Source organism: Bos grunniens, chromosome 10 (assembly GCF_055505025.1).
Source record: "Bos grunniens cultivar Pamir isolate PY7600 chromosome 10, Bosgru_T2T1.0, whole genome shotgun sequence".
In the NCBI taxonomy this organism is placed as follows: domain Eukaryota; kingdom Metazoa; phylum Chordata; class Mammalia; order Artiodactyla; family Bovidae; genus Bos; species Bos grunniens.
Genome location: NC_141174.1, coordinates 17743029 through 18274309, shown reverse-complemented (window position 1 = coordinate 18274309; position 531281 = coordinate 17743029). Strand labels below are relative to the sequence as shown.

Genomic DNA, 531281 nt, shown 5'->3' with positions numbered 1-531281 from the left:
TAAATATATGGGATCCCTTTAGACATAAGCAGCACACGACCTCTGTGCCAGGGTGGAAGTGGGCAGCAGAAAGGATGGGTGTGTACCTTAGCTGTGAGGGGGGCGGCTGAAGGCATGGAGGACAGTGCTGAAGCACTGTCTCCGTGGGTGGGTAAGAGACCTCAGAGATGGTCTAGAACACAGGCACTAGGTTAGTTTCATGCCCTTAGCTGAGTGTAGGTGGAGGCTGAGAGATGGATATGTGAGATGGTGTGGGGAGAACCTTATAAAGCTGAAGGTGTTTATTGTTTAACTTCTTAAAGCAAAGAGTTTTGAGTAGAAGAAAAAAAATACAAGCCGAACATTTTCATAGGGAGAAAGCACCATAAAGGATACACCTATGCCAGCTTCTGTGGCTGCACCTACTTTATGGCAGGTCACGTGCCACAACTTCATCTGTTCGCTAAACATTTCACCTTTTACACTGCATTCTAGATATAAATTCATTCTGAAACATAAACCTAATTTAAAATTCGATGTTGGGTGGGGTTAATACGGAGAGGTACCATCTTGATTTTCTCCATCTATATTCACCTGCTCTTGTCTCTGTGAGCTTAGAAGAGGAAAATCACTCTAGACAAAGGAGGGTTTCTGTTACCACATGTCCAAAAAGTGGCCTGAAACTAAATGCAGTTTAAATAGAAAAAAACCTCGGGAAATGTAAGTAGCACTTTGGGGCAAAGCTGCGAAGGCACTCATATTACACATGATTTAGAAAAGAGCCTAAATTTGCTACCTTCCTGTTTTGGGAGGGTATAGGAGATTTTTGCAATCTTGGGCTATTGAGCATGTAGAAACCTATGGAAGAAACTCACTGGGAAGTTAGAGGTCTAGTTTGTCATCAGGAGTTGAGGAAGGAGGAGAATTTTGTCACTCCCAGAGCTGGGCTCCTGTATAACCATATTAATACAGAAATGAATGCAAAAAAAAAAAAAAAAAAAAAACCCAAAACCTGATAGTGCATAGTTTAGAACAAAACTCCCCACTCCCAGCTACCAATATGATGCCTTTAGGCTATCTCAGAAGAATAGCAGAATGAATACTTTTTGGCTCCTTCCTAACATGTAGACCTGTTATATACTTGCATTCACTTGGAACTTCTTTTTACACAACTAAAGTTGAATAGAAAGATCAGAGAAATAATTCAGCCCTCCTATGGGGCTGGCAAGTGAAGGGGCCTCCTGAATCTTCTAGCCCTTTCACTTCAGTGACTCCATGCCAAATATGGCTTATTCAAGCCAGAAACAAAACCAGAATTCTGGCTTCCAGCCAATCCCCTCAGGCAACTTGAATGTTCAGCAGGGAGAAGAGGTAGCAATAAGAACTGCATTTGATTTCCCTTCACCCTGCTAGCCTGTGGTTTGGTGACACCTTCCACCTGCTTTCAGTGCTACTATCGTTCCTGTTGGCAAAACTTCCAGAGCAACGGGGCAAGGGACTTTAAGGGTCTTGGAAATACGAGGTTGGGGGAGGGGGTGCCAAGAAGGTGCCTTGTTTTGGGATAAATGCACTTGGGCCTCTGGAAAGAAGGAAGCCCCTGGTCCCTGAGAGGATGTTAAAAATTAAATATTAAGAATAAATAAATAGCTCCCAAATGACACAAGTCAAGGAATGAAGGCTCCTGTCCAATCTGGCTAGGAGGCCTCCCCCTCCCAGGGAAGGATCCAGAAATCTCCAGCATGCACAACTGAGGGCTGAGCTGTGGATATCAGCTAGACCAGGTACGGTGGGGTTAAGGTGGCAGCTGCCGAGGGCAGAACAAAGGCAAGCAGGGAACTTGCACCAAGGAGGAGCAGGCTGGGCTTAGGCTAAGCTCCCTTAGCAGCCTCCAGGGCCTAAAGGTATTTGGCAAAATGGTGGGAAACCAGAAAAGCCAAGGCCTGTCAGAAGCTCCCTCAGGCCTAGCCCTGGAGCAACTCTGCAAATTGTGCACAGTCCCTTCCCTTCAGCAGGCTGAGAGCATGCAAGGAGCACTGGCTCCTTTCCCGAACATCCGAGAAAACCTTCCCGCCCCGGCAGGCTGACCAGGAATGGGTACCTGTCCTGGTCTCTCTCCCTGCCACCCTCCCCGTTCTGGCAGCCTCCCTCCTGGGGAGGAGGTGGCCTCTATAAGGACACAGTTACCGGAGCAGCCAGGCTGAGCTCCCTCTCGGAGATAGCCACCACACTCCTTCCCAGGGAATCCCTTTCTGGGACTTCGGGCAGGCCTGCGCAGGTCCCCTGGGGGGAGGTGAATGCTGCCAAGGGGGCGCACTTGTGCTTTGCTCTCCATGGTGACCGAGGGGAGCAGGGGGAACAAAGACGGAAGCGGCTGCGTGCTGAGATTGTGGCGCTGGGGCCCCTCCCCAGGGGTAGCCCGGGCGAGCAGGGACTTTCCTAGTTTCTGGAAAGCGGGGAGGAAAACTTCCGACAGACCAAATGCAAGAGAACTGGATCCTACAGCCCTTTACACTGCTCCTGGGACCTTTATAAATAAAAAGGGCCGTTTATTGAATTGTATTCGTTTTGCAGAGACAAGTCCGCGCGATCTCTCCCTCCGCAGGCTCCGGAGCTCCAGGCCTCAGCCTCTCTCGCCCGCACCGCTCTCCTCCCGCAGGGCCGGCTGGTGCGGGGAGGCGGCCGCAGTGGCTGCAGCGGCCGCGGCCTCTTTCTCCTTCTGCCTCAGGGCAGCTGCCTTCTTCTCCTGCTCCGCGTGGCTCTTCATGTGGGCGCTGCGACTCTTCACCTTGAAAAACACCCTGTAGCCGAACAGGAGGGGCTCCAGTCAGGTCTGTCTCCCCCACTGAGACCATCGGGCTAGAGCACTTGCACGTGTCTGTTTGAGTGTGTGTGTGTGTGTGTGTCTGTGTGTGTGTGTGTCTGTGTGAGCACTTGCACGTGTCTGAGTGTGTGTGTGAGCACTTGCACGTGTGTGTGTGTGTGTGTGTGTGTGTGTCTGCAGTAGGGGCTCCCTGGCCCTTCTGGCTTGCCAGGAGCCACGTGGCCTAGCCCCACCCTCCAACAAAGGCTACCGATTCAGTGACATCATTCCTCTTCTAAAAGCTGCCTAGCGACGTCACTGCCCTGGAAACCCCCTGAGCCAATCAGGAGACGAGGCGCAAGCTGTGACTCCTCCTACTTCTCCGTAGGAATGGCCGCCCGCCCCTCCTCCAACCTCAGCCAACCCGCCAGGTTCCGGTGGAGACTGGGCCTGCCGTCTTACCTGCCGCATTTTTTACAAGGGAAAGTGTTCTCCTGATTCTGGGTCTTATTAAAAGTCTCTGTTTTTTTCTTCTTCTCTGAAAACGGTAGTGCCCTTCGTGACTTTCCTGGCCCCTCCCTTGGCTTCTCTGAGGCCTGGCCACCCGCAGATCCAGGGGCGTTGGACTCGTGGCTTCGGAGGATGAGGATGTCATTGGCCTGGAGAGAGTCAAAAGAGGAGAGGTGAGAGATTTAGGGAAATGAGAATCCCAAATTCTGGAACATCAGCAAACAGCAGGCTTGTAAAGATCACGCACTCCTGCACAATGGCCCCCTAGCATGCTCTTGAATCTTTCCAATGACAAGGCACTCAGTGTCTTTTTGGAAGCCCAATATATCTTTGACCAGCTCCGTTTTTACAAATTGCTGGTACAGTAGTTTGGTGGGACAGCCCTAGCTCTATAAGATAGGACTTCCTGATGCATCTGACAGGGGTCTTGCTTAATTAATGACATGGCTTCACGTTTTCAGTATTTCGTCTGTGACATTATTCCATAAATGATCTTCAAATCTATGTAACATGTCAGGTCACTCAGAGGGTATAGAGGGGACAGAAGGCCCTGCCACCAGAGAACTCAGTCTGAAGGGACAGACACACAGGCAGCTAGCTCATGACAATAGGGGCCACCATGGGAAATGCCAAGCAGGTAACACAGAGCACAGGACACCTGGTGTAGACCTAGAGGTGCTGCTCAGGGTATGCGAACCATGGACCTTGGGATATGAGAGACCCAGATGGCCATTAGAAGTCACACGTGCATGCACTGGATCAAACCCCATAGAAAAGCATTCATAAAAGTTCAGCAGAACTCAGTGGAGTGTGTATATAAAGAACAGCTCTTAGAGGAGTGCTACCAAGGCTCAGAAGGGAGCAAACCACTGTGTCTACAGTTTGGGAGTGGGGTTTCCTGCAAGTGTGTAAGTATACAAGTTAAACTAACAAAGACTCTCATACTAGTTTGCCAGCAAAGCCTTCCCAGGGGTCTGTCTCTTGTGGGGCCCTCTCCCTGTCTTTTGTGGGGCCAGGAACAGCTCTGGCCAGTGTGTCTTGCTTCTGAGTCTGTGATGTTGTGGACAAAACACTGTACTAAAGTCATTTAGCATCTCTGAACCCAGTTTCCTCCATCTGCAAGGTGGGCGTCAACACTGTATGGGGTTATTATGAGGAATGAATGAGATGATGAACAGGAAAGCACTTTGCAGACATGAATGAGGCACCATTATTGTTATTCCCGTTGTCTCAGCTCCATTTCAGACACTTTTGTCAAGGACGCAGCTCTCTTAGGGGGAGCCCTGTTTGAACTATAAGTCAGGAGTGTTTCCCAACCCTCCCACACACCTTCTGGATTTTCACAAAGTCTCTTTCCTCTGTGTCTCAGATATAGAAGCAGGATAGTGTAAAATTAGTAGCAGATTCTGGAGTCAGGCTGCCTACTAGCTATCTTATCTTGGGCCTCAATCTCATCTGTAAAATGGGAATGATGACAGTACCTACTACCTGGGTTTATGAGGATTAAATGAGTTAACAGCGTAAAATATTTAGTGCACTTCTTGCCACGATGATGACAATCATCGTCATGTTCCTGTTCTGCCCTCCCTCCCACACCCCCAGGCCCAGCTCCAGCCATCCTCCTTGGTCCTGGACTCCCCCAGGGAAGGCCACACTTACCGACTCATTGGCCTGTAGTGTCTGTGTGGCTTTGACAGCCGCTGCCCGCCGGCTTCGCTCTCGCCCCTCTTCCTGCTCCCCCTTGTCCTGGGTCTCTGGCATCTCCTCCTCCCCCTCCTTTCTGGTCTCTTTTTCTTCCTTCTTGGGCTCTAGCCTCTCTTCATTTGGGGACTCTCTTCTGGGAGGAGGCACCCTTGGGAACTTCTGGGAAGTCTATGGGGGACGAGAACAGGGGAGTGAGCCCACAGTGCGGTCACACAGTCATATACACTAAGTCTGATCCAGCGAGGGGCTCACAAGCCCCGGCTAATCCTGCCTGCATTGCTTGGCCCAGCACAGCCTCCTGTGCTATGACCTTACACCCTTCCACAGCTAGTCTGCCTGTAAGAGGAGAGGCTTGAGGGCCTGGGAGCCCTCAGAATGAGACCAAGCACTTGAGGTGGGGCTGGGGCATGGAGGGAACCTGCCCGTCCCACCCCACAGGCCACCTGTCTTCTTGGGTATATCCAAGAGGGATTCTTGGGGTAGGGTGGCCTGGTGGGGCCAGGTGCCACTTTGAGCTCCATTCTAAACTATCTTTGTAATGTTTTCTGTCTCTCTACCCTCTTCCCATCTGCAAAAATGGGAACTAAATCACTCCCTGTCTTAAAGCAGCATGTCACTACGTGTGGACTTATGACCCCAAGATGATATTAGGTGGATGCATGGACACAGGATTAAATAACATTCTCTTTTTACAGAATTGAATAACATTCTCTTTTCAGTTCTCTTTCAACCCTGATTATGTCAAGGACAAAGCCTCAAATTGGCGTTAATGTGTCTTTTATACTTCTTTAGACTTAACAAGGAGAGGTTAGGCCTCATCTCAGAGGTTTGGCAGATGGTAATACCTGGCTAGAATTTCATAACATTGTTTGGTTTTCATATATATAAATATTTTTACCAGTACCTTCTGTGACAAAGAGCACTGGTTTTCTATTTATGGTTGTGATATAAAGCTTCCCTTTAGAGTTGATTTAAAGAAAAATAAGTACTAGCACAAATGGTGTGTGGACATGACAAAAGTATTAATGGTGACATGTGGTAGGATGCAGATAGAGCAGAATTCATACAAGTGACACAAGAATGATTAAAGTTGAGGGAACGGTGTCAGAGGTCTGCTAAGAGAGGACAAGAAACTGATGCTGGTATGAACAGTGGGAAATATCCCCAATGTTCTGCATCAACACAGTGTATCATTACAACGACACTGGCAGGTAGAAAGGGCAACCCAAAGGTCCAGGGCCAGTGCCTAGGACATCAACTCCCTAGGCTGTCAGGGGCACTGCCTTCCTCTCTCTCCCCACTCCAGGGAGTCCTGGAGAGCTTGGGCTCAGGCTCCCAGCTCAGCCTAAGCAGCTGAAGCTGGGAAGGGAGTCACCTTAATATCCACTTCAACCTCTTCCTGGGCCGACTTTTCATCACTCGTATCCACATCCCCAAAGGTTAGCGTCCCATTGCGGCCGATCTTCACCTGCTTCTTGTAGGTGTAGTAGAACTCCACGCACTGGGCCACGGTCTTGGTCTGGATCTGGTTTGAAGCCAAAACTGAGGTCAGAGTTCCTGGCTCAGCTCACCTGCCCGGTGGCACTGCAGCCTTTCTCATTCCTGCATGGCCCCCCTTAACTTTAGTGAACACTAAATCCAGTAAACCCAGGAAATACGAGCATGTCTCCAATGTCTGCTGCGCACAAACCACTGACCAAGTCAATTAACCAACACTTTACCATTTTTTTTCACATAAAGCTAAAAAAGGACAACATGGAGCCACTGGGGAGATTTGAATATGGATGACGTATTAGAGAGTAGTATTAGGTCAGTTTAAATTTCTTGGGTGTGATAATGGTACTTTGGTTTTGCAGGAGAATACGTTTCAGAAATATTTAGGTCAAATGTCATGCTGTAACTTTTAATGATCAGTTAAAACAGAGAACACATGTGTATGTGAGTTTATCTATGGACACAGAGAGCGAGTGTGGCGAATGTTAACAACTGGTAAATCTGACATATATGGCTGGTCATCATACTGTTCTTTGCATTTTTCTGTAAGCTTGAGATTTTTCAAAATGTAAAGTTAAAGGGGAAAAAGTCTGGGCACCATTCACATTTAAAGCCAGGCTAGGCCCAGTAACACGGCCTCTCTACATTAATCCAGGCTTAGGGTTTCATTCTTCTTCAAGGAGCAGTGAGAACAGAACCGTCAAACTCCCTGATGTCGGAGAGGAACTCGGGGAGGAACTCGGGGGAGACTGACATGAAAGCCCTGGAAAACCTGCAGAGGAAGCAGGAGGTTAAGTCTTGTTCTAACTCTGCCACTGAATGGCTATGTGGCCTGAGGCAAGTCTCTTGGCAGGTAGTGAGTGGGGTGAGACCAAATGATCCTCCCAAGCTCTGCAACCCTAGCCCTCCCATTTCACAAATCCCTTCGGCCACTGGGTTTGGTTTCTGGACTACTTCCCTCACCCCCGCTGCCCAGAGCAGAGTGTTTTCTCTGAGTCTACCCTTTCTCCCCAGGCTTTCAGACAGCTCAGCCGGTTTCTGGGCTGCACTGGGAACTGGGGGGTTCTACCCACAGAGCCCAAGGGGTCAGTGAGGGCCCTCTGTGCATAAGCAGGGAAAAGGCATGACTCATCTCCCAGGAATAGGCAAGTCACAGATTCATTAATTAGATCCTGTTTACACTTTTACTACCACTTCCCTCTGATCATCTGTTTGCCTGCATAATGATCTGTTCTGTTCATTAAGGCATTAGGAGCGCCTCAGCCAGTTTTCCCAGGCATGCACTTCCCAGCAATACTGCCCAGGCAGGGAGCCCAGCAAATGACTGTCCTCACAACAGGGCCCTTGGAGGAGAACTCGTCAGCACTTGGTCCAGGCCCCAGGGCGTCCCTGGCACAACCTACAATCCCAGGAGGAAGAGCATACTCTGGGAAGCTGTCTTCCCTCAGCTGTCTCAGGCTTTGTGACATAGAGCTGGTGGGAAGGCGCAAGTCCTCTGATTAGCAGAACACTCTCACCAAGAACACAGGGCCGGGAGGACAAGAGAAATCTAGGAAAATTAGGCCTGGGTCTCCTCTACTCCGTCAGCTGAGTTCCTGGAAAGAAGCCCCAGGCCGCCCCAGCCTGACAGGAAGTGGGCAGAGGCCCCCCAGTCACTTGTAGCTCTGGTGCCCCTGCTCTCAGGGTGACCTCTCCTCCCACATACTAACTGCGGCCTTTGAAGTACTCCAGCGCCTCGGGATGGCTCTCCTCCGCCTGCAACCCTCCTCTTCTTCCTCTTTCCCCTTAGGCAAGTCACTATTTTAAGTTCAGTGCTACTGGGTCTGGTGCCCACTCAGGCCACTCTGGAGTGAGACTTCAGGGTGTGGCTACACTACCCTAAGATGAGGGAAGGGGCTTAGAACCAAGGGGGGAAAAAGGCCTGATCATATCCCTTCTTGTTTTGTTTAGAAAAATGTCTCTGAAGCTATTAAGTGGCATTGACCTAACTTTTTTAAGAGGGCTTGGGAAGTAATTGCAGGCTGCTCCTCCCCCAACAGATGGTGGTGGTGGTTTAGTCACTAAATCGTGTCCGACTCTGTGACCCCATGGACTGTAGCCTGCCAAGCTCCTCTGTCCATGGGGATTCTCCAGGCAAGAATACTGGAGTGGGTTGCCATTTCCTTCTCCAGGGGATCTTCCCACCCAGGGATCGAACCCTGGCCTCCTGCACTGCAGGCAGATTCTTTAGCAGAGGGAGCCCCCAAATCCTGCAGGGGGCTCCTGCCCTTCTCTTGCCCCTGAAACAGAGCCCCAGCTCACCAGTTTCTGCACCAGAAAGAAGTCCTTCTTGTAGATGGCAATGCCCTTGTTGAATAGCTTCCTCTCAGCCATCTTCCACTGGTCGGAGCCTGCAGGGCAACGAGGGAGCCGCGGTAGGAGGGCGGGATAGGCCTGGGAGCACTGCGGGGGGCTGTTCTGAGCAGCTGGAAAGCGTGAGGTCGTCCACCCACCGTCTCTGCAGGCACTCAGAGCTGGCTGCCTGTCCTGCTTTTGCCACTTACTAGCCATGCTGCTTAGCCTCTGAGCCTCACTCTCCACACTTGTGAAAGTGTGAAATGGGATCTAATAATAGAAATCACCTAACAGCCAGTCTGTGGTGCAGACTGAGTAAAACCATGCATGCAGAAGCTTCTAGGTGCTCTGCCTGGCATAAATGGGATGCACTAGCAGACAGGGCTTGATACCAGTGGCTACTATTGGTTATGCCACTTGGTTAATGTCCTTCTAAAAGCACAGTGCCCAGTATAAGACATGGCAGTCCCCGGGCTCCTGCTCCTGATACCCACACCTCCTGGGCTTTTTTGCCCAAATGGGCTCCCACATGCTCGAGCCCTTCTCCCTTCCCCTGCAGGGCACAGAAGTCCCTTGAGAGCCACTCCGGCTCTGGGGTTCCCTCACACTGGATCTTGGCTTATCTGCCCCCCCACCTCTCCACCCCGGCTCCACCCTGGGTTGTGACTCAGCACTGAGCCCCACTGATGCTGGAGACCCCTGGAGGCCCCCGGCCCACCCCACCAACCCACCTGTGTAGTGATAAGTTGCCAGCGGGTGGTTATGGGGCCGCAGGGGCTTCTTCAGTAGCAGCTTATTCAGCGTTTCCTGAAAGGGAAGTGAGGAAAAGGTCAGGGCCCTGACAGGTTCTCAGTGTGAGTAGGGTGATTACTTAACTCTTAACTGCGAAGGGGCAAGAGGTCTGGCAGGAGGGCAAGGTCACTGGGGTTGGGCCACTCGGGGTGTCTCAAGAAAGAACACCTGGTCCCCAAGGGAGGCAGTCACAGATGGAGAAGGTCCTCAGTGGACAGCCCTGTCTGAGGGGTGGGGGACCCACTACCCAGAGACTGGAGCGGACCCTGCACAGGGAAGTCTCGAGTCCAGAACCAGGGCTCCCTTGGGCCGACCCCCTACCATCCCCACCTTGGTCAGACCCTCCCGCCTGCCTCCAATCAGCTCGCTGACAGGCCTGGCTCCTGGACCAGAGACACGGCTCCCTGCCAGCCTCCCCAAGGGGCCCTCCTCCACCGGGGAGCAGGGTCTCACCAGGATGTCTCCCCTGGACTCGTGCAGACAGTGCAGGGCCAGCTCCTGGTTGGTGCCGGCTCCAGGGAAAATGCTGGAGCAGGCAGCTGTCAGCAGGTCTTCCACTGGGGGAGGGAGGAGAGAAAAGCACTTATAGAGCTGAGCAGAGCCGGATGGGATTGGGGCCTACCCCACCCATGGCCCAATCGTGCCTGCTCACCTTGCCTCTGCTTCTCCCGGCTGCTCTCCAGGACCTCCCATGGCTGCCACACCAAGTCAGCCTTGTGGGGGTCTGCAGCAGCCAGGGCACGGTCCCTCATCGAGGGGATTTCCGCTTGGAACCGGGAGCCCACATTGATCCGTCTGCAGGGGTAGAAAGGACAGGGAGTGAGGTCTCACTGTGTGGGGATGGGGAACCCGACTTTCTCCCTGGGGAATGGCGAAGGGGTCGGGGGTGGGGAGTGGCTGAGCACGGCAAGGCTTCAGCTGGGTATGAGAGAATCCAGCTTCTGTGAGGACAGCCTAGCAAGCAGCACCTGGTGCTGCCAGAAAGGCAAGGCCCAGAAGTTGCAAAGAGGAGAAGCTCCAGGTTTACAGCCAAGGAAAGAGCTGCTTGGACAGCCTTTCTGATTTTCTTCGGAGGCAAATTCAAACTGGGCTGGTCCCTTTGCCTTCCCTGTGACTTCCACACGGAAGCTGGGGTGGGAGGGGGCGGTCAGTGAAGACCCTCAGCACACAGAACCCTCCTCTTCCTTGCGGGCCTGCCTGTGTGCACTGGGCCCCAGCTGGCCACCCTCACCCCCTGGGCCAGAGGCTGGGCTGCACTTACGGCTCGATGCTCACTGGGGTGGCCTCCCCCATCACAGAAAGCACAGGCGGGGTGACTTCGGCGCTATCTATGGGACAAAAGGTAGGTTAGGAGACAGCACCCTCCTCCCTAGAACACGGCCACCCTCCCCAATCTGGGGTGGCTGCTCTATATGCACAGGAGCCACAGCGGTGACTCAGAGGTTCACGCTGGGCAATCAGGCACCCTGAGTCCTGGCTCTGCAGACTGCAACTGTGACAACTAGCTGTGACTTTTACCAAATACGTGGGTCCCTCCCTGTTCACACCTGCTACAAGGGGCTATTACTACCTATCTCCCTAAGATGATGTCAGGGTTCAATGAAATCATGCACAAAGCCCAGGCCTCAATCAATACTAGCTACTGTTATTACTACTACTACCAGTCACACTACTAGAGCTGCCCCGGGAGCTCCCACACGACAGCATCAAGTCCAACGTACAACTACGGTTGCTCTAGTACAAGAGGCAGACACTTCCGCTACAGGAGCGAGTTGGTGAAGGAGACCGCTGTTTCGTAATTATCGCTTCACTTCCTGGCCAGGTTCTCTGCCTCAGTTTCTCCGAGCTAATCTTATTGCCCTATGCGATCAAGACACTCCCCCTTGCCTTCACAAACAAAATCTGCTGACTCCTCTCTGCAACCTGAGAGGAAATCTCAACTCCTCAGCTCAAGCGTCTAAGGCAGTTCCCCTGCCAACTCTGCCTCCCACCACAGCCTTGCCTGGACCGTCCATCCCTCGTGGCCCCTCACGCTCCCTGCACGTTCCACCTCCCAGCCTTTGCACCTCTCCTTTCGTCAGCCCAGTGCGCCCTCCCCACCCGCTTCCTAGTTCAAGTTCAGCTCTAGCCCCACCCTCTCTTCAGTAAATGCTTTCCTCACCACCAGGGCTAGCAGCCTCTGCAGGCTCCCAAGCTTAAGGTCCGCTTCACTCACTGACCACTGATTCCCACCCTGCCTGGACGCTTGCTTCCCTGTCTCCCAGGCCTCCATGTCAACTCCCCAGTGACCCAGCACTCTCTCTGAACACACCACAGCGTCCTCCATGTTACTTGGTGCCCTCACAGGATCCGCTTCAGGCTTTACATTTAAGTGCAAGAAAAATACTCATGGATGGACAGGACCTCTTCTCTGTCGCCAAGCTGGTCTCTACAGTGACTTTCTCCTTGCACCACCGAGGCAGGGAGAGAAGCTTCCAAGCTTCCAGTTAAAAGTGGAAGAGCCAAAGGCGCATCAGCTCAGGGGTGAGTCATTTCTCACCCAGACACCAGGGGGCACTAGAGAGCCATGTCATGATGAGGTCAGGGTCAGAGGTTAATGCAGTGACTCACCCCTGTCCTATCTCTGGATAGGTTTACTTTTTCTTAATCCTCTCTATCACCCTGATAGGATTATCCCCTTTTTCCAGGGGAAATGTTGTGGAGTGGACAACATTTTTTTAGCTATTCACCACCTAGGCCAGCCAAAATGTCTGCTCTGGGCCAAAATGACTGTTGAAGAGACCCGGGAGACAGAATCTGCCACATAATATTAAGAACGAATGTGACACATCAGAGACGATGTGAAGTGCTTTACGTGTCTTAATGCATCTGAACCTCACCACAACCCTCTGAGGCAAGCTATCAGGCTAAACCATAGGAAACTGCTGTTTGTGATTCTAAAAATAGCTGAATACATATTGGCATTTCATCATTAACCAAATACTACAAACGTCCTCACTTAAATACAGAAGAAACTGAGACCCACGGAGTTCAAATGCCTTCCACAGGGGATGTAACAGTATATGGTGGAATTGGGGTTTAAGCCTACCCCTACGTGTACTTGTACCAGGACAACCTCCTTCTCTCTCTCAGAAGACAGACAGCAGAGCCCCTTTCCCCACAGCATTCCGGCTCAGTCCCCAGCAGCCCTAAGCCCAAGTCTTCCCTGTCCACCGCCCTCCTCCCCTCCACGCTGCCTTCCCCCGACGGCTGCCAGGGGTGGGGTTGGCGGGGTATCACTCACTAGACCGGAGCAGGGTGCGATGGGCACTCTTTGGCGTGATGGGAGGAGGGGCTGGGATGCTGCTGGTCGACATGATGGCATTGAAATAGAGTCCGGAGCCTTCCCGCACGGGGCTGAGGATGGGGGGTGGTGTGTAGGGGGGCAGCTCAAAGCTCCGCTCGGACGGGTGGTCGGCGAGGCGGACAGGGGAGCGCAGGTGGCTCTGGTAGGGGGTGATGTTGGAGTAGACGGGAGGGGCGATGAAAGTGCCCGCCTTAGTGGGGATGATCAGGGGCTCAGGTCTCGGCCGCTGCTTTGGTTTCCGCACTGAAGGCTCCCCCTCCAACTTAACGTTCATGTCCTCAGGCTGGAGAAGGAAACAGAACCAAGATGGCTCAGCGCCCCGCATCCTGGGAACACTGACGTCTTGACCACTGCTTGCCAGTCTCACCTCCGGAACTCAGTCTGCCTACCACACCTTTGTGGCCAAGGCAAGCCTGAGACAGGGTGCAGGGGTCAGCACATTGTCAAGGGCTAAATAGTAAATATTTTAGGCTTTGTGGGCCACATACACACATTCGTCGATGCACAGTCTTCAGTCTTCTCCTGACCCCACCCCTACCCCCGCTCTTTTTAAATAATCCTTTGAAAAGTGTAAAAACCAGTCTTAGGGCTGGATTTAGCACACAGGCCACAGTTGCCAACACCTGTTGTGAAGTATGCTACAGGGCAGGGAGCTACTGTGGTTTAGGGCCCAGGCACTGAGACTGGATCACTTGAACTGGGAGCTACTTCCTTTCCTTACCACTTAAAATTACTTAACTCTGTGCATTCTCGTTTTTAACATGGGGATAACAAATACCTACCCAATGGGGTAGCTAAGAGGACTAAATGAATCAATACATGGGATCATTGAGAACAGCACCTGGTACATAGTAGCTAATCAGTACTGGCTGCTATCACTACTTAAACCCCAAGCTCTACATTAGATGGAGGCCCGTATCATGTGCCAAGACCCAAGCTGGGCATGTGCCCACATAGTGAACAGGACAGCCATGTCCTTGAAGAACTTTGACTTTCATAGTCTTAGTCCTACGATCACAGGCTAGCCTACCTGTGCTGTCAAAAGTTAGCCCTCTTGGCTGACACTTCTGCCTGTTTGGTACCCCTCATGGGCCTCCACACAGAATAGAGGGCAGGGCTGTACAGGAATACAGGCCTCTCTTCCCTGCATCCCTACCCTCTCAAGAGAGAATGAAGTCCGACAGGAGTGAGCAAGCGACCTTGATCACTTCCCTGGGTGCACAGGTGAGACTGGCCACACCGACTGAGTGGGCCCAGGAACCACAGGCTTTCTGCCCCTTCCAGCAGAGGGCCCTGAGTCCCCATGAGGTCTTGGCCTTGTCTTTTAGCCATTTGCACCCTCTCTGCTGTTCCACAGACTAGGAAGAAATGACACTGTTCATTTCCCCCCTACTTAGGGATACAATATTGAGTACACAGAAAGAAAAAAAAAATGCAGTAGAGCCCAAAGCCCCCAAACTTGCTAGACAAGAAATCCAACATAAACTCAGTTAGCACTAATGTTTTGTGATTTTATAAGGAAAATGGATTTAAACTATTCTATTAATAAATTATCTGACTGCATTTTTCATATTGATTTTTTCAGTGTGATAATGATGTTATGGAAGGAAGGAAAGAAACAAAACAAAAGAATTCTTATGTATAATATGATGTACTTCAGATACAAAAACAAAGTATTTATGGTTAGAATAATGTGATGTTTGGGATTTGCTTCAAAAAAAAAAAAATCCAGTGGCAGGAAGAAGTGGAAGTACAAATGAAAGAAGATTGGTTGCATCTTGAAAAATGTAAAAGAGGGTGATGGGTAGATATTAGGATTCATTATACCACTCTAATTTTTGCACATGATCCAAAAGGTCCATAAAGAGAGACAGACAGACCTCCCCAAGAGCTTGGTATAGACAGAGTCCTCAGGCAGGATATAAGAGATCCAAATTCCAGGGCTAACTCTGCCACTACTTGGCTATATGATCTTAGGTAAGCTCCCGGCCTTTTGGGGACCTATTTCCTCATCTACGAAATGGGCATGTTGAACAGTGTAGTTGCTTAGGCTCTGTCCTGCCATCCTCAGGACAAGCTGCCCAGGCCTCCAGCCTCCACCACAAGCTTTCCCCTAACCAGAGAACAAGATTCCAAAGAGCAGAGACTATGCTGCTGATGAAAATCTTGGAGCTGTCTTTTGTGTTACAGACACTAGGCATGCAGGCCAACTCTCCAGCTGAGAATGACTAAAAAATCCAGATTCAATACAAAGCCACATTTCTGTGGGTATCAAGAGAGCGAAGGAGTTGGCAAAGAATTAAAGTGTCAAGGTCCAGGGGAAAGAGGAAAGCCAAAAAGGTAAGTCCAGCATTTGGAATTGTGTTTTCCTGAGATAGATGCTGTTATGGAAGAGACAACTGAGAGGCTGAAAAACTGAGCAGAGCTTTTAATAAATTCAAGGATCCATCAGAATAAAAACTGGAGTTTAGAGCTTGCCAAAGAAGGAGGACCTGGTAAACCTGTAGGCTTTCAGCTTGGGACTCCAAAGGGCAACATCCTTGGAATAAAAGTGAATCAGAAATAGACTAGTTCTCAAATGGAATAATGCCTAGCTTCAAATTATCTGATTACGTTAAAGCAATCCACGATTGCTTGTGCTCTTTGCTACCTGTCAGATGCAAAGACAGATCCTCTCCAGGAGAGGAGAACATCATCCAGAGTCTTTATTTATCTCAACAGCTTTTTATATATAATGTCTTACATTCAATTAAAAATAACCATATATACAAGAGAGCAAGAAGGGGTTTAAAAACAAGAAATAGCAGATAATAGACATAGATCCACAGGGATCTCATTAATGGAGCTATCAGATATAAACTTTAAGAAAACTATGCTTGGGAATTCCCTAGTGGTTCAGTGGCTAGGACTCAGCACTTTCACTGCTGGGGCCCAGGTCAATCTCTGGTCAAGGAACTAAGATCCCATAAGCCACGCAGTGCACTGCACCCCCCCCCCAAAAAAAAAGAGGAGAAAAGAAACACATGCTTAAGTTATGCAATAGACTAAAAGGCATGGTTGAGAGTCTCATCAAAGAACTAGAAACTCTAAAAATGAACCAAATGAAAATTCAATAACTGAAAACTAAAAACAAGAGTGCAATGAATGGGCTTAACAACATATACATATCTAAAGAGAGAATGGGTGGACTGAAACATAGGTCAGACTAAGCAAAAAAAATAACAGAAAACTTGGACACTGAATGATAGACAAAATATGGGATACAGTGAAAAATTCTAACAAAATGTGTAACTGAAGTCCCATAGGAGAGGAGAGAGAAAATGGAGCAGAAGAAACATTCAAGAAGCACTCTAAACAGGATAAATACAAAGAGAATAATATTTAGGTATTACAGCAAAACTGCTGAAAACCAATGACCAAAAAAAAAAAATCTTAAAGCAACAGGGATAAAAAGATACTTTACATCCAAAGGAGCAACAATAGGGGTTAGAGTGACTTCTCAACACTGTGACTACAATAGAAGCCTGAAAACAACGGAATGACATCTCTAAAATGCTAAAAAACCCACCAAAAACCCACCAACACAGACTTCTCTACCCAGCAAAGTTACTTTTCAAAAATGAACATGAAATAAAAACATTTTCAGAAAATCAAAGACTAGTAAGATTTATTACTAACAGACTCACACTAAAGGAAATACTAAGGGATGTTCTTCAAACAGCATATAAATGATTTGAGATGGAAACTTGGAGATACAAAAAATAAAAAACAACAAAACAATCTACATATATGAAGAAATCTAAAATAAACATCGGAGAAGGCAATGGCAACCCACTCTAGTACTCTTGCCTGGAAAATCCCACGGATGGAGGGGCCTGGTGGGCTGCAGTCCATGGGATCACTAGGGGTCTGACATGACTGAGCGACTTCACTTTCACTTTTCACTTTCATGTCTTGGAGAAGGAAATGGCAACCCACTCCAGTGTTCTTGCCTGGAGAATCCCAGGGACAGGGGAGCCTGGTGGGCTGCCGTCTATGAGGTCGCACAGAGGGGGTGGGGTGTGGCTGGAGAAAGAAAATGTACCTAGCAGATTTAAACTGAAGTTTATCAGTAGTTACATTAAATGTAAACCATATCAATGCTCTAACAAAAAGGCAAGATTGTCAGAACAGATAATAACAAATCTTAATTGCATGCCACTTGAAAGATACACCTTAAATAGAATGATATGGAAAGGCCAACAGTAAAAAGAAAAAGTACAGATCCCATTCTCCCACCCACATTAACCAAAAGAAAGTGAAGTACCTGACACAGCGAACTTCAAAAGGCAAAAAAACTACTAAAGATAAAACATTTCATGGTAGTTTCTATGCCAGTTCTAAATGAGCATGCAACAAACACTGCATCAAAATGTATAAAGCAAGTACTGACAAAACTAAGAAACAGACAAAACCTCAATCTTCGGGGGAGGTTGCAACACACATATTTGCACTGACAGAACAAGTAAACATTTCTAGGTCCCAGCGCTCAGCACAGGGCCTGACCCATATAAGAGGCCCAATCAAAATTTGTTGATCTGAAATAAAAGACTCACACACCCTGGATTTTCCTAAACAGTCCACATTTCAAGTATAAAACTGTTTCTTTGTCCTCTCTAAGTGCCATTTGTCCAAAGGTTCCGTTTGGAAAATATAAATAATATCTCCACGGGGGCTTGAATCCCTCCTATACTGCCATGGTCTGCTTTTTCCCATATAATGTCACTATTAAGGCATCAGGAGCACTCAGGTACGGAGCTGTTTGCACGGGGCACCTCTCATACCTGAGCTGGGGCATCAGTCCCAGGGATACGGGTGGACCGCCGGCGGGTGACAATGACTGACGGCTTGTGTTCAGCAGGGTGCTGCTCGGGACCCTTTCCATCCTCATCAACACCTCCAGCTTGAGCTGCCTCAGTTGGGTCCACTGCCCGCACAGGCACAGACACTGGGATGATGAGGGGTACCATCCCGCTGTCCTCTCGTGCTCGCTTGGCTGAGGCAGGCTCAGAAAACTCCACCCCACACTTGGTAGTTGAAGCCAACACACTTTTTCTCTTCTCCTCAGAGCCACTGGCATCCTGGAGAAGGGGAGCGAGAGGAAATGAAAACGCAGATGGTTAGAAGGTAAGTCCTGATCTGCTGGTCTGGGACCCCTAGTCCCATTGGACTCAGGCTCAAACACCTAGGATGGTTCTCAATGGTCCATGGCAACGTGGCCTTTCCCTGACCACCTTTCCCCCATCATATTCCCAAATATTCTCCATAACCTCCCTTTTGCCAAGTTCTCCCATTTTGGCCTGAAGCAGGAGTCCCCAGATGGCCATCTCAGGCCACAAATGGCTCACAGACATGTTTTGTTTGGCCTAGACAGTGAGTGGCATGTGAAATAGCATCTGCATACTTAAAACATATCTCTGAAAAGAAAATAAGCAAGGAACCTCTGGCAAAGTACGGGTGGTTTTCATTATCTATTTCCCCACTGGCAGCTGGCTGAAGTCAATGCTACAGCCTCCTATACAAAAGTCGGGCTATACATATTTTGGGGATTGAGACCTCTTGTGAAGGAAGGGGCAAACAGTGGCTTTGGAGTCAGATACTAGCTTCTATCGTACCTTTATGACCCTGGGAAATCCCAGCTGGGCTTTAGGTTCTTTAGCAATAAAATGGGGTAAATGCCAGCATCCCAGCATCCCTCCCATAAGGTTTGATGAGAAACTACTGTGATCAGGGATAAGAAACTCCGAGTACAACACAGGTGCTCAAATTCTATTCATTCTTCTTCCCTGTTTAGACTGTCTTTTCTTTCAAATCAACCTTCTTGCAAGATAATTAACGTGCAACAAATTGCACCTGTTTTTAATTATAGTTTGATGCAGTTTGATAAGTATAACCCCCTGTGTAACCATGCCCACATTCTTGTCTTTTAGCATACTGGATCTGGAAATGGTTTCACCTCCCCCTACTCCCAACAATGCAAGACCCAAATGAAGAAGGCAACCAACCGCAAGGGGCACTGCATTGCCCTGCCTGCAAGCCTGCATGTGAATAAAACCCGTCTTCCCGTCAAGTATGGATACACCTACATATCCATAGAGACTCTTTGCATGCGGGAAGTTCAAAACTCTCCGAAATAGATGGGTTCTTTCATCTCCTTCAATGAAGGAAGAACACTGACCTTGTGGACCTGGAGTCCCTTGCTCTCCCCTGGCCCTAGACACGGCTCACCCTGCCCTCTGCTGGGTCTGCCCGCAGCCCCTGCGACTCACCTTTGTGTTCTGCAGCGAGGCCAGCTCCACTGCCTTCTGGGCCAGGGTCAGCAAATTGGCCTCCTGGGATGCCCGGCGCCGCCGTCGGGTGCTCTGGATCACCCCACCCCGTAGCACCTGCCCACAGTCCCCTGTGCCCACCGCCCGCATGCCCTCCTCACCACCCATGGCGGGAGTCTCCCGCTCCCGACCATTGGGTGCCAGTCTCTCCCCGTCAGACAGGAACTGCGACTCCCTCAGCTCCAGCGGGAACCCCAGAGCTTCAGGATGGGGCTGCCCCAGCGGGCCGGGTGGCGGCTGCTGCGGGACCCAGTGATGTAGGAACAGGTTGCTGGCGGGCTCCTGCCCGGGCTGGGTGCCGGCCCCATCCAGGGCGGTGGAAGGCAAGACGCCCTCCTTAGAGAGGCGGCGGGAACGGCGGGGGAAGGCGATCTGGGCCTGAGGTAGCACAGGCTGCGGGGCTGACTCCTGCAGGAGGGCCTTGCGCAGTTCCGGGTTCATGTCAGGGTTGGGGGGGAAATGGTAGGGTGCCATGCTGTGGTGGGCCAGGTGGGACTGCCCCAGTGGCCCGGCCGGCTGCAGGCCAAAGTCCTGGGGCTGCTGAGAGGGTGTTGGCTGCTGCATGGAGTAAAAGTTCTCCAAGAGCTGTATCTGGGGCAGGGCCGCCTGCTGCTGCTGCTGCTGCTGCTGCTTCTGGGGCGGGAAGGCCGTGACGGGGTTAGGGGGCGGCGGGCCCTGCCGGAAGACCTGCCGGTTCACCTGGTGGCCGAACGCCTGCCGGAAGGACTCCAGAGGCAGCGTCTGGTTTGGGGGCTTCTTGGCCATGTGGAAAGAGTTAAGGGGCGCCTGGGACCGCCCCACCTCCAGCTGCACCTTGGGCGGCACCATGGGCCGCACAGCGTTTCCGTAGCGGTCCAGTTGCGGCCCCCCCACCTTCTCTAGCTTCAGAGGCTCCGGGTGGTTGTAGTAGGTAGCGACCCCCATGCCAGGATGAGAGCTCCCCTTGGGTCCGCTGTAGAGGGGCAGGCTGTGGCGGTTCCACGTCGAGTTGGGTGGAGGCTGGCCTGGCTGCTGCTGCCAGCCGCTGTCGCTGACACCCCCGCCCCCTCCCCGCTCCGGGCCCCGCCCTGGAGCCATCACAGAGTTGGGCCACTTGACCGAGCCCACCTGCTGGGACAGCATGGTCCGCTCAGACCCGTACACCACAGAGTTGAGTAGGGCCAGGCTGTTGGAAGGGGGCAGTTCCACCGGCTGGGAGTGGGGAGCAGCCCCTGCTGAACCCTCGTGGGCAAAGTAAGGCTCCTCTTTCACTCTGGACTGTGGAGGGGCCGGGGGCTGCTGGGGGGCTTGCAGGGGCTGAGGCTGCTCCTTGGGAGCTGGTTCTTGGTCCCCAAAGAGGCAACGCTTCCGCTTGTTCTGAGCCTTGGGCTGGGCCTGGAGGTTCATGGTGTGGCCAACAGGGGCCCCGGCAGTGAGACCTACTTCACCAGTCGCCCATCCCCTGGGGGATGGTCCTGCTGGAAGCCCGGCCCTAATCCAGCAGCCAGAGCGGGGACCAGCGGAAATGCTGGATGATGCAGTCAGGCACAGGGAGAAAGAACAGCGGGCTCTTCCTTCCTTTCTGCGGAGAGGCTCTCGGGCTCCTCTACTCGTCCTGGGTCATGATGCTCCGCAGGGCCCTGGAGCCTGCAGACAGAAGAACAGCAACAATGTCAGCTGCAGCCTCCCAAGGATGCCCCCAGAGGTCTGTACGCGTGTGAGGGGAGGGCCTTGAGGGTCCTGCAGTTCCACTGCCTCCTGGGGACAAGCTCAAGGCCACAGACTGACCATGGTGAGGCAGCAGCTAGGGCCTTGGGGGAGCTACCAGGAGGCAGCAACATCTCCCAGGGTGCTCTGGGACTCTCGCCTAGTCCCACCACCTCGCCCTACTGGTTAGCGTTCAAGACGGCTCATTTGGTTGTGTAACTTCCAAACTTGGCACAAAGGCACCTGCCAAGGGGGCAAGCTGGGGCTGAGATCCAGCCCGAGCCCCTGCAGTCAAGTTGGGATCAGGGGTGACAAAGGCCATATGGGGTTCCCTTCTCCTCTGAAGCCAGGCCTCAACCCACTGGGCAGCCAAGCAGGTCCTCTCACATCTCGGTCCAGGCAGTGGCCTCCCCAACAGAGCCAGCGGGAGTTTTTTTCAGCCATTGCCTCCTCTGACACTCCATGCACATCTCAGACAGGAAATGGAAAAAACAGCAGCCGCTCCCAACTGTGCAGCTACAGGGTCGGGAGCCCCATCAGGCCCTTGCAGAGTTGAGGCCCAAAGGGTAGGCTGCCGTCCTCTGCATATAGGTGAGGCCCCAGAAGGGTGTGTGTGCAGTCCTAACCCCACCCCTGGGAGGAGCTGCTGGGTGGGACTGTGGCAGCCACAGTCTTCCCCAAAGGAGCACGGAACCTGTTTTGCAACCTGGGCTGGCAGGAGACAGGATGCAGCCCAGTAGCTGGTCAGTCCCCGCCCACCCTCTTCCACCGCCAAAGAGCTCCTGGCATCTTGAGCAAAGAACAGCATAGCTGTGATACTGAGGGGAGGCGGATTTCTAGAACACAAGTCCTGAAGGCTTCTCCCTGACAAGGCATGACCAACGTGCTCACAGTGTTCCTATGTTTGCTTTGTAACTTGATTTAAAATCAACAATAGCATCGAAACATGTATAATATCCTATATGAAATGAATCGCCAGCCCAGGTTCGATGCATGATACAGGATGCTTGGGGCTGGTGCACTGGGATGACCTAGAGGGATGGTATGGGGCGGGAGGTGAGAGGGGGATTCAGGATGGGGAACACATGTACACCCGTGGCAGACTCATATTGATGTATGGCAAAACCAATACAATATTGTAAAGTAAAAAAATAAAAGCAACAACAAACAACCCAGGTCATTCTTTTTATCCTGCTACTGAAGAGAAGGCATCCAGACCAGTATTTCATAATTTAGGTATGTTTTTATTACTTGCATGCAAGTTATAACTTACACCTAGACTGTGCATGTATTTTTGAAGGCTTTTTCTTTCTTCGGAGAGGGTTGGTTTCTTTTTTTTTGTTTTGTTTTGTTTGCCTCTCTGGGAAGTTGGTGAGGGTGAGAGCTACATGGCCCACCTCTTGCCCACGCTAAGATTTAGATCCAGAGTCACCCAAGTCTAGAAGAATCGGAAGGGGAGGGAGCTCGGGAAGCACCGCCCCCCCCCCAGCCCCGCCCCCGCCATGATACATCTGCAGGTCCTGGCTGACCTCGGCATCAGAACCTAGACGCCCCAGGTCACCGTGAGCAGCCTGGGGAGTTCTCAGGAAACCAGCCGAGGGGCGCAGAGGCGGGCTGGCTGGGGTAGGGGCAGGCTCCGGTGTGAAGCCCTGGCTACACCCAGCGATGGCCCGGGCCGCGGGGAGGCGGCAGTGCTATCGCTCCTCTGCAGGCTTCCGCAGCTCCCTTCCCCTCCCAGAGCGGCTGTGACTCACTCCAGCCCCCCTGCTGCCTTTCACTTTCACCCAGCACCCAGAAGGGGAGGAACTTCCTCCTCCATTTCCTTCCCCAGCTCCCGGCCCTCCTGTGAGTGAGAGCGGCTCTCCAAGCGGCATCCCCTTTGTCTCGCCTGTGGAAGCTGGGGGAGGGCAAGAATCACCCAGGCGCCCCCTCATCCACCCCCTGCCACACCCCGGGAGGATTTGGGAGGCAGAGAGCACCGAGGCCACAGAAACCACCTTCTAAACAAATCCTTTTCCCTTGCTTTTAAACTGTCACGCCCTGACAGCCAAGCCAACACACGGAGCAAAGAGAGAGAGACCCAAAGTCAGCCCCCAGACCAAAAACAAGCCTGGGCGCCAGGGTGAAGCTGCAGGGTGGGACTGTCCCGGCCACAGGAGTTGGCTCTGCCTCTCCAATCAGAATGAAGCACTACAAGACAGAGGAAGGAAGGACGTGTGTGTGTGTGTGTGTGTGTGCGTGCGTGTGCGTGTGTGTCTAAGGGGGGGTACGAGGGGGAGTTAGCAGGTCCACGTACAAGACAGAGGAAGGAAGGACATGCTGTGTGTGTGCGCGCGCATGTGTGTGCGTGTAGGTGTGAGTGTGTGTAAGGAGGGGTACGAGGGGGAGTTGGCAGGTCCACGTACAAGACAGAGGAAGGAAGGACATGCTGTGTGTGTGCGCGCGCATGTGTGTGCGTGTAGGTGTGAGTGTGTGTAAGGAGGGGTACGAGGGGGAGTTGGCAGGTCCACGTACAAGACAGAGGAAGGAAGGACATGCTGTGTGTGTGCGCGCGCATGTGTGTGCGTGTAGGTGTGAGTGTGTGTAAGGGGGGGTACGAGGAGGAGTTGGCAGGTCCCCGTGCCTCCAGGGAGCAGGGAGCCTCCCCTCCCCTGACAGAGCAGACACACAACACCCCCCACCCCATCCCAGCCCTTCGGCCTGGTGAGCCGCAGCACAGGCTTGGGGCCTGGAGGAAGGGAAAGCCCACGTGGCCCATGGGCCCGGGTGCACGTGCGAGTGTGTGCCTGATGGAGGTGCCCAAGCACCGCCGCTCAGTGCAGAGGGGTTGGAATTGGGGCTGGGGAGGTCAGGGTGGAGTCTGAGAAAGGGCATCCGAGGCAGGGCTGCTTCTGCCCCAGTCCCACGCTGGCTCAGCCGCAGCTGTTTGGTCAGGCCTGGTCTGCCGCCCACCCCTTACCCTGCCCATCAGGGAGGGCCTTGGCTCCTCACACCACCGCAGGTTTCCAAAGCTGCTGGGCCAGGGACTGGTTGAGAAAAAAAATCAAAGGGGCCAATCTGGGGAGGCTGAAGCTTCTGCAGAGGCCTCCCTGTCACCCCCCCCCCACACACACACACTGGAACGCTGCTAATAATGCTAAGAGCACAGATACCCAAGCCTGCGACCCTCAAAAGATTATTGTCTGGGGGGATGGGGAATAGAGTGGAAGCCTGGAGGTAGGAGGGGAAGACACACCAAGACAGGAAGGCAAGGAGAAGTAGCAGTGGCAGCAATAGTCAGTATTTATAATAAGAACGAGAGTGCACCGTGCCAGGCAGATCCTAAGTACTCTGCACATGTTTAATTCCCACAACAGCTTTATAAAGCAGCATGAAGCCAAAGCATGAAGCACTGTTATTTAAACTCTATTTTACAGGTGAGTTAGGCTCTGAAGGGCTAAATAACTTGCCAAAGGTCACATGGTAATGATCCTGCAGAGCCAGGGCTTGAACTCCAAGACCAAACTCTCATTCCTCATTCCTAAGACATACCACTGGGCTTCCCTCATAACAGTTGGTAAATCATCTGCCTGCAATGCAGGAGAGCTGGGTTCAATTCCTGGGTCGGGAAGATCCCCTGGAGAAGGAAGTGGCAACCCACTCCAATATTATTGCCTGGAGAATTCCATGGACAGAGAGGAGTCTGGCAGGCTACAGCCCGTGGGATGGCAAGAGTCGATCCCAAGAGTCACACGACTTAGTGACTAAACCACCACCACCAAGGCATGCTGCTAAGACACTGGGACCCTCTCTGCATACCACCCTCCCAGAGCACAGCAAGAATTGTCTGGATACGGATCTCCCTCCTCACTGGTGCTGGGAAGCCCCTTAACTGAACAGCTGCCGGGTAAATCTCTCCTATTTTGCCCTAGTACAGCTGAGGCCCTCAGACCTGTAGGCAGAGAAGGAAGAGGGGTGGAGGGGCCCACACCACAGAGGCGCCAGCAGCCGTGGGAGGTCCACTCACAGGGAGGACCTGAGACTGCGCTGGTCACTTCCACCTCAGTCTCAGAGTTGGACCCTCCAGCCCCTGCAAGCCCACCCCTGCCTCAGTTCTGGGGGCTGCTGGTGGGGCTTCCAGCTCTGAGCCCACTCATACCTCACAGCCTGCAGCTCTGCCCAGGCCCAAGCCACATCCTCCCTTTTCCTGTGCCCCAGCCCTCCTCCTCTGTCCCTCCGGTGGAAGTCAGCCTGGCCTTCCTCACAGTGAGGGAGAGGTAGGAAGCCATCCTTTCTGAAGGTTCCCAGCCGATGCAACCCTGAGGTTGCAGGGAACAGGGTATAAGGAGGAACTCCTGCAGGCAGCTCGCCCTTGGGACCAGCTGCAGGGCCTCTGACAAACGGATGCAGAAACACGGCAAAAGGAAACCCACAGACATCATGGGGCCCCAGACACTCACACCCACTCTATCAGTCTGTTTGACTGTCTGCCAAGGCTCTATGCACTCTTGCCTTCCTCCAGGAGCCTCGCTGCTGCAACCCGTCCCTGACCACACCACAGACAGCCCTGGGCAGAAGACACAGCCAGCATCTGATCTCAACAGCCAGGGACGTCTGGGGCTTTCAGGAGGACCTACAGTGAGAAACACTTTCTCTCTACAGAGGAAAGCAGTGTGCACGAAGAAAAGAAAACAGCGCTGAACCTACACGTGTTCTGCAGACACGTGACGGAAGGTGCCCAAAAGTCTCTTGGGTGTTCTGCGCTGGTGGTGACACCATGCCCTCCAAGGACGGCAACTCGAACACACACTGCTACCCACGTGCCATCAGCGGCCCAGCTGCATGTGGACATTGACTGGGAGAGGCCAGTGAGCCCTCAATGGCCATGGGGCTAGGCCATGGCCACTAAGGGGACAACCCTCAAGCTTGGGGAATTCGGTGCAGTCATCCGAGAGACGAGACTGCTATGAGTCAAGGTTATAGAGACTAGGAAAGGGGTGCCCAGCCCAGTCCCAGTGGCCTCGGGGCCTCAGCTCTGGCCTGGGGATGATGGAAGGATTCCTCCACCCCAGGATGCTAATGCTCCAAGTTCCTGCTCTTACCTCCGCCACCCCTGGCCCCACAAACTCAGCACCAGGAAGAAGGGGAGTCAGAGCTCATGCGTCTCCAGTGTGAGGCAAACAGACCTAAATACGGCACCCAACAAGGACCCAGATCCCTAGGCCAGCCATCTCCATATCTAGCTATCTTAGGACAAAGTCTAAACTCCCTACCCGGCCCACAAGTCCCTGCAGACTTGGGCTTCTGCCATTTGTGTCAACACTTCATGCTGGAGCCATCATTCAGAGCGGCTCCTGCTCCAAAACGCCATTCCCGCTTTGTTCCAGGTCTCTGACCAGGCGTTTCCCCTGCCCAGTACACCTTTCCACCCTTTTCATCTGACCAAATCCTGCTCATCCTGCAGATCCGATAGACACTGCTTCCTCTGGGAAGTCTTCACTCATCCCAAGTCGGAGCCAGGGACTATACTCTGAGCCCATAATACCTCCTAAATGCCATGGCTGGGCTCAGCCCACTGAATTCCAGATGCCTATTTCTTTGTTCCCCAGCAGACAACAAGCTCCAGGGGGCCAGAGTCAACAGATCATTGTACCTTGGTTCTCGGCTTGTACCTGCCTCTTAGGTTGCTCATTCAAGACTGCGCCCAAAGTGAGTCAGAGCCCTGCCTGGGCAGGGCCACTGTTCATGCCTGTGTGTCCACCCTGGGCTCCTGCCCAGCTCTGAGTTCCGGTCCCTCTCCCTGATGTACATCAGAGCTCCTGAGCACATCACCCTGCGATGAAGTGAAGTCCAGCCTTGTAACTCCATCAGTGGCCCCAGACCCCATCCACTAAGCTGAACACAAATCCTTTTCCAACTGTGGGCCCCTAAGCTACTTGTCCCCTATCACTCACTGCCCCACATGCAGGTCAGGACGACTGAGAAAGTGCTAGCCCCCCACTGTTGTCCCCTGGCCCATTCTTTTTTCCTGCAAGGCTTCCCACTCCTGCCTAGACCAAGGCCAGGGACATGAGCCTGTGGATCCGTTTACCTCATGCCCTGACATGGCTGGGCAGAGCCAACATGTCTGGCTACAATGCCCAGGGCAGTGACGAGAGGCCCTTTCCAGAGGAGCCTGGCATGGCCCAGCTGGCCCTCCAGCCCAGGCTCATATCCTGAAAAGTTCTCGCTCAGATATTCTGGGCCCATTGGCTGCAGGCAGACGGGGCAAATGGCCCACAGCTGCCATCTTGGGCCAGCTAGAGTTGCCCAGGCCCTAGGTAGACCTTGCCTCTGGGCACAGTGTAATCATTTGCAGTGCTGTGTGCCCCTCTCTAACTGGAAGTTCACACCCAGGCTGAAGGGCCCCATTTTTCCAAGCCACTGGACACACAAGTCCTGTTCTCAGGAGGCATGCAAAACCAATAAGGAAGGAGACACCAGCCACAGAGATGAGGACCTGCCTCCCACAAGTGTCAGTTCCCCTGAGGGTGTGAGAGAGCAGACCCATGATCTGCCTGTTCCCAGCCCAGAGAGAGTCCTCGGATTATCACTTCTCCAGACTGAACCTCAGCCTTGAAATGCAGAGGTCAGGCTGTCAGGCCAGGGTGTCATGAGTCCCAGGGGTCCCAGCTGTGAAGGACAGGCTCAGAGGCTTGGCCAGGGTTCGAGCTGCCTGCAGTTTGAGCTTGGACTGTAACAATGCCAACACGGAGATGCTTTTAAAGGGATACAAGTGAGAGGAAATTCTCTGCCATAGGAGGCACCCACTATGGGGCTTCATTCAGGCATCTCCCTTTATCATCCCCTCCCCTACTGCCCCTACAAATACCCCCAGGATATCTGAGAAAGTCAGGACACCCAGATCGTTTTACAGCAGGGAAGCTGAGGCAGAGAGAAAACTTCGAGGTCGAGGCAGAGCCTGGAAAGGACTGAGTTCCTGGTCCAGCTTTTGTCCACACTCGGGGGGGATTGGCCTGCTTTCCTCCTGGGCAAGGGCCACCGAGGACCACAGGCAGCTCAGGAAATCCCCTTCTACAGCACTCAGGACTTCCGGGGGGGAGGGGGAAAGTAGAAGCTGGCAGGCTTGGGCTGTCTCCAGAAGAGACAAAGCAAGTGTCCCTGCGGCCAGCCCTTCAGCGACTCTGGAGAGGGCTTCATGGGGACTTCACAACTGTCTCTAGGCCCTACAGCGTTCACGCCACCAGAGGCTGCTCCAGCTCCACCCTCCCCTTCTGGAAGGGCCTGGCTCCTCTTCTGGAAGGGCCTGGCTTGCTGGCAGGTCTAGGGCAGGGCTCCCTGGAGTCTGTGCCTGAGCCCCAGTGCCAGATTCTGCCCCAGACTAACATACAGAGAAGCCACTCACAGGGACCTCCCTCATCGTGGCCCTGCCCTGCCTGCTCCCCTTCTCTCTCATACACACACCCTTCTGTAGCCCTGCAGGTTTGCCCACGGTCCCTTCATCCACTCAACAAGCATTTGGTGAAAATTGGCTATAAGCCAGGCTCTGAGGAGACACAGGAGATGAGGTACAGTCCCTACCCACACAGAGCTACCAGTCCAGTGCGGGAGAAGAACAGAAACACAAATATATTATAATGCAAGGTAGCCCATCCTGCAGCTCGAGATACATGCAGAGAACAGGTGACTCTGGGAAGAATTCCCTGACTTTGAACCTTGGCTGGAGCACTTCGCTCTGCCTGGAAGACCTGCTGCCACTCTGACAACCTGCCTCCCTTCAAAGCCTACCTCCTCCAGGCAGCCCTCCAGCACACACTGTTCGCACCCTTTCTGAATCTGCATGCTTTTACTCGGTGTTAACCACGTGTCCACAAGGCTTCTTCAGTTCCCTTCTGTTTCTGCAGCAAGGCGGGGAGAAGCAGGGCCTGGAGGCAACGTGGCCCAATGGAGAGGAAACAGTGAACTGGTTGTCAGGCAACCATGTCTGGTCTAGAACCCACCACTCATTGGTTTCTTCTGCCTTTGAGGAATTTAGGAGCAAGGGAGAGGGGGACCAAGGCCTGTATCCAGGAATCACTTTTGTGACAAGCAACTGCCACAATACAGAGTAGCCACTAGCTCTGCTCATGTGTCCAATGAGTGTGAGTATTGCTTACTTGTACAACCACTTATTCCCACCTGAGAAAGGAGGAAAGGTTAGCTCTGAAAAGTAACTTCTACCAGGTCACAGCCTGAGGTCCCAAGGGAAGAGCCAGGATTCTAACCCAAGCCTGCCATCAGGTCTCTATCACACTCTGCTGCCTGTCAGTGCTGAGCAGTGGTTCTCAAACCCACCCTGAGAGATTGGTTCACGGGTCTGGTAACGGGGTACAGGCTCCAGGTGGGGAAATCTGCAGTGCTTCCTAAGCAGCCCAGGGGCTGCCTGGGTGCTGGAGCAGAGGAAAGAATAGAGGTCAGATCCTGGCCCGGGGCAGTTTCCAAGGACCTACTGCGTCTCACTCCCCTGGGAGCCACCAGCCAGATCACCATACCCTGCCCAGGAGGCATGAGGGGTCCCAGGAGCCCTAGGGCTGACTGTGGCTCTTACAGGGCCTAAGCCCCACCTGAGCTTTTACTACCAGGCAGACACTGTGCTGAGCACACCGCAGGCAACATCTTATTTAACCCTTACTCTTCTTTGTCCCATTTTACAGGTCTGGAATGATATCTATTTAACACAAAAGAAAATATTAATATAGTAATAGAGGAACAAAAAAAAAAAGACATCAGACACAGTAATCACACAGCAAAAATGGCAGACATATAATCCAATCTTTTCAATAATTATTTTTAAGGTAAACAGATTAAACACCCCAATTAAAAGGCACAGGTTGGGGAAACAGATTAAAAACAAAACAAAACCATGATCCAACTGTTAACAAGAGCCACACACTTTATATTCAAAGACACACATAGGTTGAAAGTAAAAGGAGGGGAAAAAAAGTATACCGTGCTAACAGTAACCAAAAGAGAGCTGGAATGGTTCAGCTAATATCAGACAAAATAGACTTTAAGACAAAAACTCTTAGAGACAAAGGAGGATGTTTCATAATGGTAAAAGTGTCTATTCATCAACAGGATATTATAAACGTATTTGTACCTAACAACAGAGCCCCCAAAACACATGAATCAAAAACTTTCAAAACTGAATGGGAAAACAGACAATTCAACAATAATATCTGAAGCCTTCACTTTCAAGAGTGGATAGAACAATTAAACAAAAGATCAACAAGGAAACGGAAGACTTGAACACTATAAAGCAAACAGACCTAACAGATATCCATAGAACATTTCACCCAACAACAGGAGAATACACATTCTTCTCGAGGGGACACAGAATATTCTCCTGGAAGGATCATAAATTAGGCCATGAAACAAGCCTCAGTAAACCTGAAAGCGCTGAAGTCATACAAAGTGTGTTCTCCAATTGAAATGAGATAAAATCAGAAACCAAAAATAGAAGGAAATTTGGGGAATTTACAGGAAATGAAGCTTAGAAGTAACTTGTCAAGTTCTCACAGCTCAGAAAGGCCATTCCCTTACTGAGACCATGTTCCCCACACCTTCTGCACAGCCCTAGGAAGCCACACATCTCAGACTTTTGCAAATGCTTGGGTAGTCCCTCTCCCAGCCACCACCCCAGACACACACTGAAACTGACCCCAGCCCCAGGCCTGATCCCAGAATCAAACAAGCTGGGGAGAGACAGCCCTTTAGGGCTATCACAGCTTGTTAACCAGCCCTGCTTCTCCCTGGGAAAATGGTCACAAGCAAATATTTCACTCCCCCAGCCAATCTACCGAATGTCCAAAAGGCAGATGTTTCCCCCAAAGAAGGAAGCTAACATTTACCGAGGACTTCCCCCATGCCAGGCAGTTGACATATCCTAATCTACAAACACAATCTCCCTACCCAGGCATCTCCTCACTGTCCCCATGCTACAGAAGAAAACTGAGGCTCTGTTATTAAGGTGGCAGAAGCAAGATTCAAAATCTTGTCGTCTGCCTTTAAAGTACCTGGTCTTTTATCATAATTCCACGAAAAAGTCTCAAATTATGTTGTGGGAAGTTAGGAGAGCCCATAGTGCTTTGAGGTGGGAGGACTATGGGGATGAGTTGGGAGCTGCAGAGTCAGCAGGATCACCCTCTGGAATAAGGATCTCCACAACACATGGAGAAAGACGGCTTGTGCCTCTCTTCAGAGCCAACCACCAAAGCAGAGCAACAGCTGGAGAAGCTAAACAGATTTCAAATCTCAAGGGATGTCACAGTTCACTCAATTCAATTCCACAAAGAGCCCAGAGAAGGAAAGAAACTTGCCTGCAGATACACAGCCAGGAGCAAGAATCAAGGATGCCAATAACAATACTTCATGCCACCATTTAGGAGGCCCCACCTTTTGGCAAGATACGAGGCAGGGCTTGGAGCCCAACATCGCAAAAATAAGGTTTCTATTTCACCATCATCACTACCTCTGACATTTCTAGAGGGCACTACTGTGTGACAAGGATGGTGCTGAGCACCCTACACCAGGATCCCGTTAAATCCTCAAGATAAGGTGGGTATGACGACACTCTCCCTTCTCAGAGAGGCACTCGAAGAGTTGAGGTCATGGCAGTACAGAGGCCACGCCAGGACTGGAACCCAGAGCCCCATCTGCAGGGCCGCAGGCTCAGTCTCCTGCTGGGGTGCACCTCAGGCTCTGTGGGATGGATGGCAGCAGCCTCTGGGCTGTTTCCATCTTCTCCCTGGCTTCAGCTGGCCTGAAAAGCACTGTCATGTCCTGGAAGCGTGGCTGGTCAGGAAAGGTGAGTGAGCCAGGCCTGGGAGGCCAGTGGCTTTTGAAGATGAAGACGCTACTACTACTGGTGATCACCATCACTGGGCCAACTTGTAAAGCTCAACATCTTCAGTTTAAGAGGAAGCCACATCCCTCCCACACGCTCCAGCCCCACACCCACGGTCGGCCAACAGCTCTTTAAAAATAAAGCCGTGACTTGCCTCAAATCCCCATGAGGGCTTGGGGTTCCTGCCCCCTCCCCCTGGCACCCTGAAATCTGGGTCAAGTCAGTCCATGCTTGGGTTCCTTACTAGTGCCAATGGCCCCCACCCAGGAGCCGAGCATCAGCCCCAGCACCTCTCTGCATGGGACTCTCAGAAGGGTTTCTTCGCAAGAAATGAAATCTCCAAATAAAGGTTGTTCACCATGCATCCTGAGTAAAGGACACAGATGCTCAAGGCCACCCCAAAAACCATTGGTCTGAATCTTGATTTCATGGCTGATGGGATTGAAATCCTGAGAGGTAACATGACTTGGCCAAGAACACACGGTCAGGGTCTCCAGGGGATGTTCTCAGACTCCGCGCTCTCTCAGACCTGCCACTGCAGCCTCTCCATTTTGGGAGGAAGGGGAGGCGGGTGTCTAGGTGTGTGTCTTATCAGCTCTGGCTCTCCCGCCTGGCCCACCCTAGAAGGAACCAACACCTACCTGATGGCCTGGGGGCAGGGAGGAAAGGGAGTTTTTTTTTTTTTGTAGGGGGCACCCTGCTGGTTTGGAGGATAAGAATGGGGACAATACGGCTCTCCAATACCTGTCAGTGATCAAGAAGCACAAAACCTTGCTGCCAGCAAGCATGTGGGCTCTCAGCACGGCTGCCTGGGGCCTCCCAGGTGGGCTGCGGAGCGGGCACAGTGCCAGCCGCCTGCCTCACTCGTCCAGCCGTCCAGTCAGTGCCACGGCCTTTCTCAGGTCCCGGTCAAGATGCAGGGCCTCTGCCAAAAGCTCACACATTCCTTGCGTTTCTCCGGGTCTCTGAGCAGCTGCTGCAGGCCCTTTTCTCCTGTGTTGATTTATTCTTTATTGTTCCTGAAATACACCCAGAGGCTTTTGGCACCCAGCACAGGCACAGCATCCAGCCCAAGCCCCAAGTACACACCAACCGGGCTCTCTGGGACCTGGGCCAAGTCAGTTGGAAGGATGGGCCCTGGGGTCACACCCAGTAGCCAGGAAGGGAGGCCCAAGATCCCACCTAACCGCAGCCTGTGGCCCCAGAGCTGTTCTCAGGACAAACAGTGGCTGGGATATTTGGGGAGGAGGAGATGCTTGGAAGGTCTCTGGGAGGCCTAAACTTACTTGCCACTCCTCTCATGCATGAGTGACTTCCCAGCAATCCACCACTGCACACCCCACCCCCCCAACACACACACACACACACAGCTGACCCCTATGTATCTATCGACCTCCGCAGCAGGGCCTGGTGGCTCAGGCTGGGCTTCTGGCTGGCCTGTAAATTTTGGAGAGAAAGGCCTCAGAGGGGTCTTCCCCACCCTTCCCTGCCCAAAATATTTCCCCTATCAGCCAGTCTAATGGTGCCTGAACTCCTACCATCAACACTTCATTCCAAGGGTCAAAGCATTGTTCCCTGTGCACGTGAGAACAGCCTGGAGAGGTATGGGAGCTGCCTGATAAAAAGACAGGGCTGTGGGGTCAAACAGAAGGTGTCCCGGCTTCTCCAATCACTTGCCTCTCTGTGGGCCTCAGTTTCCCTACCAGTAAGTGGGCATAATATCTTTACCACGTATTACTGCAGGATTAAATGAGGGTTATACGTATATATATATATGTATGTGTATATATGAAGTGTCTGGCACAAAGTAAGAGCTCAATAAGTATGATTTCATTCGCCCTTGCTGGGCAGGGGCAGATCATTCATGATTCATCTTCAACACCTGGAGGGCAACAAAATGGCCTGACCCTTCCAGTTCCCCAGTCAGCTGAGAGCAGGACTGGCCAGACAGGAAGAAGACGGGGGACCAGGAGTCCTGGCAACAGCACTGGGCCCTGCAGGCATCTGGCCCAGGGCCCCAGGGGCCCAGGAGGAGCACTCAGCACAGGCCTCCCCAGATGTCCCCAGCTGTGTCAACAGGGCCTGCAGGGACACGGTGGGACAAGAGCCCCTGGATGAAACCTGGCAGGGCTTCCAAGCACGTAATGGTGCCTCCACTCTCCTGGGCTCCCTCTCAAAGCAATAAAAGGGAAAGTGCAATCACTTGAGGGAGTCTTGTGGCTGGGGTGCTGGGGTGGGGGGGGGGTGCTGCACTCAGCCACAGATAGTCTGGGCAGGGATACCGGAGGCCCTGGGGCCTGCAGGGAGCAAGGAGGCCTGCCCCGAGGCCACCACAGTGAGTGTCCCACAAGTAGAAGTGCCCGCCTGGTTATTTTTGGCAGCTCTTCTGCCCAAAGCCAGCAAGGAAAGGCAGCTGCTAGCAACACGGAAGGGCTGTTTACGCTCAAGTGTGCAAGCGCTGAGCAGGGATTAAAAAGAGCAGCAGCAGCCACTGAGCAGAGGGGCCTCTGCCCATGTCTTCCTCTCCTGACTGTCCTGTTCTGGCCAATCTGCATGCTGCAGAGCGCAAAGAGCGTGGGTACTTCTGCTTTCAGTCAGATCTAGTCTCCCAACCGCAAAACTCACTCACACATACACACACACAGACAAATAAATAACTATGGAGCCAGCCGAAGACGGGGCCACACCCAGGAGCCGAGACACTATTCCTCTGGGCTCTTCCTGCACTGAAGCGGCCCTGGGAGGGGCAGGGTAGTGGACCGGGGACAGGACCCGGGAGCCTATCCCCCTTCCTAAAGCGAAAGTGGGGACAGTCTGTGGAACCTCAAGGAACTCGCTGCTTTCCAGCTTCCTTCTCTGAACGTGAAGGGCTGTCTCAAAGTGTTTTTCCAGCTCTGGGATGACTCCTGGAAGCTGGGGAGCCCAGAACGATGGGCTGGCTGAAGGGGTCAGACAGAGCCAGGTCAGGTGGGAAAGAGGATCTGAGGCCAGCCAGGTGTGCCCCGAGAGCTGCCAGCAGGCTGGGAAGAAGAGAAGGTGGAGGAAAAGCAGGAAGAAGGCGGAAGGAGGCCAGCCCACACGCACTCTTGGGACTCTGAGTTATCACTCTGACTGTTTCTAAGCTCCTTTCTGAGCTCCAGGGCCTTCCCCTCCAAACAGCTGGCAAATTCTGGCAACAGAAGGCTGGCTTAAGGCCTCTGTCCACCCGGCTGCTGGAAAAAGCTAGGAATCGAAATCTCTCACCATTTGCCTTTCTCTCTTGACCCCACCTCCCCGGAGGAGATTGGTGGCCTTCCAGAGGGAACCCCCTTTTGGCTGCAAGCCTATTTATTGTACTTCCCTCTCTCCAAGCTTAGACCTGGACAAACCTGCCCTGGCTGCTCCCCTCCTCCATTCCTGAGACTCCTGGAGGAAGAAGCATTGCCTGGAAAAAAATAGCTCTCCAGGCGAGCTCCCTGTGGCTGGAGAGAAAGGCAGAGGGTACAGGGAGCGCCTTCCGCCTGGCCATAGTATCAGGCTCTGTTCCAGGAAGAACACGATCAACAACCACTGCCAGGGACGCCTCCGGCCTCCAGCTCCCTGTCCTCCCCACCCGTCCCCGAAAACCACAGCCAGCAATTCCAGTCCCTCAGGGAGCCCCTGACCCTCACCCCTGCAGAACCCCAGCTCTCTTCCCACACGTGGCAACTTTCTTCTTATATAATAATACCTTGGTGGCCCTCCCACACATACCCTCCCACTCTGCCTCTGCTACTTCAATTGCTGAAAGAGCCAAGGTGCTCTTAGGAGCAACTCCCACCCTAGGCTCCACCCCAAACCTCCACAGAGGTCACACTGAGAGGCTTCAGGTGAAGCAAAGACAAGGGGACTTTTTCCTTGACTGAGAAAGCAGCCTTCCTCCCACCCACGTGAGCAGTTCAGCCTGAGGCCTGGGCGGGTAGGTTCCTAAGAGCACAGTCTGATCTCTGGGAAGTTAAGCCCTTAACCATCAGCTGCAGGGACACACCACCTTGCAAAAGGACCCAGGCAGCAGGGTCTGGGCTGGTCTAGGCAGGAGTGTATCATGCAGTTCCGCCCAAGGCTTAGGCAGTTCAAATAGGAGCTTCATTTCCACAAGCCCCAGTGGCCTGGAATCCAGGCACCCTATCACAAGCAGCACACCTTTCCTGTCCCCTTCCCTGGAAGGAGCAAAAGGCACACAGGAACTGGCTGCGGCAGGAACTGGTGAAGACGCTGGCTGTCATCTGTTGAGTACCTGCTACAGGTCAGTCACTTTGCATGCATGATCTTGTTCAACCTTCACAGCAACCCCATGAGGAATTATTCTTCTTCCCATTTTATAGGTGGGGAAACTGAGGTTCAGGAAGGTAATCAACGCTGAGCCACACAGCAAGCGGGGAAGCTGAAGAACAAACCCAGGTCGGCCGAGGCCTCGTTCACTTGTGCCTGCCAGGCTTCCTTCAGAATCACTGTCCAGCTACTGTCCACATGCCATCCAGGAGTGGTGCTCGGAGTGTGGGGACGGAAGTAGGTGTGGACAAGTTTTGCTTGATGGCTCTGGAATCTAAACTGCTGCTGCCCTGCTAACTGTTATTGTTCCCAGGTATGTGACCATGAGGGCCCTATAAGTGTGCATATTGTTGGGGGTGGAGGGAGGGTGATCTGGATTCCAAAGAGCAGTTTCCAACACCGAACTTATGCTGTAATGCTTCTGATTCATAAAATGAGCTCACAGTCTCACGGTATCCTGAATGTTGCTTTGAATGCAAATGCAGATCCCGTAAGTAAGAACTGGGGATTTCAGCACACTCCACCCAGCTCCAGCCCAACTCTAAGAGTTTAGTTCAGCCCCATCCAGGCAGGGTGATCCCATGCAGAAGCTAGTCTTCCAATGGAACTCAACCCCTGGCTGCATTTTCTGGAGCCTCTGGAGTGTCCGGGAAGAGTGGAGGCCCCAGGCTGCTTCTATACTAATGCATGCACACACAGGAAGGGTGCCAACTGTCCTGGCCAAAGGAAATGCCCAGGTTAGCAGATTCCCAGGCAGGAGGCTCCAGTACCCTTTCATTCTGAGGTCCCTTTGGGGTCAGAATTACTGGGACACACTCTCCAGAAGGCCAGCCATTGGGCAGTGCCAGAAGACTGGGTTCACCAGTATCCAAACCAATGGCACAGTATGAACTCCAGCAGCCAGACTCACTGGGCCCTCCACATGCTAAGTTTACAGTTTTTGGACGGAGATCTTTCATTCCCTTGTTTAGCTAAATACTAGATGTCGGACACTATGGGAACAACATATAGCATATACTAGAGCGAGCTATGGTAATGCTGAAACGAGCTTTCAACGTTTGATGTATAGATACTAAACTGCAAAATCCTCACTGCAATTCTATGAAGGTATAGAAACTCTAGCTCCCAGTCTGTGTTTTGACCATCGCCCTACAGTAGGTACACAAATGACTATATAAGGAGTATTCAGAAGGCTGAAGCTTCTCCAAAGAAAGGGCATTTGAAACAGGATTACAAGGATAAGCCCGAGTCTCTCCACTACTTGTGGTCATCCTCATTGCACCAGGAGCAAGGGCTCCTTCTGTGAGACCCAACTGCATCAGAAGGGTTGTCAAAGCCAAGATTCCTGGACTGATCCCACTCCTCGGTCCAGTATACTCTGCTCTGTGTATCCTCCTCCCCCAATCCTTCTCCCACTCAGCGGGCCCAAAGGCCTTGGCTCCACTGGGCAGCCCTTCCCTGAGTTCCCCTACCACAGGAGGCCTTCAGCTGAAATCCGTAACTGCATATTGCCTTTTTATTTTTCTCCATTTATTAAAAGCAGTGGCCCACAGGGCTAAACACTCAAGCTATTTTTAAATTCCACATTTAAAAGCTGAACTCTCATCCCCACGAGCACTCCAGGGCATTCTTTCCAGTTGAGGGGGGTGGGAGGGTGGAAGGTGAGGGGCTGACAGAGCCAGGAAGAGAGTGGGTTCTCCCTAATGCTTGGAGAGGCCACATTGGCAGCAGTCAGGTCTTCCCAGAGCGAGCTGCGTGGCTGGTAGAGTGGGAAGAGAAGGAACCCTCCAGGTTCTTCACCCCTCTGGCCCCTGGGAGCTACTCAGACCAGAGTAACCTGCCAGAGGCCAATCCAATTAGAGAGGAGACTGGGCCAGAGACATGCGATGAGATGGTTTATCACAGTAATTGAATGTTTACACTCCTATTATTCACTGTCCAGAGCCGTAGGAAAAAAAAAGGATCCATGAATTTCCAACCAGGGATGGCTTCTCCTTTCCCCTTCCTCCTGAAGCCTTCTAACCACCTATGAAAATGGTACATTTCTCTGACTCGAAAGCGGCATGTGCACACCATCACTGGGGGGTTCTGGAGCAAGACAGATGATTTCCTTGCCTCAGCCGGCCCCCACAAGGAAAGAGAGGCTTCTCCGCAGAGCTGCGGTTCATCCTCCTCCATCAAGGCTCCAGCCTCAGTCCTGGAGCTGCAGGGCCCAGCAGAGGCCAGACCTCCAGGAGGCCACCAGGCAGGCTCCCCCTGCTGGAGCAAGCCAGACCTCCCCTCCCCCCTCTTCCCCGCCCGGGTCACCACTGCCAACAGGGATCCCCTGCACACACGTGCCTAGGTGGCCTCCATAGTCAATCAAGGCCAGCCAGCTCTGGCACAGCCCACCTTCCCCTGAGGAAGGCTCCATAGGCTGGCACCCAGGTCCCGGTGGGATGGTGGAAGCAGGAAGTAGCCACTAAAGTTTGTGACCGACAAAGTTTTAAATGGGGGAGAGGAACTTCCCCTTTCATCCTTCCAGCAGCTCACTCTCGAGGCTGGGCTGGAATACCCAGGCTACCCGCCACCCACCGCCACCCCCGCCACCCCGAGCCCCGCTTTGGCTGGCAGGTACCTCCTCCAGGCCTGGCTTCCTGAGGCTTCCTTGGGGTTGAAAGCCCCAGGTCCTTAAATCCAGAAGCCTGGGTGGGGGGCCCTGGAGGTGCAAGCGCTCCTGCATGAGTTAAGTGAAAGACTCGTGTGACCACCTCCACCAAGCCGGCCATACGCAGGGTCCAGAAAAAGACCCGGGCTCCCGAGCTCCGCACGGGAACCACCAAACGCACCACCACCAGGTGAGGCGGCGGGAGGGCTCCGCAGGCCCGAGAGGCGCGTGGCGCACGGGGGCGACCACGGGCTAACAGGTCCGAGGTGCGCCAGCAGGGCCGGGATAAGGCCGCTCCGCCTGCCCGCAACGCTCCAGCTTAGGCCTCTGCTGCACTAGCTCCGGTTCCCCACCACCTCCGTCCCCAAAACTCCGGACGCGGGCGCAGTTTCCACGTCCACTCTCCGGTGCAAGGGGAAAGGCTCCCGCGCCAAGTTCCCGCAGCTCGCGAGCCACCCCCACCCCGCCCCGCGCCTCCCGGAACCCGGCTAGGTCATGCAAGCGAGTCCCGTAGGACACCACGTTTCGCTCAGGCAGAGGAGCAACCGTATTCCTGAGCCTGCCGCGGCCGCCACCGTGTGCCCGGCGGCTTGGGAGGGTTTTCCTGTCGGGGCCGCGCCTGGGTGGGCGGGGGCCGCGCGCGAACTGCGTAGCTGCACAAACACGGCGGGTCGGCGCTGCACACGCCGCAGCGGGCCCAGGGGCGCGGGCCGCGGAGGGGCGCGCGGCGGGGCGGCAAACGCACGTACACGCGCGCGCTTCCCCCGCCGCCCGGGCCGCAGAAGTTGCCGCCGCCCGGCGCCCCCGCTCCGGGCCGCGCCTGCAAACCTGCAGCCCGCGCGCCCAGCAGCCGCCTCTCCTCTCGCGAGCCCGGGGTCCCTTGGCCGCCGCCGCCGCCAGGGCGGGCTCTGCGCCGAGCCGCGTGCAGGCCTCGGCCACCGGCCTGGCAGCCCCACTTACCCCGCTCCTGCCCGAGCTCCCGCATCGGCTGTCCTTTTTCCGCCGCGGGCCGCAGCCTTCGGTCGCCTCCCAGGCTCCAGCCGCCTGCACGCACTCCCGATTTTAAAAACAAACAGGCGCCTCCGCCGCCGCCCCGCGGCGCTCTCAGCGTTTCCGCCAGCCCGCGCCTCCCAAGGCTGCGAAGTTTGCTGGAGGGGCCCGGGCGGGACGCGCGGGTTGTCACCCCTTGCTTGCGGCGCAGGAGCCTCGACGCACTCCGCGCCCGTGGTTTCCGCCTCGCGATCGCTCTCCCTCCCTCCGTGTCACCCCCAGTCCTGCGATGCAGTGTCAGGATTGCACTGCTCTGACTCATCGGTTGAGCTCACAGCTTGAAAAAAAAAAAAGAGAGAGAGAGGGCGAGAGGCAACAGCGAAGGAGGAGGACTCTCTGGCGTGCTACAAAGGATTGCACAACTCCGGGCTGGGAGCGCGGAGCGCCCAGCGGCCGGCCGGCGCGCGCGGCACGGCGGCGAGCAGGAACCAGCTCTACCACTTCATCAGCACAACTGTCTCGGGTCGGCCTCTCTGCCAGCAGGCCCGGCACCGCCCACTTCCTGAGACCAAATAAGGCAGGGGAAGGCGTCTTTAAACCTCCGGCGGCTGCCCGGGCTGGGGATTTCCAGCAGACCTTACCTCCACTCCAGAGACTGTCGCCACCCTCCCCCAGCCCAGGAACGGTGCCCCCCGATGGCTTTGCTGGAACCAACAAGCCACGCGGCTCGTTCCTTTCACACCAAGGTCAGGAGGAGACGGTGACGAAATGTTTGGAAACCCATCGGGCCTGCCAGGAAAGTCTGTGTGTGATGCTGGGGGAGGACACAAGTCGCTTTCTTCCACAAAGAAAACTCTGGTTTTGGATACGGTAGGGCACGCGCAGTCCTCTCCAAGGCACTTTATTAACACTCTCCCCCAGTTTCCCCTTTTGGCTAGCGGTGTTAAGGTTATTGAGAGACTGGTCCCAGCTCCTAAAAGACCCATGTCTCGATTACCTAGATGTAAAAAGCGTCTCGGTTTAATTCTAGCAACTGAGGCCAGAGTTGGGCAGCTTTGGGCTGCCTGCCTGTAGTTCCCCTACCTTTCCTACCATCACCTGATGCCATCCCGCGATGCCTCCTCAACTGGCGGGGAAGATGGGAAACATTTCTGCTACTCAGGTGGTTCTTGCTGGCCCCCAAGTATCCTTACAGTGAGGCTCCAGGGCCAGGAGTAAGTCCTGGGGAGGGAGCCCATTTTCCCTGGCTCTTTTCATTTGTTTTTGTTTTTACCAAGGAGATGGGTCAGAAGGAGATTTTTCTTTGAAGGAAAAGCCACTGAATAATATACTGTGTCCTGGCAGCAGCCGCTTTTCCCCTGTGGCCAGTCCTCAGAGGCAGGTGCATCCTTTGCTTTCTCAAGGGGAAGGGGAGGGGCAGCAGAATGCGATTCTCACCGCCCTTCTGAGCCTGCAGGGCAAGGCCCTTCCCCACCCCGGCCCTCCCCCTGCCCCCAGTGGATGACAGAGACAGTGGTGTCATCTGCATATCTGAGGTTATTGATATTTCTCCTGGCAGTCTTGAGTCCAGCTTGTGCTTCTTCCAGCCCAGCGTTTCTCATGTTGTACTCTGCATAGAAGTTAAATAAGCAGGGGGACAATATACAGCCTTGACATACTCGTATGTTCTGCCTAGAAACCTTCAAAACCCCACTCTTGCTTCTAAGAGGCATGACCTTCCTGTCCTCTTCCACCCTTTCGCTGGTGGGAGCCCCTGTATGCAGCTGGAGCTCACACCTTACCCAGGAGGAAAAGGGCTTATTTACACATATGTCACAGTAATGACAACTTAGTTTTATCTGCAAAATAAAGATAATTATGTCAGGGGACTGGACCCAATGACCTCTTAAAATTCCTTCCAGTTTAAAATCCGTGATTCTGTGATTGCCAAAAAATGAATAGAGGAGCCAGGGAAACCACCTCCAACAAAGAAAAGCCCAGGCTCTCAGATTTAGCATCTGCTCTGACAGTATTGTTCCTGGCAATTCTCAAAGCATGTCCCCCCACACAGCCTACTTAACAACCCTGTGTGTGTGAGAAGTTTCAACTCACTCAGTTTATGGATGAGAACACTGAGGTTCAGAGAGGTCGAGTGACTTACACAAGATCACAAGGCAAGCCGATAGTTTGCCACCTCTCTTCCTCTTCCCATCTCACCCAGAGGAAGGCAGTGAGTCACTGAAGGATTGAGGTGCTCAGGCATGCAGGCCCCCAAGTAGAGGCTGGACTCCCGGGACTCCTGGCAGAGGTTCTGTGCAAAATCTTTTTTGTTTTTTCCATTTGTCTGATGTTTTCCTTCCCACTGACACCTCATCCAAGTGAGGGAACCAAAGCAAACCCACCTGGTCTCTGGTGCTCACTGCTGCCAGGTTCCTCTGCAAACCTGCAGCCATCCTGACCTCCCTCTTGGGCCTGGTCCCCAGAAGTGGGCTTGGGCCAGCCCAGAGCCAGCCCTTCCAAGAGCCAGTGCAGACCAGCCCAGGGATGTTCCCCTCCAGAACCCTGGCTGGGGAGCCCATTTCTAAAAGAGCCTGCCACCACGGAGCCAGAGCCCAGCCTCCAGGGAACAAGTGGGAGCCATTCCAAAGGGCACTCCTCAGCCTTGTCCCGCCAGGATTCCCTCCCTATCCCATGCCGGGCTGCTGGGCTGGGCCCAGGAAGCAGCACAGGGAGCAGGGGTGGATGGCAGGATGCATGAGAAACAGGAGTCAGTGACCTGGAACAGCCCTGCTCATCTTGGAGTAGCTCTCACTCACAAAGGAAGAGAGGGAGAAGGGGCATGTGTGCGTGGAGGGGAGGAGGGCCCAAGACTGTCCCAGATGGCGCCTGCCTGGCAGGAGAAGTCTCCCTCCCAAAGGCCGGCAGATGAGAATGTGTAAAGAAAGCTGCAGCTCTTCCAGGAAGGCCCTGGAGGTCAGTTTTGCTGCAGATATGACAGTGCAGAATCACTGACATGTGAAGTGAAAGTTTTGGTTCTAGAAGCTCTAACCCTTCCTACAGGTGCAACTAAAAAGGGTGCCGATTGCGGAAGAAAAGAAAAAAAGAGAGAGATGGTCCAGGGACCTTACCCAGAGAGCAGGCTTTTCTTCACCAGCAAGCTACAAACTACAGCAAAGAGCACAGAGCTCCAGGTCCCAGGGAGTGCATCTGCTGAGAAACACTCCAGGAAGCAAAGCACCCTTGACAGGATCTCAAACCCTGGCTCCCAGTGACCATAGAATATGGCATTCAAGAGGCTTCCAGGAACAGCATCAGCTCTCTGGACTCTGCACCGAGTTATCCCTCACTGCCCTGAGTGGTCATCATTCGTATCCTCTTCTGGGGCAACCTGAGACCATGAAGAAGCTTGCACGGGGGAATACTGTGGTATGTGAATTCTATCCCAATAAAACTCTTACTAAAAGATAAAAAGAAGCTTCCATGGAAGCCAAGTTCTCACCACCCGTCCCCCTGCCTCCATTAACCTTGTTTCCATCATTCATTTAAAAGAGTTTTCTTTACCCCAAAACCCATGCCTGCTTTCCAGTCCTTTTTCCACTGTCCTTTCTCTATCAGGACTTTCCATCCAGGCCAGCACACACAGTGTGTTTAAGTGAATAACCAACCTTTGCAGGAATGTGGGGAGTTGAGAGTACAAATACCTTTGAGGAAATCTCAAGTCCACCTTATGTCCCTAACGTGCCTTGTGTCCTGCTGTTACTTCCCTTTTCAGAATAAAGGGACTACCTACCTCTGGGACCTCATGACCTACAGTTACAACAGAAGAAAGACAAGGCTGTATGTAGAAAGAACAGGGAACCAGGACTGAGTCTGGATCCTGCCTAACTAAAGCCAATCCACTGTGTGATCTTAGGAAGTTGACACAGCTTCTCTGAGTCTTGAGTTCGGGGTCCCTGTGAGATTCACTCTAAAGTATTTGCGACACAAACCCTAAAAGAATGCCACCTTCTAGGGATTTAGAGAATCACAAAGACAAAAATGGTTTTATAGCTGTATCATGTATACGAGGTTACAATTTTTTTTTTTTTTACTATTTTATCCTAGATCCTCTTCTCCCAAAATTAGCTTTTCCCTTTTGAGAACCTCGCCAAGATTCTGTTTCCTCTGAAAAGCCCCCAGGTCCACCCCATCAGCCTGGGGTGCCCAGAGACACTCTGCAGCACTGACTCAGTGTCCCTTCCAGGTGTCTCTCCAAGGCTTCTGCCCAGCTCCTTTGGGTCCTTCCCTCCAAGCTTTTCCACTGCATGCCCACCCATCCCCAGTAGGGACACTCCTTTGACGCCTGTGCCTTCTCTTCACACCCTTTTTTGGCCACATCCTTTCCGAGGAAGCAGAGGGCTCAAAACCCCAGCTGTGAAGTTAAGGGGCTGTATGCTGACAAGTCCCTGCACGGCCTTCTCTTCTGCCCTTGAGAACCCAGGGGGCCCTCCGCCTGAGTTCACACTGACCTCACCTGTTCCAGGCAGGGCCGCGTCGGCCCCAGCAGCCTGTCCTCACACTGGGGCCCATCCACTGACCCCCGCCTCCACCTCCCTCTCCTGCAGGCCTGGGCCAGGTTCTGAGTGCCTTTGTCAGGCCCAAGAGGGAGCTTCTGCAGATGTCCCCGGTTGCTGCTGTCGCTCTGGGACAGATGTCTGGCCGGGGATAGGGAGAAAGACAAAACAGGTGTGGCCACCAGGGAGGGCGGGCCGGCAGGGCCACAAACAGAAACGCCCTTTCTTCACAGAACCAGAGCTGCCAGCTTCCCAAAGGCTTCATTTCAGCACAGTCCAACGCCCCCTGCAAAACCAGCCCCAGAACAGACTCCTTCATGGGCTGTTCTCTGGAACTCGGCTTCCCTACCTTATGGCTGTGGGTCAGGAGGAACAGGACCCCTGAGATCCAGTGTATGCACTGGGCAGTTTTCTAAAGCCTTATTTTTAAATGAAAACAAATACAAATGATGCATCTTGGACTAGAAGCCAAAATTCATATTCATGAGAATGTACAGGTTAAGAGCACAGGCTGAGACCTGAGTCCAATTCTTGGCTCATACTAGCTTGATGACCTTGAGCAACTTACTTAACCCCTTGGTTTTTCTCATGTGCAAAATGGGGATGATAAGAGCTTAAAACAATGGTATACATTAAGTCTTTCCTAAGTATTGGCTACCATTTTTTCTCCTCTCCTAGTCTAGGATATTTATCACCCATACTGCCATCAGAGTGATCACATCCCTTTTCAATAGCTCCCACCAGACTTCCCTGATGATCCAGTGGTTAAGAATCTTCCTGGTAATGCAGGCAACGCGAGTTCACTCCCTGGACGGGGGGAAAAAGGATTCCACATGCCACGTGATGCAGCCAAAAAAAAGCTCCCATGACCTACTGCAAAAAGCTGTTAGCCAGTCACTTGCAGTTCTGGAACGATCTGGCTCTGCCCTACTTCCCAGCCCCAGGCCCACCCAGTCAAACAACCTGAAGTTCCCCAAGACATCTGCTTTCTCCCATATGCTTCTCCTCCTTGTATCCACAGGTAAACTTTACCCTGCTCTTGACTTGAGCTTAATGGTAGTTCTTCTAGGAAGCCTTCCTTGACTCCTTCAAGCAGAGGACGGCCACTGCAGTGAACACTGCTGGAGGCCCCCCAACCCCAGGTCCCCTTTTATCAGGCTGGTACACCATTCCCCAGCTACTGTTGAGTGTCGGCTGCTAAGGGCTCACAGTTGCTCCCTTCTCAAAGGGAACCCTTCCTGGGAGAGAGCACTGCAGGCAATGATTGACTGGGGGTGGGGGGGGGTGGTGTCAGAGAGGGGTGGGTCCAAAAGATGGGCCCCCCCTTCCCTCAAGGCAGGATCATATCTGTGCTAGTGCAATGCCAACTGCAGGGCTCCCTGTGGCATCTGGCTGAAGCTAGTTCCAGCTGCAACACATCCTTCCTTGCTTAGCTTCTTCCTCAGCCAAGATCCGCTTTGCTCACTCCCTTCCTCCTCTGCGTGCATGCTCAGTCGCTTCAGTCGTATCTGGCTCTTTGTGACCCCATGAACTGCAACCAGCCAGGCTCCTCTGTCCATGGGATTCTCCAGGCAAGAATACTGGAGTGGGTTGCTGCGCCCTCCTTCAGGGGATCTTCCTGACCCAGGGATCGAACCCACATCTGCCTGAGTCTGGTGCACTGCAGGTGGATTCTTTATCCACTGAGCTACCTGGGAAGCCCTCAGAGAACTTCCTGTCAATCCCAGGCACTTCCAATTGTCTCGGTCTCTGCCCCTAAGGATCAAAACAGCCGCACTCTCTCCTAACTCCCATGGCATTCTCTGTTTTTCTTGCCTCCGTCCCTTACACATTGTTTCTACAGCTGCTTCCTGTACCATCTCCCTACTAGGATCAGAGCTTCTCAAGTGCACAGCCCAGGCCTGAGTCACCTCGTATCCCTGGTGCCTATACATGGTGGGTGCTTAGTAAATTAAATGCCTGTTGATAAGTGCACAAATAAAATATTTGTGAAAATTTGAGGTAAGCAATAAGATGTAACTGTTACTATCACTATTACCATTCTGTTTCTTCCATTCTAAGATGCACATTTCCATTTTAATATCTCTGAAATCAGGATGCATCTTACAATTGACAGCACATCATGGTTTAACTAGCAGCATTTTCTTTTTCATAGTTTGCATAAAATAATGGTTGTTTCACAATCATTGGCTTCTTAGGGTCAATGGTATATGGTATTATTATTATTATTATTTGCCACACAGCTTGCAGGATCTTAGTTCCCCAACCAGGGATTGAACCCAGCCCCTGGCAGTGAAAATACTAGGCCTTAACCACTGGACTGCCAGGGAATTCCCTGTATGTTGTTATTATTACTATTACTACTGCTACTGAGAGTGGATCTCCTGGGTTCTGGGGACTGCAAGGCAAAGCCCACAGAGCTAAGTCCCCGTTACATGAGCTCAGTAACTGTCAGACAAGCTCTCATAAAGTGACTTGTATTTTCCCAGAGGTCAGAAGGACCCCTGTGTCTGGACATCTCTGAAAATTCCCATGAAAGCAGGCCAATGTGATGTGAAACAAGCTCTGAACAAAGAGTCAGGAGAGCAACGTTCTGGGCCTAGCTCTTCCCTTAATTTTCCAGATGACCCCATGCAGGACCTATCAACACATTAACTGAGCATCTACTAAATGCTTGACATGATGCGACCCCGACGGGTCCACCCAGCACCCTGAGGAAGCCATTATCCTCTTTTTTATAGATAAGGTTAAACAGCTCTTCCAAGGTCAGACAGATGGTACTTGACGGCCGGGCTTTCTGAGTCCTGATCTCTGCTATATGAGGATGCCTCCTTGGGTCTGTTTTCCCAGAAAAACCATCAAGTAATGAGGGGTCACAGGTTGGAGGCTCACAAGCCAGGCTCATTCCCAGATACACTGCATTTGACCTATATAATGTATTTTATTTTTATTGAATTAAATGTATTTCCAAACATTTATTTAAATCAGGAGATTTAAGTTAAAAATCGGGATTTCTGGTTTATCATTAAAAAAAAAAAAAAAGAGGAACATTGCTTACATTGGGCCCTCCTTCTCCGGGGTGGAGTCAAGTAGCTGTGCCAGGCACTGTGATGGGAGGTACACGTTCCAATTTTCCACAGATTCCACCCCTTCCTAGGCCATGGGTCACTGTCATTTATCATCTAGCCTGTGCTGTTCTCTTACACCCAGCCTGCCTCTGTTATTGAGATCCCCCTACTCCCTACCGGCCTTTCAGTGGGTGATCCTTAAACCAGATGCACTCAGGTGCCCTCTGCAGCCCTTACCTGCCTTTGGCTCCTCCCAGAATCTCCCAGCACAGCCTCCCTCCAAGGAGGTCACTTTAATGAACCTATTTCAGAACGAGCAGGCAAGCCCCTGCCTGGCACCTACCTCCCCTCTGCTTCCATCACAGGCACAGCACCCTCTTCGTGGGTACCTCCCACCCCCACCCAGAGCCTCAGTCCAGGCAGATGTGGAGAGGAGTTAGCCCAGGTTGAGGGGCGGGGCCCCATCCAGGAGGCAGGGAGGAAGGCAGGACTTTGTATTTCCCAACAGGAAAGTGGTACCGAGGAGATAAATTGTAAGCGGGGGAGGCTCTGCAGTCACAGATGAGCAGTTTGACACATAAGGAAAGACAAACAGTAAATCATCAGGAGGAAAAATGCCGGGTCTCAGCAGCAATTTGAGAAATGCAAATTAGAACACCATTAAGGAGCCATTATGACCCGAGTCAACATGAAAATAAGTAAATAAATTAAACAAGAAAGCTGCTGTTGGCAGGTCATCAGGAAACAGCTGCAGATACACTGAGGTGCTGCTGTAAACTGCTCAGATCCTTCTAGGATGTGATTCCACATTGTGTTCCAAGAGTTGAAGACTTGATCAGGTTATTACAGTCAGGAGACCAGATCCCATGAAAACAACTCAAACTACCACCTCAAAGGAGTCTTTATAAAAGAGGCTCATAGGAGCCTGTATTTAGACTCCCCCCAAATGGAACTCCATTCAGATTACAGTATGGTATGGTAACAGAATGAAATATAAAAGGTTGACATGAGGAAACAATCTGATGAAACCATTCGATGAACTCATGTTAAGTGACAGAATCAGAACAAAAAATAGTACAGGGGGACTTTTTAACTATGTTAAAACTCCGTAGGAACATTTTGCAGCCATCAGAAAATTCCAAACTGCAAATTGCCAAGGTGTAATGTTTATTCTGTTAAGTTGATCAAGATGGTTTAAATAATGATGATGATGATAATGATGATGATGGTAATGATGATATTGATGATGTAAAGGCCTTTGGACAGAATTTCCTCATTATAAACATACCCCAGCCCAGGTCCCAGGCACAGGTAGGTCCTGCCCCCTGCCTTGATGAGGAAGGAAGAAGGAATGTAAACTGGGAGAGGAGGGTTATGACTGTGGGCAGGAGGAGGGCTCTGAAAGACACTTCTGCCCAAGAAACAAAGTGACACAAATAACCCCGCACCGTTTAACCTCCAGAGTCCTGGGTGCTAGCTCTTAATACTGCTGCATTTGCGCTCTCAATTTTACTAATACCTTATTTCAGCAACTTCGTAGGTGACACTGGGGCTCTTTGCGGGCTAGCCTAGGAACCAGCCCAACTACCATTTATAGCATGTTTCTATGGAAATGTGTTTCAAGCTACAAGAAACTGAGCTGCTGACAACCCTGGGGCACGCACGTGGTCTCTAAATTAGGGAACTGAGACGAGCAGTTACTGCTGGGTCCTGGGCTCAGGAAGACAGCCTGTTACTTAGATTCTGTATCAGTTAGTACACCAACCAGCAGTGGTCCCTTTGGAGTTGGCTCGAGATCACTGCAGGGGATGGGAATGGGACCACAGCATCGAAGAATGAACACGATATTCCAGAGAAGCCCACACCCACGCACAACCTGAGTGACACCCACGTACAAGCCTGTGTGACAGGAAGGACATGAAACTGGCCTGAGTACCCTCGTGAGTATCCAGGCAAGCCCTGGGCCCACACGCTCTCCAGTTTCCCTCTGACCCCGGCAAACCTCCAGCCACAAGGCCCTATTTCAGTCTGATAATGGAAGAACAAACTCCAAATTTTTGAGAGTTCTGGAATCTGGCTTGAGCGCGTGTAGGCTTGTGATAAACCCATCTCTCCACACATTCTGTTGCAGTGGCTTCTGCGTCTGCAGGCTCCAACCTGCCCACTCGAGCGAGGTCTGCCCAGGGCTCTCCCGGCTCCACCCACCCTGGGACTCCAAACAACACAAGGAGTCTCCATTTCCTGCCTTGGACTGTGCTAACCACAGGGGAAAGAATGATCGTGGGCCCTCCAGACACTCCACGTGACAAGAAAGTTCCCCACCGAGAAGGCTACCTAGAGTCTGTCGTACAGAGTGAGGTAAGTCAGAAAGAGAAAAACAAACATCATGTCTTAACACGTAGACGAGGAATCTAGAAAAATGGCAAAGATGATCTTATTTGCAAAGCAGAAATAGACACAGACGTAGAGAACAAATGCATGGATACTGAGACAGAAAGCTGGGGAGAGGGGCGGTGGTTGGGGATAAATTTTGGAGATTGGGACTGACGTATATACACTATTGTGTATAAAACAGATACTTAATGAGAACCTACTGTATAGCACAGGGAACTCTACTCAGAGCTCTGTGGTGACCTAAACGGGCGGGCACATGTGCTCAGTCACTTCAGTCATGTCTGACTCTATGCAACCCCATGGAAGGGAGACCACCAGGCTCCTCTGTCCATGGGATTGTCCCAGCAAGAATACTGGAGTGGGTTGCCATGCCCTTCTGCAGGGGATTTTCCTGACTCAGGGATCAAACCCACATCTCCTGCATCTCCTGCACTGCAGGTGGATTCTTTACCATTGAGCCACCAGGGAAGCCCAACCTAAATGGGAAAGGAATCCAAAAAAGAGGGGATAGATGGCCGTTTTGTTTTGCTATACAGCAGAAACTGACAGCAGTGTAAAGCAACTATACTCCAATTAAAAAAAAAAAAAGACAGGGAGAAGGCTCCACACAGGGAGGCAAATCCAAGGGGGAGTGGTGGGTAAGAAGGCCGTTCACTAGGCGTCTCAAGGTTCTGAGATGCCAGAGACACAAGGTGGTCAGAGATGGTCAGAAGACAGTCAGCTGCTCAGCCACAGGCCACACCTGCAGCTGCAAGTCCCAGCAGAGCTCTTGGCAAGATGGGAGGGGTCAGAGGGCCCTGCCGGCCAAGCCAGAGAGAGAGAGACTGGATGAACGTGGGGGCTTCCTTCCTAAGCTTGGTTAAAGTGAAGTGAAGTCGCTCAGTCGTGTCTGATTCTTTGCATACAGTCCATGGAATTCTCTAGGCCAGAATACTGGAGTATTCTGGTAGCCTTTCCCTTCTCCAGGGGATCTTCCCCACCCAGGGATCGAACACAAGTTTCCCGCATTGCAGGAGGATTCTTTACCAGCTGAGCCACAAGGGAAGCTCCCCCCCACCCCAAGGTTGGTTAAAGGGCAACTCTAATTTTCTAAGTTTCAATACTATAATGAATATGTGCAACCCTGCAAACACCCAAGACACAAGGTCACTGGGGCTCCACCTGGGTCAGGCAGGGCCACAGGAGGTCAGTTTGCAAATCACACCCTCTCTACTGCCTGTGTGAACTGCAGACAGAAGAGAGAATCTGCCTCCCGCTGTGGCTAGGCCTGTGGGACCAGGCAGAGGTGAGTGGGCAGCTCAGAGCCAGAGTCTCAACTTCAAGGCCACATGTGCTCACTGAGCTGGAGCCCTGGAAACCCAGGTGCGAACAATCATCTGGGACTCTGAGGCCACTGGGGATTGCCTGCACCAGGCAGAGTCCATGCTGGGAGCCCCAAAGTTATGTAGTTAGTCAGCCTATGAAGTCAGGCCTCCTGTTACTAAAAGACTCAGTTAGCCAATCTGACTTCTCCAGCCCCTGCAGTGCAGCGTGCTGATAAGACATACCAATTCTTTCTTTCAGGTGGTAGCAGATGGGAGGTTTGGAGTTCCTCCCCTGGGGCCTCCCTCCCACCCAGATCCAAAGACATTGATACCTTAAGGTCTTTTTTTAAAGAAAAGTATATAATTATGTAATACAAGTAAAATATATATAAGCTTATACATTGATATGTTATATAAGTATAATATATATTAAAGTAGGACAGCAAGGAGATCAAACCAGTCAATCCTAAAGAACACCTGTGCTGTGTGCTGTGCTTAGTCACTCAGTTGTGTCTGACTCTTTGTGACCCCATGGACTGTAGCCCACCAGGCTCCTCTGTCCATGGGGATTCTCCAGGCAAGAATACTGGAGTGAGTTGCCATGCTCTCTTCCTGGGCATCTTCCCAACCCAGGGATCGAACCCAGACCTCTCGCATTGCAGGCGGATTCTTTACCATCTGAGCCACCAAGGGAGCCCTGAATATCCATTGGAAGGACTGAAGCTGAAGCTCTAATACTTTGGCCACCTGATGTGAAGAATCAACCATTAGAAAAGACCCTGATGCTGGGAACGACTGAGGACAGGAGGAAAAGGAGGTGATAGAGGATGAGATGGTTGGATGCCATCATCGACTCAGTGGACATGAGTTTAAGCAAACTCCAGGAGATAGTGAAGGTCAAGGAAGCCTGGTGTGCTGCAGTCCATGGGGTCATAAAGTCAGACACGACTTAGGGACTGAACAACAACAACAAATATAAATGTTGTATAAATATAATGTATATTAAAGTATGTGGATATAATGTTATATAAGTATAATATAAGTCACTCAGTCATGTCTGACTCTTTTTGACCCCGTTGGACTGTAGCCCACCAAGCTCCTCCGTCCATGGGATTCTCCAGGCAAGAATACTGGAGTGGGTTGCCATTTCCTTCTCCAGGGGATCTTCCCGACCCAGGGATCGAACCCAGCTCTCCCGCATTGCAGGCAGAAGCTTTAACCTCTGAGCCACCAGGGAATCCCAAGTATAATATAGTAAAGTGTATTAATATATAACGTGTTATATTGATATAATATTGTTGTTATTTAGTCTCTAAGTCGTGTCTGACACTTTTGTGACGCCTGTAGCCCACCAGGCTCCTCTGTCCATGGGATTTCCCAGGCAAGAATACTAAATGAGATATTGATATAAATATAATATATATTAAAGTATTAATAAATGTATATATATATATAAAGCAATTTTAAACACACAAATACTCCATTCATGACCACGTCACCTAAATCTTGTTTTCAGATCAGATCAGTCGCTCAGTCGTGTCCGACTCTTCTTGACCCCATGAATCGCAGCACGCCAGGCCTCCCTATCCATCACCAACTCCTGGAGTTCACTCAGACTCATGTCCATCGAGTCGGTGATGCCATCCAGCCATCTCATCTTCTGTCATCCCCTTCTCCTCTTGCCCCCAATCCCTCCCAGCATCAGAGTCTTTTCCAATGAGTCAACTTTTCACATGAGGTGGCCAAAGTACTGGAGTTTCAGCTTTAGCATCAGTCCTTCCAAAGAAATCCCAGGGCTGATCTCCTTCAGAATGGACTGGTTGGATCTCCTTGCAGTCCAAGGGACTCTCAAGAGTCTTCTCCAACACCACAGTTCAAAAGCATCAATTCTTTGGCGCTCAGCCTTCTTCATAGTCCAACTCTCACATCCATACATGACCACAGGAAAAACCATAGCCTTGACTAGACGAACCTCTGTTGGCAAAGTAATGTCTCTGCTTTTGAATATGCTATCTAGGTTGGTCATAACTTTCCTTCCAAGGAGTAAGCGTCTTTTAATTTCATGGCTGCAGTCACCATCTGCAGTGATTTTGGAGCCCCAAAAAATAAAGTCTGACACTGTTTCACTGTTTCCCCATCTATTTGCCATGAAGTGATGGGACTGGATGCCATGATCTTCGTTTTCTGAATGTTGAGCTTTAAGCCAACTTTTTCACTCTCCACTTTCACTTTCATCAAGAGGCTTTTGAGTTCCTCTTCACTTTCTGCCGTAAGGGTGGTGTCATCTGCATATCTGAGGTTATTGATATTTCTCCCGGCAATCTTGATTCCAGCTTGTGTTTCTTCCAGTCCAGTGTTTCTCATGATGTACTCTGCATATAAGTTAAATAAGCAGGGTGACAATATACAGCCTTGAAGTACTCCTTTTCCTATCTGGAACTAGTCTGTTGTTCCATGTCCAGTCCTAACTGTTGCTTCCTGACCTGCACACAAATTTCTCAAGAGGCAGATCAGGTGGTCTGGTATTCCCATCTCTTTCAGAATTTTCCACAGTTTATTGTGATCCACACAGTCAAAGGCTTTGGCATAGTCAATAAAGCAGAAATAGATGTTTTTCTGGAACTCTCTTGCTTTTTCCATGATCCAGCGGATGTTGGCAATTTGATCTCTGGTTCCTCTGCCTTTTCTAAAACCAGCTTGAACATCAGGAAGTTCACGGTTCACATATCGCTGAAGCCTGGCTTGGAGAATTTTGAGCATTACTTTACTAGCGGGTGAGATGAGTGCAATTGTGCGGTAGTTTGAGCATTCTTTGGCATTGCCTTTCTTTGGGATTGGAATGAAAACTGACCTTTTCCAGTCCTGTGGCCACTGCTGAGTTTTCCAAATTTGCTGGCATATTGAGTGCAGCACTTTCACAGCATCATCTTTCAGGATTTGGAATAGCTCAACTGGAATTCCATCACCTCCACTAGCTTTGTTTGTAGTGATGGAAGGCCACTTGACTTCACATTCCAGGATGTCTGGCTCTAGGTCAGTGATCACACCATCGTGATTATCTGGGTCGTGAAGATCTTTTTTGTACAGTTCTTCTGTGTATTCTTGCCACCTCTTCTTAATATCTTCTGCTTCTGTTAGGTCCATACAATTTCTGTCCTTTATCAAGCCCATCTTTACATGAAATGTTCCTTTGGTATCTCTGATTTTCTTGAAGAGATCTCTAGTCTTTCCCATTCTGTTGTTTTCCTCTATTTCTTTGCATTGATCGCTGAAGAAGGCTTTCTTATCTCTTCTTGCTATTCTTTGGAACTCTGCATTCAGATGCTTATATCTTTCCTTTTCTCCTTTGCTTTTCACTTCTCTTCTTTTCACAGCTATTTGTAAGGCCTCCCCACACAGCCGTTTTGCTTTTTTGCATTTCTTTTCTATGGGAATGGTCTTGATCCCTGTCTCCTGTACAATGTCACGAACCTCCATCCATAGTTCATCAGGCACTCTATCTATCAGATCTAGGCCCTTAAATCTATTTCTCACTTCCACTGTATAATCATAAGGGATTTGATTTAGGTCATACCTGAATGGTCTAGTGGTTTTCCCTACTTTCTTCAATTTCAGTCTGAATTTGGCAATAAGGAGTTCATGGTCTGAGCCACAGTCAGCTCCTGGTCTTGTTTTTGCTGACTGTATAGAGCTTCTCCATCTTCGGCTGCAAAGAATATAATTAATCTGATTTCGGTGTTTGACCATCTGGTGATGTCCATGTATAGAGTCTTCTCTTGTGTTGTTGGAAGAGGGTGTTTGTTATGACCAGTGCATTTTCTTGGCAAAACTCTATTAGTCTTTGCCCTGCTTCATTCCATATTCCAAGGCCAAATTTGCTTGTTACTCCAGGTGTTTCTTGACTTCTTACTTTTGCATTAGTCCCCTATAATGAAAAGGACATCTTTTTTGGGTGTTAGTTCTAAAAGGTCTTGTAGGTCTTCATAGAACCGTTCAACTTCAGCTTCTTCAGTGTTACTGGTTGGGGCATAGACTTGGATTACTGTGATATTGAATGGTTTGCCTTGGTAACGAACAGAGATCATTCTGTAGTTTTTGAGATTGCATCCAAGTACTGCATTTTGGACTCTTTTGTTGACCATGATGGCTACTCCATTTCTTCTGAGGGATTCCTGCCCGCAGTAGTAGATATAATGGTCATCTGAGTTAAATTCACCCATTCCAGTCCATTTCAGTTCGCTGATTCCTAGAATGTCGACATTCACTCTTGCCATCTCTTGTTCGACCACTTCCAATTTGCCTTGATTCACGAACCTGACATTCCAGGTTCCTATGCAATATTGCTCTTTACAGCATCGGACCTTGCTTCTATCACCAGTCACATCCACAGCTGGGTATTCTTTTTGCTTTGGCTCCATCCCTTCATTCTTTCTGGAGTTATTTCTCCACTGATCTCCAGTAGCATATTGGGCACCTACTGACCTGGGGAGTTTCTCTTTCAATATCCTATCATCTTGCCTTTTCATACTGTTCATGGGGTTCTCAAGGCAAGAATACTGAAGTGGTTTGCCATTCTCTTCTCCAGTGGACCACATTCTGTCAGATCTCTCCACCATGACCCGCCCATCTTGGGTTGCCCCATGGGCATGGCTTAGTTTCATTGAGTTAGACAAGGCTGTGGTCCTAGTGTGATTAGATTGACTAGTTTTCTGTGAGTATGGTTTCAATGTGTTTGCCCTCTGATGCCCTCTTGCAACACCTACCGTCTTATTTGGGTTTCTCTTACCTTGGGCATGGGGTATCTCTTCACGGCTGCTCCAGCAAAGCGCAGCCATTGCTCCTTACCTTGGACGAGGGGTATCTCCTCACTGCCGCCCTGTCCGTGGAATCCTCCAGGTAAAATCTTTTTTTACCTTATCCCAATTTATACCACAGCCAATGTGATCAGTTTTTATGCCCTCATTGAATAAGTATATGTGCAGTTTTGCCTGTTAAAGCAGAAGCCATTTTTCCCACAATTCTTCAACATTTTCCCATGAATTAATATCATCTTCATACTAGGCTAACAGACTATTCATACTACTTCATACTAGACTATTGTTGGCACAATAGTCCACTGAGTCTAAGTATCACAAATTATGTAGCCATGTGGAACACTCAGGCTGTTTAACAGTTTTTTGCTATTTCAAATGATGTTGTTACAAATATCTTGGTGTGTATAGCTCTTTTCTTATCTAGAATTATTTCCTTAGAATAAATTCCCAGTAGTAATACTAATACATAAAAGGAAATTAACATTCTTTATAGCTTCAAGTTCTACATTTTAAAGATATATTTCTCTGTGTGAGTTATCTGGATTATCTATTTTCCAAAGTAGTTTTCTTGACAACACCTTCCAATCCTGCCAATCAACATCTACCCTTAAAGTCAGTCCACTTTTCCCAGCTCCCCCTGTGGGTTGGGCATCTGGAGCATAAACCCTACAACTGAATGGATGTTAGAGGGAGCTCCACTGAATTTGCTGGGGAGGGATGAGGAAGGAGGCCAGAGATGTGGGTGGGAAGGTGGAGGACTGAGATGGACAGGAAGAGGGAGCTGGTCCCAAGGAGGCAGAAACAAAAGCAGATCTGAAAAGAAATCTGCAAGTGGGCCAACACCTCCCCAGGACATCAACCCCACCCCACCACCCAAGCTTCCTCTGGGCTGATCTTCCAGGTGCCAAGAACAAAGACACACTTCAGTGGGTTCCTAAAGGAGCTTTTAGAAATACTATGTGCTTTCGGGTTCTGCAAACATATTTTGCAAACAACAGAGGCCACGCACTCACCAGCAGTCAAGTAGACTATGTGAGTATAGGCTCAGCCGCTAAGGGAGGCCGACTTGGAGAAAGAAAATATTTTCAGAAAGAAAGTCTACCCCATCAGCCATGGCAGGAAAGATGCTTCTCCACGGCTCTCTCTTTAAGTGGCATGCAGACCCCTGATAACTGTTCCACACCAGGAGGGCCCCTGAGAGGTAACACGGGTCCCACTGTGAGGCATCATAAATTACACTGCCTGCCAGGCTCCATTCACAGGTTTGGGGAATTTCTGAGCAGGAAAAGAACCACATGTGTCTAAGTATCTCATTTTATAGACAGAAGGAGACCCCAAGTGCCTGCTTTGGGGCTCCTGCGGCACCCTGCTGCAGTCGTCGTCAGGGGGTGCTCGTCCGCCCCCTCCGACAGGAAAAGCTGCAGTGCAGCCCGTCCTGACCACCACTCGGCTCAACAGGGCTTTCATTTTAAAACCTCAAGGTCGGCTGACTCGTTCTCCCCAGTTCCTTCTCTGTGCAAAGCCGGCAGACAGTGCCGGGCACGTCCTCCGAGGGCAGCTTGTGTTTCTCCTTCTTCAGGGGTTGGGCTGATGGGGGAGGGAAGTCTCTGCCACCTTCAAACCAGCTCCTAACCGCCACCGCCTCCTCAGAGTCCTCTCCAGGATGAGGGGGACCCAGGTGCTGGCTCTCTGTGGCCCTAAATCCCCTTCTTCTCCTCACCCGGGTCTCCCTCAGGCTCAGAGCAACAGCAAAACCCCCAGGGTATTGGCTCCATCCGCAGGTGCCAAGGGAGACTATCAGCTCACCCACCACAAGTGCCCTGGACCTAGGCCAGGTCCTGGGCCTGTCCCCCGCCTCCCCCTGCATCCTCACATCCCCTCAGGCCACCCTTCCAGTCACATCACCGACACCTACCTGTGCCAGGCCAGGGAGGAGCCAGGCACACCTGCGGCTGATGCCAGCCTCCTCCTATGGGGAAGTGCGACTAGAAATGCTAGGGTGGAGGCTCAGGAAGGCAGCAAGGAAGCAGGTGACTTCTGGCCGGCTCTGTGGGCATCTGCCAGCAAACGGACAGGGAGGACGTTCCAGGCAGGGGGCCAGCACCGCACAAGGCACAGGGGCTTGACCGCCGTGCTGAGGAGCAGAGACAACATAAAGGGCGGCTCGAGGGAAGTGCGTGCGGCAGGAGAGGTGGGCTGGGGCTCCCAGGCCCTAGGGTGCCTTTCTGAGGATGGGGAGCTTCCTCCTGCAGGACTTGGGCAGCCCTGAAAGGTTTTTAAGAGGGGTGACATGATTTTGCCTGGAGGATTCCATGGACAGACAAGCCAGGCAGGCTACAGTCCGTGGGGTCGCAAAGAGTCGGATATGACTGAGCAACTAACACTTTCACTTTCACGATCAAAGCTGTGTTTCAGTAACATAACTCAGATCCCTCAAGACTTCTTTTTCTGCTTCAGTGTTGTTTTTAACGCGATTCCGTTTCATCTGGACAGAAATGGGCCAAAGGGGGCAAATTGTGCCAGAGCCAACACTGGCCCGGAACACTCCTGCTCGTCCCTCCTGGGGGTCACCCTGACCCCACATTGGTAAGCAGGCCTCAGGCTCAGGCCTCACCTCCAGTCCAGGATGCAAGAACTCGGCCCTTAACACACTCAGCTGCGTGGAGGCAGCAGCTCCCCACCAACAGGCACCAGGGGAAAAAATCTGAAACACTAGCAGCCACCACAGCCATGAGTCCAAAAGTTCAAAACTGCATTTTTCTCTTTAAAGCAAATGAACTGCTTCATCTAAGTTTACTGGAACTGAATGACCAAGATTTCATGCAAGATGCCCTTACTTCAAAGAGTTATCACCAGAGGGCCTGGGGGCAGGAAGGGAGCTGGCGCTCACCTAATCAACACCTCGTCTGGATGAAGAAACTGGGCAGGGATGTGACTGGCAATGCTGACAGTCCCAGGTAGATGAAGCCCTAGCTCCTTTAGTTCTTTCTCAGCCAGGATATTGGCTAAAACGCCTCCACCAGGTTGACATCATCAGAACTTGAGAAGGGCCCAGTCCTGTTGCTTTGGACAGCTTGGGCACCAGGGACCGCAATCATTCCACACACCAAGCAAAAGTGAAAGTGTTAGTCTCTGGGTCGTGTCTGACTCTTTGTGACCCCACAAACCATAGCCTGCCAGGCTCCTTTGTCCATGAAATTCTCTAGGCAAGAATACTGGAGTGGGTAGCCATTCCCCTCCCCAGGGTATCTTTCCAACCCAGGGATCAAACCTAAGAATGGCACAGAATCGCACAGCAGGAGATTCTTTACTGGCAGAATCAGATTCTTTACCATCTGAGCCACCAGGGAAGCTTCCACAAACCAAGCCTGAAGCCAAAACTCCAACCTCCAGTGGAAAGCAAGACAGCATCTCCCAAACACCTCATGGCCCCGTGGGTCTTGCCCAATCCAGAGGAGAAACAGAATTCACGCTGTAGCTGCCTGTTAGGCAGAGAGAGCCAAGCCTTGGCCTCGGTCCTTACAAGGCAGCACTGAAGTTTTCCAAATGTTTAGGGAGGATCCAGATGCTGGGATGAGCTCTCTTTTCCACTGGAATCATTCAGATTCCAGAGGAAAAACCCAACTGCTAATAAAACACTCAAAAGCACAAAAGGATCCTAAAGTTTAGCTGGAAACTAAAGGATTCAGAAAGAAGATCAAAACGTGGATATTTTCAGTGGCCTAAAGGGGATGCCCTGTCTCCACTTCCTATGAACTGCACTGTCCAATATTCCCAGTTTGAGGGTTAGGATGGGCTCTGGCTTCCATGATGGACATCTGTTCACCGGGCCTGTGCACCCATCCTCAGGTTTCAGGAACCTGGTGCTGTGAGTCCTTGTGGAGGGAGGAGTTTCACTTGCCACTGGGGAAGCTGTAACTCCAGAATGTATGAGAACATGGGCATGTGACCTAAGCCAGCCAACCAGATGCTCCACCTGGGCTCTGCCTCTGGATTGAGTGACACCACAAAGAATCAAGGAGAGTTCAAAACTCATTCCAGACGTGGTGGCAGCATTCAGGTTAGCTGGCAGCCAGGCCAGAGGCATCATCACTTTGTCTTCGGTTCCAGCTACGCAGCTTCGCACAGAGCCTGATAGATTTCTGAGCCTCCTTCTCCAGATTTCCAGGACATTCAGTGAGTCACCAGATATCCTTCCAATACATTCCTTTTCTCATTAATTTAGCCAGAGTCTGCTTCTGCTTTTGCAGACCAAAGACCTAGATTACCCCAGTATGTCCTTCGACCTCTACAGACTCCTCTGGCTCCCCGAGACAACACCTTTGCTCAAGCTTCTATCCTTCCCTCTGAGAAAAGTCTCATTTAAATACTCGTACATAGGAGAAGATTATAGCCACCTTATAATCACAGATATGAACAAAAAGACATAAATGCTGAATATAGCAATCCATCCTACCCAGGTTCTAAGTAGATGCCCCAATTTGGGGAATTAACACCAGAAATTAAAAGCATTACCACTCTTTTGGACTCTTCTCTGTTTCCCCATCAGTTCAGGGCAGGGTGGACTTGGAGTCAAGAAACCTGAGTTCAAGAACTTGCACATGTCATTCCAACCCTGGGGCAGGTGGTACCTGTACCACCTATTTCTCCAAGAGGTTAAATCAAATGAGAAGAGCCTACTCATGGCAAAACTACAGGAACTTTTAAATTCCTAAGTCAATCATTCCTTTCAGTCCTCTCTTTCTTGATGTCCCCAGGGATGAATAGGTGATCAATTTCAACTCAATAAAAGACATATGAAAATATGTATCTAATTAAATAATTTTCTAAAAAAAAAAAAAGGATATAGTTCCCTGACCAGGGATCGAACTAGACCCCCTTGCACTGGAAGCATGAAGTATTAGCCACTGAACCACCAGGAAAGTTCCCTCAATATAATATTTTTAAATGAATAAACTTCCATACATAAGAAAAAAAAAAAAAAGAAAATATGTATCATGTGTTGTACTCGGTGAACAAAATAATGATCTCTGCTGTCGTAAAATGCAACGCTTCCTCCTCCTTTGGCATCTGTGGCACCAAGCTCTCCTGATGTCCTTCCTTTCTTCTTGGTCTCCGTTGCTAACTCCCCTCGTACTGTACCCATTACATGGGGATCCCCTCACCTCCAACTGCATGCTCTCCATGGGTGATGCCATCAGGTCCCCTAGCTCCAACAGTGTCCTGGTGATTCCCAAGTGTCTGTTTCAGAATGTCTGACAAACAGGGGGCTAATGGGAGGTAATCGGATTTGTCTGGAACTTGTCTAGAAGCTGTAGCTGCACAGTAAGGAATCATTTTTACTTAAATGATATGTTTATTGGTTACTTAAATGATACATTTATTGATAGCTTGCTGAGAGTCCATGGGGGAAGCAACGCTCCCCACTGCCATCCTCCAGTGGTATATCTTGCCCCCAGACCCACGTGTCCAACTGCCCACTAGAACTGCTTTCTCGAATGTCCTGCAGTTGTCTCCAGAGATTAGACTCAGTGTCCCTCCCCTAAAACCTGCTCCTTCCCCCTTATGTTTCAAGTAGAAAGCTAAGCAAACACTCCAACTTCTTCCTTGCTCTGTTCATTTGGTTGGACCTCCAGGCCTGTCAACCCAACTCCCATGACACCTTCCTAATCCAGCTTTTCCCTCCCTCGCCGCTCTGGCTCTGACTCTTTTTCATCTCGCCCCAGGGACCACACTGACCTCCTGCAGTGACCTCCTCACTGGTCCCTCTGCTGCCCAACTTCCCCATCTCCGGTCAATCCTCCATATCACAGTGAGTGATCTTTAAAAAGACAATCTGATCCTCTCTCTCCCTCATACACACACATACACACACACACACACATCCATGGGACCCCAGGGGCTCCCACTGCCCTCAGAGTAAGGTCCAAATCTCTCTGCTGACACCAATGGCTGGCCCATGACCTGGCCCCCGCCCACCCCTTTCTGCACCCCCTCCCACCAGCGCTCCACCACACCCACTGCTGTAGCTCCCAGAGCAAACCGTGTTGTGTCACACCTCCATACCAGGCCCTGCCTGAGTTGCTCCCTGTGCCTTGAATGCCCTGACCCCCTTTGCCACCTGGTGGACGCCTACTCCTTCCTCAGGACTCGGCTCAAACACCAGCTCCTCCAGAAAGCCTCATCCTCATTAATTCCATAGCCTTCATTGGGTACAGGTATGGGACAAGGCACTGGGGCCGTGCTAGACCTTGCCCAATGGTCCCACTCTCCTCTGGCCTGGAGGAAGTGACCCCATCCTGCTTCTGAGCCCTGCACACCCCTGAATCCTTTCACCCTGACATCCGTGGCACTAATGGCTCTTAGCTTTTGTCTGTCTCCCTCAGGGACTGTGAACCCATTGAAGCAGGAGGCTGACTCTTCTTTATCTTTGCATCCCCAGCACCTTGCATATGGCGTGAGTGACTGAATGAAGAATGGGAAGGGGAATCATTCTATAAACCATGACAGGCAGCATTCCACTGCTACTGGGTATTCACATCCGAAATGCTAGCTGGATACATCAGCACAGGCTCTTTGAAGGAAAATCCTGAGCCTTCCCCAACCTCCAGTGCAAGTGGAAATGAGGATCCAAGAGTGGCTTTGACCCCTAAGTTGTCCCAAGCACACGCTGTTGGGAGGCCACAGAGGAAGCGGATGTAGGCTCATGGGGTAGATTCCTCGCAGGCCTCTTACAAGTGCCAGCAGTAGGGAGGCTGGGGAGGGGAGACAGGTGAAGGAGAGAGAAGGAGAGCAGATGGGGAGGACTACGGCCTTAGAGCAAAGTGTCTGCCATGCATGGCACTGCCCTCTCCCAGCCCCACAGCAATGACAGGTCACCCAAAGCTTAAGTCCTTCCTTTGCAATCTTGAAGTTTAAAACCCACTCCATGGATCTCTGTATCACACCCTACTCACCTGTTCAAAGAACCTTTCTTGCTTAATCGCCTATGGTTATTTCCTAAATTATAAACCTGCCGTCTGTTCAAGGGTGAGCCTGGGCAAAGAGCCCCGAGCCTGCTGCCTGCGGGATGTCACAGTACTAGCATTCAGCATGCTGGGTGAGACTGTACTGTTTGAACACACACATATTTCATACTACAGAGCCCCCAAGTTCAAGCCAACCACTTTATCTGCTGCCTGACCTTAGAAACAACACCTTCTTCCAGAACTAGAGGAACCGCCTAAGATGAAGTATCAAGAGCTTGTGTGTCTGCCAGCTGCCTGCTGCCCTACTAAGGGACTTTCAAGGTTAACCCTGATTGCATTCTTATTTTTCACTTTTCACACTGACTTTATTTTATTGTTATTTATTAGTTGCAGCACAAAGGATCTTGATCTTCACTGAGGCATGCGAACTCTTAGTTGCGGCATGTGGGATCTAGTTCCCTGATCAGGGATCAAACCAAGGCCCCCTGCACTGGGAGCTCCAGGTCTTAGCCACTGGACCACCAGGGAAGTCCTGACACACTGTTTAGAATCTGATCCTCAGAAAATGCAACTCCACCAAACTGCATTTTCTTAGCTGACAGGTCCCTCTGGCTATAAACCTCAGAAGCTGACTGCCAGCCTCCTGGAGAGAAGGGGCAGGTGGGATCTCTGATTGGGCCACATGCAGTGTTGGCAAAACTGTAGCTGTTCTACATATGCCCAGTGAGAACAGTCAGTCTTGCACTCATGGGCTTTCCCAGAGGGTGCTAGAACTGTGTTCCTGGGCCTTCTAGCACCCCACTGTCTTTCTAAAGACCTCGCTTTCACCCTGGCTTTTGGTTTTGTTTTTCTTTCAAGTTTCTTCTTTTTAAATCTTTGTGTACTGCCTGAAGGAAACTAAAGAGAGCACTGTAAACAAAACCCTTGGTTTACAAATACTGGAACTGCTGATTATGATGACTAAGACGATCGATGCAGGATGGTGAAAGAAAATGGAACGTGGGGGTTGCGCCTGACTGAGTTCCACTGAGCAGCTGTGTAGTCTCAGAGAAGTCACTTATCCTCTCTGAACCTTTTAGTTAAAAATGAGTTACCTCAGGTACCCTTTCCAGCTTTAAATTCTCTGAGATGCTGTTACTACGGTTACTATAAAACAGAATGATAACAGTCCCTAAGGTCCTAAAGCTAGAAAAGGCTCATCAGTTCTAAAAACTGATTATTTTGTGAAACAGCAGACTCTAGACAATGTGGGTTTATTAAGTGCAGTTTATGCACAATTTTTCAGAAATAGTTTTCTAGGAAAATCCCAGTTTCACCCTTATAAGTACATCAAGAAACTTCAGTTAAAAGTTGAATTCAACATACTGACTGCAACATTGCATGTAACAGCAAAACACTGGAAACAACCCACACATGCTCTTCAACAACAGACTAGTTAAAGAACTTCCCTGGGGGTCCAGTGGTTAAGAATCTGCCTTGCAATGTAGGGGACCTAAGTTCGATCCTTAGTCGGAGAACTATGATCCCACATGCTACTATAGTCGGAGAACTATGATCCCACAGGGCTACCAGAGCGCCACAACTAGAGAGCCTGTGGGCCATATGATGCTGTGAAGGTCCTGCGTGCTACAACTAAGACCTGATACAATCAAATAAATAAATAAATATTTTAAAAAAAAAAACAGTTAAATAAATGATGGTATATCATTTATTTGTGGAATATAATTTAGCCGATGGAAAATGTGAAGCGGCTCTATGGGCACTGATATAGAACAATCTCCAAGACACATTAAAAGTGAAAACCGCAAAATGCAGAACACTCTGTAGGGTATGCCAGCATTTGTTTATATATTCATATTTTCTTCTATGTGCAGAAGCCACATCTGGAAGCATGGCTGAAAAATGACAAATTGTAGTTGCCTAAGACAGAGACACTTAAGGATTGAAGAAATGGGCAACATTAGAGGATGGGAAATTAATTTTTCAAAATATTATGTTATCAAATTTATCAATATTTTCTTATGGGTTCTGTTTTGTCCTTTTCTTAAGAAGGTCTTCCTAAAAATAAAAATTTTAAAAAAGGTCTTCTTTCTCTCAAGGTTAAAATACATAATCATTTTTCTAATTCTATTGCCCATTTATATATGTTTATATCCGTATCAGCTTCCCTGGTGGCTCAGCAGTAAAGAATCCGCCCACCAAGCAGATTTGAGTTTGACCCCTTGGTCAGGAAGATCCCCTGGAGAAGGAAATGGCAACCCACTCCAATATTCTGGCCTGGGAAATCCCATGGACAGAGGAGCCTGGTGGGCTACCGTCCATGGGGTAGCAAAGAGACATGACTTAGCAATTAAACAACAGCAGCTGTTTAGAATATATATATACCTGTATAGTAATCTATTGTCTATATTGACTATTACACTGTATGGACTTTTCTGGTGGCTAAAATGGTAAACAATCTGCCTGCAACACAGGAAACCCGAGTTTGATCCCTGAGTCGGGAAGATTCCCTGGAGAAGGAAATGGTAACCCACTTCAGTATTCTTGTCTGGAGAATTCCATGGACAGAGAAGCCTGGCAGGCTACAGTCCACACGGTTGTAAGGAGTTGGACATGACTGAGAAACTAACACTTATACTGTATAACTTACCCCTATTGAATTTTGAACTATATGTATTACCTGTTTTTTAAAAATCCAAGTATAGTTGATATACAATATTATATTATTTCAGGTGTATAACACAGTGATTCAGTATTTTTATAGGTTATATTCTATTAAAAATTATTACAAGATCACAGCTATAATTTCCTATACTATATATAATATATGCCTGCTGCTTATCTATTTCATACATAGAGGTTTGTGTCTCCTAATCCTATACCCCAGATTTGTCTCTTTCACTTTCCTTTCCCCTTTGGTAAGCACCGGTTTGTTTTCTATGAGTCTGTTTCTATTTTGCATATACATTCATCTGTATTACCTTTCAGATTACACATGTAAGTGGTATCATACAGTTTTATCTTTCTCTGAGTTAGTTCACAAAGCATAATATTCTCTAGGTCCATCCATGAAGCTGCAAATGGCAGAATTTCAGTCTTTTAACGTCTGGATAATATTCCATTCTTTATATATCTTCCCTATATATATATATGGGCTTCCCTGATGGCTCAAATGGTAAAGTGTCTGCCTGCAAAGCAGAAGACCTTGGTTCGATCCCTGGATCAGGAAGACCCCCTGGAGAAGGAAATGGGCAACCCTCTCCAGTATTCTTGCCTGGAAAATTTCATGGACAGAGGAGCCTGGTAGGCTACAGTCCATGGGGTGGCAAAGAGTCGGAATGACTGAGCAACTTCACATTATATATCTTAATCCATTCATTTGCTGATGGGCAACTTGGGTTGTATATTATCCTTTGAAGAATAAAACTGAGGGGAAAAAAAAAAGAACCTATCAGATTTTTTAAATTTATTTATTTTCTTTTTGGTCTCACCACTTGGCATGTGGGATGTTAGTTACTCAACCAGGAAATCAAACCCACAGCCCTGCACTGGAAGCAGAGTCTTAACCACTGGACTTCCATGGGAAGTCCCAACCAGATTTTATTTTTAAATAAAGATTTTAAAGAATCTAGCATATGGGGTGCATTTTATGGTATGTGAATTATATCTCAATTAAAAAAGAAAGACTCTAGCTTATACGGCAAGGTTGAGATTAATAGCACGAGAACTGAGTGGAGTCAACAGAATCCTCCCAGTTAAGCCTGATGTTAGGGTTCAGCCAGGATCTCCCCAAGACTCAGCTTTATAGTATAGTCTAGTTTTATAGGTCAATACCTGTTTGGGCAAATCAAAGCTGCAGTCAACCAGGAAGCATCTCTTTGCCTTACTCATAATTCTTGTCTGAGAGTTCCCCAGTTCTTTGTTTTCAGTTGGTTCCCTTAGAGGACCGGCCAACCCAGGAAATGAAGGTCTCCCCCTCCTCAGCCAGTGCTCAGGCTTAGGACATCCTGGGGCAGGTCAGCTAGGTTCAAATCAAGACAAGGAGGAGCCCATGCTGAAGCTGGACAGATCTGTCTAGCACCCAGGGGGAAGAGGCACTGGAAAAGAAGCTGAACAATGAGGTGCAAAGCCAGGAGGTACCAGAGAGAGGCTAACAGGCTCAAGGAGGAAGGTGGCTAGATGTTCAGAATAAAGACTGGGAACTGTGGTTCTTGGTGCTTGGCTCGGGTGTGTGTGCCTATGCACAGCCAACAATATCTGAAGACCGCTGCACTGCTACAACCTCACCATCACACCATCATCCTCCTTATCAGACATCCCCTGGGAACACCAGGGAGGACAAAGATATATAAAACAGGGACTTGCAGTATAGTTAAAAGTGATAATGCTGATCCACCCAAAAGCACATTTATGAAGCCAAATGAAAGATGTTATTGGAGCTATGATCCAAGGCTGAAAGTCCTCTAGACCAAGTTTTAAGGTTCCTCCATCAGGGGGCCCCAGTGGATGTTACTGGAATCTCAGGGAGAGGCCCACAGGGTGGAACAGAGGAAATCCTTAAAGAGAGAAACAAGAACAAGGCTAAAAAGGACAGCAAGACTAAGCCAAGTGGGAGAGAGGAAAGAGAAGGCATTCCAGACTTCCAGGAAAGCATGAAAGGTAGGAACGCTTGCCACCAGCAGTTTGGACAGACACACAGAGCGGGTCACAGGGTCAGAGAAGAGGGTTAGGGCAGGAGAGCAGTGGAGGCCAGACCCCTGTGTGGGAGGCCCCGACTGCCAGCTTAGAAGTTTGATCCTTACCGTGCAGACAGTGGGGAGCCATTGAAGGTTGCTGAGCAGGAGGGTGACCCTTGCAAACAGGCGTTTTTAAATGAGATTACAGAGGAGCCCTTTATCCCAGGCTCATTCAAAGACCTGTGTGTATTTCAAGTGGCACTTGAGACAGAAAGTCGTAAAGCAGTGCCCTGTGTCATGTAGAAGAAGAAGAAAAGAAAAAGGTTTAAGGGTCTCACAAAGAGATGCTTCAGTGAGAATGAGAAAAGAAGGGGGGCACATTTTAAAGAAGGAAACAAATTTGCAGGACAGAACCACCAGTCATCTGGAAAACTGCAGCACTTTCTTCAGAGTCTGGAATGCCCTCTTTTGGCTGGAGTGGTTCTGCCTCCTTTTTTGGAGGTTAGTTGTGATGTCAAAACACAGGCTTGTGGTGCAGGGAGGCGGCTGGGAGGAGGCAGATGAACAGAAACATAAATGCTGGGCCTGAGAGCGTAAAAGGCCTCCACACTAAGACCACTGTCTTGCAGGGGGACTTCCCCATCTGCCCCTCTCAAGTGGAGGCTCAGAGTTTTTGTCAAAGCTACTGGGAGCTTCCTAATTACCCAAACAGCTTCTCCTCTTAAAACAATAAAGTGATTTTTTAAAAATCTGTCAAGTTTTGATGCAGAGCTTTGTTGGTATTGTTCCTACACATGCATAGTGAGGCAGGAGGCAGGGCTGTTCTGGGGCCACAAACCGGGCAGTCACTTTAGGCCATAAATCAGCATTTACGTAAAATGGGAGAGGAAGTCAGGATTAAGTTTCCGGTCTTAACCTGGGCTGTGTACAACTGCAAATTCTGTAAATACAGAGGCAAAGCTGAGCAAGCCAGGGAAGGGCCTGAGTTAGGCACAAAAATCAGCCACGCTGAACTGATGACAAGGGCAGGCGATTGCTCCAGGCTGCTCTACAGTTCCAGGGGTGGGGAGTGTCTGATTCCTTTTTTTTTTTTTAATAGTTTTATTTATTTATTTATTTTACTTTTTATTTTTTTGGCTGCGTTGGGTCTTCGCTGCTGCACAGGTTTTTATCTAGTTGTGGCGAGCGGGGGCCACTCGTTAGTTGCAGTGCTCAGGCTTCTCGATGTGGTGGTTTCTCATATTGCGGAGCACAGGCTCTAGAGCACTGGCTCAGCAGTTGTGGCACTCGGGCTCGGTTGCTCCTCAGCATGTGGGATCCTCCTGGACCAGGGACAGAACCCAAGTCCTCCGCCTTGGCAGGCAGATTCTCATCCACTGAACCACCAGGGAAGCCTTGAGTCCTTCTTTCTTTGGCCTCTGCTAGAGGTTCATCTCCCCCGCTCTCCTCCCACAATCCCAGGGGGCCTTTGGGCACTTTTAGTCTCTGCACGGTCTATATGAAGACAAAAAATCTGGAGTCAGAAGGGAATGCTCCCCTCCCCTCCCCTTTAGACTGTGCTGTGTACCAGTGGGCTCTTTCTAAAGTAGCCCTGGTCAGGTGATGCAGCTAACAGGACCTTGACAGTCAAGTTCAGTAAAAACCCAAATGTACACAACACTGCAACTCATGGGAACTCCCACCTTTGCAGTGTTTTTGCTCTAGCCCTCCTTCCCCTGTGGCAATTGTGTCTGGATGTCCCAGACTTTCCAGAAATGTCCCGATTTCACGTGCTTTTCCTTGAGTCTCTGGAAGCACGTAGGTGTCTGCCAGGGATTATGCCCTAATGTTTTAGTTGGACAAATGGTCACTGTGTCCGTGACATGCAGCTGGCATGAGGTTGCAAAACAGTGTTTTCCCTCTGGGTGAAACTCCGTTCCTTGGTTGGGGAGAAGGCCAGGAACGGGGAAGCTCCAGGGTGCCGGGCCAGGGGTACCCATCACCGAGTCACACAGTTCCCTCAGCAGGGCCGAGTGTTGCCCTTGCAGAACCTTCTGCCTAGGGCATGGAAAAAGTGGGCTGAGATTTGGCATGTTGGAAGAAAGGCCCAGCATGCAGCCTGTCCATGTTTGTGACTCTGTTTTAAATCCCTCTGCCCAGCATGCAGCCTGTCCATGTTTGTGACTCTGTTTTAAATCCCTCTGCTACAGTTAGCCACCTCTGAGGCCCTCAAAGAAAACTGTTTGCCTTATTTCCACACTTGAAGGCTTAGCTCCCTTCCTGCCGTACGGTGGCTCAGAAGGTGTGAGGACCCCCTCAACCCTGGTCCGTGTGGCCAGGCTTGCTCAGGAAGGAGGGAGGGGTTCCTCTGGAGAAAAAGAATATGAGTCACTCCTCCACCCCCACCCCAGACACTGGCCACAGACAACAGTCTCAAAGACCCAGCACTTTTCCCTTTGCCCAGAACACAATAAAGGAATTAGGGACCCACCTACTAAGTTTCTACATCTGACACTTGACGGCTCAAAGTCTAGCTCACCAGCTCAGTCACACATGTCTGACGTGTCCTCTTTGCAGCCAGGCCCCAAGCCAGTCACCATACAATTTTGCTAATTCAAACTGCTTTCCCGTTTAGGGAGGTCGATAGCCATCTCCCATCTCCTTTTCCTGCTGACGTCATCCCACATTTTCTACAGGCACAAATAAGGGTACAATTCCTGGGACAGTTTTCAGGCTGCCTGAGGTTGGGAGTGGAAGGATCCTGCCCTCCCGGGTCCACTCTACTTCTCTGGCTATTTGGCAAATTATCCGAGGTGAAGGGAGAGGCGAGGAAATAAATCACCTCGCTAAGGTGAAAGGCCGAAAAGAACTCGGCGACTGCAGCTCAGACCTAGATCTGTCCTGGGCATTTGCAATGCAAATGCGCGTTTTGTTCGCTGCCACCGAGGTCTTGCACAATAGCCTGTGTATAAACATCCAGGCCAACAATGCCTGACTGTGCAATCATGCTGTAATTACAGGCCGGCAGGAAGCTGCTGCTAGGAACTGTTCCATTCAACTTCTAGACATCCCATGTCGGAGTCTCCACCGCACCGACGAACATTCCTGCACACACCAACGCGTCCCCGACGCGGCCGCGGCCGCTCCAGTTCCAGACTCCAAGCCCCGGAGCCCGGGCGCCACCCGCCCGGCCCGCCAGTCCCAAGTTACTTTGCAGAGATGTCATAAACTTCTCAGCTGTTCTTTAAAAAAAAAAACAACCCTACGCCACGAGGCTACCGAAGGCGGCGCGAACCACCATCGAAGTTCCCAAGCACATTCCTGCAAGCCCTAGCAGTTTTGGAAGAACAGAAAAAGAGCGAGATGCCTCAGAGTCCACTGGAAGCGGGTTTGGGAGTTTTATATAGAAAACACTCACATATGTATGTGGGTGTGCTGACAGTTTTTATGGCTAAATTGCAAAGTGTTAGGCCTTAGTGATTACTGTCGGGCTTGGGACGTGGTGTAGGAGGAGAAGGGGGTGGGGGAGTCAGAGGAATTCGTTCAAAGGGGACTTTGGGGCCGTTCTGGGTTTTGCCTTTTGGAAATGCGTAGGGGTGTTTCCCAAACTTCCAAGTGGCTGTGCTCTTCCTCACTGTCGGGCCAAGCAAAGAAAAGTGGGGGGGGGGGGGGGGGCGCGGGGGGGAGTTCCTTTAACTTCCTTCCAGCAACCTCAGCGAGGGCTGCAAAGAGTCAGAGCGCGCGTCCCTGGGAAGCCGGGCGGGGGCCGGGGGACGGCTGCGCCCAGCCTGTCGGGATGGCTGCCCCCACCCCCACCCGGGGCGGAGTACTGGACCGGGACGCCGGCCACGGGAAGCCCCTTCCCTGCGCCCCTGCGCTAGCCAATGGTGCCTGGAGAGGCCCGGCTGCAGCCCCGGGCTGCTCTGAAATCTCGCGGCCAAACAGGGTCGCAGCCTGGGGCCTGGATCCCGGCTGCAGGGCTCACTCCCTGCAGCGGCCCCCGCACGCCACCCCAGCGCCGCCGGCCCTCCCCGCCCGCGCCGCCGAGCCCGGACCCCGAGCGTTTCGGGGGCCCCCACGGCGACGCCGCGGCTGCGGAGGGGGAGCGCCGAGCCCCGCGACTCACCTGCGCGCTGGATCCCGGGGCCGCTCGGAGGGGCGCGGGGCTCGGGGCGCAGGCGAGCAGGGCTCGCAGACTCAAACTTTGTTGCTCTCGGGACGGCGCAGTCGTCACTTCCTCGCGGAGCGGGTGGCGCGGCCCGGGCGGTGACCCAGCAGCTCGCGCGGTGGCGCGCCGGGCCCTGCAGCCGCCCGCGCCCCCGGCTTTGCGCGCCCTCGGCTGCGGAGGGAAGAGGGCTACGGTCCGCCTGCGTCCCTCCGGGGGAGGCTCTCTCCAGCCTGGTCGTTTCCGCGCGAAGATGTGCTGGATCCGGGAAGATGGTGTTGGGGTTCAGGGGCCCAGAACTGGAGTTCCAAAGAAAACAAAGGATGGGAAAGGAGGAAGAGAAAGTTTTTCTGTTTGGTGTTGAGGCTAGAAAATCATGTTAGAAAACACGGGGCTCTGTGTTCGTTTTTGCTTTGCCTTTGTTTTGTTTGCACCAAATAATGCCTAAGCTGGGCCTTAAAACTCGAGTCTCCTCTTCCCACATCCCCTCAAATGATCGGCACTCTTGTCCTTCGTCATTTCCAGGGATTATAAGGGCGCAGGACGTACAGCGTTTATGACTGACTTCAGGGGGCAATCTCAGCACCCAAGTTGGGGCTGCAAAATAGTTTTTGTTCTAATCCTCCCTCGCGATTTCCACCTCCTTCTTTATACTCAACTCACAGACCTCTTCGGGGCCTGACACAGTCTGTGTTTCGTCATGGACCGAAAGTGACTTGGAGAGTAGGGTGGCGTCCTGACAAAAGGAGCTTCAGGCAGCAGTAACTCCGAAATCTATCATCGCCCAAAGTACATTAGCTCACGCTATTAAAAACTACAACAACCAAAAGCCATCTTTTAAGTTTCCGATAAGTAGCAGCAAAGTAGTTTAAATGGCAGAGGCAGTCTTTCGGGAGGCAGTCTTTCAGGAAGAACTCCTGATCCGGTAAAGCTGGAGAGAAAACCGGTTAGCCTTTGCTGTGGTTTAAAAAAAAAAAAAGCAGACATTTGAAACGGCAGTGGAGGGCTTTCATAACAGAAACATTAGCTTCATTGTAACTTGTGAAAACAGGGACCTTTTCAAAGGTGGTTCAAAAGCATCAGTTAGGACTCAACAATTTTCCCTTTTCCCCCAAATACTGCTGCTACTAGCACATTGGTCAGATCACAGAACCGCCTGTTCCAAGGCTTCATCTTTTTACGAAGGCACAGGAAACCGCAGAGTTGAGTGAAGGCTTTGTCCAGAAAGGTGGATGTAAAACTGATAGAAAGTGACACCTGAGAAATTATCCTCAGGTCTGCATTAATACCGAGTGGGAAACCACAAAGGCAGGCTCACCCAAAGGTTAGGAGTATGAAGACAGACGGTCTCCTAGCAACATGTAAGGCCCTACATGGTAGCCCTGTATGCACTGCTCTCATTTCTACTGAGACATTATTAATTCAGTTCAGTTCAGTTCAGTTGCTCAGTCGTGTCCGACTCTTCTCGACCCCATGAATCGCAGCACGCCAGGCCTCCCTGTCCATCACCAACTCCCAGAGTTCACTGAGACTCACGTCCATTGAGTCGGTGATGCCATCCAGCCATCTCATCCTCTGTCGCCCCCTTCTCCTGCCCCCAATCCCTCCCAGCATCAGAGTCTTTTCCAATAAGTCAACTCTTCGCATTATTAATGGCATATTTTAAATAACCACATGTATCAGGTGTATCTTGCTTTGAGAAATAAGTTCATTACTAGACTCTCAATCATTATAAATTATCTGAAACTTTTCCGACACGCTATTTGGGGGTGGTGGTGGTGGAGGGATTGTCCATTTCAATTGTGAAATAGAAGTTAATTTCTCAATGTGCTCTGCTTAAAGCAGGTGATGATGATAATCTAGGCATAGAGAGAATATGCTTCTGAAAATCTTGTTATACTCCATCTTCGCTAGAACAAGAGCAGAATATTTCTTTGTTCAGTATTGTGATTCTGAATTCTCAGTCACAGTTTCATGAATATTCAGTATTCCTGCACGCCCAGGAATAATTAGCAGACAGTGTAAATGTCTGAAGGATACTTATGCATGCACGGACATGCATCGCTTTTTCTCTGTATAGGGTGACATATTTGCTGGAGTATCACCAAGTGCAGAAGCTGTTGCAGGCACCCTCGAAAACAGCCCCCTGCTAACAGGGGTCCCCTCCCTCTGGGTATTCATGCCCTATACAATCTCCTCTTCTTGAATGTGGGCTAGACTAATGGACTCAATTCTAACAAATCACGTGTGGCAGAAGTCATGTGATGTCACTGCTGAGACTAGGTTATTAAAAAAACCTAATGTGGCTTCCATCTTCGGTGCTCTGTTTCTTTTCTTGCTCTTTCTTGGATCACTCACTGTAGGGGAAGCTAGTTGCCATGTCGTAAGGCAACCCTGTAGATGAGGCTCAAGGCCGCCCAACAACCACAGGAGTTAGCTTGACAAGGGATACCTCCCTTTGGCCCCCTCCCAATCAAGCTTTCAGGTGAGGCCTTCAACCCCAGCCAGCAGCTGCCTCATGAAAGCCCTTGTGGCAGAGATATCCAGCTAAGCTGCCTGGATTCCTGACCCACAGAGATTGTAAGATAGTTAATATTTGTTGTCTCAAGCTGCTGTGTTTTGGAGTAATTTGTTACACAGGCACAGATGACTAATGCACAGAGAAAAGAGAAGTAAATCATTAGGGGTCCAATAACAAGCTCACACACATTTCCTGGTCCCTCACCTGGAAAGCAGGGCATAGAGAAAGAGGCAGGGTCCTAGACCAGTCCTAAGTGTAACAAGCAAATCCTAAGAACAGAAGACCCAGTCCTTATCCTTTTTTACAGAACAGGGGTCATCCTTAACTTTAAAATAGGTGAGAGAGCATGTGTTGCTGCTCAGTCCCTGGCAGCCCTGGTATTGAGTGTCATCAACCTGCTAGTGAGTGCAGATGTCTTTGTGTCACAAGAATTGACGTCTGTCCAGGTGTCCTCTTCCTCCTCCTCAGGGCATCTGCTCTGATCCCCAAGACCTTGGCACACCCAGTGACTGTGGAGTCAGACCGTGGTCCTGGAAGGGAGCTCAAAAGACAGGCCTTCAACCCTGGCGTCCAGAAGAGATAGGTCCAAATGTGGGAACACAGAAGGGATAGGGGATTTCAGCGGGGGATCCAAAAGAAAGGCATGTGGTCCAGCTGTCGAAGAGCAAGCTGTGAACTAACTCTGATAAGAATCGTCTCCACGCTGCTTCCAGGACTACAAAGAACTTTCTGTCCATGTGATGGTTATCTTTCTCTCAGCATCACTTCCTCTCTGACTGGAGCTAATTATTTGAAAACACAAAACAAAATTTTAGGAAGCAGGAAAGATGTTCTACTCCTTTGCCCCTTTCCATGGCATCTACTTAGGGCTGCTCCCCGCCCCCCATGTTCCCCTCCCCTCAGCCAGTCCCACAGAAGCTGGCAATTGTAGAAGCTGTTTCTGTTTCCCCTCCAGAGACACTAAGCTCTGATTCTTCTCATGTGCAGTGGCCACAGCTGCTGTGTTGCCATGCCGTCATCTGGTTGCTATGACTTATGAGGTTGTGGATGTGCCAGAACGTGAATCTATTAATTTAACAGGAACTAGGCTCAGCACATACATTCCCTGTTAGGTCATTTGCTTTGCTACCTAAACCACATCCAATGTGTTCAGCAATGGGAACATTTCCTAGTGTCTGGCTTTACAAAAATGCTAAATGCCCTGAATTTTGCATCTGCACAGTCAGTTTTATATTATTAAATTATTGTGGAGGACATAAAGACATTCTAGCAGGGGTATGCAAAGAGATTAGCTCAGGGAAAAAAAATTAAGGGGAGGGAAATAGGCAAAGTCTCTAGTCTTCATCCTCTACATACTGAGGTCCTTTCTGCAGGAGGTGTCCGTCCTCACTTCGGTAGAAATCCTGTCCTGAGCCGGGCTGCTCAGTGACAAGGTCTAAGCCCTGGGGCACTGGTGATGGGTGCCACAGTGAGAGAAACCGCTGTCCTCTTCTGGGGAACCCGAAAGCAGGCATTTTTCATTCACCCCTTCAATTAGCACTTACTGAATGTCTACTGGTGGGTGTGCAAGAGAAACAAAGATGAAAAGGACAAAGTCTCTCCCTAGTGGAAGAGAAAGACACATAAACTAGAATGCAACGTGAGAGGTATAATAATCTACTTCTACCTCAGGTACTATGAACTTCCAGAGAAGGAAGCAAGTCAGTCTGGAGAAGTGGGTTATGGGTCACTGCTAGTGTTTTTCTTTTAAAAAAATTGTTTTCAAATTATCAGATGCATTGCATTAAGTAATAATTATTATTTGGTATAGCTTTTGTTTCCCTTGTGTACAATAATATATCTTTGTATGGAATCATAGTGTAAAACGTATTTCCTGCATGCAGTCAAAGAAGTGTGAAAGTTCTGGGTTTAAAGAGTAATGAAGAACTATCAGAACTGCTGACAGCCTATGATGGGCCAGGCCTCAAGGTGCTGTCCCATTACATAGTTGAAGAGACAAGTCGTGACTTAAGACAGTCTTCAGATCCTTCTGAATTCTCCTTTAGTAAATCAAGACCAAGCCTAAAGAACCAGCTCCTTGAGTCCTCTCTGAACAGAGTAGAGGCCCCTTCCACCCAAGCCAGTTAGCCCACCTCTAAGGCAATGAAAGAGCAGCCACTGCCTTTCTGGCCTGCCAGACGGTGGGAGGGGAAAGAGGGAAGTGAGAAGAGGCTCAGAGATGCATCGTGGAGACTTCTCTGCTAGTCCAGTGGCTAAGACTCCATGCTCCCTATGCAGGGGGCACCAGTTCAATCCCCGGTCAGGGAACTAGATCCCACCAGCTGCAGCTAAGAGTTCACATGCCACAAATAAAGATCCTGCATGCTGCAACTAAGAACTGGTGCAGCCAGATGAATTTTTTTTTTTTTTTTAAGTATTATGCTTTTCCTTCTCTCCAGGTCTCAGATGGGAGTGGGGAAGGTGCATTACCTAATGAGTGTTCTTCAATCAGGGGCTTCCTAGGCAGCACTAGTGGTAAAGAATGCAGTACAGGAGACATAAGAGACGCAGGTTCAATCCCTGGGTCAGGAAAATCCCCTGGAGAAGGGCGTGGCAACCCACTCCAGTAACTTTGCCTGGACAATCCCATGGACAGAGGAGTCTGACAGGCAACAGTTCATAGGGTTGCAAAGAGTCAGACATGACTGAAGCAACTTAGCACACACGTACATAGGCAAGCACAAGGCGGGGGGGAGTGGTTCTCACCCAGCCGCGCCACTGGCACTCTGAGATAGCTGCCTCCACACTGGCTTTGTACCCCACAGAGGGCAGCCATTTCAAAGTGAAGCTGGTGGTCAAGCTGGGGAGGCGGAGCCAGGCCCGAGGCTTAGCGTTCCTGAGTTCCCGCGGTTTCCACGAGGCATAGCCAGCCTGTTGAGAGCCAGCAGCCTTCCGTGGAACTGCCCTGGTGGAGCAAGGTGACCCTGCAACAAGCTCAGGGCAGACATGGGTCTGCACTACTGAAAACACAGGGGAAAATGAGCACCAAGTTGCAAAGCGGGAGATGCCAGTGCTGGGAGGCAGGGGGTGGCTTTACTAAAGAATCCACAAGTTCGTGTGCTGTAACTGGTACCATCAGGGGCCTGCCCAGCCAGCAGAAACCGAGAAGACGGGGCATCTTGATATGATGGTTAGGAACAAGGATCTGGGGCTGCCCACACACTGCCTGGTTTCATGTCCCATCTCTGCCACATACTACCCATGTGACCTTGGACAAGTTACTTACCCTTTTTGCGTCTCAGATTCCTCGTCTATAAAATGAGGATCATTGCACATACTTGATAAGGTTGTTATAATATTTAAATTAGTTTGATTTTTTTTTTTTTTACTGCACCGAATCTCAGCTGCAATGCTTGGGATCTTCAATCTTCAGTTTGTGGCACGTGGGATCTTTAGTTTTAGCGTGTGGGATCTAGTTCCCTGCCCAAGGATCGAACCTGGGTTCCTTGCATTGAGAGTGTGCAGTCTTAGCCACTGGATCACCAGGGAAGTCCCAAGAATTAGTTTGTAAAGCTCTTATATATGTGTTCCTTAAGTGTCAGTTATATAAGGAAATTGTTCACCAAGCAAAAGGAATTCTATAGGGATGTCATAGGACTCCAAGGCCTCCAAATTGGATTTTTAGTAAAAAATCCCCCCAATCATCAGCTCATGAGCGAAGCTGGATCAGCTGTAGACTGTACATCTAGGATATGGTTTAAGTTAAAAGGTTTGGCCCCTCTGCATAGTCTGGCTGAAAAGATAGACACAGAAGTTTAAGTAAGACATTCAGTTCAGTTCAGTTCAATCCCTCAGTCATGTCCAATTCTTTGAGACCCCATGGATCGCAGCATGCCGGGCCTCCCTGTCCATCACCAACTCCCAGAGTTTACTCAAACTCATGTCCATCAAGTCAGTGATGCCATCTAGCCATCTCTTCCTCTGTCATCCCCTTCTCCTCCTGCCCCCAATCCCTCCCAGCATCAGGGTCTTTTCCAATGAGTCAACTCTTCGCATGAGGTGGCCAAAGTATTGGAGTTTCAGCTTTAGCATCATTCCTTCCAAAGAAATCCCAGGACTGATCTCCTTCAGAATGGACTGGTTATGGAGAAGGAAATGGCAACCCACTCCAGTATTCTTGCCTGGAAAAGTCCATGGACAGAGGAGCCTGGCTGGCTGCAGTCCATGGGGTTACATGACTGAGCATGTGTGCATGAGGGTGGAGGGTCACGGGTTGGTAGCAATAAACTTGTAGAACTTAAAAAAAAAAAAAAAAAAAGAATGGACTGGTTGGATTTCCTTGCAGTCCAAGGGACTCTCAAGAGTCTTCTCCAACACCACAGTTCAAAAGCATCAATTCTTCAGTGCTCAGCTTTCTTCATAGTTCAACTCTCACATCCACACATGACCACTGGAAAAACCATAGCCTTGACTAGACGAACCTTTGTTGGCAAAGTAATGTCTCTGCTTTTGAATATGCTATCTAGGTTGGTCATAACTTTCCTTCCAAGAAGTAAGTGTCTTAATTTCATGGCTGCAGTCACCATCTGCAGTGATTTTGGAGCCCCCCATAATAAAGCCTGACACTGTTTCCACTGTTTCCCCATCTATTTCTCATAAAGTGATGGGACCAGATGCCATGATCTTTGTTTTCTGAATGTTGAGCTTTAAGCCAACTTTTTCACTCTCCACTTTCACTTTCATCAAGAGGCTTTTTAGTTCCTCTTCACTTTCTGCCATAAGGGTGGTGTCATCTGCATATCTGAGGTTATTGATATTTCTCCTGGCAAACTTGATTCCAGCTTGTGCTTCCTCCAGCCCAGTGTTTCTCATGATGTACTCTGCATAGAAGTTAAATAAGCAGGGTGACAATATACAGCCTTGACGTATTTCTATCTGGAACCAGTCTGTTGTTCCATGTCCAGTTCTAACTGTTGCTTCCTGACCTGCATACAGGTTTCTCAAGAGGCAGGTCAGGTGGTCTGGTATTCCCATCTCTTTCAGAATTTTCCACAGTTTATTGTGATCCACACAGTCAAAGGCTATGGCAAAAATAGATATTTATGAAAGCAGAAATAGATGTTTTTCTGGAACTCTCTTGCTTTTTCCATGATCCAGTGGATGTTGGCAATTTGATCTCTGGTTCCTCTGCCTTTTCTAAAACCAGCTTGAACATCTGGAAGTTCATGGTTCACATATTGCTAAAGCCTGGCTTGGAGAATTTTGAGCATTACTTTACTATCATGTGAGATGAGTGCAATTGTGTGATAGTTTGAGTATTCTTTGGGATTGGAATGAAAACTGACCTTTTCCAGTCCTATGGCCACTGCTGAGTTTACCAAATTTGCTGGCATATTGAATGCAGCACTTTCACAGCATCATCTTTCAGGATTTGAAATAACTCAACTGGAATTCCATCACCTCCACTAGCTTTGTTCGTAGTAATGCTTTCTAAGGCCCACTTGACTTCACATTCCACTTACCTTCAATTGTCCAAATGCAATTTAAGAGGGGATTGTGGTTGGTTAACAGAATAACAGTCCTCCCCAAAATGTCCATGTCCAAATTCCTAGAACCTATGAATGTTAATTCCCCCAACAAGGGAAGATTGCTAATTGTGCTATGCTGTGTTGGGTCGCTCAGTCGTGGCCCACTCTTTGTGACCCCATGGACTGTAGCCTGCCAGGCTCCTCTGTCCATGGGGATTCTCCAGACAAGAATACTGGAGTGGGTTGCCATGCCCTCCTCCAGGAGATCTTCCCAACCCAGGGACTGAACCCAAGTTTGCTAATTAGCTCATCTTAAAATAAGGAGATTTTCCTGGATTGTTGGGATGGGCCAATGTAATCACAAGGATCCTTAAACATAGAAGAGGGAGGCAGAAAAGGAATCAGCCAGAGGGAGACTTTGAAAGAATGGTCAGAGAGATACAAGGTTGCCAGCTTTGAAGATGGAGAAAAAGTGTCATGAGCCAAAAATGGAGGTGACTTCCACACACTGGAGAAGGTAAGTAAACAGATTCTCTCAGAGACTCCAGAAAAGAATGCAGCCCTACTGACACCTTGATTTTAGCCCATTAGATAAAAATCTGCATTGCTTTAAGCTACCAATTTTGTGGTAATGTGTTACAGTAGCCATAGAAAACTCTTACAGGAGCATTTTCTAAATGTAGTATTTTCTGGGAAGTATTTGCCTCATGTGTTAGACACATGTGTTACAATGTGTATTAGAAGCCCCAGTTTTCAGATTACAATTTGAGCAGGAAGTCTAGCTGGGTGGGCCAGGCACAGTACCAGAATGTCAGCTCCCTGGCAGGTTCCCAGAGTAACAGGCCCTTGAAACTCAGGGACAGGTCTTTTAAAGTACAATGGTATACAGTTTCATCCTCTGCTTTAGGGATGAACTCCCAACACGCAAACTGTTTCTTGGAGCTTCTCAGAAGTGGTAACTGCTGCTGCTGTTGCTAAATCACTTCAGTCGTGTCCGACTCTGTGCGACCCCATAGACGGCAGCCCACCAGGCTCCCCCGTCCCTGGGATTCTCCAGGCAAGAACACTGGAGTGGGTTGCCATTTCCTCCTCCAATGCATGAAAGTGAAAAGTGAAAGTGAATTCGCTCAGTCCTGTCTGACTCTTTGCGACTCCATGAACTGCAGCCCACCAGGCTCCTCCATCCATGGGATTCTCCAGGCAAGAGCACTGGAGTGGGGTGCCATTAGCAGGCCACAATATGGAGGGCAAGTGTAGAAATGGTTAATGAAAGTAAACCAGAGTCAGCTGTCAAAAGCTGCTGTGGAAATTCTCTGTGCATTTGATGACCACACTTTCCCAGAAAGATTGTGTTACCACCCAGAGTTTGTAAATGAATCTTTCTTTTCACAATGAAGAGGAAAACACAAACCCAAGAGTCAAGGCAGTTTACACAGCATTCCTGGGATCTAGGTCAGCCAGCAACGCCAGACTTCAATCACTCTTCATAGGTTGCTTTTTCCTGTTCATAGCTCAAAGGTTAAGCTCCCTGCACGGTGGGGAGAAAGTTTTGTCACAATCCTCTTGCCGTAATAAATATTGGTCCTGGGACATCACTCTTAGCAGCAACATAGGAGGTGTCATTCGAGTTCTCAGGCCAAGAAGTTGCTAGACATTCATGAGATTATCTTAGGTCTCATGACTTATGGGAAAAGGAAGTCCTCCTATTCTGGGTGTGGTAATATCTGGGGATTACCACACAAGGGACCACATAGTGTGGCCATATATAGAGTCTGTGAGCTCTTTGGGGAGTCTTTGTGAACTGGAATTTTTCACAGTATCTCCAAGGAACTGTGTTAGAAAAGCTGTAGTTTGTGGATTTCTTACACAGGGCACAAGACCCTGTGGACTCCCTAATGTATCCCCTTTTATTGATACATCCTAATTTCAAATAGTTTTCCAGAGAGCATTAAGGTGGAAGGACCACTTTGGATGACCAGGTCTACACGTCCATTTATTTATTTATTTATTTATTTATTTATTTATTTATTTTTATACGTCCATTTAGAGCAGCCCAGGCCATCAGCTGGACCATTTGTGGCCTCTGTCACTCTTGTATTTTTCTTTTTTTGGCTGCATTGGGTCTTTGTTGCATCATGTGGAATCTTTCATTAAGGTACGGGTACATGGACTCTCCAGTTGTGATGCACAGGCTCCAGAGCATGAGGGCTCAGTAGCTGTGACATGCGGGATCTTAGTTACCCGACCAGGGATCGAACCCACATCCCCTGAATTGCAAGGCGTATTCTTAACCACTGGACCACCAGAGAAATTCCTCTATCACTCTTTTAGAATCACTCTTGAAAGCTATCCCATTTGAACAGCCTTTGCCCTGCACTGTGGGGCTTTGCCTGGTTTCCTGACATAATTTTTCCCTTTGCCCCTAGTAGGAGGGTGTGGTCACTGACTCACCTTCCAGGCTCTCCCCATATGAGATCAGTGAATTGGTTAACTTCCACCCAATGTGGTTGCAAAGAACCGGAGGACCTATAGAATGCCACTGAACCCCCATGTGGACCATATCCAGGTTCCTGGTGTTCTAACTATGGCTATGAGCTCCTGTCTTGAGCTGCATTGATCTTCCTTTAGCCTAAGAATTCATCCTCCCCTAGGCAGAGTACCCAAATCAACAGCCTTGATGCCTAACAATCAGCGGTCTGGATTCTGGGTCTTGGTTACAGGATTCAAAACAACTGCTTTAGAGATGGAGACCATGTAACAATTAAAGGCTGATTTGGTGACCCATCAGTCTTGGTTTCAAATGAGAGACTAGAACAAATCAGGGGGATCTTGTAAACTGTATTGTGGTGACTGGCAAACCTTACTCCGTTTATTACAGGTATTGACGGACGCAGATGGCTGTACATTGATACCTGACTGCAGTGTGGCCCCCGTGGCTCTCCCAGCATGCCCTATTTCCAAGAAGCTGATTTGGAAGGCTACATTCTTCTCCTTTCTGTGAAGTTATGGAGCTTCTAGAGGTTTCTAACAGCTGTGCAAAGGAACACTTTGAATTGCCTAAACCCTGTCAAGGCAGTGAATCAAGGGCTATGGGCATCAAAAAGTGAGACACATGCCAAAATCCACAAACAAACCTTCACATGTTCTTTCCACAACCAAAACCAATAGGAATCAATAGAGCAAGGACAGGATTAACTGACCTCCACTTCCACTTGCCTGTCTTCCCCACCCCTGGCCTTCTGCTGTAGCTATAGGGCTGTGAGCTCACGCACATCACATGGAGCTCACGCACATCACATTTCTGCATACCTTGTGTGTGTCCCTTGTGAGCAGACTGCCCTTTGTTCCAAGCTATCTTTTTCAGGTTGTGTCTTTCTCAGACCAAAGTACAGGCCTGCTTACTAACTATTGCTTCAAATGTGGTTTCCTAAAGCTTAGGGTTCCTCTCTCACAATGGGCCTCACTGTAAGGGCAGGTCACCTGGCCCTCTTTGTATTGCCTTTGGGAACTGGGATTCAGGAATCACCACATGAAAATGTCCATACTCTTGCTACTGTTGCTGTGGATAAAGAAGTCCTTTGTTTCTGATGCAGAGGTCTTCTGTGTTCTGCCAGCATCCATGTGGCAAGTTAACTTGTTAACTTGCAAAGTGGGTAAAAAACATCTGAGAGCCTTCACAGTTATTGACAACTTCTTTTTTTTCTCATATAACACTCCTCCTGACCCACCAGCTCATGCCCCTCAGGCCTGTGATCCCTAAAGCCTCTTTGGTAGTTTGGGGCCAAGGGGAAACTACTCCCACAGAGGTGAGACAAACCAAAAAACCAAATTAAAGAGCAAGGTTGAAGCTAGGGCAGGACTGAGATATCAAGAAGCTTGGTTTAAACCCAAGACTGGGGACAGCTTGTACTTCTGGGCTGTTTATAGCTATATCGTTGATTATATGTTCCAGTCAACTGACAGGCAATTCTAAACCCGCTTAGGTAAACAAACTCATTGATTTTCTCATATGTAAAATAAAGTGATTTGGATTACATTATTTCTGAGGTTCTTTCCAGCTACGATATTTGTGCGTTATGAATGTGTGACACAGCTGCCTAGTGCACACACTAGGCACTCGACCTAATTTAAAATAATGATTGCAAAGAGGACTGTGATGTAGTAGAAAGAACATAGCATTATAACTTAAGAAATCTGAATTCCACAATGAAAGGTAATATATTCTGTGCTGTGTGCTTAGTCACTCAGTTGTGCCCGACTCTGGGACCCACTGACTGTAGCCTGCAAGGCTCCTCTGTCTAAATGTGTATAAGGTCTTTTAATACTCAAATAACCCATTTTTTAATTTTTTGAGACAGAAGAGGGTTATTTATGAGATCTAGCTAAAAAGTGGATCACATTGTCTCAGGTTTGGGTTTCAGTGAAAGCACTCCTTTCTACTAACAAAGTTATTCACTGTTGGGGAAAAAAGGAAGCCTGAATTCCAGGCCCATTGGACAAGTGACTTGGCAAGATTGAGGAGGCAAGATGTTTTTAGGTGGCTCAAGAGTGTGCATTAAATCACAATGAAAAAGTAAGTTTTTTTTCAATTCTCTTTCTATTTTTCTTATTACGTCAAAGGGAGTGAGTGAGTGAAAGTCGCTCAGTTGTGTCCGACTCTGCGACCCCATGGACTATACCATCCATGGAATTCTCCAGTCCAGAACACTGGAGTGGGTAGCCTTTCCCTTCTCTAGGGGATCTTCCCTACCCAGGGATTGAACCAAGGTCTCCCGCATCGTGGGTGGATTCTTTACCAACTAAGCCATAAGGTCCGTTTACTGTTAGCGTGTCTTTGTGTTTAGTTGCTAAATTGTGTCCCACTCTTTTATGACCCCGTGGACTGTAGCCTGCCAGGCTCCTCTGCCCGTGGGATTTTTCAGGCAAGAATACTGGAGTAGGTAGCCATTCTCTTCTCCAGGGTGTCTTCTCAACCCAGGGATGGAACCCACATCTCCTGCATTGCATTCTTTACAGCTGAGTCACCAGGAAAGCCCTAGTGTGTCTTTAACAGCTCGTTAATATGCACTAATTTTCCTTTTCACAAAGAAAGAGAGGTCACAAGCTCAGACACTTCACAGACTGCACTGTTTACTGACCCACAAAATGGGAAGAGTGATAATATCTCCCTCAGTTTGTTAAGAAGGAAATAACACAGCATCTGAAACCCTCAACCCAGGGCCCAGCTGGTAGATGGCTTCTGATAAAGTAGAAAGGTTGATAACTTGGCTCAGCATCCATCCTGGTGCAGCCCTGGCCCTTCACTCCCACATCCTCATGATAACCCTGTGTGGTAGGTGCTGTTATTCCTGCTCAATAACCCCACGAAGTAGCTATGGTTCTCCTAGTGTTACAGATGAGTGAGCTAAGGCTCAGAGAGGTTAAGTAACTTGCCTGAAGTTTTAGAACCGGTAAGTGGCTCCAGGTGAGGTTCAAACCCCACTCTCTCTGAGAGAACTCTACTCTTTCCCCTCCCACCAACTATGACACCAGACCTGTTAAATAGGAACCCCCTAGCTAGCGGTGGGGAACAGGGGGTCACAGAAGGAACTCTGAGTCCCTGTCTTGCTGGTGAGCAACCTCACTCCCACTGCCAGTCTGGGACAGCCTCAGGGACCTGGTTCCCGGTCCTCTTTTTCCGATGTCTCCCCTATCCCCATTTGCCCGGTGGAAAATTCTCTGTCTTCATTCAGTGATTGGAGTCCTTTCATTAGCCTCTTAACTCTGTTGCTGGGACTCCACCACCTTCTGCTGGGCTTTTATTCTTCAACCATCTTGCTTGTTTAGACTTTGGCCAATTGCTTGACACTGGATCCATGGAACCTCCACCTCCCTTTGCCCCAGTTTGTCATGAGCAGGTGTGTGGGCAGCATGTAGTCTGCTTTTCTCTTGGGCCACTGCCAGTCCACGATTCAGGCCACCATTGGCTCTTGACTGAACAAATGTAACATACTCTATTCTTGCTTAACTCTCTTCCTTCTCCAAAGTACAGCTAAGAAAAGTTTTTTGACGTGCCACCTGATTGTGAAACTTTCCTGTTGATCCTTCAGCATTTCCCATGGATTAAAATCTTGACCCCTTAGTCTGGTTTTTAAAGACCTTTGTGAACTGGTGCCTACTGAACCCTTCAGCTTATTCTCTCTGCAGTCTTCGTTCCCTATGAGCTGGTCATGTTGTCACTAGCTGCAGTCTCTGAATGCTTCTGGATGTCCTTGGCACACAGTCGGTGCACCTTTACATACTCCAATAGTATACTGCACCATCCACTATTGTAATGAGGCAGAACTATTTTAGGGGAGGACCTAGGAGCCTAAGCCTTGGAGTCAAAGTATAGATTGAAATTCTAGTACTGCCACTTGCCTGAGCTGTATGACCTTGGGCAAGTCACTCAGCCTCTCTGGGATTCCATTTCCTTGTCTGTAAGATGAAGCTAATAATAGTATCTACTAATAGGATTCTTGTGAGGACTACATGAAACAATGTATGGCCAATGACTTAGCGCAGAGTCCAGTGCATAGTGAACATGCAGTAAATACTAGTTATTATTATGTCACCACACTCTATAATGTATTGTAAAGATCAGTCCCCTGTTTTGTCTTTCTCTAAGCATCTTGAGGGCAGAGACTGTCTCATTCACTGTTAAATCTTTGGGTGCTGTGAGGAAATTAACAAGATGGCACCAGTTAGGCTCTCTCAGCCCACCTTCTCACGCCTTCTCGCCCTATGTTCTGTAAACAATGACTTTGCCCAGCTATGTAACAGCTGAGATCACTTATAGCACTGCGCATGTGCGTCATGGGCTGCGCACTTGGTCACCAGCTACGCACTTGGTCACGAGCTACTTTGCACCGTAGACCTGTATGAGCTTCACCGTGAAAGCCCTGGCTGCTGCTGACCCGGGCTACATCGGAATGCATCATGATTATGTTATATGAGGTTATGTTATGGTTATGTTATGGCTCCATTATGGCTACATTATGGTTATGTTGTGGCTGCCGCCATAGCTGCTTCATCAGCCAGATGAGAGGCTGTCTTATGGCTGCCATGCCAGCCAGGAGAGAATAAATCTGTCTGCAGTTCCTACAGCGCCTCGAGTCTCCTTTCAGCCTCTTAGGTCAAGCCTTGCCTACCATGGGTTCAGTGAATTAGGTGCACAGCGTGAACAGCAAGGCAATTGGCATCACGAACGGGATCAGCAATACTCGTGCCCAGCACAGAAGCTGACACATAGGGTACTCAGTACATATTTACTGAACAAACGCATGAATGAATGAATGTCTCGCTCCCTGGTTTAGTTAAGTCAACTTTGCCTGATCCTGCTTAGGTGATGTTGGACTTCCCTGGTAGTTGAAGCATTAAGAATCCACCTGCTAATGCAGGAGACTTGGGTTAGGTCCCTGCCCCTGGTCCAGGAAGATTCCTCAAACTGCAGAATCCTACTGAGCAACTAAGCCCATGTACCACAATGACTGAGCCCACGCTCTAGAGCCCAGGAGCCTCAACTACTAAGCTCAGGTCCTACAGCTACTGAAGCCTTCGAGCCCTGGAGCCCACGCTCCGCAACAAGAGAAGCCATGGCAAGGAGAAGCCAGTGCACTGCAACGGAGAGTACTCCCCACTCACCGCATCTAGAGAAAGCCTGCATTCAGCAATGAAGACCCAGCACAACCAAAATCAATAAATAAGTGGCGTCAATCAAGGTAGAAATACCCACAGGAAGGCTAGAAGGAAAATCTCTCACTGTTTGTCCTCTCAGCACCTCCACCTCCCTTTGCTCTAGTTTGTCGTGACGAGGCGTGGGCAGCACCCAAACAGACCAGAACAGTCATGCCTTCGATGGGGGTTTGCTGGATCACTCCCTGTTGGGTGCTGAGGTTACCCAGGGAGGTGGGGTAGGGTATGAGCCCTGCCTCCAGGAGCTTCCTGAGGGGTGGCTGGGTAAGATCTGACTGGCCAGGCAAGGAGATGGGCAGTTCCAGTGCAGGATACACTCAGCAGACATGAAGATCTGACCTGGCTGCACCACTGGGAGTTGGGGCGTAAATGCAGGACCAGGGAATCTGGTTCCCAGGATCTGGAGCAGCATATCAAAGGTTGGGGCCGAAGGTTAGCCATGCTGAGAAGAGGCAGAGTTGAGGCCAGCAAAGTTTGGAGTCCAGCAGGTGAAGCCCTGCACCAGTGCGGGGGCTATGGTCTTCTTGCTCTTTTATTTATTTATTTGTCTTCTCTCAAGGTAAAGACAAAGTCACTCAGGATTTCTCATCTCAAAAGTAAGGGTAACTAAAGGAGCAGCAGCAGCCACAGGCCAGTATGCAAAAGCAGCTTTGGGTCTTCCAACTCCTCAGGAAGGCAGTAGCTGTGGGTTGGCCCCTGGGACCTGCTCCTGGGCTAGCTGCTGGCAGCATGGAGATGCAGGAATGCTGAGCCCCGGGGCACGAGGCTGGGGGCCTGATTTATTTATTTTTTTGGGGGGGGGGCCTGATTTAAAGCTTCCAACAACACAAGAGAAGACTCTATACATGGACATCACCAGAGGGTCAACACTGAAATCAGATTGATTATATTCTTTGCAGCCAAAGATGGAGAAACCCTATACAGTCAGCAAAAACAAGACCAGGAGCTGACTGTGGCTCAGACCATGAACTCCTTATTGCCAAATTCAGACTGAAATTGAAGAAAGTAGGGAAAACCACTAGACCATTCAGGTATGACCTAAATCAAATCCCTTATGATTATACAGTGGAAGTGAGAAATAGATTTAAGGGCCTAGATCTGATAGATAGAGTGCCTGATGAACTATGGAATGAGGTTCGTGACACTATACAGGAGACAGGGATCAAGACCATCCCTGTGGAAAAGAAATGCAAAAAAGCAAAACGGCTGTGTGGGGAGGCCTTACAAATAGCTGTGAAAAGAAGAGAAGTGAAAAGCAAAGGAGAAAAGGAAAGATATAAGCATCTGAATGCAGAGTTCCAAAGAATAGCAAGAAGAGATAAGAAAGCCTTCTTCAGCGATCAATGCAAAGAAATAGAGGAAAACAACAGAATGGGAAAGACTAGAGATCTCTTCAAGAAAATCAGAGATACCAAAGGAACATTTCATGCAAAGATGGGCTCGATAAAGGACAGAAATGGTATGGACCTAACAGAAGCAGAAGATATTATGAAGAGGTGGCAAGAATACACAGAAGAACTGTACAAAAAAGATCTTCACGACCCAGATAATCACGATGGTGTGATCACTGACCTAGAGCCAGACATCCTGGAATGTGAAGTCAAGTGGGCCTTAGAAAGCATCACTACGAACAAAGCTAGTGGAGGTGATAGAATTCCAGTTGAGCTATTCCAAATCCTGAAAGATGATGCTGTGAAAGTGCTGCACTCAATATGCCAGCAAATTTGGAAAACTCAGCAGTGGCCACAGGATTGGAAAAGGTCAGTTTTCATTCCAATCCCAAAGAAAGGCAATGCCAAAGAATGCTCAAACTACCGCACAATTGCACTCATCTCACACGCTAGTAAAGTAATGCTCAAAATTCTCCAAGCCAGGCTTCAGCGATATGTGAACCGTGAACTTCCTGATGTTCAAGCTGGTTTTAGAAAAGGCAGAGGAACCAGAGATCAAATTGCCAACATCCGCTGGATCATGGAAAAAGCAAGAGAGTTCCAGAAAAACATCTATGTCTGCTTTATTGACTATGCCAAAGCCTTTGACTGTGTGGATCACAATAAACTGTGGAAAATTCTGAAAGAGATGGGAATACCAGACCACCTGACCTGCCTCTTGAGAAATCTGTATGCAGGTCAGGAAGCAACAGTTAGAACTGGACATGGAACAACAGACTGGTTCCAAATAGGAAAAGGAGTACGTCAAGGCTGTATATTGTCACCCTGTTTATTTAACTTATATGCAGAGTACATCATGAGAAACGCCGGACTGGAAGAAACACAAGCTGGAATCAAGATTGCCAGGAGAAATATCAATAACCTCAGATATGCAGATGACACCACCCTTATGGCAGAAAGTGAAGAGGAACTAAAAAGCCTCTTGATGAAAGTGAAAGAGGAGAGTGAAAAAGTTGGCTTAAAGCTCAACGTTCAGAAAACAAAGATCATGGCATCCGGTCCCATCACTTCATGGCAAAAAGATGGGGAAACAGTGGAAACAGTGTCAGACCTTATTTTGGGGGGCTCCAAAATCACTGCAGATGGTGACTGCAGCCATGAAATTAAAAGACGCTTACTCCTTGGAAGGAAAGTTATGACCAACCTAGACAGCATATTGAAAAGCAGAGACATTACTTTGCCAACAAAGGTCCGTCTAGTCAAGGCTATGGTTTTTCCTGTGGTCATGTATGGATGTGAGAGTTGGACTGTGAAGAAGGCTGAGCGCCAAAGAACTGATGCTTTTGAACTGTGGTGTTGGAGAAGACTCTTGAGAGTCCCTTGGACTGCAAGGAGATCCAACCAGTCCATTCTGAAGGAGATCAGCCCTGGGATTTCTTTGGAGGGAATGATGCTAAAGCTGAAACTCCAGTACTTTGGCCACCTTATGTGAAGAGTTGACTCATTGGAAAAGACTCTGATGCTGGGAGGGATTGGGGGCAGGAGGAGAAGGGGACGACAGAGGATGAGATGGCTGGATGGCATCACTGACTCGATGGACGTGAGTCTCAGTGAACTCTAGGAGTTGGTGATGGACAGGGAGGCCTGGCGTGCTGCGATTCATGGGGTCGCAAAGAGTCGGACACGACTGAGCCACTGATCTGATCTGATTTGATTTAAAGCAGCTCTGCAGCCTCGTGTAAGTTACTGGACCTCTTGGGCCTCCATTTCTGCACTTAGAAAAGGAGGGTTTGGATAATGAGAAGGGTTTCCAACCTTCAAATTTAAAGACTTCTTTTTCCAAGCAAAAAAATTTCAAAGACCTCACAGGATGGCGGTAGTCATTTTGGTAGCTGTGGATCAATGCAAAATGATAAAGAACAATCACTTTGCTATCTTTTAAAGGAATTTGCATTTTATCAACCACAAGAGCTGTGAAAAGAAGAGAAGCGAAAAGCAAAGGAGAAAAGGAAAGATATAAGCATCTGAATGCAGAGTTCCAAAGAATAGCAAGAAGAGATAAGAAAGCCTTCCTCAGAGATCAATGCAAAGAAATAGAGGAAAACAACAGAATGGGAAAGACTAGAGATCTCTTCAAGAAAATCAGAGATACCAAGGGAACATTTCATGCAAAGATGGGCTCGATAAAGGACAGAAATGGTATGGACCTAACAGAAGCAGAAGATATTATGAAGAGGTGGCAAGAATACACAGAAGAACTGTACAAAAAAGATCTTCATGACCCAGATAATCACAATGGTGTGATCACTCACCTAAGCCAGACATCTTGGAATGTGAAGTCAAGTGGGCCTTAGAAAGCATCACTACAAACAAAGCTAGTGGAGGTGATGGAATTCCAGTTGAGCTATTTCAAATCCTGAAAGATGATGCTGTGAAAGTGCTGCACTCAGTATGCCAGCAAATTTGGAAAACTCAGCAGTGGCCACAGGACTGGAAAAGGTCAGTTTTCATTCCAATCCCAAAGAAAGGCAATGCCAAAGAATGCTCAAACTACCGCACAATTGCACTCATCTCACCCGCTAGTAAAGTAATGCTCAAAATTCTCCAAGCCAGGCTTCAGCGATATGTGAACTGTGAACTTCCTGATGTTCAAGCTGGTTTTAGAAAAGGCAGAGGAACCAGAGATCAAATTGCCAAAATCCACTGGATCATGGAAAAAGCAAGAGAGTTCCAGAAAAACATCTATTTCTGCTTTCATAAACATCTATTTATGCCAAAGCCTTTGACTGTGTGGATCACAGTAAACTGTGGGAAATTCTGAAAGAGATGGGAATACCAGACCACCTGACCTGTCTTGAAAAACCTATATGCAGGTCAGGAAGCAACAGTTAGAACTGGACATGGAACAACAGACTGGTTCCAAATAGGAAAAGGAGTACTTCAAGGCTGTATATTGTCACCCTGCTTATTTAACTTCTATTCAGAGTACATCATGAGAAACGCTGGGCTAGAGCAAGCACAAGCTGGAATCAAGATTGCCAGGAGAAATATCAGTAACCTCAGATATGCAGATGACACCACCCTTATGGCAGAAAGTGAAGAGGAACTCAAAAGCCTCTTGATGAAAGTGAAAGTGGACAGTGAAAAAGTTGGATTAAAACTCAGCATTCAGAAAACGAAGATCATGGCATCTGGTCCCATCACTTCATGGCAAATAGATGGGGAAACAGTGGAAACAGTGTCAGACCTTATTTTGGAGGGCTCCAAAATCACTGCAGATGGTGACTGCAACCATGAAATTAAAAGACGCTTACTCCTTGGAAGGAAAGATATGACCAACCTAGACAGCATATTGAAAAGCAAAGACATTACTTTGCCAACAAAGGTCCGTCTAGTCAAGGCTATAGTTTTTCCAGTGGTCATGTATGGATGTGAGAATTGGACTGTGAAGAAAGCTGAGTGCCGAAGAATTGATGCTTTTGAACTGTGGCGTTGGAGAAGACTCTTGAGAGTTCCTTGGACTGCAAGGAGATCCAACCAGTCCATTCTAAAGGAGATCAGCCCTGGGATTTCTTTGGAGGGAATGATGCTAAAGCTGAAACTCCAGTACTTTGGCCACCTCATGCGAAGAGTTGACTCATTGGAAAAGACCCTGATGCTGGGAGGGATGGGGTGCAGGAGGAGAAGGGGACAACAGAGGACGAGATGGCTGGATGGCATCACTGACTCGATGGACCTGAGTCTCAGTGAACTCTGGGAGTTGGGGATGGACAGGGAGGCCTGGCGTGCTGCGATTCATGGGGTCGCAAAGAGTTGGACACAACTAAGCGACTGAACTGAACTGAACTGAACCATAGGAGCATCTGCTGTCATTTATAGGAGTGCAACACTTTTAAAGGCCAGAGTCAGATCCTCCACGAAAAGCTTCTACCCAGACTCAACCAGCAGAGCTGTCATCTTCCTTAGGTTCATAGAGATTCGTCACCTATACCTCTCACTTGAAAAATGTGAGGGACACCACAGCACTGGGTGAAAGGTTTTCAGACTTATTCATTATGAGTCCATCAATGATGTTAATATGATGGAACAAAATTTGTGAAAGCAGGGGTGATGGGTGACGTTTGTCACTTTTTGGCTGACCAGCTTCAGGATCCCTCTGCAGGTGTGTGGAAGACTTCACCTTAAATCTTAGTAGACGTTAAATTATCATATCGTGCTTGTAATCAGTCATGTCTGACTCTTTGGAAACCCTTGGACTGTAGCCCCAACTAGCTCCTTCGTCCATGAGATTTCTCAGGCAAGTATACTGGAGTGGGTTGCCATTTCTTCCTCCAGGGGATCTTCCTGACCCAGGGATTGAACCTGCATCTCCTGCTTGGCAGGCAAATTATTTACCACTGAGCCATCAGGGAAACCTGGAAATTATAGCCCACTCCTCAACTCTCACTACAGAGGCTGAAAATGCCAGACATTTGCTTCGCAGCCTCATTTATAGCCAGAGCTTAGACATGTGACCTGGACTCAGCTGATCAGGTGCAGTGCCCTGAACTCTGACTAAGAGACCACAGAGTCAGCTCCTCAGATAACCTTTTGGGGTGGGGTGGTGGCAGCTGCAGGGACCATGTCTGGATCCAAGGGTGTCAGGAGCAGCACAGTCATCACGCAGGCTCTGACCCTGATTGTGCACAGGTTTCCCAGGTTTCTGAGGCCAGGCCCATCTTCTGTGCTACCATTTTGGCCATGTTCCTGGCTACTTACCCACATCCTTGGTCTCATTCATGCCATAAGCCTGGCTCTCCTGCCTTCCCAGAGATTCTGTGGGTTATTCAATATCCTTCCCATTAATTCCTCTTCTGCTTCACTTATCCAGAGTCAGTTCCTGTTGCATTTTAAAGTTAGTGTGCATGCTAAGTCGCTTCAGTCATGTCTGACTCTTTGCAACCTCACAGACTATAGCCTGCCAGGCTCCCCTGTCCATGGGATTCTCCAGGCAAGAGGATTGGAGTGGGTAGACATTCCTTTCTCTAGGGGCTCTTCCTGACCCAGGGATCGAACCCAGGTCTCCTGAATTGCAGGCAGATTCTTTCATCGTCTGAGCCACCAGGGAAGCCCTTTACAGATGAGAAAACTGAGGTACCAGGGAGTGGACTAATTGGCCCAAGGTCAAGATTTAAATCAAGGCAGCCCCTGCACCAGGGTTTGTGTTCGTAACTCCTGCTAACAGTGTTTTTTCAAGTTTGTCTTTTGAAATTAAAATTAAATCACCTTAGAAAGTAGAAAGAGAAGTGGAAAATTTTGTTTCAAAATTGAATGAGTAAGTATCAAAATATCCAACAACTGTTCTTCATCCTCATCATAAACGTAAAAGTCAGGCAATTAACAACTAAAACTTACAACATGTGTTAAACAAACAGGACACTTTAATCACTCTGTATGCACTGTTACAAGCCTACTGGTTTATGGAGTCTCATAGACCCCAGAGCAGGAAGTACTCAGCTCTTCATTGCTCTGACTTGGTAAGCAGACATGCTCAGGCTGGCACGAGGCACACCCACTATCAGGACCAACCTAGGCTTAGAGACACCAGGAGGAACTTGTGCCAAAGTCCACACAAAACTGAGTTTACTTAAAAAATATCACATCGATGGAGGTATGTCACAGGGCACAAGAGTTAAAGAGCTCCAGTGGCCAAAGCTTGAACAATTTGAGGAACAAAATTAAGTTGTATCAAATTATAATCCAAAGTATAAAATAAATACCCATGAGTCCATACTTGAATAAAATCTTTTAAAAAGAAAACTTCATAGTGGGGAAATTTAGCAAACATTACTTTAGACAGGTATCTACTTCAGGCAAGATCATTGTCAACAGTCATAAATCATGTTGATAGCATGTACCTTTGATATGATGTGATGCAAACGGCACTTTACCTCTGTGAGCATCCTCCCCAAAACCCATAACCCTAATCTACTCAGGAGAGGAATATCAGATAAATCCCAACAGAAGGATTGCAAATAAGATAAAAAGCTCAGGTAGTACTCACAGGCATCAAAGACAAGGAAAGTCTGAGGAACTGTTACAGCCAAGAGGAGCCTGAGACATGCCATGTTAATGTGGTTTCCTAGGTGGGATCCTGAAGCAGAAAAAGGCCATCAGGTAAAACAAACAAACAAGCAAGGAAATCTGAATAAACTATGGACTTTAGCTAATACTAATGTCTCAATATCAATTCACCAATGGTGACAAATATACCATACCAATATAAAATGTTACTAATAGGAAAGAGTGAGACCTGGAGACAGGAGGGTAAGGTGAGAATTCTGTTCAATTTCTTCGTAAATCTAAAATTTTTATTTTGAAAATCTACTATATAAAAAGAATCATAAAATTGACTGAAAGTGAAAAAGCGAAAGTGTTAGTCGGTCAGTTGTGTCCAATTCTTTGCGACCCCATGGACTGCAGCCCACCAGGCTCCTCTGTCCATGGAATTATCCAGGCAAGAATACTGAGGTAGGTTGCCATGCCCCCCTCCAAATTTTTTGAGGGACCTTCCCCTCAAAAAAGTTCATTTACCTGATGATGCAGTTTAAATCACTGAAGTCTTGACAGGCCAAAAGTGCCTATTTAATTCATTCATGTTGTTATAGCATGTTATAACTGCTTTTAATAGCAGTTTTTAAAATACTGGGTCTATTGCTTTAAGCAGGCTTTCTCTAGTTGCAGCGAGTGGGGGCTACTCTTCCCTTCTGTGCAGGGTTTCTCATCAAGGTGGCTTCTCTTGTTGGGAGCACAGGCTCTAGGGAGTGAAGTCTTCAGCAGTTGCGGTGCATGGGCTCAGTAGTCGTGGCTGTGGGCTTAGTTGCTCTGTGGCATGTGGAATCTTCTGGGACCAAGGATTAAACCCGTGTCCCCTGCACTGGCAGGCAGATTCTTATCCACTGCGCCTCCAGAGAAGGCCACTTTGATATTTTTAAAATGAAATTTGAATCTTCATATTACATTCCTGAATCTCCTCAGAGTGGTTGAGCACAGTTTGAGCTGCTCTCATGGGGGGAAATCAGAGGTAATGTCTTTGTTTCTGTCCCTGAAACCTTCCGGATCTCTGAAATGGAGAGAAAATGCCTTACCTTTAGGCAAAGCACTTCAGCAACTTCAGGCAAAAACAACGCAGTAACTTCCCATCCCCCCAGCTCCACCCAAGACATTGTGTGAGCAACTGTTTGAAGCCAAGGCTGCAGTTGTCTTTGTCCTGAATTTGCCTGTCGAGCCCAGTCCTTCTCCCCAGTGGGAAGGGCAGAAGGCTGGTATGAAGCAGGGCAACAGATGGCTGGGACATGTCCTCTTGAAGCTCAGCTGCCTAGGCCAGCCTGCCAAGCTGTGTACATTTCAAACGTTTGAGATTCAACCAAAAGAGACAAGTAATGATTTTAAATCACTTGTTGAAACACATGGCTAATCCTTGGGTAGCCAGAGAAGAGCGCTTTAAAAACTCACTTAAATCCAGTGTGGGGGACAAGGAAACTCTGTGTGCTGTTTTGGCTTTGAACCCAGATCGGGTCATCCTGGGGGCAGCTGAGCATTTGTCCACGATCCCAATATGCATCCTGTGCTTTCTCTGCTTTTGGATAGGGTGTGATGTTTCGGTACGTGTGCTTATTTGGGGTGGGAGTGAGGAGGGGAAAGGCTGTTAACAGGGTGGTTTGGATCCTGAGAAATTATGCACCCTGGCATTTGCCTCTGGTCTGAAATTGGGAGCTCTCTAAGTTAGCTTGCTTCATAAGTTCGGTCAGTTCTATTTCGCTGTCTGGGTTCAGGTCTTTCTTATTACTTGGCTGGCTTACACGAACAGTTTCCTGCAGTTGCTTTGCTGTCCTGCGTCGTTAGAAACTCCCGCCACATAAGTCATCTCTATCATTATACAGCGACTCCAATTTTGAATGTATTTTCCGTGCCCCCACATCTCCCTCCAGCTACTGCTCCTATTCATTTCTCCTTTCACCACAGAGCTTCTTGAACCAGTGATCTGCTCTCCCTGGTTCCAGTCCTCACTTCCTGTTCATTCTCCTGTTCCTCCTCTACTACTGAAACCTCTCTTGTCAAGGTCACTGGCAACTTCTGTATAGAAAACCCAATGAGTCTGTCTCTGCCCTCATCAGTGTTGATCTGCCAGGAGCATCTGCCACAGTTGACCACTTCCTCCTCCCTTTTACTCTTCCCTCCTCCCTTTCACTTTTCTTTCATGCTTTTAACAATGATACTCTCTCCTGATTTTCCTTCAGTTTCTTTCACCTCCTCTTCTCAATCTCCTTGGGAGGCTTATCCTCCTTCTTCTGGTCACTCCATGTTGGGGTATCTCAGGAATTGGTCCTAGAACAGCTTCTAGTCTCTGTCTAAAGCTCTCAAGATGATCTCATCAGGTCACAGAGCTCTGAATGCCACCCAAATACTGAAGACTCCTGATTTTACACCTCCATCCCTAAGCCCGGACTCAACTGCCTGCTTTATGTCTCCGCTTGGCTGTTAATAGACACCTTAAATGATATAGTTCCAAGATGGAGCCCTTGATTCTCTTCATTCTCAAACTCTTCCTGCTTCTCTCCCCTCTTTCCTCTCTTAGCTTCTTTATTCATCCTTTTGGTCAGGCCAAGATTCTAGAAGCCACTTTTCATTCCTCCTTTTTCCTCATCCACCACATCCAAGCCATCCCTGTGTCCAGTCAGTTCTACCTCTAAGATGATATAACTAGTCTTTTCTCTCTGTCTCCACAGACACCTTCTTAGTTTTAGCCACCAACATTTGTCACCTGAACAACTCAAAGAGATGCTTGCCTGGCCCCTCTGCCTCACAGCTGCTGCTGCTGCTGCTAAGTTGCTTCAGTCATGTCCAACTCTGTGTGACCCCATAGACGGCAGCCCACCAGGCTCCCCTGTCCCTGGGATTCTCCAGGCAAGAACACCGGAGTGGGTTGCCACTTCCTTCTCCAATGCATGAAAGTGAAAAGTGAAAGTGAAGTTGCTCAGTCGTGTCCGACTCTTAGCGACCCCATGGACTGCAGCCTACCAGGCTCCTCCATCCATGGGATTTTCCAGGCAAGAGTACTGGAGTGGAGTGCCATTGCCTTCTCCACTGCTTCACAGTGGTACCTCCCAAATTCACTTTCTCACATTCTAATGTGAGAACCTGGAATCCAATGACATTCTTTCATCGAAGGAATATCTACTGAGTGCCTACTAAGTACAGGCAATGAACAAATAAAAGTTTCTGCCCTCAGAGTTTATAATCTAGTGGTGAGAGATGGGCAATAAACATGATAAAGTGAACAATGTGATATGTTAGAAAATTGATAGATCGTATGGAATAAAATAAATCAACATAAAGGGACACCAGGGGATCCCAGGAAGCATATGCTTTTGTTATGGGAAGTTATTATAACTTTAAATAAGGGAGTCAGAAGTACTGGATCTCTATATATCATTTCCCACTAAAAGGAATCCTAAGAGAGATGTCTGATTCCAAATTTGAATTTGGGCCAAAAATGTGTAAGATAAGTCTGGAACATCTCATTGCATCAAAAAGCAAAGAAGATGACAAAGACATCAAGGATGGCATTACAAGGACTCAGAAGTCAAGTTCAAGGGGCTCCCACTGGCTGAAGATGGGACAACTTGAGTATTTAAAAGAATACGGATGGCAATGGATCAAAAGACATGCCTGTCAAAATCCCTGAGTCCATAATGACTCTTTGAAAGGAAAGAACCCAACTCATTGGTCACCTTCAAAGGATGCTAGGAACCAATTATTCTGAAAACTTGCAAATAAAAGAAGTAAGCAGGGGTCCTGCCTCTCCTATATGAAAGAGACCAGGTAATAGTGGCTAAGGGGAAGTTTCTCTTTATAGCCATATTCCATCTAAGAAGTGAAGGAAAAGAAAATACTTAGAACATCACGATTTTATAACCCCTAGGGAAATAACCAATCTAGGTCACGATCATCAACAGCTGCTAACGCTGCAAAAAGAAAGAGCAAGCAAGATACTATGTGCCTCTTGCTGGACAGACACAATGCCTCTTGTAAAGTAGTTAGAGGTGAACTTCAGATAAATAACAACTAATGCTTTGTATAAATAGATCTCAAATACTCCATGAGATATTTTTATACTAAAAACTGTTCATTATTTGTATGAAATTCAAGTTTAACTGGGAATCCTATATGTCTATTTGCCAAGCCTGGCAACCCTAGAAGTAGTCTAGCCAAAAAAGTCAGACCTAAATCTGATTAAACCTCAAACTCTAACCACCAGGAAGTACAATGAGACAGTGAAACATGCTTAATGATACCATCACGGCAGTGTCATCAGCGATATATGAACTGTAAGCACAGACTGCTCAATTTTTTTTTTTCCAACAAATAGGGGAGAAAGGAAGAGGGAGACAGAAGAGAAGTTTATTGGATTCTTGTTCAAAAATCAAGGGTAGTTGCAGCCACTGTGAAAAATAGTCTGACTTATAAAGTCCAAATTACTCTGACTCCCAGCTTGGTCTCTGGTCTCACGCCCCGTGCCTTACACTTTATAGTCCAGCTGCTGCTGCTGCTAAGTCGCTTCAGTCGTGTCAGACCCTGTGTGACCCCATAGACAGCAGCCCACCAGGCTCCCCCCGTCCCTGGGATTCTCCAGGCAAGAACACTGGAGTGGGTTGCCATTTCCTTCTCCATTATAGTCCAGCTGCTGCTGCTGCTAAGTCGCTTCAGTCGTGTCCGACTTTGTGCGACCCCATAGACGGCAGCCTACCAGGCTCCTCCGTCCATGGGATTTTCCAGGCAAGAGTACTGGAGTGGGTTGCCATTGCCTTCTCCATTATAGTCCAGCAGCACCAGACATATTGAATCAAGGCTTCCTAGAAGCAATCTGAGACACTTGAGATCAAGTCTTGTTTTACTAAGCCAGGTTACTAGTGGAGAGGCCATGTGGGGAGGAGAGAAAAAACTAAGATCCTACTTTGAGGGTAAGACAAGATGAGAGATGCTTTGGGAAAGTAGCAGAGGTGCATCAGAGAGGTGAGCAGGAAGTTTTCTTGGTGATGAGTGGTGTATGCCTCTCCTTGGCCTGCTCATGAAAGGCCTTTGAAGCAAAGTGATCTGGATGCAGGGATAGGCCTTCAAGGTATAGCAGAGTGGTTCAAAGTCCTGGTTACATTCAGATCACATCGCGCTAGATTCTGTTTCTATCTCTCTCTTCTTCATGAGCCCCTCAAGGCTATAGACTGTGTTTCCAGCTTTAGCTTTCCCACTGCCTGTCAATGTGCCTGTTGCTTCATACATATCTGGTGAATGAATGAATGAGTGAATCCCCCTGTATCCTTTGCAGAGATGGTGGTCTTCTTCTGATATAAAAGATTATAATTTATACACACACACACACACACACCGTTGGGCTTCCCTGGTGGCTCAGGGGTAAAGAATCCACCTGCCAATGCAGGAGACACAGGTTTGATCCCGCGTGCTGCAGAGCAACTAAGCCCACGTGCCACAGCTACTGAAGCCCATGAGCCTAGAGCCCAAGCTCTGCAACGAGAAAAGTCACTGCAATGAGAAGCCTGCCCATGGCAACTAGAGAGTGGCCCCTGCTGACCACAATTAGAGAAAAGCCCATGCAGCAATGAAAACCTAGCACAACCAAAAATAAATAAAATTTAAAAAATTTTAAATAGATGTACGGTTGCGACATGGAACACTGAATTTAATCTTGGCCATTTCTAGAAGGAATATTTTAAACTGAGAGCTAAAGGTCAGCTTCCCGAGGCAGAAGCTCAGGACACTCTCCCAGGCATCTTGAAATGTTTTCCTCCATAATGGAAAGCCCAGCTTGCTTCCTGTTTTCACTTGCAGCTTCATCTCTGAGCATCTGCTCTGAATGTGTCTTGTGACATGGTGTGGCAGCTGTGATGAGGCTCACATCACAATGAGATGACAACCTTGGAAGAAGATCCCTGGACAAGTCAAGAAAATTAATGAGGGCAATCAAGAGTCTCACCCTGGGACGAACTCACAGGCTGTTTTGAAAGTTCTGAGCCCTGCATTCATCACCATCTATTTACTCGAGTAACATCAAGAGAAAAAAGAGATAGGGAGGAAGAAGAGACATAAGACCCTGCTCCTTCCCTGGCCCTTTACCTAGAGCAAAGGAACGACAAAAAAAAAAAGATGAGTGAGGCTACTGAGTGAGGACCTTAAGCTTGAGATAAAAGCTTCTTCCTATATGACCATGATGTTATAAGATATTTTAAAAATATCCAAATAACATTGTTCTTTCACATCATCACCTTTTGAGTAATGAAACTATCCCATTGTTAGCAAAATTTTTGGTTTTCGTTTTTTCTGAAGTTATTAGGGGAAAAACAAAGACCTAGAGTTTTTTTTTTTCTTTTTTTTTTCTGTTTAATCATACACCTCGTTCCCCAGACACGACTATGAGGACTCTGGGTTGTCCAAAAATTCATCTCTTCATCTCAGAAATAGAAGTTTGTCACCACTAAGGATATGCTATGAGTTAGGTAGATGTTACTCAGTGAGGAAGCCTGGAAGGTTTACAGACAGCGTCAGCAGCAGTGGAACTGTGTGAGACTGCCCCTAGACACGAGCAAAGTCCTGTCTGTCCCTCACTGACATGATGCAGGTATGCAGTAAGGGTTTGGTGAATGACTGAGTGACCGAGAAAGACTACCAATGCATATAGAAGTTTAAGTTGGGCAACGTGTGTGAAAAACTAGAAAAAAGAAGCCCAGTTTTTTCATTCACTTGGTCTCATGTAGAACGTGAAACTGGCGTTTCCAGGTGCTTCTCCAGGAAGCTGAGCCCGTGTCATGAGAGTAAGAGGAATTAGAGCCAGCACTGGCCTGTATCCTGACATTCCAACACTTTCAAAAGCAGCACTGAAGTCCTGAGGGATTTGAAAAAAAAAAAAAAATTGGGGGAAAAAATGCCAAATTTCAGCCCTTCAAACAAAGACTACAGGCTGTTTTTTGTGCACACTGAGAAAACATCAGCCTGGGAGGATGTGTTAGTATCCTAATGTTGCTATAACCAAGCACCACAAGTGTGGTGGCTTAAAATGACAGACATTTGTTGTCTTATAGTTTTGGAGTCCGGAAGTCCAAAATTGAGGTCTCAGTAGTGTCACACTCCCTCCTAAACAGGCAGGAGAATCCCCCGGTCTCTCCCTCGCTTTTCGGGGTTTGTGGGCGCTCTCTGGTGCTCTTTGGCTTGCGGCTGCCTCTCTGCAGTCTCTGTTTTCTTCTTCACATCACCTTCTCCTAGCACATCTGTCTTCACGTGACCATCCTCTTAGAAGGACACCAGTCATCTTGGATCAGGGATCCTTCCTACTCCTCTTTGACATCTTAGCTAATCACACCTGCAGTGAGCATTTTCTAAATAAGGTCAGATTCTTAAGTGCTGGAGTTAAGATTTCAACATACGTTGTTGTTTTTTTTTAAACAAGAAACCTCTAACTTAAAACAATCTGTTTATTTTTAATTGAAGGATAACTGCTTTACAATATTGTGTTGGTTTCTGCCATACATCAACATGAATTAGCTGTAGGTATACATATGTCCCCTCCCTCTTGAACCTCCCTCCCACTTCCCACCCCATCCCACCTCTCTAGATTGTCACAGAGCACTGGGGAAAACTCTAACTTAAATATATATGAATATATATATTTATTTATTTTGACTGCTTTGGGTCTTAGTTGCAGCTGCAGATCTTGCTTGTGGCATGCAGGCTCAGTTGCCCTGTGGCATGTGGGATCTTAGTTCCCCAACTAGGGATATCAAACCCATGTCCATCGCATTGGGAAGCAGATTTTTATCCAGTGGACCACCAGGAAAGCCCTCAACATATATTTTTGAGGGGAATTTAACACAATTCCTGACAGGATGCATTTTTGGAACATGGTACAATTAAAATAGGGTTCAGGGACCCAACTGACCCAGAGAATAAAATTGTTACCTGCTTGGCCACTACCTCCTGAAAGTCAGCATGAATCACCAGGCCCTAGTTAACCAAATTGCCCAGTGGATTAGCCAAGCCAAGCCTGATTGGCCAAACCCTTCTGGCCTGCTGGTTTATAGAACTCTAACCCCAGGGTCACGCTAACTGTAGATAACTCATTTCTGGGAGACACTATTTCTCTGCTTTCTTCCTAAGCAAAAACTCTATGAACAAAAATGCATCACTAGGGCAAAAACATTTACTTGTCAATTTCTGGCCCTTTGTGGTAAGAAATAGTCTGAGTTCTAAGGTTGGCAATGCCACTGATGCTATAGATCATGTTTCCCCTTCTTATTTACATCATGACACACAGAGGCAAGAAAGGTAGCATTTATAACGCCTGGGGAAAGGGACAGGCACCTCTAGCCACCTCAGATCCTGCCCAGCTTTCTGAATACTAAAGAGATCACCACCCCAGGCCACCAGGCATCTACTGATTCAGGGACACTGGGAGGGAAGCCTGGGTCTAGATGACTGGACTCAGATGTCCTAGGGGCAGGACTCTGACTCCACCACCACCATTCCTCACCTCAGTGGATCTTCTCTATTTCTTTGGCTGTGTTGGGTCTTAGTTGGGGCACACAGGATCTTCGCTGTGTCATGCAGGATCTTTCGTTTCAGCACACAGACTCTCTAGCTGTGGCTCCCAAGCTCGGTCGCTGCAACCTGTGGGCTTAGTTGCTCCGCAGCATGTGGGATCTTAGTTCCCTGACTATGCATTGAACCCATGTCCCCTGCATTGCAACATGAATTCTTAACCACTGGCCCACCAGAAAAGTCCCTCAGTGGATCTTCATTTGGTGATTCTAGACTTTCCTCATATATATGAACATCTGACTCACCTGAATAAAAGGAAAGAACCAACCTCCATGAAGAATGACCACAGTTCTTATTCCTTAGGGGATGAAATTGTTCACAGGTAGAATAGATCTGAGGTGTCTAAGATCACAGAGCAGTCCAACGCCTGGATCAGGACTCACAGCTAGAACCCATGGCCACATTCTTCTTCTCCAGGTTGGAGCCCTTTCTCATGGAAGATAAAAGCCAGCACAGGAGAGATGGCTGGTTTGTGAACAGGGTATGGGCTCTATCTTGGATCATCGGCTTCCCGAGGCTGCAGGTTTCTGAAGTAGCAGTACCTCCTGAAAGGCATGGATTCCTCTCAAGTGCTTCCTCCTCCAGGCAGCCCTCCTTGACCCTCCTGCCTGAATCTGGTGACCTGTCTCTGTGTTCTGGAATTTATTTTCACCATGGCACCTATTGTACTGTAGAGTAGCTGTCTGTTTCTTCCCAGGCAGTGTGGTGAGCTCCTGGCTCTTATTTTCCTTTTATTGCCTACACTTATCCCTGGGAGGCATACAGTCTTACTGAACAAAGTGAATGTCACAAATCACTTTGAGGGTAGTGGATGACTACTTTCACAAATCAGCCTCCCTAAAAACCACACAATTTCTGCTTGGTGCCCTTAACCTCTCCTTGTCTGCTCACACCTGGTTCCCGGCAGCTGTAAAATTGGCTGTACTTTTTATTTAACTCAGAGAATACCCTGGCTCCTCCTCCTACCTTTCTGCCAAGCCCTCTTGTTCAGTTCAGCTTTTCTCAGTTTCCATGGGTCACCACCTACCAGGATCTTTACACTGAAAGGTGACGTCTTGAGAGGCCCCGGTGACACCTCTGCCCGTGGGTGTCTTCTCCTGCTCATTCCTCACTCTTCCCTTGGCGACTTGCATGTGGGCTAGGGCCTGGCTACCCCACCCAGGTCAGCACCCAGGGCCTCGGGCTCTTGCTTATCAGGGAGAGGGAGTTGGACTGTCACCGCTCTTCATTCATTTACTCATGTCTCTCCTAATTTATTTATGTATTTACTGTAATAACTTTACTGAGATAAAATTCACGTACCCTAAAATCCACCCTTTTAAAGTATGCAATTCGGTGGTTTTAATACAATCACAGAATTGTGCAAACATCACCACTATCTAATTCCAAAATATTTTCATCACCCCTGAAAAGAATCCCCGCAGCCATGAGTAGTCCCTTCCCATTCCTTCCTCCTTCAGGCCTTGGCCACTGGTCTACTTTCTCTAGATTAGTCTCTATGGATTTGCCTATTCTAGATATGTCATATAAATGGAATCATATTTGTGGCCTTTTTATGTCTGACTTCTCTCACTTATCACAATGTTTTCAAGGTTCATTTACTGTAATATTTATCAGTAGTTCATTCCTTTCTAGAGATGACTAATATTCCGTTGTATGGGCAAAAGGCATTTTATTTATTCATTCATTAGTTGGTGGATATTTAGGTTGAAACAACCTGTGTTTTGGCTATTTGAGTAATGCTACTATGAATATTCACGTACAAGTTTTTCTGTAAACTTATGTTTTCGATTCTTTTGGGTATATTCCTAGGAGTGGAATTCCTGGGTCACAAAGTAACCTTTGGTTCAACTTTTTGAGAAACTGCTAGGCTGTTTTCTAAAGGGACTATACCATTTCACAGTCCCACCAGCAATGTATGAGAGTCCAGTTTCTCCAGATCCTTGCCAGTATTTGTGATTATCTGTCTTTATTATTTTAACTATCCTAGTGATATGACGGAAAAGGCGATGGCATCCCACTCCAGTATTCTTGCCTGGAAAATCCCATGGACGGAGGAGCTTGGTAGGCTGCAGTCCACGGGGTCACAAAGAGTCGGATATGACTGAAGCGACTTGGCAGTGGCAGCAGCAGCAGCAGCAGGGATATGAAGTGGCATGTCATGTTGGTTCTGATTTGCCTTTCTCTGATGGCTAATGATGTTGAGTGCGTTTTCATGTGCTATGGACTGCTGCTACTGCTAAGTCACTTCAGTCGTGTCCAACTCTGTGCGACCCCATAGACGGCAGCCCACCAGGCTCCCCCATCCCTGGGATTCTCCAGGCAAGAACACTGGAGTGGGTTGCCATTTCCTTCTCTAATGCATGAAAGTGAAAAGTCAAAGTGAAGTCGTTCAGTCGTGTCCGACTCTTAGTGACCTCATGGACTGCAGCCTACTAGGCTCCTCCGTCCATGGGATTTTCCAAGCAAGAGAACTGGAGTGGGGTGCCATTGCCTTCTCTGTGCTTATGGACATGTCTATTTAATTCATCTGCCTACTTTAAAAACTGAGTTGCTTTTTTTATTGTTGAATTGTGAGAGTTTTTACATATTCTGGCTACAAATCCTTTATCAGAGATAAGATTTGCAAATATTTCCCTCCATTCTGTGGGATATCTGATACTTTCTTGATGTCCTTTGAAGCACAGAAGTTTTAATTTTAATGAAATCCAATTTATTTATTTCTTTCGTCACTTGTGCTTTTGATACGCTATCTAACAAACTATTGCGTAATCCTTGGTCACAAAGATTTGCTTCCCTCTTTTCTAAGGGTTTTATAGTCTTTGGCTCTAACATTTAGATTCACGATCCCCTCCCCTCATTGGTTTATCATCTCCCAAGGATAAATGCATTTTACAACACATTTGTTTGGTGTAATAGGCTCTGCATTGTCTGTTGCCTTTATACTGGGATGAGACACTTCCTTTATAAAGCTATTCATATTCAGCAGTTCAGTGAAACAGACATTTACCTTCAACAACCTTTGGCTTCCATTATGACAAAAACAAGTTAAGTTTCTTGGGATTTTAGATATATGTAATAAAATAGGTCTTCCAGACTCCAATCAGGCTGTGCCCTACCACAGAAAAAGATTGGAGATATTCTAGACGTTGGAAACTTTGGAGGTGTTTGGGAGCTTGGTAGTTTAAACCAGCTTGGATAATCTCCTGTGACCTCGATCCTGAGGAAGAAGGAATAGAACTGCAGAACTCTTCATCTGGGGGCTTGATGCTTGCCAAGCAGTCACCTCACCACAAGCCCGACCACCCAGGCCCTTTCTACGTCCGCCTGTGGTTCATTGTTCAGTTGTTCTGATTGTTCGATTCAGCCATTGTCTGAGCCATTGTCTGACAAGATGTTTGCGTTTGGAAATCCTTCATTATACCTCTGGACAAATTATATCACATTTTCTGACAAATCTTGAATTTGTTGGTCTTTGACAGTTGGTGACAAAACTACTTGTCCTTTCCTTGGACACTGGTTTTGTGTGGTTGTTGATCTTCAAAGGGCATGTCTGTTCCCCTCTTTGTCAGCGAATCCTTTGACTTTCTATTTCTTCGAATTCCTTCTGAAACAAGAAAGAAATTTGTTAAAAAAAAAAAAAAATCAAACTCTACTTTTCATCTGGTTAAGTTTCTTGGGATTTAGATTTAGCACAACTGGAAAAATAATGCCAAAAAGAAAGACAGTTTAAACCCAAGTTATCTTTACTTTATCCTTTTTTGCATTAAACCTCCACCAAACAATGTAATTAGCCAAGGGCTACATTTATAAATTCCTACAATGAGATAATTACCTTCCCTAGAGAGAAACAGCAAAAAATCTGGCCATCCAAAGTCTTTGCTTTCTAGTAAGCCAGCCCACACAATATGCAGAGAGACAGCTTGGTCATCCTTCCAAGAGAGATTTTGAAACTGATCTGTGATTATCTTCTGTTATCCAATAAATAGAAATAACATCCATCACCCAGGAAGCCACGTGTAGGGAAACCTACAAAAGACTACAGAACACATAAGCTCTTGGCTGTCAAAACTCCATGCCATTTTGAGGTGTGGATCCAGAGATGGACTTGGATTCCTCTGCTGTTGATTTGCTCCTAGAAATGCCAGGCCCTCCTGGTCAGAACAGAACCAGACCCAAATCCCCAACAATAGCATAGGATCTTGTTTCCTCTCCAGTGTCAGGATGCTTTTTAACAGAAATAACTGGGTTAATAACATGTCTATAAACTTCATTTAATATTAAACCCTTAAAAGATGCCTATGAGATCGTATTGATCTAATTAAAAGGAGCAGCTACAAAATATATACATATATATCATATGTATATATGATGGCCCTTTTAGTAAAGTGCTTATATATGTTTATGCTGCTGCTGCTGCTGCTAAGTCGCTTCAGTTGTGTCCAACTCTGTTCGACCCCACAGACGGCAGCCCATGAGGCTCCTCCGTCCCTGGGATTCTCCAGGCAAGAACACTGGAGTGGGTTGCCATTTCCTTCTCCAATGCATGAAAGTGAAAAGTGAAAGTGAAGTTGCTCAGGCGTGTCCGACTCTTAGTGACCCCATGGACTGCAGCCTACCAGGCTCCTCCATCCATGGGATTTTCCAGGCAAGAGTACTGGAAAAGTCTAGAAAAGAGATACATTATTTTCTCCAGATAAACTACATGTTTTCCACTTTATACTTTAAAAGAAATTGTGATGAATATATTTTACTTCCATAGTAAAAAATTAATTGGGCCAAATCATTTTTTTTTTAAATAGGTCTTACCCTGAACTCAAATGCATGTTCAGAATTTTTAAAATATTCCGCAAAGAGTGCATATTCGAATCTGCTACTCTGCAGGAAAACTTTAATCAGCCTTTAATGGTGGAGAACCAGGCCAAATGTCTGCTGCTCAAGCAGGCGGGGCCCAGCCCTAAATTCCAGGTCACTGGGCGGTTTGCCGGCAGCTGGCTCATGGTGCTTTTGCCCCCTGGTGGATAACTTAGGAAAGGGCAGTCTCGGGTCCAGAGTTTCTCCAGGGCTAAGACAGTGGAAAGGTGAATGCTTAAGAACCCAGTGGCACTTGGAAAAACTGGCCTTATTCCTCAAAACTATTCTAAAAGGTCTTGCCACAGGGAAATTAATTATGTAGCAACCTTTTCAAGTTCCTTCCCTCCTTCTCCCATCTCCCTTTTTTAACACATATATGTATCTTTTAAATGTCCCAGACCTCATTCTAGGTGCATAGAACTTAGAATTGGTTTTGTGCCACCCTCTGTATTATAGCATAAATTGTATTGCATTGTACTTTTATCTTTTACTTGCTCTTTTCAGCGGTCAATGTATCCTGGCAGGGTTAGGACAGGTCGAGAGAAACCTGTGTGACTGACAGTGGCCTCCACATTTTGTGTCCTTTGTCAGTGCATACAGGCCAGCTTCACTCTTTTTGACCCCTAAATAGTATTCTATGGTATGCTGCTGCTGCTGCTAAGTCGCGTCAGCACTGTCCGACTCTGTGCGACCCCATAGATGGCAGCCCACCAGGCTCCTCTGTCCCTGGGATTCTCCAGGCAAGAATACTGACGTGGGTTGCCGTTTCCTTCTCCAATGCATGCTAAGTCACTTTAGTCATGTCTGACTCTGTGCGACCCCATGGACAGCAGCCCACCAGGCTCCCCTGTCCACGGGATTCTCCAGGCAAGAATACTGTAGTGGGTCTATGGTACGAATAGGCCACAATTAACCATTTCTCTTCTGATGAACCTGTAGGTCCTTTCTAATTTTTAGCTATTGCTGAAATATTGTGTTGACATCCTGATAGATGCTTCCTTGTGGATATAGTCAAATCTAGAATTTTTCCTTTATCAGTTCAGTTCGGTTTAGTGGCTCAGTCAAGTCTGACTCTTTGTGATCCCAGGGACTGCAGCACACCAGGCCTCCTCATCTATCACCAACTCCCAGAGCTTGCTCAAACTCATGTCCATTGAGTCAGTGATGCCATCCAACCATCTTATCTTCTGTTGTCCCCTTTTCCTCCCACCTTCAATCTTTCCCAGCATCAGGGTCTTTTCAAATGAGTCAGTTCTTTGCATCAGGTGGCCAAAGTATTGGAGTTTCAGCTTCAGCATCAGTCCTTCAAATGAATATTCAGGACTGATTTCCTTTAGGATGGACTGGTTGGATCTCCTTGTTGTCTAAGGGACTCTCAAGAGTCTTCTCCAAAACCACAGTTCAAAAGCATCAAATTTTCGGTGCTCAGCTTTCTTTATAGTCCAACTCTCACATACATACACGACTACTGGAAAAACCATAGCTTTGACTAGATGGACCTTTGTTGGCAAAGTAATGTCTCTGCTTTTAAATATGCGTCTAGGTCTTTATGGTTTGTGTCTCTTTGGGCTTCCCAGGTAGCTTAAATGGTAAAGAATCTACCTTCAATGCAGCAGACCTGGGTTCAATCCTTGTGTCCGGAAGATCCCCTGGAGAAGGATCCCCTGGAGTGCAAACCACTCCAGTATTCTTGCCTGGAGAATTCCATGGACAGAGGAGCCTGTCAGGCTATACAGTCCATGAAGTTGAAGAGTCGGACACGACTGAGCGACTTTCACTTTCTTGGGTCTTGTATGTCTTGTTTAAGAGGCCTTAGCTATTCTAAAGTTATACAGTGTCTTCCTATATTTTCCATTCTTTTTTTTTTTTTTTTCATTTTGAACCTCAGGTGCAGTGCTGACTTAATCATACTTCTTGCCTCCTCAGTTCATACTCCACATAGTCATCATTGGTTTGTATAAGACATATTTTTTTAAAGATTCCCTTTTCTCCCAATCCCCTTCCCACTATAGACATTTGCTTTGATATGTTTAACAGCTATAACAGTATTTGTGTGTTTCCTTGTAAGATTGTAGTATACATATGGAATATTTATATAAGTGATATTGTGCCATATCCACATGGCTGTGGTACATGTAATTTTTTGATCCTAATTGCTCGACTCATCCTTTCCCCTAGTAGTGAGCCCCCAGGAACCTTCAAACCCCAGTAGCACAAACAGCCCTGCAAGGGACAACCTCATGTATGGTTGGTCCTATGTGAGAAGCTTCTAGAGTGTATTTCCAGATTGCTTACGTTCTCGTCTAATATATTTTTCAATTTTATTTATGTATTTATTTTTGGCTGTGCTGTCTGTGTTGCTGCTCGGGCATTTCTCTAGTCGTGGTGAATGCGGGCTTCTCTCTAGCTGTGGCGTGTGGGTTTTCATTTCAATGGCTTCTCTCATTGTGGCACACGGCCTCTAGGGTGTGCAGGCTTTAGTAGTTGCAGCGTGTGGGCTCAGTACTTGCAGCTCCCAGGCTCTAGAGCACAGGCTCAATAGTTGTGGCACACAGGCTTAGTTGCTCCGTGGCATGTGGGATCCTCCCAGACCAGGGTTTGAATCCATGCCTCTTGCGTCAGCAGGTGGATTCTTTACCACTGAGCCACCAGGGAAACCCTCTAATACTTTTTTTTTCTTCCTGTTCATATGTCCATCCACATTTGGTTAGTCTGTCTGAACACATTTAACTTTTGCTATGATCTTGACTCAATTAATTCTTGAAATTTTCTTTTGGCAAAAAGCATTCCTAATTTCCATTTTGGTCATGTTTCTTTGACAGGGTTTAAGTTAGGGTTTGGGGTGGGGAGGCATTTGTTTGATTTGGTTAGGTGATAATAATGTGACTTTGCCTGTGCTCAGTTGCTCAGTTGTGTGACTCTTTGTGACTCCACAGATGGTATAGCCCACAAGGCTCTTTTGTTCATGGAATTTTTTAGGCAAGACTACTGGAGCAGGTTGCCACTTCCTACACCAGGGGCTCTTCCTGACTCAAGGATCCAACCCATGTCTTTTGTGTCTCCCGCCTTGCTAAGCAGATTCTTTCCCACTGCGCCACCTGGGAAGCCCCTTATGACTTTGTTTGGGTCCCTCCTAAAGCAGAACTGAGACAAAGACTTCAGTGACAATAGTTTATTTGAGAGCGTATCTTAGGAAGACAATGAGAACAGGGGAGAGTGATACAAGGAAAAAGGGAAAGCCGATGAAAGATGCATTACTGAGCTGGTTATCACTGTGAACAATTGGCATAATCTCCCTAGAGACTTTTTGAAGAACCAGGTAATAACCACCCAGAATTGTCCCTCTGAAGAATGGGAGGTTGGGACATTTATCTGTCAACCTTCATTCTTCATTGGCTTCGAGTTGCCCCTTGGGACAGACAGATAGGCAGACACACACACACACACACACACACACACACACACTTTCCCGCTGTGGCTTTGCCTGCGAGTGGAATGAACAAACTTCTAAGCTAAGAGAAGAGCTGAGTGACTCACTGGTACTTGAGATGGGTGGCCATCAGCTCCCACAGGAGCACTGACTTTCAGCCGCCCTGTGGGTGTGCACGTCCTTATCTGTTAACTGCTCTCTGCCCCACTTCTTTCCCTGCAGTTGCTATTCATGTATTGACTATATCTGACCTCTCTGTCCTGGCCTAAGCAAGACCCGCTCAAACCTCTCCCTGGGCTGGACCTATTATAGCATCCCCCTGGCTCCCTGGCCTCAGGCCTTCTGCTCACACCACTGGCTGGCCTTCAGCAGCCCCCACCCTGAAAATTCAGCACTTTCCTCCCGCCTAGCAGATGTGCCCATTTCAGGTCTCACTCCAGCTTCACTTTTACTTTCTTTTCCTCTTCTCTCCCCTTTACACTGTAAGCTTGCCAGGATCCCCAATAGCATCAGATCATTTGCTTACTTGATGTCACAGAAAGAACCCCTGCTCAGCTTCAAATAATAAAAATATGCAGAACAATATCTAATACTGTTTGAGCACTTTACTAAGTGGCAAACACCTTGTGAAATGGAATTTAGTCATTTCCTTATTTTAGCTTTGCAACAACTCCATAAAGTAAGTACTATTATCATGTTGATTTCACAGTCAAGGAAACCAGCTTGGAGTAGATGACTCACTTAGCTGATGGAGCTGGGCCTCAAACGTGGGCATTTGGCTTTGAGGATTTCTTTTTGACCACTGCAGTCAGCTCAACCGTTATCTGCCAACTGACCCTTGGAGAAGGGACTTCACTTATTATGCCTGGTTTTTGACTTTTCAAACAGAACAGTCTTTATGGTTCTTTTTTCCTCTCGTAAGATTACTGAAAATATGAAGTGAGATTAAAAAAAAAATCAATATAACACCTTGGCGATTTGAGTTTTGTTTGTTTTTTTTCGCTTCACAGCGTTATCATTATGTGATACTTTCTTCCTAGGGCCAACCCTAATGAATTTCTCCCCTGGCCTCCAGATACCTGAAATTCTACAAGTAGAAATGTATTAATCTGCTGTCAGCTCACAGTTCTATGAGAGGATAGAGAGTAATACTTCTCAGCCATTCCTACCTTAGCATGAGTGAATTTATGACCTTTTCTGAGGACTAGTTTTGAAAGAGGAGACAGGCAAAAAGCATGAATGCACTAAGGCTGGATTAAAGGGAAGCCACACTAGGTCATCACCCTAGAAAAGCTCTTGCACCTGTGCACTAGGATTTACGTGCAAGAATGTTCTTGGCAGCTTTGCTCCTGGTAGCCTCAAACTGGAAACAACACTATCCAGCAAGAACAGAATGGAACAATGCATTGTATTGTATTCATAGGAGGGAATACAACACAGCAATGAAAAGGAGCAGCCTATAGCTACGTGGCCAGTGACTTGTTTCACTTTCATAAACGTAATGTTGAGGGAAAGAATGTTGACACAGAAGAATGTGTTCAGCAGGAATCCATACACGTAAAGTTCAAAGATAGGTGGTAACATTACAAATAATAAGAGAGAAGTTGCTCTCAAGAATGTCAGGATAATAGCAGTCAATTCTAATGGGGAGAGAGGGAGTTGTGACTACTCAGGGGACATACACAGGTTTCTTGGAGGTTAACAGTTACTATTTCTTGATCTAGGTGTTGCTTACACAGAGTTGCTTTTAAATTATAGTTGGTCCCTCATTATCCATGGATGTTGAACCACAATCCGGAGGGCTGACTATACTATACCACCTTACATCAGGGAACTTTGCATCTGAGATTCTGGTATCCATGCTGAGTCCTGAAACCGATGCCCTACAGATACCAATGGACAAGTGTTTGTTAAACTGTTGAAGTATGTTCTATGCATTTTATACACGTGTGTTTTATCTCTCTCTTTTGAAAAACTGAAAGAAGGGAAGGATGAGAGGAAAGAAGGGAAGGCAGGAAGGAAGGAAAATCAGTCCCGCAAACCAGACCTCATTTCTTCATATAGCTAAACTAGGTCTGACAGGTCCTCAGAGACCTGGAAGAGAAGTGGTCAGGTTTGGGACAGACGGCGGAAGGCTCTGTACTCAGCATCTATGCCTATTCAGTTGTACTAGATATTGTCAAAGGGCTTTTCTGAATTAAACAGATTTATTCTCTCACCAGCCAAGAGTTCCCATTGTTTTGCGTCCTCAGCATCATTTGATTTTATCAGATGTTTTAATTCTTGCTTCTTTTGTAAGATGTGTAAAGGTATCTCATTATTGTCTGAAGTTGCTTTATTCTAGTAATTAATGCACTTGAGCATCTTTTTCATATATTTTTTAATTTTATGAAATGCCTATTCAAGTCTTTTGCCCATTTTTTCTATTGGGTTATTTGTCTTTTTCTTACTGACTGACTGGAGTATGTATATTTTGGATATCAGGGCTTTGCTAGATGAAAATATCTTTTCCCACTTGACAACTCATTGCCTGCATTTTTCTAGGTGGGAGGGAACAGAGGCACAAGCATTTGCTGCCTCTGAATTCCTCTGCCTGCTGCTTGGGTACCTTAGGGAGTTTTCTCAGCCTTCATGGGCAGTGGCTGCCATTTCTGATGCAACTTAGAGTTTCTGTTCCCACAAGCAGTGGCCTTCCTGTTCCCTCCAGAGGCAAGCTGCCCAGGGAGCAAGGGAGCCCCTGTGAGAAAAACAATGTGAGCCCTCTTTTGTGTTTTCTTTTCTCCTGCTTCCTCTCCAAAAACAGAGAAAATGAAATTTTGGCACTGTCTCAACTGCATAAGCCTTTACTTCATACATCAGTGCCAAAGAGAATAAAATAGGAAAGGACTTAGAGGTCAGCCAATTTCAGAAGCACGGTTGTACTTGCGGGGATTTTACTGTCTGGACAGTAGTAAATGCTACCTGAGAACTGTGAGCACGACTGTGCCATGGCGAACAGAGACACTCACATCTTGCCAGGGGGCAATGGGTCACGTTACCTGCATCAGCCGGTGAAGCTGACTTAAAGAATGTTACTAATGGGCTAGGAGGTCATTAGCAGTCCTCCCTGTGGTACCTATTTCAATTTGGAACTGGCTTCCAGAGGAAGTGAGAGGAGCTTGAGAGGTAGATGTGCTATTTTTTTGGTGGTTTTTATTTTTTTTTTAATTTTAATGGGAGGATAATGGTTTTACAGTGTTGTGTTGGTTTCTGTCATACAGCAATGTGAATCAGCCACAAGTCTATGTTAATTGTGCCTGAGAGGAGGCCTGACTTTCTGGTGAGGAGGGTGTGGTGAATCCTGAATTTATGGTCAGTTTAAAGCATTAATTTTCACATGTGACAGGGACAAAAACTTTTGAAGTATAATTCATCAGCAACCCCTCCTCCCATCCTTACTCCCCTACAACATTATCCATTCTCTTACTCAACCTCTTGAGGATAAGTCTTGGTTTATGTGATTTGGAAACCCCACCAGCCAGTGCAAACTAGGTGGCTGGGAGATGGTAGGAGAGAGCCCACCACAGGCTGGAGCCCTGGAGATCTTCCTTGGGGCAGGAGAAGTTGCTGTATTTCAGGTAATATGGATAATGTTACTTCTGCCTCAACTGACCTCTCTGAGGAGGTTTAGTAAAGGCTTTGCTGATCGCAGAGATATTTAGTAAAGACTTTGTTGCTTTCAGGGCTGTCTGGAGTCAGATTTGTGTTTCTTCTTCTGTTCTCTTTTTTTAATAAACTTTTTTTTTTTTTTGGCTGCACTGTGCAACATGCGGGACCTTAGTTCCCCCACCAGGGATCAAACCTGCGCCCCATGCAGTGGAAGCCTAGAGTCTTAACCACTGGGCTGCCAGGGAAGTCCCTCGTGTTTCTTTGGACCAGGATATGGTGCTAAGGTAGGTCTTAAGGAAGGAAGAGTGTGTGTGTTAGTTGCTCAGTCATGTCCAGACTGTAGCTGACCAGGCTCCTTTATCCATGGACTCCTCCAGGCAAGAATACTGGAGTGGGTAGCCATTCCCTTCTCCAGGGGATCTTCCTGACCCTGGGATAGAACCTGGGTCTCCCGCACTGCAGGCAGATTCTTTACCATCTGAGCCACCAGGTCTTTAGGAAGGAAATGGGGACTCAGATGACTCAGATGGGTCATACTCAGGTGCCTCTCTTTATCTGTACCAGTAGGTCCTCTACACTAACAACACACATGCTACTGGAATGCTGGATGGGATGTAAAATTCTTGGAGACCTGGGACCCATGGACCACATCCCCCCCTGGACTTCTGCACAGGCAGAGCCAGAGGCCAGCTCCAGCTCCGAGACCTGCAGCTGCCCCGGTGTCACTCGTGGTGCAGCGATGATTAGACCTTGTAGGCATCTCCCCATATGCATGGAGATGGTTTCGAAGACCTTAGGACAGAAGTTTACCTTGAACCTTGTCCGATTCAGTACATTGTTCCATCCAATGAGGGCTGTTTTAGGTTGGTTTTTCTCAAAAGCCACCCCTGAGATGAGGATTTGAGTGCAAGTCCTTTATTTAGGAAGCACCCTGGGAAGGAGCAGCAGGCGCTGGAGGAGGTGTGGGCCCAGCTGTGGCCCCTCATTAGTGAGATGAGCCAAGGAGGTCGGCGATGGGGAGTGTGAGCCCAGCAGCACCCAGACCCCAGACTGACCTCCAGAGCATCTTGGCCACCGCTTTGCGTCTGCTTTCCAAATCTCTCGCGATTTTTCTCTCGTGGCCACGCCTAATGTGTACAATACAAAGAGAGGAAATTCTGGAAAACGTAGCGCCAGCTGAGCTATATTGACAGGGTACAAAACCCTGTACAATTCTCCCAGTGACTGTACAGAGAATACATGTTCTCAGTCCACAAAGTCCAACTCCCAGTCCAGCATTTTCTTTGTTTTCCAAATCAATGGAGTTTCTGCCTCTGAGCGCTGTTTTGACAGACAGGCCAAATACAGTCATCCCTCGGTATCCCTGGGGGATTGGTTCCAGAAGCCCCTAAAGGTACCAAAATCCATGGATGCTCAAGAGTCTTGTATAAAATGGCTAGCACTGCTGGCTCTCAGTGTTCCCGGGTTCCACGTAAGGTGAAGGTTCCATGATCTCCCCAGTTCCAGTCAGTGACTTGAAGGTTAACACCGAGGCAGATGCTGTACTATTCCCAGGAACCCCTCAGATCTGGTGACACCTTTGTTCCCCTGCCCCACTTGGGACCACGGGACCTGTGTGCAATGCTAAGGGTCCCAGCGCCTTTCCTCTCTGGGGCTTTGCCTCCTTCCTGCGGCCCTGCCAGGAAGCCAAGACTAAAGGCAATCAGTTCCCTTCAACTTTCTTACTAAAGACGTTCCACTGTGAAGCAAGACTGCCTTCTGCTCTCTTATACACCTTCACCAAAGCAATAAACCATTAAAGCTCCCTGCTTAATGAGAAAGAGACTAGCCAGGAAGAAAAAAATTAAACTTTAAAATACTATCCAGGGACCTGGGGCTGTGGTGGCTCTTTTTCCTTTCTAAATTTATTTTATTATCTATTTTTGGCTGTGCTGGGTCTCTGGTGGTACACACAGGCTTTCTCTAGTTGCAGTGAGTGGGGGCTACTCTTTGCAGGTTTCTCATCGCAATGGCCTCTCTTGTTGCGGAGTACAGGCTCTAGGCACGTGGGCTTCAGTGGTTGCAGCATGCTGATTCAGCACTTGCGGCTCGCAGACTCTGAGTGTAGGCTCAGTGGCTGTGGCGCAGGGGCTTAGTTGCTCCTGGGCACGTAGAATCTTCCTCGACCAGGGGTCCAACCCATGTCCCCTGTATTGGCAGGCGAATTCCCATGTACTGAGCCATAGGGTAGCTATTCTTCTGTGTCTAGATGAGGACATTAAAGTGGTAACAGCAGCTGGACGCCTCCAGGAAAAAAGCAGCAAGTTTCAAGTGTTCTAATGATGCTGATGTGCAGTGAGCTGGGCTTCATGCTGTTGTTTACAGTAAGAGATGATGCACTGTAGGTACATACATTCAGTTCAGCTGCTCAGTCGTGTCCAACTCTTTGTGACCCCATGGACTGCAGCATGCCAGGCCTCCCTGTCTATCAACTCCTGGAGTTTACTCAAACTCATATCCATTGAGTCGGTGATGCCATCCAACCATCCCATCCTCTGTCATCCCCTTTTCCTCCTGCCTTCAATCTTTCCCATCATCAGGGTCTTTTCCAATGGCTCAGTTCTTTGCATCAGGTGGTCAAAATATTGGAGTTTCAGCTTTAGCATCAGTCCTTCAAATGAATATTCAGGACTGATTTTCTTTAGGATGGACTGGTTGGACCTCCTTGCAGTCCAAGGGACTCTCAAGAGTCTTCTCCAACACCACAGTTAAAAAGCATCAATTATTTGGCACTCAGCTTTCTTTATAGTCCAACTCTCACATCCATACATGACTACTGGAAAAACCACAGCTTTGACTACACGGACCTTTGTTGGCAAAGTAATGTCTCTGCTTTTTAATATGCAGTCTAGGTTGGTCATAACTTTTCTTCCAAGGAGCAAGCATCTTTTAATTTCATGGCTGCAGTCACCATGGGCAGTGATCTTGGAGCCCCCCAAAATAAAGTCTGTCACTGTTCCCACTGTTTCCCCATCTATCTGCCATGAAGTGATGGGACCAGATGCCATGATCTTAGTTTTCTGAATGTTGAGCTTTAAGCCAACTTTTTCACTCTCCTCTTTCACTTTCATCAAGAGGCTCTTTAGTTCTTCTTCGCTTTCTGCAATAAGGGTGGTGTCATCTTCATATCTGAGGTTATTGATCTTTCTCCCGGCAATCTTGATTTCAGCTTGTGCTTCATCCAGCCCAGCATTTATAATGATGTACTCTGCGTATAAGTTAAATAAGCAGGGTGATAATATACAGCCTTGATGTACTCCTTTCCTGATTTGGAACCAGTCAGTTGTTCCATGTCCTGTTCTAACTGTTGTTTCCTGATCTGCATACAGATTTCTCAAGAGGCAGGTCAGGTGGTCTGGTATTCCCATCTCTTTCAGAATTTTCCACAGTTTGTGGTGATCCACATGGTCAAAGGCTTTGGTGTAGTCAATAAAGCAGAAGTAGATGTTTTTTTGGAACTCTCTTGCATTTTCTATGATCCAATGGATGTTGGCAATTTGATGTCTGGTTCTTCTGCCTTTTCTAAATCCAGCTTGAACATCGGGAAGTTCATGGTTCAAGTTCACGGTTGAAGCCTGGCTTGGAGAATTGAGCATTACTTTGCTAGCGTGTGAGATGAGTACAATTGTGCAATAGTTTGAGCATTCTTTGGCATTGTCTTTCTTTGGGATTGGAATGAAAACTGACCTTTTCCAGTCCTGTGGCCACTGCTGAGTTTTCCAAATTTGCTAACATATTGAGTACAGTATTTTCACAGAATCATCTTTCAGGATTTGAAATAGCTCAACTGGAATTCCATCACCTCCACTAGCTTTGTTCATAGTGATGCTTTCTAAGGCCCACTTGACTTCACATTCCAGGATGTCTGGCTCTAGGTGAGTGATCACACCATCATGATTATCTGGGTCGTGAAGATCTTTTTTGTATAGTTCTTCTGTGTATTGTTGTCACCTCTTCTTAGTATCTTCTGCTTCTGTTAGGTCCGTACCATTTCTGTCCTTTATTATGCCCACATTTGCATGAAATGTTCCCTTAGTATCTCTAATTTTCTTGAAGAGAACTCTAGTCTTTCCCATTCTGTTGTTTTCCTCTATTTCTTTGCACTGATCCCTGAGGAAGGCTTTCTTATCTCTTCTTGCTATTCTTTGGAACTCTGCATTCAGATGCTTATATCTTTCCTTTTCTCCTTTGCTTTTCACTTCTCTTCTTTTCACAGCTATTGTATGGCCTCCTCAGACTATCATTTTGCCTTTTGGCATTTTTTTCTTGGGGGTGGTCTTGATCACTTCGTCCTATACAATGTCATTAACCTGCCTCCATAGTTCTTCAGGCACTCTGTCTATCATATCTAATCCCTTGAATCTATTTGTCACTTTCAAATAACAGGGAGGGAACACAGCCCTGCCCATCAACAGAAAATTGGATTAAAGATTTACTGAGCATGGCCCCGCCCATCAGAACAAGACCCAGTTCCCCCCTCAGTCTCTCCCATCAGGAGGCTTCCATAAGCCTCTTATCCTTCTCCATCAGAGGGCAGACAGACTGAAAACCACAATCACAGAAAACTAACCAATCTGATCACATGGACCACAGCCTTGTCTAACACAGTGAAACTATGAGTCATGCTGTGTAGAGCCATCCAAAACAGGCGGGTTCATGGTGGAGAGTTCTGACAAAACGTGGTCCACTGGAGAAGGGAATGGAAGACTATTTCAGTATTCTTGCCTTGAGAACCCCACGAACAGCATGAAAAGGCAAAAATATAGGGCACTGAAAGATGAACTCTCCAGGTCGTTAAGTGCCAGAATTGCTACTGGAGATCAGTGGAGAAATTACTCCAGAAAGACTGAAGAGACAAAGCCAAAGCAAAAACAACACCCAGCTGTGGATGTGACTGGTGATGGAAGTAAGGTCCAATGCTATAAAGAGCAATATTGCATAGGAACCTAGAATGTTAGGTCCATGAATCAAGGCAAATTGGAAGTGGTCAAACAGGAGATGGCAAGAGTGAACGCTGACATTTTAGCAATCAGCAAACTAAAATGGGCTGGAATGGGTGAATTTAACTCAGATGACCATTACATATACTACTGTGGGCAAGAATCCCTTAGAAGAAATGGAGTAGCCATCATAGTCAACAAAAGAGTCCGAAATGCAGTACTTGGATGCAATCCCCAAAATGACAGAATGATCTGTGTTTGTTTCCAAGACTAACCGCTCAACATCACAGTAATCCAAGTCTATGCCCCAACCAGTAAGGCTGAAGAAGCTGAAGCTGAACGGTTCTGTGAAGACCTATAAGACCTTCTAGAAATAACACCCAAAAAAGATGCCCATTTCATTATAGGGGACTGGAATGCAAAAGTAGGAAGTCAAGAAATACCTGGAATAACAGGCAAATTTGAGTACAGAATGAAGCAGGGCAAAGGCTAATAGAGTTTTGCCAAGAGAACACACTGGTCATAGCAAACACCCTCTTCCAACAACACAAGAGAAGACTACACATGGACATCACCAGATGGTCAACACCGAAATCAGACTGATTATATTCTTTGCAGCCAAAGATGGAGAAGCTCTATACAGTCAGCAAAAACAAGACTGGGAGCTCACTGTGGCTCAGACATGAACTCCTCACTGACTGTTTCTCAGACTAAGTACATGTGTACATACATGGCACATGGGGACTGTGTGTGCACAGGCATCTCTGTAGCACTGCATGCACCACAGAGCATGCAGAACAGAGTTGGGTGCTTCCATCACCTATTGATGCTGATGCTGAGAAAGACTGAAGGCAAGAGGACGACAGAGCACGAGGATGAGGTGGTTTGATGGCATCGCCAACTCAATGGACACAAGTGTGAGCAAGCTCCGGGAGATGGTGAAGGACAGGGAAGCCTGGCATGCTGCAGTCCACGGGGTCGCAAAGAGTCAGACACGACTGACTGACTCAACAACAACAATCACCTACTGAAACACCTGTCACTAAAGAGCTGCTTAATGAGTTTCTTCTGACTTAGCCTTAAACCATCAAATTCTTAACGATTTACTCAGAGCAATATAACTTCCAACACACAAAAATGCTTACATCTTTATTCATATGTTCGTCTATCCACTTTGACTACATAGCTGTCATTTAGCTGTTTCTCAGGGTAATGTTCAGCAGTTTGCTGCTTAGCCAACTTTTTCCAACTAGTTTCTGAAAATAGTGGCTTAATTGAATGTTCTGAGAGTAATTTCATCCCGTTGCCAAGGATTTGGCTGCACATTGTGTTTTAGACTACTTACACGCGACACCCTTTTCGTTTATTTTTATTCCTGATTTTATTGCACATACCTCTTCCCTTTGCTCTTCCCTAGGTACACTCTCCACCTCCCCCACATCCCGTCTGTGTACTCAGAGGCTTTGTGCTGTCAGAAGATACTACTGTGAGTGACAGTCAAAGTCGCTCAGTTGTGTCCAACTCTTTGCGCCCCCAAGGACTGTACAGTCCATGGAATTCTCCAGGCAAGAATACTGGAGTGGGTATAGCCTTTCCCTTCTCCAGGGGATCTTCCCAACCCAGGGATCAAACCCAGGTCTCCCGCACTGCAGGCGGATTCTCTACCAGCTGAGCCACCAGGGAAGCCCACTGTAATGCTACTTTAATGATTTTGTGTTCCGGTTGATGAAATCAACTAAAGGAGGTACATTTATAACAATATTTTTATTAGTGGTATCAGAAAAAAAATAGGGAATGACTGTAGTCATGAAGGGATAACTGATTACAAACCCGAGTTTGCTGCTTGTGTGATACATGTGCTGCTCAGCACACCAGTGAGCATGTCCCACTCAGGTCCAGGTACTTTTCTCCTTGTGAATAATGATGACACCATTCAGAGCATAAAGACACCTAAATGGTACTTTAAATTTAGTCTTTAGCTATTTGTACTTCAATATAATCTTTATTGGCATCCCACATGGCACTTGTGGTAAAGAACCCACCTGCCAATTCAGGAGACGTAAGAGACATGGGTTTGACCCCTGGGTTAGGAAGATCCCCTGGATGAGGGCATGGCAACCCACTCCAGTATTCTTGCCTGGAGAATCCTATGGACAGAGGAGCCTGGCAGGCTACAGTCCATAGGGTTACAAAGAGCTGGATATGACTGAAGCAACTTAGCACACAACACATAATCTTTATATCTCTACATCTTTTTATTGTCTCTTGCCATGATAAACACTGAAGCAGGTGTTGACTGCCTCACCAGTGAGTCTGGTTCCGATGAGAACACATGCTGAGGTATGAATCAGCAGCTCTGAGTTCACTAGCTCTTGCCCACTATTTTCTCAGCTGCAAGGAGGAGTTGCTAGGCAGTCCTCTCCAGAATGTAGGAGGGTTCACGAGCACAGCCTCACAGGATTGGTGGAGGCTTGTTTCTCAGGGAGAAACAAGAACTATTTAAAAGAAGTGTTTGAGGGACTTCCCTTGCAGTCCAGTGGTTAAGACTCTGAGCTTTCACTGCAGAGGGGCACAGATTCCATCCCTGGTTGGGAAACAAAGATCCTGCATGCTGCACCATGCAGCCGAAAGTAAAAATAAAAGAAGTGTTTGACAAGTGAATTTATCTATAAAACAGAAACAGACTTACAGATAAAGAGAATAGACTTGCGGTTGCTAAGCGGGGAAGTGAGGGAGGAATAGATTGGGAGTTAGGGATTAGCAAATACAAACCATTATACATAGAATGGATTAAAAAATAAGGTCCTACTGTATGGCACAGGGACCTATAGTAAATATCCTATGATAAACCATAATGAATATATATATAAATATATATTCATATATATACATATGAATCATTTTGCTGTACAATAGAGATTAATACAACATTGTAAATCAACTATACTTCAATAAAATAAATTTCAAAAAAAGAAGTATTTGAGACTAAAGGATGCCAGGCTTAGTCTTCTCCTGCTTCCCACAAATCAAATGTGGAAAAGAAGAGAAAAAGGTAAAAACACAAAACAATAGCATTTAAAGATGTTCCTGCAGCACATGCCTCTTCTCTGAAGGTCTCTCCTCTAAGCAATAATTCAGCCAAACTCTGGTTTTAAGATTCTTGTGAAATGACAAGATCGCAGTGAGGATGTTATTACTGCAATAATGTATGCTTCATTTTTCCATTACTGAAGGAGAAAACTCTTTGGGGACTGAAATTCAATACTCAATTTAACAAAAGCACTGCATACTAATTCACACTGAAATGTGAAACCAATCCAGTGAAGAAAACACCCAGATAAAATGAAGTGGGCCATGATAATGATATGGTCTTTTAGTTGTGGGTCTCATGTTGTGAGGATTACAAATTTTGTCCTAAATGTTAATTAAGGTTCTCAATATCTCTGGCGGTAATGAGAAGATTAAGACAAGGGTCCCTGTGACTGATCCAGAGATGAATAAGAAGTCCCAGAGAGAAGCATGCACACGTGCGTGCTCAGTCATGTCTGACTCTGCAACCAATAGACTGCAACCTGACAGGTTCCTCTGTCCACTGAATTTTCCAGGTAAGAATACTGGAGTGGGTTGCCATTTCCTCCTCCAGGGGACCTTCCCGACCCAGGGATTGAACCCATGTCTCCTGTCACAGCAGGCAGATTCTTTGCCACTGAGCCACTTGGGAAGCCCCGTAACATCCTGTACTTCCCCTATGTATGTAACCAAATAACACAGTATTGTGTCTGCTGATTACTGGTCCTAGTTCCTTCTAGACTAAACTTGGTGAAGCGGAAGTTTGTGCTGATCTTTTTCACCATGTATACCACAACACGCACATGTAATGGACAATAAAGAATTATTTGCTCAATGCATGAATGAATGAATGAAGCATTTAACAGCAATCTCACTCCCTTTGGTACTTATCACATACTGCATATACTGTTACTTCCCCATTTTCCCAACTGCATTATAAACTTCCTGGGTCAGGAACTCTCACATATGATATCCCACTTAGCACCTACTCTGGTGTTAAGCACACAATGGGCATCTATTCACTTGCTTATTAATTTGACAAGAGTGCATAGTGTGTTTCTTTCTGACTTACTTCACTCTGTATAATAGGCTCTAGGTTCATCCACATCATTAGAATTGACTCAAATGTTTTCCTTTTTATGGCTGAGTAGTATTCCATTGTATATATGTACCACAGTTTCTTTATCCATTCATGGGTCGATGGACATCTAGGTTGCCTCCGTGTCTTGGCCATTGCAAACAGTGCTGCAATGAACATGGGGTACATGTGTCTTTTTCAGTTTCGATTCCTTTGGGGTATAAAGAGAGAAACAAATATTGTATTATTAGTGCATATATATGGAATCTAGAAGGATGGTACTGATGAATCTGTTCACAGAGCAGCAATGGAGATGCAGACATAGAGAACAGACTTATGGGCAAGAGTGGGAGAGAAGAGGGAGAGGATGAGATAAATGGAGAGTAGCATGGATGCATATACAATAACATATGTAAATAGAGAGCCAATGGGAATTTGCTCTATGACTCAGGGAACTCAAACTGGGGCTCTGCAATAACCTAGAGGGGTAGGAATGGGTGGGAGGTGGGAGAGAGACTCAAAAGGGAGGGGATTAACCTATGGTTAATTCATGTTGATGTATGACAGAAATCAAACCAATATTGTAAACCAATCATCATTCAATTAAAAATAAGTAAATATTATATATATATATATATATATATATATATATAAGTAATTTATATATACACTACCAAAAAAAAAGCAAGAGCAGAAATGTGCAGAAAACTCACAGGGAATCAAGTGTGCTGCAGTTATTAAATAACACTTGAGCACTCAATAGTATTTATTTAATTAAATTTAATTAAATTCAAATTATGATGACGTCCTTGTTTGAAAGCTCAGAAAATATTAACTATGGACAAGTTGAATTTTAATATTTATAACAAATGTATGTAAAAAGTAACTATTTTGGAAGATAAAAATAATTCCAAAAAATTCTGTTGGTAATCCTACCTTATGATAATTTCAAGAATGATTTCTTCCATTTCTTTGCAATAATAATTATAAAAATGTCTGCTAAACACCCATCCTGAGGTTATCTCTGACTTATCCAAAAATAAACTTTGGTTATTAATTATGACTGAAACAAAAATTATATATCACATGATAAATTTTAAGCCAATTAATTTAAATTGATTTGATACAAATTAAATAGTTTAATTAACTACAATTATTTAATTAGTTTGAATTAATATAAATATAATCTGAACAAAGACTGCAAGATAAAGACATAGAACCTTGAATATTTCAAGGAAACGAGATTCCCTGGTTGTATTTTACAGTCAATACCTACCTCCTAGAATGAACTCCTCTTCCATCTTCTATCAGCATAGATTATAGTTATGTTTTCTTGTATTTTGCACATACATTGAATCATGCATTTTAAAAAAAGAGTGTATAGTGTGTTACAATGAGGAAGGCAAATGTGGAGCTTAGGAGGAGAGAGGTTGGAGAGGAGGAAGCTGGAAATGAATCTAATTGAAACCCCCCAACTACTTAAATTTTTTATATCTTACAGTGGGTGTAGATATGGTCTTACTCACAGAAAAAAAATATTTTATTACCTGCTTAATAAAAGATGTTTTTATATTTCCACTTTGAGGGCAAGAGGAGAAGGGGGCAACAGAGAATGAGATGGTTGGATGGCATCACTGACTCAATGGACATGAGTTTGCAAAAACTCAGGGTGATGGTGAAGGACAGGGAAGTCTGGCATGCTGCAGTCCACGGGGTCACAAAGAGTCGGACACGACTTAGCGACTTCTTAACAACATCAAAGAGAGCAAAGAATCAAAGTTCAAAAATAGATTTTTGAAAAAGCATCTAACATGGAGGAGCAAAAAGAAGAGAGCAGGAGGGAAATGATAACAACAGGCCAGCATCTTAGCCGAGGAGCAGTTGCCTCATGTGTTCTGTAACATGTGTGGTTTGACAGAAATGAGAGGCCTCTTCCCTCCTGTTAAAAGATAACTATTTTTTAAAAAGTAAAATCATGACTCATATAAATGTAAAATTAGCATATGTCCAAGATTTGTCTAAGTAAAAGTGAAAGAAAGTTGCTTAGTTGTATTTGACTCTTTTCAACCCCATGGACTGTAGCCCGTCAGGCTCCTCTGTTCATGGAATTCTCCAGGCAAGGATACTGGAGTGGGTTGCCATTTGCTTCTCCAGGGGATCATCCTGACCCGGAGATTGAACCTGGGTCTCCTGCATTACAGGCAGATTCTTTACCAACTGAACCACCAGGAGAGCCTGTAAGATTTATTTAACTCATTAATTAATGAAGAAAATAGTAAGATATTACGACAGATTTAAAAGATAATCCAGAGAGTAGACACATACATATTTCAGCAACACTGAAATTAATTTGCTTAACAGACACAACACTGGTTTTTTAGGTGTGGGGGAGAAAGTTCAATTGCACTCAAGGAACAACTTGCATTTATATTTCTATGGACAAGAATCATTTACACTGTTATCAGTTTTTTTTTTCCACAGCTCACAGAGTTGGAAATTAGCTCAAAGACAATGAAAAGTGGAGATGGTGACTGGGTACCTAGTAACCTTTCACACCAAGTTCCAAGTCTTTCACAATTTTTCTTGAAGCTAATAAACCCTGCAACTTATCCTCCAACATAAGGCTTCACTGTGTGAAGTGTCCTGTTTTTTTTTTTTTAAAGATTAACCACACAAAGCTAAAATCTCTGGGCTACATGAATAAAATAACTAAGTGGAATAAAAATCCCAGTTCTATATAGATGCTTATGTGCCCCAAAAGCCAATATGATTTTTTAAAATATAATTCTCATGTCCTCCTTAAAATAATATATCTGGTATTTAACTTTTTTGTTATAATGAAATATATTACGAATACAGCAAGTTTACAGGATAATATAAGAAACATCCAGGGAATTCCCTGGCAGTGGTTAGGTCTCCACGTTCTCACTGCAGAGGGCCCAGGTTGGGAACTTAGACTGAGCAAGCCCCACAGTGCAATCAAAAAGGAAAAATAGGAATGAAAAAAAGAAACATCCAGATATTCTTTACTCAGTTTGAGAAATACAATTATTATATTTTCCCCTTTTCTGGATGGTATTTCTCCCCCTCCAGAAGTAATCATTCTCAATGTGGATTGGGAGTTTACCGTTCCCTTGCATGTTTCTATGCTTTTGCAACAGAAATTGTACCCATAAACAACACACAGTATTTTTTTGCATGTTTTAAAACTTTAAAAGGAATCATACTGTTGTTTCTTTCCTTCCTTTCCCTGCTTTTGCTGTTCAACATTATGTTTCTGAGGTTTTAGATTTGATATTTGCTCCCCTCCATGCCTCTTTTGATGCACACAAAAACCTCAAGACCTTCTTTAAAATTATTTGCAACTAAAAAATAAAACTAAATAGACTTCCAGGGACTTACCTGGTGGTCCAGTGGTTAAGACTCCAAGCTCCCAATGCAGGCGGCACACGTGCTATCCCGCCTTTGGAAACTGGGTCCCACGTACCACAACTAAAGAGCCCACACACGACAATGAAGATCCTTCACAACCAAATAAAAATAAACAATATTCTTCTGGTTATGGAGAAATATGAGATTGGCAAATCCACTCCCCACAAAACCAAACTATAAAGTGGGACAAAATTAACATAAACAACCAGCTTGTGCTCTGGAAAGTGACCAAGGGCATATAACAATCTGAGAAACATTTACAGTTGAGGTAAACTGCTGAAGTTTCAGATAAGAACAGTGGAATCTGAAGTGTTTCGCCCGGGAGCTACTTCTATCTCCTCCACCACCCCAGCTCAATTTATGGAAGGTTCTGCCAGGATAGGGCAGGCCATTAGTAGCTTTCCTGCTGTGCCGGAAGGGAGACACTTTCTCTGGAGTAGTGGTCCTTCCAGCCCTTTCCAGAAGCTTTTCCAAAGAAGTAAAAAGCTCAAAGGTGCAACTACCAAAGGGTCCAGCCTGTTTAATGATTCTTATACCCTTGCTTACCATCCTAGTCATTTTTCAGCTTCTAAATAATGTGATTTATACTGAGCTATTAGCTCTGACATGAATAAAATATAAATAGCAATCATTTCACCTGTCTAATTCAGAATGGACTCCCTCAGGGTTTGAAGTCCTTCGAGATCCCAGGTCTCCTAGGAACAAGCCTTGCTCAACCTAGTTCAACACAAAACAAGGTATTTAAGAACTATGAAATTGAGAAATCAGCTCACACTGGGTAATCCATCTTTCAGCAAATTGGGGTTCTTTGGGAAAGAAAAGACAGCCCTGTTGTAAGGGAAGGGGTCCTGGGCCAGCAGTCTGGAGAGGCTATATATAAACTCCAGCACTGCCCCTAGCCAGCGGAAAGGTGGATGATCCAATCACAGCAGTTCTCTGAGTCTCAGTTTCCTCAGTCTATAAAAAGAAGGGTAGACTTGTCGGGCCTCTGAACTGACTGTGATTTTCCAATCCGAGGCTCACGGAGAAATCCATAAAACAAAATTCGTTCTAGGGCCTGCTGGAAATGAACCCACTGGTCAAGGATGAACGGTTTGTCCTTTGTGTCTTGCCAATAGGGGCAGCCACAGGGCACCAATCCCGGTTGATTTATGAATACACTTCGCCCACACATGTGACTAGTTTCCAGATCTCCGCACCGTCCCAGCCTAAATTCCAAAATCCCGCCCCTGGGCAGGGATAGAGGTGAAGAGCCGAGGTCTACTCGTGCGCCTGCGTACTGCGGCCGGAGGGCAGAGGTCGCCCGGCTAGCCCCTTGCAGATTTCCGCAAAGCGCGCGAGACTTCCTCCCGAGCTCGTCAGCGGTGAGTGAGGCGCTTGGGGCCGCAGGCCGGGGTGGTTAAGGGTGGGGTTCCCGCGTCTGGGTCGGGCCTTCCGGGCGAGGAGGATCAAGGAACAGGGGCGGGCCCCTTCCTGACCGGGAGGACCTCCCGGCTCCTTCCCGGGGCTGCCGAGACGCTGGCATCATTGCCTAGGTCACTGGGATAGGGAATGCTTGAGGAGAAGCAGAGCTTTTTTTTTTCTTCTTTCTTTTAAAAAAGAATTGTTGGTAGTAAGCAACTGGCGTGCTGCAGTCCATGGGGTCGTAGAGTCGGACACGACTGAGCGACTGAACAACAAAAGCCACCTCAAGTTTGGCCAGAGTCGTGTCTAAGGTGCCTTTGGGACCTTCATTTAGCAGATATTTAATGGACACCTGGGCTTCCCTGGTGGCTCAGTCAGTAAAGAAAGCGCCCGCAATGGAGGAGACCTGGGTTTGATCCCTGGGTTGGAAAGAGCCTCTGGAGAAGGAAATGGCAACCCACTCCAGTATTCTTGCCTGGACAACCCCCTTGGACAGAGAACCTGGCGGGCTACAGTCCATGGGGTCGCAAAGAGTCGGGATACAATTGAGTGACTAACACTAATGGGCACCTACTATGTGCCAGGCAAAGAGGGAGAACATAAATCATTGAACTAAACAGGCATGAGTCCCTTGTCTTTGTGGTGCTAACATTCTGGGAAATCAGTTTGAAATTCTGGGCTGAAGATTTTTTTTTAGTAATTTGCATACCAGGAAGTGGTTGGTGGTGGGAGCCCTCGAGGAAGGTGAGAAAACAAAGATCCAATCAGGAATCCCTACATACTAGACTTGGGGAAAGGAAGAAGGAAACCAGAAATATCAAAGGAGAGGAGAGCCGCCATCTCAAAAGGTGGAGGAAATCCCGGAGATTTACACATTTGGTAATAAAGCCCTGGGCAATAGTCATTTGGCTCCTCCATCCATGGAATTTTCCAGGCAAGAGTACTGGAGTGGATTGCCATTTCCTCCCGCATTGCAGGCAGACGCTTTACCATCTGAGCCACCAGGGAAGCCCAATAATTGAGCAAGATCATGATGGAGAACCTTTTTTTTTTTTTTTTAAGGTGTTAGGAGGCTCCTGTTATGGCAGTGGTGTGTGTTATGTTTCAGTCTATGGGGTTGCAAAGAGTTGGACAGGACTGAGAGACTAACACACTAGTGTCTTCGTTGGGTTTCCCGGGTGGCGCTGGTGGTAAAGTACCCGCCTGCCAATGCACGAGGCATAAGAGACTCCAGTTTGATCCCTGGGTCGGGAATCCCTGGATCCCTGGATCTCTCCTCTTAAAATACATGGAGGGAAAAATAAAATAAAATAAAATACATGGAGGAGGGTATGGCAGCCCACTCCAGTATTCTTGCCTGGAGAATCCCTTGGACAGAGGAGTCTGACCGGCTACAGTCCATAGGGTTGCAAACAGTGGGACAGGACTGAAGCGACTTAGCACATGCAGTGTCTTCGTTATCAGTTGTGTGATCGTGGGTAAGTTATTCAACCTCTGTGCCTCCTTTTGCTCCTCTATAAAATGGGAACTGTAACAGTACTGTCCTCAGAGGGTTGTTGGGTGGTGGGTTAAAGGAGCCAATGGCTATTAAGTCCTTAGTCCTGGCACTTAAGAACATTCAGGAAACAGGCTGAGAGAAGGAACTTTCCCCAAATCCCAAGTGATTAGAAGCAGAACATGTAGTCTGCTCTTCCTAGTTCAGTGTCCTTCCCCGTATATTAGGCTGGAAGGTAGACGTTCAGATAACACTCTCTTTTTTAGGGGTGCTAGAATTTTTCTGTTGATAATTGATCTTATATTATTTTGGAATATTGTGCTGTGCTGTGCTTAGTCGCTCAGTCGTGTCCGACTCTTTGTGACCCCGTGGACTGTAGCCCGCCAGGCTCCTCTGTCCATGGAGATTCCTCAGTCAAGAATACTGGAGTGGGTTGCCATACCCTTCTCCAGGGGATCTTCCCAACCCCAGGATTGAACCCAGGTCTCTTGCATTGCAGGTGGATTCTTTATGGCCTGAACCACCAGGGAATATTGCATACCACCAATTAAGAACCTACTTAATGTCATACCTGGCGAATATGGTTTGCTTGATGTCAGTCAATAAGGACTTCCGTTTTTCTCTTCCCATTCGGGGTGAATTTAACACCACCACCACCCTTCCTTTCAGATCTAGAGCTGGTGTATCATATTTTAGATTTTAATTTTGGAACTAAATATCTTTATGTTTTAAATGTGTTGTTTGTTGTGCTTTTGAGAGATACTGCACGATTACCCTACATTAGTTAATTGTAGTGTTTGGCACTTAAAAACTTTCTAATTTAATACAGAAGGAAAGACTCAGTTCAGTTCAGGTCAGTCACTCAGTCTTGTCTGATTCTTTGCGACCCCATCAATCACAGAGGGAAAGACTAGTAGTTTACTTTTCATGCTGATAAGCAATATTTGGACAAGTCTACCATGTGCATCATTTGAAGAGATAAAGCATGCATTGAAAGTAATTAGAGAAAAAGGTGACAAATATGAAACCTCATTTGAAAAGACTCCTTTGGTTGAAAATTTAGCTATCACGGTGCTGTTAAACACCACTTATGGTCAGTTTTCTTTGGATCCAGTGTCAGTTTGGAAAACTTTGTTTTTTAACCCCTTGTGAAATTTATACACAAGGTGAGTCAACAGAAGATTTTCTTTTAAAAATATATTTAGCCCTATAAGACATTATAGAGTTCCTGCTGTGATGAGACAGAGTGCATACAGCACCACCTTAGAAAAGTGCTTAAACCCTTTAAGACTTATTTCCCTCATCTATAAATTGGGGATAATAATAAAAACATCTAATAGAATTGTTAGATTAAATATATTAAATACTATATGAATATGTATGTGCATGTATATATGTATATTTCATAGCATAACAGTCCTCGGCACACAGAGTAACATTAACAGTCTGTTCATGTTTAGTGATGGATAAAGGACGAAGGTCCAAGTCAGAGAGTGCCAGCACTGGAACTTCATTCTACTTCTTTCATTAGTTCAAATTGTAAACCCAGAATAAATTGATCTTTTTTCGTTTACTTAGCCATCCTGTGTTACATAACTTCCTAGAAGGTGAGGATTTTAAAATGCTTTTGATAGGTTACTTTTATAATCAGCAAAACTATTAAGAAATTTCCATGTTGATAAAGAGTTTTTGAAAATGTGGTTACATCTCAGTTAAGCAGTAGATTATCTGGCTAACTCCAGAGGAATATATCATACTGTTTTCTTTTAATTAAGCCACAGTAGGAGCCTTAGTCATGAAGACATGAAGATGAGTATGCTTGAATTATGAGGCCAAAACATTTTGTTCCACACAATCTTCAGTAAATTTGTCCCTGTTAGCTACATATTCTAATTAGATTTAGTCTTTTTCACATACTTGCTTGAGGAGGCAAACCCTGACAAGAAACTATAATCTTTTTGGGATCCTAAATATGATTTTTCCTTTCCTCATTCAGAAACACAAGTGCACTTTTGTTTTAGCTTTTAAATTGTTGAATATATCATTACTTTCTTGTGATTTAAAACATTTCTGTTTATAGGAGTTATTTTATAAAGAAGTCTTGTGAGACCACTGTGCAAACAAGGTGATGATTGTACAAAGAGTGGTATTGAATTCCAGACCTGGTATGTATTTGTCTGTATTTGTCTGAACAGCTGTGGTCTTTAATAATTATTAATGCAAATGGAGTAACAAAAAGTAATAATATAATGTCAATGTGGTAAATGAAGGAAGGAAGATACTAACACTAGTTGAGATCTTAGAGGAAATTCTTTAAACAATATTATCATTTTTTAAATAATTATCAAGGCCACTTGTTGAAGAAATAAGAAATAATATTTTAAAGTTATTACAATATTTAGAAGATAGTATTACAAATATATTTGGCTTTTGTTTTTTGTTTATAACGTGTAATATTGATTCTTAAGATATGCTTTTCTGTTTTATGTGAAAAGCACTGACCTATTGCATCATAAGTCAGCTACCCGACATCTAACCTGAACCACACCAAGCTTAAGTGTGGAAGTAACCTGAGAGATTTGGGCCTACGCTCCCTTGGTTTTGGTGTGTACCTAGTGTGTGGCCTGGGGAAGACACTTACCTTTTCTCAGTTTTAGAAAGAGAGCAATTCGATTAAAATGTCTGCATTCCGTTTTCGCTTTAGAAATTTGATGATTCAATGAACAGGAAGTTTTTCATGTTGATGTTTGATAGAAACCAAAACAATACTATAAAGCAATTATCCTTCAATTATAAATAAATTTGAAAAAATGAATAGGAAGTTTTGATAATAGTCATTTAAGTTTCTGTTTTCGTCTTAAAATGAAAAAGGATAGTTTACCAGTTTACTTTGGCTGATGTGGTGTTTCTGCTACCTGGTAAATTTTAATTTTCCTATTTAAAAAAAAGCTGGCTGTGCTTTTTTGCTTTTTGAAATCCTTTTTTAATTTTGTAACAGATGAGGTGATTTACCTGTTATCACTTAAAAAAGATTTTGACATTGACAGCAACATGCCAAAGGAAATTCTTGGAGAAAGCCAAGAGCAGTTGAAACTATTTGAAGAATTTATGCTGAGCTATAGAGAAATTTCAAAGCAATAGATTTATTCACATATGTATTTAGGGAGTGCTGTAAGTCCTAGAGTGACCATGTAAAGAATAATAAATAATTCTATGGGAAAGTGCCTTTTTGATTTTATATTTTTGTCTAATATTTTAGGAAAAAATGGTCATCCAGTGGCAGAAAATTTCCGAGTAGAAGAAGTAAACTTACCAGATTGTGTCAATGAAGGACAAGTACAAGTCAGAACTCTTTATCTTTCCGTGGATCCTTACATGGTAAGAATCAGGGTTTTGTGGCCTTGTGAAAATAATTTTATATCCATATTTTTTCGTGTTGCATCTGAATTTTATTCTATTTTTAAAACTTATTTATTATTTCTATTTTTAAAATATTTATTTATTTATTTTGACTGAGCTGGATCTTAGCTGCAGCATGCAGTATCTAATTCCCTGACCAGGGATCAAACCCAAGTTCCCCAGATTGGGACTGCAGAGTCTTAGTCACTGGACCACCAGGGAGGTCCCACATCTGAATTTTATTATATAATCCTCATGATTAATGAATATTTGAGCAATATATCTTGATACCTGTAAATTACAAATTACCTTTGTGTTTATTCCCTGGTGTTATTAAGGAATGTTACGGAAGGAATGTTTTCATAATAGTAGTGCATATGATTGGTCAGTGTCTTTCAGAAGTCCAGATCACTTCCTAGTACTAAGTAAAACTTGAGATAGTAAATTAAGATGGGAAATCCTCTCAGACTCTGTACAAGCTCTTTATTCTAGTAGGTCTCTTTTGAAAGGAACAAACTCACTGATGCTACTTCCAGATAAAGGAGGTTTATTGAAAAGAAATTATGTGTTGCCTAGGTCTACAGCTGAGAAGCCATCAGGCACATGAACTTAGGCTTCATAAACATGGATAGTTTTACTTCTTGCTTTCCTAGTGGATCCTTTTTGTTTCATTTTCTTGTCTATTACCCTGACTTAGAACCTCTAATACAGTGTTATAAGTGGCAAGAATGGACATCCTTGCTTGATCCTGATCTTAAGGGGGAAGCACTCAGTCTTTCACCAGTAAGCTTGTTGTTAGCTGTGGGATTTTTCTAGATGCCCTTTATCTAGGCTGAGGAGATTTCTTTCTATTCCTGGTTTTTTTATTGTTTTTATCATCAAGGGGCATTGGATAATTTTTATTGTGGTAACATGCATGTAAATATAAAGGATGCTATTCTAACTATTATTAAGTATATATTTAAGGGCATTACAGTATTGTACAGCCATTGGCACTTTCTGTTTCCAGGACTTTCTCATCATCTTAAACAGAAACTCTGTGCCCATTAAACAATAAAATCCCCATTAACTCCTCACCCAAAAGGGGGATTTGGATTTTGTCATATGCTTTTTCTGCTTCCATTGAAATGATTGTATGGTTTTTGTCTTTTAATCCATTGATATGGTTTATTATATTAATTGACTTTCAGATGTTAAACCAATCCTGCATTCTTGGGGGGAAAAAATCCCACTTGGTCCTGCTGTGTAGTTCCTTTCCTTTGATATGTTGCTAGATTTATTTTACTACTGTTTTGTTGAGGCTTTTTGCATCCTCGAGCTATTTCAAATCCTGAAAGATGATGCTGTGAAAGTGCTGCACTCAATATGCCAGCAAATTTGGAAAACTCAGCAGTGGCCACAGGACTGGAAAAGGTCAGTTTTCATTCCAATCCCAAAGAAAGGCAATGCCAAAGAATGCTCAAACTACCGCACAATTGCACTCATCTTACCCGCTAGTAAAGTAATGCTCAAAATTCTCCAAGCCAGGCTTCAGCAATATGTGAACCGTGAACTTCCAGATGTTCAAGCTGGTTTTAGAAAAGACAGAGGATAAAAAAAAACAAAACAAAAAAAGAAAAAAAAAAAGACAAAAAAGAATAGAAAAGACAGAGGAACCAGAGATCAAATTGCCAACATCCACTGGATCATCGAACAAGCAAGAGAGTTCCAGAAAAACATCTATTTCTGCTTTATTGACTATGCCAAAGCCTTTGACTGTGTGGATCACAATAAACTGTGGAAAATTCTGAAAGAGATGGGAATACCAGACCACCTGACCTGCCTCTTGAGAAACCTGTATGCAGGTCAGGAAGCAACAGTTAGAACTGGACATGGAACAACAGACTGGCTCCAAATAGGAAAAGGAGTACTTCAAGGCTGTATATTGTCACCCTGCTTATTTAACTTCTATGCAGAGTACATCATGAGAAACGCTGGGCTGGAAGAAGCACAAGCTGGAATCAAGATTGCCGGGAGAAATATCAATAACCTCAGATATGCAGATGACACCACCCTTATGGCAGAAAGTGAAGAGGAACTCAAAAGCCTCTTGATGAAAGTGAAAGAGGAGAGTGAAAAAGTTGGCTTAAAGCTCAACATTCAGAAAACTAAGATCATGGCATCCGGTCCCATCACTTCATGGGAAATAGATGGGGAAACAGTGTCAGACTTTATTTTTTGGGGCTCCAAAATCACTGCAGATGGTGACTGCAGCCATGAAATTAAAAGACGCTTACTCCTTGGAAGGAAAGTTATGACCAACTTAGATAGCATATTGAAAAGCAGAGATATTACTTTGCCAACAAAGGTCTGTCTAGTCAAGGCTATGGTTTTTTCAGTGCTCATGTATGGATGTGAGAGTTGGACTGTGAAGCAGGCTGAGCGCCGAAGAATTGATGCTTTTGAACTGTGGTGTTGGAGAAGAGTCTTGAGAGTCCCTTGGACTGCAAGGAGATCCAACCTTGCATTTTAAAGGAGATCAGTCCTGGGTGTTCATTGGAAGGACTGATGCTAAAGCTGAAACTCCAATACTTTGGCCACTTCATGTGAAGAGTTGACTCATTGGAAAAGACTCTGATGCTGGGAGGGATTGGAGGCAGGAGGAGAAGGGGACGATAGAGGATGAGATGGCTGGATGACATCACTGACTTGATGGACATGAGTTTGAGTGAACTCCAGGAGTTGGTGATGGACAGGAAGGCCTGGCGTGCTGCAATTCATGGGGTCGCAAGGAGTTGGACACGACTGAGCAACTGAACTGCACTGAACTGAAAGATTAACTTTCTGGACATGGTCTAAGACTCTGGCCCCTGTTTGGCTGTCCAGCCTCTCCCATACCCTTTGACCCTCGCCTTGCTGGACTTGATTCTTGTGTAACACACCAGTACGCCTTTTGGCTTAGGCCTTGCATTAATCATGTCTTTCTGTATTTTATAATTTGTCATAAAATCATTTTCTGTATTTTATGATGCTTTGACATCTTAGGGGCCTTGCTAATCCTGGAGAGACTGCCCCTCCCAGTGCTAGCTGATTTTTAGAGATAATAAACAATTTTCGTGGGACATACCTTTCATATGTAAATCAATCAACTTAAAACCCATATTTCCAGCCACTTCCTTCCTCTAACTCTCACATACCACATCAATATTTCTACCCCGCCCTAAATCACCCAAGGGCTAGGTGCCAGACAACTAGGAACACATCCATGAGCCAGAGCCCACTGAAATTATTCAGTCTGTCCAACTCTAATGTACCCAAGCTTGCCTACCCTACCTTACCACTCCTTTTCCTGGAAGCCTCAATAAAGAGTGGGCCATGCTGTCCTCTCCCCACTTTTGCCTCCAAACTCTGGTACTTTCCCATGTGGCCCTGTGTGATATGATATGCCTTTTCTCTACGGTATTATAATAAATTCTTCTTTCAAGGCAATTGTATCTATGTCTGTCATATTATAATAACTGATTAAAACAACATTCTGGGAACTTCCCTGGTGGCTCTGCTCCTGCCAGTGCAGGGACACAGGTTTGATCCCTGGTCCAGGAAGATCCCACATGCCTCAGGGCAACTAAGTCCAGGTGCTGCAACTACCGAGCCCATGCTCTAGAGCTTGAACTTTGCAGTAAGAGAAGCCACCACAGCTGGAAAAAGCCAGCATGCAGCAAGGAAGACCCAACACAGATACAAGTAGATCAATAATAATAAAAAAAAAACAAAATTCTGGGTACAAATTAAAACAAGCCTCCATATCTAAAAACTTCCTTTCCCTTTCCCTGACCAACCCCTCTTATTCCCTAGAAGCCTGCTTTATGCTTTAAAAGAGATTTACTTTGGCAAATCACCCTTAACCCTCAGACTATTCCTCTCTATTAGATTTTCTCAAAAATACCTTGACCTTCAGCATGTATCCCAGTTTTAATTAATAATTATTTAGTTATCAGATGTTTGTCTTCCCTAATAAGAACTTATTAAAACAGAGGTCTTATTTATCCCTGTATCTCCAGTGACTAGCATAAGTGCTTATTAAATATGAATTAAAAGAAGGAAGAAAATGACTTTGGTTGCTTTCACTAGACACTGTTCTTAAAAAAGCATAAGTGGGACTTCCCTGGGGGTCCAGTGGCTAAGACTCTGAGGCTTCCTGCAGGGAGCCTGGGTTCAGTCCCTGGTCAGGGGACTAGATCCCACATGCCACTACTAAGGCCTGGTGCAGCCAAATAAATATTTTTTAAAAAGCATTCTTTAAAAAAAAAGGACACAGGCATCTTTAAAGGGAAAAAAGGAATCTGCTGAGCATTAAATGATTGTAATTTTGTATCATTCCAAATTTATGACTGATTTTAATCACTATGTGCATATTATATTTTACATGGTTATATTTAATATGTATATACTATTTTGATTTCATATTTGTGATTTTATATTCATATCTTCATATGAGAAATTAGTCCAAATATTATTTTGCTGGTTGTATGACATTTTATCTTATTGACATCATTCACTTACCTATACTCCTTCCCACTTTTTCGATTAGCCTTAAGAATCAGGACTTGGTGTGGCCAGTATCCAATGGCTGTTATACTTGCTTTGAAGAATATATAGGGACTTTCCTGGTAGTCTAGTGGTTGAGAGTCTGCCACCAGTGCAGGGGACATGGGTTTCATTCCTGGTCTGGGAAGATTCCACATGGGGTAACTAAAGCCCGTGCGCCACAGCTACTGAGCCCACATGTGCTAGAGCCCACAGGAGAAGCCACCGCAGTGAGAAGCCCACACAACGCAACTGAAGAGTAGCCCCCACTCTCTGCAACTGGAGGAAGCACCCGTGCAGCAATGAAGACCCAGCACAGCCAAAAATAAATAAATCATTTCTTTTTAAATCTTAAAAAAAATTGAAAGGATATATGGGAGGGGCACACAAGCAGAAGTATAGTATATTCCCACAGGAGCTTTGGCATCAATATGCCGTGTGGTCATTTACCCTGGTGAACTGAACCAGACCATGTAGGGCCCCTTGATGGAGCAGACTTCCATCTCTTCCATCCCCTGGACCACACTGTAGACTTGTACATCTTGGCCTCCATAAGAGAGGAAAGAACGAGCCACAGAGAGGAAGAAAGCCTTAATTGCCTCCCAGAGAAGTCTTTAGCCCTAGTTCTATGGAAGGGTGTGGTGCTGTGGTGACACTTTGTCTTTGAATAAAGAGAACATCCATCTGAAGTTAGGGGGAATGATGTAGTACTTGGTCTGAAGTTTGATGAACAGCTGTATAAAAATTGTTTCATTTCTCTTTTGGGTTATTTCCATTGTGGAAGCAGTATTGCTCAACTGAAGAAATGAGTAGTATTATTGTCTATATGTTGCAAGTCTGTTTTCTATTAAAAATGGATGTTTTATAATATTATCAGCAACATGTCAGTGTACCTAATTTGCTACAACCCATTGACACAGAATCTTGTATTATGCTAGCATATAGGACATAAATTTCTTTAAATATTTAAGAGGGGCTTCCCAGGTGGCACTAGTGGTAAAGAACCTGCCTGCCAATGCAGGAGACATAAAAGACATGGGTTCGATCCCTGGGTCAGGAAGATCCCCTTGAGGAGGCAAAGGCAACCCACTCCAGTATTCTTGCCAGAATTCCCATGGACAGAGGAACCTGTCAGGATGTAGTCCATGGGGCTGCAAACAGTTGGACATGACTGAGCGACTAACACACACACAATCCACATGTCCTGTATACTTCAATAGTTTTTAATTCACTCACAAAGTTGTCTGTTTACCACAATCTAATTTTAGAATGTAAATTCTTTTTTTTTAAAGGGCATAGAATTTGCATAGAAGCTACACATATCCTCTCAAATACTTTAAAAAATCATTTATTTATTCATTTTTGGCTGTGCTGGCTCATTGTTGCTGCCCAAAGGCTTTCTCTGGTTGCAGGGTTAGAGCGGAGTTGTGTGGGGCGGCAGGGTGTTGGTCTACTGTTTGCTGGAGTACACAGGCTTCTCATTGCGGTGGCCGCTCTTGTAGTGGAGCACGGACTCTAGGGTGCTGAAGGCTTCAGCAGCTGTGGTAAGTGGGCTCAATAGTTGCTGTTCCTGGGCGCTAGAGCACAGGCTCAATAATTGTGGTACACAGGCGTAGTTGCTCCATGGCATGTGGAATCTTCTCGGACCAAGGATCGAACCCTTGTCTCTTGCATTGGCAGGCAGATTCTTTACCACTGAGCCACCAGGAAAGCTCCTTAAATTCTTTTTTACTTTATTTTTAAATTTTTATTTTATTTTTAATTGGAAGATAATTACTTTGCAATATTGTGATGACTTCTGCCATACATCAACATGAATCAGCCATAGGTATACTTATGTCCCCTCCTTCTTAAACCTCCTTCCCACCTCCCTCCTCATCCCATCCCTCCAGGTTATCACATAGCACTGGCTTTGGGTTCCCTACATCTTACAGAAAATTCCCATTAGCTATCTGTTTTACATATCATAATATATATGTTTCAATACTACTCTCTTAAGTCATCCCACCCTCTCCCTCCCGCACTGTGACTGTAAGTCTGTTCTTTACATCTGTGTCTCCTTTGCTGTCCCCTAAATAGGATCATCAGTACCATCTTTCTAGATTCCATATATATATATATATATGCATTAATATATGATATTTGTCTTTCTTATTTATTTCATTCTATATAATAGGTTTGAGGTTCATTAAATTCTTTTTGAATTTCATTTCTTGTTTTTTTCAGGATAAAAAATAACTAAAAGGAAAAGAGAAATGAGTTTTGATGTTTGACGTTTGATGAGTTTAAGATGAGTTTTGTTTGGCTAACACTGTACTTAATATTACTGAATTATATACTTCCTTTTAATCACTGGGTGAATAAGTAAACTGGTTCAGTATTATCAGACAGAAGTATCCCAATCTATGTTTCTTTTTTCAGCGTTGTAGAATGAATGAAGACACTGGCAGTGACTATATAACACCTTGGCAGCTGTCTCAGGTGGTTGATGGTGGAGGTGTTGGGATTATAGAAGAAAGCAAACACACAAATTTTATGAAAGGTGATTTTGTGACTTCCTTCTATTGGCCCTGGCAAACCAAGGTTATTCTGGATGGAAATATCCTTGAAAAGGTGATGTACAATATAAAGGATCTGATTTTTCTCTCTTGTTATTCCTTTGTGCATTTGATGTTCAGTTTTGTTTGCTGTCAGGGGAAAAATAAAAGCATATGTTTTCTTTTTAGATAGCTTCCAGAATGTGAAAAGCCTTTATTCCTCTTCCACTGTTGGCTATAACTATATATGGCAGTTCTTAGATTGCCAATGAATGATGTTGTTTTCCATATTTAATTCTCAAATTTTACATGTGTAAAATAAAACCTGAGCTATAAGCATCAAAAAATGCTTTATACTAAGAACCAGAATGCCCTTTATAGTTAAATGCTTGAAAGGTTTCCTAAGAAAGCTCCAATACTTGGTCCACTTGATGCAAAGAGCTGACTCATTGGAAAATACCCTCATGCTGGGAAAGATTGAGGGCAGAAGGAGAAGGGGCCGACAGAGGATGAGATGGTTGCGTGGCATCATTGACACAATGGATGTGAGTCTGAGCAAACTCCAGAGATAGTGAAGGACAGGAAAGCCTGTCATGCTGCAGTCCATGAGGTTGCAGAGTTGGACACATCTACGTGACTGAACAATAACAACAAGCAATTACCACTTGATTCAAGAAATCCATTTGGTTTGTGCTTGAAATTCTATCTTGTGGCAGAAATCTTGAGTTCGGTTTCTACTGTTTGGTTGAGTCATGTGAAATTACCAGTATTTGTCTGCTTTGACCTACAAAAACTGGCAGCTTCATGTAATTCAGCCTAATAATTGTCATCAAGGAAGTTACAGTATGTCTCTAACCTCAGTTTCCTCATGTGCAAAATGAAAACAATAGCTATCTCACCAGTGAATGTGAGAATTAAATTAAATTTAATTAAATTAGAATTGATTTAAATTAAATTTAGTTATAATAAATGTGATTAAGGCTTTGTAAAAAGCTTTATACAATTTTAGTATTTTTTATGATTACAAATTCTTACAGTTAGTTAAAGGTGGGTGTTAAGATACAAGTGATAGGGGAGACATTACACAATCATTTTATCAATGGTACTAATAAACAATGTTTAACTAGAAATTTCTAGTAGGAAGTGAAAAAGAAACATTCAGCGTTTCTAGCTTTCCCTGTCATAATGATATAATGGGAAATTGAGCAGTTGGGGAGAGCTTAAAAATGTTTGAGGAGTAGGTATTACAAATGAGGAAGAGGAATTCAGAAAGGATAGAAAAATGATGTTTACTAAACACAACTTATCTCACGATGTTTTTTTTTTACTGGCCTTACTAATAGATAACTGCTACCTACAGGATATATTTCTATGTCTGGAGAAGGAAATGGCAACCCACTTCAGTATTCTTGCCTGGAAAATCCCTTGGACAGAGGAGCCTGGCAAGCTCCAGTCCATGGTGTCACAAGAGTCGGACACAACTTAGCAACTAAACCACCAAACCACCATATTTCTGTATGTTGTACTGTAGACCTTTCTGTGTATTGTAGACTTTAATATCTCCATTACCTTTATCTACACATCAGACTTGACTGATAGCCATTTAAAACTGATTACAGACTGCCATTTTTTTCTTTGTGGCAGTTTAATTGCAAATCAAGGTGGTGAATCTTGATTACTTTTGGTGGTTTGTTACATTTTTAATCTCTAAAATTATTATAAAACTTTTATGGTAGAGAGTTTCTATATAATTTTTTTTTTCATTTTCCCTTAATGTTACAGATAAGAAAACAGACAGAAAATGTAAGAGATGTACAATTAACTATTGATTGGGCCTGTTAAACATATAAGTGTAAAATGCTGAAAAGCTGAGAGACCTCATTTTACTCTGTAATTAAACGAGAAGAAATTGTATCACACCTTCCTTATATTTTCATGAAACATTTGAAGTATCAGTAACGAGAACTGTTAAAGAGTTTGAGCTGACTTTTATATAGATAAGTGTTTACTCTGAAATTGCTCAGAGATTTTTAAACCTTCTAATTTTGTGTAGTGTTTTCCTGTAAAGTGTTTCTTCTCTTTTGATATATTTGAGACACTGGCAAGAAAGACTGAAAAATGGTTTACTGTTTATGTTGGGTTGTTTATAGTCCGCTTAAACCGCTTGAACTATTGTTACAAAATACAATGGAATGAAATTTATTATTACAGCAGAAATTTATTTTCTTACAGTTCTGGAGGCTAGAGGTCTGAGGTCAAGGTGCTGGAAAATTTGATTTCTGTTGGAGGCTCTCTTCCTGGCTTTCAGATGGCCCTATTCTCCCTGTATCCTCACACAGCATCCAGCCTTTCTTCTGTGAACTTCGGAGAAACAGATCTCTGGTGGCCCTTTGTCTTCTAAGGCCCTTAATCCTATCAGATTAAGGCCCCCTCCCTGATGCCCTCATTTTAACCTTAATTATCTCCTTAAAGACCCTATCTCCAAATAAAGTCACACTGAAAGAGTTAGGTCTTTAACATATGAATTTGGGGAGTTCATATTCATGAAGTCATAGGTTGTCTCTACTTTGTTGACTTAAGACAGAAATTCCTAATATTATTTTTTTAAAGGTATATATTTTATTTTAGGTAGACCCACAACTTGTGGATGGACACCTTTCATATTTTCTTGGAGCTATAGGGATGCCTGGTTTGACTTCCTTGATTGGGGTACAGGAAAAAGGTCATATAACTGCTGGATCTAATCAGACAATGGTTGTTAGTGGGGCTGCTGGTGCTTGTGGATCCTTGGCTGGGCAGGTAAGCTTTTGGAGAATTATCTGATTTTCTAAAAAACTGGTCATAACTGAATCTCTGGATCTGTGTATATAGTTTAAAATATACAGTTGAACAAATTTGTAATGTTATTTTACATATATTTGGTAGAAATGATATTATTGCATGCTTAGACTCTCTTCCTAACAATGCGAAAAATGTTGTAGATTTTTTATATTTTATTCTCTTTTAACCAAAAATGACATGGTAAATGCTGGAGCATTGCTCTAATCTGTATGAAGGAGAAAAAAATCACAGAGTACGTGTCTGGAATTCCATGAATTGAAAAAATAAATTTATATTTAAAAAATATCTTCAAATAAGAAAGCACTTGTTGGGTTCTAGAGGTAGGTTAATATATTCCCAAGTGACTCAGTGGTAAAGTATCTGCCTGCAGTGCAGGAGACGCAGAGACATGGGTTCAATCCATGGGTTGGGAAGATCCCTTGGAGAAGGAAGTGGCAACCCACTCCAGTATTCTTGCCTAGGAAATCTCATGGGCAGAGGAGCCTGGCGAGTTACAGTCCATGGGATTGCAAAAGAGTCAGACATGACTTAACTACTAAACAACAGCAACAGAGATATAAACATTATGATACAGTTTTATAAAGTACATTATTTTATGAATAGTAGCCTTCAAAGTGTGAAACCACAGAAACAAACATTTTATCTTAATAGTGATTTTAGTTCCTCACAGGCCCAAAAAATATTGAATTGCAAGATAGAGATGTTTTTGGTTTGAGTGTTCCTTTTATGAGCTCATCTTTAAATTGTGAGATTTTTAACCTTCAAACTAAGTCTAATTTTATTCACTCTTAATGTTTTTAAAAATGCTGTTATATCTGTTCTCAGTTCTTTTGGTTTCAAATTACCTTTCTTGAAAAGACTTACAAAAGCCTAAATTGTGATGAATATTTTCATATAGGTACTTGTATTATCTTTCATATTTTCACATTTTTCCACGTAAATTGTGACAAGAGAAAGTTGTTTAATTTTCAAAAATTTCTCCCCTAGATTGGCCGTTTGCTGGGCTGTTCGAGAGTCGTGGGAATTTGTGGAACACCTGAGAAGTGCCTCTTTTTGACCTCAGAATTGGGCTTCGATGCTGCAATTAATTATAAAGAGGGGAATGTTGCAGAACAACTCCATAAATTATGCCCAGCTGGAGTGGATGTTTACTTCGACAATGTTGGCGGTGACATCAGTGATACAGTGATAAGTCAGGTTGTTTTCTGATTTGGTTATAAATTTGAATGCTATATTTTATTTGATGTGATATCTTTTTAACTGATAGTGAGAAAAAAAAAACTTTATAAACTTGTAGGGTTTATGGTGAAAAACAACATGATGGTCAGTACTCTAATTAAGTGATACAGAAGAGCTTGATGAAGCTGTTTCCATTTGTTTGCAGATTTGCACTATGAGCATTAGTTTTAGTTCTAGCAATGTTATATTTTCACCTTTATTTTTGTGAAAAATTACAGTTGTATTATACAAGTGAAGTTCTAAGCTTTAACTCATTTCTAACCATCAGCTCTCAGCCATCGCCCTCTGACTTTGGGTTGGGAAAGGATTTTTATAGTTTACAGGTATTTGAATATTTTAATCAACAGCTTTATAATTTATCAACATTAGCTATTGACACTACATTGTCCTTTACTATATGTAAAATTATTTTCAACTGAGGTTAAATTATTTAAACCCAAAGAAATACTCTACCAATAATGAAGTAGCAACAATGATGACAATGACAACTAATGAAATTCTTTTACAGATTACCAAAATCTTATTTTTTACCTCTATATTCCTTTCAGTTCAGTTCAGTCGCTCAGTTGTGTCTGACTCTGCGACCCCATGGACTGCAGCATACCAGGCCTCCCTGTCCATCGCCAACTCCCAGAGTTTACTCAGACTCATGTCCATTGAGTCGGTGATGCCATCCAACCATCTCATCCTCTGTCATCCCCTTCTCCTCCTGCCTTCAATCTTTCCCAGCATCAGGGTCTTTTCAAATGAGTCAGCTCTTCGCATCAGGTTGCCAAAGTATTGGAGTTTCAGCTTCAGCATCAGTCCTTCAAATGAATATTCAGGACTGATTTCCTTTAGGATGGACTGGTTGGATCTCTTTGCAGTCCAAGGGACTCTCAAGAGTCTTCTCCAACACCACAGTTCAAAAGCATCAACTCTTTGGCACTCGGCTTTCTTTATAGTCCAACTCTCACATCCATACGTGACTACTGGAAAAACCTTTGGGGTAGATTTATTTGCTAGCTAATTAAAACTCTTTGATACATATACTGGGTGAGTCTTTAGAGCAAAATCAATTAATTGGCATTAAGGGATTAAATACTATAGGGAATTCCTTATAGTATTTAGTCCTAATCCACAGTGTTGTTAGGACTGTGCACTTTCACTGCCGAGGGCATAGGTTCAATCCCTGATATGGAAACTAAGAAAAAAGATTAAATACTAGAATCAAGGAGGCTTTCATTGAGGCAGCCATAAGATCATTAAATACAGGGAAGGTATATATCTTAAGGTATAATCATCAATTTTCTCTGAACAGATGAATCAGAACAGCCACATCATCCTATGTGGTCAAATTTCTCAGTACAACAAAGATGTGCCTTATCCTCCTCCACTACCCCCTGCTATAGAAGCGATCCAGAAAGAAAGAAACATCACAAGGTATGTTCTACACTTTCCCTATATTACCAGATTCAATAGGTTTAAAGATCACAGATGGGTTCAGGATGGGGAACACACATATGCCCGTGGCGGATTCATGCTGATGTGTGGCAGAACCAATACAAATATTGTAAAGTAAAAAAAAATAAATAAAAATAAAAAAAAGAATATACAAAAAATTAATAAAATGATGTATTTTGCTTTTAGACTGTAAAAAAATAAAGATCACAGATGTATAGGAAATATATTGTTCTTCATATATAATTGTTTCCTATTATATAAAATTTGAAAATGTACATTTTAAGGTGGTTCAGTATTTAGGTTTTGGTTAACTAGCTCCCTGGCAGAAAACTTTTTGAAAAATGCACCTGTTCAGTCCATCTTTTTTTTGTGAATGTTAGAAATTCAACTCATATTGGCTTAAGTGCAAAAGACATTTATTGGTTCATGTATTGAGAAGTTCAATATTAGTACTGGCTTAGATTTGGCTGGGTAAAAGGTTTGCATAGTGGTGTCCAGACTCAGTTTTTCTTCACCCTGGGCTGTGCTTTTTTCTGGGTTGGTGTGGCTCCCTGCGGACTCCCCTCTTGCAGTAGCAACAGGATGACTGTAATCTTTGCTCTTGCATTTCACCAGGTTAGCAATCCAAGCAAAAAGAGAATAGTTCTCTTCTTGCAGTTTTATCAAGTCCCAAAGCTGATAAGTATTGGCTCAGACTGGCCTGGCTTTCATCGCATGAGGGTAGGGAAAGATGCAACCTACAAAGTAAAACCACAGTGTTAATACTACATGAGACTGTCGATCCTGAGCAGACAAAACAATAGAACTCCACTATATGTATGCTTGACCCACTCCAGTGTTCTTGCCTGGAGAATCCCAGGGATGGGGGAGCCTGGTGGGAGGCTGTCTATGGGGTCGCACAGAGTCGGACACGACTGAAGCAACTTAGCAGCAGCAGCACGATACGTATGCTTGTAATTGCACCTAAAGCTCTATTTGACCAGACTCTATGTAATTAACACATTTTTGAATTCAGGAATGATTTGATATGAGCTTTTTCCCTCCCTAGTCTCTGATCATTATCATTTTCTTCCCCACTACAGAGAAAGATTTCTGGTGTTAAATTATAAGGATAAATTTGAGTTTGGTATTCTCCAACTGAGTCAGTGGTTTAAAGAAGGAAAGCTAAAGGTAGAACTTGCTTCTATTCTTGATCAATATCATTCTTCCTGCTACTTGATATGCTTTTGTATTATTTGAGTTTAATATTAGTTTCATAATAAATATTTATGTAAAATAAAAGTATACTGAATATCATAAATTAACTTTACCTCCCAGAGGAGTATAATGCTCCTGATTGAGAAACCTTCTCATCATTCCCTTTATTTAAATTTTATTAAACTTTACTTTTCTTAGATTATAGGTTTTTGTCTTTTCTAAATTGTAATATTCATTAGCAAATATTTATGGAATATTACTATGTGTTAGAAGTTGTTCTTTCTCAAAAATCTTTTAAGCATTTCTTAGTACCTCTCCACCACCCTACAACCTGCCCTTCTTGTGGTTGAAAATCAGCAATTATCAATCTGAGGTCCAGAGACCCCTGACCTAGGATGTTCTTGAAACATGCAAATGATAGGCAAAGGTGTATGTGTATGTGTGCTTATATAGTTTGTTTTTTGAAAAGAGGGCATACAGCATATGACATATAACTGAAGATTAGACAGTGGGAAAATAGGATTGTATTAATATTTTAAAAAATCAATTGATAGGAAACTTTTCTGATCTAGCTATATAAAATGAAAAATATCTATTTTTAGACAGAAAGTGCTAAATAATATTGCTGCCTTTTGCAAAAATGTAAACCATTAAGTAGAAACACTGAAGTCTGAACAATATAAAATATACCTATTTCGATTTATAGATCAAAGAGACTATGATAAATGGATTGGAAAACATGGGAGGTAAGATGAATGTAGATTCATTTACTATACACATCTGTTCAGCACAAATACTGTCTTTTTTCTTTTAATTCTTTTCAGTTGTTTTTTTCTCTTTTGAATCACATTTCTTTCCTGTGAAACCTTAAATATCTTAAACTCTATGAAAGTTCAACTTAGTGGTATTTAAGAGCTATTTTTTTCTCATTTCAAATTATAAAATATTTCTTTGTTTTTGTAAATAATTATTAAAAATTTTAAGAATTGTGAAAGTTATCTAGCCTCTAGGTAACTTTCTCAGATTGAATGGTTCTAAGTCATCAATCATAAGATTACATTAAGCAGATTTTCAGTATTTGGACTTCTTTTTTTTGGCTAACATACAGATTTCAACAATCTTTTATTTTAAATGAAGAGAATTAAATCAAACTGTTAATTTTTCCTTTTTAAGAAGAAGATCTAATGTATTTGGTTAATGTGTTTACCAAACTGAAATATAAAATTCACTCACATGATAGATGTTCATTTCACTTACTTAGTAAAACTTTATGATTAGATTTCTAATATTTTTTAAGCTATTACAATTGTTTTTTCTGACATTTATCCTCATACTTATTTTGCTGTAGTCTTCAGACTCTGTAACATTGAACATGGATGTAGACACCAATTAAACATTTATAGTTTGGGTAAAAAACACATTTTTAAGATGTTAATTGGGTTGATTTGTCCTGTAACTTTGGTAGCAGTTTTACTAGCGGTTTCTTTTCATGAAAGTTTCCTTCAGTACTTAAAATCATCAAAGAAATTATTCACATTAATCATATATGTGCCTGGTCTATTGACAAACATGTATGATGGTGACATTATGTTGTCAGATAACTTCGTTTTTTTTTTTTCTTTCCAGCTGCATTCCAGTCCATGATGACAGGAGGTAACATCGGAAAGCAGATAGTTTGCATTTCAGGAGATACTTCTTTGTAATCTCCATAAACATCTTCATCAAGGAAATACATGGATTTCTTTCCATTCTGCTGAAAGATTTCACGATACATTAAAAAACCCTTAAGAGTATAGATCGCTTTGCTTTAAATGTGATAATAGGTGATATTTTCTTAGTTGCACAACATAATTCACGCCTATATCTTCAATATCATATATTTACTCTACATCCTATATGACTATTTACTATAATAGATTGATGTCAACATGACCTATTTTTCCTTCTTTTGCTAAAACTAATAATACATGAAATTTTTATCAGATATTCAGAAACTGTTGGAGATTTAATGTAACTTTAATAGATCATACAAAATATTTTTTAATAGTTTTTATAACTTTATAATGTTTGTTTAAAATAGAATACTTGAAAAGACACTTACAAATATGTATTCATTTGGAAATGCTTTACGTAATTCTTGAACTGTAGCTTGATGCAAGAATAAATAGGATAGTGTTTCCATATTGTGTTGATGGAAAAGGGACTTAATGGCAGGGTATGTGTGTGTGCAGGAGTTGGGGGAAATTCAGAGCTTGTGGAACAGTTTTTGGAGTAGAATAGAGGCTTTGTGTCAGAAGTAGTATAAGTTAAATAACTGAGACTGGTTAGGTTGATGGAGGGACTTACTACAGAAGATGATCTATTTGTGTTTTGCCAAGTAGTCCACAGTATAGCCTAAAAACCCAAATCTATATTGATAAAAGCCTATGTTTATTTTAGGTTAGTAGGCGCATACTATCAAATAGTTACAAAGATTTCAAGAGAAATAGGTATAGACATCACTTCAAGTTTTAAGTGATGAAAAAGATTTAAATACAACTTCAAAAAATGATAGAACTGACTGAGCAAAAGTAACAAATGGTTGTAAACATGCATGTTCAGGACCTATTAATGTATCTCTATATAAGAGCATTTGTTTTATTCATTGTAATCAACCCTTTAATACAGTAAAATTGAGGGTTTTTTTTTAAGTGTTGTGCTGGTTTATGGTCAGCAGTTTACAAACTGTAGTATGCTTTTGTGTAGATTCGAACTGTGTTGTATCAGTCACTCCAGTTGACCTCAGTGGCCTTCAGCTCTTTCTGTTGTATATACTTTTCCATTTCATCTCCATAGAGAGCTTCATCTCTTGTCTAAGTGTTGATAACTCCTAAATCTATCTTATTTCCAGTCTCTTGAGCTAGGTAGGCCCTTCCCTGGTGGCCCAGACAGTAAGGAATCTGTCTGCAATGCAAGAGACCCTGGGTTCGATCCCTGGGTCAAGAAGGTCCCCTGGAGAAGGGAATGGTAACCCACTCCAGTATTCTGCCTGGAGAATTCCATGGACAGAGGAGCCTGGCAGGCTATAGTTCATGGGATTGCAGAGTCAGACACAACTGAGCGACAAACACTTTCACTTCCCAAGTAAATATCCCACTTTCTCTTTAGAAGAACAGCTATGACAAACCTAGACAGCATATTAAAAAGCAGAGATGTCACTCTTTTGACAAAGGTTTGTATAGTCAAAGCTATGGTTTTTCTAGTAGTCATGTAAGGATGTGAGAGCTGGACAATTAAAAAAGGCTGAGTGCTGAAGAATTGACACTTTCCAACTGTGGTGCTGGGGAAGACTCTTGACAGTCCCTTGGACAGCAAAGAAATCAAACCAATCAATCCTAAAGGAAATCAACTCTGAACATTCATTGGAAGGACTGATGCTGAAGCTCTAATACTGATGTGAAGAGCCGACTCATTGCAAAAGACTCTGATGCTGGGAAAGATTGAAGGCAGAAGGAGGACAACAGATGATGAGATGGTTGGATGGCATCTCCGACTCAATGGACATGAGTTTGAGTGGACTCCAGGAGATGGTGAAGGACCAGGAAGCCTGGTGTGCTGCAGCCCATGGGGTCACAGAGAATCTGACAGAACTGAGCGACTGAACAACAAGAACCCCATAGGCACCTGGGATAGATAAACTCGGCTTATCTAAGGAGGAAATAACCTTCCCTTGAAAGGTGTTGCTTCTTTTCAAATCACCATCCTTTGTGTAGGAAACTACTGGTTTCTTCAACTCTGTCTCTATTCTTGAAAACGCCCTTCTTAGAAAATGGCTTTTATTCCCAGGTGGCTCAGTGGTAAAGAAACTGGCTGCTAATGCAGGAGATGCAGGTTTGATCCCTGGGTGGGGAAGATCCCCTGGCGAAGGAAATGGCAACCCAATCCAGTATTCTTGCCTGGAGAAGCCTGGGGGGCGGGGGGGAGCTACAGTCCATGGGGTCGCAAAAGAGTTGGACGTGGCTGAGCACGCTGGCACACCACTATCTTAGCTGAGTCTCTCCATCCTTTGGGACCCAGCAAGTATTCAAAAATTACTAATCTCAAAAACTCAAGTCAGACACATAAAGCTCTAAATTGTGGCATCAAGCCTGAAACTCAAGGGTTCTAGCCCCCTGTGGACATCCGAGAGCTCTTTACATCCGAATGTACTGACGGAACGAAGACTAGGGAATCCACATTTCAAAAAGAAAGTTATACACCTGAGTCTCAATTTTTTTACCCCGCCCGGTATGCAATGCAGAACTATTCTGGAAGTTCCTTCTTAAGTTCCACTTAAGCTTCAAAGTCCTCTCCACTGAGAGAACTGATAAATGTTTAAGTAGTGATCTTTTCTTTCTCGCTTGCCTCCACTGCAACCTGTACTGATCTCAGCTGACAGGAAAAACTACCCCGTCCGTTGCAGCAGGGAAGCAGTGACGTCACGACTAGAATTGACTGACCCCGTTTTTTCGGGCTTCGCAGACCACGGAGCTACAAAGGCCGAAAGGGAATGAGTGGGAGGCGGGAGAGCGCAGATCCTACCCTCACAGAGCCAAGCCCTGCGCTACCAGCTTGGCCCGCGCAGGCCTGAGGCCACCGGGCGGTAAACCTCTTCGGCTATACGGTCGCGGGGCTGGGAGGCAAGCGAGTGGGTGTGTGCGTGGGGGCGGCCAAACTTCCTGTCCCGCGCTTGAACTGCTTCCGGCAAGAGCCGGAAGACGCTCTGTGTGGACAGAATTCGGGACCGACTGACTGACGGACTGCTGCCCGGGACTGGAAGGTGAGTTCTCGGGTGGTCCTGACCACACCCGCTCGGTTGGGTGGTCTCCGAGAGGGAGGAAGTCAGCGCCGGCTTCTCGGGGGCGCGGGCCGAGTTTGTCCCCGGAGAGGACCGGGAAACCGCCCCCGGGGCACCCCACCCGGATCTGGAGCGGCGGATCTGAAGCCCTACGGCTTCGGCTTTTCTCCTCGAGGGCTTCTGGGGCCGGTGTTTCCGCTCCTTTACTTGGTTTGGGGGCCAGGGACATGGGGACAAGACCGACCTGAGAAAGCTAGAGTCAGCGAGTGCCCTGGGCGGGGGCTCCCAGACTGCACCCGCAGCGAGGCCCGCCCGCCACCCTTGGGGCCCTTCACTAGGCCGTTGTAATCGGGGAACGATGATGCCAGGGCGACTCTGCCCTGGATATTTCAGCCCCAGATCTACCTTCTTTTCCCATATGTCCACTTTCTGGGACTAGAAGAAGGAAGACTGCCGACTCGGAGGGGCTGGGCCGCCGGTTTCTCCTTCGCGTGTCATTTGAAGGCGAGGGTGTGGAGCTGTGAGTGTTTACCGCCTGTATTCGTTTCGCAGTTTCTATTTATCCTCTGAAGTCTCTTCGGAGAAAAGAATTCAATTAGTTTATTAAAGTTTATCTCTCTTGCTCATGAGGCTCTGAAATGCACTTAGGATTCATTTGTTAAACTTCATTCAAAGTTAAATATTAACTTTGAAGTTAAGAATTTGTACTTCTTCCTCATTTTGACCCAATGGTCGACGCAGCATATTTAATATGTAAAGAGGATGAAAGAAATATTTTAAAATAAAACCAGGGGCGTTTTGTTATTGTTAGGGAGTGAAAAATTCCACTGTCTTCGTATGAGACAAAGTGAGGTCAACTAAGCTAAGTAGAGATCTCGTTTTTGGCAAATTACTTAATCTCTAGCTTTGACACCCCCACCCGCACCCCCTGTAAATGAAGAAGGTTACCTATTCATTCAGTAAATATTTCCTAAATGTTTAGTTTGTGCAAGCACCATGCTGAGTTAGTGGGAGGATGAATAAATTCAGTGAATCTTAACTAGTGAGAAAAACATGCTGAAAGACGACTAACTCCCAAAGCAGGGTGAGAGAATTGTTAAAGAGAGGTTAAACTGTGTTGTGAGAACACCAGGGAAGGATAGATTTGTTTTGACTGGAGGGAAAAGATGAGTCTTCATGGAGGATGGCATATGAGTTAGATTTTGAAGACAGGAAAGGATTTCAAAGATCACAGCTGGATTGCAGCGTTTATTACTGGAGGGTCTTATTACTGAAGAACTATCCCAAGGGAAAGATCTTGAACACTGAAATAGGTTGGAATGTTCATTTAGTAGCCAATTCAGTGTGTACTGGAGAAAAGGATTCATTGAGGAGTATAGTGGATGCTTTAACTGAAACAGTATTTGAGGACATACTGTTGAATATTTAAAATGCCACGCTTAGGGATTTGACTGTTAATTCTGAGGCACTGAACTTTGGGCAAGGGAAGTGACATAAACTTCTCTGTGTTTTGGAAAGATAACTAGAGTGGCTGCATAAAAGATGGATTGGAAAGGGGAATTTTAAGGGCAAGGTGGCCAGTTAGAAGCTTGTTTTCATGTTGGAGTTGAAAGATAATGAAAAACCTAAACAGTACATTATGGTAGGAATAAATTTGGAGGAATCAGAACCACTGGGATTATTTAGATATGGAGGATGAGAGAGATTGTTCAAGATCTAGAGTTTGTAGCTGAGTGGGAGGAAAATTGGGCAATAACTGAAATGGATAATACGGGAAGAAGAACAGGTTTGGTGGGGAAGATGACAATCTGGATTTTGGACATGGTTAAAATTGAGATAAACATCCACTTGGGGATACCTAGCAAGCAGTTAGAAATAGTTTGAGTTCAGAGAGAGGTTAGTAATAGAGACAAAAATTTGGGTATCATTTATCATTTGTGGTGTCATTCATTCAATATGCAAATATTTATTTAGTGCCTACTAGCTGCTTACAGAGAAGCTTGCATAAAAGCCCTTAAAGCTCATAGTAAAGACAGTCTCAGAGCTTCATAGTATCAGAAATGACTCTTGGAGACCTAAATTCCTTATGAATTACATACAGTACTCTGCCAGGCACCAGGTGATGGGTTCTGGGTGCTAGGAGATAAAGTAGTGAACAAGACAGACTAGTTCTTGTCCTTGTTTATGGAGCTTACAATTTGTAAACAAGCTTGCCCTTTTTTATGATAGCCAGACAAAAAGTGAATACTATATAAAAACAAAAGAATTCGAAATTGTGATGGGTGCTGTAATGGAAACAGTAGGGATGGATAGAAAGTAAACTGGGGTTATGGGGAACCTTCCTGGGATAAAGTGATCAGGCATACATAACCTTTTTATGTGAGTTGATGGTTGAACAGAGCCCTGAAGAATAAAAAAAACAGCTAACCAATGGAAGAGAAAGTATTCCTAGGTAGAGGAAATGACACGTGCAAATCACTAGCATAGGAAAGAGCTAAATGTGTTCAAGGAACTAAGGGAGAGCCATTTGGCTGGAGCTTGGTGAGCAAGTAATAGAGAACAACTCTGGAATGTCTTTGGAGAAGCAGGAATGTATCACATATGTCCTTATAGGACTGGATAAGGATTTTGGATTTTTTCTAGATATATTGGGAAGCCACGTGAAGAAAATGCAAAAATTCATAGTTTAAGATGATATTGAGTGATGCAAAGAGAACAGAATGAAGGGAGGCAAAGAATAGAAGCAGGGAGACCAGTTAGGAGGCAGTAATGGTACTTTAAGGCAACAGTTGATGGTGGCCTGGAGTGGAGTAGAGGCAGTAGGAGTAGGTAGGTTAGAGATAGACTCAAGACCAGACTTGTAGCTGGACTGCATACTGCAAGCAAAGGAAAGAAGTTATAAAAGTAACTTCTAAATGGGGTGAATGATGGCCTTCCCTTGAGTGGAGGATTGTGGTCAGAGGGGCTGGCAGGGGATAATGGGAAACGGTTGGGAGAGAATTCATTTTGAATATGTTAAATTTGAGATATCAAAACATCAGGTAGAGATGTCAAATAAGCAATTATATATACAAGTTTGTAGCTCAGAGGACATATCTAGGCTATAGGTATGGCGAGGGAGGAGGGTTCAGGATGGGGAACACTTGTATACCTGTGGCGGATTCATTTCGATATTTGGCAAAAACTAATACAATATTGTAAAGTTTAAAAATAAAATAAAATTTAAAAATAAATAAATAATTAAAAAAATTTTTTTTGGAGACCATGTCATTTAAAGCCATGCGTTCACACTAGGAGGGTAATATAATATAGTAAGAGAAGAGGGCCTGCAAACTCCTGAGGAACATTAGTATTTAGAAGGTGAGTTGAAGAGGAATATAGGTGTTATCAGAGAAGGCTGGAGGAGTGGCCAATGAGGTAGGATTAAAATGAGAATCTTAGAGGCAAAAGAGAGTAAAGTGTTTGTGGAAGGAGGCAATGCTTCTAAGGGAAAATATCAGTTATGACTCTGGTTGCAAATGACCAATTTACTTGAGGAGAAGAGTTTATGACAAGGATGTGGGCAGCTCACAGGATCAAAGGAAATACTGAAGGCCCTGGCTTTGAAAAGGACAGAAATCTGAGCAGCCCCAGGGGGAGACTGATAATTGCAGTACTAGAATGAACAGGTTGCTATAGCAGTTTTTACCTTTTAGTTACTTACTTCTTTTAGAATTCACGTTCTAAGGTAAAGTATCTGATGAACAAATCAGTTGACTGCCCAACAGTTCATTAGGATAGGAAAGAACACCTTACTCTACAGTCCCACCAAGAATGTATCCAGTGAGGGAGGGGTAGATCCCCAAATAAAGTGTGGATCCTGTTACCTAAACAGGGGGAATGAATGTGGAACAATCAAAAATAATAGTTGTCCTTTGCAAAGTTTAAGTAAGATGAAAACAGCAAAGTATCCATTAAATTTGGCAGCATGAAGATCATTGGCTTTAAATTTGTCTCTGAAGGATTGCAGAGAAATGGGGAGGTGACGAATAAAAATCAGGGCCGTAGGAATGGGGCACCCCAGAACATCCCAGGAAGAGAAGAAGGAAGGCCCAGGATGCACGTTACAGTTTCTGAAAGTCTTTCTGGCCTCACAGTTCTCTGTTCCTGATGTCTTTGATCAGTCCTCATTACCATTTTATCGTTAAAATTTAATTAACTCTCATGCTATATCTTATACTAGATATGATATTAAAAAGTTACTTGATTTTTCTGTTTCTTTCTCTACCATTTTATACCAAAACTTAAACTGCTCTTTTATAAATTTAAAATTTTGGTCTTTGTAATTCATTAGCATTAGTATAATTTTGTTTTTGTTTTTTAAGTATTACTGAATATTGTTCCCTTCTGTATCTTTGGTCAGCCACAGGTAGAAGTGGACGGAGCTGAGAAGCAGATTGGCACATGGGGAGAGAGATTAGTCCTCTCTGTTGAACTTATGTGCTTTATTTTAACCTTTGTGAGGAGTGCCCAGTTGAGGGAGCACAGTGTTTTGCAGTTTCTTCTCTTTTTTCTCATCCTGTCTCCCTCTTCCCCTTCTTTACCAAACTGAGTTAAGGTCAAGGCATTTTCTGCCTCCCTCAGGAGAATAAGAACAACGCTGGTATTCTGGGCTTTGTATTCTAGAGTGGAATCACATTGCTTTTTGGAGGCTGACACAATGATGTTCTGTTTCTTTCATGATGCAGAGTATTAAAAGCCCCTGGTCATCTTTCCGTTTGGAATACATGCCCTTCTGTATGGCAGTCAGGACTGAGGCAGGAGACCTGTATCAGCTCTGTTCCCTTATAGCTTGATTAGTTTACTTTGGTCTGGTTTTTCCTCCCAGTATTTCTCCATGTAGCCTGCATTGGTTTTAGGCCATATCTGCTCTGGGAAATGGTGTTACCACTAATTCCTGTGTAGCATATGAGAGTTCTTCACTGAGGTGTGGGACCAAAAACTGGTTAATTATAAAGACATTTTGTCTTTCTTTGCTGATTGGTGCCTAGTGTATAGTATTTTCCTTTGCAGACGTTTAGGGAAGTTTGAAACCACTAGACCATTCAGGTATGACCTAAATCAAATCCTTTATGATTATACAGTGGAAGTGAGAAATAGATTTAAGGGCCTAGATCTGATAGAGTGCCTGATGAACTATGGACGGAGGTTCGTGACATTGTACAGGAGACCGGGATCAAGACCATCCCCATGGAAAAGAAATGCAAAAAAGCAAAATGGCTGTCTGAGGAGGCCTTACAAACAGCTGTGAAAAGAAGAGAAGCGAAAAGCAAAGGAGAAAAGGAAAGATATAAGCATCTGAATGCAGAATTCCAAAGATTAGCAAGAAGAGATAAGAAAGCCTTCCTCAGAGATCAATGCAAAGAAAAGAGGAAAACAACAGAATGGGAAAGACTAGAGATCTCTTCAAGGAAATTAGAGATACTAAGGAAACATTTCATGCAAAGATGGGCTCGATAAAGGACAGAAATGGTATGGACCTGACAGAAGCAGAAGATATTAAGAAGAGGTGGCAGGAATACACAGAAGAACTGTACAAAAAACATCTTCACGACCCAGATAATCACGATGGTATGATCACTCACCTAGAGCCAGACATCCTGGAATGTGAAGTCAAGTGGGCCTTAGAAAGCATCACTATGAACAAAGCTAGTGGAGGTGATAGAATTCCAGTTGAGCTATTCCAAATCCTGAAAGATGATGCTGTGAAAGTGCTGCACTCAATATGCCAGCAAATTTTGAAAACTCATCAGTGGCCACAGGACTGAAAAGGTCAGTTTTCATTCCAATCCCAAAGAAAGGCAATGCCAAAGAATGCTCAAACTACCACACAATTGCACTCATCTCACACGCTAGTAAAGTAATGCTCAAAATTCTCCAAGCCAGGCTTCAGCAATACATGAACCATGAACTTCTAGATGTTCAAGCTGGTTTTAGAAAAGGCAGAGGAACCAGAGATCAAATTGCCAACATCCGCTGGATCATGGAAAAAGCAAGAGAGTTCCAGAAAAGCATCTATTTCTGCTTTATTGACTATGCCAAAGCCTTTGACTGTGTGGATCACAATAAACTGTGGAAAATTCTGAAAGAGATGGGAATACCAGACCACCTGACCTGCCTCTTGAGAAACCTGTATGCAGGTCAGGAAGCAACAGTTAGAACTGGACATGGAACAACAGACTGGCTCCAAATAGGAAAAGGAGTACTTCAAGGCTGTATATTGTCACCCTGCTTATTTAACTTCTATGCAGAGTACATCATGAGAAACACTGGGCTGGAAGAAGCACAAGCTGGAATCAAGATTGCCGGGAGAAATATCAATAACCTCAGATATGCAGATGACACCACCCTTATGGCAGAAAGTGAAGAGGAACTCAAAAGCCTCTTGATGAAAGTGAAAGAGGAGAGTGAAAAAGTTGGCTTAAAGCTCAACATTCAGAAAACGAAGATCATGGCATCTGGTCCCATCACTTCATGGGAAATAGATGGGGAAACAGTGGAAACAGTGTCAGACTTTATTTTTCTGGGCTCCAAAATCACTGCAGATGGTGACTGCAGCCATGAAATTTTTAAGACGCTTACTCCTTGGAAGGAAAGTTATGACCAACCTATATAGCATATTGAAAAGCAGAGACATTATTTTGCCAACAAAGGTCCGTCTAGTCAAGGCTATGGTTTTTCCTGTGGTCGTGTATGGATGTGAGAGTTGGACTGTGAAGCAGGCTGAGCGCCAAAGAATTGATGCTTTTGAACTGTGGTGTTGGAGAAGAGTCTTGAGAGTCCCTTGGACTGTAAGGAGATCCAACCAGTCCATTCTGAAGGAGATCAGCCCTGGGATTTCTTTGGAAGGATTGATGCTAAAGCTGAAACTCCAGTACTTTGGCCACCTCATGTGGAGTTGACTCATTGGAAAAGACTCTGATGCTGGAAGGGATTGGGGGCAGGAGGAGAAAGGGACAACAGAGGATGAGATGGCTGGATGGCATCACTGACTCGATGGACGTGAATTTGGGTGGACTCTGGGAGTTGGTGATGGACAGGGAGGCCTGCCGTGCTGCAGTCCATGGGGTCTCAAAGAGTGGGTCATGACTGAGTGACTGAACTGAACTGAACTGAAAGGATTTGATAGATTTGCTTGTTTCTTAAGCATTTATGCAAAACTTTGCTTCTGAAGAATTTTATCATTATTTCTGTTAACTGATAGGTAAGTAAGCTTAGGGTATATCTATTTCATTTCAGTATTTCAGATGAGTTTCCTAGGGCCAAGAAGATGAGTAGCTTGCCCAAGTCTCAACCAGAGAAACAGAGGCAGAATTTATGTTCCTTCTTTAGACACCTTGGATTTTTTTTAAAAACACCTCAACTTTTTTATTGAATTTAGCTTCTTAGTATTAATGCATAATTTGCTGGATGATGTTGAGTGTACTGTAGAAAAATAATACAGTTTATCAAACTGCAGTTCCTAGGATTTATTTGGTTAAAAGCAGAGGGAAAGTTGTTCTCCGTATGGTCCTGATCATAGAGATTGCTGTTGTCCTTAATCTACTTTGCTGTTGTTAGGAGTTCTCTCATTACTTATTCCCAGAACATTTCAGAGCTTCTTATGTTTTTTGCTTTGGTTTGTGCAAAGGTTTGTGTTGCCTGCATTCTTTTTAACTCTTAGGCTGACTATGGGATAATATATTCAATAATAGCAGTGGCAGAATCAATGGGTTTCTAAAAATACAATATGTGCCAGACCAAGATTATTTTCTTTAAGCAGTATGATTTGATGGCCATAGGGAACCATAGAGGCAGTAAAATTTAGCTGTTACCCAGGATAGAGGGCAAAAGGGTCTGAAAAGTACTATTAGACCAATCCTTGGGTTTCTGAGATCAGTTTGTTTTGTTATAAACTCTTTATCCAGAGCTAAGATTCTTTATGTATGATTTTTGGAAAATATGATTTGATGTGCCTGGCCTTTGTTGCTGACAATTAAGTACCATTATCTCTTTTATTATTTATGATACTAAATTAGTAATTTTTCTGTTCAAAAGGAAATAAGGATACAGAGTTTATCAGTCCACCAGGTAAAGGTAGAAAATAAGCATGAACAAATGATTGTCCACATTAAAGGATGTTGAGTGATCCTTTAATCACAGGATACTACTTGGTGTTGCATCTCTAATCTCTTATCTTAATTAACAGCATAAGAAATCCTGAGAAGAAATTTCCTCTGAGACCCATAATTATCTTAAGAATAGCTTCCCTTTGAGTAGAGCTATGCCTTTCACTCTGCATGCATGCTAAGTCACTTCTGTTGTCTCTGACTGTTTGCAACGCTATGGATTGTAGCCCACCAGGCTCCTCTGTCCATGGGATTCTCCAGGCAAGAATACTGGAGTGAGTTGCCTTTATTGCATTTGAAGGAAAAACCTGGACACTCCCCTCACCTCACACTTGTAAATTATTTTCATTGTAATTACTCTAAATGTATTCAAACAAAAAGCTAAGTAATCCTTATCCCTCCTATATTGAACCTGATGACCCTTAACTATAAAATCAAAACAAATTTACAAATAATTCAGTAATAGCAATGGTAAGGTCAGTGGAATTTTTAAAAATATATGTGCTGAATCAAGATTGTTTTCTTAAGCAATCTCATGTGTCTTGATTGCCATGTATTAAGTAGGTAGGAACCAGGTATTTAGTACAATTTAGGTTATCAGTGTTATGTCCGTTGTTACAACGGATTTATATTTTTATTTGTAAGTTGTTTAGTCTCTAAGCCATGTCCAACTTTTGTGATCCCGTGGACTGTAGCCCGCCAGGCTCCTCTGTCCATGGGATTTCCCAAGCAAGAATACTGGAGTGGGTTGCCATTTCTTTCTCCAGGGGATCATCCTGACCCAGGGATTGAAACTGCATCTCTTGCATTGGCAGGTGGATTCTTTACCTCTGAACCACCAGGGAAGCCCTTATGAATAAGTATATAGATGTTAACCACACTAAAACCTAAGAAAATCCAAATTAGATTAAAATTCATATTATGTAGTAGAGATGTTGTTTTACTGAAATGAGCATATTGAGCATAATAGCTGATGCTGGGAAAGATTGAAGACAGGAGGAGAAGGGGACAACAGAGGATGAGATGGTTGGATGGCATCACTAACTTGATGGACATGAGTTTGAGTAAGGTCCGGGAGTTGGTGATGGGCAGGGGAGTCTGGTGTACTGCAGTCCATGGGGTTGCAAAGAATTGGACACAACTGAGTGACTAAACTAAATATTGAGCTGAATAGTGGAAAGATTTAGCTTTGGATTCGCTAATATACATAATCTACGTATATATTTTAGCTTTAATAATAGCAACGTAGAGAATATCATACAAGGTAGTATTTATAATGTGAAGGCATTGTGAAGCAGTTTATCATAATCAGATCTCATATTCATCTAAAACTGGCCAGAAGTCCTTGAACACCAATTTCAGTGAGGTATTATTTGGTAACTTAGTAGAGTTAGAGTTGCCTTATTCAGAAGAAAATAATACAGAATGGAAGAAAGTTTATGCAAATCTTTTATCTGGTAAGAGACTTGTATCTGGAATATGTAAAAAATTCTTACAACTCAATAATAAAAAGACAACTAAATTTAAAAATGGGCCAATGATCTGAATAAGCATTTCTCCAAAAATGATGTACAAATGGCATATAAGTACATGAAAAGATGCTCAACATTATTAGCCATCAGGTTATGCAACTCAAAACTGCACTGAATTACCACTTCATACCTACTAGGATGGCTGTCTTTAAAAAGATGTAATTTTAAAAAGTGAGGATAGGGAGAAATTGGATCCCTCATGCACTACTGGTGGGATTGTAAAGTGGTGCGGCCACTTTGGAAGATAGCCTGGTAATTCCTCAAGAGGGTAAAACACAGTTACTGTATCATCTTATCAGTTCTATTCTCAAATGTATACCCCAAAGAATAAAAACATGTTCACACAAAAATTTTCCATATGAATCTTCATAGCAAAATTATTCATGATAGCCAAATTGGAAAACAACCCAAATGACCATCAACTGAAAAATGGATAAATAAAACGTATAATATATCCATGCAGTAGAATAATGTAAAAAGAAATTAAGTACTGATACATTCTGTGACACAGGTTAACATTGGAAACATTATGCTAAGTGAAAGCAACCAAGCACAAAAGATTACATATATGATTCCATTTATATGAAATATTCAGAATAGGCAAATCCATAGAGACAAAAAATAGATTAGTAGTTGCCTAGGCTTGGTCAGGGAAAGTTTTGGGAGGAAATGGGGAGGGATTACTAATGGGTTTCTTTTGGGGGGTGATGAAATTGTTGTAAAATTGATCATGGTTATGGTCACATAACTGAATATACTAAAAAAATTAGTTGTACTTTTGGAGTGAATTGTATGATATGTGAATTACATCTCAGTGAAGCTGTTACATAAAAAACATTTGAATTGTTTTTGAAATCTCTTAAATGGGTAATTTGAATTGGGACTAGAAATAGCTCAATGTACATATCAGGTTGCTGTGTTAAAGATGAGATCCACCAGTACACTTGATAAGGTACTGAGTGCTCCAGCACAGATTCTTTTGAGGTCATCTGCCTGTTGTATTGCAACCTACTTGTCTTTCTTTTATTTATACAGCAAACATACAGACCACAAACTGGGCACCAAATTGTATGGTAGAACTCAGTTGTTGTTCAGTCGCTCAATTGTGTCCAACTTTTTGCAACCCCATGGACTACAGCACGCCAGGCTTCCCTGTCCATCGCCAACTCTTGGAGTTTACTCAGACTCATGTCCATTGAGTCAGTGATGCCATCCAACCATCTCATCCTGTCGCCCCTTCTCCTTCTGCCCTCAATCTTTTCCAGTATCAGGATCTTTTCCAGTGAGTTGGCTTTTCACATCAGGTGGCCAAAGTATTGGAGCTTCAGCTTCAGTATCAGTCTTTCCAGTGAATATTCAGAGTTGATTTCCTTTAGGATTGACTGGTTTGATCTTGCTGTTCAAGGGACTCTCAAGTCTTCTCCAGCACCACAGTTCAAAAGCATCAATTCTTCTGCACTCAGCCTTTTTTATTGTCTAGCTCTCACATTCATACATGACTACTGGAAAAACACAGAACTCAGTTATAATATGGATACTGATTTGTTCCAGAAATTGCATGGGTGTTAATTTTTTAAAAATTATCATTGAAATGAAAACACTAAAATGAAATGTCACAGATAACCATGAACCCTTGAGAAATGGTGATCTAGAGGTGGCTCTTAAACTATAAGAGAGGTGGCAGCTCCCTTCTCTACATTATTATAACAGATTTGTAAAATTGTCTAAAATCTAGTATATCTGATTTTTTCCCCTTGTTTGGTACACATATTCATATGCTTAATTTAAAAAAATTTTTCATTAGTAAGGATATCAGAAATGGAGCCAGTACCATTAGTTTCTAAGAAAACTAACAAATAAAAAGGGCAGTAAATAGTTGTCTAGTTTCTTAGAGATTTTAGAATCCTGGAATCTTAAAGTTGGAAGAACCCTAAGGATAACCTAAACAAACATTTGATAATTTCTTGGCTCTTGAAATGAGCTGAAATTGGGGAAAAGGAATTCTTAAATCCTGAAGATTCAAGACCAGACCTAGAGGGATTTAATTACTATTTTTGCTAACTTGCTCTGGGTGGGAGTGCTGGCTCTGCAGCTTAATAATTTGGACAAATAATTGTACTGAACCTTGGTTCCTTCTTCTATGAAAAGAGAGATTGGTAAACTACATTGAGCAGTTACAGTGTTCAAGTGAGAAAAACATGTAAAGGGAAAAGTCGGATTTACGACACTTAATTTTATGTGGTAAACTTAAAGCAAGCCTTTTCATTTACATTTTATAAGTTTTTTTTTATGATGAAAATGAGGATTTCTGGAAGCCAGCAATGGGGAGAGGATTGAACCAAGAGGGCAATAAACGTTTATTCACGTACTTCTAAATGCCTTTTTTTGTAGAGTAAGTCTTTCTTGTTCTGACTTTCCATTCTACCTTGGTATGTATTGAAAACTCCCATCCTTGATATATTTTATACTGTATGCTTACTTTGTATATAGTTGTGCTCCCAATTTTAGCAAAAATTGTGCAAAATAAGGCAGACTTATTTGCCAAAATCCTGAAAGAAAAGTTGTAAGAAAGTAAGAATTCAGAGGATGGGAGGTAAGATGGCACAATAGAAGGATCTTGAGTTCACCCTGTCTCATGAACACACCAAAATCACTACTCACTGCTGAACAATCATCAGTGAAAAAGACTGGAACCTGCCAAAAAGATACTTTACATCCAAAGACAAGGAAGAAGCCACAAGATGATAGGAGAGGCACACTTTTGATATAATCAAATCCCATACTCCCCAGGACGGCAGCCCACAAACTGGAGAATAATTATATTGCAGAAGTTCTCCCACAGGAGTAAGAGTTCTGAGCTCCAAGTTAGGCTACCCATCCTGGGGATCTGGCATCTGAAGGGGGAGCACCTGGAGCATTTGGTTCTTCATTTCTGGAGCTCCACAGGACTGAGGGAAACAGAGACTTCACTCTTGGAGGGTGCATATAAGGTCTCACATGCACCAGAACCTAGGGCAGAAGCAGTGACTTCTTAGGAACCTGGACCAGACCTACCTGTTGGTCTTGGAGGGTCTCTTTGGGAAGCGGGCAGTGACTGCGGCTGACCCTGAGGACGTCAACAGTGTTGGCAGAGATATTGGGGTGTATTCATCTGTGAACTCTCGCTGGCAGCTGACATCTTGCTTGGGTCATTACCACCAAGACCTGGCTCCACCCAACAGCCTATAGTCCTGCGATGCCTCAGGCCAAGCAACAGGGCAGGAACACAGCCCCACTATTAGCAGATAGGCTGCCTAAAGACTTCCTGATCCCACAGCCACCTTGCCGCTTGACTCAGCCCTGCCCACCAGGTAGACACCAGAAGCAAGAAAACTACAACCCCGCAGTCTGTGGAACTGAGTCTGCACATAGTTATCAGAACCTGCTCTGGGACCAGGTGGGTGCTGGCCCTTGGGTGACAAGAGGAGAGTGTACTGCTGGGACACAGAGGACATCCCTTGCAGAGGACCACTTCTCCAAGGCTGAGAAACATAACTAACCTACCACATACACAAAAATTCAAACAGAAATTTAGACAAAATGAAATGGCAAAAATTATGTTCCAGACAGAGGAACAAGATGAAACCCCCAAGCATCAACTAAGTGAAGTGGAGAAAGGAAGCAATCTACCTAAGAAAGAATTTAGAATGATGACTGTAAAGATAATGCAAGACCTCAGGGAAAGAATGGATGCACAGAGTGAGAAGTTACAAGAAGTTTTTAACAGAGTTAGAAAATATAAAGACCAGCCAGACAGAGTTGTAGAAGATAATAACTGAAATGAAAAATACACTAGAAGGAAATCTGTAGCAGAATAGATGAGGCGGGATGGATCAGGGAGCTGGAAGAAAGAGTGGTGGAATTCACTGCTGCAGAACAGAAAAAAAGAATGAAAAAAAAAATGAGGCTAGTTTTAAGAGACCTTTGGGACAACATCTGACACACTAACATTCCAATTATAGGGGTCCCAGAAGGAAAAGAGAGAAAGGGCCTGAGAAAATATCTGAAGAGATAATAGCTGAAAACTTCCTAACGGGAAAGGAAGCAGTCACCCACGTCCACGAAGTGCGAAGAGTCTCATACAGGATTAACCTAAGGAGGAAGATGCCAAGACACATAGTAATCAAAATGACAAAAACTAAAGATAAAATATTAAAAGCAACAAGGGCTAAGCAACAAATAACATACGTAGGAACTCCCACAATGTTATCAGCTGATTTTTCAGTAGAAACTCTGCTGGCCAGAAGGGAGTGAATAAAAGAAGAAACTGCAAACAAGAATCCTCTACCCAGCAAGGTTCTTGTTCAGATTTGATGGAGAAACCAAACTTTATAGGCAAGCAAAAGCTAAAGTGATTCATCACCACCAAACCAGTTTACACCAAACGCTAAAGAACCTTCTCTAGGTGGAAAAGAAAGGGCCACAACTAGAAAAAAGAAAATTATGAAATACGCAAGCTCACTGGTAAAGGCAAACATCCAGTAATGGTAGGAAATCATCCACACATAAACTAGGTAGGGAAGTTAAAAAAGTAATGAAATCATCTGTATCCACACTAAGCAGTTAAGGGACACACAAAACAATTAGATGTAAAATACGATATCAAAACCAGTAATCGTGAGAGGAGGAGAGTAAAAATGCAGGATATCTAAAATGCATTTGGAATTAAGATATCAACAACTTAAAGCAATCGTGTGTGTGTGTGTGTGTGTGTGTGTGTGTGTGTGTGTTTAGAGAGAGAGAGATAGAGAGACTACTATACCAGAACCTCATGGTAGGGACTTTCTTGGTGGTCAGGTGGTTGAGAATCTGCCTTCCAAAGCAGAGGATGCAGGTTTGATCACTGGTCCAAGAACTAAGATCCCACAAGCCATGACACAGCTAAGCCACGTGCTACAACTAGAGAAGGCTGTGTGCTGCGGCGAAGAGGTTGCACACTGCAGCAAAGACCCAGCACAGCCAAAAAGCAAAATGAAACGAAAACAAAACAAAAACCAACCTCATGGTAATCACACACCAAAAATCTGTAATAGCTAAATACACACAAAAAACGAAAAAGAAATCCAAACACAACACTGAAGATAGTCATGAAGAAAGTAAGAATTTAAGTTGGGGAAACAGCTTCATGAGGGTCCCAAGAGTTCTGTTTTTTTGGGAAACGCTGTTCAAATTTTGACTGTATAACTATCTTTTATACAAAATTGAGAAATTAAGAAAAATGTTACACCAGGCTACCACACCCACCCAGTACAGCAACTGTCACGGCTGTGTGAATTTTGTTTTACTTTTTCCTGTGTACTTTTTCCTGTGCATGTCTTAACTGGTTTTAATGACAGCGAATGTATCATTTTGTATTTCATTTTTGTAATTTAATGTCATTAACATTTTTTGTTGTTGCTTTGTTTTCATAAATATTTTTAAGTGACAGTGTCATACTGTAGTCAGCCATTACTTAAATGAATATATATGTGTATTTATATGTTGCTTATAGTGTTATTTATTATCACAGATGATAAGGTGAAATTCCTTGGGCATATAGCTTTTTCCATATTTAAAACCTTTGCTTATTTTTTATTTTAAAATTTATTTTATTGAAGTATAGTTGATTTACAGTGTTGTGTTTCTGCTGTACAGCGTAATGACTCATATGTGTATATATATGTATATATACACATGTGTTCATATTCTTTTCCATTGTGGTTTATTACAGGATATTGAATATAGTTTTGTGCTATACAGTAGGACCTTGTTCTTTATCCATTCTATATATAATCATTTGTATCTGCTAATCCCAATCCATTTCTCCCCTACCTACTTCCCCCTTGGCAACCAAAAGTCTGTTCTCTGTGTTCTTAGAATAGATTCTTAGTAGAAATTCTACATCAAAGTATGACTTTTTATGGGTTTTGATACATGTTTGGCTTGTTCTATTTTAAAACAAGTGTTTGGGGCTGAATTCTTTATTTGCTGTTGTGATTTGGGAATATATAAAGAAGTGGCTTTGTTTTTTTAACTACATTTTCCTGCTGCTCTGAAGTTTCTCTCTCTCTCGTTTTTCCTTTTTTAGGCGACATTGATTACCCAGCCAGCACAGCATCTTACAGGAAAAGCATAGCACTTCCTAGAGGAATATGAGCACAACAGGAAGGTGTCATTGACTCTGAATTAAAATTTCAACCTGTCCCCTGAACAGCTACAGAATTTGGAAGCTGAATCAATGTTATCAGATGAGTTAGAATCCAAACCAGAGGTGAGCCCAGACAACTGGTTTCTTTTTCTTTTGGTGGGCTGTGTTAGAGAGTTTATTCTTAGTTCAAGAGTCAGCAAACTTTTTCTGTAATGGGCCAGGTAGTAAATATTTTAAGTTTTGTAGGTCATATGGTTTTGGTTGTAGATCAGATCAGATCAGATCAGTCGCTCAGTCGTGTCTGACTCTTTGCAACCCCATGAATCGCAGCACTCCAGGCCTCCCTGTCCATCACCAACTCCCGGAATTCACTGAGACTCACGTCCATCGAGTCAGTGATGCCATCCAGCCATCTCATCCTCTGTTGTCCCCTTCTCCTCCTGCCCCCAATCCCTCCCAGCATCAGAGTCTTTTCCAATGAGTCAACTCTTCGCATGAGGTGGCCAAAGTACTGGAGTTTCAGCTTTAGCATTGTTTCTTCCAAAGAAAACCCAGGGCTGATCTCCTTCAGAATGGACTGTTTGGATCTCCTTGCAGTCCAAGGGACTCTCAAGACTCTTCTCCAACACCACAGTTCAAAAGCATCAATTCTTTGGCGCTCAGCCTGCTTCACAGTCCAACTCTCACATCCATACATGATCACAGGAAAAACCATAGCCTTGACTAGATGCACCTTTGTTGGCAAAGTAATGTAAATACTAGTTTGTTATTTTTCTATTACTAATTACTTTCTCAAAAATTTAAAACTTCAATTCTTACCTTTTATGACTTTTTATATTTGTTAGTTTTGGGGCTTCCCTTGTGGTTCAGCTGGTAAAGAATCCGCCTGCAATGTGGAAGACCTGGGTTTGATCCCTGGGTTGGGAAGATCCCCCGGAGAAGGGAAAGGCTACCCACTTCAGTATTCTGGCGTGGAGAATTCCATGGACTGTATATGTATAGTCCATGGGGTCGCAAAGAGTTGGACACGGCTGGGAAGCTTTCACTGTCACATTTTTTTTAAATAAGTATAAATTATTATACATTTAGATAATGACAAAATTTATTTTTGTATGGCATATATATGTACACATATGTAAATCTTTACTACCACAAACCATGTTAATTTTGTATATATTAATATAATTATATTGATTATATAATTGCATATATTAATAAGTTTTCTTTTTAAATGTGATTAAGGGATTTAAACATAATTTTTATTCATTTTTCTCATTCTAATTTTAGAATATTTGTGTTGTTTAGTAGAAAGATAGCTAAATTTGGAATCATGTTACCTAAGTATGAAGACTGACACTGCTCCTAACTAGTGATGTGACCTTGGACTAATGACTTAGCGTCTTCATCTTGATTTCTTACCTTTAAAATACATGCAATTTTACTGAGTTCAGTGAGGATTAAAAGAGCCAATACACAGAAAAGTGCTTTATAAGGTATATTATAATCATACATATTGTTGCAGTTGAATTTGTAATAGCCACCATTTATAATTATAATTATTTTTATCATTTCTCTGTTTTGTGAAAGGTTATTACTTTCCATATCATTCAATTTTTGTCTAGAATAGAACATTTGATAAAAATATTTTGTAGTTAATCTGGTTTTTCTATGAATAAGGCAGATAGTAGTGAGCAATCAAGACTTAATTCAATACGTAGTCTCCTTTTGGTAAATTCAGAAGTTTAGATATATTTCTGAGAACTTGTATTATTTGTTGTCTCCACATCCCCCTCTTCCTCTTCAGCTCCTGGTACAGTTTGTTCAGAATACGTCCATCCCCCTGGGACAGGGGTTAGTAGAATCAGAAGCTAAAGACATAACTTGCTTGTCCCTACTACCAGTGACTGAAGCCTCAGAATGCAGTCGGCTAATGTTACCAGGTAAAAATTAGTGTCATCAAAGATAAGCTAAACAAGACTTAAAAGAACTTAGCCTGCTCTGTGGTGGTGGAATGGGATAACTGCCTTTATAACTGACTGGTAGAAACTGTAAAAATTAGAGGAGTCATGGCGAAAGGCAACCACGGGAGTCATAGTGCATTGGTAGTTTATTTGTTTAATTTTTTGGCTGTGCTGTTCAGCCTGTGGTATCTTAGTTCCCCAACCAGGAATTGAACCTGGGTCCTCAGCATTGAGAGCATGGTGTCCTAACCACTGGACTGTCAACCCCCTGTACCGATAGTTTAAGTCATAAGAACAGATATGAACACCCATAGAGTGAGAGTGAGAAGAAAAGGAGACCAAGGCAGAACTGCATGGAACTTAAGGTACCTATTCAAGGTACAGGGTGAGGCAGGAGAGCCTGTGAAGGAGGGAATAAAAAGAGGCTAGAGCAATAGGAGGAATACTGACATGAAGTGCAGGCATGGAACCCAAGGGAATGGTCAAGTTGACAAATGCTTCTAAGAGGCTAGTGATACAGGGACCATCCCAATGAGATGGGCTCCCCTCATAGCTCAGTTGCTAAAGAATCTACTTGTAGTGCAGAAGACCTGGGTTCAATTCCTGGGTCTGGAAGATCCCCTGGAGAAGGAAATGGCAACCCACTCCAATATTCTTGCCTGGAGAATTACATGGACAGAGGAGCCTGGCAGGCTACAGTCCATGGAGTCGAAAGAGTTGGACTAAACCACCACCAGTGCCATAGGATCAGTGAAGTCATTATTGCCCTAGGCAGGACGTGTTCCTTGGAGAGGGAATGGAAAGCCAGGCTGTAGCAGGTTGAGATAGCACTGCAAGGATAAGTCTAGTTGAGGAAGTATACTTTCTAAAGGTTGTCTTGCTATGGGAAGGAAAAAGAGAAGGACATAGAGTAGATTAAAGAGTTAAATTTTTTTAAGATTTGAAATATTAGAGGGTGGTTTTGTGTTAACGGGAAAGAGGCCATTAGAGAAGCCGTGAACAGAAAGAGCGGGTGATTGGTAAGGAGGCTCCAGGAGAGGTAGGAGGAAGTAGTAGAATGCTGAGCATGGGTAGTGAGATTAGCTTTGTATGAGGAGGAGGAGATCCCACCACTTGACTACCAGCAAGGAAAGCATTATTTTTGGATGCAATGAATTCTTTATTTTCTGGAAATTGAAATATTTAAAATTTGGAATATTAATGTTAAATCAGGGGAGTGTCATCTGTTGTGACAGCTTATTTGTTACAACATCTTTTGGTAACTATCCTCTAGTGGTGTTCTTTTCTCTTTGATTTTTTTAGTTTTCCTCTCTGATTTTTGAAATGACTTAAGGGCAGATATATTCAACCAGTGTTGATTTAAAGTGTTTCTATCTAGCTCCTATCTTTCCCACATCTTCCATCTCTCAACTCCCATTTTTCTACTGGTGTGTTGGTAGTCTTTCCAAATCCTTGTGGATTTTCAATATGTAAAAATTTCCGTGTGATAATAAGTGTTGATCTTCATTAGGATTTTCCCCCTAAATTTTCTCTCCTAATTTTAATTTATTGGATAAATATTTTTTAACAATAATGAAGTGAAAACAGAAACAAGAGCATCCATATTCTTTTATACATTACCTTCTTTTAGTTTTAACTTTGATTTAAAATATTTTAGACAGCCAGATATAGATAATAGTAAAGGAAAACCCAAGCACTCACCTCCCAGCTCATGAAACATATTATTAGAAACACAAACGTATCTGTACGTACCTCGCTAACCTCATTCCCCTCCCTCCTAAATATGTGTGGATATATAACCTACATATTTTTAGTTGGGATATGTGATAGACACAGAAAAGCACAAAACTATATGGATATACATTTTGAAGAGTTATTAAGGAAGGAGATACCTACCACCCAGTCAAGAAGGAGAACATTGCCAGGTTTCAGGCCTTCCATGGGTTTCTCCTTGATAAAGAAAACCTCTGTTCTTCCATATGTCACCACTGTCCTCAATTTTTTAACAATTAATTCTTTGTTTTCTAAGTCCTGGAGAAGGGAAAGGCTACCCACTCCAGTATTCTGGCCTAGAAAATCCCATGGACTGTATACTCCGTCGGGTCGCAAAGAGTCAGACATGACTGAGCGATTTTCACTTCACTTCGCTTTCTAAGTTTAATCCCCCAAGTCTCATTCCAGAAAATAAAGAATTCATTGCATCCCAAAATAATGCTTTCCTTGCTAATAGTCTTGTGGACTTTAAATGAGTGGAATCATATGAATGTATCTTGTTGTACCTTTCTTCTTTTACTCTATATTTGTGAGATTCATCCTTGTGTATGCTGTGGTTTGTTTGGTTTCATTGCTGTATACTGTTCTATGAGTATATCACAACTTATTGATCCATGCCACTGTTGATGAATGTGTAGCTATTTTCCAGCATCATATTATGACAAACAGTGCTGCTATGAACTGTATTTAAGAACAGGCTTTTTGTGTGTGTGTGTGGTAAAACATATATAGAATAAAACTTACCATTTAACCAATTCAGTGGCATTAAGTTCATTTACTTTGCTGTGCAACTTCATTAGGCTTTAGAATGGCAGTGTTGTGCCTAGGCTTCTACTTTATTCCTATAATCTTATCGGTTATCTCCTTCAAAAAAGAGAAGAATGTAACCTGCATTCTATGAAGATGAATGAAACCCCTGAAAACATTGGATGCTTTAGCACAATAGTGTAATTCCGCATTATGTTGCAATTAGAATCTTTGGAAATTCATTCCCTCCCCTAGAATAAAGCTCTAGAAGCAAGTCTTCTGAATTATTTCTTTACATCTGGTATAAATCCAGAACCCTCATGAAACATGTTGATGATTCTGTACAGTTTCAATTGTGTTGCAGGCTGTGATTTTTCCCTTAGTAACTCACCAGACGTCTCAAATGCATGTTATAAAAATTAAAGAGTGGCATCTTTTCCCAAGAAAAACAGTTTAAAATTTAAATCCTATTCTTGAGTTAATATTTACTTTGCCTCAAAAGGACAAAGGTCTGTAATGTCCAAATGTGGATGGTTTTTATTAGTTACTGCCAACCGTCAGAGGAGTCTGCCCCTCACATTTTGACTGATGTCCTTTAGAGCTTTAGCTGTCTTTCACACTCTGTTCTTTTCTGAGGCAGATTTTATATTCATAAAATGAAAATGCTATCTGCTCCTATAAGGGTGTTAGTTTCTAAGTGATGTTACAAGGGTGTTAGGTACTGTGTATCAAAATGGTGAACTCCTTGGAGATAGCTACTACATAAAGCTGTGGTATTTTCCCTTTACTAGATGATACTCCAAATCATACGAACTCCTCCAAGGAGGTTCCTTCCTCGGCTGTGTTGAGAAGCCTTCAGGTGAATGTGGGTCCAGACGGAGAAGAGACGAGGGCTCAGACTGTACAGAAGTCTCCAGAGTTTTTGTCTACTCCAGAGTCCCCTAGCTTGTTGCAAGATCTACAGCCAAGTGATAGCACTTCTTTTATTCTTCTTAACCTAACAAGAGCAGGTATTCTTTATATTTTTCTGACCTCTACTCATGCTTAAGAAAAAACTTGGAGGCAGGGCAGGAGGGTGGGGAGGAATAATTAACTTAGTCATACTTAAAATGGAAAGAAGCTATTATTACTATTTTGGAGAATTGGTATAGTTTGGTGATCAATTGAACATATAGAGGAAAAAGGCAGACTCTAAGATGACTTAACATTTTCTTGTTCGGGGGAGTTAAGTGGTATGTTTAGCTAGATGGTGCACACAAGAAAAACAGGATGAGGGGAGAACGATTTGTGCCTGTTGATGTTGAGATTTCAGAGGAACACTTAGGAGGAGAGTTAGAAACAGGAATCCAGAGTTCTAGAGAGGTGTGGTGTGAAATAAGTAGTTTCTAGTGCTTACCAGCATTTGGGAGGTATATGAAACAATGAGCATGAATTCTTTGATTCAGGAGTAGTCTAGGAGCATAAACAGAATCGAGGGCACATCTAGGCCCCTGAAAAAAAATTTAAGGGGGTGATAGAAGAATGGAAAAGAGCCAGTAGAGAGGGATCAAAAAAACTGAATGAGAATGATGTGGGGGAAGCCACATTTAGTATCTTTTCTTCTGTAAATCATACCAAATACTACAAATTGGGCCAGTGAGATGAGGACTGGGAAGTGTATGTCTGGTGAACTTAGCAAGAGCAGTTGTTACTGAGGTAGGAGAGATGGAGCCTAGAGTTAAAAGAGGTGGGGAGTGGACAGCAGGTGAGAAAGTAGATACACGAGTTAGAAGTTAAGAAACTTCAAGAAACATGACTTTGAAGGAATAGGTGAGAAGGTGATATTTAGAATCATACTTGAGATTTTCTATAAAAAAGAAAAATGTGGGAGAGGCTTGAGCTTAGACAGATTGAAAGGCTGAAAGGGAAGCTGTAAGGTGGCCACTAAGGAGGAATGGGTTTGAAGGTGGAGAGGAAATAACTAAAAGATAGGATTGGATCCTAGAGGTAAGGGTTAGCCGGGTTGCTAGGAAACATACTTTGCTTCTGAAACAGGAGGAGGTAAGATAAAGACTAGTCTCTCAGCTGGGAGTAGAGAGTTGATAACCTAATCTTGGATGAGAACAGAAGCTTGAGGGGTGAGATGTGAAAGTCTGAAATAGCTGATTCAGGACATGGAGAGTTTCTGAGCCAGGGTCAATCAAAGGGATTACTTCATGGTTAACTTGCATATATCCTCTTGTTTCTTCCAGGTCTGGGCTCTTCAGCCGAACACTTGGTATTTGTACAAGATGAGGCAGAGGATTCAGGGAATGATTTCCTCTCCAGTGAGAGCACAGACAGTAGCATTCCCTGGTTCCTCCGGGTTCAGGAGTTGGCCCATGACAGTTTGATTGCTGCTACTCGGGCACAGCTGGCAAAGAATGCAAAAACCAGCAGCAATGGTGAGACCCCTCTGTTATTTTCCTTTCCAGTATTCTATTCAGAGATTTTGGTAAGACACTGGCTATCTTTTGAGTTGCATATAATCCAGATTACTTTATTGGTGAGAGCAGAAGGCTAGAAATGTGTAAATTGCTTATCTTATTTTCTATAAAATAACTCAGCCATGACAGGTTCATATGCAGAGTCAATGAACAATTGTCAGCTTTAAATAATATTACCGAAGCCTTTTTAACGGAAAAAATTTTTTCACAGATCTTGGTGTTAACTTCAGTTGATTTTGTACTGTTCTTTATACTTAGAGATTTTGCACCATTATGAAATCAAATGGCTTTATCAATAGACATAAAACTATAAAACAGATAAAAATGAAATTAATATTAAATCAGTGTGGCAGATGGCAGTGTTTCACTGAAACTAAATTGTTGCTCATGGCAGTTCAGCAGTTACAAGCTACCATAGTGCTGCTTTTAGGGGGCAGGCAGGGCAAGGAGGGTGGAGCCAATTCATCAGAAGACCTCTGAATATCCAAATAGGGTATAGTGTGGTTTTTCTTGAGTTCAGCATGCCTGTACTGTTTACTCTGGGCCACTTTTTCTCTATTTAGTAATTTTCAAAGTGTGGTCGCTAGGTCATCTGCATCATCAGTGGTTTAGAAATGCACGTTATCAGGTCTCATCTTATTGAATCAGAAACGTTTTTAGTAAGCCCTCATTATAGTTATGATGCATGTTAAAGCTTGAGGACCATGGCTCTATACAAGCCACTCCTAAAACACTGCAAAACTTTTGCCATAATATTGTTTGTATTAGATCTGCCTCTGTATTTTCTCATTAACCTGTGACAATTAAGGTAATACAACAGATGGTTGAGGTATATGTACTGTCATTACCACAAACATACGATCAATTTCATCTAGGTTGAAATACAGAAATATTTTAATTTTGTATGTGGTGCTGTATATCAGGAGTCAGCAAAGGGCCAGATAACCACCCGTTTTATAAAGTTTTATAAATAAAGTTTTATTGGAACACAGGCATGCCCATTAGTTACAGATTGTCTATGGCTGCTACTATGGCAAAGTTGAGTAGCTGTGACAGAGACCGTGTGGCCTCAAAGCCCATAATATCTTCTGTCTGGCCCTTTACAGAAGAAGTTTACTGATTCCTGCTCTATACAATACTACTTTCACTGAAAATTTTATCCCAAATGCAAAGACCTTACCTACATAAATGTAGAGTCTTTGAAGTGTTTACAGTGTTCTTCAATATGTACAATGTAAGGTGTATTGAATTTCTTTGTCTCTCTTGCTCTTTTGTTTGGGATAGTGTGCAAAACCAGGTCATAAGACAGTTCTGCAAACAGTGCTTTGTTTTCAAAAACAAAGTAGTTTAGAGAATACTTCTTTGGGAAACTTTTTAATGACTTAAATACAAGGCAACTCACTCTTTTCTGAAGGATTTTCCCCCCTATTTTATGATTATATCTGTGCAAAATTGAATGCACGAAGCCCTGTCACTGGTTTAAATCTCTGCATTAGCATGGGTTTTTATAGACCTTTTGTTAGAAATTAATTAGCTGGAGTTCTGGAGTTACTGGAAAATTTTCTTTATGGTATATGCACTTGTGTGCTGTCTGAAATTTATCCATGTTTTGATTAAGCAAACAAAAAAACTGTGGGGCAGTATTTAAAAAAAAACAAGTTAATATTAACTAGCAAAAGTCATCTTAGGTTCTGCTCCAACCTGGGAGCAATTAGTTCTACAGTTAGCATTTGGTGAAGTACAGCAAGGAAAATGTAAGATGGGAAGAAAATAATATTAATAGATGGGAAAGATACTGCCTTTGATCAACTGTCAGTTTCCTGGAAGTATGGTAGGTATAACGTATTATCCTACTCTTGACAGGGTTTTGACAGGGGAAATATGAATCTTATTCCTAAGGTATTTGTAATGGAAAGATAAACTCCATATTTTTATAACAGAATTAAGTGGCTGTGAATGTATTTCTCTAATGATGTCCAAAATCAATGCAGACAGTGACTGCAGCCACAAAAGTAAAAGATGCTTGCTCCTTGAAAGGAAAGTTATAACAAATCTAGACAGTGTATTAAACAGCAGAGACATCACTTTCCCGACAGAGGTCCATATAGTCAAAACTATGGTTTTTCTAGTAGTCATGCATTAATGTGAAAGTTGGATGATATAGAAGACTGAGCACTGAAGAACTGATGCTTTTGAACTGTGATGCTGGAGAAGACTCTCGAGAGTCCCTTGGATAGCAAAGAAATCAAACCAGTCAATCCTAAAGGAAGTGAGCTCGCTCAGTCGAGTCCAACTCTTTGCGACTCCATGGACTGTAGCCCACCAGGCTCCTCCATCCATGGGATTCTCCAGGCAAGAATACTGGAGTAGGTTGCCATTTCCTTCTCCAATCCTAAAGGAAATCAACCCTAAATATTTATTGGAAGGACTGGTGCTGAAGCTGAAGCTCCAGTACTTTGCCTACCTAATGCAAAGAGCCAACTCATTGGAAAAGACCCTGATGCTGGGAAAGATTGAGGACAAGAGGAGGGGGCGACAGAGGATGAGATGGTTGGATGGCATCACCGACTCAATGGACATGAGTTTGAACAAACTCAGGGAGATAGTAAAGGAGAGGGAAGCCTGGCGTGCTGTAGTTCATGGGGTCACAAAGAGTTGGACATGACTTAGCAACTGAACAACGACAAGTGGTTGTGAATGTTTTTCTCTGTTGATGTCCAACTATGTATTGAAGAAAATGAGAGAAAGGATGCACCACCTGCTAATCTGGAATTTAAAGATATAGTTAACTAATTTCATTTAAATTTAAGGAAGTCACTGCAGTGTATGTTCCTCTCCTCGCTTCTTTTTATTCTACTGAACAAAAAACTTGATCAGGTACTATCTCTAACTTTAAAAAATATGATTAGAAATTTTAAAATGCACTGAGTTTTTGCATTCTTAAATATTTCTTAACTGAGGAGGAGTGGTACAGGTAATGAGAAGGTGATTCTTATTCTCTAGAGTGACAGAAACAGCCAGAGTGACTTCAGGAGATAGAAATCTTAGACTGGTTGTCTACAAAAGAAATTACTACCGTAAGTCCATGATTAAGCCAGACTGACTGCTCCTTCTTAAAATACAGGTTTTGATTACCTAGAGCATCAGGTGATCTTCTGTAGGACTCTACTTCTGGTGTCGCCATACCTGCTTCCTCACCAATGTGTAATGCAAAATAGGTTGATTGCAGCTTTTTTTTTTTTTTTTTTTAACCGTTTTGGATAATTCTTATGTTTGTCAAAGAGGCCTAGTCTCATTGCATTTGGTAGTTCTGTGGAGTAAGTAAGGGGCTGGGAATGCAGAGCACAATCACTTTCTATTGTTAATTGATTATACAAAGATTTCTGGGGAAGGTGAAGGTAGATAAGTGATTAATGATCACTAGCAGTGGTTTTATTGTTTGAACCAAAGTATCTGAGCAGAATCCTTCCCTGGATTACAAATATGTGACTCTGTTACAGGAGAAAATGTCCACCTTGGTTCTGGTGATGGGCAACCCAAAGATTCTGGGCCCCTTCCTCAAATGGAGAAGAAGCTCAAGTGTACAGTTGAAGGCTGTGACCGGACATTTGTGTGGCCTGCTCACTTTAAGTACCACCTCAAAACTCATCGGTGAGCAAACTCGAAATTCCATATATGGAACTCAGGAATGTTGATGTTTCTGAAGGAACTTGACAGAAATCCCCCTACTTGACAGATTAAAGGAAAACAGGGGCTCCAGCTCACTTGTGGTTAAGATGTCTTTTGTTCTTTAATAGAGACATTTGCATTGTCTCATTTACCTTGTTTTTGACAAATATTTAATAAGACATTTGTCACCTAAATGTTTTAGAGCAAGAGTTCTCAAGATCTCATCATAAAACATAATTTCTTGGAGAACTTAATAACACATAAGCTTAAACTCTACTCTGAACCTGTAAATCAATGTTTTCAAGAAGTAGGGCATCTGTAGTTTTAACAAACTTAAAGTGATTCTCATACATCCAGATTTGGGATTTACTATCTGTTTTGAGAGTCAATAGGAGCTTTGACTTTCAGGCTTTGTTGCTTACTTGATTTTTTTCCCTCCAGAAACGACCGCTCCTTTATCTGCCCTGCAGCAGGTTGTGGGAAAAGCTTCTATGTACTACAGAGGCTGAAGGTGCACATGAGAACCCACAATGGGGAGAAGCCCTTTGTGTGCCCTGAGTCCAACTGTGGTAAGCAGTTCACTACAGCTGGAAACCTGAAGAACCACCTGCGCATCCACACAGGTGTGTGCAACCTCAGCACTCCCACAGGCCGTCTGCTGCTTGGCTCAGCGCTTGCTGGCTGTCCTTAGTAGGTGAAGATTGGGGTTGTTGCTAGCACTCTGAAGATGAAATTTCTTTTTTTCAGATGCCTCAGGGCACTTCTTCGTGAGAATGAACAGTTTGATTTCTGCCTCTAGTAGCCTTAAACAGAAAGGGGATATAAGGCCTTCTCTAATAACAATGATTTGATGAGATTTGGACAGAAGTGAGTCTTTCCAGATATCCTTGAATATTACACAGTTTTAATTTTGGTCATTAACATTTATTGAGTTACACAAACCACACAGATCCTATTTTAGGCACTAACTGGGGTAAGGTGAGGGGAAAAAGAAAAGCTAAGATTAATCCCTGACTTTGAGTTAACTTTTTTGTTAGAACCTCACAGCCTGAGAAACAGAATGGAGAAGGGCCTTGTTCTGGGGCAAGCAGCATGTTAATATCAAAGGAGCAGAATAAAGATACCCTGATTTCTTAATCTAAAAGTTTAAGGGTGACTTTCCAAACCCCTTGACCAACCTGTTCTAACTGTCTTGCCAGAGCTTAATCATTGAACTTAAACTACTACCATAGGATGTGTAACTATTCTTCCCACTTTCTTGATACTTTCTTGCTGTCTTCTCTTTCTCTTCCTTGTTTATTCTTGCCTTGCTAAAATGACAGCAGGTACAAATAAATGCCATTTAGAAAGTGAAAGCCAAGGTGAAGCCACATGTGTTCTGGGGATTTCCTCTAGATTGACATTACCACTGGGATATGTTTTAGGAAAGAATAGCTCTGTTCTCAGCTTGTTCTTGAAAGGATAAACTATTCTTGCTCCAAGAAAGCAGTTTGAATAAAAGAACAAGAAAAACATCTAGCTGAATAGCTAAGGAAAGTAGAATTCACTGTGCCTTATTAAATTCAGTAACCTCTTTATCCTTGTGCCTCTCATCTTTGTAGCATTTGATAAAACTGAACATCATTTATTCAGTGTGTGACCTGATTTTCTCTCTTCATTTTGACTCTTGCTAGCTCTCCCTTGTTAATCCAGTTGTGTACCAATTTTAAAATTTTGAGTTTCTCCCATTTTACTCGATATGGTCTCTTTGCAGTCTCAGGCTTCAATTTAATAATTTCTTCCTGGATGCCTCACAGATCTGAATCTCAATAATTAGCATAGTAATAAAAATTAGCATTTGTTGAGGCAATTTAATGTGTACCAAGCACATACACATTGTCTTATTTAATTTTCAAGGTACCTTCATGCTTTAGATATTGTGTTTATTGATGGAGACACAGAAGGATAGAGAGTTAAGGAACTCGTCCAATATTATGCAGCTCGGAAATGGTAGAGCTGGGATTTGAATTCTGGTATGACCCCAGAGCTCTTCCAAGTATTTTATTTTTAAGTGCTGACAATGCATTTTATCTCAGATGTCAGAATTGACTTCAACTCTTTTTTAGTAGTAACGGTAGTAATTAAAGCTGCCAGTTTTAGTGGTTTACTGGGGAGACTGCTGTGTACCAGGCACTATGCTTAATATATTTAACTTGTATCTTTTCATCGAATCCTCAAAGTAATCTTTTGAGGTTGTATTATGTTAATTTTATAGATTTTAAAAAAACTCATTCTCAGAGATTTTAAATATTTTCCCTATACTGATAAGTGGTCATGGCAAGACTGGGACTCAGGATTAACTGGCTCGTGCTCTCTAACCATTCTGCAACAATGTCTCTTGAACCTCCAGTCTTCTTTATCTCAGCAAAATCACCATCCACTCAGTTTCTGAACAGGAAGGCCATCTCACCTAAGCCAGCTTGATGAAGAGATTTGTGCCACTAGATTCTGGTGAATCGTTTTTGAAATCCTTTTTTTCTAAGGTTCTTGAGTTCATCTTGTTAAACATTTAACCTTATTTATTAGCTGGAATTTTCTGTTTTCCTGACATTCTATCATATATATGAATATATTTTTTACTCATTTGGCAACTTTTGGAGTGCATAGCATTCTGAGGTTAGTGTGAGTATACAGATATGCTTTCCAGAAAGTTACAGACCACTGGGAAATCATAAGCCTTAAACTGTGTGGTACAGTCTGAAAGAACAGTGCAGTCTAGAGCTGTGCTCCTTCCTCCATCAAGGCCCAGCTCCTGTCTTGTCACCATGCCAGCCTTACTTGCTGAATTTCCATGTTTCTCCTTTACTCTCTCACACTGTCACACTCATAACAGTTCTGATACCAGATGTGTTTTCCTAAACCGAACACCAGCTGGGTGTCTACAGTTGAACAACTGAATTCTGACACTATCTGAAGATAGCGTCAGATCTCACATGCTCAGCCTCACAAGACTGCCACTTACTTCAGATGTCAGTTTCAACCTCAGTCTGACTTGGCTACCAGTTGGAGGTTCCCATGACAACCTCCTCCCCCACTAGGGATTTGATTATTTGCTAGAACAGCTCACAGAAATCAGCGAAACGTGTTACCAGTTTATTAAGTAATAAAGGATATGATAAAGGATACAGATGAGTTGCCAGATAAAGAGATGCATGAGGGTGAAGTCCAGAAGAGTCCCAAGCATAGGGGCTTCTGTCCCTGTGGAGTTGGGGTATGCCACTTTCTTGGCACATAGACCTGTTCACCAGCCCAGAGGCTCTCTGAACTCTGTACTTTTGGGAATTTTATGGAGGTTTCATCACGTAGGCATGATTCATCATTAACCCATTTCCAGGCTGTCTCTCCTCTCTGAAAACTGGGGGTGGAGCTGAAATTTCCAAGCTTCTAATCTGGTGATTAGCCCTCATCCAGGAGCCCACCAAGAGTCATCTCATTAGAACAAAATACATTCCTATCACCTAGGAAATTCCAAGGGGTTAGGAACTCTGTGTCAGGAATCATGATCAAAGACCAAATATTAGAAGAGCAGATTATCCTAGTGGTGTTATCACTGAAAAAATTACAAGGGGTTTAGGAGCTCTGCATTAGGAGCTGGGATCCAAGACTAAATGTTAGAACAAAAAATTATAGCACCCCTGTGTATAAGCGTTTAAGAGCTTTGTGTCAGGAACCAGGGGCAAAGACCAATATATATATATATACACACACACACTTACTTCACACTTATCATTTTCTGAACTTGCTCTGGCACTCTCATTTCAAGGCTGTGCTCATACTAGTTCTTGTCCTGAAATTTCCTTTCATCCTTGTCACTTTTTAAGAGCAACTTAAATTCAGCTTTTTAAAAAAATTTAACCACAGTAGGAATTTCTTCCCATTATAAATACACATAAGCAGTTTTTTATAAAGAAATTTATATTAAAGTTATTTATGAATATGTTTATTTCTCACTAGGTTGTGACCGTTGGGAAATATAGACTGCATCTCTGATTTTTTTCATTTTTTATTTTGAAATATTTATAGATTCATGAAGAGTCACAAAAAAAGTACAAAGGATTCTATTTGTGCTTCACCCAGCTTCTGCCCAAAGTGCCGTGTAACCATAGTGCAGTATCAGAGCCAGAAAGTCAATAATACTGTCAGGCTTCAGTTTTCACCATGCATCTTTCATTTTAAAAATAACAATAATGTAGAAAATGAGAATTACAGAAAAGCACAAAGGAGAAAATAAACCGTAATACCACTATTGTGATATAACTACTGTTAACATATTGTAACAGGTTTTTCTGTATATCTCTGACTAGACAATTGTTTTTATAAGATGGGATTGTGTAATACCTATTTTATAAGCTTTAAAAATACGTATTCTTAATCTTAAAACCGAATCTTAAAGAATTGATGTAAGGTAAAAATTCTGAGAGCATATACACTGTTTTCTTGATTTTTCTCAGAAGGGATAGGATCACGTAAGAAGGTGGTTCAGTGCAGCTGGGGCTCAGTCCATGAGGAGGGAGAAGGAGGTATTATGTTCAGAGGCAGCCACTCTAAAGAAAAGGAGGGTGGCAGGGTGGAGCTGTGTACCAGAAGATCACTGAGAGGTGATACCTGCTGGATAGTCCAGTTGAAATATATAGCATGAATTCAATAAATCAGAGTAAGTGATTGAAAACAGGAAAAGATTGGTGGGAAAAGAGAATAAAAGTCATTTCATCAAAAGACTGAGTCTTTATCTCATTTTCTGTCTCTAGGAGAGAAGCCTTTCCTTTGTGAAGCCCAAGGATGTGGCCGTTCCTTTGCTGAGTATTCTAGTCTTCGAAAACATTTGGTGGTTCACTCAGGTACCATTCATAGATTTCAGGGAAGATGGAGAGCCAAAAGGGTAAAAGGTTGCTCCTGCTGCTGCTGCTAAGTCGCTTCAGTCGTGTCCGACTCTGTGCGACCCCATAGACGGCAGCCCACCATGCTCCCCCGTCCCTGGATTCTCCAGGCAAGAATACTGGAGTGGGTTGCCATTTCCTTCTCCAGTGCATGAAAGTGAAAAGTGAAAGTGAAGTCGCTCAGTCGTGTCCGACTCTTCATGACCCCATGGACTGCAGCCTAGCAGGCTCCTCCATCCATGGGATATGCCGGGCAAGAGTACTGGAGTGGGGTGCCATTGCCTTCTCCGGGTAAAAGGTTAGAGGAGTAGTATAAAGAAATCTAAAGAGAAACAGATGCCTTGCTTTCCTCCCTTTCTTGACAGAATCAGAAATCAAGGCCCCTGATGCTTACATTCAAAGGGTCATATAATCAAGGGGAAAAGAACCTAATTATTATTTTCAGCTGAGCTATTGAACTGCTTTCTGATTGAGACCTTTCTCTGAGGAAATCAATAAATTTACTTGGCAGTATGCTGGGTACTTCTTCATTACATCAGATATGGTACATGGAGTTATTCAGAGACTTGCCAAGGCAGAAGTGAACTCGAAGTAGAGTGAGATTCTGGAATGGAATCAGGAACTTGTTCAAATGGCTAGCCATGGAAAGCAGAGGGAAGCCAGAATGAGAGGAATGGAGAGAAGGAACTATAAGTTATTTGTCATAAAGACAACAAAGCAGTTTAATGGGAGCAAGGGAGTTGGAGAGGTATAATCAGTCAGGGATGTGAATTTCAGAGCTGAGATCCTAGAGGTAGAGCAGGGTTTTAATATGACAAATTCTAAGTAGAGGTAGCAAACTAATAGTGGGTTAGATGTGGACTTCCAGGTGTGTTTTGTTTGGCTTACAGAGTGTTTTCATTTTATTCTTTGTTATGTAAAATTTTGTCAAACTTACATAAAAATAGAGAAAAACACTTTTTTATGTAACAATAATGCCGTTACCATAATCTATCAAAATTAACAATAACACCTTGGTTTTATCTCAGACTCAGTCCATGTTTAATTTTTTTCCAGTTGTCTCAAAGACATCTTTTAAAGTGGATTTGTTTAAATCAGGACCCAAAAAAGGTCCAGTTATTGCATTTGACTAAAAAGTCCTGAATATAGATCTGTCTATACTTTCTGATTTTCATGTTCTAGACTTAGAGCACAACAGAGTCAGTCAGGTCCTATGGTTCATCTCACGTTCTGGATGTGTTGGTTTACCTCATTTTGTGTCATTTAACTTGTTCCCCTATATCTCCTAAAAGGTTCAAAGGTTTTGGCAAGGGTATGTTATGTGTGGTTGTATGGGTTTCATTTTGCATCACCTCAGGAGGCACACAGAGCTTGGTTGTCACAGTTGATCAGTTGGTTCAGGTGGTTAACACCTTAATCCCCTCATTGTAACGTTCCCTTGCAACCTTTTGACGTAATGATTTCATCTTTTGAATATGCCTAAATTCGTTACTTCATTGGGGTTATAAAATGTTAATTTTTCTAATTTTGTTATTCACATTTGTTAGCTGGAATTATTCTGTATAATAGATCTCTATTGACTAGGATTATTTGGTAATTTGCACATGAAAGGATACATATGTAATTCTTTTAACTGAGTTTCAGAATAAGAAGTTGGTGCTCTGATTATTTCTAGTAGTGTTACTTTCACTGCTTTTTCTCTCTCTTTTGCTAGTATTATTTTGAATTCACGTGTTTCTATATGTTCACTATATTTCAGTCTGTTATAGTTATTTTTAAAAATTAATTAATTTGGCTGCACCGCATCTTAGCATGCAGTCGTTGATCTTCACTGCAGTATGTGGGATCTTTAGTTGTTGTATGTGAACTCTTAGTTGCGGCATGTGGAATCTAGTTCCCTGACCAGGGACTGAACCAGACCCCCTGCATTGGGAGCTCGAAATCTTAGCCACTGGACCACCGGGGAAGTCCCCATTATACTTACTTTTTAACAGCTTTTAGACCTATAATACCTTAATATTCACCTATTGTAAATATACACATCAGTGATTTTTTAGACAGTATATAGGATTATACGGTCATCCTCACAATCCAGTTATAGAACACTTGTATTACACCAAAAGTTCCTTTGTGCCCTTTGCTGTCAGTTCCTCCTCCCACCCCACATCCAGGCAATCATTGACCAGCTTTCTGCCTCTATAGATTTTGTCTCTTCTGGAAATTTTCTGGTCATTTCACTTAGTTTTTGCTATCTACTACTTAGATGTAGGCCAAGAGTCTTTGACGCTGCCCTAGGTGTGGTTGTCAGGTAGGTAAAATGGAGATTTAGGGTTTCAGACTTGAGGACATACGGGATGGTTCAGATCACTGTGTACAAGAACCACCAGTGTGAATGTTGAAGACTGAGAGTTGTGGCAGGAATTGAGATAGAGGTGTATTATGAATCTAGGGTTGGAATCCTTGAGGATAGTGCATGTCCTTGAAGTTCATGGAAGACTGTATCTGAAAGGAGTAGGAAATCTTCTGTGTCTCCCATGGCCTTATACCAGAGAGGTTGTTTTGTGGAAGCAGCAGTCCAGTGGGTCTGGAGAGCCTCCGAGGCTGGGAGCAGTGAGTATACTAAGCCCACCTGGTGGCTTCCAGCCTTCCCCTGGGGACTGCAGTTGAGAGCCTGGGGAATGCGAGAAGGAGCAGCCTCTTCGTGTTTAGTTTGACATCCTTTGGGCTTCTCCATCTAGGGCTTGAGTCCATTCTCTTACTGTCAGAAATGCACCCTGTCTCTTTGGTCTGTGTTTCAGGAGAGAAGCCACATCAATGTCAAGTCTGTGGAAAGACCTTCTCTCAGAGTGGGAGCAGGAATGTGCATATGAGAAAGCATCACTTGCAGATGGGAGCAGCTGGGAGTCAAGAGCAGGAACCAGCTGGTAAGGAGAAGAAGGTAGAGGGAGGGCTATATTTTGGGGGTTCAAAGAGGCAAATAACTGGCCTGTCTAATATGGAAATTTTCTGCTTCTGTTTTGGGTAGAGAGACTGGTTTCATTTGGTGGACTAGAGGTTTCCAAATTTAGCTGTACAGTAAAATTGTTTGCAGGTTTTTAAAACATATATTTTATATTGCTTGTCTGCCCCTCCCATCCAGCAACACCAAACAACCTGATAAATGAGATTCCTTGGGAGTAAAACCCCAGAGTCTATAGTTTTAAAGTTCCTCTAGCGAATTCGGTGGTAACTGGTGCTGATGCACGAACCAGCACTTGTGTGTCACTGTGGTGAAGATTTCTGTATGACAGTAGTTTAAGCATTTTTTACTTATCAGTCATGACTCCCCTTTTTTTACCCTAACTTAAATTTGATAATACATTTTATTGTTATTCCTTTCTATGTCTTTCCTTAATCATTTTATTCTGAATACTCCTTTTTAGGGATGCACCCATCCTATATCGTATGTTAATTATCTAGATGCTGATCACTAGCAAGGGTGTTTATCCATGAGGCTCATTTCTTCCCTTCTAGGTTTATTTTTGCTTCCCAAAAGTAAGTGAAATAGGAGGTGACATCCAAGATACAGGTTAACTTTTAGTTCTGAAAGAAAAGGCCAGCTTCCCCTGAAGGACAATGGGGACCAGGCACAGCCTTGAGTGCTGTATGTCTCTCACATCCTATTCTCTGTGCAGCTGAGCCACTAATGGGCAGTAGTTTGCTTGAAGAGGCTTCAGTAACCAGTAAAAACCTGGTGTCTATGAATTCTCAGCCCAGCCTTGGTGGAGAGTCCTTGAACCTACCAAATACCAATTCTATCCTAGGAGTTGATGATGGTAAGACTTTCAACTCGCCTTTGTTTGGGGAAACTGGCTGCAACTAGGGACTAAGGAATGGGGTTTTCTCCGAAACGGAGGTTTTAATTAATTTCATTTCTTGTGAGTAGAAATGGCATGATTACCATTTGTGTTGTCTCTGAAGTGGATAAGTGAATCTTTAAGAAAAATTTTTTTCATTGAAAAGATAATGTAACAAAAGAATAAAAAGTTTTAAGAAGAAAATTATCCATAATCCTAGCATCCTAGCCCAATTATTTCTATCTTTCCTATTGCAGTTATGGAAGAACTTAACTTTTAAAACATTTAAACAGAACATAACCAGGTTTTACAGAGGAGAATTAAAGCAATTTCTCCATACCTTCAAAAGCCATACCTTCTGGAGAAAAGAAAGGGCTGTGTAGGAAACAGTTGCTCCTCTCTGGTATAGAAAGTTCACCCAAGTTACACAGGCCAGGCCCTCTTCTCTGAAAAACTTAACAGGTGAGGTCAGCATGCATTTATTCAGTGCCTACTTGTGTACCTGGCACCATGGGAAAGATAAAAGTAGAAGACAGGGACCTTAAACTAGTTGAGAAGTCAAAACTTACATTTGGGAAACAACACTGAGTGAGTAGAAGGTAGTGTTTTAAGCAAACATTAAGTTATGTGGTATCCTGGAAGAGCAATGTAAACTAGAAAAGCCCTCTTAATTTATTTGAGAGCTAAGTGGTTTATGTGTAAGCTGTTTCCAGAAGATCTTCATGGTGATTCTGCTGATAAACATTTAATAAGTCAGATCCTGTGTTTTCCTTACTCATACCTCAGTCAGTTTTGGGTATAAAGACCATATTTGTGTAACTTACATATGGAGCACACAAGGCAGAGTGTGCGCTTCCACAATAAGCCTCTTCTGTTTCATAAATTATACTAGTGGATAACTGAAGCATGAGGCATAAAAATGGCATGGGGCTCCTTAGCCAGCCTTAAGGAAGGTCTCAAAAGAGGAAGAGACAATGAGTAGGAACCTTGGAGCCAGGTTTAAGCACTTGATCAGCACTTACTGTGCTGTTTCCATTACTGGTGACTGCTTTGCTGGTTGGCTCTGAGTCCCTGATTCATATGCAGTTTAATTCAGCTAATAGTGCTGAAGCCATATTACTCAAAATTTGCGTATTGAGAAATGGTCAGCTGTTACATCAAGATTCTTTACCTTTTCTTCCCATCCCCCTTTTGTAGTACTTTCCAAATTCACTGATAATGATTATCAGGCAGGAATTAATTTGGAAGAAACAGGAATGTGGGAATCAGTTTTTCGGGGAACAGTTTTGAGAGTTCTTAATGAGAGACTTGCTAATGAAGGTAGGGAAATCTTTGGATTCACTTTGCACTGAAACCTTTTCCTGCTGTTTCAGAGGTGCTTGCTGAAGGATCCCCGCGCCCCCTGTCTTCAGTGCCTGATGTGACACATCACCTGGTGACCATGCAGTCGGGGCGGCAGTCATACGAGGTTTCTGTCTTAACTGCTGTAAATCCACAGGAGGTAAATCTGTCTCTTGCCCTTACTTTGTTTCTGTGGAGAGTAAGATGGGGAATGATTGGGAATCTACTTCAGAGGATCTGAAAAACATTCTTGTTTCCCTTTCCTGGTGACTTGGACTAGAATATCTTCCTTTAAGCTAACCTGAGTGTTAGGGTCTCCTGAATTGAGAAATTGGTCCTTCACATCTGGGGCTTTCAACTTTAGTTTCCTTGATACACATGCCCTAATTTATCATTCATTTTGCCAGGGTTGTTTGTCCGGGAGATAACCAGGCTGAACCAACTGAGCATATGGGAATGTGTCCACTTGTTTGTTGAGTAAGAACTATTACCTAAATCAAAGAGGGCTTTCAGGTTGATTCTAAGAACCCCTTACTCTATTTGCTTGGTTCTGATCCAGAAAACAATGAAAACCAGTTGGGCTTCTAGAATCTTTGGATTGTCCTTCTACTGGCCTTGTGTTGTGGAGGTAGATGACTTCATCATGAGCTTATTTTATATGCACATGCTTTTCCCAAAGCCTGTATATCATGGCTTTGGCATTAGAGTATCTTTTACTTTTCGTTATAACCTTTAGACCACAGTCCACCATTACAGTGTTGAAATGACCCTGCCTCCTATTTGAGTAGTCTCAATTTTTCTGTAATATTTCTGAGGACACCCAAGTTCACAAGGCTCTGAGCATGCTGTTTTTGCCAGAACCCTTCCTTGTATTTATCATTGTGACCCGTTGTTTCATTCTTGCTTATGTTATATTGAAAGCTTTTGTTATTTGTCATCATTGGTTCTTTCCTAAGTCTCCTTCTTCTGGTGATTACTTTGAAACATGTCTCACGTGGAGCCTTCCTTTATTTTTTTCCCTGCTTCATATATCTGTCTAAAATTTTTTATTATGGAAGTTTTCAAAGAGTATATATACTGAGGAAGAGATTAGTATAATGAACCCAGGTCGGTATCTACCCATCTTCAACAATTAACTGTCTGCTGTTCTTATCACTCCCCTCCTACTGTTTGCTGTTGATGTTTTTATTTATACTGGAGTATTTTAAATCAGTCACAGATATTTCATCTGTAAATATTTCAGTATATACCTCTAACATAAAGTTTTTCATAATTATATCTATATCATACCCAATAAAATCAACAATAATTTATTGATATCTTATATTTAGCCTTTTAAATTTTTTCTCAGAAATATCTTTTTATGGTTGGTTGGTTTGAATTAGGATTCAAACAAAGCCTATATATTGCGTTTGGTTAATAATTCTTTTTTTATTTCTAATAGTCCACCCCTCTTTTTTTCAGTATAGCTATCTATTTAACGAATTGGATTATTTGTCCTGTATAATTCCCCACATTTTTATTTTAGCTGATTGACTCCCTTTGTTGCTTGATACACTTCTCTATCCACAGATATCCTGGAAACTGGTAGTTACATTTTGGGGGCTTGATTAGGTTCCTGTTTGTTTTTCCCTTGGCAAGAATATTTTGTTGGTGGTTCTCCTACTTCCTACTAGGTTTCATCAGGAGAGATACAATATTCAGTTGTTCTCTTACAGATCTCAAGATTGACCAGTGGGTTATGTCAAAGCTTTGGCAGCCATTACTTATCATGGCCTAGATCTGTTTTTTCATTAGGGCTTGAACAGTGATATCCTGATTGTCTTTTTTCCTTCTGCTTTTATTAACTGTGATTCTTCTGTAAAAGAAATACTTTAACTATTGGGTTGACCAATTCAGGAAAATCATTTCCTTCTCTTTGTACTTAGCACAAATTACCTGACACACCAATCCACAACACTCAGTGTTTTCTTCTTTTTAATGTTTGAAACTTTGGAGCTTTTCTCTCCCATACTACTAAATACCTTTTTTAATTGAAGCACTCCATATTACCCCAAATAAATGCCAAATGTATGAAGACTTAATTCATTCAACAGATACTAATATATGTATCTGTAAATATTTCAGTATATACCTCTAACAGATAGTTTTTCGTAATTATGTTTTTATCATACCCAATAAAATTAACAACAATTTTTGATATCCTCTCATACTTAGCGCAAGGCACCCTGCTGGGTACTGGTTATACAGTAGTAAATACAATCCCTGCCTCAAAGAGCTTATAGTCAGAGTTAGGACCTTTACCTTTTATAACTCCATAGCTATATAAATGATGGCCCTGCAGTTGTGCTGTGTGGAGAGTTTAGAATGGGAAGGGCAACAGGTCAATAACCAGCAGATTTTATTCAGGGTAGTCGTGCTAGTCTTGGGGGAAGTCATGGAATAAATTTTAGAGCTTCAGTTGAGACCTGAGGGATGAATTGCAATCATCTTGATGGAGACGTGGGAGGGATTTGGAAGAAATTTAACAGATGTAAAGGTAGCAGTATATACAAAGGCAGAAGGTGAGAGGGAGCATGCCCAGCTATGGAACCACAACGGGTTGAGTGCAATGGACTTGGAATGGAGAGAAAGGTGTGGAATGGAAAAATGAAAGCAGGAAAGACAAGCTGGTTCCTCTCTTGGAGGGTCTTACAGGACATGATTTTATCCTAGGGGCACTGGGGAGACACGACATGTTTTTAAATGGGGTATGACATGGTCAGTTTTGTGTATGCATAAAGTCCAGTAATAATACATTTGTTCTCTTGAACATGGAATTGGCTTCAAAGTGTCCTTGTCTGGGTGATGCTCAGTGACAGCCTCAGGCAGACACAATAACACAAACTGCCTAAAAAAAAGAAAAGAAAACTTCCCTTGACCCCAGGAGAACACAAGGGCCTATGATGGGAGCCTCAGACGCTTAATTGTGGACACCACCAGAGGAACGTGCTGCTCCTAGATGCAGCTGAACTTCCTACACGGTCACGTGTTCCTCATGGATCCTTGTGTGTACAAATAAAACTTCTGTCTGAGCCTCACTTATTTTACTTTCCTCTACCACTGTCATTTTCCTGTCATCAAGGTATTTCCATTGTTCATCCCCTCCTTTTCCTTCTCAAGGTAGGCTTGTCACATTCTCCAGTACCTTTCATTTTTTTTTCAAGCTATCAGCCTCCAAAGGCTCCAGGCTTCATCTTTTTCCTCATCCAGGGTCTAGCTACTAACTGACCATTCTACCAGTGAATGAGGATTATTGATTCCTTAGGGATTATTCTCAGATGCCAGAGCAGGAGAAGGCAGTAGCAAACCTTAAAACAACACATAGCCATTCCAAATTGTTTCTTAAAGATCACCATGCATTGTAGATCAGACCTATAAGAATCTATTGATGGACTTCTAATTGGACTCCTGTAAATATGCTCTAAAAATAAAGATAACTTATCAAGAATATCAGAGAACAACCAAGCCAAGTATCAGAAATTATCATGGAAAATATATGAAGAACTACAAGTGAACTCTCACTCAGATGGTTCAGATTGGACAGTTTTGATTTTCCTTCAGGGTGGCCAGGTCTTCTGAGAATTAGAGGGTTCGCTGTGCAGGCCCAGCAGAGACCCAAGGGCTTTTGACCTCTTGTGGACTGAAGGTCTTCCCAAATGGGTTTCTGTAGCCCCACTGAGTTTACATTCTTGAACTTAAGAACCAGTATAAATGATTTCCAGCTAGCTTTGACTTTATCTTAGAATATTTCCCAATTAAAAGGAGGAGGAAAACAGAAATCACCAGTTCTTTAACATTTCTCAAAAGTGCCGTCGCTAAGTTTGAGTGCAAACATGTGGCTCTCGGTCTAGATGAAATACATACCATTCTTAATCTGTACCATACAGCATCAAATCAGATCTGTAGTTTCTTTCTCTAAGTTTTATGCTTTTCTTTAAATTTCTTTAACTTCCATACCATTAAAGCCTACTATGTAAATTACCTTCATCTAAATTAAGATCACCAAATATATCTCCAGCTCAAAATTTATTTGATTAGATTTTATAACAAGCTCAATGTTTATCCTGTTTTCACTGTATTATTCCCTTCTCGTTTTGTTTTCATAATAAAATAGAACCCAGTTTCATCAATTATTATACAAAACCACTTTACAGTAGGAACCCTGGGTGTAGAGTGGAATGTCCACCCCATTGGAGACTCTCAGGCTTGTCTTCCTCATCACAGGAAAGGTATTTTAAGGCCAGGAAATCTCTGATTTTTCATGACTGGGTTGTAGTTTTCATGCAGGACCCCATTCCTTTTACTTCTACTTGAACCTGTAGCCTTTGGTTAACTAACTTTGGTTTAACAGTACCTTGGTTAACTGATCGAGATTTTTGGTTCTACCAGTTCTGATTTGCCTGACTAGTGAGTGTGATTACACAAATAAAAATTTGGCTTATAGAATATTATTATTATTATCAGGATATCTTACTGCCATAGTGGAAATGACAGCATCAAGTGGTCCAAGTGCTGTCCCAAGGTCAGTATATAAATGAGATCCATCAGTCTGTGCATGGCTCTTGCTTTGGAACTAGCTGTCCGTGACTCACCCTTGTAGTGTGTTCCCCACCCCAGTTGTAAACCTTTCACTTAGTATGAGTTTTTTCCTATTATTCACTGGTAACTATTCCAGATTTGTTTTTAATCTCTTACAGTTACTAAACCAAGGAGATTTAACTGAAAGACGGACATGAGCCATGGGTGCTGACTCCCGGAAAAGCAGCTTTGTCTGATCCCAGAGTGCATTCAGTAGGAACAGGATGCTTATGGCTCACAATTTGCCAGAACCAAAACAAAAAAGGACCCCACTTTGCCTCTGTTCATCTTTCCTGGCCTAGAAGATGAATGTAGGAGAGCTTCTCTTCGGTTACCATCTGATCCAGACAAGGAAGAAAGCAGTGAATATGGGCTGGGTAACTGGACCTACCTCTCTTCCCACTGCACAGTTTTGGGATGGACTTCTCCCAAAAGTGAGTTTGATTATGTGTTGGCTGCGGTTTCTCAGTAAGACTGTCGAGGGGAGGTTTTCCTTTGAAGAGTTTTCATCCCAGACTGAGCTGTCTTTTCACTTGGGTGAACTAAATCCTGCCACCAACCATAAAACTTCACCAAGAAGTTCAGCTTTCAAGATGCCTTGTTGCTTTGGAGAAGGGTGTGATGTCAGTCCTGTTGTGACATTCTCCCTTTAGCAACCTGAGTAAGAGACTCTCCGCCACTGGGCTGCAAAAAAATAAATTACTTGAATCCCTGCTTGGCCCAAGCTGAGGTACTCTTTTGTCCTAATCACCTCTACTTGGCCACTTTGCTTTCTTTGTTTATGGAACATACAGTAGCATGTTAAGAGGTTTTTGGTTTTTTTTTTTAAGTTAAAAATCATATGATTCAGAGCTTCAATTGTTTTTCCTTTAAATAAAACAGCTGGTCAGTTTTTTGGCTCCTTGTTTTAAACAAATTTGTTTTCTTAGAGAGTAGATTAAGAAAATAATGCAGCCTTTCCCTTTAAGATGGGGCACTGATTTACGCTTAGGAGTCCATGCAGGTAAAACTGAGCTCAGAAGTCTTAGGGCACCTCACACGAGCATCTTCATCTCCAACTAACAAACCCAGATGGTAGTTATTAGAGTATCACTCTTGTTATCACCAAAAGGACTGTGTTTGAGTCTGGAAAAATGGCAGTAATAACAGATATTCTTGAATCTTTCCAGAAAGGTAGTTTAAAAAGCATGATCAACGTTCTCCTGTTAGAGCAGGCACTCTTGCTATCATCCTATCTTTACAGTTACTGAGAGAGAATATCTAATTATTATTGCTGAGAAGAAAAGCGTCCAAAGATGACCTACTAGTAGGACGTCATGGCTGTCAGAAGAAGTTTCAAATTTATTAAACTGAACCTCTTGCTGACACAGTACATACATGCACACAGTGGCACATTCTGAGCAGATACAGCAAAGAATTAACTGCTGTTTAAAGTAATTACAGTGATCGTTCTTAGTTTGTTAATGACATGCATAATTACCCTGAGTTCATACTTCTACTTTTAAAATGCCAATTTTATACTAGAACTTACACTTATTTTTATATTAGAACAGTGATCTTCAACCAAGGACATTTTGCCACCCAGGGGACTTTTTGCAATATCTGGAGACATTTTTGGTTGTCACAACTGGGGAGAGGGGTGCTCTCGGCATCTAGTGAGTCCAGGCCAGGCCATGGGTGCTGCTGAACATTCTACAGCATATAGCTCCCTCACCCAAAGGTGTCATCTGGCCCAAAATGTCGATAGTGTTCAGACTGGAAACCCTGTATTTTGGGTTGCCAAGGTGTCATCCCCCATGGGCTAAATCTGATACACGAATGTGAATTGTTTTGCCCCACATTATTTCCAAATAATTTTTTTTTGGGGGGGGGGGCGGGCCTGGGCCATGCAGCTTGTGGGATCTTAATTCCCTGACTAGGGAATGAACCCACACCTTGGCAGTGAAAGCAGAGTCCTAACCACTGGACCACCAGGGGATTCCCAGTAATTTTTAAATTAGTTGCCAACATGCAGATTTCTGGTTTCTGTTGAAAATGTGGTTTATCTGGCAATTCTAGGCTGATAGTTCAGCAGGACAATATTTTCAAGTCTCTCTTCTATCTCCTGCTGTCTTACAGCTAGCCCATATGACCCATTTGTTTCCTGACCAGGAAGGCTTACACCTTTTTTCTGTACAAATGCTTAAGTGTGAGGCACAAGAACCATTAATCAGCTCTGATCTCTCCATCTTGAACTTTTCACTTTGATTTAACTTGGATCATTCTCTGTTATCTACTTTTCTTTCCCCCATTCTCCAGAAGTAACCATGACTCAAAATCCAAGTTTTGCCCAAGTTTGCTGCTTGATATTATTCAAAAGCAGTATTGTAAGTATCCTTATTAAGCAAGTGTTCTGAAATTATCTGGTAATTTGTAAGACAGCTCCTCCAGTTCTTTCTTGGGACTTGAAAGCTGTTCCAGAGATTCTTCTAAATCCTGCTGTGGATTCCTGCTGCCACGTTTTGTAGTTTCATGAGTGCTGCAGAATAAATTAAAGCATTATACAATTTTAAGTTTTAAAGGAACCATCATGTAAGGCATAAGTTTGGTTTCAACATTATCATTATTCTCTGTGATAATAAAGGCAAATTTCTAGGGGGAAAACTGAGATAGGAATTAGGGAAAGGGCTGCTAGGACTTAACAAAACAAAGTTTGAGAGAAATGGAAATACTGTACTTTTTTCCCTTTGACTCAGATGATATCAATGGAGGAGTTGGTGCTAATGAGTTACTTTTTAAAAATTCTGGATTTGAACAAGCCATGGTGACCATGCTAAAGGGAAAAGAAAGGCTTTGATCAAGATTTTACAGCTTTTATTGGGCTCTATAAAGGTTTCTGTCTTCATTTGTCAGAGTGTAATTTAACATTTAATAGGAAGTAAAAGTATACATGATTTTTCTTCAGAAGTGAAGGCATTGGACTGAAATTGGAAAAATGATCTGTTTCATATTGAAGGAATCTAGACCTAATATACAATGGTTATATTTTATTCACAACTGCACTACGCACCAAATTTAAATGTGTTACTTGGAGATTCCTGGTTTAGTATACTTGTTAGTATAGGATTGTGACCTCAGAATATGAATGAGTGTTCTAAAGCTTCCTCCCAGCAGCACTGCTAGAGATGCAGCTCGAGAGCTGCAGGATGACCCCAATCACCTGGGACAATCACCGACTTCCCACTGCTCCTTCCACTGTAGAGCCCGGCTGCCCTGACCCTTGTTCCTCACAAAGTCTTCATCCAGCCCAGCCTGCTTCAGGGTGTCTCGATACCGCTGTTCTGCTTCCTTTTTGGCAAGGTCCTGTGGAATAGAAATGAATCTGCTATAGCTGAATTACCAGATTAATTCTAAACTGCCTGTTTAATCTGTATGCTTTAATACTTCTTTCCCATCCCACCACCCCACCGTTAATGCTGTACACAGATTTGTATGAAAATTACTTAGAGTCTCGTTTTCAAGCTTCAAAGTACATAGGAACTACCTGAAGATCGGATTACAATGTAGATACTCATTTGGTAGTTCTCAGATGGGGCCTGCAATTCTGTGTTTCTAATACTCTCAGGAGATGCCAGTTGCTGTTTTGGGAACCACACCTTTGCCAGCCAAGGATTCAGATTTTTGGAAGACCAAGTGAGACAACAATGAAAAAGATGGACTAAAAACATTTAAGATTCAAAAGCAACCAAACCATCATCAGGAACACTTACGTATAACAGACTGAAAATAAGGTGCACTAGTAACATTCTTAACAGGATGGATGGTCTGTATGTAGACCAGAAAAGGGTTATTTTTTGCATATTTGTTTAAGTGATGTTTTTCCCCAGAGTGGTGAAAGATCTTTTGAGATCTGAGAGTGAGCTTCCTAGGAAAAAGCTAACATAAAGAGCAAAATTCATTATGAGAAATTTTTACTTAGAAATCTAAGTTGCTAAGTAAATCCAAGACAATCCAGTGTGTGTATGTGTAATACGCAGGGAGCTAGGGAGGACTGGACCCAGGAAATGCCTCAGTAATGCACTGATAATGCCCAGCATTTGGATCCAGGTCACTACAGAATGCCAACTTTTGTTTGAAACTCTGGAGAGGAGAGAGATCTACAGGGTCTGATGCATCTCAAAGCTGTCTGGGATGGTGGCCTTTCTAAGGCTGTTCAAGTTAACTCCAGAGCTTCCTTAGGGAAATCTCAACTGAGTCCAACTTCCCTGAAAGTCTAGAGAACATATTAAAGAGAATCTTGCAGTCAGAAAGCCACATAACCTGGAAGAGGCCTTGTGGGGTTACTTGCAAGCATCCCAACCCCTGAGGACCTATAAATGTGCCACAGCTCTAGAGGCTGGGGATGCCCGGGGCACCAGCACTACAGGAGGAGAGGTGATGTTAGCAAGTTAGAGATACTCCCAACAGCGCCAGACTGTCAATTGTATGTCTAGGATCTAACCTCCATTCTGATTCAAACTGTAAACTATAGTGAAAACCCCAGGAAGAGAAATATCCCTTTATAAATGCCTTTGGAATCCAGTCTTGGATGAAATCAGTCCAGTGTTCACCAATGCACTACTTACTTTGGGAAAGGTAGTAATAATAAAATGAGCCAAATTTAGAATCTTTCTGAGCCTAAGGGAAGTGTTTAATACCCAGATATTAAACTGTTTCATAATGTCTAAGAGCCATCTCATCCAAGACAAGAAAATAAATGATACTTTAGATTTACCTTGGTAACCTGTTCGAAGAGATACGGCCGCCTTTGTATTCTTTTCTTCATTTCCTCCAGTTCTTTCTTATACTCTTTTGCTCTTTTACGGTCATTGTTCCTGAAATTAATAAAGACTTTTAGAGTGAATTCCAGGTTTTTCCAATCTGGAGTACCTTTAATTCCAGTTAAATGGAGTAACTCCCATAGACATTGGAAATTCCTAACTACCTGGCAAAATTCTTGACTATGATTACAGGAGCCTACTGTAATAACCCCATTTTCAAGGCAAATGGCTCCCAAGATAGTTATCCCTTTGACACATGGAGGACACTGACCGATTCTCTTTCAGCTTTGCTTTGAACACCTCCTCCAGGCTTTTATGGGGATCCATGGCTTTTGCACGCAAGGTGACAGATTTAGATATCGCCTGACACTTCTTTTTATGCATCTCCAACCACTGAGTACTTTCATCTGCTTTGTCCTTTTTCTCAAGTGAACATCTAAAGGGAAGAGGCAAAGAAGAAATACAGATGACCAACCTGGGTATAATTTAAAGCAATCTTAGTAACCTCTCTGGAAAGTCAGTTGGTTTTTTCTATGAACAGGTGACTAATTTACCACAGTGGGATTTCAGAAAGAATAAGATTCTGTGTTTAAATGCACTGGCAGATGAAGCTTTTCCAGCACCATGGACAGTGAGTTTCTACCCTAGAAGAAGTTCATCAATTGAACTGGAAGACATGAGATAAAATACTCTTACACTCAGGCTTCCTGCTATCTGGAAACAGTAATACTAATAACCACCATTTGCTGAGCTACCTACACTGACCCAAGTACAAACAAGCACCAATAAGTACTTTATAGCCATTAGCTTTTGTAATCCTAACAGCCGCCATCTGAGGTAAGGACAGTAAGTCTCCCTGTTTATAGGCAACAAGACTGGGCCTCGAGGGTAAGCTACTTGCTCAAAGCTACCCAACATGTAAGTGAAAGCCAAAATTAGAACCAGGATGTCTGACTCCCAAGCCTCTGCCCTTGACAACTGTGCTGTAAATGGTAGATTGGAAGGTGCCTGAATTCATGGTCCTTTGGGAATACATATTTGCATTTCCACAGAGACCTGGAAATGGGTCTCCTTCAATGCACAGACAATTTGGGGTTAACTTGCAGCATTCAGTTTGTGTAAATATTCTACAAGGTACTATTGAGAATTCTACCAAAAAAGTCAAGACTCTTGCAGTTGGATGTTTATATTCAAATGGATATACTAGGAAGGAGAGTGGGGAAGTTTAATCTGCTAAAACGTCAAACTCCCTATTGCCAGAACGCAGACATGGACATCCTCTGCAGGTGGACCACCCTCTGGTTCATGAGACCTATCATAGTGAGACCTCAGAATACTGATGCACTGAGCCTTGATTTAGCAGCTTTGAAATTTGAGGAAGAAGGGAATATCCTTTAGATTCTAAATATATTTCTAAAATCCCTGTTGTGGGTCTTCAGCAGCCAAGGAGATTCTGTGCACTCCTGTGAGCCCCACAGGAGGGCACTGAGATGCCCGTCCTCCCAGGGCTAAGCCACCTGTTACACTGTGACCACGCCTGCTGTCTTCAGCTCAGAGGCCTGCTGGAGGAACTCCTGCTGGGGGCACTGGCTGGATGAGACCACCGCCAGGACTGTCAGGTCAGTTAAAGAGTTAAAAATGAGGGGGCTCCTGTTTCCCAACTGACTTAAAATAGTTCCCCAAGATGAATCAGAAAATCTCAAATCTCTGCCATGGATACCTCATCTTAATGGCAGGGTCACACACATAGGTTCAGGCTTCTCTGAATTCCTGTTCCTATAGCTTCCTCTTTCACCAATGAATCTCCATCTGTTTGGAAACTTCTTTCTTTCCAGCCTTTGTCTGGTTGACTCCTCATTCTTCAGGTTTCACCTTAGACATCTATTACAAGAGACCCAGGCTGCCCAGTGCCCCTACAGTTCCCCATATTCCCCCATCATTATACTACTCACAAGATATAATAGTTGCTTCTTTGCTTTTCTGTATTTCAGACTAGATATTAAACTATAGGTTCCATAAGGTATCTCCAACTTTAACACTGTGCCCAGCACAAAGTCACTCCCCCAAGGATACTGGCTGAGTGATGGCTTGGCATTCTGCAGCACTTAGTGTGTGAGGGTCACATGAATTCCTGTCCTGATCAGAGGCTCCCCTTTCACCCCTTTCTCCGTCTCTCTGATAACAGGAGAGGAGGCTCAGCAGATGGGTGCGTTCCAGCATTTGGGCCAAGATCCGAGCACCAAGAGTCTCGTGTAGCCTGACCACTCACCGGACCGCAGATTCCCGCTTCCTGGTGGCGTCTGTGATATGTACGGGGAGGGTGTTGGCAGAGAGGGAAGCAAGGCCATTCAGAGAACGACTCCTCGACAGGCGTGTGGCGGGTGGCTGTGGAGATTCCTAGAAGAAACAAAGGCTGATGTTGGTGGGACAGCATGTGCAATTAGTTTCTTGTCTTCACTGGGATTCAACTGTGGTGAAGTACTAGTCAGAGTCTTCATTTCTTTCTTGGGATTAAAACAAGGGTAATGAGATCTAAGGGCCAAGACTTGGATATCAATCCCAAAGTTTTTAATTAGAGAAGAGTTCTTTGGAATTGGTACTGGGACGTGGCTAATGGATCCCAACTCCCTGGCTTCCAGACTTGCTTGGACTTCTTTCTGCAAAGTCCCTCTACCCAGAAGAAAGGAAGGGAAGTATTCTTGTGGTCATAAATATTTAGGATCTGTGAATCTGCTTACAGATGAGCCAGTGTCTTTTTATTTTTTTAAGACAGAAAACTGTTGAGAGAAGCGCCTTCCTTTGAGACTTGGGCCCTCCTGTGTTTGGGCCTCAGCCCTGGCCTTCCCGCCTGAGCTCTCACCTTTCTACCTTCGGAGGCGGCGACATCACAGGGCCTCCGCATGTGACACAGGCTGGCGGTTCTCAGCAGAAAGGGCTTGTTGCGCGTTGCCTCCCGGGTGTCTCTTCTCTTGGCAGCTCGCTTCTGGAAGGCCTTGTAAAGCTCCTCGTAATCAGGGACAGCAGGATTCACCCGAGGCTGGAATCCAAAGTCAGTGTGCAGAAACCCAAGCTTTTCCTCCCGGGTGCGGGTGGCTGTTCGAGGCTGTGGGTCAGCCTGGCTGCTGGAGGGGGCGATGGGGGAGGAGGCCTTCTGGAGCATGTCTAGGGCTCTCATGTGGATGCGAATTTTCCTAAGGAGCTCAGCTTCTGTGGAAGAGAAGTCAGGGTGGCAGTGGGTGAGAAGGGACCAAGCTTCATACCAAAAGGTTTGGAGAGCTTTCCCTCTTAAATACTTGCAATGATGGAGTGTAACAAGGCTGGAACCCGTGATTAACTTTCCAGGAATTTTGCAAGCCAGTTGGCACCATGTGGAAAGCTTAAAATTGGCCATGATAGGAGTATTTATTCCATGAAAATGGCAAACACTACAACTTCCTTTTTTTTCTCTTTTTTTCTAGAGAGTGCCCTAATGAATGTTGACTAGGACACTACTGCTATGTGCCAGTCAGGCTGCAGAAGCAGCTACCATTTACACTTAGCACTTTCTACAGCGCCTTCTTCAGAGATGAAGCAGGAGGGATGGGCCAGACCCCAGCTCCTCTCCCAGGTCTCCCTTCTTGGGCAGAGGCCCCACTGTCCACTCAACTCCCCAAGCCCACATCACTCTTGCTGCCTCCTGTCTCATTTCAGTCAGTCATAGGTTCTGCCGTCTCCTCCTCCTTAACCTCTCTCTGGGCCAGCCTCTTTTCGTCCTCTCTGCTTCATAATTTCTCGAGTCACTGATATAGGCTTCTGTAGATCACAATCCCACTGGGCTCGCCCATCCCCCTTTATTATCCCCAGAGCAGAGTGAGATTTCTGAACTGTGTATCTGACCACGAGCCACCCTAAAACTCTTCAGTGGAGACTACCCCAATGACTAAGCCTCCACGCTCCCAATGCAGGAGGCCCAGGTTCAATCCAGATAACAGATCTAGGTCGCGGAACTAGATCCCACATGCCGCAACGAAGACCCTGCACAGCCAAATAAATAAATAAAGTCTGAAAAACAAAACAAAACCCAACCCCTTCAGTATCTCCCTGCTGCCCTTGAGATGAAGGCCAAACTCCCTCCCGTGGCCTGCAAGGCCCCAGGCCTAGCCTGTGCCTGTCTGTCCCACCCCTCTTCTTTCTCTTTCCCCTCTACCTTTCCATGCCTTGAATGCGCTCAGCTTTCTACCTTCAGTGCTACTATTTCTTCCTGATACACTCTTCATTGCTTTTCTTCTAATTCCCCCCCACGGCTCCTCCTTCAGGGTCAGTCCCCACGCTCACTTTTCTCTGGGGACCTTCCCTCACTGTTCCCACGCCTCACCACACTCTAAGTCAGGTCCCTCTGTTACATGTTCCACAGGCTCCCCCAGGCTTCCCCCTTTATCCCCTTCAAGTGACTCGTCACATTTGTAATGATTTGTCTGCCTCCCTCCCTTGTCCACAAACTCCACATCTGTTTCTTCACACCTGGGGTGTGGCATGTGTTACTGAAGGAGCGAATAAAGCCAGAGTCAAGAAGCTTTGCTTCTTGAAATAAGTACCTCACAGGAGGTGGGAGGGGGCCTTTCCTTGGGGGCAGCTGGCTAGCAGTGGTACTGGCCTAGGCTGGTCCCCAGACATCTCAGTGGCTCTCTGCTCCGGTGCCTGTGCTGCCAACAGAGGTTTTGGCATCCACTTACTGAGACAGACGAGGTCATCAGAATGAACCTGGGGCCTCCTACCCCTCTGCCAACCAGGTGCCCCTATTGTACCGGCCGACCCAACCCTACCTATGGCCTGGGCCTGCACTGAGCAAGGTCTCTGATGGGGCCACCCCCGAACAGCCCATCTCCATGGCCAGGCTGACCCCTGAGCCCAACTCACTCCTCCACAGCACCCACTCAGCACCTCCGGGTGGGAGGGGGCCGGGAGGTTAAGGATGTCTTTACCCTGGAGTTTGTCCCCGAGGGCTGGCTCCAGAATGGACTTGGGGATCCTCCTGGTGGCCTTCTGCTTGGGGACTTTGGCTGTAGCGGCGGCGGCGGCGGCCAGGTCCCTCTGCAAAGCAGCTTGCTTTCTCCGCTCCTCCTTCTCCAGGAAGCTGAAGGGCTTCAAGGAAGAGAGGAGCAGCTCCTTCCTCTTCTGGATCCCTGCCTGCCTGCGCGCCTCATTGCGCTCCATGACCTCCTGGTAGAGGGGCAGGTAGACGTGGGCAGGCACGGGCTGGGCCCGGAACTGCCGGTGGCACTCGGCCTCCTCCCGGCCCTGCTTCTCGGCCTGCCGCCTCTCGGGCTCAAAGGAGGCCGGGGAGGCCAGCCACTGCGCCTTCTTCCTGGCCTCGCGCAGCGTCATGCGGAACGGCTGAGGGACGGTGATGGACGACACCCAGGAGCTGATGCTTCTTTGCTGGGAGGGAGGCCTGGAGCTGGACGGTGGCTGCGGCTGAGCCTTGGGAGTACGGGAGGGCAGGGTAACCCAGGAGCTGCAGCGCCTCACGGAGCCACACCTGGGGGACAGAGCAGCTGTATGCGTGGAGGATGGGACGGCCAGGACGCCCAGCTCCTCCAAGATCCTCTGCCTTTCCCCCCACTTCCATCAGGTCACACCTAGTTTATCAGCCTCACATCACAGCCCCATAGGCCTCTGGTTTGGTGGCTGGTGGTTTTAGTCGCTAAGTCATGTCTGACTCTTGTGACCCCACGGACTGTAGCCCGCCAGGCTCCTCTGTCCATGGGATTCTCCAGGCAAGAATACTGGAGTGGGTTGCCATTTCCTTCACCAGGGGATCTTCCTGACCCAGGAATCGAACCCGGGTCTCCTGCATTGTAGGCAGATGATTGATTGCTTCTAGTCATCTGCCTACAAAAACTGCCTGCGCTTTTCTCAACTCAGCCTCTCTCCTTCCCACAGGCCAACCTGGCAGCCCTAGGAAGGAAGTCTCTTCTTAGAATTGATCTAAGAGTTTTCCACTTTGCACTCTAATCTTTTCATTTGGTAGAGAGAAGAGGGCAATGATGAGGAGGAGGGCTTTAGAGTCAGGCCCAGGTTCAAAACTTGCTTCAAACAATTACCAGCTATGTGGCCTCCAACAAGGTTCTCCTGGAACCTCATTTCCTCAACTGCAGAATGGCAAAAATGATATCTGCTTGCCGGATTATTGGGAGGAGAAAAGAAATACTACAAGAGAGAAAGTATAATGGCATAGAGCAGGGCTTGGCAAGGTAAATGGATCTTGGTGCCATTCTCAGGGAGGTAGCATATTTGGGAAAGGCATCTCTTTAATCAATCCCAAAGTTTCAGTTGACTAAGGGTTACCCAGCGTGATTAAGGACTGCTGGGTAGGAATCAGACACGTTTGGCTGATGCTGAGCTGGAGCATGGGTAAGCGGCACTTGCAAAAGGAGGTCTTTGTTTTACTGAGGAGGAAGATGAGGCCTAGAGTCACAACGCGGCTTGGCCAGAGCTGTGCGCTGCCTTACCTCGCAGATGGGGGGTACTGCACCTGTGGCTTCCCCCTGTCTTCGTCTCGGAAGAAATGCTCCAGGTCCTCATCCTCTTCAGAGAGGCTCTCATTACTGTCTGGGTCAGATGGATAAAGGGATTCCAACAGGCACCACCTGTCTTTCTGCCTCAGTGCCTGCAGAGTCTCAAAAAAACTCCCAGTTGAGTCAGAAGTAGAGTCTGTCTCCTCCTCTGGACTGAGGAACTCACTGAGTTTGCCAGCCCTGGGCAAAACCAGCCCATCCCCGTTCAGCTCCTTGTCTGCATCTGTGTCTGAGGAGGATTTGGGGGAAAATATCTAAAACAAAATAGAACAGACTGTGGGTCAAACTATGATTTCAACACATAACTATTAACTTCATGTTAAATAAATCTATATATTAGGGACTGGGGTAGGGGACCAAGGAAAATGTGTTAGTTACTTTAAAGAAATTTCATGTCTCAGGATATAGGCTGTGATTGGTTGGAGGGCAGGAAAGGGAATCAGAGCTGAGTTGGTTCATGCAGTGTGGTGAGCATTTGTGGAGTACCTCCCTTCACCATGCAACCCTGCTCTCCAGGAATCCTACCTGTGACCTTGGCCACACTCTGGGACCTGCCCTTTGGGGGTTTTACCTACTAGTTGCCAATCTCCCTTTTTGGGCTTCCCCTGTCTACACCTCTGCTTTTCTCATATGCTAGCTAATTCCCATCCTCTTACTAGGAATGAGTAATTAACAGGAGAGACAGTGTGGTTTAGCTGAAAGAGTCCTAGAAAGTGGGAAATCTAACTGAGTTTAAACACTCCTTTCATTCAGAAAATATTTACTGGTGTCTAATGTACAATGCTGGGAAAGATTGAAGGCGGTAGGAGAAGGGGACGACAGAGGATGAGATGGTTGGATGGCATCACCGACATGATACACATGAGTTTGAGTACACTCTGGGAGTTGGTGATGGACAGGGAAGCCTGGAATACTGCAGTCCATGGGGTCGCAAAGAGTCGGACACAACTGAGCGGTTGAACTGAATGTGCGTTGGGCATTGGGTTGAGAACAAGACAAGGTCCGTACTCTTGTGAAGCTTACATCCTAGTGAAGGGAGAAAGACAATGTAAGATGGTAATCATTCAATAAAAGCCACAAAACTGTGATAGACTGATGGAATGGCTATGTGAAGCTTCTCTGTTGATAAAAGTCCATCAGATAAAGACCACTAGGAATGTACCTGTAATCAGCACTAGGTTTATTAACTTTTTACAGAATACCTTCTAAAGGGGCTTCCCAGCTGGCACTAGTGAGAAAGAATCAGCCTGCCAGTGCTGGAGACGTAAGAGACATGGGTTTGATCCCTGGGTGGGGAAGATCCCCTGGAGGAGGGCATGGCAACCCACTCCAGTATTCTTGCCTGGAGAATGCCATGTACAGAGCAGCCTGGTGACCTATAGTCCATAGTGTCGTAAAGAGTTGGACACGACTGAAGCGGCTTAGCACACACTTCGGGAAATTAGGAAACTTGGTTGGGGTGGGCATTGAGGGCTTTTTCTAGGGTTGGTTTGTCCTGAATGATTCTGAGGAGAATTAGGGGAAGCAGGGATCAACTCTGGATGGATGCTGTCATGAAGAGGGCAGTTTAGTAAGTGGATGAATGAGCCATTTTTATTCAAAAGGTGGCAAGAACAAAGTAGGGCTGGGTAAGCAGTTGGAAAGTAAGCATAATCATTTAGAAGTATGGGGTATTAGTTGTTTTACAACGTGGCCCTGTGAGAAATACTGATTTCTGCTGATCTTGCTGCTGGCCTCATCTGGGTCTATTACAGTCTGAGTTGTACTTTCTCAGTCCTGGGATGATTTTCACTTTCAAAGTCCTCACTGTGGAGGACTTTCAGGTTGACACCTGATCAGTGAGAAAAATGTCAGACTTGCCAAGATGTGGGGAAAGAGGGTTTGGGGTTCAAAAAAAAAAAGAACAAGTGCAAAGGCCTTGAGGCAGGGACCTGAGGCCGGAACAAATGATTCTTGGAGAGGTAGAAAGAGGGTCAATGTGGTTAGAGGACAGTAGCAGAGAAATCCTTAGAGAGGCAGGCTGGGGCCATGATGAGAGCACAGGTTGACTGGCTGCAGTTGGGGGAAGGGCTGTTTCTGGTCTCCAAGTGGACACCTGGTAAGGGCTGAACTGGGTGCTCAAAGATCTGGCTCTCATACTGAAAAAGAACACTGGATTTTGAGTCAAAGGTATGTGTGCCCTAGCCCTCATTTTGCTACTGAAAAGCGTGTAACTTTAGGAAAATTCTTTTCTAAAAAATGACTTTATTGATATAATTCATACATATCATACAATTCATACAACTCAGTGTACAACTCAGTGGGTTTCAGTATATTCAGTTGTGCAACCATCACCACAGTCAATTTTTAATCAACTCTCAAAACACCTCATTGCATTTAGTAGTCACTTCCTATTTTCCCTAACCCATCCCCACTCCTCAAGCCCGGAGACCACCAATTTACTTTCTGTCTCTGAATTTGGAGGGTTTCCCTGAAAGTTGGTAAAGAATCCGCCTGCAATGCAGGAGACCCCGGTTCAATTCCTGGGTCGTGAAGATCTCCTGAAGAAGGGATAGGCTACCCACTCCAGTATTCTGGGGCTTCCCTTGTGGCTCAGCTGGTAAAGAATCCGCCTGCAATGCGGGAGACCTGACTTTAATCCCTGGGTTCGGAAGGTCCCCTGGAGAAGGGAAAGGCTACCCACTTCAGTATTCTGGCCTGGAGAATTCCATGGACTGTAAAGTCCATAGAGTCGTAAAGAGTCGGACACGACTGAGCTACTGTCACTTCACTTCACTTCTGAATTTGGGGGCAAATTTCTTAATCTTTCTGTGCCTGTTTTCTCCTCTATAATACAAAATGGAGACAACAATCCTGGAGGTGGTTGAAACGATAAGCGAAAACTGAGGGTCACCGCTACGATTCTATGAAGACCCTGACGCAAGGCGCAAGCGGTTCAAGAGTTAAGAGCCCGCCTTCACGTCTGCAAACAGTGCGGGCTAGAATCCCACGCCCCGGTGACACTCCCCGGTCGTCTGTCTCCAAGGCAACGTTTCAAACAGCTCCCTCAGGGTTTCCTTTCCGGGGTGCAGACCTGATCCCTCTCCTTCTTTTTCTCCCCTCACCTGATGGTTCCACTGAGCGCCGCCGGAGGCTCCTGCAGACCTCCCCACGGTCATCTCCTCAGCCGGGTAGAGAGACAAACGGCGGTGACAGCGGCGGTGACAGCGGCGGTGGAGGCGCAAGCGGCTCGGCTCAGGTTCCGCCCCTTTCTAGCGTGGGCCTCTGATTGGCTCCCAGGCTGATACTCGAACCATTCCCCTCCCCAGGAAGCCTCTCTTCTCTCCCGCCCAGGCAGGGAGGGCTCGCTTTCTGATTGGCCTATTCTCTCCGTGCTTTATACTTCCGGTTTTAAGATCTTAGCTCTAGCGGCCGGTGATTGGACGGCTGGTCTCCGGAAGTGCTGCCTAAGGCGGGTCTGTTCAGTTCAGTTCAGTTCAGTCGCTCAGATACGGCTCAGGTCAGCGCCATGGCGGCCCAGTTGGCTAGAGTCCGGTGGGGCACTGTCTTTGCCGCTGCCCAGAAGGGCCCGCGGGTCTCCTGCCGGAGGTGGGCTGGCGCCTCGGCGGACAACGTGTACGATGTGGTGGTGTCGGGGGGAGGCCTGGTAGGCGCCGCTATGGCTTGTGCCTTAGGTAAGCGCATCTCCAGGCCGGTATTTGCGGGGAGCGAGGCCGTGAAGGAATGATGAGTGTGGGAGCCCTGGCACTGTTTGCCCAAAGCCTGAGTGTTGCACACCTTGTGGTCCATTCCTTGCCCAGAGGAAGCGCAGGACCCCGGGGGCAAACGTTTGTTCCTTCAGAATTCCGAAGGGTCAAAAGTGGGAGGGACCGTAAGAGTCTTTCCAACACGTGGAGGCACAGACCCGCCCAGGGTTATTTCGGTCTGGACACCGAAGTCATTGGGCAGTTGTCTACTGAGCTAGGTTAGGCGGTTTTCTTGTTGATGTTTTTTACACCGCTTCATTGAGATATAGTTTGCATACCATAAACTTCACCCACTTAAAAGCATATTATGTAATGATTTTTAGTTTATTCCTAGAGCTGTGCAGCCATCGCCACAATGAATCTTAGAACATTTTTATCACCGCCCCCCCGAAGAAGCGCGAACCCGTTAGTAGTCACTGCCCATGCAGCCCGCCGTCTCCCCCATCTCCTCCACCGTAGTACCCTAGGCAACCACTCATGTACTTTTTCATCTCTATAGATTGGCTTTTTCAGGACTTTTTCATATACGTGGAATCTGCTTAATGTTTTCAGGAATCATCCAGGTTGCAGCATATGCCAGTGTCTGCGTGCTCAGTCGCCTCCTAGTGTTTGCGACCCCATGAACTGTCGCCTGCTAGGCTCCTTTATCCGTGGGATTTTCCTGGCAAGAATACTGGAATGGGTCGCCATGCCCTCCTCCAGCGGATCTTCCCAACCCAGGGATCGATCGAACCCGAGTCTCCTGCATTGCAGGCGGATTCTTTGCTGCTGAGCCACGAGGGGAAGCCCAGCGTGTGCCAGTAATTTGTTTCTTTTTATTGCCAAATAGTAAATAATAGTATTTTAATGAACAAAATAGCGTATTTTGTTTATTCATTCACCAAGTGATAGACATTTGAGTCGTTTTCACTTTGGAGCTATAACAAATAATGCTGCTAATCACTTCTTGTACATACTTTTGTTTGTGTGAACATGTATTTTTGGTTATCTTGGATATAATCTTAGAAGTGGATTTTCTGGGTCATTTGGTAAACTCTGCTTAACTTTTTGAAGAACTACCAGTGTTCTAGAGCGGCTGCACCATTTTACATTCCCACCAGCAATAAATGAGAGGTCTCATTTCTCCACATCCTGGACAGCACTGTACTGTCTTTTTGTCACTAGTTATAATAGTGAGTGTGAGGTGCTGTCTCCTGGTTTTGATCTGTATTTCCCTAATGAATAATGGTGACTATTCTTTCATGTGTTTATTGGTTATTTGTGTATCTTCTTTGGAGAAATGTCTGTTCAGAACCTTTGCCCATTTCTAAATTGGACTATTTGTCTTTTTATTATTGAGTTGTGTTTTTTATATTGGATTGGCCAAAAAGTTCGTTTAGGGTTTCCATAACCTCTTACGGAAAAACCTGAATGATTCTTTTGGCCAAGTCAGTATATTCTGGGTACAAGCCCCTTATCAGATACATGATTTGCAGATGTGTTCTCCCAATTTGGGAATTGTTTTCTCACTTTCTTGATGGTGTCCTTGGAAGCACAGAAGTTTTTAATTTTGATGAAGTCCAGCTTATCAGTCTCTTACCACTTTTACTTTTGGTATCATGTCTATGCAATCATTACCAAACCTCAAATCAGGAAGATTCGCTCCTGTGTTTTCTTCTAAGAGTTTTATAATTTTAGTTGTTACATTTCAGCCTGTGATCTACTTTGAGTCCAACATTTGCTTTTCCACGTATAATTTAGACTGCTCTTACCTTGTGAAGTAGATGTTTTCATCTTTTATATGAATAAACTTGCTTAGCAAGGTTAGGTAATGACCAGAGTCTCACACCAGGCAGAGACAGAATTTGAACCTAGGCCAACAAATTCTTCTGCTTTTAACAATTGTACAGTGACTTTCAGAAATTGGATTTGAGTTTTCTGGCTTCCATGGTGGCTCAGATGGTAAAGAAACTGCCTGCAATGTAGGAGACCCGGGCTTGATTCCTAAGTTGGGAAGATCCCCTGGAGAAGGAAATGGCAATCCACTTCAGTATTCTTGCCTGGAGAATCCCATTGACAGAGGAGCCTGACGGGCTACAGTCCATGGGGTCATAAGAGTCAGACACGACTTAGTGACTAAACCACCACCACCAGTATTCTTGCCTAGAGAATTCATGGACAGAGGAGCCTGACGGGCTGTAGTCGATGGGATCACAAAGAATCAGACACAACTGAACAACTAACACTCATTTTTCAATAATGAGAAAGTCTTTGTTGATTTCAGCGTGGGGTGATAGTCACATTTTCCCTAGCAAGTGGGGAAGTTTCCTCTTCTAGGCGACTGGTGGCAAACAGTGCTTTATATAAGCTAATGGGCTTGAGTCTCAAAAACATTTTGTAAAATACAGTTATCAGCACTTGATATAAGCATCTTTTAAAAGTATCTTGCATATACTTTTTTTTCTCTGTGCCAAGCAGCTTGTGGAATCTTAGACCCCAACCAAAGGTTGAAACCTGGGCCTGGCAGTGAGAGCTCCAAGTCCTAACTGTTGGACTGCCAGGGAATTCCCTATATTCCCACAGTTTGAGAACAAGAAACAGAGAAGAGCTTAATTGTCTTGTAGTGACTTTACCTCTTAACTTTTTATACAATTTTGTATGATATGTACTTGAAAAGGTTTTTAGTCTTACTGAGTTTTTGCTAATTTAATTAATATTTGGTGTTGTGCTATTTTCTTTGTTTAGTTTTTTTCCCTTCCTGTTTTGTTCTCTTTCTCACCCCATTTGCCCACATCCCAAGGATGGAAAGTTTTTATAAGCGTAGAGAATTCTGTATTGTAATTGTTCATTTTTCTGTTTTTTTTTTTTTTTTCCATAGAAGTATAAATTCCTAAATTCAAGGCTGACTTTAAGCAGATACCTGCAAAACAATTCTCTGTGTAAGTTTACGAAAGAGAGCTCATAGGCTGAGTACACCAGGTTATGAGTCGCTGCCTCTAAGTAAGTCAAACCTACCAAGCGTAGGTTTTCCCTAAAAAATTCACACACCAGCTAATTTCCTGTTTTAAAAGCTCAGAGAAAGTACTCAATGTTAAAACATGAAAATTGAAGCCCAGTAGGAGATTTGTAAGTCTTTGGTACAATTTATTCAGTGAGCAAGCCTCTACTTTTTTCATATAAAATATAAACAGAGTAAGGAGACTCTGTCCTTGGGCAGGTCCTGCTGAGTCAAGTAAACAAGCTGCTTGAGATTTTGTGCTTGCTAGTGTCTCCCCTCGGAGAAGGCAATGGCACCCCACTCCAGTGTTCTTGCCTGGAGAATCCCAAGGATGGGAAGCCTGGTGGGCTGCCGTCTATGGGGTCGCACAGAGTCTGACACGACTAAAGCAACTTAGCAGCAGCAGCAGTGTCTCCCCTTGATCATCATGGCCTGTATACCCAAAAGTATTCTTGTTAATAGTTTATATGGTGATCAACTTTTACATTTTGACATCCACTTAATCTTGGATAGCTGCTTTAAAAATGAAAATTGTGGAGAAGGAAATGGCAACCCACTCCAGTACTCTTGCCTGGAGAATCCCATGGATGCAGGAGCCTGGTGGGCTGCCATCTATGGGGTCGCACAGAGTTGGACACGACTGAAGCGACTTAGTAGCAGCAGCAGCAGCTACTTAGAGACAGATCTGTTTTCACACAGGGTATAGAGAACTCCAGGGAGGTTGTGTTTGCCTTCTTTCCCCTTGTGCATTTGGCTTCTATGTTTCTGGCATGTTTGGGTGTTTGCTTTGCTCATGTTAGGCACTGGGATAATTGACATTCTCTGCACAAAGATTTTAAGTTTTAAATTACTGTGTGGGTACAACATCCACCCTTCTCTCGCCCACTCTCACACCTGGAAACCTGATGGAACTGTGCTGTCTTGAGACCCTGGCAGAAAAATCATTTTAACTTCTAGTAAATTGAGGAAGGCTCACATATCTGAGTACTGGTATACTGAGGCCTCATCATCAACTGGAAATTATTGTTAAGAATATATACACCTTGGGATTTCCCTGTGGCCCAGGGGTTAAGAATCTGCCTGGCAATGCAAGGACATGGGTTCAATTGCTGGTCCAGGAAGATTCCACATGCTGTGAGGCGACTAAGCCCATGTGCCGCAATTAAGACCCAATGCAACCAAATATGTGAATAAATAAATACTAAAAATAAAAAAAAATAAAAAAAATAAAAAAATGAAAATTGTCCATGGCCTCTTCACATTTCCCTATACACCAGTTTATGTTTTCCTTGATTCTTCTTTAAACTCACATTAGTTTATGTTTTAGGCTTGAAATGTCTATTTCCCTCTCAGCATTGTTACTTGTAAATGATATTCTCCAGTAATTTTTTTCCAAGAGAGTTTCCTAAAACAATGATATTAAATAGCTAAAAATAAAATACTGAAAAATAAAGTATTGACCCTGACTATTTTATGTGCTTGGAGATCTTTTTTTTTTTTGACCAAAGAAAATTTATAAAGTACATAGTGTTATGTATGTATTTGTAGGTGATGAAAGCTAGAAACTGTGAGAGCTGGGATTAAAATCCAGAGTTTCTAATTTTCATTTCCAGTCCAATGATTGTTTTAAATAAGAAGGAAACTTCCTTTAAAGGAAGTTAAAGGATGAAGTGACAGGTCTCCATATGAGATTACATGTATTTAAATCCTCGGTCTTATCTCTAATTCTATCTGGGTAGAATTGTATAAATTACTCACAATTTCTGTACATTGATTTTTCTCATCTCTTAAATTAGGACAGAATAGCTTTTTATTCTTCATAAAATTATGGTATGGATTATATCAGAAGAATACTATAGTAAACCATATATAATTGCACCAGGCATATGCTACGCTAAGTCACTTCAGTCGTGTCCGACTCTGTGTGACCCCATAGATGGCAGCCCACCAGGCTCCCCCGTCCCTGGGATTCTCCAGGCAAGAACACCGGAGTGGGTTGCCATTTCCTTCTCTAATGCATGAAAGTGAAAGTGAAGTCGCTCAGTCGTGTCTGACTCTTAGCGACCCCATGGACTGCAGCCTACCAGGCTCCTCCGTCCATGGGATTTTCCAGGCAAGAATACTGGAGTGGGGTGCCATTGCCTTCTCCTGCACCAGGCATATAGGAGTTAGTAAACATTAGCAGTGATGATAATGATAATAGTGATTCTATGGAACTTTGCTTTTAGATATCCAGGAAAAAGTAAACTATTAATAATCTTGTTATTCATAAAATTGACAAATTATTATGGCACGAGGTTGTCATTTGATAAAACTAACTTGGATTCTTTATAGAGTGAAATGATTTCAAGGTTAAAATTTAGATATTCACCTATAATTCATAATTTCATTTAATTCAATCAACAGCTAAGTTATATATGTTTATGCTTAAACATTATAGAGGCTATAATGATATTATAGCCTAAAATACGTATTTTCATTATTTTTTTTCTACTTCTATTCCCCTGGACAAATATGGGATTGAAATCTGACTCTTCCTAAATGTTTTCTGGTCTGTCATTGAACAAAAATGTCTGTTAAGACATTGAGTATCTCTTTGTGGGTTGAGGAGATAACAGCATATACTACTGGGGACAATATTGCAATAAGAAAAGAATTCCTAGCCCCCAAGGAGTTTAGAATCCAGCAAAAGGGAATGATCTGTAAATAACGAACAGAAGGAAAACTGAGATGAAAGCTACCCTGGAGGAACAAGGAACTGACCTCTCCTGCGGGCGGAGGTGTGCGGGCTTGGTATGAAGAACACTGCTGTGGAGGCGAGGCTTCTCGCAGGTGGCGGAGGCTTTCGGTGCGGGAGCGGCTACTGTTAGATCAAGGCCGGGAGAAGTGAAGGACCAGAAACCACCCGCTCTGCTGAGCATGGCCATGGCCGGGGTTCCCATCCTTCAGAGCAGAACCGCTGCAGCACGGCAGGGGGCGCCATGCTGAGCTGGTGGGTTCAGCGCTGCTCACTTCCTTTTCCACTGGAGCTGTCCTTGATTTTCACCCTTTCTTTGTTGTCTGTTACAATAGCGCCTTTTTTTTGTCATTTACATTTCAAAATAAAAAGAGGGATCAAGGTTTGTGGGGTTTCCCTGACCATTACTAAGTAAAACCTGCAGAGTTCTCGCTGGTAATTCCATCACAGGTGTTTTCTCCTTTCTTGGAAGTGCAGCTCACTGCTTATCTTTTTCCCTGCACCTTTTTCTGAGGCACTGTGGAGGGTCTTGTGTCTGTGCTAGTCACCCAGTACCAAAGTCTCCAAGTCCTCTTTTTACTTCACTATACAGATGTTTTAGGACCGGAGTTTTCGGCACCACTGGTGTATTTTTTTGGCTCTCTTTTCTTTTATAAGCTCTTTTATCTTTGATTTAATCCTACTGCTGCTGCTGCTGCTAAGTTGCTTCAGTTGTGTCCGACTCTGTGCGGCCCCATAGACGGCAGCCCACCAGGCTGCGCCTTCCCTGGGATTCTCCTGAGGCCACAGTGAATTTTGTTTGTTAGCTTTATTTTTCTGTTGAACAGGATTTGTAATTTTTAGTGACTTCATACTTTTAAGGTTGTAACTATCTGGTATTCAAACACTGCCGCCTTCCTTCCTTTTTCTTTTCTAGGACATTTTATTCCCTTGTTACGGGTTATGCCATTATTTGCTTCTTTGCAGGGTTTGGTCTGGAGAGTTCTTATTGCCACGAGCAGGGTGGTTTACATGACTGAAAAGGTACTGTATGTTACTGCTTAGGACTCCGTATGGTGTTCCCTTTTTATGTGTCCTGTAAGAAATTTGTATCCTAAGCGCTAAGGAATTACTTAATATGATACTTCTCTTGGAAATGAGAGAATAAATTGATTTTTCTAAAATGATACAGCATTTTGTTTCTTCTTTTTTTTAGGACATGATATTCACTTTTGTGACAAGAAAATACTGTTGTTAGAAGCAGGTCCAAAGAAAGTGCTGGAGAAATTGCCAGAAACTTACAGCAATAGAGTCAGCTCCATCTCCCCTGGCTCTGCAACCCTTCTCAGTAGTGAGTAAAAGATCCTCTGTCACTGTGCCAGCCTCCTGTCTTGACTTTCCAGGATGTCCTGTAGGGCAGAGTCAGCGGGGCACCTGGCAAGGAGGGAGCTCACCGAGATGCCTGGGAGAGGAGGGTAGGGGTGGTAAGTCTAGTACGTAGCTGAAGATCCCAAGAATTGTTCATGTGTCCACTTCCGGTCTGAGAAGACTTCCAGCAGACATGTGGGTCCATGTGGACATCATTTGTGATGTTGGGTCATTATAAATCGGTGGAATTGAAACTATATGAACTAATTGTGACCCTTCACTTGGTGCCAGCATCCTCTTTATTCCCAGAGTCAGCTGTCTGTGGGGCTGGGGAGCCTGAATGCTAAATGCTTTTAGGGTGTAGATGGGTGTGTGCACGGGTAGCACATCGTCTTCAGGTCTCTGCCAGATGTTGCTCCCTCAAGCCAGCCTGTGTGGAACCATCCCATCTAAAATGAGACTCTTGCATCATTCCCTAGCCCCTTATACCGCTTTATTTTTCTTTATGACACTTAGTAACTGATACTATGATTTTTTTTGGGGGGTTGTCTATCTTTCCAGCTAGAATGTCAGCTGCTTAAGGGCTGAGATTTGTCTGGTTTCCCACTTTGTGCTCAGTACCTAGAAGTGTATCTGGCACATAGTAAGTGCTCAGTAAATATCTCAATGAATGAATTGCTTTGGTTCTCTAGATTTAAACAAAGAATCATCTTTATCCAGGGAGTTTGTAACCTCAGTGGGCTTCCCTGGTGCCTCGGACAGTAAAGAATCTGCCTGCAGTGAGGGAGACCTGGGTTCAGTCCTTGGGAAGATTCCCCTGAAGAAGGGGATGGCAGTCCACTTCAGTATTCTTTTTTTTTTTTTTTTTTCACTTCAGTATTCTTGCCTGGAGAATTCCATGGACAGAGGAGCCTGATGGGCTAAAGTCCATGCGGTCACAAAGAGTCAGACAGGACTGAGTGACTAACACTTTGTAACCTCAGTAGGTTGATTTTTGTAACACTTTTTTTGTAACTCAGTAGGATTTTGTAACTCAGTAGGATGACTTTGTAACCTTTAGTAGGATGGTGAAGAGAAAGTACAATATGGATTTTAATTTCCTTTATTATTTCTCTCTCTCAATGTGGTTTGACCTTTGATCATGAAAGCTGGGTCTTTTTTCATGCTCTGTAATCAGAGCTGGGAAACAGTAGCTTAGCTCCTAGCACCAAACAGGGTAGAAGTGGTGAGTATTTCTCTATTATTGAACACTGAGAACAATCTCTCACTTAACAGGAAGAAGGGACAAAGAGAGACCCAGGGCGGCTGTAGGTCCCATGAGGTTGCTCTGGTCTGTATGTAGCTCTTTTCTCTCGTAGGTTTTGGTGCCTGGGACCACATCTGCAACATGCGATGCAGAGCCTTTCGGCGAATGCAGGTGCCTCCTTTTTCACTTTTGGCAAGATCTTTCGGTCTGTCTTGAGTTAAAATAGTGGAGTACACATTCTCCAGGTTTTCTGTAAATGTGGGAAGAATTCAGGCAGAGTTTACACTCCGTCTCAGGAAGTAGGAGGGAAGCATTCACAAGAGAATTTTCTTCTTACTGTACATCTCCTGCCAGAGGGACTGATACCTTGGGGTTGTTCTGCTTCAGTCCCTTGGGAAAGCGGTGCTCAGTTTCTGATTAGAGTAATGCCTCCTTTTCCCTGGCTTGTAGTACATGCTCTCCCTTTGTGTTTCCAGGTGTGGGATGCCTGCTCAGAGGCCTTGATAATGTTCGATAAGGATAATTTAGATGACATGGGCTATATAGTGGAGAACGATGTCATCATGCATGCTCTCACTAAGCAGCTGGAGGCTGTGTCAGGTGAGGCCCCTGACTCTCCCATCTTTCAGTCACTCTTTGGAAGGAGAACTGGCTTAGAATTATTCTTGGACTTACTGGAAGGATCCCTCCTACAGATACTGATGTTCACCATAAAGAAGCCCTCTGAGGGTTATTTCAGGGTGGTTCTTCCTCTCTCTTTTTAAAACAGCTTTACTCAGGTATGGCTTACATACCAGTAAGTGTACACCCATTCTAAGTGTACAATTCAGTGACTTTCTGTTTTTCAGAATTTGCCTTTTCTGGACATTTCATTTAAGTAGACTTATACAATGTGTATTTTTTGTGTCTGACTTCTCTCCCTGAATATATTTTTGGATTTATTCATGTTGTAGCATGATTCAGTGCTCCAGTCTCATGCGCATGTATTACACTTGGTTTATCCATCATCAGCTGATGGACATTGGTTGTTTCCACTTTTTCGTGGTTGTGAATACAGCTAGGGACATTTGTGTGCAAGTTTTTGTGTGTATATACGGTTTATTTCTTCTGGGTGGATACTTAGGACTAGAATTGCTGGGTCATGTAATAATTCTATGTTTAACATTTTCATAAATTGCCAAACTTGAAAGAGGCTGTACCATGTCACTTTACTGCCAACAAATTTAAGAATTCCAATTTCTCCGCCCCTTGCCAAAACTTATTCCCCTTAACCTTTCTTTTTTTTTTTTTTAATAGCCATCCTAGTAACTGTGAGGTGGTGTCTCATAGTTTTGATTGTATTTACCTGATGACTAATAATGTTGAGTGTCTTTTCAGATGCTTGTTGGCTATTTGTGTTTTTTTTTTGGAGAAGTGTCTATGCAAAATCTTTTGCCCATTTAGAACTAGATTGTCTTTTATTTTTTTAGTTATAAGGGTTCTTTGTGTAGTCTGGGTATAAATTCCCCATATATATATATATATGTTTTTTAGATATTTCGGGGTTCTGGAGGGAGAAAAATTGGAAGCGACTTAAATTTAAATGCTTTTTGATATGAGATAATGGTTCATCCATGGAGTGAACTTCCATGTAGTTTTAAAAGATAACTTAGATCTAATAGTCACTTAGAAACATGTCCCACAATTTACTGGTGAAAAAAAGTCTGTGTTGTATGATCCCACGTGTATGCGTGTGTGTGAGGGGGAATGGTGTTTGTGCATGCACAAACATAGGAAATTACCTGGAAAGCAACAGAGCAAAGCTTTAACTGTAGCTATATCTGAGTGGTATGATTAAAGGTGATTCTCCCCCACCCCCCCTCTTAAACCTGTATTTGCAGTTCAGACTTTTACACCAAGTAAAAGTAATAAACATACAATTTTTATGATCAGAAAAGTAAAATGTCTTCCGGGGGAAGGAAAACCTTATGAAATCTAGAACCTGTTTGAGCCTGTGGTATTCCCCACCCTGTTTGCTCTGAAAGCACATGTGGGTTCATTTGGACATAGAGTGAAAAAGACTAGAGGAGTGAGAGTGTGGGGAGAAAGGAGCACCTGGCAGGAGATAAGTCAGTGAGATATCTCCCCTCACACACACACCGATTCAGCCCTGTGGCCTCTGTCTTTTATTAGCTCTTAGACCATAACATTGATGACATGGGTTTTTTTTTAAGGTCTTTACCTTTCTTATTTAGGAGTCAATGATAAGATAAAGATAAGCTGTCTTGCAACCTTGCTTTATTTACTGAGTTTTTTCCTCAGCCTGCGGGCCAACCGTCTAATGTTTTGTTTTCTCTCTTCTGACCTCCCTAGACCAAGTGACCGTTCTCTACAAGAGCAAAGCAGTCAGCTATACCTGGCCTTATCCGTTTTCCATGGCAGACTCCAGCCCTTGGGTTCATATTACCCTAGGTGATGGCAGAACCCTCCAGACCAAATTGTTGGTAGTTGAAGATTCTTATTTTGCCAGGGGTCTTGCATATCCACATCTTATTAGAGTCTGTGGTCTCTTGTTTTAGATCTTAGCTATAGTTGAAGTTGATTTGAGGCAAAGCTTTTGGCTATAAGGACCTGGACCCACTCAGACCAGCTCCAGTTAGGATGGCCCTATTGTAAATGCTGTACAGGAGGCAATCTCTCAGACCATCATATGTCTTGAAATAAAGGATAGCTGGCCTTACAGGGACAGGAATCAGAGGGTCAGAAAATGAGCCCTTTCTCTACCTCTCAGGAATCCTGCAGTCACTCATCTCGCATCTCCCATTTTTTTTCTCTTCCTGATCATTAGCTTCCCCTTTTGCATGGCAGCCATTCTCAGCCTTACATCAGGACTGTTCAGCTCCAGTGTCTGCTTTACTGCTTTCTAGTTCAGTATGAAGAGACTTTGGCTGAGTTTAACCTATGGCTGGCCCTTTGTGGGTCAGATGTCCAGCTATGGTCTGTTCATTGAAGCTGGGATTGCTTATGTAGGGCTTCTCCTCTAGGGGCTGGGAGTAACATAGGTAAGAGTTGGCTGCCCCAGATGGGCTTGCCAACAGTTGGAACTAGGGAAAACTTTCAGGAGGCAGGGACAACCTTCTGGAGTAGTTTTGTTAATTAAGAGGTTGGCAGACTCAGCAGGTTCTTGTCTGCACGCAGATTGGTGCAGACGGTCACAACTCAGGAGTGCGGCAGGCTGCAGGAATCCGGAATGTTAGCTGGAACTATGACCAATCCGCTGTCGTGGCTACTCTGCATTTATCAGAGGTAAGATCCTGAGCCCACTCTCGGGAGCCTTGCTCATGCCTAACTGGTACCGGGCACTTCTGACAAGGACTCTTCTCCTGTGTGTTGTAGGCCACCGAAAACAATGTAGCTTGGCAGAGATTTCTCCCCTCTGGGCCCATTGCTCTGCTTCCGGTAAGAAGTCCTTCTGGCTTGTCTTCTTAAACATGTCAACTCTTCTCCTTTTAGAACCTCACTCCACTCAGCCTTTTGCTAGTTGCAAGGGACTATGCCCAGACTAGCTTTGTTACCCCTTCTTATCGTCCCTCGCACCTGAGAGCTCTTAGGAACAGAAGTGTCAGCCCTTGGCATTGATGTTCTTTCGACACAGCTCTCAGACACTTTGAGTTCCTTGGTTTGGTCCACATCCCATGAACATGCAGCAGAGCTGGTCAGCATGGAAGAGGAGGAGTTTGTGGATGCCATTAACTCCGCCTTTGTGAGTATCACCTGCCGATGATGTGTTGCGGGGATAGATCCAGAAAGGTGGTTCTGAGTAAGAAGAAAGGAATAATCAACACACTGCCCCTTTGGACCTGTACCACTTGATCTGGATTACATGGGGGAGAGGCTTCAGGAAAATGTGAAACCACAGAAATTGGCTTGTGTGCACTTCTGAGCGTCGTGGGCTGCTGCTCTGCTGACCGAAACAGCTGCCTGTGTGGAAGTTACTTGGATAAGTAACTTTTTTTGAAGTGATAATACTTTGATAATTTTTAACAGAAGCCAGCAAGAGCAAAAGGAACTAAACATATTAAAGGGGCTTCCAAGGTAATGATGACCCTTTCTGGGTGACTTAGTATATGTTCCTGGCATAAGGCCTTTGCAGTGCATTCGTTCAGCAAGTTATGAGTGCTGCTACGTAGATGCCGCTGGAGGTAGACAAGTGAGATATAGCCCCTGCTTTCAGGAAGCTCAGAGTGAGGAAGGACACAGAAATGAGTTAGGATCCAGTGTAGAGTTTGCATAGGATGCTATACTATGGAGCTTGGAGGAGAACAACAGACACAGAGGACGGTTTGGAGGGAGGTTTACAAAGCGATGGTAGCTTCTGGACACTCCTAGGTGTTACCCTGGTGAACTAGAATTGAGGGGACATTCTAAGCAGAGGGGTGTGTGGAATCAAGAGCATGCTGTAGAGAGAGCTGCTTTGTGGCTGGCACATGCATTTTGAGGGTTAGGAATGGTGAAAGATGAAGCTCAGAGGTAGGCAGGGGCGGCTTATGAGCAGTTTGACTTGATCCTACAGCTTGTGGGGAATGACGGGGAATTGCATTTTGCATTCATTTGAGGGGCTTGTCACTTGTGGTACCACTACCCATGGCTGTGGTTATAAAATGCTTGCCTTGTTGAATGTTTTAATTCCCCGCTGGAATTGCTGATGAACTTTCACTTTATTTTGTGGTCGATACTACTCAGTGGAGTGATGTGAACCACACAGACTTCATCGACTCAGCTGGCTCCATGCTGCAGTCCGCAGTTGCCTTTCTGAAGCCCACTAGAGTCTCAGCTCGCCAGCTGCCCCCCAGTGTCGCCAGGGTGGACGCCAAAAGCCGAGTCCTGTTTCCTCTTGGGTTGGGACATGCTGCCGAGTATGTCCGGCCTCGGCTGGCCCTCATTGGGTAAGATGGTAACAGCAGAGCCGCTCCCTTTTCCCTCTGGCTGAAGGCCACACCTGAACTCTGCTTTATTCTTAGGGATGCAGCCCACAGGGTCCATCCACTTGCAGGACAAGGTGTCAACATGGGCTTTGGGGATATCTCCAGTTTGCTCCATCACCTCAGTACTGCAGCCTTCAATGGCAAAGACTTAGGTAAGGATTCAGTGTACCTTGGAGAAGTATCCCAAGCTCATATAATATGGGAAGATTAGGAAAATGACTCCTCAGGAGCCAGATAGAGTGGGCATAAATGCATCTGGTTTGCTAGGAAAGAAAACAGCACTGCAGAATTAGGGAGGTAACCTTGCCTTTTCCCTCCAGGCTCCATGAGCCACCTCACAAGTTATGAAACAGACAGACAGCGTCACAACACCGCTCTTCTGGCTGCTACGGACCTACTGAAGAGGCTCTATTCCACCAGGGCCACCCTCGTCGTGCTGCTCAGGACCTGGGGCTTGCAGGCTACAAATGCAGTGTCTCCACTCAAAGTAAGAGAGCTCTCCCAGATCTCCAAGAATCATGCTCACTGAGGAATGACTTGGCCGATGACTGTTTAATTTCTTTGAATTAATTTTCTTGGCTATTAAATTATCATCTTTATCTGAATACCTTCCCCAGTGGTTATGAGCAGAAATGTCCCTGCTGGGCTTTTTGGTACTAGCCCACATGGAAGCAGTAACTTGATATAGTGAATAGGGATTCTTAAAGATGCTTAAACTCCTTTTGCTGCTGTCCAGCTTCTTTCCTGAGAAACCTCCATTAAAAGTTACTTTGGAGGGACTTGGAAGGAGAATCTGTCTGGAACTATCACGAATTTTTGCTTCAATCACTTTAAATATTTTAAAGTATTATCTTCACCTGCCTTCATACCTTAAAATAGCAAGAGTATCACTCACGTGATTTCATTTTATCTCTAGGAACAGATTATGGCCTTTGCAAGCAAATGAGTACTCTTCTTCTGGAGATTATCTTGATGAAAAATGAATATCGAACATCTTTTTCCAAGACCATCACGTCGTTTCAAAATTAAATAAATTTACATTAGAATTCTTCTCTCTTTTTCTCCTCTGCTTAATGAACTTTTGAAGCCCAAATAATGAGTGATAATTTATGGTGAGGAGGGCATATCAACCAAGCCAAGGGGAAAAAACCAAAGGAAAACTATGACTTGGCTGAAAATAAATTTTTATTACTTAAAACAAAAATTGCTAAGGTGCCGTCTCATTCATTTTTACTTGTTAACTATTTTTTTGAAAAAGAAGATTTATACAACTTTTAAAAAAATGCTGGTTGTAAATTTATAGTTTATTTTGATAGACAAGAATTAGAAAGTCAATTGATGCATTTTTGTTAGAACTGCTATTTTAAAACTAATAATGCTAGAATGCAGAATAAGACAAATTGCTTTAACCTTTATTATAGGTATATTAGACTTTCTTAAAAGGAAACCAAGTTTTAAAATGCTAGTTATTACTTCCTTATCACAGCACCATTTTTCATCGATGGCTCCTCTGTGGGACACCACTGTATTCTGTCATAAAACAATAAATAATTTCATTGCACAGGTTAAAAGACCTCAGGAACCAGGTCAAAAGAAAAGAATCTGAATAGCAGCAGAATTTGTTCATGTTTGATTGCAGACTGCTGGCAGACCTGGGCAGGGGGCGGGTTGCTTTACTCTGCAGTTTTGAAGTGCTTACCTCACAGTACCCAAGATGCCTATCGAAGAGATTTTTGGATCCATTGGATTTGTATGCCATAAAGAATATCTTGCTCAGAAGTCTGATTTGAAGATGAAAGAAGATAACGGTCTGCTTTTGACCCAAGGTAAGCTTTTCTTGGGAAATATTTTTGAAGGAGTGGGAAATGTGTTACCACAGGGGAGCTTTTCAGGTAAATGCAGAAAATTTATAAGATCCTAGAGTAAAAACGTGAATGTTTCAAGTCTTCCTGGAATCTCAGGAAAAATGTGCCCAGAATGAAAGATGGCAGCTCTGGGAAAAGCTGGGTGATTACTGGCAAAGTCCAGAAAGGTCACTGTAGGGGAAAAAGGTCCTCTTTCATAAGAAAATGGAAAGGTAAAAAGAACATGGACTCTACAAAAGTACGCAAACAAAATCAGGCAAGACATGAATTTTAAGGCACACCTTGCAAGGACCTCCATAACCCACAGAGGATGTTTTGCTGAAAACACACACACAACATCCACTGTGTGCCGGGCCTTGTCCCAAGTATTTGAAGTACATAACATATTCACAGAAAGGAAACCTCATCACCAATACTAGACCCTGTAAGACCTCTCGTAAGAGGCCCAAAAAGTATACTAGCGGCAGAAAGAATAGACAAACTTTTTTGTAAGAAATAAAAATTCTCATTCCAAATTGTTCCTATAATGGATAAACTGGTTAATTCTCCAGATGTTCTAATCAAGATTATCAGAAAATATGTAGCTACATTTCTGGAGTTATAATGCGTCTACCCAAGAGTTCTGAAAGTATTTGGGATGACTAAAGAAGTCAGCTGAACAATGTGTGGCCTTTATAAAAAAAGTTCCAGAGATAAACTGTGGTGATAAAAGACCAGGAAATCTTACTCCTCTGAATCCATCAAGCTGGAGGAGTCTTTAGTGAACATAGCTTATCTCTTGGGAAAACGTGGTTTCTAGTGGGAAATGGTCTCCCCCAGTGAAATTTATGGGATTTCAGTTCTCAAACCAGGAACTGAACCTGGGCCCTCGGCAGTGAGAGCATGGAGTCCTAACCACTGGACCACCAGGGGATTCCCTGTCCCTAATCTTGCATTTAGTGTATGAAGACTGGTTCTAACGGCCTTCTCTTTGGACAAGATGGGAAGGTCCAGAGGTTAAGTAGTATGTTAAAGAGAATGTAAGGGATGTAGGAGGTGTTTTCTTCAAAACACCAAAAGACTATGCAAATGAAAGTGAAGTCGCACAGTTGTATCTGACTCTTTGTGACCCCATGGACTGTAGCCTATCAGGCTCCTCTGTCCGTGGAATTTTCCAGGCAAGAGTACTGGAGTGGGTTGCCATATCCTTCTCCAGGGGATCTTCCCGACCCAGGGGAACCCAGGTCTCCCAAGTTGCAGGCAGACACTTTACCATCTGAGCCACCAGGGAAGCCCCAAAAGACTATGGAAGGAGAGATTAGAGCAGAAGTAAGACTATGGAGGAGGGATTTTTTTTTCTAACATCAGTGCAGTCCCAAAATGGAATGAGTTGTCTGGGAACATGCCTAAACAGAAACTGAGTGATAACGAGTTAGAAGCATTAAGGGACTGCAATGGGTAGAAGACTGGATTACATTTTTTAGCTGTTTCCATTATTTCCATTATTTAGCTGTTTCTATTATTTCATTCTGCTTTAGCATTTTTGGAGGAAGAGAATAGGTATAAAGGTGACCTCAGTATAATTAAACATTAGTGTGAAGAATGAAAAAATGCCACATAGAATTGAAAAAACAAATTTGGGGGGATAAGTATATAGAAATTTGCCTAGTTATTTGCACATATCAGATATTAAATATTTCTTGACTCAATGGACTTATTTGTGCATATCAGATATTAAATATTTCTTGACTCAATGGACTTATCTGCACATATCAGATGTTAAATATTTCTTGACTCAATGGACTATCTTTAAAAATAAGGTTCCCCAGGAAGTGGTGTGAGGGCCGAGTGTATTTATGTGAAAAAGCTGAGTCTACTGTGGAAGCTACAAGTGTGTGGAGATACAATTCTGCTGGAAGGAAGCTGGAGGTAAAGAGCCAGACTTCAGGAAGATCTTCCAAGTCCAAGAACAATCAAGTGCGTAGACAAGCAAATGACGGTCATGTGGGAGAGAACAAGATAATGGACTTTAGGGGAAATAATTCACAGAATCGAATGCTGAATATTCAAAGTGAGCATCCATTATATGGATGTGGGCCAAGATGGCCAACCAAGTCAAATGTTAGGTCTCACCAGGAAGGGTATCAGAAACCCTGGGACTAGACAGCTATGTAGAGGATGCTAGCTGAAATGATCAGGGGGCAGGGCAGAAAGAGACACTGCTATGAAGACTAAAAGTGCAAGCTGAAAGGGGCTATTACCAAAATCTAGATCCTTGGAAAGCACACCCACAGGCCTCTTACCAGAAACCGGGGTATAGGTGTATTAGAAATACAAAGAAATTAAATTTAGGATGACAATATAAAGACAAGGGGAGGAGGAGGTATTTGCACAGGAAACACACACATACTCCTTATATAAGATTGGATATGTTCATTAATCCGAGGGTTGACTGATAAAAAGTTGATTAAAAAGTGGTCTGTACAAGGCAGACACACCCTCCCAAAACGTGTCCTCTTAACTGGATGTCCCACTTCTGGCCAATGAGGAGTTGCTCTCCATCCTGCTGAGATTTAGAATGGCTGCTCTCAGCTGGCTGGGTTGGCGCTAACACAAAGTGGGATCGTGTAACTTCAGGTATGGTGTTTTTCTCTGAATTACACATGGAAAGCAAAACCTTTTTCTTTAAGGGCAGGTGAGTGGAAGTAAAGGTGGGACAGGGCAAAGTGTAGGAAAAATACCGGTGTCAAAAGGTCATGGGACTGTCATCAGTTTAACATCTAAGAGGATAATTAAAATGTTCAAAGGGATGAGGCACTAAAAGGGCTGAAATGAGATTTTTCTTTGGTTGCCACGGTTCCATCCCTGGGTTCCCTAAGATTAAGTTCCAAAGCTGTTACTTTTGGCTCTCTGATATACAAGGAACCTCAAAGATTTAGATTCTGGTACCAGCTGTGCATGAAGAGTGGTTAGGAAACAGTTCACATTTGATTAATTAAAATTAATTAAACCCCAATCTCTAGACCCAAGGGCAAGACCTGTCTACAAAAGCCCCTTCCTCTTGGTGAAACCAGCTGCTGGGCTTCAGTCCAGGTGGCCCCCAGACTAGCGCAGAACACAACAGAATCCTTTCCTCTCTCGTTCTCCCTTTAAAAATATTGGCAAATGCAGGCCTCAGAAGAATGGCGTGGCCTTAGTGGGAGATGCCCAGAGACTGCAGCAGGTGAAAGGTGGCCCCCAAGGCCCAGCCGGTCTCGATGTTGTTCACTTTCTTCGTGAGCTGTTGGGAAGGAGAAAAAAAGTCTTCACATTTTTATTCCATTTTCAACTCTAGCAAGCATAACAAGCAGAGAATATCTTCCCAGATCATCTACATGGCCAAACCAAGGCAGCAGTGGGAGTAGCCAGTCTCTGGAGGCTTCTCCCAACCCTCCCTGCAAATTCCCCTCCCATCACTGCCTAATGCCCCTACCTACACCTGCCCATCTGATCCCTGAATCTTCTGGCCCAGGAAGTGGTCTCAACTCAGGACTTCTGAAAAGGATCTTTTAGATAGGCTTCTGAACTCTCCCGAGTCCTGAAACTAAATATATAACAGGAGTTAGTAGATTTAGCAGAGAAGGCAATGGCAACCGACTCCAATACTCTTGCCTGGAAAATCCCATGGACGGAGGATCCTGATGGGCTGCAGTCCATGGGGTCGTGAAGAGTCAGACACAACTGAGCGACTTCACTTTCACTTTTCACTTTCACTTTTCACTTTCATGCATTGGAGGAGGAAATGGCAACCCACTCCAGTGTTCTTGCCTAGAGAATCCCAGGGACAGGGGAGCCTGGTGGGCTGCCATCTATGGGGTCGCACAGAGTCGAACACAACTGAAGTGACTTAGCAGCAGCAGTAGATTTAGGGGTAGGAAAGAACATACTAAGCTGCTCAGTTCATACTTTGTAATTAACCTCCTCTTCTTAAGCACTTGTTAATAACCAACCAGGGGATTTTAGGCATTGTAGGCCAGATTGTGCTTGAGTTGGTTCAGTGACTTTGGGCAAAAGTTAATTTTCTCAACTGCATAACAGGATTAGATTAGCCTTTATCAAATTGTTTCTTCAGAATCCTAGAGGTTCCTTAGAAGTGCTTCAAAGGAGAAAGGAGGCAGATGGTGGTGTTCCAGGCCCCCTACCTCTGCTTCAACCAGATAACTCCATTTTTATCAGTTTTACTGGAATTCTGCATAAGCTATTATAAAGATGCTATGCCCAGGTTTGCAAATCAGTGGACTGCTTTTAATCTTCTAGCTTCTTATGACACAGTACTTCTGTGTTAACTTAATAATATTAAGTCAACAGTCAATGTGCCAAAAGCTGAGAATGGTGTGTGCATCATTATCTTGAGATTTAGTCTGTGACACCCAAGTCACACTGGGAGTACCCCCTAGCCCCACCACCCTGAAATGTCCCTCTGTCCTCAGGACCTCGATGCCAAAGTGAAGTGATCTCTGGAACTGGGGACTGCCCACCCCTGATGCAAATTCTGCTGCCACTGAAATGAAGACGTAAAGGATGCCAGAAATGGAAATGGCAGAAAATTGTCCTTAAATGATTTGGTTACTGTTGATGCTTAAGTACAGGTAGTAGTTAACTTAGTATTGAAGGCTTAGGATGACCCCAAGCCTCCCACTGGTGTGAAATGCCTACACTAACAATATTAATAACTTACTATGTGTCAGGCACTGTACTTCATCTCTGTTTTCATAACAGCCCTAAGAAATGGGTACTCTAAGGACCCCCGTGTTTTGAATCAGGAACTTAAAAGAGAGGGGAGGTAAGTCATCTAAGGCTACAGAGCTAGAAAGCTTGCAAAATCAGAGCTTGAACCCATATCTGATGGAGAACAGAGGCATGCTTTTAACACTACACTTTACTGACTATGGGCAAGTAACCCCTTAAATGCCAATATTCTCGGCAGCTATAACAACATTAAATCCAAATACCTTTGTACAAATGAATTTATGAAATCTGTATAACATAAGAAATGAGGCACTATAAACTGATCTGGAAATGAAGAAACAGGAAGGGGAAGTGACACAAGAGAAGGGAACTTCACAAACTACAATCTACGAACTTGACCTTGAAATTCAAAGTTGCCTTGTGGCATAGTTGTATGTCTGTTACATCTCCTCTAATGGCCTGTATACTATTAATATTTGAGGACAAAGATTACATCTTAATCATCTTTGTAACTAAAATGTGCAATTACTCAGTTATGGTATAGAATATAAAAAAATATGGGATGGATGAAACTTATGTGTTTGGAATAGATAACAAGCTACTACAGATTAAGTAAGGAAGACAAAGAGGGACCCAAAACTCAAGAGGCACTAAATATATGCTGCTGCTGCTGCTAAATCACTTCAGTTGTGTCCGACTCTGTGCGACCCCATAGACAGCAGCCCACCAGGCTTCCCCATCCCTGGGATTCGCCAGGCAAGAACACTGGAGTGGGTTGCCATTTCCTTCTCTAATGCATGAAAGTGAAAAGTCAAAGTGAAGCTGCTCAGTCGTGCCCACTCTTAGTGACCCCATGGACTGCAGCCTACCAGGCTCCTCCCTCCATGGCATTTTCCAGGGAAGAGTACTGGAGTGGGGTGCCATTGCCTTCTCCGACTAAATATATGAGGCACACATAAAATACATACAACATACTACGTAAGGCATTCAATGCTCCTGAGGTCTTAGTAAGCCACTCACTGGTGATAACCTTTGGCAGAGGTCCCTCATGTCCTCTGCCAAACAAAATCATCAAATGGACTAATGAGCAAGCTGATGCCACTGGCCGGTGCCCCTTCAAAAAGAGCAGCTTTGCCCCAGGCACCCTTTGTCCTTGTGCTCCCTTGACCAAACTTTACCTACAGTACTTGAAACCACATTGTCAGCAGCAAAGACAGGCAGGACATATGAACCCAGAATTCAGGAAGTACAGCGCTGCCTGCACCCCATCTGTGTGTTCCCCTTGCTTCTCACTCTGACTTTTGAAATTGATTTAATAAACCATGTGACTTGGGCATCTTAACTTGGCCACAAACCACTCTGCTCTATGACCTCTGGGATAGCTTGCCTGGTAATATAGAGTCGACCCTTGAACTACAGGGGATTATAAGTGCCAACCCCTGTGTGGTCAAAAACCTGCATATAACTGTACAGTCAGCCCTCCATATCTGTGGATGCAACGAACCACAGATTGTGTAGTACTCTAATACTTACTATTGAAAAGAATCCATGTTATTCAGCCTGTTTTATTTAAGGGTCAACAGTACTTAGAAGCCGCTACTGCATCAAGCTGATTTCCCATATTCATGGTGCCTTGCACACTGCCTTGTCCATAGCCTGAATGAAATTATCTCCAAATTCCACCTGCAGCCACTCTGATTACTAAACAAGTTTTTAACTCTTTCTCCCCAGCTGCGGAGTGAGAGGACTGTTACGTGGCACTAGTGTCCTCTCTCTTACCTGTAAGACGGTGCTGCTTGCAAAGCCAAAGCCGTCCTTCAGCAAGGCGGTGATGTAACTGAGATCCATGCACAGGAAGGGACTGCCTGAGGTGAAGTTTTCCAGGTTATCACACACTGGCAGTGAGAGAAAGAAGAGTGCAATGCCAAGTCTGCAGCCATCGGAGAGGCATGACTTTCTCTAAATACGGACTGAGAATAAGCACAGCAGAACCCTCATTCTTCCTCTCCCAGATGCTTGGGAGTCTCAGGGGCTAGAACTGTGCAGTGACAGCCTCTGCAGAACCCCAGCTCATCAAGAACCTGCACATTTTTGACGTGACATCTCATATACTCAAAGGTGTGTGGGCCCTACCTAGTTCATTTGCTATGACGTGTATTTCTATGACCTAATGTTGGGGCTTAATTCAACGAAGTCCCTTATACAGTGTTAATGCTGAGACCCAGAAGACAGGGAAATACCAGTTAGTCCTATTTCACAGCCTCTGGATGAGATCAGTTACTTGCATTTATGATGGACTCCTTCAAGGAAGCCTCTGCAACAATTTCTTGTATATTCTGATGGTTAGTTTTATTACCACTGATAACACTATTTCAACTTCTTTTTAAAAAAGGAGAAAGAAATATAGTAAGAAGAAAAGGTTTTCACCATTTGTCCAAACTCTTGTATTCTCATTTTTCTCTTTGCCACTTAATGCTTTTAACTGCTGGCAAAGATAGGAAATCAGCCTGCTGAGCGGCTTTCTGCTGGCTGAGGTGCATCAGGTGACCTTAAGGTCACTGGTGTTGGCAGGCACAGCTTCACGGGCTTGCCTTCAGTGATTTCCACTGACACTTACCTTCCCTTGCTTTTCTCTCAAAATCTTCAACTTTTAAAACACCCCCTTTTTCATAATCTGAAACAGAACAGCAGTTGAAGTCAAAAGGCCTTCCAGGAAGCATAAGAAAATTTATCCTAGTGATATTTATAATAATGAAAAAGTAAAAAATTTCCAATATTAAAAATGAGATAAACAAACATGATATATCCCTACAATATAATCTATGCCATTTATTTTATTTATAATCTGTTATGTATGCTTACAGCTAAAAAACTGGCCCATTAAAAAGGGGCCATTAAATACAGTAGAAAATAAAAAATTAATTCATATCTCAGGCCATGACTGATCACATATGTACATTCTCACCGCTAAACAAAATGTGTTACTATTATGATAAGAAAAAGTTATAAAGTGGAGAGAGGATGGGGTGATGAGTATAATCATTATCTTGAATTTGGTGATGGTTTCGTGGGTGTTTACAAGTGTCAAAACTTACCCAGTCATATACTTGAAATATGTGTGTTTTATTTTATGCCAATTATACCTCCATTAAGATGTAAAAAAAAGAAAAAAAAAGACTTCATGTATACTTGTTTAGTATATACTTCATGTATACTGGTTTAGGCCACCTTCTAGTCCCAAAAGATTCTAAACCAGACTCTCCCACTTGAGTAACTTGGGAGCAAAGCAGGGTGAGCAGCTCAACAAAGCACCACAAATACTCCTTTGTCCCCTCCCTTCCCCACCACAGGCTTGCCCAGCTCTCCCTACACTGACACCTGGCGTGAACTTACCAATCATGTCTGTGTCCACGGCTCGGTCATAGTAGTAAGAGAAAGCGTAGAAGGAGCCTCTCTGGACCTCATCTGGTTGATGAAGTTTTCCTTGCACCACCCTCAGCACTTCCGCATAGCAGGGCTCAAAGCCCACCTCTCCTGCTGGGGCAAAGGGCAAGGAGGGAAAGTGAGAGGCAAGCTGCTGAGGGAGAACAGGAGGACCAAGGCGCGCTGAGGCTCAGGACAAAGCGCTTACAGACAAAGATGAGCACACTTCTGCGGCTTCATCCCTCTGGAAAACTGGTACCTGCTTCTCCATGGAGCTTCCTCCCTAACCTGCGTTCACCAAAGAAGCCAGGGCCCACCTCGAGCTGCAGCCCAGCACTGCGTTTCACGGTAGTTATGATAAGTATGCAGAGGCTCACCCGCTTCCTTCACTGGAAAAATTAAGTTGCTCCCTTGAGTTGAATGTCTATGCCTTTTATAATACCTAAGATCAATTACTGTTTTATTGCCTCAATTCTCTAACTGAAATAGCTAAGCATTAATTGAATCTGAGACAGTTTCACCCTGCAGAGAGCTGAGACCCTTAATAAGTTAGATGCCAGCTAAGAGGTTTCTAATGGATCCACAACACTTGGGCAGGGAAAGAGCTGCAGAGAGAGTGACAGCTGCTGTGTTCTCTGTCATGATACACTACTCCTGGAGGCACACCAACATCTCCTTGGAATTAGTTCCTGCAAAAGACAAGCTTCTCTTCTCTTGAGCTCTGGAAGAAGTTTCCCATGGGACTTTTCCAGACTTCTACTATAAACGTAATTTCAACCAGTGGAAAAAATACCACTTGCCTTCTTGATTGCCACCGTACTGGTATTTCACACCCCCAAAGATCCACTCTGCTTCCAACCATCTCGGCAGACAGGCACTTCGGAAAGTGTGTCCATCAATTCCTGGAAGAAACCAGACCACAAAGTAAGAGGCAAGGGTGTGAGGGAAAGAGAGAAAGAAAGCCAAACAAGAAGCCAGTAAGGTTAAAAGCTATTATCAAGGTGGCTGGGCCTTAAAATCATATGGAATTAGTTCCGTGACTGCTTCCTATGATATGAATTCTTACTCTCAGGGTTCACAGATGGGCTTGGTGAACCCCCTGAAACTCCAGGCAAATTTTCATGCTTATATTTATTTGGCAGAGGGGTTGTTGGCTTTCATCATATATTAAATCTAAAACCTATAACGGAATAAAGTTCCCTCATTTCTAAAAAAGGGGGAAAAATACTGATCTACTCTTCTCATTGGTTGTTGTAAGACTTAATACACCTGAAAATGTGAACTCTGAAATGTCAAGTCATCATCCCAATAATAGCTTACTGTGAACCACATGCCATACAGATTGAATTAAATGCAAAATCTCTTTTAAGGTGAAGAAAAGGGGCACAAGAAGTTTAGCTAACTGGCCCCAGATCACAAGACTGGTACTGAACTGCTTCTGTCTGACCCCAAAAGCTGAACTTTTGACCCCTTTTCTGCCTCTGAAGAGAGGAATGGAGCTGTTCGGTTATTCTATCTGGTAAGTGGACTGCTGCCTGCACCTCCCACATAAAACTTAAGGGCCTGAGCGAGCTCCTGCCAAATTTACTCCTTGAGTTTTAATTACTGCAGATGCTTCAGCCTTCTGGCCATAGACCCCTATACCAACAGATTTCATGCTGGAAATGGTGAATAATATATCTATAAAAATATCTGAACTCATAAAGTAGAAAAGGAATTTGCCATTATTGTGTCCATTATACAACGTATGCCTCCTACTTCAGCATAACCCCTCCTGCCACAGAATCACTGCCACGGCAGGGAAAAGGCAAGCTGAGCACTGGTGTCGTTCTCACCACACCCCCACCAGCACAGGCACCCAGACAAACCTGCCGTCTCCAGGGCTCCCAGGGTTGCTAGTCTTGCAGCTTTCAATCCAAATCCCAAGTAACTGTAAAATACAGGATTGACTAATTTCATGCCGGTCCTGAATTCTCCAGCTTAAAGCTCCTTCTTCCAAAAGTAATATGGTTTCTCCGTCTCCCGTTGGAGGGAGGAAAAACTTGTTCTCTGTGACCTATTCATCTCATGCAGACAACACACAGTAATTCCTGCACAGTTCAGACCAAGGCTGTGCAGTAAGAACTCTCCATGATTTAAAGGCCAGAGATGGTGACACTTCCTAGGGTTCCACCCTGGGAACCATCCGCAGAAAAGCTCTCATTATCCTAGCTTCTAGCCCAACTGTGATCAAATTCTAGGCTGGATTTTGAGCATCTGAGGTCAGTTTAAAAGAAGCTGACACAGAGCTTTGGCTGAACTTTCTCTGAGTGTTCTGTCTCTAGAGAAAACTTGACTTATATTACTTATCTTTTTTACTCTTTTACATTATTTTTTAAAATCTTATATTACTTTTTATTTTATTACTATTACATGTTTTTAGGGCAAGAATAGAGAATCTTGGGTCCCCTGGGCTTTGGTAAGTGGCTCGGGTTTCAGTTAACAGGCCTTCGGGGACTGGCAAAGATTTTGTAAGGCTGGTCAGGTGTGACGAAATGTGAAAATGCTTTGAAAAGTTAGGAGAATCATACAATGCAAAATATTATTGCTCCATGTTCCTCTCCCTCACCTATGTGTATAGAGCTTATAAGTGCTGTTAAACATCTCAAAGGAAGTGAGGTAGTCCCTAGGGGTTTGTTCCAGGGTTTTCTGCAAAACAGAAAAAGCAAAAAGACTATTCAGGATCCACAGTTGTCTGAAGATGTTATCCTCAGTATCCCCTCCCTCTCCTTCCCTCCAAAATCAGAGACAAAGAAGACAGATTACACTGCTCATCTCACAAGACTTGAGGAATCAAAGGGACTCTGAACAGTGAGAGCAAGTTCAGTCAGTCATTAATTGACACTACTCGGCCTGCTCATGGTGGAGCCGCTGTCTGAAAGGGGGCCCTTTCTTAGCACCATGAAATGTCTGCCAAGTGGGTTGGTAACCAGACCCTCGTATGTATCTGACTCACCTCAAACTGAGGCAGGAACGTGATTTGGGTGGAGGCCCCTCCCAGGTCCAGGGTCCCCACAGTCTCCTGGTTGTGGCCGTGCAGCTGCCCTGTGAATGACAGTCAGCTCTGAGCATCTTGTGCTTCCTGGACAGCCCAACACTCCCCTGTCTGCAATTTCTCTCCTACTCCTGGCATATACTGGAGGCATTCTGTAAACACTCCATGCTCCCCAGCGCCTAAGGCTGCAAGCAAAGGCTAACCAGGAAGGACTCTTGCTGCAGCTGAGGTCCTGAAGGCAGGTAATAAACATTAACTTCCTCTCTTTCCTCCCCATCCTCCTTTTTTTTTAAAAACTTAAGAACAATATGAAGAAAAAAGGTATTGGTATTTTGCTCCCTGACCATGTGTGAAACCCAGTTAAGTCCTTAGATAAATGTGAGAATGTGTTACCTGTCAGAAAATTCACAGTAACCCAAGCTAATATGCCTAAAAAAGGAAAGAAAGACAAAGATTACATCCAGAGCATTTTTCCCCTCTTCCTGGGCCCCACCTTTGTTCTTTTATCTCTAAATTTCGTGTCTAAAACACACATTTCCTGCTCCCCATCTTTCCATTTCCCGCTATCCCCTTCCTCCTTGCTTATTTGTTCCTTTTTCTTCAGCACCCCTACCCCTGTCTCTCCAGTGCCTTTAATCGGATATTTATTAACCCTGGCCTTCTCCCCCACCATACATCAACACCTTGCCCACCTTCATAGGATCCATCCATGATGCTAACACTGTCATCTGGTACCAGGAAGGGTGATTTCTTGAAGATCTCTTTTACCTGGCAAAAGGAGGAAAGAAATCTAGATTTCCTAAGGCAATAGAACAGATTCCGAACATATCCTATAATACTTAGAAAGCCACACTCTTCATTTTCCCCAGATAAAATTTTAACAGAACTCATCCCTTTTCCCTAAGAAACTAGGTAAGCCATCATTGGTTTCTTGTAAAAACAAGCAAACAGACAAAACAATGTACCTCAAAGAGCAGCGCCTCAGCCTTCTCTTCTGGCAGTAAGCGCAGCCCCGCCGTTGCCTTCAGGACCACTGGCGTTCTCTTCCAGTGACTTGGAGGGATTGAGTATTTGGCCACCTCTAAGAGCTCTTGAACAGTCTCAGCACCCTTTAAAAGAGACGATTCATGTATCCGGTGAACAGTGCATTTAGTGGAGCGTGTCTGCTCCCTTGGCATGCTCTGGGACAGTACCAGGAGCGAGGGGGCTGAGGGCTCCCATCAGCCTTTTCTGCTCTGAAGAGCAGAGACCCCGAGAAGCGGGCTTCTTTGAAGGAGGAGAAGCCATTTCATTTTGATTAAGTCCTAATAAAAATGATTCTTTTATAGAGTGGTCAATTGTTCTTTTGTGTCTCATATAAAAATTAGCTACACGGGGGCGGGCAGTTTCCTGATGGCCGACTGGTTAGGATTTGGCACTCTCACTGCTGTGGCCAATTTCCATCCCCAGTCAGGGAACTGAGATTCTGCAAGCAGCACAGCATAGCCAAGAAAGAGAAGAAAAATGGTATCTGATATTAAAGAATTTCATATTCATTCATTAATAAAAACATTTTTTAAAAATAGCGTCAGGCCAGAAAGTTGGTATAGTGAAAGAAACAAGGCTTGGAGTTAGATGGCTTGCTTGCTAGCCCTGTGGCCCTCCTGGGGTTGGTGTCCTCAGCTGTGAGATGGAGATACCATCACATAAAACTGCTGTGTGCATTAGATGAGGCAGACTGGACTTCCCTGCTGGTCCAATGGTTAAGAATCCTCCTGTCAATGCAGGGGACATGGGTCTGATCCCTGGTCTGGGAAGACCCCACCTGCTGTGGGGCAAAGCCCATGCGCCATAACTACCGAAGCCCACACGCTCTAGAGCCTGTGCTCTGCAACAAGAGAAGCCACTGCAATGGCAGGTCTGCATCTAGAGTGTAGCCCCCTGCTCGCCGCAACTAGAGAAAACCTGCGTGCCACCACAAGACCTAGCGCAGCCAAAAACAGTAAAATAAATAAGTTAGTTAGAACAGTTTTATTAAAAAAAAAAAGAGGCAGACTGTGCAGAGCTGCCACACAAATGTTAGCTGCAGCTGTCATTATGCTACACCTTTTACGAGTTCCGGCAGGACAGGACACATCAGGTTCATTTTTGCATTACCAGCACCGGCATGCATGGTACACGTGTTCAAATTACGATGTTAGAATCCATTATTTTAAATCCATTGTTTTTCTGAGTAAGCATCTGTTCTGACAACATACTGCCTCTTAAACATTATAACCACAGCACAATTTTACTCTCCAAATGTCAAATCAGTTTCTAACAATGCAATTGTTTTCAACAGCTCCTAATTTTCTATAGCACATTTGCCATTTCATAACGGCAAGCTGAGAAAATAAACATCCTCTTGGTTCTTCAAGCTCAAGCCATTTTTAACATCAGGTTTTCCTCCGGTTAATGATTACACTTGTGACACTGAACAATATCTTTAATATATGCTACCAAATACCAACGTTCAACATTCTGCCTTACTCTATTTTATACCAGTGTGGCCCCTGACACATGGGGTGTTGTATGCTCTGAGAGCTCACATGTGAAATACAGCTATGACAGAACTCTACATTCATCTTCTATTACTGAAGACTTTTCGTCACGGGTTTTGCCCAGTTTCTAGAACATAACCGTGGTTCTATGCTGTATAAGGGCAGAAATGGACTTCACCTCAATCGCCGTATTTATACCTTCTACTTTATGGAACTTCACAACCATTTTCTGCATCTACATTAATTAACACGGTTGATGGCTTCAAATCAAAATCTTAAACAGTCAATACAAATAGCACAATCTCCCGAAAGAGGTGCTCTCCCAGCGTGGTGACAAGCTATTTTCACACCTCCTTCCCCCTAAGCCCTGGTGAACCCAGGGTATACAATTACTGTTATCCAGGAGATTAGCTGAGGACAGAAAACTGATCTCACACATGACCTCAATATCAGCAGAGAACAGCATAAAATATTTAACAGCAGTGCTGTGGTCAAGCTATCAAGGCATTTGAGAATCTAAACATCTATTGAAAAAACTCACCTGCTTAGGTTGATCTACAAAAGCAGACAGGCCTGGCTTCACAGAATCAAAAATTTCCCCTTCCAGAACTGGAAGCTGTCCTATATTGTCCATGAGCAAAATAGGAGAGAGATGGCCGATTATCAAAAGTCAGACTCTTCCTGATCCTGGGCTCTCTATCATATTAACCTATTTCCCCCAGCGATTCCAAGTCATCCCACCTGTGAGGAATTGTAGGAGGCTTGAAGGAGTACTGGGTAGGGGGAGAGAGGATGAAAAGTAATTACTGAGGGTCCCTCTGCCATTTCTCTGGTGGGCACCTCGCTTCTACTCCTTTCCCTAGACTCTGTGTGTAACTTGAGAAGACTGAATATTCAGAAAACATTAATCTCCAGGGTCCCCTCATTCCCTTTTCCAAGGGTGGTAGTGGTCTTCTTCTCAAGACCACTCTCAATATTCTGAACCCTGGAGTATTAATTCACCTTTGGAGAAAAGTAAAGACAAATTATAACTACACTTCTTAGACACATGGGTTCAGACTACAGGCAGTCCTGATGGCTTTGAATTTTCCACCAAGTTAAACCATATGTGTTCAGTTATAGTCCAAAGTTTTCTCTGAAGAAAGACATTTAGAGACTGTAAGATTCTGTAGCTGGCATCCCACACTCTCAGCACATCTGTTTCTAGGAGGAGGAGATGCTCAAGTGTGGGTTTCCAGATGCTGGTGAGGGCCCCAGCTGCACTCACCTGGTACTTTCTGCACGAAGGTGTAAACGTGAATTCGCGTCCCAGTGCTCCCTGCATCAAACATAATTCCATACAAGGTGCCGGCGCTGACGTTGACAGGGCACATGGAAGACAGGAAGACGCCCTCAAACCAAGTCTGCTGCTCTCTGTGGAAGACAGTGCTGCAAACACAGGACGCTACCAGCATGAAAAAGGCTGCTCCCTGGGAAAGGGCCATTCTCTTCTGAGATGTAGTGCGTCTTTTGTTACAGAAGCAGAGCTGCTATCACACCTGCAGTGGCTTCTGGGACAAAGACATGCAAAGTTGGACCAACTGGCCTCTTTGTTTACACTTGTAAGATGGAACACCACCTACAGAAATCCCACCCCTTTCCCCAAGCTGGTCCTTCCCTAAATACCTGCATAACAAGCTAGACTAGGGTGACAGAGGCTCTGAGCACCTTTTCTGAAGGGTATCTGGTTGCAAGAGGAAATTGGGATTTAAAATATATTTCCCCATGCTCTTTCTTTTTCCCTCTATTTTTTGGCCACAAAAAACCCTAGTTCCTCAACCAGGGATCAAACCTGCATCTCTTGCCCTGCTTTTAATAGTAGGGTGGATCACACATACTCAAAGGCTGTCTCTGTCACCCCACTCCTAATGTTACATCTTATTTTTTCTTTCCATTTTGACAATTTTGTCTTTAGATCATGAACCATGTGCCTTGCAGGATCTTAGATCTCCAACCAGGTGTCCCCTGCAGTGGAAGTGTGGAGTCTTAGCCAGTGGACCGCCAAAGAATTCCCTCTTTCTTCTTTTTGATTGATAAATAGAAGCTTCAATTTCTGAATTAAAGTTATAAAGTTACAAAAAAGTTATAAAGTCCCTGGCATTGGGTGTTCACAGCCTTTAAAAATCAGGCCACCTGTGACCAATATTGCCAGTGGCTTGCACATTCAACCACATTTTAAGGAAATAAATCAACTTAATTCAAAAACACTTTAAATAGACCATTATGGTTTTTAAAACATGCTTCACAGGTTTCAGGCTACGTTATCTCCATAAGCACTTAGGAGCAGAAGGGCAAATAAAGACAGAGAGGCTCAACGACCTGCTGAGTCATAAAGTGGTGCATTATGGCAAGTTACTGCCTGTATTTCTTAATGTGCTTGTAACAAATGCAAAACACTTATAAGTGCTCAGCATTATCTACTTTGGATTTTAGATACAAATGATGCAGAAAAACTACAGTAAAGGTTACATGGAAAAGTGTCTCCTGCATAGGGTGCATTTTCCCCTGGTGTCACTGAGGAAGGTCACATCCATATCCTCCAGCATTTCAGGCTTCCTTAGTTGCCTCTTATGTACTTTGCTCAAAACAGTTCTGGGTCTTCTGATTCACCTTTCACCTCTGAACTTCTCCTTATCCAAGTCATGGTTACTAGTTAAACAAGATCAAACTCCAAAGTCCTCATTCCCCAGTCCTCTAATTGCAATAGGACACTCAGTATGCTTGGAGCACAGATGAGGACCGTATATCATCCTCACATTTGTTGATCTGCCAGGATGCGTTCTATCAAAACGTCTCTCTCCCCCGCTAGGTAACATACTACAGAAAATAAAGCAAATTCAAGTTAACTGCATTTGGAATAAAGCTATTTGAAGTAGCTGGAGTTGTTCTGAAGTACCTCAAAGACAGAGTGAGAATTACCAGTTTGAACACTCTTCAAGACTGAACTTCTATCCTGCAGTGAAGAATGAAAGCTATTGGCTAAGGAAAGCAAAACTTAGAATCTCAAAGGAAACTCGTCTCTAGAATCTCAAAGGAAACCGCTCCAACAGGTCAGCTGCCGGGCCAGATTCACACTTATGTCTTCAGTCACTCCCTTTGGTGGGTTCTTCCTTTGCAGCAGCCAGGCTGGTCATGTAGATCAACCAGAAGAACTGAAGACAAAAACAACCTTTCAGATTCTGAGTGTTAACAGATTGTGGCCTTGTCCAAAGCCCAGACCACATTCCACACTCTCTGGAAGTGTATTTAGGGGCTCTCCAGACTGACTGCACAGCAGCTTCTTCAGGGCTCACTCATATTTTTTCTATTATTGTGGTTTCTGGGAAAAAACAAACAACTCTCCAGCTTCTATTTCCATTAAGCAAACCTTTGTTTTTCTTCCAAAAGAAATTAAGGGGGAAAAAATGCATAGCAGGTATCCCTTTTCACAAAGTGAAAACTGCAGCGTCATACCAGGTGCTCAGTGTAGAAGAAAACAGATTTTAGAGAAAGCAAAGGATGAACACACAAACTGCACCATCTGCTCTCAACATTTACCTTCTAACACCACTTCCAATCTCACTTTTCTTTAAGATTAGCTACTCTAAGGATGGCATTAGAAAGGCTCACAACAAACGGCTTAGAGCACACAGAAAGGCACCCTATTTCACATGACACCAGCCTACCAGGCTTGCTCATTCACTGCCAGTCTCTGCTCAGGTGTCACCTTCTCAGAGTCCTTCCTTGTCTACTGTATTTAAAATCGCAACCCACCTGGTCGCATGCATCTTCTATCAACACCTTCCTTCCCTGTTTATTTTTCTCCGCAGCACTCCTTGTCTTCTGACACCCTATATAATTAATTCACTGCTTCTGGGGTTGTTTCTCGTATTCCCTGCTCCTGATTTCCCCTGCCCTTCATGAGCTATACATGGGCAGATAATTTCCTCTGTTCACGGATGTGTTCCTGGCCCTGGAATGATACTGCCACATAGTAGGTGTTGAATATATTCTCTGAAGGGATGAATAGTGATCCAGTGATTCAAGGACTGGATCTCATCCATTTAATAAGAATATATAACAAGTGACTTCTTTCCTAAAGGAGATTCATTATCCACCCACTGGAAAATCATGATTCCAAACTTCCAGGATGGATGGTTTCTCCAAATGTATCAATTACGTAACAAGTTTTATATGCTACTCAAAATAATGTACGTAGACTGGAAAGAATACATCAGTGTATTTAAATTCACTCCTTCAGAATTAGTCTTCTCAACCTCTCTTGCTATCTCCTTATTCACCCCCAACAAAGCCCTCTCTTCAATTCTTTTGAGACTTTGGTGCCAGCTAGGGTCAGTCACTATGCCCATGTCCTTCGAAGGTCTTTTCAGTGCATCTTTGTCTGTGTAGTAAACACCAGTCCCCCCCAGCTCAGCCTCCCTGGAGCATCACGCTCTGGATTCCCTTCTTCCATGTCCCCCAGAGCTTCAGAGACCACAACCCCACAGGACCTGGGCCCCCCACACTGGGTACGCACCTGCTCGTGTCTGCCCAGTCCCTGTGATTCCTTGCTCTCACTGTTGATTGCCTTTTGCTCTTTGCCCCTATTTCAGCCTTTTTGACTCTAGCTAGTTTCATTTGAATCATTTTCACCTTTGTGCTAGTTTGCAACCATGTGGCATTTTGCTAACTCACTCCCTTCTTTATTCTTCACTCCTCCCTTATCCACCTTTATTCTGAGTATACATTATCATCTGATTCATCTACTTTTATGATAGTTAAGTGCCAACTGGCAGAATTACTGCTTATAGGGCTTAAGTTGCCAAGGAACTGAATTCTGTGTTGTTTTTACACAGGAGATCAAAATTAATGTTTTTACAACATTATTTAGTTATGTTACATTTACAAAATATGTAGCCTTATAAGAATACTACCTATCCCCTACTAATTCATGTTTTTACAACATTAGCCCAATAGTAGAGAAGTGAATAACACTCCTCAAAAGCTTCCATCTCTGCGATGAACTTAGGAGACTAGCATTGGATTGTCCAATTTATAAGCATCACTGAGTGTCTAATATATACCAGACACTGTGCTAGCTTCTAGATACAAAGTTCAGTTCAGTAGCTCAACATGTCCGAATCTTGCGACCTCATGAACCGCAGCATGCCAGGCCTCCCTGTCCATCACCAACTCCCGGAGTTTACTCAAACTCATGGCCATTGAGTCGGTGATGCCATCCAACCATCTCATCCTTTGTCGTCCCCTTCTCCTCCTGCCTTCAATCTTTCCCAACATCAGGAACTTTTCAAGTGAGTCAGCTCTTCACATCAGGTGGCCAAAGTATTGGAGTTTCAGCTTCAACATCAGTCCTTCCAATGAACACCCAGGACCGATCTCCTTTAGAATTGGCTGGTTGGATCTCCTTGCAGTCCAAGGGACTCTCAAGAGTCTTCTCCAACACCACAGTTCAGAAGCATCAATTCTTCGGCACTCAGCTTTCTTTATAGTCCACCTCTCACATCCATACATGACCACAGGAAAAACCATAGCCTTGACTAGACGGACCTTTGTTGGCAAAGTAATGTCTCTGCTTTTTAATATGCTGTCTAGGTTGGTCATAACTTTCCTTCCAAGGAGTAAGCATCTTTTAATTTCATGGCTGCAATCACCATCTACAGTGATTTTGGAGCCCCCAAAAATAAAGTCAGCCACTATTTCCCCATCTATTTGCCATGAAGTGACGGGACCGGATACCATGATCTTCGTTTTCTGAATGTTGAGCTTTAAGCCAACTTTTTCACTCTCTTTCACTTTCATCAAGAGGCTCTTTAGTTCTTTTTCATTTTCTGCCATAAGGGTGGTGTCATCTGCATATCTGAGGTTATTGATATTTCTCCCGGCAATCTTGATTCCAACCTGTGCTTCATCCAGCCCAGCGTTTCTCATGATGTACTCTGCATATAAGTTAAATAAGCAGGGTGACAATATACAGCCTTGATGTACTCCTTTTCCTATTTGGAACCAGTCTGTTGTTCCATGTCCAGTTCTAAGTGTTGCTTCCTGACCTGCATACAGCTTTCCCAAGAGGCAGGTCAGGTGGTCTGGTATTCCCATCTCTTTCAGAATTTTCCACAGTTTATTGTGATCCACATAGTCAAAGGCTTTGGCATAGTCAATAAAGCAGAAATAGATGTTTTTCTGGAACTCTCTTGCTTTTTTGATGATCCAGCAAATGTTAGCAATTTGATGTCTGGTTCCCCTGCCTTTTTTTAAACCAGCTTGGCTATCTGGAAGTTCACAGTTCATGTATTGCTGAAGCCTGGCTTGGAGAATTTTGAGCATTACTTTACTAGCGGGTGAGATGAGTGCAATTGTGCAGTAGTTTGAGCATTCTTTGGCATTGCCTTTCTTTGGGATTGGAATGAAAACTGACCTTTTATAGTCCTATGGCCACTGCTGAGTGTTCCAAATTTGCTGGCATATTGAGTGCAGCACTTTCACAGCATCATGTTTTAGGATTTGGAATAGCTCGACTGGAATTCTATCACCTCCACTAGCTTTGTTCATAGTGATGCTTCCTACGGCCCACTTGACTTCACATTCCAGGATGTCTGGCTCTAGGTCAGTGATCACACCATCATGATTATCTGGGTGGTGAAGATCTTTTTTGTACAGTTCTTCTGTGTATTTTTGCCACCTCTTCTTAATATCTTCTGTTGCTGTTAGGTCCATACCATTTCTGTCCTTTATAGAGCCCATCTTTGGATGAAATGTTCCCTTGGTATCTCTAATTTTCTTGAAGAGATCTCTAGTCTTTCCTATCCTATTGTTTTCCTCTATTTCTTTGCATTGATTGCTAAGGAAGGCTTTCTTATCTCTTCTTGCTTTTCTTTGGAACTCTGCATTTAGATGCTTATATCTTTCCTTTTCTCCTTTGCTTTTTGCTTCTCTTCTTTTCACAGCTATTTTTAAGGCCTCCTCAGACAGCCATTTTGCTTTTTTGCACTTCTTTTCCATGGGGATGGTCTTGATCCCTGTCTCCTGTACAATGTCATGAACCTCCGTCCATAGTTCATCAGGCACTCTATCAGATCTAGTCCCTTAAATCTATTTCTCACTTCCACTGTATAATCATAAGGGATTTGATTTAGGTCATACCTGAATGGTCTAGTGGTTTCCTACACTTTCTTCACTTTAAGTCTAGATACAAAAGACAATTCAAATACAGACCCAGCTCCTGGGGACGATTTCAGCTTACTAAAAGAAACAGACAGATAAACCAATACCTGTACTCTACCATGGCAAGTTCTCTGACAGAACTATGCACAGGTATGCCAAGTCTCTTCAGTCGTGTCCGACTCTGCGCGACCCCATAGACGGCAGCCCACCAGGCTCCGCTGTCCCTGGGATTCTCCAGGCAAGAACACTGGAGTGGGTTGCCATTTCCTTCTCCAATGCATGAAAGTGAAAAATGAAAGGGAAGTCTCTCAGTCGTGTCTGACTCTTTGCGACCCCATGGACTGCAGCCTACCAGGCTCCTCCATCCATGGGGTTTTCCAGTGGAGTGGGGTGCCATCGCCTTCTCCGATGCACAGGTATAGTTCTGTGCATATGGCAGGAGTGGATATAAGGGACAGTAACTCATCACAGAAGGAGGATGGGAGTGGGAAGGGAGTGGGAAGCTTTTTAAGGGATGAGAGGTATAAGCTTGGTCCTGAATCAGAGGCAGGAATTACCATGGAAGTAACACAGGAGAATTCTGAGAACTTCAACTACTACAAGTTCAGTATGGCTGGAATGGAGAGGTGTAACAGAATAGAGGACAAGTGTGAGAAAGAATTGTTCTGGAGGTATCAAATCAGATTTCCAAACAAGTGGACTTGTTTTCCTTAAACAGTTCCCTGGTGACACCTGACTGCTATTAATGTCTTTCTATTCCCTCCTTAAGCAAATATCACTATTGACTAACGTATTTCCCAACAGTGTAAAATAATGGGATGAGAGAGGTGATTAGGAAGGTCTACCAAAAAGTCTGAAAACACTGAAATGTAAAAGCTCCCACTGCCAATTCTTCTGAGTTCCACAGCAAAGTTGACTTTAACAAAGTAAAAATTGAACATAAAGCAAACTTAAAATGTAACTGAATGAAATTTTTAAACAATAGGCTGATGGGAATGAATTAGCCCAAACACCTAGAATGTAAGTTAGGCAAAATAAAACCAAAGTGGATCTAACTGGGTAAGTCTGGGACAGATCTCAGCACAGTGAGCAATGCCTCATTTGAGAATATAACTTAGGACTTACAGATCTAATACCAAGGGCCAAGGGCCACAGCCCCAGAACACCTTGCTATTTGAAGGGTGTATAGGGGAAAGAAAGAAATAGCTTTCGTACTCCTAAAGCCAACTACAGAGCCTGGAACATGTCAGACTTCAGTAAATACATTCTGAACGGACCTGGGACAATTGGGCTGATGGTATCTGCAGATAGGAGCACTGAGGCAGGGAGTACCACTTTTCCCAGGGTCTTACTATGGCTATGTATCACATCCCCAACTTTATTCCCTCCAAAGCAGCCCACAGGAGCGCTGTTCTAGGAAGTCTGTTTATTCACATATGTATTCATTCAGCCATTCCAGAAATGATCAGTTGCCTAATGCTACTTATAAGTACAGCATGCAAAGATGAATCGTCTTAGATCTGCCCTTTAGGAGACTACAGTAAACAGGAAAAATTTAATTTAATTACCTTTGTGAAGTTAAAATGTGACAAGCAGCACAGTTCTATGCTCTGAGATTTCAAAGCAGGGAGAGATTATTTGGAGCTGGAATGGTCAGAGAAAGCTTTGTGAAAGGGGAAGCTTCTGAGAAGGGTAATGAAGAGGGGAATTAGGACATGGGAGGAGTGCTTTTCAGGAAAAAAATAAAATATGAATCAAGACCTGGATGGAGAGAGGATGGAGCAACCCCAAGGGACAGTAAATAGACCAGATTGTTGTAGAAAACAAAATTGGAAAGGCAAACTGAGATCAGATAGTAGAATACACCAAATGCTCAGCTACGGAATTCAGACTTGACTTTGCAGGCGATGTGAAGCCACTGAAAATTTTGAGCAAGGAGTGTCACAGATATGAATCTGGCAGTTACATGTAAGAATCAGGGTAGGGAGCCTTGGTAGGTTCCACTCACTTATCTAATAACCACATCTTTTTAAATGAATAATTAAAATGGTAAAGGAGCCCAATGCACAGATGACTAAATCTACCTAGAGGATTAGGAAAGGCATGAGATGACATTTGAACTGATTACAAAAAGTGAACAGAAGTAACTACATAAATAAGAGAGACATGTGGACAAAGAACAGAGGGACTATAGAAAGATGAAAACGGCAAGGAAATTATGGATAGTTTGATTTCATTTTTAAATTTCCTCAAGAACTTCTTGTCAAAGGTTGAGAAACAAAATGAAAACAAAGAATAGGTTAGAATGGAAGAGATTACAGGGAGGTTAGCATTTAATGCAGAGGAAAGACCAGCCAAAGGAAAACAGTCTGAGGTGATCACAGCTACCGTTTATTGAGATCTTAACATCCGCCAAGCACTATGTGAAGTATTTCACATAGGTTATCTCATTTAATCCCACAATACCACTCTGTGAGGCAGATTTTGTAATTAACATCCCCATTATAGAAATAAGAAAACTGAGGCTTACATAATTTAAGACCACGCAGCAGTTAAGAGAGTCCAAAATCAAACTTAGATGGTCTAATTCTAGAGCCCAGCGTTGCCTGCTAGGTCACAGGAGGGTCAGCTGATATGGCACCAGGGAAAGGCAGCTGTCCGGTGGGGAAGAGCACAGGGCCGAGAAGGATGGTCAGAGACTAGCCAGAAGTCAGACTGGCACCAGGATGTGAGAGTCTCACAGCAGCTTGGTTTCCTTCCTCTGTATGACCAAGAACTTCTGATCTGTGTCCAGCTGCTCCACCTTTATTACGTTTCCAGAATCTAACCGTTTCTGACCACTTCCACCACCACTGTCTTGGCCCAAGCCACCATCATCTTTCATGCGGTTTATTCTAACATTCTCCTATTTGATCTCTGCTTTTACCCTCACTCCCCTAGAGTCTAACACACCTTTCTATTGCAAAGTCCAGCAATCACTTCCCATACCCCTCAGAGTAGCAAGGTCCAAACAGGATTCACAGATCCACCTGCTGTGCCTCCCACTTCATTACCTCTGACCTCACTACTAATGGTTTTCATCTCACTCGCGCCACCCACACTGACCTCTGTGCTTAAATATCACACATGGTCCTGCCTTAGGGCCTTGCTCTAGCTGTCCCCACTCTCTGGAACCATCTTTTCCCAAACATTCACTTGATCAACTTATTGTTCAGATGCTGTTTCCTTACAGACATCTATCTCGACTACTATAACCACCTCCCTTGTGTGTCCCCTACTTCCATCTCCTTTCTCAATCCTCCTTACACTGATTTACTTTTTTTCTCCATACCACTCATCAATTCTAACACACTAGATGGCTTATTTACTATGCTTGCTATCTGTGTTTCTCTGATATAAACTCCTTAAGAGCAGAAATCTTTTTTTGTTTGTTTGTTTTGTTTTGATATAACCCAAGCACCTAGAAGGGTGTCCAAGAAGGTGTTCAATCAGAAATAACAATAGGTAGCACTGACACATAAACACTCCAATGTCTAAACCAGATTAACTAGTGGGAAGTTGCTATATATACAGGGAGCCCAGATGGGCTCTCTGTGATGACTGAGAGGGATGGGAGGGGAGGGGAGAGGGCAGTTCAAGAGGGAGGGAATATATATATATATATATATATATATATATATAAAACTGACTTAAGCTGTTGTATGGAAGAAACCGACACAACATGGTAAAGCAATCATCCTCCAATTAAAAAATAAAAAAAATAAGTGACATAGTAATAAACTACAAAGTGACATAAAAAGGGAGAATACTTTCATAAGTAAATGAATATTTAAGAAGGAATATAATGATTAATGAATACCTTCAATTTGTGTTAGAAGAAACTATCATTTTCTTTTTCTGAATCTGTAAGTCCGATAGCTAAACTGAACTTCTTTAACCAAACACATTCAATTGTTAAAAATGTTATAAGGCGGTGCTAGTGGTAAAGAACCTGCCTGTCAATGCAGGAGACCTAAGAGGCATGGGTTCGACCCCTGGGTCAAGAAGATCCCCTGGAGAAGGAAATGGCAGTATTCTTGCCTGGAGAATCCCATGGACAGAGGAGCCTGGTGGCCTGCCGTCCACGGGATTGCAGAGTCAAACATGACTGAAGCCACCGGGCACAGATGATAGTAAGCGCTGTTTACATTGTCCAGATTCTCTTCTACACATAAAACCAGTAAGTATTTTAGAATACTGTCCCTTAGTTATCTATTGCTGCACAACAAACAACTCCAAAACTTAGTTGCTTAGAATGACAACAGACATTTATTATTTCATAGTTTCCGTAGTTCAGGAATTTGGAAGTGATGTAATTAGACAATTCTGGCTCAGGGTCTCTCATGATACTGTAGTCAAGATGCACGCTGGGACTGCAGTCATCTGAAGGTTTGGCTAAGGCTGAGGACCCACCTCAGTGGCTGACAAGCTGGTTTTTTGGCTGTTAGAAAAACACCTCAGTTGCTTCCCACGTGGACTCTCCATAGGGCTTTAAACGTCTTCATAATATGGTGGCTGGCTTCCTCCAGAGTGGGCAATCCAAGAGAGGGCAATGCAAAGGCAGCAATACTTGGTATGACCCTGCAGGTCATAAACTATCACTTCCCTGTATTTCATTGGTCATACAGACCAATGCTGATACAGTGTGCAAGGAACTACACAAATGTATAAATACTGGAGGTGAGGATCAGTATTGATCCTTGGAGACTGGCTACTTCCAATTATAACCAGTATCTGTATAATGTTTTGTGTTCAGCTTTTTTTCACAGTTTATATATATTTCTATTAACACAACTTACATACTTCTTGCTTTAGAAACTATGTTATTCCAATGATATGAACCCTTGAAAATTAAAAATGCCATGGACTTTTAACTGCTCTGAAAATATCATATCCCACTAGTTTAAGCCATCCATTTATGTTATAGTTACAATATTTTACTTAAGGAAAAGAATTAAAGTCAGAAAAACTACAACTCAAACAATGTCCTGCTTGTTCCTAGGAGTGAAAACAAATTTAAATACTTCAAATAAAAGTCAGATCATTTTAGAAACAAGTAGGAAGAAAAGAGTCACTACATTTCAGATTGCAGACATCAGTTAATAACTGAATAATAAAAATTAAATACTGAATCAAGGAAAATAAAGAGTGAAAATAATTATACTAACAGAATAGCAACTTATACAGAGAAAAAAATCCTAACACAATGGTAGCATTAGTTATTAATACTTCGGTACTCTAGAGATATTTGGTAGAAAAGGTTAAGACTGACCACTAGCATAGATTTGAAAACCACAGAAAAATTTTATAACCAGCATTTTTAAAATATTAACTAGATAAAAGAAGGTTTCTTAAAAAAACAACTTTTGTTAGATCATTGCCAAGGAGCTATAATAAGACCTGTGAGCATGGAAACTGCAGGGGAGAGACTGAACAGTAAAAAGAATTTCCCAACAATATGCGCTGTTTCATGAGATGGGGAGAGAATTTTGACCCAAGGGCTCAACCCACATCTGATCACATTGTCCAAATGGATTCACAGATCAGAAGGCTGGTGAAATGAGAGTTCTTTTAAAGTCCCTCCAACACTAAGATCAAATACTCTCCCAAAAAGGAACTAGAATTCATACACTGGTAGTTACCAACAAATATAAACTTATTTCCTATGAACAGATTAGTTCTTTCTATACTTTATTTCATTTTAATCAAAACATTATTAGACATGTGTCAAGAAGGGCCGCTCTGTACAATGAACCATCTGAGTCTTATACTGAAATGAGATGAGGCAGTGCATGACTTCATTCTTCATTGTTTCAGGCCTGACTTAGCTACAATAATCACTGTACAGGGAGAGCTCTTGCTATTGCTGCCTCGCTTTCTTCACAAGTCAAAAGGCCTTTTTTCACCCATTCATTAAAAGTAGGAAGTCCTTTAGGTAAGAAGATACTATTAATCAGGAGGGGATTAATACTGCCCCAATAAGCAAATAAAATGAAAATCTACAGTGATAAACTATCTCTGCCTCCAAACCCATATCCATCGTGGGAGGCACTTATTTACAGAAGAGTAATTGCAAGGATCAGTGCCATTTGTCACTGGTTATATTGGCGTTTGTGAGAAGTGAGAACGTATTTTCCCTTTCTTGTTATTAAGTGAAAAACAGCTGCTCCTTCAAACACGTTGAATCCAAATGAACAACTTGAGAAAGGTAAATATTACAATGACATCTCATGTATAAAACCAAGAACAGGGGCTCCACATATGTACATTTCCTCAAATATGTCTTTATGATACATCTTCTCTAAATACCATAACATTTATTTTAACAGTGTTTGGTAAAAATGTTCCTAAAGTGACATATTTTATTCATGGTCCAGAGTTATGATTATGACCATCAGTTATATTTTTCTGTAAACTTGGGATGCCTTTGGGGACTATAGGTCTAGAGGACTGTTTGCCCTTCTGTCAAGAAATAGTCCCAGACTGCTATGCTTTTTGAGCTAGTTTTCCTCAACATCATGCTATCTGTTATCACTGATCAGTGCCGTCATGTGCCTGCCTCCTTCAGTAAGCTGCCACCATCTAATTTTGAAAACTCTTTTGTGGGACATGAATCAAAGAGTCACAATTACTAGACTTTTACGTCAACTTACACAAATGAGGGCCTCTCCAACAAGGACTGTGGAATCTGTGACAGCTTTTACTGGCTCATTAATCTCTTTCCATTTACTGTGAGCTCTCAGCTAGGAATAAAAAAGCAGAACTCTGACCTATGGGACTTCCCTGGTCCAGTGGTTGAAAATCTGCCCGCTAAGGCAGGGGGTATGGGTTTGATCCCTGGTCCAGGAATACTCCACATGCCTCGGGGCAACTAAACCCGTGTGGCACAACTGCTGAGCCCTCGCTCTAGAGTCCGTGAGCTGCCACACTGAAGCGCACAGCTTGTGCTCCACAAGAGAAGCCACCACAGTGAGAAGCCCACTCACCGCAACTAGAGAGAAGATCCCGCTCGAGGCAAGCAGAGAAAGAAAATGCCTGTGTGTAGCAACAAAGACCTAGCATGGTCAAATAAACAAAAGGAAATCTAACCTACGGAAAAAGAGGGTATGACTTTATATAAGTTACTTACCAATATTTTCTTTTCCTTCTGGGCTTTCCACTTTGTTTCCTTTAACTAATGTATCACTTTTTCAACCTGTAGAAGATGGATACGGATACCCATAAGAGCAAAGTTCTTTTTCCTTTTTTTCCTTTCTCCTATTTTTGATGCAATTATCTCTTTCTGTATTTCTATTTCCAATCTATTTAGGTTTTGGAAAGTGGATCATCAACCTAATCTCCTAACTTGTAATCTAGTACTCTTGGCCTCTTTCTCGTCTTTTAAAATTTCTTTTCATACAAACTACAACGGCAGCCACTCTAATAAAACCACCCGTTTACAAAATCAGCGATAACAAGAGAAGGCAAGTTACACTTCCTGTAAAAGCTAGAGTATATTTTTGAGTTTATGCACTTTGTGAGTTTGTTTGTTTTTTTTTTTTTGCTGTGAAGAATTCAAATACCAGTTGTGTCTTCCACAATATGACTGAGAGTGGCACTCTATTACCAAATGAATATGTGGTCAGAAGGGACCTAGTCAATCCCAGTCACAGGTACATACCTACAAGACTGAAAACAGGAACTCAAACAGTATTTTTACATCAACGTTCACTGCAGCATTATTCACAATGGCCAGAAGTGGAAAAAACCCAAGTATTCATTAACAGATACATAAACAAAATAGGGCACACACAAATACAATGGAATATTATTTAGCTATAAAAAGCAAAAACTTTCTGATACATGCTACAGCATGAACCTTGAAAATGTTATGCTGAGACATAGAAAAATATGATTCCATTTACACGAACTATCTAGAAAAAGCAAATCTGCAGAAACAGAAAGTAGCTTAGAGTTTACCAGGGGTTGTGGTGAGGGGAGAATGCGAGCTATTGCTTAACAGGTCCAGAGTTTCTGCTGGGGTGATGAAAAATGTAAATAGAGAATAGTGATAGCTGTACAACACTGTGAAAGTAATTACACCACTGATCTGCACGCTTAGAATGGTTAAAATGACAATTTTTATGTTATATATATTTTACCACAGTAAAAAAAATTCTTCAAAAGCAGAGGGAATCAAGTACTGCAAACGTAAGATCATAAGAGGAAAGACGGGCTATTATCTCAACATAGCAACAGTTATGACAATCCTCACCCCTGAACCACCTCATGAGGCAATTATGACTTAAATTCTGACACTCAGAAAATGTCTTTAAGCATCTGAGTTTATATAGTATCTTCTATTCTCTCAGAAAGAGAAAGTTAAACTTACCAATGCAACATAAACCTGAAAACTGTACATTCAAGACAGGATGTAAATAATGTAATAAACTGTAACTATAGGGCCTCCAAAGCAATTATTAAACAACTAACGCTTCTCCAGGTATTCTCTTGGTTTCCCAGAATGGAATGAGTGACATTTACCCCTACGCATGCAATTTTGACCACAGTTCTATTAAGTTTTATTTTTAAAAACACTCATATTGTGTACGTACCAATACCCGAACTCAAAACAAGAGACACCTCAAATTGGCATCTCCAAACAACCCCCTTTCTCAGTGCCCCTGCCCAATTAAGAGAGGGTTAAATGGATTCTCTAATTTCCTATTCCTGTTAATGGTACCACAAGTTTTCTAATTTATGATGCAAAATTTTCATCATCTTTGCATTCTCCTCTCTCACACCCAATCTCTTATCAAGGACTAATGATTTTTGCTTTGTAATATCTTTCCCATCTCTTTCTCTTTCTTCTTTCGTAGCCTCTTACTGATTATCTAAAGCCTGGCCTTTATCAACTTCAGACTTTAGACCACTATAGCCTCTTAACTGGTCTTCCAGTCACCAAAGTCTCTCTTCTCAAACCCATACACGACTGTTTCTAAAATGTTATTTGCATCATTTTCCCACTAGACTGTAACTATATCATGGTAGGGATTCATTCACCTTTCAACACTGAACAATCTGGCATGTAATACATTTTTAATTCATCAGTGTTTATTGAATGAATTAATGAAATCATAAGTCCTAACACTTTCCTTCTAAAAACTTTCAATTTTCCACTGCCCATAACAGAAGTTACAAACTCAAATACTGAAATACTTACTGGGGCCAGGCGGAAAATATAAGTGAGTAAAGATGTGTGTAATCAACAGGAAGTGGTAGGGACTGTGCAAACTGGAAAGCACATGTCCCATCTAAAGGGTAAGTTACTTGCTGTTCCCACAAATTGCTGCCATGATGAAATACAGGCCTAGTATGTTGCCAGGTCTTCTGATTTTTCAAGATAAGCCAAGAGCACAGATTTCTACGTAGAATCCGGTTTTTAAATGTGTGTATTTGTTGCTCAGTGTCCAACTCCTCGTGACCCCATGGACTGTAGCCCGCCAGGCTCCTGTCCGCAGAATTCTCCAGGCAAGAATACTGGAGTGAGATGCCAGTGACAACTAATACCATTTTAAAAAAACCAAAACACGACGCAGGCAAAATGAAACATATCTATGGGCCGAATCCAGTCCTTAAGCTACAAGTTGGTGACTCCTTGCTCTGTAGGATAAAAAACTTGCCTAACATTCTAAGTCCTTCTAAGTCCCAGGCTATTCTGCCAAAGTTTTTGCCCACTACTTTCACACAAGAACACCTTGCTCTAAGCAAGCATCAGAATCACCTGCGGGGCTTGTTAAAATATATAACTTGATTGCAGGCTTCACTGTCAGGATTTCCAGTTCAACACAGTAGGTCTCAAGTGGGGGCTGAGAATGTGCATTTCTAACAAGTTACCAGATGATGCTGACACTTACAGGTGCGTGGACTATCCTGTGGGAACCACTGCTCTGGTTAAATTACACTCTGTCTCAAACACACTGATTCTACTCATTTGGTCCACCTTCCCAGAAAGTCTTCCCTTTTACTTTTAGCCTACCTCCTCCTGTAAACTTCCTATGACAGTCTTTCTTTCTTTTTTTTTTTTTTTTATTTTCGCCCGCCCGCTGGGCATCCCAACCTGCTGGGGCCACGCCACCGAGCCCAGAGCCCCAAGTCCGAGCCCGGAGCCGGTACCTCAGCCCCGCGGCCGACTCAGCACCGCGCGTCCTGTGACAGTCTTTCATGCCTCCAAACTGCTGTAGCATTTAAAGTTCATACCATCTCCCCTAATTCATCACTGCTTGGTGGAGATGCATAGCTTCCAACTGAGGTTGTATAGTCTTAGAGATCAACGATCAGGTCAGCATCTTATACATCTGACTGTAGGCCATTTGAAGGCTGGGGCCCTGTCTTGGTTCCCACTGTACCCCTTGAGCTATCAGAGCCTGGTATTCAGTTGGTATTTACTAAACATTTCTTAAACGAATGAAAATTGGACAGACCCATCAAATGAAAAGTGCAGATAGGTGGACCTGAAATTTGGGTATATAACCTTTCTTAAAAAACTGACTTTAAGTATTGTCTAATGGTTTTTCAGAATGGACAATAAAAACTAAACATTTTGCAAATGAATTGTCAATAGATAATAATTATCTGTGGCAACAGATTTTGTATGTAAATAAAACAGTGAATGTTTAAAAAAAACCTGAAAATTTCTAAGATTAAATCTTTTATTTGTACCATATGGCTTCTCTGGTGGCTCAGTGGTAAAGAATCTGCCTGTCAATGCAACAAGATGCAGGAGACATGGGTTCAATCCCTGGGTCCGGAGGATCCCCTGGAGTAGGAAATGGCAACCCACTCCAATATTCTTTCCTGGAAAATCCCATGGACAGAAGAGCCTGGCAGAATGAGTCCATGGGGTTGCAAAGAGTTGGACATGACTAACCATGCACTCATGCAACAACAAAATGCAATGAAAAAGTAGGATGAAATTAACTAATCCTCCATAATATTCAGAAATATTGATGAGTCTCCTTCAGATAGAGTTTGGATGACAATATATTTATTCAAGATTCTAAAGGCTGTGTAAAAACAAGATCAGAAATGGTTTACGTAGCTTCTCCAACTTATAGAACAGCATCAGTGCTATCAGGCAATTTCAAGGATGAATTACAAGTAGAAATGATACTGTGCAGGGCCCTATAAGGCTCCTGGGCACGAGGCCTTTCTGTGTTCCCCATTCCTTTGATTATAAGAAACAGCCTTCATTCACCCTCTTTGACGTTCCCTGAGTTTCAAGCGGCAGATTCAAGAAGTTGTTAATTAGGGAAGGGAGTGAATGTGAGACCAGGGTTAAACAGCCAGGAGCAGCTTTGGGTCAAAGTCTTGTTTCCCATTAATGCATATACGCGAAGATATCTTTGAGCTATTCTGCAGATACTGAAACTCCCTCCAGGCGGGAGAAGTTATGATATGCTGCCCACGAGCATGTAGATGCCAGATCAGTTAAACTTGAGGCTGACGGATGTTGACTCCTACTTACCAACTCACCACCAAACCATCAGAAGAATGTCCACGAGCTGATCACATCCTGTTTTACTATAAAACTTGTCACTATTTCCCCCACGTTGGAACACATGATTTCAAGAGCATGAGCCTGCTGTGTCCCCCTTTGCCTGGCAAACCAATAAAGCTCTTCTTTTTTACTTCACCCAAAACTCTGTCTTTGAGACAGAGAAGCCGAGAATCTGGTGTCAGAAACTCGGTCTCCAAGCTAAACCAGAATAAAGCTACAGATGCCTTTACAGAGTAAACCTAATTTTGGAGCTACTGGAAGAAAAAAAAAAAAAAAAGAAATAATAATATGTAGTTTCAAAATAATTTTGAGATGTAGTCTTAAGTTCTTATTTGGCTTTTTGAGCAACTCCACACCTGATGATATTAGAATCAATGGGACAACAGAAAAGTTGACATTATTTGGCAAAGACAGAAAATCCAATTTGGGAAAAACAACAACAAAACAACCCAGGAGCAAAAGAAGCACATTTACAGCTTTAAGATAGCAGAGATATTACCTTACATTCAGATACCTGCCCTACCTACCAGGACCATAATGATCTTGTCTGCGTGAGGATTCAGCCAAGACACTCTGCATTTCTATGTTAACCAGGAACTATGCACACTGGGCGGAAAAAGAAAAAAAAAAAGAATTACAAAACCAAGTCAAAAAAATACCAAGTGCTTATCCCAAGGTTTAAAAGCATTAGCATTCTAAACAATAAAACAAAGCAAATTTACTCAATGAAATAAACCTCATAGTAAAACTACAAGAATGTATGAAAGGAAACGCTACCAGATGAACTGCTAAATAGCAACTTCCTACTTTTACAAATGGATGATTGAATAATAACATCTAGTTCTTTGGCAGAGAATGTGGAGGTTCAGAAGACTGTAGATTCTAGAACTACCTCTACTACCTCTACTACTACGGTGTGAATCTGGGCATTTCTCTTAGCCACCCATATTCAAGTCACAACAGTTTTAACTACAAACTTAAAGTCAATAAAAAATATTTTGTATGATAAAATAACTAAGAAGTACATGCAACTAAAGTTATTATGCACATATATTAAGAAATAACCTTACTACAGTCAAGTTTTCGTGTTTATAAATGAGTCTACACACAACAGATGACTTGGACTGACTTTCAGGTTCACAGTAACCAATTTTTTAGAATGAATTCTAAATATAAAGCCTCTAATAGGAGATATCCTACACTCTTTTCTGCAAGTTATCAGTAGGGTAATTTTCAGAACCCTGGACATATCAAGTGGTAAAGAAATTGGTAAAGAACTCGCCTGCCAATGCAGGAGACATTAAAGAAGGTGGGTTCCATCCCTGGGTCGGGAAGATCCCCTGGAGAAGGGCACTCACTCCAGTATTCTTGCCTGGAAAATCCCATGGACAGAGGAGCCTGGCCGGCTACAGTCCACGGGACTGCAAAGAGTTGGACACGACTGAAGCGACTTAATACGCAGACATATAAAATCAATCATAACTTTGTAGATTCTATATCAGAATAAACCTCTTCAATGTATGGTAGTTCCATCATGGACCCACGGAAGTGTGACATGCAAATGGGGGCGAGGGGGAAGCACCAGGAATAGAGTAAGCCACTATCATGCCAGCAGATGGCATGGCTAAGATTTTCAGTGCTTATTAATATTAACAATCAGCAAGTTCCCTCTTAACCACTCAATTCAGAAACATCAACGACATCGCTGGGAAAAAAAGCGGGGGAAGTGGAAGGTTTGAATCAGAGACATCTAGAAAGGTTGCAGGGATTAAGTTCTCCTTAGAGAAATGGAGAAGATGCACAATGAAGTTTTAAAGGAAATTTTTACATTCAACTTGAAAGGGAGACTAATGCACAGCAGAGCTTCAATCGCAAGTTTCCTAACTGTTGTCTCGGCCCCCAGAATTCCCTGTCTTCCTCGATGACTCACGGACAAACTCACTGAATGAAGAAGGCATGATCACAGAGCTCCTCCTCTGAAAAAACACGAACCATCCTTTTGAGAACTACTCCTTTTCACAGGTGTGCGCGGGGTTGGTTGGGGCGGGGGGGAGGTGACGACACCAAAACAAAAACAACACAGCAAAAGGCCTGAGCTTTCAACTTCACGCGACTCGCGGAAAAGGAAGGGCAGCACACGCAGGTTATTACCAAATGGGAATCTGGGGACGGCAGCGACAGGACAGAACGGGACCTGACACTGGGATACTCCTCACCAAGGACTCTCAACGAGGCCCCGGAGCCTCTCCGACCCCCAGGCTCCCCGACACCCGCGCGCCGCCCGCCTTACCCTCCAAACCACCCACCACCCTAGGACAAGTCCTCAACCGCCTCATCAAAACATGTTTAGCCTGGGAAGCCCGCTGGCTGCGCCATCCCTTACAGAACCAGCAAGGGTTAGGAGCCAGGAGAGGGAGAAGGAAACCAAGAGCCCGGGTGGCCTCGGGAGGGGCGGAGCCGGGACGAGAGCTGGGCGGCCACGGCCACGCTGGCTGCGGCGCGAGGCAAGGAGAGGACGCGCGGGCAAGACGCGAAACGCTGTGAACCCGGCGGAGGCAACGCTCCGAAGAACGGGGAGCGGCGGATCCAGCCTCCTCAGGGGAGAGCGCCCCTACGGTCGCGCCGCCGCCGCTGGCCAGTGGCTGGCCGGCTCCGGCCTCCTCTCCCGCCCAGCCCGGACCCCAGTCATGCACCGGCGCGCCCGCGCTCGCACACTCACCGGGCGCGCGCCGCCACGGCGCGGCTACCCGCCGCCCTCAGCCGGTCTCCGCCCCGCCCCCCGCGCCCGGCCAGTGGACTGGGCCCCGGTGGGCGGGGCAGGGGTGGGGCAGGGGAGGAGCTACGTCACGGGCGCGTGCGCTCTCTGCGCGCCGGCAACCGCTGGAGCTGATCGTTACCTGCGCGGCTTGGTGGTGTCCTTGGAGACGAAGCCGGGCCTGGGCGGCGCGGAGACAAGACCACGGCTGCTGTGCCCCGGGAGAAGCCAGGATGCCGGCTAAGGGGAAGGACAAAAAGAAAGGGAAAGGCAAAGACAAAGGCAAAGATAAAGACAAGAAGAAGTAAGGGGAAGCCACGCTGGGGTCCCTGCTCCAGGGCCTGCCCTCCGGAGATTCGCAGGCGCCGGCCAACTGGCGCCCTTTCCCCGCTTTCCTCCCGGACCCTTCCCTTGCTCTCCCAGCTTCTAAGAAGGACGGCTCCGTTGCTCAGAAATTCCCCAAAGGCATGCCATACCCCCCACTGCTTCAACTAAGACCGGAGTGTTGAGATTTGGGACCCTCAAATCTTTTAGACACAGCCCCTGCCTATGTGGAGTGTACTAACGAGGAGGTAGATAAATTCCCCAAGAACAGAAGTAACATAGGACCGAACTGAGTCATTTGAAAAGACCCTGATGCTGGGAAAGGTTGAGGCGGGAGAAGAAGGGGGCGACAGAGGATGAGATGGTTGGATGGCATCACCGACTCAATGGCCGTGAGTTTGAGTAAACTCCGGGAGTCGGTGATGCACAGGGAGGCCTGGCGTGCTGCAGTCCACGGGGTCGCAAAGAGTCGGATACGACTGAGCGACTGAACTGACTGACTGAGGACCGAATGAAATAAGTGCTAGTGGAGGGGAAAAGAACTAAAAGTGAGGAGGAAGGGTTAGTTCTGACACTGGAATTGAAGGTCGGAGATCCTCTAGACCTGTGCTGCCCAATAGTGTCGTCACCGGTCATGTATGGCTATTAAGATTCGTTAAAATTAAACTAAAAATTCAGATCCTCGTTTGTACCGGCTACATTGCGTGTACTCAGTAGGCCTGTGTGGCTAGTGGTGACTGTATTGGACAGTCTAGATAGCATTAACATCACAGAAAGTTCTATTGGACAGCACTGTTCGCCACCAGTGATTCTTAGCTGGGGAGGGGGGTAATTTTTGACTCCCTGAGGACGTTTGTCAAGGAGACATTTTTGATTGTCACATCGGGGGACCTCTAGTGGATAAGAGACCGAGTGAAAGTCGCTCAGTCGTATCCCACTCTTTGCGACCCCATGGATGATAGAGTATGGAATTCTCCACGCCAGAATACTGGCGTGTAGAAGATCCCTTCTCCAGCGGATCTTCCTGACCCAGGAATCGAACCGCATGTCCTGCATTCCTGGCGATTCTTTACCACCTGAGCTATCAGACCAAAGATACTGTTAAATATCCTACAGTGCACATTAACAACCTCCAGCCCCACTCCAGATAATCATGTGGCTCAGAATATTAGTAGTTGGGAAATCCTCAAGACCCAAAGATGCTCTAGAATAGGCACTAAGCGTTATTCACCTTATCTCCAGCACCTGGAAGAGAGTCGGAACCATAGAAGAAGCTTAATATTTGTTAAACAAATTAAGATGTCTGCTCCTGTAGGCTTCAACTTGGATCTTTTCCCCCCACCCCACCCCCGTCCCGGCAAGAACTGTGCTGTAGTGCTCTAGGTTCGTTATTTTTTGCCTGTAACCTGATCGATCTCAGCTGTGTGGTTGAGAGGCACTTAAACATCCTGAAGGATGTCTGGGTGATGGAAGTAATTCCTTGGGCCTTTTCAAGGATTCCTTTTGGTTCGAAGGAAACATAAAGGATTTGAGTATTCAGATTTCCCCAAATGATGAGAATTTCTTAAGTGGGTAAGATTGCTCTGGCATTAAACCTTCACAGGTTTGGAGTTGCTGCTAGATTGCTACTACATTTATTGGATGACCCTAGTCGTTCCTAGACACATTGGAATCATACATCTTGTCCAACAGCACTATATATGGGACCACAAGGGATCCTTGTAAAGTTTATAAAGTAATTTAAGAGAGTAATGCCTGCTCAGTACAGAGAGTTTAGGAAACCTAGTGAGTCAAACAGAACAAAACCACCTGTAATCCCATTATCCAAAGATAACCACTACTATCATTTTGGAATATTCTTTTTCTTCTTCCTAAGATAACAGCCCAATATACAAATTTATTTGCAATTTCCCCCCTAGAGTATTAATATAAGTATTCTACAGTGTGATTAAAAAAAATAACTGCATGTTTAGTCTTGCATTTTCTGGAAGTGCCAATGGCTTGTCACATTCCTAGAACTCACTAGCATATGTTTTCTATTTTTGCCCATTCATCTACAGTGCACATATCAACAATGAAACACTGAGGGCAATAGACCATATATATTTCTTACTAACTCATTCATCCAACAATATTTGCTCATATGTGCCAGGCAAATGCCAAGCAAAATAAATTATAATATAGAGAAAGGTGTAATACTAATAAAGTAGAGAAATAGTTATATGCTCTTGATGTCCTCTTCCTGTGCAGGAAGATCATAAAACTTGAGGAGTCTGTTTTGGAGAGAGCCAAGGCCAATGCCTCCCTTTGGGAGGCCAGGCTGGAAGTCACAGAACTTTCTAGGATTGAGTATCGTGATACTTCCCGGAGACTGGCAAGATGTAATGAAGAGTTAAAGAGACAGCAGTATAAAATGGAGAAAGACACAATGTCTGTATTGAACTATCTGAAGAAACAGGATCAGGAGAAAGATAATCTGGTAGGTAGGTAGAAACCCTCCCAAGCCTTAGTAACTATCTCTTTTGTTATACTGCTGTGGCTATGTATTTCCAGTATTTTAATTCCTTGAAACCTCATCCCACAGTTAAGACATTTCAGTTGACTTTTAACTCTCCTTTGAAGCAACATGTTATTTCAGAACGGCTTTACAGTCAGAATTGCCTTTTATTTTCATTCTTATCCCATGTTTTCTTGGCTGAAACAAAGATGATGCTAATGGAACATTATGATCAACTTTAAGAACAAGAGCATGGTGTATGATATATATATATATATTTTGATATTGATAACTATGAGTAATAATCTATAAAGCAATTTATTGATAATCCATGATCACATGGTTATGAATCTAGCAAACTGACTGTCTTCTGTTGGACCTGTTGAATCTTTATCTTACTGAACCTTGTTGAAATGTTGGGCATAGAGCTATCATTTTAGATCTGTGGGAAAAAAGGAAAGGAACTAACATTTTGGGACTCCTGTTTGTGCCAGGCACCATGTTGGATACTTTACCTCTGCTATCTCATTTAGTCCTTTTAATAACCCACTGTAGCCACAAATTGTCATTCCCATTTTACAGATAAAGAAATTGACCCTCAGGGCAGGTAGCTTGCCAGAGTCTCACAGCTAGTGGGTGTTAACGTGTGAATTTAGGTGTGACTTAAATTCATCTCTTTCCTAGCTGCCTCTTTGTGTCCCATGGTGACCTAAGGAAATTTGTATCATGTTTCATTCCCATGTATGTTTTTTGTATTTTTACTATAATAAATAGTAAAAATACAAATACACGTAGTAGGCACTTATTAAAATATTTTTGCATGCATGCATGAATGAATGGGTTGTGATTCCACTGATGATTTGAAAAAGTTAGCAATTAAAACTTAAGTTCAAGATGATCTGGAAGCATATTAGAGAAATCAGACAACTGAACACTTGTGTGGATTTTATGTTTTATTAAAGTAATTTTTTGGTACAGTATTTTTTTTTAACCTTCTTTCCTAGGCAACTTCCATTTTTAAAATTACTCTTTGATAATAGCATGCATTATCAAAATTATCTGCTATAAATTATTATTCTAAAATAAGCCTTTAGGCCAGCCATGCAAATAATTTTCAAAATTCATTGTATAAAAGATTTGTGGACTGCATTAGCTAATTGATATTGGTCTGCCTTTATCAGTATCACTTGTATTTCCTGATTTTCATCTGCCTCCATGTATCATAGGCCAGCATCTGACTGTAGCAAATACATAATTTTCTCATAGACATGGATACTCATTAAAACCAAAGAAACTTCTTTGGGAGGAAGAAGTAAAATAAATTATTCAATATACCCTGGTTAACTAGCTCTCTTATAATTTTGTTACTCCATACATGCTACTATATCCTAGAAATGCATTATTTGCTTAAACTTTATTTAAACTTTTTACAGTCTTCATGTTAATTATAGAAATATTAGAAGTGAAATGTGTGTTAAAAACTATCATATTTTAGATAGAATTAGGAGATTTCCCTTATGGTTTTTGTATTGAAGGCTTTGTTCAGTCAGCACAAAATAAATCTATTTTACACCTGTTCTGCATGACTTAGGTCTGTCTGAATTTCTTTTAAAACATTTTTAGGTTTCCCTTGAGCTATTCTAAGATTATTTACAACAATATTTCACTTCTGTATCCTCTGATTTTTTAACCATGTTAAGGAATGTTTAGCTTAAAAAGCTACAGTACTTTGGCCACCTGAAGTGAAGAGCTGACTCATTGGAAAAGACCCTGATGCTGGGAAAGATTGAAGGCAGAAGAAAGAAAATAATATGGTTGAATGGCATCACAGAATCAATGGACACGAGTTTGAACAAACTCTGGGAAATAGTGAAGGACAGGGAAGACTGGCATGCTGCAGTCCGTAGGGTCTCAAAGATTTGGACATGATTTAGTGACTGAACAACAGCAACAACAAAAAGCTAGTCAGATTTCCTACTAAAACATGCCAGCATGCTTGGAGAAATGATTGATTATAAGACTGGAGTGAGGAGAGTAAGAGATGAACTTGAATATCTTATTGTGACAGGAAATAAGTAACAAAAAATTAAAGGACACAGAGGGTAACTTGAAGGGGCTCCCACTGGCCAAATCTGGGACAGTCAAAATAAATGACAGTAATCAGTTATAGCTTATTGAATAAAATGAGTTCATGAGTATATACAACTGATAAATACATACCTTAATAAATATGGGAGAATAGAATGCTTTTCCTTAAAGTGGAATGTAGTAAGTTATTAAATTTCCAAGGAATGAAGCAATAAGAAAAATCACCATTTGGCGTCAGAGTAATAATTGATTCAGTCAAGAACAAGAGTGGATGCTAAAACTAGTGGGTGAAAGTTTAATGAGCAAAAATATATTTGCATAGTCCTAAAATATAGTCCTCCAAATTTATTAGTAATTATAAAAGGAAAAATTGGAACTTTCAACTGGAGAAACCTGGCAGACACAGTCTTAACCAGTTGATTACACTTAATGTCAGTCACCTCATGCTGTGATGCAGTGACAAGGATACATCATCACTTAAGCAGTGTATACTTGCTGAAAAGCCACAACCTGAATCTTCTGGTGAAGAAACATCAGACAACTCCAGCCCTGGCCAGTATTCTTCAAAAACGCTGGTGTCATAAAAGACAAAGACTGAGAAATGGCTCCTGTTTAAAACTAGAATATATGACAATCATAGTCAGGGATTATATCCTAGACCAGAAAAAGAACAGTTACAGTGAAAGGACATCATTGGTACAGTTGATGCTAAATTTGAATATGGACTATAGATTAAATAATAGTATTTTATCAATGTTAAATTTCCCTATTTTAATCATTGTACTATACTTCTAAGAGATTGTTCTTTTTCTTAGGAAACACATAATGAAATATTTAATACAGGAGTATGATGTCCTAAACTTATTCTCACATTCTCCAGAAGAAACAGCTTCAAAAGTCTACATCATATATATATATATATACGCCGGAGCCAGCCAGCAAAGTCGATCAGGTCCCGAGAACGTGCACGGCGGGGCTAAGAAAGAAACTAAAGCAAGAGACTACAAAGATGGGATCAAGAGGTTCAGACACGTCACCACGAAGGGACGCAGTCTGACACCAACTTTATTCAACATCTCATATTTATACAGAAAAGCGTGAGAAAGACAAGACAGTTGACATTTTTTCTTAGTTGGCCTATACATCTTACAAACAGTTACAAGAAATCTTGAGAGCATGGGAATGGCTCCCTGTTATTATTTCTTACACCAGATAACATTTCTCTGTGCGTGAGAAGTTTGCACAGAACTCCAGGTGCCTGCAGTAAATAAGCGCCTAATCTCTGGGGTGGCGGGACAGAGAGCTATGTTTGCAAGCAAACCCTTAAGGACTGAGGCAGCTCCCAGAGCTGTGTCCTTCAGACAAAGGACCCCGTTCTCACGGGCAGCTCCCCGCATCTCCCCCTTTCTTTTTATATAGGCGCATGCTTATGTTCCTTTAACCACAGACTATTTCCATAGATGGAAGCCTTTATGATCCATAGATCATCAATCAGTTTTTTAATTAAACAAGGTGCAAAAAATAAAACAGTTTTATTAGTGTATATGGGAATGGACTGACCCTCCCAGCCCACAGGTTGGAGAAGGGGAGGGTCAGGAAAATAAGCCCAGTAAGCATTTGAATATTCTTCAGAGTGTGCAGTGTTAATCTGATTTAAGATAATTAATAAGGTTATCAGGAAGCTTAAAGGCGATATCGGATCGCCCTGCACCACATGCCTGAAGTTGTTGCCGAGATGGTAATTCATCATGCTCTTGAATTGTCAATCTCCTCATCTGGTTTGCTAGAGACTGTCTCTGCCGTGCGTACCAACCTTTCCGGCAGCCAGCGCGGCGCTTCGGCATCCTGTGGGAAAACACAAACATGCCCTCATCCCCAGATTAGTACTGGATCTGGTCCATACCATTTTCCCACAAGTGGGTCTTTCCAAAAGACTTTAGGTCTTATTGTTTGTGCATCAAAGTTCCAAAATCGCTGTGCTGCTGAACAGCCATTTATATCCAATTGTAAAAAATTTAGAACAAATAAAGCATAGTTTAGAGAGTTGGAGGGGGTATTGGGATACAATTCCCCCTTCTTTAGTTTTTGCAATTGATGTTTGAGAGTTTGATGTGCCCATTCAATAATTCCTTGACCTTGAGGATTATAAGGGATACCTGTTTTATGTGAGATAGACAATTGCGTACAAAATAATTGAAAATTTTTTCCAGTGTATCCTGGACCATTGTCTGTTTTTATGGTTTTAGGGGTTCCCATAACAGCAAAACATTTAATGCAATGAGCTATACAATGTTTGCTAGCTTCTCCGGATTGTAGAGAGGCATGTAAAAAGCCGGAGAAGGTGTCAATAGTAACATGAACAAATTTTTGTTTACCAAATTCAGGAATATGGGTAACATCCATTTGCCATATATCGTTTGGCAACAATCCTCGAGGATTAACTCCATAGTGGGGGACGCTAAAAAATTGAGGACATGTTTGACATTGCTTAACAATCTGTCTGGCAGCTTCTCGAGTAATGCCAAATTGACGTCTTAAGCTATTGCTGTTTTGATGGTGTAAGCTGTGGGAAGTTTTTGCCATTTGTTCTAGTGAAGGAAATATCATACGTGTAGCTTCATCAGCCAAAGCATTACCTCGTGCTAAAGGTCCAGGAAGTCCAGAGTGAGCACGAATATGACCAAAATAGCATTTATTAACTCTGGAGCAAATTAAATGTTGTATATCACGAAAAAGAGTTCGGATAGTAGAATTCAGGGTACCAATAAATGGAACAGTCTCAATAGTGTTTAAGGCTCTTATGATATATTGACTGTCAGAATATAAATTAAATGGAGCAGAAATTTGTAATAAAGCCTGAAAAACGGCAAATAGTTCTACTTCTTGAGCAGACTTATAATTAGTATGCCAGGTGGTAGTATTGTCCTGTATAATCAAACTAGCTATTCCATTAGAAGAGCCATCAGTAAATACAGTTAGGGCGTCGGCAAGGGGCTGAGAAACAACGATTTTTGGGAAGAGAAATTGGTGATAATGAGCAAATTGCAAAATTTTATCTGAGGGATAATAATTATCAAGCCGTCCACTAAAACCAGCTAAGGCAATAACCCAATTGTCGCTAAACTGAAACAGCCAGTCCTGCTGAATTTTAGAAAATGGAACACATATAAAATGTGGGTCTCTTCCTAGATATACAGTGGATTCTGACCACCCAAGAGCTATTAGGGCAGCAACCAAATCATAATAGGGGGTTAATACCCGAGAGGGAGAGGCAGGCAAGTGAAGCCATCTTAAAGGCAATCCTTGGAATAAGACTGCTGTACGAGCATGTTTAGTAGGAAGAGTATATAAACCCCATTCTTGAGTATAGTCACAATAAGTAGCTTGTTGTTTAGACAGGGCCTGTTCAACTTTATCTAAGGCTTGCCTTCCCTCCAGAGTCAGAGTTCAGGGGGAAGTTGGATCAGGATCACCCCTCAGAATATCAAAAAGAGGCTTCATTTCCCCTGTAGTTAGCTTCAAGTAAGGTCTTATCCAATTAATATCTTCTAACAGTTTTTGGAAATCATTCAAGGTAACCAAATTATCTTTACGAATTTCTATCTTCTGAGCTCGAAACCATTCTTTTTCCAGAAAAAAACCCAAATAAGAATGGGGGGGAAGCGTTGCACCTTTTCTGTTGCAATAATCAAACCATAATCCTGTAATGCAGTTTGCATATAAGCGAATGTTCTTAATAGCAACTCCTCATCTTCATATGCCAAAAGAATATCATCCATATAATGAATAATATATACTTGGGAATACAAGGACCTAGTGGTTTTTAAAGCTTGAGCAACAAATTTCTGACAGAGAGTAGGACTATTAGCCATTCCCTGAGGTAAAACTTGCCACTGATATCTTTTCATAGGTTCTTTATAATTTGTAGAAGGGACACTAAAAGCAAATCTTTGACAGTCATTAGTGGCAAGGGGAATAGTATAAAAGCAGTCTTTTAAGTCAATAATAATTTTGTAAGTATCTTTTGGAATGGCCATGGGGGTAGGCAACCCCGGCTGAAGGGGGCCCATCAATTCCATTGTTTCATTAACCTTTCGTAAATCTTGTAATAGCCTCCATTTACCTGTTTTCTTTTTAATGACAAAAATAGGTGAATTCCAAGGTGAATTTGAGGGGGTAATATGGCCGAGAGCAAGCTGTTCCTGCACAAGCTGATTGGCGGCCGTGATTTTTTCTATTGATAGGGGCCACTGATCAACCCATACTGGATCATCAGACTTCCATTTTATCGGATCAGCATGGATTGCAGGACGATCAATGACCCCTCCTAAAAACATCCTATACCTTTTCTATCATTCTTAACTGCAGGGATCAGGGGTTGTAAAGGCCCTTGTGAATTTATCCCCAACCCCTGATGGGGCAAAAGGCCTTGGTCTAACAATTGATTACTAATCTTTTTATCTGGACTATAAAGATATACCCCCATATTCATCATAACATCTCTCCCCCATAGATTAACCGGCAGTCCTGGCAAAACATAAGGTTGAAAATGTCCTTCATGTCCTTCTTCGTCCCTCCATTTTAAAAAGGTTGAACTCTGTTCTGGGTGATGTGATTGCCCAATGCCTTGCAAAGTAGAAATTACAACCTGCTTAGGCCATTCATCAGGCCAATGTTTTTGAGATATAACAGAAACATCTGCACCAGTATCCAAAATACCTTTAAAAGGCTTTTCTTGAATATACAGTAGAAGCTCAGGGCGTTGCTTATTAATGGCCTGAATCCAATAAGCGTCTGAAGACCCGAAACCTCGGGATCCTCGTTCTTGCCTAATGGCTTTTCCAACTGGAATTATAGGAAGTAGAATTAATTGAGCAACACGTTGACCAGATTGTATTACTGTTATGCCCTGTGGTGAATGGGCCATAATTCTTATTTCACCCATATAATCAGAGTCTATGACTCCAGGGGCTACTAATAAACCTTTCATCATAGTACTGCTTCTCCCCAATAGGAGGCCCACAGTGTTCTTCGGAAGAGGGCCAAAAATTCCAGTTGGCAAAGCCTGCATGCCCATTTCTGGAGTTAATACTGTGTAGGTGGAGGAACTGAGGTCCAATCCTGCACTCCCTGCAGTTGCTCTGAACAACTCGGTAACAGTTCTGCGTTTTGGCCTTGAAGTGTCTCCAATTTGGTCAGATTTTGCATTGCCCCATAACATTGTTTCGGGGCCTGGGGCTGGCCCCTCACCCAGTTTCCCAAGACCGGAGGAAGTGGCTTTCCCTGTAAGTCAGTTTTAGAATGGCAATCCCTTGCCCAGTGTCTGCCTTTCTTACACCTAGGACAAAGGTTAGGGGTTTGAGCAGGTCTCCGGGCCTGCTTCTGTGGGCAGTGGGCGGCCTGATGACCCATCTGGCCACAAGAAAAGCAGCCAGAGCCAGGGATTCGAAGCCAACCACTAGTTTTATCCCGCTTTTGTTGTTGATACAGTACTTCTTTGACTGTCTTTCCTTGTAATGCCGCGGCCAAAGTTATGCCTTGAACTATGAAGGGCCTATATCAGCACAAATCTGTATATAGTCAGAAAACCTCCCTTTTTCCTGTAAGGTCTCAGGGCAGCTTGACAAGCCGAATTGGCATTCTCATAAGCAAGCTGTTTAGTCAATACCATCCCCGCCTGCTCATCCCCTATCATTTTACCAATTGTCTCAAGCAGGCGGGCAACAAAATCCTGATATGGCTCATCTGGCCCCTGGCGAATTTTAGATAAATCTTCAGTCTTTTTATCAGAATTTGGAAGCTTTTTCCATGCTTGTAGAGCCGCAGCACTAATCTGAGGGTAGGCTCCAGGTAAATAATTAAGTTGACTATTAGTGTCTCGATATTCTCCCTCTCCCACCATCATTTCATAAGTGGTGTTCAGTCCCTGTCGCCGATTGATATCGGCTGTGATCCCACATTGCTCAGCAAACTCAGATTTCCATAGGAAATAATCTCATCCAGATAAACAAGCTTGAGCAACCTGTTTCCAATCATTAGGTGGCAGATTTTGATTTCCTAAAGCCTCTATAATAGCCTGAGTAAACGGCGCAGTCGGGCCATATTGTGCACAAGCCATTTTTAACTCTTTCAGTTGCTTAAAGGGCAGCGGCTCATAATACCTCTAATGTTGAGCATTTTCAAACACTGGATAGATTCCTGAAAACCCGGGAATATGTTCTCCTTCTTCATTAGCTCGCTTAATTGCTTGTTGAAGAGGAGATAATAATATCTCACTTTTAATTTTTATGTTTTCACCGGGCAAAGAAGCAGGGATAGATATAAGCTCTCGCGGTTCTACGAAACGCGGAGGTGGATCGAGTCCAGCAAGAAGCAAGGGAGGATATGCTGGAGGCGCAGGCTGGCTGGAGTGGGAGTCTCCCTGTGCATCCTTTTTTACTGCTATAACAATCTTCTGAATTAAATTCTCCAGCTGTTCTTCAGAAAGCCCTGAATGCTTTAATTCCCCTTTTCCCGAGGGGGATTCCATGTTAACCATCATCTCCCAAGGCATATCCTCTCTATGGTACTGAGCCGCTTGTTCATTTAACTCTTTCTGTTCATCAGAGCTTAACACATCATCACTCCCTCCAGCCTTATAAGCTGTTCCCTCAGGCACAGCATAAAGCGGCTCAGGTGGAGGGGCAGAAGGCTCTGTAACTTCGGGTCCTGTGGAATCCCTGAGAGCCGTTTGAATTTTATGTCCCTCATGTTCAGGATCCAGGCAGTCTCTTATGAGAGTCCACAAAGAAAAAGCATCCACAGGAACACGATTGGGACCATGTAAGGAATAATATGTCTGCAATTGTTTTCCTACCTTTTTCCAAGTTTCCAGACTAACTGTTCCTTCCTCTGGAAACCAAGGACAAACCTCTTCTATAAAAAGTAAAAACTTTTCTAGCTGTAACTTATTTACATGAATTCCCCTACCTTTTAACATAGTTTTCAACATATGTACAAATAACTGGCGGCTATTGCCTTGTCCCATGATTTATTACTCTCGACAATCACCCTCCCTGCCCTTTACTTTTAATTACTTAGGAATTCCTCTTTACTTACCTCAATCTTGGCGGGCAGCGGCCGTCGTCGCACTCCGATTCTCGAGTCCCTGGTTCGGGCGCCACTGCCGGAGCCAGCCGGCAAAGTCGATCAGGTCCCAAGAACGTGCACAGCGGGGCTAAGAAAGAAACTAAAGCAAGAGACTACAAAGATGGGGTCGAGAGGTTCAGACACGTCACCACGAAGGGACGCAGTCTGACACCAACTTTATTCAACATCTCATATTTATACAGAAAAGCGTGAGAAAGACAAGACAGTTGACATTTTTTCTTAGTTGGCCTATACATCTTACAAACAGTCACAAGAAATCTTGAGAGCATGGGAATGGCTCCCTGTTATTATTTCTTACACCAGATAACATTTCTCTGTGCGTGAGAAGTTTGCACAGAACTCCAGGTGCCTGCAGTAAATAAGCGCCTAATCTCTGGGGTGGCGGGACAGAGAGCTATGTTTGCAAGCAAACCCTCAAGGACTGAGGCAGCTCCCAGAGCTGTGTCCTTCAGACAAAGGACCCCATTCTCACAGGCAGCTCCCCGCATATATATATATATATATGTATATGTATGTATATATACACATGTATATATGTAATAGACCTATCATAAAGGGAAAACAAATGTGGCAATATTGAGTGAACAGTACATGAGAATTCTTTGTACTCTCCTTGAAACTTTCCTTTAAAAATTTACTCATTTAGGAGAAATGCAAATCAAAATTCCAAGTTATCACTTCACACTTATTAAGATGGCTACTGTCAGAAGAACAGAAAATAGCAAGTGTTGGTGAGGATGTAGAGAAATTGGAATCCTTGTGCAATTTGGTGGCAATGTGAAATGGTATAGCCGTTATGGAAAACAGTACAGAGATTCATCGAAAAATTAAAAATAGAATTATCATAAGATGCAACAATCTCACTTTGGAGTGGGAATTTCCAAGGGAATGTAAAGCAAGATCTTGACGAGGTAACTGCACACCCAGTGTTCGTGAAACCCTGTTCATATAGTCGAGAAGTGGAAACAACCCAAATGTCTGTTGGTTGATGAGTGAATAAAGAAAGTGTGGTATACAAATACAAGAATATTATGTAGCTCTAAAAGGGAAGGAAATCCTGTTGTGTGCTACAACATGAATGAACCTCAAGGCCATTATGCTAAGTGAAATAAGCCAGTTACAAAAGGACAAATACTGTATGATTCTACTCATATGAAGTATCTATGGACAGGGAGTGTTGCCCCACATTCCAATAAACAAAGAATGTCACCCACCATTCCAGTTCTACAAGGATCAAGCCATCAGCCATTGCAGCCCCCGACCCTCGCCTGCCACCTGCCTCCTTCCACAGTGCGTCCTGAGGGGAGGAAATTCAGGCTGGAGCAAAACAGGAAGCATTCTGAGCTTTGGATACTTGGCCCTAGATAATTAACATACATATCTAAGGAATAATTTCAGCAAGCCCAGGTCTTTACATCTTCCCTGACACAGAAAAGCACTAAAATCATTAACTCAAAATACCTTTTCCTTGTGATTACTAGTAACATTCTGATGTCTGACTACATGTTTTTTCCAGCAAGAATCTGCTATATATTCTGCCTGTTCTCTTAACCCTTCTGAGCAGTTCCTCAGAACTTTCTGAGAGGCTGTTTCCCAGGCTATAACCCTCAGTATAATCCTGGAATAAAACTTCACTCACAACTTTTAGGTTGTGTGGTTTTTCTTCTGTGGACATACCTGAAGTAGTCAAAATCATACAAACAATGTAGAAAGGCTGGGGGAGGGAGGAGAAGGAGTTAGTATCTCATAAACATGGAGTTTCAGTTTTGTAAGGTGCAAAAGTTCTAGAGATCTGCTGCCTAACAATGTGAATTAAAAATGGTTAAGATGGTAAATTTAAAAAAATTTTTTAACCATACACGTTACCCAGGCAATTATGATGATAGCCGAATTTTGGAAACTGGCAATAGCAAGTTAACAGTATAAATAATGTCCTCTTCTCTCATCTTCCCACCTTACTCCACCTCTCCAACACTACTGGTTTATTTTATTCCATTCTCTTTTGTTCTATTGGCTGTGCCGTGCAGCGTGTGGGATCTTAGTTCCCTAACCAGGAATTGAACCCATGCTCCCTGCACTGGGAATATACAGTCTTAACCACTGGACTACCAGGGAAGTACTCCCTACTGGTTTTAATAGCACATGAAAACTGGGCTATGTAATTAAGTTAGGATACAGAGAAATTTCTTTACCTTCCTCTTTATTTTCATTTTCTACAGATTGAAAAACTGAAACAGCAATTGAATGAAACAAAGGAAAAAGCCCAAGAGGAGAAGGAAAAATTGGTATGTACACTGATGCCTCACTTATTGGTGGTCAGGTTTCTGGCAAGTTCAGATATTTAAGACATGAGAGTAAGTTAAGTCCTCTTGAGAACTCAGTGATCTTAAAGCTCATACATTTGATTGTACAGATGCTCAAAAATAACATGAAATTATGTTATTGTCGAAAATCATCTCGTAGTAGTTCTTGATCTTGAGTAGTTCTCTGATCTTGAGCTCTAGGGCTTTTCAGTGGACAGCGCTGGGAAACATATTTTTTGAAGATTAAAATATATCATGAGCTCATGCTAATACTTTAAATTCAGATGCAAGAGCACAGGATTTTTACTTAACCCTATATGTGTCTTCTTTCTCCCTCACCCAAAATCCTGGTTCTTAATGATACCAATGTAACTGTGTATTTTCTTCAAACCTCAATACATCAAAGGCACAGAATACTAATATCAATACTACTACCCACATAAACTGGTGGATACAGTTTAGGATTTGAGTTGGCGGGGGGAACTTTTCCCATTAGGATATATACCAATAGTGATCTATAGTCAAATTCAGTTCAGTTTAGTTCAGTTGCTCTGTCGTGTCCAACTCTTTGTGACCCCATGGACTGCAGCACACCAGGCCTCCCTGTCCATCACCAATTCCCAGAGTTTACTCAAACTCATGGCCATTGAGTCGGTGATGCCATCCAACCATCTCATCCTCTGTCGTCCCCTTCTCCTCCCACCTTCAATCTTTTCCAGCATCAGGATCTTTTCAAATCTTCACATCAGGTAGCCAGATATTGAAGTTTCAGCTTCAGCATCAGTCCTTCCAATGAATATTCAGGACTGATTTCCTTTAGGATGGACTGGTTGGATCTCCGTGCTGTCCAAGGGACTCTCAAAAGTCTTCTCCAATACCATAGTTCAAAAGCATCAATTCTTCTGCGCTCAGCTTTCTTTATAGTCCAACTGTCACATCCATACATGACTACTGGTAAAACCATAGCTTTGACTAGATGGACCTTTGTTGGTAAAATAATGTCTCTGCTTTTTAATAAGCTGTCTAGGTTGGTCATAACTTTTCTTCCAAGGAGCAAGCATCTTTTAATTTCATGGCTGCAGTCACCATCTGCAGTGATTTTGGAGCCCCCCAAAATAAAGTTTGTCACTGTTTCCACTGTTTCCCCATCTATTTGCCATGAAGTGATAGGACCAGATCCCATGATCTTAGTTTTCTGAATGTTGTTTTAAGCCAACTTTTTCACTCTTTCACTTTCATCAAGAGGCTCTTCAGTTCCTCTTTGCTTTCTGCCATAAGGGTGGTGTCATCTACGTATCTGAGGTTGATATTTCTCCTGGCAGTCTTGCTTCCAGCTTGTGCTTCATCCAGTCCAGAATTTCTCATGATGTACTCTGCATATAAATTTAATAAGCAAGGTAACAATATACAGCCTTGATGTACTGCTTTCCCGATTTGGAACCAGTCAGTTGTTCCATATCCAGTTCTAACTGTTGCTTCTGATCAAATTAACAAGGTCTAAAAACAATTTGAAATAATTCCTTTCTGTAAGGTTATGCCACCAACTCAGCAATACATTTTGCTTTTTTTAGGAGTTGCTTTAAGAAATTAATGTGAAATGATATAACTATATAATTATAATTATGTAAAATAGTCTTCCCTGGTGATTCCGTGGTAGAGAATCCACCTGCCAAGTAGGAGACACCAGTTTGATCCCTGGGTCAGGAAGATCCCCTGGAGAAGGGAATGGCAACCCACTCTAGTATTCTTGCCTGGTAAATTCCATGGTCAGAGGAGCCTGGTGGGTTACCATGAGGTCATAAAAGAGTTGGACATGACTGAGCAACTAAACAGCAGCAGCAATTATGTAAAATATTTATGTGTTTCCAAAGTAAAATCTATCAAACACAGTCTATTCTGAGAAATGTAACTCCTGTCCATGTCTCCATGGACAGAATATACCAGAGTATATAGTCAAAATGGGTTTATACATTGGGAATATATAATGGGACAATATACCAGAGTATATTGTCAAAATGGGTTTCTGTCAACATGATAGGTAAGAAATGATATTTTATTGTATTTCAATTTGCATTTCTCTTATTCTGAGCTAGATTGAGCATTTTTTTCATGTGTTTAAGTGTCTTTTGCACTTTGATAGCTCTTTTCATTTGTTAGTTGTGTTATTGGCCCTTTTTCTCCTCCATTTCCCTCCCCCCTTTTTTTTCTCTTTACTCTCTCTTCTTCCCTTTCTCCTCTTCCTTTTCTCCTCATCTCTCTTTTTCCTTTTCCTCTGTCTTCCCCCTTCCTTCCTCTTTCTCTCACCATCTTCTCTATTTATTTAAGAGATAGTGGCCCTCTCCTTGTCTCTTTGCTTACTGATTTTAATTTAGGATCAGGGATGTTATTTATCTCTCTTATAGATTAAAGATTTGTTTAGTCTTCTCATGAGGATTTCCCAGGTGGTGTTAGTGGTAAAGAACCCACCTGCCAATGGAGGAGACATAAGAGACGTGGGTTCGATCCCTGGGTTGCAGAGAGCCCCTGGAGAAGGGCATGGCAACCTACTCCAGTATTCTTGCCTGGAGAATTCCATGGACAGAGGAGCCTGGCGGGCTATAGTCTATAGGGTCACACAGAGTCAGACACAACTGAAGCGCCTGAGCAGGCATGCAATCTTCTCATACCTCTTTTAAATAATATCTACTTTTCTATACACAATCAGGTCATTTTAGAATTTTCTCCTTATTCAAGGTACTTGGTCTCTTTTAATAAAAATTAAAACTTTATGTGAAGGTAAAAAGGGAGCTTTTTCTTCAAAGAAGAAAGAAAAATGGCTTAAGGCTTCAAATGCAACAGGACTTTGTGTGACCTCTGTTCTTTTTCCTAAGTCATTTACCTTTTTTGTTGTTTTGTTGTTAATACAGGAACGAAAATTTACTATGCAAGTAAGTGAGCTGGAGGGACAGTTCCATCAAAAGGCCAAAGAAATTGGCATGATTCAGACAGAGCTCAAAACAATAAAACAATTCCAGAAGAGAAAAATCCAAGTGGAGAAAGAATTAGATGATGTAAGTTTCTTTCATTCTTTCTTTCTTTAAAAAGAAGACATTAGAATTAACTATTTATGTCTGCAAAGGCCTTCATAGACATTGACTCCTGTGAGATGGTAAAGGATTCCCTTTGACATTCTAGAGATTATCTGAGAAAAACAGGGAAGATATATCAGTGTAGGACTGAATGCAGAAAGTCTTAATAGACTTTTGTTTTTTTAAGCATTGATCTCTTTGTGAATTCACCAGATCTTAGGCAATACACCCTCTTGCATTTATCACCAGTTAAACCTTTGGAATTACTACGGCTGTAGAAAACAGTAGTGGCAAAGTAGCAAAGTCCTAAAAGAAAATATATATAGACTGATGAATGATAACTTCAGAAAATTTTAAGACACACTGGGTAGGGGTGGATGGAGTGAGGAAACCTGAGTACTTTCAGAAAGTTTCTCTGACATTGCATACTCTTTCTGTTCCCTCAGTTCAGAATATAGTTTTATTGCATTAATGACAATGCAATAAATGGCATAGATGAGGGCTGGACACAAGTAGCTGAAATCAGCTTTGAGGTTTGGGCAAGTTACCTTCTCTATACTTAGGTTTCCTCATCTGTAAAAATTGGGGGTGGTAAGAGTTACTGGCTCATAGCGTTGTTGTAAGGATTAAAGGAGTTCATATATGTAAAGTGAAGTCGGTCAGTCATGTCTGACTCTTTGCAACCCTATGGACTGTTCCTCCACCCATGGGATTTTCCAGGCAAGACTACTGGAGTGGGTTGCGTTTCCTTCTCCAGAGGATCTTCCCGACCCAGGGATCAAACCTAGGTCTCCCGCACTGCAGGCAGACTTTTTACTGTCTGAGCCACCAGTGCTTAAAATAGTATATGTCACATGGAATTAACAGTGGTGTGTAGCTCTTTGCAAAAAAAAAAAAAAATTCTTATTTGTAACATTTACTGATTTCCTTGGTTATAAATACTTATACTATGGCCAATTTCAACAAAGCCACAATGCGGCCAAAAAAAAAAAAAGAAAGAAAGAAACTGAACTCAGAGTGGTTACTTGTGCTGGAGGGGAGGGGAAGGAGAAATGGGGAGATGTTGGTCAAAGGGTACAAACTTTCAGTTATAAGATTGACAAGTTTTTAGGAATCTAAAGTATAATATATTGACCCTAACTAATAATACTGTATTATATACTTGAAACTTTCTAAGAGAGTAGATCTTAAGAATTCTCACCACAAAAAAAGTACTGGTAGTATTGTGACATGATGGAGGTGTTAACTAATGCTACAGTAGTATTCATTTTGCAATATAGTGTATCAAATTAGCAGATTGTACAGCTTAAATGTACATACTGTTTATATGTCAATTATATTTAAATTAAGCTATAAAAAAGAAAAAAATTAAAAAGATTAGCAAAAAAGTGATTTTTTGTGTGTTTCCATGTCTGCCTGCAATGCGGGAGACCTGGGTTTGATCCCTAGGCTGGGAAGATCCCCTGGAGAAAGGCATGGCAACCCACTCCAGTATTCTTGCCTGGAGAATCCCCATGGACAGAGGAGCCTGGCCGGCTATAGTCCATGGGGTCAAAAAGCGTCAGGCATGACTGAGCGAATAAGCACAGCACATGGTATTTTGTATTTCTTTTATACCACTTAGTCCAATCTATCTTGATATTATAGTTATCATTTGTCTTATCTCCCCTGCTAGATGGTAAATTTTTTGAGGCATGAACAGTATTGTGCTTTGTATTTATTGAAGTACAAGATACAGAGTAATGCTCAATAAATCTATGTTGAATACTAAGTGGGTCTTTCATTTAAAATGTAATTGAAGGAATACCAAGTTTTCTACTAACTAGATGGGAAGAATCCTTTCACAGTGTATATGTATATCAAATCATTGTGCTGTATACTTGAAATAGCATACATTTGTCAACAATGGGTTAGGAAGATCCCCTGGAGAAGAGAAAGGCTACCCACTCCAGTATTCTGGCCTGGAGAATTTCATGGACTGTATAGTCCACTCGCAAAGAGTCAGACACTACTGAGCAACTTTCATTCACTCACTCCTCGATAAAGCTGCAAAGTTTTCTAGAAAGAATATCTAGTTTTATAAAACCGAACCAAGTTAAGTTCCTTAACTTTTCAGGAACTCTCAAAATAGCCATCCTGAAGTGTAGGTATACATTCTGAATCAAAGTGAATGAAGAACTAGTTGTTCATATTCGATTGGGCCTTGGTGTGAATTTTTTTTTTTTTAAAAGAACAATGTTGCCACCTAGTGGAGAAATGGATTTTGGACCTTTCGAAAGAGGGTTGGTGGGCCAGGAAAACTTAAAATTCAAAAATAAAAGATCCTTGCTAATGTGAATCATAAGGTGGTTCTGTGGAATCCCAAATATGGAAGAATTAAGGCAGGTGTGGGGCTCACGACTCAAGGGAAGAAAATTATACTGTGCATATACGATTCAATATACAAATTTAAAAGAGGCTAATTAACTTTAGATTGCCAAATGTATTCAAAGCATAAATTTAAAGAAAAAGTAATTTCCATCTACCTGATTAACAAAAGGAGCATTAACCTTATTTCTTCATTTACATATTGTGAACATTTTTCAATGCTATTATGTATTTTTCTATAACACCTTTTGACTGGATGCATGGATTTCCATTGGGTAGATATACCATGATTTATCAATTGGTTCCTTGTTGGACATTTGGATTGTTTTTCTAATTTTTCACTATTATAAACCAAGGAACATCTGAATAACAAAGTATTTTTCTATATTTTTAATTGGTTTTTAGGATAACTTCTTGGAAGTTACAGTGAAATTTATAGATTAAATTACAACATGAATTTTAAGGTTTTTGATATGCATTGCCTAATCATCTTTCAAAAGATTTCTTTATTAATTTATAGATTTTGGGGGAGTCCAATGGCAAATGAAAGGTTTACTGCACCCTACCCTACTTAGACAGTAGACTTCTCCACACATTTATATATTGACAGTAATTCTGAAAGTCTTTCACAGTATGAGGCCTTTTATAAATGTATAAAAAATACAAGAAGAAAGAAGAATATCTGAAAGATCATATGATATGGATCAAATGGAGATTTAATACTGTTACGACAGAGATCACAGTAAGGAAAATTGTTAAATATAAGGAAGGACAATATTAGAAACAATAATAATGATTCTGTGAAAACCCACAAGACCTCCTAGAACTAACACCAAAAAAAGATGTCCTTTTCCTCCTAGGGAACTGGAATGCAAAAGTAGGAAGTCAAGAGATTCCCAGAGTAACAGGCAAGTTTGGCCTTGGAGTACAAAATGAAGTAGGGCAAAGGCTAACAGAGTTTTGCCAAGAGAACACACTGGTCATAGCAAACACCCTCTTCCAACAACACAAGAGACGACTCTACACATGGACATCACCAGATGGTTAATACTGAAATCTGATTGATTACATTCTTTGTAGCTGAAGATGGAGAAGCTCTGTACAGTCAGGAAAAACAAGACCTGGAGCTGACTGTGGCTCAGATCATCAGCTCTTTATTGAAAAATTCAGACTCAAATTGAAGAAAGTAGGGAAAACCACTAGGCCATTCAGGTATGACCTAAATCAAATCCCTTATGATTATATAGGAGGTGATGAATAGATTAAAGGGACCAGATCTGATAGACATAGAGTGCCTGAAGAACTATGGACAGAGGTTTGTAACATTATACAGGAGGTGGTGACCAAAACCATCCCCAAAAAGAAATGCAAGAAGGTAAGGTGTTTGTCTGAGGAGGCCTTACAAATAGCTGAGATAAGAGAAGTGAAAGACAAAGGAGAAAGGGAAAAATATACCCAACTGAATGCAGAGTTCCAGAGAATAGCAAGGAGAGATTAAAATAAGCTGTCTTAAGTGAACAATGCAAAGAAATAGAGGAAAACAATAGAATGGAAAGACTAGAGGTCTCTAAGAAAATTGGAGGTATCAAGGGAACATTTTATTCAAAGATAGGCATAGTAAAGGACAAAAACAGCAAGGACCTAACAGAAGCAGAAGAGATTAAGAAGAGGTGGCAAGAATACACAGAACTATACAAAAAAGCTCTTAATGACCTAGATAACCATTATGGTAGGACACTGACCTAGAACCAAACATCCTGGAGTGTGAAGTCAAGTGGGCCTTAAGAAGCATCACTAAAAACAAAGCTAGTAGAGGTGATGAAATTCCAGCTGAGTTACTGTCACCCTGCTTTTTTAACTTATATGCAGAGTATTTCATATGAAATGCTGGGCTGGATGACTCACAAGCTGGAATCAAGATTTCCGGGACAAATATCAATAACCTCAGATATGCAGATGATACCACTTTAATAGCAGAAAGTGAGGAGGAACTAAAGAGCCTCTTGATGAAGGCGAAAGAGGAGAATAAAAATGCTGGCTTAAAACTCTACATTCAAAAAACGAAGATCATGGCACCCAGTCCCATCACTTCATGGCAAATAGATGAGGAAAAAGTGGAAACAGTGTCAGATTTCATTTCTTGGGCTCCAGAATCACTGTGGACGGTGACTGCAGCCACAAAATTAACAGATGCTTGTTCCTTGGAAGAAAAGCTGTGACAAACACAGACAATATATTAAAAAGCAGAGACGTCACTTTGCCGACAAAGGTCTGTTTAGTCAAAGCTTTGGTTTTTCCAGTGGTCATGTACAGATGTGAGAGTTGGACCATAAAGAAGGCTGAGTGCAGAAGAACTGATGCTTTCAAACTGTGGTACTGGAGAAGACTCTTGAGAGTCCCTTGGACAGCAAGGAGATCAAACCAGTCAATCCTAAAAGAAATCAACCCTGAATATTCATTGGAAGGACTGATGCTGAAGCTTAAGCTCCAATACTTTGGTCACCTGATGCAAAGAGTGTACCAGTTGGAAGAGATTCAGATGCTGGGAAAGACTGAGGGCAAGAGCAGAAGAGGGCGACAGAGGATGAGATGGATATGGATAGTATCACTGTCTCAATGGACATGAGTTTGAGCAAGCTATGGGAGATGGTGAAGGACAGTGAAGCTGCAGTTCATGGGGTCGCAAAGAGTCAAACACAACTTAGTGATGAACAACAACAACAACAACTAACCTCTGTATTAAATGATTATTACTATTCTAAGTATTTTATGTGTATTATTTGTTATTTAATCCTTGCCATGTCTCTATGAGATAGCTTCTATTATTATCTTTCTACCCTGGAGACCTGAGACTTAGAGAAGATAATGATTTGCTAGAACAGCTGGTGAGAGAGGTAACAGTTGAACCTTGGGTCTGTCTGATGGAAAGTCCTTCTCTATTGCTTTTTTTTGTGGCATGAATGTTAGATTGAGCATACCTATTTCATCTGATTAGTTCTTACCAATAAATATAGCCTTCAGAATCAGGGTTATTTAGCTCACTTTTTTTTTCTTTTGCCTAGAAGAATTTTCTGTTCTTTTTAGTCTATGTAGTTTTAGAGGATAGAAGGATCCATCTATGAGAATCATAGGGAGATACTTTTTATATTTATACTAGAAAGAATTTTCTAAAAATGAGAACTCTTAAAGGGCAGCCTAGGAAATTAACGTGATTTGAATTATTGGTACTTCTGTCTCTAGATATTTTTCTCATAGTAAAGATTCCTGTTAAGTGGGAGATTTGTATAGTCTGACTCCTAAGATTCCTTCCAACTCTGAAAATTATGATTCTGTGAGTTCGTGTGTTTAAAATGAAGATATTTGGTGGGGATGAGTATTATAATAACTTATTTGAATGTTCTGAGAACTGTTATTCTTGAAAAGCTTTTTAGAAACTCAGTACTAATCTTGTAAGTGAAAGTGTAAGTCACCTAGTCGTGTCCGACTCTTTGCAACCCCATGGACTATACAGTCCATGGAATTCTCTAGGCCTGAATACCGGAGTGGGTATAGCCTTTTCCTTCTCCAGGGGATCTTCCCAATATATAAATATTTATGAGAAATATGGTACTCGGAGGGAGGGCATGAGGTTTTTCTGTGTGTTAAGATTAAGAGGTAATGTGTGACAGAGAATGTTTCTTGATTGAGAATGTTCCAGGGATATGCCCCAATCTGGGGCTTCCCAGGTGGCTCAGTGGTAAAGAAGATACCTGCCAATGCAGGAGATGCAGAAGTGGGTTCAATCCCTGGGTTGGGAAGATCCCTTGGAGAAGGAAATGGCAACCCCCTCCAGTATTCTGGCCTGGAGAATCCTGTGGACAGTGGAGCCTGGTGGGCTACAGTCCAAGTGGTCTCATAGTCAGACGCGACTGAGCAGCAGCCACAGCATACCCCAATCCACCCCATTTCCTACTGACCAGTCTTTGTTTTTTTTGGTTATTTTAATTTTAGCTAAAGGAGGATTTAAGGAACACAGAGCGGAAACATCAGGAGACACTTAGAAGACTGGAAGGCAAGTTTTTTGAAGAAAAGGTACAACATATTTGCATTAATTAGTAAATATTGTGTGTACTAGAACAAAATAAGTGTATTTATATGTATTCTGAGGCATAACTTTTCATTTGGGCATTTTATTATAAGAAGATTATCTACCGCAGATTATCTCAGCCTTAGTTAGACATTCTTGAAATCTTCAAGAGGGGCTGTCATCTGAGCAAGGCTTCAGGACACAGTGCCCCTCACCCCAGCTTGGTGTCCCCTGGTGGAACTAAGGCTGCAGGTGCCACTTTCCGTGGGGAGGTGGGCTTGGAGAGGTTCCTGTGGCTCATGTGAAGGCCTCCCTTGGTCACGTTAACTAAGGATGTTAATAAAAGGGGCTCAGAAGTATTCTTTAGCATCACAAGTTTCCACATTTCTCTGTGCATCTAGAGTTAATTCTCCACATTATGAGAAGTGCTTTGGAACACTTCTCCTCTATAGAATCTTCTGAGTCCCCATGGTTTTTCTTTAATTCTTTTCATTCTTTAATTTTTCATCCTTAGGAAAGAATTAAATAGATTTTTTCACAAATTGCTGGGCATGTAGGGAAGTGAGGGTGAGGCAAATAAGTACTCGTGTCAGGTTTATATAAAAGGATTTGCTTTAAAAAGTGGCTCTCAGTTTCTGGTTTGTGTACTGAATAACCTGGGAGTGGGATAGAAGCATAATCTAGATATAACTGTATTAAAAGAGCCTATTTTCTTTTAGCATAGACTAGAAAAAGAGGCTGAAAAGAAGATAATAATGCTGGCAGACAGAGCCCACCATGAAGCTGTTGTGTAAGAGACCACTGCCTCCTTTTTCTTTCTAGTAGCCTCTCTCACCTCTTTGCTAGTCTTTTTTGTTCTTATTATGTTTTCTACCCTCTTCTCTCCAGGTTTGCTTCCTTCATATTTTCTAGTTTACTTTCCTTCTCTCTGTGTCTCCACCCTTTTCCTCCCATCCTCTTTGTAGCAGCAGAGTGTGGGGGAGAAAACTTGGGCTTTGAAGTTACACTTTAGTTCTCAACATGTATACTAATTGACTGTAGGAAGATTTCTTAAATTTTTTGAAATTTAATTTCATCTAAAAATGGTATTAATAATGCCAACTGTGCATGGTTATCATGAGGTATATTAGTGGATATTAATAGTTATATATAATATATTATAATATAATAGTGGATATTAATAATTAGTGGATAGGTATATTAGTTATATAAGTAACTGTGTTGTGTTAATGCATAAACTAGGTCTCAATGTGTTAATGTGTTCAGTCGCTCAGTTGTGTCCGATTCTTTACAACCCCATGAACTATAGCCAGCCAGGCTCCTCTTTCCAAGGAATTTTCCAGGCACAACTACTGGAGTGGGTTGCCATTTCCTACTCCAGGGGATCTTCCTGACCCAGGGATCAAACCTGAGTCTCTTGTGTCTCCTGCATTGGCAGGCAGATTCTTTGCCACTGTGCCACCTGGGAAGCCCCCCAGGTTTCAATGGTTTATTTCTAATCTAATGTGGGTCTGACAGCTGTACTCCAGGGGTGGTTCAGGAACCTGGGCTGCTTCCATTTTGTTCTTTATGTCCAGTCACATGGACAAAGAGAGAGTATGGGAAACACATACCTGCCCTTAACTGCCTTGGACTGGAAGTAACATATCACTCTTTACTTTTCCATTGGTGAGAACTTAGTTTTAAGATCCCCACCCAAAAAAAAAAAAAAAAAAGATCCCCACCCAAGTATAGAGTACCCACCATAAGCTAAATAAGTGTTGGTCATTATTATTTATTATTATTATTTTTTGTTGCCCACGTGCCTTACAGGATCTTAGTTCCCTGACCAGGGAGTGAACCTGGGCCATGGCAGTGAAAGCTCTGAGTTCTAATCACTGAACCGCTAGGGAATTCCCAATGATCATTACTATTAATGTTAGCGGATAAAGTAGTCACTGATCTACTTTGGTAATATTTAAAACTTAGGTCTGTGTTTTGGGGTCTTTTAGGCAATTGAACAATGCTGGAAGAAGTGTTTTTAAAGAGAATATTTATCTCCAGAAAGCTCTCGCATACCATCTGAAGGAAGCTGATGCTCTACAAAAAAACTCCCAGAAGTTGCAAGAGACTCAGACTTTCCTTTCACAGCAAAAGGTTCCCATTCTCATTTAAACTTTCTTGTTTGTTTTCAACTTGTTTGTTTGGTGAATAGTGAGAACTGAGTATAGTAATGATATATAAGGACAATAGGGCCATTTTTCTTCTGTCTGGTTGATGTATTTTTCTTACCTGAGAAGTTAATTACTGAATAATTTATAAGAAACTTTAGATTTGGCTTTATAAAGAATATCTCTGAAACATAAATGTAACTCCTGTGCTCTAATACATTTGTATTCATTTTATGTTGCTTAGAGTTGGTCCCTGAATCACTTAGGAATAGGTTCTCAGCTGTGACTACAGTGGTTTCCCCATGTAAGGGTGTATTCTCTCCCTAAAGGAAGTCTGGAGGTAAGCAGTCCAGAGCTGGAATGCCACAAAGTTAGCAGACACTTGGGTTCCTTAACTTTGTTCTGCAGCACATGGCTTATCTCCACAGAGTCACCCCATGGCCCCCAACAGCTGCTGGAGCTCTCACAACAGGAAGGGAGAAGAGCAAGAAGGAAGACAGTATGCTCCTCCCTTCAGAGGTCTTCCTGAAAGTGCTATATACATTTCTACTTGCAGCGAAATGTTTCATCAGAGCTTAGTCACATGGCTTTGCTGAACTACTAGGGAAACTGGGAGTTTTCATCTGCGCTTAGTGCTTTTCTGAATAAAATTAGGGCTTTATTATGAAGTATGAAATGGAAAATGGACACTGGGACAGGCAACTAGCAGATTGCCACAGTTGGCAGTATGTAGTTGTTAAATTACTATAGTAATTTTACTGTATAGTCTTATTGGGATATTCTTTTGATAATATAAAATACTGAAGCTTTCATAATTTTAGAAGAAGGAAAATGCCTTGATTAGTAAAATTTGTGGTCTTTGTTAAGTCCAGAAAAGGACTCTTGATGTTTCTTACTCTTTATGCACAGAAGAGCAAAAATATCACCATTGCAACCTGGCCTCAAACTCAAACCTCTTAAAGTAATGGAAATTAGTGAGTAAATTTTACATCTGAAATTAATTAAAAAAAACTCACACCTCCCTCATCTTTCTGTTTTAGGAGATCAATGATCTATTGGTTAAAGAAAAGATAATGCAACTTACCCAGCAGAAATTACAAATCCAAACTCTTCAGAAGAAGGTAGTAAGCCTGGAGAATGCTCTGGTTTGCATGACCAAAGAGTTTGAGACTGAAGTTTTAAAACTGCAGCAACAGGCAATGGTAGAGAACCAAGCAGGTCAGGTTGAAATTTTCAAGCTGCAGCAACTTCTTCAGATGAAGGACAAGGAAATGAATCGAATAAAGAAGCTGGCCAAGAACATACTAGATGAGAGAACAGAAGTGGAAAGATTCTTTTTAGATGCTCTACACCAAGTAAAGAAACAGATCCTATTTAGCAGAAAGCATTATAAACAGGTAGCACAAACTGCTTTCAATCTTAAAATGAGAGAGGCGTGTGTAGGAAGAATGGAATATCCCAAAATCCGAACGTTTGATGGCAGAGAACATAGCACCAATAGCGTGAATCAGGATCTTATGGAGGCTGATAAATGGTACTAATGATGCTTTAATATTTTGTCTTTTGTACTTCTTTTTTTTTTTTTTTGCTCTTTAGAGAAATAAAAATCCTGACAAGTTCAGTTTGACAGTATCTAAGTATTAAATAGATTACTCAGTAAGTTACTTGAGAAGAGAAACTGTCTTACTCATCTTTGTAACCCCATGCTTAGCATAATGTGTGGGGTCTTCTTAGTAGATTGTCTCTCTGTTTTGTATGACAGAGACTTGTCAGAGGGATTGTTTGTTCCATTTTGAATGTCACTGTAATATCTTTTAACACGTTCCTTTCTTCCATTTCCTGTAAATTTGTTTCAAAGGTTTGATTAGATTCAGGTTAAACATTTTTGATAAACATACTTTCACAAATATTTTGTAATATTCCCCTTACTATTCTGAGATGAAATTCATAGGTAATAATATCTAACCAAACCTCTAATTTAAAAAATCAACATAACTCTGTCATAACCGAAAGTCCCTACAAGTGTCTAAAGTACACTGAAGAGATCTGCTGCCACCGTGATGAAGGCAGACAGTTGCAGACTATATACCCCTGGAGAAGGAAATGGCAACCCGTTCTAGTATTCTTGCCTGGAGAATTCCATGGACAGAGGAGCTTGGCGGGCTATAGTCCATAGGGCCACAAAGAGTTGGACATGACTGAGTGACTAACACGCACAGGCTATATACAATAATTAATTATTTCCTGTTAGCATGAATATCTGTTTGAATACTTTCACCCTATAAACCATGGATTATAGTACATTTTAAATATTACTCTGAAAAAATTGTTTTATATCCCTATGCAATTAGATTCTTCAAGGGCCTTAAGAAATTTTAAAAAATCCCTACTACCATGCACTTAGTATCTTATTAAGAGGGGCTTCCAAATGTATTTTCTGTTTTAAATTATTTTTTAATGGGCTAGTATGAAAGTTCTTTTAAATTATATAGCTGTTGGGAAGGTTGAACATGGCCAGTTACTCTTCTTCAAAAATGTCCATACTATAATTTTTTTATCTTCTTGCCATATTTGGAAGTCTATTAATAACACTATTACTCTATTATAATAATAGACTTATTATAATAACTACTACCAGAGGTTCACTGTAATTTTTTCTATTTTTTTAAATATATCAAGCAAGTTGAGTCCCCACCATATATAAGGCAGTTTCTTTTCATTTTTTAAATCTACTGTATATTAAGTGGTATATAAGTTTTCAGAGGAAGGTACATAAAATGACTCTCCACATTATTATTGCAGAAACTGGACTCTTCCTATTCTGCCTTCTGAGCAATTAATCACCTTAACCCTAGTGTTCTATTGCATCTACCAGGAAAGCAGAAATTGTAGTTAAAATATTACAGTATCTGCTGAAGAGGCAGATTGGGAAGGACAAAGTATATGGTGATCACAAGGCAAAATCTAAACTAACCCAACTGACATATATGCAAATGTTTTTTACATTCTACATCTATACTGTATCTATATGTTAGCCAATTTTGTAAATAGCAAGTAGACTATAAATCCTTTAGAAAAGTTATGGTATAGATAAATACCTGCCTGGAAAGCTTAGCTATACCCTTATTTGGAGGTAAGAAGTAAACTAGATAAGTTACATGTTATTTTATATATTTACCTCTCATCACTCTATTTTCATAGCAAAATATCTAATACTAAAGACATGCTAAAAGGAATTTATCTGTAATTGCACCAAACAACTATTTTTTCTTACTTCTTTTGTCTTTGTGGATACATAATTATCTGGATACATAATTTTGCCTCACAACTTTCTATTCTGTTTATTTGCTTAACCTTTGGGCACAGATTTTTTTCATGTTGTTACAGTTTTTATTTCATTTTAATTACTATGTAAAACTTCAAATTGGCTAGCATGCTAAGTCACTTCAGTCGTGTCCGACTCTGTGTGACCCCACAGGTGGCAGCCCACCAGGCTCCCCCATCTCTGGGATTCTCCAGGCAAGAATACTGGAGTGGGTTGCCATTTCCTTCTCCAATGCATGAAAGTGAAAAGTGAAAGTGAAGTCGCTCAGTTGTGTCCGACTGTTCGAGACCCCATGGACTGCAGCCTACCAGGCTCCTCTGTCCATGGGAGTTTCCAGGCAGGAGTACTGGAGTGGGGTGCCATCGCCTCCTCTGAGACATAGTTTGCTTTGTAGTCATTACATTTGGAAACATCGTAATATTCAGTTTATGATTTGGAAATGTTCTTTTTTCATGTTTACATATTTTATATATTTTTTAAAAAGAGATGCTTCCTTTGATCATACTTTTTTCCATTTTTTTCTTTGAAATTCTTTAGGACAGATATTCAAGGAAATGTGGATATTGGAGATTTGACCTGGGAGCAGAAGGAGAAAGTCTTGAGACTGCTCTTTGCAAAAATGAATGGCTTTGTTCCTAGGTAACTCCCTATTTCAGTAGTGAAATACTAGTTTTCTATCAAACCTAGAAACCATATAGAAACAGTGAATATATTCTTATTTAGAATTAAGAGAATGGGAAACAAGCAGAAAATAAAACAAGGTCATATTGCATAGCTACTGCAATTCCCAGAGATAAAGAATGGGAGATGTATAAGTGAGCACCAAAATGAAAGAGGAATTAGAATTAAAGGGGAGAGAAAAACTGATTAATCTTAGGTGTTTAAGCTAATGCTTCCTAAGAAGGTATAACATTGCTCAGCTGAATGAGTGGTAACTAAAGAGAAGCATAGCAATTGTTAAGATTCTATTGGTCTGCAAAGATAAGTAAATGATTACAAAGCTGAATAGTAACCATGGGACTCTTTAATATTAAAAAAAAAAAAAAAGACCTAGAGAGGAAAACAAAACCACAGTTACTCCAAATAATTATTTTTAATGATTAGTTTTACTCTTTCTTCACCATGTTTTATCAGTGACTGTAACCCTGGTAATTAACTATAAAGTCGCTAAAATAAATCAACCACTTATCAACTGATTGTTAAATGCTTGGCACCATGGTACTGTAGGGATTCAAAAGAATTAAAGGACATTGCCTTTGATTTCAAGAGCTTACAGTTTGATTTCCCAAACAAAACCAAGCGTAACAAGGAAAATTAGGTGGCACAATAAAGTGTAATTGGAGTGCAGGCAATTTGTCAGTGGGCTGGAGTAGTCAGGGAAGACTGAGAGGGCAAATTTGTGGGTGCCTTATAGGATAGTGGTAAAGAGTGAGGAGGGTAGAGAGAGTGAGGAGGGTACATCAGGCTAGGAATTTGTAGACACCATGAGAAAAAGCCCAGAGGGAAGACTGGGTGGAGGGTATTTCAGTTCAGTAGCTCAGTCTGATTCTTTGTGATCCCATGGACTGCAGCATGCCAGGCCTCCCTGTCCATCACCAACTCCCAGAGTTTGCTCAAACTCATGTCCATTGAGTTGGTGATGCCATCCAACCATCTCATCCTCTGTCATCCCCTTCTTCTCCTGCTTTCAATCTTTTCCAGCATCAGGGTCTTTTCCAATGAGTCAGTTGTTCACATCATGTGGCCAAAGTATTGGAGCTTCAGCTTCAGCATCAGTCCTTCCAATGAATATTCAGGGCTGACTTCCTTTAGGATGGACTGGTTGGATCCCCTTGCAGTCCAAGGGACTCTCAAGAGTCTTCTCCAACACCACAGTTCAAAAGCATCAATTCTTCAGTGCTCAGCTTTCTTTATGATCTAACTGTCACCTCCATACATGACTACTGGAAAAACCATAGCCTTGACTATACGGACCTTTGTCTGGAGGGTATTTAGGCAACACTAAGGAGAAATTTCCTGGCTTGAGGAAATTTGGTGATGATAAAGAGTAATTCAGTTCAGTCACTCAGTCATGTCCAACTATTTGCAATCCCATGGACCACAGCATGCCAGGCCTTCCTGTCCATCACCAATTCCTGGAGCTTGCTCAAACTCATGTCCATTGAGTCGGTGATGCCATGCAACCATCTCATCCACTGTCATCCCCTTCTCCTCCTGCCTTCAATCTTTCTCAGCATCAAGGTCTTTTCAAATTAGTCCACTCTTTGCATCAGGTGGCAAAAGTATTGGAGTTTCAGCTTCAACATCAGTCCTTCCAGTGAACACCCAGGACTGATCTCCTTTAGGATGGACTGGTTGGATCTCCTTGCAGTCCAAGGGACTCTCAAGAGTCTTCTCCAGCATCACAGTTCAAAAGCATCAATTCTTTGGCACTCAGCTTTCTTTATAGTCCAACTCTCACATCCATACATGACTACTGGAAAAACCCTAGCCTTGACTAGATGGACCTTTGTTGGCAAAGTAATGTCTCTGCTTTTTAATATGCTGTCTAGGTTGGTCATAACTTTCCTTCCAAGGAGTAAGCGTCTTAATTTCATGACTGCAGTCACCATCTGCAGTGATTTTGGAGCCCAGAAAAATAAAGTCTGACACTATTTCCACTGTTTCCCCATCCATTTGCCATGCAGTGATGGGATGGGATGCCATGATCTTAGTTTTCTGAATGTTGAGCTTTAAGCCAACTTTTTCACTGTCCTCTTTCACTTTCATCAAGAGGCTTTTTAGTTCCTCTTCACTTAAGTTAAATAAGCAGGGTGACAATATACAGCCTTGACGTACTCCTTTTCCTATTTGGAACCAGTCTGTTGTTCCATGTCCAGTCCTAACTGTTGCTTCCTGACCTGCATACAGATTTCTCAAGAGGCAGGTCAGGTGGTCTGGTATTCCCATCTCTTTCAGAATTTTCCACAGTTTGTTGTGATCCACACAGTCAAAGGCTTTGGCATAGTCAATAAAGCAGACATAGATGTTTTTCTGAAACTCTCTTGCTTTTTCGATGATCCAGTGAATGCTGGCAATTTGATCTCTGGTTCCTCTGCCTTTTCTAAAACCAGCTTGAACATCTAGAAGTTCATGGTTCATGTATTGCTGAAGCCTGGCTTGGAGAATTTTGAGCATTACTTTACTAGCATGTGAGATGAGTGCAATTGTGCAGTAGTTTGAGCATTCTTTGTCATTGCCTTTCTTTGGGATTGGAATGAAAACTGACCTTTTCCAGTCCTGTGGCCACTGCTGAGTTTTCCAAATTTGCTGGCATATTGAGTGCAGCACTTTCACAGCATCATCCTTCAGGATTTGAAATAGCTCAACTGGAATTCCATCACCTCCACTAGCTTTGTTCGTAGTGATGCTTCCTAAGGCCCACTTGACTTCACATTCCAGGATGTCTGGCTCTAGGTAAGTGATCACGCCATCGTGATTATCTGGGTCATGAAGATCTTTTTTGTACAGTTCTTCTGTGTTTTCTTGCCACCTCTTCTTAATATCTTCTGCTTCTGTTAGGTCCATACCATTTCTGTCCTTATTGAGCCCATCTTTGGATGAAATGTTCCCTTGGTATCTCTAATTTTCTTGAAGGTCGCTAGTCTTTCCCATCCTATTGTTTTCCTGTTTCTTTGCACTGATCACTGAGGAAGGCTTTCTTATCTCTCCTTGCTATTTGGAACTCTGCATTCAAATGGGTATATCTTTCCTTTTCTCCTTTGGAGCTTTTCACTTCTCTTCTTTTCACAGCTATTTGTAAAAGTAATTAGTAATTAGAAATAAAGTTTAATCTATGGGTTGAATTATGATGAACCTTAAAAACCATGCAGAAAATTCTGAACTTTGTAATATAGATTCTGGAGTAATGCAGCATAGTTTTCTTGTCTGCCTTGGAGGAATACAAAGAACAATAGGCCATACTCTTAGATGCTCCTACTGGAAGGGTTTACATCATTGTTCTCAGAGCTGACCTTAACCTAACACAGTGACATGTATGGCAGATTGAAGGACATACATAGAACTGGGATGGGCAGAAGCTGCTGCACAGCTCTGGGCATGTGTGGTGAGGGATTTAAGCAAGAGTGGAGGCAGCTGGAATAAAGAAAAGAAACAGACACACTACGGAAGGAGAAGCAGATCGTGGTGATTAAGAATATAAGGAATATAGAGAAAAAAAAATGTTTAAGATTTTTAGCTTAAGAGGGCTTCCTTGGTGTCTCAGCCAGAAAGATCCCACATGTCTTGGCGCAACTAAGCCCGTGCACCACAACTAGCCTGTGCTCTAGAGCCTGGGAACTGCAACTGCTGAGTCCACGTGCCCCAACTACCAAAGCTGCTGTGCCCTAGAGCCCGTGCTCCACAGTAAGAGAAGCCACTGCAATGAGAGGCCTGCCTACTGCAACTAGAGAGTAACCTCCACTTGCCACAACTAGAGAAAGCCCACACAGCACACCGACGAAGACCAACACAGCCTAAATTAAAAAATGAATTAAAAAAAGATTTTTTGCTTAAGAAATGAAGGTGGTGAGAGGAGGAGCTAAGATGGCAGAGGAGTAGGACAGGGAGAACACTTTCTCCCCCACAAATTCATCAAAAGAACATTTAAACGCCGAGTAAATTCCACAAAACAACTTCTGAAAGCCGGCAGAGGACATCAGGCACCCAGAAAAGCAACCCAAGTCTTCGAAAGGAGGTAGGGAAAAATATAAAAGACAAAAAAAGGGACAAAAGAGGGAGGGACGGAGTTCCGTCCCGGGAAGGGAGTCTTAAAAAGAGAGAAGTTTCCAAACACCAGGAAACCTTCTCACTGCCGAATCTGCGCCGAGCCTTGGAAGCACATAGGGCAACATAACAGGGAGGAAAAATAAATAATTAAAACCCGCACATTGCGAGCCCTACGGTAACTTCCCCAGCGGAGAAGCAGCGCAGACGCCTGCATACGCCATTAGCAAGCGGGGGCTGGGCAGGGAGGCGCTGCGCGGGCTGCATCGCAAGAATCTGGCCTGAATACCCCGAGCACTATCTGAGCGAAATAATTTGGGCTAGCAAACCAGACTGTGGGATATCTACCACGCGAAAAGCCAGCCCTAACCTATGACACCGCCAGGCCCGCGCACGGAATAAAGGACTGAACAGAGATAGCCGGCGGCAGACCATCCCCCTCCGGTGATAGGCAGCCAGAGCCAGAAGGGGACAATCACAGCCCCAGAGAGACATTATCTATAAAACTGTAAGCAGGCTTCTTTGCTAACTAAAACTTCTTGGAGGTCTGGACGGTCAACATCTGCCTGAGAAGATGTGCCGGTACACAACTAGATAACCGAGCAGCGGGGAGGCGATAAGTCACAGCAATCGCGTGCGCAAAACACCTTATCACCTGAGCTGCTCGGATCTGGGAAGGGCACAAAACGCAGGCCCAACTGAGAGTCTGCGCCTCTGAGGACTACCCGAGTGCCTGAACCTGAGCGGCTTGGACCTGGGAAGTACAGGCAGCCCAGGGCGGGCCGCGGATGGTTCGCGGCGGAGCAACCTAGAGCCTGAGCAGCGTGGGCAGAGAGGCTACACGCGCCATGAACTGGGGGCAGACCCAGTGTGACTGAGGCACTGCGAGCACACGCCAGTGTTATTTGTTTGCAGCATCCCTCCCTACCTCCCCTCAGTGCGACTGAACAAGCAAAACAAGTTTCAGGGCAAGACATACCAAGCAAATTCTCCAGCAGCAAGGAACACAGCCCTGAGCTCCAAGATACAGGCAGCCCAAAGTCACCCGAAAACCATAGACATCCCATAACTCATTACCGGACATTTCATTGCACTCCAGAGAGAAGAAATACAGCTCCACTCACCAGAACACCAACACAAGCTTCCCTAACCAAGAAACCTTGACAAGCCACCTGTACAAACCCACACAGAGCGAGGAAACACCACAATAAAGAGAACTCCACAAACTGCCAGAATACAGAAAGGATACCCCAAACTCAGCAATTTAAACAAGATGAAGAGACAGAGGAATACCCAGCAGATAAAGGAACAGGATAAAAGCCCACCAAACCAAACTAAAGAGGAAGAGATAGGGAATCTACCTGATAAAGAATTCCGAATAATGATAGTGAAATTGATCCAAAATCTTGAAATCAAAATGGAATCACAGATAAATAGCTTGGAGACTAAGATCGAGAAGATGCAAGAAAGTTTAACAAGGACCTAGAAGAAATAAAAGAGAGTCAATATAAAATGAATAATGCAATAAATGACATTAAAAACACTCTGGAGGCAACAAATAGTAGAATAACAGAGGCAGAAGATAGGATTAGTGAATTAGAAGATAGAATGGTAGAAATAAATGAATCAGAGAGGATAAAAGAAAAACGAATTAAAAGAAATGAGGACAATCTCAGAGACCTCCAGGACAATATTAAACGCTACAACATTCGAATCATAGGGGTCTCAGAAGAAGAAGACAAAAAGAAAGACCATGAGAAAATACCTGAGGAGATAATAGTTGCAAACTTCCCTAAAATGGGGAAGGAAATAATCACCCAAGTCCAAGAAACCCAGAGAGTCCCAAACAGGATAAACCCAAGGCAAAACACCCCAAGACACATATTAATCAAATTAACAAAGATCAAACACAAAGAACAAATATTAAAAGCAGCAAGGGAATAACAACAAATAACACACAAGGGAATTCCCATTAGGATAACAGCTGATCTTTCAATAGAAACTCTTCAAGCCAGGAGGGAATGGCAAGACATACTTAAAGTGATGAAAGAAAATAACCTACAGCCCAGATTATTGTACCCAGCAAGGATCTCATTCAAATATGAAGGAGAAATCAAAAGCTTCTCAGACAAGCAAAAGTTGAGAGAATTCAGCACCACCAAACCAGCTCTCCAACAAATACTAAAGGATATTCTCTAGACAGGAAACACAAAAACAGTGTATAAACTCGAACCCAAAACAATAAAGTAAATGGCAACGGGATCATACTTATCAGTAATTACCTTAAATGTAAATGGGTTGAATGCCCCAACCAAAAGACAAAGACTGGCTGAATGGATACAAAAACAAGACCCCTACATATGTTGTCTACAAGAGACCCACCTCAAAACAGGGGACACATACAGACTGAAAGTGAAGGGCTGGAAAAAGATTTTCCATGCAAATAGGGACCAAAAGAAAGCAGGAGTAGCAATACTTATATCAGATAAAATAGACTTTAAAACAAAGGCTGTGAAAAGAGATAAAGATGGTCACTACCTAATGATCAAAGGATCAATCCAAGAAGAAGATATAACAATTATAAATATATATGCACCCAACACGGGAGCGCTGCAATATGTAAGACAAATGCTAACAAGTATGAAAGGAGAAATTAACAATAACACAATAATAGTGGGAGACTTTAATACCCCACTTACACCTATGGATAGATCAACTAAACAGAAAATTAACAAGGAAACACAAACGTTAAACGATACAATAGACCAGTTAGACCTAATTGATATCTATAGGACATTTCATCCCAAAACAATGAATTACACCTTTTTCTCAAGCACACATGGAACCTTCTCCAGGATAGATCACATCCTGTGCCATAAATCTAGCCTTGGTAAATTCAAAAAAATAGAAATCATTCCAAGCATCTTTTCTGACCACAATGCAGTAAGATTAGATCTCAATTACAGGAGAAAAACTATTAAAAATTCCAACATATGGAGGCTGAACAACACCCTGCTGAATAACCAACAAATCACAGAAGAAATCAAAAAAGAAATCAAGATTTGCATAGAAACTAATGAAAATGAAAACACAACAACTCAAAACCTGTGGGACACTTTAAAAGCAGTCCTAAGGGGAAAGTTCATAGCAATACAGGCATACCTAAAGAAACAAGAAAAAAGTCAAATAAATAACCTAACCCTATACCTAAAGCAACTAGAAAAGGAAGAAATGAAGAACCCCAGGGTTAGTAGAAGGAAAGAAATCTTAAAAATTAGGGCAGAAATAAATGCAAAAGAAACAAAAGAGACCATAGCAAAAATCAACAAAGCCAAAAGCTGGTTCTTTGAAAGGATAAATAAAATTGACAAACCATTAGCCAGACTCATCAAGAAACAAAGGGAGAAAAATCAAATCAATAAAATTAGAAATGAAAATGGAGAGATCACAACAGACAACACAGAAATACAAAGGATCATAAGAGACTACTATCAACAATTATATGCCAATAAAATGGACAACGTGGAAGAAATGGACAAATTCTTAGAAAAGTACAACTTTCCAAAGCTGGACCAGGAAGAAATAGAAAATCTTAACAGACCCATCACAAGCATGGAAATTGAAACTGTAATCAAAAATCTTCCAGCAAACAAAAGCTCAGGTCCAGATGGCTTCACAGCTGAATTCTACCAAAAATTTAGAGAAGAGCTAACACCTATCCTGCTCAAACTCTTCCAGAAAATTGCAGAGGAAGGTAAACTTCCAAACTCATTCTATGAGGCCACCATCACCCTAATACCAAAACCTGACAAAGATGCCACAAAAAAAGAAAACTACAGGCCAATATCACTGATGAACATAGATGCAAAAATCCTTAACAAAATTCTAGCAACCAGAATCCAACAACACATTAAAAAGATCATACACCATGACCAAGTGGGCTTTATCCCAGGGATGCAAGGATTCTTCAATATCCGCAAATCAATCAATGTTATACACCACATTAACAAATTGAAAAACAAAAACCATATGATTATCTCAATAGATGCAGAGAAAGCCTTTGACAAAATTCAACATCCATTTATGATAAGAACTCTCCAGAAAGCAGGAATAGAAGGAACATACCTCAACATAATAAAAGCTATATATGACAAACCCACAGCAAACATTATCCTCAATGGTGAAAAACTGAAAGCATTTCCTCTAAAGTCAGGAACAAGACAAGGGTGCCCACTTTCACCACTACTATTCAACATAGTTTTGGAAGTTTTGGCCACAGCAATCAGAGCAGAAAAAGAAATAAAAGGAATCCAAATTGGAAAAGAAGTAAAACTCTCACTGTTTGCAGATGACATGATCCTCTACATAGAAAACCCTAAAGACTCCACCAGAAAATTACTAGAACTAATCAATGATTATAGTAAAGTTGCAGGATATAAAATCAACACACAAAAATCCCTTGCATTCCTATACACTAATAATGAGAAAACAGAAAGAAAAATTAAGGAAACAATTCCATTCACCATTGCAACAGAAAGAATAAAATACTTAGGAATATATCTACCTAAAGAAACTAAAGACCTATACATAGAAAACTATAAAACACTGGTGAAAGAAATCAAAGAAGACACTAAGAGATGGAGAAATATACCATGTTCATGGATTGGAAGAATCAATATAGTGAAAATGAGTATACTACCCAAAGCAATTTATAGATTCAATGCAATCCCTATCAAGCTACCAATGGTATTCTTCACAGAGCTAAAACAAATAATTTCACAATTTGTATGGAAATACAAAAAACCTCGAATAGCCAAAGCTATCTTGAGAAAGAAGAATGCAACTGGTGGAATCAACCTACCTGACTTCAGGCTCTATTACAAAGCCACAGTTATCAAGACAGTATGGTACTGGCACAAAGACAGAAATATTGATCAATGGAACAAAAGAGAAAGCCCAGAGATAAATCCACGCACATATGGACACCTTATCTTTGACAAAGGAGGCAAGAATATACAATGGATTAAAGACAATCTCTTTAACAAGTGGTGCTGGGAAAACTGGTCAACCACTTGTAAAAGAATGAAACTAGAACACTTTCTAACACCTTACACAAAAATAAACTCAAAATGGATTAAAGATCTAAACATAAGACCAGAAACTATAAAACTCCTAGAGGAGAACATAGGCAAAACACTCTCCGACATACATCACAGCAGGATCCTCTATGACCCACCTCCCAGAATATTGGAAATAAAAGCAAAAATAAACAAATGGGACCTAATTAAACTTAAAAGCTTCTGCACAACAAAGGAAACTATTAGCAAGGTGAAAAGGCAGCCTTCAGAATGGGAGAAAATAATAGCAAATGAAGCAACGGACAAACAACTAATCTCAAAAATATACAAGCAACTCCTACAGCTCAACTCCAGAAAAATAAATGACCCAATCAAAAAATGGGTCAAAGAACTAAATAGACATTTCTCCAAAGAAGACATACAGATGGCTAACAAACACATGAAAAGATGCTCAACATCACTCATTATCAGAGAAATGCAAATCAAAACCACTATGAGGTACCATTTCACGCCAGTTAGAATGGCTGCGATCCAAAAGTCTACAAGCAATAAATGCTGGAGAGGGTGTGGAGAAAAGGGAACTCTCTTACACTGTTGGTGGGAATGCAAACTAGTACAGCCACTATGGAGAACAGTGTGGAGATTCCTTAAAAAACTGGAAATAGAACTGCCTTATGATCCAGCAATCCCACTGCTGGGCATACACACTGAGGAAACCAGAAGGGAAAGAGACACGTGTACCCCAATGTTCATCGCAGCACTGTTTATAATAGCCAGGACATGGAAGCAACCTAGATGCCCATCAGCAGATGAATGGATAAGAAAGCTGTGGTACATATACACAATGGAGTATTACTCAGCCATTAAAAAGAATACATTTGAATCAGTTCTAATGAGATGGATGAAACTGGAACCTATTATACAGAGTGAAGTAAGCCAGAAAGAAAAACACCAATACAGTATACTAACGCATATATAGAATTTAGAAAGATGGTAACAATAACCCTGTGTACGAGACAGCAAAAGAGATACTGATATATAGATCAGTCTTATGGACTCTGTGGGAGAGGGAGAGGGTGGGGAGATTTGGGAGAATAGCATTGAAATATGTATAATATCATGTATGAAACGAGTCGCCAGTCCAGGTTCGATGCACGGTACTGGATGCTTGGGGCTGGTGCACTGGGACGACCCAGAGGGAGGGTAGCGGGGGGAGGAGGGAGCAGGGTTCAGGATGGGGAACACAGGTATACCTGTGGCGGATTCATTTCGATATTTGGCAAAACTAATACAATATTGTAAAATTTAAAAATACAATTAAAAAAAAAACAAAAACCTAGTAGGGCTATGGAAATGTGAATCTTTTTGCCATTTATTGCCAAAATAATACAGATAATATTTTGTTTTTGTTGTAATAAAGCAACATAAACAGACAAAAAAAAAAAAAAGAAATGAAGGTGGTATGAAAGGCAAATGAAAAATATGGAAAACCATACTTTCCATATGAAAAATATAGAAACATTTCCATAAACATTTATGGAGCTATTTAAATTTTTATTTAATCCATCAATTCATTTACCATAATATATATTGAATGCCATATATATTGGAGAAGGAAATGGCAACCCACTCCAGTATTAATGCCTGGGAAATCCCACAAGAGTTTGGCAGCTATGGTCCATGGGGTCGAAAAAGAATCGAACACGACTGAGCGACTAAACGACAATTTATTGAGGATATAGTGTTAAGCAAATAAAGACATATGCTTGATTTCAGGGAGTTTATGATCTACGTGGGAAGAAAAATATTGTTCATGTCATCACACAAAGAAAAACACCACTCTGACATAGGTTCAAAGGAGTGGTATTTAGTGGTAAGAGAGCTTAGATTAGGGGAGTCTGACCTAATTGAGATCAGAAAAAGTCTCTGAGGAAGTAAAAACTTGAGCTGATCTCTAAAGGGAAACAGGAACAAAAGGGAGGTAGAAAAAGCATTCTAGACAGAAGAAATACAAGTAGTATTTTCAGTGATGAACTGGAAATCAACATCATCCTAATTTGAAAGTGGGCTCCACAGAGTTACAAACAGTTTTAGTAGATTGCTTTGCAAGCAAATAAAGACACCCCCCACTCCTAAAACTTGTCTTAAATTAGATGCATATGAAAGCAGCATAACCCCATTCAAAATCTGGCCGTATTAAATAGTCCAAAAATAAAGCAGATTCATTCAGGGAGAAACAGAATACTCAGAGAATCAATAGATAGAATGTGAGCCATCTCAGAAGGTGAGAGGGCCTATTTTCCTGTTCTTAAACTAGATTTCCCAAAGTATTAGGAAAAATTTTCATACTGGGTCTATCTCCATTGGGTAACTTTCTTGTGTTTTGAGATTCTTTTTGTGGGAAGGGAATTTTTTGGGCTTGCTTTTGGTCAGTACTCTGGTTCAACCTTGCCCATCACAATTATTATCTGTTGTATGAATATCATGATTATCTTCATAAGTATTTCCATTTCTTAAAGTCAGTGTCTCAACTTTAGGAGAATGTAAGTTTTAATTAACTTGCCTAATATACTTGCCTCTGTGTGTGTATAATAGCATTTTTGAAAATTAGAAACCCATCCAATTGAAACATTTTCCTTTAGCAGTTTTAAAAGTGTAGTTGAAATACATGGCATGTGACGACGCTGCCTCATTGTTAACATATCCCCACTACAGGAAATACAGCCAGAGCTCTAGACCTCCAGTTCCAGACTATGTTGTTCCCGACGATGAAACAACAAAGGAGTCTGGGTAAGCTCTCTTGATAGTCAATGAATGTGAGCCTGATCGCAGTGGTGGTTGTGGAGATCTTATACATACAAGAATTGAGTGAGAATAACATAAGTCTATTTTTTTGAACCAAGTTCCATGTGTGTACAGTTGTTGACAAGTCTGTCATTATTGTAGGGATGAAAATAAGCTTCAAGATCAAACGTTCATCACCCAGCAAGTACCAATCTTAAATTCTACTGGTGAACTGTTGATACGCAATATTCAGAAAGGATCACAAGAGTCTGACACAGTAAGGAGCTGTAATTTAACCAAACAATACACGTAACTGTTCCTCTTCCTCATGCAGCTTCTTCTAAGTCACAGTTCTTTTCTCTACTAGTCAGTTCTCAGGGATCAGTGAAATGAGTAATAACATTAGTATGAGATTGTGGACTTTTTTTTTGGATTGTGGACATTTTAATATCAATGTCCATATTAAGGAAAGCATATATTGAATACAAATGCATATTTGTGCTTTTAGTGTGGAAAACCTATAAATTGCCTTTTGAAATATATAGCCCAGCTAAAATATGTACTATCATTTATGTAAGAATAAATATAATGACCCGGAGAAGGCAATGGCAAGCCACTCCAGTGCTCTTGCCTGGAGAATCCCATGGATGGAGGAGCCTGGTAGGCTGCAGTCCACGGGGTCGCTACAAGTTGGACGCGGCCGAGCAACTTCACTTTCACTTTTCACTCTCACACAGTGGAGAAGGCAATGGCAACCCACTCCAGTGTTCTTGCCTGGAGAATCCTGGGGACAGCGGAGCCTGGTGGGCTGCCGTCTGTGGGGTCACACAGAGTCGGACACGACTGAAGTGACTTAGCAGCAGCAGCAGCAAACAATGACCACGTACCTCTTGGCTTTGTACAGAGCTGGGAAGCTGAGTCACTACAGGCTAGCAGATAAAGGCATTGTAAGGAAGTATGGTACCATAAAAAAACAAAACAAAAACAGGGTTTCAAGAGCTTTTTACTTGTAATTTGTTGTACATAATAAATTAGTACAATGTAGAATCTGAGAAATTTCAAATGAGGCCACATTTTTAGCTGCTACTAGCATGAACTATACAGACTTTTTTTCCATCTAAGAAATAAGAAAGTCTTCTGAGTAGCAAATAGCTAGCCAAATGAGTTGATTCTGATAATAGCAACACAGTTCTGATGAGTTAGCATTTCTTAAAGAGTGATTTCCCTTAAATGTAAGGAAAACTTAGGTGTCTCTGTGATTACATTTAATTCCACTTGGAATTTAGACAAAAATGACCTTTCATTCAACCCAGTAGTTGTTGGACTGGATTAAGTATTACTGTCAGTTTCCAGCTGTAATAAGAGATAAAACAAGGAGCATTCTATTACAAAATCATAAATTTCTATTGCCTCACCTTTAGGAAGGCAGACCTCCTCCCCTAAAAAAAAAAAATGGGCCAGTAGGGTCATAAAACATATTTTATTAAAGTTCAATCACCTTAAGTGATTGAAGGTTGTGACTTTCTATCTAGCAGGTGGTAGTAATATTAAGCCTAAAATCCAGAGTGCACAAACATTTTCAAGGTTTTTATCATCCTTAATTCATTAAATAACCCCCATGGAATAGGTTAGTATTATCTATGTAACTAATGAGGAAGCAGAAAAATTAATGACCCACATCATCTGCCTGACAACCAGAACTCTATCAGAAATGAGAAGCCGTCTCCTAGTTTAGTGGGTGAAGACCATATCAGAAAGACAGGATTCAGCCAGCATGGTAGAGCACAAAGAATCTATTCTGTTTAGTACATAAATTTCTGTTCTGACTTAAAGTTGAGCTATAGCAAAGAAACAAAAAGCATAAAGATGTTTGCAGAAGAGCTGTTAATGCATTTCTTCTACTACCTCACACAGAGAGAGCTTTGAAATTTCTTAGGCTCTAATCAATTACTTTACATTAAGGGTTCTTTCATTAAAAAGTTATCACAAATGAGAAATGCAGGCAAGAGAAAAGCACAATATAAAAACTTCAACAAGTAGTATCAGGTTAGACTTACTTTAGGTAAGAATCTTGCTCACACTTGGAGAACACTTGAGTTTGAAGGTTCTGGGTCTCTATTCCAAAAAGTGGAAATTTTGTTTTCCCCTTCCAAACTGGAAGAATCAGGAAGAATTTTTGTCTTGGAGAATTTAACAGTGTTAACCAAGGTTGTATCTTTAAGGGTGGTTCATTTTCTCCAACCCTTTGTTACTTAAAGTAGAGTACCAGGAGTCCTAAGAAATGTTCTGGTCTTGTCCATTATACTGATTTAGTCAGGATTAATTTTATTTCAAAGTGCAGAACGGTGGTTAAAACTTGTTTTCAGAAATAAATTTTGGAAGAGAAAAATACTGTAAAACATATAGGTAATATTTCTTCAGTTTCTTGTTCAACTAATGAGAAAAAGGCATTGCCTTTTTTTTTTAACCATTAATCATTTCTTAATAAATGTAAGATCTTGTTGAACATAAAAACAAAAAAAGAGTCTGGCTGACTCTTTTGATTTCTGGGCCTAATATAACTTTTGAAATAGTTTTCTTAAAAACAAAGCAAAACCTGCTGGCATCTAAGTTAATGACTGAAGCACTAATTAGTGATTACTGAAGCAAACCCTGAAATGTAACACTTGGCACAAACAACAAAAAGTTGATTTATCCAAAAAGTTGAGGTATCCATAGTAAGTGGTTTTAAGAAGCAGGAACAGTGACAATGGTAGAATTTGTGATCATGAATCACTAGGACAAAGTGGCATTCAGCAGGAAAGAAAGCAGCAGTTGTCACAACTGTGGGATAAGCAGAGATGGATTATGTCTTTGTAACGTGGGATAAATGAGAGGCTCCGCAAAGCTGGCAGAGGGGTCTGACCCACTGGCATTTATGTAGGACTGTGTTTCAGGATCAACCAAAGGGTGAATTATTTTTGACCTATGTCTCCTTCCAAGAGCTCCTCTTCCTTGGGCGATCTTCTTTACACGCACTAATGTTCCCTCCACGTCATTTATCAGAAATGGGGAGAATTTTTAGAAAACAGGTCTAAGCTCTTATTCCAGAGAAGCATTTCACAGTTAGAACAGTGACCTCAAAAATAAAATTATGAAGAGCAAGTGAAAATCTGGTTTCAGAGTTACACTAGGAGTCTCCCTATTAGCAACTTAACCGGGGTCAATGGTCCTGAGAAAGACTTTAGTTACAAGGTATTCCAATCCCAGGGATCTGATCTGAGTAAAGTAGGCAGTTTGAGTTGGTCAAGAATAAACAGTGATTACTCAGTATGCACCGAGTCTGGAACAGACTTGTTTCTAACGGCCCATGGTAGGCATGACTACAGCAGGTGAGGAAAGAGAAGCATCTTCTTCTTTCCATTGAGAAGTGATAGTCTTTAGCTGAGTATAGAATTGGATGCCCTACAGAGAACAAAGAAAAAAAAGAGTTATCATATATGCCTGGGGGTTTCATGATTCTTCTTTTAATCAACTTTTGAAGGAGGTATTGTGAAATGTTATTCATGTTCCTACTTGCAGAATAGGTACAACCAGAATTCAATAAATTATTCATGAGATAATCTATGTAAAACACTTAACATATTACCTGGCACATAGTAAAGAGTCAAATCTTAGCTATCATTATGCTAAAACTAGCCAAGAACATCTAAATGGAAAAATTGGACAATGTAAACTGTTAAACTTGTATTTATTTTATAAGAATAGGCTTGAGCAAAAGAGAATAGAGTGTACAAATTTAACACACAAAATTACTAGCAAGCTAGAAGAGTACTGTTAGAACACAACTCACTAGCTTGATTAAAATACACCTCTAGAATTAATAGACAAAATCTGGGCCATGTTAATATAGTGAAAACAATTTTAGAGATTATTACATACTTTTAATATAAGATACAACTAAAGTTTACATTTTATTATGTAAGAATACCTTTATGTCTTCTTTACAGAATGCAAAATAGCAATTTAATTACCTAAGGATTTAAGACTTCAAACACTACATAAGGTCAGTCTTTTACTCTACAAAGCCTCACTTACTGGTTCACTTACTAGAGTAACTTACAGTAATTAAACAAAGGCACGGGGCGGGAGCGGGGTGGGGGGGGGGGTTGAAAAAAAAACCCCAAACCAACAAACTTCTAAGCAACAGTTTTACTCTGCTTCCCTTGAAAGAAATGTCTAATAGTATCAAATTAATCATTTTTACAAAAGCTGTGACTAATGCACAAATTGGATAATCCATCTCGAAACAATGAGTGTTGTCTTAACCAGTTGGCCACACTGTCATACTCTGCTATGTAATCCCACCGTTAATTTATTATTAACCTATAAAGGGAGACCTGTATAGAAAACAAGTAATTTTTTACTGAAGGTTCCAAAACAGCTGTATTTCTGTGGGATTACAAAGAACTTTTCACTAGGCCATTTGTCCAACATGTATTTGGTTACTTGCTCTGGTGCTACATCCTTCAGATAATAATAATTACAGTGTGATAAGGGCTTCTTAACATGAGTTAAATAGTCTCATTGACTTGCCTCTGTCTACCTCTCTAACCTCATCTCTTACTACTCTCTCCCTCATTCACTCACTGGGCTCCAATCCATTTCTACTGTTTGATCAAGCCATGCCTGGTCTTGCTTTAGGGTATATGCACAAGTTGAAGGATGTGACAATGGTGGTAATTTGGTTCCAGATCTGCTTTATATAGTTATTTTTTATTTGATGCTATACTTACAGCATTTATTATATTTAGAATATTATTTAATATACAGAAGGTGCTCAATAAAAGTTTTAATAAATGAGTGACTAACAGGAAATGTGTGGTGGGAGCACTTGAGGGACATACCCAAGCCAGCACTGGAGGGGATGGTGGTGAGAGGTGACTTTCTTTAGCAAGTCCACACTTTAAACTGGTGGTTAACAGTCAGATGAAGGAGGGCAGAAAGGGGATATAGGAAGAAAGGGTCATAGGCAGAGGAGAGGGCATATACAAAAGCTTGGACTTACTCATGCTCTTCCCCCAAAACTCTGTTGCCTTGAGTTATTCAGGAACTAGCAAACTTTTATTAACTTTTGTTATCTTTTCTAGGGAACCTACTGACAAGCACTGCTGAACAACATATAACCTCACAGAAGCTGCAGGCAGTCCCTTTCTTGCAGAATCCTTGTTTCTGAATATGTTCAAGAGAGTTTCTTAGAGGAAAAATATTTTTTTAAAACTTGAAGTTACCTGTTTGCCATAGAAATTGGTGTCTCCCCTGAAGGAAGCGCGAGAGCCCGTGAATGAGAACATTGGCAAAGGCACTGGAATGGGCACATTCACCCCAACCTAAAGCAGAACAAAGCCACATCAACTACTAAGAAAAAGACTCCACGAAGGAACTCTCCATTTAGAAGCACAAGTGCCGGGCATCAGAGAGACGAATTTAACTACCCACCTTCCACCCGATCCTCCATCCCATGAGCTTTTATTCCTGAGGAAGAAATGGGGCATCAAGGGAGAACAGAGGGCAGTGACTGATCACTGTTTACCTTCTCCCCTTACACAGGAAACTGTACACATGGCTACAAGAATCTCCTAAAAATTCTGTTCACAAACCTGTCCAACATCCACCAGGTGGGAATATTTCCGAGCAGTGGCTCCATTGGTGGTGAAGATGGCTGTTCCATTTCCATATGGGTTGTCATTTACAATCTTGATGGCTTCATCCAAAGTGTCTGTTTCCAGAACTACAAGAACTGGGCCAAAAATCTCCTCCTTGTAACAGGTCATGTTTGGCTGCCAGGAGTGATGCATCGGAAAAGAAGTCAGTATTTTTTGCTTATTTGGTACTTTATTACCCACAGCTTACATGCACAATTTTTAGGTTAGTAATCTCTTTTCATTTTAAATCACCTGTAAAAAAAAAAAAGTCCTTTCTTGCCATGCTCCATCTTCCAAGCTACCAATCATAAGTAACTTGAAACTCGTATTTCTACAATGACATAACTACACTCCTTTCCTTTATGCACTGTATTTTTTGATCTCATGACCCATCACTAGCTTCCTGATTTGTGCCTGTATTACTTGTTTACACAACTGTTACTGAAAAGCTACTTGAAAATTCATTTTAGAAATCAAATATATATTAAAAACATAACAGGAGAATTTTTCTATTTAAAGAAATCCTGTGGTAAGTTTTCTGTAACATAAATAATCCTTTCTTATTCATTCCTTTGCCTCCTAAATGAGTCTGTCCATTTTTATTTTGGTATCAGGTCACATTAAACATTCAAAACATCTTTCACCACTGTCGCTGTGTTTGAAGCTGGGTAAGTGGATTTTTCCTCAGTGATTCTGTGGCAAAAAAATCTCATAATTTCTATTATACTTAGATTCAACTCTTGATTATTCAGGATTATAATAGGAATAGTGGGGATATATGAACTTCAAAAAAAAACCTCTCAATGTAGTCATTAATTTTAGATAAGCAACTTTCAGAGTTTTGATAAATAAAAATTGACACCAATTCTTTTTCTTTCGTTGTTTTCTGGTGAAGATGCACGTATTTAATAAACATTGAAAGTGAAGTGAAAGTGTTAATCACTCAGTCGTGTCCAATTCTTTGCAACCCCATGGACTCTGCCCTGCCAAGTCCATCTGTCCATGGAATTCTTCAGGCAAGAATACTAGAGTGGGTTGCCATTCCTCCTCCAGAGGCTCTTCCCAACCCAGGGATTCAACCTGGGTCTCCTTCATTGCAGGTGGCTTCTTTACTGCTGAGCCAGTACTGGGAGGGCTCAATAAACACTGGGTGGTTGATAGACTGTATTTGTGACAGAGGCTATTTATTCCTGCAAAGCCAAAAATATTCACTTTTTATCCCTTAACGGAAAGTTTCCAACCACTGATATAGTGGAAAGAGGTTGGGAGTCAGGAGGGGTGACTCATTCAGACTTGAGATAAAATAATTGAGTAATTCTGGCAAGAGATGAGGTCTCTAGTCATTAAATGCCTTCATTTATAAATTAGAGGAATGAGATTCCATTGTCTCCAGTGGTGCCTTCAGCTCATATGTTTGTGAAATAAATAATTCACAGTCACCTTGACATTTGAAATGATGGTTGGCCCAACAAAGTTCCCATTTTCATAACCTTTGACTTTAATACTTCGCCCGTCAAGAAGGATGGAAGCTCCTTCCTTTGTTCCACTATCAATCAGATTACAGACACGCTCTTTTGCCTGGGGGGTGATCAGAGGGCCAAGATCAGCTCCAGGCTGGTCTCCTGTAAAACAATACAGAAGTATTTAAGGTCTTTATGAACATAAATGATGAGTGATAACTAAAGATGAATCTGAATGACAAGTAGTCCAGTACAAAGAGAGGCAGTGGTAAGAATAAACATGATTGCTCCCACTGGACAAGGCCAATGCAAAACCCAGAGCTTAGTGCCAGAGATGCAAAGTCTAAAAGTTGGTTACCTGCATTCACTCTTAGTTTTTTGGCACGTTCTACCAGCTCTGGCAGCCACTTCTTAGCTTCTCCCACAAGGATTGCTGTTGAAAGAGCCATGCAGCGCTGACCAGCAGCTCCAAATGCTGCCCCAACCAACTGGTTCAGGGTGTTTTCCTTATTCGCATCTGGCATGACTACTCCATGGTTCTTGGCTCCCTAAGGAAATACAGAAAGTACATGAATCTTCCTTGGTAAAATACAATTAGGCTAAGAAATTAAACAATCTAAGTTTTCAGATGAGAATTTAAGAAAAGGACTTGAGAATTTATCCTATGCTGCTTTGAAAGGAGATTTATTATCATTTTGATATTGCTTAAATCCTGGTAACACTGAGTAAGTCTCCAAGTTACTTTTTCTTCACTTTCTCAGCTGAAAAGCTGACAGGTGTTTATTTAGATCAAAACTATTATTTTTTTTAAAAAACCCACCCCAAACAAAATACTGTCTCAATCACATTCAGATTGACAAGGTAAACACTTCATCTAGGAACCAAGGAGAACCCCCTTCTCTTTTCTAAGTTAGGTAGGAAAGAATCTGTTGTTTGTTAGGGTTTCCAGTTATATGAAGAGCAGCCTCATAAATTTCTATGTAGGATGATACAGGGTCATTTCCACATATTTACAGATATAGCTATAGTTGAATACATGAATAGATACCTTGTCTGCTACTTAACTGTATTGCGTTGCACAGAGCATTGATGTTAGACATAAAACACATATCGACGAAATATGTAGTGAACCAGCAGGGGCATAAATCAAACTGGCCAAAACACATCCAGCCGTGAAAAGAAATACACGGGCGTATCATGACTAGTTTCCAAGCCTGTGGATAGGTGGCTTCCCTTTCTGCAATATTAGTGGAAGAGTAAGAATGGCAACTGGACACTATATTTAGTATCAAATGACCACAAAGTATTTGGCAAGGATCTAGTCACTAAGGAACAGCAAAACTGTGCAAGCAAGTAAACCACACTCAGATATTATACAGGGATATTTGGCTCTTTACTAAACCACAACCACCACAGTGACTTAAATAGCCTAGACTCTTAGGGAAGATTATATCTTTAACATTTATAGTTAGGATTTGCGTTAAAGGCAGGAAGGATGAGGGCTAGCTGAAAGCATGGGATGAAGGGATAAATAGGGCCAGAAACAGATTTTGGGCTGAAGCCCAAAGAATCTGAATATCTTTCTTAAGGAGAAATGTGACTTTATCACCGAGATTACCTGGATAAAATAAAAGGTAATTAAAGTGACTGAGAATAAAACTCATCACAAGGTTTGTGGTTAAAGGGAAGACAACCAGGATGAACTGTGAATAACGAAACACTGGCATTAGAGTGGGATGAGTGGTCTGGCATTAGAGTGGGATGAGTGGTCCCTCTGCTGAAGGGCTTTTTCCAGGTAATTTTAATACATACAACAGAATTTGGGGGGAAAAGGAATAAGAAGTCACCATATTGGCTTGAACTCTCTTGCCATGTCTTGACCCTCGCTCGAAGATGTACTCTCCTGCCTGGTTGGATCCCACAAAACTGATTGCTTTGATATCCGGATGATCGCAAATAAAATTTACAGCTTTAAGAAGAAAATAAATGATTATCACAAAGGAAGAATGGGCTTCTCAGAATAGCAAATTTGTCCTTTTCTCACTGCTATTGAATGAGAAGTTTCATACTTTTGTTTTCTTGCCCTGGAATCCCCTTTGGAGTTCTGTCCTTGTTCTCTTAAATTCTTTCATTTTTTTTTTGGTCACACAGCACTGTTAATCGGATCTGAGTTCCCCAACCTGGGACTGCACCTGCCCCCTCCTCCAGTGGAAGTGTGGAGTCTTAACCACAGGACCGCGAGAAGTCCCTCTCTTAAATTCTTCAAACTACAAATTCTATTTAACCTCTTCTCTTTCATTATTTTTCCCAATTGTTAGTCCAGAATTTTTACTTTAACTCTGAAAGCTACCCAATACAATATTGTAATTAGCCTCCAATAAATAAATTTATATTAAAAAAAAAACTCTCAAGGCTACAACTCCTATTTTCCTCCAAAATAAAAGCCTTTCAATACTTGACTCCTCCTTTTGTCTTTTATGAATACGATATTTCCTCAACTGTCACTTGTACTGGAACTCTCAGATATTACTGGGCCCTCATGTGAGAGGCAATAGAGCACAGTATTTAAAAGTAAAAACCATGGTTGGCCTGTTTACATATACACATCGCAACTTTTGACGGTTTCTAGCAACATGACTTTGGGCAAAATCAGCTGATTTCATTATGCCCCAATTTTCTCATTTGTAAAATGGAAAGATAATAGTACCTACTTGAAAGAGTGATTGTAAAGATTAAATGAGATAATAGATGGAAGGCATTGGAACAGTGCTTGAAACAAGGAAGCACTTTTTAAGTATTAGCCATTATTATATGAATCAGAAGGACTTCGGTACCTCTGTGGTCTATAAATTCTGAGTTAAATAATGTTAAGTCCCTTCAGTGCTGCTGCTACTGCTAAGTCGCTTCAGTCGTGTCCGACTCTGTGCGACCCCATAGACGGCAGCACACCAGGCTCCCCCGTCCCTGGGACTCTCCAGGCAAGAACACTGGAGTGGGTTGCTGTTTCCTTCTCCAATGCATGAAAGTGAAAAGTGAAAGGGAAGTCACTCAGTCGTGGACTCTTCGAGACCCCATGGACTGCAGCCCACCAGGCTTCTCCGTCCATGGGATTTTCCAGGCAAGAGTGCTGGAGTGGGGTGCCATTGCCTTCTCTGAATCCCTTCAGTATTGAAATGAAAACTTACTCTTTAATTTTACCTATCTTGCCCCAACCATAGTTCTTTGCCCTAATATATTCTGTAGGGCAAGAAGCACTGCTACTCCCCAGTTAGTTACCTTGGCACGGAGATGGCAAAATAGTCAACAAATATTTTCTTCAAACATGGAGGTTACTTATTATTAGTAAATCCCTTCATCCCTAAAACACCCTAAAACACCCCATCACTGACTCAACACCTTGGTTTTTGGTAGCCAGATTAATAAGTGCCAGGTCCAGAGGGGCAGGTACCTTCATGTTGTCCATGGATGATATTCAGTGTTCCATCAGGGGCACCAGAGTCCTGAAACAGCTTGGCGAGAAGCATAGTTGCTCCAGGGACTCGCTCTGATGGTTTCATCAGGAAGGTATTTCCACACACCATGGCCATGGGAAACATCCAAAGAGGGATCATGGCAGGAAAATTGAACGGAGCGATGCCTGCGCACACCCCCAGAGGCAGACGGTAGGAATAAAGGTCCATGTCTTTGGTGATGGATGGCATGGTCTCCCCCAGCATGAGGGATGTCACACTGCAGGCATGCTCAACCACCTCTGGAACAGAGAAGCAGCAGTCAGGCGAGCAACTCTTCACACTGCCCAGTACTTAGCTTCGTCATGCTCTAGTCAGCCCTGAGTGGCAAGGCCAGTGACAGACGGAAAAAGCACTGATTCACTATGTGAAGAGGTTGCATGAAGTGAGACCATCTGAATGGGAAGAAGGCAGTGAAACACATAAACCAACTGGAAGATCACTGGAGTACAATAATGAAGTAAGCCAGTAGCATAGATACCCAGGTACTGTCATTTCACACAAGTATTAGGATATCATGGGAGAGCAAAACCTACATAAAGGAAGCAGCAGTCCCCCACTCTGGGGGACTCTTATCTTCCTTTGCTTCTTCCCAGTGTCCCTGAACTCCCCTAGAGGGACTCCCTGCTTACGGAGGCCTCGAAACACATCTCCTTCAGCATCCGCCAGGGTCTTCCCTTGTTCCAGCGTGATCAACCTGGCAATTTCTTTCTAGAGAGAAAACACACAGAAACCAACGCAAGGATGTGCCTCCCCTTAGTTCTCAGGCAGCCAGAAAGGAATAAAAGTCAAGGAGAAGTTGTTGGAGGGAGAAAGCCATGATCTATGTCTCTCTGGATTGTACAGTTAGGGAGGGCAGCTCACAGGGCCACTATGAGAGTGACAAGTAGCACCTAAATAACACTTTGGGAAATTATATCATTCAGCTTTCTTACCAAATTTTCTTTAATGAGTTGTTGGTAGCGGAGCAGGACCTGCTGACGGCTTAATATTGAAGTGTCTGCCCACGCGGGAAAAGTACGTTTGCAGGAAGAAACTGCTGCATCCATTTCGGCCTTGGTGGACTCAGGGACCCGACCAATGACCTCATTGGTGGCCTGATGGAAAAGGCAGCACATCAATCATCTTTGTCCCTGCCCCACCTTCTTCGTATAGCCACAGGGGCAGCGATATGTGCTTCACAATAGAGACCCAGGTCCTTATTTTTCCCACTGTGTTTCCAGAATTCTAGGCTAATGAGTTCAGGCCCCAGAGCAGCTTTCCTTACGGGATTGTGGATGTCGATCCATTTGTCACTTTTGGATTCAATAAATTTCCCATCAATGAAGAGTTTTACAGTTGGCTGGGGGAGAAAAAAAATAAATACAATACTTATATTAGTTAATTGCTTTACTTCTCTCTTTCCCTTTACAAGGAGAAAAGAACTGGGGTTGATAACTAAATTTTCCATTTTCTAGAAATGTCACCACTATGAAAGAGATACACAATATACTCTTCTGCAGAGCTTATTAAGACAGGGCAGAACCTCTTGATACTGTGATCTCTCTGTAAATGGAAAATTCCCTGTAATCACACAGTGGAACTTCATGAGTAAACATACGTCACTGAGAAAGTGAAAGTCGACTCCATGGACTGTAGCCCACCAAACTCCTCTGTCCATTGAATTCTTCAGGCAAGAACACTAGAGTGGGTAGCCATTCCCTTCTCCAGGGGACCTTCCTGACCCAAGGACTGAACCCGGGTCTCCTGCCCTACAGGCAGATTCTTTACCATCTGAGCCACCAAGGAAGCCCATGTCACAGACAAGCTTATACTAAAAAAGCAGCAGACTCTGTGTTAACAAATGTTAACTATTATGATTTGTTGGCCCAGCTGACTTTCTGGCACATTACCATGAGCATGCCTTATCTTATGATCAAAATATTTTTAAAAACATTTCTATGTGTAGCTTTTCTAAGAAGCAGCTTGTTTTCATTAAATTTTCAAACGTGGTCTGTAGGCCAAAAAAGGTGAAAGACTACTGTTATAATATGTGCATGCTTCTACCCCAACAGGATTTGGAGCATCAGTCCTGACAGATCAGGTTTAGTTACTGCAAATGGCTAACACACAGTAGGTCTGTAAAAACAACTCTAAAGGTTGTAAAGAAGACAACCTTTGAGGCAGGGTCAAGAAAACCTTTAGAAGTCATGAAAATGTTTGTATCTTTAGACACAGTAATCCCAGTTCAGAAGGGAAATAATATAAAAGAAGCAAAAATAACCAAAAAAAAGATATAAATAAATGTTAGTTTTATAATACTGAAAAAAAGGAATAAATTTAAATGTTATTTGTGAAAATTATTAGATAGGCATTAAGAGTCATAGTCATGGTGGCTCAGGCGTAAAGAATCTACCTGCCAATGCAGGAGACATGGGTTCGATCCCTGGTCTAGGAAGATCCCATGTGCCACGAAGCGACTAAGCCCGTGTGCCACAACTATTGAACCTGCACTCTACAGCCTGGGAGCCGCAACTACTGGGCCCTTGTGCCACAACTATGAAGCCTGAGTGCCTTAAAGTCCGTGCTCTGCAATAAGAGAAACCATGGCAATAAGAAGCCTGCGCCCTGCAACTAGAGAGGAGCCCCTACTGGCTGCACTAGAGAAAAGCCTGTGCAGCAATGAAGACCAGCAAAACCCCCAATAAATAAAATTATTAAAAAAAAAATCACAGTCATAAAGATCACTTTGTAATACTAGAAGTGCTTACAACGTAACAGACATAATACAAGATAAGAAAATCAAGATAGAAAATTTCAGATAAACTCTGATCACAATGATGTAAAGAAAATACCCCCAAACTGTACTGGATTCCTTTTCAGAAGTCAACCTTTATTACCAAATAAACTCACCACTGAAGACGAAGAGAAGGAGGATGCTGGCTGCCAACTGGAATTCACCTTGGAAGAGACCTGGGAGGTAAAAGAATGATTATTTTGATAAATGAGAGCAGAAAATTATTAAAAACTTAAGTGAATGGCCACTATCTGCTCAGTATTCTACTAGTTACTATGGGTATATGAAGAAGGACTTGGTGTTTGCTCTCAAGGGTCATATAATCTTTAAAGAGAAAAGCTGTGAGGCTGTGGGACACAGCAAACTATGAGAGAACAAAAACTCATAACAATCACGTGTTCAATTTCTAGGATAGTCTTGATTTAAAAAAGATGTTTTTTGGTCATTAGACTGTATTTTTCTAGTTTTGGCCTGATAAATGTAGTCACCTTAAATCTAAAAATAAGAAAACATCTAAGATGGGATTCCCTGGTGGCTCAGACGGTAAAGCTTCTGCCTGCAATGCGGGAGACCCGGGTTCGATCCCCGGGTCGGGAAGATTCTCCTGGAGAAGGAAATGGCAACCTACTCCAGTATTCTTGCCTAGAAAATTCCATGGATGGAAGGAGCCTGGTGGACTACAGTCCATGGGTTCACAAAGAGTCGGACACGACTGAGCAACTTCACTTCACTAAGATGGTGTCTAACACAATAGGTGTTGAATATAAGATAGTATATAACCAAGTGTCAAATATATGTATAATATGCCCATACTCATACTTAAACATGAGTGTTCATAGTAGTTTTCCTGGTAATAGTGTAAAATTTGGGAGCAACTCAAAGGTTGGATGGGTGAATAGGGAAACTAGTATGGTATATTCAGATATTAGAATACTACTCAGCAATGAAAAGGAATCAACTATTGATAAAGCAACATGGATAATTATAATAATTATACTGAGTGAAAGAAGTTAGACTTAAGAAGAGTACCTATATAAAACTAGAAAATGTAAACCATAGTGTCAGAAAGCAGATCAGTGGTTACCTAGAGATGATGGTGGAAGAAAAGATGAAGGTCAGAGGGAAACATTTTGGGGCAATTCATATATTCACTATCTTGATTGTGATGTTTTCACAGGTGTATACAAATACTAAAACAGTAAATTACACATTTTATCTTAGATCAATTTTATTTTAATAAAGCTATTTTTAAAAATGCCACATACACCTAAGAGGAAAAGAACCTGTTATATTTAATAGAATTTAATCAGCAAATGGTTAGGGTGGGGGGATCAGTTAAAATAAAGTCACTCTCAAAAAATAGTTTGTATATATGTTAAGGAAGTTAATTTAAGAAATACAGAAGTCTAATCGAAGTGAGCAAACTAAAATACTCAAGACTGGAATATAAAAGGAAGGTGTAGTCTAATAACCTATTACCTTATCTGAAGAGAGACCACGTTGACCAAAGAGTTTAGGGATGCATAAAGTACAAGAATTTGTTTGCGTGCCGACAGCACTATCCAGAGGAAAAGGTGCTGGTCCTCTGGGCCAGCAGTCTGTCAAAATGCCTAGTCTGCGGCTTCTCCTTTCACCACAAAAGCTATTTCAAACCAGCAAACCACCATGTCTTATAGCCACGTTCCCAATACCAACATAGTACCCGGTATACAATAGGTGTTCAACAGCTATATTGCCTGATGTTCCCCACCCCAGACTTGGTTAGGTGTATTTTTCTGTACACCTAGCAGTCAGTATTTCCCTATTGAGTTTATTTGTCTGTGTTGTAATAGCCTAGGTACTTGTTTTTTACCCCAAGACTATAAATTCCACGGGGACAGGTACTGCATCTTATTTACCTACTTTATAGCATTACTAGATCAAGACTGTTCAGGTATGAAAAACAGCTTAGCAAGTAGTTGGTGCTCATTAAACATTGCTACTATTATTGTATTACTATAAATATTATCTGCTCACATTCCTTGCTGTTTCAAAACATACCACTTTTCTTAAAATTTTCAACTCTGTTCCTCTCCCTCTCACTGAGCTAATCTTATTTTTTCTACTTCAGAGGAAACAGAAACCACGAGATGGAAACTTCCTCAACTTCCTACTAGTAAGCCTACCAAACTGACCAATACTCATCATCTTTTCCTTTTACCTCTTATAGAGAAGGCAGCTACCAAGGTTCATGAAGACAGAGTAACTGGGAGACAGAGGTACACAGTCAATGTTTGACTGAAGAAGTATGTCTTCCAATTTAAGGCTAATCTCTGAATCTGTGCTCTGAAGTCAACTGTTCCTCCTGCCTCAGACACTTCCACCAACTATCCTTTCTTTCCTGTATCTTAAAACCTCTCTCCATCCAATAGAAAGGGTTCTCTATACGACTTACCATTATTTCCTCATCTCCTACTAGCTCCTCAATCAACTCCTACCTTTATGACTGAACGCCAGAACACCAGTGACTTCCTCCATACAATGGACTCTTCTCAGTCCTTCTTGTACTTGACCTCTCAGCAGAGGTGAAGAGTTAACCAGACCTTCTGTCCCAAATCCCCTCTCCACTTATATTCTGTGATGCCCTGGTATCTTTTCTATCTCTCGGGCCACATTTTCTCTGCCTTCTTTGTTGACGCCTTCTCCCATACCTGGCCTCTAACTGCTTGAGTTCTTGAACAAGGAGAGTTGGGACCTTGATTTCATTAACTCCAGTGACTTAATTAGCTAGATCCTGGTGATGCCCAAATCTTTAATTCTTCACCAGAATCTTCCTCATCAGGTAATACTTACATAACTGTTGTTACCACATCTCTACTTGGATATTATTTAGGTCCATGTTGGAAAAAGCTGACTTCCTCATTGTCCTTCCACCAATCAGCTCTGTTTCCTACAACCCACCTTTCAGTGAATGGGGCTAATATCCACCTAGGTGCCCAACCAGAAACTTAAATGTCACCCTAACTCTTCTCTCTCTCTCCTCAGTGAATCAAGTCCTGGCAATCTGTCCTCCCAGAAGTCTTGGGAATGCAACCCTTTTCTTGCTCCCTCTTCCCACTCTACACCATCATTGTCTCTTACCTGGGTTTCCGAACAGATAATGACTCCTAACAGGTCTCTCAGCCTTCAATCTTAAACCTCTGATTCTTGTTTCCACTCCAGAGCCAAAGGGTCTTTTTAAAACACAAACTTGGTCAGATCATTCTTTTGTTTAAAACCCACCAATGGCTTTCCGTTGTCCTTGGGATAAAGACTCACCTCGGTGTTGCTTAGAAGATTCTACATAGTATCTTTACTTCTCTAGTTTCCTATTTTGCTGCTCTCCTCCTTGCTCTCTCTATGCTCCGGGCATTCACAACATGTTTTGTGCTCACACTGCCCTTGCACGTGCTGCTCCCTCTTGCCTGGAGTTGTTTCATCCCATTTGCTTGGCTCACGTCTATTCTTGAGCTCCCTATCACTTTGAGTACAGGTACAGGTCAGTTCTGTAGGCTTGCTAGTAGGAAGTTGAGGATGTTCTCATCTAATGGTTTTAGTTTCCTCTGAAGTAGAAAAAACAAGGTTAACTCCTGTGAGTGAGCGGTATAGTAGCAGTTGGAAGTTTTTAAATCTCAATATCAGGTCGAGGCTAAGTACCTGATTATGGGGTTCACCTGAATTCCTCTAGTTCTCTTATCACACTAGAGAATAGCATTAAGTCTGTCTTCCCTTAGAACACTAGAGAGTTTTGTCCTCATCACCTGGTAGCATTCCTGGACTAGAGTAAGTACTCAGTAATATTCTGCAGAATCAAAGAATACACCCAAGCAACTGTGGGATATTAATTTTGTTTCATGTAAACTCTCTTACTGGCTTCTCAGGTGGTGCTAGTGGTAACGAACTCGCCTGCCAATGCAGGAGACTTAAGAGACGCAGGTTCAATCCCTGGCTCGGGAAGATTCCTTGGAGGAGGGCACAGCAACCCACTCCAGCATTCTTGCCTGGAGAATCCCATGGACAGAGGAGCCTGGTGGGCTACAGGTCATAGGTTTGCAAAAAGTTGGACACGGCTAAAGTGACTTAACACACACACAAACTCTCTTATAGGGCAGAAAATGTACAGTTCAGCCAAGGAGAGCATTCTAGGCCTCTTAATTTCATTCTGTCACGTGCATATAGCCTCCCTGCTGTCGAGAGGGCATAATAAAACATTGTCATTTAGTTTTTGACTAAATGATAGTCATTTAGTCTTTTCTTCATTTTCCAAAACACACTCATTAGTACTGTTACTGAAGAGAGCTATCCTATGTCCAGTCACACCAAACTTCTTGATCTCTAGATGTTTATTTCACACTTGCTATTTTCCTTGGCAGGAACTCCCTTCTCTGGCCAAAGGCCTCCTACTCTTGCAGTACTCAAACGGAGATCAACTCCTTTTGGAAGCTTTTCTAGAATTGCACAGGTTGAGTTTGGGGCTCTTTCCATAGGTTCCTGCAGTACTGTGTGCAGTCTTATTGTTTAGCACTTATTGCATTACAGTAGGAAAGCTTTCAGTGAATATTTTACTTATCTCTCCTTTCCCAAAGTTTGAGCCAGTGTCTGACACAGAAAGAGAGGCTTAGACTTAAGTCCTGAATTCTCAGCAACATCTGTTACTAGGTGGGAAACCTTGGATGACCTTTAAGATTGCCGGGTGAAATATCAACAACCTCAGATACACAGATGATACCACCTTAATGGCAGAAAGTAGAGAGGAACTAAAGAGCCTCTTGATGAAAGTGAAACAAGAATGAAAAAGCTAGTCTAAAACTTAACATTCAAAAAACTAAGAAGATGACATCTGGTCCCATCACTTCATAGCAAATAGATGGGGGAAAAAGTGGAAACAGTGAGACTTTATTTTCTTGTGCTCCAAAATCACTGTGGATGGGTGACTGCAGTCATGAAATTAAAAGATGCTTGCTCCTTGGAAGAAAAGGTATGACAAACCTAGACAGCATATTAAAAAGCAGAGACACTACTATGCCGACATAGGTCCATCTAGTCAAAGCTATAGTAGTCATGTATGGATGTGAGAGTTGGACAATAAAAAATGCTGAGTGCTGAAGAATTGATGCCTTCAAACTGTGGTGTTGGAGAAGACTCCTGTGAGTCCCTTGGACTGCAAGGAGATCAAACTCCAGTCCATCCTAAAGGAAATCAGTCCTGAATATTCACTGGAACGACTGATGCTGAAAGTGAAGTTTCAATACTTTGGCCACCTGATGCGAAGAGCCAACTCATTGGAAAAAACTCTGATGCTGGGAAAGACTGAAGGCAGGAGAAAGGACAGGATGAGATGGTTGAATGGCATCACTGACTCAACGGACATGAGTTTGAGCAAACTCTGGGAGGTGGTGAAGGACAGGGAAGCCTGGCGTGCTGCAGTCCATGGGGTCACACAGAGTCAGACACGACTTAGTGACTGAACAACAACAACAACTTACTTCATTAATTCTAATCTTCACAAATATTCTCAAAACTAGGAAGTGGTGGAGCTGGAATAGAATCCAAGTATGATTGTGAAGCCTGTGTTCTTTCCACTGTATCACTGAAGAAAGTCACTGAGTCATATTAAGACTAGTTTTCTTTAAATGGGAATGATAATATCCGGATTGCCAGACTCTGGACTACTCTCAAACTATCATGTTACAGTAACTCCTAATTGGCTTAGGATTCTTATCTCTGTTCTTTTTCAGGTCAATGCAGAAGTTTCTGCAAATGAATCAGAAAAAAGTGTTTATTTCCAAAATAAAGTACTTGGGGAAGGAGATTCTTTTCCTTGATACAAAGGACAACATAGTTTTTTAAGGCTCTCAATGACTTGTGATGGCGGAAAAGGCAAAGGAAAAAAAGCCAATTTAATAAAAGATTTCCGGGAGAAGTTGGTAATGGAAAATATAGGGTGGAAATTTTGTTTTCTGACTACAAAACAAAAAACAAAACAAAACCTAGAAAAACAGAACCAGGATTACAACAAGAAATATGAGTTAGGCCAGATCATTTGATAAATCCTTCCAATCCATTCACTGTCCCATTAAATAGCATATTTAAACAGGAACCTTTGCGGACTCTGCTAAGAATCTTAAAAATGCAGTCTCTGGAGTAGAACTCACTGAACCTGATAAATACTAATGTTATCTATAAGCCCAGAAATACAGAGGAAGAAGTTCCCAAGCTGAACATGAGTAAGAAAAGCAAAGCTGTTTCTTGCAGGTTTGATAATGTTGCCTCATAATGTAAGTCCTTGCTAGGCTTGAACAACGGGGAAAGGCTATGAACAACTGGAAACAGCTACAGGCCTCAGGCATGTAGCTCCTGTAGCTCAACCACCTGTCCTTAGGCTAGCTTCAGAGAAGACCTGAACACCCCCACCCCATTCCAACCCCAGGGGCAGAGCTGAGTTACACTAAGCTGACTTCCGGCTTCGCTGGTGGCTCAGACGGTAAAGAATCCACCTGCAATGCGGCAGGCCTGGGTTCGATCCCTGCGTTGGGAAGATCCCCTGGAAGAGGGCATGGCAACCCACTCCAGTATTCTTGCCTGGAAAATCCCCATGGACAAAGGGGCCTGGCGGGCTACAGTCCATGGGGTCGCACAGTGGAACACGACTGAGCGACTAAGCACAGCACAGCACAAGCTGACTCTGGGGTGGGAACGTGGAACTTACACTTGTCTTCCTTGGTTTCCATTTTCTACCACCTATTTTAGAGATGTTTAATTCTTTGCACGTGCTTGGAACAAACTAGGAGCATTAACTATGTGTCCTTATTCAACGCCAACAAAACACTGTAACTCTGCCAGAAAGTTAAACAAAGTCTTGGCAAGCAAAGGCACAACAGTCCACAGCCTGTGGAACATGCAAAGAGCCACAGCTGGGGAAAACAGCTCAGCAAATGACTGCTTTTGGGAAAACGGAGTGAACATTCCGAGAAGGAGATTCAAAGTTCATTCACTGACCCTCGCCCCTCGTGTGCTTCCTGGCTCCCGCCCCCTGGCCTTTACCTCGGACTGCAGACCGTGAAGAAGGGTGGGGGAGGGGGACAATTTGGAGGTTCCCGGCCCAATGCTAAGACAGGTGACCAGAAGGGGAGTTCCTAGGGCAGAGAGGTGGCTGGTGCAGAGGTGAAAGGGAAGACGGTGGGCAGACCCACAGAGGTGAGAGCAAGAGAGTGTCGGCAGGGACAGGGCAAGCCTCGAAGAGGAGAGTGGGCCAGAGCCAGAAAAGGGGGCAGGCTCAAGAATAAAAGGGCCAGGGCTGAGTCCCGGGCTGGGTCCAACGAAGGCGGGTACTGAGTGAGGTGTGGGACAGGACCGCACAGGTCCGATGGGCACAGAGAAGGGTCAGCCATGAAGGGGCTGGCTCAGAGAGCGGATGGAAAGGACGAATTTCGAGCTTCGCAACCCTTTGGCGCCACCCTCAACTCGCCTGCAGGATCCGGGCCCGCAATGCAGCCGCCGCCGCCGCCACCGCCACAGCCGCCATGGCTCTGGGTTGCCTCTTCTCAGCCTCCCGCACCTCTACAGTCTGAGACCGTCCAGAAGCTCTACTGCTGCCAGGCCTCCCCCGTCCATCCTGCCGCACCTCCTCACTGGCGGAAAGGACAATCTCCCCTAGCCAATTACTCGCCCTAACGACTGACTCCGCCCCTCAATCCCAGCCCTGGGGGAATACGATTGGTCAGAAGTGATAGCGCTCTCGCCTTGCTCTACCTCAACAAATTCTGTTGGCGGAGGTGTAGGGAAGACATGGCGCTACTCGCGGGGTTCTATATCGAGCACATGAGGAAGACGCCCCCGAATCCGGAACTGCGATTGGCCAAAGGCACAACCGCGGCCCCGCCCACTCACTGAGGGAAGTAAATAAGTTCCATCAAGACTTTTTGCAGTAGCTCCGCCTCATCCTCTGCGCGAGGGGAGGTGTGGCTAGCACCGGGGGGCGGGTCTATGTAAAGATTGTCTCTATAGGGGCGGGGAGACGAACCCGGCTCCTGGGTTTGAGGGTAGGGTTTCTCTTTGGGGGCGTGGCTTACGGATCCAAGCTTTCCCGCCGACGGTTGGCCACGTCACGTGACATGGGTTGGAAGATGGCGTCTCCCACGGACGGTAAGAACCGGCTAGAGACCTTTTGCCTGCCACATCCTTCTGCCCTCTGCTGGGAACTTCCGTTTCCATCTGCCACTCGAATTTACATTTCTTTCGTGGGATCTTCTCCTTTCCCTTCCACTTCTTTTCTAAGCGATGTGGCTGCTTCTTAAGCTCTCCGGTTCTTCACAGCGGCTCCAGAGGTTCCTGGTTTCTTCTCAGTGTACCAGGCAGATGGAGGAGGGCGCCCGCTTGGGACCTTTTCTGGGCAAAAGGACGAGGGTCGCCCTGGTCCTCCTTTAGCCTCATTTGGGTGAGGCTGATGGCCGAGGAAGAGATACTGATGAGGAAAAGAGGCGCCTTAGTGTAGCTTTCCCCTCCGGGCGCCTCACTGAAAAAGGTCAGTTCTTTTCTCTTTGAGCATCTGGAACGATTTTTTGATTCTCTTAAGCGCTAGCTAGGGTTAGTGGCTGACCTCATCCCGGGATTGAACCACAAGAGAAAAATAATTCTCTCCTGTCTCCTTAGATTGGGACCGTTGCCCTGGCAGCTAGGGAAGCAGGAGACCCTCTCGGTCCCTAGCTGTGAGTCCCGAGGAAAATAGAACTGAGCTTTTTAGCGTAGTCATGTACACGTCTCTACCTCTCTTGTTTCTGGTTTATGAATTGTTTCTTAAGGCTGAGTGACTGAACGATTTCTGTTTATATGTTGTCTAAGATGCAACTCATCTCAGATAGCAATTGATTGGTTTTGTTGTACCCTCAGGCTTTTGCTCTCCGTTCTGTTTTAGGATTAAGGTTTTGCAGTCATTTCTGAACTGTTTTTGCTTCGACTATTCCATCCCCACGTCCATTTCACTGATATGTAGTTTTCTCTCATTTTGTGTTTGGAAGGAATCTTGAGAGTTCATTTCAGGAATGAGGAACTTGTGGCCAGAAAAGCTATACTGAGATCCTACTTTATGAAAGGCGTTTTACTAGGTGCGTTGTGAGAGAAGATTAATCAAACATGTAAACACTTTGGCAGTTTCAGGTCTCATTTAAATGTCACCTCCCAGAGAGGCTTTCACAGAACACAGTATCTGGACTTGCCCCTCTTCACCATTATTCACTCTCAGTACCTTCATCGACAGAATAGTTTATTTGTTAAGTTTGCCCCTTTCAGTCCAGATTGAAAATTCCAAGTCTGTTTCGTTGGTAGTTGGATCTCAGGGCTTACCACAGTGCCTCACCTACTGGCAAGCAGTAAGTCTTCAATTCATGTTTATTGAAAGAATGATTAGATATATGCTTAAATAATATTTTAAGGTTTTTGAGCATGGGTTCATACTGTATGGGGCTTCCCTGGTGGCTCAGCAGTAAAGAATCCGCCTGCCAATGCAGGAGACACGGGTCCCTGGGTCAGGAAGATCCCCTGGAGAAGGAGATGGCAACACACTCCAGTATTCTTGCCTGGGAAATCCCATGGACAGAGGAGCCTGGCAGGCTACCGTCCATGGGGTCGCAAAGAGCTGGACATGATTTAGCTACTAAACTACTGTGACAAGCAACCACATACTGTATAAGAAATTATGGATATTGAAAGTCAAAAGAGATTCTTGATCCTGCCTGAGTGCTCTCTTGTTAAAAATGAAATGTCTTTTTTTTTTTTTTTTTGCCAGGAAAAAAATAAAGAGCATTTAAAAAGTTAGCCAAGGGAATATGGAGTTGTTTGGGTGTAGACTTTCAGATTGGGAACATAAAAAAGTTGTAGCAATGGATGGTGACGACGGTTGCAAAGCAGTCTAAATGTACTTAATGCCACTGAACTGTACACTTAATACTGGCTAAAATGGTATGTTTTATGTATATTTTACCACAGTTGAAAAAAAGTCAGCCAAGTGATAGAAGTAATGGCTATGAAAATTTTTAGCTTATAACTAAGTTGTCTTTATATTTTTGTTCCTTATGTTTGATTTTCCCTTCTCTCAATTTCTTTTCCTTCCTTTGGCCAGGAAGAATATTGGAAATGTATTTTTTTTCCTTTTGCCTTTTAACCATATCCACTCTCTCTATTGGCACGCTTGACTTTAAAAGTTTTCATGCTCATCTTTTGCATAGCTTTATCCTTTTCCCTCTAATCTTTTTAATCTGACAAAAACAGGTTAAGCACTGTGAACTTAAATTTTGCATCTAAATAAGTGTCTTATCCTAAAATATACTACTGCCTAGCTCTCTTACTTCTATTTTTAGAGTTCCACCTGTTTCTGTCTATAAGATTTAATTAAAATTATCTTGCTATGAAAAAAAGTTTAGATCTTTTACTGTTTCTCTTTTTAATGCTTAATTTGCTGGGACCTCCTTGAAAAGGAGAAAATTGAAGTCTAAGTCATTTATTACTTAATGTATGAGAATAACACAGTGAGTCAAGTTATGCCCCAGACTGTGGTCATGTATCATAAGGTCATGCTTATTGGTTATTTAATCCTACCCTCAATAAGTTTATTTTTGTTAAGCTTGAACTTTCCATAAGTAGCATTCCTTGGAAGTTTGAAAATTGAAATTTTGTGTTTCACATATCTAGTTAAGGCAGTTTTTTAGAGTTGAGTTCTTTACCAATTAGAATGCCAATGGAAATTTCCTTAGAGTAAATAATTGGTTCAGCTAACATCCATCTTCTCACAGCGGTACAATAAAAAGGAAGGAAGAATAAAGGCAAAATTTTTTCTCCTTTTGATGAAAACACTTAGGATTTACTCTTTTAACTTTCGTGTCTGTCATACAGCAGTGTTAGCTATAGTCATCATTACACCCCTAATACTTATTTACCTTGTAACCTAAAGTTTGTACCTTTTGACCACTTTCCTCTAATTACCCCTCTTCTTACCCCCCACTTCTGATAACCATGAATATGATCTCTTTTTCTGTGAGTTTGTCTGTTTGCTTGTTTTAGATTGCACTCATAAGTGAGGTCATACTATATTTGTTTTATTTCATTTATCATAATGCCTTCAGGGTCCATATAGGTTGTCACAAGTGACAGGATTTCCTCATTTATATATGGCTGAATAATATTCCATTTGTGTGTGTGTGTGTGTATTTTCAAACTTCCTTTATCCATCAGTGAACATTTAGGTTGTTCCCATATCTTGGCTATTGTAGATAATCCTGCTGTGAACTTGGGAGTTCCTTAGACTATTGGGAGGAAATTTTGTTTAGAGAAAAGGACATGTTGAAAGGTTTTATAAATATGTACATTTTCTGGGGGGTGAGTTCATAGCTTTTTTTTTCAGATTTTCAAAAATTTGGCTTACCCAGAACATGTTAAGAACCACTGTTTGTATCATTAAATTAGCTGATTTATGCAGCTAATTAGTATACTGAGCATAAAGTATGTACTCAACAAATGTTAACTGTTGTTGTTAATATTAAAACACTTTCTGTGTTCTAGGGCAAGAGTGGAGAAGAAATGGTGTCAAAAAATTAGGCAGGGGCTGGGTCATATAGGATTTTATAGGTCACAGTAGGTATGCATTCATGAATTTAGCTGGAAAGAAGTCTTTTAAGCTGGAGAGTGGCTTGAACTGATTGACATTTAACTTTTTGGAGAGTAGTAAGAATGGGAGCAGGGAGACTGGTAAGAGCCTATTGAAGTGGTCCAGGAGAGAAGCTATAGTTCCTTGGTTAATTAATGAAATTTCAGAGTGTGTTTTAGGTAGAAACTACTGGATTTACAAATAGATTGGTAATGGAAGCATGAAAGAAAGGGAGGCATGAAGGATGACCCCTGGGTTTTTGGATTGAGAACTGGAGTTGATGGTGGTGCTGTTTACTGAGATGGAGAAGATAGGAATTATGGTTTTTCACATATGTTAATAGAGATGTCACATAGCCACTTAGATATATAACTCTGAAGTTCGGGAAAATATTGGGGCTGGAAATAGAAATATGGAGTCCTTGGCATATAAATGGTGGTAAAGGGTATGGGACTAGATGAGATTTCCTTGGGAGACTTTCAGTCGAGAGTGAAGCCAGCCTGGGGTGGGCCCTGAGTGGAAGGGGAGACTGAAGGAATCAGTGAGGAAGGAGAAGAACCAGCATAGTGGTTTTGTAGAAGCTGGAGTGTTTGAAGGAGAGTGGTTAGTGAGTGGATGCTGCAAAGGGGTCACATAAGAGAGAACAGAGAAGTGACCACTGGATTTAGCAACACAGGTCATCAGTGACCTCCGTGACAGCTGTTTCCATGCATGTAGTTTGTGGTAGGCTAAAGAATGTGAGGTAAGGAAGAGGAGACAACAGGATGGACAGCTGAAAAACTTTTGCCTTGAAGTAGTGAGGAAGTCGTGGGGTCAAGAGTTTCTTCAAAGAAGGTAAATTCCAGAGCAGACTTACTTGTTGAGTATGAGCCAATAGAGAGGGTAGAAACTGGTTGTGCAATAGATTATTCAGGATGTCTTTGACAAAGCAAGAGAAGGTGGAATCCAGAGCCTGAGCAGAGGAGTTTGTCTTTTCTGATAGCAGGGACTTCAGTGACTGGAAGGAGAGTCTGAGTATGAGTAAAGATGGGCTTCCCTGGTGGTTCATGTGGTAAAAAATCCTCCTGAAATGTAGGAGACCCGGGTTTGAGCCCTGGCTCTGGAAGATTCCCTGGAGAAGGGAATGGCAACCCACTCTAGTATTCTTGCCTGGAGAGTTACTCGGACAGAGGAGCCTGCGGGGGCTACAGTCCATAGTGTCACAAAGAGTCGGACACAACTGAACAACTTAATATACACACAGACACTTACACATACACACGAGTAAAGATACAGGTGGTTTTGAACATTCATTTTTCCCAACACCCTACTAAAATATTGTTTCCCTTTTTAAAGATGGGGAGAGTAAGGAAATCGTTTATTTGTGTAACATCATGGCTCAGTAGCATCAGTAATCATAGAACTCAAATCTCTAGACTTCCAGGTGAGTGAGTGTTTCAGTTTATGTTCTGTGAGATTGATATGTCATAACATGTAAAATAATGTGTTTTGTTCCTTCTTGGCTTATCTGGGTGTTTTGTTCTAGGGACAGATCTAGAAGCATCTTTGCTAAGTTTTGAAAAACTTGACCGGGCTTCACCAGACCTTTGGCCAGAACAATGTAAGTTTTTGGTTTCTTTATATCAAAATAGATGGGAAAACCAGTGCTACTTTGAGGAACATTTTTGAAGAGTTATCATTTAACTGTAATGATTATAATTTTATTTCAGAGGAAGGGACTGAATTCTGTGGTCTGGTAGTAAGAATAGCTGTTTAGTAGTTCAGTTCTTTCAGAGCGTAGTGTGACTCAGGAAATGATAGAGAACTTTTAAAAAATTATTTTTAAAAGCTATATCTGTAATAACTCAGACAATATGAAATGTATCAAGTAATTCCTTGCCTCCTTAAGTGCTGATAAAGTTAACTGCTGTTGTAGTTCAGTACAGAACTTTTGTATTTTTTGTAACGCTTACACAAGTAAGCGAATAAATATTTTAAAGTATATAGAGTTTTTTTGCTTTGTTTTATTATGGGGTTATATGATTAGTGATCTACAGCTTAACTTAATTTAATGCCTAGTAATTTATCAATGGATCTTTCCATGTTGATAGGTATAGATTTATTTCATTTTTTAATTTTATTGTCTAGATTTACTATAGCTTATGAACTCATACCCTATTTGGAAACCTAATAATATCCAAGTTTTGATATTACAAACAATTTCACAATGTCTATCTTTGTGCACATGAAAGAGGGTGACTGCGTATGGGAGTGCCCATTTCCTTACATACTAGCCAATACTGAATGATTAATGTTCTGTTTTTTCTTTTTAGTACCAGGTGTTGCTGAATTTGCAGCTTCCTTCAAAAGTGTAAGTAATACCTCACATAATGAAGTTTTTCCAACTTTTTGCTTCTGGGTAAAATCTTAAGTATTTTTTAATTTCTTTATTTTCAAGAATAATGTTTTTGCCTTCATAGTGTTTTGTAACTACAACCCTGGAAGTCTGTTTATATCATCGTCATGTTAATGATGCTAATGCTGTATTTTGATATTTTGACCTTTGGCTATTAGCCTCTTCTCTCAGCTTAAACGATGTTAAGGTAAAGCAATTGAAATATCTAATGTAATGCCAATATTCTTTTGGCCCAAACCATGATTTTGAAGTGTTTCTCTTTTGTTTATGTGATGCATTATGACTTTAACTTATACCTCCCTGGAGGAGTTTCTCAGTGGCTCATCAGAAACTGAAGAAAGACATTGAGTAGAGCCACAACTTTTCCATTTCCTGGGGCAGCAGGCATTGCACTGGATGCCCTAGATATGTTCTCTTATATATTCCCACAACCAGGAAGATAGGATGATTATGATGTTAGCTAGCATGTACACGATGTGTACCATATGCCAGGCACTGTTCTAAGCACTTTACATACATTATTTAGTCTTTACCAAACCATATGAGGGGGATTTCCCTGGCAGTCCAGTCGTTAGGTCTCAGTGCTTTCACGGTCCTGGCCCTAAGTTCAGTCCCTGGTTGGGAAACTAAGATCCTGCAAGCTGTGTGATGTGGCCAGGAAACAAACGAAAACCCATATGACGTATAGGTACTATTATTATCCATATTTTACAGACAGATAAGCACAGAGATGTTAAGTAGTTTACCCAAGATTATAGGCTATATATGGCAAAACCAGGCTTTGAACCTATAAGTCTACTTATTAGCATCCATGCTTATTATACATACTTAGAAGCGTTTGTGCCCAAAGTTAGAAGCACTGACTAGCAGAGAAGCTTAGATGTTAAGTTACTTGCCCAAGTCCTAGTGAGTGACAGGCTAGGATTTGAGCAGAGATCTGTCTGATTCCAAAGCTCATGCTGTTCCTATTAATAGATTAGGGATTTGTAATTAACTCTCTTAGTACCTTACCATATGCTTAACATTCTCTACTCATTAGGTTAAAGGTTAACTTAGTTAGGGTTAAAGATACTGAGTTAAATATTAAGGCCTGTGGCTTTCAGGGTCCATGAACATATTTGTTCAAAGGGACCTTGTTGTAGCTTCTTTTATTTTTCCAGAAGGTAGGGTTGTATGAAAGCTGGAGTGTGTGACTTTAACATATAGGAAGCCCTGAGCATGAGTGAAGGGTAGCATAGGGTTTTGAAGGCAGATACACTTGGATTTGAATCCTGAATCTGTTATTTCACTATCTGTGACCTGAGCAAGTTTCCTAACATTTTTGAGCCTTAGTTTTCTCATCTAATACTGTCTCATAGGCTTCTTAGTATAAAATGGCATAATGCGTATAAAATGCTTTGCATAGTACCAAGAACTAATAAGCAATACACAGTAGCTAGTATTATTAGATCAACTTTTGTCTAGTAGGTTAAATAGAAAGATTTGATTTAGTTTTCATAAATTCTCATTCATACTGAATTTTTAGTTAATTATATTTGTTACAACTAACTACTTTGAGTTGTAAACATAAATAAGTGGTTTTTAAAACTTTTATTAGAGCATGGTGTATTTTGAAAATCTGATGAAATATCTATACCTTTTCCCTAGAAGTATGTACATACGTATTGAGTTTTGTTTCTAGGGGTTCAGGGCCATCCCAGGGCCTCAGGTTAATATCTCCTGGAATATTCTGATTCCCTACTAGGGGTAAAAGTGGTGAATTTGACCTAAAACCTTCAAGGAAGGTAGAGTGGTGGTTTTGGAACTCAGACTTCATGGGTTTTGAATCATGGTTCCAGTAGCTCTATGACTTGAGGGAAGTGATTTATAATCTTCCTAAACATCTGTTGTTTTTTTAATTTGTAAAATGAGGAGGATAATAATACCTTTTTCATAGGGTTGATTTGGAAAATAAATGACATGATGCATGTAAAGTGTTTTACTTATCACACAGTACCAAGTAAAAGTGAATTTTTTGAAAAGGAAAAGCATAAATGAGTCCTGGAGATATAATATACAGCATGGTAACTACAGTTAATAATATAACTGTAGTTAATAATACTGTATTGCCTGTTTGAAAGTTGCTAAGAGATCTTAGGGCTTCCCTGGTGGCTCACTCATTATAAGAAAAAAACTTTTGTAGCCATATATGGTGATGAATGTCAACTCAACTTCTTGTGGCAGTCATTTCCCGATATTCACAAATACTGAATTTTTATGCTGTGCACCCAAAACTAATATAATGGTATGTGTCAATTATACTTCAGTTTAAGAAAAGGAAAAGGGCTCAAAGTTGAAGGGAAATCTCATCAGAATTGTTCATATACCAGCTGTGGAGCTTTTAAAAAATAGATATGTAATGCCCTTGCTCAGTTCTTCCCACTGGACCCTCTCCCACACTCTGATATTCTGAATCAGTGCATCTGGGTTATGGCCTAGTTATTTGTATATTTTTAAAGTTATGCAGCTGGTTCTCATGTGTAGCCTGAATTGAAGGCTGTTATGCCAAAGCTGTTCTAAGAATGAGCTCTCTTTGATATTTTGTAAGTTCACTATCAGGAATGAGAAGAAACTTAAAATTCTAAAGTTTTCTATAACATTTACAATAAAATGAAATTTTAAGTGATGAGCATTCCAGTATTCTCTTTTTCAGATTGAAGATTTTCTTATTCTTGGTTCTTCTTTGAAAATCTTCTCCGTCAGCAAATGTTACTTCCTGATTATTGTTTCAAACAGTTCAGTTGGAGGTTTTCAGTAATTGTGAATTTCCAGTAGTTTCTTTCCAATAAGTTATACCAATAACTATACCAATCTGTTATACATATAGCAGTAACAGTAGTCAGACCTAATTTTCTAAGATTATTTCTTTAAAACCAGCTTTTAAAGATGAAGAGTATTGTTTTGTAAGGGTTCTCTGTGTAGGCCATATCTGAACCTGGAGAAGTCTGGGTATTTGAAATGACAATTTGCCAGTGTTTTCAAGGGTTTCCCTGGTGGCTCAGGTGGTAAAGAATCTGCCTGCAATGTGGAACACCCAGGTTTGATCCCTGGGTTGAGAAGCTCCCTTGGAGAAGGGACCTACTCCAGTATTCTTGCCTGGATAATTCCATGGACAGAGGAGCCTGGTGGGCTATAGGCCATGGAGTTTCAGAGTTAGACAGCTGTGTGAAAAGCTCTTTTTCTTATAAGAAAGAAGAGTAGGGTCTCTTCATACTTTGCATTTGTCTGAATGGATATATTATTTTCTGACAGCCTATTACTAGCTCTCCACCCAAATGGATGGCTGAAATAGAACGTGATGACATCGACATGTTGAAAGGTAAGCAGTGCTGGTGACCTTTAACTTTTGACCTGACATTTGTTCCTCCACATACCACCTTAACAGTTTTTCTCTCACTATTCCCTTACAAGTATTCTTGGCTTCAAATTGCCTGTTTAGCCATCATACTCATGTTTTTCATATATAAATGCCCTTCTCTACTTTTTCATGTGTAGAAATCTTACCAATTCAAGACTCAATCAAAATGATTGCTGCTGCTGCTAAATGCCCTTCTCTACTTTTTCATGTGTAGAAATCTTACCAATTCAAGACTCAATCATAATGATTGCTGCTGCTGCTAAGTTCCTGTAATATTAACTTTATTTTGTATGATGCTCAGAGTTAATCAAAAGCTCTCATGTAAAGTTTCTCATTCTAATTCTCATAAAGGTTCTTTGAGTTAAGTATGATATCTAAGTTTCAGAGGTTAACTTAAACCAAGGTTTATTAGAAAGAGTTAAAATTTAAACTCTGATCTTTTTAAGACTAGTCTGTTATTGCTATAACACAAGAGGCTTATTTAGGATTTACTGCCATCTATTGTTGGCAGTACTATTAATTGACAACCCTGGAGTGGGTTAAGACCTGTCTTTTAGTTCTTTCTGTCTCATCAATTTCTCCAACAAAGAATACTGTAAGTAGTGAATATTTGATAAATGACTTGGAACTCAACCACAAAGTAGAAATTTAAATTAAAAAACATTAATTTTCCTTGATTTTGCTCTACTTTATTTAATTTTTTATTATCCTTCTAGTGGTAAGATTCATGATGGTAGTGAAGTAATAGACTGAAGTTAAGGTAGAAAATCCGGGATTCTTAAGCTATTTAAGCAGCTGAACAGATCGAGAAAGTCTACTTATGCCAGATATAGATAATAATTGTGGCATGATAAGTTGCAGAAAATAACACCTCTATTTGATCTCAGAAGTAATTTATTGTTCTGCGTGAAATACTTAAAAGCAGATCCCCTCCTCCAGCCAGGGGAAAATTAAGTCTCAAGGGCATCTCAGGTTCATTGCTTTAATGTTCCAAACAGACATTTATATAATATTCCATCAGCATGTATTTTCTAAGGAAACTTCAAAGTTTTAGTAAAGGATCAGAGCATTATATTTTATGCAGATTGACTTATGTTTTAAACCTAAAAGTAATTTGGTGCTATTTAAATGCAAATCTCGGAAAGTAAGTTTTTACTTTAAGTCTACTGTCTTCTTTTCTGATAAACTTTAACAATTTTTATAGGCATTTGATTTGACGGAAAAGTTTGGATTAATATTTAGTCTTTTTTTCCTAAACAAAGTATGCCTTTTATGATAGAGTGTGCTGGAATAACGACTGAGTTTACTAGGTTATATATATTTTTCTCTGTACAGTGCAAGTATATTGGAAACTGTTAGAGTTTTAAGTGATGGAAAGTCAAATCAAACTAGCTTAAGCAAAAGGATTTTATTCACATAAGTAAAAATTCTAGGAGTAGAAATAGCTTTGAGCATATCTTGATCCTTGACTCTTATTTACTTTTTATCGCTATTTTATTTAGTGTATCATTGCTATTTTATTGTTAATTGAAATATTGTGTATGTATGCTCAGTCATATATAACTCTTTGAGACCCCATGAACTGTAGCCTGCCAGGCTCCTCTGTCGATGGAATTTTCCAGTCAAGAATATTGGAGCAGGTTACCATTTCCTACTCCAGAAGATCTTCCTGACCTAGGGATTGCACCTGGGAAGGGCTTCCCTGGTAGCTCAGCTGGTGAAGAATCCGCCTGCAATGTAGGAGATCCTGGTTCTATTCCTGGGTAGGTCAGGAATATCCCCTAAAGAAGGGATAGGCTACCCACTCCAATATTCTTGGGCTTCCATAGTGGTTAGCAAGTAAAGAATCCGCCTGTAATGTGGGAAACCTGAGTTCAATCCCTGTGTTGGGAAGATCTACCTGGGTTGGAAACAGCTACCCACTCCAGTATTCTGGCTTGGCGAATTCCATGAACTGTATAGTCCATGGGGTTGCAAAGAGTTGGACATGACTGAGTGACTTTCACACGCACTTTCTTTTCACTTGGGAAGTATCAGCTGGACCAGTGAGAACTTGTGAATGACGGTGGAGATGGTGTCCATACTGCAAGTCAAAGATCTGTCTGTAGGCTTTCTCAGTGCTGTGTCCGATCACGAGGTTCCATATTAGTGTATTCATCTTGTATGATAGGCAAAGTGAATGATATAAAAGGATCCTCAGGATAAAACACATAATTGCTATTGTATTTATGCTAACTCTCTTCTCATTAAGTGGGTAAGTTCATATGAGGCATTTGCAGTGGTGGAAAAATTCATTGATTTGTATGTCTGTGTGTTTAGGGTGAGTGAGTGGATAGGAAGAGATATGGATCCATTTTCTATTTACTCAGTAGTAATTAAGTTTGAAAACTTTTATAGCAAGGGTTTGCAACCCATGTGAGTTGTTACAAGAAAGAAATGGTATTGAAGTGAATGATTCTGTTTCAGAACTGGGGAGCCTCACCACAGCTAACTTGATGGAGAAGGTACGAGGCCTTCAGAACCTGGCCTATCAGTTGGGGCTGGATGAGTGTGAGTACCCAGATCACATTTATTTAGGGGCCATCCTGTGTGTTTCATGATGCGTTCGGGCATAATTCAAGAAGTATCTTTATTAGGTGTTCTAAAGGTAAGAAGCCACTGTAATCTATGAAGTAAGCCTTTTACGATAGAGTGAGCTGGAATAATTACCGAGTTTACTAGGTTGCAAGTTATTTTTCTCTGTACAGTGAAAGTATATTGGAAACTCTTTGAGTGTTAAGTGATAGAATGTCCAATCAAACTAGCTTAAGCAAAAGGATTTTATTCACATAAATCAAAATTCTAGGAGTAGAAATAGTTTTGAGCATATCTTGATCCTTGACTCTTACTGACTTACTTTTTATTGATGTAGAGTTGATTTACAATGTTGTGTTAATTTCTGCTGTACAGCAAAGTGACGCAGTTATACTCATATATACATTCTCTTTTATATTTTTTCATTATGGTTTATCACAGGATATTCAATATAGTCCCCTGTGCTATATAATAGGACCTTGTTTATCCATTCTAAATGTAATAGTTTGCACCTGCTAACCCCATACTCCCAGTCCATCCCTCCCCAGATCCATGACACTTAGTGATGTCTTAGGAATGTGCTCTTGTTCTTGCTTTTGTTTTACATCTCAGAGTTCTGCTTCACTCATGCATTATTATTATTCTTTGACCTTGCACTCAGGAAGGTGACCAATAGGAGCTCCAGTTTATATGTCTTTAAATCTTGTAATCCCAAAGGAAAGAAGATGTTTTCTGAAAATTCCCCAGAAAAGGTCCTGTGGGGGCCTCTGACTATTCCATCTTGGCTTACATACCTTTCCTGGAACCAAGTCCTTTAGCCAGGTAGCATAGAGCACTGAGATGGGCCAGCCTGGGGCCAGGGTGCACATGCAGATTGGAACCGTTAAGTCTGACTCAGATCATGTGGAATGCATTTGGGGAGGATTGCTTCCCCAAAGGAAGGGTATTGTAACACACCAAGAATGTAATCTGCCAGTATGAGTAATGCTTTTAAAATTCTGTATTCCTGTCTGCTCTCCAGTCTTTTAGTTTAAAATGATTTTTAACTATATTTCTTTCCATACTCTGTTCATTATAAAACTGGAAAAGGAATTGTAGAAGATTTTCACTTTGTAATTGAAAGAAATACTCAACATAGAGTGTTAGAACTTTGTTCTCATTGGGTAGGTACCTCCTCAGACCTTGATAAATGCACGGTTTTGAGAGACTACTGTAGCTTATAACTTTCTTCAAAATTGTTTTGTACTGATTAATGTAATTCCCAACAGCAGTTTAACAAATTGTTTCTCTTGTTTATAGAACATGCAGTGGATTTGTCCACATCATTGATTTTACTACCAATTCAACATTTCACTTTAAAATTTAATTTAAAACTACCAATTTTCGACTAATAGCACTTCCTTAGTCCTGTTTTTGTTTTCTTTATTTCCATTACTATCATTAGCAGTTGACGTTTGTTTCCCAAGAAAACATTTTAAAATCACTTCATGGATCAAGGAGCAGAGAGCCACAGACTGCTCTGAGACACGGTTGCTAGGTGGTCTGCGATGTGCACTTGTTCCCTAACTCCTCTGTATACTAGTCATTTATTTCTCGTGACTGAAGCTTGTCGGCAGAATTACTCTTTACCATGTATGTCACAGACCTCAAGGGTTTATAATGAAAACCCCATGATTATTAAATTCATAAATGCGAGACTTATACAGTGTAGAACTTGATTCTGTTTCTAGCTCTGGATAATACATGCTGTAATGATCACAGTGATCAATCCTTTATCTATGTCAGTTTTTCTTATGAAATAAAGTTTTTTCAAAAGAGAGATAAAATTTTATGCTTATATCAAAAAGATGCTATATTACTGAATGTATTTATCAACAGTGTTGTCTCTAGTTAGTTGTAGATGAAATTACTATATTCCCTCTGATTAGTTTTTCTTTTCCTATTTTCCTGCTGAGAAAGATAATGAAGTATTTTTTCTCTACTTTTTATTATGAAAAATTTCAAACATATACCAAAGGAGAGAAAGTAGAATATTGACGTTATATACTGATGACTTAGTTTTATAGTTAGCATCTGGCCAATCTATTTCAACCTCTGCCAACGTACATAATTAAAGCAAATCTCAGGCATCATATTGTTTCATTACTAAATAACTTCATATGTGAGTCCAAAAGACAAAGACTTTCCTTTTTTTTTTCTTAAGTATAATTGCGATTCTATTAATTATGCCTAAAGAATTTTAACAGACTTGTTTAATATCATCAGATAGCCAATCAGAATTCATATTTCCCTGGTTCACTCATAATTGTCTTTATATAGTTGGTTGGTTTGAATCAGGATTTAAGTAAGGTGTACTATATTTGATTAATATGTCTCTTAAGTTTCTTTTAATCTGGCATAGTTCCACCTCCCTATTATTTTCCTTTGCCATTTATTATTGTTACTTTTTCTGTGGAATTTTCCCCATTCTGGATTTTATTCCTTTTATCCCTGTGGTAGTGCTTAATATGTCCATCTATCCCTTCTTATTTCCCAGTAATTAGATTTAGAAGCTCATACAGATACAGGATTGATTTTTATTTTTATTTTGACAAGAATATTTCATAAATGGTGTTGTACACATCCTTCAGAAGGGTACATCCTGTCTGCTTGTCTTGATCTTTGTGATGTTAAGATTAATTTATTGGTAAAGGTATTGTTTGCCTGATCTGTTACTCATAAAATTCTCTATCAGCCTTATAACCAGTGTTTTAGCAGCCATTGAAAACTGCCTAGATTCACTATTTTGTTATAAGCTGTGAAATGGTATTACACTAATTCTATCATTCCTTCTTATTAGCTAGGATTTTTCTGTGAAGAACCTTATCTTAACCAACTCTTCATTATTTATTACCTTGAATGCTCTTCTTACTGGATAAATGATTCTTTATCAGTTTTTAGGATAACGAGTTGGTTCTCTGAGCATCAGTAAATCTATTTTAATGTCTTTGCACAAAAACAGAAACTTGGTGTGGTTTGTTTCAGTTTTTATTCCACACAGCTAAGATCATCAATATTATTAATTATTTATTATTTCTAAAACTTAAGGCTTTGGAGGTAGGGGTTTGAAGTCACCTAACTCAGTGACCTTAAGCAGGGAACCAAAATTATGCTGTAGAAATGCTTGTTTCTGCCAGATGAGTTCTATGAGCACAGCTGAGATTTCTCGAAATTATTTTCTAGTTCAAAATACAGCTTTCTTTCAGTTTCTGTAGCAGTGTTTTGCTAACTGATTGTCATTTTCCCTGATCATAATAATTAGTTGACATGCAGAAAATAGTTTTTTAATTTAGAATTGGTAAGAATCACATTGATATGTAGTGGATTTCTTGGCTATAACCTCTTTGTTTTATTGTGTATAGGGTATTTGCATAAAAACAAGATCCTTTTTGTCCTTACAGATTATTCATCTACTCTAGGGGTTGACATTTACTTGACACTCTAATCTGGTGTTTCAATATCTCAATCCTCCTTCCTGCATTAATTGAGAGGATGACATGGATGAAAAATAAGCAATACGAACTGATGAATCCCCAAGGACCCCTGATCCTGTTTTCATGCAAATATCTGTAACTGATAAAGATGATGGAAAGAAAAAAAATGCAAAAAAAATTTGTCCTCAAAACATGATTGTTTGTCACTTCCCTGGAGCATTGTTAGTGTTAGTATAGAAAAAATGTGAGCCTTCTAGGGCTAATAGCAACTAGATTGTATCTTTTGGAAGATGAACCCTGCCTCTTGATTTAGTACGTGATTATATCTCAGATAACCCTTTTGGTGTCCAGGTTTTAGAATGCAATAATGTTTTATATAGGTATTTATAGCTTTTCATGATTGGGGCCCCCAGACTTTATATGGGTAGTTAATTTATGTGAAATTCCCATGAAATATATAGAATTATAAAAAACTACCTTTACTGTATGAAAAATTCCATTTCTGTTGCTTCCATCTGAGTTCTGTGTCCTTCTTATTTTACCAAAACTATTGTAGTCACCTTCTAACTGCCCTCCTTGTGTCTCAGCTACCTCATATCAGTCCATCTTGTTTACCAATACAAGGTTAATCTTTCTAAAGTAGTGTTTGCTTTCTGTTTGTCCTTTACTCATAAGTCATTAGTAGTATTTCATTACCCATACAATAAAATTCAGATTCCTTAACATGGCTTTCAAAATCCCCTTACTCTGGGCTGAGCCTAACGTCTAGCCTTCTTACTGCTCCCGAACAGAATACCGTGCGTTGTCTGCATTTGAAATTCTCTTCCTGGGACACTTCCCCATCTTCTTAATTCAATTCATGTTGTTCCTTTTTTCAGGAAGCCCTCCCTGACCTATTTCTAATATAGGAATTTTATTTGTCCTTCATTGTTTAGCCAGAATCTACCTCTTTCATCAGCCTTTCCTTTTCAAACTTGATCTAGAAAGTAAACTCACTTTTCTGACCTCCGAGATAGCTCCTAGAGCAGTTCATTTGTTTCATTTTTTTGTCACTTTTACCATTTTGGGAGACTTTTGGTTTGTGTGTTATCTCTTAGATTAATTGTAGCTCTTGAAGGTAAGAATCATATTTTGGAGCTGTCTTCTGTAACCCACAGAGTACCTGCCATATGGTAGATGTGCAGTATGTATTTGCTGATTGAATGACTGAATGATCAACTCCTTAATGCCTTTTGATGAAATGAGCAGATTTTTTTTAATGAAATCCATTCACTTAAAACTGAAAAAGTGGAGCTTCTGGAAATTGTTCTTTTTCTGGATAGTTTGTGTTTTAATGATGAGTAGTAACATTTGAAGATCTCATAATGTCTGGAATTTTTCTTTTATGACAGTGGATGATCAACCACACATAGTAAATATAGTGTGAAGCTTCTTGATAATGGTTTGATTTTGTCTTCTACCTGACCCCTGCTCCTGCTGCTGCTGCTAAGTCGCTTCAGTCAGGACCGACTCTGTGCAACTCCATAGAGGGCAGCCTACCAGGCTCCCCCGTCCCTGGGATTCTCCAGGCAAGAACACTGGAGTGTGTTGCCATTTCCGTCTCCAATGGATGAAAGTGAAAAGTGAAAATGAAGTCGCTCAGTCGTGTCCAATCCTAGCGACCCCATGGACTGCAGCCCACAGCATTATTATGACCTGGACAGTGTTCATGATTTAGTCATGTAAGTTGTAGCAGCACATGTCTTGTTTTATTCCTCAGACCCATTGAACTGTCATAAATCTTATCGAATATTGATTCTCAACAGTTTTTTTCCATTAAAAAAAAAATTACCCCTGTCTTTGAAGGCTACAAACATTTTAGTAATTATGTGGATGACCTGCTTGCTGGCGATATTCAAAATAATTTTAAATGGAATGTGAAGATTGGGAAAGCAGCAGATCATGCAATTTGAAACTAGAGCTAAAGCTTGGAGTTCTGATTCATTTCTTCCCTTTCATTTTTTTTATGACAGCTTTACTGAGATGTAATTCACATACCCTGCAATTCACTTATTTATAGTGTACAATTCAGTGATTTTTAGTATTTTCAGAGATGTGCAGCCATTACCACAATCAATTTTAAAACATTTTTGTCACCCCTCAAAGAAATCCTGTACTCGTTAGCAGTCACTCCTCATTTTCCCCTAAACTCCATAGGCCTAGGCCACTACTAGTATACTTCCTGTCTTTATGAATGTCTCGTGTAGACATGTCATATAAATTAAATCATATTATGTGGTCTTTTGTGACTGGTTTCTTTCACTTACCATAGTATTTTCAATGTTCATCTGTGTTGAAGCATGTATCAAGACTTCATTTCTGTTTAGAATTGAATAATGTTCTACTGTATAGGTGTATTTTTAGGTTATTTACATTATATTTATCCACTAGTTAGTGGGCATTTGGGTTATTTCCTTTATTTGGCTAGTATGAATAATGCTGCTGTGAACATTCATGTACTCGTTTTTATGTGGACATATGTTTTCATCCTCTTTAGTTTATGACTAGGAATGGAATTTCTGGGTCATATGGTAACTCTATATCTAATCTTTTGAGGAACTGTCAGAATATTTTCCATACTGGCTGCACCATTTTACATTCCCATCAGCAGTGTGTGAAGGTTCCAATTTCTCAACACGTTGCCAATACTTACTATTTGTTTTTTAAAAATTATTACAAAATCCGTCCTAGTGGATGTATTATGAAGAGTGGTATTTCACCGTGGTTTGGGTTTGCATTTTTCCTAATAACTAGTGATATTGAGCATATTTTCATGTACCTATTGACTAGTTGTATGTCTTTTTTAGAGAACTATATTCAGGTCCTTTGCCCAGTTAAAAATTGGATTTTGTTTTTAATTATTGAGTTTTAAGAGTTCTTTATGTATTCTAGAAACAGGTTGCTTTTTTGATACGTAATTTGTAGAACGTTTTCTTACAGTTTGTGGGTTATCTTCTTACTTTCTTAAGGTATTCTTTTAGACACAGAAGTTTTAATTTTAATGAAGTCCAATTTATCAGTTATTTATTTTGTTGGTTGTATTTTGATGTCATACCTAAGAAACTATTGCCTAATTATAAAGATTTATACCTATGTTTTCTTCTAAGAGTTTTATTCTTTAGCTCTTATAGTTAGGTATTTGATCCATTTTAAGTTAATTTTTTATATATGGTATGAGGTTATGGATGCAAATTAATTCTTTTGAGTGTGGATATCCAGTTGTTTCAGCACCATTTGTTGAAAAGACTATTCCTTTCCCACTGAATTGTATTGGCATTTTTGTAAGAAATCAATTGACCATAAACATGAAGTTTTATTTCTGGACTCTCAGTTCTATTCTACTGACTTGTATATCTGTGCTTACAGCAGTACCTCACTGTTTTGATTACTGTAACTTTGTAGTAAGTTTTGAAATTTGGATTTGTGAGTTTTCCAACTTTGTTTTTCTGTTTGAAGATTTTTCTTTCTTTTTTTTTTTATGTTCTGGGTCTCATGAATTTCCATAGGAATTTTAACTTGTCAGTTGTTGCAAAGAGGTCAGATGACATTTGAGTAGGAATTGCATTGAATCTGTAGATTAGTTTCAGGGAGAGTATTTTCATCTTAATGAAATTAAGGTCATTCATGAATGTGGTATATCTTTCTGTTTATTCAAGTCTCCTTTCATTTCTTTGAACAATATTTTGCAGTTTGCAAAGTATAAGTTTTGCACTTCATTTGTTAAAATGCATTCCTGTCTTAACTTTTTTGATGCTATTATAAATGGAATTGTTTTTCTAATTTCATTTTCAGTTTGTGCATTGCTACTGTAGAGAAATACAATCAATTTTTGTATATTGATATTATATCCTGCAACTTTCCTGAACTTATTTATTAGTTCTAATTGTATTTTAGTAGATTACTTAAGATATTCTATATACAGAATTGTCATATGCAAATAGAGATATTTTACTTCTTCATTTCCAATCTGGATGTCTTTTCTTTCTCTCTTTTTTCATTCCTTCTTTTTCTTACCTTTCTTTTCCTTTTCTTTCTTCTTATTTCATTTTTATCTAATTGCCCTGGCTAGAAATTCTAGTATGGTGTTGAATAGAAGTGGCAAGAGTGGACATCCTTGTCTTCCTCTTGATCTTAGGGAGAAAACATTAAGTATGATATTGGGTTTTTTGTACATGCCCTTCGTCAGTTTGAGGATGTTATCTTTTTTGGGAGGCAGGGTTCTGGAGAGGGCACACCATTCAGCTTGTAGGATCTTAGTTCCCTGAGCAGCGATTGAACCCAGGCCCTTGGGAGAACATTAGACTGCTGGGGAGTTCCCTGAGGATGTTATCTTTTATTGTTAGTTTATTGAGTGTTTTTATCATGAAGAGGTTGAATTTGATGCATTTGTTCTTAATTACACTTCCCCATAAACCATATAATAAAAATCTCAGTTTGATTTATATTCATTTACTTGTACTGGTTTGAAATTACCTTGTACTATACAGGAAAGATTGGCTAAAAAATTGTTAAGTAAAGAAGACCACATTGAGTATATTACTGTCTAAAAAGCTTTAAGAAATTTAGCTTAATTTGCTACAAGTAATTGCTTCTGCTAATCCTGTATGTTCATTTAGCTATTTCAGGAAGGATTCTTGCTGCTGCTGTTGTTGTTGTTCAGTTGCTAAGTCGTGTCCAACTCATGAACTGCAGCATGCCAGGCTTCCCTGCCCTTCACTATCTCCCAGAGCTTGCTCAGACTCATGTCATGAACTGCAGCACGCCAGGCTTCCCTGCCCTTCACTATCTCCCAGAGTTTGCTCAGACTCATGTCATGAACTGCAGCACGCCAGGCTTCCCTGCCCTTCACTGTCTCCCAGAGTTTGCTCAGACTCATGTCATGAACTGCAGCATGCCAGGCTTCCCTGCCCTTCACTATCTCCCAGAGTTTGCTCAGACTCATGTCATGAACTGCAGCACGCCAGGCTTCCCTGCCCTTCACTGTCTCCCAGAGTTTGCTCAGACTCATGTCATGAACTGCAGCATGCCAGGCTTCCCTGCCCTTCACTATCTCCCAGAGTTTGCTCAGACTCATGTCACTGAGTCAGTGATACCATCGAACCGTCTCATCCTGTGTCACCCACTTCTCCTCTTGCCCTCAGTCTTTCCCAGCATCAGGGTCTTTTCCAATGAGTCAACTCTTTGCATCATGTGGCCAAGGTATTAGAGCTTCAGCTTCATCACCAGTCCTTCCAATGAATATTTAAGGTTGATTTCCTTTAGGATTGACTGGTTTGATCTCCTTGTTGTCCAAGGGACTCTCAAAAAGTGTTCTCCAGCACCACAGTTCAAAAACATCAATTCTTTGACACTCAGCCTTCTTTATAGTCCAACTCTGACATCCATACATGACTACTGGAAAAACCATAGCTTTGACTATATGGACCTTTGTTGGCAAAGTGATGTCTCTGCTTTTTAATACACTGTCTAGGTTTGTCATAGCTTTTCTTCCAAGGATCAAGCATCTTTTAATTTCATGGCTGCAGTCACCATCTGCATTGATGTTGGAGGCAAAGAAAATGAAATCTGACAGTTTCCACATTTTCCCCATCTATTTGCTGTGAAGTGATAGGACTGGATGCCGTGATCTTCATTTTTTGAATGTTGAGTTTTAAGCCAGCTTTTTCACTCTCCTCTTTCACCTTAGTTCCTCTTCACTTTCTACCATTAAAAGTGGTGTCATCTGCATATCTGAGGTTGTTGATATTTCTCCCGGCAATCTTGATTCCAGCTTGTGATTCATCCAGCCCAGCATTTTGCATAATGTACTCTGCATATAAGTTAAATAAGTGGGGAGACAGTATACAGCCTTGACATACTCCTCTGCCAATTTTGAACCAGTCTGTTGTTCCCTGTCCAGTTCTAACTGTTGCTTCTTGTCCTGTGTACAGGTTTCTCAGGAGGCAAGTAATGTGGTCTGGTATTCCCATCTCATTAAGAATATTCCACAGTTTGTTGTGATCCACACAGTCAAAGGCTTTAGCATAGTCAATGAAGCAGAAGTAGATTTTTTTTTGGAATTCCTTCTGCCTTTTCTAAATCCAGGACAGTGCTTAGGCTTAATTTAATCAGCTACCAGTTTTTAGAATAACATTTTATGGTAAAATAAGATTGAGACTTCCCCATTCAAACCTGGTACTTCGTTCTGGTAGTCTGCATTGATGAGGTTGTTTTTGCACTACAAATTATTTGGTGCAGCTTTTCTTTCTTTCTTTTCTTTATTTCTTGACCATGCAACGTTGGATATGGGATCCTAGTTCCCCAGTCAGGGATCACACCTGTCCCCCCTGCAGTGGAAGCACAGAGCCCTAACCACTGGACTGCCAGGGAAATCGCTGATGCAACTTTTTTTGGTGGATGGAGAAGGGCATGGGAATCCATTCCAGTATTCTTACCTGGAGAATTCCATGGACAGAAGAACCCTGTGGGCAGACTACAGTCCTTAGGGTCTCAAAGAGTCGAACATGACTGAGGCAACTTAACGCACACACATAGACACACACATGCACACACACACAGATGTGTGTGCACAAGCAGACTACAATCCATAGGGTCACAGAGAGTCAAACATGACTGAAGTGACTTCATACACAAACACGCACACACATAGACACACACACACAGACACACACAGTCCATAGGGTCACAAAGAGTTGAACATGACTGAAGTGACTTCACACACAAAGTTCAGTTCATTCGCTCAGTCGTGTCCGACTCTTTCTGACCCCATGGACCACAGCACAACAGGCCTCCCTGTCCACCACCAACTCCTAGAGTTTATCCAAACTCATATCCATTGAGTCGGTGATGCCATCCAACCATCTCATCCTCTGTCGTCCCATTTTCTTTCCGCCTTCAATCTTTCCCAGCATCAGGGTCTTTTCAAATGAGTCAACTCTTCATATCAGTTGGCCAAAGTATTGGAGTTTCAGCTTCAGCATCAGTCCTTCCAATGAATATTCAGGACTGATTTCCTTTAGGATGGACTGGTTTGTTTTCCTTGCAGTCCAAGGGACACTCAAGAGTCTTCTACAACACCACAGTTCAAAAGCATCAATTCTTCGGCACTGTCCAACTCTCACATCCATACATGACTACTGGAAAAATCATAGCTTTGACTAGATGGACCTTTGTTGGCAAAGTAATGTCTCTGCTTTTTAATATGCTGTCTAGGTTTGTCATAGCATTTCTTCTAAGGAGCAAGCGTCTTTTAATTTCATGGCTGCAGTCACCATCCACAGTGATCTTGGAGCCCAAGAAAATAAAGTCTGTCACTGTTTCCATTGTTTCCCCATCTATTTGCCATGAAGTGATGGGACTAAATGCCATGATCTTAGTGTTTTGAATGTTGAGTTTTAAGCCAGCTTTTTCACTCTCCTCTTTCACTTTCATCAAGAGGCTTTTCAGTTCTTCTTCACTTTCTGCCATAAGGGTGGTGTCATCTGCGTATCTGAGGTTGTTGATATTTCTCCCGGCAATCTTGATTCCAGCTTGTGCTTCATCCAGCCCGACATTTCGATTGATGTACTCTGCATATAAGTTAAATAAGCAGGGTGACAATATACAGCCTTGACGTACTTCTTTCCCAATTTGGAACCAGTCTGTTGTTCCATGTCCAGTTCTAACTGTTGCTTCTTGACCTGCATACAGATTTCTCGGAAGGCTGGTAAAGTGGTCTGGTATTCCCATCTCTTGAAGAATGTTCAGACTACCGCACAATTGCACTTATCTCACATGCTAGCAAAGTAATGCTCAAAATTCTCCAAGCCAGGCGTCAACAGTATGTGAACCGTGAATTTCCAGAAGTTTAAGCTGGATTTAGAAAAGGCAGAGGAACCAGAAATCAAATTGCCAACATCCATTGAATCATTGAAAAAGAACTGTTACCTTTGTTAATTTCTTATTTTAATCCATGAAGAAGGGCAGGGAGAGACTTCTTATACTCTGGATGGTCTTCTTTGTAGCCTGATATCAGGCTTACTTTATAATTCCTGTACTTCTATCTATAATAGTTAAATTAATTGTACTTGATTGATTAAGGAGAAAAATGATTTTTCACTAGCCTTTAACCTCTAGATGGCAGCATGAGTCTTACTGTACTTCTGGCTTTTTCTCTTCCCTTATCTCTTGAACTGGGTTTCTTATTGAGATACAGATTCTTATGACTTTACTGGACTGCTTGCCTAACTTTGTTGATGACTTACTTGAGTTTTAGCTTTTGGTTTTTCCTTTTCATCTCTCCATATTTAAAAAAAGATTCCTTTCTTAAGCAGTGTGTATTTTTTATGCTCAGTTTCCCTGTTGTCAGAAATAACATTTTGCTTTTGATTAAGGAGACTGGTAGAAAAAACCAAAAATGTGGTAATTTAATTCAGTAACTTCCATACCTGGATCTAAGACCCTCAGAATGGCTTCAGCTGTCTCATCTCAGATTGTCTTATCTCAGATTGTCTTGTTCTGTCCTTCAACTCTCCCAGTTACCAAGTGGTATCAGACAATGCCTTATTAAAGTAGGAATGTAAGCTAAAATTGATGAAATAAACCTAGATTTTCAAGGAGAGTTTGTTTTAAAATAAAGTTTCCGAGTGCTTAGCCATTTTGAGTGATGAGATAATAGCAAAAGAAGAAAGTGTTCAATTCAGCAACTGAGTGCCTACTTCCTACAAGGCTCTGTAGGGGATATGAAGATGAATAAGACATAATTACTGCCCTTTTGTAGATTAAAATCTAGTAGAAAATGGAGATAAGACAGTTAAGTAAATGATTCTTAATGGAAGGTAGAGGAGATAGCTCTGTAAGAGTACTAAGAACTCTGGGGATAGGGGAGAAGTGGCAATTACATTTGATTGCTACAGAAATGGCAGATAAGTTTCATATTGTATGTCAACACAGATTGATTAGTGAGGATTTCCTAGGGCTGTTGAACTGAGAATTTTGAGGAGTCTTGATTCAGAGAAGTCCATTAGTATGGTCAGCTGGGGACCCGGGAAAGGGGTGTGGTAGTACTTACTATTTCTGGATCATTGAAGATTAACTTTTTAAAGAACACAGGTTTTTGATGTGGAAATGTAAACAGACCATATTCCAGGTGGAATGAAGATCTGGAGCAAGCAGAGTTTGAAAGAACAGTTATGCTCAAGGAACAGTGTGAGTGATTTAATAAGGTCTTTAAGAAGCCCAGGTTATATTAAGGCTCATAAGAACTAAACGGAGGGAAATAGGAGTTGGGCTGAGGGATGAGGAATTAGACTCATAGGTAATGGGGAGCGTGTGAAATTTCTTTAAAAAGTATTTTAATGACTGTAACGTTAACTAATTTTCGTTACAAATGGTTTGTAGAGATACTTTATTTACTAAAAGACCGTTTACCACAAATTTGTTTACTGTAAAGATAAAGAAGAAAGTAAAAATAACCACAGCCTTACCAGTAAGAGATGGCCACTGTTGATGTGTTTCCTCGTCCTGGCCCTCCCTTTTCTATTTGTGTAGGGGTGTGTGTGTTTACACTTCTACTTGGACCCATATGTATACACAGGCATGCTTTTTAACATAACTGAGGCTATAGTGTATGTATAGTATGTAGTTTTTGTCTGTGCTCCCCCTCCCATTCTTTCTATCTTAAGCATTTTTCTGCATCATAAAAAATTCTACCACTGAAGATTTCTGAGTAGGGAAGTCATGCACCTTTTAAGAGGCATCATGCATAGGATAGAATGTAACGGTAGAGACAGGAGGCTGGAAGCTAGCAAGGACTGAGTCCAGCAAGAACGATTGAGGGCTTGAATGAATAGTGGCAGTGTTAATGGAAAGAACCGTACCAGCAATAGATGTTTCAGGTATATCATTTTCAGTACTAGATGGGTAAACTGTCTCGATGAATCTTGGGGAGTAAACTGTAATTAGAGTTCACCATGATGTTTTGAGCCTGCTTAAGGACAGGGAAGTCAGAAAGAGAAGAAAATTTGGTTAAACTAAAAAATCACCTCTTTTACGTATTCCTTAGTAGGTGGGCTTCCCTGGTAGCTCAGAGGGTGAAGTGTCTGCCTGCAATGCAGGAGACCTGAGTTCAAACCCTGGGTTGGGAAGATCCCTGGAGAAGGAAATGGCAACCCACTCCAGTACTCTTGTCTGGAAAATCCCATGGACAGAGGAGCCTGGTAGGCTGTAGTCCATGGGGTCGCAAAGAGTTGGACACGACTGAGAGACTTCACTTTCACTTTCTCTTGGTCGATGGGCATCTTAATTGTTTTAGAAATAAGTAAAAGCTGTTTGTATAGGTTAGTGTTACTAATAGGATGAAAACAATGCTTTTGCCTAGTTTAGTCACATTACTTAGGTAACAAGTAATGTTTTAGTTATTTGTTTTCTCAGGGAAATGCATGTGTGAAGTAAGATATCCGTAACTTCATAAATGGGTTTTTGGGGTCTCTATAACCTTTGGCAGATCATTACACCTCTCAATTGAGTAGATTACTTTTGCATAGTTTTATTGCATAGTAGTGCTTTTCCATTTAGTTAGCTACCTAGAGCTATGAAGGAAACTGTTATGTTCTTTGTATATGGTAGACATCCAAATCTTTGTTAACTGGAAAAAAATAATCAACAGTTTAAACTTGAATAATGTCAATTGGCCCAAAATATTTGATGTTGATGCATCTATTTTGTTGTTGTTTTTCAGTCACTAAGTTGTGTCTGACTCTTTGCAGACCCATGGATTTGCAGTATGTCAGACTTCCCTGTCCTTCACTATCTCCCAGAGTTTGCTCAGATTCATGTCCATTGAATTGATGATGTTATCTAATCATCTCATCCTCTGCTGCCCGCCCCCTTTTCCTTTTGTCTTCAATCTTTCCTAGCATCAGAGTCTTTTCCAATGAGTCAGCTCTTCACGTCAGGTGGCCAGAGTTTGGAGTTTCAGCTTTAGCATCAGTCCTTCCAATGAATATTCAGGGTTGATTTCCTTTAGGATTGACTGGTTTGATCTCCTTGCGGTCCAAGGGACTCTCAACAGTCTTCTCCAACACCACAGTTCAAAAGCATTCATTCTTTAGCGCTCAGCCTTCTTTATGGTCGAGCTCTCACGTCTGTACCTGACTACTGGAAGAACCATAGCTTTGACTACGAACCTTTGTCAGCAAAGTGATGTCTCTGCTTTTGATACACTGTCTAGGTTTGTCATAACTTTCCTTCCAAGGAGCAAGCACTTTTAATTTCATGGCTGCAATCACTATTCACAGTGATTTTGGAGCCCAGGAAATTAATTGATGTATCTATTAATTAATAGCAAAGTTTTGATTGTATCTGCATCAGGGTTAAGTCTTCCTGTGAGTGAAGATTGCATTTTACATGTAGATGGAGAACTGTGGGATCTCTAATTAAGAGGGAAGTACTCTTGCCTGGAAAGTCCCATGAGCGGAGGAGCCTGGTAGGCTGCAGTCCATGGGGTCGCTAAGAGTCGGATACGACTGAGCGACTTCACTTTCACTTTTCACTTTCATGCACTGGAGAAGGAAATGGCAACCCAGTCCAGTGTTCTTGCCTGGAGAATCCCAAGGACTGGGGAGCCTGGTTGGCTGCTGTCTATGGGGTCCCACAGAGTCGGACATGACTAAAGCGACTTAGCAGCAGCATACTGCCAAATTGTCTTCCAGAAAAGTATTTACTACCCCTACCCCCTTGCTAACACCAAATATCATTTTTTAAAAATCATTGCCAACTTTATAGGCAGAATATTAATACCTTGTGTTAATGTTTATTTTTCTTCACTTGTGATAATGAACTTTTTCATGTTTCTTGACCCTCTCCATTAACAAGCACTAGAAATTGCAGAAAATGTAAATTTAAATTATTTTAACATGAAAAATTAAGTTAGCAAATTTGATTCAAAAGCACTTTATGGGCAGTATTGTAATCTGCATTTTTCAAATACCAAATGAAACTTGTCTTTGTTTTCTGCATTACCATACCATCTCGCCGTAGTCATTAGCATTTCATCCTATTTAGGTAGTAATACAGTATAAAATCCAGAAATCCCACTTTGAAGGGATCAGAGATATTCCTCATAATTAGAAATTGTCAATTTAGCCTTAAGAATTTTGTTTTCAAAAATGTATTATGATAATGGGGAAAAATACATGCCATTATTTCTCATTTTTCCCTTGGTTAACAAATTAGGATACACAAAGCCTCAAATTACCTTTAAGGCTTATAAGCATTCATATCTTTTTTCCATTAGTCGAGTTATTTCATAAACCCAACTTTGCCTCTGCAGTGGTTTTACACACAAAGAGGATTTTACCATAAAATGCTTGTGGTGTTTTATTCTCTTCTGACTTTGGGGTGGGGCAGGGAAAGATAGAGGTAAGCAGGCAGGGCTTAAATTAATTTTTTTGAGGTTGGTTTCAAAGTAGTATTCTGCATAGTTCTACAAAATGTGTGATAGGTAAAGGGATGTACGTAGTCAAAGAATTTAAAGTTTAGTAGTGAATAACCAAGTACAGTAGATACTGTATTCTATATTTGTATAGTAGATGACAATGTAGCTAGTAAAAATCATGTTAAAGCAATAAAGAGCATTTAAGGACAGAAAAATGCTCATTATATGTAAAGATAATCGCAAGGGAAAATGCAAGTGAAAAATTGCAGGACACAATGTCAGCAGTTTTTTTCCTTCTTGTTTTAAGAGCATGGGTGTAGACATGACTGGAAGGAAAAATACTAGGATTTTTTTTTTTTAGTTTTTATCTTTTAAATTATGAAAGTATGATAACACATTACGGGAGACTTGGAAAATACAGAACAAAGTTACATTAGTTCCCACTATATATTACAGTTATTTTTTAAGTAGATAAATTAAGATTTTTGTTTGGAATTTTAATATCAAACTCTCAAAATTAATAGAATGAATATACAGAGAAGCAGAAGAATATAGTAGACCTGGAAAGCACTGTGAACCAATTCAACATAATTAAGATTTATACAATTTTCACACAACAGTAGGATACAAATTCTATTCAAGTTCCCATAGACTGTAAACTAAAAGGCACTGAATATATCCAGAAACATAAAACAAGATGCAAAAATTTCATAGTCTAAAGGTATTGAAACCATACAGAGTCTGTTCTCTTACCACTGTGGATTATGTTAGAAATCAATATCAAAAGATATTTGAAAATAAGTCACATATTTTTTAGTATAATGTGACATTTACTGAGTGATGTCTTCAACTTAGCCATCAAAAGTCTCAATAAAGTTAGACTGAAAAAAAAAACCCACAGGGTGATTGCAGAGAAGAAAGCATTTAAATGAGAAATTAATACTAGTATGTTTTGATGGCTGTCTTGAGTGATTTTTTTTTTAAGTTTTTTCTGAAATTTCTAAATCATCAACAGTGACCACATTCTGTTCTGAGTAGGGAAAAGCTATCTTAAAAAATAAAGAAAAATTATATGCCATTCTAGAAACAAAATTATAGTTTCTTGAAAGATCTGTGTTCTTAATTTCCTATACGGTTAAAATTTTAAACTCTTTTCCATTAAAGAAAAGTTATTTGCTTTCTAAATAAAAATTACTAGATCCATTAACAAAAATTGATCATTTTAAGCAAGTGATGAATAGCAAAATGAAAGTTAATGATATTAATACTTCATTTCCCATCCTTACCACAGTCTTCCAGAAGTAGAAGTTGGGTAACAAAAGGAGTGGGAAGCTCTTGAGTCAGTGGCAAGAAATGATTCAGTTTGTGAAAGAGGCATATTTTCATAAGCAAACATTGGCCAAGATTTTGTTCAGCTTTGTTTTCAGCCTTTCTTTGTAGCTGAAGAACTGAACTCAAGTCATAAGCTACTCAATAGGAGCAAAGCACCATGTAGAATGTCTATTAGTCTTAAATGGAATTGCAGCTGTTTGAGAAGTAAAATGGTCCTGATAATTTTTTTCCCCCTTTGGCTTGGAATACTGTATATGGTTTTGTTATGACAAAGAGGAGAGAGACTGAATAATTGCAGTTATTAGGTATGCATGCAAGTTGAGTTTCTTTCCAGGCTTTGGGTATAAGAATAACTGTTTCTGCTCCTGGGGAAGTAAACTGACATTTCCTGATATTTTTGTTTGATTCTATTTCACTTTTGATTCTCTAGAGATTTCAACAAAATGAAGAGTGTTTTTTTGTTGTTGTTTTAATGTAATATCAGTTCCTTTTCTTTTTTTCTAAATTCTCAACACTGTTTTGTGTTGGAAATATGATCTGGTAGGATGGCGATATTACATGAGAATTTATAGGTGATGATAGAGTGCTTTGCTGTGGGAAGTCTAGAAAAATAATGACATGTGGTGTCTAGAAGTCTTAATCTCTAACCATTAAGTCTAAATTAAAAGCTTGGCCAAGCTACCAATGTTTGGTGTACCTGAAAAAGACTTGAGAAATAGGAAAAAGAATGGTATTTTTAAAGGAAGAACTGTTATATTTGATTGACTCTGTTGTAGGAGAATACATTTAAAATTGGTTGGATAATAGTGAAGAAATCCTTTGAGAGAATAGTTGAATTTGACAGGTTAAAGTTTTGGATACTGAATACAAAAAGAACTAAAATGAAACTTTAGAATCAGGATATAAAAATATTCCACTGTTCTATCATTTTTTGTTCTTGAATACATTTTTAAAAATGGAAAGTGTACATGAAGAAAAGTACACAGATTATGTACAGCTCAATGAATTTTCATAAAACAGCACTCCCATATAACTGTGACCTTGAACAGATAAAAAAATAGAACCTTTCCAATATATAATACCTCCTTCATGCCCCTCTCAGTCACTACCTGCCCTTGGCTCAAAGTCAAGCACTGTTATGACTTATAATATAAAAGAATTTTGCTTGTTTTTGAACTTTAAGTGGAATTGCCAACTATATATTCTTTTGTGGCTGGCTTCTTTTGCTCAACATTTTGATTATGACATTCATGCATGTCATTGTCTTTAGCAGTCATTTGCTGTTTTTGAATTTTAGTTTGGCAATATTTTCCTTTTGTGTTAATGCTGCCCCTGTCATTTTAATTTAGGTTGTAATAATGTCTCAGCTGTAGTATTTTAGAAATAAATAGTAAATTACTTCTGTAACTTGGGGTGGTTGATTTCTTCTCCCACTTCTCCATGGAAATATCAGAATATCATTATTGGTATTGAATGAAAAAATTCACATTGAGACAATGAAGGTATGTTTTCCTCAACTCACTGATTTCCTGATTTGATGTGTAACTTCCCTGACACCCTTGTTGAGTGATGCATTTTTATGTATATTACCATGTGTCATTTGCAGATCCTTGGAAACTACTTTCCTAGAAAAGCCAAAGCACTTTTTACCCCCCCACTGTGTGGCATCTGGGCTCTTAGTTCCCCTACCAGGGAATGAGCCTGTGCCCCCTGCCTTGGGAGCACGAAGTCTTAACTACTAGACCACTAAGAGGCCTGTTGAAGCATCTTTAACTGTTTTCTTTGTTGACTAACTTGGGCATTACATGAGGAAATTGAAAAAAGAACTTGCATGATGAACTAATAACACAGTTGATACATATTTTGATACATATTGATACACATGCACAATTGATACATATTTTAGAATACGAATAGAAAGAATAAGGAAGATTTTAGTTTACTATTCAGTTCAGTTCAGTAGCTAAGTTGTGTCTGACTCTTTGCGACCCCACAGACTGCAGCACGCCAGGCCTCCCTGACCGTCACCAACTCCCGGAATTTACTCAAACTCACGTCCATTGTCGGTGATGCCATCCAATCATCTCATCCTCTGTCATCCTCTTCTCCTCCTGCCTTCAATCTTTGCTGGCATCAGGGTCTTTTCAAGTGAGTCAGCTCTTCGCATCAAGTGGCCAAAGTATTGGAGTTTCAGCTTCAACATCAGTCCTTCCAGTGAGTATTCAGGACTGATTTCCTTTAGGATGGACTGGTTGAATTGCTTGGCAGTCCAAGGGACTCTCAAGAGTCTTCTCCAACACCACAGTTCAAAAGCATCAATTCTTTGGCACTCAGCTTTCTTTATAGTCCACCTCTCACATCCATACATGACTACTGGAAAAACCATAGCCTTGACTAGATGGACCTTTGTTGGCAAAGTAATATCTCTGCTCTTTAACATCCTGTCTAGGTTGGTCTAGGTAGGTCATAACTTTCCTAGTTTCATTTTAGTTATTAAAATTTCCGTCCCTTAATTATAAAAACAGAGGACAGATCTTTTTGTATGTTTTTGGACCCCAATATGCTAGTGGTATAAGAAATACAGAGTGAGTAATACAAAATGGAAACAGAAGATCTAAGCAATAGAGAATTGTTAGAACAGAGAAAAGTTGTTTGGATGGGATGGGAAAACCACAGGTAATTACCCCGGAGCCATTGATTTCAGATGGATTATTAATGACTTAGTTAAGTGCTGTGCTTATAGACCTAACAATTTGCCCTGGAGTGAGAAATCTACCTTGTGCAGTGGATTATGTTTAGAAAGAGTTGAGCCTCCTATATAGGCTTCTTTTGAGGAATTGTTTTAGGTGTTAAAAAAGACGAAGCAACTTCGTGGGGACTGGAGCTACATCTTGTGAAAATCAATTTGTTCACTTCCCCCAGTCAACTAGAAAGGACAGGCAGCATGAAGAAGAAAATGCCTGCAGAAAAAGAGCTTGTCTGGGCATCTTTGCTGTGATGGTTTAGGAAATCAGCTTTAGCACTGTACATGATCTTTAGTGGCTTACCGTTTAGCATTGTTTTTCTTTTTCAGTTCATAGACGCTTTGTAGAAATGAGTACATTGTACCTAATGTACATGTGAGCAGTGACTTTACGGATGGATTTCATGATTCAAAACACGTCCACTGGAAGACTAGTTAATTGTTGGTATCACTGGACATTTTGGGAGACTTGTTTTTAAGACAAAACTCTTAAGGTGCCAGAACCAAGGAATTATATCTTATCTATAATTGGTAGGATGCAAAACTTGTTTGTCTGGTTTAAAGAAAGCTTTGGAAGAGTATACTACCTTAGTATATTCAGTTCAATTCAGTTCAGTCGCTCACTCGTGTCCAACTCTTTGCGACCCCATAGACTGCAGCACACCAGGCTTCCCTGTCCATCACCAACTCCTGGAGCTTGTTCAAACTTATGTCCATCGAGTCGGTGATGCCATCCAACCATCTCATCCTCTGTCGTCCCTTTCTCCTCCTGCCTTCAATCTTTCCCAGCATCAGGATCTTTTCCACTGAGTTACTTCTTCACATCAGGTGGCCAGAGTATTGTTGGAGTTTCAGCTTCAGCATCAGTCCTTCCAATGAATATTCAGGACTGATCTCCTTTAGGATGGACTGGTTGGATCTCCTTACAGTTCAAGGGACAATCAAGAGTCTTCTCCAACACCACAGTTCAAAAGTATCAATTCTTTGGCACTTAGCTTTCTTTATAGTCCAGCTCTGACATCCATACATGACTACTGGAAAAACCATAGCTTTGACTAGATGGACCTTTGTTGGCAAAGTAATGTCTCTGCTTTTTAATATGCTGTCTAGGTTGGTTATAGCTTTTCTTCCAAGGAGCAGGTGTCTTTTAATTTCATGGCTGCAGTCACCATCTGCAGTGATTTTGGAGCCCAGAAAAATAAAGTCTGTCACTGTTTCCACTCTTTCCCCATCTATTTGCCATGAAGTGATGGGACCAGATGCCATGATCTTAGTTTTCTGAATGTTGAGCTTTAAGCCAACTTTTTCACTGTCCTCTTTCACTTTCATTAAGAGGCTTTTTAGTTCCTCTTCACTTTCTGCCATAAGGGTGGTGTCATCTGTGTATTTGAGGTTATTGGTATTTCTCCTGGCAATCTTGATTCCAATTTTTGAATCTTGTAGTATATTAACTTATAGGAATTGTAGTATAGCTTAAGAAATACCTCTGTCTGATGAAACTCAGGCTAGTGGGGAGATTGATGACCTGAAGATAACATAAGGGAAAGAACAATTACCTGAAGATAAGTGGATAGGATCCAGGTGATAAATAGCTAATATTAATAGGAAAGGACAAAATAGTAATTAAGAGCTTGGGTTCTGGAAGCTTTATTACAGCCTTATGAATCTTGATCTACCACTTAGGCAGTAACTTGACTTTCTTACCCCTGATTTCTTCGTTTGTGAAATGGAGATGAAAATCTTAGAATAGTGTTTCTTAAGCTTTTTGGTGTCAGGACTCCTTTGCACTCTTAGAAGTTAATGTCAATCACCCAAAAGCTCTTGTTTGTGTGGATTATATGTGCATTTTATGTATATTTAATTTCTGAATTTAATTCAGAATTTAAAACAGAAAATTTTAAAATACTTATTCATTTAAAAATAGGAACAAACCCATTACATGTTAATATAAATATTTTTATGAAGAGTAACTATTTCCAAATAAAAAATGTTGATAAGAATGGTGGTTTTTACATTTTTCAAATACCCTTAATGTTTGGATTGATAAAAAGCTAAGTTTTCATATCTGCTGCTTTCAGTATGTTATGACACCTTTTGCTCGGTAGGCTCTAAATAACTTCAATGTTTGCTTCTGAGAGAATAAGTGAAAAAGCCATCTTAGTATCATACGTGTAGTTTTGAACTCATGGACCCTCTGAAAGGGGCTTAGTGATCCCCAGGATCCTCAGGGTTTTCCTGACCATTCACTTTGAGATGTTACCTTAGAATATTGTTCTGATAATTTAATACAATATTATTTATAAAATCTTTGCATAGTATATTAGTACTTAATAAGTGCTTAAAAGCTATTAACTGTTGTTATCATCATGGGCAGCATATGAGAAATTTTAAGCATAATAAGTGTATAATCATATGTATTTTCTTAAAAGACTCACTTTGCCAGCATGGTAGACAATAGGGTAGTAATAAAGAAAAGTGGTAACATGGGAGGAAAGTTAGATTTTTCTTTTTTAAATTAATTTTTTAAATTTTTAATTGAAGGATAATTGCTTCACAGTATTGTATTGGTTTCTGCCAAACATCAATATGAATCAGCTATAGGTATTCCTAAGTCCCCTCCCTCTTGTCCCCTTTTCCAGCAAGTCAGCTCTTTGCATCAGGTGGCCAAAGTATTAGAGCTTCAGCATCAGTTCTTCCAGTGAATATTCAGGGTTGGTTTCCTTTGGGATTGACTAGTTTGATCTCCTTGCAGTCCAAGGGATTCTAAAGAGTCTTCTCCAGCACCACAGTTCAAAAGCATCAGTTCTTATGGTCCAAGTCTCACAACATGGGTGAATCTCAAAAACATTGTACTCAATAAAGGAAGCCAGACATGAAAAATCACATATTATAGTATTCCATTTATATGAACCATCCTAGGTATGTAAATTCATAGAGACAGAAGGGAGATTGGTGATTGCCAGGGGCAAGAAAAAGAGGGAAATGAGGGCTGTCTGAGTAATGGGTAAAAGATCTTTTTGGTGGGTGATAAAAATGTTTTGTAACTTATATAGGTGGTAGTTGAAAAATATTGTGAATTTACTAAATGCCATTGAATTGTACACTTTGAAAACTCACTTTAAAAAATGCAGATTCGATTCAGTTTTTAAAAATGCATAGTATGATATTTGACACCTAGAAAGCTGTCGATAAATCTTAAATTTTATTACTGCCTAGTGCACCTTTATCAGGAATTTAGCTGTGTGACATTGAGCATCAGTTTCTTCAGTTGAAAAATGAAGCTGTTGGACTAAAAGACCTCTCAGATCCTTACAGCATTAAAATTCAGTATTTTAAGGCATAGTATTTAATTCTTGACAAAGGCTGAATCATGGGGACTTCCTGGTGGTCCAGTGGCTAAGACTTCGAACTCCCAATGCAGGGGGCCCAGGTTCGATCCCTGATCAGGGAGCTGGATCCCACATGCCACAGCTAAGACCCAGAGCAGCCAAATAGATAAATTAAATATTTAAAAAAAAAAAAAAGACTGAATCATGTAAGACTTCTTGGTTATATTGAGGATATTGGACAATATTCTAAGATCTCTGACAAGTCAATGGAGGGCATAGACAAGGAATATTCAGGTTTTGGCTGTGTAGAGACTGGTTTGGAGGGGGACGTGAGAAGAACTAGGGAGACCATGTAGGAGGTCATTGAAATAGTCTATAGACTGGTGATGGGACTTCCATCATGGTCCAGTGGCTGAGAATCTGCCTTGCAATGCAAGGGACACAGGTTTGACCCCTGGTCAAAGATCCCTCATGCCTCAGGGCAAAAAAGCATGCATGCTCAAACTACTGACCTGTGCACTCTGGAACCCATGAGACTCACGTGGTGCACAGAGTCCGTGTACCGCAATGAAAGATCCCACATGATACAATGAATATTCCACATGCCACGTAACCAAATAAATTGGAAAAAAAGACCATGGTGCCTCGAACTAGGATGCTGATAGTGTACAGGGAGCGATGTCCTTGAATTTGAGAGCCATTTAGGACAAAGAATAAGTCTTGATTGATTGGCTATAGAAGATCAACGGAGGTGGGGAGGAAGAGGGTGTCAAGGATGACTCCTAGATTTCTCCTCTGGGCGTGTAAGTTAGGGGCACGCAGACAACAATGGAAGCATTTTTGCTTTTGACTGAGATGGAATATCAGGGACTAGCTTCACCTTCTCACCTGAGACAGCTTTTTAAAAAACTACAGAAGATATGAACAGTGGTTTTTAGCACACTGGATGTCAGGCAATAAAAGATAGTGATCCCTGAGAGGAGGTCAGCGCTGTGATTATCTCAGTTTACTGTTTTGAGAGTTTCCAGGCTGCAGTGCTGGGAGGGGGAACTCAGGCAGAGAGTAGCAGACTCCCTGAGTTGAAGAAACAGAGTTAGGAGTCTGAAGAGACCAAGGTAGCAAGAGGTGAGAGGACAGAGTACCAGAGGGGAGAGGGCGGCATGGAGAGAACCCTGGAGATCCGCAGAGGGTTCTGCTAAAGTAATCAGCTGAGTACTCGCCAGTGCAGTCTTGTGAGGACGCTGTTATACATGAGGCTGAGGAGAGAGCCCCTCGAAAGGATTACAGGAAGGAATACTGGCTGGCACCACAGGGCCAGTAATAGTGCCTGCTCCCGCCAACCAGACAGCAAAATTCTCATCAGTCATAGGACTCAGAAGGGTTTGCCTCAGTAGTGGTGAAAGCGTTTGTCTTCCCTTCCAAACTTGACGCGTGCCACAACTGGAGACCCTGCATGCTGCAACCCCTGAGCCCTAGAGCCAGCGTCCATGCACTGCAACTAAGACCCGACGCAGCCAAATATATTAAGAAGAAAATCTTACCAGACTGGACACTTCAAGTATGTGCAGTTCATCCTATATGAATTATACCTCACTAAGGACTGATCTGTCAATCAATTGATTGAACTTTTTCCCCTCTTCTCTTAAGGATCTCTTCAACAAAAGTAATTTAAAGTAACTAAAATGAGCCAATCACTGTGATAAAAATTGAGGCTGCAGCAGTAAGCAAAGCAGTCATGAGGAAGACACACATCAAACCGTTACAGAAATAATCTGTGGTGAGAGGGTTGTGATGAGTGCTGTGAAGAAGTATAAGATTCCATAACAACAAATTTCCGTGAGACCTCTTCTGATCTGTAAGGGGTGATCAGAGAAGGCAGTCTTTTCTGAGGATGAGACAAAAGGATGCTACAGTCTGTCACTAAAGCTTTTTTAGAAGGAACAATAGTGGAGGAAGAAGTTTGTAAGGGAAGACAATGAGTTTGTTATTTTTTTTATTTGAAGTATAATTGATACAATTTGTATTAGTTTTGGGTGTACCAAAACTAATAGTGATTCAGGGTTTTGTTTTGTTTTTTTCAGAGTATATTTCATTATAGTTTCATTCATATTGTTATAAGATACTGTCTAATTTTATATGCCGTACTGTAAATCCTTGTTTCTTATCTCTTTTATGTAGTAGTTTGTATCTGTTAATCACAGACTCCTAATCTCCCCCCCACCCTTTGGTGGTAGCCGCAAGTTTGTCTTCTATGTCTGTGAGTCTGTTTCTGTTTTGTATACAGATTCATTTGCATTATTTTTTAGATTCCACACATGAGTGCTATCGTACACTTCTTGTCTTTCTCTGACTTCACTTGGCATAACATTCTCTAGGTCCATCCATGTTGCTGCAAATTATGACTGATTAATATTGCATTACACACATATATATTATGGGCACTGGGGTTGCTTCCATGTCTTGACTATTATAAATAGTGCTGCTGTAAACATTAAAGTGCATGTATTATTTTGAATTAGAGTTTTTGTTTTTTTCTGGATGTATACTGAGAAATGGGATTCCTGATATATGGTAGCTCTATTTTTAGTTTTTTAAGGAACCTCTGTACTGTTTTCCATGGACTTCCCTGGTAGCTCATCTGGTAAAGAATCCACCTGCAGTGCAGGAGACCATAGTTTGATTCTTGCATCAGGAAGATCTCCTGGAGAAGGGATGGACTACCCACTCCAGTATTTTTGGGCTTCCCTGCTAGCTCAGTCAGTAAATAATCCGCCTGCAGTGCAGGAGACCTGGGTTCAGCCCCTGGGTTGGGAAGATCCCCTGGAGGAGGGCATGGCAACCCACTCCAGTATTCTTGCCTGGAGAATCCCCATGGACAGAGGAAACTGGCGGGCTGCAGTCCATGTGGTCACAAAGAGTCGGACACAACTGAGCAGCTAAGCACAGCACATACTGTTGTCCATAGTGGCTGAACCAATTTACATTCCCACCTACAGTGTATAAGAATTCCCTTTTCTATACATCCTCTCCAGCATTTATTATTTGTAGACTTTTTGATGATAGCCATTCCATCTGGTATGAGGTGATACCTCATTGTAGTTTTGATTTGCATTTCTCTAATAATTAGCAGTGTTGAGTGTCTTTCATGTGCCTGTTGTCTGTCTCTTTGTCTCCTTTGGAAAAATGTTTATCAGATCTTCTGCCCATTTTGGGGGCTTCCCTGGTGTCTCAGTGGTAAAGAATCCATCTGCAATGCAGGAGACACAAATTCCATGCCTGGGTTGGAAAGATCCCCTGGAGAAGGAAATGGCAACCCACTCTAGTATTCTTGCCTAAGAAATCCCGTGGACAAGGGAGCCTGGCGGGCTACAGTCCATGGGGTCGCAAAAGAGTCAGACACAACTTATCAACTAAACAGCAACAGTCTACTTTTGATTGGGTTGTTTGTTTCTCTGCTGTTGAGTTGTATGAGCTGTCTGCATGTTTTGGAAATTAAGCCCTTGTCAGTTGCATCTTTTGCTATATTTTCTCCCATTTCATCGGTTGTCTATTTATTTTATTGATAGTTTACTGTGCAAAAGTTTTTAAGTTTTATTAGGTCCCATTTATTTATTTTTGCTTTTATTTCTTTTGCTCTGGGAGAGTAATCTCAGAAAATATTGCTACGATTTATGTCAAAAAATGTTTCACCTATGTTCTTTTCTAAGAGTTTTATGGTGTCATGTCTTACATTTAGATCTTTATTGAGTTGGATTTTTGACATGGGGTTTGGCTTTTGGTGTGAATTCTCCATTGTGTAGGCTGTTGAATGCATGAGTGAGTGAGCAACCAGTGAAATAGGAGATGGAAATAGGAGTTTGGCTATTAAGAGGAAGAAAGGGTATTCGCAAGAGGAAGAAGTGGTCAAAGTTTCCTATTTACTTTAGGACAGTGGACTTAGATATATTTAAATTCTATGACAAAGATGAAAAGATGGCAGAGAGAGGTGAAAAGGGATAAAGTGTAAGCAAGGTCCCTGAGAGGGCTTGAAATGTTAGGGTTTAGGGCACAGGTGCAGCGGCCTTAGATTGATCATATGACTAGATCATACAAGAGGAAAGAGAGGTGCGGATTTCTTCGCTGGTGGGAAGGTGAGAGAGTGCCTCTATGTTTAGATCACAGACATTCCTTCTCTTTCGCTCTCCGCTTTAAGTTATATGTCAAGAAATGAAGAGTAATTAATTAGGTTTTTAAAATATTGCTTGTTTGTTTTCGGTTGCGCCGGTTGTTCATTGCTGTGCTTGGGCTTTCTCTAGTTGCAGTGAGCGGGGCTGCTCTTCTTTTTGGTGCACAGACTTCCCGTCGCGGTGACTTCTCCTGTTGCAGAGCACAGGCTCTAGGCACACAGATTTCCTTAGGTGCAGCACGTGGGCTTAGTTGTGGCGCACCAGCTTTAGTTGCTCCGCAGCACGTGGAATCTTCCAAACCAGGGATCCAACCCTTGTCCCCTGCATTGGCAGGCGGATTCTTATCCACTCTGCCACCAGGTAAGTCCTTTAATATGCTTTTAATTAATGCTGGATGGCATCCAGAAATTTTAACATGATTTATACATTTTTTATTTTTAAGTACTCTGGTTTCTTGTTTGCCTATGCAGGCCATCCTGCAACAAATAACCAGTCCAAATCTCACCCCTCATTGTCCAGTGTACTTGGTTACAAACAATGGTGCCTCCCCTGGTTTCAGCAATCTTGAGAGTATTCCTAATGTCAGCTTAGAATTCTTATATGCAGGAGTGCTTCTAATTGAGATTTAAAGGATAACCAAGAATAAAATCTGTTTGTATTTACACTTTTTTTTAAAGTAAAGAGAATTTTCTGGCCTTAAAGATCTCAGTTTGGAGTATCTTATTCTTTTCAAAATAACATCTAATGTGGGGGAAAACAGCTTCTAAAATGTAAAAGCTCTGCTAGGTTTCCTTTAGAGTGAAATTGGTCTTACAGCATTGTAGAGAAGATTAGAAATGGTATGTGAGAAGTGCTTAGTATGTCTAGGTAAGCAGCTAGATTGTGGCGTAAAGATGCAACTACGTACATGGTTTATGTCATGATCTATAAAAACAAGGGATACTGCTTAGTAACTGAAAAGAATTGTTAAACAGTCATAGAATCTTTTTTGAAATATTCATTTTAAAAGTTAAATATGAACTTTATTATTTTTTTTGCTATTATAAAACAGTACATATTCATTGTAGAAAATATAAAGAAAGCAAAAATCACCCCAAATCACAGCATCCTAAAATAGTAATCGCTTTTAACTTTTTGGTGAACACTTCTCCAAATCCTGCAAACATTTCTAAGAGGTATCACACACACACACACACACACACACGCACGCACACACGCACGCACGTAAACATCCATGGTGTCATGCTACTCCTGTTCTACAGCCTGCATTTTTGACTTAGTGCATTGTGAACTTCCTTCAGTACCCATGAAAACAGCAAAATCATCAGTTTTGTGACTGTGCAGACTACCATTATAATATGGCTCAGCTGATAAAGAATCTGCCTGCAATGTGGGAGAGCTGGGTTCGATCCCTGGGTTGGGAAGATCCCCTGGAGAAGGCTACCCATTCCAATATTCTGGCCTAGAGAATTCCATGGAGTCTATAGTCCATGGGGTTACAAAGAGTTGGACACGACTGAGTGACTTTCACTCCACATAATGTATTTCATTAATTCTTTCTTAATGGACATTTAGGCTGTTTCCAGTGCTTTACTAAAAGTAAATTATGCTGTAATAGCATCCTTTACTCTAGATCAAGTGAATGGCACATTAAAAACTTTAATATTTTGCCAAAGTGACCTCTGAAAAGACTTGTCCAAATCATATTTCTAAGAACAGTAAATGAAAGTACTTGTATTCCTATATCTTATAGCCAACTCTGGTTTTCCCTGGTGGCTCAGACGGTAAAGAATCTGCCTGCAATGCGGAGACCCAGGTTTGATCCCTAGGTTGGGAAGATCCCCTGGAGAAGGGATTGGCTACCCCACTCCGATATTCTTGCTCAGAGAATTCCATGGGCAGAAGAGCCTGAAAGACTACAGTCCATGGGGTCGCAAAGAGTCGGACATGGGTGAGTGACTAACACACACACACACACACACACACACACACACACAAAGAGCTAACTCTAGATATCATGAAACTTTTTAGTACTTGCCCATTTTATAGGTGAAAAATTTTGTTTTATTGTTTTTTATATGTATTTCTTTGATTGCTAATAAGTAAAGTTATGTTTACTGGCAGCTTGTTTTTCCTCCTCTTACAAGTTTCCCATTTAAAGGTGAAGAAACTGAGGTCAAAAGAAATGAAGCGACTTAGATCTCGATCATCCAGGAATTTAGTGACAGGATTGGTAATCATAGCTTGTTAGAGTTGAAAGGGAATCTTAGAGATCGTTGAGTCTCAACCCTCTAATGTTGCAGATGCAAAAACAGAGGCCTAAAGATATTAGGTGACTTGCCTAAGGAAAACCACACAGCTCATTGGGGACAGAACCAGAAATCTGAATCATGTCTTATGAAGAGGGAAAGGCAAGTAACATTTTTGAGCCTGCTATTTCTTTTTTTAAAAATTTATATGGCTGCATTGGGTCTTAGTTGTGGCTTGCAAGCCCCGTGGTTGTTGCATAAGGGCTTAGTTGTCCCACACATGTGGGATCTTAGTTCCCCAACCAGGAATCACACCCGCATCCCCTGCACTGGAAGACAGATTTTTAACCACTGGACCACCAGAGAAGTCCCTAGCCTGCAATGTTTCTCACGTGTACTTTCTCATTTAATTCTTTCTACTATTCTTCTGTTATTCCAATTTGAGTAAATGAGGTAACTGAGGTTCAAAGAACTTCAGTGATTTGTTCAGTCACATACTTAGTTATTTGCCAAACTGGACCTAGAGTCCAGGTCTTCTGATTTTTAATCCAGGGTTACTGTTGCCTCATAGAGTAGTAACAATAGATGTGTTTCTTGGTTTCATTCAAATACTCATTTGATAAAATATTATTTGCCTCTTAGAAGCTTTTAAATAAAATTCAGCCTGTGTTTAGTAATTCTTAATTGGTACTGGACACCAATCTGACAACAAACTAAAGGAACTGATCATTGTAAGCAAAAGCTAATCAGAAACCATGTCTAATGCTTACTGACTGGCTAGAACTGAGATCTCTGAACTAGACATGACCTAAGTTTTGTATGGTGGTGATATCTGGGTTGAAAGTCTTAGTATTATCTTAGAATTATTTTTATTCCATAGAGAATAAAATCTTAATATATAAATTGAAAATGACATTTGGGTTCTCTGAAGTGTAAAATGGATCTCAAATCATCAAGGGGTCAAACAGGAACAAAATCGAAACCTTGTCAATTGCATCCTCCATATCTCTAAAAAGATCTGTTAACCTTCATTTCTTGACAGGGCCCAGAATTTCAAAATCATAGTAGAGCTAATTTGGTAGGGCTTCGTCCCATAGAGATGCACAGAGATGAGTATTGACTTGTGTATAACTTTGTTGACACTCTTGGTTCATTCAATCATGTGGAAGTTAGCTGGTAAAATCTGTGTTCTTTGCTTCTGCTTTCCAGACAGATCTTGTGTTTGGGTTGGTGTTTTTAAAACCTGCTAGTTTCGTGTAAGTAATTTGCGGAAAGTAGAAGAGTATAGCATGTGATAAAATCATTTTTTCCTTCACAGAGAATTTTACAGGCTTATAGAATAGAGAGGCCAACAATTAACTCACAGTATTCTAGTCTTCAGTACTAGGGATCTGTTAAGCTTATTGTTTAAGAAACAGACATTATTTCTTGTCTTTGGTATTTTTCTGATTTACTTTATTGGAATAAGAGTTAAACATTAATTAAGACTTCTAGATTCTGGTAAAGTTTGGAGGTTTGGTTTTGTTTCACCTTTTTGTTTTATTTTTCCCTCCCCTCTTGTAACCTTTGTCCTTAGACAAAAATAAAAAGCAAAGAGCTGGGTAGTTGAGGGAGTGGTAGAGCTAAAACTAGACCACTTTGAAGCTTATGCAGAGGTGGTTACATAAAGAGTATAGAGCATTGGTTGAGTCTATTGACAAGCAAGTATCACCAGAAGTAATTCTTATTCTAGTATCAAACCTAATAGTCCTTTAAAATCTCTTTTGGAATGTTGAAAAGAGATCAAATGAAACCTTCAGAATGATTATTTATAGGGAAAGAAGAAAACTCCAATTTCATTCACCCATTGTAGCTCCACTTTCTCATTTTAATGCTCAGTCCACAGTGGCGATGGTAAAAGATGTCCTGCACCTGCAGAGATGGCAGTGGGAGAGGGGACATCATCTTTCCATTTATTGCTTGTTGCAGTTTGGCCTGTTTACAAATGGAATTGCTGTATGGGTGCTTCCAGTGGAGAGTGAAGGGAATCAAGGTAGCAAGCAGCAAGAAAGCATTTACACATGTCCCGTGAATTGGCTAATTTTTAACATGCAGTTAGTTAAGAAATGATTACAGCCTGAGGAGTCATGACCTCAACTTTTCATCAGCTCCATTGGATTGTGCCTCAGTTTGGAAATGAAGGAGGTATGTGGGAAGTTTTAATTGTACCTGTGTGATTTATCCCTAGTCAGCTCTTTAATTTCTTCTGGCTGTCTGAGGTTTCCGACATGCTGTAAATTTCCCCAACTTTTTCATTATCTGCAATTTCTTTATGACTCGTGAATCGGAGTGGAGAGAGAGTGTGGATTTACAGCGGAGATAAACATGTCCATAAAGTCTGTATCTGTGTCAGTAATTGTACTGCTGTCAGTGACTGTCCTGTTTTACAGGCCTCTCTTGGGAAGGGAACCGGCTTCACTACCAGCAGCAGTGAAGTGCTTGGTTTGATTTGCATTAACTTACTGGCAGATTAGGTAGGAATGGTGGGGTAGGAATTGATACTGGATCTTGGCCTCTCTTGTTTATTTGTTTGTGTGTTTGTTTAAGGTGAAATGACTTTGTGTTGTATAACTGTGTGTTGAAAATAGAACATGGATAGTGTGTATTTCCTAAGTGCAAGTGCACTTATTTTTGGGTACGGTATGAAAAATCCTTTCTAACTTCATTCATTTTACACAATGCATTTAATGTGCTTTTCTTTTTCTATCACTACTGATAATTAAACTTGGGTCTTTTTTCATCTTTCCATTTTCCTTTACTTTGAGTTAAAACATGGGGTTTCTCTCTTAGAACATTCATTCCTCTTCAAGAGTGGGACTAGCCAGAATCTGGATGATGACTACATCTGCCATGTCTTAATACTCAACTGTTGATGGTTCTTTCTTGATGGCTTGAAGTGGTGTGCTTGTGACCATTTGCTGTGAGAGAGAAGTCTTAAAATAGAGAGGAATTCTTCATATTCCTGTCTTCAAAGACCCTTCAGGAACCCTGTAGTATTTTCTTTGTTATAGCAGTTGTGAAAAGAAACTGAAGTTAAGTGAAGCTCTTTTAAAATAGATGGAGAATCAAACATATACTTTTCTTTTTTATATTTGATATTTGAGCAGATCCCTCAAAAATAAAACTGTCCTTGCATATCCTGAGCCTTCTGTGAAACCTTAAGAGTAGCAGGTGACAGTACAGTCTGACAAAGAGGATAAGATGCGTAATATAGCTCAACCTTCAGTCAGCCCATGAGCCCAAATAATATGGAACATTATCTTGATAACTTTTATCGCCTTTAATTTCTCTTCCTTCTTCTGCTTGCATTCTTTTTGCCATCTTTCTACCAGCAAGTGAGAGAGGGAAGATTAAAGGAGATGCTATAACATGTAATTATTTGGCTTTTTTCCAGAAGCTAAAGACAATGGCAACCCACTCCATTACTCTTGCCTTGAAAATCCCATGGACGGAGGAGCCTGGTAGGCTATAGTCCATGGGGTCGTGAAGAGTCGGATACGACTGAGCAACTTCACTTTCACTTTTCACTTTCATGCATTGGAAAAGGAAATGACAAACCACTCCAGTATTCTTGCCTGGAGAATCCCAGGGACAGAGGAGCCTGGTCGTCTGCCTGGGGGTCGCACAGAGTTGGACACGACTGACGCGACTTAGCAGCAGCAGCATAGGGGAAAAGTATGGTTAGAGAAAACTATGGCTGAAATGAAATTTGAAATTATTTGTGGGTTTAATTCTTTCTCTCTCCTCTTGCCATGATAGGGTTTCTTCTTACTCAACAGGGAGAAACATCTTTGAGTGAGAGGAATAAGCTACTCAGACCCTTTAGTTACTATTAGTGAACTTGCCCTCCTTTAGAACAAAGACCCTTTAACACTCATTTTTGTCTTTCCCATCATGCCAAGCCGTGTTCTTCATGGAATAAGCTTGTGAAGTTACATTGTTAACTAATTCTAGTTTGGGAAAACATCTAGTATATGGCTTACTCAGTCCAACTTAACAAACACACTCACAATAACCTAAAACAACCAACCAAACAAAATTTCCAGTTATCCCCTTAACTTGGTGTTGTGTGCTGTGCTTAGTCACTCAGTCATGTCAGACTCTTTGCAACCCCATGGACTGTGGCCCACCAGGCCCCTTTGTCCATGGGGATTCTCCAGGCAAGAATACTAGAGTGGGTTGCCATTCCCTTCTCCAGGGGATCTTTCCTACCCAGGGATTGAAGCAGGGTCTCCTGCATTACAGGTAGATTCTTTATTGTCTGAGCCACCAGGGAAGCCCAACTTGGTGCTATAACATCCTATTTGGTTTAATGAGTGTAAAGAATCATTTCTTTTAGTGAATGCAATATTGGAGGTGTTTGACATCCATTTTGCTGTTGACCTTTATTTTTTATTTTATCTTTTATCCATTTTGTAGAGTCTGACTATAAACACATTGAGTTTGGACTAAGATAAGGAGCTTCATTCCTATGCCTGCCCAGTTAGTCAAAAGAAGAATGAGATGTCTAGCTAGGTCTGACCATAGAAATAAGCTTTCTGATAGCTCAGGTTGAAAGGCTTATTATTGCTAACAGTAGCTCCTCCCTGAAAATACTTAGTTTTATAGGTATAGAATTCTAGAGTTCTTCCTGGAACTTTACAGAGGAAGCATTTTTGTCCTGGTTGAAGAGAAAATAGTTTATGGTTGTCTGCTTCTATTTCTGCTGCTGTCACCTGTCAAGTTCGGTAAAAACAAGGGTTTTAATTAGCCAATAATCTCAGTGTTGGAACATAATGACATTAACAAAGAAGAGAGCAACGCAATAAAAGATTACTTGAATATTAAGTTGTATACCTGCTATTCTCTGAAAGGGGTCCACAGCAGGGATGGTAACATTATCTTAAATGTTTAGTAAACATAAGCACTGGATAGCATGGTTCAGTAACTGTCTTCCACTTGAAAAAGCACAGGCAGTGTCTTCCTCCCTCTCCTTAATCAGGAATCCAGGAGTAGCCAGGCTTGAAACTAAAGGGAGGGCTGGAGCATGATTGATCTGTTAACTGTTTGTAGAAAGGATAATTCTTAGGTGACTGTCTTCCTGTGGTGGTTTACTTTTTAAGATCCCAGACTTCCTTAGAGATGTAGGTTAAAAATAACTTATTTCAAATTATCAAATAAATGAATATCAATATCATGAATATATCGGGAAAAAAGCCCCTTTCTACTAGCTTAAGAAGAAATTACATTGTCTTCTTTTCCTCCACTGGTTCATCATGAAAAAATTTTAAGCGTCCACGAGATCACCATAGCCATAGATATGAATATCGATGTGTGTATATGTGTGTATGTTTTTTTTTCCCCATCTCCTTGAACTATTTTGAAATAAGTTTCTGACATCAGGCACTTTACCCCTAAATACTTCAGGATACATTTCCTAAGAATAAGGACCGTTTCCTGTTATCACACCCAAGAAAAATTAACAGTAATTGCAAAATATCTCATATCCTTCCACATTCAGAATTTCTCAATTGTCTCAAAATTTTATGTAGCTTTCTTTTTTTAACCAAGATTCAATGAAAGTTAAGGCACTGTAAATGCCAATACATACTTGATAGAAGAACATTTAGTACTAAATTCTGCACACCAGCTTTTTAAAAAAAACTAGTTTTTTTTCCTTGTAATGAACATGTATTTACTCAAATGACTATCATTTTCCTCTAGAATATTGAGTTTCAAGTTCTCCATCTACATTAAGCCTGCTTTATCCAGCTTCTTTAATCTGTTTCTGGTATTTTCCCCTTCTCCTGGCAGAATTAGCTGTAGAATTGATCTTTTCTCCAATGACTACCTTACTCCACAGAGTAATATTTTCTAAACACAAATTGACATGGCCTTATTCTCTTCTTAAAACCCATCAATGACTTTTCACTGCTCTTGGAATAAAATTTTTTTTAAAAAACAAATCTTTACATTGGTGTTATAGCTCTGCATGGCTTGGCCTTTTTCACACCACGTTCATGTGACATGATTCTTCCCTGTATGAAGGAAACTCCTAAAGAGGAAAAAAGTGAGGTAAGAATTCAAGGAATACTTCTTGGAAGAGATGAAACTTAAGTAGAAGTTAATGGCTAATATTTGTAGTATATGGTAAGAAAGAAGACACTTTGGACTGAGAAGCAATTTTGGGATACGAGAACTGTGGTTGGAAAAGTGAGGAGTATCTAAATTATGGAAAGCCTGAGGAATCATTTTCAAAAGTCTAGCAGTCACCTCCATAGAGAATTGAAGGGTGTGGTGATGGGGCTGAGAGACCAGCTAGGAAGCTGTGGCAGTTTAGGAATTCAGTAACTGCTTATACTAGATGGGATGGTGTGAATGCAAAGGAGGGGACATATAAGAGATATTTGTGGGGGGAGGGGCGGGAACTAGATATGAAATTGTAGTAAAAAACTGGAGAGACATAAGAGTAAAAACAATGTCAAGATTTTAAGCCACTGTGACCAGGAGAATACAATTTAGGGTGGAAGTGAAGTATACATTATAAAACTCCAGTATTCTTGCCTGGAAAATCCCATGGACAGAGGAGCCTGGTAGGCTGCAGTCCATGGGGTCGCTAAGAGTCAGACTCGACTGAGCGACTTCACTTTCACTTTTCACTTTCATGCATTGGAGAAGGAAATGGCAACCCACTCCAGTGTTCTTGCCTGGAGAATCCCAGGGATGGGGGAGCCTGGTGGGCTGCCATCTATGGGGTCGCACAGAGTTGGACACAACTGAAGCAACTTAGCAGCAGCAGCAGCAGAAGTGACTTAGCAGCAGCAGAAGTGACTTAGCAGCAGCAGGGAATCCAAGGGCTAATTGCTGTTTTCACTGTGTCTCACATAGCCTTGATTATAATAGGCTATCATTATTATTGAGTGATGATTGAATTATTTCTAAAGCTTGGTATTATGTAGGTTCTGGGGATATTACTGTTTAACATAATAGAATTTGCTTTATAGCCAGTAAAAAAAAAGCACCTATAATGCCCTTTATTAATACATTACCTGGTTAATGTAATGTAATTATTATAATAAATGTGATATTAATATAATAAGCTATTTTCATAATAACTATATTGCTAGTTTAAAAAATAATCTAACTCCTAAGAATACTTTTTGGCAAAATACATAAATAGATTCATTTAGAAGCATTTTTTGAAAACTTGGCCCCAAATGCCAGATAAAGCTATTAGACTTATGCTGCTTAAGATGGTAAAAATCAGCATTTTAACTCTTCATGTTTAGAGACAACTCCTTGCTTTCCTTGCAGCACTGTCTACTGCAAAGTGTGCATGAATTTGGCCTACTTCTGGTGCCTGGATTCCCATCCTCTCAGTGGCATCAGTGTTAAGGCAGCCTTCTTTACCTTCTTGATCCATATTAAACCTGTCTTGGGAAGAGTCTGTTTATTGGATAATATAGCTACACTGGGCTCTATGACAGTATCTTTTGCTGCCTCATTAACTCTGGAGCATTAGAACAAGATAAAAATGCCCTAAAGCCTCTTATCTGATGTCTGGTGTAACCTGCTGAGAGCGGGGTGCCATTAGTTTATGTTAGAAATCAAATGGCCCTCTCCAGTGCGGGAAGTACTGATTAAACCTGAAGTGTCCCTGGAGGACTCTACAGCTGTCACAAGGGTGGTGGCTGTCCCTCACCAAAAGGGAAATCTGAGCCAGAGGTCCCAGTGGGGTGGTGCTTTAAGTACGCGCACGTGGCTGCCCCAGCTGTTCTGCTTTGCCTAATGAATTGTTTTACAAGAAGAGGCTGGGTATTGTCATCACAAGCTGCCTTCCTTAGGGACTGGAGCAGGCCAAATAATAAGTAATGTTAGTGATGGTAATTGAAATGTGATGATTCTCCTGGGATCTTTATAGCCTAGAGCTGGTTGGCACTTGTGGATTGTCTTGTCCTACCAAGGCCCTATATGGAGTGTGCCTTTTTTTTTTTTCCAGTTTCATCATAATGTTGTGATTTTTTTTTTCCCTTTTTTTTTTCCCCCTCTCCTTCCCACTATAGAAGTTTATTGACCAGGGCAATCTTAGGAATGTTATAGTGGCTTTAGGTACAAAAGGGACAGCTTTGACTTTTTCATTCAAATTATCAACACTCCAGTAATAAAAAAGTCTTTGGGGAAAGCACTGCAGAGATCTCACCAAACTTTTAAAAAAACATTTTAAACTTACACAAGTAATTCAAGCTCTTGATTTAAAAAAATTTTTTTTCATAGTATGGGAGGATATGAAAGTGTTAGTCACTCAGTCCTGTCTGACTCTTTGTGACCCCATGGACTGCAGCCCACCAAGCTCCTCTGTCCATAGAATTCTCCAGGCAGTACTGGAGTGGGTTGCCATTTCCTTCTCTAGGGAGGATATGAAGTGAAAAGTAAAGACCTTACCTGCTGAACTTATTCAAGATAACCATCAATGGTTTCTCCATGAACATTTCCAGACATTTCTATGTATTAATGAAGTTTATATATGTTCCCCCACACGGATGAGATCATAATACATATACATGCTTTGTAACTTGTTTTTTCCTCCTCACAATTATCTTGGATATCTTTCCACAGCAGTACAGACAGATCTACCTCATTGTTTCTCAGTTGCTTCATGGAATTTCATAGTGTGGGTATACCTATACTATGCTCTTTTATTTAAAAAAATTCATTTATTTTTGGCTGTGCTGGGGCTTTGTTGCTGTGCCGACTTTTCTCCAGTTGAGGCGAGCAAGGGGGTACTCTAGTGGTGGCGCACAGGCTTCTTATTGTAGTAGCTTCTCCCTGTGGAACATGAGCTTCAGGGTGCATGGGCTTAGTCGTTGTGGTGCTCGGGGTTAGTTGCCCCATGGCATGTAGAATCGTCCCAGACCAGGGATCGAATCCTTGTCCCCTGCGTTGACAGATAGATTCTTAATCACTGGACCCCCAGGGAGGTCCCAATGCTAGACTCTTTGTAGACAGTTTGACTTGGACCTGTGAGTGAATACTTACTGAACCAGTTGGTTGCACTTTACTGATTTGTGTTCTATGGTTCAACCTGTGATTTTACATGAAGTGATTTCCCCTCTTCAGGAATGTTGCCTTTACATGTGGGACTGTTTTAAATTAGAAATATTAGAGGCCAAAATTTTTTGGAGGAATGGTGTGAGTCTAGTCATGGATCATCAGCTGGACATAATGTAGTGATTTGCACCCGGCTGTGTGTTTTAAATTCTTTGCTTAGTTAAATGAGACGTGTTCTGTCCCAGATAGGTGGGGAAAACAAATAGCCTTTAGTGGATGTTGTCTAAGGCATTGACTGGAGGCTTCCTCTGAAGTTGAATGAGTGTCTTCTCCCCTAATTTTCTACCTCACAAGTTCCAAGAATCAAGTTATGAATGCAGTAATGGACTTGGAAAATGTTGTCAGCACATGAAAATGAGGACTTAGGTTTCTTGTGTAACAGCTTGGCTAACAAAGGAGGTTTGTGCCTCAAGAACTTTAGGGCCCTTGCTGGGAGTGGCAGTGTGATGAATGAAGCAAAGCAATTTTCTAGGAGCATTTCAGGGCAGTGATGGGGAAAATCAGTTGTCTTCTCAGGCTAACAGAAACCTAATTTTAGTTACATCCATCTTCAATAGAATCTGTGCAAATTGAGTGGTAAAAATTTTCATTTCCATCAAAAGTAGGAACATTATAGGTCTTTTAAACTCAGAGCTCTTTAGATTAATTCTCTCAACACTTCAAAGTTCTGATTTGCCCAAGTATGGAAGAGATGTCATTCTAATAAATTGTGAAGTGCCAACGAGTTTTGTTTCAAATTTCTTACACCGTAATTTTCCTCCTTGGTGTTAGTCATTTGAATTGTTATACAATGCTTAATACTTGGAGGCCATTATTAGTAACAATTACTGCTGATACCCAGCTTACGTATTGTCCAAGTCTTCTTCAGTAGATTCTTGGGAGACATAGGTATCCAGCGATTTCTGGGGCTCTTGTGCACTGTTAGAGATCCTCTAGACCTGTGCTGTTCAAAATGGTAGCCACTAGCTGCATGTGACTGTTTAAAGTTAAACAAAATTTAGAATATAACTGCTCAGTTGCACTCCTCAATAAATGCTCTTGGTAAGCACCTCCAGCTGGTATCTACCACTTTGGACTGCACAGACATAGGGCATTTGCATCCAGTGGCACTACTCTAAATGTTGGCTAATTGTGTATTCCCTGTGAACCAAGAGTCATTTTTACATTTCTAAAGAATTATAAAAATGAAAACTGGAAGAGTATGAGACAGAGACTGAATGTGGCCCACAAAACCTAACGTATTAACTGTCTAGCCTTTTACATGAAAAGTTCGCTGGCATTTGAACCCGTGTCCACTTCTCTTGATAACATTTCAGTTTTCTGATCAAGTTAGATTAGGGGTTTCCCTAAGCCACCAGACGATTGTGAATCTATTAAGCAAATTAGGCAAGTTTGGAACAGAGTTTCTTATTATAGACAGAACACAAGTGAGATGAGATTCAAAATAGGTAAAATTTTTTGTACTATAAATGACCGACTTTAAACAAACAGCTTTGTGAATAATACCTACAGTGTAATAGAACATCATTCTGATTTTATACACTATTTTGTGTCTTTTAAGTACTGTGTTATCTTACTCTGAAAGAAATGGAATGAATATGAATACATTTCAGCAGATGTGTTTGACCTTTCAACAAAGAATTTACCATGAAGATTTTTAACTATTCAATTTATCTTTGACTGTCAAATTATTTCAGTCAATTTCTCCTAGGAAAAATGAAGCAAAAAGATGCTTATGCTGGTTTTTCTCAACATCTGAGAGAATCTTCCCTTGCCAAAGGTCACTCTAACAATTTCTCATTAAATATAAAGCTTATGAAATCTGTCTATAAAATGAGCATGTGGCATTTCTGTGGTAAATTAGAGTCAACTTGTTGCTTTCAGGGTAGGACATTCATGGAGGAACTTTATGATTAAATTTATGAAACACCCCCCTCCCAGATTTCTTCTAAGTCTTCAATGTCATCCTCTTTGTCATTCTTTGCGAAATCATCTCTAAGTCTTCTTGCTCTTCTAATTCTTCCATATCACTTTTAAGTGTGCCCGCCAAAACTTTACCACCCTCTTGTCTTGTTGGCATTAATGCTATACTCTTTATTACCTGTGACAGTAATCTCCTTGAAGTCATACACTGCTGTCTTTCATAAGGCACACAAATAACATTTACCCTTTTGAATCACCCAATCTCCAGTAAGAGATTCCATGATATTTCTTACATAATCAAGGATGTACCTCTTCTAAAGCTGGAAGTTACCAAATTTGAGATCTTTGTTCACAGCACTTTATGATGCCAGTGAAAGTATAGCAGAGTCATATACCTTGAGCTTGTATTTTACACTCCAATTGAAAAGTCAGAAGAATTAAGTGGAAGGAGCATCACCTTAACTTAGAGTTGCAAACTATAGTCATTAAGGACAACCTTGCACATTGTTCATGATAGGGAGAACTGAAATTCCAGCTTTTTAGAAATTAGATACGTCTCTGTTTCTGGCATAAAGTATTTATAAAACCAGTCCAAAAAAACATTGCCCTATATCTGAGGGTTTTTTTTATTAGCATATCAGTATTTGGAAGGGAGTTCTTTTTATGTCCGGAGGCTCTCAGATTAATAGGGCAAACATAATTTTTCCATAAAGTCTGCACAGTTACTACCCAGTAGATAAGTCAGCCTGATCTTAAACTCTGTAGACTCTATAAGGATATGTGAGCATCTGAGTTTTTTACCACTCAGTTCCCAATACTTACATAATCTGGACATGCTATGCTATGCTAAGTCACTTCAGTCGTGTCCGACTCTGTGCGACCCCATAGACAGCAGCCCACCAGGCTCCCCCATCCCTGGGATTCTCCAGGCAAGAACACTGGAGTGGGTTGCCATTTCCTTCTCCAATGCATGAAAGTGAAAAGTGAAAGTGAAGTCGCTCAGTCGAGTCTGACTGTTAGCGACCCCATGGACTGCAGCCTACCAGGCTGCTCCGTCCATGGGATTTTCCAAGCAAGAGTACTGGAGTGGGGTGCCATTGCCTTCTCCGAATTTGGACATGACAAATATCTAATTGTCTAATAGGAGCTTACCTTTTCTCTGTCATGATTTATGTTTATAAAGGCATTTTCTTTTAGTGTAAGTCAATTTTATCTATGTTCAACAACTTCTTGTTAGGACTTACTAATCCTTCCTGTTTATGAACCCTTTACATTTCTCCTAAATCACATTGTGATCATGGGTTCCATTTTCCAGTATCATTCTCAGTGCCTTATCAGCTTTCATTAAAGTTCTTTTTTCCTCTCTCTGTGTACTGAAGAATGTTTTGATAAAAGCTGGTGGACTTTTTCTGTTAACATTACTATACGCCTCTGGATATGTGATGAAACTATTCATTTCACAGATCTGAGCCAGCCCCAAGACAGATATTCCATCCATCCTTTATTCCAAATTTGTGGAAGCTTTTAGTCCTTTCTAGTTTCCAATAGTGTTATTTTTATTATGTAAACGAGTACCACTAGCGAATGTCAGAGTCATGGTGAGATACAGGTAGTGAGTGGACTGCTAGGCTCACTCAGTTGCTGAATGACTTTGCTCCTTCAGTGTGTTGAGAGTAGTTCCTCAACAAAATTGCAAGTAAACACCAGTGTTATATTGACTTTCATGTTTTCATGGTTGATATGTCACAGGTATTAAAAGACTTGAATTTAGATACTACAACTCATACATTTATGAGTTGTTCAGAATAACTTGTTTTCCTCTTTAAATACAAAGTATAGAAAAATTCAGGTTTTCTTGTAATGGCATTATTTAGCCTTGTGTTTAAGGCAGCAGTCTCATTTTCTCTGGAATTTTTGTGGCACTGTTAGAAGGAAATAAATGGTTTTTGGCCACAGATGAGATCTAATGATTATTTTCTTTAGTTAAGAATTCTACCATTAGAAATTACATTGGATTCTGTTTTCATTGTTCACCACCATTGTGTAAATTGAGTGTATGCCAGTATAGGTTGTTCCCACCTACAGTAGCTTTGGTGCAGAGGAGATCCCCTTATATTCCAGTTTGCATGATTAACCTTGTGAGGATTATGGATCCTTCCATACAGGAACTACCCCTGTACTTTATTTAGGTCAAGAATGAAGCTGGTTTTGCAGAAATTAACAAGTAAATCTTAAAATTTACATGGAAATACAAGAGACCCAGAAGAGCTAAATAATCTTGAAGAAGAACAAAAGTGAAGTCTCACACTTCTCAGTCTCAAAACTTAGTACAGAACTACAAATAATCAAGAGGTATAGTACTGGCATAAGGTTAGCTATATCGATCACTGGAATAGAACTGAAAGTCCAGAAATAAATCCTCACATTTATAGTCAGTTTTTGACAAGGGTGCCAGATCATTCAGTGGGGAAAACTACATGGTCTCTTTAACAAATAGTACTGGGAAAATGGGATATCCACATGCAAAAACCCCAAATTAAACCCCCTACCTTGCACCATATACAAATGTTAATTCAAAAATGGATTATGGACCTAAACATAAGAGCTAAAACTATAATACTTTTAGAAGAAAACATAGGCATAAATCTTTGTTGCCTTAGACTAGGCAGTGTTTCTTAGATATGATACCAAAAGCATAAACAGAAAAAGAAAATAATAAATTGGAGTTTTATGTTTCAAAGATACCATCAAGAAAATAAAAAGATAGCCCACAGAATGAGAGAAGACTTTTGCAAATCATTTCTGTATTGTTTGATATCCAGAATATATAAAGACTTCTTACAGCACAACAATAAAAAACTGTCCCATTTTTAAAGTGGGCAAAGGATTTAATCAACATTTCTCCAAAGAAGATACACAAGTGGCCAATAAGCTGATGCAAACATGCTAAACATCATTAATCATTAGGGAAATGCAAATCACAACCATGAGATGCTACTTCACACCCACTAAGATGACTATAATAAAAAGATGGACAGTAACATGTGTTGGTGAGGATATGGAAAAATTGGAACCCTTTTGCATTGTTGGTGAGACTGTAAAAATTGTTCAACCATTATGGAAAACAGTATGGTGGTTCCTAAAAATAAAAATAGAATTAACTGCATGACCCAGCAATTCCAGTTCTGGGCAAATACCCCAAAGAATTGAAAGCAAGGACTGGAAGAGATATTTGTACATACATGTTCATAGCAGCATTATTTGTAATTGCCAAAAGGTGGGAACAACCTGAGTGTCTATTGATGGATGAATGGATAAACAAAATGAGTATTCTTAGAGTGGAATATTATTTAGCCTTTAAAAGGAAGGAACTTTTGATACGTACTACAACACAGATGAGCTTGAGGACATGTTAAGTGAGATAAATGAGTCACAAAAAGAAAAATATGTGCAATTCTACTTATATAAGGTGCCCACTTATATGAAAACAAAAACAAGACATAAACTCCTTTCAAGGTACTGATGAATCTGATTAGGATGGCAAGACAAATGTGTACAAGAGAGCATGTAGTAAGTGCCACTGTCATACCAAGAGTTCACTGAGTGAGAGGTCATAGTGGACCGGAGGTGGTTGGGTAGAGTCTTGTTTAGAAAGTGACAGAGTGGTCAGATTCATAGAGACAGAAAGGAGAACTGTGATTGCCAGAAGCTGGGGGAGGGGAGAATGGGAGGTTATTATTTAGATGGGGATTTAATTAATTGTAATTTATTCAGTTTTACTCAAAAAAGGTCTGGACACTGGTTGCACAACAACATGAATATACTTAATGCCACTGAAATGTAAAAATGGGTAGGATAGTTAAATGTATGTTATCAGTATTTTACCACAATTTAAGGGGTGAATTGTATGGTATGTGGACTGTATATCAATTTTAAAATGAATTGTATGAGAAAAAGAAGAAAACACAGAAATGAAACCAGTCGAGGAAGCCCAAAAGGATGTAAAGAAGTCCATTTCAGGCCTACTCTTAACTGAACGGTCTTTTTTGATGTGTTGTTGGTGCTTAAACAACTCAGGTTCAAACTGTGTGTAACTACTTATACTGTCAGTTAGTTTGTTTTCAGTAAATATGTACTATAGTACTGCATACCCTGTAAAGGCTTCCCGGGTAGCACTAGTGGTAAGGAACCCTCCTACCAAGGCAGGAGACTCAAGCGATGTGGGTTCGATCGCTGGGTCTGGAAGATCCCCTGGAAAAGGGAATGGCAACCCACTCCAATATTCTTGCCTGGGAAACCCCATGGACAGAGGAGCCTGGCAGGCTACAGTCCCTGGGGTCACAAAAAAGAGTTGGACATGACTGAGCATGCACACTGTATAGTACTACATAACCCATGGCTGGTTGAATGCAGATACGGAACTACAGATACTGATGGCCGGATGTGAAGTTGTACACAGATTTTTGACCCTAACCCCTACATTGTTGAAAGTTCAACTGCATCTCGATTTTGTATTCCACTTTCTTCAATTCATCAATGAATCCAGCCTCTACTCTTCCCTTCATTCTTTCCCAAAGTAGATTTGAAATAGCCTGATCATCCTTGGTATTTATTTTAATATCCAGACCCTACCAAGGGTTCACATCTATTTCTTGGGATTTAGATATTATCATAATAAATAAACTGTGACCAGCTGTGAAAAGGAGTGTTCTCGAGTTTGGTTGTCAACAACAAGGCATAAACTCCTCTTAAGGTGCTTATAATCTGATTAGGACGGCAAGGCAGATGTGTACAAGAGAGCATGCACAAAGTGCCACTTGACTACCACAGGGATTCAAAAGTGAGAGATCATAGTGGCCTGAAGGTGGTTGGGTAGAGTCTTTTTTAAAAAATGACATTTAATGGAGTGAAAGAAACACTGTATATCATCTTTGGCAAATTGGTTTCCCTCTCACTGTGAGATTTCATGTAAAATGTAGCATTCCATGCAGCAGTTACTGTTTGATTAACCTGCACAGATCCTTTTTTCTCATATCATTTCCCATGCTTGCAGTGTGCTGGTATAGTAAAAAGGCATCAAGGACAGGGAAGCCTGGAGCGCTGCAGTCCACCGGGTCGCAGAGAGTCACACACGACTTAGCAACTCAACAACAAAATATTTGCCTTATTTGTCCAGCAGTCACACAGTTAGGGAGGCAGAATAACCTTACATATAATTTGGCCACCAAACCATGTAGCAGCCTCTCCGGGTTTACCCCGTTAAGCCTGTGAAGTGGCAACAAAGAGAGAGGAAAGTAGTCACTGTCAAGCATTTCTGGAGCGAGCTGAGTTTGACCTGTACCTAGGCAATGATTTTGATTATTTCTGCTTTCTATGCTGAATGGATTTACTACCCATGAGAGTCTCAGAGATCCTAATTTAAAAAAAAATACTGATTTTTTTCCTGTTTTTAAAAGTCTACATGTTAAATGTTAACCTCCTTGTGACATGCAGTGATGAATTCTGAATTTTCATTAGGCACAGCTCATTGTTGAAGCCCTGAAGCAGTTGGTTACTATTGCAGCTAATTCTTATTTAAATAAACAAACAGGAGTCCTTCGAAAAGATTAGCCAGAACAGTTTTAAAAATTCACAGCAGCACTGATGTGTATCAGCTCTAGTTTGGCAGACTGTGACCCAGGGCTGTGCAGTGTTTTATTACTCTCAGCTACATAAGGACACATCCTTATAGCACCACTTTTGTAGCAGATATTTTTATAACTCTACAAAATGATTAGACTGACGTAGAGCAATTCTCTAAATTCATAGGTATTAAAATATTCTGGCAGCTGTCTCCTTTTTGCCTTTAAGTTGAGACATCATGATGAGATAAGACTGCACCAGGACTGATCGGTACATGAATGAAGTTAGGCTTGGGATTCTTACATTATTGACAAGTCTTTGTTACGATAAATTGTGGAAATCTTGGAGGAAGGATTCCCATTATAGTAATTCCAATTCAATTCCAGTAATATTGTTAGGTTTTTTGTTGTTGTTGTTGTTCTTTTATTTTCTGAAACCTCTTTACTTCAAAATGCATTCCGTATAATCTGATAGGAAGGAAAAATGTGTAAATTCTAACTAAGACAACTTAGCTTGTGCTCAGAAACATACAGTATCTTTATCTGGGAGTTTCAGGTATTGATCAGAGTTCAGAGAGTGTTTAGGAGAACCTGGATGGGAGAAACCTGCTGATAAATTGGTATTGGGGTACAGTTACATGGGAGAGAGACTCTTCTGTTCTCAAAATAGGCTTCTAGGGATCCTAACTATAGGTTATAGTCTTCCAAGGGAAACTGGGAGTCTGGGAAGGTCTCAGATTATGAGTTCAGAAACTCTGACCTCCCTTCCCCAAAGTACTCTCTACTTGCTTCCAAGTGTCTCAGATTCTTCTAAATGGGGACAGTTTACAATCGAAAGATTGACTGAGAAATGTATGAGACTTTAAATGGCGTGTGATTTTCGGTACAACATTTTGGAAAGCTGTTAGGCAGTGTCTACTAAGGCTGATTATACTTAATAGCCTATAACTTAGTAATTCCAGTGCTAGATATATATCCCAGAAATTGTATAACAAAAGATGCATATGAAAATACTCAGAATGATTCATAATAGACCCAAATTAGAACAGTCCAAATATTCTGTGATGATAGAATTAGTAGATAAATTAGAGTATATTTCTAGGATACTACGTGCTGTGTGTGCTTAGTCACTCAGTTGTGTCTGACTCTTTGTGATCCAATGGACTGTATTCCGCCAGGCTCCTCTGTCCATGGGAATTCTCCAGGCAAGAGTACTGGAGTGGGTTGCCATGCCCTCCTCCAGGGGATCTTTCCAACCCAGGGATAGAACCCCCGTCTCCCACATTGCAGGCTGATTCTTTACCATCTGAGCCACCGGGGAAGCCCAGAAATACTGGAGTGGGTAGCCTATCCCTTCTCCAGGGGATCTTCCTGACCCAGGAATCGAACTGGGATCTCCTGCCTTTCAGGCAGATTCTTTACCAGCCGAGCTACCCCAGAAGCCCTGTAGGATACTACACAGCTTTGAAAATGAACAAACTATCGCTGTATGAAGCAACATGAATGAGTCTCAGAAACTTCAGTTCAGTTCAGTCACTCAGTCGTGTCCGACTCTTCGCAACCCCATGGACCACAGCACACCAGGCCTCCCTGTCCATCACCAACTCCTGGAGTCTACTCAAACTCATGTCCGTTGAGTCAGTGATGCCATCCAACCATCTCATCCTCTGTCGTCCCCTTCTCCTCCTGCCTTTAATCTTTCCCAGCATCAGGGTCTTTTCAAATGAGTCAACTGTTTGCATCAGGTGGCCAAAGTATTGGAGTTTCAGCTTCAGCATCAGTCCTTCCAATGAACACTCAGGACTGATCTCCTCTAGGATGGACTGGTTGGATCTCCTTGCAGGCCAAGGGACTCTCAAGAGTCTTCTCCAACACCACAGTTCAAAAGCATCAATTCTTTGGCACTCGGCTTTCTTTATCGTCCAACTCTCATATCCATACATGACTACTGGAACAACCATAGCCTTGACGAGACCGACCTTTGTTGGCAAAGTAATGTCTCTGCTTTTTAATACACTGTCTAGGTTGGTGGTCATAGCTTTCCTACCAAAGAGTAAGCGTCTTAATTTCATGGCTCAGTCATCATCTGCAGTGATTTTGGAGCCCCAAAAAGTAAAATCAGCCACTGTTTCCACTGTTTCCCCATCTATTTGCCATGAAGTGATGGGACCAAATGCCATGATCTTAGTTTTCTGAATGTTGAGCTTTAAGCCAACTTTTTCACTTTCATCAAGAGTCTCTTTAAATCTTCTTCACTTTCTGCCATAAGGGTGGTATCATCTGCATATCTGAGGTTATTGATATTTCTCCTGGCAATCTTGATTCCAGCTTGTGCTTCTTCCAGCCCAGCGTTTCGCATGACTCTGCATATAAGTTAAATAAGCAGGGTAACAATATACAGCCTTGATGTACTCCTTTCCCTATTTGGAACCAGTCTGTTGTTCCATGTCCAGTTCTAACTATTGCTTCCTGACCTGCATACAGGTTTCTCAAGAGGCAGGTCAGGTGGTCTGGTATGCCCATCTCTTTCAGAATTTTCCACAGTTTGTTGTGATCCACACAGTCAAAGGCTTTTGGCATAGTCAATAAAGCAGATGTTTTTCTGGAACTCTCTTGCTTTTTCGATGATCCAGTGATTGTTGGCAATTTGATCTCTGGTTCCTCTGCCTTTTCTAAAACCAGCTTGAACATCTGGAACTTCACAGTTCACGTATTGCCGATGTCTTGCCTGGAGAATTTTGAGCATTACTTTACTAGCATGTGAGATGAGTGTAATTGTGCGGTAGTTTGAGCATTCTTTGGCATCAGAAACTTAACCTTGAGTAAATAAAACTTGACACAAAACAATATATATTATACTATATCATTTATATAAAGTTCAAAAACAAGCAAAGATAATCAATGGCGATATAAATAAAAATAATTGTTGCATTTGGGTTATAGTGGTGGCTGGAATGGGCATGAGGAGAGAGTCTTCTGGGGTGCTGGCAATAGTTCTCTATATATTCATAGATGTATGTGGTTCCTATACAGATGTGTTCATTTTGTGAAATTCCTCATATGTATACTTAAGATTTGTTCTTTTTTCTATGTATATGTTATACTTAAAATTTTCTTAATTTAAAATTAGTAAGGTAAAAATTGAAGCTAATTCACTCAAGTCTTATTGCCAGTCTATCCTTAAATGGAAATGATAGCTCTCACAGCCATATGGTTTCATATGGGAAGCTCATGAAAGAGTATCAAGCATTAGTAGTTTTCCAGTCAGGTAGGAAAGAGGATGTTGAAGAGGAAGGGAACCAACCCCCTATATTTCAAAGTATTGCTTAGAGCAGGCCTTATATATTGGATGAGAGTAATAGCAATTGTTTCCTGGGGTATCTTTGTCAGGGTAGCTGTGAATGTATACAACTTTTTATGCCTTAAAAGTTTACTTTAAACATAAACATCCTTAGTTAAATTTTTTGGTCCCAGAGAGCCATTAAATTAGGTATCACTGTAATAGAGAGTGGTGATGAATGTGGTTCAGTAGATGGCAGTGTTCCCTTTAAAGTTTTTAGTTAAAATGTGGGTACATAGGGGATAACTCTTGGAAACTTTTTTAGTAGGACTGATAAAGGGTCACATGTTGGGACAAACATCGAAAAGAACGTTTTAATATTTTTTCTATATGTGTTTCATGTATTACTATTTTGAATGAACCAACAACATTTAGAGTCCATAAATCTAGAAGACATATTTTCCCACCTAAAGCACTAGAATAATAGCTTGCAATAAGATGTTGCTTAATATACTAATTCTTTTTGGGGGTGATATTGACAGAATATTCAGGAAGGATTTGAGCCTGTCTTTGTTCTGTCTTATATTTGGAAATGCATCTATGTCAGGAGTGAGATAACATACTGCTTTGGACAGAGATGTCAGTGAAATTTATTGGTGAGGAAATTAGGTTGTACGTGAGCATAAATTAAAAGAAAAATTAAAGTGATTGACCAATCTGTTTGTGTTGATAATTTAATACAAATAGAATGCTATTTGAGTAGTTCTTTTTTCATTTTGAAATTTCCTTAACATTGTAGTGCCTGAAGAAAGCATCGGGGTTTAGGAAATCTTGTGATATTACAGGGGGTTTTGTTGTAAGGAATTTGACATGGAACAGAGTGATATGCCAGAGAAGTCAGAGTTATCTGCCAGAGGACAAAACATGCCTGTGGTGTAGAATGGGAGACCATTTGGAGTCAGAAGTATTCAAGTCTTGGCTTTGCTTGTATTAGCTATTGACCTTGAGTAAATCACTTACCTGCCTAGTTTTTCCTTTTTCTCGTCCATGCCATATAGGTGGTAAATAGCTGCTTTGTCTTCCATATAGGTTGTTAAGTGGGTCAAGTAGGAGCATTGACTTTTCAAGGGTGCTGTATTAATGGATTCAACAGATGGGTTGTTTTTAGATTCTTCAATTAACTTTTTGTTTTCTCAGGTTTTCTGCCTAGAGTCATCAGGTACCTACTGAGAAACATTGATAATCATAGTTTTACCAGGTATATGAATACCTAATAATAGATACTATGCTAAATGCTTTAAGTGCATAGTTTCCAAAGCCTGACAACTGGACTTGATTAAGTTGGACCATGACCTCATTTTATAGTCCACAGATGTCTAGGATAGCCCAAGAGCTGTGACTCAAATTCTCCGACTCTGTAGCAGTTCTTACAAACATGCCTGCTATGATGCATTTTTTGCTTTTCTCCAAGTATGATAGAAGTCCGAGCCATACACAGTATTTTTATGTATTGGACAGTTCAAATAAAGACATTGGACCTTTAAAGAAAATTTTATTATGTTTCACTTTAGAATTATTAACAGAATCCTATTGCATACAATTATTTATTTGAGAGTGGGGAGAGCTAGTACTTTTGACTTGACCTTGTGTTTCATCTCTAGCCAAAGCACATGCAAGTCATTTCTTGGTGGTTCAAACTCGAGGAGAGGAACATCAACACAATCTGAAGAGTGTTAATATTGAATTGAGGGTATATTGATTTTCTTTACAAATAGTTCTCCTAATTATATTTTAGTTTAATATTACAACTGGTTTACCTTTTTCTTTTTTGTGTATTGGTGGTGGGGCGGGCAGGGGGCAGTTTCCCATTGTAATTGTAGTAGTTATTAACATCTTGAATGGAGATGACATTTTCTGGAGAATATGTTTAATAGCTAAATATATACTAAATATATTTTTGCTATTCCTGTCAAGTAGAAACAAATAAATATATATGAAATTTTTAAATTTATTAATGTGTTTATATTTCAAACATATTATTAATGAAAAATGATCTTTTAAAATTTTCTCATAAAAATATAAAAGTTACTTATGTTTTGGCCACTTTCTAATTTAGTTTATAATTTGCCACTTCTGTTTTTTTAATTAATTTAAAATTTTAGAGCAGTTTTAGATATGAAAATCGTAAAAGAGAGTTCCCATTAACCCATTACTAGTTTCCCCTATTATGGTTATTGTGGTACATTTGTTACAAGTAATGAACTTTCCTTTTTCACTTTTCCCCATACTTTAATTCAGATTTCCCTAGTTTTCCCCTAATATTTTTCTGTTCCAGGGTCTCCTCTAGGATGTCATAATTACATTTTGTCATATCTCTTCATTGGTTCCTCTTGGCTATGACAGTTTCTCAGATTTTTTGTTGTTGATGACCTTGGCAGTTTTAAGGAATACTGGTCAGGTACATTTTAGAATGTCTGTCAGTCAGAATTTGATATTCTCATGATTATAGTTTGCCTTTCACTTCATAGAGCAGATTATGTGGGGAGGTTGCTCTTAATCATAGTGAACTATGTGAAGAAAGCAGAGCAGGATTTGAAAATATTGGGTGTGGATAACCCATAGAAAGCATTAACAGCCTTCTTCATTGGCATTGAAACACTGGATACATTTTTTACATTTAAAAATTTTTTTTAATTATTTTTCAGAAGAAACAGTCCTATAATTCTAGCAGAAAACAAGAGTCTAGTTTATATGATCTGCTCATATCCCATAAACGGTGTCTTTTCTAATTGCACCTATTGGGGCAGTTAGCATGGGTTTTAATGCTACTCGTTAGAGCTTTATTTAATTTGTATTGGCCTTTTAATTAGTGATGGGCAATTTTGTATGAATTGCTAATTGATTAGAATTGTGGAAATTACACACAAAGCTGTTTTGTCACTGCAGCCTAGAACAGTACAAAATTAAAACAGGATCTGCTTTAGCTACTAATCTAAAAGGAATGCTCAAGAAGTATTATTTTAGTGGTTTTGGTTTGTATTCCAGTCTGGTGTTGGTTTTAACTCTGAGAAGAAGGATTGTCTTTTAGCTCACTGAGGTCCTCAGTTCTACTCCATTAAGGGCCACTTTTCTGCCAATCAACAAGCAGCGTCCCAGGGATTGATTTTTGTTATGGTGGATTGTAATGGCTGCCTAGTGACAACATTTCCAACTCTTTTATGTAAACAGAAAGCAATCAAATAAGTACTAATCCAAGGATTACGTGGATCCAAATCCCGTGGCCAAGAGGAGTCTCTGCGTGTACGTCCCTGGCTCTTTGCCTTCTGGTGGCCAGCGGCTGTGGTCCTGAAGGCACTGCTTGTGCTGCCGGTAAGACTGCAGTGTGCGAAGACCACAGCGCTCCTGCAGCTCCTGAATGGAATTCAAAAAGACACTTACATTTCCATAAATAAATTAGGAATTCAGTGGTTTCTTCGGGCTAATCAGGGCAGGCTGATAAACCTTGCTTGCTGTTTAATAAATGAATTGTGACTGATTACCTATTAATATGGACGCCTCAGGAATTCACCCAGGGGGAAGCAAAGCAGTGAAATAGAGAGGGGCATGGCCCCTTGGGAAATCAGGGCTTCATGTTTGCAGCTTAAATATCTCTGTGAAGTATCAATAAGGAGGTAATTGAATTTTGAACACAAACATGAGTGCCGGATGGATGAAAGGGGGAGGGGGATCTGAGCATCTCTTTTCTGCCCCTTCATTCTCCCCTCCCCTTTTCCTTAGAGACCACTCTAGTGAAGATAGATGCTAAATCCATTAAATAAAGATTAGACTCTGTAGTAGTAGAAAATGGCAGCTTAGCTAGATCCCTGGGCAAATTGGGGCCTTTTGCAATACAGAAAATTAAAATATACATTTTTAACAAGGGTGCCCTCTTCCTAGCAATAATGCCAGGCTAGCTTGCGGCACTGGTGCCTCCTTCAGATTGGCTTTTGTTTGGGCAGATCACTTTCTCTTGTATTAATGCCAGTCTTTTCTGTATTCCTGGAGCAGAAGGGGCTGGGTTTATTTATTTATTTTTAAAGCTTCAGTTGAGGCTTTTCCTCTAGCATCCTGCTTGCTTGTAATCAGAGGAGTGGGAAGGAGATTAGTGTCCCATGAATTGACGGTAGATAAATGTTCCCTCCCCTTAACTGGTGGGTCCAGAAGAGCCCAATCGCTTGTATCTCAGGGATGATTGGAGACTGTACAGACAAGCAGGAAAAAAAAAAGGCTTACAGACTGAAATAAACATTGATGTTTTAGATGCGATTTTACTTGGCTTTATTTCCTTCTCTAGATAAGGTTATTGATTTGCTTTGTCCTCCTATTTTAAGCCAGATAAAGTCATATTAATGTGGAAAAAGAAGAATTGGCATTATTTGGTTACAGATCATAATACTTACCCATTTTGAGCAATAACAAAAAACAAACATTAAGCCTTAAATACTGCTGTTTCTTTATGTGAATACCCAGGATTGCCTTTTTGGACTAACCCTTATTTATGTGTCAGTCTGCAGTTCTGATAACCCTTTCCTAAGGCTTCAGTCAATCAGTCAACAACTGTTAATTGAGCATCTGTTAGGTGTGTGACCTTGTTAGTTGCCACGGTCAGTGGTGAAAAAGTATCCTCACTATTGCAGATACTTCTTAAAAAACAAAGCCAGTTATGTCATACTTCTACTTATTCTTTGTTCTTTGGCTCCTTGGGTCTTACAAGATAAAATTCACATTCCTCGAGCCTTCACAGAAAGACTTTGCTAACATCAACCTGGTTTTTCCAGTTTTATCTGGAAAACTACATATCCTTTAAGGCCATTTCAAATCCTACCCTCTCCTTATAATGTCTCCCTGTTCCCTCAGGCAGAGTTAATTTTTGTTATCACTCAGTGTGAGTTCCATAACTCAGGATTTCCTATGGAAGAAAAAATGTGTAACTTCTTAGTCTCAGTAATTAAGGATTTTGTGTATCATTTGCCATGTGGTTTTGCAAATGTTCCCAATTCTTTGTTTCAACTTCAGAGGTATCTTAATGATCAAATTTTCAATGATTTGTTCTTATGACACTTCACCTTATAATTTAACTTAGTTAGCAGCAATTTGTAATGGTAAAGAGGAAGGAAAATGTCTCTTTGCTGTTCTTATCATTGTTGTTGTTGTTTAGTTGCTAAGTCATGTCTGACTCTTTTACAACCCCATGGACTGTAGCCCACCAGGCTCTTCTGCCCAGGGGACTTCCTAGGCAAGAATACTGGAGTAGCTTGCCATTTCCTTCTCCAGGAGATCTTCCCGACTCAGGGATCAAACTTGCATCGCCTGTATTGGCAGGCAGATTCTTTACCACTGAGCCACCAGGGAAGCCCATTCTTAGCATTACTAAGCTTCAGCTACAGTATTGGCATGACTGAAGCTGAAGCTCCAATACTTTGGCCACCTGATGCTGGGAAAGATTGAGGGCAGGAGGAGAAGGGAGCTACAGAGGATGAGATGATTGGATGACATAACCATCTCAATGGACATGAGTTTGAGCAAGCTCTGGGAGATGGTGAAGGACAGGGAAGCCTGGCGTGCTGCAGTCCATTGGGTCACAAAGAGTCGGACATGACTTAGCCGCTGAACAACACCACCATTTTATTTATCTCTAGAGAACAGAAATCAAACTTATTTAACCTGATTGCCACAATTTACAAATGGCCCTTAATGATTTTGAATGCTATTCCTCAAAGCCATATACCTTCAGAATTTCTTAGTTCTTCACACATTGGAAGTTACATTGATATTGTACCCAGATGGTTACAGTTTTCCTTCCATTTCTCTCTCACCTTTGCTTCCTGCTAGTTTGCTTAACCCCAGAGTTCCTTCCAACCTTACTGACAACGCAGGCTTGTTGGGCCATGGAAATGAGCGTTTAAAGGCTCTTCAGTCCTGGTGGTTAGATCTCAACTATTTTAGGTTTTAAGACTTATTTAATACTAACAGATTAATGCAAATTAAGTGTGTTTTCTCTTTGTACTAATACTTTTCAGTGTAGATTATATATTTTCATTTAATTTTAAGAAATATTTCTTTTTTCTTTTTTTTGGTCATGCTGCATGGCTTGCAGGATCTTAGTTCCCTGACCAGGGATTGATCCTGTGCCCTTAACAGTGAAAGCATGAAGTCCTAACCACTGGACTTCTAGTGAAGTCCCTGTAAGAATGATTTAATGCTAGGAATTCTGAGGTAAAACAGTCTCACCCAAATTATGCCTAAAATTTTCAAGTAAAATAAAGAATATTATTGACTTTATGCCTTTAAGACAAGACTGTCTTGGTAACTCCCTTTCCTAAAGCTTTCTGGTGATCTTAGCATAATCTTAATTTAATAAATTATTTCTTTCCTCTTCTATGTATACAATCAGCCCTCCATATCCCTGGGTTCCATATGTGCAGATTCTTCCAACCACAAATTGAAAATATTTTTTAAAAAATTTTTCTAGAAAGTTCCAAAAAGTAAAACTTGAATTTGCTGCAACTGTTTATATAGTATTTATATTGTATTCACAACTATTTACATAGCATTCATACTGTATTAGATATTTATATCTAGAGATGACTTAAAGTATACAGGAGAATGTGCATAGGTTTTATGCATATACTAAACCATTTTATATAAAAAGCTTGAGCATCCATGGATTTTGGTGTCCTAAGGGGGTCCTGGAACCAATTCCTCAATGATACCCCTTGATGACCATACATAGCACAGTACCCTTAGAATTACCTGCGGTATAATGTTGCTACTTAGGCAGTTACTGATTTAAGCTTCTGTATGTGTGTAGGTAATGCTCAAGTGTCTCTCTTGTTCAGGAAGATACTTTAGCTGTGGATTTTAACCTAAGCGTCCACGAATCTCCTGAAATTATAAACAAAATTGGATGTGTGTACATATACATGTATATTTTTCTGCAGAAAGTATCCATGACTTTCACTAGATTTTTTTAAAGGTCTCCATTATGGGTTGAATTGTGTTCTGCTAAAAAAAGGTGCATCAGAGTCCCAAAACCTCTAGTATCTCAGTTCAGTTCAGTTTAGTTATTCAGTCATGTCCAATTCTTTGTGACCCCAGGGAATGCAGCATGCCAGGCTTCCCTGTCCCTTACCAACTCCCAGAGTCTGCTCAAACTCATATCCATTGAGTCAGTGATGCCATCCAACCATCTCATCCTCTGTTCAGTATCTCCAAGTATGAACTTACTTGAACATAGGATCTTTACAGAAGTAATCAAGTTAAAATGAGGTCCCTAGGGTGGGTCCTAATCCAGTTTGACTGGTGTCCTTATAAAGGGGGGAAATTTAAACAGAGGCAGACATGTAGAGAGAGAAGATGATGTGAAGAAACACAGGGAGGTGACAGCTGTCTAAAAGCTAAGGAGAAAGGCTTGGAGCAGACCCTTTCCTCATAGCCCTCTGAAGGAAGCTACCCTGCTGCCCCCTTGATCCTGGACGTCCAGCCTTGAGAACTGTGAGACAGTAGTTAAGCCACTCAGTGTGTGGTGGTTGGTTACCACAGCCCCAGCAAACCAATATACTGTGAGTCACGTTGCTTTTGTCTGCAAATTACAGAAAGCCCAATTACCATGGTTTAAAGGATAAAGGTGTTCTGTGTAACAAGAAGTCCAGAGATGTGTCATTTTTATGGTTAGTTAGTTCACTGACTCACCATTAACATGAGAGCACTGTTAGTTCCATCTTTCTGCTGTGCCATCTTTGATGTGTTGGATTCCTTCTAAGTTTGGCTTCCATCATATTTACTAGACCGCTACTACAGTTTTTGACATCATATACCAACAATAGGGGCTTCCTAGGTGGTACTAGTGGTAAAGAACCTGTCTGCCAGTACAGGAGACATAGGAGACACTGGTTTGAATCCCTGGGTCTGCAAGATCGCCTAGAGGAGGGCATGGCAACCCACTCCAGTATTCTTGTCTAGAAAATCTCATGGACAGAGGAGCTACTGTCCATGGGTCATGAAGAGCTGAAGATGACTGAAGCGACTTAGCATCCACATGCGCACCAACAATAGTATCCTAAGGTAGAAAAGGGAATTATGTCCCTCTGGCCCCCAGTCTTCTTATCAGTGAGAAAAACCCGAGAAGCTCTGAAGGATATTTCCCCTCACATGCTGCTGAATGGCATTAGTCACATTCCTGTGCCTAAATGAATTTCTGTCAGGAGAAATGAGGCTAGCACGATTGGTTTGGATGGACCAGTAATGGTTCACCCTTGGGGACTGGGAAGGAACCTAGTCTCCCCTAAGCACATGATCACCCTGTACCTGAATAAAACCAGGGTTTTAATAACAAAAATGGGAGGAATGGTTATGAGTAGACACAGCTACGTCTGCCAGTCTGTGACCCCCAAAAAGTTAAAAACCACTGGCTGGTTTTAAGGCAGCTTCCTAAAGTGAGGTACATAATCAGAGTTAAACTCAGTTCAAGTATCAGAGTACTAACCCATGTTTAAGAATTTCTAAGTTAATAGTAACTGAAAGGGCTGTTTTTTTTTTTCCCTTAATCATTCGGTATGATTATTTTGTACCTACTATATAGATGTACTCTGCTGAGCACAGGGTTATAGAGAAGAACATTCTGGTCCTGAGATAACAGTTTATTAGAGAGCACTAGGGAAAGTTCGGAGAAGGCAATGGCACCCCACTCCAGTACTCTTGCCTGGAAAATCCCATGGATGGAGGAGCCTGGAAGACTGCAGTCCATGGGGTCGCTGAGGGTTGGACATGACTGAGCGACTTCACTTTCACTTTTCACTTTCATGCATTGGAGAAGGAAATGGCAACCCACTCCAGTGTTCTTGCCTGGAGAATCTCAGGGACGGGGGAGCCTGGTGGGCTGCCATCTATGGGGTCGCACAGAGTCGGACACGACTGAAGTGACTTAGCAGTAGCAGTAGGGAAAGTTACTTATTTCAGACAGGATCAGAGAAAGTAATCCTAAGTAGTCTTTAAGGACGGGCAGGGAGTAGGTGGGGGTGAGGGTGGTGATTGCTGCCCGGAATGGGTAAGGAGTAGTCTGGGCCTAAGCAGCAGGAAATGCAAAGGCCCGAGGTATGCCACATTTGGTGAACAGCTGAGTAAAACAGGAGATGAAGACAGAGACCACTGGGCCACCAGGGAAGTCACTCTGTATTTGTAAATGTACAAATCCACATATAAAGGACGTTCAGGTATTCTTAACTGCTGGATGATAATAGCTGTGCGAAGGACTGTTTATAGATCCAAACACTCTTCTCTCTCTGAGTTTATAACCTCTACAGATGGAAAGGAATTAGGTCCCCCAAGGTGGCTGCTGTTGTTAGCCCAGATAAAAATCTTTGTTTCTTCACTGTTAATTTCATGTAGCCCATATGCATATGGAGGTCTTGAGATCACTAGGTGAAATTTATTTTTTATATTAATTATTCATAGTAAAGAGAAAGAGCTTACCTTTTGTACATCTTTATCACTTTTCTAAATCTTTTATACTTTAGACCATACTGGTTTTTACAAATCCCTCTAGTCTACTAAGTATTAATTAACTTACTCTTTACTTGCCCAAGCACTAATGGAAATACTGGATTATAACCAATCTAATACTCTCCAGACATTCTACCAGACACTTTCCTCAATGTGATTTAAAGCAGTTTATAATCACTCCTTGCGGTCTTGAGGCCAGTTTTCAATTCATGAGACTCATATATCCTGGCTAGTTTTAATTAATTTTGCAAGGAAGATGCCAGGAGAAGCAGTATTAAATGCTTTCTTATAATCAGGTTCTTTCATCTATTGGGTTCTTGTCAGCCACTAATCTTGTAATTTTATCACAGCAAAATCCAAAACTTTTTCTGCAATAGTTTGTTCTTTACTCTTGCTCTTCAGCGCTTGATACTCATGGTTTGGGGAACCTTATATTTATGGTTGTCTTGCTCAGAATTGATGTTGGGGAATGTCTCTAGATTTGTAACAGTAATTCCTAGAATTCATTTTTTAACATTAGGATTTGAGAATCGCCTTTACTTGGCATCATATGCATTCTGTTTATTTGGTCTTTTGGGGTAATTGTATCAGCCAGAATCTAGTCAGGAGTAATTTGAATAGGGAAATTTTTAAATAAAGAATTATTAACTAGTTGAAAGATAGTTCACTTAAAGGGGTAAAAGAAGACTGTAAGGTGAGCAAGAAAGCTCCTACTCTACCTCCATCGCCCTCTCACCCCAGGTGCAAGGATAGTGAACATAGAAGAACGTAGAGAGATGTCCTCAAGGCAGAGATTCAGCCCTCTGAAGTTCTGCCTACTGCCAGAGGGTACCCTCCTGGTGAATGCAGAAGCAGCTGCCCAGGAGGTGGTGAAGAATCTTAGCTTGGGGGCACTGGCAGCCATTGGCAAGATGAATATTTCTGGGACACCCCCCGCCTCCATGCCAACCTGCTTGTCCTGCACAGAAAAACCACACATTACAAGAAGGAAGCAGCTTCCCCGGTGGCGCTAGTGGTAAAGAATCTGCCTGCCAGTGCACAAAATGCATGAGGCATGAGTTCAATCTCTGGGTTGGGAAGATCCCTTGGAATAGGAGGCGGCAATCTGCTCCAGTATTCTTGCCTCGAAAATTCCACGGACAGAGAAGCCCAGCAGACTACAGTCCATGGGGCTGCAAAGAGTCGCACACGACTGAGTGACTGAGCATAATAAGGAAGAAAAGTTCCCTTCTTGCAGTCTCTCACCTCTGTTGGCAAGCTGAATGTCAAACCACCGGACAGGAAGCATGTAGCCTGCTACAGAGTCCAGCACCGGTATTACAAAGCAGGGCAAAGAAGGGGAATTAGGAGCCTAGAGGCAGTAAGTGAATAACTGGCATGGAGAGTGAAAGCTTTGTGAAAAGTTAAATCTTACAAAGTAAATGATTTCATTTTGCCTCATGACTAGTTTTTGTGTTGCTCAGTTCAGTTCAGTCACTCAGTCATGTCCAACTCTTTGCAACCTCATGAATCGCACTGACTCTTTGTGACCCCATGAATTGCAGCACGCCAGGCCTCCCTGCCCATCACCAACTCCCAGAGTTCACTCAAACTTATGTCCATCGAGTCGGTGATGCCATCCAGCCATCTCATCCTCTGTCGTCCCCTTCTCCTCCTGCCCCCGATCCCTCCCAGCATCAGAGTCTTTTCCAATGAGTCAGCTCTTTGCATGAGGTGGCCAAAGTATTGGAGTTTCAGCTTTAGCATCAGTCCTTCCAATGAACACCCAGGACTGATTTCCTTTAGAATGGACTGGTTGGATCTCCTTGCAGTCCAAGGGACTCTCAAGAGTCTTTTCCAACGCCACAGTTCATAGATATTAATTTCTCTCCAAGTAGAATACACCTGTAATTTTTACAGTTGGCTGGGTAGTGCTTACCACCTAAATAGTGCCGTGTAAGCCAATGATTGACCTAGCTATAAATGTCCTGTTGGCTACCTTTTACAAAGGGGTTTAATAAATATTTATCAATAGGTTTTAACAAACTTTCCCCCCCAAAAGAATCTGATAGTAATTGGAAGACAAATCATGAATGTGAATAAAAGATGACTTTTATCCTTTTAATCACTTTGAATTTTCCTAATTTCTTTTATGACTGTCTTCTCATCATTTCATTTTTCTTGAGTTGTTATAATTCTCTCCCAGTTGTTTTTAGCCACACTGACCCTTCCTGTTCTTGACTTCTTTTAGCAACCAGTTGTTATTGATGCTTGTTGTCCCAGCTGAATTGTAAGAGCCTTGGTGTCTGGGACCATACTTTATGTTGCTTTTGTATATTATAAACTAGTTGTGTCCAAAAGCCTGTTGAACAGATGGAATCTTATTTACAAATGGGAAACAGAAACATAGCCATCAAATGGATACTTCCCCATTTTGTCTTCATTGCTACTTTTTCAGAAGCTATCCTTGTTCTTTAGAAGGACTATAACTAACACTAGGAATGTAAAGACAGAACCAAGGTAGGAGTGGGGAGCTTGACAAAACAGTTGGAATCATGGAGAAAACTGGAAGTATCTATAGTGGAAAATAAATTTAGAAAGAGTGCTTCTAGGGTAATGATGGTTTTAATGCACACATTTGTGGTCCTTCCCTTCCCAAACCCTCCAAAAAAAAAAGATGTAATCCCATAAAGAGAATAGAGGTCAACAACAGCAAAATTTTGGGAGCTGGTAGGCATGTGAACCTAGGAGACCTAAAAACAATTCTGAAGTGAGAAAAGCCAGAAATGAAGCCAGTCTACACTTCACAATATTCCAAGGAGATGGAATATTGTGGTGGAGAGAGGGATAGTTTAAATAGGGCGATTAATTAAAGTCTGTTTAAGAAGGAGTCCGATGCCTACGTCACCTGCTTTACTCTACCCCACGCAGATAAAAGGTTTATTTTCTAGAGATGATAAAACAAAGTGGTTCCTCAACTAGAACCAACCAAAGATGGAGGTTCTGTAGTGAACTATGCCCAATGTAGGCTGAGGTTCCCCCCTCCCTCCACAGCCAGGCTTTCACCCTTCAGTCTGAAGGTTGGAAGAGACTGCTGGGAAATCTGACCAGCCCAAGAAGAATAAAAGCACTGATATCGAAAGTTCTACAACTAAAAAGCCTGGTCACACTGCAGTGAAGCTCAGTTGACATGCCCAACTCCTACACTCAGACTTTTCAAGCAGCTTTTTAGTTTTTTGTTCTTACATGTGAAAAAACAATGAAAGATTATTAACATTGGAGAAAAGCCCCTAATATTTTAAAAAAAGACCTAAGACAGCAAATGGAAAAAATCAACTAAGAGACAATAGCATATGCTAATCTGTCTAATTAATATTCTCAGACAGATAAGGTATTGCAAATGTAGTAAGAACAGATGCTATTAAAAAGGACCATACAAGATGCACGATACTGGATGCTTGGGGCTGGTGCACTGGGACGACCCAGAGGGAGGGTATGGGGAGGGAGGAGGGAGGAGGGTTCAGGATGGGGAGCACGGGTATACCTGTGGCAGATTCATTTTGATGTTTGGCAAAACTATACAATATTGTAAAGTTTAAAAATAAAATTAAATTTAAAAAAGAAAAAATAAATAAAAAGGACCATACAGAGAACAGGAAAGAGCTCGTGGAAATTTAAAAATATGATAGAAATTAAAAACTCAAAAATTTTCAGAGTTTTAAGTTAAGGAGATCTTCAAAAAATAGAGCAGGAATACATGAATGAAAGAGAAAAGATAACCAATCTATCAGAGCCCAAAATCTGAATAATAAAAATTCTAGAAAGAGAGAAAAAGACAAAGGAAATCGCTAATGAAATACTTCAAAAATAATTTTCCCCAAATTGAAGGACAATACATTTCTGGTCTGAAAGGTTGTGACAGGTACCACCAAAATAGATGAAAATAATCCAGGGCACATCATTTCATGATTTCAGAACTCTGAGGGAAAAGAGAAGATCCTGAAAGCTTCTAGAGAAGACAAAAAGCAGGTTGCATACAAAGGGTAGAAGTCAGTGTCTTTAACATAGAGACCATTGGAGCAATATCTTCAAAATTCTGAGGGAAAATTATTTTCAACTTTGAATACCAAATCAAATGAAAAGATGAAATAAAGACATTTTTCCACATGGAAGATCTCAAAAAATCGACCTCCCCAAAATTCTTGTGCACTATTGGAAGTCATGCACCAGCCAAACAAGGGAATAGGCCAAGAAAGAAAGTGACACAGGACACAGAAAACAGATGAGAGAGGAGGAATCGAGGTTGGTTGCTGTGGACCAAGCCTAGAGGACAGACCATCCTGGAGACTTCTTCAGGAAGAGGAAATTGATAAATTACGTGATACATCTCAATATCTTAAGATTGCAACAATAGGCAGTGAGTCTGTGGTTGAACTTGAGATAAATATATAGAAAACGAAGCAGCCTAAAAAACTCAGGGAAAACAAAAAATATGCAAGAAAGGAAAGGTAATCATAGTTGATTTTATGGCTTAGCTTTAAGTAGCTTTTATATAATCATAATAATGTAGAAAGTGAATGTTGATCTAGATGAAGTACAATATATAACTCTCAGAAGGTAGGAGATAGATGCTTGTATTGTGAGGAGTTAAGGTGGAAGGATGGGACAAGGAAGTCAATCATCACTTTCTATAATGGGAGAGTTCTATAGATAGTGCCCCAAATTGAAAAATCAAGAAATAGTAATACAAGCATATTATTTAGTCATGTAAAGACAAGGGTATATAATCGGCTAAATAGCGTAAAAATGGTTCCCACTGAGGACTACAGTTTTTCATAACAAACCTTATAGAACTTTATTTAATGTTTTGAGATATGTATATGTATAACTTCAGTTTTTTTTTTTTAATAGCTTAATCATTAAAAATAGATGAAATATGTAGTAGAAAGGACAGAGACTATGTTGTAACATTTAGAGAGAGAAAGCTAAGTAATGTTTAATAGGAAAATAAGTGGAAACCAAAACAGGAAATGTATATAAATAGGCCAAATATAAAGGATCTATACTTCCGTTTGCTGATGAAAAGGAAGCTAATTACTTTGAATGAAAATATGATCGCTTACATATTTACAGTTTTTGTGTTATAAAATCGCATGCCCAAACTGACTATAATCCAAAATAAGTAATTCACAGTTTTAGGGTAGGAAGCAATTGTATTTCTACCCCATCATAAGAAATAGAGCCCAAAACTCACACCCTTAGCAATAAATTGGTGACACAATTTAATTAGGAGTTTCACTCCTTTCCATCTTTCTCCCCTTGATATAAGTGGTACTTTTTTGAGTGTTTAGTTGGATTACAGTCCAGTTGGGGGAAAAAAATTAATTTTATGCTAATTTCCATTATTAGGGTCTTCATTTTAAATATTGACCTCTGGTAACTGGTAGGTTTTGGTGGGTGGAATTTTACTTTTTAACATGTCATTGAACTGTACATTTAGCACTAGGTCTGGGTGATCTCTCTGGAGAGAATGGAATTGATGGATCCTTTTCCTGTCAGTCCCTGATGACCTGTCAGGAGAGCAGGTGTTGCTTGGATGGCTCATGTATTCAGGAGTCATAGTGCAAATCTGATCAAGGCGTATATTTCCAAAACCACTCAGGCTAGTGTCTCTCATGGGGAAGAAGCCAACGTTGGCTTCCTATGCTTTAAAAAAAAAAAAAAAATGAAAAAGAAAGAAAGAAAAACTAATTATCAACCTACAGCAAATGTCATTCAACTCAAATCCCTGAAGGATAAAGGCGTAGGTGACAAATGTTCCTGGAGAGAGAGTTGAGCTGTCACTTGTCTTCTTAATGGATCATCCATGTTTGGCTATAGAATCACATGCTGTTTCTCCTTATTGTGTGTTTCATCTGAAGAATTACTGAATATCTGCAAGTACAAAAGAATTGCACAATTTCTATAAACCTCTTGGGTTTGAACAGAACCTTAGTGTCAAGAAAGATACGGGGTTAGTTTTATTGCTCTTAAAGTATTCAAGGAACAGCTGTCATAGTCTTTCCAAAAACAACAACAAATAATACACCTATTTTTCCTTACTTTTGATTAGGTTCATTAAATCCCATTTAGTCTGCATTGACTAAACAAGGGCATTTATCCACGTCCTGTTCCAGAGGACAGAGTTAGGAACAATGCGGAGAAGTTAAGAGGTTTTTTACCTTTGTTTTTGCCACAGTATTAAAGGATGTACTTTCCAAATGTCCAGAAATTAAATGGACTCTTAAGAAGTAGCAAGTTTCCCATCATGGGGAACTCTCAGGCAGAGCTCTGCAACCAGCTCTAGAATATTACCAGATATTGTTTAGAATTAGTTGATCTCTATTCTTTTCAACAGTTAAGAATTAAGGATTCTGTTCACAGTTATCAATTGAGCTTATCCTATGCTCTATGCTTTGGACACTGTTAGATTCTAAGTGAGTGAAGTGAAATTGCTCAGTCGTGTCTGACTTTGCGACCCCATGGACTGGAGCCTACCAGGCTCCTCCCTCCATGGGATTCTCTAGACAAGAGTACTGGAGTGGGTTGCCATTTCCTTCTCCAGGGGATCTTCCCGACCCAGGGATTGAACCCGGGTCTCCCACATTCCAGACAGATGCTTTAACCTTTGAGCCATTGTAGGGCCTCAAAAATAAAGTAGACGTCTGTGAATAAGTCATCTCCCAGGGAATGACATGCATGTAATTAAATAATTGTAGTTCAGTGTAAAAGAAGTTTGTGGTTCATGGCTGACATGAAGAAGGGAATAAACAACAATGCCTGTGTGTGGTTTCATAGAAGAGAGACACTTGAATCTGAGTCTTGAAGAGTGCTTAAAAATTTGCCAGATGGATATAATGCAATATAGGAATACAGAAGAAATTGTGGGCCGGTCTAAGTAATTTAAATAATGTACCTAGGCACAGAGGTATAAATTCAAATGGTACACTTAAGGAAATGCCAGTGTCCCTATGTACCTGGAGTGCTAGGAGACTAGCAGGAGATGACATTGTTCATGACCGGGCCCCATGAGTGACAGTACCTTTTCTGAATTAGTCATCATTGTATCCATATTACCTAGCATATAATGTTAATAAATGCTTAGTAAAAATCTGATGAACAAAGAAATAAAGAGGTAGACAGGGACCTTGTAAACATGAAAGAGGAATTAAAGACTATTCTGAAGATTGTTGGGAGTAACTGAAGATTGCTTTTTAAACCAGGAATAATACAGTTAGATTTGGCTATAGAAGTTACTTTAGCTGTCATGTGGAGAGTGATTTTGTAAGAGAGTAAAGTTGAGATTGGAAGATCAGTTAGGTTATCAGTAATAATGCAGGGATGAAATGGAAAAGACCTAAAGCAGTGGTGAGGCAATAAATGTGACTGAAATGAGACTTTTGGGTAAGAGACTGAGCAAGATTTGGTGACAAGTTGAAGATGGGAGTAAATGGATCCAGCATGATCTTCCCAGGTTTCTAATGTGGGTGACTTGGTAGATTTGCTCCCATTGCCTAGAACTGGGGTACAGAAGATAAAGGAGATTTGAAGAGGAAAGATAAATAAAACCAGTCTTTAACTTCCTGTTGTGGCAGTTTTGAGATACTACTCTGAATTCCTTTTTTTAAAAAAATTTTTTTAGTGTAGCTTCCAGGTCACCAACATTTTTCTTATAACAATGAAAATTGAATACAGCACTCTATTTGGGGACTGATCCCTGAGCAGTGTTGTTTCCTTTGATCTGGAATCTGCATCTAATAATAGAAACTAAGATTTTTATTTCTTGGTTAGCATTTGCATCTCCTGGATTATCTCAAGATGAACTCGAAAATCTACTAAAAACCTCAGGTTTTCAGTTATCAAATCATGTGTCCCTCCTGTCTTGTATGGTTTCTTTAAAATTAAATATCTGATTTTAGATTTGTCCAACAGCCTTTTCTAGCGTCATTAATTTTTGTACACTTCTCTGACTTCTGGGAAGCTGTACTTCTAGGCTGTATGCTTTCCTTTGAATCTTCACTTGTGAGTATTTCTGAAGATGGTACCTCATTTCTCTTTCCCAAAGCACCATATGACTTTGTCCATTTCTTGGCTGCCGTATGGAATGCCTTGGCCCCTCCTTTCCACTTGTGCACATCTCCTTCACACTTGACACCTGACTCAAGCTTAATGCTGTGAATTTTTAGTCCTTACTAGTGCTGTTTCCATCTTTGGACTCCTGTAGTATTAATACTTAATCTTTTCCCGTCTATGGCACTTGTCATACTTTGTCTTAATGGTTGTTTATTTTGATCTACTATAAACATTCTTAGAATATCTTCTGTATTATCAAAATTAGTCTTTGTAGGAGAGAATCAAGTTTTTATGTTATAGGTTATTTGCCTTAATAACTTAGTAAGTTCTTACAAAGATAGGTGAATAGCTTACAGAACCTCCAGAAAACTCTGTGTTCTTAAGATTTTTATAGGTTTCCCCAAACTATAAAATATAAAACTTGAAATTGTATGTGTATATTTATATATGTAGCTATTATGTAATAGTTTGAAATTCCATTGTACCTTTCAATTAGGACTTTCATTACATTAGAAAGCTTCTTGCTGCCCTCTTGTGAAAAGCTAGGTAATACGGCCTCTAGGAGGCCAATTAACACTCTTCAGAAAATTTAAGTATTTTTCATCTAAATTACACTAAGATGAGCCCATTTCACATTTTTAGAATTTTTATATCTTCTACAGATTTTCAAGTATAATTACTGATGAGCTTTTCTTTTTTGTGTTTATCTGTGGTGAATATAAATTTATTTGGTTACCTGTCAGAATTTATAGTGCTTTTCTTGCCAAATTACGAACCTCAAAGCAAAAGAAAAAAGTAATTCTTGGTGAGATAAACTCTAAAGTATCCTCTTTAACATTTTAGAAGTTACTTTGGGGTTTAAATGTTCCATTTTCTTTCTGATTAAATACAGAAGAGATTGAAAAGTTACAGAGTGGTGAAGTTTTTCTTTTTGATAACATAAGACTTGATAATAAAAATGAATAATTAATAGTACATACCATAAGCTCACTTCCACTGTATAATCATAAGGGATTTGATTTAGGTCACAGTGGAAGTGAGAAATAGATTTAAAGGACTAGATCTGATAGATAGAGTGCCTGATGAACTATGGACAGAGGTTCGTGACATTGTACAGGAGACAGGGATCAAGACCATCCCTATGGAAAAGAAATGCAAAAAAGCAAAATGACTGTCTGGGGAGGCCTTACAAATAGCTGTGAAAAGAAGAGAATCGAAAAGCAAAGGAGAAAAGGAAAGATATAAGCATCTGAATGCAGAGTTCTAAAGAATAGCAAGAAGAGATAAGAAAGCCTTCCTCAGCGATCAATGCAAAGAAATAGAGGAAAACAACAGAATGGGAAAGACTAGAGATCTCTTCAAGAAAATTAGAGACACCAAGGAAACATTTCATGCAAAGATGGGCTCAATAAAGGACAGAAATGGTATGGACCTAACAGAAGCAGAAGATATTATGAAGAGGTGGCAAGAATACACAGAAGAACTGTACAAAAAAGATCTTCACAACCAAGATAATCACGATGGTATGATCACTCACCTAGAGCCAGACATCCTGGAATGTGAAGTCAAGTGGGCCGTAGGAAGCATCACTATGAACAAAGCTAGTGGAGGTGATGGAATTCCAGTTGAGCTATTTCAAATTCTGAAGGATGATGCTGTGAAAGTGCTGCACTCAATATGCCAGCAAATTCGGAAAACTCAGCAGTGGCCACAGGACTGGAAAAGGTCAGTTTTCATTCCAATCCCAAAGAAAGGCAATGCCAAAGAATGCTCAAACTACCACACAATTGCACTCATCTCACACGCTAGTAAAGTAATGCTCAAAATTCTCCAAGCCAGGCTTCAGCAATACGTGAACCGTGAACTTCCAGATGTTCAAGCTGGTTTTAGAAAAGGCAGAGGAACCAGAGATCAAATTGCCAACATCCTCTGGATCATCGGAAAAGCAAGAGAGTTCCAGAAAAAACATCTATTTCTGCTTTATTGACTACACCAAAGCCTTTGACTATGTAGATCACAATAAACTGTGGAAAATTCTGAAAGAGATGGGAATACCAGACCACCTGACCTGCCTCTTGAGAAACCTGTATGCAGGTCAGGAAGCAACAGTTAGAACTGGACATGGAACAACAGACTGGTTCCAAATAGGGAAAGGAGTACATCAAGGCTGTGTATTGTCACCCTGCTTATTTAACATATATGCAGAGTACATCATGAGAAACGCTGGGCTGGAAGAAGCACAAGCTGGAATCAAGATTGCCAGAAGAAATATCAATGACCTCAGATATGCAGATGACACCACCCTTATGGCAGAAAGTGAAGAGGAACTAAAAAGCCCCTTGGTGAAAGTGGAGAGTGAAAAGTTGGCTTAAAGCTCAACATTCAGAAAACGAAGATCATGGCATCTGGTCCCATCACTTCATGGCAAATAGATGGGGAAACAGTGGAAGCAGTGGTAGACTTTATTTTGGGGGGCTCCAAAATCACTGCAGATGGTGATTGCAGCCATGAAATTAAAAGATGCTTACTCCTTGAAAGGCAAGTTATGACCAACCTAGATAGCGTATTGAAAAGCAGAGACATTACTTTGCCAACAAAGGTCTGTCTAATCAAGGCTATGGTTTTTCCTGTGGTCATGTATGGATGTGAGAGTTGGACTGTGAAGAAAGCTGAGCGCTGAAGAATTGATGCCTTTGAACTGTGGTGTTGGAGAAGAGTCTTGAGAGTCCCTTGGACTGCAGGGAGATCCAACCAGTTCATTCTGAAGGAGATCAGCCCTGGGATTTCTTCGGAAGGAATGATGCTAAAGCTGAAACTGCAGTACTTTGGCCACCTCATGCGAAGAGTTGACTCATTGGAAAAGACTGATGCTGGGAGGGATTGGGGGCAGGAGGAAAAGGGAACGACAGAGGATGAGATGGCTGGATGGCATCACTGACTCGATGGACGTGAGTCTCAGTGAACTCCGGGAGTTGGTTATGGACAAGGAGGCCTGGCGTGCTGCGATTCATGGGGTCGCAAAGAGTCAGACATGACTGAGCAACTGAACTGAACTGAACCATAAGCTCCCCTTCTCTTCCTTCCTCTCCTAAGTTTGAATAATCTTTAGTCCTTTTCCTTTTTTAAAAACCCAATCATCTTTCTGCAAACCACAGGAAAGATAATAAGCATTCTGGATTTATTGTTGTTTTTCAGTCGCTAGTCGCATCTTGACTCTTTGTGACCCCATGGACTGCAGCATGCCAGGTTTCCCTGTCCTTCACCATCTCCCAGAATTTGCTCAGACTCACGCCTGTTGAGTCACTGATACCATCCAACCTTCTCATCCTATGTCATCCCCTTCTGGATTTATGCCTGTTGTTAAAATCCATATGATATACCTAAAATCAAATGAATTTCACTCAAAAATGAATTAGTTGAGCAATTCTGCTCAACTTGAATAGCAGTAAAAACTATAGAAATTGATATAAACTATCTAAAATAAAATAAAGCATGAAGAGAAAAATGCTGAAACAAAATTATATATCAAGCAGTCTAACATATATGTAATTGGAGTCCCAAGGAATGGAATCCAGAAAAAGTATATAAAGAAATGTGTCCAAAATTTTTCCAAATATGATATAAAGAAGGTCATTCAAACACAAACATGAAGAAAACTGTACCAACACGTATCATAATTTGTTGAGTAATGAAGAATGATAAAGAGAAAAATCTTAAAAGCAGGCAGAGGAAAAAAAAGACATATAGAGGAAAAAAGAATAAAAGACTTCTCATCAGAAAATATGCAAAGTAGTAATAATGGAATGAAATCTTTAAAATACTGCAAGAAAAAATCTTGTCAACCTAGAATTCTCTATTCTGCTAAAATACTCTTCTATGATAAAGGCAAGATAAAGATATTTTCTAGACAAACAGAAGCCATGATAATTTGTCTCCAAGAAACATACACTACAGGAAATGTTTAAGGGCATTCCAAGCATAGCTGACAAATCAATAATAGAAATATAAATAGAATACTAAAAAGTGCCTTGTTGATCCAAAAGGAGACTGGAAAAAAGGAACAAATAACATATGGGACGAATAGAATTACCACCAAGATGATGAAATCATATAAATCATAAATGATCAAATGTACTTGAAAGTTAAGAGTGTAGATCTTAAATGTTATCACCACATACACACACACAATTGCCATTATGTGAGGAGATAGAGATGTTACGTAGTCTTACTGTGGTAATCATTTTTCAATATATACATGTGTCTAATTATCATATTGCATACCTTAAACTTACATACATGTCAAAAATAGCTCAATAAAGATGGAGGAATATATAAATGGTCTAAACACATCAATTAAAAGATAAGGATTATCATTGGATTAAAAAACAAGGCTCAACTATATTCTGTATATAAACTTAAATACAAATACATGGATATAAAACTTAAATATAAATACATGGATACATTAAAAATAAAAGGATAGAAAAAGATATTCTATGCAACATTAATAAAAAGTAAGCTGGAGTGACTATACCAACATCAAAGTAGAGTTCAGAGCTAGGAATATTACCAGGGAGCAAGAATAGCATTTCATAAAGGATAAAAGGGTCAATACATCAGAAGAGAAGAGCAGAATCAGTGAATTCAAAAAAACCATTCTTTGAGAAGATAAAGTGGATAACTGTCTCGATTGACCAAGTAAAAGAGAGAAGGCACAAATTACCAACATCAGAAATGAAAGGAGGGGTATCATTTCATATCCTACAGACACTAGAAGGATAAGATAACTTTATTCCAATAAGTTTGATAACTTGGTTGGAAAAGACAAATTTCTTGAAAGATGCAACTTTTCAAAATTGACTCAAGAAGATATGGAAAACTTGAATAGCTCTACATCTAATAAAAAAAATGCATTTGTAGTTAAAAACCTTTTTACAAACAAAACTTCAGCCCAGATGGCTTCACTAATAAATTTCTATTAAATTTTTTTTCTTCCAGTTTTTTTGAGATATAATTGACATATGGCTCTGAATAAGTTTAAGGTGTACATTTTATGTACATCATGAAATGATGACCACAGTAAGTTTAGTGAACATCTCATATAGATACAAAATTATAGTAAACAATTAATGAAGAGTTAAATAGAGAGGGAGAAAGTATTTCCCAGCTCATACTATGAGGCCAACTTAACAGTAAAATCAGACAAAGATTAGAAAATCAAACTACAGATACTACCTCATGATCACAGGATACAAAAATCCATAAGAAAATGTTGACAAGTCCATTCCGGCAATATACAAAATAATACATTATGATGGAGTAACTAGTAAAATAAGGAAAGACAGAAATCAAAGGCATACATATTGGAAAGGAAAAAGTAAAACTGTCTTTATTCATAGATGACATGATTGTTTACATAGAAAACTACGGAATCTGCCAAAAAGCTGCTGAAACAATAAGTGAATTAAAGCAAGATTTCAGGACGCAAAATCAAACTACAAATATCAAGTTTTATTTCTCTAAACCAGCAACGAACAATTGGTAAATGATTTTTTAAAATAAATACGACATGAAATTCTTAGGAATAAATTTAGCCGTGTGTGTGTAAGATGTGTGTACTGAAACCTACAAAGCATTGCTGAGAGAAATTAAGGAACTAAATAAATGGAGGTGTACACCATGTTTATGGATCAGAAGCCAAATATTGTTATCATTTTAATTCTCTCTAGATTTATCTATGTATATTCAGTGCAATTCCAATCAAAATCCTACCAAGTCTTGTTAAGAAATCGAAAGCTAAATGATTCTAAAGTTTATATGGGAGTTCTAATCCTGTCTCAACCACTTATTAGCTGTATAAACTTGGGTCAATTATTTAACCTCTCTGTGCCTCGTTTGTAAAATGGGAATGGTAAATGGCACCCATTTATAGGATATTGTGATGATTTTAAATAATAATGAGTTAAGTGCTTTGAAGAGTAACCCAACATATAATCACCATTAAGAAATGTTAGTCATTGTGGTTCAGCACAGACTCTTCACTGGGTGCTCTAAATTTTGAACGATGTAGAATAAACATGTTAACATGACAGTGATGCCCAGTTAGGTGGAATTTAACTGGTGGAACCAGTTAGGGCTGAGCAGGTTCTATGTAATGTGTGGAGCAGGTTACAGTTCATTTTGAGCAAGAGGTGAGAAGTGTAGCGTCAAGTCAGTACCAAGGAAAGATGGCACTAATTAGAACAAGTAAGAACTTTGCTTTGCAGATATATTAACAATGTAAGGATGTGTTCAGATCAGAAAATGATCCTACTCAAATGGCTACACAGGATTGAAGGGCAGTGAAGTAACTAGTGAGACAATTATGGAGACTTTTACGGTCTCTGTGAGAAATTATACTATACAAATCACTCGTGTACTGATTTTCTGAATTTTTTAATCTCTTCAAAAGATGAGACTGCATAAGAGTGAGCGTTACTAATCCTGTATGAAGTCGTATTCAATAAATACATACTGAATGAACCAGTTGACTTCCCTGGTGGTCCAGTGGTTAGGACTGTGTTTCCAACACAGGGAGCGCAGGTTCAGCCCCTGGTCAGGGACCTAAGATCCCACGTGCCACATGGCATGACCAAAAAAACAAAATAAATTTAAACATTTTTGTTTGCTTACTATTATTTATTTATTGAAGTATAGTTGATTTATAGTATTGTGTTAGCCTCAGGTGTACAGCATAGTGATGCAGTATTTTTGTAGGTTATATTCCAATATAGGTTATTGTAAGATAATGTATATAATTTCCTATGCTAAGGAAATGGGAATGTGTTACTTGCCTTTTTTTATTGATTTCTTTTTTAAATTTATTTTTAAACTTTTTATTTGGAGGATAATTACAATGTTGTGTTGGTTTCTGCTAGTAATGTGAATCAACCATAAGTATACACATATCCTCTCCCTCTTGAGCCTTCGTCCCACCACCACCCTCTGATTCTACCCGTCTAGGTTGTCACAGAGCAGCAGGCTGAGCTCCCTGTGTTATACAGCAACTTCCCACTAGCTAGCTGTGTTACACATGGTAATGTGTGTATTTGGATGCTGCTCTCTAATTCGTCCCACCCTCTTTCCACCAGAGTGTCCATTGTGTGGAAAGTCCATTATCCACATTTGCGTCTCCATTCCTGCCCTGCAAATGGGTTCATCAGTACCATTTTTCTAGATTGCATACATTAAAAAAATCCGTATTCTTACCTACAGAGACTAGCACAGTAGTGAGCACATGAAAAGTCTACAATTAAATGCTTTTGTGTAAGTGAAATTATCTACATTGTTCATCATCTGTGTTAGGATTGCTAATTCATTTGTTACATTTAGCCAGTTATTTACGTGTACTGAGGATTACTTAAGTTTTCATAGAAATCTTAATCTTTCAGTCCATGAATTTTGATAGGTTTAAGTATATAGCTTTGTTAAATATTTCTGCATTTAATGCATTTGCACTAATCTAATGTACTTACATTAAATTTACTTGCATTCTGACTCCCTGGGATGAATATTTAGTCATTAAACAAAAGGAACATTTTTCAAATAGTTATTCATAATGTCTAAGTAATCCAAGTACCATACTTATTTTAATTCAAAATATATACAGTGTCTTTGCTTTTAAAAGTACATCATAAATACAAATTCTGATATTAATCTGAAATTAAACAGTTGAATTTAATGAAGTATATATTTTCTTGAAGTATATTTGATTTTTTAAAATCAGGAACAATTATTGGTTAGATTTTCAGTCAGTTCTTTACCAAGAACAAAGTCAGGAGGAAAGGGCTATTCTTCTTTGTGCCTCAGGGTAGAGGTAAAAACTGAATGCCTGAGCCTTTAGTAGAGAAACCCAGGTTCTGTTACCTTGTTTCTTCACTGTGTGGAGTCTCTCTATCATGAGTTTCACTTGAATTCAAGAGGTTTTTTATACTCCTGAATTTAAATTTTGCACAGCTGTTACACACCACTGATTTTAATGAAAACAGCATTATTGAGATATTTTACACAGACTGTAAAACTCATCCATTTGAAGTGTACAATGAGTTTTTATAAAGTTGGCACAAAAGTAATTATAATTTTTGCTTTGTTGCAATTTGGCCTTTGATATTGAAATACATCCTAAATAAATGTGGTTATGTTATATATCATTTTAATACGTATTTCTCGCTTTGTGTTTTTTTGCTAATGACTTATCACTTGCTGTTTATTTTCTGTTTATTTTAGACTAGGGAAAAGATGTTAGACAAATAGCAAGTTCAAGCAGTTTTCTTTCTTTTTTCTTAATATATGTATTTATTGAAGTATAGTTGACTTAGTGTTTCAGGTGCATGCCTAGGTGATTCAGTTACGCACATACACATATATTACTTTTCAGATTATTTTCCGTTACAGGTTCTTATAAAGTATTGACTATAGTTCCATGTGCTGTACAGTAAACCTTTGCTGCTTGTTGCGTATCTATTTTTTTTTAATTAGAAATCTAGCATTCTGTTCATACTACTAAGTCAACTAAGTGGAATCAAAATGTTATAGATTTTTTTAGTTGGGCCAAAATTCATAAGTTTTCTAAAGTATATGTATTATATATACTATTTATATATATATATATGTATACAAAAGGTTTTCTACTACATCAAGCAGTTTTCTTATTCAAGTTCAAACTGGGTGATAAAGCAACAAAGACAACTCACAACATCAACAGCGCATTTGGCCCAGGAACTGCTAATGAACGTTCAGTACAATGGTTGTTCAAGACATTCTGCGAAGGAGACGAGAGCCTTGAAGATGAGGAGTATAGTGGCTGGCCATCAGAAGTTGACCACATCCGAGAGGATCATCAAAGCTGATCCTCTTAAACCTACAGGAGAAGTTGCCAAAGAATCAACATTGATTCTACAGTCATTTGGCATTTGGAGCAAACTTGAAAGGTGAAAAAGCTTGATTGATGAATGCCTCGTGAGCTGACCAGAAATTTTTTTTAAATCATCGCTTAAGAGTGTTGTCTTCACTGCCTTATGATCCAGCAATCCCACTGCTGGGCATACACACTGAGGAAACCAGAAGGGAAAGAGACACGTGTACCCCAGTGTTCATCGCAGCACTGTTTATAATAGCCAGGACATGGAAGCAACCTAGATGCCCATAAGCAGATGAATGGATAAGAAAGCTGTGGTACATATACACAATGGAGTATTACTCAGCCATTAAAAAGAATACATTTGAATCAGTTCTAATGAGATGGATAAAACTGGAACCTATTATACAGAGTGAAGTAAGCCAGAAAGAAAAACACCAATACAGTATACTAACACATATATATGGAATTTAGAAAGATGGTAACAATAACCCTGTGTACGAGACAGCAAAAGAGACACCGATGTATAGATCAGTCTTATGGACTCTGTGGGAGAGGGAGAGGGTGGGGAGATTTGGGAGAATAGCATTGAAACATGTATAATATCATGTATGAAACGAGTCACCAGTCCAGGTTCGATGAACGGTACTGGATGCTTGGGGCTGGTGCACTGGGACGACCCAGAGGGAGGGTAGGGGAGGGAGGAGGGAGGAGGGTTCAGGATCGGGAACGCGGGTATACCTGTGGCGGATTCATTTCGATATTTGGCAAAACTAATACAATATTGTAAAGTTTAAAAAAAAAAAAAAGAGTGTTGTCTTCTCTTATTCTATGCAACAATGAACAGTTTCTCAATCAGATTGTAACATGAGATGAAAAGTGGATTTTATACCATAACAGGCAACAACCAGCTCAGTGGTTAGACAGAAAAGAAGTTCCAAAGCACTTCCGAAAGCCAAACCTGCACCAGAAAAAGGTCATGGTCACTGTTTGGTGGACCTGCTGCCCATGTGATCCACTACAGCTTTCTGAATCCTGGCAAAACCATTATATCTGAGAAGTATGCTCATCAAATCGACAAGATGCACCAAAAACTGCAATGCCTGCAGCCGGCTTTGGTCAACAGAAAGGGCCCAACATCATACAACCAACACTTCAAAAGTTGAACAAATTGGGCTATGAAGTTTTGTCTCATCCAGCACATTCACCTGACCTCTCAGCAACTGACTACAACGTACTTCTTCAAGCATCTCAAAACTTTTTGCAGGGAAAATGCTTCCACAACCAGCAGAATGCAGAAAATTCTTTCCAAGAGTTCATTGAATCTCAAAGCACGGATTTTTATGCTACAGTAATAAATTTATTTCTCATTGGCAAGAATGTGTTGATTATAATGGTTCCTATTTTGATTAATAAAGATGTGTTTGAGCCTAGTTATAATGATTTAAAATTCATAGTCCAAAACCACAGTTACTTTTGTACCAACCTAATAGTATATTCACAGAAGTATGCAACTGCTGTGACAATCTAATTTTGGAATATTTCCATCACCCTGAAAAGAAGCCACATAACCATTAGCCGTCACTCCCGTTCCCCCAGTTCCACTCCCCAATCAGCCCTAAGTGATTGTTAACCTACTTTTTGCCTCTGGATTTCACTCCTTTTTATTGCCAAATAATATTCCATTGTATGGATATGTCACATTACTCATCAGTTGGTGGACATTTGGGTATGTCCACTTTTTGGCTATTATGAAAATGCAGCTATGAATATTCGTGTGCAAGTTTTTGTGCCATCATTTTAAACTTTCTTTTGACGTGGGATGTGTTTGTGTAAGTTTTGCATTGGACTCTGTGGATATAATTTTAACTAGGTGTAAATACAATATATATCACCCAATATGTATATTAATTCAGTTCAGTCACTCAGTCATGTCTGACTCTTTGCGACCACATGGACTGCAGCACACCAAGCTTCCCTGTCCATCACCAAGTCCCGGAGCTTGCTCAAACTCATGTCTGTCGAGTCAGTGATGTCATCCTCAGCTGACGATGGTGATACAATCTTATCCTCTGTCGTCCCCTTCTTCTCCTGCCTTCAGTCTTGCCTTGCATCAGGGTCTTTTCCAATGAGTCAGTTCTTCGAGTCAGGTGGCCAAAGTACTGGAGTTTCAGGTTTAGCGTCAGTCCTTCCAATGAATATTCAGGACTGATTTCCTTTAGGATTGACTAGTTTGATCTCTTTGCAGTCCAAGGGACTCTCAGGAGTCTTCTCCAACAACACAGTTCAAAGCTTCGATTCTTCAGCACTCAGCTTTCTTTATAGTCCAGTAATATCTAAATACATTTTGCTTAAACTTAAAGATAACTTAACTGTTTATTGATCTCTCCTTTGTATTCTTGAGTCACTCAGAAACTGAGTAAGCAAAAACATAAGTCTTTTGATTTCATCATTCTCAGTATTGGATTCTATTGCGAAGCTCTAGAGTTGGATATTTCATATCTTGAGCTAGGATGGAGAATAGCATATTGTGAATCTTTTTGCAGTTGGCTGACTGTAATGGCTAACTGACAGCAATAGGTCATACCCTCTGTTTTTTTTTGTTTCTTTGTTTTGCCTGCTCCAGGTCTTTGTTGCTGCGCATGAGCTTTTTCGCTAGTTGCCGCATGTAGGTTTCTCTCGTTACGGAGCATGGGCTCTAGAGAGTGTGGGCTCAGAAGTAGCGCCTCATGGACTTAGTTGCACCATGGCATGTGGGATCTTAGTCCCCCAACCAGGGATCAAACTCGCGTCCCCTGTATTGGAAAGCAAACTCCTAACCTCTTGGAGCACCAAAGAAGTCCCATGTTTTGTTGTTATTTTTAACCTTGGTCATATATTCTTATTTTGTTTTTGCATAGAGTAAAACTTTGAAAGAATAGAATGCTTCTGGCACATAGAGATTCATTTCTTTATTGACATTTAACCTCAGAGATAGATACATCATTGATTATACAGATGAAGTGAATGTACCCAGTAACTCAAGCTGAACTTGGGCAATCATTAAGAAGGTAATTCAAACAATGTGATTAATGTTAGAAATATTTAAGTGTTTTATTCACATTGTCTTCTGGCCTTTGACTCAACTCTGGATTTATTAGAAATAATACTCCTCAGTCAAATCAGAACTAGATTACTAGGGGCTTAATAAATAGTCTTCATTTAAAATAAACTTTTTAGCATGCTTCTCTACTGTCCAAAAAAATAAGTGTTAGGTTTGTTTGGTTAAAGGAATGCTAGCTTATTAGAACCAACATGAATAGAGAGGAAAAGACTAATCTAAAATGTGGTTTTTAGGTAGAATTAGTTCAGGTTGATCTTAGAAGCACAGAATTTTTAACTCATTAAGGTAGTATCCTCCACCCTGGATTTCATAAATTATGTCTTTTGAATAAGAAATAAAAATGTTTAAAACTTTAAGAGAGGAGGAGGAAATGATAACCCACTCCAGTATTCTTGCCTGGAAAATCCCATGGATAGAGAAGCCTGGCGGTCTACAGTCCATGGAGTCACAAAGAGTCCAACATGACGTAGCAACTAAATAACAACATCTGTTAGTTAATTTGGTGGGAGGAAATTCTTTTACAATGTACTGTGCTTAAAATATCTTACAATTTTATTTGTCAATTATACCTCAGCAAAGCTGAAAAAAATTTTTTTAATAAATTTTAAGGGAATTCCCTGGCGATCCAATGGTTAGGACTTCACATTCTCATTAGTGATGGCCCAGGTTCGAATTTTGATTGGGGAACTAAAGTCCCACAAGATCCACAGTACAGCCAAAAAAAACTTTACCAAATAAAACTTTTAAAATAAATGCATAGTAAATGTTTCCATTTTTTCAAAAATCTTGTGAAAACATCAGTCTTAAAACTCCACTTGGGAACAAATCATTTGACTTAATTGTGGTTTGGTTGTTGATGGTCACGACTTTTGCTTAACCAAATATGGTAAATAATTATAATTGGTTTGTTTCTGCCAGATTTGCGTAGATCAGATTTGTGACTTGTTTAATTTCTTAAAGCAGGGCCATTTCTTTTACTACTTTGCTAGCCACAAGAAATCCCAAACGGTCCTGGGAATTAAGAAAGTACTTAGAGTTTATTCTAAGATTTATTTCATAATATTCACTTGATTTTTACCCCGTGGCCTAGTGGAAAGCATTTAGAAAGGCTGTCCTTAGTTTGCCGCGTCGTTCCTAGATACTGTATTCCTGAAGGGTCAGTTCAAGTATCACTCCTTTTCTGAAGCTTTTCCTATCCATCCAGCTCAAACCTTCTGCAGATTTGATTGTCCCCATGTCTGTCTTTGAAATGTATTGTTTACTCCTTTTATAGCTTAGATGACATTATTTGATAATTATTTATTTTCCAGTCTGTCTTCTGCCAGATTCTCAAATTTAAGGATTATATTATAACCTTAGCACTAAGTATAATGCATGGCACTAGAGATTGAGCTGGAGTTTTGATAAAAAATTCTTATCCTTGGCTGAATTTTAATTTCTCCCTTTGTGGCTCATAGAGAAGATAGTGTCAGTTTTCTGCATTTAGTTTTATGGTAAGAAGTATGCTTTATGATCATAATTTTAACCAATTAAAATTTTATTAATAATTCTTTCAGTAATTAGAACTAGAGACAAAATCAGAGTCTGGCTAAGATAGGTTGCTGTTGTATTCAGTCATGTCTGATTCTTTGCAATCCCATGGGCTGCAGCTCACCAGGCTCTTCTGTCCATGGGGTTTTTCGGGCAAGAATACTTGAGTGGGTTGCCATTTCTTCAGGGGATCTTCCAGACCCAGGGATAGAACCTGCATCTCTGGTATCTCCTGCATTAGACAGGCAGATTCTTTATCACTGAGCCACCTGGGAAGCCCAGGTAAGATAGGTTAGTGGTCCTCAAACTTTGAGCTTGCATCAGAATCACATTTAGAAAACTAAGATCAATGGCATCCGGTCCCATCACTTCATGGCAAAAATAGATGGGGAAACAATGGAAACAGTGACAGACTTTATTTTCCTGGGCTCCAAAATCACTGCAGATGGTGACTACACCCATGAAATTAAAAGGTGCTTGCTCCTTAGAAGAAAAGCTATGACAAACCTAGACAGAATATTAAAAAGCAGAGACATTACTTTGCCAACAAAGGTCCGACTAATCAAAGCTATGGTTTTTCCAGTAATCATTAATGGATGTGAGAGTTGGACCATAAAGAAAGCCGAGCGCTGAAGAATTTATGCTTTTGAACTGTGGTGTTGGAGGAGACTCTTGAGAGTCCCTTGGACTGCAAGGATTTCCAACCAGTCCATCCTAAAGGAAATTAGTCCTGAATATTCATTGGAAGGACGGGTGCTGAAACTGAAGCTCCAATCCTTTGGCCACATAAGGAGAAGACCCGACTTACTAGAAAAGAGCTGCCACAACTACTGAAGCCCACACACCCTAGAGCTCATGAGCTGAAACTAGAGAAGTCACTGCCATGAGAAACCCTTACACCGCAAGGAAGGGTAGCCCCTGCACTCTACAACCAGAGAAAGCCTGCACACAGCAAAGATGACCCAGTGTAGCCAAAAGTTAACAAATAAATAATCTTAAAAAAAATAATAATGGGCATGTCATAAGAACTTGTTGATTAGTTGAGGAAACAAGTTTAGAACTCTGACCTTTGATTTTTGTTGCCAGTGGTCTAGCATCTATAAAATGCTTCTTTTCTTTTTCGCTTCTTTATTGGCTTGAGTGCAAATAAATGAAAAATGTGTTTTAAATTTAATTATTAAACATTATAGTAAATGTTTATATACTGTCTAACCAGATTTCCCCTTATATTTTGCCATGTTGATCACACATAAGCTGTTTTTAAGATCTTAAATTATCACCTGTACTGTCAATGAAAGAGTGTTTTTTCTTTCAGTATATGCTTACTATAAGGCTTCCCTGGTGGATCAGTGGTAAAGAATTCACCTTCAAATGCAGGAGGCGTGGGTTCAATCCCTGGGTTGGGAAGGTTCCTCGGAGAAGGAAATGGCAAACCCACTCCAGTATTCTTGCCTGGGAAAAGCCGTGGACACAGGAGCCTGGTGGACTATAGTCCATGGGGTCACAAAAGAGTCAGACACAAATGAATGACTAAAGAACATGCTTATTATGTTAACTATATATAAACTCTCTATATAGTTATTATATATAATCTATATATTAAACTATATCAGATCAGATCAGATCAGTCGCTCAGTCGTGTCCGACTCTTTGTGACCCCATGAATCGCAGCACGCCAGACCTCCCTGTCCATCACCAACTCCCGGAGTTCACTCAGACTCACGTCCATCGAGTCGGTGATGCCATCCAGCCATCTCATCCTCTGTCGTCCCCTTCTCCTCCTGCCCCCATCCTTCCCAGCATCAGAGTCTTTTCCAGTGAGTCAACTCTTCGCATGAGGTGGCCAAAGTACTGGAGTTTCAGCTTCAGCATCATTCCTTCCAAAGAAATCCCAGGGCTGATCTCCTTCAGAATGGACTGGTTGGATCTCCCTGCAGTCCAAGGGACTCTCAAGAGTCTTCTCCAACACCACAGTTCAAAAGCATCAATTCTTTGGCGCTCAGCCTTCTTCACAGTCCAACTCTCACATCCATACATGACCACAGGAAAAACCATAGCCTTGACTAGATGAACCTTTGTTGGCAAAGTAATGTCTCTGCTTTTCAATATGCTATCCAGGTTGGTCATAACTTTTCTTCCAAGGAGTAAGCGTCTTTTAATTTCATGGCTGCAGTCACCATCTGCAGTGATTGTGGAGCCCAGAAAAATAAAAGTCTGCCACTGTTTCCACTGTTTCCCCATCTATTTCCCATGAAGTGATGGAACGAGATGCCATGATCTTCGTTTTCTGAATGTTGAGCTTTAAGCCCACTTTTTCACTCTCCACTTTCACCTTCATCAAGAGGCTTTTTAGTTCCTCTTCACTTTCTGCCATAAGGGTGGTGTCATCTGCATATCTGAGGTTATTGATATTTCTCCCAGCAATCTTGATTCCAGCTTGTGTTTCTTCCAGTCCAGCATTTCTCATGATGTACTCTGCATATAAGTTAAATAAACAGGGTGACAATATACAGCCTTGATGTACTCCTTTTCCTATCTGGAACCAGTCTGTTGTTCCATGTCCAGTTCTAACTACTAAACTGTATAGTTATTATATATAGATTAAACTCTGGAGTTTCCATGAAGTGGACTTCTATACACAGTATAATGTAATTTTACGGCTGAGGATATTTTTATGTTCTAATTCACAAATGTAAATCAGATTTTTCAGAAACATCAAAACTGGATATTTGAAAAACACAGATGGTTAACTAGCTGTAATTTCAACTCACAAGTAAACTAACCATTACCATATTGTTAGGGACCTGGGCCCTTGGCCCCTTTAATCAATAGAAATTGATACAAGGCCAGATAAGAATTCTAGTCAGGGCTTCATTAGGGCTGTGCTGCAGCATGAGGGAGGGAAAACAAGGAGCAGGTACTCTTGCTATCTCCCCAGAGAAGCTGCTTGGGTCCTTAAAGGGGGTAACAGCAGGGGCAGGTCTGTGAACTGGGCAGGAGGCATAGCTTAGGTGATCAGCCCACTCCATGGTGACGCTGTGTGCAGGGATCCTACATAATACCCTGCTTTTGCTCTCCGCCTCTCAGAAATGGCAGTTGGTCCCAGGTCCTTTTTGTATCCTCTTGTTCATAACTGTCCTAACTGTAATTGTTTTCAGTCCATTATTGTTTCTTTGTATTCTGTTGCTCAGAGAGATGTTAGTCCAGGTGCAAGCACTCTGGTTAAAGGTTCCAGGTCCCTTTAACATGACTACCTAGGTAGACACAACTTACAATCAAGTTCTCACCTTGATGTGATGTTCTTTTGCAAGAAATTCAGGGATTTTCCTGGTAGTCCAGTGGCTAAGAATCCACTTTGCAATGTAGGGGACTCAGGTTCGATCCCTAATCGGGGAACTAAGATCCTGCATGCCGTAGATATACTAAGCCCGTGCACCGCAACTAAAGATCCCTCATGCTGCAGTGAAGATCAGAGATCCTGCTTGCCACAACTTAAGACCTGATGCAGCCAAATAAATAAATAGTTTTTTTTTTAAATTCATAATCAAGTGAAAACAGTAATTGTTGTACATTTGTACTACTACATGATTTTAAAGGAAAAAGATTTTTAAATTAAGCCTTGCTGGATGAATATTATCAGTGAAATTCACTTGGTCGTGTCCTATTCTTTGCGCCCCCATGGAATTCTCCAGGCCAGAATACTGGAGTGGGTAGCCTTTCCCTTCTCCAAGGGATCTTCTCAACCGAAGAATCAAACCCAGGTCTCCTGCATTGCAGGTGGATTCTTTACCAACTGGGCTATCAGGGAAGCAAATACTATATATTGAGTATTTTTTCCAAGTCATTTAGGGAAAATATCTTTAAAAGTCTCTTCCACTGATGAATTTATTGTCTGGTCAAGTTGAGAACATGACCCATACATATGTGAAACTACATTGCAATCAATTAAAATCAAATTATCAGAACAAGTAGTTTGTTTTAAATTGGATAAATCATCTATGAAGTAAGAGTAATCCAATTACAGTAGGATTAGGGAGGTGATAATTTATATTCACAGCTGTTGATGGTGTGAAATTTAGCTGGACTAGTGAATTGGCTTCCCTGGTGGCTCAGACAGTAAAGAATCTGCCTGCTATACGTGAGACCTGGGTTCAGTCCCTAGGTTGGGAAGATCCCCTAGAGAAGGAAATGGCAACCCACTCCAGTATTCTTGCCTAGAGAATTCCATGGACAGAGGAGCCTGATGGTCTGTATAGTCCATGGGGTCCCAAAGACTCAGGTATGACTTAGCCTCTAACAAACACGCTGATGAACGTTTAGATTAAGCTATTCATTTCTGTAACTTGTTAGCTATTGGACTGGTCTAGACCTTAAAGTTACTCTTACTACTGACCCTAAAGCTTTATTTTTATTTTATTGAAGTGTAGTTGATTTGCAATACTGTGTTAATTTCTGCTGTAGTGACCCTAAAGCTTTTTCAATTCAAAAAAATTTCAATTCAAAATTCAATAAATGAGTAACCAAGGACTTATTCTTTCCACCTCCCAAAGAATTTTGTAGGAGCAAAATGTTGAGCAAGAGAGCTGCACTTGTAGCTATTTTATGAATAAATTGAAAATTGTGCTCTTAGAGTTGTCAGTGTGGTTCCTTAAATAATTAAGAAAGGTTGGAAGGCAGCAGATTCGTATCATTAGGCTTCACCTGAGTAAGATTTGGTGGACTTTAAAAAATGTTATCTGCTTTTGATCGTTTGGTCATGTGTAATTTGTTCCTCATCCAAGGAATTTAACGATGGAAATAAACACTCATGACATAAAAACTCACCCCCTTTCTCAAGCTTTTTCTGTCTATCCATTTCCAAGCCCTCTGTATAATTAATTGTCCTCATCTCTGTTCCCTGGCCTACTCTTCATTGTATTATGATATGCAATGATAATGAGAAAAAGCTATATTTCCAGAAGAGCAGTTGGTGAAGTTTGCTTTTTATTATGAAGATTTTGCAAATGTTACTAAAGTAGTGAGAATGCTATAATGAATTCCACATACCCATCCCCAACTTCAGTCAGCTTTCTGCTATTCTTGTTTTATCTCTGCCCTCTTATATCACACTTTTGTTGTGGTTGTGTTGTTGGCTGGAGTATTTCAAAGCAAATCCTAGTGCCATGGCATTCATAAGTACTTTAGTATGTATCTCTAACCAAGAAGCCCTTTTAAAAACACAATTATTATACTAAACAAAATAAAATAATAATTCCTTAATAACATAATCCTTGTCCAATTTGGCTAAAACTGTTTTTCACAGTTTGTTTGTGTGAGTTGGTATCTGGAGAAGGTCTGCACATTTGCATTTGGTTGACATCAGACTTCAGCCTCTTAATCTTCTCTATAAATAGGCATGCTCTGTTCTTCTAGAGCTCCCCCAACCCCGCCAGTGCTGTTTAATTATTGAAGAAACTAGGTTGTTTGTATGGGAAGATCTCCTGCATTTTAAATTTGGATGATTTTTATCCTAGTGGTAGCATTTCACGCTTTCCTGTTTTCCCCCCAAATTTCATGCAGTCTAGTGGAGTTAGAGAATAAAGTGATTTTGGAATCAGTCTTTTTGGAAAGAATGGTTCATACATGTACTTGCTATTGCTGCATATCAGAAAGCATAAGACCTTCATTTGTTCCAGTTTCAATGAGGATCATTGGGTTTAGGTGGTGTACATCTGATCTCTTTCATAATAAAAGTGATAATTATCAGTAGCAGCTATTTGGTTTTCCTGAAATATAGTCCAGAGAGGAAAGGCAAGAAAAAAAGATTGGTTTTTCCCCCCTTTTACTTACTGATTTTCAGAACATAAGATGAGTTGAAATAACTAAGGACTTTTAAGAAACATCATAGGTATTTATATTTAATATTATTTCTAACTACTATAATTATTATTCTTTCTGACAGTCAGAACTGTCCCATCTTTAGTTAGTGGACACCCCTTTTTGTTGACTCCTGTGTTGTTTGACGTGACTCCAGTAATCTTTGGTAACTTCTTTCCTTTCAGCATGTCAAGATATTCTGTGTTCATTTACTTCTTCAGACTTAGAATCTCATCCATATCTCCAAGTAACCTTGGTTCCTTTTAGTAGAAATCTAAGTATTAAGAGTATTCGTTAGTACTGAACTGTCAGGCTTCTGGTCCTTTTCCATGGACAGAGTTTGTAAACGAGTGTTGTTGTTTTTTTTTTTTTCAAGAAAAGAAGTTGTATTCGTACCAATATGCCTAGTTCAAATTAAAAATGTTTAAGGGTATTAATTGATTTTTAAAAATTTTAATTTTTCTGAAGTATGGTCAATTTCAGAGAAGGCAATGAATGGCACCCCACTCCAGTACTCTTGCTTGGAAAATCCCATGGACGGAGGAGCCTGGTAGGCTGCAGTCCATGGGGTCTCTAGGAGTCGGACACGACTGGGTGACTTCACTTTCACTTTTTACTTTCATGCATCGGAGGAGGAAATGGCAACCCACTCCAGAGTTCTTGCCTGGAGAATCCCAGGGACAGGGGAGCCTGGTGGGCTGCCGTCTATGGGGTCGCACAGAGTCGGACACGACTGAAGTGACTTAGCATAGCATAGCATGGTCGATTTACAGTGTGTTAGTTTCAAGTGTATGGCGAAGCGATTCAGTTATACTTTCTTTTGTAGATTCTTGTTTCATTTATAACATTTTTGATTTTGATTTTTTTGAAATGTGCGGGCTTCTCATTGCGGTGGCTTCTCTTGTTGCAGAGCACGGGCTCTAGGGCGTGTCGTCTTAGTAGTTGTGGCTCCGAGGTGCTAGAACACAGCTCAGTAGTTGTGGTGCACAGGCTTAGTTGCTCCGTAGCATGTCGGATCTTCCTGGATCAAGGATTGAACCCATGTCTCCTGCGTTGGCAGGTGGATTCTTTACTACTGAGCCGCCAGATCAGTTCAGTTCAATTCAGTTGCTCAGTCATGTCTGACTCTTTGCGACTCCATGAATCGCGGCACGCCAGGCCTCCCTGTCCATCACCAACTCCCGGAGTTCACTCAGACTCATGTCCATCGAGTCCGTGATGCCATCCAGCTGTCTCATCCTCTGTCGTCCCCTTCTCCTCCTGCCCCCAATCCTTCCCAGCATCAGAGTCTTTTCCAGTGAGTCAACTCTTCGCATGAGGTGGCCAAAGTACTGGAGTTTCAGCTTTAGCATCATTCCTTCCGAAGAAATCCCAGGGCTGATCTCCTTCAGAATGGACTGGTTGGATCTCCCTGCAGTCCTTGGGGCTCTCAAGAGTCTTCTCCAACACCACAGTTCAAAAGCATCAATTCTTTGGCGCTCAGCCTTCTTCACAGTCCAACTCTCACATCCATACATGACCACTGGAAAAACCATAGCCTTGACTAGACGAACCTTTGTTGGCAAAGTAATGTCTCTGCTTTTGAATATGCTATCTAGGTTGGTCATAACTTTCCTTCCAAGGAGTAAGCGTCTTTTAATTTCATGGCTGCAGTCACCATCTGCAGTGATTGTGGAGCCCAGAAAAATAAAGTCTGCCACTGTTTCCACTGTTTCCCCATCTATTTCCCATGAAGTGATGGAACGAGATGCCATGATCTTCGTTTTCTGAATGTTGAGCTTTAAGCCCACTTTTTCACTCTCCACTTTCACCTTCATCAAGAGGCTTTTTAGTTCCTCTTCACTTTCTGCCATAAGGGTGGTGTCATCTGCATATCTGAGGTTATTGATATTTCTCCCAGCAATCTTGATTCCAGCGTGTGCTTCTTTCAGCCCAGCATTTCTCGTGATGTACTCTGCATATACAAGATGGGTCAGGGCCAGACCCATCTAATTCCAAAGCCAGACAAGAGAAATCCTTCCTACAGTATACATTGTCTCTCTTTACCAGAAGGAAAGCAGAGAACACAAAGTTAACATTGTAAATGGTTTAGTCTCTTGTTTTAACCTGGCAGAAATACAGTGTTTTATCTTTTTTTTTTTTTCTGTTTACATTTACTACTGAATGACTACAAATACATGTAATCAAAATACATGTGCTTATTTTCTGTGGGAATATTTTTTATGTAAGAAAATAGAAAAACATGTCTTCTTATCTAAGTTAAGTAAAACAATTTCAATATCTGTTTTTATTGTTTTCAATTTAATTATGGTTCTCTGTTTAAAATACTGTAGCAAAAATATCCCCCAGATATTTCTAGCCTATTAAAATGATGCCCCTTCTAAGTATCCTATTTATTTATTTAACAAATATTTGTTAAAATCTATATTCAGGGTATTTTATAGTGTATATTTGAAATAACTTCACTAAATGAAATAACCAAAACATGCAAGGTTTTGTAAATAGCCATTAAATTTTAGGGGGAAATTTTTTTCTTGTGCCAGCACTTACTGAGCACCTAAATGTACCATCTTAAGTCTTACAACAACTGACTCAGGTAGGTAGTAAACCCCCATTTTACAGATGAAGTAACTGAGGCATAGAGAGGCTACATAATTTACCTGAGATCACTATCTAATAAGTGATAGATTCAGACCTAAAGTTCAAATCCTTTGCTATCGTAAGTTTTTCTATATCATATATAATATATTAAAAAGTCCTATCAAACAACAAGAAAGTACGGAAATATATTTTTCCTTGCTGGTGAGTTAAGTCCATACTACCGTCCTATGAACCATGCGTGAAGATACATAGACATTTTCTTTGCTGTCTTAAACCAAAACTATCTGCAGTTAAAACTCAAGATTCTAATTTTACAAACAAGGCCACCTCTAACAAAATTAAAATAAAATTACATTATCCCCTGGCTTAAAGAAGAATTCTCCAGTAACTATAGAAGTGCTTGTGGTGTGAAGAGAGCATCTTAAATCTCCATGTAAGTCATACACAAAGTGTTATTGCAGTGAAAAAATAGTGGCGTGAATAATACCTGCTCACAGCCCAAGACACTTGATGTATCTTGGACCTCAGTGTTTGTTGGATTTTGCAATTTCATGAGCAAGATTTGTATTTTTGTAAAGTTCTATATTTCTGTGTGTCCCACTTGATGTCACATCTGTATTCTCAGATTGTAGCGTTCCATTAAAAAATATAAATAATCTCAGCCCCTCCTCCCTCCTCCCCCTCCCCCCACACTCATTTTGTATAATATGGTAATGATATCACCGTAGCAGTAATTACGGGTCATCTTCATTTCTTTCATCTCTGCCTGTTCTGATGGCTTCATTCCTTTGACGGAAAAGATTTGGCTCTGGGTGCTATGATTATTTTGTTAAGCATTATTCGAATAGACAGGAGTGAGAGAAATTAATCAATCCAAATGCAATTAGCATCATGTTTAACCCAGTGATGGACGTCTCAAGGTGAAACAGCTAGGGGAGTTTCAGACATTATTATTCAATCCGGTGGTTCTTATCTAAATTATAATCAAGAGAGGTTTTTATTGGCCTCGCAGTGTGAAGATGTAACTCTTTCCCTGGCCTGGGGGTCAGTAAGACTGGGGCCTGCATCCTCTGTAGATGTTTGCTACTGCCAGCACCCTGAGGTGGGGATGAGTAGGAAAGTTGTCTTAATGAACAAGTCCTTTGAAATTTATCTATGCTGGGATCCTGGTCTGAATTTCCTGGGAGTGGGATATTGCCTGTGAATAAATTACTCTAACTTGGGGCAAAATATTTTGTGTCCTGATGAAGTCACTTTGACTAGTCACTCTTTCTTAACCTTGCGTGATAGATCATTATTGCTGTACTTACTTTATGAATGAGGAAATTAAGGCTGTGTGAATCTACTAGCCTTTGGTCATAGTGTTTCACCACAATCTATATTAAGTACAGGCCCTGAAGTGTGAATGTTCTGTGAACATTTATGAGCATTTAATAAAAGTTTGCCCCAAGAATATTGATCCATTGCTTTGATCTCATTGCCTTTCACTCAGTTGAGTTCGCCCTTGAAAAGGGAACCAAGTGAAATAGGCCTCTGGGCCCTCTGGAGAGGAAACATACCACAGACAAGAAGTTGTTAGGTCTCATTTCTTGAACATAGATCTTTGGGGTCGCTTGTTGTTTTGGTTTGTTTTTTAGTAGGGAGAAGAATGATAAAAAGGATTGAATATTTGAAATCTTGTCTTGTTTTGCTTTTGAAAGAGGGCAGGACAGGGAGAGTTGATGGAGAAACACAGGCTTTTGCTTGAATACATTTTTCAAATACCTGACAATTAAGATTCTTCTGCTTTCAATCTTCAGGCATCATGGCTGACACTTCCCGTATTTTATGTTCCTGCTTGATGTTTTATATTTTGAGAATATATCTGTTGGCTGGATATTTCTGTCTTTTTTTTCCTCCATTGTGAAAAGCCATTAAAATTATTTTCCATATTGGAACTATCCAAATGCGTTTACCTGTATGTTGAGTCCTGGCTTTTCTTTTTTATATTACTTCTTAGATAAAACAGTCTCTGGAAATGACCCTTACTATGAGCTGAAAAAAAAAATGTTTGACATAAAATTATCTTTTTCTGAATTCAGTGGAGAGAAGACTCTTCTTAGCCAAGCCACCCTTTTCGGAAGAAAAAGTCCTGTTGGAGAGACAGAACACTCTATAGAAACAGAATCTGGAAAATGTGCCCCCAAAAGGATTTTTTGAGAATTCTTAGGATGAAGATTTTCATAGTCAATGATAAGTTTGGTCACAGAGGTAGCACCCAGGCTATTCTTTCCTTAGATATGTATTTCATTGTCCTTTTGAAATGCTTATGGGAATTTTAAGGGAATTTTAAGCAAAGGCCTCTGTCTGCTTTCAAACACTGCTTTTATATAGACTCTTACGTGGGTTGACTCTCCCATGAGTTGATTGAGGGTGGTCTGTGGCCCTTATTACAATTATACCACTTTCTGAGGGCCACCAGTGTTCTAATGAGGTCCCAGGAGCCCTTCTCACCCAGGGACTTCATGACCAGTTCATAGCACCTTCTATTCTTGACAGTGGCCCCAGCCCTTCTGCTGCTCTCACATCAGAGGCATTATAAAGTACTTAGTCCTTGACTTGAATTATCGATCACTTAGTGGTAGGTTTTGTGCGGAGGTCTGACTGGAGCATGGTGAGGTATCTCACCTCGCAGCCTGCTCGGGCACTGCTCTGCTGTATGCCGGCTCTATGCCAGAGTGACGGGAAACCCTTCCCTCCCCGTTCCTATGAGAGAGACATCGGCTCTATGAATCCCAGTGGTTTCCTTTGTTCTCCTCTGATGTACCAAGATACCTGTGAACTGCTAGCTAGCTGTCTCCAAGGCCTCTTCTCATTTATGTGACTTTTCCCTCATACCTAGAACCTTGTAGGTTGGGTCTCTACGTGACTAAGCTGTTCATCCACCGCCTTCATGCTTCTCTCCTGCACAGTGCACACTGATGACTACCAGGTCCCTCTTCATTGTTAGAACACTTTCAACCAAAAAATATTTGTTAAAGAAAAGTCAAAACTGTAATCAAAACAAATGGCACATCATTTCCACAAAGTGTCTTCTATAAATCTAGTTAAATAGATAACCATTTAACACATGGATTTAAACCAAACTAACTAGAGTTTTATGTGCTCCTTTTTGCTAGAAGGAGCTGCTCGTACAGTTAAGGAAGGTTGCTGCCCCAACTAGTACCCAGGTTTGAGCCTCCAGAATAAACCTGTTACACAAATGCAAGACAGTCGTGTTTCCCTTCATGTTTGAGATCTTTTAAAAAATAAATAGTTTATCCCCTTTTTGCCACTCCTGGTGCTGCTTGTATGCTCAGTTGGGGCTGACCTGGTACCTCTTTTGTGACATGGCAGCTAAGGAGATGCCATTGTTTCTTGTGGCCGATGGATGCCCAAGGAAGGAGTCATCATATTAATGAAAACCAAGAACAGTCATCGTGTTAATTTGAAGGTGGCAGGGCAGGACAGTTCTGTGGCACACAGATAAAGCATATACCACTTAGTTAACTAATGAAGGTTTACTGTGAAAGATAGGGTTTGTCAATCAGGTAGATTAGATTCCGATTTAATGGGCAGCCAATTCATGAAGCAGATGCACTGTAAGAGCAAAATAACTTACTGGGATATGAAAGACAAGAGCTGAATGAGCACGCCGCTGATGAGGAGGGGCACTGTCACAGAACCGGAATTCGGCCGCATTTGTTGTCAGTCAAAACATAACATTGGTCATTTAGGGTTTTTTTGTTTTAAAGGAATATGCTCATGTACATCACCAGTTACTTGAAGTGCATAAAGAAGTGAGAAAGGAGTACACGAAAGAACAGAAAAATCCATGCTGTACTAGCCAAGATGCAGTCGGTGTTCCAGCAGCAGACAGGAGGTGTCTGCTTTGAAGGAACTTGCTCTTTACTCCAGAAGTCAGTTCCCTCAGACCAAGAGGACATGCTCAGTTTGTCTCTCCCACAACCTGACTACTACAGTATGGCTTTTTCTATTTTTTCCTGTATGCCTTCCTCACTCTTCACTGTACTTCAAGTAACTGGTGATGTAGATGAGCATATTATCCACCCCCTTTTAAAAAAGAAAACAACTAAATATAGTGTTATGTTCTGATGGACAACAACTGGGGCAGAATTCTGGTTCTGTGACAGTCTTCCTCCTTTCCTCCATCAGTGGCGTGCTCATTCAGCCCTTGTCTTCCATATTCCAGTAAGTTATTTCGCTCTCACTGTTTAACAGAAAACAAACAAAAATCCTTGCATACAATTCTCCTGTTCAATTGGAGAATTTTTTTAATATTTTTCACTTTATCACTGTAAAACCTAAGGCGTTTTTTAACTTTTTTGTACATTAGCTGTTATGTGTAGGGCAATCTGTCTTAAAGCAGGGATAAATTGCTCTAAGAGAAATGAATCCTTGATAATTTTCCCATTAAGCATCTTGTGGCTTAAATAAACTTCCTGTTTGACGTGAAAGAAAGAGTCATATAGTAGCTAGCATTTACCAAATGCCTGTGTGACCCTTGTATTAACCCCACCTTGAACAGATGAGGAGTTTGAAACACAGAGAGATGACTCTGGCAACTTGCCTGCAGTGGTTCAGGCTCAGTATGGGAGCTGGGATTTTGAATCTGAGCCTGGCTAATGCTAAAAACCCTGCTCTTGGGAATTCCTTGGCAGTCCAATGGTTAGGACTCCACGCTTACACTGCTGGGAGCCTGGGTTCAGTCCCTGGTTGGGGAACTAGTCCCGAAAGCTGCATGGTGCGGCCAAAAAATTTAAAAAAAATAAAAGCCCTGCTCTTTTCACAACATTATGCTGTCTCCTTTGTTTCCTGGCCACTCATATTAGAGTCTCCTGAACAGTCTGTTGTTGCTGTTCAGGATGTGAGAGAACCACTGAAAAGTAACTCTCCTCCACCTGACTAATATTTTTAATTATATTGAGACACAGAAATATTTAAAATAGTTTGCATTAGAACTGAAAACCAAATGCTATGAGTTTCTTCCATTTCATTAAAAGTTACTTAATCTTTCGATTGTCTCCTGTCTTAAAGCCAAGCAGAATTTTATCAGGCAATTGCCTCAAAGTTATAATCTGGAAAATCTTTCCGTAATGAAACCCATATGTCATGGGCGAAAGGTGCAGAGCCCTGGCAGAGAGGGCTGGTCTCATGAGAGCTTGTGCACCCAATCTCGTTAACCAGGGTGCCTCTGGTAATCCCTCATCCCCTCACCAGTGAGAAATCAATCTGTACCACTGAAATCTTTTTCAACCAGCCACCAGAAAATTTACTGCAGAGAAGGCAGTTTGGGGATAGTCATTGTGGAAAGGGAGCCAGAGGCAAGGCTGAGTGTAGGCTGGAGGAATTGGAGAGTCTAAAGAAGAGATTACATTCAAGCACACACCACCTTCACCGCAAGCAGGATGGAGTCCTCCCTTCAGCCCTGACCTCTCTAACGTGTACCCAGGTATTTACAACTGCCATGAACCTGACAGCCCTAGGGAACCTGTGAAGGGGTAATAGAACCAGCATCAACCTGAAAGTTGATTTTAGTTTATCCGTTTGTTGTCTTTAAATGTGTACACGTTGTCCCCCTGTCGCTCACTCCGTAGCAGTTCTCATGTTCACCCTTTGGTGAGAGTCTTGATTGCGGCTTTCTCGGTTTTTGGTCTGTGCCCAGCCTAGCAGGGCCCGTAAATCACAGCTTGATGTGGAGGTCGTGCTTCTCTTCTGCACGGCATACACTGTGGTGGCTGAGCACCAATGGATCCCCCTTGGCTTAGTGATTACACTGTGGTAGCAGTGTTGCCCTTCTGTTGAGTCTTAGAATCCTAGAGAATTAATCCGGAACTAGAAGATAGTTAAGAAATGGTGTTGACTCCAGATAAAACTCTCTAGCAATTTTATTGTCCCCAGGACGGTCTTCTGACACATTGTGGGGAAAAAAGAACCAGGAGAGAAGGCAGAAATCATAATTGCCAAGCTGAGGAGCATAGAATCTTACCCTGACTATTAATGCAAGGATTATACTGAGAAGAAGGGATGGAACTAGGCAGGAGGATGTAGAAATACCTTCGTCTCCTCTGTCAGCAAGCTGTCGTCTTCTCTAAAGGTTTTTCCCCAACGAGATTTGAGATCCTTGGTGGGAGTTTTTTAGTAAAATATATTTACATATAAAACCGTACTGGAAGGTGTGTGAGGGTGTGTGTGTGTGTGTAGAAGAGGAATACGGAATAGTAGCAGAAGGCTGTCTCTACTCCTAATGGGATTTTGTAGCAGCATGTGCGAGTTTGTTTCAGAAGTCAAAAATGAACAGATGTTGGTATAAATTACCTCTGTGTCTGATGTCTTGCAAATTAAAAGCGCGGTTGGCATCACTAAACAATTTCACTAGGTTTGGGGGGTGCAGTTAGCGGGCGGTGATTACTGTAGCAGGTCGGTAAGAATCTTCATGATGCAGTAGAACAGGAGAGCCAAGGATAGAGAGATGAGGAATAAAACCAGGGGTATATGAATTAATCAGAGATGTTAACATCGCTGATGACAAGTGAACAGGAGGGCACGTGCTCTGGAGCAGCCGCTGACCCGCAGCAATTTCTCTGTGCACAGAAAGGGGTTGGTGCTTAGGATGTGATTTATAGGGTACAGCCCTCTTTTAGGGAGCAGCTATGTCAGGAATTCGTATATCTCCTATATAGGACCAGCGAGTAGGAAAACTTTCTCCCCTCCCATGTAGAAGATGATGTCTTTTGAATTACTTCTACTTTTACGGTGGTTTTGCTGCAGCTCTGTGTACTTAGATTAGGTTGAAGGGGGAGGAATGATTGAGTAGAAAGGGGGTTGTTAAAAAGGATTGGTTAGATTCAAGGAGAGCTTGCCACTGAGAGACTTTGGAATATCCGTTTATTTCTCTTTTTAAATCCTTTTGATCCCTCGAATAGATTGGATTTTGTAAAATTTTAGGTCTTAAAATATTGGTCATTTTCCCATTTGGGGAAAAAACAGTAAAGAATTGGGTTATATGAAGTGCAAGAGGCAGAAATAATTAGTAAAATCAGTACCGTGCTCTTAGCCCAGGATTTTTGGAACAAGGCTCAGTTCTACCCACTGAGTTTTTTTTATTACCCAAGTCTGATTTCTAAAGCACCTGCTTCTAGCCATGCTGCAGGCTCATTGGATACTGTGTTTAAAGTCATTAGTAAGCACTGGAGAATAGACAGAAAACCTATCCAAGGAGGAATAAATGATGAGACCCACTCTGAACAAAAGTATAAGTAGTCATTTCCTATAGGATCAGGCTGAGGGGAAGATTCCAAGAATTGGGATGTTTGAGATTGCTAGTCTGCCTTATCACAATCCACTCACTTATTCACTCAGGAAATACTGCGTACAAGGGAAGCAGCAGACTACCAACTTCCTCTGAAAGGTGATGTTTTAATAATGTTACCACTGCACTAAGCATGATCATGGCTGAATACCCAAGAGGGCAGAGCAGGTGGCATTAATCTGCTACTCATTTTACGGATGAGGAAACTGAGGCTCAGAGATCCTACCCAACTCAAGGTGTCACCCAGCTGACAAATACTAGAGTTGGAACTTAATTCAGAGCCTATATTCTCTGAAAGAAGTCCATGCTGCCTCCCCTGGTCAAGAAAACACTTGTTTGGATTTCTCCTAGAGTAGTTAGTCCTGTGCCTGGATCTCTCCATAAATCTGGTATTACTTTCATCAAGGGAAATGACTTTCCTGCCAAACAAGGTAAATTTTAAAAGACTCCCACAGTGTAGAGAGTGAGCAGTGAGGGTCACCAACAAGTCTTACTGTTTGTCTGTGGAAGGGAAGGAAACTGACTACTGTGTGCCCACTTGGTTCCAGTTCTTTTGTGTATCATCATTCATCTAGCCAGCATTTATCAGCAGATACTGAGTTCAGTGCTGTGCTAGGTGCTGGCCATATAAACAATAGTAAAATACCACCTCTGCCCTCAGTTCTTACATTTCCATGAAAGAAGACAATCACATCAACAAGTAATTGCAAGTCTTGTAGGAACTTTGTATGTATGGAGTTTGGCATAAGCCCACTGAAGGAATGGTCAGTTTGATTTTGGCCAGGGTAGGGTTGTGGGTATATGAGATAAAACCCAGGACTGGGGCTTCCATTCCTAGTTAATGGGATTTCCTTTTCCTTTGTTGGAGCTTTGAACTTGTGAAAGATAGGGAATGAGTAGACTACAGTTACCTAAAACTTTCCAGTAGTTACAAAGTTTGTTCTTTCTTTCTTGTAGAACTAAACCGAGAACAATTCAATATGGGTGGTAGGGGTGGGAAGTGGGCACCCGTCATCTGGCACCATTTGCTCTGCTGGGAAGGAAAACACAGAGCCTAGGGTGAAGGTCCTTCTCATCCCAGCAGGTGCCTCCCTAGTCATCTCCTTTGGCCAAGATGGAGACATGTCCCTGGGAAGCCAGAGGGCACCGCAGCCTGCTGTGTGTCCACCGTGTGGTTCCAAACTTCTGGACTCCAGCTATAGAAAACTTTCAGCACTGTTACATCCATCCAAGAGACATAAAAAGAGGATCCATTTAAGAGACATAGGGATAAGGATGAAGGGGGTTATGCCACATATGATTTTTGAGAATTTGCTTGACCGAGCTAAAACTGGGGGCTTCTAAAGTGGGTCTTGTAATTGAGAAATGTTTTACTTTGATTTTCAGAGCCTCATATGTAGGAAAGTAGCTGTATAAACCCTCTTGTAACTACAGCATTCAAAGATTGATGGTGCTGCAAGTCAGAGAAAGACACATAAACCTTGCCTGGCTATATTAAATATCTAAGGACTGACAATGCCAAGAGAGAGAAGACCAAAGCTCTATAAACCCTACTTTATTACTCCATCCACAGATGAACTGCCCTGAGGGAATATAAACCCTGTTAGATTACAGTGTCCAGGGACTACCACTCCTGAGAGATGGGGTAAATGATCTCTAATTTTGATTTGAGATTATAAATGTCCAGAGACCAACAATCTAGAAAAGACTGTGATCTTGGTTGGATTTTAGCTTCCAGAAGCAAACCTCCTGAGACAGTGAACATGAGTCTTAGGTTACATTCTTGAGGGAGAGAGGGATTTGGGGGGAGCTCCCTGGTGATTTTTTTAAAAGGGTAAATGATAAAGATTTCCCCAGTTGGCCTGCACCTTATAGTAATTACCAACTTCAGGACAGTGTTGGTAATTACTATAGTTGTCAAGAGTGCTTTGTGTTTCCTTCTTTTTGGAGCTTAGTAGGGATGGAATCTGTTAGGATAGCAACTTTGTATACAATTTATGTCAATGTGCATTCTCAAATTAAGCCTTCCTGTGAACCCTTTTTCAGAGCTTAGGTGTTCATTGATCTTTCATGTACTTTGTGATTCCAGCCAGAGAGATGACAAGGGGGAAGTTCCTCAACATTCTAGAGAAGCCCAAGAAGTAGCAGCTGCTTGTGGACAGGATGTCCTGGGGCCCGGAACCATGCTTCCTTCCCAGTGCAGCTCTGAAGATGCACACCTCACTGCTTCCTGACCAGAGGCCAGAGGGTGCACTCCAGAATTCACCCTCTCCCCTGCTTCTGGCACTCTGCACCTCTGAGGACGTTCGGCAGCAAGAGAAGAATCTTCTCTACCCAAGGATCGGTGCAGTGATTCCATCAGCTTCCAGACTTTGACCGTCTCAACCTCGGATGCTGGTGACACCAGAGAGCATATCATTCTTAAAGGTCAAAGTCCTGCTTTCTCGTTTCCAGAAGTGATTCAGGAGCTCCAGGATCTTACAGTTGATTTGATTCAGTGATGGCAAAGTCAGTTGAGACATGTTGATTGGACGAGTTCCTTTGAATCGTACTTCATCTCTTAGGAAGTATTTATGATGCTAGGAGACCAGAGGCCAATTAGATTCTGGACCAGTTAGATTCAGGTCAGGGTACAGTTTGACCTGCAAACCCACCAATGTATACTAGGTTCCAGGAATCCCCAGCTAGAGAAATGCTTTTGAAATTCTACACCTCTCATGATAGTCGCATCCCCCAATGCCTTCTGTTCCCTACCTCCAACGGCCCCCCATGTGTCTGACTCCAGAGAGTGGGATCCCTGTGTACCAACTCCCTCCTGGGATTAGCTTGTACAGTGAAAGGCGCATGCAGGGTTGCATTGGGTTCTAGATATCAAGACTAGCTTAAAGATGATGGAAAGGACTTTTGAGTTCTGCTTAATCTGTTACAGATTCAAGTGAGAAAGTAGGTATGGCCTGAAAGATAGAAGGGGATTGAGTGCAGAAGTTCCCATTTGATTAAAAACTAGAAATTGTAATTGACCTTAAGGGAATGTGCTATGGAATGGTGGCAAAATTTTGCTTGCCCCGCTATCCCATCTCATAGCACAGATTAGATAGTTCACTCATATAACAGAAATACACACACACACACACACACACACACACACACACAGAAGAGAAAGAATTTCTTGACTCTACAATTCTTATGGAGCTCTTTGTCCATTATCTATGTTACGACCTGAAAATCTAGCCCATGTTTAAAATTGATTGTAAGTATTCTCCTTATTTTGTCTTGTAAGTTAGCCCCCAGCTTCTGTTATTTTGAGAAGTTCATGGGGTTTCCTAAACCTTATGAAAAGAAGGTCCATGTGGCAGTAGTGTGTTAGTGTTTAGACACTAGGGATGTTGTGGTCAAGGTCTGATGCGGAGTGTCTGGCTAGGGTACAGCACTGCTCAGTTGAACAGCTGGTCCGTTAGCCGTTTCCTGACACTTCTGCCTTGTTTCCCGTGCTAGAAGTAAGGCTGGGTTTTTCTTTCATTTGCTTCCTTTGACCATCCATGCAATTTTACTTATTGATCAGGGTGGGTGGAATTTAACACAAGACATTAAAAGAGAGTATGAGAAGGCAAACATTCTGTTTGGATGCGATATATAAGGTTAGGCTAGAGAGGTTTTGATTTTAAGTAAAGCTTATCATTGACATTCCTTTATCTTAAATACGGTTAAAGAATGTAAAAGATGGGGAGAGAGAAGGAAGGAGGGCTGTGCAAAAAAATAATGCCACAATGTCAGATTCTAACTTTGCTCTGTTTTTTGAGAATTGATGGTGTCAGGCACTTCTAAGTGCTTGAGGATATTGAGAAATAGATGGAGAACATGGGGGTACCTCCCTCAAACCAACTCCGGTCTGTAACCTGGTTTTGGGGTCTGCTTTGGCCTCTTCCTTTTACTGTCATCTTATCCACCAGCACTTAATATACGTAGATGTTTTAGAATTGCAATATTTATTGGTTTTGTATTTGCTGTCCTTAGAAATGTTATTGATGTATTTTTATATTGATAATATAAATTTATGTACAATGTGTGCATGTATGTATTTTAGGATGTTAGAGGATTGTACTTTGTATATGGTGGTTTCTGTGTCGTCATAATAAATATTTACGTTTTATTAGGAAAGTGAGTTTTTCCTCGAAAGGTCAACTTGCATATTTAAAGCACAGACCTCATCAGAAAGCACAGCTATAACAGCAGATGACCGACTGTCTTCCCTTTAATATCACGCTGGGCGATGTGGGGCTTTGTGATCATCTACCACATGGTCTCCAGCTACCAGCCACCCAACTCATTGTTTCATACTTCCCCTCGTCTGCTAATAAAGTCTAGACCCGTCCTCCTGGCATTTAAAACTCTCTACATGTAACCCTAAATAACCCTCCAGTTTGGTTTCCTTTCTCTCCAATATATGAAGTCTCTATCCCAGTTAATCTGAACAGTCCCCAGTTCCTCACTTACGTGCCTTTGTGGATGCCATTGAGTTCCTAGAAGCCTTGGATCCTTTTCCTGCCCATCAACCTGTTCTTCCTGTAAAACCCCATGATCCAACTGGGCATAATCCTTCCCCCTGCGTTCTCACAGCATTTATTTATACCACCCTTATGACTCTTATTACGACAGTCTACCTTATATTTCAGTGATCTGAGTACATATCTTAGTCCCCACTAATTTATCTGCTCCCCGAGATTGTGGCTGTCTCCCACACATCTAAGTTCTGCAGTGGCTTCTCTGAACTGGAGGTTCATGACCTGTTTGTTTGCATGCTTCCAGTTAAACATGACATATCAAAAGCAAATATTTCTCTGCCACCTGCTATAAACCCTTATTATACATTCCTTTACAACCCTGTTCAAAAACAGAAGTACCGATTTAACCAATACTACTGCTGTCACTCATTGATGGTTTACTGCTCCAGACCAGAGCATGCCCTTTTAGAGAAAACATTCCCTTTTAAGGAAAGCAAATTGCTTAGCATCATTGGTTAATCACTGATTCCCAATAATACATCTGGGTGGACAGTCAATTTCTCTGATCTAGAAAAGCAGGACTGGGTCTTCCCTGGTGGCTCAGTGGTAAAGAATCCGCCTGCCAATACAGGAGACATGGGTGGGATCCCTGGTCTGTGAAGATACCATATGCATTGGAGCAGCTAACACCGTGCACTGCAGCTGTTGAGCCTGTGTTCTAGAGCCTGGGAGCCACAACCACTGAAGTCACCGCAATGAGAAGCCCTCGAACCGCAACTCAGAAGTAGCCCCTACTTGCTGCAACTAGAGAAAAGCCCACGCAGCAGTGGAAACCTAGCACAACTAAAATACATGAAATTATTTTTTTTAAAAAAGAAAAGCACGGCTGATTGACTGACTGAAAAGATACAGCGTGACAAATATGTTGCTTTAAATCTTCAGAGACTATTTTTCTCATAAATGATTATTTGCCTACAGATTTGTTTTCCCTTTCCTTTCACTGTTCCAAACACCATCCATGCCTCGCATCTGTTGGCTGTGAGCAGAAGCATAGCATTGGTGCCTGGAGACACATTTTCAAATTCTTACTCTACTCTTTTCTCACCAAGAGTCTCATTGCTGCTTGCTCTCTTCAGTCTCTGAGGTTTCAGGCCTCAGCTGATTTGCTTGACTTTCTTTCCTTTGTTGGAGCAGTAGAAGTTCAAGGATATCAACTGCATTGATACCAAAATGCTGTGATTAATTTTTCTTTATCTCTTTGTAACCTATTTTCATTGTGTGTGTGTGTGTGTGTGTGTGTTTTAATGGACAGCTGCTAATTGCTCCTTGTTTTTGGCCCTCTGCCTTCTGAGCAGTACAAATGGAGCTGGTGAAAGTCTTTCCGTTGCCCCTGGGGCTTCTGCAGGGTATTTGGACTTCCATTGAGGCTTTATGATAAGGCCAAGAAATTGCATTTCCAGAGGGAGGCTCCAGTCTCTTCTGTTTCCAGCAGGATTCAGGCAATACGGGAAGGTAATGTGGAACAGGAAGGGAGGACATGGGCAGGGCCAAGGCGGATGGTCCCGGGGGGTCAGGTGACAGGGTTTCTTACCAGCTCTCAACTCCTGCACAAACTCCATCTCCAAGCATTTGGTTATGTTCTACAGTGTCTATTTTTTTCCTTCTCTGAGAGCTACCGGACTACCTGGCCTTGCATGGGCTTCATTTCATACGAGGACCTTGTACCCTCCACCCCCAAAGAGTGGGCAATCAGTGGTTTCTCCTGGTGCGTGAAGCTCTGACTGGCCAGTAACTGACTTTTCCTATCTATTTAGGCTTCGGGGCACTTTAAGGATATGAACCTGACTCTGAAAGGCCACCAGCTTTCCCACCCTTTGCCCAAAACTTTCTTCCTGAGCAGGACTGGTTGGGGGCTTCAGGTGGCACCAGGTGCATGGGGGAGGCTCCCGAGCACTGGCAGAGCCTGTTAATTAGCACATGAACACTCCAATGCTCCATTAGCCAGGCAAGGCATTCGGAACCTTCCCCTCCTGTGGCCCCTTCCTCCTAATGAGAGCTGGAAGAAGGGCCCTCACAAAACACTGCCTCAGAATAATATTCCGCTTTGTCCCCACCAGTAACCAGGGCTGACAGGATCACTCTGTCCATTTCTCTTCTAATTAGCACAATTCCAGCATAGCCTGAGCCAGCAAACAGAGAAAAGCGATCAAAAGCGATCGGACAACCGTACCGAATCACAAACACAAAGAGGGCCATTCCCCGTAATTAGGTGAGACAATTCCTCAGTCTTTTCTCGGCTGGAGTTTGCCGCTAAGACTCTTGCTGTTTGGGTCCCAGCAACACAAGTTACATGTCTCCCTGGGACACTAATAAGCCCCAAATTGTCTTCCGCTTCACACAACTCTAGCCAGAAGACAGATGCGAGGGGAGGGGGCACAGAGAGGGGATAGGGGCTCTAAACGAGCAGCTGCCAGTTTCCCCAGCTCCAAGAAGCAGACACTGGGGCTTCACAGAGGGAGTTGGTTTGAGAGAACCGCCCTGGGTCCTGCCTAGTCCCTGAACTGGGATCTCAAGCACTGAGAACTCCTGACCCTCAGGTGATGCCCATACTGCCCTGTTTATTCCCCACCTTCTGCCTTTGGTCCCCATTTGGGCTTCTCATCCCTTCTTATTGGTGGCCTCATGGGCAGCTATAACTATGGCACCGTTCCCAGAACGCCGAAGCCTTATGCAACTTAGTCACCATCTCAAGGACAGCAAACCCTCAGAGTGCATGTGGATTCCACTCTCAGCTCATGACCTGGAAGGGGCCTTCCCTTCCAGCAACTATCTCCTGTTCCCCCACTCCCGCCCGCTATCCCCATTATCTCCGGTGGAAGATCCCTGAACTTTAAAACAGAAAAGTGGCCCATTGGCTGCCAGGGCAGGAAGCCACGACTGGCTATACTCCATGTGGCTCAGAGGTTGGCCATTTAATAAACAGAAACAGTTCCCCCAGGATTGCAGCCCATTACAGGGATTACTGGGGGGTGATACAGCCATGAACTTGGTCAGGGACAAAGGAATGTGGGGCAGAGTGGCAGTTGGAATCTCAATTAAACTCAAGCTCTGAGCTGAGTTGGACTCACATACGTTTTCATCTTTATCCTGCCCTCTGCTTTCTGTTTTGATCTATATTTCATGCTTCTGAAAGTGACCTCCAAAACCAGAAAACATTCAATTATCTAGAATCCAAGGAGCCAGAAAACTCAAAGAATCAAAGTTGCTTTGTTGTGTTTCCCCATTGTCGCTATCCCAGACATAAGAGGTAATGAGATGATTTGACTATTTAACTTTTGAGAGATGTCAAAGGATTGATCCAGATTTGTTCAGTCTCCTATAGTTTCTTTGGCTATAAACAGAACTGAGAACAGCATCTGGCACATAATAGATACTTAATAATCTGTTGAAGGAATGATCTGCTATGATGCTCAGTGTTCATAGCCTTGTTGCTGGTCTAAAGTACAGTAAGAGCTTGGATTTGAGAGAGGAAGGATGAGCTTGTCAAGTCACTTCTCTCTGAGCCTCAGTGTCCTCGGGACCGCTTCCATTTTAAAGAAGCAGGCTAGCGTCATGGATAAGGGCAAGACCTGGATGTCAGGACACCTGGGTCCAAGTCTTATTTCTGCTCTCTGCTGGCTATGTCACTTTGGGTAAATTGCTTAAGCTCTCTGTGTTTCCATTTACTCATTTATGTAATGGGTCCAATGCACCTAACTCCTCGGGTTACTGTGGAGACTAAATTAGTACTTGTGAGTATTTAGAACAGTGTGTGGCACATCTTATGTTTAATTTTTTTATTATACCTAATTTTTTTTATTAGATGTTAGAAATTGATCATCCTGGGACTTCCCTGGTGGTCCACTGGCTAAGATTCCTTGCTCCCAATGCAGGGGGCCCTGGGTTCAATCCCGGGTTGGGGAACTAGATCCCGCATGCCACCACCAAGAGTTCACATCCCACAGCTAAGCAACTAAGATCTGGCACAACCAAATAAATACTTAAAAAAAAAAAAAAGTGATCATTCTTGCGGGGAAAATATGATTACTTTTGATTACCTTGAATAGCCAGTTAAGCTGCTTCTCAACTCTTTGGGAGAATAGATGGTTCACCAGAGAGGTTCACCTCTCCTGCTCCCATCCTTCAGCTCTCTGAATCAGCCTGCGCCAGCGTGTTCCTCAGGAAATACCACTGTTGACTGCACAGACAGTGGCCCCTGAGGACCAGATGTTGCCGATGAGCAAGGGAGGGGAGGGTATTCTTTGTGGCGCTGGCAGATTTCCGAGCTGATGCTGAGCTTGGCACAAGCCCTGAGTCCCATGTCTCACTAGGGTTGGTGGTCCGAACGTAGGCTAAGCAGCCGTGGGATTCTAGTCACTGCACAGGAATGCTCCTCCCCATTCTGCTCTGTCCTTGTCACCTCTGCCCTCATCCTACCACCCTTTCTCCAGAGGCTCCCTGCCCAGAGCTGAGCGAGGTCCTCTTGGGCCTGAGCTCCCCAGCAGCCTCTGAAAGTCTATAGAGAGCAAACAGCCTGGCCTGACTGCACGGCCCGAGGCCTCCAGGTCAAGCAGGGCTAAAGGTCACATCCCAGGGCCTTCCCAGATGCAGGCAAGCTGGCCCAAGCTAGCGGCTCCACACAAAGGAGCAGCTGAGAAGAGTCAAGTTGGAAAAGTCAGTGACTCGAGACTGAGTGGAAATGAGAAGCCGCGGGCAGGGCCAGGAGGGTATCCAGGGGTCAGAACCCGAAGTGGTGTCTGAGGGACGGGGGGCGTGTGGGAAAGCAAGCCCCGAGAACGTCTTCCTTGGCTCCTGACCCCTTCCTTCTGTCTCTGCTGCCACTGCCTCCATCAACCTTAACTGCTGACTGTCACCAGCCTTGCTCACCCAAACCAGCTGGCCCGAAGTTCCCTCAAACCTGTCTCTATCGAGTATGTATGGTCTGTTCACATAGTGAACTAGTCGGCAGCCACTTAGTAGGTTTGCAAAGATGTTATGGTATCATGGGAGAAATGATTCATCCTAAGATGTGAAATAGCATGATATAAAATTATAAACGTGGCATGATATCAAGTGTGTGGGGGAAGAAAATAGACCGAGGTTGGTAACAGTGCTTGCTGCCTGGTTGGAGGGTTATGGGTAATTTTCATTTTCTTCTCTGTTTTCCAAACTCCTTCCCAGAAGCTTGTACTGCTTCCATAATATAGGAAGGAAAAAAACCTCTAGAGCTGGGTTTGCAGAGTTTAAAATGCTCAGTTCATTAATGAGATTTCTTTATGGTACTTACATTAAATCTTGTTTTTGAAAATATCGATCTGTAAACCTCCAAGTATTTATTAGGCACCTATTGAGCATCCAGTCCTGCCCTAGACTGCCCACTCCATCATGTAGTGTGTAGAACGACTTTTTCCCTAACAAGCCCTGTCCCATGACCTATCCCCTCTCATTACACCACAGAGCTTTTGCTTTCAAACAGAAAGGTCTTCACTCAATAGGTGTTTGACCAGAATTGCAAAATGATTCTTCAGTCCCTTCTTACACTGAGAAAACTACATCTGACCTAATTTTGTTGTAGACCCTTTAAGCTGAATTTTCCCATTTCTGGGACACAGAAAACACTACTTCAGATGCTGTGTTTGTGAGGGTTTCATTCACTGCTTTCTTTCTGTTCACTTTCCTGTTCCCAATTGGGAGAGAACATAAAAAAAGATGATTTAGGAGTCAGAGGAGTAGGCGTGGGTCAGGACAGAGTCTGGAGTGATACCCATGTTCACAGCAGACCAAGGTACTGCTCCATCAAGAAAGGGAATGAAGTCTTTCTGCAAGCTGGGATCTGAGGGACTCAAGGGATGTATAGGAGGTGGTTCTCACCTTTATGGGCAGATGAGATTCAAAGTCATGGAATTGATGAAAGATGAAAGTGTCAGGGCCAGAGGACATAGAAAAATCGTAGAGAGGGACTTCCCTGATGGTCCATCCAGTAGCTAAGATTCCGTGCTCCAAAAACAGGGGGCCCAAACTCAATCCCTGGTCAAGGAACTAGATCCCACGTGCTGCAACAAAGATCAGAGATCCTGGGTGCTGCAACTAAGACCCAGCGAAGCCTAATTAACTAATTACCTTTTAAAAATCATGGAGAAGAACAGACTTTGTCCCTGAGGAATGACTCACTCATCCCAGCCTCTGGCAGCCGGACTGTACAAGCCCAGGCACCTGACTAAGCCTTGGAGGGTCCAAAGGAGTCTTGCTCCTCATTTTCCTTCAGCAGAAATAGATGTCATGATGAGAATGAAAAATGTTGTGCCTGCCACACCCACTCCCTCCTCCACTTTGCCGGTATGTACACTTGTCCATCCTGTTTCCCAAAAGAGGGGCTACTTTCTGTCTATCTCGGGATGCAAAACAAAGGGAAAATGTCAGCCACGTGCAGCCGTGAACCCTGCCTGAGTGTTCCATTAGTGCTGGGGCTTTCAGCTGTGTGGGCCAGACCTGATCGCCCTCTGAGGGAGAGGAGGAGCACTCCAGAACAGACAGCTGCAGCCCTTGTTACAACGTGAGGATTGCAGGGCAGGCGACACTTCACAACATCACCAAAGATTGATGCAAATTGGTTTGGTTCTGACCCTGTCACACCAGGAAGGATAATGATTCTAGCAGCGCCGGGGAGGGGAGGGGCACGTGGTGGGGGCCGGGAGAATTGGTGTCTCACTCTGCATCTTCATTAATGATCTGAAAGACAGGGGTAAACAGCATGTTAATGAAACCTACAGATGATTGGTGTTACAAATCCCAGAGAGGACAGAGAAATAGCACAAGACCCAGAGAGCTTAGAAATATGGGCAGGAGATTGTCAAAGGAGATTCGCCCTAGGAAAATGAAAGTCGACATGTCAAGAAGGGATGATGAAGGCACCTCTGGGTGGGGGACCACAAACACGAAGAGCAGAGGTGGGTGGGTGGCAGGGTCCGGTGGGCTGAGAGGGGATGAGGTCTGGGGTGTGCTGGGGAGACTGAGAAGCTGGCCTTGAGGACTCAGGAGATGGGTACCCTTGTGTGTTCCTGGCAGGACTGACTACAGCCAGAAGACAGGGGCCAACGCTGTGTGCAGCGTAGGGGCCAGGCAGGTTGACCTGTGTCCGCTCCTGTGTCTCCTGCAAGGCTGGGCTCTGACTTCACAGCCACGAGCTGTGCTTATTTGCACTCGTCACTGAGGCTAGCAATGCCATTCTGACCTGAATGATGACTGAAATGAGACAAGCCAAGACACATTTCCCACTTTGCCCAGAATGATTGGGAATAGGATATTCAAGAGCAGAGGAAAGAAAAATTTCCCCCATCTTCAATTGTTTCCCATTCAATAAACACAGCTTGGAGGCATAATTCCCTTATATTAAGTACAAAAATCTTAAGGCTATATGCATACAATTCAATGAGTTTTTTTTTCCTCTTGAGCAAATCACTTAACCTCACCAAGTCTTCCTTTCCTCCCTCAAATGGGGTCACACAGAGTCGAACACGACTGAAGCGACTTAGCAGCAGCAGTTATATATGTCACAGCTGTCTTGTGAAGATTAAATGAGATAGAAGAGGTAAGGCCTCTGGTACACAGTGAGCACTCAGATATTGGTGATTATTATTATTGTTTGTTACCCTCTAATTTTATTCCCTGAGTTTTACTCTTTACTGCCCAGAGAAATGATAAACTTTTTGAAGTCAGGGACTGTCTTAAATTTTTCTCCAGTGCATGGATACTGGGTGAAGCAATAAAACCTTCTTTGGGAGACTGAAATGCTAGAATCCTCTTATTGTTTTTCTTTTGCCCCGCTGCACAGCACGTGGGATCTTAGTTCCCCAACCAGGGATCAAACCTGTGCTCCCTGTACTGGAAGTGCAAGAGTCTTCACCACTGGACCGCCAGGGAAGTCCTAGAATTCTCGTTGAATAATTTTATTTTTACCCAACTCAGATTTACTTTCAGTGAAATCTCTTTCTTCAAAATGGAATAACCCCCCCCCCCAAAAAGGAAAGAAACAAAAAACCAAAACCAAGTAAAATTCTGATATCACAGAGGTTTTTTGAGACAAAACATTCCCCATGAGATTGTGGTAACAACACATACAGTATCTGGTGAAATTTTAAGCCAAAGGAAGAGATCCCAGGCTGATGATTAAGATTCCAATCGAGTTTGAACTAGGGTGGCTTAACCATCCAGTTCTCTTGGGACTCTGGGGTTTCCCAGGACATGGGACAGTCCTGCTAATGTGATGGTTGTTGACTCAAGTTTGAATCCAGGCTCTGCTTCTTGATAGGTTTGGAGCCTCAGGTAGGATTCTTAGCCTTGTTGAACTTGGTTTTCTCTCCAGTTAAAGGGGGAACAAATTGTTGGAAGGATCAAATGGGGTACCATTTGATAGTATTAGCAATGTGTTTGATGCATAATAAAAGCCCGGTAAAAGTTGACATAAACAGTCAGAATATGTGTAAATATAGTTTAAAATAGGCACAAACAAATCTACGATGGTAGAAATCAAAAGAGTGGTTACTCATGTCAAGAGCTAAAGGGAGGCTTCTGCAAGGCTGGAAACATCCTTGGAGGCAAATACTGAGCTTTGTAGTCTCTTTGAAGCAAGCATGATATTTGGGTTACCAAGAAGATAAGAAATTAAAAGAAATTTATTTTCTATGGGGTAAATTAAACAAAAATCCCCTGGAAACTTTAGTTGTTCTTTCCTCTTCCTTACACCTTCTCCACCTTACAAAGCAAAGGCTTCTGTTTTCCTAGGCTCCCCTGTCCTCCCAGCCTTCATTCATGTAGACACGTTTCTGATGTCATTGTCATATGTCCTTGATTTGAAAACCATGTTGTGATTCTTTGCTTGACTCTCTCCCTACCTCCTCCCTTCCTTTTTTTTGGCCATGCCACGGGATCTTATTTCCCCAACCAAGGATCAAAACTGTGCTCTCTGCAGTGGAAGTGTGGTGCCCTAACCACTGGACCGTCAGGGAATTCCCACCTCCTTTTCTGATATGAGCTTCTCTCCTCTCCGCAGCCAGTGAGGGCACAATTTCTCAAGACAACTCTCAAAGCTGACTCCCCACCCCTACCTCAAAGCCCCACTGCTGGCAAACTGGAGTCACCAAGTCCTGTGACCTTCAGGAAAACACAGGCTTTGTTAACTCCACTTGCAGGGATACACCCAACAGAAGTGAGTGCTTTCTTGCACCAAAAGATGTGCAAGAATGTTGGCAGCGACTTTCTTCACGTGAGTCAAAAATTGGCAGACACCTGAATGTCCATCAATAGGAGAATGAATAAATTGTCATATATTCCTATAATGGAATGCCACTGACAATAAAGAACAAACTACTGTACTGCCTCACAGAATAACATAGAAGGTTCTTGCCAACAAGAATGAGGACCCAATTAAGGCAGGCACAGAAGTGCATAGTGTATGATTCTACTTGTATGAAGTTCTAGAACAGGTAAAACTAACCTAGGGTGGGAGAGGTCAGAATAGTGGTTACCTGGGGTATTGACTGGGAAGGGGTATGAGGAACCTTCTAGGGTGCTGGAAATATTCTCTATTTTGATCTGAGTAGTGGTTACATAGGAGTAGATGTGTGAACATGTGTGTGAGTGAACGTTCATCAAGCTGTGCATTTAATAGTTATGTGCTTTACTGTGTGTAAACTCAATTTAAACAAATGAATTTAGGGTCATCTGAGCCTCTAAAGGAAAACTGATGAAAGTTACCTGAGCCCTAGGGAGGTGATTTGGGCAATAACACAGGCGAATTATCTGACTTCTGGGCTATGGAGGCACAAGGAATGATGCAAGATGGTCAAAGTATTCCTTTGGCAGCTGCCTTCCACACTTCGGCTGTGATCTGGAAGCCTCATCTGTGCCTTTGATACAGGGGAGGGCTGTCAGTCAAGTTCCTAGGGTCCCTGACACCTTCTTGCTTGGGCTCTTTTGTGAAGGAGCATCATTGTCTATAGCACAAGACTCCAACCTCTGGGATCTAATGCCTGATGATCTGAGGTGGAGCTTATGTAATAATAATAGAAATAAAGTTCACAATAAATGTATGTGTTTAAATTGTCCTGAAAGCGCTCCTTGCCTCCACCCTAGTCCATGGAAAAATTGTCTTCCATGAAATCGGTCCCTGGTGCCAAAAAGGTTGGGAACTGCTGCTCCACAGCCCTCTCTGTGGATTCAGTCCAGAGACTGTGGGCTGCTCCAGGGCCAGGACCTGGTCTGTGCATCCCTGTTGCTTCAGACCCTGACACATCTTAGGCTTTCAGGGTACCGCTGCCAAGTGGATGCCCAAATCCATTGCCTCCAGTCACCTACGGCATTATTAAATTCTTCCCAGCTGGAACTGACCACTGAGCTCAAAGCCAAAGATGTGCTTTTTGATACGTGGTTATTCAGGTGATCTTTCCTAAAAGAACTGGCATCCAGGTAAGCTACAGGCATCCCTGACATGCTTCCATCCAGGACGGTTCCAGTTCTGCTAGAAAAGTCCTCCAGTTCTCTCTCTAGCCAAGTTTTCCAGAAGCATCCACTCTGGACAAAGAGGCCGAGCCTCTACCGCAGGTGACTGGAGTTCTCAGCAGTGTTGATGGCAGTCTCTCTGGGTTTGGTCTTCCCTTAGACAAAGGTTGGAAAGACTGGGTTGTTTGGTTCCTTGAAGAGATTCCTGTGCCATCCAAATACGTAGCCATTGGCCACATGTAGCTCTTCTATTTAAATTAAAAATAAATAAAACTTAAAATCCAGGAAGGGGCTTCCCTGGCAGTCCAGTGGTGAAGTCCCCACACTTCCACTGCAGGAGACATGGGGCTGATCCCAGAGTTTGATCCCTGGTCAGGGAACTAAGATCCCACATGCCAAGGGATGGGATCAAAATTTTTTTTCCAGGAAATTCTCTGGTTGTCCAGTGGTTAGGACTCCATGTTTTCACTGTCAAGGGTGTGGGTTCAATCCCTGGTTGAGGAACTAAGACCCTGCAACTGCGTGGCATGGCCAATAGATAAATAAGCACATTTCGAAAAATACATTTTCTTCCCAGCCTCCAACCCTCAGGCTACTGGTTATCAGCTTGTGGGAGCTAGAACCTCTCTGACATCTTATTTTCCCACTTAATTTACCTTGGATCTTGTTCAGACTGGTACATACAGTTTTCACAGTGGTGTATTATCCCACTCTATGGATGTGCCATAATTTATTTAACAAGTGCCTGTGATGGACATTTAGGTTGCTTGGTTTTAGAAAAGGCAGAGGAACCAGAGACCAAATTGCCAACATCCGCTGGATCATTGAAAAAGGAAGAGAGTTCCAGAAAAACATCAATTTCTGCTTTATTGACTATGCCAAAGCCTTTGACTGTGTGGATCACAATAAACTGTGGAAAATTCTGAAAGAGATGGGAATACCAGACCTCCTGATCTGCCTCTTGAGAAATTTGTACGCAGGTCAGGAAGCAACAGCTAGAACCGGACATGGAACAACAGACTGGTTCCAAATAGGAAAAGGAGTACGTCAAGGCTGTATATTGTCACCCTGCTTATTTAACTTCTGTGCAGAGTACATCATGAGAAACGCTGGGCTGGAAGATGCACAAGCTGGAATCAAGATTGCCGGGAGAAATATCAATAACCTCAGATATGCAGATGACACCACTCTTATGGCAGAAAGTGAAGAGGAACTAAAAAGCCTCTTGATGAAGGTGAAAGTGGAGAGTGAAAAAGTTGGCTTAAAGCTCAACATTCAGAAAACTAAGATCATAGCATCCCATCCCATCACTTCATGGGAAATAGGTGGGGAAACAGTGGAAACAGTGTCAGACTTTATTTTGGGGGGCTCCACAATCACTGCAGATGGTGACTGCAGCCATGAAATTAAAAGACGCTTACTCCTTGGAAGGAAAGTTATGACCAACCTAGATAGCATATTCAAAAGCAGAGACATTACTTTGCCAACAAAGGTTCGTCTAGTCAAGGCTATGGTTTTTCCAGTGGTCATGTATGGATGTGAGAGTTAGACTGTGAAGAAGGCTGAGCGCCAAAGAATTGATGCTTTTGAACTGTGGTGTTGGAGAAGACTCTTGAGAGTCCCTTGGCCTGCAAGGAGATCCAACCAGTCCATTCTGAAGGAGATCAGCCCTGGGATTTCTTTGGAAGGAATGATGCTGAAGCTGAAACTCCAGTACTTTGGCCACCTCATTCGGAGAGTTGACTCATTGGAAAAGACTCTGATGCTGGGAGAGATTGGGGGCAAGAGGAGAAGGGGACGACAGAGGATGAGATGGCTGGATGGCATCACTGACTCGATGGACGTGAGTTTGAGTGAACTCCGGGAGTTGGTGATGGACAGGGAGGCCTGGTGTGCTGCGATTCATGGGGTCGCAAAGAGTCGGACACGACTGATAGACTGAACTGAACTGAACTGAATCTTCTACTACAAACTATGTTGTGATGAACAAATATTGTTGTATCTGAATCTTTGTGAGTATACAAGTGTATCCTTAGAATAGATGTCTAGGGAGGGAAGTGCTTGCTCAAAGGCCATGTGCATTTTAAATTTTAATATTGTATATGAGTGTGTGTGTTCAGTCGCTTCAGTTGTGTCCAAATCCTTGTGACCCCATGGATTGTATAGCCCACCAGGCTTCTCTGTCCATGGGATTTTTCCTGGCAAGAATACTGGAGTGGGTTGCCAATTCCCTCCTCCAGGGGATCTTCCTGACCCTGGGATCAAATCCATGTCTCCTGTGTCTCCTGCATTGCAAGCAGATTCTTTACCACTGAGCCACTTGGGAAGCCCCAATATTATATATATGTATATGTACATATATTTAATATTTAATATATTGAGTATCTTTCATTTAATATATAATGTAATATATATTTCTGTATTGCCCCCCTAAAGTGGTCTTTTCCCCACCCCCTTAGCAGTGCTGTTATCAGGCATACAGGTTTCCTGCAGAATAACAGTGGCTCCGCTTGCAAGGCGGCTCCATTGCCCCGCACAACCCACCGTACCTACCTTTCCTTCTTCTCACTCCTTTTTTATTTTTCGCTTTTTTTTCTCACTGCTTGCTGCCAGAAGTGGTTGGCATTTACCCCAGCATTCACCCACCCCCCGGGTGCTGGCCTAAAGTTTTTTACCTCAGTGACTCACACCTCGTGGACTCTTTGCCACACTCTCGTGAGGCAGTTACTATTATTACTCCCATTTTCCAGATGAGAGGCCTGAGACTTAGAGATCCCTAACTTGTGCATGGTCACCTAGCTGGTTAGTAGCAGAGCTGGGGTGTGACCCCCGGACTGCCTCACTTCAAAGTTGGTGCTTCTTGGGAACTAAATGCTCCCCTGCACCCCTCCCCTGACACCATGGGCTCCCCTCCACGTGTGGGTAGACAACCACCTCTCTCCAGTGCCTTTGTCTCTGTGCCCGTGAGCCCTCCAGCCCCGCTCACTCCCTCCTTCCTGGGGTCAAGGTACACAGCTCTCCCTGTGGCCCTTCCTCCTTCACCAGGAAACAGTGCCCGGTTTCCTGCATCCTTGGCCTTGGGACTGTCGCACCTGACCAGCTGGGTCATCCCAGGCCCCCAGGTGATCACCTTGGCCTACTGGGGGGCCAGGGAGGGAGAAAGCAACGGCTTCCGTCACCTGACCCCACTCAGCCAATTCACGAAGACAAGATGTCAAGTTAATGAGCCTGTGGGCCTCTAATTAGCTGTCAATTACCTCAAATTAATCAACTCCTCGCCTAATTAAGCATTATCGGCAGGTGGGCACAAAGCAGACCATTGTGTGGGAGCCCTGAGAAAGGCCCGGCTGGCAAACTTGGTTAGGATCAGCACGGTGCACCGCGCCCGCCCCCCCACCGTGCAGCACGGGAGCCCTCTGCCCACCGCTGCCCCCTGGCACCGAGGCCCCAGGCACCTCCCGGGCAGTGGGGTGGACCGCGCATCATGAGAGGGAGGTGTGGAGCCTGGAGGCCGGAGGGATGTCTGTGGGGACATGGGGCAGCGGGAGCCGTGTGACCGGGCGGGGGAAGGCCACGGCAAAGGGAGAGTGACCAGCTCCCGGCGTTTGCTGGAGCCAGGGCAAGGGCTGGGCCCAGAGCTAGGCAGACTGCAGGCCTGGTCAGGCCCGGAGTTCAGGCCTGGGTGGGCGGGCAGCTCCACTTCCAAAAATCTTGGCCCTGCCCCTCTGGGTTCTGTGACCCCAGGAAGTGACTTTGCTTCCGTGAGCCATCACTGAGAAAATAGAAGAGAGAATAACTTTGTTAGATCTTCTCGGGCCTCTGTGAGGATTAAATGAGATTGTGCTGGTGAAGCACCTGCCAGGCAGTCAGCGCTCGGTGGATTCAGTTGTAGTGACAGTGGAGGTGGGTGAACCACTCAAGCTATGTACTCTGTCCCCAGATTCTGAGCCCCCAGGCTGCAGTGTACCCGATACATGTGAAGCCGCTGCCGAGGACGCGCTGGGGCCTGGACGTTGGGATGTCCTGGCCACCTGCTCTCCACCATCTCCCAGCGCCTTTGAGGGTGGGGGCCATATGGAGCTCAGCTGAGGTGACAAGTGTCTGACTAGTGGCCAGGAAACAGAGAGCATGCGTACAGACCCATCTCCCTTGGGTCTTGGGGCTGCAAGCCCAGAGAAGAGGGTGTCTCTGTGCAGCCCCCAGGCACCGAACTCGTGCCCTGACCACGGTCCTGGAGGCTGAACTGGTACCCACTTTGCTTATACAGGGCAGGGTGAGACTGGGAGCTGGCTGGGTAGATTGCTACACCCACTGAGGGTCAAATGCCACCACACCCATGCCAGTTTTGTCCCCTTCCCCACTCCAACCGTTTCTTGTCATCACCCCACCAAATTTCTCATCTACTGTTGTTCTGTTGCTAGTCTCCTCCAACTCTCTGTGACTGCAAGGACTGCAGCACGCCAGGCTCCTCTGTCCTTCACTGTCTCCCAGAGTTTGCTCACATTCATGTCCATTGAGTCAGTGATGCTATCTAACCATCTCATCTTCTGCCGCCCTCTTCTCCTTTTGCCTTCAATCTTTCTGGCACAGGACACCCTCTCCCTGCTTCCTGGGGCAATGGCCATCCTCAGTCTCACCTGTGAAAGCTTGGAGATATCTTTCCCCTCCCCGTTTAAATCACTCAGTCATTTAGCAAACATTTATTGTGCCTACTAATTAAAGCTCGCCGTGTAAAGGGGAAATGGTTGGATAAACACAAATCATTAATGCATGCACTAGAGATGTGAGGAACAGAAGGGAGCAAAGATTGATTATGTACCTAATGTAATGCTGGCAGACGTGGCACAACCGGACGTGGATGCCAGTGGCTTCTGACTGCTGTCCACCAGGGGAGATCAGGTCTGTGCCCAGGGTTGGGAGTGGGGGTGGGGGGAGGCAGGTGGATGCCACCTCCCTCTGGCCTGGGCAGGTGAGGCCTTCCAGACGAAGGGAAGCTGGAGCTGAAGCTTGAACAAGGCGATGCATTTCAGATGAGGGGAACAGCATATGTAAAAGCCCAGAGGCGTGCAAAGAACATGGAGAGTTCAGCAAACAGAGGAGACCTCCTGAGTACCCCAGACCTGCAGCAGAGGCTCCAAGGGCACAGTGAGGAAGAGCAGGATCTCAGAGGGCCTTCAAATAGGGCCTTTCTAGCAGGGATTTGAAGACTTCCCTAAACTTTGACCCCTCTTAAGAAAGAAAGAAAGAAGGTGAGGTCGCTCAGTCGTGTCCAACTCTTTGTGACCCATGGACTGTAGCCTGTCAGGTTCTTCCATCCATGGGGTTTTTCAGGCAAGAATACTGGAGTGGGTTGCCAGTTTCTTCTCCGGGGGATCTCCCTGATCCAGGGAACCAACCCGGGTCTCCCTCACTGCAGGCAGAGCCGTCTGAACCACCAGGGAAGCCCATGATCCCTCCTAGAGGAGCTGAATTCTGCAGGGATCGAATCCATAACTGAACCAAATGAAGCTGCTTGTGTGCCTCCAGAAGGAAACGGAAGCATCAGGGGAGTGGACCTTCCCCAAATCAGCGAAAACACACTACTCTGTGGTCTGCTTCCTGGGAGAAAGGCCGGCTTCTCTCCCTTCTGTGTTCCAAAGCACCCAGAGGGGAGCAAGCACCCAGCCAGGCTTATGAATTACTGCAGAAAGTTATTCATTTCTCCCTATGACATACTGACATGTGCATGGATACAGGGACTTGCATTAAGCCCAGACATATTTATCCCTCTGGAAAAATGTTCCATCTGGCGTGAGTGGAGGAGATATAAGTTTGGGAGGTAAAGGGCAGCCATGGGACTTAGACAGCCAGGCTGCAGGGAGGAAGAGGAAGCAGCAGTGCGCGGGAGAAGCCGAGGTTCCCATCTCTCTGGGGCCCATCCCATCCCAGATCCCACAAGGCCCCCGTACATCCTTGTGGTTCCTTCTAATTTAAGCAAGTTCGAGTACCTGTTCCTGCATCCCACCTAGAGTCCCCCACCCCAAAGCACCCTGACATATCTGGCCCGGAACAACCAGAGAAGCCCCAGCCCCCAGGTGGCAAGGCATTTTACAGACCAGCCAAGGCACTGGTTCTGATGGAGCCACAGGGGCACCCAACTCCAGGGACACCCCACAGCGTCCGGCTGGCAGATGGCTTTATTCCACAAACAGTGCAGGAGCCCAGCATGTGACAGAGACAATGCATATAGTATACCCACGTGTACTGTTATGTTTAATGTTTTGTTGTTGTTGTTTAGTCACTAAGTTGTGTCCGACGCTTTTGCGACCCCATGGATTGTAGCCCACCAGGCTCCTCTGTCCATGGGATTTCCCAGGCAAGAATACTGGAGTGGGTGGCCATTTCCTTCTCCAGGGGATCTTCCAGGGATTGAACCCAGGGCTCCTGCCTTGGCAGGTGGCATTTATGTTTATGTTTATCAAGCTAGATAAAAATAAATGAACACAAAAGTGTATAGAATAAAATGTACACTTCCCTCACACCCCTCTTCTCCAGTCCTCTGATTCCCTTCCCCACAATCAACCGCAGCCAGTTTTTCCATTACCCTTCCAGAAATTAAGATAGTTATATATACTTTTCTTATATATAAGATAGAAAGTGTTCCACTGCCTGAATGTGTACTTTTATTTTTTTCTCTTTAAAGTTACACAAAATCATCACAGCCAAGAGGAGGCTATGGAGACATGAAGGTTAGATGTCCTGTGACCTTCTGGGACAGAAAAAAGGACACACAGTGAAAACTAAGGACTATGAATAAACACAGACTTTAGCTGGTAAAGTATCAATCTTGGCTCACCCTCAGGTTTACCATTCTAGAGAGTTCCCTAGTGGCCTGGCGGTTAGGTTCAGTGCTAGTGCACGTGTGCTCAGTTGTGAGGTCACGGCCAGGCTCAGTCTCTGGTCTGGGAACTGAGATCCCACAGGCTGTGCAGAGTGGCAAGAAAGAAAGAAAGAAAAAAAAAAAAATATATATATATATATATATATAGTATCATTTGATCAGTCGTGTCCGACTCTTTGAGACTCCATGGATTGTAGCCCACCAGGCATCTCTGTCCATGGAATTCTCCAGACAGGAATACCGGAGTGGGTTGCCATGTCCTTCACCTATATATATATATAGAAAGAGAAGGCAATGGCATCCCACTCCAGTACTCTCACCAGGAAAATCCCATGGACAGAGGAGCCTGGTAGGCTGCAGTCCATGGGGTCGCTAAGAGTCAGACATGACTGAAGCAACTTCACTTTCACTTTTCACTTTCATGCATTGGAGAAGGAATGGAAACCCACTCCAGTGTTCTTACCTGGAGAATCCCAGGGACAGGGGAGCCTGGTGGGCTGCAGTCCATGAGGTCGCTAAGAGTCGGACACGACTGAATGACTTCGCTTTCACTTTTCACTTTCATGCATTGGAGAAGGAATGGAAACCCACTCCAGTGTTCTTGCCTGGAGAATCCCAGGAACAGAGGAGCCTGGTGGGCCGCCGTCTATGGGGTCGCACAGAGTCGGACACAACTGAAGCAACTTAGCAGCAAGTTGCTTCAGTCATGTCCAACTCTGTGCGACCCCATAGACAGCAGCCCACCAGGCTCCTCCATCCACATGATTCTCTAGGCAACAATACTGGAGTGGGTTACCATTTCCTTCTCCAAAATATACATATAAGTATAGTATATATATATATATATATATATATATATACACACACACTATACTAACGCCAGATGTTGATAATATGGGAATTTTGGGTGTGGGGTTTATAAAAACTCTGTACAATCTTCACAACTTCTCTGCATGCTTAAAACTTTTAAAAAAATGTTTATTTAAAAATCATTTTCAAACATACAGATGTTGAGATTAATAAAGTATCACTTCATGTAAAAGCCTTACTGACTGCCTAACAGTGCTGGGTCATGACGAAGGTTCCTCAGTCAGACAAATACAAGCACTTCCCGGAGGTAGAATGTCAGTTGTTTTACGTTTCAATAGGCCTGTGCCCCTGAAAGGGCAGAACCACCATCCCCTAATGGCACCCTGTCAGTTTATCACGGGGAAACGGAGGCTAGAGAAGGGGTGACTGGTGCCCCGTCACAGACTACCATCTCAAGCCCCACCCACGCCGGCACCGGGCTGGGTGGCACTCCGCTGCCCACCCTGGGTCAGCAGTGGGTCAGACGTCCCCCTGGGAGGTCATTTCATTTTAACAGGCTGACTCACAAGCTGAAGGAAAGACGTTCTAACGATGGGTGTCATGCACTGGTTAGCAGAGGAAGCTTCATAGGACCCTTGGCATCCCTCCCCTTGCTGCCTTCGAGGAAGTCGGACTGGGCGCGGGGTTCCCGGGGACACTGTGACCGCAGTCGTGCCTCGCGGGCCGGCGCCCTTCCCGGAGGGCTATCCGCGCCTTCACCGCTAGAGGGAGCCGCGAGCGGCCCCCACGGCGTCCGGCAGCCCTCCCCGGGCCCGGGAGGCCGCCGCCCAGGCTCCGCCAGCAGGCAAGGCGCCTGGTCCAGTCCTGCGGCATCAGGCCCTCTGCCGCCCCGACCCGGGGAAGTACCCAGCACCCTGAACCTCGCTGTGGGACCCACTCTCAGACCCGCCCCTCTCCCCCAGCCCCGCCTCTGAAAACCCTCCCGTGAAAACTGAACTCAGTTCAGTTCAGTCGCTCAGTCGTGTTCGACTATTTGCGACCCCATGGACTGCAGCGCATCAGGCCTCCCTGTCCCTCACCAACTCGCAGAGCTTGCTCAAACTCATGTCTATCCAGTCGGTGATGCCATCCAACCATTTCATGCTCTGTCGTCCCCTTCTCCTCCTGCCCTCAATCTTTCCCAGCATAAGGGTCTTTTCCAATGAGTCAGCTCTTTGCATCAGGTGGCCAAAGTTTCAGCTTCAGCAAGACTGATCTCCTGTAAGATGGACTGGTTGGATCTCCATGCAGTCCAAAGGACTCTCAAGAACCTTCTCCGACACCACAGTTCAAAAGCATCAATTCTTTGGCTTCTCTGGTGCTACTGTTCTCATTTTATAAGTTAGGACCCAGAGAGGGTAACAGTCATGCCCAAGGTCACCCAGCTAATGTTTGTCAGAACCAGATTCCAAGGCGGTCTGGCCCTGACCTCCATGCCTCAGGAGTTCCCCTCCAAAGAGTCGCAAGCATTCTCACTTCTCCTTCTATCCCCATGGGGAAACCAAGGCGCAGGGCAGTGCTAGGTAGGGCGTGTTAATATACACTGTGTGTGTGGGTGGCCCGGCCTGTCAAGGGTAGACAGGAGGCTGAGGCTGGGAGGCCAGCCCCCTGACAGATGATCACCGCAGGAGAGCCTGTGGAGGGCTGAGGGTGCCAGCCTGCCCGGGTGGGGGGCGATGCTGGTGACTCGCTCCTGTGGATGGGTGACAGCTGCGGCCTCGGGTGGGAGGCCAGAGGCCCCACACGCTAATAACTTTCACTCACTGCCTGAGGGCTAATCCCATTACTGTCCTGGACCCCCTGGGACCACCCTCCCTAATCCCCTGCCTCCCTCTGGGAATGGTCCAAGGCCCTACCATGGGCCCTTGCCAACCTCAGTCACATGCAGACCTCGGGCCCTGTCCATCACCTGTGCCCACCCGTGCCCAGTTCCCGTGGAGGTCCACCCTTCTCCACCTGCCTCTCCTGCCAGCCCTGTCCCTGCCTGCCGGTCCCCAAGCCACCTGCCCAACATGGCCTCCAGCTGGGCTCGAGGTTTTGCCCTCCCTCCTTGCCCTTTCCAAGCAGGCTTCTGTTTTAGTTTCTCATCAGGTGAGAGCCTGGGTCCACAGTGTTTTCACCTGTCAGGTGGAGACAGTAGCGCCCACTTCATCCTGTTTGTTCTGACGATATGGTGGGGTGCCATACAGCAAGTGTTTCGTTTACCGCAGTTCCTGGCACAGGGGACACCGCAGTGTCAGTTGCTGATGTAATTAACATCAGTGGGATGGATATGTCATCTACGCAAGGGGAGTGGATGTGTTCTGTCATCGGAAGCAAGCTCCATGGCCTGGAGGCAGTTGTTAGAGGGAGGTCAATATGACCCAAGTGCGTAGTCCTTGCACTAGTGATAAGAGCCACTGTGTACACTGGGTATTAGGCTCTTTCTTTTCCTCTGCACCGAGTTAAACCTCTGCACCCCTTCATGAGGCAGGCACTAGCCATACCTCCACTTTGCAGGTTTGAAAATGAAGTTAAGAAACAGCTGGGAATTCCCTGGCAGTCCAGTGGTTAGGACTCTGCGCTTTCACTGCCAAGGGCCCAGGTTGGTTCCCTGGTTGAGGAACTAAGATCCCACAAGCCTCGTGTGTGTGTTAGTCACTCAATCGTGTCCAACTCTTGGCAACCCCATCCGTGGATTGTAGCCCACCAGGCTCCTCTGTCCATGAAATTCTCCAGGCAAGAATATTGGAGTGGGTTGCCAGTTTCTGCCTCAAGGGATGGACCAAAAAAACAAAAGAGGCAGTTATGAAGTGGTGGAGCTGGAATCAATGGAATCAGTGGAGAATGCTCCATTCTCTGCAGCATTCTACTGCTTCTCAAGACCCTCTTCTAATGAGAGCTGATGTTAGAGAGATGCCCAGCCCCCAAAAAAGTAGTGAGCTTCCCTTTTGCCAGAAACACTGAAGGTGATGCTGAGGGCCAACCAGTCAGTTCCATGACAGGCCCCAGTCCCCGCAGTGTTCCCAGCCACCCGTTTCCAGGCCAGGTCAAGCCAGGTCCCTCCCCAGCCCTTGGTCCTCAGCCTTCCACTTTCCTACCTTCTGCTGCTCCTCATTTACATAAATTATCTCTCCCCAATTATCTATCCAGCTGTCCCAACCGTGATCTGTGAATGAATTAAAAACGGAATATAATTTAATAATGGCTGATTAGAAGGAGATTAGTTGTTATATAAAAAGGAAAAGCCAAGAGCCAGCTAGTTGCCCTTAATCTGAGCCAATACCATCGTTATTCAGGAAAGGCTACCCTGGCTGTCATCAGGCGAGAGAGGCATGAAGACAAGGGTCAGGGGAGAGACCAGGGGAGCCCAGACCACCCTCGAGAGAAGATCAAGGCACTAGGGGCTGGGAATTTGAGCTCCAGGCAACTCCTGTTACTTCCCTGGGCCTTGCTCTGTTCTTCTAAGTGGGTTTGGGTAGTTTCTGGGGTCCCTTCTTGCTCTGAAGTCTAGATGCCCTCAAATCAAGGCACTGGGATTTCCCAAGGCAGCCTCTGCCCCCACAACAGACTCTGTTCAGCCCTCACTGGCATAAGAACTGGGGGTTCTGGAGTCTGGTGCCTTCTAGGAATACACAGGAGCTGGGGTTAAAGGCCTCCCCAGGAGAGGACCCTGTCTAGGGTAGATGGTAGAGAAGGGGCTGGGGTTGGTTGCTTCAGGAAGGCTCCATGAAGGAGAGACTGGCTGAGACAAAGAGGGTGTCGGTGCCCAGCAGGGTCTCTGGCCCCCTTGCCCTCAGCTTAAGGACTGGATGTGTCTCTGAGATTCCCCATCATCCTTTCAGTCTCAGCTCATGAGCCCCTCCTCCAGGAAGCCTGTCCTGATCTCCCGAGCTTTGGGGTCTCCCCAGTGCTCCCATATTTGTCCATCAGAGCCCATAGCACATCTGCTTATGGGACATTATGTCCCCATTTGTGAGTTCCTTGACCAGCTTTTCATCTCTATGTCACCAGTGCCAGATACACAATTGTTGCCCAACAACATCATTGACTAAATAAAGATACCTCCTCCATATCACCCTCATGTGAGTTCTGTGCTCCCCAAACACAGTGTGATTATGCCTTTAAAAATAAAGCAAATCAGAGACTTCTCTGGTGGTGAAGTGGATAAGAATCCACCTGCCAATACAGGGGACATGGGTTCGATCCCTGGTCCGGGAAGATCCCACGTGCCATGGAGCAACTAAGCCCATATGCCACCACTACAGAGCCCATGCTCTAGGGCCCGTGAGCCACAACTACCAAGCCCGCGTGCTGCAACTGCAGAAGCCCATACGTCTAGAGCCTTTGCTCCACAGCAAGAGAAGCCACTGCAATGAGAAGTATGAGAACTGCAATGAAGAGTAGCCCCTGCTCACTGCAGCTAGAGAAAGCCTGTGCAAAGCAATGACTACCCAGTGCAGCTAAAACTTTTAAAAAATAATAAAAGAAAAAAATAAAGCAAGTCACCTATGGAGAAATAATATATTAATACACAAACAGTTTTAAGGATGGATGGATAGACAGAGGGCTTGGAGTCAGACTGCCCGGATATGAATCCCAGATCCACCATTGATGACTACGTGACCTTGGGCATGTGACTAATCTCTCTGTACCTCAGTTTCCTCATCTATACAATGGATGCATTAAATATTTCCCACCTCACAGGGTTTTTATGGGATGACATGGATGAATAGAGAAAAGCACGTAAAACTGGGCAGTGAGCACTTAGTAAGTGTTCATGGTGTTACCCCTGTAGCTCAAACAGTAAAGAATCTGCCTGCAATGTGGGAGACCAGGGTTCGATCCCTGAGTTGGGAAAATCCCCTGGAGAGGAGAAGGGCAACCCACTCCAGTATTCTTGCCTGGAGATCCCCATGGACAGAGAAGCCCAGTGGACGACAGTCCATGGGGTCACAAAGAGTCGGACACGACTGAGCGACTAACCCTTCATGGTGTTACAATGCATGTCACACTGGTTTTTGCCAGTGGTGGGATCTCTGAGGACAGGACTGGCCTTCTCATCTCTGCGGATGGTGTTGGATGGACAGACAGGCCTGCATGGGGCTAGCTCAGCAGTCCTGGCTGCTGCTTTCACACAGCGAGGGGGCACATGCTGGTCAGGACCAACACGTTTCTCCCACCCTTGATGGGCAGTCTGTCTGCTCAGTGTCAGACCCGGAGTCCCAGCCCTTCCCGAAGAGGCTCTCAGCTTCACAGGGGAACAACATGGCCATGAGAGGGGTCTGACCCGGCGTTCTGGTCTGGGTCACATGCCCCATGTCCTCTACATCAGAGGATGTCTGCCCAGCCTGAACTTGGCATGGAGGAGCTCTGGGAAGACATGGGCGAGCTGACCAGGGAGAGAAGGCTGAAGAGTCCTCGGCAGCAGCTGACTCAGGGCATCAAGGAGCAGATGACAAAGTGGGGCATGGTCTCCAGGGCCAGAGGCAGGCACGGTGGATGCCAGAGATCGACTTTCTCAGAACATGAGGAGACGCAAAGTGTCTGCACGGCAAGTGTTTGCTGATTGAGTAACGGCACTATTCCAGAAATTTCCAGACCCGCTTGGTTATGAACACCTTGATTCCTCCTATGTGGGGAGGGGTCTGGGAATCTGTGTATTTGACAAGACTTTAGGTAAAGGCTCATGAACAGGTGATTTCCTCCCTCACCTCCTCCCCCAGGTCCGGGAGCTGCAGTGCCCTCTGGAGACAGGGGCTAACTGTGACCTCACCCTCCCCAGCACCCTCAGACAGCCCACCGAGCCCCCCACTGCACACACACACACAGCCCAGAACAATCTCCCTGGTGGTGCCCAGAACACATCCATCCATCCTGCGGCAGGAGGCCTCCCGGGGCCAGCCTGGGCTGTGGGATAATTTGATATTCAAATCCTGGCAAAGACCTGCTTCAAATTGCTGCAAATTAAGCTGATTTTGTCCCTCCGAATGAGGGATTTGCTCCTGTGGATCAACCCTTCCCAGGACTTGATGAGGTCAGGATTAGAGCCGGAGGGCCAGGGAGAAAAGCCTGAGGTGGGAGGCTGGAGGGCTGGTTGTTGGTGAGAGTGGGGGAGGCCGGCCCCTGCATGCCTCTCTCCTCAACCCTGGAGTCACGGAAGTTTCCCAGGGTCTCAGAACTCAGCTCTTCGCAGCGATGAGGAGGCCTCTGGGTCCCTGAGGGGCTGGCCTCACTGCCACCCCCGTCACCCGCCATCCTCAAGAAGAATCCAGCTCTGTACCATTCCCAAAGTGGACCGCATCGCATCTTTCCAAGCTCCTGAGACCCAGGGCCCCAACTGAGCACCCCCGTATCACTGATGAGTAAATGGAGGCTCCAAGAGGTGAGCTGAGGCTTCTCTGGCCGAAGACAAGCTGGACTCAACCTCTGCCACCAACTTGCTGTGTGATCTTGAGCAAAGGGTTATTGATGGTGCGTGCACAGCGCTAGGCACAGCGGAAGCATATCAGTAAGCATCAGCTGAAGTTACAACCCACACAGCAAGCCCTGGCCAAGGCCCCAAAGCTAGGAGGTGGCAGAACAGGGATTGGGACCCCAGCCTCTCTGACCCGAAGCAGAGTCATCCCTGGCTTCTCCTGGAGGTCTGTGCCAGCTCCTGACTGAGCCCCTCCTGACAGCCCCCCTTCCTGGAAGAACCTCATTTCCATCTGCTTTATCAAGGCCTGAACTGTATATTGCAGCCATTTCGAATTGCACCATTAAAGATTTTATGCTGGAGACGTTAAAATTAAAAAGATCTATGTGCAAAGAGTCACAACGAATTTAATCAACTTGATTTAATAGAAAACAGCAAATGGAATTTATGATGTTCCAAAAGACAAGGGAATTTTTTTTTCAACCCAAAATAATAAAAAGCACTTTGTGGGAAACAGAAAGTGGGGTGGGGTGGGGGTGGGGGCTCCCCATCTGAGAGTTTATCAGAACCTAATCCGCGGGGAACAACCCCAGTCAGGGCTGTTTGCCCGCTAATCCCAGCTGCCATTAAAATATTAAAGATAAATCTAATCGTCTCTTTATCCAAAATAAGCGACTTTTGTGTGGGGAGAAAACATCTAACCCTTTGGGAGGAGAATTAGTCCTAATGCATCAAATGGAATTCGGTCCAGGCTGGGGCGAAATAGGGTTTAGAGGCAAATGAGATGGTAATAGAAATAAAACCCAGAATAACAAATTAAAAACCCTCATTTACACGAATTAAAAGGGCTCACAAAAGGGCTGGAAGCCCAGGCCTCCCGTCCTCATCCCCAAGGCCCACCACCCCTTCCCCTGGTCTCACTCCCACCCCCCCAGCTGGTCGCCCACCCACAGGCACCCAGGAGAGAAGCTGCAGCCTGACCTCATCCTCTCGACTTGGGCCGCGTGCCTTTCTGTAGATGCCCCAGCTTCCCCCACAGAGCCCGAGCCCAGGCTGGGATCCTGAAGCCTCTGCTTGAGTTAGGCATCGCTCCACACCCCTGGCTGGGGATGGGGGTATGGTGGGAGGAATGGGGAGGGAGGTGGGGGGCGGTCTGGGGTCAGACAGAGCTGGGCCCCTGTCCCAGTGATGCCGCTCCCTACGTGAGGTCTTGGTTTAACTTCTTAAACTCTCCAGGACCCCCACCCCATTAACTCAGGGGAAAATATGGATAATGCTAGTCTCCAGCCTTCTGCAGCCCCTCTCCACAGCCTTGACCTCCTTGCTGCCCCCTGACCCAGCTCCCCTGGATTCAACAAGGTGATGTTGGGACAGCTCTCACCTCTGACCCAAGGTGACCACTCAGTAGTAAACTCTTGTCAAACCCTCCTTCAAGGCTCCCAAGGCAGCTTGGCCAACCTCCCTGGGGAGGTCAGGCCTGTGCCCCAGTCCTCCATGGGGAGGAAAGCTCATCAGTGGGTCAGCCTGGAAGGCAGCAGGGTAGCCAGCAGCCAGTCTGAAGAACTAACTGGGGTCACCCCTGAGCTGTCGCTCGGGAGGGCAGAGGCCACACCGGATCTACAAGCTTCTCACTCAGCAGCTCTCTGTCCCCTAGATGGCCCCAGGGTTGACCCGTGGTTCCTCCATCATGGTGGGATTTGGGGGCTCTGACACATGCCTTGCCCCACCTGGGACCCCCCTCCCCGCCCTTGGGTACAGGTCTGAATTCCCCACTTAAAAATCATACTTTCTGCCTTCATGGCAGGATGCTTATCAAAGGAGACAACCCAAATAAAAAGAAAAGAATAAAAAAAAAAAGGAGACACAGTCAAATAAAAAGAAAAGAAGAAGAAGAAAAAAAAAGGCAACACACTCAAATAAAAAAGAAACGAAGAAAAAAAAAAGGAGACACACTCCCCTCTGGGGGGCTCTAGGGCCCCTGTGTGAGCCATCACAGACTTGATGGGTACAGACAAGTATGACAGCCCCCTTTCTGGGAGCTTCTTTGGACTGCAGAGGGGAAAAGGTGAGGAGGGGCTCTTGTGCCTGAGGCATCCCCTACACACACATAGGAGGCCGGAACACATCTCTGACCTGCCCAGCCTTCTTAACAAATCCACTTGAACAGGAAACTCATGTTGACAGCATTTTATTATGGGATATTAAGTAGAATTGGATTGTGGGGCTAACCCTTTTGCTGGCTGACTTTCTGTGTTGTGTTGGCCTCCTCTCCTCTGCACCCACCGCAGTCCCTCCACCCTCTGGGGAGTCCTGGGACGGGGGCCGGGGGGTCTCTCTTTCTACTTTCTTCGACACCTACCCACCTCCACCCTTGGACTATGCCAAGTGGTGATTCTGAGCAGTTGGAACATACTGGAAGATATTTCTGGCCATGTGGGAGTGGGTGACCTTCTCCCTAGGATGACTGACTGGAAACATGAGGAGGTGCTGGGTGGGATGGGATTTTTCCAGAGAGGTGTCCTAAAGCCTGAGGTCTGATGGACAAATATTGAGGAAAGACGGAAACAGGTACAGGACTCGGGGGAGGGGGGCCATTGCTGGAACCCGTCGTAACACCCAGGGAAGGCGATGGGTTCTCAGAATAATACACAGTTCTGGGCTAACAGCTAGTGGACTTCCCTGGTGGTCTGGTGGTTCAGAATCCACCTGTCAATGCAGGAGACAGGGGTTTGATCCTTGGTCCAGAAACTAAGATCCCACATGCCGAGGGGCATCTGAGCCCATGCGCCACAACTACTGAGCCCAGTACTGTAGAGCCCGTGCTTCACGACAAGAGAAGCCACTGCAATGAGAAGCTTGCCCACCGCAACTGGAGAGTAGCCCCCGGCTCGCCTCAACCGGAGAAAGCCTGCGTGCAGCAATGAAGACCCAGCACAGCCAGTAAATAAGTAAAAAACAGCACCATTATACAAGGTTGTTGTAAGGATTAGAAGTAAATACAACATTTGTGAGTACCTACCATGTACCGGGCACCATGGCAAAGGGTTTATGCATGTTCTCTCATTTCCTCATAACCCTACAAAATGGATTCTTTACTTATCCCCATTTTGCAAAAGAGGAAACTGAGGCTCCCAGAGGTCTCATAAATGCCTGAGACAGTACAGCTTGAGAGTGTTGAAGCCAGGGTCTGACCCCAGCCATCTGACTTCAGAACTGTGCTTTCAGCCATTGTACGTAATAGCTCACATCAGTTGCGGTACTAGCCACTTACTACAAAATAGCCAACATGTGGATTTTGGTGCCAGATGGCTGCTCAGATAGTGTAGGTGTTTGTCCACGATTCTTCCTTCCCTCTCTACCCTTGTCAGGGCTTCCCTGGTTGGGGAAGGTCACGGTCCCACTCCATTGCCTTTGGTCTTGACTATGTGACCAACTTCAGCCAATGGGGTGTTAGCCGATATGATGCAAGAAGAGGCTTTGAATGGCTTTGTGTGGTTTGGCTGCCTCTGTTCATCCTGAACTCTGCTAGAAGAGCATGTAGCCACAGTCCCAGAAGGAACCAACCCACAGTTCACAGCCAAGCCTAGCTGTGCCTGGACCCTAGGACCCAGAGCAAACGATACGCCGTCTGAGTTGTTATTACACCTTATTTGTAGAAGCCATGGAGCTGCCCTGCTCTGATCCCCCTTCAATAAAGAACTTGCTGTTGAGGGGTGGGGTGTGGTTAGCAGAGAGTCACCAGCTGTAGCCTTTTTCAGATCCACTGCAGTGGTGCTTTTTTCTTCCTGCCAGCTTTATTGAGATATAACTGACACATAACACTGTGAGTTTAAGGTGTATAGCATGTTAATTCAATACATTTATAATCTGCAAAATGATTGCCACCATAGCATTCACTGCCACCTCCATCCCACCACATGGTTACCAGTTTTTTTTTGTGATGAGAGTTTTTAAGATCTACTCTCTTAGTAACATTCAAGTACATGATCCAGAAATACTAGTTATAATCACTCACTGCCGTGTTTGAGTGACTGGGCATGATGAGCATAGGTCCTAGGGTCTAACCATTTCTGCCCAACTCAAGGCTCCTTTAAGGGGCAGTCTTTGCTCTGGAGCTCCCTGTTAGATTGTCTGAGACTTTGTCAGATCTTCACTGTGGTTTGAGACTCTTCCTGTCCAGTCCTGCTCCCCTTCTCCTTTACCTTTCACAGGTGTTACCCTCACCTCTATCCCCAATAAACCATTGCATTCCTAACCCAGTCTCGGTATCTGTTTTCTTGGAGTAATTGAACTGACATAGCCTTATTGCTACAAGACTAATTCACCTGGGTTCAAATACTGACTACACAATTCACTAGCTGCCTGACCATAACCATACGATGACTCAGTTTCCTCATCAGTTAAAAAAAAAATGAAACACCCATCTCCTAGCTTTTTTCTGAGTATTGCTAAGATAATCCATGTACAGTGCTGAGCACTCGATAAATGTTAACGGAGATCGCCAGAGGTAGTTGTAAATCTCAATAAATAAATGCTAGCTATCTATGAATGATGCACAGTAAAATATCAAGTCAACAGATATAAATCTAGGGCAGATCTTAAAAGACTGAAGAGTGAGGAAGGTGGGCAGATGAGTTGCAACTGTGGACAAGTATAAAGTAGAAAAAAGAATGCAAGCTTGCAAATGAGATGGTCAATATATTCTGGGCCATCATTTGTAACCAGAAAAAAAGATTACCAGACTTCTGTGTGATCCTTCACCATCTTCCAAATATTTTCATGCATATTTTCCTCCAAGAGCTCTCCAAGAAAGCCAGTTCAAGCATCACCATCTCCATTTTACAGGTAAAGGAACTGAGGCACAGAGATGCTAAAAGCTCACCCCATAGCACACAGTAAGTCCTGGAGGCAAGAGTGGAGCCATCTTTTTGCAGATCTACCTGCAAATAGCATGCTGGGCATCATGAGAAAGCACCAGAACAAAAAAGTAAGGGGCTTCTCTGCAGCAAAGTCAGGTTGGTGCTACCTCAACCACTACAAAAGCGATTCTAGGGTCTACCGCTCATGAAGATACTTTAGAGTCCACAGATGAGGATCAAATGAACACCAGCATCTATGAGGTTGGAGAGGAGAGAGAGACCAAGAGAGGTTTTCATCTGTCAGGACTTGGAGATAAACCAGATCTCTGCTGTGATGATAAGCCCTTCAATTACCCCCCAACCCAGCTCAAAACATTTGATTTCAAATGCTTCTCTGTGGTATCAGTGAAGAATCATTTCCAGCCTCTAGTAACAGAGACCCCTCTGTGGCTTAGACACTGGTGGGTAGAGGGAGATGGAAATTTTTCTCTCTTTGTGAAAAAAGCTTGTTGGGGGCAGAGCAGGGCTGATATGGAAGTTCCTCAGTCTTCAGGTACGCAGACTCCTATTATTCACTCCATTTTCCTAATGTTGGCTTCCATCCTCAGGGTCACCTCACAGCCCAGAGCAACTGCTGAAGCACTAGCCATCATGTCTGTATTCCAGACAGGAAGCTAGAAGAAAGGCAGAAAAAGCAAAAAAGGTATGTACAAAACATCTTAAGATTTCTGCTCATATTTCTTTGACTACAACTTTACCAAATGGACACTTTAATTTGAAAAAATAGGTTGAGAAATGTAGTATTTTAGCTATGGACATCACCACTCTGAATAAAATGTAATACCAAGGCAGAGGAGAGAATATAAATTGAGTAGGCAACTATCAGTCTCAACTATACCCATAGAAATAGATTTTATTAGGGGATCTGTCTCCAAAGTCCTGCTGCTTATAGTCCCATATTATTCATAGCTCAAATTTAACCCAAATTAGATTGTTAAGGGAAATTAAGGTTCCGAGGTAGGACTGTGTTGGGGTTAGGTCCTAAACCCACAATTTTAATAGCTTGGTTTCAGGTTTATAAACAACTCTGTCTGATTTGACCCAAAAAGGAATTTACCAGAATGATACTGAGTAGTTCAAAATTTCTCCAGGAAGTTTGGAATCTACAGTCAATGCCCCAAAGCCTGTCACAGCACTGGTCTGGTGTAGAAGCCACTGCAGTTACTGCACCGCTTACTGGATCCTGAGTTGCTGATCCTCCCACTGCTGCTGCCACCAACCCTGAGCAAGGATCTGCTGCAAACCTGTCACTCTGCAGCTCAAGTCTCATTGCAACCACATTGCTACCAGAGGAGATTCTCACACAGTTTTTGCCTCTTTGTGTCATGGGCTTTGGATTCAAAGTCCAGGGTGTTTGCTTCTGACTGGTACAGCCCAGGTCACGTGGCCATGTTCTAGCTGCAAGGGAAGCTGGAAGGCAAGTATCTGGCATTTCCAGTTTTGTTGCAGAACTGGGGCTCTGTCTTCCACTAGGACTCATAAGTTGGGGACTTCTCCCAAATAGGGATCAAGTTCAGATGGTGGGCAGCCCACAAAATTGTAAATGACTATTATAGGATTTTGTAAAAGTTTCATGTAAACCTCACAATAACTCATTTTATGCATCATAAAATTGAAGCTCAGAGAAGTGAAGTAACTTGCTCAAAGTCTTACAATTAGTAAAGACAAAGCTGCCCACCCCAGAGGGTCAATAAGTAAGGAATCTGGAAACTTCTTTGTGGGATGAGACCTCAGTGGCACCTCTGCACTTCCACTTCTCCTTCTGTGACTGGATGTAGCATTGCCATGGTTCCCTTGCTCCCACCTGCCTCGTGGGTCTCTGGCAAAGTCACCCTCAGGACATATGCCTGTTGCCTCCCTTTTGTGAGCCTCCTCCAGGCTATTTCCTCCCATTTACAATAGCTCAATATTAATGGCTTCGGTAGGCAGCTCTACTGATCACAAAGACCTGCCTGAATCTGACCCTCCCTCCCAATTCTGATCAGTAGATGGAGGCTGAACGTCTGGGCAGGGATATGCCTTTGAACCAGATCAAGATCCCATGGGAACAGCTCTGAGCCTAATGAGGGGGCTGCTGGGACTCTAAGGATAACAGAAGCATCAGAGAGACTTCTGGGCTCCAACATCTCTGAATTTTAAAAATTGCACTCTGTCCGGGAAAGCGCTTGCTGCCTTCAAATTTTTTGTTCAGTTCAGTTCAGTTCAGTCGCTCAGTCGTGTCCGACTCTTTGCGACCCCATGAATCGCAGCACGCCAGGCCTCCCTGTCCATCACCAACTCTCGGAGTTCACTCAGACTCACGTCCATCGAGTCGGTGATGCCATCCAGCCATCTCATCCTCTGTTGTCCCCTTCTCCTCCTGCCCCCAATCCCTCCCAGCATCAGAGTCTTTTCCAATGAGTCAACTCTTCGCATGAGGTGGCCAAAGTACTGGAGTTTCAGCTTTAGCATCATTCCTTCCAAAGAAATCCCAGGGCTGATCTCCTTCAGAATGGACTGGTTGGATCTCCTTGCAGGCCAAGGGACTCTCAAGAGTCTTCTCCAACACCACAGTTCAAAAGCATCAATTCTTTGGCGCTCAGCCTACTTCACAGTCCAACTCTCACATCCATACATGACCACAGGAAAAACCATAGCCTTGACTAGACGGACCTTTGTTGGCAAAGTAATATCTCTGCTTTTTAATATGCTATCTAGGTTGGTCATAACTTTCCTTCCAAGGAGTAAGCGTCTTTTAATTTCATGGCTGCAATCACCATCTGCAGTGATCTTGAAGCCCCCAAAAATAAAGTCTGCCACTGTTTCCACTGTTTCCCCATCTACTTCCCATGAAGTGATGGGACCAGATGCCATGATCTTAGTTTTCTGAATGTTGAGCTTTAAGCCAACAAATTTTTTGTTAGTAATCCCCAATCCATCCCCCCTCTCTCTCCCCTTTGCCGCCTTCATACCCTAAAATTGACCAATGCTTTCTCTGGCTTGGGCTGCATAGTCCACCTCCTGACTGGCTTCTTTGTTTCGCAACTGCTAGCAGCTTCTGTTCCCTTTGGGGATACCATCCAAAATCCCATGAAGTCCTGCAGGCCCGGACCCCTTCTGACCAACTGAGTTCCCCTCAAAAGTTCACCTGACCTTCAGCCCTCCCTTCTAGTCTCCCTTGCCTTCTTGATGTTCCTTAGAAACACCTACCTGATGCTTCTTCAGCTGCTCCTCCAATCCTGCCACCTGCCTCAGCCCCCAACCTGGCTGGCTTCCACTTCTCAGGTCTCTGTCCAAATGTGGACAGCCCAGAAACCCCTCTCTGTCCTGCATCCAAAAGAGATCCCTCTTGCTATTGGCCTAAAACCCCTCACCCTACTGTGTTTTCTCTTTAGCACTTCCGATTCTTAAATTATCTCATTTGCTTGCTTACTTGCCTGTTCATTAACCATCTCTCAAACTAAAACTTAAGTACCATGGGGGCTTTGCTTTCTTTTACTCCCACAGTATTCCTATTACCAGTATCTGGCATATAGTCGGTGCTCAGTAAATACTTGCTGAAGGTTCTTGACTAAATTGTCTCACAACATTCCTATAGGGCAAAAACAAACATCCTCTCAGGGCAACAGAGATGTAGTCACTGTGTCACTGGCTCCAGAGTCAAAGTCCCTGGGTGGTTGCTTCTGATGGGTGGAGCAGGTCACATGACCATGTCCTAGCTTCAAAGGAAGCTGGGAAAGCACGTTTCTGGCCTCTCCTGTTTCGTTGTGGAATTGGGGCTCCAAGACCCACCACTTGAGACTGCAGGGAGACTGGACACAGTCCAGAGGCATGTGGCAAGCTGGTAGTGGAGGAAGTCCTCTAAGCCTGGCTCTTTTCCTTTGTTCCACACTGCCCATAGGTGAACACTGGGGAAGAGACAAGGGCGATACATGTGAGATGTTTTCTTTTTCCTCAAGAGGCTAAAGTATGGTTACAGCTGAGGGAGGGCATGGGCAGGGAGTCGTGGGCGCCTGAAACTGGGTGAGTGGTGTCCTACTGGGATAAGATCCTGGCGGAGCAATGGACAACGCCTGGAACACCTACCTAGAGACAAGATCTTCTCTAAGGCTGTCTTGAAGGCAGTGTCAGGAGTCTATTCCTTCCTTCCCACTCCCTGGAACCCTCCAAGAAAAATCCAAAAGGTATAGATTATATCATGGAGAACTAAGGGAAGGAATCCGGCCCAAGTGTTTGAAGTAAGATGCTCTTGTTAGACCAAGGTTCTGGGGATTCACCAGCCTTGACCTCAGTAGCCCTTCTTAACCACTTGAGGGTATCCCTTCCTTTTCTCTCTGGGGTAGGGGCAGAATGGTTGCTCGAAGCATTGCTGGGGCACCATTTGCCTCCCTACACCAAAGGTCCTTTCCTCTGCTTGAGGCTCTGGTTCCGTCTTTAAGAAAACAAGAATACAGTGGATTTGAACTCTGATTAGCCCTTGGCAGCTGCAAATTCCTAGGGAGTTCACCTAGCCTCTCTGAGGTTGCTTCCTCATTTAAAAATTGATACACATCTTTCAGGGTAGTTGGGAGGACTTGTTGAGGCAGTGTGAAAAAGCCCAGAAGTTAATAAAGGTTCACTGTGTATAACTTCAACGTGAATCAAAGTCGCTCCTGTTTTTCCTCCTAGCATCAGCCCCTTACTGAACAGAGGGGATGGGATATCTGGTCCAATGTCTGATGACAGGAGGATGAGAGAGCTGGAGCTCGGGGACTCTGTTGGGATACTCTCTCAGGACAACTGTCCAGCACAACAAAAGACAAGGTTTACTCTCGGGGTAAGCTCGAAATACACAAGAGCATTAAAAAAAAGTGAAACACATTCATGGGTGACAGATTCATAATGGGATTATTGATTCAAACACAGATCCTTTCTCTTCCTTGTATTTTCCACCCTCCTCCCTCCAAAAATTGTTGCTGACAACTGGGCAGTGACAACTCAGGGAAGCAGCAAGCAGGGGACAATGACTTGGCTGCAGCTGGTGCTAAAAACGACCAGCATCACAGCAAAGGAGGGAGACGGCATCGTCTCTCAACCTAACTCCCTCCCTGAGACTTAGTGTCTTATATTTGCAACACGGGGGAAAGAACTTGAGAAGTTGAGTGGATTAAATGCCATAAGGGGTCTGACACCCATTAATAATAGTGATAAGAATCATGATGTATGGAGTCCCTAGGGCCAGACACCATGTTAAATGCTTTAAAAACAGCAGCTCCTTCAATCGTGGACTCAAACTCCATGAGGCTAGGGCTAGGTCTGTCTTGCTCCTTGCCATATTGTCATCTTAGAATCTACCTGCAAAATGATAATAACAACCAACACTTCCAGGAACCTTCTATTGTAGCCTTATTTTGTATATTCATGGTATAACCTTACTCACTATTCTTAGCACTGTACATTTCTAATCTTCATGACAGTTTTAAGGGGTAGGTACTACTATTATTCCCATTTTATGGATGAGGAAACTGAGGCACAGGAGGTAGACAGAAGCTGGATAGATTTCCTAAGATCATCAACTAAGTGATAGAGCTGGAGTCTGAATCCAGAAAATCTGGCTCTGAAGTCCATGCCCTTGATCCCTATACTAACTCAAGGGGTCAGGAGATGCATACAGGTCCACTGTCTGGCTATTTTATAGGTAAAGCAATCGAAGCCAAGAAGGAAGTTAATGATCGGCTCAAAGTCACAGAGCTATTAGGTAACAGATCCAGGATGTGGATGCAGGGTGGCTAAGCTAAATGTCTCTGAAAGGCATTTACTCCTCCAGCCCAAGCCCCGGGGGCCTGCCTTTCCCTGTAGCTTCCCCCCACTCCAGAGTCCACAAATGTGCTCAGTCTGGGTCTAGCCTCAGTAGAGCAGCTCAGAGACAGTCCAACCAGGAGTCCTTCCAGAGTACAGTTTCAAGGGTGGGGCTGGCTGCAGGTGACACTGGGTCCTCCCTTCACTGCAGCTTCTAGCAAGTGTGCCTCTCAGAGGGCCTGGGGTTGTCTTTGTTCCCAGCCTCCTAGGGTGGGATGGAGACCGTCTCACTGAGAGTGGGAACTAGCAGCTTCAGACACAAGGTTTGGTCAAGAGATTTTTCATTCTCATCTCTTGGCAAGAGCCGAGTTTCCATCACTCACATGCTTGTTTTCCATCACTCACGTCCTTGCCCATTGGCTGGCATCTGGCTCATCGTGGATGTCCTGTGATAAGTCAGGGATATGACAACTGCCATTTATGAAACATTCCCATTTATCCTCCCAGGGTAGGCTGGCATAGAAAGGAGGCCAAGAGAGGGATGGAGTCAAAAGAAAACAGCTTTTGACACCAGATTCATTTGATGTTGAGTCTGGCCTCTGCTACTTACAAGCTAGGGAGCTTGGGACAAGTCACCTAACCTTCCTGGAAACTTAAGTTTTCACATTCAAGAAATGGGGATAGAAATTCTTATCTGGAAGGCAGGGCCACTGCTTTGCTGCTGGTTGTCTGTGTGACTGGTACCACAACAAACCCAATTCCACAGAATAAAGGTGAAGGATGCCTTTGAGACTGCATATCCCTGAGTCTACACCTTGCAAGTAAGAATAGCTATGACAGCTTCCAAATGTGGAACCAAGATGCTAGTTGGGTTCTTGTGAAGACCTGATATCATGCTGTGTAAATGGACTCAGGAACATGGGTGCACAGTAGGCAAGGCATTATTATGGGATAAGGAGGCAGTCACTGGAGTGAACAGTGCCTGTTTCCCAGACAACCTCTGCAATGAGGGATGTCCCTGACTAGTTCTGGCTCCTATGTGAACCAGGCCAGAGCAGATGAAGACCTACCTTCCAACAGCCCTGTTAGCAAGGCCTCAGCTTCCATATCCTATAAGCTTTCCTCTTACTTCTCAGATTGACCTCATGGTGACCAGAGAGGGCACTGGATACTCTGGCAGTAGGCTGGGAGAGTTATGGGATTTCAATCTATTTGGAAGTTTGCTGTTGACTAGCCCAGAAATCCTGAATGGAATTTCTCACCAGCCTTGTTTTTTAGGGTCTGCCCAAAGCAACTGACCCTATCTTTATTTCCCCTTGCTTTCAAGTCAAGAAGCCCTTATTAAAAGCCTACTATATGCTATGCTAGGCACAGTGGAGAGGGAAGTATTAAATACCAAGGTGGACAGACAGTCCTCAGCCCCAAAAAGCTCACAGAAGAATTAGCTGAGGAGATGGAGTGCAGGCACTCTGGGGTCCATGGTGCGTGCATGTGTGTGCGTGTGTGTGCGTGTGTGTGTGTGTGTGTGTGTAGAATTGCCTTCACTCAACACTTGGACCCAAAGGAGCCCTCCTCCCTGAAAGCAAGGAATCAGTAGCCTTTGGAATTCAGGCATTTCTTATTTCTCCGGGTGAGGGGCCTGCCTGCATAAAGCAGTTTCCTGCTGCCTCTCATGGACCAGTTCCCTTTCAACTGGCCCAGTTGGGTGCAATTCTGCAGCTTCCAACACAGGAGTTAGTCAAGGGATCCCCTGTAGACTGGGGACAGAAGCGCACCTTTTGGTTGCCCCTCACACCCTCCTCCTTCCCTCCACATTAACAATGCTCTCCTCTTCATTTGTTTGCTCAGTGAACTCTAAGGTATAGCAGACCCTCTGACTTGTCCACCTGATTGACTGGGAAGCCCTAGCTCCTAGCTCAGAGCTGGTAGGGGCTCATTACTTAATTAGTTAAGGGAGTGGATAGAAGAGCAAATCTTTTGGGCGAACTTCATGCTTTATTCTAGGAAAATGTTCAGATGTCCAGCGTTGTTCTCCAGAAGAAGTCACCACCACTCCTCTTTACCTTCAGGGATCCCTACACCTGACCCCTTTATTCATTCATTCATTGGGGGATATTTACTGAGTAGCTCTTCTGAACTAGGCATTGTATCCTGTGCTTTGGAGATCCCCACATCTCCCACTTCAAACCCCAGGCCCTTCCTTCTCCCCATTGCCACCACACAGCTTGCCCAGGAAGCTTGCTCCTTCCTTGCTCTTCCTTTTCCCAGGGGTCCCATATTTGGGCTTCTTTGACCCTGCCAAACCTGAATAGGAGTTGAGGGAGGGAGGGAGCAAGGCTCCCAGTCTCTAGGATCTGCCCTCATCCCATCCTCCCACCCTACTCCAGGGACAGTCTAAGCTGGCTCTGCCCAGAATCCCCAGCCACCCACCTCCTGGGACTGCCCTGAATCTTGTTGCCTCATCTCAGTCTCTGGGGGCCCCTGCCCATGGGTGTCCTACAGAGCCCACCGGGTGCCCCGGCCCCCAGCGCCCTGGCCCCTCAGCGCTGCCTGCGGAGGGAGCTGCCAGCTTTTTGGAATTCCTAATCGCTCTTGGCCCCGGTGATTGGCTGCTCAGCTCTGACCCCACTTGGGCTGCCGCCTGGTTGGATAAAAGGGGAATCTCCTTGGGGCTCCAGAGCATTAGACATCGCAGGGGGCACCTGGGACCAACTTCGTGAAGCGGGGAGCCAGCCGGGGGGGTGGGGGGAGCACAAGACTTTCGGCCTCGGCCCCTCCAAAGAGCCAAGAGATGACCGGGAAAGCAGGGGAAGCGCTGAACAAGCCCAAAGCCGAGACAGTGGCCAAGAGTACCTCCGGGAGCGCCCCGGCCAGGTGCACCGGGTTTGGCATTCAGGAGATCCTGGGCTTGAACAAGGAGCCCCCCAGCTCCCACCCGCGTGCTACCCTCGACGGTCTGGCCCCCGGGCACTTGCTGGCTGCGCGCTCCGTGCTCAGTCCCGCAGGAGTGGGCGGCATGGGGCTACTGGGGCCCGGGGGGCTCCCCGGCTTCTACGCACAGCCCACCTTCCTGGAAGTGCTGTCCGACCCGCAGAGCGTCCACTTACAGCCGCTGGGCAGAGCGTCGGGGCCGCTGGACACCAGCCAGACGGCCAGCTCGGGTAGGTGAGGGTGAGGCTGTGTGGCTTCCCCGACTGGGGTGAGAACCGGGAACCCCACGCTGTCGGCTCTGGCTTGCATCGCCAGGCCTGCTCCTCCGGGTGCAGAAGTTGGTGCCAGGCCGAAGGGTCGCAGCGCGGGCCTGGGGCCGGCGCGCCCTGGGCCGGGGGGACGGGAAAATGCTCCCCGCGGTGGCCGGCTTTGGGCCCCAGAGTTTCCGGCAGCCGAGCTGTCCTGTCTGCGCGTTGAACCCGGTTCTGCGGCAGCGCCCTGTTGGGGCCCCACTGGAAAAGGGGCTTAGGGTGTCGGAGCCCGTGGGGCAGGCCAGGGGTCCCCCTTCTCTGCTCCACTTGGGCCGCGGCCTCCCAAAGGAACCACGCTCCTACAGCCCGATTCCGTTTCGGGCGTGAGCACCGGGGAAGCCGATGCCAGCTTAGGGCCCCAGCCCTGATGTCCAAAGTTGTCTTGCCCTTCTTCCTTCTCTCTGTTCCAACCCCCCACCCACCCACCCCGCACTGGTCAGCTGGGTTTGATTTTTCCCCTCGCGAGCTTCAGGACCACCTGGCCACCGCGGCAGCCCAAGCGGTCGGCATCCGCGATCCCACCTGAGCGTCACCGTATCCGGGATCCCGACCCTCGCGGGCTGGGGGGCCACCGAACCTACGGGCCGCTTTCCCGGCCGCACCTCTCCGTCGGCTCGGCCCTCTGCCTCTGATTCGCGCTCTTCGATTCCCCCGATTTTCCGCTCTCGTTTTATTTATTTATTTTTATTAATATCTGGAGGGGCAACGAAAAGTGGCGCGCCGCAGTCTCTCCAGTCCCGAGCGGGGCCGCACGGTGCGGGCAGTGGAAAGGGGGCTGTGCCCGAGAAGCCCCTCTCTCTTCCCGGGGTCCAGCTCTCCGCGCCCTGGGCTCTGCTCCGAGGGGATGGGGGGCCACCTTCTGCGCCCTGGCGCCGGGGCTGAGCGCAGGGGAGGGCGCTGAGCCCCGAGCACCGCCGGAGGGGGACCCTGCGACCCAGGAGGCTGTCTTGCTCCCCTGCCGTCCGCGTCCCAGGCGTGTCGGGGCCTTTGCTTCTCTTACAACGAAATCCGTCCACCACCTCCGGATTCCGGCGCCGGCATGGGTAGAAACAGCCTCGGCTTAGGGATGGGGTCGCCCTCGCCGAGGGCTTCCCGGGGAGACTGAGCAGGCCGGGCGGCTCCCCGAGGCCGCCGGGAGTGGGCCCCTCGCGGGGCTTCGGGAGCCCGACGCACCCGGGGGTTGCCGTGCGCGCCCCCTCTCCATTCTGCCGCCTGTGCCTCCGCCCGCTTTTCAGATTCTGAAGATGTTTCCTCCAGCGACCGAAAAATGTCCAAATCGGCTTTGAACCAGACCAAGAAACGGAAGAAGCGGCGACACAGGTAAGGCCCCTGCAGCGCCTTCCGTCACCTTCGTGCTCACCCATCCCCTGCGGTCCCTAGTTCGAAGGATCGGGTCCCTTGGACCCGAATCTTGCCGGCTGTAGATCTGAGCTCCGCGGCTGTGCCGGGACGGGGAGGTCGGACCGGGAGACCTGGAGTTTGGGGACATCCTCCCGGGGCCCTGGCGTCCGGCCATGCCGGGTGAGGATTAGGAGAGGCCGCCGAGGAAGCCGCGCGTTTCAGGCTTTCTCCCCTTCTCCGGGAGAAAGGAAAGGCCTCAAATAGGGCCAAACCCTACCCAGAGAGAGGCTGGAAATACCCATATGTCATCCTGGCCTCTGCACATTAGGAGAGTCGCGCACATCTCTGGGCGGACAGGTCGGCTCTCGCCTCCCGCCCCAGCGGGTTCCTCTGCCCCCTGCCCGGCTCCCCGTTCCTCTCCGCTGTCGCTGTCAGCGCCGCCAACCCCCCTGTCTTTCTGCTCCCATCTGCTGGCCAAATCTTGAGCGTGATATCCGCATGGATGGCAAATTTGCTTTCGGGTTCTGCTCCTCTGATCCGTAAGCCTCAGTTTCCTTGTCTGTAAAATGGGGAGGGAGGAGGAGTGTGTGGACCGGATGCCCCCGCCAGCCCTGGCTGGAGTTGAGTGGGCTGCATTGCAGCAGACAGACGAAAAAGAGAGAGGTTATTTGGCTTTGTTTCCCTTTAAATATTTTAAAAAACAGACATCACTTGCACAAAGTTAAAATTCAGTCCTGCAAAGTAATGCCCTTGCCTGAGACCCGCGTTCTCTTCCGTGGCCCGCACCTCCGCTACCAATTCCTAGTGTAAATTTATCTGGAGGGTTTTAAGAAATAAAGGCTCGTGAGAAACAAAAATCGACCAGACTTTCTGCGGGTGCTGCTTGCAGGCGCTGCCCTGCGCTCGCCCTGGCTCTGTTTTCCCGATTCCCTCGCTGTCCCTGTGTGGGTGGGCTCCCCCCTAGGGTTCCCTCCCGACCTGTGGGCATTTCCCCCTGGGGCGCTCTCCTCCCCACCCACCTCATCCTCTTCTCCCCAGTTTGTCTCATCCTCTTTGCACACTGTCTCTGGGTGCTTGTCTGCGTTTCTCTTCTTGCTTCACTCCCGGAAATGATCCCACATTTTAAATCGGCTCTTCCTGACTTCTCAGACCCCTACAGGTTTCCACTTGAATGTGGGTGAACTTTGGCTTGGTTTCTTGGTGACCTCGGTTTGTTCCCTTCAGGCAGCTGTTTGTTTTTGTTTTGTTGTGTTTTATTGTGAACGGAAGCGTTGTTTTTAGTCCTGATCCTGGGTCATTTTTTTTATAGTCATCGTTTCAACAAATATTCATTAAAACACCTCCTATGCACCCAACTCAGGCTGGTCCCAGGCTAGCAGGTTGTGTGGGGGGGTGGCGCGTCGGTAATCCTGTCTGCCTTTGGGCTGCCGGAGGGCAGGTGGGAGTCTGGCTGACCCGCTTCTGTGCTGCTGCCCGAATTGGGGTGGGGGAGGGATTCCCTGAGCAAGGAGAGCAAGGACAGTGTTTCTGCACAAGGGCATCTCCTTGTGTGGCACTTGGAGCTGCCTGACACGCAGTCCAAAGTCCATGCTTAAGGTTCTCGACCCTCTGTCCTCACTTGATACCCTCTCCCCTGGGAAAAACTTTGGGTGCTTCAGAAGGGTCCCCTAGGAGACTGGTCAACTGCACTAGGTTTCAGGCTATTTCTAATGTGTGAGGGGAACAGATTATTGAAGACAGGAGAATGGCTGGTGCCATTTTTAATTAGTAAAAAAAAAAAAATCTGAGCATCTCTCGTTTGGGGAGTTCAGGTAAGAAACCTTGGACTCTGGTGGTAAGAGATGAAGATCCCTTAACCTCCCAGAAACATAGGGGGCTTGAAGGAGTTAGAGAGGGGAGTGGGGATGGAGTCTTCCGATTTTCTTCTTCTCTTTACCTGTGAGGCTCAGTTGCAATGGGAAACTGAAGGGTCTGGTGGATTACTTCAGTCGTGTCTGACTCTTTGCGACCCCCATGGACTGAGTCCGCCAGATTCTTCTGTTCCTGGGATTTTTCAGGCAAGTCTGGGGATCTGAGGCATCATTTCACTTTGTTTCGTTTCTTACTTCCTTTCTTCCTTTCTTGTTTTTGTTTTGTTCTTTTTTTTTTTTTTTAATAAGAGTTCTCCCAAGCAGAGTCTGGCACTTGAACCACTGAATGATCTGCCATCATCTCTCTTCTTTGGCTTTGGCCAGGCCACAATAGCTGTGGGTTTTATTTTTCCTAGTTTTGAAGAAGCCGTACACGTTTTGATTGTTTATTTTGACTGTCTGTTCAGGGGCCCTTTCAGTAAGTGGCAAGAGAGAAATAGAAAGCAGCAGATCTTCAAAATTCTGAAGAATTAACTTTCTGTATACATAAGCATTCCATTCCCCCCAAGAGAATAGGAGCAACGATTTAGAATCAAACCAGTCATTTTCCATAAAGAGCAGAATCTTTCTCTCTCACACATCCCCTGTATCATCCTCCAGGATGCCAACGCCAGCACCGGCAGGAGGAATACCTGGGGTTTCCATCCATGCTCTTCCCTCAGGCTGGTGACATGAGGTGCTGCAGCGAGGGATTTTACCACGCCGCCCCCTCATACTGGTCCCAGGGTTCAAATCCCAGAGGCTCTACTTCAACCATTGTAGAAGCTGAGTCTGTAAAATCTGGACAGTATTACACCCCAGATTGTTGAGGAGGGTGCAGGATAAAGGTCGCCTAGAACTTGGTGAAATTCAGGTTTGAAAAGAGAAGAATTTATGTTGGTAAGGGAGTGTAGTGTATTTATTTGAGAAAGGGGGATTACAAACCCCCTAAATATCGGAGGTGGAAAACTGTGTGTTGGAGCATATCCATTTGCTAGCGAAGAGGATGTAGCTTTTACTGGACTCTTAAAGCAGTTTATGTTAATAACTCAAAATAGGTCGATGTAAATAGCTCTGCGGGGGTTGGGGGCTGTGTAGGTAGGCTCTCTTGGGATGACCAGAGTGAACTGCCCCTAAATGGGGCTCCTGCTGGGTGAGTGGGTGAGCCTGGGTATGGTGGGATGGTGGGAAGGTGGCCCTTGCCTTCGGAGCACCAGAAAGGACAGAGCACCCCCCTTCCCCCCTCTCTGCCCAAGACTCTGAGGGCAGCTCTCCGGAGCCCGCAAGCAGGGTGGGGTGAGGGGCTAGGAGGTGCGGTTAGTTCTCCACTGTAGAAACCCTGGGGGGCTGTTGCATTTGACCTTCCGGTGAGACTTTGAACTCTTGAATACAATTTAAAAGACCAACTCTCCCGTCTGTGAGGGGAGCCTGGGGCGGCAGGTCCTGCCTGAGGCTGGGGCACTTATCTACCTGGTGAGCCCTTCGCTGTGGGCCTGGGAGGAGGAATAGGGGCTTTCTGCAGTTTCCTAAAGCTTGTATCTTACGCCCTTACCCCAAAGCACTTTCAGGAAGATTCCCAGTATGAAATGTCCCAGAGGGCTGAAATAATGCCCTAAGCACTAGAAGGGAGTGTGGGCCCTCACACTGGAATGAAGAAGAGTCCAGAGGGTGTGTGGGGATGGGGGCGAGAGAGAGGGGTTGTATTCAATTGCACTGGCCCAGGCTGGGTTTGGGGGCTGTTTAGGAGCCACAGGGGAGGGCTATTCTGTCCTCTCTGGGACAAACTCTTTCCATTTTCGGGGTTTGCTGGGTTTGACTCTCTGGGTTTGCTCCCCTCAGGACAATCTTTACCTCCTACCAGCTAGAGGAGCTGGAGAAGGCATTCAATGAAGCCCACTACCCTGACGTCTATGCCCGGGAGATGCTGGCCATGAAAACGGAGCTGCCCGAAGACAGGATACAGGTAAAACAGCCCTGAGTCCCTCTCTCACACTTTCTTCACCCTCAGGGACATCAAATGCCCCAGGCTCCCACATACTCCTCTTTCACCCTCCTGCTCCAGTGTGTGCTTGTCTGTAATCACCTCCTCGTGCAACAGTTCATTTAAGCAGATTTTAGGTGAATACCCACCACGTGAGATGGGTGCTGCTGGAGGGACTGGAGTCTTGGCAGACAAGACGCGGCCTGTGGCTGCAGACTGTGGGCTTCCTGAGGAGTATGGCAGGCCGGGAGAGGCACCTGGGTGGGTCTAGGGTTCTGAGCAGGGTCTCTGGCGCGCCAGGTGTCTCCCAGGAGGTAAATGTCTGCTTCAAGGCCTGGGTGCCTGGGGGTGGAGGGGAGCTGCCTCCCCCATGAAGAAGACCTTGCCCTCTCCCTTCCTACCTACTTCCCACTGCCTCCATCCCAGCAGCTGGTCCTGCCCAGGGCTCCTGCTCCTGGACGTCTCCTGGACCAGCCCAGGAGGCGCTCATTAAGTCGTTCCCCTCACCTCCTTACTGGAGAGTTTTGTGGAGAGTCAGCCCTGACTGGTTGGGGCTGTCCTCAGCTGTGCTGGGCACCAGGCCTCCTTTCAGCAGCAGCAGGATCCTCCCAAGTCCAGGACTCCCCTTGGCAGACAGGAATGGGTTGCTTAATCATTTCTCCAGGAGGAAATGAAGTCTGATGATTCTCCAGACAGGGCCTCCAAGGAAGGAGGGCTGGGGTGGAAAAACATTTCCAGAAGATTTGAGGTTGCCATAGCTAATTCAAGACCTTGAACCAGAGCTGCTTCTGTCGGGACACCTGAGTGGCCCGGAGTAGTTGACCTGCCAAGGCTGGGAAAGGCAGGGAGGGTCCGGACTTCCTGAAACCGTTCTGCTCCAAATTTCCTCCTCCTTTTTGTCTCCAGGTGTGATCTGTGTTGGGGAGCAGGGGGAGGAGCGGGGAGGGGACAAGTCCAGCAAAGGAACCAAATAAGGTGTGTAGGTTCTTTGCACTCGCTTGCTGGAGAACCAGAGAATGGGGAATGAAGTGAGAGCTGCTTTTCCAGAAGAGCCTTCCTCTCCCCTGGAAGTCTATTGGGAATTTCAGCCAATGGCTTTAGACGGTGACACTAACAATAAGCTCAATTATTCATAAGCAGATTATCTGTTTGGTACATTATCCATGGTGGCCTGGATCCATCATCCCCACCCAACTAAGTTCCAGTGGGGAAAGGCTGGCTGTTGATTTTGAATCCTGTGTGTGTAAGCCAAGACCCAATCCAATTCATGTGTGGTGGTAACCCCTACCTGGTCTTTATTAGGGTAGAGCTGGTCCTTACAAGCAGCCAGGGTTGGTGAGGTTGCCAGACTTCCCCTTTGGTTGGTTGCACGTTTGCACTATTGACCAGTAGAATGGAACAGCTCGTCTCTTGCAGTGGTTGTCCTAAAATCTGGCCGTGGTGGTAGTGGTGGGTGGGAGAGTCCAAAGGCTGTAAGGAGAGCTTGCCCTCAGCTGTAACTGCATTGCTATAAACGCTCAGCCTGCAGACTCTAGACTTCTTAAAATTGTCTGAGGGGTTGTCTACAGGTTGGTGTCTGAAATCACCAGCACCAGCATGGAGGAGCCAAGGGTGTGGAGTACATTGATTCCCTGGACTGCAAGGATTGACTGTGGAATCTGTGGCTATCGGTGAGCCAAGGCAAGGGTCTCTGTAACTCTTCCAGCACTGCCCAGTTCTTCAGCTACATGCTGCCCCCAGAAGGTGTGAGTTATCAAATGGCCCAATCCTCAAATATTTTGAAGCTTCCCAGGTGGCATTAGTGGTAAAAGAAACTGCCTCCCAATGCAGGAGACTAAGAGACACAATACGGGTTTGATTCCTGGGTCGGGAAGATCCCCTGGAGAAGGGCATGGCAATCCACTCCAGTATTCTTGCTTGGAGAATCCCATGAGCAGAGGAGCCTGGTCCTCTGAGTCCATAGAGTCGCAGAGTCAGACACGATTGAAACGACTTAGCACGCATGCCCAACCAAATGTTTTACCAAGTGGCCTGGGAAAGGACTTCACATCTATTAGTGACAACTATCTATCAAAGCTCCAACCCGCAGAGCAATTCCCGTGTGGCTGGTGTTCTAAGTACAGGGCGTGCACAGGAGCGGCAAGGTGGTGCAGTGGTTAGGGACACTCACTTCAGAGTTGGACCATCCTGGCCTCACCAGGTACCAGCTGAATGACCGTGGGCAGGTCACACTTCACCAGCCTGAGCCTCCATTGCTCATCTGTAAAATGGGCATGACAGTGGCAGTTGCAGCTGTGATGAAGCTGTGTGTGTGGTGTGTAGCAGCGGCCCAGCCTGGGGCCCGGCTGTCCACCTGGGGCTGACCATCCCACCAGTGGATGCACCCTGTTGTTGTTTAGTCTTGTCCGAATCTTTTGTGACCCCACGGCTGTAGCATGCCAGGCTCCTCTGCCCTCTACTATCTCTTGGAGTTTGCTCAAATTCATGTCCGTTGGGTCGGTGGTGCTATCTAACCATCTCATCCTCTGCCACCTTCTTCTCCTTTTGCCATGAAAAGAAGGAAGGGGGGGAGTTATTAGAGTCTCCAAGTCTGAAGTTAGACATCCTCAGGTGGAATGGGAAGGTTAAGGGACTGGATATTCAATCAAGGATCCAGATCTTAGTTCTGGCTCTGACACCGACCAGGTATGGCAGAAGCCAAGTCACTTCCCATCTCTCATCTGTGAAAGGAAGAGGGGGAGTCCCTCCCAGCGGGCCGTCTGCTCGGGGTCACCTCTCTCATTCCGACTCTGGGCTGCCATTGGTGGAATGTTCGGCCCCAGGTGGACAGCTGGACCCACCCAAGGAAGCCCCTGGATGTGTCTGAGACCTACTGTCTAATGAGAACCCAGTGTAGATGTGAAAAGTCAGACATGTGCTGTGCTTAGTCGCTTTCCATGCCTTTTTTCATCACTTCTTTACAACAACTAGCTGAGTTAGATGCTATTCTTATCCCCACTTTCTGGATGAGGTAACTGAGGGGCTGAGAGGTGAAGTAAGTGGTGGACTGGGATTCAAACCCAGTACCATTCAAGTACTATCTCAAGAGAGCAAATGAAGGTAAAGGGAACACTTATGTACAGAAACTGGAATAATTAATGCCAATTGCAGTGATGAGGGGTCAAACCCCTTAATAGTGGCTGATTTCCTCAACCTTTATGCTTTGAGGGCAAGCACTTTCCCCCTCTACATCTCTCTAAGTTGGGGTGAAGGGATAAGTTGCACTGTTAGGGGAAGAAGAGATTTCTAGTATTCATATCAGTTCAGTTCAGTTCAGTCACTCAGTCGTGTCCGACTCTTTGCAACCCCATGGACCTCAGCACACCAGGCTTCCCTGTCCATCACCAACTCCTGGAGCTTGCTCAAACTCATGTCCATTGAGTCAGTGATGCCATCCTGACTTCATCAGTCATCCTCTGTTGCCCCGTTCTCCTCCTGCCTTCAATCTTTCCCAGCATCAGGGTGTTTTCCAAGGAGTCAGTTCTTCGCATCAGGTGGCCAAAGTATTGGAGTTTCAGCTTAGCATCAGTACTTCCAATGAATATTCAGGACTGATTTCCTTTAGGATGGACTTCATATCAGAGCCAGATGCAAAATCCTTTCTGTGTCTCTGAGAAATGCTAGGATGTGGCATTCTGGAAGCCCCTACCGGATGTCAGCCCTGGGGAAGAGGAAATGGTTTCCAGACTGAGTTTATTTCCTCTGTGGGTCATTTATTCTCAGTATTTTGATACATTCACTTATGTGTTTACTGTATTTTTTTCTGACAGAAGTTATACTTATTTAGAATGCCTACATTACAGATGTGCAAGTGAACAGAGCCATCTCACCTCCACTCTTAGCAACCTGGTATGTTTGGAAGGATGAGGTTTGGATTCTCTGACTAGCACTGTTCCATTCTGTCTCTTTTAACGTGGTCCCTGCCCAAGGGTGGGGAACAAAGTTTTAGAGGGTTCCATCCCAGAAGTTAATAGATAACCACATGACTGGGAAAAGACTGCAGTGTGTCTCAGCCGGGGAAATGGATTAGAAACACAGGGCAGCTTTTTATTTTTTACTTTTTTAAAAAAAGTTTTGGCTGCACTGGGTTTTTGTTGAGGCATGCAGGCCCTTCAGGACTTCCCTGGTGGCTCAGCATTAAAGAATCTGCCGGCAATGCAGGGGATGCAGGAGATTTGGGTTCAGTTCCTGGGTGGGGAAGATCCCTGGGAGGAGGGCATGACAACCCACTCCAGTATTCATGCCTGGAGAATCCCATGGACAGAGAAGCCTGGTGGGCTCCATGGGGTTGCAAGGAGTCAGACACGACTGAAGTGACTGAGCATGCAGGCTGTTGTAGGGCTTACCTTGAGGCATGTGGGATCTTAGTTCCCTAATCATCCCTTGCACTGGAAGGCAGATTCTTAACCATTGGACCACCCGGGAAGTCCCAGGGCAGCTTTTAAAAAATTACTCATGCCAGAGATTTCCCTGATGGTCCAGTGGCTAAGACTCTGTTCTCCCAAAGCAGGAGGCCCAGGTGCGATTCCTGGTCAGAGAGCTAGATCCCACATGCTGCCACTAAGAACTTGGTGCAGCCAAATAAATAAATAAATATTTAAAGTAAAATAAAATTACTTGTGCCAGCCTCCCACACTTAGCAACACTGACTTAATTGGTTTGGTGTGTAGCTATGGCATTTCTTTTTTTTTAATTTTGGGGTACACTGGGTCTTCATCGCTGCACAAGGCTTTCTCTAGTTGTGACAAGCGGTGGCTACTCTTTTTTTTTCATTCTCAAAGTTCTCAAATGCCTTTATTTTGAGAAACTAAAATTGAAAATATAACTTCAAGATTTCTAGACTATTGTATTATTTTTTCCTTTTAAAAAATGTATTCATTTTTAATTGGAGGGTAAATGCTTTACAATTATTGTGTTGGTTTCTGCCATACATCAACATGAATCAGCCATAGGTATACATATATCCCCTCCCTCTTGAACTTCTCTCCCACCTCCCACCCCATTCCACCCCCCCTCCACCCCAGGGATTCATCTTTAGTTGCCATGAGCAGGTTTCCCATTGCAGAGGGCTTCTCTTGTTGTGGAATACAGGCTCTAGGGCTCAAGGGTTTCAGTTCTTGCAGCACATGGGTCAGTAGCTGTGGTGCACAGGCTTAGTTGCTCCACAGCATGTGGGATCTTCCAGGGCCAGGGATTGAACCCGTGTCTCCTGCATTGGCAGGTGGATTCCCCGGACCACCAGGGAAGCCCTGTTTGTTTTTAAAGCTCTCCAGGTGATTGTATGTAACCAGTGTAAAAATGCTGGGTCAGAGGCTCAGGAAAAGTGTCTCTGCTTTAAGTGAGTTAATATGAGTGGAAGAAAGTGGAGTATTGGGTGACACAGTGAAACGACCTGTCCAGGAATTCAGGGAAGGATGCTCCCTGGGCCTGCCAGGAAACATAGGCAGAGCTGCCCTCTAGTGGACATCAGAGGCTACAGCAAGGTCAAGCTTCTCTGAGCCTGAAGCTGGGACTGGAAAGGGTGTGCTGAAATATGTTGTCAGAAGTGCTGAGTGCGTGTGGAGTGCGAGGTCGTTAAATCACGCCAGCAACTAGCGCAGATTAATCAGCTTCCAATCAGAGGAGAGGAGGGAAGGTAGGTGAATGTGTTGAAAACTGCCACGGGGCTGAAGAAGCAGGGCCTGATAGCCTGGGGCAAGATGGGAGGGCAGGGCCCGGGGGTAGCCAAGGGGCCAGAATGTGCAGAATATCTATTATGCATGGTGTCTCCTTTAGGGGGTGACCATGGAGGGACCTCAGAGGGAAGGAGGCCTGGGCATGTCATCATGTGGGGCTAGAAGGCTGGGAGCTTTCAAGGACAAGAGATGCCCTGCTGCTGCTGCTAAGTCGCTTCAGTCGTGTCCGACTCTGTGCGACCCCAGAGATGGCAGCCCACCAGGCTCCTCCGTACCCGGGATTCTCCAGGCAAGAACGCTGGAGTGGGTTGCCATTTCCTTCTCCAATGCATGAAAGTGAAAAGTGAAAGTGAAGTCGCTCAGTCGTGTCAGACTCTAGCGACCCCATGGACTGCAGCCCACCAGGCTCCTCCGTCCATGGGATTTTCTAGGCAAAAGTACTGGAGTGGGGTGCCATTGCCTTCTCCAAGAGATGCCCTGGTTACCCACAAACGGGACAGAGGGCTGACAGTGTGGCTGGCTTGAAGGGTGCCCTGGACCAGAAGAGCATCCCTCTGGCAAGAAGCCCTTTTATGGATCCGGTCCATCCGTGAAGGCACAAGCTCTTGGGCCCCTCTCTGCCGGGTGTGGAGGCACCAGCTGTGGACAGCCAGAGGCCTCCTTGCTGGGCTCTCTGAGTGCTACCAGGGCACCACCTGTGAGAGGAAGTGCACCAGGAAACCCAGGCTCTTCCTTGAGCTGGAAGACTTCACCACTCTCCCTCGCCTGGGACTCCCAAGTTGGTGACCCTTAATGTCCCTTGTGAGCCCCTTCTCAGGCACTTGGAGGCCTGGAAGAGGAAGGCAGGGCTCTGATCCTTGCCAGGGTCTGCATACCGGTCCTCCTGAAGAGTTCCGACCTGACTTCCTTGGGCGTGGAGTAGCGGCTTCTAGAAAGTGTGCAGTCTGGAAAGTAAGAGAGGAACTGAAGGAGTACTGTGGGTTTGCCAGAGCTAAGGGACCAAGCAGGAAACAGGGCCTAAATGAAGGAATCTCAAAGGTGGGAGATGAGAGGACCCGGCTTATGTGAATAGAGTCACCGAGCATTTGGTCATTTGTCCGTAGAATTCATCCAGCACCAGGCCAATGTTTTCCAGTTCTTACAACATGCTGGGCGTTTCCCATGCACTATTCTATTGAATTTTTACAACAAACCTGCGAGGAAGTGGTATCATAGGGCAGACAAAGAATCAGAAGCTCAGAAAGGTTAAGAACATGCCCAAGTTCACAAATGCAATTGGAGGCAGAACAGAGTTCTCCAGTCCAGGCCTTTTAGCTCCGTCTCATAGCCGTCTGCATAGGTGGTCTCTTACATTTGAGCCTCAGGGGTCTGGGATACATTAGAAATGCAGGGGGTGTTGCACGGGGCATCTGTTTGGCCCCTAGAGGGGAAGTCTAGTCTAGTGTTAGTTACTCAGTCGTGTCTGACTCTTTGAGACCCCATGGACTGTAGCCCACCAGTCTCCTCTGTCCATGGAATTCTCCAGGCAAGAATAGCAGAGTGGGTCGCCGTTTCCTTCTCCAGGGGATCTTCCCAACACAGGGATCGAACCTGTGTCTCCTGCATTGCAGGCAGATTCTTCACTGTCTGAGCCACCAGGGAACCCCCTAGAGGGGAAACTAGAGACTATCTGTATTAAAATCTTACAGCCTGGAGGTTAATTCTGTCCCCCCCCACACCTCCTGGGGTGGTGGTTGATATTATTATTTGTCAGTCCAGCCTCGCTGCAGGGCATGTCTTGGAAGAGGCCAAAGGAGCAAGTAATGCCACTAACGAACCTGCTCCCTGCACAGACTCCCACTGACTTTCTGTGCCTCCACTGAAATAAAAATGAAAGTGAAAGTCGCTCAGTCGTGTCTGACTCTTTTCAACCTCATGGACTATACAGTCCATGGAATTCTCCAGGCCAGAATACTGGAGTGGGTAGCCTTTCCCTTCTCCAGGGGATCTTCCCAACCCAGGGATCAAACCCAGGTCTCCCGGCATTGCAGGTGAATTCTTTATCAGCCTAGCCATAAGAGAAGCCCAAGAATACTGGAGTGAGTAGCCTATCCCTTCTCCAGTGGATCTTCCCGACCCAGGAATCGAACTGGGGTCTCCTACATTGCAGGCGGATTCTTTACCAACTGAGCTGTCAGGGAAATCAGAAGTAATAATAACTAGCATCTGTTGATGCTAGGATGAGATGAGATGAGATGAGGATGAGATGAGATGAGAATGAGATGGTTGGATGGCATCATCAACTCTATGGACATGACTCTGAGCAAGCTCCAGGAGTTGGTGGTGGACAGGGAGGCCCGGCATGCTGCAGTCCATGGGGTCACAAAGAGCTGGACACGACTGAACAACTGAACTAAGCATCTATTGAGCACCTTCTGTGGGACAAACACTGATTTTAGGCACCCCTCACTTATTTCATTAATCCCCAAAACAACTCAGAAAAATAGATATTCTTATTTTATGCTTGAAGAGACTGAAACTGAGAGAAGGCAAGTAACTTGTCCAAGATGACTTAGCAATTTTTGTCACAGTTGGGAATTCCAGTTCAGGACTACTTTCAATGCGTCTGGCAAATGTTTAGGTTCTGCACACATACTGGTTGCTTCCCGGAAAGGAAGAGAAACGCAAATATGAAGAGTGGTTAGGGTTAATTCTAATTCCTTGTCCACTTCCCTCCAAGGCACCAATGCCACAGCTTCTCTGCCAACTGTCCTAAAGAGAAATTGTTTTGGCTGTCCAGGTTTCTTCTATAAATTGGAGCAGCATCTGGTATTCAAAGAGAGCCAGGCGTTTCAGGAACCCATAACCAAGGGTCCGGATAACTCCTGGATTGAATGACCAGCTGGCGCCAACCCCTCTGGGACTGTCTGTGGACAAAATCTGATCCGCAGACCAGTTATTCATTTGTCCAAATCAGGAGACTGGGGAAAATGGTTCTGTTTACAGGTCTCAGAAATGATCTGAATCCCAAGTTGGCACCACCTTCTTTGGTGTTCCAGTAAAGATGCTGTTTCCATCTGAGAGCCCCGCCCACCCCCCCGCCCCCTCTCAAGCTCATGCGATCCTGGGGAAGCCAGGGCAATGCATCTTTCCAGGCGGGGGTGGGGCGGGGGGAGGGGGGCGGTGGTGGTGGTTAATGAGCATCTCTGCCTTTGCTTTCTCCACAATCCCTTCTTCAGGATACCTGATTCTAAATTGTGCTGAAACACACTTGTTCCATCAGTTTGTCATCAAAACTCATTCTTGGCAAAAACCAGGTGGGACTTCATGCTCTTTATTTGTCCCTCATGCATATGTGGATGTTTTGCTGCAGAAATCAGAACTGATGGATCTGACTACGGGGATGTGCTGCTGCTACAGAATGTTACATAACATGTAGTATATGCACCGCGTATTTTTTCTAAAATCCAAAACAGTCTGGAGTCTGGCCCGCCCCCCCCCCCCCCCCGCCGTGGGTTCCAGCGGCCTTGTTGTTCTGTAATGCACTGTATTCAAGCAGGAAGGTCATCTCCTGCCCAGGAGGCAGAGGGCTTACTTAAGATTCATCAAGACAGCCTTCTCAACCTTCTGTGGTCAGACTCGGAATTCCACATTGGAATTCCATCTCTAAGGGGTTCGTGCTTTGCCGTCTTCTCTGTCAGGTGGATGAAACCAGAAGCCACGTACACCTTTCTGTGGCTTATCCCTTTTAGATGCCCCCCCTGTGTGAAAATGTAGCTTAAGACACGTGAGTACGTAGAGGACCACCAAGCGCTAAGGGGGAAGAGGGAACAGGACAGAGGACAGAGGTCTCAGACAAACCGCAGGCCTGGGGTATTGCAGAGGGCCTGCTGGACAGGCAGGGCCGCTGGGGACAGATGTATACACAACGCAGAGCCAGGCCAGGCGGAGGGCCGAGTTCCTCCGAACTCCGTTGCGCACCGCTCTGCGCTCCTTAGCGTCCAGAGCGCAGCCATCTAGTAGCCTTCCGGTGACATAGACCCATTCCTTGACCGGGTTCACTCAGTGCGGTCTGGTTCAGACCGGGGTGGCGGCCTTGCATTGGTTCCACAGCTTTCCAGGAGGTGCCAAACCCACTGGTGGCAAACGCGCAGCTCACCGGGGGCGACGCCACCCGGGGGACTGAGGGGTGGTCGTTTTCTAACAGGCGCGGGCGCGGCTCAATGTGGGGTCGGAGGGGTCGGGGTGGGGGGCAGTCTGAGGCCGCATCTCTCCCATTTTTAGAAGTTCCTAGTTATTTACATATGAGGAAATGCCCAAACAGGGTTCACACAACCAGGGGCATTGTAAAGGTGGGCACTGATCATGCGGTCTTTCCGCAAAGCGCCGGTGACCGCGAAGCCCTTAGAGGACCGGCCTCGCGGGGGCGCGGCTGTGCGGCCGGGGCGCCCCCCTTGGCGCCCCCCTTTGCTGGATGAGGCCAGCCACGCTCCGCCGCAGTCCCCGGGCCTCCGGGAGCTGCCGGGGCGCTCACTCCGCCACCTGGCGGCGGCGGCGGAGGCGGGAACCGCAGGGGCGCACTGATTCCACGCCTCCTCTCACCCCCCACCCCCGCGCCCAGGCCTTCCCGCGGCCGAGGCAGCAAAGGGTTAAGCTGTCAGAGGCGCGATGTTAAACAGGTGTCAAAGGCGCCCCATATATCTGCAGATTGAAATCAAATTCTTCGCCGTATAAAAAGATAAATTACCCAGGCGCTGCCGCGCGTCCCACTCATCACGCCAGCGCCAGACGGCAAGCAATTTTTTTTTTTTTAATGTGCTAACGACCTAATCAAGCAATCAAGTCGGAGAAGATTGCAGAGTGACCGGGGCAGCCATCTGCCGGCGAGCCCCGCATTCATTTCCCGCGCCCCCGCGCGTGGAGAGGGGGCCGGGAAGGGAGCTGCCGGGAGGAAGGGGAGGGGGAGAAAAATCCTAAACAAATTAACACCCAATTTTCCCCGTCTAATTAGTTAAATGAGGAGTGTTTGGGGTCCCCCGGGGAAGGGGAGCGGCTCGCGGCGCGGTTCGCGCTGCCTCCCCAGCATTAATTAGTGCGGGTCAATGCCGCGGATCCCGGGAGAGCAGCCGCTTTAATTTCCCGTGATATTTCAGTGCCTGAGGCCCATCGATTCAAACAGAAATTAACTTATTTTTCAATCAGCCCAGGGCTGCCCCTGGGGGTGACTCTTCTTTTGCCGCCTCCTGAATAGAGCTGGAGCAATTTTTCATCAAAAGCTGAAACCTCCGCCGCCCGGAGGGCGGGGGGCGGGGGCCCAGAGGGAGGGGCGGGGACCTGGTCCAGACGAGGGAATGGAAATCGCCCAGGAAACTAATAGATTTTTCCGAACCCGCCTCTGCCCTCCCCTCTCCCCCACCGCACCCTCTACTTCTGGGGTGCTTGGGCGTCTCACCACCATTACCACCACGCCAGGAGTCAGAGCCTGTGGAGCGGCTGTGAGAGGAACACAAGGGGGACACCGGGACCCCAGGTCCTTCCTGCGTCCACCCGTCTCCCACGGACTGTTCACCAGCTTGAGGGACAGTGCAGCTGGCCTGGTCCTGACTCCTGTCAGCTGCCGGAAACCTCAGGAAAGCTGCTTGGGGGGACCAAGACATAACCCCCTCCTCCAAGCATGGCCGGGACCTTGGGATCGCCTCCAAAAACCCGGCTGGGTGTCGCTGATAGATCCAGCGAACCCCGTGCTCATTCCCACCCTGCAGCAGTCAACTTCGGGGCCAGAGAAGCGCCCCCTAGCGGTTATCTCCCACCGCGGTCTTCTAGGTCCCCACCTTTACGTGCTCTACTCTTCACGAAGAATTTTATCTTCCCTCCCTGACTGAGGGATGGCTGCCCAGCTCCTCCAACTATCACTCAGGGTTAAAGTCCAAACCTGTGGAAAGTGGGTGAGCGGAGGCCCCACAGGGATTGATCAGGACAGGGCAGAGAAGGGAGACTGACTCAGGCCTCCTGGGAGGGTCCCCTGCGCAGGGCTCTGGGTAGGTTCAGGCTTCCTGACACCTGGATGAAATGCCTTGTGCTGCCTGAGTCCACACTCACCTCGCCCGCCTGGGACTGCCCTGGCCTCTGGAGTTCTGGTGTGGAGGAAGAGCCTGAACCAAAGGCACTGCTAGTTCATCCCCTGAAAAGGACTCTGTCCCTCTGCAAGTCAGACAGGGATGCTGGAGGTGTGAACCCTTGTATGAGAGCTATGAGGCTCAGGTTTCTCAGCGGCAAACAGGACCACATGGGAACTGCCCAGCTGCAAGACCCAGTCCGGGAGGCATCTTATTGCATCACCCTAAACTGCTTTGATCGAAAAAAAATTTTTTTTTTGCCCATCATATTCTCGCAGAACTTGTATCTCACTCTGGACACCCTGAACCAAGAGGAACCCCAGGGGTACCGAGGGGTGGGTGAGCTTAAGTAAGGATGCCCTTACTTGGAGAAACCAAAGTCACCAGGGAATGGGGCCACTGGCAATCAAAGAGGTGTGGCCCTTAGCTCCAGGCAGGCAGACACGGGTGGGGAGGGGGCGGGGGGGGGCGGGGGGGGGGGGGCTGGCCTCTGCCTCATAGAGGACGCCCCTGACCTGTTCCTCCGCACTAGCAGGTCTGGTTCCAGAACCGCAGAGCCAAGTGGAGGAAGCGGGAAAAGTGCTGGGGCCGAAGCAGCGTCATGGCCGAGTATGGACTCTACGGGGCCATGGTGCGCCACTCCATTCCCCTGCCGGAGTCCATCCTCAAGTCCGCCAAGGACGGCATCATGGACTCCTGCGCCCCGTGGCTGCTGGGTAAGAGCCCACACCCTCCCTGGGGTCCTGCCCCTGGAGCGAGGGGAGCGGGCTCCCGAGGAGGGGACAGAGCCCTGAGGCAGGAATGCCTGGTGGCCACAACAGCCTGGCGGGAGAGAGGCCCCAGGAAGCTGGCCTCCCAGTCTCCCTTGAGGGAGGAGGGGGGCTCCGAGGGCAGGCTGCACCCAGGGCTGGGTGTCTGCCCCTCGGTGTCTAGGACTCTCATTCTGTGGGTTCTGTCACTCTGTGAGGAGTGGGTGGCTATTGCCCCAGGGGATGTATCCTATTCCCTTGCCAGAGCTGGGGTTGTGGCGAACGAAATCGCCCCTCTTGGGGGCCCCGAGGTCCCTTTGGCCACCATTCTGGCTTTGCCCAAAGGACTTCTTCCCCCTAAATCTCCCCACCTGCCAGTTTGTCTGGGGTTCGGAGATCTGGAATCCCAGAGGGAGGGCGGGGGAAGCAAGTGCTATGCTGGTGAAGGGACAGACAGGATCCCCGGGGTGGGGGTGCCAGGAGCCCAGGGACGTGGCTCGGAGGAGCCCTCTGCCGGGCCTGGTGGTCCGCCGCAGCCTCCGCCCCCACCCCTGGGACGCACGTGACAGCGGTGTGTGTAGTAAGGCTTTCTGCTCGTCCTTAATTCTGGCCTCTCTCTATCTTTGCCGTTTTTTCAGTTCAAGATGGCTTTCCCAGGCGCTTTTCTAAACCCGAATACCAACAATTCTTTTTAGGGATGCACAAAAAGTCGCTGGAGGCGGCAGCCGAGTCAGGGAGGAAGCCCGAGGCGGAGCGCCAGGCGCTGCCCAAGCTCGACAAGACGGAGCCGGAGGAGCGGGGTACCGAGCCCCCCGCTGCCATGTCCCAGGAGGAACTGAGGGAAAACAGCATCGCCGCGCTCCGAGCCAGAGCGCAGGAGCACAGCACCAAGGTGCTGGGGACTGTGTCCGGCCCCGACGGCCTGGTCCGCGGCGCCGAGGAGCCGGAGCGAGAGGAGGCCGAGGACGAAGACAGGCCGGCGGAGAGGCTGAGTCCAGCGCGGCTCGAGGACGTGGCTTAGGCCAAGGGTGCGCGCAGACGCTGGAGCCCCAGGACTCTGCTCTCCTCGGGGGCCTGTGGTGTTGCGAGGTGTTCTCCCAGGCGAGGCCCGGGCCCCGCAGGCCCTCCGTGCACCACCCCCCGGGTGACTCCAGGCACAACTCAGTTGTGGCTGAGGCTTTGGGCCACGCTGAGACATCCCTACCTAGTTCTGACCTGTCCAGCACCTTCCTCATCCTCACAGCCCTGTCTCAGAAGCCTTCCTGCTGCCCCAGACCACCCCGTCAGGCTGCTTCCACTCAGTTCTTCGGCTACTCTCACTGTCTGAATCCACCTCTGGTCTCTTGCTCCAAAGCGCCCTCCTTCCCAGCTCTGTAGCCACCGGTGGATTCTGTTCTGCCTAGACCCAAAGCCCTCAGCTGCAAATACTGCCACCGCGGCCCCGGGGATGGAGAACCTGCTCTCCACTCTGGTGTCCGGAGCACCTCAGCCCCCCAGCAGAACTCTCCTCCCCCTTCCGCAGTGTGGGTGTCCTGTCCTGCTAGCCACCGGGCACCTCTGCCCGCCCCCACCACTGGGGCCCAGATTCCAGATTATACTTGGAAAGCCTCGGCCTTGGGCCCCTCGGCCAGCCTTCATGTCATGCCCTTCAGAGTCAGCGTTGGGAACCCGCCCTCCACACCCAGCCTGTCCCACTGTTCCTCCCCGCAAAGATGCCAGTGTCACAGGGGGGTGGTGTACAATACCTGCAGTGAGGCCAGGGCGGGCCCTGCAGCGAAAGGGCACCTCTCACAGGTGCTCTAGCTACTGCCCCTTTGGGAAGCCAAATCCTCCAGCCGGGACCCTTGGGTATGTGTTCTGGAACATCCTGACCTCTGATACCCTGCCTGTGACCCTGACTTGCTGTGCAAGGCATCCTTCCCCTAGAGCTTCTTGCAAATTACTGGCTTGCTTGAGCCCTGCCTTGGAGCCACCCAATCCAGCTGTAAAATGAACACACAGGAAACCACACATCTTGACTCAACTTATCCAGGTCATTCCTGGAGTGGGCCTGGGGCTATAAATAGGCATCATGAGTTGATCACAAGAAGGGCTTGAGAAAAGCTGAAAGGAGAGTAGGGGAGGAGCCAGTGTTAGACCCAAACTATAGGCACACACACCTTCAGGCCAGCTGTGAGCTGTGGAGCGTGTTCTCTAGTCAGGCAGTGATGGTGTTGGAAGAGGGGACGGGGTTTCTTCCTGTCTGCTGATGGGACGACTCATCCATACTGATGGCGTCTTTGCAGCGGTCCCTTCCACCCCCAGGCCAGACACATGTCCCCCTCACTCCCATGGATTTTTCTCTATCATCCCACCCACCTTTGCAGGGTATCCCTTGCAAGAGAAAGGCCTGAGACAGTGAGTTGGGATTTTAATTTCATATCAGAAGTTGATTTCTTATTCATTCCGTTCATGGACCTTTCCCCCAGTTCTTGTCTTTGTCTCCCTTTGGTTTGAAGAGTTAGATGGTAGCCCCTGGTGTGTAAATAATGTACATAGAGTCAGAAGAAAGAAACTTGAAGTGTTTGAAATATGGAACTGTAATAACTTCTAGGTATTCAAAACCTGTGATTTCTGTGCCATTTTCTGTAAAGATACAAGTAAGAATAAAATTGATGTAAAAAGAGCAGGGGAGGGATTCAGGAGTCCTCTGTGGATGAGCAGTGTCTGTTTGTGTGTATGAGTGGTATAAAAAGTATTGGGTTGGCCAGAATGTTCGTTCAAACCCTGACCAAACATTTTGGCCTACCCAATAAATCGGTGAAGTCAAGTTTAGGTCAAAATGACTAGATTCCTATTTTAAAATTACTACCACTGTAGAGGCACAGTGGCCTGCTTTTCTCCACTAAGCCGACATCACCATTTGTCACTGCAGTATGGGACCCTCCTCCATTGCAGGCATAACTGGAATATCCCAGCCAGCGAGCCCCTAAATTATTACCTATGACTGACTCCTCCCTGTTCCCCACACAACAGATTACATTGACCTTTCCCTCTGGTCCTTACTTACAAACAGCCCTAGTTCCTTCACATCTCAGGTGAGGCCCACAGCCCACCTTGGCCCCCAAGAGCCCTGAGACCCTTCCTTTTGTGTACACACATGCCCTCGAATATCGCACCCACAACTCAAACAGTAAAAGGACAATGAATGGAAGAGGCAGAGGCATCTGCAACTGAGAGTCAGGTAAACTAAATCCCTGGAGAGGAGAAGCAGAGTAAACAAGGGAAACGGTAAGGGGAGAGCGCCTGCGATGGCTTGCAGACACCTGCGCCCCGCTGTCCGGATGATGTGTTGGGTGGAATTACAGGATGAGAGACCAGAGGGAGCAGGCTTGGCTTACAGCTGAGCTTTTGGCTCAAGAAATCTTATAAGATTGTTTCAGATCAGCTCAGATGTGCAACTCTCCCCTCGGAAGAGGTTTTCCTGGCAGCCCATCATCAAACCAGAATGACAGGGGCTGGGTGGTCCCTGCACCCCAGACTGGGCCCAGGTACAACCCCCCCACCCTGGATCCGGAGCCTGGGGGCACACGTGGGAGATCTCTGACTTTCATGTGCTGAAGGGAATGGCGCTTCAAGGGTTCAATCCTTGGGTTGGGAAGATTCCCTGGAGAAAGGAAAGACTACTCCAATATTCTTGCCTAGAGAAGGACAGAGGACTATGGTGGGCTACTGTCCATGGGGTCGCAAAGAGTCGGACATGACTGAGCGACTAACACTAAGAAACAAAATTGCAAGTATCCTAAGGCATCAGAAGCTGGAGATGAGGAACCCTGAAAGATCACATCCACAGGGTTGGGATCAGTCAAGGAGTTCTCGTTCATGAGGGGTTCTCCTGTGCTCTAAATTGAAATAAAAACATTGCCTACTTCAGTCTCATACTGTTTCAAGTTAGAAGCAAGGACAATGGCAGAGGTGTCAGATGAGCAGGAGAGAAGGGTGGTCACACCATGGCAGCCTCCAGGAGCTGGCGGGGGCAAGGGGAGGGGGCTTGGCAGCTGCCCCACCCTCAGTTAGATCTCGGGGACAAGTGGGACCCTCAGAGGCTTGGGAGCTGCCAGAAATCCTCCTGGACGACCACCCCAGGGAATTTACCCTGGGAAGAGGCACACAACTCTCTGCAGAAGGACATGCAAATAGGGCTCCGGATAATCAAGGTGGGGAGACGCCATGATGCCACAAAGGGAAAACAGAGGACAGGAAAGGACAGGCCTGAACAGCCGGGACCCTAGGGTGCAGGGCCTAGAGCGCAGCACTGCTAGGTGCGGACTGCACCCCAGGGGGCCTTCTCCCAGAGAAGCCTGTGGAGCCTGGAAGAGAGATCTTACTCCAGGCTCCGCAGGCCCGACAGGCTGCAGATAGACCGCCGCCTGCACAAAGAGCCAGGGTGATGAAAGGGCAGGAGGGGCTGATTTATGAGCGCGGCCTGGAGCCGAGCAACAGGGCTGGCAGGGATAGATGAGGAGTCTGGCTGGCAAGGGGGGCCAGCAGGGGTGGGGGTGCTCCCGAGGCCCAGTCCTGCATCCTGCAAGAAAGGGGCCATGATTGGGGGATCTCTGGGACTCAGTCCATCCAGATTCCTGCACCCCCAGCTCCCTGGGAGTCTTGGGGTCTTCCCCCTGCCCCCGCTGAAGCTGCAACGCCTTCTCCCCTGGGGTGTGACTGGTTCATCAATTGGAGCGAAGATACCACACTAATGTGAGACACTCAGCATCCTAGGAAAACCGGGAGAGGGCTTGACGAGAACTCTGTGTATGTCGTCACTGTTTTTCTGTCCATCTAAAAATGCTGTGTAAATAATTAGCTTAAAAAAAAACAAAACAAACTAGTTTGTTTTCTAGAGGGAAAAACAAGGGTCCTGAGGGTCAGAACAAGCGTGGGGGCTGCTGCTTTCTCTGTCTCTGACCCTAGGGCTCTGCTCACTGGGTGTCACAGTTCCAGGCTCCCCAAGATCACACTCTGGGGAGACTGGATCAAGAGCACTGGCCTCAACAGCTTCCGTCTCCTAGTGTTTCCTTGCCACCTGTTTCTTCCTTGGGTCTCCCCTGTGTCCCCACTCCTGCCTGGCTGCCCTTGACTGAGCATGTAGTGAAGTCTCTGCTTAGTCACAGCCAAGTGGGCACAGCATGCTCTGCTCCAGGAATTTCTCACTCAGACCAGTCCCCCCAGTACTGGCTCTTCTCCGAGGTAGATGGCCTCCTCCCCTCCCTGATTCTTCCTCTCTGAGCCAAGGTCCCCTCTGATTCATCTCCCTGGCTCCACTCCCAACATGTCCATCTCAGGGAGGGGTCAGGAGGATGAGCTGGCCTTCCATGGAACTGGAGAATGGCACAAACTGTCCTATGTCCTCAAGTTGAAAGTGAAAGTTGCTCAGTTGTGTCCAACTCTTGGCGTCCGACTCATGGTCTGTATTCCATGGTAAATGGAATTCTCCAGGCCAGAATACTGCAGTGGGTAGCCTTTCCCTTCTCCAGGGGATCTTCCCAACCCATGGATCGAACCCAGGTATCCCTCATTGCAGGAGGATTCTTTACCAGCTGAGCCACAAGGGAAGCCCAAGAATACTGGAGTAGGTAGCCTATCCCTTCTCCAGTGGATCTTCCCAAGCCAGGGATCAAACCTAGGTCTCCCACATTGCAGGCGGACAATGAGAGACGAGAGGGAAAAAGAGGAAAAGTTCTATTTCCTCCACACAGCCCTATCGGGGGTGGACCAGAGCAGTTTTTTTCTGCCCAGAAGTAGAAACAAGCTGAATCCAGGCTCAGCCAACACAGCTTTGCAGTTGAGATGACAACACAATAACTAAGTAAGTGGATACCTTTATGAATGAGAAAGTAAGATAAATAGATAAAATAATGGATACAGGTGAGTCTTCTGGGACAAATGTGTCCTTTCACGAGACTGCCGCTCTCTCCTCCTCCACATCTTTGTCTTCCACAGCGACTTGTTCAGGAATCCGTCCACCTGTGGTTTCCACTCAGGAAGAGCAAGAGCCCAGGAAGGGGGTGGCGGACGGTGTGAAAGGTGGGAACGGACTCAGGACCAGGCCGATGGCCCTCTTTCATCTTCGGATGGTCCCTGTCTGACTACAAGGCCCCATCACGCAGGCCTGACAATTCCTGATGAGAAGAGCACAACCTGAAGATGGGAAGAACAGTAAAGTGCATCGGGAAGGCCTGGTTCTAGGGCCAGAAGCTCTTCTACTTTTTTTTTTTAATTTGGCTGCTCTGGATCTTAGTTGCAGCAGGCAGGATCTAGTAGTTCCCTGGCCAGGGATGGAACCCAGGCCCCTGAATGGGGAGTTTGGAGTCCTAACTGCTGGACCACTGGGGAAGTCCCCAAACTCTGCTGCTTTCCTAACTTCCTCAAGCATTGGTATACATTCATCTACACAACTGCAGCCATGTCCTGAACAGGGGTGCTGTAAGAGCCAAAGAGATGATGAGATGGTTTGCATTAAACTCTATTTCTTTTTTTTTTTTTTTTTAACTCTTTTTCTTTTTGAGTTAGGTTTATTGTTTTGGCTGTTATCAAAAAAAATTTCCCACCTTCTGCTAACTTCTTGAGTTGAACACATCTCATTCATTTTCTTAAAACTGAAGTATAGTTTATTTACAATGTTATGTATCTCATTCATTATACTCTCTTTTCTTTACTAAATACTTAAAATATACTTAATATACTTAACTATACTTAATACCTAAGATACTTTGTCATACAATTCTTAATTTTAGTATGCGGCATTCCAAAAGGCTTACATGTAGAGTTTTTCTTTTCAGTTTTGCATATTTACTAAATCCCATTTTTTTCCCTCCTGAATATTTTAAGTGTTTAAAAAGTTCCAAGTATATGGGATTTTTGTGGGATGAGAAATTATTGACTTCTAATTTTATTGTATTATGATCATAGATCATTATTTTCATCCTCTTGATCTTTTGGTATATATTGATGCTTGGTTTAGGCTAATCTGTGGCTGCTGCTGCTACTGCTGCTAAGTCGCTTCAGTCGTGTCAGACTCTGTGTGACCCCATAGACGGCAGCCCACCAGGCTCCCCCGTCCCTGGGATTCTCAAGGCAAGAACACTGGAGTGGGTTGCCATTTCCTTCTCCAATGCATAAGAGTGAAAAGTGAAAGTGAAGTCGCTCAGTCGTGTCCGACTCTCAGTGACCCCATGGACTGCAGCCCACCAGGCTCCTCCATCCATGGGATTTTCCAGGCAAGAGTACTGGAGTGGGGTGCCATTGCCTTCTCCGAATCTGTGGCTAATTTTTGTAAATATTCCATGTATTATAAAACATATATTTTCTCTCATTTTGGAGTGCAGTGTTCTATGTAACCATTAGCTGAGCTGTTCAAATACATATGTTTTAAAATTTGGCTGTGCCAGGGCTTAGTTGTGGCCTGCGGGACCTTTAGTTGTGGCATGTGGGACCTAATTCCCTGACCAGGGATCTAACCTGGGACCCCGGAATGAGGAGTGCAGAGTCAACCACTGGACCACCAGAGAAGTCACCAAATATTTTATATTACTCCTTTTTTTTTGTTAAAAACTTTGCACTCTGGTTGTGGATGTGCCAATTTCTCCTTGAAATTCTATCTTCTGTTCTTGCACTTGCTGACCCATGGTATATTATCTGCCTGTGCATTCTGTAAGTTAATATGACAAGGTTCTCTCTTAAAGTGTTGTTCAGTCACTCAGTTGTGTCTCTTCGTAACCCCATTGACTATAGCATGCCAGGCTTCCCTGTGCTTCACTATCTCCCAGAACTTGCTCAAACTCAAGTCCATTGAGTCGATGATGTCATCCAATCATCTCATCCTCTGTCGCTCTTCTCCTCCTGCCCTCAATCATTACCAGCATCAGGGTCTTTTCCAATGAGTCAGCTCTTCACATCAGGTGTAAAGTGTAAAGGTCTGTAAAATGTGAATAACATGATCACCTCTCAAGCCTTTGCTTCTCTGCATCCTTCCCCACTGCAAGTGGTCCTGCCACACCTGACTCCCTGTTAGGATACTTCCCCCAATCCTGACATTGGGTTATCTTCTTGCACTTGTTTCACTTGGTTCTTGTCAATCCCCTCCAACCACTGGCACCCTCCTCTCCAGTTCTGTCCTCTTTATCCAGAAATGTCAAGCGAGCAGTGGAGGAGGAAAGATACGTGGCATGTACCAGCACTAGCTCTAGCCCAAGCTCCAGAGCTAGAGCCAACAACAGAGCCCTTGGCAAGTCCAGAGCTGGGACCAGCTCCAGTCGCCGCCCTAACACCAACGCCAGAGCTAGGGCCAGCGACAGGACAGAGCCAGTGCAGAGGCTCCGCCAGTCCCTGGACCAGCTCGCACACCAGCTGCAGGGCTACATTCAGCTGTAGCTCCAGCTCCAGTACCAGTTACAGATGGAGAGTCAGTGCGAGCTGCCAGCGCTGGCACTAGAGCCAAAGCTAGAACCGGCTCTAGGGTTTCCTGTAGCGATTTGAGCATATTACAGTCGCTTTAAAGCCTTTGCCTAAAAAGTCCAATGTTTGGGCTTCCTCAGGGATGGTTTCTGCCCATTTTCCCCTGCTTTGAGTGGTCAAAATCCTGTTTCTTTGTATATTTTTCTTTGTTGAAAACTGAGCATTTGAATATTATAATATGGTAACCCTGGAAATCAGTTTCTCTCCCTTTCTCAGAGGTTACTGTTTTTGATTATTGAAGACTGCAGTCATCTGTTTAATAACTTTCCCCAACTATTTTTGTGAAGACTGTCATCCTGGGTCATGTATGTTCATTTGAAGTCTCTGTTTGACTAGTATTTTTACAATTTTTACCAGAGGCTAAAAACAAACAACTCATCTCTTCCAGTCTTTACAGGCTGGCTCTTTGCTGTCCACTCCTGTAACAGCGAGCAGCTTATAACTCTGCTTTAACCTTTACTTCCTGTTTCGACCAAGCCCAGCGACCAGCCAGAGGTGAAAGCTTAGGGTCTTCTCAGGTCTATTTTGAACATGCATCCTGTCCTGGCCATGCGTGTAGCTTTCTAAATTCCCTAGTACACAGGGTCATTTTCGAATACCCCAATTTCTCAAAGAAACTTCCTAGTGTTTCTTCCCAGGCTTAGGTGGTCTATTGCAGTGAGTTGGCCAAATTGTTCATTCGGGTAATTCATTCCATTATTTTCTTTCAGTAATTGTTTTTCTTCTCACAGCATGTGGGATCTTAGTTCTCTGACCAGGGATCAAACCTGTGCCCCGTGCAGAGTATTACCCACTGTACCACCAAGGAAGTCCCTCAGCGGTGTTTTATATTTTCAGAGTACAAATCTTGCATCTCCTTGGTGAATTTTATTCTTTCTGATGTTATTGTAAATAAAATTGTTTTCTTAATTCCTTCTCACTTTGTCCATTGCCAGTATACAGAAATACAACTGATTTTTTGCATATGTATCCTGCAACCTTGTTGACTTTGATATATTTTGTGTAGTCTTTTTTCCTTAGGATTTTCTAAATATACCATCATGTCATCTGCAAATAGCTTTATTTCTTGCTTTCTAACTTTGATGCCTTTTATTTTTCTTGACTAACTGCTCTGGCCAGAACCTCAATGATGAATAAGAGTGTTAAAAGCAGTCATTCTTGTCTTGTTCCTGATCTTAATGGGAAAGCTTTCAGTCTCACCAGCTGAGTATGATGTAGGGTTTTTATATATGTCTTTTATCATGTTTCAGAAATTTCCTTTCCTTCTAGTCTATCGAGTGCTTTTATTATAAAAGAGGGTTGGATTTTATCAAATGCTTTTCCTGCACCAATTGCCAATTGAGATGATCATATGGTTTTTCCCCTTCATTCTACTGGTGTATTACATTGATTGATTTTCATATGAACCACCCTGCCTTGCCTGGGCTAAATCTCTCTTGATCATGATGTATAATGCTTTCAATATACAGCTGAATTCTGTCCACTAGTATTTTGTTGAGAATCTTTACATCTATATTCATAAAGGATATTTGTTTGAAGTTTTCTTGTAACGTCTTTATATGGCTTTCGTGAAGGGGGATACTGACCTAATAGAATGAGTTAGGAAGTGTCCTTTTGCTTCTATTTTCTGGCATATTTTGAGGACTGATATGAAACACTGTTTAACTGGTAGAATTTACTAGTGAAGCCACTGGCCTTCAGATTATTGGCTAGGAGGTTTCTGATTACGGATTCAGTCATTTGTTATAGATCTATTCAGATTTTGATTCTCCTTGAGTCAGTCTTGGGAGTTTGTGTGCTTCCAGGAATGCATGGGGAACAAAGCTCTCAGCAGGAGCAACTTGGCCCAGCTTGGCCCATCCTTGACGCAGAGGTCAATGGGCTCCCAAGGACAGGGATGAGAATGCAGCCTTGCAGGCTCAGTATTTTGGACTTTAATGTAATGAGCAGCTAGTCTGCATTTTTAAGGTCCCTCAGGCTGCTTTGTGGAGAATGTGGTTGGGTGAAGTGTCAGAGACCAGGGACTGGGCAGCCACAGTTGTCCCGGTGGAGATGCTGACGGCAGGAGTGGATGTCAGATGTATTCTGGAAGCAGAATCCACAGACATAGTGATGGGCTGGATATAGGTAAGGTGTGGAGGGTCTCAGGTCTCTAGCCTGAGCTCAGGGTTGACAGTGGAAGCGCCATCCCTGAGATGGGCAAGATGAATGCAGCATGTGGGGGTGGGGCAGGGGCTCAGGAATTCCGCTTTGAACTGGAGATTCTTAAGTCATTTCAGGCCCTAGAGCGCTGACCCCTCAACAGGGGTAAAAAGGAAAGAAAAGGAAACATCTTCCTCACAGGGTTCTTAAGAAAATGTGGCGGGAGCTGGGGTTCCCTTAAGCACACCAGCTCTGCACGAATCCCTTCGCCGGTTCAGGACTGAGTCTTGTCTATTTCCTCCTTTAATCCCTTGAGATCTGGCAGTTCTGGGTCTGGGGCCTGGTCTGAGCTGTCACTGGGTAAAAGTCTCTGCCCTGTCTTCAGACTTTCCCATGGAAACTGCCCCCAGAGGCATCTGACCTTCAAAACCCTTAACTACCTACAGATGGGCAAATTCACTGGCCAGTTACCCAGCCTCACCCTGCCAGGGGTTTAAGGACAGTGTTCCCCAGCACATGTTCCCTGCCTGAGCCCTGTCTACACTTCCCTACCTCCTTGGCAGGAGGGCAGTCTCGACAGCCCCCCAGTCCTGGGCTCCCTTTCAGCTAGCTTATTCTCCGGGCACGGGTTCTCCTGACAACTCCTTGTGCTTCCAGGGGTTCCTTCCTGACGTAGGCTTTAGCCCAGGCCCATGCATCATTCCGACACCTAGATGGGATGTCAGGAACAAGACAATGTTTCTGGAAAGGCAGTTTTTACAGAGGGCACCCAGCATTGCTCTTTGGCTTCCTGGGAGATTGTCCCCAGAACACAGAGCACAGTTCCCTGTGGGCTGTGGCAGAGCAGAGACTGGTCTATCATCCTTCATCCCAAAATGACTGGGGTGGTACGCAAGTGGATGTGGTAGGTAAGCAGATACTTGATGGAGATGACAAAAGATTGCTTTTCTGCCCTGTCCCATGGCTCCAGGACTCTTCAGAAGACTGATGTATATAAGGATAACATTTCAATGGATTATCCACGTGGGTCTGTGTAGACTCCTGGGCAGCAGAATGAGACCTAAGTTTGGGATATCATCTGTCTGGCTTATTTTAAAACATTTAAAATAAACACTTTAGTCCTCTTCATAAGGACACAATACCTGATTTTTCCTCATGCAGGTTTGTATCAATTCATCTACAACTCTCAGTAGCCACCATCTCTGAGACGGGTGATGGAAGAGCGTACAGTTTGCCCCTAAGAACAGCTTTCTCTTGGCAGAGTTTCTGCAAGGGAGAACACTGGGTACTTGAGTATTAAGAACAGAAACAGTGTGGGAAACATGTTCAAGGCAGAGGAACAAACTTGGTCTCTATAATAATCTGCTAGCAGCACTTGTGAAAAAGGCTTAGGAGTCGGAGCTTATGCTACTACTGCTGTCACTTCAGTCGTGTCCGACTCTGTGTGACCCCATAGACGGCAGCCCACCAGGCTCCCCCGTCCCTGGGATTCTCCAGGCAAGAACACTGGAGTGGGTTGCCATTTCCTTCTCCAATGCATGAAAAGTTAAAAGTGAAAGTGAAGTCGCTCAGTCTTCACGACCCCATGGACTGCAGCCTACCAGGCTCCTCCATCCATGGGATTTTCCAGGCAAGAGTACTGGAGTGGGGTGCCACTGCTTATGAGGACGAAGTAAATCAGTGAGGCAAGGCTGTCACAGAAAGGCTGAGGGGAGCTTCTGCTATATTGAGAAAAGTCCAGAAATTAAACCAGAGAGGGAGTCCTCCCACACCCAAACCCCACAATTTAAAACATGTCCAAGGGGTGGGAGTCAGGGCGCTCCTGAGGGAGATAGGCTTCCCCTTGGCTAGGGGAGAGCTCTCCTCAGTTGGAGGGGTCTGAGGATGGACGTCCCCCAAAGCTAGCAGCGTCTGAACAGAGGCCAGAAGAGCACTCGGCAGGATATGGTTTGGGAGAGTCAAGTCTGGGAAGGTTCCTGAAGCAGACACTGACCTTGATGGTCCCTTTCACCCCGGAGAGAAGGGCTGCCATGGGCCTTCTCAGCACTGACATCCTGTAGGTTCCTACGGAGGCTTCAATGGGACTGGGCACTCCAGGTGCCAACCCCAGAGTTCTTAGCCCCTCAGCACCTGGACACACTGCTTTAGTGCCCTCAAGGGGTGGAGCTGAGAATAAGCTCCAGGCCTCTGTGCCAGCTAAGCCATGGGGTGGGGGCAGGGGGATGACTTGTTACCTGGGGCAGCATTTCCCCACGTCTGGGACTCGACCGCACGTCTGGGATCATTTCCAGTGGTATCAACAGGCATGAAATAACCTCGTCTTATACAAAGGAAATCATCCCTTGTAGCCTTGTGGTTCTTATTCCATTTCCCCACATCTATTAAGGAGAATAGATGGGTGCTGGTGTGTCTGACTCCATGGTCACATCCCTTAACGTCCCTGTGTACAGACACCAAGTCTCATGTGTAGGCACAGTATTGGGCTGTCATTTCTTAACACCATTTGTATTAATTTTTAGTTACTTTCTATTTATATCAAGTGTAAACTTTTCTTTAAAAATGCATTTAAGGAAATGAATTAACTTAAAAATACTAGAAATTTATTTTCATCTGGGTTGAGATTAGAACAGCAGAAGGGCCCTTGAGGTTAGTGGCTGAGGGACAACTGGCAACTGGGGAGATGCCAGTGAACGACCAGGGGCAGAAGGTTCAGCACAACAGAGAGTCCTGCTCTGGCCCTCAGGGTCTCAAAGACAAGTTTGGAGAGTCAACTAAAAAGATCATCTTAGGGACCTCTCGGTGGTCCAGTGGTTAAGACCCGGCATGTCTACTGCAGGGGACATGGGTTTGATCCCTGGATGGGGAACAAAGATCCTGCATCCCACATGGATCCTGCATCCCACACGCTGTACTGTGTGGCCACAAAGAAGAAAAAAAAGATCATCTTATGAAGAAAGAGAAAATGGGAAAGCTACACGTTGAAAAAAAGGTTTATCTTTAAAAGAGTTATAAAATTTACATAGCTGATTAAAGTCTCCTATGGCAAAACTGAAGTGATCTAAAAGACTTCTGGCTGTCTTGACTCCCAAGTCCAATACACCCTTCCATTGTGACCCTTCATCTCTTTTTTTAATTTGTATTTATTCATTATTTATTTTTTCTTTTTGGCTGTGCCGGGTCTTTATTGTTGTATGCAGGTTTTCTCTGGTTGTGATCAGGGGTTACTCTCTAGCTGTCGTGCACGGGCTCCTCTTGTTGTGGAGCATGGGCTCTAGAGCACAGGTTCAATGGTTGTGGTGCATAGACGAAGTTGTTCCACGGCATGTGGGATCATTCCAGATCAGGGATTGTACCCATGTCTCCTGCATTGGCAGGCAGACTCTTTACCACTGAGCCACCAGGGGTAGCCCCGACCCTTCATCTCTTATAGATCCCACAGTTCGTTTTCTTTAGAAAACGTGGTCTGAGGTTATACGTAAGTGATCAGCATTTCAAGTGTACAAAGCGGTGGCTGAGGTAGCAGGAGGCACGCTGGCAGGATGAGGGGTGTGGAGGCTCACACGTGGGCTGAGCCCACTGCCGCCAGCGTTCCCCACACTGCGAGGCAAACCTGGGGCTCCTTCCTCGCCCGCCAGCCCTCCTGGTCTCTCCTGGGGACCCAACCTCCTGAGCTTGGCTCTCCTTCTGGTGCCCAGCCTTGGCTTCATTCCACTTTGATTCTGGTCAGCTCCCACCTTCCGTCTCCACAGAGTCTCAGAACCAAGGAGTGAAACTACAAGAGACCACCACCACCACGCGGCGATCAGGCTGCCCTGGCTGTGATCGACCCCCTGCCCACTCTGCCATCCCCACTCCCCATTCCGCGGGCCCCCCGCCAGGCCCAGCCTTGGGGTTCTTCCTGGTCCTCAGGCCATCCTGTGGGCACGGGTACCTTCTCGAGGCTGCGTCGGTGGCCCACGCTGATGAACGTCATGCCCAGCTGCTGGCCGACGCGGTACAGCTCGCTCTCCACCTCCTCGGTCAGGGCACTGGTGGCTTCATCAAGCACTGGGGACAGAACCCAGAGGGAAGATGTGGGGCCTGCGGTCCACCCACCTCTGCTGCTCCTCCAGCCCACGCCCACCTCTGGCTGGGACCTGATGAGAGGCTGAAAACTGCTCTGCCTTCCAGGAGCCCTGCCTTAGGAAGACCATGGGCCATAGGAAGAGAGGGTGAGGCTTCATGTGGGAAGCCACTGCCAGCAGCAGGACAAAATCCTTCAGCTTGCTATGGATGAACACCAGCCACTGCCTTGGACCACTCAATCCGAGAAATCCTAGTTCCCTCAGTTCCTAGAAAAGTTCATACCTGCCATCCCCCTGCCAGGTACGGCTGGGGAGATGGCAGAATCTGAGGACCAAATTCAGAAGCCCTCTCAAGGCTGCCTCCAGCTGCTACACTGGCTCAAAGCCTAAGACTCGGTAGTTTAATATACAGGGGCTTCCCAGATGGCTCAGTGGTGAAGAATCTGCCTGTGATGCAGGAGACTCGGGTTTGATCTCTGAGTGGGAAGATCCCCTGGAGGAGGAAATGGCAACTCACTCCAGTATTCTTGCCTGGAAAATCCCACGGACAGAGGAGCCTGGTGGGCTACAGTCCAAAGGGTCACAAAGAGTCAGACACGACTGAGCAGTTTTATATATACCTGAGGATGCCAAGCACTGCCGCCTCATGGGCAGAGTTCTGCTGTCCCCCTCGGCAGGGACAGAGACGCCTGGCCAGGCACAGGTGTGCTCTCCTACCCGTAGCCATGACTCTCCAGGTGCCCTTGAACCACACGCCGCTATACCTTGAGCGCACACAGTACCTGGACGGCACATGCGCCTACAGGGCGAACCTCACCTGCATACTTCGGCTGCAGGTAGAAGAGCCGGGCAAAGGAGAGCCTCTGCATCTCTCCCGGGGACAGAACATCGTACCTGCGGAAAGGGAAGTGGAGAGGCCGGCTGGAGGAAGGAACATATAGCCTGGCTTCTGCACAGAATGGTCTGGGGAGGAAGAGGCTCTCACTGTAGATAGACTGTCCCATACCCGCCCGCCCCACTTTCCCACTAGAGCCCCACTCCCCACACGAGACAAGGCCAAAGCTCTGTACGCAAGGACATGAACCAGGCCCCTAATGGGCAAGCTATGCCCTGGGATTCGGGGTCAGGAGTCAGTTCATCCCTTGGCAGGACCCCTGGGAGCCACTATCTTTGGGGGAGCTGTTTCTGGAGCACCCCAACCTCCTCCTTACCAGTTCCAATCGACCTGCTGGTCCAGACCCTCTGTCCTTGCCACCAAGCTGGACTGTAACACACCAGAGGGAACAATGGGTCCATGGAAGGGCCCATCCCTGCCTCCTCCCATCCTGAGGACCGCCTCAGTCCCACCACATACATCTACCCCTGGCAGCTTAGCAAGCGGGGGCTGGGCGAGCAGTCTGCCCAAAGCAGAGAGGAGCAGTCCATCAGCTACCGTTTAGACTTGCTGGAGCGTGGGGACCAGACAAAGCAACCTGACATGGTGTTATCATTGTTTTAAAAATTGCTACAGAGTGAACGCTGCTTGTTCCCCATACCTGGCCAACAGCTCCCACTGCTGATTTATATGCCCACCCCTACTCCCCTCCCTCGCTCCAGGCTCTGACCTCCAGACCCTGGCCAGGGACAGCACCTGTGTCGTTGGTGCTACCAGGTGGGCTTGGACCTCAGGGTCCTTGCCCTCACTTACCAGGCCTGCCAGCTCCAAGAACCTCATGATCCTCTCATCATCAGTAGAACCTGCAAGACGCAGAAGTCAGTGCCTCTGGGCGGCCAGAATAGATGGGGTGCAGCATGACAGGGGGCGGGCAGAGGTGGGGCACCAGAATGGGGCCCAGGGCTCTAAGCGACAGGTTACAGCACTTAATACACTAGGGAATGGCCAGGGAAGGATGTGATCCGTCCCTTCCCTCCCATGGGTGTCTCTCCTCTGCAGGGGGGAGACAGAACAAGGTGAGGTCAGGGTACAGACCCTGAAACAGTAACCAGTCAGAGGAGGCAGTGGAGGGGACCCAACCAGAAACCAGCAGCCTGGTGGGGGGCCTCCCCCAACAGGCAGAGAAGGAACAGTGGGATGGGGGACATGTCCCGAGGGGGCCCAGCTCACCTGAGTCCGGGTAGATCTCCTTCAGGGGATATATCACCTGGTAAAACCACAGGGGCCTGGGGTAAGGGCCAAGGAGAGGTGGGACGGCACACAGCCCACCCTCGCTCGGAAGCAGGAACCGCCAGAGACCAGGCTCCTCTCCACCCGAGGAGAGGAAGCAGCATTCTGGCTGAGGAGCTGGGCTTACAGACAGCAAGGAGGGCCCCCAGAATCCAAGCTGGTGCTCAACAGATACGTGTGATATTTGGCTTATGGCCCCCACAGGTTAGCCTGCCTCCGGGAGCTGCCCTGAGTACATGGCCTGACCCACAGATGTGAATATAAAACAGGAGCAGTCTGTCAGCTACCATTTAGACCTGCTGGAGCTTGGGGACCAGAAAAAACAACCTGATGTAGTGTTACCATTGTTTTAAAAATTGCTACAGCGTGAACGCTGCTTGTTCCCCGTACCTGGCCAACAGCTCCCACTGCTGATTTATATGCCCACCCCAACCCCTCCCTCGCCCCAGGCTCAGACCTCCAGTCCCTGGCCAGGGACAGCAGGCTGGCCCCGCTGGGCCAGCACCTATGGTCGATGCTACCAGGTGGGCTTGGACCTCGGGGTCCTTGCCCTCACTTGCTAGGCATGGTTCATTTATGCCCTGCCTGCTGCACCAGCTCTCTGGGGCTGAGACCTGTTACCCTACCAGGGCCAGGTTGGGAGGTGGGGTGGGCCCCGGGCTGACCTGTTCCCGAAGGGTCCCATCAGTGAAGAAAGGCTTTTGGGGCAGGAACAGCACCCCATGGGGTCCAAAGTCCGCCAGCATCTGCACTGAGCCTGTAGGGCCCACAGAAACCTTTGTTTGGGCATCTTCCGAAAGGTAACTGCTCCTCACTCTCCTCAAGAGGCTTGATCCTTACAGCCAGATGCACACACATACCCACAAGCACACACATGCACCCCAACCCCCCAGGCCAAGGCTGGCTCAGAGACGGGCCAGGCTGGTCCTCACCCCGTGCGCTCGCCCAAAGGCCGCCCAGAACCCGGAGCAAGGAGGTCTTGCCGGTGCCCGTGTTGCCTGTGATGAGCAGGCTCTGTCCCTCAGAGATCTTCAGGCTCAGGTCCTTGATTAAGGGTTTGTGAGAGGAGGGGGCGCAGATGCAGACCCGCTCGAGGAGGAAAGCTGTATCTGCTGGCTCTGTTGCTGGCCCTCCCGGGCCCCTGGGGTCCAAGAAGGGAGGAGATGAGGGGAAGATAAGCACTGTCAGTGCTGCTGGGAGTAGGGGAGCCCCTTCTCCTCGGGGGCGAATCACCTCCAGACTGGGGGAAGGGCTGCCATGCGCTCAGTTGTGACCTCAGAAATCATATGCTGAAGTTACAACACTTGTACCTCAGAAGGTGACTGCATTTGGAGACAGGGTCTTGAAAGGGGTGAAAGTGAAAGTCGCTCAGTTGTGCTGACTCTGTGACCCCGTGGACTACACAGTCCATGGAATTCTCCAGGCCAGAACACTGGAGTGGGTAGCCTTTCCCTTCTCCAGGGGATCTCCCCAACCCAGGGATCGGACCCCAGTTTTCCGCATTGCAGGCAGATTCTTTACCAGCTGAGCCACAAGGGAAGCCCAAGAATACTGGAGTGGGTAGCCTATCCCTCCTCCAACGGATCTTCCTGACCCAGGAATTGAACCAGGGTCTCCTGTATTGCAGGCGGATTCTTTACCAACTGAGCTGTAAGAGGTGAGTACATTCAAAAGAGGCTGTGAGGGTAGGGCCCTAATCCTGCAGGACTGCTGTCCTTTTAAGAAGAGGGAGAGACACACCAGGGGGCGAACAAGCAGAGAAAACGCCATGGAAGGATGCAGTGAGAAAGCACCTGCCTGCAAGTGAAGGAGCAAGGCCTGGGGAGAAACCAATGCTGCCGCCACTTTGACCTTGGACTTCCAGCCTCCATAACTATGAGGAAATAAACTTCTGCTCTTTAAGCTATCCAGTTTACGGTGGGTAGCTATGGTAGCTATGGGTGTCCTATGGTAGCCCTGGCAAACTGAGAGAGGTGGTCTGGGCATGTACTCTGTGGCAGGCTGGGCCAAGTCCTGCCCTTGACTGATCTTAATCAGTCTTACCAGCCAGGCACCAAAGCGGTTATCCCCTCTTGGCAGATAAGGAAACTGAGTCCGGTGGCTAAGTAACTGCCTCAGGGGCACAGAGCTGCATCTGTCTAGTTCTAACGTCAAGAAGTTTTCACAGCCTCACAGTGTGATTGAAGGTCAGAAGGGGAATGGAAATACTAACCTATTCTGGAGTTTCTGGCTCTCCGTGGATGCCCATCTTCCCCACAGAACAGCAACTCCAGTTTCCTACAGTCCCTGCCCCAGTAGCCCACCCCAGTCCCTGGGTTCAGAGATGCATGAAGTTTTCATTCTTAACAGAGGCAACAGTTAAGGTGTTAGCTCCTAAGAAGAGAGTTGAGCATAGTTCTTGAAATTCAGCCTGTTTCCTTTTTTCAAAGCTTACTCTGCGGCCTCCATCCAAACCACCTCCTATGAACTAGGAGACCCAATCCCCACAACAACCCTAAGATGAAGGTTCCACGAACATCTTCCTATGGATATGAAGATATTGAGAGCGGTTAGGTAAACTGCTAAAGAAAAGTGAGGATGCGAGACAAATCCTCAATGCCCAGAAAGGTCAGAAACATCCCAGAGCCTTCAAGGATACATGAATGAAGACACCTCTGAGCCTGTGCGGGGACAAAGAACAGACAGGCCCCAAGGAAAGAGGCGGGTGCAGCAGGGCTCCGTAGGAGGAAGAGGGAAGAAAGGAAGAGGAGGGATGCTATTTGGAGTTTCATTAGCTCAGGCCCAGGCAGCTGTGTGCACTTTGCTTCCATTGGGTGGGAGGATGGTCTAAATGAACACAGATGCCGCAACCGTGACACGGATGGTGAACATTTACAGCACGCCTGCACACGACACGGGTTTCTTTCATTTGCTCCGCCGGACTGTCCTGCCAGCTGAGAAAGGGCCAGTCTCCGGGGCGGTTCCATGGCCCGCATGGTCCATCACTGTGCTGCCGGCCCAGGGCTTACCTGGCCAAGTCCCACTGGCTCTCATCCAGAAACTCCCCATCCTGTGACTTCAGGGTCATGTCCAGCAGGGTCTCCTGAAGCTCCCCGATCCTGGGCAAGAAGTGAAAGCCTGAGGAGGGTCTAGGGGCCCCGGTGAAGGCCTTTCTCCTTTCTTCCTCTCACGCCCACAAGTATTTGGTGAGGTTTTTTTCTGCTCTTTTATTTTCCCCTTGGCTACTTCTCCCAGCAGCACACACTTGGCTCAGGACCCGGCGGGGCCGGAGGCAGCCTCACCTGTGTGTGTAGCCCGCCACGTCGGAGAGCGTGGTGCAGAGGTCGATGAGCTGGCTGAAGCAGTTGATGAGATACATGCACACGAAGGCGTTCTGGGTAGGATAGAGGGCAGAGAGCCCAGGCCTTGACTCCAAGGCCGAAGGGCAGGGGAGCAAGTGTGACTGGGGGTTGGGGGAGTGTTCCCCAGGAGGGAGGCTCACCTTGCTGACTAGGCTGCTGAGCTCTGTGGGGCTCAGGTCTCCGTAGACACCACTGAAAATGGGGATCGCAATCACAATGTAGCTCAGGATGCTGCCCAGATAGTCAAACATGTTGATGCCGACTGCAGAAGACACAAGAGACCCAGGGTGAGAGACCCAGGCATTGAGCGTGTGTGCTCCAAGGGGAACAGGAGGCCAAGCGGCGTCTCAAGTGATTTCCCGGATTCTCACTTTCCTGAGGACACTCACAGCAAAGGCAAGCTGATCAGTGCAGAGAGGGAGGAGGGGCTTGTGGGGGGGCGGGTGCCATAGACTATCCCCGCCCCGTGGTTCCTGCCTCCGGACTTCCTGCACCTACTGTACAGCCAGAGCTCCTTGGACATCAGCTCCCTCTGGGTCTTCAGGAGTCGCTGCAGCCTGCGGTCTGTCCTCATGTGCTCCACGTGACCAGCCCTGATGATAAAGGCCGGGATGTCCACCGGGTCCAGAGAGCCTCTGCCAGGCTCCTCACACTCCCCTTTCGGGACCAGGCCCACCCAAGTGATCTTTCCTGCAGACCCTTTTGGCCACTAGCAGTCAGCCATTGCTGCATTCATTCAACTGGTTTTGCCTGTGGAAACAACAGGAACTCTATAGAGTGGGCAGACCTGGTTCAAATTCTGGCTCTGGCCAGTGACTAGCTGGGTAACACTGACAGGTTATTAAGCCTCTGAGTGTCAATTTACTCATCTATGAGAAGGAGCTTATAAAACCTATGTAATAGGCTCACATGAAAATTTCTGAATTTAAAGCGCCAGACATATGAGTGGCTCCTGATAAAAAAACTGCTGTTATTAAACAAATATACACTGAGCAGTCACTAGGTGGCAGGCTTGGTGCTAGTCAGCCAGACAGAGGTGGATAAAACAGCCCGGCAGGCAAATGCATGCCTTCTCCACCTGGAACATATGCAAAGTGTTACATAAGCCGTGTGTCTGCAGGACTATGGAAGCAAACAGGCCTGATCACTAAGGGAGTCTGGGAAGGCGCCCAGGAGACGGTGACTTCAAGCTTCAAGGATGGGCAGAAATTCTCCAAGCAGAAAGGTTAGGGGAGGACAGAGAAGGAATTACAGATTTAGTATCAAGGACAGAGAGGCTGCAGGAGAACAAACTCAAGAGCCCCAAGAACCAACCTGCTAGCCCCAGGGCCCAAAGCTTCATGAGCAGAGGTTGCAGAATCCAAAAACAATTTAGCACAGGCCCAGCTATACCTTTGCCAACAAAGGTCCGTCTAGTCAAGGCTATGGTTTTTCCAGTGGTCATGTATGGATGTGAGAGTTGGACTGTGAAGAAAGCTGAGCGCCGAAGAATTGATGCTTTTGAACTGTGGTGTTGGAAAAGACTCTTGAGAGTCCCCTGGACTGCAAGGAGATCCAATCTGTCCATTCTAAAAGAGATCAATTCTGGGTGTTCTTTGGAAGGAAGGATGCTAAAGCTGAAAGTCCAGTACTTTGGCCACCTCATGCGAAGAGTTGATTCACTGAAAAAGACTCTGATGCTGGGAGGGATTGGGGGCAGGAGGAAAAGGGGATGACAGAGGATGAAATGGCTGGATGGCATCATCGATTCGATGGACGTGAGTTTGAGTGAACTTTGGGAATTGGTGATGGACAGGGAGGCCTGGCGTGCTGCAATTCATGGGGTCGCAGGGAGTCCAACACGACTGAACTAACAGCTATACCTGCTCCCGACAACAAACCTCTTTCAGGCATGCTGAGTGCATACTAAGTTGCTTCAGTTGTGTCCAACTCTTTGCGACCCTATGGACTGTAGCCCACCAGGCTCCTCTGCCCACGGAATTCTCCAGGCAAGAATACTGGAGTGGGTTGCCATGCCCTCCTCCAGGGGATTCTCCTGACCCAGGGATCGAACCCACATCTCTTCCATCTCCTGCATTGACAGGTGGGCTCTTTACCACTAGCATCACCTGGGAAGCCCCTCAACCTCTCTCATAGACTCCTGAAACTCTTGGTGCCCCCCAAGTGGTGGCAGCTACAAACTACAGCAGAGATGGACAGAAGAGCAAAGTCCTGGGGCTATTAGATCCAGGTGATCCAAGGACAAACTTCCATTCCTTAAACACAAACCTCTGGGCCCTTACTATCAATCCAAACAGGAGTCCAGAGTTCTTACAGGAGGCAGAGTTCAGGGACCTGCCGTGGCCACAGAGGAAGGAATGGGATTTCACAACACAGCTGTCAGGACAGAGTCTGTGGGGAGCAGGTCTTCTAATCTGAGAGGCTCCACTCCCTCCCACGCCACAGAGACGCAGGATCAGCGGTGGACGTCACTGGGCTTCGGGCACTGGTGGAAAGCCACCTTTTTACAGACAGAAAAACAGAGGCAATGCCTTATAGTCATCAGCAAGGTAATGAAGCAGGCACTCATTTCACTAAAAACAAATTCTGCCCCGCCCTACACCAAGAGGAGGAAGGACTTGTTTCAGAAGCAAAGCCACGGACAGAAGGATGAGGCAGATGAAGACAGTGAGACACGGGGAGAGGGTCACAGCCAATGTGAGGATGCCTGGCTCCCGGCCTTGGCGATGGTGGAAGGGTTGTATGATTCACCTTGCCTTCTCTGCCATCTATCTCCCCGATCAGTTCTGATGAAGCAGATGGGCAACTATCTCAGGAGACTCACCTGAAAAAAGCAGCAGGCTCAGCATTCACCCGAATCTGCATGTGCTTGAACCTGGGCAGACCAGAGGTAAATGTGTGCTGACGGTGGGCAGGACTGGGCTCTCTCCTTTCAGAGTCCTGGATCAACAGGACCTCCAGGCAAAGAGGAACACGGCTCCCCTTCAACACTGTGTCTGCTTCAGCCCAACCCTTCCCTGAACTGTCACAGCGTGGGAAATCCCAGGCCTGGGTGGGGTGGCAGGAGCCCTGCAGACAGGGCAGCCCCTTGCCTCGCTCCAGAGAGGACAGGCGCGTAACTGCCACCGCCCCTCCTCCTCCCAGGGCCAGGTCTGAAGGAGGTGGCCAGGAAGCGCAGAGCAGGGCCCAGATCCACGGGCTGACTTGAATGAGGGCGTCTGGAACAGAAGCGTGTGAGAAGGCCAAGGGATGACAGCGACAAGGGCCAACCAGTCACCATTCTCACTGCTGCTCATGTATCATCTCATTAATTCCCCTTAAGATTCTCTCCATCAGGGACAGTACCATCTCCATTTTAGAGATGGGAAAATGGAAGTTAGAGAGGTTAAAGACCTCCCCCAAGAGCATGGCTAGTGACTGGTATAACTGGGGTTTAAACTCAGGCAGCCTTTTTCCAGATCCCATTCCTTATGCCTTATGCCTGGCCCAGAAACCCCGAGCAAGGGAGACACACCTGAAATCCCCCTCCAGCTTCTCCTGCTGCACCAGCTTTGCCACAATGGGACCCATCACCACTCTGTTCACCACGGTTCCCAGGATGAAATACCCGAAGATGCTCACAGGCCCGAGCCAGCTGGTGCTGAAAGGTGGAGAGAGGGAGGGTGTGGAGAGGGACATATGCCCGCAGGCCTCGGCCCTGACTCCTGCCCCCGTTCTGGGCAGCCCCTGTCCCATCTCAGAGCCCTGTGGGGCCTCTGCTCCTACGTGGGGGCACCCAGTACCTGGACAGTGACACATTAAGGGCCAAAGGGAGGGCCGGGGTCCGAACACACAAGATGGGAAGACTTCCCAGGGTGCAGGTGGGAAGGAGGGAAGACCTCTCTGGACCCTGACCCGGGAGTGCAGACTCCCCTCCGGAAGGGGAGTGAGGGACTCCGGGGAACCAGCAGGTAGGGGAGGACGGGGGGCATGCCAGCAGGAGGAGAGGCTTCACCTCCGGAAGCACTGGTAGGTGTAGTAGACGAGGGTGAAGGGGGAGATGATCAGCTTGCTGGCCATGCTGCTGAGCTGCCGACAGAACCGCTCCACGTCCTGGCTGATGCGCTGGTCCCTGGAGCCAACGACACACAGTGACTGGACCCAGGGAGCTGGGCTCTAGGGTGAGAGCTAAGGCAGCTCCAGCCTACCTCTTATTCTGATCTTGCCTTGCAACGACTCCATGGGAAGAGGGACCCAGGCAAGGGCTGGTCTCCTAAACGCAATGAGACCCTTAGGATCTTCAAACAGGGTTGTGGAAAGTGGCTTCTTATGGCACTTCAGCCCACCCCTCAGAAAAAAAATGGCAACTGAACGGTCCAGCACCCAAGGGGCCTGAGCTGGCTCCAAGCAGAGCCAAAGAAGGACTCGAGGGTGGGGGACCTGAGTTTCTGGATGATCAGGAAAGCCATCCGGCTTATCTCACTCCTCCCAACCTCTCCCTCACGAGCCGGAGCCCGCCCCCATTTTAGCTACGTGGCTGTGGAAGCTCTGGATGGGTTCAACCGTGGAGTAGACGCCTAGAAGAGAAAGTCAGGAAGCATCAGGGTGGGACTTCTCTGGTGGTCCAGTGGTTGAGAATCCACCGGTTTCTCAGGTTCGATCTCCGGTCAGGGAACCGAAATCCCACATACCACAGGTTGACTAAGCTCGTATGCCTCAACTAAGACCCCATGGAGCCAAATAAATAAATAAATATTAAAAAAAAAAAAAAAAGAGAAGGCAATGGCACCCCACTCCAGTACTCTTGCCTGGAGAATCCCATGGACGGAGAAGCCTGGTAGGCTACAGTCCATGGGGTCGCTAAGAGTCGGACACAACTGAGCGACTTCACTTTCACTTTTCACTTACATGCATTGGAGAAAGAAATGGCAACCCACTTCAGTATTCTTGCCTGGAGAATCCCAGGGATAGAGGAGCCTGTTGGGCTGCCGTCTATGGGGTCACACAGAGTCAGACACAACTGACGCGACTTAGCAGCGTTAAAAAAAAAAAGAAGCAGCATCAGGGCCTCCCAAGAGCCTCCGCTGCAAAGCTCTGCATAAGCTGAGGAAAGGTTACCTCAGGCAACAAAGAGCTTAGAAGGGTGGTGAGTGGGGAGGAGATGAGTGTGAAGAGAGACTCCAAAAGTCCCATCCCAACACCAAGGCCACAATGACTCCTAACTCCCAGAGAGGCGTGAGCTTGGGCCAATCCCTTGCATTCTCTGGGCCTCAGTTTCCTCACCTGTAAGGGAACCTGGGAATCAGTGAACCTGAGAAGTGATAGAATGGGGACAGGCATCCCAGACTGAGTCCTAGACAGCAGCAATTTTTTACTGGTAAAAATCAGAGCGCCCGTTTTCTTGCTTTTTTCTAGCAAGGACTTTTATCTCAGTCTTCAGAGGGTGCCTTGTTTGGAGGCCCAGGATATGAAATGGACAAAAGGGAGCTGCTCTTGGCCTCTTCTTTCAGCTCCCCTTCCTCAGGCATGCAGAGCACCCTCCCCCCATGGCTCCGGGCAACAACATTTGCAGATAACTGCAGATGACCTCATGGGGTCCCAGCAGGGCCTCTCGTGGGCTGAGTCAGCCCAGATGGATGAACCCCGTAGAGGGTGGCCAGGACGGACAAGGGGCGCCTACGGGTTATCGACGTCATCACGCAGCACGTTGAGGGTGTAGTACACGCGACCGCGGAAGTAGAGGCGGTGGAGGTGCTCAGTGAGGTCCTTCCTCCAGCTCACATACAGCAGGTTGCAGGTGAACTGGTCAAAGCTCTTGAGCTGAGCAGTGGGGGAGACAAGGGGAAGGGAGAGATGCATAATTCTTCCTGCAAGCGTCAGCTCCCAGCTCAGGCTGGTGGAAAGCCTCTGCCGACCAGTCCCAGCCCAAAGTCTGTCCACTCAGCACTGGGGCCTGTTAAAGCCTCAAGTCATGGGATTCCTCCCTTCCTCATTCACTCATATGTTCAATCCTTCACCAAAGGACCAGCCCCCACTCGCCTCTGGGGATTGGGGACAGTATCTTCTCTTCCATTTATGTTCTTATTTTTCTGCCCCCCTCAAACCTGGAACAGGGTTCTATATACATAGGTGCTTACTGACAGCAGACCCAACAGAAGTGCCAAAGTGTGATAAGAAGTGCCTCCCCCAAGAAAACAGGTAGTGCAGCCTGACAGAGAGCATTAGGCTTGAGTCCTAGCAGAGCCCTGCCTCTCATCATTTATGGAGCCTCTGTAGGCTAAGCACGAGGGAGGTAACAGTGCGTTCACAGTCTAGTGAAAAAACAGTCCCAAGGGTGTAAGAAGTGTTAGAGCAGAGGTAAACTCAAAAGGATTAACGGGACTTCCCTGGTGCGCCAATGGCTAAGACTCTAAGCTCCCAAAGCAGGGGCCCCAGATTTGATCCCTGGTCAGGGAACTAAGATCTCACATGCCTCATGGTGCAGCAAAAAAAAAAAAAAAAAAATCAGTAATTCAAAGGGGTGGAGTTGGGTAAAGGAAACATGAAAGAAAAGTTGAGGATGATCTAAAGGAGGTGATAGTGGAGGAATCCTGAAAAGTCAGCAGGCATTAAGCAGGTGAATGAGGGGTTCGGGGAGGAGGCCGTTCCGTGAGGAAGCAGCAGGTGCAAAGGCTGGGAGATGTGACAAGTGCCAGGCTCAGTCACAGTCTCAGTGCGCCAGAGGACAGCAGCAGCTCTGGCTGCTGGGCCCTGTTTTCAGGGGCTCTGAGCTCCCTGAGGCAAGACTTCTGGGAACAGAAGCGACAGTGATCTTTTCTGTTAAATGCTGAATTAAACCAGAACCCTGTGGCCAAGCCCCAAGAGCTTGAAACAATTGCAGAAATGGTCTCATGTGGGCCAACTGGCAAGATCAATGCCCTGCCTAGAGTTCTGACCCCGTGTTCCCAGAAGAGGGAAGGAACACACACGCACAGCTTGGTTCCTGCTTCCTGACGGCTAAGTCCCACCGGGCACTGGACAGACATCATAGTAGGCTGGAGGAGAAGAGAGATGTGGGGAGAAGACCTTACCATGGATTGGAGGACGATGAGCACCACAGACAGGAACGTCAGGGTCTTAAATCCATTTAAATCTTTGTTTCCTAGGACTCCAAAGTATTGACTGGGGATCAAGCCAACCTGGTAGATCACCAGTTGTTCTGGTGGGAGGGGGAGGAGTCAGGAGTCAGTAACGAGGGGTGAGAAAAGTCAGAGGAAGGCTTCTCGTATCTTTGTGTAATCAACACCCCAAAGAAGGAAAAGGACCCCACGAGCTTGGGCTCATTCACTCACCCAGGAGGGCCACACACAAAAGGGTCAGGAACATCAAGGCACTCTGTGATGACCAAGAGGGAAACAAAACCTTCTGTATCTGCAGAAACCGCTGGAGAAATTGCAAATCTAACCTGGGTCTGAAGAAGAGAAGCAGAGAGAAGCCTAAGAGGACAACGGAGCCTTAGAGAGCGGTGACTAAACTTATCTACACCTGTTGTGGGTTGGGGCTGAGGCCACACAGAAAGAATGTTTTACAAATGCTGAAGATGGTAGGCTGGGAACAGACCAGAGGATTAAAAAGGAATTTCTTTAAGTTGACAATGCTATGAAAGGTTAGGACTTCCCTGGTGGCTCAGACAGTAAAGTGTCTGCCTACAATGCGGGAGACCCGGGTTCAATCCCTGGGTCAGGAAGATCTCCTGGCGAAGGAAATGGTAACCCACTCCAGTATTCTTTCCTGGAAAATCCCATGGACGGAGAAGCCTGGTAGGCTACAGGCCATGGGGTCCCAAAGAGTTGGACATGACTGAGTGACTTCACTTTCACTATGAAAGGTTATTTACCAAAAACCTTTAGCTAAATTAATAAAGAAATTTTAGCCACAAGACAAGGAAACCCGCTACATCCATTCTCAAATAAGACCTCCAAATCAAAAACTAAAAAGCAGGAAAACTCACAACTTTAACTTAGAATTAAGTATCTTTGTTCAACATTGTGCCATAGATTCAAAGACTTGGAGAGTGGAAAATAAACAAGGTAATAAAATTTGCAGAGTGGAAAATAAACAAGGTAATAAAATCCAGGCATACAAGAAATTCCTGCCTCGGGAAGACAGGAAATCCATAGAAAAGTGGGAAAAGGACTTAGATAAGGGGAAATGCAAATACTTAAAAGAGGAAAGTTAACACAATGGAATACCACCTTACACTGATTAAGTTGATACACATTAGAAAACCCAAACAATACCAAACCCTGGATGGGTGGGGGTCGATGGCTGAGGGGAAACAGGAACCTTTAGGCAGTGGTGTTGGGACACTGGGTGTGATCACTCCGGAAAACAAATTTAGCAGGATTAAGTGTGACCAAGCATCCTACCCTGGGGTGAACAATCCAAAGAAAAATCTAAGCAATCTAAGTGTCCATCACTGCAGCTGCTACGTCGCTTTAGTCGTGTCCGACTCTGTGCGACCCCATAGACGGCAGCCCACCAGGCTTCTCGTCCCTGGGATTCTCCAGGCAAGAACACTGGAGTGGGTTGCCATTTCCTTCTCCAATGCATGAAAGTGAAAAGTGAAAGTGAAGTTGCTCGGTCGTGTCCGACTCTAGCGACCCCATGGACTATAGCCTACCAGGCTCCTCCGTCCATGGGATTTTCTAGGCAAAAGTACTGGAGTGGGGTGCCATTGCTTTCTCCGAGTGTCCATCACTAGGAGAATGTGTAAGTTAACTGCGGTCTCAAGACCGTAGCACCACCCAGCACTCAGAAGTGAAAACTAGATTACTATAGCATGCACGATCTCAAAAACACAATGTTGAACAAAAAAGTTTTTGAAAAATCACAGCATGTTATGAAGTTGGAAGGTAGCTGTATCTTTTCCCCAAACAGCCCCGAGTAAGACGTCCCAAGGCCCGTCCCTCTTCCCCAGCCGCCCTTCTAACCTGCCGCCAGGCCGGGGCCCGGGCCCCCGGATCGCCATGAACAGGGATCTGACCGACGCGGGAGCCGGGCAGCCCCCGGGTCAGCTCCGGGCATAGTCCGAAGAGCGCGCTGCCTGCCGACGAGGGGCGGGGCCCCGGTTCGGGGCGGGGCCTGGACCCGGCTACCACAGAGACGGGCGGATAGAGAGGAAGGCGCCCGGCGACGTAGCGGCTCCCGGAAGCGACCGACTTCTGTAAAAGAACCAGAGCGCTGTCTGTCGACCTGGCGCCTAGAGCGCCCTCTCCTGAATATGGACAGATTCCCCTTACGCAAGAAGCCGCGGAGAATGTGACCTAAGTATTTGTAATTCGAATTAAACCTGTTTCGAATTATACAGGAACCAGAGGTGAAATTGTCAACATCCGTTGGATCATCGGAAAAGGAAGAGAGTTCCAGAAAAACATTTGCTTCTGCTTTATTGATTACGCCAAAGCCTTTGACTGTGTGAATCACAACAAACTGGAAAATTCTTCAAGAGATGGGAATACCAGACCACCTGACCTGCCTCCTGAGAAATCTGTATGCAATTCATGAAGCAACAGGTAGAAAAGTACATGGAACAGACTGGTTCCAAATCGGGAAAGGAGTAGGTCAAGGCTGTTTATTGTCACCCTGCTTATTTAACTTATATGCAGAGTACCTCATGCGAAATGCTGGGCTGAATGAAGCACAAACTGGAATCAAGATTGCCGGGAGAAATATCAATAACCTCAGATATAAAGGCGACACCACCGTAAAAAGCCTCTTGATGAAAGTGAAAGACGAGAGTGAAAAAGCTGGCTTAAAACTCAACATTCAGAAAACTAAGATCATGGCATCTGGTCCCATCACTTCATGGCAAATAGATGGGAAAACAATGGAAACAGTGACAGACTTTATTTTGGGGGGCTCCAAAATTACTGCAGATGGTGACTGCAGCCATGAAATTAAAAGATGCTTGCTCCTTGGAAGAAAAGTTACAACCAACTTAGCATATTAAAAAGCAGAGACATTACTTTACAATGTCCATCTAGTCAAAGCTATGGTTTTTCCAGTAGTCATGTATGAATGTGAGTTGGACTGTAAAGAAAGCTGAGCATGGAAGAATTGATGCTTTTGAACTGTGGTGTTGGAGAAGACTCTTGAGAGTCCAAGAAGGAGATCCAACCAGTCAATCCTAAGAGAAATCAGTCCTGAATATTCATTGGAAGGACTGATGCTGAAGCTGAAACTCCAATACTTTTTGGCCACCTGATACGAAGAACTAACTCATTGGAAAAGACCCTGATGCTGGGAAAGATTAAAAGCAGGAGGAGAAAGGGATGAAAGAAGATGAGATGATTGGATGGCATCACCGACTCAATGGACATGAGTCTGAATAAGCTCCCAGAGTTGGTGATGGACAGGGAAGCCTGGTGTGCTACAGTCCATGGGGTCTCAAAGAGTTGGACACGACTGAGTGACTGAACTGAAGTGATGCATGTTTCACTGCAGAGGGGAGAAGCTACTCACTCCAGTATAGAATTCCGTGGAGAATTCCATGGACTGTATAGTCCATGGGGTTGCAAAGAGTTGGACACGACTGAGTGACTTTGACTTCACTTCATACATGTTTCATACGTTCTCCCAAAGACACCAGAATGACTTTTTTTTTTCTTTTTGACCGTGCCATGCAGTGAGGACTTCAGGGATCTTAGTTCTTCCACCAGGAGTTGAACCTGTGCTCTCACAGTGACAGTGTGGATCACTAGCCACTGGATTTTCAGGGAATTGCCTAGAATTATCTTTTAACAACATCTTTTAACAATTTCAGTTAGAATAAAATCCAGATGTTTCCATGGCACAAGTGATCAGGTCCTCTCACCTTGGTCTTTTTTATTGGCCACTTTATTTTGGTCTCAGGGTCTTTGCCTGGATCATTCTCCCTAGCCTAAAGCTTTCCATGACTGGCTCATTCTCATCATTAGTTCAATAGGATGTCAGCTGCTCACTCTACCTAGAATATGCTATCCTTGCTCCGACATTCACTATTACAATACACTTTTATTGTCTTCATGATAGTTATCCCTGTCTGAAATCATCTTGTTTCTTTGCTTTATTGTTTGTCTTCCTTTATAAGAATACATTTCATTGAGCAGGAACTCTGTCTTGCTCATTGATGTTATCCCAGTACCTCAAACACTGCTACTAGGTGTGAGGTAAGTGCTTAATAAATATTTGTTAAATGTTGAATGAATGAAATGCTTGTCAACTGGCTGATGATGAGCAGCATGATCTCCCAGGGCCCTAAGTTTGAAGCTAGATGTACCTTCCCCTCTTCCTTCAGTCCTTAAGTGTCAACTATATTCCAAACACTCAACAAGATACACGTATCACCTGTCTTCTTGGAGTTGACAGTCTAGCTGGGAAGGTCAACCAGCGGACAGTATCACTTGTCTTTGTAAAGTGCTATGACAAAGGAATCATACAGCAAGGTTTCTCAGCTTCGGCATTATTGACTTTTGGGGCCTGGTAGTTCTTTCTTGGCAGAGTAGAGAGACTGTCCTGTGTATGGTAGGATGCTGAGCCATATCTCTGGCTCCTACTCATTAGATTCCAGCAGCACTACCCCAGATCCAGTTGTGCCAACCAAGACTGTCTCCAGACATTGCCAAATGTCCCTTGAACGGTGAGGGTGGAGAGGAGCAAAACCCTAGCCTTGTCTCACCCCCCTGCCCCCAGCACTGAAAACCGCCGTCTCAGAGCCATAGAGAGGGCCATCCGACTCGTGATGGAGAAAAGGGGAGAGAAGAAAACTAAGTGATTTCTAGACGTGGCAAGAGCATGACTTAGTCTCAAGTGTGATTTCCTAAGTATGTCTTTGTTACTTCAAAAATCAAAAAAAAATAAACATGTCAGGAGACAGTTTCTGAAAAATTAATAAGGCAACCGAAGTATCAAGGCAAACAACCTCAACCTGCTAGGAAAACCCCTGTTTACAGCTCTCGTCGCCTTTCACTCTCAAAAGTATTCTGGTTTGGTGTTTGTCCCAGGGCCCCTTAACACTGTTTATTACTTTAAACTTTACAAAATGCTCTGTACATCACAGCATTCATTAATATTTCTGTTTATATTTCGAAATTATCTTTTAAATAATTTCCAGCACTTTAATCCTGAAGTAGGGTAGTGGAAACCTAATGAAACACCTAAAATTTAAACACATAATTTTTTAATATCAGATACCTCTGTTAAAATTTCCCATTGTAACTGTGATATTTCCTTTTTTTTTTTTTTTTTACTGTTTTAAAAAAAATAAAGACCCAAATAAGGTCCACACATTGTAGTCAATCGATATGTCTTCTAAAACTCTTAATCTATAGCTTCCTCCTCCATCACCTTAGTCTAACCACATTTATCTCTTTCCTGTTTGCAGAAATGTCTTAACTGGTTTTTCCAGTTAGATTCTTGCTGCTGTTCTAATCCAGCTCCTACATGACAGCCAGGGGAGACTGCCAAAAACAGATCAACACCTTGCTTAAAACCCTTCAATGGTTCCAAAGTCTCTAGCACCCTGGCTCCACTATCCACTCTAAACTTTTAAGGCACCAAGAGACAACCTTGTCCCCTGCTGTTAATTTCTCCTCTTCCTTCTGTCTCCACTGTAATGTCTCAGAAAAGTCCTCTCCAACCTCCTTCTCTCCAGGAAGGACTCTTATTCCTTCCCATAACACCCTATTTTTTCTCCTTAAGGCACTTATTGAAGCTTGGTATTATATTTTCATTTTGTGTGTTTAGTTCATTAATGCCTTTCTCCACAGACTGTCAGCTGCAGGGACCACGTCCACTGTGTTCACCATTGTCCAGAAGCACTCTGTAAGGACACAGTAAATCTTTGTTGAACAAAGTTGAGCAAGACAGTCCCTGACCTCACATACTGTCTCATACTGTTTACTATGACGACTGCCAGTCTTGGGGCTGCTTTCTCACTTTCATACAAAGACAAAGGGAGACAAATTGGTTAAAGGGGAAAAAAAAAAGGTAATTAATTTGGTAATAAGTACCAAGCCTCAGACGATGACGTGGTTTCACTCCCAGGACTTCTCCTATGGATACAGGAGCACAAAGGGTTAGTCTGGAAGATGTTTCTGCAGAGTGGTAGGGTGACAGCAAAACCCTAGAAACAAACAGAATTCCTACCGGAGAAGGAAAGGATGTGAAAAGTTTGACGTAATCACTTTGTGGAATATACTTTGCAGCCCTTAACAAGGGTGAGAGAGGCTACATGGCCACAGTGGTTCAGAACATGGACTTCTGAGCCAGATTACATGGATTCAAATCCCTGCTCTACCACTTAATATCTGTTTGACCTTGGGCAAGTTGCCTCAGTTTGCTTCTCTGTGAAGTGGGATGATAATCATTCTGACATCAGAGAGCTCTGTGCAAGTATCTAAAAAGGACCTGGCCGTGATCAGAGCTAAATGCTATATAGCAACGTGGGAGAAATGCCCATGTTATATTGTCTCATTCATTTTAAATTCTAGGTTAATTGAAAAATTTAAAACACACATGATAAAAAATGTCCACATAGGATAGGGCATATTGTGAAAAGTAATATGTTTATTTTTCCTGCTCCAGAGGAAATGACTGTTCACACCTTCTTAGGAATCTTTACAAAAATGTTTCATGCATAGGCAAACTTATATGTGTGATTATTTTTTACACACACACACACACCCCTACATTTTCCTTTTGAAGCTTGCTTTTTAGGTTTCATAGTAAACCTTGGAGATGCTTCCATACCACACAAACCCGCCTCATTTCTTCCCACTGCATAATATTCCACTGTATAGAGAAATTATTCATCCAGTTTCCTATTGCTGGATATTTGATATTACATAGAATGTTGCAATGAATATCCTTGGATATAGCCAAAATATTAGTAATTTTAAAAGATGACATATTTCATATTTTGTTTGAAAAAAAAGCATATTTGTGTGTGCATGAGTGTACATCTATTTAAAATTATTAGAATCTGTAGGAATTAGGAATACTAGGAATGGTGAGAGCAAAAGACAGTTTGAACTAAAGAGCCTGCATGTTTAAAGTGGGTTCTTTTTTTTAAAAATGTGACTGGCACAGTATAACCTTCCCAGAGGTTGTCTCTCAATACAGAAAAAACTACTTCCTTCATCTTCTGACCCTCTCAGCTCCTGGTTCACACCTCAGTAACAGACAGAGTTCTTCCTTCCTGTCTCCCTGCCAGTCTGCCTATTCATCCTCATGTCCTGTAATACCCAGCCCAGTGCGTGGCACAGGGGTGTTCAGTAAACAGTTCTGGAACGAATGAAGTGACTCTTCTGACCACAGTTTGCCTGTATATAAAATTAGGATGGAAAAGTGAACTCATGGCCATCCTGGGAAATTACTGAGCAATGTGGGCACTCTTGAAAAAGATGAAACAGTGTGTAAAAATACTCAAAAATAGCCTCTCAATCTGAAATTTGTCCTATGGGCTGACCAGGTCAAAACAGCCCTCGGTGTAGCTGGTTCAAAGGCTCATGGCAGCTTCCTCCCGAGCCAGCCTGTTAAATGTGTTCCCAGACAAAAGGAGGACAGAGCAGAAGGGATAAAGCTGTTAGCAAGCAGAGCCCTGCAGTAGATCTTTTAGATCCAAAACCATCTGGGCCTGTCTCCGCTCCAGAAGGAAATCATTTCAGAAAGATTTATCCCCTGAGCTGTACGTCTGTTAGAAAGTCGAAGCTTTCATATTAGAAATCGCTCAAGGACTCCCTGAATGTAGAGTAGTCTTAAAGGAGTGATGAGCTGAGACTGACAAAAATGATAATTCATTCAGTATTCAATGAATATTTACTGAGCACCTACTCTGTATGTGCAAGGCATTGTTTCACGTGCTAGAGATACAGCCGTTTCAAAGTCCCTGTCTTCAAGACCTGAAACAGATGCATATAATAAACCAAAAAAGAAAAGACAAATGATGTTAGATATGCCAGAGTGTTAAGAAAACTCTAGCAGGTGTCACAGGTTGAATCCTGTGGGACACACACCTTGAGATGTTTAGCACCTCAAAATGTTCTAGAATCACCTCTGAGGAAGTGAGTGGAAGGGAGCAAGACTGGGCAGAGGTGGAAATCAAGCTGAGAAGCAGCTCCAATGACAGGCTCAGCAGACTCCGCGGGGAGCTCCAGAGCTAAAAGGGCCCATCCGCGTCACCTCCGTTCCACTTGGCCCCACTCCTTTCCTGGATGTGGGCCACCTAGGGAAGGTCACGACCTTGGGCGAGCCCACTCTGTGGGTGAGCCGATTAGTAAAGGGACTGACAGCTCAAGGCTGTCTGATGACTGTACTCGGAGCAGCTGGGGTTATAGTCCTTCCTCAAGGAAGGAACTCGGGGCTGCAGTCTCTGTGTCCATCACACAGGGTGTGGGGGGACAGAGAGGGACTGGGGTGGCAGTGCTCCTTGGGAGAGAGTGGTCAAGGAAGGCCTCTCTGGCAGGTTCTTTCTTTCTTTCTCGGTCATGCTGCGTTAGTTCCCCAGCCAGGGTTCGAACCCATACCCCTGCTTTGGGAATGTGGAGTCTTCACCGGACCACCGGGGAAGTTCCTCTCTGGCAGGTTTAAAGAGCAATCATGAGTGAAATGAGGGAAGGAGCCATGAGGATTCTGAGGGAGATGAAACGGAAATAGGGAGCCAGCTAGGAGGCAAATCTGGTATTTCAAGACATTTTTGGTTGTCACTCCCAGGGGGATGCTACTGGCCTCTACTGGGTGGACACTAGGGATGTTGGTAAGCATCCTACAATAATGCACAGGACAGCTCCCTACAACAAAGAATTACCTGTTCCAAAATGTCCAAAGTGGGACTTCCCTGGTGGTCCAGTGGTTAGGACTCTACACTCCCAATGAAGGGGGCCTGGGTTCATTCCTTGGTCAGGGAACTGGATCCCACATGCCTCAGCTGAGAGTTCACATGCATGCAACTAAAGACCACAACTAAAGATCCCAAGTGCTGCATCTGAGACTCAGCACAAATAAATAAATAAATGCTTTTAAAAAAAATATCCAAAGTGCCGAAGCTGAGAAATCTTTCTTTAGAGAAAGTGACAACTATTGAATTGGGGATGTATTTTGAAAGTAGAGCCAACAGGAAATGTGGATGTAGGGAATGAGAGAAAGAGGAATTGAGTGATTCATCAGAATGAACGATGGTAGCATTTACTGAGATAGGGAACTCTGGGAAGAACAGATTCTGGGTGGGGAGCGGGTGGTTAATTCAAGAGTTTGTGCATCAACAGGTTAAATCTGAGATGCCTGTTGAATACTCAATGGTGATTTTTTAGAAAATTATTTAAATTTTTTATTTGTTAAAATTATTTATTTTTGGTCGCACTGGGTCTTCGTTGTTACGCGTGGGCTTTCTCTAGTTGCAGTGAGGGGGCTACTTGTCGTGGTGGTGTTCGGGCTTCTCACTGTGGTGGCTTCTCTTGTGGAGTCACAGGCTCTCAGCGCATGGGCTTCCATAGTTATAGCACTCGGGCTCAGTAGTTGTGGCACGTGGGCTTTAGTTGCCTGTGGCAGGTGGAATCTTCCTAGACCAGGAATTGAACTCATGTCCCTTCCATTGGCAGGTGGGTTCTTTTTTTTTTTTTGGCAGGTGGGTTCTTATCCACGGCACCCCCAGGGAAGTCCTCAATGGTTACGTTATTTATGCAATTGGCTGTTTGAGTCTGGAGCTCAGGAAGATGTCTGAACTGGGAGCTCTAGATGTTTGGTCATTAGAAGAAAGGCAGGATTTTAAATCAGCAGATTGCAAGAGATCACCTAAGGAGTGAATGTAGATTGAAAGAAGAGGTCAGAGGACTGAGCTCGATGGGAATCCCACATGCAGTTGTAGAACCTGGAGAGGGAGAGGGAGAGCCAGCTACTGAGTTGGAGAAGGAGCAGGAGGGAGGTAGAACCAGGTGAGCCTGGGGTCCTGGAAGCCAAGGAAAGCAAGCCCTTCCAGAAGCACGGCTGGACCAGCTGCATTGAAGACTGCTGAAGGGATGCAAGTGAGATGAGAATTGCCCACTGGGCTTGCATTGTGGAGCTTGTCAGTGACCTTGACAAAAACAGGCTCCATGGAGTGGGTTCAGGAAAGAGAAGGAGGTAATAAAAATAGAAGTGGGGGTTACAGGCAATTCTTTCAAAGAGTTATGCCCTAAAAAAGGAACATTAAATACACCAGTAGTTAGAGGAAAATATGGAGTCAAAGTAAGATACTATAACTTGTTTGTAGGCTTAAGGGAAGATCTTAAGGGTAGAAGGGGAAAATACTTGATGTTAACTTCATGCATACTCACTACATTTCAGGAGCTGCATTAGGCATTTTATATGGATTATTTAATTTAACCTGTGCATCAAACCAATGAGGTAGACCATGTTGTTTCCCCCATTTCAGAGAAGTCAAAACTTGGGCAAGGAGAGGATGGTTTGGTTACATGGTCATGGTCCCATGGCTAGTAAGCCAGAGAACTTGAATGTAATGAGGACGTCCGGCTCTGGAGCCCAAGTTCTCATGTTCTTCTTCATCTGAATTCATCTTTTGCTGCAGATTTTAACCACTGGCTAAAGTTTATTATCTTTTGTTTCCTCCTCCAGAGGAAAACAAAACTATTCACCCTGAAGCTGATCTCCTGGGTTTTGTATCTGGTTGCTCCCACCCTAAGCCCCTCTGCTTCTGGAGCAAATCTCGGTCTATCATAGCCCACCCCAACCATCACCCGCCCTATTGTGTCTACTTGTCAGTCTCCTGCGGTGAAACAGGAGCTCCTCAAGGACAGGGGCTGAGTCTAATTTGTCTAATTCATTTTTCTAGTCCTGGTTGGCAGGACAAGCCCTCAAACAATAAATATTTGTCAAGGAGTTGAATGGGTGTATTGGATGTTGATTGAATGAATGTAAAACTTACTAAGAATATTGGAAGCTATAAGACATTTGAATGTGGCATCTAAATTTACAAGCTGGATATATACACAAGTGCTCTCAAAAGTCAGAGGAGTGGGGGTTTGAGGGTGAGGATGCTTTTTAAGAAGGCTGCTCTTCCATACGGGGCTTCCCTTGTGGGTCAGTTGGTAAAGAATTTGCCTTGCAATGCAGGAGACTTCAGTTCGATTCCTGGGTCAGGAAGATCCACTGGAGAAAGGAAAGGCTACTCACTCTGGTATTCTGGCATGGGGAATTTCATGAACTGGATAGTCTGTGGGGTCGCAAAGAGTCAGACACAACTGATCGACTTACTTCCCCCACTTCCATACTGGTAGTGTGTTGAGATGGAGTCCAAGTGTCAGTACAGGAGGTATCTTCCCTTTCTGAAGAATTCCAGGGTCTTATAATTGGAAGGCCAGAGAATCAGGCAACTTGGATTCCAGTCCACATTCCCCGCCCCCTTACCATCTGGATAGGATTGGCAGACAAAATATTGCATGAAATATTTGATATTTGCTATACTAAAGAAAATAGTCTCAATAAATAATTATATGAAATTTAACTTTAACTAGGCTCCTATGTTTATTTCCTCAGTCTGGCAGCCTTCCAGCTGGTGACCTTGGCCAAGCTGAATAAAAATCTCTTGAGCTGAATTCAGTCTCTGTATCTATAAAATGA

The 531281-nt window shown here is 43.7% G+C and overlaps 12 protein-coding genes and 8 long non-coding RNA genes across 122 annotated transcripts; 11 read left to right on the top strand and 9 right to left on the bottom strand.

Moving 5' to 3' along the window:
- Window positions 1-2484: 2484 nt before the first annotated feature.
- Window positions 2485-71803, bottom strand: MIDEAS (mitotic deacetylase associated SANT domain protein). Of its 8 annotated transcripts, none has more exons than XM_086319786.1 (14): window positions 71666-71774; window positions 32622-32896; window positions 19268-20953; window positions 17783-18079; window positions 12897-13242; window positions 10875-10941; window positions 10266-10408; window positions 10067-10170; window positions 9553-9628; window positions 8789-8877; window positions 6369-6518; window positions 4949-5161; window positions 3242-3438; window positions 2485-2777 (listed from the first exon to the last, which is right to left on the bottom strand). In XM_086319786.1, the coding sequence occupies exons 3-14, from the start codon at window positions 20711-20713 to the stop codon at window positions 2600-2602; spliced, it is 3306 nt and encodes a 1101-aa protein (XP_086175912.1). In that variant the 5' UTR covers window positions 20714-20953; window positions 32622-32896; window positions 71666-71774; the 3' UTR covers window positions 2485-2599. The 8 variants fall into 8 exon arrangements, with proteins under 8 accessions (XP_086175912.1, XP_086175911.1, XP_086175910.1 ...); XM_086319785.1 differs by lacking the exon at window positions 71666-71774 and adding an exon at window positions 39775-39911; XM_086319784.1 differs by lacking the exon at window positions 32622-32896 and having other exon boundaries at window positions 71666-71803.
- LOC147364035 (uncharacterized) lies at window positions 11960-13450 on the top strand. The gene is made up of 2 exons (XR_015134027.1): window positions 11960-12136; window positions 13242-13450. It is a non-coding gene; the product is annotated as an uncharacterized LOC147364035 (long non-coding RNA).
- On the top strand, window positions 18061-19068 carry LOC147364034 (uncharacterized). The gene is made up of 2 exons (XR_015134025.1): window positions 18061-18125; window positions 18929-19068. It is a non-coding gene; the product is annotated as an uncharacterized LOC147364034 (long non-coding RNA).
- On the top strand, window positions 36583-43254 carry LOC147364033 (uncharacterized). Its single transcript, XM_086318898.1, has 5 exons — window positions 36583-36657; window positions 38942-39004; window positions 39154-39261; window positions 39468-40674; window positions 42844-43254. Exons 1-4 carry the CDS (start codon window positions 36583-36585, stop codon window positions 40119-40121), a joined length of 900 nt encoding a protein of 299 aa, XP_086175024.1. The 3' UTR covers window positions 40122-40674; window positions 42844-43254.
- On the top strand, window positions 49106-71154 carry LOC147364032 (uncharacterized). The gene is made up of 3 exons (XR_015134026.1): window positions 49106-49344; window positions 49536-49762; window positions 70560-71154. It is a non-coding gene; the product is annotated as an uncharacterized LOC147364032 (long non-coding RNA).
- Window positions 71804-122138: 50335 nt separating the features above from the next.
- Window positions 122139-129270, bottom strand: LOC147364030 (uncharacterized). Its single transcript, XR_015134017.1, has 3 exons — window positions 128610-129270; window positions 127943-128062; window positions 122139-124751 (listed from the first exon to the last, which is right to left on the bottom strand). It is a non-coding gene; the product is annotated as an uncharacterized LOC147364030 (long non-coding RNA).
- PTGR2 (prostaglandin reductase 2) lies at window positions 129199-150276 on the top strand. 7 transcript variants are annotated; one of them, XM_086319770.1, is made up of 11 exons: window positions 129302-129336; window positions 131371-131465; window positions 132952-133036; window positions 134131-134249; window positions 141258-141449; window positions 144002-144172; window positions 145202-145411; window positions 146754-146875; window positions 147979-148066; window positions 148800-148839; window positions 149720-150276. In XM_086319770.1, the coding sequence occupies exons 3-11, from the start codon at window positions 133000-133002 to the stop codon at window positions 149794-149796; spliced, it is 1056 nt and encodes a 351-aa protein (XP_086175896.1). In that variant the 5' UTR covers window positions 129302-129336; window positions 131371-131465; window positions 132952-132999; the 3' UTR covers window positions 149797-150276. The 7 variants fall into 7 exon arrangements, with proteins under 7 accessions (XP_086175894.1, XP_086175900.1, XP_086175901.1 ...); XM_086319771.1 differs by lacking the exon at window positions 131371-131465 and adding an exon at window positions 131935-132037 and having other exon boundaries at window positions 129302-129687; XM_086319772.1 differs by lacking the exon at window positions 131371-131465 and adding an exon at window positions 130439-130854 and having other exon boundaries at window positions 129302-129687.
- LOC147364028 (uncharacterized) lies at window positions 147296-153484 on the bottom strand. Its single transcript, XR_015134016.1, has 2 exons — window positions 153315-153484; window positions 147296-147633 (listed from the first exon to the last, which is right to left on the bottom strand). It is a non-coding gene; the product is annotated as an uncharacterized LOC147364028 (long non-coding RNA).
- ZNF410 (zinc finger protein 410) lies at window positions 152832-194974 on the top strand. Of its 15 annotated transcripts, none has more exons than XR_015134004.1 (14): window positions 152832-152891; window positions 168695-168877; window positions 170559-170694; window positions 174027-174245; window positions 175467-175658; window positions 179201-179351; window positions 179811-179992; window positions 180117-180236; window positions 184157-184246; window positions 187084-187209; window positions 187960-188100; window positions 188379-188583; window positions 189495-189622; window positions 194202-194974. XR_015134004.1 is itself a non-coding variant. In XM_086319704.1 (14 exons), exons 3-13 carry the CDS (start codon window positions 168845-168847, stop codon window positions 193984-193986), a joined length of 1416 nt encoding a protein of 471 aa, XP_086175830.1. In that variant the 5' UTR covers window positions 152832-152891; window positions 153349-153429; window positions 168695-168844; the 3' UTR covers window positions 193987-194026; window positions 194202-194974. The 15 variants fall into 15 exon arrangements, 8 of the variants coding, with proteins under 8 accessions (XP_086175830.1, XP_086175828.1, XP_086175834.1 ...); XR_015134005.1 differs by lacking the exon at window positions 188379-188583 and adding an exon at window positions 153349-153429; XM_086319704.1 differs by lacking the exons at window positions 180117-180236; window positions 188379-188583 and adding exons at window positions 153349-153429; window positions 193969-194026.
- A 429-nt stretch (window positions 194975-195403) lies between these two features.
- FAM161B (FAM161 centrosomal protein B) lies at window positions 195404-208795 on the bottom strand. 3 transcript variants are annotated; one of them, XM_086319693.1, is made up of 9 exons: window positions 208543-208795; window positions 205373-205692; window positions 203843-204399; window positions 201742-202088; window positions 201151-201278; window positions 199153-199317; window positions 198836-198935; window positions 197282-197424; window positions 195404-196600 (listed from the first exon to the last, which is right to left on the bottom strand). In XM_086319693.1, exons 1-9 carry the CDS (start codon window positions 208594-208596, stop codon window positions 196462-196464), a joined length of 1953 nt encoding a protein of 650 aa, XP_086175819.1. In that variant the 5' UTR covers window positions 208597-208795; the 3' UTR covers window positions 195404-196461. The 3 variants fall into 3 exon arrangements, with proteins under 3 accessions (XP_086175819.1, XP_086175820.1, XP_086175822.1); XM_086319694.1 differs by lacking the exon at window positions 203843-204399 and having other exon boundaries at window positions 208543-208685; XM_086319696.1 differs by lacking the exons at window positions 203843-204399; window positions 205373-205692; window positions 208543-208795 and adding an exon at window positions 203068-203660.
- LOC147364026 (uncharacterized) lies at window positions 197237-201618 on the top strand. The gene is made up of 2 exons (XR_015134015.1): window positions 197237-200500; window positions 201067-201618. It is a non-coding gene; the product is annotated as an uncharacterized LOC147364026 (long non-coding RNA).
- A 20-nt stretch (window positions 208796-208815) lies between the features above and the next one.
- On the top strand, window positions 208816-223659 carry COQ6 (coenzyme Q6, monooxygenase). 5 transcript variants are annotated; one of them, XM_086319713.1, is made up of 13 exons: window positions 208915-209112; window positions 209737-209984; window positions 216094-216228; window positions 217604-217662; window positions 217968-218091; window positions 219844-219974; window positions 220669-220776; window positions 220867-220929; window positions 221126-221233; window positions 222214-222416; window positions 222492-222607; window positions 222776-222942; window positions 223372-223659. In XM_086319713.1, exons 4-13 carry the CDS (start codon window positions 217633-217635, stop codon window positions 223399-223401), a joined length of 1080 nt encoding a protein of 359 aa, XP_086175839.1. In that variant the 5' UTR covers window positions 208915-209112; window positions 209737-209984; window positions 216094-216228; window positions 217604-217632; the 3' UTR covers window positions 223402-223659. The 5 variants fall into 5 exon arrangements, with proteins under 5 accessions (XP_086175837.1, XP_086175835.1, XP_086175838.1 ...); XM_086319711.1 differs by lacking the exon at window positions 209737-209984 and having other exon boundaries at window positions 208816-209112; XM_086319714.1 differs by lacking the exons at window positions 208915-209112; window positions 209737-209984 and adding an exon at window positions 215395-215921.
- Window positions 223660-223738: 79 nt separating this feature from the next.
- ENTPD5 (ectonucleoside triphosphate diphosphohydrolase 5 (inactive)) lies at window positions 223739-259552 on the bottom strand. 50 transcript variants are annotated; one of them, XM_086319754.1, is made up of 18 exons: window positions 259501-259552; window positions 257309-257387; window positions 252372-252437; window positions 240962-241194; window positions 239271-239553; window positions 238545-238624; window positions 236450-236593; window positions 236177-236252; window positions 235878-235913; window positions 235446-235534; window positions 235059-235138; window positions 234319-234380; window positions 233251-233352; window positions 232421-232564; window positions 231645-231701; window positions 230807-230922; window positions 227772-227882; window positions 223739-227579 (listed from the first exon to the last, which is right to left on the bottom strand). In XM_086319754.1, the coding sequence occupies exons 5-17, from the start codon at window positions 239485-239487 to the stop codon at window positions 227820-227822; spliced, it is 1266 nt and encodes a 421-aa protein (XP_086175880.1). In that variant the 5' UTR covers window positions 239488-239553; window positions 240962-241194; window positions 252372-252437; window positions 257309-257387; window positions 259501-259552; the 3' UTR covers window positions 223739-227579; window positions 227772-227819. The 50 variants fall into 50 exon arrangements, with proteins under 50 accessions (XP_086175880.1, XP_086175883.1, XP_086175893.1 ...); XM_086319757.1 differs by having other exon boundaries at window positions 232421-232561; XM_086319759.1 differs by having other exon boundaries at window positions 226718-227579; window positions 227776-227882; window positions 232421-232561; window positions 240939-241194.
- A 156-nt stretch (window positions 259553-259708) lies between these two features.
- Window positions 259709-302939, top strand: BBOF1 (basal body orientation factor 1). Its single transcript, XM_086319781.1, has 11 exons — window positions 259709-259840; window positions 262111-262339; window positions 273814-273879; window positions 276804-276947; window positions 283323-283403; window positions 284118-284188; window positions 285390-285534; window positions 286589-287082; window positions 289411-289512; window positions 301431-301505; window positions 301662-302939. Exons 1-11 carry the CDS (start codon window positions 259770-259772, stop codon window positions 301810-301812), a joined length of 1629 nt encoding a protein of 542 aa, XP_086175907.1. The 5' UTR covers window positions 259709-259769; the 3' UTR covers window positions 301813-302939.
- Window positions 265456-271876, bottom strand: LOC147364022 (uncharacterized). The gene is made up of 2 exons (XR_015134018.1): window positions 271544-271876; window positions 265456-266290 (listed from the first exon to the last, which is right to left on the bottom strand). It is a non-coding gene; the product is annotated as an uncharacterized LOC147364022 (long non-coding RNA).
- Window positions 273778-286762, bottom strand: LOC147364021 (uncharacterized). Its single transcript, XR_015134019.1, has 2 exons — window positions 286633-286762; window positions 273778-275270 (listed from the first exon to the last, which is right to left on the bottom strand). It is a non-coding gene; the product is annotated as an uncharacterized LOC147364021 (long non-coding RNA).
- Window positions 302485-322579, bottom strand: ALDH6A1 (aldehyde dehydrogenase 6 family member A1). Of its 3 annotated transcripts, none has more exons than XM_086319697.1 (12): window positions 322415-322579; window positions 315045-315104; window positions 313420-313494; window positions 313088-313249; window positions 312785-312863; window positions 312092-312394; window positions 310491-310612; window positions 309002-309191; window positions 308624-308805; window positions 307139-307318; window positions 306770-306868; window positions 302485-304943 (listed from the first exon to the last, which is right to left on the bottom strand). In XM_086319697.1, the coding sequence occupies exons 1-12, from the start codon at window positions 322469-322471 to the stop codon at window positions 304839-304841; spliced, it is 1614 nt and encodes a 537-aa protein (XP_086175823.1). In that variant the 5' UTR covers window positions 322472-322579; the 3' UTR covers window positions 302485-304838. The 3 variants fall into 3 exon arrangements, with proteins under 3 accessions (XP_086175823.1, XP_086175824.1, XP_086175825.1); XM_086319698.1 differs by lacking the exon at window positions 322415-322579 and adding an exon at window positions 318226-318512; XM_086319699.1 differs by having other exon boundaries at window positions 302488-304943; window positions 307135-307318.
- Window positions 322580-323057: 478 nt separating this feature from the next.
- LIN52 (lin-52 DREAM MuvB core complex component) lies at window positions 323058-435772 on the top strand. Of its 8 annotated transcripts, XR_015134012.1 has the most exons (8): window positions 323058-323091; window positions 328110-328184; window positions 328897-328934; window positions 332271-332337; window positions 334843-334926; window positions 339914-340144; window positions 354206-354423; window positions 433704-435772. XR_015134012.1 is itself a non-coding variant. In XM_086319776.1 (7 exons), the coding sequence occupies exons 1-6, from the start codon at window positions 323061-323063 to the stop codon at window positions 340138-340140; spliced, it is 522 nt and encodes a 173-aa protein (XP_086175902.1). In that variant the 5' UTR covers window positions 323058-323060; the 3' UTR covers window positions 340141-340144; window positions 433704-435772. The 8 variants fall into 8 exon arrangements, 5 of the variants coding, with proteins under 5 accessions (XP_086175902.1, XP_086175905.1, XP_086175903.1 ...); XR_015134013.1 differs by lacking the exon at window positions 339914-340144 and having other exon boundaries at window positions 334843-334880; XR_015134014.1 differs by lacking the exon at window positions 339914-340144.
- Window positions 435773-474073: 38301 nt separating this feature from the next.
- Window positions 474074-495130, top strand: VSX2 (visual system homeobox 2). 2 transcript variants are annotated; one of them, XM_086318909.1, is made up of 5 exons: window positions 474081-474615; window positions 475932-476016; window positions 479766-479889; window positions 492252-492432; window positions 493161-495130. In XM_086318909.1, exons 1-5 carry the CDS (start codon window positions 474246-474248, stop codon window positions 493484-493486), a joined length of 1086 nt encoding a protein of 361 aa, XP_086175035.1. In that variant the 5' UTR covers window positions 474081-474245; the 3' UTR covers window positions 493487-495130. The 2 variants fall into 2 exon arrangements, with proteins under 2 accessions (XP_086175036.1, XP_086175035.1); XM_086318910.1 differs by lacking the exons at window positions 492252-492432; window positions 493161-495130 and adding an exon at window positions 485722-487505 and having other exon boundaries at window positions 474074-474615.
- A 10548-nt stretch (window positions 495131-505678) lies between these two features.
- Window positions 505679-521741, bottom strand: ABCD4 (ATP binding cassette subfamily D member 4). 11 transcript variants are annotated; one of them, XM_086319692.1, is made up of 20 exons: window positions 521621-521741; window positions 519980-520098; window positions 519719-519846; window positions 517557-518468; window positions 516664-516780; window positions 516184-516309; window positions 515494-515544; window positions 514062-514237; window positions 513168-513262; window positions 512810-512931; window positions 512610-512701; window positions 512337-512426; window positions 510261-510469; window positions 509994-510085; window positions 509269-509305; window positions 508852-508901; window positions 508376-508428; window positions 507982-508058; window positions 507032-507147; window positions 505679-506872 (listed from the first exon to the last, which is right to left on the bottom strand). In XM_086319692.1, the coding sequence occupies exons 9-20, from the start codon at window positions 513241-513243 to the stop codon at window positions 506804-506806; spliced, it is 1083 nt and encodes a 360-aa protein (XP_086175818.1). In that variant the 5' UTR covers window positions 513244-513262; window positions 514062-514237; window positions 515494-515544; window positions 516184-516309; window positions 516664-516780; window positions 517557-518468; window positions 519719-519846; window positions 519980-520098; window positions 521621-521741; the 3' UTR covers window positions 505679-506803. The 11 variants fall into 11 exon arrangements, 10 of the variants coding, with proteins under 10 accessions (XP_086175818.1, XP_086175812.1, XP_086175808.1 ...); XM_086319686.1 differs by lacking the exon at window positions 514062-514237; XM_086319682.1 differs by lacking the exon at window positions 514062-514237 and having other exon boundaries at window positions 518329-518468.
- Between the last annotated feature and the right edge of the window lie 9540 nt (window positions 521742-531281).

Excerpts from the sequence above, each read along its gene's own strand:
- MIDEAS (XM_086319784.1), bottom strand. The coding sequence starts at position 20,713 with ATGAACCTCCAGGCCCAGCCCAAGGCTCAGAACAAGCGGAAGCGTTGC. Across the intron at positions 18,080-19,267 it reads CCTCGCTGCAGAACACAAAG|GATGCCAGTGGCTCTGAGGA; the intron begins GTGAGTCGCAGG and ends CCCCTTCTCCAG. Across the intron at positions 10,171-10,265 it reads CCGGGAGAAGCAGAGGCAAG|TGGAAGACCTGCTGACAGCT; the intron begins GTGAGCAGGCAC and ends TCCCTCCCCCAG.
- LOC147364033 (XM_086318898.1), top strand. The coding sequence starts at position 36,583 with ATGCTTCTGATTCATAAAATGAGCTCACAGTCTCACGGTATCCTGAAT. Across the intron at positions 36,658-38,941 it reads TGAATGCAAATGCAGATCCC|GGTCCAGAAAAAGACCCGGG; the intron begins GTAAGTAAGAAC and ends GGCCATACGCAG. Across the intron at positions 39,262-39,467 it reads GCGCCAAGTTCCCGCAGCTC|CTGCACAAACACGGCGGGTC; the intron begins GCGAGCCACCCC and ends CGAACTGCGTAG.
- PTGR2 (XM_086319768.1), top strand. The coding sequence starts at position 133,000 with ATGATTGTACAAAGAGTGGTATTGAATTCCAGACCTG. Across the intron at positions 133,037-134,130 it reads GGTATTGAATTCCAGACCTG|GAAAAAATGGTCATCCAGTG; the intron begins GTATGTATTTGT and ends CTAATATTTTAG. Across the intron at positions 134,250-141,257 it reads TTTCCGTGGATCCTTACATG|CGTTGTAGAATGAATGAAGA; the intron begins GTAAGAATCAGG and ends TTCTTTTTTCAG.
- ZNF410 (XM_086319700.1), top strand. The coding sequence starts at position 168,845 with ATGTTATCAGATGAGTTAGAATCCAAACCAGAG. Across the intron at positions 184,247-187,083 it reads ACATTTGGTGGTTCACTCAG|GAGAGAAGCCACATCAATGT; the intron begins GTACCATTCATA and ends TCTGTGTTTCAG. Across the intron at positions 189,623-194,201 it reads CTGCTGTAAATCCACAGGAG|TTACTAAACCAAGGAGATTT; the intron begins GTAAATCTGTCT and ends AATCTCTTACAG.
- FAM161B (XM_086319693.1), bottom strand. The coding sequence starts at position 208,596 with ATGACCGTGGGGAGGTCTGCAGGAGCCTCCGGCGGCGCTCAGTGGAAC. Across the intron at positions 201,279-201,741 it reads CCGCCTCCGAAGGTAGAAAG|GAATCTCCACAGCCACCCGC; the intron begins GTGAGAGCTCAG and ends TGTTTCTTCTAG. Across the intron at positions 197,425-198,835 it reads TCTTCGAACAGGTTACCAAG|GACCTTGCCAAAAAGGAAGC; the intron begins GTAAATCTAAAG and ends TCTATTCCACAG.
- COQ6 (XM_086319709.1), top strand. The coding sequence starts at position 208,947 with ATGGCGGCCCAGTTGGCTAGAGTCCGGTGGGGCACTGTCTTTGCCGCT. Across the intron at positions 220,930-221,125 it reads GGCCCATTGCTCTGCTTCCG|CTCTCAGACACTTTGAGTTC; the intron begins GTAAGAAGTCCT and ends CTTTCGACACAG. Across the intron at positions 222,417-222,491 it reads CCTCGGCTGGCCCTCATTGG|GGATGCAGCCCACAGGGTCC; the intron begins GTAAGATGGTAA and ends CTTTATTCTTAG.
- ENTPD5 (XM_086319727.1), bottom strand. The coding sequence starts at position 239,487 with ATGGCCCTTTCCCAGGGAGCAGCCTTTTTCATGCTGGTAGCGTCCTGT. Across the intron at positions 235,535-235,877 it reads TACTGTGAATTTTCTGACAG|GGCAGCTGCACGGCCACAAC; the intron begins GTAACACATTCT and ends TGTCATTCACAG. Across the intron at positions 235,139-235,445 it reads CGTTCCTGCCTCAGTTTGAG|AAAACCCTGGAACAAACCCC; the intron begins GTGAGTCAGATA and ends TCTGTTTTGCAG.
- BBOF1 (XM_086319781.1), top strand. The coding sequence starts at position 259,770 with ATGCCGGCTAAGGGGAAGGACAAAAAGAAAGGGAAAGGCAAAGACAAA. Across the intron at positions 262,340-273,813 it reads ATCAGGAGAAAGATAATCTG|ATTGAAAAACTGAAACAGCA; the intron begins GTAGGTAGGTAG and ends CATTTTCTACAG. Across the intron at positions 287,083-289,410 it reads CTTATGGAGGCTGATAAATG|GACAGATATTCAAGGAAATG; the intron begins GTACTAATGATG and ends GAAATTCTTTAG.
- ALDH6A1 (XM_086319699.1), bottom strand. The coding sequence starts at position 322,471 with ATGGCGGCTGTGGCGGTGGCGGCGGCGGCGGCTGCATTGCGGGCCCGG. Across the intron at positions 308,806-309,001 it reads AAAACTAAGAGTGAATGCAG|GAGACCAGCCTGGAGCTGAT; the intron begins GTAACCAACTTT and ends ATTGTTTTACAG. Across the intron at positions 307,319-308,623 it reads CCATCATTTCAAATGTCAAG|CCAAACATGACCTGTTACAA; the intron begins GTGACTGTGAAT and ends CACTCCTGGCAG.
- LIN52 (XM_086319776.1), top strand. The coding sequence starts at position 323,061 with ATGGGTTGGAAGATGGCGTCTCCCACGGACG. Across the intron at positions 328,185-328,896 it reads AGACCTTTGGCCAGAACAAT|TACCAGGTGTTGCTGAATTT; the intron begins GTAAGTTTTTGG and ends TTTTCTTTTTAG. Across the intron at positions 328,935-332,270 it reads TTGCAGCTTCCTTCAAAAGT|CCTATTACTAGCTCTCCACC; the intron begins GTAAGTAATACC and ends ATTTTCTGACAG.
- VSX2 (XM_086318909.1), top strand. The coding sequence starts at position 474,246 with ATGACCGGGAAAGCAGGGGAAGCGCTGAACAAGCCCAAAGCCGAGACA. Across the intron at positions 474,616-475,931 it reads CAGCCAGACGGCCAGCTCGG|ATTCTGAAGATGTTTCCTCC; the intron begins GTAGGTGAGGGT and ends CCCGCTTTTCAG. Across the intron at positions 492,433-493,160 it reads CTGCGCCCCGTGGCTGCTGG|GGATGCACAAAAAGTCGCTG; the intron begins GTAAGAGCCCAC and ends AATTCTTTTTAG.
- ABCD4 (XM_086319682.1), bottom strand. The coding sequence starts at position 521,658 with ATGGCGATCCGGGGGCCCGGGCCCCGGCCTGGCGGCAG. Across the intron at positions 518,469-519,718 it reads TCATCGTCCTCCAATCCATG|CTCAAGAGCTTTGACCAGTT; the intron begins GTAAGGTCTTCT and ends CCCACTGCTCAG. Across the intron at positions 512,427-512,609 it reads GTGGCGGGCTACACACACAG|GATCGGGGAGCTTCAGGAGA; the intron begins GTGAGGCTGCCT and ends CTTCTTGCCCAG.